At 45.7% G+C, this 547,048-nt stretch overlaps 2 protein-coding genes, 3 long non-coding RNA genes and 1 pseudogene across 20 annotated transcripts; 3 read left to right on the top strand and 3 right to left on the bottom strand.

Annotated features, from left to right (window-relative positions):
- The first annotated feature begins 92,166 nt into the window (after positions 1–92,166).
- FARP1 (FERM, ARH/RhoGEF and pleckstrin domain protein 1) lies at positions 92,167–387,395 on the top strand. Of its 4 annotated transcripts, none has more exons than XM_086709189.1 (27): positions 92,167–92,274; positions 157,769–157,962; positions 286,808–286,912; positions 306,816–306,858; positions 309,347–309,425; positions 317,527–317,624; positions 319,558–319,672; positions 320,567–320,714; positions 323,246–323,341; positions 325,154–325,317; positions 326,028–326,096; positions 328,632–328,707; positions 329,797–330,037; positions 343,154–343,341; positions 344,455–344,544; positions 345,585–345,718; positions 364,050–364,131; positions 369,978–370,215; positions 373,233–373,363; positions 377,709–377,777; positions 377,991–378,080; positions 379,040–379,122; positions 379,198–379,310; positions 379,847–380,013; positions 383,697–383,804; positions 384,328–384,479; positions 385,894–387,395. In XM_086709189.1, exons 2-27 carry the CDS (start codon positions 157,792–157,794, stop codon positions 385,973–385,975), a joined length of 3,132 nt encoding a protein of 1,043 aa, XP_086565315.1. In that variant the 5' UTR covers positions 92,167–92,274; positions 157,769–157,791; the 3' UTR covers positions 385,976–387,395. The 4 variants fall into 4 exon arrangements, with proteins under 4 accessions (XP_086565315.1, XP_086565306.1, XP_086565325.1 ...); XM_086709180.1 differs by lacking the exon at positions 92,167–92,274 and adding an exon at positions 92,364–92,513; XM_086709199.1 differs by lacking the exon at positions 92,167–92,274 and adding an exon at positions 92,798–93,188 and having other exon boundaries at positions 343,184–343,341.
- On the bottom strand, positions 337,120–367,767 carry LOC112861075 (uncharacterized). Of its 9 annotated transcripts, none has more exons than XR_015252165.1 (8): positions 367,703–367,767; positions 366,747–367,232; positions 353,379–353,817; positions 353,055–353,116; positions 352,792–352,949; positions 350,451–351,685; positions 347,572–347,796; positions 346,350–347,486 (listed from the first exon to the last, which is right to left on the bottom strand). It is a non-coding gene; the product is annotated as an uncharacterized LOC112861075 (long non-coding RNA). The 9 variants fall into 9 exon arrangements; XR_015252169.1 differs by having other exon boundaries at positions 346,351–347,486; positions 352,792–352,904; XR_015252176.1 differs by having other exon boundaries at positions 350,451–350,535; positions 351,016–351,685; positions 352,792–353,817.
- On the bottom strand, positions 368,656–369,982 carry LOC147584652 (uncharacterized). The gene is made up of 2 exons (XR_015252179.1): positions 369,758–369,982; positions 368,656–369,477 (listed from the first exon to the last, which is right to left on the bottom strand). It is a non-coding gene; the product is annotated as an uncharacterized LOC147584652 (long non-coding RNA).
- Positions 387,396–391,524: 4,129 nt separating the features above from the next.
- Positions 391,525–513,115, bottom strand: STK24 (serine/threonine kinase 24). Of its 5 annotated transcripts, XM_086709154.1 has the most exons (13): positions 512,713–513,114; positions 502,348–502,481; positions 461,837–462,067; positions 445,845–445,982; positions 425,154–425,210; positions 414,765–414,873; positions 414,311–414,468; positions 404,278–404,463; positions 401,918–402,063; positions 400,264–400,393; positions 398,920–398,988; positions 396,124–396,260; positions 391,525–391,628 (listed from the first exon to the last, which is right to left on the bottom strand). In XM_086709154.1, exons 5-13 carry the CDS (start codon positions 425,187–425,189, stop codon positions 391,592–391,594), a joined length of 1,008 nt encoding a protein of 335 aa, XP_086565280.1. In that variant the 5' UTR covers positions 425,190–425,210; positions 445,845–445,982; positions 461,837–462,067; positions 502,348–502,481; positions 512,713–513,114; the 3' UTR covers positions 391,525–391,591. The 5 variants fall into 5 exon arrangements, with proteins under 5 accessions (XP_086565280.1, XP_086565275.1, XP_086565270.1 ...); XM_086709149.1 differs by lacking the exon at positions 445,845–445,982 and having other exon boundaries at positions 512,713–513,113; XM_086709144.1 differs by lacking the exons at positions 445,845–445,982; positions 502,348–502,481 and having other exon boundaries at positions 512,713–513,115.
- Positions 405,215–409,116, top strand: LOC112861687 (small ribosomal subunit protein eS1 pseudogene; annotated as a pseudogene).
- Positions 513,116–513,245: 130 nt separating the features above from the next.
- Positions 513,246–543,460, top strand: LOC147584651 (uncharacterized). The gene is made up of 4 exons (XR_015252141.1): positions 513,246–514,374; positions 532,525–532,667; positions 540,451–540,726; positions 543,351–543,460. It is a non-coding gene; the product is annotated as an uncharacterized LOC147584651 (long non-coding RNA).
- Positions 543,461–547,048: the final 3,588 nt, after the last annotated feature.

Below are 547,048 nucleotides of genomic sequence, written 5' to 3'. Positions count from 1 at the left end.
ATAAAATTATAGCTCAGTTGTTACTTTCTAAAAACTGAATCCAGAAGCAGTGTGGTATGTATGGATTTTATACAAAACCTCTCCCAAATGCTTTAATTCTAGTTAAGGCAGAAGAGTGATTCTGAAATGTTTCTTGGTGATTCTGATCTTTCATTGTTTCCTCAATCTATAAGTCTCTGTCCTCCTTGACTGTCCTTCAGATAGTGATGGAAATCAAGACTTGCGCCATTTGCTGTGGATAAGGAATTAGTTCCCCTTTGTCTCTGGACACTTTGTGACAGATGGGTAGAAAATGTCCAAGTTTTCCATTGCAGCCTGACCACACCCTGTGTTTTCAGGCACACCTTGAAAGAAAGATCATGGTGTTGAGTGATGAAAACCAGGGGTCAGCAAACTTTCTAAGGGACAAAAAATATTTTAGGCTTTGCAGGCTCAAAGGTCTCTCTTAAAACTACTTAGCTGCCATTCTAGCGCCAGACCGTCCATAGGCGATACCAAACGAGAGGGTGTGGCTGTGTCTCCTTAATCTACAAAAACAGGCTGGCCATGGTTTGCTGACATCTGATGAGAACCATTGCTTGGGTTCAAAAGTCTCACTGTACATGTATTGACACCTTGGACAAATTAACCTATGTCTTAGTTGCCTTCTCAAAAGTGGGAGCAATAGCACACACGCATTTTGGCTGCAACTACTTACTAGTCCAGGCCCTCCTAGAGCCCCCGTATTTCTCTGCCTTAGTATTCGTTTGTAAAACAGTCTGTCGACGGATCTACCACACGGGATGGTTGTGAGGCCTGAGGTAGTACAACACCAGAAGCACCTGAGACTGCCTAGCGGTGCAGGTTTGCTATTGAGTACACGTTTGAAGAGGTAGAATTAAATCTGGACAGTATCTGCTTTTACAACTAGTTACGTCATAGTTACTCCATGGAACGTGGAGTAGTACTTCCCAGCGAGAATGCGGTCACTTATATTAAGCTGTGTAACAAACACTGACCGGCTTCAGTGCAAGTGCTGAGCAAAGCGTCTGCCTTTAGGTAGGGGACACCCAATTACATAACAAGGAAAAGTAGAAGGTAGGATAGGAAGAAAGAGAACTAACATATCAAGTACTGCAAATAGGGGATGTACACAGTGGCCTTAAACTGCCCACTCATGGTCCCTGAAGAAACCCCTGAGCTGAAGCTTTCTGCCTGGCCTTGCTGGCACCGTGGAGCTGGTGCTAGGGTTGTGTCACAGATGGCCCAGAGTACCAGACCAGCACGTGCTCTCTTGGAGGGTGAAGGAGCCGGGCACAGAAAGCCTGTCGGGTCCCCAAACCCTCTCCGCGCAACCGACCACAACTCCTGCCTAGGGGAAGTATTGCCAGTAAATCACAATCTGGTTGACCGTGAAAAATGCCGAAGTATTTGTTGCCCATTTAGAGACCTGGTCCCAATCCCCAACTGCAGCTAACTCTTGTTTCACAATATGTAGAAACCTAGTGGGGCAGGTGAGCTTTTTGTGTCTGTTTCTGTCCCACGTGTACATGACTGCCCCTTACCACTTAATTTCACACTCCCAGACTTTTCCCAAACTCCTTCCGGCTTCAGCTGACACATCTTACGTAGGTCTAAAATTTGGCCTTTATAACAAAGACCCTTTGACTGCAAGTAGTGGGAAAATACAGCATTGTGGCCATATTGCACTTTGTGCTTTAAAAATATTTAAGGTTTATGGGGCATCTAGGTGGCTTAGTTGGTTGCGTCCAATCTCGCAGTTCATGAAGTTGAGCCCCATGTTGGGCTCTGTGCTGCCAGCTCAGAGCCTTGAGCCTGCTTTGGAATCTGTCTCCCCCTCTCCCTGCCCCTCCCCCGCTCACATTGTCTCAAAAATATTTTTGAAAATTTTTAATAAAAATATTTAAAGTTTATTAAAGGGGCACCTGAGTGGCTCAGTCAGTTGAGCTTCCTTCCAACTCTTGGTTTCAGCTCAGGTCATGATTTCATGGTTCGTGAGTCTGAACCCTGCATGGGTCAGTGCAGAGCCTGCGTGGGATTCTCCACCCCCCACCCCGCTCGCACACTATTTTGAGAGAAAAACACAACCTGTCAATTTTTAGTGTTCCTGAATTGTCTCAAGAGAAAAGGTTACCACTACTATATAAAAGATCAGTAAGTCGTAAGACCAAGAACTCACACTGTAGATGGTGTTTAAAGAGACTAAAAATACAAAATAGCCAACACTAGTATGGAGACCTAAAAATGGATTGCAATTATAATTGTCTCTAGAGAGGGATAGCTTTTCTGGATAGCAGTTGGAAAGGACTCCGAGGCACAATGAACTTTGCCTTTGAAGATACTAAGTGAGGGGCCTTTTCTAAAAAAGTTTACTCTGAGAGAAAGCAAGCAGAGGAAGAACACAGAGAGAGAGAGGGAGAGTATCCCAAGCAGGCTCCAAGCTGTCAGCCCCAGAGCCTGACGTGGGGCTCTATCTCATGGCTGTGTGATCATGACCTGAGCGGAAATCAAGAGTTGGACCCTTAACCAGCAGCCACCCAGTACCCCTGTGAAGATACTAAGGGGGGTACTTTCTGATTCACAATGGAGATCGCCCCTTCCCTCCCGAGATGGAAGCTTCCAGATCTCTGCCACCAAAGACCGTGAGTGGGAGGCCCTGCAAAAGCCTTCAGGGATCCCACTCACTCCAAAGCTACTTGCTTCCCTAGATGGCCTGTGTGATCCCAGTGCAGAGGCCAGCTCAGACAAGTCATTCCCAGAGGTGTGCAAGGCTGGGGGCCAGGCAGCAGGGCCTGCTTCCGGCTCTGATCCACGGTCCCCCACAGCCCTGCCTCCCCAAGTACCCAGCAGCCCGAACCCCATTCCCTCCTGGGAAGGGAGCCCTGGACCCACGGACTTCTGCTGTTTTGAAAACTGCTTAGACCTGAAGGTAAGGTGCTGTCTCCCTCATCCCCGCTCTACTTTGTTGTACTAGACCATTTGCTTCTTGCCTGGGCCTGTTTTCATTGCAAACATCTCAACCTGGCCTTTATCTGATCTAACTAGAATAGATGACATGGTTTCTGAATTGTTGCTCTCAGATGCTCCAAAGGCTTCTCATTTTGTGCGGTGGAGAGTGCTGGTGACAGTTCAATGGAATGATGTAATCCAAGTGCTTACGTGGTTCAGGGTAGTGGCTTTACTATGACACCTACACCCAGGTCCCGGAGACCAGCCGCCAATTAAATACTCCAAAACCAACCAAGATTGGAAAACCTGATAATCTGAGCTTTCTGCTTCTGAACTCAGGTGAACATTTTGCTGGAAATATTTTAATTATTTATGAAAAGGTCCTTGACATTTTCTGAAGCAGATAGCAGTGGATAAGTAAGGAATGGGTAGATAATCACTGTTTGCTTATTTAAAAAAAATAAAGGTCTCTTCCTTAGTTGGCATATGGGTATTTCGAGAAGAGGCTCAAATTCTTAAATTTTTTTTTAATTATTTAACTTATTTTTACACAAAGGGCCACCTGTACCTGAAGGTTCAAACTTCAAGATTTATTTAAAAAATGATTCAGGGAAAAGTCTCTTTTCACTCTTGTGCCTCAGCTGGCCCCATTGAGCTTTCCTTGTGAAAGAAAAATTCATAGACTTGGTCCCAACAGGACTTTTTTGCCCTATATTTGATAACCTCCCTCTGGAAGGAAATCAGCATTCCAGATGAAAAGCCTATGCTTTCTGATGGATATGAGTCAGGTTAACAGTTCTGAGATGGGCACCTGGCTGACTCAGGAAGTAGTACACAACTCTCCATCTGGGGGTTGTGAGTTCAAATTACACGTTGGGTGCAGAGATTACTAAAAAAAAAAAAAAAAAAAAAAAAAAAAATAGATTTTTTTTAATGTAGTTCAAAAAAACAAAAAACAAAAAAAAAACAAAACTATTCTGAAAAACTACCCACCTACCTAGTTAACCCAGCCTGAACTCAATCAGACATTTGGTTTATTTTGTTTTATTTTTTGCTAAGCCGACAGTGATTATCTAACCTAATTTTTTCGTGCCTCTAAATGCCTCTGCTATGAAAGAAATCTTTGAAATTGGCCTGCTCAAGATCTGTGTTCCTGCAGTAAATTTATACTAAAGTTCCAACATACTGCATTGTCTGAAAAGGATTTTTTAAGCCATCTTCCATCTTATGTATCCTTCCAAGGTGATGAATATTCAAATGGATCTTTGGAATGAAAGTACATCATTTTCACTAGGAATTATCAATAACCAGCTCTATTAAAGGTGGAGGTTAAAGATCTTTTGCCCTCTAAATTGAAATGCTCAGTACTGGTTATCATCAAATTGGTAAAATGAGGTTATCACATTGATTTAGAACCTCATTTCGTTTTAAACTAAGTGGCATTGGGCCAAAAATCCTTTTATTGCTAAATCAGCATAAAGTCTCGCTCTCATTAGGGAGAATATTTTCAAGTATGCATTTTCATAAAATAATTATCTTTACTAGCATTCCATTTTATTTTTAAAAATTTAGTAACATAGTTCTGTTCTTAATGTGTTTAGTTTTGTGGTTACCTGCTATTTATAGCAAACGATACCAGTTTTTTATTTGGGGTAATGACTTAAAATTTTCTCTTAAAGCACTTTTTAAAAAGCGAGTTGATTTTTTAAATTATAATGCAAATACAGACACCATTGCCGTGAGGGTGCAGCAAAAATCATGCAGATGGTACTCATGATTAAAGTCTTTGAGATACTTCTTGACCAAGGTTTGCAATGAAATCCTGCAGGATCGACAAGTTTTGTCCTTTGTTATGAGAAATGCAATGCATGGTTGTTCTGTCAAGTTAGACAAACAAAATTCAGCAATAGGCTCAACCAACAGGACACTTGGAGGCATGGACCAAAAACTAAAGAACTGTACAGGTTTGGGGATTTTTTTTTAAATTGTGTTGTTTTAAAACAACTTCAAATTCATAGGTAAGTGTACAAAATAGCACACAGAACTCCCATATCTCCCTTCTCCAGATTCACCACCTTGAATGTTTACCTCCCAAATCCCTTGAGGGTGATGGAACCTGCCTCCTTGACCAAGCTCTGAGCAGGTTCCTCTGAGCACTTCTTCACACAGACCTTGACTTTCAGACTTCTTCTCTGCCTTGTCCAATCTAGCCAGAATCGTGCTATCAGTGGGGCCACTGGACATCCAATATCCGGTCAGGTTCAGGGTCCTGCAGGTTGGTTCAGCCAGAACCCCACGTACCGCACTTCACGGTTTTCCATCCACCGAGCCCCACCTTGCCCCTTGCCTGGAAATCCCCACTTGTCCTTGTTGGAGTCAGAGCTGAGCCCGGTCTCTGCCACAGCATGGACCCACTGTCCTGGACCCTACACCTGTCACAATGGCCTCCCTGAATAAAGTCTACCTTGCCTTCTTAGCCAGTGTCATGAAAAATCTTTTCTTTAGCAAAAGTTACAGAATCCTAACCCGTTGTTCCTTCACATTTCAGCACACATCTCCCAAGAATAAGGACATTTCCGTAAACACCACAGTATCATCACCATCAGAAAACTTAACGTCACCACAATAGTGTCCAATGTCACATCCATGTTGAAAATTCACCAGTTGTGCTGGTCATTCATTCACTCATTCGCTCCAAGCTTCCCTTGCTCTGCTCTCTGACACTGGCGTTGGGACTTTGCCAAGTGCATTTGCAGGGCTCCCTTGCCAGCTAGATCCTGTGGGGACCCTACCGACGGGAGGCCCCGCTGGGAGACATGGCAGGGAGAGGAGAAGGAAGGACTAGGAGGAAGCTAGCACGTCAAACTCCAGCTTCCCAAGGGCTTCCCAGCGTCAGGCACACCACCCGCCTCCCACCCCAGCTTTGGGAGTGAGGCTCTGGTTCCAGCCAGCCCAGCCCTTCTTTGCTCCCCTAGCCCTTGGGTAGTAGCTGCTCCCCAGAGTAGGAGAATCTCGCTTACCTCGGCCCCAGGCATCACAACTGCTTTGTGAATTTACCGATGTTTGAGTATCCTGTGTCTTACTCTTTCAGCCTTCCAAAGTCTCTATGTGACCGATATTTTATTCGCTCTGTCTCATTTTTGTAATTGCATTTTTTCAACTGTGGTAAATACACAAAACGTTGAGATTACCATCTTAGCCACTTTTAAGGGAGCAGTTGAGGATTGTGGGGTGCGCTTTCATTGCCATGCAGCATCGGAGTCTGGGGGTTCATGCATTATATCTGCCTTCTAACCTAGAAGGATTTAAACTTCGTTGTGCACAGAGAACAGGTGCACAACGAACGGCTTGGACAGGAGCATGAATGGAAAGCAGAAGCCTAAGGAAAGAATGAGCAAGTGCATGTTTTCTCCTGAGACTAGCGCTGGGTGGGGAAAAGCATGGACTCTGAAGGCATTTGAATTGTCCATGTGCTTTGTTAAGTGGGTGGGTTTGGAAAATGTACTTGGCGTTGACAAGCTTCCTACCTCGGTTTGCTCATTGGGAAATGGGGAAATAAGTGCCTATTCTGCAGAGTTGCAGTGAGGGCTAAGGTCAAGGGCGCAAAGGCCAGGGAATTCCTAGGTGCACAGCAAGGTGGGCCCTGCCCTCCCACAGGCCCTTCCTGCCCAGCACAATGCTGGCAAATCCTTATATCTCAGAACAAAAATGTAGTTGATAGGTTGACGGTAGACACAGTGAAACAATAACCAAGACAGAATCTGTGACTCATTTATTACACGGTGGGTGTCCTAAAAGCCCAAGAATATTAGATATCAAAAAAAGGCTTTGCTCTTTTACCTTAAAATGTATGCAAAATATATTTTTTAATGACTAGATCTTAAATATCCATCATCCCGAATGATGCTAATAGCAAGTAAATAACCCCCCGACGAAATCAGTGTGCGGAAGATAATATTACTGTTCCCTAATCATTGGGACTATCAGTGGTTTGCATTATGAGCAGCTTATGTGAGATTTTTATACTCTGTTTTGGGTGGCATCTTGGGTTACTTAAAAATGTGTCTTCCTGGAGAAAACTCTGAGAACCTTGAGGGGGCAGCAAAGGAGCATCACAACTTGAGGTTGAAGAACAATGAGGAGTTTCGTCATTTTGGGGAAGAGATACACTAACCTATCCTGAAGCAGTTTCTAAAGAATGTACCAGTTCTATTAGAAATACCTCAACGTATTCTGTTGCTGCCCAGGATTCTACTTTCGCCCCTTCCGAGGTCAACGTTCAGAGCATAAACAGGGAAGAAACACAGGTTACTGTGAATAATCAGAGCCGTTGGGGACTGGTCCTCTCCTGGGTTAATTATCAGTGTATTTGCACTGTATTATCTTTTCTGACCCTCCTCCATTGTTGGGACAAATAATCTGATTAACAACACAAACTTGGTAAAGCATGAGGCCTGAGCTGCTATTTATGTAAAATTATTTTGAAATTTTTCCACATTGGAGGAATTTTTAAGAACTCTTTCTGGGGCGCCTGGGTGGCTCATTTAAGTGTCCAACTTCGACTCAGGTCATGATCTCACGGTTTGTGAGCTCAAGCCCCACATCAGGCTCTGCACTGATAACACAGATCCTGCTTGGGATTCTCTCTCTCTGTCCCTCCCCCACTCATGTGCTCTTTCTCTGTCTCTCAAAATAAGTAAATAAACATAAAAAAAAAAACCAAAAACTTTCTATATAGTCAGTGCCTGATAAATGCCAACTAATTATTTGACCTTCGATACATATATGGCAGATAATTAACTGCTACATAGCATTAGTCTTTAAAGCAATGTTTAGATCCCAGGTTCTACACATTCCTATCCGAATGATGGCCTGGTACAATATGGTTAAACAAACAAGGAAAAAGAAACTGGAGAAACCATGAGAGTTTTACGATCAAAATAATAGCATGGTAGGATTAAGGGGGATCATTAAGGATAAATATTAGAAAATATGAAAATTAACATCTGCTACCCTAAGATACAGATTAAGCTGGATCTATGTACTTAACACATTTTTTGAAAAGGAACACATGTACCATACAGTAATACTTTTTACACTGTTATAAATTTGGCATATGCCTCTGGAGAAAACCGTAGCTTTTCTGTGTGATAAACACACACTTTTGACATAACACTGGATTTGTTCAATTATATCCTTTATCATGGATGGCCAATATGAGCACATTTAATTCTCCCACACTAAGAAGTCAACATGGACACTCAATCTCTTGATTTCTGTGCATGATCCAAGCTTGTGTGTACTAAAATATAATGTGGCTACTGATGTTGAACAACTTGTCATGTGCTTGTTCGCCTATTTTATAATTGGATTGTTAGTTTCCTTTACTGTCAAGTTTTGAGAGCTCCTTATATTAAATATTACAAATGTAAGATCTTTGTGGGACATGTGATCTGCAAATACTTTTTCCTGGTCAAGAGCTTATCTTTCACCCTCTGGACAGGGTCTTTTGCAGCACAAAACAAGATAGAATCTGTATGCTGACAAATCACAACATATTGATGAAATAAATAAAAGAAAATCTAAATAAATGGAGAGGTGTCAGGCACTAATGAGTTGGAAAGCTCACTATACTAAAGATATCAGTTTCCCCCAAATTGATCTGTAGATTCAACATAGTTCCTATAAAAATCTCCACAAGATTGTTTTTTGCAGATATAAACAATCCAATTCTAAAATACATATGGAATGGTCAAGGAACTTGAATAGTCAATACAACTTTGAAAAAGAATTAAGTGGGAGGAAATACTCTACCTGTTTTTAAGACTTAGTATATAGTGTTAGTAACCAAGACAGCACAGTACTGGAAGAGGAATAGACACATAGGAAGATAAAAGAGAACCCAAAAATAGATCAATGTAATATGTCCAATTAATGTTTAGGAAAGGCACAATTCCACGGAGGAAGGACAGTGTTTTCAACAAATGATGCTGGAAAAGTAGACATCCAGAGACAAACAAGGAAGTTCAGCCTAAACTTTGCACTGAATGAAAAAACTAATTCAACAATGGATCATTAATTAATTTATTTTTTCATTCTATTTTTTTAATTTATAATAGGCTTCAGGCCCAATGTGGAGCTTGAACTCACAACCCTGAGATCAAGAGTCACATGCTCTACCAACTGAGCCAGCCCAGCACCCCGGATCATGGATTTAAATGCACAATGTAAAGTTCTAACACTTATAGAAGAACACTGAGGAAAAAGTCGTTGGACCCTAGGGCTAGGAAAAGTGTTCTTAGACATGACACCAAAAGCATAAGCCATTAAAAAATTTTTTTAATTAAATTAGATGTCATTAAAATGTTTGTGTCCATCTCCTTTTGAGGAGCCATTCTTTCTCCCTCCCTCCATAGAGATGGGAGCTTCCATTATCTTCAATGATCCCAATCCTGTGGCTACAAGGGATGGCACAGCTGGCCCAAGCTGGGCCAGTTGAAATAGTCTCCTGGTCATGGGAATTGGTGGAAAACTTGAACACATGATGGAAACCAGGCTTATCAGACCATCCCTGGGGTTTTCCACGTGTGGCCCGGGGGGTGGGGGTGGGGGAGGGAGCCTTCTTTCTTCTCCAACCATGTGATGTGAGGATAGAAACCCATAAGGGGCAGTGATCACATGAGACAGCAGGTGTGCAATGAGAAAGCTTGCCAAGGGAAGCAGAGAGACCGGTTCTGCATGTTCTTATGTCAAGACGCCAGCCCTGGTGGACCCCACGGCCTCACCAGGGCTGAGGGGAGGAGGACCACCACTCACCTATAGCCTATGCACAAGACACTGTTTGGGAAGCTCTGCCAGAGCCAGCAAGTCAGTCTCCTTTCTTCGAAGAGCTGTTTGAGTTGGGTTCTTGCCACTTGCAATGGAAGGAATTCTGACTACTTCAAAGCAAAGCTAGTTTGAAGACCCAGGACAGTCTGGTTGCAAAGGCTGTGCTTTTACCACCGTGTGACCTACTGCCCCCACCATGAGTGCCCTCTTCTGGTTGAAATTCTACTTCCTAGAGATACGTTTTCTATGGAAACTCTCCCCTTTTGGGAAATTGTCATGTGTGTATCTATCATGGCTTCCACCAACTTTTCAACTACATTGAAGGTATCTGTTAGTGAAGAACGGTGAGATTCAGCTAATTATTGTCCACACTGTGCCAGTGAGTATGCTTTTTCACGTTTTTTCGTTTAATACTCAAGTATTTGGTGATGTCATGGTTTTGGTATTTCACCAATGAGGAAAGTGAAGCTCCATGAAAGTAAGGAATTGGCCCAAGGCCAAAGGTAATTTTCAACCCACTGATATTGCTGTTCTCCCTGTGATCACTCCCCTTAATGAGCTCTAAGAATTTATGGCCTCTGGTTTGGATTCTGTGACTCCTTCTCTCTCTGTCCCTCCCCTGCTAGCACTCGGTCTTGCTCTGTCTTTTCCATCTCTCAAAAATAAATAAATGTTAAAAAAAATTTAAACAAAAAAGGATTTATGGCCTCTCTAGTGCCTTTCCTTATTTAATTAAAACATTCCACTGAACCCTCCTATATTGCTGGTGGGAATGCAAATTGGTTCAACTCCTGTGGAAAACAGTTTGATAGTTCCTTAAAAATTAAACACAGAATTACTATATGATCCAGCAATTCCACTCCTAGGTATGTACCCAAAAGAATTGAAAGCAGGTGCTCAAATACATGATCAAAGTAGCACTAATCACAGCCAAAAGGCGGAGACATCCCAAATGTCCATCAGTGAACAAATGGACTAATTGTGGTATAGTCATACAATGGAATATTATTTAGCCATGAAAAGGAACAAAGCATTGATACATGCAACATGGATGAATCTCAAAAACATGCTAACTGAAGAAGCCAGACACAAAAGTCCACATACTATATGATTCCATTTATATGAAATGTTTAGAATAGGTAAATCCATAGAGACAAAGTGTAGATTGGTAGTTGTCCAACTGGTGGATGTCTTCTTCAGAGTAGCTAATGTTAACACAGTGTTTCTCTACAAATTATAAGGAATTTTAGGGTGCCCGGCTGGCTCAGTCGGAGCATCAGACTCTTGATCTCAAAGTTGTGAGTTCGAGCCCCACGTTGGGTGTAAAGATTACTTAAAAATAAAATCTTTAAAAACAAACAAAGAAATGAAAAGGCATTTATGCATTTATACATAGCTATAGCCAAGGGTTTTTAGTTATCTTATAAAACAAGATCACACCATATGTTCCTTCTACATCTTGCTTTGTCGTCACCAGAAATTCCTACCGCAATAGATCCAAGTACTGATATAACTCTGACTTTTTATTTTTAATGGATATATATATTGCTTTTCTTTTTTTTTCTTTAAAAAAAATTTTTTTTAACGTTTATTTTACTTTTGAGACAGAGACAGAGCATGAACGGGGGAGGGTCAGAGAGAGGGAGACACAGAATCGGAAGCAGGCTCCAGGCTCTGAGCCATCAGCCCAGAGCCCGACGCGGGGCTCGAGCTCACGGACCATGAGATCGCGACCTGGGCTGAAGTCGGACGCTTAACCGACTGAGCCACCCAGGCGCCCCATATATATCGCTTTTCTAGCAAAAGTGGAAGAAGACCTACATTCAACCTACAATACAGTAAAACCTTGGATTGCAAGTAACTTGTTCTGCAAGTGTTCTGCAAGACGAGCAAACATTTTTAATAAATTTTAACTTGATAAACGAGTGATATCTTGCAATACGACTGGTATGTGATGCTGAGTTGTCACATGATCACAACTGAATCAATGGTTCTCTCTCTCTCTCTCTCTCTCTCTCCGGGATTGTCGGTGATTGTCTCCCATGGTCAAACGCTCAGTCTCAGGCCACGGTGCTTGTCAGAAAGCAGTGAATTTTCAGAACGTTGGGAAGTGCCCACAACTGGCACTAGGGTATTTTTTGTCCCTTCAAAGCACCAATGGACAGTCCTTTGCTTTTCCATGCAAGAGTAAGCTTAGGAATGCTTTGCTTCATTCTAGGTCATTGGATAGGTTCTTTGTTAAAGTCGCATGAAAAGAAGTGTGACGATAGCACTGATTCTGTTAATGATAGTGAAAGTCACTCTATGCAATAACCCTCCTCCCTTGTCCCCTCACACCAGCCACGAAGGTTTTCAAAGGTAAGTGCAGGTTAATTTGTTTATTTTTCTATTTTGTATTATCTTTATTATGTTGTATTACATTACAGTATTGTTATCATTTTTATGTGAATATTTTTGGGTTGTGAAACATATCATCCGAGTTTCCATTATTTCTTACGGGGAAATTCGCTTTGATATACAAGTGCTTTGGATTACAATCATGTTTCCGGAACGAATTATGCTTGCAAACCAAGGTTTTACTGTACTTACTACTATCTGTTCTTACGTTATTCTCCCATCTGTTCCATAAAAGACCTCTAAGTCTGTTCCTCATCTACAAGAAAGCACTGCAACCCCAAGATCAATGAGTCACGTACTTTGGGCGCCTGAGTGGCTCAGTGGGTTAAGTGGCCAACTTCAGCTTGGGTCATGATCTCACAGTTCACAAGTTCCAGCCCTATATTGGGCTCTCTGCTGTCAGCGCAGAGACTACTTTGGATCCTCTGTCTTCTTCTCTCTCTGCCCCTCCCTCACTCACACACATGCACATGCTCCCTCTTTCTCTAAAATAAAAAAACATTTTACAAAAATGAATCATGTATTTGTCCAGTGTTTGTCCAATTGTGTGAGGAGCATACCCGTACCGTCTCGCTCAGGCCCTCTTGGATAAGTGATGCACGTTTTTAAGAGCACCGAAGTCCAGATGCATTTTGTAATCATGTTAGGAGCAAAGTCAGCTTGTCCACAAGGGGCCCGAACCCAAGACCTAGGCCTCATTACTGCCAGTACTGAGCCATGGAGGCAGCCTGTGGCTGAAGATAATTAGCTGTGCAGACAGACTCTCTCCTCTCATGGGTCCTTAGTGACCAAAACAATCTTTTGAAGCCAACAAAACAGGCTCAGATTGTGTTTCTGCACTGAAATGCAATCATTTTCCTCAGCGTCCTCAAAATAAGATTTCATAATAAGAGCTGTTGGTGTCAGAGATCAGTCACACAGGTGGTAAAAAGGCAGAAATAATCCCTTACTTTGTTTATTCAACTTGCTGACAGCTGAGGCTGTTTTCCGTTGTGGTGTAGGGAAGGGAGAAGGCAGGGACCACTTTCTTCTTAAATTCAGGAAGCACACGGCTTAGCAGGCTGCCGAGGCACGTTCTTCGACTCAGGAAGGCACCAGCCATTTTGATCATTCTGAAGAATGAAGGAGCGGGCTTCACTAACAAAGATGGAGCCATGTAATCCTCGAGGGAAAGGTAACATGACATTTGTCGCTGGAGCTGAGCCTTGCCAACTCGTGGTGGTCTCAGTCGCTTCCACAGGCCTTTCCTAGTAGATGGAAAACATGGTTTCGCTGTTCATCAAGGGAAGGAAAGTAACTACAATTGTTTAGCAGGAGACGTTCCAGATTTTGTGGCACTTGAAAAAAAATACAAAAATAGATCACTTTTGCAAATTTCACAAAAATCGATGACCGAAGGAAAAACTGCCAGGGGCCGTGGAAGGAGCTCATGTCACCGTGGTAACCTGAAGCTTAAGCTCCATTGGTTTTACTATAACTACACCCCTGTTTTTGAGGACCTACTATGTGCTAGATATTTTCACATGCGTTCTCTCATTTAACCCTCCCAACAATCTTGTGAGGTGCTTGCTCTTACCTCCAGTTTTCCAGGATGCTAAGAAAAGCAACCACTTTTCCCCCTTCTTTATATTTTTTGTATTATTTGAATTTTCTGTATAATACACATTTTTTTTGTTATCAAAAACAATAGTGATGCCATTTTCATTTTGGAAAACTGCAAGAAAGAAAGAAACATGCCCATAACTTTTGTGCATAGGGTTTAATGCTATTTTGCCAGCATGTGGCTGAAAGCCTGGCACTCAGTAGGTCCTCAGTAATGTTGTCATCTATTCACGTAGCTGCACCCTGCTTGAAAGGCTGCATTTTCCACATATCCAAGTTGTCTCTAAAGGGCTTGATGCCAGGCCAGGGGAACAAGAAGACCACAAGGCACCATGATCCCAGAAAAATTAGGAAGCCTCTTTGCACCCAAATTCTCAATCTCCTCTCCTTCCCCATCATGATCCCTATAAAAACAAGCCATACTCTTATGTCTGTTGAGGCTGGATACTTCTTTCATAAGAGGCAACATTATTTTGTCTCATAATTGAAATTAAGGCTTCATGTTTCCTCTGGGATTTTGACATGAATCCCCCCCCTCCCCACCACCACCCACCCACACCCCTTACTGATTCTTAAAAGCAGTTTTGGGAAAAGGCGGCGTTCTGAGAAGAGTTCTGGGGAAAGGGGAATACCATCCACCAGCATCATAAAATTTGGTTGCACCATGCAGAGGAAAGATGTGGTAAGTTCAAGATCTTGGGAGGGGATCCCTGTTGTCTCCAACAGGGACTGGGCCAGTTCTGCCTGGCTCTCAGTGGCAGCTCTAGACAAGTGGCTGAGAGCTATGAGTCTGGGTGGTGTCTAGAGAAGGAATAAGTTACCAGGAAGGAGAACGGATCCAAGACTTAGGAGTTTTTCATCACTGTTAATGTCCAACCTAAAGCTGACGAAGTGATATTATGGAAAGAATTTCTCAGTCTTTAAGGGGATAGAATTAGGCCACTCACATCTTAAGGCTTTTAGTTCTTAAGAGTACCCTTCTAGGGGCGCCTGGGTGGCTCAGTCGGTTGAGCGTCCGACTTCAGCTTAGGTCACGATCTCGCGGTCCGTGAGTTCCAGCCCCGCGTCGGGCTCTGGGCTGATGGCTCGGAGCCTGGAACCTGCTTCCATTCTGTGTCTCCCCCTCTCTCTGCCCCTCCCCCGTTCATGCTCTGTCTCTCTCTGTCTCAAAAATAAATAAAACGTTAAAAAAAATTAAAAAAAAAAAGAGTACCCTTCTATTGAGCTAAGAATTTTGGGCGGGAGGTTGGGGGGGTGCGGCTAGAGAATATTCCACATGCTACGTTCTTCATCTGCAAAATATTTGCTTAACCTGTCATAATCCATACGTTTTGACGAACCCAAGGGTTGTCATTTTTGTCTTAGAAAACTTTACATCAGTCATGGAAAAGGGTTCCATTTAGTGTAGCCTAATAATAATAGAAAACAATAGACTTTTTAAAAAAATTGTGAATATAGCGGTGGGGAAAAATTGAGAGAAACCTGCTTGAGCGCATTAGGTTCATATAGTCTTACTCCTACGCAGAATAGTTTGGCAGAAAATCAAAGATAAATTGAAAATTCAGGCAAGAAGTCTGTTGATCCAAGTTTTTTTTTTTTTTTTTTTTTAAGTTTATTTATTTATTTATTTTTAGTAATCTCTACACCCATCGTGGAGCTCCAACTCACAATCCTGAGACCAGGAGTCGCTTCCTCTTCTAACTGAGCCAGCCAGGCACCTCAATCCAGGTATTTTTAAAATAATCTTCCATGTGGTTATAACACTTGGAGCTTCTGTAAAGATGGCAGGCAATTTTTTTGATTTTATTATTTAAGTGCACTTCAATGTTTTCATATAGAAAAATTTATTTTTTAATATTTATTTTTGAAAGAGAGAGAGAGAGAGACTGACAGTGTGAGCGGGGGAGCACAGAGAGAGAGAGAGAGAGAGACACAGAATCTGAAGCAGGCTCCAGGCTCCGAGCTATCGGCACAGAGCCCTACTCAGGGCTTGAACTCGTGAACCGTGAGATCGTGACCTGAGCCAAAGTCAGATGTTTAACCGACTGAGCCACCCAGGTGCCCTTCTTATAGAAAATTTTAAAGATTCCCCCAAATAAAGAAAAGATCCTAATGAACCTCCATGTAACTACCACCAGATTCAATAATTAACAGTATTCTGCCATCTTGTTTTACTTCCTCCCAACTTTTTATTCCTTGAGTAATCAAAATCAAGTCCCACCCCCCTGCTCCTTTCGATTTATCTGTTGTGTCTTCTACCATACCTTTCAATTCCAACTTTGCTCTGTACTATAGCTTTATAAAACAGGAGTGTATGGGGTTAAGGCCAGGAGTATAAGTACCTGCCTTGGACACTATTCCTTATTTGCCAGGCATTGTGCCAGGTCTGGAAGATAGAAAGAAGACAGACAAGTGTTCGCCTTTGTAGAGCCAACACTGTCGAGGGTTTGGGTCGCTGGAGACTTCAGCAGGTCCAGTATGGCAAATAAAGATACACACAGTGAACAGGAAAACACTGTAAGGTCACGCAGCTAGCAGTAGACCAGGGGGCAAAGCTGTGAAACACTAAGACCCCACAAGACTGTGCCTCACAATCCGAGACCATGTGGCACTTTGAAGGCAAAGGAAATGTCAGATGTGCGTGATCCAGAATGATGTAATCCAAGAGTGGACCCAAAATCTGAAGGGGAGCTATCACAGTGATGAGGCTTGGGAAGATTGCTAATGCTAATTTTTTTTTTTTTTTATAATACTCAAGTTTATTTTATTTTATTTTATTTTTGTTTAACGTTTATTTATTTTTGAGACAGAGAGAGACAGAGCATGAACGGGGGAGGGTCAGAGAGAGGGAGACACAGAATCCGAAACAGGCTCCAGGCTCTGAGCTGACAGCACAGAGCCCGACGTGGGGCTCGAACTCACTGACCGCGAGATCATGACCTGAGCCGAAGTCGGCTGCCTAACCGACTGAGCCACCCAGGCGCCCCTATAATACTCAAGTTTAAATCACACTATCCACAGGCAAAAATTGCAAAAATACACTGCAACGTCCACTACATAAAATCATTGGTAATACGATGCATTTGAATGGATAATCATACTGAACTTGTATTATTTACTTATATTCACATATAGGAATGGCTTTCTTTTGTGCTGTAACCAATTCTCTCCCACGTTGCATCCTGCCTCCCCCTGCCCGCCCCGATTAAGAGATATGTCCTTTGAATGTGGGCTGTCCTTAGCAGCTTGTGTAACATTTAAGTCTGTGATCCATTCTGAGTTATGTTTTACATAAGGCATGAGGTTTATGTTGAGGTTCATCTTCCACCATTGTCTTTAATAGCAAACTATTGGAAACCCAAATGTCTAGAGGAGATTGAGGAAAATCTTTGTGTTCTGCTCTGGGAAACTATCCCAGATAGATTATTAAGCAAAACTTAAAATCTTTTTAAAAGACCGTGCAAAACCACTGGCTCTAGTATGCTAGAAAATATATACACAGATACTTAGCACAAAATAACTGGAAAGAAACAAAAGAAACTGATTATATTGTTTGCCTCTGGAAAACAGAACAAGGAAACAATGGTGCAAGGGATTGATTGATTCATTGATTTACGTAATTTCTACACCCAACATGGGGCTCCAACTCACAATCAAGGGTCACACGTTCTTCTGACTGAGCCAGCCAGGTGCTCCTTTCCCTTTCAACTCTTTTTTTTAAAAGTTTGTTTGTTTGTTTGTTTGTTTATGAGAGATATAGAGAGCGAGCAGGGGAGGGGCACAGAGAGAGGGAGAGAGAATCCCAAGCAGGCTCTGCCCCATCTTGCAGAGCCCAATATGGGGCTTGAGCTCACAAACTACGAGATCATGACCTGAGCGGAAACCAAGAGCCGGACGCTTGATCAACTGAGCCACCCCATTGCCCCTTTCTTTCAACTTTTAAAGTTGAAGTCACTGCTCACAGAACAATGGGCAGAACATACATAGATAACGCTCCATATGTGCTCCCCAGTGAACACCCATGAAACCACCCTCCCACTCAATGAAGGATCCTTGCCAACACCTGAGAAAGCCCCTCATGGAGCGCCACTGCCCGTTCCCCCTTCTCAAAGGTTATGTCTGTGAACTCCATCCGTGCTGTGCTTGCATAGTAATTCATTCTTTCTTGTCACGGAGTGTTGCATTGAAGAAATGTGCCACGATTCCTCTCTTCAACTATTGAAGAATGGCGTGGCTCTTTCTAGGAGGCAATTAAGCACAACACGGTGTTATTCCCAACAGCCAAAGGGTGGAAACAACCAAAGTGTCTACTGATGGACAAACGGATAAACAAAATGGGGGATATACAGACAATGGAATATTATTCCGCCGTGCACAGGAGGAATATTCTGACACGTGCTACAACGCACATGAACCGTGAAGACTCTGTGTTCAGCGAAATAAGCCAGTCGCAAAAGGACAAATACCATATGATTCTGCTTATATGAGAAACCATATAAGATACTCATAGAGGTAAAAAGTAGAGTGGCGGTTGCCAGCAGGGGAGAGAGGAATAGGGAATTGTTTCATGGGGACAGTTTCAGTTTGGGAAGAAAGAAACAGCTCTGGAGACGGATAATGGTGACGGTTGCACAGCCATGTGAATGTACTACATGCCACTCACCTGTGCACTTCAAGATGGCCAACATGGCAGATTGTATGTTTTGTGTACCTTGCTACAAATTTTAAAAGGGGGAGAAAAGGGGCACCTGGGTAGCTCGGTTGGTTGGGCATCCACCTTCGGCTCAGGTCACGATCTCACGGTTCGTGAGTTCGAGCCCCGCGTCGGGCTCGCTGCCGTCGGCATGGAGCCTGCTTTGGATCCTCTGTCCCCCCTCTCTCTCTGCCCCTCCCCCATGGGCTCTATCTCAAAAAAAAAATCAACATTTAAAAATACAAGGGAGAAAAAGGAATGCTGCTCATTCTTCTTTTAGCTTTCTTTTTCTCTCTCGGTTTTACTGACATATCACTGACACACAATGTGGTTCGAGTTTAACATGCACAACGTGCCTGTCTGATAGACGGATCTATTGCAGATTGATTGCCGCAGTAAGTTTAGTTAACGGCTCCACATCCATCACCTCGTGTCGTTACAATTTTTGTGTACATGTGGTGAGAACATTTAAGATTTACTCTCTTGGCAACTTTCAAGTACACGAGAGAGTATTGTTAACTGCAGTCACCATGCAGTGCAGGAGATCCCTGGAACTTAATCGTCTTGTCACTGGAAGTTTGTACTCTTTGACCAACATCTCTCCAGTTCCCCACCCACCAGGCCCTGGACACCGCCATTCTACTCTCGGTTTCTAGGAGTCAGGAGTTTTTTAGATTCCACATATAAGGAAGATCATACAGCACATGGCCCTCAAGAGCCGTTCATCCGTGTTGCCACAAGTAGCAAAGTTTCCTTCTTTTTTATGGCCAAGTGATGGTCCATCGTGTGTATCTGTGAATACCACATTCGCTTCAGCCATTTATCTACAGACGGCCGGGTCAGGTTGTTTCTGGGTCTTGACGATCGTGAATAAGACCTCAATGAACGTGCGGGGGGAGGGGCAGGGTGCAGCTCTCTCTTCAAGATGGGCATTTCATTTCCTTCAGCCGTGTACCCAGAAATGGCCTTGCTGGCCCACGGGCTAGCTCTATTTCTCATTTTTTGAGGCACTTCCATGACGTTTTACACAGCGGCTGCACCAATTTCCAGTCCCCCCAACAGTGCACGAGGCTCCCTTTCCTCCACGCCCCGCCAACACCGTTGTCTCTAGGATACTAGCCGTTCTGACAGGTGTGATGCATTGCCCACCCTTACGTGGCTTCTAGAGGCCTTACTCATTTGTCCCCGAATTGCTGAGTCATAAGGTAGGGCGAGTTTAATGTTAGTGGCCACTTGGGCCTGGTTTTAAGTTTTGAAGGGCCAGTCACATCCCTGTGGGGTGGTCGTCTTTGTCTCTGCTGCCGTGTAAAAGATGAGCACAAAGTCAGAGGCTGAAAACAGGACCCATCTGTTATCTCTTAGCTTCTTGGAGTCAGGAGTCGGGCACAGCATTGGTAGGTCCTCCGCTCAGGGTCTCCTGAGGCCGCAGTCATGGGGTCTCATGGAATCTCAGGGTCCTCTTCGGAGCTCACGTGGTTGATGGCAGAAAGCCATTCCTTGCCGTGTGGGTCATTCCTGCCTCCCACGGTGACTCTGCAAACTGAGATTTCTATCTCCTTCCAGGGACACCTGGGGAGCTGGCATCACAGCCCTCAACACCTCTCATGTTTTCTGACGTGTCTTGGGATTCTTTCTCCCTGTCTCTCTGCCCCTCCCCATCATGCATGCTTACTCTCTCTCTCTCTCTCAAAATAAATACACATTTTTTAAAAGGTCTTAGCTCCTTAATATGGAATAGACTCAGATTTTCCCCCTTAGTAATCAAAGACCTGATAAAGACAAAACGTAGAATCTTCTTCTAGGTAGATTATGTGAAAGATAAAGAAAAACATGTGTTTACAATTCCTTGCAAATAGCAGACCAATACTCTAAGAAACCATTTTCTTTTGGGTAGGGGGAGGCAGGAAGGGCAGAGGGAGAGAGAGAATCTTAAGCAGGCTCCACACCCAATGCTTAACCCACTGAGCCACTCAGATGCCCCAGAAAACGTTTTCTTTTTAACAGAGAGAAAACCAAATCCTAATTTTGCATCAGTTTACTTCAGATATTAAAACTCATTAAATAGGGGCACCTGGGTGACTCAGTCAGTTAAGCATCTGACTTCGGCTCAGGTCATGATCTCCCAGTTTCAGAGTTCTAGCCCCACATCGGGCTCTGTGCTGACAGCTCAGAGCCTGGAGCCTGCTTTGGATTCTGTGTCTCCCTCTGTCTCTGCCCCTCCCCTGCTCACACTCTGTTTCTCTCTGTCTCTCAAAAAATGAATAAATGTTTAAAAAAACTCATTAAATATATTTATTTTAATCTAAACCAGCTTGACTGCACATTTTAAGACGGTTTTTCCACAAATCTTTTTAACCTTTTCCCCCAGATTTTGTCCTAAGTTTTTCCTCTTTAAATAACCAGCCTCAATTTAAGACAAAATTACTTTTTTTATCCTCAGTGAAAAAGTGCATTTTCATTCCTCATTTTACCCAAAAGCACACATCCTACTTTTCTCTTTTCCCTCCCAAGTTTTTATTAAATTCCAGCTGGTTAACATACCGTGCAATATTAGTTTCACGTGTAGAATTTAAAGATTCATCACTTACACACAGCTTGGTGTTCATCACAAGTGCCCTCCTTAGTACCCATCACCTGTTTAGCTCTTCCCTCCTGAACTATTTAGACTTCTAGGAAAGTTGGAAAAATAGTGTACTGTTCCTGTAAACCTCTCACCCAACTTTCCCCACCAGAAACCCCATGTAATCCTTACAGAGCCATAGTGCAACGATCAAAAGCAGACAATTTACGTTGGAATAATCAGTACCTGGACTGTGGACCTCATTCAAACGTTACCAGTTTTTCCACGAACATTCTTTTTCTGTGCCAGCATCCTATGCAGGCCTCCACATGGCATTTAGGGGTTGTCTCCTCTTAGTCCCCTTTGGACCGTAAGAGTTTTTCAGTTTGCTCCTGCCGTGACCTTGACACGTTTGAAGAGTTCTGACCAATTATTCTATAGAATAACTCTTAATTTGGGCACGTCTAATGTTTTCTCATGACTACAATGATGTTATGGGCTTTTAGCAAGAAACCCACAGAAACGTGCTGTGTCCCCAGCGCGGCAGACACAAAGATACGTGATGTCAAAATGCCTTCTTATTGGTGATGTTAACCTTTGATCATTTGGTTCTGGTGGTGTCCACCAGCTTTCTCTACTGTAAAGTGACTACCTTTTTCCCAGGGAGATTCTTTCAGACTATACCAATATCCTGTTTCCCCTCAAACTTTCACCCACCAATTTTAGCGTTCATTTGTTCAGTGGCTCTTGTCTGTAACGACTATGTGTTAGCCAAGTGGCAATTTTCTATTTCCCTCTGTCTTCTACAGTTGGAATTCTTCTGTAAGGAAGAGCAGTCCCTTCTCTCCATGTGTTTGATTTCTATCAATATGGAAGAGTGGATATTATTTTATTCTATGAGCTAAAATCCAACTTCCTTTTTTCCTTCTGTCCTTCCTTCCATCCTTCCTTGGTTTCTTTCTTTCTTTCTTTCTACCTCTTTCCCTCCCTCCTCTGTTAAATTGTTGCAGCTTTGACTACAAGGATCCCCTTTGGATTGAGTCCTATGATCTTTCCTCAAGGCCCCATTCTTTTGTGAGCACTTCCTTATTTCAGGCACTATAAGATGTTCCAACATCATCTTGTGTTTTCCCTGCTCAGTCCTGGAACTAACCACTTCTCCAAGGATCCTTGGTTGCTTTTATTGGAGAATGGCATTTAGAAACCAAGATTTGGGTGCTAGATGTTCTCATTGTCACAGAAGTGTCATTGCTTTTCAGCCCTCTGAATAGTCAGAGCCAGGAAGTGTAAGTATGTACATTTGTGTGTATACAGCTTCCTCACTGTCAGCGCAGAGCCCAGTGTGGGACTCCATCCCACAAACTGCGAGATCATGACCTGAGCTGAAATCAAGAGCCAGAGGCTTAGCCGACTGAGCCACCTAGGCGCCCTGACATGTGTATTTCTATAGCTATCTTTCTGTGTATATATTTAAAACTATGAATTTATAATATCTCTGATTCAAATCCACTGCTATGGGGTACATTCTAGCCTTTATTTGGAACTTCTTTTTCCTATGGTGAGAAACCTGGCTTTCTTTCTTTTTTATTTTTTTAATTTTTTTTAATGTTTTATTTATTTTTGAGAGAGAGACACACAGTGAGAGTTGGGGAGGGGCAGAGAGAGGGCGACACAGAATCCCAAGCAGGCTCCAGGCTCCGAGCTGTCAGCACAGAGCCCCACGCGGGGCTCAAACTCATGAACCACGAGATCGTGCCCCGAGCAGAAGTCGGATGCTTAACTGGGTGCCACCAGTTAGTCGGAGCCACCCAGGTGCCCCAGAACCTGGCTTTCATTATCTATAGTGCCCTTACTTATTTCTTCCATTCTTATACACCCATAGTGATTTCAGAATTGTTACCTCATACACCTGTAAGTAACACATTTACTAACAATAACATTTATGTACCATTCTGTTGGTATCCAGTAAGGATATGGGTTACCAAAACTACCCAGGTTAGGCGTTTTCTTGCCTATCACCCTTTGTGCTGTTAGTGATTCATTTGTGACACAGTTAAGGTTGATTCGTTGGTGTTTGTGTTTCATTTTAGGTATTTGAAGGGTGTCTAAAACACTGCTGTCGTTCTAAGGGTCACAGCCATACAAAAGGTATACTCAGAGAAATGTCACTCCCTCCTTATCCCTGATACTCCGATTTCACACCCCTTTTTCTCACTTCTCCCCCACTCTCTCCTATAGGTGATTGGTGTCTTTAGCTCCTGATTTACCCCTCCTCTATTTTTTTTGGACAAATGAGCAGATACATGTGTATTTTTTAATAATCCCTTCTTCCTTACATGAAATTTAACATACTGCAGGTAACTTTTACTCTCTGCAGGAAGGGTACTCTTTTCCTGGGAGTCCCTGCCTATCATGTCACAGAGATCTTCCTCATTCTTTCTTATGTCTGTAGAGCACTCCACTATGTGGACGTAGCATGGTTTATTCAGCCAATCTCCTGCATAAAGGCACTTAAGCTGTGTCTGGTGGTTCACAATTAGGAACAATGCTGCAATGAATAATATTGCGCATGTATATTTTCATGTTGTTGGAGGCATATCCATAGCATAGAGTCCTAGAAGTCGAATTGCTGAATTGCCAGCTCCAGAAGTAGAAGTGATGTATAATACTGTTAGACACTGCCCAGTTTTCCTCCTGAAGGGTTATGCCAGGGTGCATGCCTACCACCAGCGTCTGAGAGTTTGTTTCCCCACAACCTCGACAACAGAACATGTTGTCACGTGTAAAAATTTGTGCCATCAGGGGCGCCTGGGTGGCTCAGTTGGCTAAGCGTCCAACTTCGGCTCAGGTCATGATCTCATCATCCATGAGTTTGAGCCACACATCGGGCCCTAGGCTGACAGCTCGGAGCCTGGAGCCTGCTTCCCATTCTACGTCTCCCTCTCTCTCTGCCCCTCGTCTGCTCTGTACTCTACTCTGTCTCTCTGTCTCCTTCAAAAATGGATGGTATTGGTTTTTATTTTTACCTCCAGAGTCCTGATGCGTTTGGGATTTGCTTTGTGTGTGGAGTGGAATATAAATCTAATTTTATCTTTTCCCAAATGGCTGTGCCACGCTCCCAACACCATTTATTAAAGTTCGTTTTGACCCAATGATCTGAGATGCCACATTTGTCATATATTAAATTTCCCTGTATATTTGAGTCTAATCTGGACATCCCATTCTATTTCCATTGTCCATTTTTCCATTCACATGCCGGCACCACACTGCTAATCATAAAGGCTTTATCCTACATTTTAATGTCTGCCAGGGCTAATTTGCCCTCACAGTTTTTATCTTTCACTGTTTTCCTGGCTTATTCTTGCATGTTTTGTTTTTTTCCCATAGGAACTCTAGAGTCACATATCTAACTCTATAAAATAGCTTGTTGGTATTCTTACTGGGTCAGGTTGCATTGAATTCATAAGTTAACATAGGAGAACAGACAGCTTTGAAACGTTGAGTCATCTTGTCCAAGAATAGGGGACATTTTCCTTTTTGCTGAAGCCTATTTTTGTGTCTTTCAGGAGCATTCTAAAACTTTTCTCATGCAATCTTTGCACGTGCCTGCTCTGATCACATCCTATTCACCCCACTGGTGAAGGAAGGATTCTGCGCCCTAGTGTATGATCACCGCTCACGCAACACCAGCACCGGACAGATAAGACGGACAGTGGTTTGTTAGTCACCTGCATTCCTAGTCCGGGGAGGAGGACATCCAGGCCATGCAGGGCCACACAGGGGCCACACTTGGGAGCAGAGTGACCCAGTCCATGTGGTGGGAGGCAGGCTCTGCGGTGACAGGAGGTGATGATGGTTCCCACAAGAGGATATGACTGGCTTGTCTGAACAAACACCCCACTGGGTGGGGCGGGGTGGGGGGTAGGGCATATCCGGCAAGAGCCGAACTTACCACTAAGGCTCCGGGGCCCCATGAGGCTCAAAGACATCAAGGCAGCACATAGAATTTCAGGCTTTACGATGCAATATCTTGTTAAATTTATTCCTGACTGGTTTCTCTTATTTGTTGCTATTGTAAATGGGGTCTTCTCTACCGTTACATTCTATAACGAAACAATATTTTTTAAAAACTGCCGCAAGCAGCAGAGTAAGGCAGCTGCTGTTCAGAGATATGCGGACAGGAAAAGCCTCAATTTTACAAGTGAAAAATCAGGGAAGACATTTACGGAGCAATTTCGGACGAAGCATTATAATCCCAGGTCGGTTACCTCGTCCATTTGTTCTGCTTTGACAGTAGAAGAGCAACATTTGTAAATCCTCAGGAACGGAAAGGGCTACAGTTAAAAATCATTCATTTCGAGGATCATTAAAAATGGACAATTTAATTTGCATTTCAAAGGTAGACTCAGAGAAAAGATTAATTTGTCAGTATGACTAATGGGGAACGTTTGATGGTGTAAATTATTATCTTTTGTCTTAAGGGAAATACAGTATATAATAACAAGGTATTTAAAAAGGAACTAAAAAGGGGGCACCTGGGTGGCTCAGTGGGTTTAGTGTCCGACTCTTTTTTTTTTTTAATTTTATTTTTTATTTTTTTAAATTTACATCCAAGTTAGCATATAGCACAACAATGATTTCAGGAGTAGATTCCTTAATGCCCCTTACTCATTTAGCCCATACCCCCTCCCTCACCCCCTCCAGCAACGTTCTGTTCTCTACATTTAAGAGTCTCTTCTGTTTTGTCCCCCCCCCTTTTTATTTTTGTTTCCTTTCCCTTATGTTCATCTGTTTTGTCTCTTAAAGTCCTCATATGAGTGAAGTCATATGATTTTTGTCTTTCTCTGATTAATTTCACTTAGCATAATACCCTCCAGTTCCATCCACGTAGTTGCAAATGGCAAGATTTCATTCTTTTTGATTGCCAAGTAATACTCCATTGTATAGATATACCACATCTTCTTTCTCTATTCATCCATCAACGGACATTTGGGCTCTTTCCATACTTTGGCTATTGTAGATAGTGCTGCTGTAAACATGGGGGTGCATGTGTGCCTTTGAAACAGCACACCTGTATCCCGTGGGTAAATGCCTAGTAGTGCAATTGCTGGGTTGTAGGGTAGTTCTGTTTTTAGTTTTTTGAGGAGGCTCCAGACTGTTTTCCAGAATGGCTGCACCAGCTTGCATTCCCAGTGTCCGACTCTTGATCTTGGCTCAGGTCATGATCTCACGGTTTGTGAGTTCAAGCCCCACATCGGGCTCCAAGCTGATGGTGCAGGGGCTGCTTGAGATTCTCTCTTTCATTCTCTCTGCCCCTCCCCTGCTTGTGTAGGTGCGTGCTCTCTCTCTCTCTCCCCGAAAAGAAATAAATAAACTTTTCAAAAAAAATAAGGAGGAACTAAAAAGATTTCAAAGCAACAATATTAATGATTTGACATTATTTTATTGTTTTATTTTATTTTATTTTATTTTATTTTATTTTATTTTATTTTAAAGTAATCTCTATGCTCAATGTGGGGCTCGAACTCGTGACCCTGAGATCAAGAGTCACATGCTCTACTGACTGAGCCAGCCAGGAGCCCCCAAACCATTTTAAAATCCATAAATATCAAGATTAATGTCTCATTCATTTATTTATTCAACAACCATTTATTGAGTGCCTACTATGGGCCAGGATCCATTGGCATTCAGAGGTCAAGTTTACCATCCTGGCCCTCAGGTTGCTCATAGGCTTACAGGGAAGATGGACAAACAAGGTTGTATCACATGTCATGAGGCTCTAGTCAAGCAATGTAGGGAGACAAGGAAGGCTCATCTACTCGGGATTAAGAATGACAAGGCTGAGGTGCCTGGACAGCTCTGTCAGTGGAGCGTCCAACTTGGGTTCAGGTCATAACCTCACGGTTCATTTCGTGAGTTCGAGCCCCGCACGCACCGGGCTGGCTGCTATCAGCACAGAGCCCATGCTTCAGAGCCTCTGTGCCCCTCTCCCCCACCTCAATCTCTGCCAACTTCCCTGCTCACACTTTCTCTCTCAAAAATAAATATACATTAAAAAAAGAAAGAAAGAAACCAACCCAAGGATTTGATGGATTTTGGATTATGTCCAAAGATGCATTTAAAGGAAAGAGAAAAGGCAAAACTAAAAATAATGCCTGTGCAAATGTAAGAGAGGCAGGAGTTTTAATCGTGATCTCTGACAAAACAGACTTTAAACAAAAGCCCAGAGGAAACATCCACGCTGGCACATTAGAATGATAAAGGGCACAGTGAGTAATGAAAACACAGCAATATTCATTAGGTGCTACACATTTCGTAACAACAAAATATATAAATGAAAAGGTGACAGTTATCCAAGAAGAAATACATAAAACTTCCTCAGTTTTATTCCTCAGTTTTATTCCTCAGTACCCTGTGTTCAGAATATGGCAGATCAAATAAACAAAAAGACAATTAAAAAAAAAAATCACAGAGCTGAACATCACCACCAGTAAGGTAGAATTAACAAAGTTTCAGAAAACAAGATGCAAAATTGGAGAATCTACCTTTTAAAAATGTATATGAATCTGTCTCACACTCCAAATAATTGTATATTGGGTTAAGAAGTTTGGAGTCCATGGGGTGCCTGAGTGGCTGTCAGTTGAGTGTCCGACTTGGGTTCAGGTCATGATCTCACAGTTCATAGGTTCGAGCCCTGCGTCGGGCTCTGGGCTGACAGCTCAGAGCCCTGAGCCTGCTTCAGATTCTGTGTCTCCCTCTCTCTCTGCCCCTCCCCTGCTTGCACTCTGTCTCTCTCTCTCTCTCTCTCAAAAATAAATAAAACATCAAAACTAATTTTTTTTAATTAAAAAAAAAAAAGAAGTTTGGAATCCATAGAATCGACAGGCCCTATGTTGACCAAATTAGAAATATAATAGCAAGCACGTAAACAGTGTTGGTTCTGTGACAGGCTCTGTTCTGTGTGTGTTTACAAATGCTAATTCGTTTCATTTGCACCATAAACTCTCTGAAGTAGGTAGTATTAGGATCCCCAATCTACAGATGAGAAAACTAAAGCAGAGAGAAGTTATGGGCCAAATTCCTCCCTCGGAAGTGACTGGACAGTACACGGTCCACTGTGTACCGGGAGGGATAGCTGCTCAGGTCATGGTTCTCCATTCTGGGAGCCTGAGGGACCCTCAGATGGTGAGTCCTCAGCGGTGGTGTCTGTGTTGTATCTTCCCCCTGGACCCTGAACTGGACGCCTGGCCCAAGCCAGATCAATAGATTTTCTCTCCCAGGAACTGAAACCTGATGCAGAGAGATCCGGGGGCTTGACGTGATTTCCTAGCTGGGTCCCAGTGGGGCAAGGGAGCCCTGGAGGATACAGCCTGGGCTGGGCTTCCGGTACCTGTATCTCAGGGCCGGCTCTTCTCGTCCTTTGCTGCTAGAGCTGCCCAGGCTCCTTCCAATACTTCACACGTTTGCCTAAATTACTCAGTACCTGGAGGAGCCTTAACTGATATCCCCACAGAATTTAATTTTTTTTAATGTTTATTTATTTTTCAGGGAGGGGGAGGGGCAGAGAGAGGGGGAGACACACAACCCAAAGCAGGCTCCAGGCTCTGAGCTGTCAGCACAGAGCCCAAGGCGGGGCTCGAACCCATAAACTGCCAGATCATGACCTGAGCTGAAGTTGGGTGCTTAACCACTTATCCAGCTGAGCCACCCAGGCGCCCCTCCCCACAGAATTTAAAACACTCCCCATGATAGCAATAGAGTTACAGAGAGAGTCCACAAAAATTACTAACATCCTATTTTAAAAACAAACTCTAGGGCCGCCTGGGTGGCTCAGTTGGTTAAGCGTCCGACTTTGGCTCAGGTTGTGATCTTGCGGTCTGTGAGTTCGAGCCCCGCGTCAGGCTCTGTGCTGACAGCTCAGAGCCTGGAACCTGTTTCCGATTCTGTGTCTCCCTCTCTCTCTGCCCCTCCCCCGTTCATGCTCTGTCTCTCTCTGTCTCAAAAATAAATAAACATTAAAAAAAATAAAAACAAACTCTACCCACCAAAATTCATCAGTGCAAAGTGTTATTTAGAAGAAAATATATTTCTCTAAATAAATATGTTAAGAAGGCAAAAGGAAGTTATACAAAATATAAAGGATTTAGAAAAGGAACAAAACAATTAAGCATTGTTCAATGGAACAACATTTAACAAACCAGACACTTAAACAAGTAGAAAACTTAGGGGGTGTCTGGGTGGCTCAATTAGTTAAGCGTCTGACTCTTGATTTAAGCTCAGGTCATGATCTCCTGGTTTGTTAATTCCAGCCCTCATGGGCTTCTGTGCTGACAGCTCAGAGCCTGCTTGGGATTCTGTCTCTGTTCTTTCTCTCTCTGCCCCTCCCTTGCTTGCTCACACTCTCACTCTCCAGCTCACTTCTCTCTCTCTCTCTCTCTCTCAAAATAAATAAATAAATTTAAAAGAATAAGAAAGTGAGAAAGCTATTAATTCCACAAGCGGAGGGAATTAGCAGTAAAAATAGGACCACACCTGTGTAACATAAATTCATGGATTAGTTGTGCTTATAGGCTTAAATTATACATTTATTAAATCTGTGTATGGTTAAGCCACACTGTATCTTCGCCTCTCACCAGCTAATTCCTCCGCTTTTTTTTTTTTTTTTTTTTTTAAGCGCTTGTTAAAGAAACCTGCCAGGAGTTACAAATCAGAATACTCAAATCTCAGGATGGAAACCGCTCCACAACGGGTCAGATCGGGGTGCCGGAGAATCTGCAGGGTCCTCTGAGGTGAGCCGGCACTTACTTAGTGGCCCCCACGCTGACCCCAGGGCCCCTCACTGCTGCTCCTGGGCGGGGTGGGTTCTGCGCCCATTCTCCATATTCGCACTCCACCTCCACTCGCCCACCCCCACCCCTTGGTGCTGGTGCTACTGGGGTGTCTGCCGAATGCAGAAATCCCCAAACCACCACCCTGGTCAGTTTCAGGAGAAGCTCCAAGCACCCTCTCCTCTCTGCCTCCCCCAAGCCTTTCTCAGTCCAGCACACCACCTCTTAGAGCCTGGGGTGCTCACAACCAACGATGGGGCAGGGACTCTTCCCGGACGCCTGGCATTTCTGCCTTGGACTCAGCATCCCCCAAACCAGTAATGAACCCCTGGAGCAGTGAAAGGCAGACTCTCACCTCCTCGGAACAGAGAGGAGAGAAAGTATTCACAGCAGCACTAGACAGACCCAAATTACGCTCTGTCCTGACATGGTCCCCTGTGGGTTTCAAGCGTTCCTCTTGAGTGAGTGAGAGCCGCCCGTGGCTTGGGTATTGTAAGTCCTGCTGCTTTGGGTCCCCACCAAGAAGGGGTGTGTAGAAAGGAGGGGGAACAGCAGAGCGCAGAAAGAGGTGTTGGAGCCTTCAACACCTTGTAAGTAGGACATTGCAACTTTTTTAAATATTATTTTTTTAAAATTATTTTTAATGTTTATTTATTTTGAGAGAGAGAGAGAAGAACCGTGAGCAGGGCTCGAACTCACTGACCCGGAAGTCATGACCTGAACAGACACTTAACCCACCGAGCCACCCAGGCGCTCCTGCCCAATATTTTAGATATTTGTTATCAAACAACCATGACTGTGAATCATCAGATTGATAATGTAAGACAAATTTCATGTCTTTTCAAACTGGGAAATATAGGATCTAAACCCAAAAATATATCCCAGGGGTGCCCGGGTGGCTCAGTCGGTTTAGCATTCAGTTCTTGATTTCGGCTCAGGTCATGAGCCCCAGGGTTGTGGGATCCAGTCCTGTGTGGGGCTCTGAGCTGACAGCGTGAGTCCTGCTTGGGATTCTCACGCTCCCTCTCTCTCTCTGCCCCGCCTCTGATCTCACTCTTTCTCTTTCTCAAAATAAATAAAGAAACATTTAAAAAATATATCCCAAAATGTGTCATCACAAAACACCATGAGAATCGTGATACTTTAGTTAGATTCAAAAATTATCTGAAAGGAATAACACGCCACGTTGCTAATGCATTAATATTTAGCTATTTATAATAATTATTATAATAATACAATTAGGATAGTAACAGTTAATTATTCTCTAATAGCCAGTAAACTAAGTGCTAACTTGTGGCCTGTCCTTTTCTAAGCACTGTGTGGGTTTTAACAAATTTAACCTTAATGAAAAGGCAGTTCCTTTGGGGGAGCCTGACTGGCTCAGTCAGTAGAGCGTGTGACTCTTGATCTTGGGGTTGTAAGTCCGAGTCCCATGTTGGGTGTAGAGATTACTTAAAAAATCTAGGGGTGCCTGGGTGGCTCAGTCAAGCGTCCGACTTTGGCTCAGGTCCTGATCTCGTGATTTGTGAGTTTGAGCTCCGTGTCAGGCTCTGTGCTGATAGCTCGGAGCCTGGGGCCTGCTTCAGATTCTGTGTCTCCCTCTCTCTCTGCCCCTCCCTCGCTCAGGCTCTGTCTCTCTAAAACAAATAGGTGTTTAAAAAATTTTTTTAATAAAACAAAATAAAACTTAAAAAGAAAAGAATCATAAACAAACATCCAGAAAGTTAGTTGTTGGCAACAAAAATCGATTGGTGGAATTTTGTAGGAATAAAATCTGATTTCTTACAATAGGTTTTACCTCACTGAATTTTCATAGAGGCATAGTGGGTCCTCCAAAATCGTTTTTTTCTTCTGGAGTTCAAGGATTACAACTGGCATTGTAATTATAATTGTGTAAAAATACATCTATATGAGTTTCATTGTATCACGTGGAATTACAATTAGTGAAACTGTGCAATCCCAACCTAACTAAGGGTTAGGTACACATGCAAGAGTTTTCCACGAAGGATGATCATGGCGTTTTTTTCCCCCTTCGTATCATTCCTCTTCGCCATTGATAGACCAAGTTGGAGGAAGGTGTTCCTGGTTTGCTGTGGTTGTAGGACACCCAATGTCGTTCCCCTGAGGGTGCATAGCCAGTGTTTTCCATAATGCAACATCTCCCCAGGGGCAGTTTTCCCTGGCACCCTGATGGGCAGATTTTCATTAAATTCCACCAGTGTGGAACCTTAGTAAACTTCACCACACCCAGCGGCATGGCCACGGCCATACCATCTTCCACAAGGTCCGTATCTCAGCCCTTGCTGGGGAGGGTGGGGGGAGGGTGGGGGGGGGCGGCTGTCAGGTTTCTTCCTTTTTTAGATGCCCCAACTCCCCCCTGGAGGTAGTGGCTGTTCCCTACACCTTCTTTTCCGGTATTCTTTGGAGTTCTCTCTACCCTTTAGTAGGTAATCCCCCATTATGGTTAATAATTCTTTATATTAAACTCGCCCTGTTCAGTGTGGTTTCTTTCTTCTGAACGGACACTGACTGACACAGTGAGCTATTCCCCTAATAACTGATGATAAAGTCTACCATTTGTTGAGTGTCTCTGATGTGGGAGACGCTATACTAAGCGTGTTGGAAACATGACCTGCGTGAATCCTACCAATCATGCCATGATGTCAGGATCATTTTCTCCACTTCCAGATGGGGAAATTAACGTTCAGTATTGCTTAGGTAAGAAATGACAAGCCTGGTCTAGTGGACCCCAAGCCTCTGCTATGAGGAATCAAGAAAACAACACAATCTGATGTAAGTAAGGCATAGATGCCTTCCACATTCAGCCACAGCTGAAATCACAAGGTTTCTTGGAAAACCCATAAATAACTAAAATTGTCTTCCCTCATAAGTATGTCCGTGTGCTCCAGGGCAAACCGCCTTCTTTGATCGTTTTCAGCTAATCAGCGCCTCCAAAGACAATGAAATAAGGGCAAACTCTGGTCCACAGATGGCCTGCAGTTTTTACTTTCATAAACCTTGCCGTGACTTTTCCCAGTGACATTTGATTTACAGATAATTGATCCCCCTCATACACAAGTTAGGTTTCAGCTAGGCTTTTAACTACACTCATTTTTCTGAATTATTGTCGACAGTACTTTCTGGAGATCCCACTGAGATCTGCTCATCAAAATGTACCCACAGGAGCCCGCAGCTGGCGTGAACCTCTCATACGGACCCCTGGAGTCCTGACTTGCCTTCTCACTGTCCCCCTGGTGAGTGTCAGTGTGTGCCAATCAAGTTCTTTGGCTCGCGAGTGTTGGTTATACTTCTGATGTGCCTGTGGCTATTGTGGGGGGCGGCGGGGGGGGAGGTGGCTGCGGACAGAGGAACTGCCAGGCAGATCACACAGTGACAATTCTCTGGGCACGTGGCATTTGGGGGAGCTCCAGGGTCATTCTTCTCCCTCAAGTGGCTGACAGGCTGCTATTCCCACACTGACTGATTCCAAGACTGTTGGGTTCCCAGGCTACCATGGGGTTACAGAAAGGAGATGTGCAATAGGGCAAATTAAAATGCCATTGTTCCTACCAAGATGCAGTCCGTTTTCTTGAATAAATAGGCCCCAGATTGTGGCAAGACTTTGGTTAGTTTCCAGACTGCTGCAAAACTTGAGTTCGACTATTTTTGCTGGTGTTTTGGTGGCTTTAATGGAAGACTGGATTTTCAGAGGTTCCTACTCAATCGTTCTAGAAGTGATTAGATAACAAGGTTTAAATAGATCATAAATGTGAGCCCTTAATGTGACTGACATTCTTTCTGAGCAAGTACAACAGGGAAGAGTACAAAACAAACTAGGAGGAATCAGCTACAGATGCTTCCAGAGTCACCTTATCTTGCCTGAAAAGATTGTTCCATCGTGTGAATGTGGAGCGATTTCCTCTTCTTTTTTTTTAATGTTTATTTTTGAGAGAGACAGACAGACAGAGTGTAAGCAGGGGAGGGGCAGAGAGAGACACACAAAATTCAAAGCAGGCTCCAGGCTGTCAGCACAGAGCCTGACATGGGGCTCGAACCCACAAACTGAGATCATGACCTGAGCCAAAGTCAGACAGGTAACCGACTGAGCCACCTAGGTGCCCCACTGAGGAGAGATTTCTAAACAGACTTTTATATCTGGCTACTTTTGGAGGAAGTTAATAAATTGGACTATAAAATCTCTTCCATTAAAAGATGGCCTATTCTGATTGATTTGTAGAGCTGGATAAACACTTGTAATACAAAAAGTTTTCTGAGTTACAATTCATCAAGTGTTCAAGCTTTTTCAGAGGACCAGCTTTCTTAAATCATGTGGAGTTAAAATTTGTTTATTCCCTGAATATTCTCGAATTATGAGATCTTGATTTATACAAGCATTTATTAATCTCCATAAATTAAATTATTGGCCTTGGTTCTTAAATTATAAGAGAAAAAGCAAGAAACATTTAAGTTGTTACCAGGCAGAAAAAGAGAGAAAATACTATGACTATGTCAGAGATATTCAACAAAATGTAAAGTTTTTTAGAATTTAGGTACATAAATACAGAAAAATTATATAAGGGCAAGTACCTGGAATATTACTAAACATGATTAGTCCTTGGGCAAATTACACTGCTTTGATACATCTCATTTTAAAAAAACTGTGTCTTCGCCCTGATTTTGTAACAGTATATTAAAAAGTTCACCTAGTATTCTAGCTGATGTAAGACCTGTTTATTTTCACACAGAAAGCTTAATTAATCTCAACTTCTTATATTTCCTATTCTGTTTTGAATGGTCAATAATCCTTTCACTAAGTGTTTAACATACAACATCAGAGATGTCTTCCAAACTAATTTACTCTTAAAAATTTCACATAATGCTACAAATTATCACAAATTTTATTTTTCCATTTGTACTGTGAATATAAAATTTCAGATGCCATGCTTCTCTTCTGTACTTTTTCTTTAAAAAAAAAAAAATTGTATTCTCATTGTCTGTACCATACTCCACCACGTGGTTTTATCATACTTAGCCATTACCCAATTAATGGATATCACTGGTCCTATTTTTCCTATTTTCCTATTAAAGAATGCTAAAAACACCCTTATACATATATCTTTTACTACATCTCTGACTACTTACTAAAGGTGGGATTTTAAAATGTTTATTTATTTTTGAGAGAGAGAGAGAGATACCATGAGTGGGGGAGAGACAGAGAAGAGGGAGAGAGAGAATCCCAAGCAGGCTCCACACTGTCAGTGCAGAGCCTGACATGGGGCTTGAACTCACAAACCGCAAGATCATGACCTGAGCCAAAATCAAGAGTCGGAGGTTTAACCGACTGAGGCATCCGGGAACCCCAACTTGGCACATTATTTTCAAGGTTCCTCCATGTGATAGCTTGTGTCCATTCTCTCCTTTCCTCTTTATGGATGAACAATGTTCCATTCTATGGTCAGACCACATTTTCATTCCTTGCTTCATCATCAGGTTGATATTTTCAATTGATTTTTATATAATTTTGAAAGTCCATTTCACCAAGGAATAACTTGCATGTAGTAAATTCACTCTGTTTCGTTCCACGAGTTTTGACAAATATGTATAGTTCTGGAACTACCAATCATCCGCATAAATTCCCCAGTGTTCCTCTATAGTCAATATCCTCCCCATCCCTAGTTCCTAAAAAACTACCGATCTGTTCTCTGTTCCTATAGTTTACTTTTTCTAGAAGGTCACGTTAATGAATTCACACAGTATGTATCCTCTTGAGACGGGCTGTTTTCACTTAGCTTAACGCATTTGAAAAACTTGATCAGCTCTTCTCAATTATACATCTCTTCTGACCCCCCATTAGTGATGTTCTACCAACCCTGATTCCCACCTCCTGTTCCCCCGCTTGACAGTCCCTGGCGGGATACCTTCCAATGTTAGCATGTTCTCCCTTATGACATCATGACTCACAAAGCCCACTGCGGTTTGCACATCGACGGCTGTGCAAATACCAACATGAGAAGTGTTTATAAGCTGAGGTCCAAGCAGCTTGTGGGAAATAAAACCTCAAGTGTGAGAGTGGTATGTCCATTTTGCTGATCTTTCTATTTGTGAGCCCCTCAATTTTCTTCTGTTTTTAATAGTTTTACTTGTACTTACTTTTTATTTTAACTAAAGAGATGCATAAACAGAATTTTCACCATTGAATGGTGTATAAAGCTTGTGATGAAAAACAGTAGCTCCCCAACTGCCCCACCCCCGCTAACTTCTCATTCTCCAGGGACGACTACTTTTATTTCTTTTTTTTTTTTTCAACGTTTTTTTATTTTTGGGACAGAGAGAGACAGAGCATGAACGGGGGAGGGGCAGAGAGAGAGGGAGACACAGAATCGGAAACAGGCTCCAGGCTCTGAGCCATCAGCCCAGAGCCTGACGCGGGGCTCGAACTCGCGGACCGCGAGATCGTGACCTGGCTGAAGTCGGACGCTTAACCGACTGCGCCACCCAGGCGCCCCTACTTTTATTTCTTTTAACTGATTTTTTTCTCCATCTCTTTACATAGCACATTTATATTTGATATTTCTTGATTTTTCCATACCTCTTGACTTCCTCCTATGGAATATGATGATTGAACTCTTTCTTACACCCCTGTGCCCCAACCTGCCTCATAGGGCAATATTATAATTTTGGTTAAAACAGTATTTAGTGTTCCGTTCCTGGGGCCACGCAAATGCCACTGACAGGTGAGCTATGCAGTGTGCTCTGCTTTTTTTTTTGTTTTCCTATACAACTTTTTGTTTTCTTTGAAGATGATAATGGTTGTTTTTCAATAATCTAGGTTTTCTATAGTTTCACCACCGATTTATCCCCAAACCTACCCCAGTTTGTGTAAATCACCTCTCAAAATTTTCTTTTTTTTAATGATTTTTTCATTTTTTTAAGTTTATTTATTTATTTTGAGAGGTGGGGGAAGGGGTAGAGAGAGGGAGGGAGAGAGAATCCCAAGCAGGCTCTGCACAGAGCCCGATGTGGGGCTTGAACTCACAAACTGTGACATCATGACCTGAGCTAAAATCAAGACTTGGACGCTCAACCAACTGAGCCACCCAAGCACCCCATTTTTTTTATTTTTATTAAAATTTATTTTATTTATTTATTTAAGTCAGCTTCATGCCCAGCATGGAACCCAATGTAGGGCTTGAACTCAGGACCTTGAGTTCAAGACCTGAGCCAAGGTCAAGAGTTGGACACTTAATAGACTGAGCCACCCAGGCACCCCATCTCTCAGAATTTGCATACGTATTAGGTTTCTTCTTTCCTTATTAAAAAATATCTCCCCATTGACCTATGTGTCTGTTTTTGTCCCAGTACCATACTTTCTTGATGATTACAGCTTTGTGATATATCTTGAAATCTGGACTTGTGATGCCTCCAGTTTTGGTTTTCTTTTTTAACATTACTTTGGCTATTTGGAGTCTTTTCTCATTCCATAAAAATTTTAGGATTGTTTGTTCTAGCTCTGTGAAGAATGCTGGTATTATTTTAATAGGATTGCATTGAATATGTAGATTGCCTTGGGTAGTATCAACATATGAACAATAGTTGTTCTTCCAGTAAATGAGCATGGAATGTTTTTCCATTTCTTTGTGTCTTCTTCAATTTCTTTCATAAGCTTTGTATAGTTTTCAGCATATAGATCTTTTACCTCTTAGGTTAAGTTTATTCCTAGGCATTTTATGGTTTTCAGTAACCCAGAAATGGACCAAAAAATGTATGGCCAACTAATCTTTGACAAAGCAAAAAAGAATATCCAGTGGAAAAAAGACGGTCTCTTCAGCAAATGGTATTGGGAAAACTGGACGGCGACATGCAGAAGAATGAACCTGAACCGCTTTCTTACACCAGACACAAAAAATAAATTCAAAATGGATGAAAGACCTAAATGTAAGACAGGAATCCATCAAAATCCTAGAGGAGAGAGCAGGCAACAATGTCTTTGACCTTGGCCGTAGCAACTTCTTACTTGACATGTCTCCAGAGGCAAGGGATACAAAAGCAAAAATGAACTATTGGGACCTTATCAAGATAAAAATCTTATGCACAGCGAAGGAAACAATCAGCAAAACTAAAAGGCAACTGATGGAATGAGAGAAGATATTTGCAAATGACATATTGGATAAAGGATCAGTCCAAAATCTACAAAGAACTTACAAACTCGACACCCAAAAAACAATCCAGTGAAGAAATGGGCAGAAGATGTGAACAGACACTTTTCCAAAGAAGACATCCAGATGGCCAACTGACACATGAAAAAATGTTCAACAAACTCATTATCAGGGAGATACAAATAAAATCCACAAAGAGATACACCTCACACCTGTCAGAATGGCTAAAATTAACAACTCAGGAAATGACAGGTGTTGGTGAGGATGCAGAGAGAGGGGAACCCTTTTGCACTGTTGGTGGGAATGCAAACTTGTGCAGCTACTCTGGAAAACAGTATGGAGGTTCCTCAAAAAATTAAAAATAGAACTACCCTACGACCCAGCAATTGCACTACTAGACATTTATCCAAAGTATATAAAAATGCTGATTCAAATGGGTACATGCACCCCAATGTTTATAGATAAGCATCTGACTCTTAATTTCAGCTCAGGTCATGATCTCATGGTTTATGGGATGGAGCCCCGTGTTGGGCTTTGTGCTGACAGCGTGGAGCCTGCATGGGATTCTCTCTCTCTTCTCGTCTCTGCTCCTCCCCTGCTTGTATGCTTTCTCTCTCTTTCTCTCTCTCAAAATAAATGAATAAACTTAAAAAAAACGTGGGCTTGGAAATGTGTTATGAAAGCCCCACCTAATACAGATGAATCAAAAATGGCCGGTGACTAAGTGAAATGATGACCGGTACATAAGTTTATTTGCTCAAGCAAATTTTCTCTACGTAGTCATAAATTTTCTTATAGTCAAATAAAATTTATAGTAAAATTTTATTATTTTATAATAAAAAATTTTTATAGTAACAATTTTTTTAATTTAATTTATTTATTTAAAAAAATTTTTTTCAACGTTTTTTATTTATTTTTGGGACAGAGAGAGAGACAGAGCATGAACGGGGGAGGGGCAGAGAGAGAGGGAGACACAGAATCGGAAACAGGCTCCAGGCTCCGAGCCATCAGCCCAGAGCCTGACGCGGGGCTCGAACTCACGGACCGCAAGATCGTGACCTGGCTAAAGTCGGACGCTTATCCGACTGCGCCACCCAGGCGCCCCTATTATTCACTTTTTTATAACTCCGAAAACTGAACTTGGTCAGTGTTGCACAGTTGGTGGCTGAGCTAGGATTCAAACCCAGGCATCTTAATGCCATAACCCTGCACTTCACCGTAAAGAGGCGCGCGTGCACACACACACACACACACACACACACACATGCACACAGGCACATACAGCACTCATGTATGCATTGAACACTTCTGGAAGGACATTAAGTATGGACAATAAGTTATCAGTGGTTGCCCTTGGGGAGGGAAAGTCATAAGGGGTAGATACATTAGGTGAAAACATAATAATAATAATAATAATAATAATAATAATAATAATAATGTTTATTTATTTATTTATTTATTTTGAGAGAAAGAGAGATCACAAGCAGGGAAGGGGCAGAGAGAGAGAGAGGGAGAGAGAATCCTGAGTAGGTTCCGTGCTGTCAGCTAAAAGCCTGATGCGGGGCTTGAACTCATGAACTGTGAGATCATGACCTGAGCTGAAATCATGAGCTGGACGCTTAACCAACTGAGCCACTCAGGCACCCACAAAATAATTATTATTGAACACCTTTTGTGTTATTAGTGTTTGTCATGGTTTTTTTTCAAAGAACAAAAATGTTAGTACATTTTAAAAAGTCAGGTGGCAGAATAACTAGACTAATTGTGGTGACCATTTCACAGTATATACCCAATATCGAATCATGTTATACACATGAAACTAATATAATGTATGTCAATTTTACTTCAATAAGAATAATAATAAAATAAAAAGTCACATGGTATGAAAGATGACAAACATGACCAGTAGAAATATAACATCCATGACTCTACTGTGTGGAATATTTTTCTTTTCTTTCCCTCACTTTTTATTTATTTATTTTTTAAGTAAGCTCTATGCCCAACTTGGGGCTCAAACTCATGACCCCAAGATAAAGAGTCGTATGCTCCACCAACTGAGCCAGCCAGACGCCCCCTACCCCTCACTTTTTAACTCAAAGTCCGACTCAGCCTGCCATTGACCTTAAATCCCTAGCAAAATCAAGAATTCTTGTGAAAGTGCCTTATTATATTTAGCTATGTGTAATGAGACCTTTTTAAAACTACAGAATTGGCATACTTTTTGTAATTTTAATATGCTAAATAAAATAATTCCCCTCTACTAGCAATTACAACTAGTTCCATAGACCGGTTGCTAACCCTAGTTCAACACTGTAGAGAAAGATTTTTTTAATACTTACTTGTACATGGCGTATCACAAAAGCAGTGTACAAGTTGCTGTTTTGTCTGGGATATGACCCAGTGGAAACCTAAATGTGACCAACAGCCTTCTAATTCACTGGCTGTGATGGATCACAGGTGAGTCGGTCCTGCCTCCAGTGTCTCAAAGGAGAAATGCGTCACGTGGCTTCTATACTCCCTAGAGAGCGTTCAAAGTTATTCATGAATGAGCTGCCTGAATGATGTGACAATCTGGGCAGTTGAAAATTGTTTCAAATTGACCACTAAACCAAAAAGTTTCCTGGGGATTATGGAATCAGATTGTAGTAAGGGATCTGAAGACGTCTGCTGGTGTAGTTGTTCCTGAATATAACTGGTCACCAGAATCATCTGGGGGTCATTTGTTGTTGTTGTTGTTCTTAATACAGATTGCTGGGTCCTCCCTAAAAATTCGGTAGCCTTGGGCTGGGACCCCAAATTTGCAATCTATCACCACTAATTTCTGTGGCTCAGCCAAGTTTGTATACCACTGATTTGATTTATCCTAATCTATTTACCTACATACTTTTGACTCATCTAATTGTGCTTTTGTGAATTAGCCAATAAATGATGAAATTCCCTACAACACATTTGAAGATACATCAGGCTGCATTTATATGGACCATGTGAGTTATAATACATAAAACAATAACTCATATGTGTGTCACTTTTTATAGTTAATAAAAGGCATTTGCAGATATTATAATGGAGGCAATAACGTGTCGTGGTCACGAATAGAGTCCAGAGTCAGACGTTGCTTAGCTTCTGAAGGAGATCAGAATCTTCATCCCAGTATATGCCACTTTGGTATAAGGATTATTTTGAGCCAAAGGCAACTGAGAATCACCAGATGCAGGAAGTGTTTTCTGCCTTCCTTTATCTGCCTAAAAGCAGGGCATAAATTTCCCCTTGTGAACATGTCTTCCCCCACCCCCCCTACCCCGTCCATACTAGACAAAAACCAACTCTTTTATTATTGAGGTATAATTAACAATGTTATATTAGTGTCAATCATACAACATATTGATTGGACAAGTCTATACATTACTCAGTCCTCACCATGATAAGTTTAGTCACCATACAATGTTATTACAATATTGACTACCTTCCTAGGCTGTACTTTTCATCTTGGTGACTTATTACTTTATGGCTGGAGGTTTGTACCTCTTAATCCCTTCATCTATTTTGCCTGTCCTCCCACCCACCTCCCCTCTGGCAACCACCCATTTGTTCTCTGTACTTAAGGTCCATTTTTTGTTTGTCTGTTATTTTTTATTCTCCACATGTAAGTGAAATCATATGGTATTTGTCTTTCTCTGCCTGACTTATTTCACTTAGCATGATACCCTTTAGGTCTCTCTATATTGTTGCAAATGGCAAGATCTCGTTCTTTTTTATGGCTGGGTAATATCTTTACATATCACATCTTTACAGTATATATATATCTCACACATCTTTATCCATTCATCTGACGATGGACACTTGGGCTGCTTGGGCTGACTATTGTAAATAATGCTGCTATAAACATAGGAGTACATATATCTTTATGATTTAGTGTTTTCATTTTCTTTGGGTAAATAGCCAGTAGTGAAATTACTGGATCATATGCTAATTCTATTGTTAAATTCTTAAGAAATCTCCGTACTGTTTTCCCCAGTGGCTGCACCAGTTTGCATTTCCACCAACAGCACACAAGTGTTCCTTTTTCTCCACGTCCTTGCCAACACTTGTTTCTTGTGTTTTTGATTTCAGCCATTCTGAAAGGTGTGAGGTGATATCTCATTGTGGCTTTGATTTGCCTTATCCCCGATGATGAGTGATATTGAGTATCTTTTCACGTGTCTGTTGGCCATCTGTCTGTCTTGTTTAGAGAAATGTCTGTTTGTGTCTTCTGCCCATTTCAATTGGATTATTTGAGAGTTTGTTTGTTTGTTTGTTTTTTGGTGTGTGTTGAGTTGTGTAAGTTCTTTAGATATTTTGGACATTAATACCTTATCAAATATATCATTTGCAAATACCTTTTCCCATTCAGTAGGTTGCCTTTTTGTTTTATCGATCATTTCCATTGCTGTGCAAAAGCTTTTCATTTTGGTGTAGTCCCAATAGTTTAATTTTGCTTTTGTTTGCCTTGCCCAAGGAGACGTATTCATAAATATGCTGCAAAGGGTGATGTTCAAAAGATTATTACCTCTGTTTCCTTTTAGGTGTCTATCGTTTCAGGTCTCACATTTAGGTCTTTAATCCTTAGTGACTTTATTTTTGTGTTTGATGTAAGAAAGTGATCTAGTTTCATTCTTTGCATGCAGTTGTTCAATTTTCCCAGCACCATGTATTGAAAAGCCTGTCTTTTCCCCCTGGAATGTTCAAGAATGGAGAGAGTGAACTGACACCAAGACAAGTTTGCAAAAACGGACCTTACTGAAAATAATACTTCCCCGGGCACCCGGGTGCCTTAGTCAGTTAAGCGTCTGACTTTGGGTCAGGTCATGATCTCATGGTCCATGGGTTTGAGCTCTGCGTTGGGCTCTGTGCTCACAGCTTGGAGCCTGGAGGCTGCTTCCGATTCTGAGATTCTCCCTCAATCTCTCTCTCTCTCTCTCTCTCTCTCTCTCTCTCTCTCCGCCCCTCCCCTGCTCGCACTTTGTCTCTCTTCTCTTTCTCAAATATACATAAACATTAAAAATAATTAAAAATAACAATAAGAAAATAAAAATAATACTTCCCTTCCATCAATTATTTCAAATGTCTCCTACCCACTTCCCCATGATTTATCCTTCCTCAAAGCCCAAATCTTCTTTTTTTTGTTAAGATGGTATATTAGCCCATTAGTCTGCTTTTTTGAGTTTTGATTCTTCATTGTAAACTCTCACGTATATAAATGTTATTAAAAAACTGCATCCCTTTTCTCCTGTTAATCTGTCTGCTGTTAGTTTAGTTTGTAGGCCCCCAGTGTTTAAACATGAGACAGTAAAGGAAAAGTTTTCCTCCCCTACGCTTCAACTCTCAGTTCTCCGACTTCCTGTCTGTGTGACTCTAGACTGGTTTTCTTTTTTTAATCTTCTATATGCCTCATTTTCTTTATCTACAAAATGATGATAATAATAGCCCTCTCATGAGGTTGTGAAATTTGAATGAGTTAATACTTTTAAGCCCTTAGATCAAAGTCTGGTATTTAGTAATTACTTGGCAGATATTAACTGTTATTTTATGTGATCTTCAAAAGGTATAATAACTGCAATTTTATGATTGTGGAAATTGAAGTTTGGAGAGTTTATATTACTTGCCCCAGGCTGGATGAAAAATAGTGGAAACTGAAAACCAGATCTTCTGACTCCAGGTTTTATGCTGTCTGGCTTTTAAGTATTTATCTTTTTTTTTTTTTAATTTTTTTTCAACGTTTTTATTTATTTATGGGACAGACAGAGACAGAGCATGAACGGGGGAGGGGCAGAGAGAGAGGGAGACACAGAATCGGAAACAGGCTCCAGGCTCCGAGCCATCAGCCCAGAGCCCGACGCGGGGCTCGAACTCACGGACCGTGAGATCGTGACCTGGCTGAAGTCGGATGCTTAACCGACTGCGCCACCCAGGCGCCCCTTAAGTATTTATCATTTAACATCATAGAGTTGTTTATAACTTTGATTCTTGCCAAGAGGATTCAGGGTGAAGATGTAATATTGATTGGCCAGAGGACTCTAGAAATATAAGAAAAAATGGAAAGGTACAAAACAGAAGAGAGAACTCATTTCAAAAACAGCTATTAATACTGAGTAGGAGAAACTTTCGATAACCATGAGTAAATGACATATGTAAGGGCAAGTAGGGGTATGAAATTGAATTAGATTAAGTGAAATTATAAGAAAAATAATGGGGCACCTGGGTGGCTCAGTCAGTTACTGTCTGACTTCAGCTCAGGTCATGATCTCAGGGTTTGTGAGTTCCAGCCCCGCTTCGGGCTCTGTGCTGACAGCTCGGAGCCTGGAGCCTGCTTCCGATTCTGTGACTCCCTCTCTCTCTCTGCCCCTCTCCCGCTGACACTCTGTCTCTCTCTCAAAAATAAGTGAGCCTTTAAAAAAATGTTTTTCAAGAAAAACAAAAGATAAGGTTTATTTTTGCCAAATCCACTATAAATGAGGGTAATGGCAAAGAGCAGAAGAGGGGAAATGAATGAATACCTTTTCACAGCGACTGCTTCCCAGATATCATCCACTCGACTCAGAAACTCTGCCTAGACCATTACAGTCTTACTGTCAAGATACAGCTCACTCAACATGCAATGGATTTTAGCTCGACACGGGGATGAAATTGAACAGAGAGCCACCAAATGTTATCTATCGGTCACGTGGAAACAAAATTATAAGCCCCATATTCTTTCATTCACACTTGGCAAGAGATTATAACTGAAGCCAGAAACTACAAGCCCTAGTTGGCAATTTAACTTTAAATTTTTTTTTGATGTTTATTTTATTTTTGGGAGAGAGAGAGAGAGACAGAGAATGAGTGGGGGAGGGGCACACACACACACACACACACACACACACACACACACACACACAACACAAAGCAGGCTCCAGGCTCTGAGCTGTCAGCACAGAGCCCCACGAAGGGCTCGAATTCAGGAACCGCCAGATCATGACCTGAGCTGAAGTCGGACGCTTAGCCAACAGAGAAACCCAGGTGCCCCTGCAATTTAATTTTTTAAAAATTTTAAGAATGGGGCATCTGGGTGGCTCTGTCAGTTAAGCCTCTGACTCTTAATTTTGGCTCAGGTCATGCTTTCACAGGTTGGCGAGTTCAAGCCCCACATCGGGCTCTGTGCTGACAATGTGGAGGCTGCTTGGGATTCTCTCTCTGTCCCTCTCTCTGCTCCTCACTCATGCTCTCTCAACATAAATAAATAAGACTTTTTAAAAACTTATAAAAATAAGGCAGCTGATACAGGTTCTTTGAGATGACAAGCTTTCAGCCAGCCATTCACCTCTTTAAATAGACAAGGAAAAGTTACCAAATATTTACAAGCCTGTTACCATAAAACCTAAGTTAAATCTGTATTTATTATGTATCTTGTTACCTTAACATTGTACTTCTAAATTCTTTGCTAAGAATCACAAAGGTTATTATTAAAAAGTTATACATTAAAAGTTTACTTTTTGTAGATCTAAGGGATAATCACTTGTAATCTAGAATTTAAACATTCATTATATGAAACTTGGTTTGCTAGAATTTTGGGTTGAGAAACCTGTTTCTTCTCTTCAAGTTTATAGTTGATATCAAGTTCGCGATTGGAGCAGGCCCTCATTTTACCTACCACATTTATAATAACGTCCTAAGTCCTCACTAATCTATCTCTATTAGACTAAAGATCTGTGCAAACTCTCTTAAACCGAGGAACAGAAAGCATTTAGTACTTGTAAAATTTTGGGTTTTTTTTTTAATTTTTTTTTTCAACGTTTTTATTTATTTTTGGGACAGAGAGAGACAGAGCATGAACGGGGGAGGGGCAGAGAGAGAGGGAGACACAGAATCGGAAACAGGCTCCAGGCTCTGAGCCATCAGCCCAGAGCCCGACGCGGGGCTCGAACTCACGGACCGCGAGATCGTGACCTGGCTGAAGTCGGACGCTCAACCGACTGCGCCAACCAGTCGCCCCGAAAATTCTGGGTTTTTTTTACAAATACAAATAAAAAGCTAAGTAAAACTCTTGACAGGGGCGCCTGTGTGGCTCAGTTGGTTTAGCGTCCAACTTCGGCTCAGGTCATGATCTCGCAGCGTGAGTTCGAGCCCCGCGTCAGGCTCTGTGCTGACAGCTCGGAACCTGGAGCCTGCTTTGGATTCTGTGTCTCCCTCTCTCTCTGCCCCTCCCCCGCTCATGCTCTGTCTCTCTCTCTGTCAAAAATAAAAATAAACATTAAAAAAAAAATTTAAAAAAAAGTCTTGACATGTGCCTCAGTGGCTCGTTAGACATGACTTGGGAGTCTTGGCTGGAATTTGAAGTGCCTGTATTTGAGTACTGAACTCAGTGCAAGAAAACGACAGAGGGACACTTGGGCAGCAGGGGGTGGGGGGGTGTCCCGGTGATGAGGCTAGAAAACCCAGCGTGGTCTCAGGCCAGATCACCAGATGAGAGCAGAGGAGGTGAAGTAGGTGACAGCTTGCTCCCCTTTTCATCACCCCTGAATCGCATCTTAAGACTCAAGGACCCTAGTTCAGGAGGGACCACAAGAGCACAGACTGTGGCCCCGTGCGGCAGCCGTGGGGCACACAGCTGGCATCTCCCTTCGAGGAAAACTGGCCATCGCCGTCCAACAGCAGGGAGCGTAGGTAATCTTCAGGTTCTACTCTGCTTTCTGACCGAAGCCACTCGGTGCTCAGGCCGCCCCCAGCCCCGGACTGAGCTCAGTGGCGGTCCAGGCACCTGGCCATTTCTGCCCGGTGCAGCACTGGCCTCTTGCACAGGCTCTGAGCTCCTGGTCGGGTGGGTGAGACTCTGAGGCCCCCAGCCTGGTCTGAGCTGCTGCCTGTTTTCCTACTCCTTCCCCAGGGGTCACATTAGCATGGGCGGAGGGGGCCTGAAGGTTTCCCCAGCCTCATGCTTGTTCCTCCCCCTTATCTCTCAGGCATGACTCACCCCACCCCCAATGCCTTGCTGACACTCCTCAACGCCATCTTGGCTTCTGCTTCCTGAGTCCAAATGAAGGACTAAACCAATACTTCCTAATACTTAAAGCCTCCAATCACTCTATCAAAGGACCAGGTTACAGCAAGACAGAAACCAAAATTCTATTTTTTTTTTTAAGAAGGATGGTTAAGTGTTGGCGGCCTCCTTATTATACTTTTTTGGTTGATATAAAAACCATGGGCCTCCTGCCTTTATGTACCAGCAGAAGGATGTGAGCCTCACTACCCCGTCTCTTCAGATACTTTCTAGCTTTCAGGTTCTTTGGTTCTGTGAAAAATGGAGCGTTTTCACATAAAAGTGGAAGCTGATTTCTTCTGAGTTGTTCTAACAAGCAGAAAGAAAAGTAGTTCTAGGAGGAGGATTTTATTCCATAGAGAGAAGAACATTTCAACCACCAGAAGAGTCCAAAAATGGGGTGTCTTACCACTAGAAGGTGGAGACTCCTGTATTGATTTGCTGGGGCCACCATAACCAAGTACCACAGACTGGGTGGCTTGAACAACATATTTATTTTCTCACAGTCCTGGAGGCTGAAGTCCAAGATCAAGGGGTCAGCAGGTTTGGTTTCTTCTGAGGCCTCTCTCCTTGGCTTATAGATGGCCGCGTTCCTGCTGTGTCCTCACATGGTCACTCCTCTGTGCCCGTGCATGTCGAACATGCCTGTGTTCCAAAATTTCCTCTTCCTGAGGCACCTGGGTGGCTGAGTCGGTTGAGCGTCTGACTTTGGCTCAGGTCATGATCTCACAGTTCGTGGGTTTATGTCCCACATTGGGCTCTGTGCTGACAGCTCAGAGCCTGGAGCCTGCTTCGGATTCCGTGTGTCCCTCTCTCTCTCTGCCCCTTCCCTGCTTGTGCTCTCTGTCGGTCTTTCAAAACTAAATGTTAAAAAATTTTTTCTTTACATTTTCTATCAGGACACCAGTCATGCCCTATTGGATTAGAGCCTACCCACTTAATGACCTCATTTGAACTTAATTACCTCTTTAAAGATGCTTTCTCCAAATACAGTTACATTTTGAGGTACTGGGGGTTAGGGATCCATCATATAAATGTTGGGGGTCACAATTAAGCCAATACAGCCTCTCCAAGGACATTTTTTTAAGTTAATTTATATCTTTTTGAGAGAGAGAGAGAGAGAGAGCATACACGTGCAAAAGTGGGGGTGGGGGGCAGGAAGAGAGGGAGACATAGAATCCAAAGCAGGCTCCAGGCTCTGAGCCGTCAGCACAGAGCCCGACGCAGGGCTCGAACCCACGAACCGTGAGATCATGACCTGAGCCGCAGTGGGATGCTCAACTGACTGAGCCACCCAGACGCCCCCAAGGACATTTTCAATTACGGTCCTGGTATGACTGTCAGAAAGGTGTAGACTGACTGTGTCAGCACACTGGCGTGCCACTAGTCTGTGCCAGGTGTGCGTGTCTTACGCAGGGTCCCCCGGAAACAGGCCCCTCCTTAGACAAGGATTCACGTGCAAGTAGTTTGGGAGGGGGTTCTAGGAAATGTTGGGCGGGGGCAAGGAGTGGCAAAATGAAGCAGGAACGAGAAGGAAGCCAATCAGAAGTGATGCTTTAAACCAACTGTCCCGATGGGAATTGCCTGTACCCACGCTTGCTGGGTACCATGCAGAGATGCACCTCGGTTCCCCCTCCCCCGCCCCCCAACAACCCAGAGGCGAGAGAGGGCCGGAGCCTTCGTCCGCTGCTTCCACCGCTGAGGGCCGCTTTCTGGGGACGTTCCCTCACTGGCACGTCCATCCTGCCCTGCGCAGGCACAGCGAGGTGCTGAAGCTAGAGAGCCTCCTGGTAAAGAGTTGTAGGTGCTGACGGTTGAAAGCCGGGCCAGCATTTTTGCAAATGGTTCCCGCCGAGGAGACACGGGCAAGGCACTGAGGCCTCTCCCCCCGGCATAAGCTTTATTTTAGCCATGACTCAGGTGATTCACAGCAAAGAGAATGTGCGGAAAGCCAGTCACCACTTGGTCTAGAACGGTCATTGCCTGCCCTAAGTAGGAGGTAAGAGGCAGAGCACAACAGCGTAAAAACAACATTTATTTCTTGAAACAAGCAGGAGCTTTCCTTCAAGAGTGTGAAGGCGAGTCCTGTCAAGGCTGTCCTACTCACTAACCTATTAAAAAACCATTACCACATGGAAGAGCCATCAACTGAAGAGTAAAATCACCAGCAATGTCATCTAATCTCATGAAGGATGCAGTAAAAAACCCACCAAATCCCATTCTGCCCAAAGGGGCTTTGATGAACCCCCACTCATGTGGCATCGGGACTGGGGGGAAGTGAAATGAGAGGAAGACTTTTGTTTTCACCCCACACTTTTTTTTATTACAATTATTATTACAATTATTGATTCTGGTTTGTTTATTCCACTTAGCATAATGTCTTCAAGGTTCATACTGAAGCATGTATTAGAGCTTTATTCCTCTTTAAGGTTGAATAAACATTCCCTTGTCTGTATCTGCCACTTTCTGTCCAGCCATCCGTTCATCATGGAGCACTTGAGTTGCTTCTACCTTGTTGCTTCTACAGAGGTAGAAGCCGGGTTTGGGACCCAGCTTTCGATTTTTCGGGCATGTCCTCAGAAGTGGAGTTGCTGGATCATATGGTAATTCTATGTTCTACTTTTGAGGAACAACCCTACTATCTTCTCTTACTCCATATCTTTTTAACCCCCCCTTCAAATTCTATGTTTAAAGAGTCTTAAAAACTATTAAGCATGCTTAAACACAAAAGGAAGGAGAATGCACAGAAAAGGAATAAAACAACCTAAGTTTTCTCCTATGACACGTCCTAGAGGTGCCACATGGTTTGGGACTTACAGGGGGCATGGTGTGTCCCTTGTTTCCGGATGTCAAGCCTCTTCTCTTGGTCTCTCCATCGCTACTCTCTCCCTTCTGTGACATATTCTAATGAGCCCTGCTTTGTGTCCATCATTGACACTTCAATTCGGCTATCCAGCTATCCCTGTCTCCCCTTCCAGTCTCTAAGCTTTCCTTTGATCTGATCTTCTCAGAGTTCTGGCTTCTTCCCCTCCCCCCACAATTTCATCTTTTTGCGGAAGGGCTTGCCTTTTGTACATACAGTCTGTCAACCGGAGGATTCCTTTGCTTCCTTGAGATAACGCTGGTCCCTTACAGTCTGTCAACGGAAGTTCTAGGTCTTCAGTATCTAAAAAAAAAAATCTTTCTTAATGTTTTTTTTTTTTTTTTTTTTGAGAGAGAGACAGAGCGCACAAGCAGGGGAAGGACAGAGAGAGAGAGGGAAGAGGCAGAATCTGAAGCAGGCTCCAGGCTCTGAGCTGTCAGCCCAGAGCCTGACGCGGCGGCGCTCGAACTCTCGAGCTGTGAGATCATGACCAGAGCCGAAGTCAGACGCTTAACCGACTGAGCCACCCAGGCACCCCTAGGTGTTCAGTATTTTAGTGCTGCATTCATTTAGTGTCTTGTTGGAGTTGTCTGCTCCATCTGTGGTTACCCAGGATAAATCTGGAAGAGTCAAATCCAACTAACTAACTATACATGGTTTTGCCTTATGCGATTTAGCTCTGAAGCCTTAAGTATGTTCACTTAGATATGCTGAATCTCAAATAAATATGAATCCATTCTGGTCATGATGGCGGGCCATGACAAAACATGAAAAGGACTTTCAAAAGCTATAAAATATTTCTCCTGGAGGACAGTAGCAATCTGATCAGGAGACATCTGCTCCAAGTCTCACCGTAAGGTGAATGGAGTCACCCTCAGAAACGTCCACTGCTCTTGGCTCTAATTCCGCGTTTACTGGGCCACCTTCTGGTTACTCACTTGGGCTTTCCAAGAACCCAGGTGCCTGGAAATGAGTACCCAGGTTGGTAAGACTTCTCAGGGGCATGAGAAAAGGGATGCAAGTAAATCACTCGAATTATCATCAGAAACTGGAGAACTGGCAGTCTGGGCTCTGTATTATTTGTCTCTTCTAAATGTGGTCAGCAGGGCGCCTGGGTGGCGCAGTCGGTTAAGCGTCCGACTTCAGCCAGGTCACGATCTCGCGGTCCGCGAGTTCGAGCCCTGCGTCAGGCTCTGGGCTGATGGCTCGGAGCCTGGAGCCTGTTTCCGATTCTGTGTCTCCCTCTCTCTCTGCCCCTCCCCCGTTCATGCTCTGTCTCTGTCTGTCCCATAAATAAATAAAAAAAAAAAAAAACGTTGAAAAAAAAAATTAAAAAAAAATAAATGTGGTCAGCACCAAGCTGACCAACTGTGGGATGACAGCATTGTGCTTTAATGTATATAAGATGGGGTGTCAGCCTCCAGGTCCCGGGTGCCGACAAATCACTAAGATGATGTGCACTCTACATGCAGATTTCTGGGGACAGTCCCCATCTCTCCCCCAGCTTCTTTCAAACTATGGCAATCATGTCACCTTGTCTCTCCCTTTGTGAGAGGGCCAGGATCCGTGCACTGCACAAGCCAAATTCTAAGTTCATTTAGGTAACGTGCATGTGACTTCTCAGGCTCATTCAGAAAAAGCAATATTCAACAAACATCTGTGACACATTCCGAATTTCTAATGTTATTCCTCAGGGGGATGCTTGTCCTTTCACTATTCTGATTGTCAAAAATCATTAGATTTTATATAACATCTACAGGTATTCATTCAAAGTAGAAGGAAATGCTGGCTTGCTGCTCTGCCTTCTGCTTATTTATATAAATATAGGCTGCATAGAACATGATTCTAATATGAATATTTGTTAAAGTCTTCCCCAAACATCGAATGTCTTAAAAGGCCCCCTAACTACTGACTAGCCTATTCACATTTTAATTTAGATTGGTTAAGTGAGCTACATTATAGAAAATAGGTAATAATAAACATTTGAATTCTATTAAAACTGTTACAAAATAAAAATGTTAAGGAAGAAAGCTAGCTTCAATGTATCATCATAATCTAATTATCTTGAAAGAGGGAATCTGACCTAGAGGAATAATTAAACCATTCTGAAAGGGCCTCACATCCCTTGTTAAATTGAAAACTAGAGATTTTTTGCTGCGTCTTATTTCAGGGAAAATCGCGCCGCGTTTGTTTCTGTGCAGGGAGAGCGGCCACATTTGGTCTCTCTGATTCTCACTGTCGCTTGTTATCCACTGTCATTTGTAGAGTCTCCAGAGAGAAATGAACTCTTAACAAGCTGAGGTATTTCCAGTCAGTTGGTTATTCCTCCAAGCTTCTGGAATATTCGGCAGAGTCCAAGAATGTTTTGTTAGAACCCGGCCTTCAGATTATTATGAAGGAATATTTGTCAAGGTAGCAGGCTAGGACATATTTAACTTGGCACTTTGTTAGCTTGGCTCTAATCTGCGGGGTTTTAGTCCTGTGGATATGGGCTTACGGATATATCACTCCCATCTCTGCCTTCATCTTTAGATGTTTTTTTTTTTTTTTTAAAGTCTGCAAGGGTGGGGGCGCCTGGGTGGCGCAGTCGGTTAAGCGTCCGACTTCAGCCAGGTCACGATCTCGCGGTCCGTGAGTTCGAGCCCCGCGTCGGGCTCTGGGCTGATGGCTCAGAACCTGGAGCCTGTTTCCGATTCTGTGTCTCCCTCTCTCTCTAACCCCTCCCCCGTTCATGCTCTGTCTCTCTCTGTCCCAAAAATAAATAAACGTTGACAAAAAAAAATAAAAAAAAATAAATAAAAAAAATAAAGTCTGCAAGGGTGGACATAACAAAATACCACAGACCGGGTGGCTTAAACAACAGAAGTTTATTTTCTCACAGTTCCAGAGGCAATACGTCTAAGATCAAGGTGTTATCAGCGTTGGTTTCTGGTAAGACCTCTTTTCCGGGTTTGCCGATGGCCACTTTCTTGCTGTGTCCTCGCATGACCTTTTCATCTGCATACACCTAGAGAGAAAAGGAGTTCTCTGGGGCCTCTTCCTCTTCTTTTAAGGACACCAGACTGATTAGATTAGTGCCCCACCCTTCTGACATCATTTAACCTTATTACCTCCTGAAGATCCTATGTCCAAAAGAGTCACACTGGAGGTTAGGACTTAAAACACATGAATTTGCTGGAGATACAATTCAGTCCATAACAATTCTGTGTCTTTCTGCTCTTCTTATAAAGTCACCAGTCATATTGGATTCGGGCCCAGGCTACTCCAGTACACATGACCCCATCTTAACTTAATTACATCTGCAAAGACCCATTTCCATGGAAGGTCACACTCATAGAGCCCCGGGGTTAGGACTGGAGCACAGGTTTTAATCCTATGAATGTCAACAAGTGTTAATGTTATGTTGAATGACTCAGCCATCCTTCCGACCTGCGATGCGTGTGCTAAACTGGGATTCAGGAAGTGGTCTACACTGAGCAGATATACCTGCACAGTGACCTTCAGGGGCTTTAGGGCTTGGTCTGTCTGCTCAGTGAGGACAGAGACCAGGAAAGTGCACACTGTGCAGACTTGTGCTGGATAATTGCTTCTCTAGCTCTGCCTCTTGTCCCGTGATTACATGGTGTAACTGAGAAAGATTGAGCTCGCAGCCTGACTCCAGGGCTTGAGTCCGTTCGGCTAACAACTAAATGTATGGCCTTAGGCACCACGTATATTGGTGGTTTTCAAATTGCAGCAGCCAGAATCCCCTGGAGGACTTGATATAAAAGACTGCTGGGCCCCATCTCTGATCTAGTAGGCCTGAGGCTGGCTCAGACATTTGCATCATTTTTGTTATTATCGTGATTATTATTATTTTAAATGTTTATTTATTTTTGAAGGAGAGAGAGACAGGGTGTGAGCGGGGGAGGGGCAGAGAGAAAGGAAGACACAGAATCCGAAGCAGGCTCCGGGCTCTGAGCTGTCAGCACAGAGCCCGATGTGGGGCTCCAACCCGTGAACGGTGAGATTGTGACCTGAGCCGAAGTCCAGATATCCCAACGGACTGAGCCACCCAGGCACCCCACAGGCATTTGCACCTTAAACAAGTTTGCTGGTGATGCTGATAATGCTGGCCTGGGGATTGCACTTTGAGAACCATCATTATATGCTATTGCCTACAAATGAGAATCTAGTCAACCAACAAACTGTAAAATCATTTTATCATTGAAAAAAATTTAAATATAGCCAAGCAGAGAAAAGAGCAGAATGGATCCCTGCGTATCACTGTGTGGCGGGGCCAGCTTCATGGGCATAGGAACTGTGACAGGGCCCTGTGCTCAGGAGGACCCCAGGCTCTGTTTAATGCTCTGCTGTTGTTGTCTGGGAATTCTTCATAATTTCTCAACAAGGGGCCTTGCATTTTCATTTAGCACTGGGCTGTGTAAATTAAGTAGCTGGCCCGGGGCCCTAGATGCAACTGCCGTGAGATTTTTGCCAAACTTGGCAAAATTTTATTGAAGACCCACACAATGTGCTAACTACTGTTACCAGGTAGTGGGGATCAAAAACAAGGCAGGATCCTGGCTTTTGAGGGTCTGATGATCTAGTAGAGATAAAGCGGCTAGATTTTAGCAAATGGAAACACAGGATACCCAGGCAAACAAGGCCTTAGTTTAAGTACACCCCAGCTATAAATTTTGGTCTCCGTCTTTTTCTGATGTAAAGTTCGGGGACATGTACTCAATAATGTTCATTTATTTATTTATACACTGTCCTTGTGCACTACTCTTATTAGCCAATATCTTAAGGCGAGAGTCATTTTAATCTTGAGAGAGGCAGGACGCATATTGGTTAAGGGCCAGGAGTCTGGAGTCCACTCAGCTGGGTTCAGATCTCTCCTCCCTACACTGCTTATCTGCTTCCTGCCTCTGTAAACTGTTGACAACAGTGATGGCTGTTCCGCGGGGCTGCTGCGGGGTTCCCGCGCCAATGCAGAGCGCCGAACCCGGGGTGTGGCACATGGCGATTACTCGGGAGGTGCCATAGTGTCTCAGGATCTGGTAGGAGAGTTGATAATAAATGATGACAGGTATGATAGATCAGGGTAAATAATCATGACTCCCGCCAACTGTCATCATTCAAGGTGTGATCATTCGGGCATCCCTTTCAGTTGTATGAATTGTGCACATGATTATCTTTTAAGTGTAGTAAAATATACATGACACAAAATGTGCTATTGTACTGTTTTTAAGTGCACAGTTCAGAGTGTTAAGTACAGTCACACTGTTGTGTAACCCATCTCTGAGACATTTTTAGCTTCCCAAACTGAAACTCTGTATCCATTAAACAATAACTCCCCCCTTCTTCCTCTCCTTAGCCTCTGGCAACCACCACCTTACTTTCTGTCTCTATGCGTCCGACTACTTTAAAGATCTTGAGTGAGGAGAATCATACAGAATTGGTCGTTTTGTGGCTGGCTTATGTCCCTGAGCATAACGTCCTCAAGGTTCGTCTATGTTGTAGCAGGTGACCGGATGTCCTTCCTTTTCAAGATTGAATAATACTCCGATGCATGGATGGACCACGTTGGGTGTATCCCACTCATCTGTCAATGGATACTCGGGTTGTTTCCACCTACTGACTACTGTGAGAAACGCTGCTGTGAACATGACTTTGCACACATTATTTTTAATCGGTTTCTTCTACAATTACCAATAGGCTTAGCCACAATCATTCAATTATTTATAATTAAATAGCTCAGGCTTGTACGACTAGAAACTACAAGAGAAACACCTAAACCCTGGGACACAGCCATCTGATATATGGGTCTCCTGAAATCCATCCGGTGCCTGCATACGATAAATATTGTGTTGAACAAATAGATCTGGAAAGAAGACAGATTCATGTCTATTTTAAGGAGATGGAATTCTTTTGTTTGTTTTTGTGGTTTTCTTTTCAAGTTTATTTATTTACTTTGAGAGAGAGGGACAGGATACGGGCAGGGGAAGGGCAGAGAGAGAGGGAGAGAGAGAGAGAGAGAGAAAATCCCAAGCAGGCTCCACATTGTCAGCACTGAGCCCTACCTGGGGCTCGAGCCCATGAACCATGAGATCATGACCTGAGCTGAAATGGAGTCGGCCACCTAACTGAATGAGCCACCCAGATGCCCCAAGGAGATGTTTGTAGGCTCAAATGAGATAATGCACTTTGAAAATGGTAAAGGTCTATATAAAAATATAGATGTTGCTGGGGCACCCGGGTGGCTCAGTCTGTTAAGTGTGGGACTCTTGATTTCAGCACAAGTCATGATCTCATGGTTTGTGGGATCAAGCCGCTAGTGGGCTATATAGATATTGCTATCAGTTGTTAGCGTGGCTTCTTCTGGCCTAGATTTCCTTCAGTTCATCTGCTCTCACCGTCTCTAGCAAATGTAAGGAAGGGGGAAACATTCCTGTAGCCCACAGCTCCCTCTTTCTAGGATGTTCTTCATTTTGGTATTTTGTGCATCTTTAATTTCCGGCCTGCTTTCCTTGTGGGATGAAAGCAGCCAGTCCCAATGGGCCACGCATGATTTCTGTACTTTTCCCACAGCCAGGCTCAAGGCTACTGCCCGGCTTTCCCTAATAACTGCTCAACTGGGGGCTCCCTCAAGAAGTTCTAGATGCAGGAAGCTGCCTCCCAGGAGGTGGCGTGGGGAATCGTGAGTGGCTGCCTATGAATTATTAATGCATCATTAATGCATAATTTGCTACGAGGTTTCAGGACTAATTAATTATCCCCTTAATAAAGGTCTGCTCATCTTTCTGCAGCAGCCTGTGGGATGGCTTCTCAAAGCCTACAGGTGCCCGGGTTTTGCAAGCTGCACGCGTGGTGACCTGCGGGGGTCACGTCCCCTCTGGCCCTGGCTCCCGGAGGTTCTGTGCACCCAGCTGGATATAGAGAATGCTAATGAGTCACTCTAGGTGACTTACAGCATTTGTTGGGTGATAGAAAAATCAGCAAAGAACAGTCACCATTGTCTTACTATCCGTGCTTCTTAGATGTCGTCTGGCTGGATGCCAGTACATCTTTCCTCCGCAGCACCCCCGCCCCCACTTTAACAGAGAGACTCAGGAGCTCTGGGGCTTAGCTCTCTTGTCGCACGTGACCACTTGAATAAAGGGGGGAAAGACTGACTGCTCAAGTGAGAAGACTCAGTCCAGCCCCAAACAGACGGAGCCTGCAGCAGCTGGGGATCAGGGGTCACATTGTCTCGGGCGAGCTGGGCTTCCGGCCACGCCACACGCCATCCTTGGGAAACTGAACTTTGGAGTTTCTCATTCTGAAGTTCCTTGCTTTTCCCTAATGCATTTCCTCATCGTGCCACACTGTAAAACCCTTTCTTCCTGTCCCTTTTCTTGTCACCCTGTTACTTTTCACCGTTGTTTCTTTAATAAGAAAGTTGCTTTTACAGTTGAGCTGCAGTGCCTAAAGCTTTTGGGTGAAAGAGACCATGTCCCATGTCAAATGTGTTAAAATTCATGAGTCCATATTGCAGCTATTTTGTTTAAGTTTATTTATTTATTTTGGGGGGGGGGGAGGGGCAGAGATAGAATCCTCAGCAGGCTCCACCCTGTCAGTGCACAGCCCAACGCGGGGCTCAAACTCATGAACCCTGAGATCACCACCTGGGCCGCTTAACTCACTGAGCCACCCCCATATTGCAGCTTTTAGAAAAACCCAACTCACTAGTCCTAAGAGGCCCTTGAGAACCCACTTACTGTTTCGAAATCTCAGCAGGGGAAAGAATGAATCCTTTGGTCTGCCTTTCCCATATGAACTGCATTCCTCTAGATGTTTCTCGTCCTAGAATATTTCAGTTTCTCTAAATAAAGAAGGAATAATAGAACCAGAATATCTGTAAATATTTCAGTACGTATCTCTAAAAGATAATAGCTCGCTTTCAATGCATAACCATGATTTCATTACTGCATCTAAAAATATCCGGTCAGTGTCCAAGTGTCTGCAAATGAAACGAAGAATTTAAGCGAGAATCATCAATGGGTACAAACCACATAAAAAGAGACAATCAGATATAATCCGCCTCCTGTTGGAAGTTAACAATATCTGCAAATAAAGTATTCCTTTAAAAAAATAAATGTGGGGCGCCTGGGTGGCTCAGTCGGTTACGCGTCCGACATCAGCTTAGGTCATGATCTCGCGGTTGGTGGATTCGAGCCCCGCATCGAGCTCTGTGCTGACAGCTCAGAGCCTGGAGCCTGCTTCGGATTCTGTGTCTCCCTCTCTCTGACCCTCCCCCGTTCATGCTCTGTCTCTTTCTGTCTCAAAAATAAATAAACATTAAAAAAATTTTTTTAAAAAATGGAACTCAACTGGATCAATTCTTTAGACTTTTTTTTTTTTTAACGTTTATTTATTTTTGAGACAGAGAGAGACAGAGCATGAACGGGGGAGGGTCAGAGAGAGAGAGGGAGACACAGAATCCGAAACAGGCTCCGAGCTGTCAGCACAGAGCCTGACGCGGGGCCCGAATCCATTAACTGTGAGATCATGACCTGAGCCGAAGTCGGATGCTTAACTGACTGAGCCACCCAGGCGCCCCTGAATCAAGTCTTTAAGTTTAACTACCAGGTCCAGGATATATCAGGGTCAGGGGAACATATTAATACCACAGGGATGTGGTCAGCAAAATCCAGAATGTGGAAAACTATATAAGGCAAATGACCTGATTCCTTTAACAACAAAAAATTGCAAAGAGAAAACAACAACAACAAACAAACAACAGGAGGGCGAACCTACATTAAAAGAGGTTTAAGAGACACATTGACCAAATGCAATGTACAGGCTTTGTTTGGACCCAGTGTCAGACAGACCAAGGGTACAAGTATTTATGAGACACCTGGGGAAATGTGAAATGTGAATATTTCTGGTGAAAGTAAGGGTATCGTGATCACATCTAAAAAGAGTCACGCACACACCCGCGCATGTACATTATAGGCCGAAACATTTACAGATGAATTTAGATGATACCTAGAATTCGCTTCAAAACAGTACCCGATTGTGTGTGTCGATGGGTGTTGGGGTTCGTGAATTAGGGATGAAACAAGATTGGCCGAGAGTTGGGAAATGTTGAAGTTGGCCAATGAAAGTTCGCTATAATAGCCTCTCTGCTTCTCCGTATGCTGAAATCTTCCATAATGGAGCGTAGAATGAATGATGAATGAGAGAATACATGAGCAAAGTAATAAAACCCCTGCCCCCCCTCCCTCCAGAAGGGACGGCATCTCAGGATGATTCTGCTGCTTCCCTGTTCAGAGTATTCCCAACCCAAGTTTGCCCACGGAAAACTTGGGGCAGCAAAGCCTTGACATTCATTTTCCCATTCTAAGTCACTTAGAACAAACACCTGTATTGATTCAAATCCCATCAACCTTTAAAAGCAATTCATTATATATTTCATGAGGCAGAATCAATCCACACATAAATACCATCTGGTTCTTAAATATTTCATAATTTTTCTCTCTGGGTCTTAAATACATCCACGGTTTTCAGCATGGCTCACTTGACTATAGATATTGTGTGATATCCTGGGCGTTATTCAACATTTGTACCATCAACCTGCCTTGAAATTAGGGCAGCATTTATATTTCAAGGGTGGATTTTTGTTCTTCCTTGTTTTCCTCATGCCCATGCCGTTGGCCTACTTAGTCTTTGACGGTGCTCTCTCCTTCAGCCCAGTTGTGGGGCTCCCGTGAATTATGGGCACTGAAACCCTACCTGTGATTCCTCTGGCTTCCTTCACAGGACCCAGCAGCTACTCCCAGAGTCAGCCGTCCCCTCATTTCACAATAACGAGGAGAAAGCACATGTTTGGGGTCAGGAGAAATGGTTGTTAACTTTTTAAGAGCAACCAGAACTTGAGAATTTTTTTTTAAGGGAAAGAATGCCAAAGTTCTTGCTTTGAGATCCTTTTTGATATTTCTTTGTTGTGCTGAGAAAAAAACACAGCCCCAAATGCAACAAAACCACATAAAAGCATGGAATGGTCAGAGTATAATCATTTCTTTTTTAATCGAAGTAAAGTAGCTAGTTCCTAGACTTTAAATTAAAAAGAAAAATGAACTCCCGGGTCCTTTCAGAGACTAATTTTATTTTAAAAGCAGCATTCATTGCTTTAATAAAAACATGCATTAGTTTAATACTTTCCATATTCTAATTTCAGAAACGTTCATGGGAAATGTTAAAATATTCCACTGTGTTTGAAGTGGGAGTAGAAGCTGAAAAAATTGAGATAACTTTTAAAAAACAGTTTTGTGGGGCACCTGGGTGGCTCAGTCGGTTAAGCGTCCGACTTCGGCCCAGGTCATGATCTCACAGTGTGTGTGTTCAAGCCCCGCATCAGGCTCTGTGCTGACTGCAGAGCCTGCTCGGGATTCTCTCTCTTCCCCTCTCTTTCTGCCCCCCCCCCCTTGTACTTTCTCTCAAAAATAAATAAATAAACTTAAAAAAAAAAAAAAAGATCTAGGTAAAAAAATGTACCTGGGACTTGTTTTAGTTAGGTATGGTAAGACATATAGACACGGAAATGACTGTCATAAAGGCAGAAGTTTTTTTTATTCTCAACCTTTCCTGGAAACAGGAGGCACAGCACACATGCGGGGCCACATGAGGAAGCACCACAGTCGGTCAGAAAGCAGAGGGGACAGGAGAAAACGTGGGCAAGAGCCTGTATTGTGGTGTCCTTAGGAGAGACAAGGCAAGGCAGGACAGGCTGACTTCGCATTCTCCAGTTTAAATATATCCTCCGGGCACTTTATAGTTGAAACTCTCTGAGGCACTTACCTGTCTGCTTGTGTAACATCTGTTCCCCCTGCTAGAAAGTAAGCTGCATTCGCCTCTCTCTACCTGGTTTCTAGAGCAGTCACTGGTACATAGGAGGGGCTCAGTAAATATTCTCTAAGTGAACAAATGCAGAGCTAAAATAAAACCCAGTGGCCTCTTTACTTGAATAGGCATCTAGTAATTGATCTCAGAAAATAATAATTCCCCCGATGTTTTTAGTAAACACTGATACTGGATTTTGGGGTACCACACATTTTAAGAAAAATACTGACAAACTAGAGTGACTAGAGCCAAGATAAGTATACCCAGCATGGTCTAAATATCATCTCATGGAATTATGGAGGAGCGTGGACATTTAATTAGCAGCTACCAGGTGCCAAGAAGTGTGTTAGGTTGTGAAGCAACTAACCTCCAGTTGCCACATGGGGTAACTTGCCCCTGAATTCAGCTGGCTGGGTGGAGAGGTGCATGTACGGATAGGAAACAGGTCCCCTAGACCTTTAAGGGGAAAGCCCTGTTCTTCTATGTTAGTGGCGAGGGCTTAGTTAGCTCCAGCTGAGATCCGGTTCTCTGGGAGGGCCTCGCCTTTAGCAGAAGCCACATGGGGAGGGAAAACCTCAGGTGAAATACAGAGTGCCTAGGACCTTGGCTTTCTTGACTCGAATAATCCAAAGAAGGTGTTGGTCAAAGGACAGGCCTGGACAGCACTCTTGGGCTTAGCCCTTGACCAGCCCAATTTCACCTGGTTGTACCATAATCCACTAGCCTGCTGGGTATACATGGAGATCAGCTCTTCTGACTTGCTTACAATGCTGGTCCCATCTGTAATGGTTACTTATATGTGTCAACTTGACCGTAGTTATCCGACCTAGCCCAATTTATTCAACTAACTACTGATCTAGATGTTACTGTGAAAGCGTTTTGTAGCTGTGGCCAACATCTCTCATCAGCGGATTTAGAGTAGAGATTACCCTTGATAATCTGGGTGAGCCTCATCCAATCAGTTGAAGGTCTTAACAAAAATCAGAGTCTCCCTGAGGAAGAAGTTTTATCTCAGCAGCCTCAGCTCCAGGTAGAAAATTCCCAGCCTGCTCGCCTGCCCTACAATCACATGAGCCAGTTCCTTGAAATAAATTCCTTAACACACATCCATGTTCTGTTTCTTTGATGAACCCTGACTTATACGCTGCCCCTGGCTTTTGAGGGGTGTGTGCTCAGGTTTGCTCTTTTTTCTGGACCCGGGCTTCAGAAGAAACTGTCCTTCCTATTCTTGCCTGATTAAATCCCATGCATTCGTGTAGGGTCTCAGGCGAATGGACACTCACGGGGACTTGTCATCCCTGACCACCTTTGCCACGTTCAGCCCCACTTTGTGGGGCTTCATACCCATGGGAGGAGGGATTGAGTCTGTCTTACCCCCGACAAGAATACCTAGCTCCCTAGCTCCCTGCAGTGCTAGCAAATGGTAGGTACCCATAAGTATCTGTTGAATGCACGCGGGGTTGCAAATTTACGCACACCCTTCAGATGTACAAGGAAATGCAGCGTCTTTAGTTTACTACAACCAATCGGATCTTCCTGTGAGCACTCCACTCTGCTGAGTTGTCAAAGGAAAAACATTAAACTCTACTTCACTGTGTCATTTTCTTCTTGTTTGAATGGTCTCTTTCGGGGGGAAAATTAATACACGAGAAATAACAGCAAATGTTTCTAGGGGCAAGAACGTGATAGATATACTTCCCCTTTTCTTATACCACAGCACGGTAGATTTTTGTCGCTCTGTAATTTCTGGTTCCTTTGTTTGTCTTCACTGGACGTTAGAAATGTTATTTCGGAAGAAATGATCCAAACAAAATGATTTAGAAGCAATCTCTAACCTTGTACCCTGACTTTAAAAGACATCCTTTAGTTGTTTTTTTTTTTTTAATGTTTTTATTTATTTTTGAGACAGAGAGAGACAGAGCATGAGCAGGGGAGGGACAGAGAGAGAGGGAGACACAGAATCCGAAGTAGGCTCCAGGCTCCGAGCTGTCAGCACAGAGCCTGATGCAGGGCTTGAACCCACGAACTGAAAGATCATGACCTGAGCCAAGGTCGGACGCTCAACCGACTGAGCCACCCAGGCACCCCAGACATCCTTTAGTTTATATGGTTTTCAATTCCCATGAAGTTCATACGGTTCTCCATTATGTTTTCCTACCATGTCAACTATCAGAACATGAAAATTCTGCTTATGTTCTTTGTTAAACATTTTCTAAAATTCTGACTAAATTTTAAGGTTTTCTAGGAAAAGTGCTATAAACAACTGTGTTGACACTGAAGAATACAATTTATTTTTTTAAGTTTATTTTCTTTATCTTGAGAAAGAGAGCTCGTGTGTGAGAGTGGGGGAGGGGCAGAGATGGAGAGAGAGAATCCCAAGCAGGCTGCACGCTGTCAGCACAGAGCCTGATGTGGGGCTCGCGCCCACAAACCGTGAGATCATGACCTGAACCGAAGAGTCGGACACTCAACCTACTGAGCCACCCAGGTGCCCTGAAGACTACATTTTAAAAGCACTATAAGTGGGGCACCTGGGCGGCTCAGTTGGTTAAGCATCCAACTGTTGATGTCAGTTTGGGTCTTGATCTCAGGGTCGTGACTTTAAGCCCCGAACTGAGCTCTGTGCTAGGCGTGAAGCCTACTTAAAAAAGAAAAAAAAAGGGTAAAAGCGCTAAAATTGAAGCTTCCATTGGGGATTTTTAAAATAGGCTTTATGGACTTTCAAAGCTTAATAACAAAGGCTATTTTTGTAAAAAGAAAGGTATCTTTTGAAATTACTTGATTTCTTCGGGATAAATGCTCATACTTGCCAGGGTTTTAAACTATGTGAATTCAATGCTGGCCTCCTCCTTTTCTTCCTGCCTTCCTGGCATCTGGTGTAGAAGTGGTGTCTTAGCTTGGGCGCCATAACAGAATAGTAGAGATGGGTGTGGGAGAGTTAACACACATTTATCTTCTCCAGTTCTGGAGGCCCCAAGTCTAAGATCAGGGTTCCCGCATGGTCAGGCTCCAATGAGAGCCCTCTCTCTGGCTTGCAGGCAGCCCTTTTCTTGCTGTGTCCTCACATGGGGGGCAATCGGGGTAGAGAGAGCTCTCTCTCTTCTTATAAGGGCATTCATCCCATCGTGAGGGCCCCACCCTCATGACCTCTTCCAAACTGAATTATCTCCCACAGATCCCGCCTCTAAATGCCATCACATTGTGGGGGGTAGGACTTCAACACATGAATGGGCGGGGGGGGAGTATACTACGGGAATTTGGTCCATAGTAGGGGTTTCACCTGACCCCACGGTGGCAGGATGGGAAGGGACCCGAGAATTATACCCTGTCCTCTAGGTATGTGCTGGTTCCTGCTGTGATTACCTAGTGTTTTCGAGTCCTTATGCTAGTAAACCGTTGAAATGTGACTGGCCCCCTCCGAGCTGACCTTCTGGGATGCTGACACCTGGCACTGAACACTAGAAGGTGGCTACTTCCTTTGGTTCTTCCCTAGGTCTCTATTGGCCAAAAGGTGGTCTCAGAAGCTCCCCAGCCCAGCAGGCCCCGAGCACCTAGGGACCTCCTGCAAGCATGCCTGGGCCACGGGGAGGTGGGAATCCCTCCCTCCCCAGTGCAGTCTACTCACTCACACGCTTTGCTGAAACCGAACCTCATCCAGGAGGGGTGCGGGGTTTCGGGCTCTGCCCAGCAAAGCGTACCACTGGCATTGATGTTCCCAGGGATCTCTGTTCTCTCTCGTTGTCTCCACAAACCCTTGGGGGAAGACATGAGCAGCCTGATGTCCTGCTTACAGCATTTCTGTCCTCCCCTTCCCACATTCCAGAATCCTCACCGCTGCCTACCAGGCTCTTGGGCAGATGACAGTAAGCACAGCAGGTGCAACCAGTGCCCTGAGAGGGGCCTGATTGCAAGGTTAGCCCTTGGCTGGCAACTAGGAACTTAGACTTTCTGGAAGGTTCCCACCACTAACTGGTAAGAGGAGCTCCCTGGGCCTAAACTATTTCTACAGACAGTATGGTTTATGCTGAGCGTCTGCTTTTCTTCTGCAAGGCTGGGATTTAGAGACATGTCAGGTGTCAGGCAGAGGGCACTATGTGGTCAGCCCCCAATAAAAGCCCTGGGCACTGAGTCGGTAATGAGGTTTCCTGGTAGGCAACACCTCACACGTGTCATCACAACAACTTGCTTGGGGAATGGAGCATGTCCTGTGTGACTCCACGGGCAGAGGATTCTGGAAGCATATACCTGGCTTTCCTGACTTTGCCCCATGCACCTTTTTGTCTTTGCTGATTTTGCTTTGGACGTAATAAATTGTAGCCATGAGTACGATTATATGCTGAGTCTGTGGGTCCCCCTGTGAATCGCTTGAACCTGGGGTGGATTTGGGGCTGCCCCAACACACCCCTACCTCATCTCGTCCAGGCATCCTTCTTTTTTATCTAATTTTTTTTTAACGTGTATTTCTTTTTGAGGGGGAGGGTGGAGACAAAGGACCAGAAGCAGGCTCTGTACTGTCAGCGCAGAGCCCAATGCTGGGTTCCGATTCGCAAACCAGGAGATCACGACCTGAGCCAAGTCAGATGCTTAACCAACTGAGCCACCCAGGCGCCCCAGTCCAGGCACCTTTCTGACCTCATCACCTAATGCCCTACCCCACTGCTCTCCCTAGACTCTTGAACACATGCTGTTCCTTCTGTCTGGAGCGTTCTGCCCAGACTGGCTTCCACATAGCCCAGTCCTCTGCTCTGACATCCTTGACCTCCATACTGTAAAACTGCACCCTCCCTATCATTCTCTGTGCCCTCACCCCACTTATTTTTCTCATTAGCATTTATCACCCCTCGATACGCTTATATTTATTAGTTTCTTGACTCACTGGCCGCCCCTCAGCTGCCTGCACCAGAACGAAATCTCGATAAAGCAGTGATTGTTTTTATTTCCTTCCTATTTGGAGCAAACCACCCCAAATGGATGCCTGGGTGAAATAACATGATGTCTAGGATTTGCTTTAAACTTTATTAAATAAAAAAATGTGCTGCCATGGCCAAGAGCACCAGGAACTCACTTAAGAAACTATCTAATGCAAAATGTATGTTTGAGTTTATGCGATTATCACATGATAAAGACAGGTTATCATGTGATAACTCTATAGATATTTTATTTATATGTACTTTCTAAATTTACCATGACAAATTTAAAACAAAAGTATAAAAGATAGAAGAATAAATTTCCATAAAACAAAACACAGAGTAAGTTATCGCCAAGATTTTATCACATAGAGTCTCTTTTTTTCTCCTTTGCTGCAATATTTTAAAGCACATTTCAGGTTTCATGACATTTTACCCCTACATACTTCATAATGTATCTTTAAAAATTATGGACATTTTCTTACATAATCATAGGCCATTTATCACACCTAACAAAATTAACAATAATTCTTGGAATTGTAATACCCAGATCATAATAAAAACTCCCTGGTTGTATTAAAAAGCCTTTCTACATTTGTTTTGCTGGAATCAGAATCCAAACAAATTCCACACATGTTCTTTGGTTCTGTCTCTTGAGTCTTTGTTAATCTAAAACAGTCCCCTTTCATTTTTCGTTCGTGCCATTTTTTGCATAGTGTGTTTTTTCAACTAAAATGTTTATTTCAGAAGCACAGATTAGAACAAATGGGGGACAAGAGTGAAATCTGCATGTACGGTAGAAATATGGGCTTCTTAAAAGCACGTAGAAATGCAGAATTAGGCAGTAATAGTTTCACTGGTTTCTTGCACAGACCTTGCTGGGTGGGACCTTGACTGAATTAGAATCTGCTTTCTACTTTTCTCTCATTCTCTCTCTTTTTTTTTTTAATGTTTATTTATTTATTTTTGAGAGAGAGAGAGGGAACACAAACAGGGGAGAGGAAGCAAGGGAAGGAGACCCAGAATCCGAAGCAGGCTCCAGGCTCTGAGCCGTCAGCACAGAGCTCCACGAGGGGCTCCAACTCACGAACTGTGAGATCATGACCTGAGCCAAAGTCGGACACATTCAATCACAAGGTATGGTGAAGCGAGATGGAGAAGAAGAATTTCCTATCCCTCATTTGCTGCTTTGGCCATGGCTCTTGGGCAAATCAGTAATCTCTTCAGCTCTCAGGGTCCTCCTGTGTAATGCTTTACAAAAATAAAATTTATGGGGGCACCTGGGTGGCTCAGTCAGTTGAGCATCTGACTTCGGCTCAGGTCATGATCTCACAGTTCATGGGTTCGAGCCCCACGTCGGGCTGACAGCTCAGCCTGGAGCCTTTGGATTCTGTGTCTCCCTCTCTCTCTGCCCCTCCCTCACTCGTGTTCTGTCTCTCTCTGTCTCAAAAATAAATAAACATTGGGAAAAAAAAGTTTAATAAATAAAGTTTAAAGTACAACTATCTTTGTTTCTTTGTTGCGAATTTTTTCCCTGAGATATCACTTTGTACTATATGGTTTGGAAAATGCTATCTTTGGACGTCGGTGAGTTCACTCTCAGAAGAGGTGATTGGGTCAGAAACCTGCATACTGTTAGTTACATCGTTTTCCTGTTTGACCCTCCTCTACCCTTTCGGCATTTAGTGAAAAATTTAAAAGCTGTGAAACATCTCAGGTATGAAAAGAGGAAACAATAATGGAGTTGGAACATGCCTAGCACATTAATGAGGACTCTCTGACGGTAAATAGCACAACTCAGCTCCGGCTAGCTCTTGTGACGATGGGCCTTGTTACTCAGGGACTGCAAGGAATGCAAAGGCTAGGATACAGCTAGCTTTAGAAATGGAACCAGGGGTGGTGAGCAGTAGAGAATCCAAGAACTCCTGTTTTGGATTGAATTGTGTCCCCCAAAAGATTCGTTGAACACCTGACTCCTGGGGTCTGTGAACATGGCTTTATATTGGAAATAGGGTCTCTGCAGATGTAATCAAGCTAAGCCGAGGACATACTAGAATGGGGGGAAGGGGAGGGACAACCTAATATGGCTGGTATCATTATAAGAAAAGGAGAAGGAGAGATGAACAGACACAGAGGGAAGAACGCCATGTGAAGATGGGAGGTAGAGAGACTGGAGTGATGTCTTTAGAAACCAAGAATAGCAAGGATTGCCAATAAACACTGGGAGTGAAGAGAAAGGCATAGAACAGATTCTCCCTGGATACGTCAGTGGGAGCATGGCCCTAATGACACTTGCTTTCCAGCTTCTAGCTTCCAGAACTTTGACACATACATTTTTATATTTTAAGCCATCCCAGTCAAAGACGTTCGGTTATGGCCGCTCTGGGAAAAGAATACACGTTTCTGCCTCTTGCCTTTGCCTCCCTGGGAATATCTCTGTCTGTCTTTCATACTGCCAACTAAATGTTTCTGTTTTCTAGTTCAAATGGTAGAAAAGAGTTGTCAACAACAGTTTCCAAGTTTACATGATACAGCAATCGAGATAGACTGCATAGTTTCTCTTCCCTCCTCCTCCAAATTCTCAGGGAAAGGACTTAGGGTACTCTTGGTATTGAGTGCCCATCTCAGGCCCATCAAGTACTTCCTTGGGTGGGTCAGGATTGCATCTGTGGAGGAGGCTGGGTCTATTGGTCAAATAACCCAACAGATGTCCACCAGACACATGAGTTCAATGGAGGAGAGGCGGGAGGCCCCATGCCGCTCGGGTGTCCCTAGGAGACCAGTCCCTGAAGTGTGAAAACCCCAAGGAGGCACATATGACTGACCAGGTCAAGCACCACTCCCCAGCAGAATTTTCTCTTTTGCCCCACCCCACCTCTGCTTTTTTTTTTTCTTTTTTAAAAAATATTTTATTTATTTTCGAGGGAGCACAAGCAAGGGAGGGGCAGAGAGAGGCGGAAAGAGGATCTGAAGTGGGCTCTGTGCTGACAGAAGAGAGCCTGATGTGGGGCTTGAACTCACGAGCCATGAGATCATGACCTGAGCTGAAGTCGGACGCTCAACCGACTGAGCCACCCAGGTGCCTCATCTGCTTTTTTTTTTTCCAAGAGAAGGATGCTTTAGTTGTATGGTTTTATTTGATTCTTCCAAAAAGCCATGTGAGAAAGCAATTTTCATCTCCACAAATGCAGAAACAAAGGCTATGAAAAATGAAGTTAGATGTTCAAGATTACATTGCTAGTATGTAACTGAGCCAAGATAGCACATAAATATACAAGAAATTCTGGCAAATGATGGGAAGTTGGAGAGCATAAATTCTGTGGTCTACTAAAAAACTCTACAAGTTCTAGGAATGTTGATCCATAGCCTAGTCACAATACTTACTTTCATGTAGTATCATTTTTATGAATACCTTAAAATATTTCTCATATATTCCCATTTGAATTTCTATATTATCCTAAGATAATTCAATATGATACAAAAAATATTTTTAAAAAGGCAAAATAATATTCACATTCTGATCTTCCAGAACTACTGGTTTTAATAGACATGGATCTCTTTCAAATATTTCCACTATTCTATCCTTTAAATATCAAAATTTCAAATTGCAGTACGTTAGAGAGTGTCTACTTTAGAGATGCCTGGCATCTTACCACTTCTGTCAAGGCATGGAGCTTTCTGCCTATTTTTTCCAGTAAGGGTTATTAGGTTGAGGGCAGATTTTGGATTCCATTTTTCTTTTTTTTTCAACGTTTATTTATTTTTGGGACAGAGAGAGACAGAGCATGAACGGGGGAGGGGTAGAGAGAGAGGGAGACACAGAATCGGAAGCAGGCTCCAGGCTCTGAGCCATCAGCCCAGAGCCCGACATGGGGCTTGAACTCACGGACGGTGAGATTGTGATCTGAGCTGAAGTCGGACGCCCAACTGACTGAGCCACCCAGGCGCCCCTTGTTTTGTTTTTCTACCATTTATTTTGTGATTCCATTTTGTTCCCATGTCATTCTCTTTGGCTGTTTTCTCAGATTTCTTAAAAACATATAGTTTCGTGTGTGTGTGTGTGTGTGTGTGTGTGTGTGTGTGTGTGTGTGTGTGAGACACAACTGTAGCTTTCAACACAAAGCAGGGTCTCCATTTTATGGACCCTCTTCTAAGTTTTAGTGCCTTGATCCCTCTATGCTGTACACATTGGGCCCTAAATATTCTGCTTTAGCAAAAAAAAAAAAAAAAAAAAAATCAGTTTAGGGACACAAAAGACAGAGGCTAATAGCTTCATTTACGAACAAAGAGGTGATAAGATCAAGGGGCCAAGCAAAATGGCCAGTTAGTCACTAAAACTCACCCACCTGTCTTAAGTGTCCCTGTTGCCTGACTAGTGCTTCTGCGGTGACTTTGTCCATCCACCCAGCAGGGCTCTCCCCTGCAAAGGCAGAGCAAGGGAGTATGATCATGACCACAAAAGTCCCATGGCAGGATTTTGCTGCCGTGGCATTAAGGAAAAGCCAGGAGGTGACATGTGCAGGTCATACCCTCTTCTAGGACTTATCACGTCGTCTCAGCCCACTGGGTGTCTGCCAGCCCTTGAACAATATGCCCAAGGAGCTACAAGCCAAGTCCACGGTCACTCAAGTGGACCCTGCAGTGTCCCTAGAAGACAGGGTCCCTTTACCAGGCAGGACTGGACACTGAGGGGTCTAGGGTGCCTCAGTCTCTGTCACAGATGGGGTGAGAAGTTATATGAACACAAAGACTAAAGGAAAACTCATTTCTTTCTTTCTTCTTCTTCTTCTTCTTTTTACATTTATTTATTTTTGAGTGACAGAGAGACAGAGCACAAGTGGGGGAGGGGCAGAGAGAGAGGGAGACACAGAATCCGAAGTAGGCTCCAGGCTCCGAGCTGTCAGCACAGAGCCCGATGCAGGACTCGAACCCACAAACCGTGAGATCATGACCTGAGCCAAAGTTGGACGCTTAACTAACTGGCTGAGCCACCCAGGCACCTCAAAACTCATCTCTTGAAGCAGTATTATGGGCTGGGTTGTGTGTCCCTGAGATTTATATGTTGAAGTCATAAACCCTGGCACCTCAGAATGCAACTATTTAGAGATGGAATTTTTAAGTTGATATTTTTTAAGTTTGTTTATTTTCTGAGAGAGAGAGCACACACGAGCAGGGGAAGAGCAGAGAGAGGGGAGAGACAGAATCCCAAACAGGCTCTGACACAGGGGTCAATCATGACCTGAGCCAAAACCAAGTCGGACGCCCAACCGACTGAGTGACCCAGGTGCCCCAAGAGATGGAGTTTTTAAAGAGGTATTAAGTTCAAATGAGGTCATTAGGGTGGGGCTTAATCAAATAACACCAGTGTCCTCATAAGAAGAGATTTGGACACAGACACAGGCAAAGATAAGATGATGTGAGGACACAGGAAGAAAATGGCTATCTGTGGGGCACCTGAGTGGCTCGGTCGGTTGGGTGTCTGACTTCAGGTCAGGTCATGATCTTACAGCTTGTGGGTTTGAGCCCAGCATAGGGCTCTGTGCTGACAGCTCAGAGCCTGGAATCTGCTTCCAGTTCTGTGTCTCCCTCTTTCTCTGCTCCTCTGTCTCTTTCTCTCTCAAAAATGAAAATAAATATTAAAAAAAAAAAAAAAAGAAAATAGCCATGTGCAAACAAGGAGAGAAGCCTAAGAGGAAACCAAGTCTGCCAATGTCTTGAGTCTGAGAGCCTCCAGCCTCCAGACTGTAAGAAAATTAATTTCTGTTGTTTGAGCCCCCAGTCTCTGGTACTTTATTATAGCAGCCTGAGCAAACTCACACGGAAAGGTGGCCCTCACATTTGAGGACGTTTAAAGTAGCATCAAATTGGGAATAAACAAACATTGCTGCGCAGGGTTGACAAAAATGGCTGTCACCGTGTCCGTTTTTCCTCCCATATGGCATAGATGCTACTTCCTGTAGATGACTTAGTAGCATGAAAATCAGGGAAACGCGTTCCTCATTTTCCTGTGAGCCAGGGGAGGTCCAAGCCTCAGTCCTTGGATGTCTAGCTTCACTCACTTTCTCAGTGAGCCCATCGGGTCCTTGGCTTTACACGTCATCTAGATGATTTTAACTTCTAAGTCAGCTCAGGCTGCCATAACAAAATACCACAGACTGGATGATGTTCATCAGCAGACATTTGTTTCTCACCATTCTGGAGGCTAGAAGCGCAAGGTCAACGTGCTGACCAATTCATTTCCTGTGGAGAGCTCTCTGCCTCGCTTGTAGATGGCCTCCTTCCTGCTGTGTCCTCACATGGCATATCCTAGGTTCCTGTGTATGGAGAGAGGGAGATCTCTCTTTCTTTCTTTTCTTATGAGGGCATTAATCCTATCATGGCGGCCCATCCTCATGACCTCATCTAACCCTAGTCACCTACCTAATCTGGAGCCCCATCTCCAAATATGGTTATATTGGGGACTGGAGCTTCAAAATGTGACCTTGGAGGCGACAGAAACATTCAGTCCATAACAACTTCTAAGTTTTTAACTCTAGACAGGACCTCTCCCCTGAAACTGTATGCCCAGCTGCTTGTTGGCATCTCTTCTTAGATACTTAACGGACAACCCACACTCAGCATGCTCAGCACAGAACCCATCCGTCCCCCACACCTCCTTCCCTATTGTGGTCTGTCAGTGAGTCCTGTTGGCATTGCCAGACTCTGACCGCTTCCCACCACCTCCATCATTACCCCTTGGTCTATATCACCACTGTCTCCTGCCTATACTACTGTTTCCAGCCCTTAATCAACTCTTGATTCAACAACCAGAGAGATCCTTTATAATGAGTTGGGTGGTGTCCCTCCTCTGCTTAAACTCTCCAACCACTGCCCATCTCACCCTGAGTCAAAGCCAAAGTCCCGTCGTTGCCTCTTGTCCTGCTTCCTTCACCTCTGTGTCCCCAAGCCTGTGAGTCCATGGCTCCTTCTGCCCCAGCCACACTAGCTTCCTTGCTGTTTTTCAGATACACCAGGCACTTTCGGTGGCTCTTCCCTCTGCCTAGACTGCTCCCCCCCCACCCCCGACTCGATATCCATATGGATACTTCTTGTATTACTTATAGATGGATATCTATCATATTTCTCCTTCACTGTCTTCTGGTCTTTTCTGGAACTTCCCCTTGTCATAAGGCCTTCCTGGCCACTCTATCCATATTCTCAAGCCCTGAGTGGACTCACTTCCTGCGTTCCATATTACTGTTTATTCTGCTTAGAACTCTTTATCATCTCAAGTACTACAGATTTTGTATATATACTGTGCATATTCTGTCTTTCCCAGTACCAGAACATAAACTTCTTGAGGTGAAGGATTTTTATGTTTTATTCTCTATTTCCAGTGTTTAAAACAATAGCTAACACATAGTAGGTGCTAAATGTTCAGGGAACGACTAAGTCCTAATTTTCTGTCTCTTGTTCTCTGTGGATGGAAAGTTGAGGAGATGATGGGTGTGGTAGGTACAAAAATGACCCTCCGCCCCCACAAAGATGTCCTTGTCCTGATCTCTAGGACCCGTGATTATGTTGTGTCATGCTTCATGGGTGTGATTAATTTAAGGGTCTTGAGATCAAGAGATTATCCTGGGTTATCCAGGTAGGCCAATGTAATCACAAGAGTCCTTATCAAAGGGAGCAGGAGAGTCATAGTGAGAGAAGGACGTGTGACCAAGGAAGTGTGATGTTGGGGTCATGTGCCGAGGAATGCAGGTATCTCCTTCAGGCTATAAAAGGTAGGAAACAGATTCTCCCCTAGAGCCTTCAGAGAACAGAAGTCTTGCTGACACCTCCCCCTAGCCACCCCTCCAGATTTTCCTGAGATATACATGACGAATAAAAAGTATACGTATTTTGGGGCGCCTGGGTGGCGCAGTCGGTTAAGCGTCTGACTTCAGCCAGGTCACGATCTCGCGGTCTGTGAGTTCGAGCCCCGCATCGGGCTCTGGGCTGATGGCTCAGAGCCTGGAGCCTGTTTCCGATTCTGTGTCTCCCTCTCTCTCTGCCCCTCGCCCGTTCATGCTCTGTCTCTCTCTGTCCCAAAAATAAATAAACGTTGAAAAAAAAAAAAAATTAAAAAAAAAAAAAAAAGTATACGTATTTAGAGTGTACAACGTGATGATCCAGTACATGTATATATTGTGAAACAGTTACCAGAATCAGGTTGACGAACACATCCATCACCTCTTATACTTACTTTCTCCTGCGTGCGGTGAGAATTTGTCTTAGCAAATTTCAAGTTTACAGTCCAGTATTGTTAACTGTAGTCACCATGCTGGACATTAGGTCCTCACATTTATTCATCTTACAAGTGAAGTTTCTATCCGCTACCCAGAAGTGGGGTCGCTGGATCATATGGTAGTTCTATTTTTAATTCCTTGAGGAACAGAACACCGTCTGTTTTTCCTAGTGGCTGTGCTGGTTTACATTTCCACCAACAGTGTAGAAGGGTTCCCTTTTCTCCACATCCCAATGCTTGTTAACTCTTGTTTTTTTGATAATAGCTACTCTAACAGGTAGGAGGTGATATCTCAGTGTGGTTTTGATGTGCATTTCCCTGATTAGTGATGTTGAGCACCTGTTCATATGCCTGTTGGCCATTTGTATGCCTTCTTTGGAAAAATCTCTTCAAGTCCTCTGACGAATTCTTAATCGGGTTATTTGTTTTTTGGTTACCCAGTTGTATGAATTCCTTATATTTTTTGGATATTAACCCTTTCCTGGATATATCAGGGCTCCTGATACATGGTCCCACATGCAAGTCCCCTGATCCCCCTCATGGGCCACTTTTGCTCCCTAAAATCTCTGATTTGACCCCCTCCTCACATACACATGGCCCTCTACCCAGGTCCTGCCAACCCTCTCAATGAAAATGATAACATTCCAGTCCCCTCCAACCTTCCTTGTCTCTTGCACATTTTGAAGTCTCAGACATCAATCCGTGGCTTTTCCATTTGGCCTAATTACAGAGACCCCAAAGTCCAAGTAGTGAGTTTGGGTCTAGGGTATTCTGGCCTTTCCCGTGAAGGACAAGGGTGAGCTTGCTCCTGAGAATGGGGCATTGGGGGAAAGTTTGAAAATGGGGGTGCAACCTTTACTCATCCTCTAGTCAGCTAACTCCGACCTTTCCCCCCCACCCCTGCAGGAATCATTTTCCTTGAAAATTCTCCTCTCCATCCCACCCCCCCCCCGCCCACCGCCACCCCCCCCCCCCAAGCCTGGCTGGTTCACTAGAGAGATTCACGGTCCTTGAATTAACATCATTTTAATGCCAGATCTGCTGAAAATACTCTGGCTTTATTTTGCAAAGAGAGCATCCGTCTCTCCTCCCCCCAACACACTCTTCTGGGTTACATTATAGAACTTTTTGGGTAAACTGACAATAAATTGTGCCATTCCCAAATCAACCCTTTGCAATTCCTGTGATTTAGGGCAATAGAGAAGACTCAGTTTGCCCATCACGAAAACGCTGTAAAATAGAATTCACGTAAAAGGACCGAGCGAAGTCATCTAAGTAATGATACACGAATTCTATCATTCTAATGTTCATCCACCGATGGAGTTTGGATCCAATTTTTTTCAGGGTTTCAGTAATACAAGAGGAAGACAATCAAAGGAGCTTAGTTGTACCTTATACTAACTATACCCCCACAAGACACACAAAAATTCGAGATAGGTTACCTTTTAGTTTTAGGAGAGATGGCGCTCTAAGGACAAAGGAATTGATGTCCCATCAAGTTAGAAGGCACTTGAAAAAATATTAAGTAGGAAACAACATACATTTTTATATTAGAAAACACCAGAAACGTTTCAATGGGACAGCAAGGAGGGGTCTGCTAAACCAGAGACTTTCTTAGAGACACTTGCGAGTAAGAGCTGAGATAACTCAAGTATAATTAATGTCAAAAATATTTGAGCAAAGAGGATTGAAAAGAGCCATTTGTGGCATGAAACCTGCTGGAGCCATCTCTTCCACTGCGGGCCCAGCCACCACCTGTTTGTGACACCTTCCCTTCCCTCCCTCCCAGAAGGCCCCCTTCGCCTTCTCCGTCTGGGTACACTTCCTGCCGCGTCCCCAGGGCCATCCTTGTGGTGCTTAACTCGTAGTAAGTATAGCGCTTGCTGCTAACCACGGGGTCTCCCTGGCTGTGCCAAGGGCTTTTCCTGGGCGGGGTCCTGCTCGCACACATCCTGACACGCATCCGTCACGACTGCGGAATAAATAAATCGATGGCGGCATTTTGTTTGAGATATTCAGATTTTCAAATGGTGAGACCCCAACTGTGGTCAATGTTCTGTGGCAGCAGGAGAGAGGGAGAGAGCTAGTGCCCCCGAAGGAAATGAGAAAAGAGAAGGGATTTCCCCCAAGCTAAAAAGGAAAGAGGAGTCTGTGGTCCCACAGGCAGTGGGAGCCCTGCCTCACCTGTGGCCCCTAGCTTTGCCAACAGCCCCTGTCCCTCAGCAGGACGTGGAAGTAGCAGAACTGTAGCCCGGGACAAGAATGTGGTTTCCAGAGGGTCCCCTCACACCTTGATGTGACCTGAGCTCCTGGAACTCTACTATCCCCTAAGAGGTATGGAGGCAGGAGGGTGTTGAGCACATGCACCCCCGTCACCCCGGCTGGGGTTGAGTTTCTTCCTGCCTGGTGGGGTGCAGTTTGGAATAGAAATTGACTTAGATGAAATTTTTTGCACGCCTGAATTTGGAAGCAAATACAGAGTTGTTTCTACCGTGGAAAAAAATCAAAGTCTGTTCATTCTACCATGGAAGAAATCAAAGTCATAAGTTAATTACAGCGTGGATCTGTCTTGATGACTGATTTGTGAGAACTGGAGAAAAATGTAGGAGTGATCAGCATCAAATTACGTCAGGATAGTCAATGAGATCATTTTGAGGCACTAGCTGGTGGAAAGCTGTTGTGATGACTAGATCACAAACACTGGAATCAGAGAATTTTTGAGAAAATGCAGGATCTTTCCTTGGAAATGCTTTAAAAGAAGAAATTGATATCCTCTGTCCTGCAAGACGCCTGCGGGATTGGCTAGATGCCATTACAAAGTCCTTATTGGGTCTTCTAATTCACACCAAAGGAAACCAAACTAAGTAAGAGGATTGACACACGCAAAGTTCTCCAGTCGGAAAGGGCTTTGGGGGAAACAGTAAAGTGTAAAGCAGAGATTTTGTACTTCTAGGTTTGCAGACAAAATGCTGAGAGCGTAACGGTTGCATATGATAGAAGCATCATTTCAAATTTTGGATAATTAGCTCTGTTTGGAGTAGCTTAAGGCCAAGAAAATGTGGAAAGTACGAAATGGTAGTTTAATTACGGCTACTGATGGTATAATGGCGCCTCAATACTCAGAAAAAGAAATGCAGGAATATTGGTGGAAAGAGGTCTACAGCGATAAGATCATTTTGTTGAGGACAGAGGGCTTTTCCTTCTCTGTTTGTCCATCTGTCCACCCACCTCCCTGTTCCTCCCAGGAGAATCGCTAACTTAACGGGTTGTGTGGACAGTGAGCAAAACCATACGCTCTGCGAGGTTACTTTGCTTCTGTGCTGCTAGTGGGACCACAATGGCTGTGAGTGAACTGTCATAGGGGAGGAGTTACCGAGGATTTTAAACACAGGAAAAGGCTTTCTAGGTCACAAGAAGAAAGACCAGCAAACCAAAATACACTGACATGTCATTTTTCATCCTATCAGGAGGGGAAAATAGTGAAATAGAGGGGGGCACCGCAGTCTGTGGTGAGGCGGTGGGGAAGGAGGGACTCTCACACGTCGCTGGTCCAAGAGTAAATTGCAACAACCTTCTGGAGGGCAATCGCACAATGTCCGTCAAAATTAGAAAGGCACAGCCTTCTGACCTGGCAATCCTGCTCTTAGGAATTTATCCAGTGGTCGTGTCCCTGCCTGTGCAACACGGCACACATGGGGTTATTCGTGGGAGCACTGCCTGTAGTACAAGATAGGAAACTACTTAAATGCCCGTCGATAAATACATTTAAAAATAATTTCTGGGGCGCCTGGGGGACTCAGCCGGTTAAACGTCTGACTTCGGCTCAGGTCACGATCTCGCAGTCCGTGAGTTCGAGCCCCGCTTTGGGCTCTGGGCTGACAGCTCAGAGCCTGGAGCCTGCTTCGGATTCTGTGTCTCCCTCTCTCTCTGACCCTCCCCCGTTCATGCTCTGTCTCTCTCTGTCTCAAAAATAAATAAAACGTTAAAAAAATTTAAAAAAAATAATAATTTCTGGGGCGCCTGGGGGACTCAGCCAGTTAAGCGTCTGACTTCGGCTCAGGTCACGATCTCAGGGTTTGTGAGTTCAAGTCTGCATCCGGCGAGCATGAGCCCTGCTTTGGGCGAAAAAAAAAAACCATGAGCCTCACTTCGGGTGAGCCCCACTTGTCTCTCTCTCTGTCTCTCTCTGTCTCTTGCTTACTTGTGCTCTCTCTCCCTCTTTCTTAAAAAAAAAAATAATTTCCAGTGCATTCACATAATGGAATACCAGATGTAAAAATATGAGGAAGATCTTTAAATATTGAGATAAATTTATTTCCAAGATTTTCCCAGAAAAAAATAGCATAAAGTTTGACATTTTCTTTTTGTTTAACGTTTATTTATTTTATTTATTTATTTAAAAAAATTTTTTTAACATTTAACATTTGAGAGAGAGAGAGAGCATGAGCAGGGGAGGGGGAGAGAGAGAGGGAGACACTGAATCCGAAGCAGGCTCCAGGCTGTGAGCTGTCAGCACAGAGCCTGACGTGGGGCTCGAACTCACGAACTGCGAGATCATGACCTGAGCTGAAGTCGGACACTCAACCAACTGAGCCACCCAGGCACCCCCATGTTTATTTATTTTAGAGAGAGAGAGAGTGAGAGAGTGAGCAGGGGAGGGGCAGAGAGAGAGGGAAACAGAGAATCCCAAGCAGGCTCTGCACTGACAGCAGAGAGCCCAATGAGGGGCTTAAACTCATGAACCCGTAAGATCATGACCTGAGCCGAAGTTGGACGGACACTCAACCAAATGAGCCACCCAGGTGCCCCAAGTTCTATATTTTCTTTCTCTTTTTTTTGAAGGAGGAAAAAAGAACATGTATCTGGATTGGTTTGAATTCCCTAGAAAGATAAAGAAGAAACCATTGGCAGTGGTGCCTCCTTGGGGTTGGGAGATGGGATGAGAATTGAGCCGTGGGGGTCAGGGTAAGAGGAAGCTTGTCATGAAATGCCTTTATTTATTTATTTATTTATTTATTTATTTATTTATTTTTATTTATTTGTTTATTTATTTATGTGTTTTTAGAGAGAGAGTGAGAGAGCACAAGTCGGGTAGAGAAAGGGAGAGAGAGAGAGAAAGAGAGGGAATCTCAAGCAGGCTCCACACTCAGCACAGAACCCATCAAGGGGCTCAATCCCACAACCCTGGGATCATGACCTGAGCTTAAATCAAGAGTCGGCCATTCAACTGGCTGATCCACCCGGGCGCCCCTCGAAATCCCTTTTTTTTTTTTTTTTAATTTTTTTTTCAACGTTTATTTATTTTTGGGACAGAGAGACACAGAGCATGAACGGGGGAGGGGCAGAGAGAGAGGGAGGCACAGAGTCGGAAACAGGCTCCAGGCTCTGAGCCATCAGCCCAGAGCCTGACGCGGGGCTCTAACTCCCGGACCGCGAGATCGTGACCTGGCTGAAGTCGGACGCTTAACCGACTGCGCCACCCAGGCGCCCCCGAAATCCCTTTTTTAAATAGAGTTTGACTTGGAATCATATAATGTGTTCTCTTTTGAAAAATTGAAAGAGGATGATGACATCACACCTGGTCACCCTTGCTGAGGGTTCTTGTATCTTGGGGCCACCTAGGGAGGGGTGAGAGTCCACCATTTGGATCTGGATTCTGAGCCTCTGCTCCAACCTGGCTCTCCCAGAGCTCGCTGTAGGTCCCAGTTTAGTGGATTGCTACCTGAGTACGCATTAGAATCCCCTGGGGAGCTTAAAAAAATTCGGCTCGCATACTGCACCCCAGAGCAATTACATCAGGATCTCTGGGAGGGATAAGAAGTGTCAGTGATTTTTTAAAAAGCCCCCAGGTGATTCCAATACGCACCCAAGTTTGAGAACCGGTGGCCTATATAAACAACAACTTCCTTGTTTCACACATACTCATTCCCTGGGTCACTCTGTCCCTTGAGACTTCACAGGGACCTGGGGTGACCAGCAGGGAGTGTTCAGGCATTTCTAACTCCCTTGCCTGAGACATCTGTCACTAGGAATTGTTGAAAACAAACAAAAAACAGACCCCAAAGCCATCTGCTTTAGAATATCAGAGTCCTCCAGTTGGAATTAGCTTGACAAATCAAAGATGAATACCAAGTTCAAATGTTCCATGAATTTAGAAATTCCTTTCTAAGAAATTTATATTAAAAAAATACATATTAGAGTGGTGCCTGGGTGGCTCAGTTGGTTAAGTGTCCAACTTTTGATTTTGGCTCAAGTCATGATCTCACGGTTTGTGAGATCGAGCCCTGCGTTGGGCTCTGCGCTGACAGCGTGGAGCCTGCTTGGGATTCCCTCTCTCCCTCTCTCCCTGCCCCTCCCCCACTTGCTTGCACACTCTCTCTCAAAAAAAAAAAAAAAAAGAATTAAAACTCATTTAAAAATTTAAAACTACATATTAGAATATATGAACGTTAAAAACTTAAAAATACATATTAGAGCATATGACAAGGATGTTTTCACGCAAAGCGAGAGATCTGTAGTTAATCAGGCAACTAATCGTGTGATAATACGATTGATCCTAATAATTTTTTCCAGTATTTTATTCTTTATCACAGCTTTATTGAGTTATAAATCATATACGGTACATTTTTCCCACTTAAAATGTACAAGGCAATGGCTGTTAATACAGTTACAGAGTTTCATAATTATCTCCCCAATCAACTTGGGAACATTTCATCCCCTCAAAAAGAACCCCCCACCCCTTAACATTCAGTCCCCATTTCCCTCTAATTCCTCCAGCCTGAGGCAACCTCTGATCTTTCTGTCTCCATAGATCCTTGAGCTTTCCCATCAATGCAATCATACGCTATGTGGTCTACTGGCTTCTTTCACTTGGCATCATGTTTTCAAGGTTCACGGATAGGTTTCTTCCTATCACCAACAATATTCCATTTACAGTTAAGTCATGTTTGGTTTACCCTTTCACCACCCGATGGACATTCAGGTTGTTTCCACTTTTTGGCTATTCTTAGTAATGCTCCTACAGACACTTAGGTGTAAGTTGTTAGGTGGAATATGTTTTCATTTCTCTTGGGTATATGCCTAGGAGTGGAATTCATCATTTTATCATATAAATTTCAAGCATACAGGTTGAAAAAATTTTATAGTGAACATGCTTCTAGCCACCACCAAGAGTCTATAATTAACATCTTATTCTCCTTTCTGTATCACCCATCTATCCATCTATCTATCTCTCTAGCCATCCATCAACTGGCCTTTTTAAATCTATTTCAAGGCAGGGGTGCCTGGGTGGCTCAGTTGGTTGGGCGTCCGACTTCGGCTCAGGTCATCATCTTGCGGTTCGTGAGTTCGAGCCCCACGTCGGGCTCTGTGCTGATGGCTGGAGCCTGCTTTGGATTCTTTGTCTCCCCTCTCTCCCTGCTCCTCCCCTGCTCACATGCTGTCTCTCTCTCAAAAATTAAAGATTAAAAAAAAATTTTTTTAATCTTAAATCTATTTCAAGGTAAATGGCATAAGTCCTCTTTCTCCTAAGTACTTCAGCATTAATAGCATTCACTAGAGTTCAATATTTGCTCTGTTTCATTTCCTTTGAGGTACTGTTTACATATGATGAAATGCACAAATCTCAAAGTCTATATTCACTAGATTTTCACAAAGTCCTCCATGTAAACCAAACTTCAGTCAGGACAAGTACATTATAATCACTCCAGGACGTTTTCTCATGTTGGTCTCCCAGCCAATCTCCACCGCAGAGGGAGAGCTTTCACAGACAGCCTCCATTCTGAGTTTTACCTTCATGTATTTGCTTTGCCCACCGTAAAGCATCATGCGAATGGAAAAGTACAGTATGTACTTTTGTGTGTGTGAAGGTCCTTTCTCAGCAAAATGTATTTGAGTTTCACCCACGTTGTCAATAGTTTATTCCTTTTTATTGTTGAATTATATATAAATTCATTGTGTATGAATGCACCGTAACTTACTTCTCCGTTCTCCTGTTGGTGGGCATCTCTTTGCCCCCTCCACCCCCATTTTATTTGACTTTTGTTTAGTTTTATGAATAAAGCTGCTGTGAACATTTTGTACAAGCCTTTCTGTGGACATATGTTCTTGTTTTTCCTGCCTAAATGCATAGCAGTGGAGTTACTTGGTCTCACAGTGAGTGCATGTTTAACTTTATAAGGAACTGCCAGACTTTTTCCCAAAGTGGTTATGCCATTTTACATTTTCATCAGCAATATAGGAGTTTGAGCTGCTGTCTCCTCACCACATTTTGATGTTGGTAGTCTTTTTAATTTTAGCAATCCTAGTGGATGAATAGAGTGTCTCCTATTTGTGGTTTGCAGACTGAGATGAAGCTCTCTCATCACTGGCTTTTCATACACCGCCTTCCGTTAAGTGTTCAAATCTTTTGATCATTTTTAAAAGTTTTACTCTCTTGGGGCTCCTGAGTGGCTCAGTCAGTTAAGTGCCTGACTCCAGCTCAGGTCATCAGGTCATGATTGAGTTCGAGCCCCACGTGGGGCTCTGCACTGACAGTGTGGAACCTGCTGGGGATTCTCTCTCTCTCTCTCTCTCTCTCTCTCTCTCCCTCTCTCTGCCCCTCCTCCACTCACATTCTCTCTATCAAAACTAAATAAATAAATATTTTTAAAAAGTTTTACTCTCTTGAATTATAGAGCAGTCCTGAAGAACCACTGATAATCTACAAACCTGCTCTATTTTTGAAGCATGTGTAGGAAAGGAAAATGTCCTCTCTTTCTCTCCCCAACCCTTCCCCCATCCCCCCCCGTTTTTTGGTATTGCATAAATTCTAACTGCAAGAACTTCATGGGCTTCAGATTACTGTCATTTAAGTCCAGTTCTCTCGGTTTAACTCATTCAGAGTGAAAACAGTGATATTTAGAGATAATTTGTGGTCAGGCATTGCATACTTAGGTAGGCTATGCCTGGATGTGTAACGGGGATTTTAATTTGTTAAAGAATGAAAATTACTTCATGAATAATTCCTCCTTATTGCTCCTTTCCCCCAGTATTCTTAATCTGTATGAAAGCTTAGAGGAATCATTCAGCTAAGTACTTGCTGCTCTGTGTGTCCTCCTTGGACTTCGTTCCTGAGGATCCGAGGAACAGGCTCTTGCTGGGAACAGCCACATGCCACTGCTTAGGACAAAGGTGTGGTTGTATTTAGGATTTGCTTTCTTTTCAAGGATTAAGAACTGTATTTAAGCGGCCTTGATCCAATGCAGGAGGATAAAGAAGCTGCTAAAGCCCAATTTGTGAAAAAACTCCCCCCCCCAGCCCCCCGACAGAGTTGGTGGTAATTTGAGGGTTAAGAGGACCCAATGTTCTCAGCTGTGCTGCAGGGAGGGTACAGCTTGAGGATGCGTCCGTGTGGGCCAACTGTCCCTCATCATATCCAGGTGATTTCTTTTTAATTTTATTTTATATTTAAAGTTTATTTATTTTGAGAGAGAGAGAGAGGCACAGAGAGGGAGAGAGATTCCCAAGCAGGTTTCACACTGTCGGCTCTGAGCCCAACATGGGGCTTGAACTCATGAACCATGAGATCGTGACCTGAGCCAAAATCAAGAGTCGGACGCTTAACCAACTGAGGCACCCAGGTGCCCTATTCTTCTTATGGTCCTTATGGATCTTCAGCAGCAATTGTTGAGGGGGAAATGAACATTTTTCTTTATTTTTGCCTTAAAGTGTGTGAAGATCCAATTTAAATAAGGGGATAATTATGCAATACATATGGATCTCCAAGCACAGGTTACTAAACATCAGAGTTATTTTGCATAGGTCGTCGTACATGAGATCGATGAGAAGAGATTTGCTATCTTGACTGTGGGCATACACATGTGTATGTGCACATAGATACATGAGGACAGAGACATACAGATAGAGATACCCTCCCCAACCCCATTCCTACTTCAATTCTCGGTGCATCTTGAACAGTGAAAATGCTTCAAGTAACCATCAACAGTGATACACTATCCCCTTATACCTCATTTCATTCTCTGAGAATCAAAAGGCAAGATCACAGGCCAGATTCAAAATCATTGCGCTCTGTGACATTCCTCTGGTTTCCTCCTAAACTTCTCCTTTCGAAAGTGAACTGGAAAAAAATATGCCACAAAGGGCACTTACTTTCTATCCTTTTCCATTTTCTATCCTAAAAGAAGTATGTTTTTAATATTTTTCTCCAGCTGTCCCAGACATATGGATATAGAGGCACAAGGCAGCATAATGGGGAAGTACAGCATAGTCTCTGAAGCCTGACTGACTTTGAATTCCCTTCTCTGCCATTTACTCGCTGTGTGAGCTTGAGTAAGTTACTTAGCCACTCTGCGCTTCTGTTTCCTCATTTGTAAAATGGGGATAACACAGCTCCTACTTTCTAAGGTTGATGTGTCAGTTAAATGAGCTAATATTCACTAACAGCCATATGTTTTGGCCATTACTATCTTTATAAATAGAAAAAACCCTGTAGTTAAAGGTAAAACTTCCCCAGTTACTCTTACCAAGGTATAATATGATTATTTTTTAGAACCAGACAAAATTCATCTGGAAAATAATTATGTAAACCTAGCCAGGAAACCTTTGAAATTACGGGGTATAAGTTCTATCACATAGTGAAATATAGTATAAAGCTATGAACACAAACATTTCGTTACTGGGACAGGAATAGGCAGCCAGAATTGGCATTTTGAACAAGTGTAGAGAGATGATTATTATTATCTGGGTTATTACTCTGCATATGATTATTTTTATTATTATTCAAATGGTGTTTATAGTTTAGAAAAAGGCAAAGTTGGTTCTATGTCCTATTTCTTATGCCAAAATAAATACTATATAGATCAATTTTATGAAAATAAACTGTTAAAGTGTGAAAATATAGTGATTTTTTTCTTTAAAGCTGGGAAAAACCTTTTCAAGTATGATGCAAACATGTGAAATCGTAACAGCAAACAATGGTCAGGGCACCTGGCTGGCTCAGTTGGTGGGGCATATGATTTCTTATCTCGGGGTCATGAGCTGGAACCCCACGTTGGGCATGGAGTTTACTTAAAAAAAAAAAGCCAACAGTGATAAATCTGACAATATAAAAATTAAGAATTTCTTGTCGCAAAAACAGGTATCATAAACAAATATAAAAACAGAAAAAAAATACCCACTATATGGGAGCAAAGGACTAATTTCCTTACCTATGAAGATATTATGAATCAACAAGAAAAAGACAGACAACCCAATGGCTAAATGAGCAAAGGATATAAAGTCAATTCATGGACGAAGAAACGTCCAGGGATGATAAAGAATAGGATTCCATTGTACGTACAAGATTGACAAATATTAAAAGTCTGCCAATACCTAGAGTGGGTCAAAGTGTAAGCAGTAAGCATTCTCAAGCACCCTTAGTGGGTGTTCTTGTTATCCACTGTTTCATAGCCAGCCCTGCAAAGTTTCATGGCATAAAATAACCATTTTACCATAGATTTTGTGGATCGGGAATTTGGAAAGGGCACAAGGGGGATGGATCGTCTCTGCTTCACAGCATCCTTAGCTGGTATGACCCAAAGGCTGGGGTGGCCGGAAAGGCTTGAGATAGTTGGGATAGGCACAGTGGGGCTGGAGAACATTTTCTTACTCACTTCCCCGTACCTGGGCTGAGATGGTAAAAGATGGGCTCATCTGGGACTTTCAGTTGGAATACCACTGTGTGGCCTCTTGATTATGTGGTCTTGGGATAGTTGGGACTTCTTCTTTTTTTGTTTAATGCTTTTTTTTTTTTTTTTTTTTTTACCTTTATTCGTTTTTTCAGAGACAGAGAGAGACATGAGCAGGGGAGGGGCAGAAAGAGGGAGACTCAGAATCTGAAGCAGGCTCCAGGCTCTGAGCTGTCAGCACAGAGCCCGACTCGGGGCTCGAACTCATTGAATGGTGAGATCATGACCTGAGCCGAAGTCGGATGCCCAACCGATTGAGCCACCTAGGCAACCTGGTATAGTTGGGACTTCTTGCATGGCAGGCCAGGGCTCCAAGAGCAAGTATATGCAGAGAAGAAGCTAGAAGCTGAATGGCTTTTTATGACCAAGTCACATAGCATCACCTCCACTCTACCGACTGAGTCACAAGCTTGTCCAGACTTAGAGGGAGCAGACATAGATACCACTTCTTCATGAGAGGCGTGTCAAAGAATCTGTGGCCATGTTTTGAAAACACCACAGTGGTTCCATACAAATTTTAGGATTGTTTTTATTGGACCCACAAAAGTATGGCCAACTAATCTTTGACAAAGCAGGAAAGAATATCCAATGGAAAAAAGACAGTCTCTTTAACAAATGGTGCTGGGAGAACTGGACAGCAACATGCAGAAGAATGAAACTAGACCACTTTCTTACACCATTCACAAAAATAAATTCAAAATGGATAAAGGACCTGAATGTGAGACAGGAAACCATCAAAACCCTAGAGGAGAAAGCAGGAAAAAACCTCTCTGACCTCAGCCGTAGCAATTTCTTACTCGACACATCTCCAAAGGCAAGGGAATTAAAAGCAAAAATGAACTATTGGGACCTCATGAAGATAAAAAGCTTCTGCACTGCAAAGGAAACAATCAACAAAACTAAAAGGCAACCAAAGGAATGGGAAAAGATATTTGCAAATGACACATCAGGCAAAGGGCTAGTATCCAAAATCTATAAAGAGCTCACCAAACTCCACACCCGAAAAGCAAATAATCCAGTGAAGAAATGGGCAGAAAACATGAATAGACACTTCTCTAAAGAAGACATACAGATGGCCAACAGGCACATGAAAAGAGGCTAAACGTCACTCCTCATCTGGGAAATACAAATCAAAACCACACTCAGATATCATCTCACGCCAGTCAGAGTGGCCAAAATGAACAAATCGGGACACTATAGATGCTGGAGAGGATGTGGAGAAAGGGGAGCCCTCTTGCACTGTTGGTGGGAATGCAAACTGGTGCAGCTTCTCTGGAAAACAGTGTGGAGGTTCCTCAAAAAATTAAAAATAGATTTACCCTATGACCCAGCAATAGCACTGCTAGGAATTCACCCAAGGGATACAGGAGTGCTGATGCATAGGGGCACTTGTACCCCAATGTTTATAGCAGTACTTTCAACAATAGCCAAATTAGGGAAAGAGCCTAAATGTCCCTCAACTGACAAATGGATAAAGAAATTGTGGTTTATATACACAATGGAATACTACTTGGCAAAGAGAAAGAATGAAATACAGCCTTTTGTAGCAACATGGATGGAACTGGAGAGTGTTATGCTAAGTGATATAAGTCATGCAGAGAAAGACAGATACCATGTTTTCACTCTTATGTGGATCCTGAGAAACTTCACAGAAGGCCATGGGGGAGTGGAAGGGGGAAAAAAGTTAAAGAGGGAGGGAGGCAAACCATAGGAGACTCTTAAAAATTGAGAAGAAACTGAGGGTTGATGGGTGGTGCGAGGGAGGGGAATGTGGGTGATGGGCATTGAGGAGGGCACCTGTTGGGATGAGCACTGGGTGTTGTATGGAAACCAATTTGACAATAAATTTCATATTAAAAAATAATAAAATTAAAAAAAAAAAACAAAAGAAACACCACGGTGGAAGAAGAAATTCTGGCACCATCTTTGGAGGGGAATTTTGCAATCTCTACCAAGATTTAATATGCAACTACCTTTTGAGCCAAAAGTGTCCTATATGGATAGTCGCTGGGTCTATCTTCTCTACCTTTCCTCCACAGTCTCCCCTTAACCTTTTCTCTACCTGGTTTCTGCTGCCACCATTAAGATCCCTTTCCTTCCTAGATCTAGAACCTACTCTGCAACATAATTAAGTCCTCATCTCTAGAACCCTTCTTGGATTCTATAAATTTTACAATCTCCATTCCTTCTCTGCAATTCAGTATCTGCTGGTTCCATGAAAGGGGAGCAGCTCTGAGCATGTGGTAACTCTGCCCCCATGGGTAGTAGGGCTCCAGAAAGAGTAGGGCTCTGTTCTGCTCGAAATCCCAAGATTTTATTTCCTCTCTACTATAAGGGAGATTCATATTCTCCTTACTGACTTACCTTTGGATGTGCTTCTTTTAATTCTACTACTCTTACTATAGGATGCTGTGTGCTTTTAGTTATCCATTGCTGCATAACAAATTACTCCACAACTCCGGGCTTAACACAATTGCATTTATCATCTCATACTTTCTGTGGGCCAAGAAGCTAGGCATGGCTTAGCTGGGTCCTTGGGCTCTGGATTTCTCACAATGCTGCGATCATTTCAAGGCTCGACTGGGAAGGATCCCCTTCCTAGCTCCCTCCTGATATTATCACAGGATTCAGTGCCTCAAGGGCCTAAATAAAGCCTCATTTCTTCACCAGATCCCTTTGTTCCTTGCCATATGGGTCCTTCATAGGACACCTCCCAATATGGCCCTGGCTTCGTCAAAGGTAGGCAAGAGAGAGTGTCTTTTGTAAGCTAATCATGGGAGTGACATCACGTCCCGGTTCCATGTTCTGTACATGAGCAGTGAGGAACTCACCGACCCTTGGTCAGGGTGAGGGGAAGGGGCAGAATGGGAGTGTTAGGAGTCACGGCTGGAGCTGCCCACAAGTGCTATGGGCAAATCCCCTGTTCCCTGACAGGTTTTAATGTGGATTCTCATGTTACTGACAGTGCATATTCTCACATCCAGAGGTTTGCATTGCCCTAAACCCAGAGGCTGCCCTGATCCGGAAAGGTGGGGTCCCCCCATGGTGGTGTGTTTTGTGTCTCTCGGTGATGGTAACTATGGAATAAGAAGTTTCTTTTCACTGTGACACATGATGGCTTTAGCATAAAAGATTTACTCACACTGTTGTCTAAGCTTAGAACATTTCTGAGGACTGTGAACCCTTGGGAAACTGATCTCTTGAGAAGTGGGTCTGGGAATTCAGGGAAGGGTCCCTCATATGTTTTACTTAATACCTTTCTGTCCTGCTTGATTATTTCTTAATTTACCACGTACACACATTTATTGTAATAAAAGCCAGCTAAAATTAACAAAGAGAAAAGTTAAGAACGGGGTAACCACTGAATTCAGAAAGATTTCTTGGGGCGCCTGGGTGGCTCAGTTAAGTGTTGGACTCTTGATTTTGGCTCAGGTCATGACCTCACAGTTTGTGAGTTCGAGCCCCGCATGGGGCTCTGTGCAGAGCCTGCTTGGGATTCCCCCTCTCTCTCTCTCTCTCCCCCTTGCTCTCTGCCCTTCCCCCACTCTTCCTCTCTCAAAATAAATAAAGTTAAAAAAAAAAGAAAGATTTCTCAAAGTTTATTTATTTATTTTGAAAGAGAGAGAGCACGAGAGAGTGTGCGTGCACACACACGTGTGCACCAGCAGGGGAGGGGCAGAGAGAGAATCTCAAGCCGGCTCCTCACTGTCAGTGCTGAGCCCTACGAGGGGCTTGATCTCATGAACCATGAATGAGATCATAGCCTGAGCCGAAATCAAGAGTCAGATGCTTAAGTGAGCCACCCAGGTGCCCCTGGAAAGATTTCTAAATAACCCCATGTCACGAGATAAAAAGGGGATTTAGTTAATTGCAAATTTGTATAGCCTGCAAGGGAAGCACAAATGAAAAAATAAGCGAGGGCGTCAATTTTTTCACAGGTTGACTGTGCAGGTGGCAGATTTTGCAGGACAGATGTCCCTGGCTTTTCAGGTAGAGGAATTTAAAAAGTGCTTTCAATGAGATGAAGTACAAAGCACAGAATGTTCTAAAGAGCTGTTAGGAAGCTAGAGGTGGGGTGGGGTGGGGGGGTGGTTCTCCAGCCTCTCTCAGTTGGAGCCCTCAGCCTGCCCTCCTCTCTCTTCTCCTGTATTAACTCTCTCTGCAGGCCTGCAGACACTCTCAGATTGCCTCTGTGAAAAGTCACCTTGCCTCAAACACGCTGGTAATATTAAGGTAATAAAACAGCATTAGATGTAGGGTGATCGTACATGTGCTAAGAGCAGAACAACACAAACCTTGTTTCAGACCTAGAAAGAAGAAAAAGAGACCTAGGGCAAGGCAGAAATGTGTGTCTTCCAAAGAGAAGGACTGGGAAAATGTCACTTTTCTAATTTTCAGATTTCTATAGGTTTTTGGTTTAGTTGTGAGGTATGGCTTAGCACTTTGCTTGCCACTCACCGCAGTAGCCCCTTGACTAGCAGAAAACACAGAAAGATTGGTAGAAATAGTGCCCCAAACCAGGGGCCGTGGGGGGTGGGGTGGGGCACAGTCAAGCGACGTGTTGACTTAGAGCCACACTTAGAACACAGTTAAGCGACGGACTCTTGATCTTGGCTCAGGTCATGGTCTCGGGGTTCATGAGATCCAGCCCTATGTTGGGCTCTGTGCTGATAATGTGGAGCCTGCTTCACTCTCTCTCTGCCCCTTCCCTGCTTGTGCTCTCTCTCTCAAAATAAATAAATAAACTTAAAAAAAAAAAATCGTGTCTCACCTGAACCCAGAATCTGCATTTTAACAAGATCCTCAGGTGATTCATGTATACTTGAAAACAGTAATTGTTCTCAAACCTGGCTTCACATTGGAATCACCCACAGAACTTTAAAAAGCCTGAGGCCTGGGTCCCAACCCCATAAATCCTGATGTACTTGTCTGAAGTAAAGCCTGGGTGATGTTTTTTTAAAATCTGAGGTGATTCCAGGACTCCAAACCATCATGCTAAGATGGTGGCTGGAGTGTGGGCCCAGCATACCGGTTAAAGGAATGCAAATTCTCAACCCCACCCCAGAGCTACAGACTCAGCCTGAGGATCCAAGTTGAATCAGCCCTCCAGGTGATTGGAGAACCTGATAAGGTAGGTCTAGGGTAGGGGCCCCCCAATTTACCTTTCTGGACGTTTCCAGGTGTTGCCGCTGCAGGTGTGTGAGAGCCACACTTAGAAGCATTGGCCTAAACCCTCTGATCAACGGTTTATCAAAGGCCACACAGCTGGTCAGAACCCCCTATTTCTTTTCAGCCCATCTGCTGTTTCTTCTTTGGTCAGAGGCCTACAATGCACTTTTTTTTTTTTTTTTTTAAGTTTATATATTTATTTTGAGAGAGAGAGAGCCTGAGAGAGAGAGCAGAGAGGAGGGGCAGAAAGAGAATCCCAAGCAGGCTCCTGGATGTGGGCACAAAGCCAGAGGCGGGGCTGGATCTCACCGTGGAAATCAAGAGTCCGACGCTCAGCAGGCTGACCCAACAACACGCCCCTGCTCTTTACTTCCACTGTCACCAAATACACAAGGGTTAAAAAAAGAAAAAATACAGGGGGGCACTTGGGTGGCTCAGGCAGTTGGGCATCGGACTCTTGATTTCAGCTCAGGTCTTGATCCCAGGATCGTGGGATGGAGCTCCGACTCTGGCTTTGCACTGAGTGTGGAGGCTGCTGAAAATTCTTTCTCTCTCTCTCTCTCTCTCTCTCTCTCTCTCTGCCTCTCCCCTGCTCTCGGGCTCTCTCTGGGGAAAAAAAAATAAAGCCTTTGGCTAAAAAAAAAAAAAAAAAAAAACCCAAAAAACAAAAAAACCAAACAGGTCAGCACCTTATACTCAAAATATGTCTCTTTGCTCCTCTCCAGGAATTACTCACACCTGCTGCCACAGGTACCCCCTGTACTTCTAATGCGTCCTGTTCTTGTGCCAACCCCCACTGCGGGCTCCTGCCCGCTCCCTTGTGGCTTCTCCCATGAAACCTGTCCATCTGGTTTGAGGACTGTGAACTCCTCAGAGGCACAAAACCACCGGGGTAGCCTCGGGATCTGGCTGAGAGCTGCTTTGGTCTCTGAGCTGCTGCCGCCCGCCCTTTCTCCTCCACGAGTAGAAAGTCTACAGCGAGATAAAGGCTGCACGAGGGGCTCGGGAAGGGGGAGATGGAGACGGTGAAGCGGGGGCTCCTTGCTGGAGGGTGGGGACAGTAACTGTGTCCCCCGCCCTAGGTCCCTGCCTCCTCAAGCCATCTTACTCCCTCCCCCATTAAATTCCGCAAACCAGCTCCCAACCTATTTCACTCCTCTCCCCCGCTGGGCGTTGCTCCTGTTCCTGGAGGTGGGGCAAGTGGGGGGTGGGGAGGTGGGGACTGTACTGGGAATCGCCTGGGTGGAAAACACTGGGCCGTGGCGGGGGGAGGTGGCAACCGCCCCTTCGGGATTAAGTCGCTCGCAGCCCAGGGTGGTGCCGGAAGCCCGCTCGTGTGGCTTGGGAGGGGAAGGTGCTCGTGGGTCCCTGCAAATCGCCGCTTCCCGCGCGACAACGTAAAGTCCTAGGTGGGCACACAGGCACCCCCTTGCATGACCTCAGCCAGTGAGTTGCAGAGTCCGCGCCGCCGACCGCCCTGCAGCAGCTCCTGGTTAAGCCGGTGCGCTCGTCTCCCGCTCTCCTTAGATCGCTTTCAACCACAGCAGCAGGATTGGCGTGTCCCTGGTGGCGCAGCGCTCTCCTCAGCGCTTCCTGCGCTGGGTTCGGTGGCGCAGCGCACAGACTCGGGTTCTGGCTGTAGGACCAAGTAAGGCACAGATCCGAGGTGGGCTCTCGGGGTCCGGGAGGGCTCTCCGCGCTGGTGCCCCCCCCGCCCCCCGCCGCCCCCTGGCGCACCTGCCCCCCAGGGCGGAGCGGGGCGGGGCACGCTGGCGCGCAGGTCGCCGGCCCGGACGCTGGAGGGGGCTGTGGCTCTCCCGCTGTCCCCGCGGCTCCGGCTGCGCGGCGCCCAAGCTCCCCCCGCCGCCGAGGGGCCGGCCCAGGCCCGGGGAGGGGCGCGATCGCCTTCACTTCCCGCTCGCCGGCCTCGGAGGCGGCGGGTCCCGCGCGGGCGCAGGGCTGCGGGCGCTCGGCTGGAGCGCGGGGCGGAGACGCGGCCGCCGCCCGCTTTGCGCCGCTCCTCCCCGCGCGAGTGGCACTCGGCCGGGCGTCGAGGCGGCCATGGCGACCCTGAGCCCGCTCCCCACCCACCCCGCCTGCTCCGCCCTCCCCTCCGCCCCGCGCCACCTTTGATGGCTCGGACCTCGGCCGGCCACCGCCAGCCCCGCTCGCGCTCCCGCGCAGCCGCCGCCCGCGGGTATTAATAGCCGAGCGCCCCCGCTGCACGCGCAGCCCGGAGCCGCCGCGCCCTCGGCAGCCAGGGGCTCGGAGCTGCTGAGCCCGGAGGCCCGGAGTGGGAGCCGGAGCCGCCGGCGCCGTGGAGGTAGGAGGCGCGGGGCGAACAATGACCGCGGCGGGGCGGGCGGGCGGCAACTTGTGCGAGTCCGGGCTCTCGGGGCCCACCCGCCGGGGGGGCGCGGGTGGAGGCGGGTTGAGTGCCCGCGGGGTCCTGCCCGGAGGAGGCGGGCGGCGGGTGGGATCGGGCCCTCGGCAGCCCCGGCAACAATAGCAGGAGCTCGGGGGCCTCAGGGCTCCGGGCCGCCCTTTGCACCTTTCTCTCACCTCCGCGGACTCGGGCTGCGCGGCTGTGCGCGCGGCTCCCCCTCGCCTCCCCCACCCCGCTGTGCCCTTCCCCCCCCGCTTCCTTCCATCCCACCACCCGGCACAGTGACAGCGCCGGACGCCGCTTCCGGACCTCGGGCCGCAGTCTTGGCCCCAGAGGCGGATCGCGGGCCGGGGAGGTGGCCACTGGCTCGGGTGCCGCGGCGCTGCCGGGTGCCTGCCGCTCGCCCACGCGCGGCGCGAGCACCCGGGTAGGTGACAAAGAGGAACACACCCTCCGCTTAAGTTAGATTTTGTCTCTCTTTACCGCCTTTACGGAGAGCAAAGTTTTTTTTTTTTTTTTTTCTTTCCAGCAAAGGACACAGATTTTTGTGGTGAGCATTTTAAAACAACAACTTCTGATTGTGGTTTTACGATTTAAGTTCCGGAAACTTTAGCTGTGTGATCTGGCCAGACCCTTGAGAGAGAGAGAGAGAGAGAGAGAGAGAGAGAGAGAGAGAGAGAGAGTGTGTGTGTGTGTGTGTGTGTGTGTGTGTGTGTGTGTGTTATTTGAGGAGGGTGGGGGGGGGATGAGTTCCCCGTCACCGTTCTGGATTTCGTTCCTGGCAGTTGGGGCCCCGCTACTGCCGGGATCGGTGCAGGACCCCAGAAAGGAGGGAGGTGAGGCTTACAAAAGAATCGAGGACGCTGCTACCAGGTCAGCTCCCTGAGCTGTGGAGAGATCGCCTCTCATCCGGAGGAGTTTAGCGGTCTCAGCCTGTCTCAGCCTTCTGGAGTACCATGGTGGCCTCTGGCTGTTTCATTTTATTATTGTTGTTAATGCCTTCACTGTTAGCTTCCCAGGTTTGATTTGCTCCGCCGCCGGCCCTGCCCTGTTTCCCGGATTCCCCCTGAGCCATGACTTTTGTGGACCCCCGGCCCCCCTCACCCGGCCGGCGGTCTTGGGAGAGCCAACCCCCCCATGGGTTACTTTAATGTGTTTTGCACGTGGTGACTTTGCCAAACCCATGTCAGAACGTCCTTTAGCATTGTCTCGCTCTTTCATTCAGTCGAAAAAGAAGAGGAGGGGAAAGGCCTTTTTGGTGCTGAGAGCTTTGAGGGAGTTGCCTTAAAAATTGCCCTCGTTGTTCCCATGGGGTGGGCCTTTCTGATATCTCCTAGCTTTGGCTTTCTTCCCTCATTCCACAGCCTTCTGGCTGGGGGCTTACCCCTTGGCCTTTCCAAAGGGTTGGTCTTCTGGTGTGACAGTTTCTGAGGATGGCTTCCTATGTGGGTTCAGCATCCACATGGCTCACTTTATATTCCCGCAGCATCGTTCTGCAGCAAGGCATCAATATTGGAGTTCCTCCAAGCACAACAAAACGTTTGTGTTTTTAGAATGTCTGGCTAATAGATCTGCCTCTGGGTAAAATAAATAGACATTATTGGCCAGTGGCTGGCTCACTGGGCGAAATGTTGGTTGGTAGAGATGCTGAGTTGATGCCTCCCTTACCCCAGGGCTTCCCAGAATCTCTTGTTTCTTTGAGGCGGACAGGAAACTTGAAATAGTTGGGGATGATGTAGTTGTGCCCCATAGGGTCACAGATTCTGTGGCACAACCCTTGTGAGTCGGTGTGTGGTTTTGCGTTAAGGAGTCTGTCCCTAGGGAAATCCTGGAGTTGGGTTTATAATGCCCCTTTTCACATTGATAGTCTCTTCCTGGAATTTGTGTAGGGATTTAATTCCTTGGGTCATAATAGAACAGTAACACTACTCTGTAGCCAAATTTACCAAAAGGAGATTGAAAAATCTATCCTAGACAATTCTCCTCTGGTGGGTTGCATTTAGTTTATAATTATTTTGAGACTAAAAGAAAGCTGGGTGAATGTTTTTGTTTTGTATTTCGTTACAGAAACTGTCTGAAGAAAGTTAAGAATTAATACAGGATCAAAGGGGTTCGTTTCTGGGGCACCTGGGTGGCTCAGTCGGTTGGGCGTCCGACTTCAACTCAGGTCACCATCTCGCAGTCTGTGAGTTCGAGCCCCGCGTCGGGCTCTGGGCTGATGGCTCAGAGCCTGGAGCCTGCTTCCAATTCTGTGTCTCCCTCTCTCTTTGCCCCTCCCCTGTTCATGCTCTGTCTCTGTCTCAAAAATAAATAAACGTTAAAAAAAAAAAAATTAAAAAAAAAAAGGGGTTCGTTTCTTAAAAAGTGGAATTTGTCCTCTAATACTCGATGCACATAGCAGAGCTTAATTCGTTTGGAAAAACGATACAGCTTTTTAAGAAGGGTGCTTGGGATAACGTCCATCGAAAGAGAGAAGCTTTTTCCATCCTGGAAGAGGTTAGAGAACATTGGAGAAAAGGCAAGAGCCCAGTCTTTGTGTGCTGAACACCCTTTAGGAAAGACATTGTGACTTTTCCCGGAGGGTGGGGCAAGTTCTGTGGATTTGTAGGTATTGGGCCAGTGGAACTGGCGTTTGAAACACACCCTTTATGACTGGGCTTGCTTATTGCAGAGAACTGCCTAAGCTTTTTGAGAAATGCCCTGGCCCCCATAAGAGAAAATGCTACAGAAAAGAGAGGTGCTCCTGTGATCCCCCAGATACGGTTGCCGGCTTGAGTCCTTTCCACTTTGGGTGCACAGGCATTCTAGGTGTTGGCTGGGAGGGGAAGGGGCAGGCTTTTAGGTCCCATGGCTGCCCTCTCCTTTTCTTGGGTACCTTCGATGGAAAGGCCAGGCTCTTCAAGCCTGGCTATTGAATGGGAAGCGGGAGGTCAAGTTCTTTTTCTTGCTTTTTAATGGGTAGAGTTTCTGCTACGGCCTCTGTTTTCCTCCAGGTTACCGCGTTAACCATTTCCACATGTCCAGGAAGATCAGAGCCCAAATGTTTCCATTCAAATTACTTGAAATACTGATTTCACCAGTCTTTTTATGCCAAATGCTGCCTTTGTTTTTAATCAAGAAGCCCCCGGAAAATGTTTATTTTAAAGTGGAGAAGCTGGCTTTTTTCGGCTGCCCTAGTCCTGGTTGAAGGCAGTTAAAAAATGTTTTGCCAAGTGGATACTTGAAGCAAAAGTGGGCACTTGATAGATATTAAATATGGTGCTCTAAGCTTTTGATATCTCTGAAATAAGCCAGGGACCATCAAAGACAATGTGACTAAAACTGAGTGCATGCCCAGTGCAGGCTAGGCATTGGCAGTTTTCTTATTTTAACATGGGACGGAAATAATAGACAAACTGTAAGATTGGCAAATAAATGATGTGAGAATTCATCATTTACACTGAATTAATTTCATGTGAAAAATTGTCATATTTGTGCATACATTTTCAAACAAAGGAGCCACCAGCCAAACCAGATTGCTTTTAACTCTATTATGCTAATATTTCTTGCCACAAGAGGAACGCCACTCTACACACAGACTTCGGCTTTCCATAAAAGTATCTCATACAGGAAGACTTACAAATCCAGGAATATGGTGATTTTCATTTTTTGTTCTCATCCTGTTAACTCAGGATCTAGTATATGCCTAGCACATAGCAATCCCTTGGTAGATAACTGGCTGTGAATGAATAAACCTAGATTTTCATGTCCTTTACAGTTAGTCTTTAAAGTTTTTAAGGTTGCTGTTCCGGGAATTTGACGATATGATATTTGATCTTGTTTCCATTTTGTTCGAATTTAACAATTGTGATTAACCTTGAAAGCTGGGTCATATTGTAAAAAGTTACAGTCTCATTAAGAAGAAACTTAGGTCTAAAATCATGAAGAAGAAAGTAAAACTTCTCTGAAAAGCTAGCTTCTCCAAGAATTTTCCTTCTTCCTTGGCATCTATTTTCTAGAGGCTTCATTAGTGAGCATCTGTTTGGTGGTAACCTCCGTTTTTGTGTGCCTTTAAGTATCTTTGTTCTGGAATGATAAACGCCCTGGGTGCGCGATTCCAGATTGACGTTGTATTAATCAGCTCCCTTCTGGTTCCTTTGTGGCAGCTGCAGTATCAGCCTCTGGGCTGGTTGTTGCTTGTGAGTAGTCTGTCTTTTCTGTCCGCTGACTTTTTTTTTTTAAGCTTATTTATTTATTTTGAGACAGAGAGAGAGAGAGAGAGAGCGCGCGTGCACATGAGCTGGGGAGGGGCAGAGAGAGAGAGAGAGAGAGAGAGAGAGGGAGAGAGAATCCCAAGCAGGCTCCGTCCTGCCAGCACAGAGCCCGACGTGAACTCATAAACTGTGAGATCATGACCTCAGCCTAAATCAAGAGTCGACCCACTGAGCGACCCAGGCGCCCCGGCTGCTTTAAGGTTCCTTGGAGTTCTGCACCTTCACTATGTCTGGGTATAATTTCTTTTCTCCTTGACTTTGATTGCCCCTTCCTCTCCTCCTCCTGCTCCTCCCCGCTCTCCCCTTCTTCCCTTTCTCTACTCCTCCCTCCCAGCCTCTCACCAGTATCTTTCTTTCTATCTCCCGGTACCATTTCAAGGTCCGTTCCGCCACCCTTTGTTCCTTCGCCTTTGGCCGCTCTGGCCGTTTGCTTTGGGCTCTGATGCATGAAGCTGCTGTGCACTCTTGCGAACAAGTCTTTGTGTGGAGATCTGTTTTTAATTCTTTTGCTGGGTCTTATAATAAGTATACGCTTCACTTTATCAGAAGCTACCATTTGTTTTCCCAGGTATTTGCACCATTTCACATTCTCACCGATGACATCTGAGCATTCCAGTTACTGTAATCCTCAGTAACACTGGAAATTCATTCTTTTTCATTTTAGCCATTCTGGTGGGTATGTCACAGTGTGTCATAGGGATTTCATTCTAGATTTCCCTGATGGCCAGTGGTTGCTTTCCATGCGCTTATTGGCCGTTTGCATATCTTCCTTTGTGTATTAAATCTTTTGTATTTTTAATTATGTTTTTGTCCGATCATTTTATATAGCTTTGGAGTACGATCAACATACAATAAACTGCACGTACTCAATGTCATCTTGTCTCATTGTGGGGATTCTTTATATATTCTGGATATGAGTTCTCTGTTAGATCTGTGTGTTGTGAATATTTTCACCAGTCTATTTTTTAACCTTTCTATTTTTTTTTAATTTTTTTTTTCCAACGTTTATTTATTTTTGCGACAGAGAGAGACAGAGCATGAACGGGGGAGGGGCAGAGAGAGAGGGAGACACAGAATTGGAAACAGGCTCCAGGCTCTGAGCCATCAGCCCAGAGCCCGACGCGGGGCTTGAACTCACGGACCGCGAGATCGTGACCTGGCTGAAGTCGGACGCTTAACCGACTGCGCCACCCAGGCGCCCCTCTATTTTTTGATGGTATCTCTTGAAAAGCAAAAATTATTGGCAAAGTATTATATACATGGCGTAACTATTGAACTTATCAAAGGCCAGGGAATTTACTCAGTTTTGGAAAAATAACACGTTTTTATTTGTAAGGCTTACTGGTATTGCTCTGTTCAAGTGGTCAGCTTCCATTTTTGAGGGTAAAGGAGCAGTTTTGTTTCTTCCTCCCTAAAACGGAGTTGAAGAGGCTTAAAAATGAGAGAGAAAATACCTGCTTGTTTTGAAAACATGAGGAAATAATTATGTTTGAGATTATGATCAAATAAGTCGATTTTTAAAATTCAAACTGGAGTTGTATTTGTTTTTCGGCACACAGAAAGATGATGGGAATGAAATATTTTTGAAAGCGGTACGAAAAGGAAGCCTTGGGTAATAGCAAGGTGTAACATTTTATTTAATTTTATTATATGTGCTGCTGAAGCGAGCACCATTTTATTTAATTTTAATGTTTTAAGGTTTATTTATTTTGAGAGAGAGAGAGAGCGCGAGCGAGGGAGCATGCATGAGTGGGGCAGAAAGGGAGAACCCCGAGCAGGCATTACACTGTCAGCACAGAGCCCCATGTGGGCCCTGTCCCACGAACCATGAGATCATGACCTGAGCTGAAACCAAGGGTTGGATGCTTAACTGACGGAGCCACCTGGCGCCCCAAGATGTAACACGTTAAAAAGAGGTCAGAGCGGCACATGTGGGTGGTTATGAAATGCCTTTAGTTTCCCTTATCTTGGCAGGAATTGTATCTTGCCGTCTGTGTTTTCTCATTTTCTGACCCAAATAATAAGCGTTATTAGGGTCGGAAAGTATGTGTTGCTAATTTTTGTTTCTCCTGCCCAGAGAACGTAAGTAAATCTTGGTTGATCCGAACTAAAATGCGTGTGGCGAGCACCCTGTGACATTTGACGATACGGGAGGTGTCAGAGGTGGCAGGAGTTGGGAGCGGAGGCCCCGGGACCCGATAGACCTGCCCTTCCACGCTGGCCATGTTTGTGATGTGGGGCAAGTTACTGGTGCTCTTTCCCTCAAACTTCAAGGGCATCTCTAAGAGTATTTTCATCTTAAAATGGTACAATGTCTGGCTAACCAACCATCAAACCTTTTGTTGCCTCAAGTAATAGTAAGGGGTTCCCACTTGGGTGTCTCAGCTCACAGTGTCATCGGGGACCCAGGTTCTTTCTGTCTGTCCACCCCGCCATCCCCAGCATGTTGCTCTTTGTACTTAGGCTTGCTGCCGAGCAGTTAATCAGACTGTTGCCTCCTGATTAGCTGTTATGACTCATGGCTGCCGCAGCTATGTCGTCTCCCACGTTTGTTGGCAGGTCGGTAATGGCACAGGCTTCTTCAGGCTCCTTTCGTCATCAGGCCAGACCCTTCCCAGAAGACCCCAACATCTGGGAGGTCTAGGAAGGGGGTTCTGGGGAACGTTTCTGTGCTCTTAAAAAGAGACCCAAAGACTAGACTGAATGTGATGCCTGGAACCACAGCAGCCATATTGTGGTTCACCTTGGGATGAAGGCAAGAGGGTGATGGAGCTGAAAGATGGAACCAGAGACTTTTTTTTTTTTTTTTTGAGGGAGGGAGGGAGGGAGGGAGAGAAAAGTGTGAGCACACGGCTCAGTGAGGCATAGGGGCAGAGGGAGAGAGAATCTTAAGCAGCCTGCATGCCCTGTATGAGCCTGATGTGGGACTCAGTCTCACGACTGTAAGATCATGACCTGAGCTGAAATCAAGAGTCGGCCACTTAACCCACCGAACCACCCAGATGCCCTGGGACCGGAGTCCTTGTGGGTGTCATTGAGTCATTGATCTTCCTGCCCCTGGAGCTGAGTATACCGAAGAATAGTGAATTTTGTATACTAAATAATACCAACATGGCTTCGTGTCCTAAATGATCATTTTACTTACTTTCTAACTCTGTTACTGCCATCCAAAGCTTCTTGACTGGCACATCAGTTGGAAGACCTTATCTTTCTTTTGCCATGTACCGTTATCTGTGACAAAACATGTTTCTCTCTATTGATTATGTGGAGAGTGACTTCGTGGTCATATCAAATCTCTGTGAGAGATAAACTCTATTTCGGGACTTTAGGTATTTGATATTGTGTGTAAATCTTGCAGCTAAATCAGCATGAATTTTGCCTTTGCTTTTAAGGTGGCCTTGTAGGACACTTGTTTAGAATTGATCATTTGGCAGTTTGGATTACAGGACACGCTTGAGAATAACATTTCTTTAAGAAACAATGATGGCAGCACCGGCCGTTTTTGTCACCCTAGAATGGCATTTCTCTGCACGTACAATACCGCTTAGGAGATTTGTGAGGACATCATTAATCAGAGATTAATATCTTCCTTTATAATCTTACCAGAGCTTTTGGTTCTCTGGTATTGGGTCTTATTGGGGGCCAATGTTATTAGTGGAGCAAGCTAGTTGAAAATGTCAGGATTTGGGTAAACCAGAGGTTTACCAAATGGAAAAGTTAGACACAAATATTTGTAAGGAAAAGTTAAATGATTTCATAATACCCTTCATATTAAACAAATAAATTGAATGTAAACTATCCAGATGAGCAAAATGCAGAACAGGGAGCAATAATATTTCTATTTTCATTTAATTGATTCAACTTTTTTTTTTTTTTAACATTTATTTATTTTTGAGACAGAGAGAGACAGAGCATGAACAGGGGAGGGCCAGAGAAAGAGGGAGACACAGAATCTGAAACAGGCTCCAGGCTCTGAGCTGTCAGCACAGAGCCCGACGTGGGGCTCGAACCCACGGACCACGAGATCATGACCTGAGCCAAAGTTGGACGCTCAACCGACTGAGCCACCCAGGCGCCCCTAATTGATTCAACTTTTAAAAAGAAATCTGATCAGCCCCTCCACCCTCCCCTTACTATGATGGTGGCCAACTGACCAGGGTAATTTCATTATTCACTGGGCCGTTTTATTTTTACTTTAGTTTATGTAAGGGCCTGTCAAGTCAAGGGATATTTATGAGTATCTTTGTTGAATATACTAGTTACCATTGGTGACACAAAAATAGGCCTCAGTCCTTACTCTTGGAGTATGACATCCAGGGGCATGAGGGAAAAGTCTAGGTAATTATAATAAAAGGTGAAATATAAGAACCTTGCACAAGGTATAGTAATGGTGGAAGTGTTCAGGACAGTAAGATAGTGGATTCTGATTGGAAGAGGTGGCATTTGAATGGAGCTTTAATTAATTAATTAATTAATTAATTTATTTATTTTCAACGTTTATTTTTGGGACAGAGACAGAGCATGAACGGGGGAGGGGCAGAGAGAGAGGGAGACACAGAATCGGAAACAGGCTCCAGGCTCTGAGCCATCAGCCCAGAGCCTGACGCGGGGCTCGAACTCACGGACCGCGAGATCGTGACCTGGCTGAAGTCAGACGCTCAACCGACTGCGCCACCCAGGCGCCCCATGAATGGAGCTTTAATTTAAAGAAGCCTGTTTTTGTTGACTTATTTTAGTGGTCACTTTGTAGTGTGTTTATTGTGACGGGAGTAGAAAAGTACTCACATATAAAACAGAAAGTAAAAATTCCTTGGAATCCTGCCATTTAAAGATTATGAAAATCAAAAAATGGTTGATTTCCATTTAACTTTTGGCAATATTTGGTGTATTTCCGGCATTATCACCTATATGTGCAAATGTCCATTTTTATTAAAAAATTGAGAGAATGATGCATGCACATTGAGAAGCCACTTTTTCCCCCTTAAAACTAAGTGTTTTCTACATGGAGCTTTCTTTGAAATGAAAACGATGCCTCTGTGATGTTACTGTTACACGGTTCTACAGAATGTAACTAACATTGCCCTTTAGTGGTCACTTTTTTAAAACTTTATTTTTTGAGACAGTGCACATAGGGGAGGGGTGGGGTGGGGCGGGGGAGAGAGAAAGAATCTTAAGCAGGCCCCATGCTCAGCGCAGAGCCCCTCTTGGGGCTCGCTCCTACCACCCTGGGATCGTGACCTGAGTGGAAATCAAGAGTCGGATTCTGAACTCACTGAGCCACTCAGGTGCCCATATCGGTCATTTTTTGTTTGTTTTGCTTGCAGTGACCATGTGTACATAAATCTATGGTAGGAGGGTCCCTAGGACTCTTTTGTTGCAAGTGACAGATGCCCAGCTTGAGCCTTAGGGTGCAGAATAAAGGGGTATTTCTTAGTTCTCAGCACCAACCTCAGAAAGGGCGGAGGTGCGTCGGTCTCAAGCACAGAGACCCGGGTCCAGAGTCGGCCCCGTGGGCTTTCCCACATAGTGTCCAGACTCTCTGTTTTTTTGGCCGGCATTGCCTTCATGTTTCAGTTACCCTCTCTGCTGGTGTTTTGAGCAGGACAGTTTGGGGATGGGGGCGGGGAAGGGCAGGAAGTCCAGCATCCATGGCTCTTGCCTTAAAATGCAAGCTGTCCTCCAGTCATCCTGACAATTCATCACACCTTAGAGCGTTTTCCGTTCCCGTGGAAGAGGTGCTCAGACTGCTCCCACTATGGTGAAGAATCGCCTAGCGGAGCGTGAACCTCCGACCTCTCCTCCTAGGGAAGGACTCTTGTTTAGGTGACGGGAGGGACCACTCTTGTGGTGGGGGGGTGCGTCTAGGGGCGGGGGCACTGGGTGATGTGAGATTGTGCCCAGACAGCATGAGCCTTTCCAGATGGATGGGATTTATGGCAAGAATAAGAGAGAAGTGAAGAAAAACCTTCCCGGGGTGGGGGTGGAAGGAGACCAGCAGGGACGGGAGCAGCAGAAATGTAAGGGAAGCTTCTGTCCCACCTCCTCCCGGGGCTGTGCGAAGCTCAGAAGTTCACGAGCACATAGATGTTGATGTCTGTGCCCCAGGAGCAGCAGCTCTAACCTAATGATCCCTTGTGAAGAGTGTCATAAGCCGTGTGTCCCTCCTTATATATTATCCCCACGAGGCTCTTGCTTGTATCGGAACGCACCTTCTGGGGCGGGGGAAAAAACGAGGGTAGAGCTTGCTCAGGGCAAGTTTGTAGCGTAACTGGCCTGTATCTGGAGGTTGAGAAAGGCCCAGAGTAGGGGCCAGGCTGAAATGGGAGGGGTGCCTACTGCTTTATTTTCTTCTAACTCGAGGAGCATTTTTATCTGCCTACTTTTCTCTATTGTGGGTCGGAAGCACTTCAGTGAAGGTGCTGATTCTTCACGGCCCTCGTCAGCCCCCAGCAAAACATTTGCGAAACATCCAAGTCTTGCCTATTTTTCAAATGCCCGAGTAGAGCAGTGCCCGATTCTGAATTCCACTGGCACACACCTTTTGGAACGGTGCACACGGAAGCACGTGGAGACCTTCCAGGGCAAGTGGCAGTGGTGCCCGTGGGCATAACGGATCTTACATGGATGCGTAAGGCCTTCTTCCCTGCTGTGTGAACCCCACTCTTCACCAGAGTTAGCTCCTGGGGTCAGGGGCCGTGGATGCGGCTTCCCTTTTATCTTCCAGGTCCTTACAAAAGAGCCTTTCTTTGACGGATTAATGGAAGTCTTATCACAGGATCATAGGCATCTGGAAAATCACAGCTGATTAAATTCCTAATGTCTTCACCACTTAGGAAGAATAAAACTGATCTTACTTTTCACAAAGATCTGTTGAGCACCTTTCATAAGGTAGGGGCTATGCTTGCATTCACATCAGTGCACAAAACAGACAAAAACCCTTGTCTTCAAGGGAAGCACATGTATGTTATTTGTCCAAATGGAGGCGTTTTTGATACTGGAAAGAGGTGTGAACTGCATGGGGCACCGGGACAGGAGGGGGCTACGCGGACAGTCACCCTCATGCTCAGAGTGCAGCTCAGAGTGGGCAGCTCGTTTTTCCCAGAAGCCGTCGGATACCTTTGGGACAGTCTGGAGACAGATCCAGCTAATCTGTGGCTTAAGGGGTGAACCTCACCATATACACGCCAGCAGACATTTATTGAGAACCTGTGTGGTTTTATCTGTGTTTGTCTAAAAGGTCTTTTGCTCCCAGGCAAGAATGTTTATAGGGACATAAGGCAGGGGCCAGGGGACCCTCAGCTATACAGGAAAATAATGAATGATAATTGTTTGAAAGAAGGTAGACTCTTGAGCTACAAATCACGGATTCTAAATAACTTGCTTGTAAAAGTCGTTGTGATCGGCGTTTTTTTGTTTGTTTGTGTGTTTGTTTGTTTTTAAATAAAGATTTGGAAATCAAGACGACCCTAGGCCCTGAAGGTGATTTAAGGAAGGATGTATTTCTTCTTACGTGAAAAAGGAAATGAAATTGCCTCAAAAGAAAAGTATGTGTGCATCTATTTAAAAACATTTTTTTTTTAATATTTATTTTTGAGAGAGAGAGACAAGAGTGCAAGTGGGGAGGGGCAGTGAGAGAGGGGAACACAGAATCTGAAGCAGGTTCCAGGCTCCAAGCCATCAGCACAGACTCCGATGTGGGGTTTGAACTCACCAGCCGTGAGACCATGACCTGAGCGGAAGTCGGCCGCTTAACCGACTGAGCCACCCAGGCGCCCCTATTTTTTTTTTTTTTAAATCAAGTTTGAGTAAAAGCGATTTTTCTTCGGTGTACGGTTCTGTGAGTTTTACCACGTGCACCAGTGTGTGCGGCGACCGTGACCCTCACACTCAGGACAGGGACTGTGTCATTCAGTTCAAAAAATTCCCGAGTGTTGCCTCTTTGGACTCACCTTCCCGCTTCTCCAGCTACCGTTGACACTGATCTTTGCTCTGTCACTGTTGTTTGGTGTCTTCCAGAACATCGTATAAATGGAATCACGGACTGTGTAACCCTTTGAGACTTTTCACTCCGCATGCTATCTTTGAGGTCTCTAAGCTGTTGGGAGCATTCAGGATTCTTTCACTTTTGCTGCCGAACTGTATTCCACTGTGTGGACGTATCCGAGTTTGTGTCGCCATTCGGTAGTCGAAGGACTTTCGGGTTGTTTCCAGTTGGGGGCGGTACTGGCTATAACCATGCAGCTGCTATAAACTTTCACTGTAGGTTTTGACGTGAACACAGTTTTGAATTCCCCTGGGCAAATACCCAGAAGCGGAATCCTCACCAGACCCTGATATTGTCAACACTTTTTATCTTAGCCATTTTTTTTTTCAACGTTTTTTATTTATTTTTGGGACAGAGAGAGACAGAGCATGAACGGGGGAGGGGCAGAGAGAGAGGGAGACACAGAATCGGAAACAGGCTCCAGGCTTCGAGCCATCAGCCCAGAGCCTGACGCGGGGCTCGAACTCACGGACCCCGAGATCGTGACCTGGCTGAAGTCGGACGCTTAACCGACTGCGCCACCCAGGCACCCCTATCTTAGCCATTTTAATAGACATGTAGCAGTATCTCAGCACGGTTATGTTTATTTATTTATTTTTTTAAACAAAATATGCCCCAAACACACCTTTAAAAGACCTGGCTAAATGGTTTCCTAGATTCCCCGGCACAGGTTTAATGAACCCTGTTAGCTGCCTATTGTGTGAAGGGGTAGATCAACAAGAATAATTGTGTATCTAAAATCTTAGTCCCGGGGGGGGCCTGGGTGGCTCGGTAGGTTAAGCATCCGACTCTTGGCTTTCTTTGGCTCAAGTCATGATCTCCCAGTTCGTGAGTTCGAGCTCCATGTAGGGCTCCGCGCTGACAGCTCGGTGCCTGCTTGGGATTCTCTGTCTCTCCCTCCCTCTCTCTCTGCCCCTCCCCCACACTGTCTCTCTAAAAATGAATAAACTTAAAAAAAAAAACAAACAACACCTGAGTCCCAGAATAGAACAATGCCGGCAAGAAATAGATGTAAGATGTCAGTTCTGGTGGTGCTTTTCTCAGAGACCTGATAGGGTATATAGCTTTGATTTCAGTAACTATTTTTGAGTGATACTAATTAAAAGATAAAGTTACAGAAGCTCCTGAATGACAGTGTAGATATGGAGAAAAGAACGCAGGCTTGAGGCATGCATTAATTATCTATTGCTACATGACAAATTCCTTTCAAATTGAATGACTTAGACCAGTAGTAAGTATTTATTGTCTTGCATAGTTTCTGCAGATCAGGACTTTGGGAGTGGTTTAGATGGACAGTTTCTGTCCACTTCTTTGCAGCAAAGATGTCAGCTGGGGCTTTAGGGTCTGCTTCCAAGGACCCCTGTAGGCTCGTTGGGTAGGATGCTTGAGTGACCTCACAATATGGCAGCTAGCTTCTTTCAGAGTGAGTGACTTATGAGGAGGCCAAGGTACATGCTGCCATGACTTTTATGACGTAGGCTTTTGAAGTCATTAATTGTCACTTCCACAGTAGTTTTTGTCACACAGGCCAGCTGTGATTCAGAGGGAGGGGACTACAGAAAGGTTTGGATGCCAGGAGGTAAGGATGATTGGAAGCTGGCTACCATAGCATGTGAAGGACCTGTGTTCAAATCCTAGCTCTGCCATTCAGACATTGTGTGGTCTGGAGCAAGTCTTTTAGTTTCTGACTCTCAGTTCCCTGTCATATTTTAATACCTATTGAGCTATAAATCACAGATTTTAAATAACTTGCTTGTAAAAAGTCTTGGTGATCAGCATTTTTAGAATTTGGCATTTCTTTTGGGATTTGGAGATAATACAGTTGACCCTTTAACAACACGGGTTTGAACTGTGTGGGTCCACTTACACATAGAGTTTTGTCCATAAATACAGTACTTTAAGTATATTTCCTCTTATGATTTTCTCAGTAACATTTTCTTTTCTCTAGCTTGCTTTATTGTAAGAATACAATACATAACATGACTGACAAAATATGTGTTAGTTGGCTGTTTATGTCATTGGTAAGTCTTCCAGTCAACAGTAAGTGATTAGTGGTTAAGTTTTCGGGGAGTCAAAAGTTATACATCGATTTTTGCCTGTGTGGTCGGTACCCCAAGCCCCATGTTGTTCAACAGTCAGCTGTATATAAAAAGGGACTGCCTGGTGATTTATAAAAAGCTCATGACATCATAGGTATTATTTGTATTATTAAACTATGAAGCTTTAAATCTTAACTGTGCAGGAGGCAAAGAGAAGAGACTCTTAAATATGGAGAACAAACTGAGGGTTCCTGGCGGGGAGGTGGGTGGGTGGGGTGCACTATATGGGTGATGGACATTAAGGAGGGCACTTGTTGGGATGAGCACTGAGTATTATATGTAAGTGATGAATTACTAAATTCTACTCCTGAAACCATTGTTACTCTGTATGTTAAGTCGCTTGGAGTTAAACAAACAAACACAAAAATCTTAACCGTGCAGAACATATCAACAAAGACAAACGCATTAGGTAATAAAAACTTTCTTTAAGAAAAGGTATTGGTCACAGCTCCTTTCACATTTATATTCTACGTATGTTGAAAACTTTTTTCCTTTCCTTTTTTTCCCAGTCTTTGTGAAATGGTGAAGACCAAATTCATCATCTAGTCTCGCTCTCTGTTTTGTTTGTAGTGATACCCCCAGTGAGAAATATATTACTAGTGGTCCACCATGTGTGCTGCAAGGACTCGGGGACCTTTGTGATGAGTTTAGGGCTGTCTGGAGAGCAGGTGTGAAGGATCAGCTCGTTACATCTCTGCCTCTTTGTAGAGTTTTTAGAAAATGCTTACTTGTAAAAGTAATTTAAAAATACATAAATCAGCATGCTTTGACTTTATTGGAATAGTCCAGAAAGCTTTCCTGTTCAAAGTGATCATGATGTGGGATAGCCTACCTGTTTCGCTGTCACCGAAAAGAAGGTGACTGAACGAATTCTGGTGTCTAGGCCTCCTTTTCTGTTCCCACCTCCTTTATTTCACCCTCCCCCTGGACTGCCCCTAAATCCAACCACAGGAGCCCTCCTGTCTCGCACCCTCTCACCTCCACACCTGCTGATTCCTCAGCTTGGAAGGCAAGGGCTCTCTACCCAGTTCTCCCATTAGGCGTCCACCCAGTCCCTACCCACTCCTTTTCAGAAGCCTTTCTAAGGCTTAGGTCTCCTCCTAGGGGCTCACCTGGACCCTCTGTCTCTACAGTGTGTTTTTTGTCTTCCCCACTCATTTTATTATTGGAGCACTGATTTTTATTGAGCGCTTCTGAGTCTCAGGCTGAGTCCTAAGTGCTTTAGGTATACAGACTCATTTAATCATCCCAACTGCCCTCATGTTTAATCCCCATTTTATATGAGGAAACTGAAGCACAGAGAGTTAAATGACTTGCTGGAAGGTCATACAGCTTATTGGCAGAGCTGAAGAAGAGGCTCAGGAAGTCTTTCCCCACTTGTGGGAGAGCCCCTTCTACTGAAGTATTTTTTAAAAAAATTTTTTACATGTTTATTTTTGAGAGAGAGAGACAGAGAGTGAGTGGGGGAGTGGCAGGAAGAGAGGGAGACACAGAATCTGAAGCAGGCTCCAGGCTCTGAGCTGTCAGCACACAGCCCGATGCGGGGCTTGAACCCATGAACCATGAGATCATGACGTGAGCTGAAGCTGGACGCTTAACCGACTGAGCCACCCAGGCGCCCCTCTACTGAACTATTTTACACCTCTGCATTCCCAGTGCCTAACAAAGTGCTGGGAACTTGGTAGGCGCTCAATAAATACTTGCTGACGCTTAACTCTTTTAAGAAGCAAATTTTGTGACAGATAATTTCTTATATTTCTTTGTAAAATGTCCCTCTCCTAGCCTTCTGCAGGATGGTGGGGTTCTGAGTTTATATCTTATGCTATTCATCAACATTCTTGTGTCTGGTCACTTACCTCTTTTGTAATTATAAACTTAGTTTGCTACTTAGGGATGAGCACATACATGTAACTACGTAAGATCGATCGAGTATCTATCTATCCGCGTTTATATATACTTATGTGCATTGAGAAAGGGTTTTTTACTCATGATGTTTTTCTTTGGCTAGGACTGACATGAGTGGTTTTTTTTTTTCCTTTGAACTTTCTGTGCTTTGTAAATTTCCCAGTACTACATTCTTACTGCTTTGATAATTATCCAGTCATGCTATTTAAAATGAGAAAAGTAAACTATTTTTCAGAGATGCGAAGAGAGGAAAAGTTTTAAGACTTTTTTTCTGCACCTTAAGCAGAGCCTGCCCACATACGTGAACGTGTGAGGCATGCTTTGGGCATTACACATCTTCCCCTGTTGTATTATTGAAACCATCTCCCTGAATATTGTGTTCTTCCTAGTGCTTCCAAGGCGCATAACAAAGAAATATAGGTGCTCATGACACTTGGGTGAGAGATGGTGATTGACAGGTGTTTCTTTATTTGTGGTGTGGAAGTTCAAGGTTGTCTGAGGTCTGTGGTCCTGGTCGTGGGATGCTTTTATTTTGGAGATAGAATAATTCATAAGGATGAACTCAGACTCTAGACTTTGAGAGTCTGAGAACAGTTATAATAATAATCCCAAGGTCACATACATAAATCTCAGAGTCAGCATTACCAGGTCCAAAGTCGGTGGTAAGGTTCAATGCCTCTGGCAGCACAACAGTGACCGGGAACAAGTTGCTTCTTCCAGGCTCAAAGGTAGATTAGCAAGGAATGAAGGGAATAAGAAATTGTCCTTGGGGGTTGATTTCCTTTTATTTAAAAATGGCCATGCTTTGTTGTAGGAAGAAAAACTCTTGAGAAACACAGAGGTTGTTTTGTTTTCTAGTCATGCCAGGCTGTTGGGGTATCACCTACCTGCCTGTTTATCCTGAGGAGTTGACCCATGGAGGGGGGGGGGTGTGTTTGGGGGTGAGGTGTGGGGTGAGCACTGTTCTAGTTCTCCATCCCCACCCCTCCCCCACTCTCTTCCTTGCCCCCCCCCCCCCCCCCCCCGATTTAGTGCTGGGGTTGGTCTTCCGTTCTGAAGAGGGAAAGGACAAGAAGAAAAGATTGTCTTCAGGACTAGTAGGGAAACCGCAATAACCTGTCAAATCCATTTCCTGAAAGTTGCTTGAAAGTCTACTGTATGAGCTCTTAGCACACAGGAAACACGTTGTGGCTTCTCCTTGGAGTCCAGGTACGTGGTGTGAGGCTGTAGGACTGCCAGCTTCATACTGGGTCCTGTGCTGGACAGTGGGAGTGGCACTGCATTTATTTTTACTTGATCATTTATTCAGTGAGGAAGGTATTATTTCCATTTTACAGAAGAGGAAACTGAGACCTAGATGATTGGGTAACGAGCCCAAGGTCACCCAGCTAGCTAATCGGCCAAATGAGGTTTTCCTAAAGTCCATACTCTTCTAAGTGGCCCAGATTGGGATCTTCCCATAGTACAGCTCTAACTGAGCCCACCAGAACCGGGGTCAGGGCAGATAGATCCTGTGAGTTCAGGGTCAAGTCCTGCCTTTATTTTAAAATTGTGATGTGTTGTTCATTGTAAATTTTTAAAAATTACTTTTGGTTTTTAAAAATAGTCACTGAAGGGATGCCTGGGGACTCAGTCAGTTAAGCATCTTGACTCTTGATTTTTGGCTCAGGTCATGATCTCAAGGTTTGTGAGTTTCAGCTCCATTTCGGGGTCTGTGCTGATAGTGTGGAGCCTGCTTGGGATCCTCTCTCTTCTTCTCTCTCTGTCTCTCCCCTGCCTGCTCTGTCTGTCTGTCTCTCTCTTTCTCTCAAAAGTAAATAAACTTAAAAAAAAATTCGTCACTGGAGCACCTGGGTGGCTCAGTTAGTTAAGTGTCTGGCTTTGGCTCAGGTCATGATCTCATGCTTCGTGGGTTCAAGCCCTGCATCGGGATCTGTGCAGACAGCCTGGAGCCTGCTTGAGATTCTGTGTCTCCCTCTCTCTCTGCCCTCTCCCACTTGCACTCTGTTTCTCTCTTTCTCAAAAATAAACATTAAAAAAATTAAAAAAACAAAAAAACAGTCACTAAAAATGATCATCTTAATTACTGAGTTGTCTTGGTGCCCCCTTAAATTTTGCACCCACGGTGAGAGCCTCCCTTGCCTCTCCCGAGTTTCGTCTGGACTTAGCAGGCACTTCCGGAGACAGAATGATGACAGCAGCCACCAGAGGATTTCATCATTGTTTCAGCATTGTAATAGAAGTTTTTTTTCCTTCAAGGAATTGGGGGGGGATGAGTCACAGTCGTATTGACATATCTCAGCGTCACCTTTGAAGATACTGCTCTGCCTCTGATAGACACAGTCGTTGGTACCAGGGGTTACTTACAGCCGTTCAGCTTTGAGAAATTGAAACTCAGGTCTGATGAAAACCTGTTAGAGTCACCGGTGGCTGGTGTTTTGTAGCTGGGTTCTAATGTTTGGGGGTGGGAAGGAGGAGTTCATTTGTCAAACTGAAGCCACATAATAAAGGAGCCGTGGAAGAAGGCTTTCCCTGAATGCTGATGCCAGCCCTCTGGCAGATGGGTGCTTTTGGCCTCATGTCAGGGTCTGGGGATCACGGGGCTGCACTGTGGGCCAGACTGCTGCATCTCGCCTGCATTGGGTGGCCTGGGTGTCCTGAATAGATCACAAGGCTAGCCTCGTGTATTTCACGTGGGAATTGGCCATGTTTCATGAAGTCTTTTTTTTTTAAATTAAACATTAAAAAATAACCTTGTTTCTTGTGTGTGTGCTTTTTTTTTTAAGAGAGAACTTGAGCAGGGGAGGGGCAGAGAGGGGGGACAGAGGATCCAAAGCGGGCTCTGTGCTGACCTCAGAGAGCCCAATGCAGGGTTTGAACTCACCATGAATCCTGACCTGAGCTGAAGTTGGTAGCTTAACCGGCTGAGCCACCCAGATGCCCCCATGAGCCTTTTTTAAATTGCAAAAATAATAGGGGTCATGGTAGAAACTTTGAAAAGTAGTCTGACTAAAACACACACCCAGATTGCTTTCTTCTTTATTTTTCCTTTAGGGTTTTTTTTTTTTTTTGCTTTAATTAAAAAAAACTTAAAGTTTTTTAAAGTTTATTTTGAGAGAGAGAGAGAGAGAGAGAGCGCGCACGCACAAGCAGAAGGAGGGAGCAGCAGAGAGAAGGAGAGACAATTCCAAGCAGGCTCCACACCATCAATGCAGAGCCCGGTTTGGGACTCGATCTTGCAGACTGAGATCATGACCTCAGCTGAGATCAAGAGTCTGACGCTTAACTGCACTACCCAGGTGCCCCCAAAACTTTGCTTTTTAGAGCGGTCTTAGGTTCACAGCAAAATGGAACAGAAAGTACAGAGGGTTCCTATATATATGCCTTGTCCCCCTGTACCCCTGTTATCAACTTCTAGCATTTTCCTTAATGTTTACTTTTTTTCATATTACATATGTTTTATGAATTTCTCCCCCTCAGTCTTGCTTCAGTAATTGTTAAACTAATATGATTAAGGTAAAAGGTCTTGTGAGGTCATTTCCTGTTGACCTTGCCTCTGAGGAATGTAGCTGAGCTCATAGTGCGGAGGGGGAGGTCCCCAGACCACTTGCTCTTTGAATATTTACATGTGGATATTTCCCAGAATGTGCTTAGAAGGATTTAGGGGCTATGAAGACTGTCCCTCCTGTGTCTTTTATCATTGTTGTTTTTGTTTTGTTTTGTTTTGTTTTTGTTTTTAATGGCATTTGAGGGAGGGGGTCTGGGATCTACTTTCCATTAGAAGCATTTAGCCTTTCTCATGAGGTAGAAAATAGAACTGTGGCAGGAGTGTTTCCAGAACAGTCTTGAGTGTCAAAGGAAACACCTAACTCTGAAGGATGCTTCTGGCAGTTAATACTCCCGTGGGGCAAGCCTGTCTGACAGCTGGGGGTCGCAAAGTGGTGTGGGATTTCCAAGAGGGGGATGTGTGAGGAGTGGGAACACATTTGCCTTCTTGGTGAGGGTGCGCTGGGAAAAAAGCGCCTTTCTGTAGTGAGTAGACACTGGCTTCTTTTGTTCACTTCTGTGTAACTGCTGCCTAGCACTGGCCATGGCCCATTGTCAGTGGTCATTAAGCTGAATGAAGGAACTGAGACCCCCTTTGGGGCTTCTTGGTAAAATTACCTTGGACCTCTCAAACCTGAGCCGACTGACTTCATCCACTGTTTGGCCCACATGGCTGTAAAAGCCTTGGATTTATGGTCCCAAATTGACAGTACATCTAAATTTATTCATCACCCTGGCCCTCAGACACCTGTTTCTCCTGTAGAGTACCCGCCTTTAGCTTCTGGACTTCATTTCAGGTGCCATCACACCCAGGCCCGGCCCAGTTAGCCTCTTGTGAAGTTAGAGAATCCTTAACAATGTTCTAGGAATGGCTGAGGTGTCTTTTAGCTCAGGAGCTGGGGGATCTGAAAAACAAATGCCCACTTAGGGGAAGAAAGAGCTTACTTGGGGACCATGATATCCTACTTTAGTGGCTTATAAATTGAATCCTTCTGATTACCCCTCTTTAGGTGAATCCTGAATAAATTACTGGGTTGCTTGACTCTGAGTAATGCTGTTGCTGACAACTCCAATCGCACTTTGAATGAATGGTGCACCTTCGAGCATTTGAGATTATGGGGGAGAGGAGGGGAAAACAAAAAGAGTCAGGAAATTGGCATATGGGTATTTTACTTCTATTAATATTTGTCTGTTTGCAGGCCACCTTGGCCATTGTGGGGGGAATATCGTTTGTTTGAAACACAGAGACTGGTTGAGCATCTGGACTCTGTTTCCCTGACATCCACTGGGCAGCATTTCAGGGAGTCTTGTTTTGAGAATGAAGAGAAGGGCTTTTTAATTTGAGACTGAAGGAGCCAGGAAGTCTGGGGTGCTCTTGGTGGGTTTACGCTGAAATCTCTCAATTCTTCCTAATTGCACCTCTTAGCTCTTTTCATTTGTGTTTGATTACACAACAGAGCCACACCTCCGTGGCCTTCACTTCACAGGCGGTTTTTTTTGTTTTGTTTTGTTTTTAATTTTTTAACGTTTTATTTATTTTTGAGACAGGGAGAGACAGAGCATGAACAGGGGAGGGTCAGAGAGAGAGAGGGAGACACAGAATCTGAAACAGGCTCCAGGCTCTGAGCTGTCAGCACAGAGCCCGACGTGAGGCTCGAACTCACGGACCGCGAGATCACGACCTGAGCCCAAGTCGGCCGCTTAACCGACTGAGCCACTCAGGCGCCCCCACAGGCGGTTTTACCTGCAACTCTGACTCCGGGGGAGGCAAGATTAATCTTTTAGAGAGCTGAGATTTTTGCTTCATGTGAAACAAGTGTCCTATTCTTAATAGTTTTAAGAGTTCTATAGCGTTCTTCATCGCTGTCACTTTAGCTTCCTCCTCTGTCCTACCTCACGTGTACCTTTTTGTGTGAGGGGAAGCCTCTCGCCGTCTCTCTGATGTAGAGCCTGCCTGGCAGGCCGAGAGGTTCCCCAGACAGGACTGTCCGAAGCGAATGACAGGCGTTTTGCTTAATCCTATCATTTATCTTCAAAATGCTATGAAGTTGAGTTTGATTTAAAAATCTTCTTTTGCTCGAGTTTGTGATATCGCTAACAATTGGTAAAATTGTACTGTGATGTGGCAGCCGTGTGGCTATTAAAGGAAAGGAAAGGCGAACTGTGACTATTTTGAAGTGATACCGTGAACACACTACCTCGCACCTGGCCCGTTGTGCCTTGGTTTAAAAAACTTTTTTTAAATGTTTATTTTTGAGAGAGAGAGAGTGCGCGCACATGCGAGTGAGCAGGGGAGGAGCAGAGAGAGAGAGAAGGTGGAAGAGGATCGGAAACAGGCTCTTCGAGAGAGCCCAATGTGGGGCTCGAACTCAGGAACTGTGAGATCATTGACCTGAGCCGAAGTCCGACGCTGAACCGACCAAGCCGCCCGAGGTGTCCTGTGCCTTGGTTTTCAATCCCAGTAATTCAGAGTTTATGGCAGTTTGAACTCGGTCAGGCCAAAGTTTTGTTTTGTTTTGTTTTGCTTTTGTTTTGCTTTTAAGATTTTACTTTTAAGTAATATCTGCACCCAGTGTGGGGCTCGAACTCCCAACCCCGAGATCAGGAGTTGCAGGCTCTACTGACTAAGCCAGCTAGGCGCCCTGAAGCTGAAGTTTGTTTTAACAGGATGCTATGGGGAAAAGGTTTGTTAATCAAATAGGAAAAATAAAGTTACATAAGGAAAGTTTATTCCCTTTAAGAGAAGAAACTTTTCCGATACTTGGGAAAGAATCATTCATGGTTCTACCCATTAAGACAGGCCCCGTAGGACCTTTTTGTGACAATCCCCCATCATTTAAAAGTAAAACGTTCAGAAATGTTTTATGCATAGACATTTAACACAAATGGTCGCGTATACTATGCTGTGTTGTATCTTGTTCGTTTCACTCTATACACTCTGAAGATGATTCCATATTAATACATACAGATCTGTCTCATTTTTTATTGGCACGTACTAGCCATTTTAGAGGGGTGTCTTCAGTTCCCTGTGAAGTATCCCCGATGATAGACATTTAGGTTGTTGTAGATATTTTGGTCTTATAAACAGTGCTGCAGTGAGGATCGTTGGTGTCTCTGCGAGTATATCTGAAATAGAAATTCCTAGAAGTGGGATGTGTGTCAAAGGTATGTTTGTTTTCAAAATAGATAGATACGGCCATATTGCCCTCCAAGAGTTTATCCCCATTTGTTTGTTTTACTAACTCTTACATAGTGCTTACCATTGCTAGGAACTATTGTTATTGTTAGTAATAGTAACAAATATTAACTTGTTTAATCCTCATAGCAACCCTTAGAGGTAACTCTCATGATCGCGGTTTTATAGATGAGGAAACTGAGGCCACAGAAATGATGTAATCTGCCCTAAGGCCGTGTCCAGTAAGTGGTGAGCCAGGATTTGAACCCAGGCGGTCTGGATCCAGAGTCCCCTCTTAACCATGGTGCTTAACTGCCTGTTAGAGTGGGGAACCACAGTGATGTCAAATGTTTACATTTTTCCTAACCTGACCACTGAGATGTCAGGCTTTCTTAATTGTCATTCTGCATTTTTCTTACTAATAGTTGAGGCTGAACTTATTTTCAAATGTAAACAAGCCGTTTGGATTTTCTTTGCTGTCTATCCACGATCTGTTCCTGCCTTTGCCCATTTTTCTAATAGGTTGCAAGTATTTTTCTTGTTGATTAGCAGGAGGTCTTTTGCATATGGAGAAGTTAGTCCTTAGTCAAATGCTTTGTCCTACTTTGTAGTTTCCTTTTTGGCTCTGTACTTTATCAGTCATTTCCTCCATGGTGTCTGGGATCTAGGTTATGTTTAGAGAGATCTTCCTCAATCTGAGAGCATTTAAAAAAATCTCATATTAGAACTTTATGGTTTTTTCAAAAAATTTATGTTGGTTTAAAGAGTAGCATGGGATCCAACTTTATTTTTTTCTAATAACAGTCAGTGGTAATGACATGCAGGTATCCAAGAATAAAAAACAAACTCCCAGGAGATTAGTATTTGGGGTCATTTTATTGTTATAGTTTCTGCTGTGACTGTTGACAACTGAGCCATGCTGCTAGCCATATGGCTCATGTTTATGCCGTGTTTGTGTGTTTGTTTGTTCCTTTGTGCCCAATTTTGCTTTCCCTGGGGTTAATAATTATCTAGCATTTCCTTTGCCTCATTTTCTGTGTACTTAGCAAATTTATTTAAAAACCCTTACCTCTTACCTAGATCTCTTTAATATGTATACAAATTCATCAGATGCTCAGATAGTCTATGTTTTTTCATCAGTGAGATTTGTCTGGAAGTCTCCTGAGCTGCTCTGGTCTGGGCTATGTTACCCTGGCCCCCGTCTGCCTCTAGCACCTGATACAGGATCTCTGGCCTGGTCAGCATTGGGGATCTCTCCTGGAGTACTCCTGCTTCTCTTCCTGAAATCTGTTTTCTGGAACCTATGTCATTCTGTTTCCACGTTTTCTCTGTCATTCTTGTTGCATGTTTTCTCCGTCATTGTGTTGAAACTCCTCTCTTAGTATCTGAGGAGACCTCATGGGCTCAGAGAAGATCTGAAAACAGGATGATGAGGTGGAAGGTTGTTTAGAAGTAGTTAAAGCCTCCAGTGGCACCTGGGTGGCTCAGTTGGTTGAGCGTCTGACTCTTGATCTTGGCTCTGGTCATGATCTCTCGGTTTCATGAGTTCGAGCCCCAAATCGGGTTATGCACTGTCAGTGTGGAGCTTGCTTCGGATTCTCTTTCTCCCTCTCTCTCTTTACCCTGCTAGAGTGCTCTCTCTCTCTCTCTCAGAATAAATAAATAAACTTAAAAAAAAAAAAGGTAGTCAAGCTTCTGGATCCTCTTCCGTACTTCCTACTGGGACAGAGGCTTAGCTCTCTGAACCCCTACCTCACCTGTGTTTCTCCTTCCCTCCCCCTCCCAATGTGGTTAAGTACATTAATTCTATGTGTGCATTATTTATTATCACTGCAGGGAGTGTTCATGGCTGAGCCAGATTCTTTCATTTGACTGCTTTCTTTTGTTTTTCCTAGAGATAATTTACTTCTTAAAAACTTGCTTGATTTTCGATGTACCTATGGCTAGTTTCTTCCAGATAACTTCAACAGCCCCGTCAATTTTCTTTCAACTAATTTTTACCCAATTCTGCATGCATTGTATAATCGTTCACCTTTCCCATCTTTTTTTCCTCCAATGTGTACCACTGTGTGCAACACCCCTATCCTAGTACATAGCCATCATTCAGAGACTTTCCTTTACTGTTTTCCTATCCTGGACCCACTCTTCTTGATTCTTTATTCTCTACCTTTATAGTTTATACTCCATTGTTGTGATAGAATACATACTACAGTCGCTTTCTCAAAGTTACAAGGAAGCTTTAGAATCTTTCCCTGGAAAAATGCCTTCAATGAATGCTGAGATTTGCTTGATAATTTTACTACATGTGCAATTAAACATTGAAAATATGATCCTTCAAAGTTCGAAGACTTTGGTGCCTTGTCTTCTTGCATCATTTGTGTGTGATTTGTTTTCTTTCTCTTTCTCTCTGAAACATTTTAGAAACTTCACCTAATGTCTCAAATTGTGAAGTTTCACAATATTTGGCATATATCTCAGAGGGCCCTTTTAAAATATTTATTATTTAAAAAATTTTTATTTTAGAGAAAGAGGGAAAGGGAGAGCACAAGCAGGGGAGAGGGTCAGAGGGGGAGAGAGAGAGAGAGAGAGAGAGAGAGAGAGAGAGAGAGAGAGAAAGAATCTCAAGCAGGCTCAGTGTGGAGCCTGACACAGGGCTCGATCCCATGACAGCCCTGAGATCGTGGCCTGAGCCGAAATCAAGATTTGGATGCTCAACCGACTGAGCTACTCAGGTGCCCCTTAAATTATTTTGCTGGACATTTGCTTTTCTTTTTAGTCTGAAACCCTTGTCTATCAGTCTGGAACATTTCTTGGAACAAAAAAAAATAATAATTTCTTTTAATTCTCTCTTTCTGTAACTCCTATTATTTAAGGATTAGACCTTATGGAAGATTGCCTACTTTTTGAATTTCCATCTGCTTATTTTTTTTGCTCTATTTTCTATGGAATTTCTTTAAATTAACCTTTCAGCTAACTATAGAAACAAAAATTTCAGTTATCCATATTATTTAATTTCCAAGAGCTGTGGGCCTGTTTTTATAGCATCTCTTCCTATATTTTGAGACATGATATTCTCTCTGGGGATCTTCATTCTAGATTTAAAAACATTTTCCTCTGCTCCCTGTAAAGTCTGCATGTTTTCAGAAGGCTTTTTTCCTCCTCTGCGTTTTGGTCCAGACTTTCATTTTGTAAGCTTTCCTTAAATGTTTACTGATCCTTGGCTGTTTATTAAGAGCAGATACTAAGAATAAGGTACAAAAAATCAGATCTGAATCTCTGCGTACGTGGATGGGGCTTGTCGATTGTTGATTTTTCTTTAAAGCAATGAAGCAGAAATTGGTCTTTTTTGTTGGATGAAACCCTCAAATGTCAGTATGTGTGTTCCTTCAGATTCTTCGGAGAATAATTCCTCCAGCTTTGCCTGGAATAAGGCTGGGATAGGCTAAGAGTATTCTGGAAGCAGGATGGAGGAAGGGGACTATGTGTCCTATGGGGGTGGTGAGTAGATGTTTCCTCAATGCCCACCAACTCTGGCTGCGTTTTCAGCCCAGAATCACATCTCTCTTTTTCATCGTGCCTGTTACTACTTTGAGTTTCTGATCTCCCCGATTCGATTTCATTGGATCATAAGCCTTTTTTTTTTTTTTTTTTTTTTTTTTAATTTTTTTTCAATGTTTATTTATTTTTGGACAGAGAGAGACAGAGCATGAACGGGGGAGGGGCAGAGAGAGAGGGAGACACAGAATCGGAAACAGGCTCCAGGCTCTGAGCCATCAGCCCAGAGCCCGACGCGGGGCTCGAACTCACGGACCGCGAGATCGTGACCTGGCTGAAGTCGGACGCTTAACCGACTGCGCCACCCAGGCGCCCCGGATCATAAGCCTTTTAATTGGCGGTTGGGGCAGATGGAGGAGGGGACTTAGGGCCCCAAGGTCCACCCTTTTTGCATCTGGCCTGCACCCTCTGTTCCAGCCTGCCCCTCAGCCTCCCTTCCAGAGGGGCCTCCCAGGGGCTTTGGGAGGGAATTGGCCTATTTGTTCGAACCCCTCGTAGCATCACTTAGGGCCATCATCAGTTACTTCTCTGCTTTCCATTGTCCAAGAGTCCGCTGAATGTCTTGTCTGCTCTTGTCTTTGCTGCGTATTGTTTTGTCCTTTTGAACAGATACGTTTGCTGTGATTTTGGTGGATCTTTGATGGCAGAAGTAATACAGGCAAGGCGGTTTATCTGCCATGTTCGACCGAAAGTTTGTTTTGCCAAGGGGCAAAAATTTACTGTAGAAGCACTAAAAATCCCAGCCCTAAATTGTTAAGAAAATTATGTCACATTTTCACTTTCCACGGGTGCAGATTTAGTCCAATGCGTGTGGGTCCGTCTAAGAATTGATATACTTTCTTAGATGATAGGTTTGTCCTGCAAACATGGAAGTGCCCCTGCCCACGTCCACACCCTCACTCGGGTTTTTCTCTCATTTCCTCACCTTCACACAGGAACTCAAGCTCAGTCTGTCTTAGAGGTTTGTTTTTTGTGTTTTGTGTTTTGTTTTGTTTTGTGTTGTTTTAAATCTCTTGACCACAGATGTTGTCACTCACTCCGGGGTTGGGGGGCGGGGGCGGGGTGTGCCAGCCTCAGTGAGTTTAGTAATTCTCTTCTGGATGGAACAAAGAGAAGGTGTCCCTGACGGCTCAGGGCCGTGGCAATCCTGCTGTGCTTTTTCTGGTTTGTGCTGTTCTGTCGGGTGGGGTGGGGAAAAGTAGGAGAATTCTGGTTCTGATGAGCCACGAATGAGACATTTCTGAGCAGGAATACAGCAGATAGATGCCAGGCTATTGATCTGAGTTTGGCTGCTGAAGGAGGTCTTGGTGGCCGTGGGGATGAAGGGATGGGAAGGAGGGAGAAAATGGCAGAATAAGCCAGACTCTGAAAATAGGGTGTCATGGGGGTTGGCACGGTGGGACTCAGCTCAGACAGCTACTTTACCAGTGCCACCAAGCAGTTATGTGACCCCCTTGGAATTTCCCCATGACCTCACCTCCTCAGGGGTTGCAGCCAAAAGAATGAGAATCACAGGCTGCCCCTAGCGGAGTTCCCAAAGGGACCCACAAACCCGACAGCTCCTCCAAGTTCAGCGTAAAGGAGCAAAGAGAAATTACCCGTGAGTCCGTGACCTGCCCATGTTCTGGGTTTGTTTTAGACCTTGGGCAAGTGCGATAATTTCCATGTTTTTTTTTGTGGGTTTTTTTTGTTGTTGTTGTTGTTTTTGGAAATGGAGAAGCTGGAGCTTGAAGGAAGTGAGCTAATAACCAGATTTTCAACACAGTGCTGGCTCTTGCATTTCTTTGTATAGTATTTTGTCAGGCCCTTGACATTCGTTTAAAGAAAAAAATTCTTTCTCCTTGAACATCTGTGCAAAATCAGATAGGGCGGAGGGTTTAGAGCCCAGGGAGAGTATGGGGTAATTTAGCATGTTCCTGAAAGCTGCAGAGATCACAGGTCCACTCTGTTGTAGCACCACGGCACCAACCCAGTAGCCAAGGCAGGCCGGCAAATTGTGCCAAAAAGATGCATTTGTAATCACATTTTGAAAAACGTGCAGTAGATTAGTGGGGAAATAGGCATTCTGGCCGTGGTTAAGGATAGCTGTCACTCAGGTTTCTAGCTCCGGTGTTGGGTGTGCACATCAAAAAAAAGCAAACTCAATTCGCTAAATCAGCTTGGCACACAGCCCCTTCCAAATTCATCATCATTTCTTAGCATTATAGCCTGTGCATCGCTGTGAGCCAGGAAATCTCATGTGTAATTAGGTCATTTGTTCTTGAGAGTTCTGTCCTTGCAAAGAAGGAGAGGAATTTTCATGGGCAGTTGGCATAAGTAAAAAAGTCAGCCGTTCCACAGTTCGCTCAAATTTCAGGTGGTACTTACGAAAATTCCTTCTTAAAGAATTTTGTAGATTTCAGGATATCAATTGACCTAGGTAAAATTTCTTCAGGTTTTGATTTTCATTTACTCTAGGTTTTTGCCTCTCAGCCTGCAGTCTTTGGAATCCTAAGGGGTTTGCATCTGTGGATTGCAGGTTTGTGAGGTATTTTCAGGATTTCAGAACGCCAACCAGCAAAATCGCACAGGGGCCTGGAGTGGGAGTAGGGGTGGGAGGCAGGCCATCTCATTAAGTCCTTGCAAATTAACAAATTAACAGAAGCATCAGGGCTGTTGGGCTTGGCCAGATCTTTCTCATCGGGGTGTGGAAACATGCAGTCTCCTGCTGGTCACAAGGACTTACCATTCGTTCATCACATGTGTCTTTAAGCATGATGAGGAAGTGTTGCAGTCTGACATGTGTTCTCTTGATCAAGGGGTTGGGGTTGGGGAGTGGTGTGGTGGAAAACAAGTGCCAGGGTCCCTGATCCAGAGAGAAGTGACCGCAGTCCTAGCTGAAGGCCACCTGTCCCCGTGCTACTCTGTTCACTCCCCAGGTAAGATGTTTGCCAGTAAGATGGTACTGATGGGGAAGTGTTCTCATCCCTGTTTGCAGTTATTTAAGCAAAACCCAGGCACCCGCCATGGCTGTGGTCTCAAAGAGTGGTGACAGAAAAGGTCTGCACTGCTGGGGGATGGGTGGATTCTACTGGAGTCCTGGCTGCTTCTTTTCTTTCTAACTCCGAAGTGTTTATTAATGAAATATATTTGAGGGGTGCCTGGCTGGCTCAGTCGGTTGAGCGTCCGACTTCGGCTCAGGTCATGATCTCACGGTTCGTGGGTTTGAGCCCGCTTCGGGCTGTCTGCTATCAGCACAAAGCCTGCTTCGGACCCTCTGTCTCCTTTTCTCTCTCTGTCCCTCCCCAACTGGTGCTCTCTCTCTCTCTCTCTCTCCCTCAAAAATAAAAGGAAAACATTAAAAATATATATATTAGGGGCACTTGGGTGGCTCAGTTGAGTGGCAGCCTGTTCTTGATTTCAGCTCAGGTCATGATCTCATGGTTCATGAGTTCAAGCCCCACATCAGGCTCCATGCTGACAGTGTGGAGCCTGCTTGGGATTCTCTCTCCCTCTCTCTCTGTTCCTCCTCTACTGTGCTTGCTGTCTCTCTCTTTCAAAGTACATAAAGAAACTTAAAAAACTTAAAAAATATATATATCTATATTAGAAATACACAGACTAGAAGGAAATTGACCAAAACGTTAACAACTTTTGCTTGCGAGCTGCACGCTGGTTACCAAATTTAGCAACATTTTGCGGTGAGTGCTTTTCTGCTTTAATTTTGAAAAATGGTCAATAGCGAGGTTTGTTGTGTCAGTTTAAAGTGGGATGGAACATACGTATTTTTGGTGTGTGTCGGAATGTTGGCGAGGGTTGATGACTCAGAGCGCTTGATGAAGGTCACGGGGTGTGAGGCTAGCACACCTGAGGAGCCCTCCACACACAGGCGAGGTGCTGTGGCCAAAAGCCCGGTGAGGGCTGCAAGGAAAACCCCCGAGCAGAAGCTTAGGCTTTCTGCTTATCGCTGCCCGAAAGTTTCCTGTTTCTTCTTTTGTGCAGACTCCAAATGTTTCTGGAAAGCTTGAAAGTGAATAAAACAGCCCTTTGACAGAACTGACAGACACTGAGGGGTCTGGGGGGGGGGGAGGGGGGAACCCAGTGAGTCATTGTACAGAAGCACTGTGTTGTTAGCTTTGGCAAAGACAGTTCTTAGAGAAAGCTCTGTGAAGTGACTTGCTTTTATGGGGCACGGGAACCCTCTGCCTTGTCTCCCATCCGATTGCCACTCCCCCCCCCCCCCGAATAATAATAACCAGCACTTCTAGAGAACATACTCTATGTCAGGCACGGTCCTGAGCACTTTACATATATCGCTCTCTCAATATAACACTGAGAGGTGGATGCCATTACACGTGAGGAAACTGAGGCACAGAGAGGTCAAGCAGTATACACAAAGTCACACAGCTGTAATCGGTAGAGGCATGATTTGAACCCAGGCTATGCTCTCTCTCCACCACTCCCTTGCCTTTGACTGGGCACCAGTGGGGATGGGTGCATGGGTTCGTGGTTAAGTTTAGGTAGAAGGCTCTGCTGAAGCTCTCTCTGTAGCAGGTGTTGGACAGCTTGGTTTAATTAAATTTTTGCTAACCAACCAGTCTTTATTGAGGCGCCTGAAGGCCATTCACAAATAGGAAGTGTAACATTGGTTCTGTCTTCAAGGAATTCAAGGCCAAAGTTGAGAAGTGAGATACACGGCTATGAACATCTATATATTATAAGGCATAGTTCTTCATAAGGAACTCTGTGTCGGCACGTCTGTATCTGTCTTCGGAGAAAAATAAGTTGCCATCTTAAGGGAAAGCTGGAAATATACCCAAGTTCCAGTTGCTGGAGCTGTCCTCCCTCTCTAATCTCCTTCAACTGGCTCCTCCTAGCCTGTGAACAAGATTTAAGCCTTGGCGATCTTAAAAAACAAAAGTGAGCTAAAAAATCTGCTTCCCGAACCTTTCCTTCTACTGATGTGTTCGCGCCCTCTTCGATGGATTCTTGGAAGAATCCTTTTCGCTTGTGGCTTAATTTCCTCAGTTCCAACATGTTCTGGCAAGGCTTCCAATGGGATCACTCCCCTGCAGTAGTCCTTATTTTGTTTTAATGTTTTAGTCTCTTTTTTTAAAAGTTTATTGGTTTTGAGAGAGAGGGTGCGTGCACACACACAAGTGGGGGAGGGGCAGAGAAGGAGACACAGAATCCCAAGCAGTCTCTGTGCCTTCAGTGCAGAGCCCCGTGCGGGGCTCGAACTCATGAACCATGAGAACATGACCTGAGCCAAGATGCACAGCTGGACATTTAACTGACTAAACCACCCAGGCGCCCCAGTAATGCTTATTCTACAACGTATACTCTTTAAAGATTTAAAAGTAATACATGCTTACTGCAGAAAACATGTCTGCACAACAAAACCCACCAAAAAAAAAAAAAACCGACTGTAACTTGTAAGAAATTACCATAATTTGTAAGAAATTAGCACTGACCTTATGCCGCCTCTCCTCCCCTTAGCTGCAAATGTTTCTCAATTATGAATTTTAATAATGCAAAGGATTGTAGTATTTATATTCTACCCTACTATCCCAGTTTCTCGTAACTCTTTTATTTAGTGCTTATCACCAGTCTTCTTACTGTGGCTTTGCTGTTCCTGAGGTTTTGTTTTTCGTTTTGATTCATTCTGGGTTGGCAGGACTGCACGGTCGGAGTGTTTTATTTAAAGAAGTCTTCGTGGGGACTGTGTTCCCTGAGTTCTTTGCTGCTTTGAGAGTGGCTGTTTCTTGCCTTTATATTTGAAGGATGATTTGGCTGAGTATCAAGTTCTTGGGTCACATGTTCCTGCCCTCAGAATTTCAGGTGTCGCTCTTCTTTTTTTTTTTTTTTTTTTTTTTCCTGGCATTGGGTATTGCTGGAGGAGGAAGCTAAGGCCAGGGTAATGTTTCTTCTCTCTTACACGGGATTGGTTTTTTTTCCCAACGGGCAGGCCTGTGGGATCTTTCATTCTTTTTAGAGCTTAGAGCTTTATTAGCCTATCTGAGCATTGGTTGTTTTAGGTCACTTTCCTGGGATTTTCTGTACCACAGTATCTGTAGATCCCAGTCTGTTTTTGCATCACAAAATTTTCTTCCATTAGATCTGTTAATATTTCTGCACATATTTTGAACAGTCTTCACTTTTTAAGAACTGTAGTCGCTGTGTTCTCTCTCTTTTGTTTTCCAAATCTAGCGTCTGTTCTTGTCATCATTTATGTATCTTTTTTTTCCATTTAATTTTGAGTAATTTCTTCAAGTTTGCTCCCTGTGTCTCTTTGTGTTTTCTGAAGCTTGCATTGTTTTATTGTTGCAGCTGAGTGGCTCCTTTTCTGTAATTTTTTTTCTAATCTGCTTTTTCTGCTCTATCAGTCTGCCTAAAATCTCTTAGATAAGTGATAGTCATTTTTTGGAAGCTTCCTATCTAGTTTCTGAGACCCTTTTTAAAATGTTTATTATTTATTTTTGAGAGAGAGAGGGAGAGAGAGAGCGGGGGTGAGGGGCAGAGAGAGAGAGAGGGAGACACAGAACCCAAAGCAGGTTCCGGGGTCTGAGCTGTCAGCACAGAGCCTGATGTGGGGCTTGATCCCATGAACCATGCAATCACGACCTGAGCTGAGGTTGGATGCTCAACCGACTGAGCCACCCAGGCGCCTGAACCCCCTTTTAGATTGACCATTTTATTGTTGGTATTTTTCAGATCGTGGATGGATGTTTTTTTCTGAACTCTGTTACCTTTGTTGATTTTCATGGCCACACCATGGGCGTTCAACCTGTGCATTCAGAAAGGGCCCCGCACTTGGGTTAATGCTCTGCTGCTTGTGTCTTGAAATTCTTAATTTTGGAACAAGGGGCCCTGTATTTTCATACTGTAGCCACTCCTGTTGATTATTTGTTTCTAAGTTTTATTTTTATTTATTTTGAGAGAGAGAGAGAGAGAGAACCAGCAGGGGAGGGGCAGGGAGAGGGAGACAGAGCTCTGCTCTGACAGCAGAGAGCCCATTGCAGGACTTGAACTCCCGAACCAACCATGAGATCATGACCTGAGCTGAAGTCAGACGCTCAACCAACTGACCCACCCAGACACCCCTCCTGTTGGTTATTTTTACCTGGGTTTTGCCTGGGTTCCTACTCGACGATTCCTCATTTTTGAATGAGGCTGGGCTGTTTGCAGAAGACACTGATGTGTAAGGTATGTTGAAGGTCAGAAGGTTGGGGTCGGGGATATTGTAAAATATCCACTCCTATTTGTTACATCCACTTTGTTTTTGTTTTGTTTTTATGATTGCTTTTACATCTACCTTGAGAATAATCTTCCTTCAGTTTTAACAAGTATTTTAATGTGTCATTTTAAAGTTATATCCTATATAATAGGGGTGTGGGAGATTATATGATAAGTGGGACCTGCTTCGGAACCTGCTTCGGATTCTGTCTCTCCTCTCTCTCCGCTCCTCCCCCCACTTGCGCTCTGTCTCTCTCTCTCAAAAATAAACAAACGTTCAAAAAAAAAAAATTTAAAAATGGTGCATTAAAATGTTGAATGGGAAAATACCAAAATGTTGTTGTCCAGATTTCTAAAGTCCATTTCTACTCTTGCTGTGGTGATCACGGGGAGTGGTAGCCGGCTCTGTGTCCTTTCGAGTATCTCAGTGATAATCTCAAATAGGAATTTGTGAGAAACAATCTTTTCTGAAGGATTGTTTCAGTTACCCTACTTACTCTGCTTTTGTGGATTTGAATTCATTCTTACGTTTTTGGCTAACACGAACAGTTGGTCGTCTTGAAGCCGATGACTGTTTTTTAAGGTCCCTGATTTTGGCGGTGAGGTACTTTGAATGGGGAAGAACTAGTTTAACAACCACTTCTTTTGAAAAACGAAAACGACACTCTCATTCATAGTGTTCACGGATTCCCGTGGCGCAAATATTCCCACCATGGCTGATTGCAGGCTCCTGACGTGACGTCCTTGAACACAGAATGAGAAGGGGCTTTGCAGTAGCAAGAATATTACTGTCCTATAATATCCTCACTATACGGATACACTAGGCAAAAGTAACCTCGAGTATAGAGAACAGTAAAAATGTAGGAAAATAATTAGGAAGTGATGACCTTTGAGTATTTATTACTTTTGTTTCCAATATACTTTAAGTGTTAAGTGTATATAATTTATTTTTTAATGATGTCTTTTTAACAACTGGCTGGTAGAAATTCCCAGACATTTAACAATGGCTCTCACAAGCCGATACAAACTGGCTCCTGCCTACTACTGGAAAGAACAAGTAAAGAAAGTAAAGGGACACCTCACTGCGACTCTTGATATGGGGGTTGTGAGTTCGAGCCCATGTTGGGTATAGAGATTACTTAAAAATAAAATCTTAAAAAAAAAAAGCATTCAGGCATTGGGGTTAATCTGATTCCTTCAGGTGCTGTTTTTTTTGTTTGTTTGTTTTATTTTTTTAATGTTTATTCATTTTTGAGAGAGAGAGAGAGAGAGACAGAATCTGAAGCAGGCTCCAGACTGAGCTGTCAGCACAGAGCCTGATGCAGGGCTCGAACCCACGAATTGTGAGACCATGACCTGAGCCGAAGTCAGATGCTTAACTGACTGAGCCACCCAGGTGCCCCCAGGTGCTAGATCTGGAATTTTATTCTGATTTTGATCTAGATTTTGATCTAGAATTTTATTCTGGAGTGACTTGCTTTTTCGCTTGAGGTTGCATTTGATCAGGATACCAGTAGAAGATGGGAGGTAAGCTGGTACTGTGCTCCAAGTGTCTAATTTCTTGGCCTTTGGAATAGGATGGTACTTTCTTGGTGGACACCATTCTTGGCATATCATCCTTTAGGAGACTTTTTTTTATTTTTCCTAAATATAACGTATTGTCAAGTTAGCTAACATACAGTCTGTACAGTGTGCTCTAGGTTTTGGGAGTAGCTTCATCCCAGATGACTTTGATTTTCTGAAAGTTATGCATTCATCTTTTACCGTTGTGTCGGTAAAACATACGTAACATAAAATTTACCGTATTAACCATTTTCGAGCGTATGGTTCAGCGGCATTAAATACACTGACATTGTTGTACAGCCATCACTGCCATGCATTTCCAGAACTTTTTCATCTTCTCAACTGACATTCTGCATCCGGAAGCAGTAACTCCCCCCTTATCCCTGCCCCAGCCTCTGGCAACTTCCATTCTGCTTTCTGCCTCTGTGAATTTACCTCTTCTAGATACGTCGTCTAAGAGGAGTCATGCACTATTTGTCCGTTTGCATCTGGCTTATTTCAGCGAGCATAATGTCTTCAAGGTTCATCCAGGCTGTTGCATGTGTCAGAATCTCTCCTTTTTAAGGCTGAGTGACGTGGAGCTGCACGTACATGTCTCGTTTTGTTTGTCCGCTCGTCTGTTGGTGGACACTTGGGTTGCCTCTGCCTTTTGGCGGTCGTGAATAACGCTGCAACGAACCTGGATGTACAACTCTCTGGTCGAAGCCCTGCTTTCGCTTCTTTCGGATATATACCCAAAAGTGGAGTCGCTGGATCGTATGGTAATTCTTTAATTTTTTGAGGTACTGCCATACTCTTTATACTGCTCATTCATTGTTTTTTTTTTTGACCTGAAAATCAGTATGCCTTCCCCAAACGATCACATTCTTGTCGATTGTATCCCTTCCCAAGCAGATAGCGCATCTTTCTATGAGTTTATCTTTTGTGATGGTGTTCTGTTAACACATCATATATTTGAATGTCTCAGTGTGATGTGATAGCCCAATTAAATGTAAAGATAGTATCATAACATAAAGCATAATATGCTGAGTGCCAGAAGAGAAATACAATATGTTCTGAGTGCTCACATGGAGAGGAACAGGAAAAATTTTGTGGAGGATGTGGCATTTTGGATAATCTTTGGTAAAGGAATAAAATCCGGCCGGGTGGAGTTTTGGAAAAGGAGGTAAGGAAAGGGGGCTATGTGTCTTGAGGAGAGAGAGAGGTAAAGTATGGAAAGGTAGGTTTGGGTCACCATAAGGGAACTTCGATGTGATGCTAAATAATTTATTCAGTTTTATAGGTAACGAAGAGCCATGAAAAGCTTTCAGTAGGAATTCCGTAACAGAATTGCAGTTGAGTTGAAAACATTCTAAAATATTTTATTTTATTTTATTTTTTACATTTACTTATTTTTGAGAGACAGAGAGAGAGAGAGTGTGAACAGGGGTGGGGCAGAGAGGGAGGGAGACGCAGAATCCGAAGCAGGCTCCAGGCTCCGAGCTGTCAGCACAGAGCCCGACGCGAAGCTTGAACCCACAAACTGTGAGATCATGACCTAAGCCAAAGTCGGATGCTTAACCGACTGAGCCACCCAGGCGCCCCAGAGTTGAAAACATTCTGATCTGGGCAGTCAGATGGATTACCTCGTGGAGCTGGAGATTGTATTAGCAAAAGCCATTTGGCTGTTGAACTAATCTAGCTGAAAGGTCTAATGGGGAAATGGAAAGTTAGTTCTCTTATTTCCATTTTCCTCTTGCTGAGGTAATGTCCATGACCAGAGTTTTGTTCAGTTTCGTCTGTCGCCTTTTTACTTTTATTTACATTATTCTATTAAATACGACATATTAGTCTATACACTGAACATTCTTTAGGGAGGCCATCAAATCATTGAGATGATTAGTTGTGACTTGAGAAAAGTCAAATAAAAATCCTGAGGGGAAAAGTGTGCAAATGTGGTATTTCAAGCTGTGAGGGCAAATCTTCTCCAGGCTCCAGAGTTCCTCCCAGTGGGTGCAGTGTGTGTTCTACTGAACACGAGTTGGCAGGATTACCAACTTGAACTTGGCCGTTGGTCATCCTTCAGGGTGTGGGCTCTTCTGGCGAGGCTGACCTTTCATGTTTCGGCAGCACCCAGGAGGGGTCTGCAGCAGTTCCTGTAAGAACGAAGCGTCATCAATGTTTGTTGAGTGAATGGAGTTTCAAGAATGAACAGCAAGGACAGTACCTTAAAGGTTTATAGTAATGTCCTGGTGCCTTGAGTACTCCCTAGACTGTCCAAGTTTACCTGGGGGCCCGATGTGGGCCTCCCTGTGGCCATGAGGAAAGAGAGGGCTGAGCTGGCCACAGTTAATGCCCTTTGAAGGTCCTCCTTTCCTAGAGATGAGTTCCCTAGTCTTCTTCCTTCAAAGTGGTGTGCGGTCTTAAACAGGAGGTCTCGTCCTGGATATCCAAAATACACAAGTGGGCCGGGACTATTTCTTTAATTGGCGTTGACTTTACACGTGGTGGGGAAAAGCGTTGGCCTCTCGCACCAGGATGTTTTTGAGGTCGAAACTCCAGGTTGGCTGTAAAATGATACAGCCCATGGACGTTTGCCAGCCTTGTCAGGGTCAGACTACCACCGGCTTCCCAGCATTGTGCAACACCTCCCTCCCCACCCCCCACCTGGGGCGGTAGAGAGCACTTCTACCTGTTGTGTGATGCAGGGCCACTTACCATTGTGTTCCCAGGGAGTGACCATACTTGGTGGTCTGCTGGATGCTGGCTGATGGAGGCGTGCTCATTACCTGGGGGAAGACTTAGGTGATAGGGTGGCCAAGTGCATGAACTCATGCCGTCTGAAGGGTTTGAAGTAGATTGGCAGCCGAGGCAGGCTTCTTAAGGTTATGATTGTCAGGAAAATGAGGTTTTTTTTTTTTTTTTTTTTTTTTAATTACAAAACAGTAGGGGCGCCTGGGTGGCTCAGTCGGTTGAGCGTCTGACTTCGGCTCAGGTCATGATCTCACAGTCTGTGAGTTCGATCCCCGGGTCCGGCTCTGTGCTGACAGCTCAGAGCCTGGAGCCTGCTTGCGATTCTGTGTCTCCCCCTCTCTCTGCCCCTCCCCCGCTCATGCTCTGCCTTTTCTCTGTCAAAAATAAATAAACATTAAAAAAAATAAAAAAAAATAAGTTACAAAATGGTACAAGAAAGTCATTTCAATTCTATTTAAGGCCATTAGTTTTTTGTTTTTTTTTTTAAGATTAAAAAAAATTTTTTTTTAGGTAATCTCTACACCCAGTGTGGGGCTTGAACTCATGACCCAGAGAACAAGAGTTGCATTCTCCCCCCGAGCCAGCCAGGCACCCCTAAGTGTTTTTTTGTTTTTGAAGATTGTGTTTTTAAGTAATCTCTACACCCAACGTGGGACTTGAACTCACAACCCCAAGATCAAGAGTTACATGCACCACTGACTGAGCTGGCCAGGTGCTGCTAAGGCCTTTAGTTTTTAATACATTCTTAAGTAAATGTTCAGTGTCTGCCTAGATTATTACTGGCTGCTTTAGGCCAAGTTCACAGAGGATACCTGTTCATTTTTTTGCCACATTTTGGTCATTGTCACAAGTAGACCGTAACAGCTTTTGATCATGTGAGAATAAAAGATTCCATTAATAAACCTGATATAATCCACAGTACAGAAAAGGATTTGAATAAGTGATGAATCAGTTCACCAGATTATGCAAATTGTAGGGGTAGAAATTCCCTAACCAACCAAATGTAATAGTAAAATAAAATACATATTCAATACAGACAGTATTTACTTATTATTGCCATGTGTATTACAAAGATTTCTCAAGTGAGGCATAGCTGAATTTTTAATTTAAAAACTAGTTTGGGGCCTCATATAATAAATATGCATCAGATTTTTATTTTCAGTTACCCAGAAAAGAGTTCAGATGTAGTATACTATCACAGTTTTTATGAACAACAGCCAAGGTTGGCGATCTCTGTTAACAGAAACCTTTTGGGTGATTCCTGTTTAAAAGCTTATTTTTTGCTTTCTTGTTGAAGTTCTCCGTCTTCATATTACATACGATATTTTCTACACTGGAGTGTCTATATTTTGTGACCGAGATTTGCCCCTGTCTTCTTTTGCCTGTTGGTGCTGTCATTCCTTCTTGTCCACGTCCCTTTGGTTTTCTTGACCCTGTCTGTAATAGCCTTTGTGTTAGCTTTTCTCTTCTTGAGCTGATCTACTAAAGAATTGTTGGTCGGCAATGACCAGGTGTCTGCAGTGGGGCGCCTGAAGCTGTCTCCACTCTTTTGTTATTTTCGTTTAAAAATATTATACAACCGTCTCCTTCCTGCAAGGATATTTTACATCGGTATGTGGGCAGTTTCTCTGCAAAACCTTTAAAACCCACGTGCTTTCTTTGTTGTGTCTCTGCACCGTCATAATGAATGGTGAAAGTCTGAAAAATTTCCCTTCTCTTCGCTGTTCTTTCTGGGAATACTTTCATTATAAATCAGTGTTCGAAGAAGATCCAACCCTGTGGTCTTTAACTCTGTATGTGTTTATTGTGAACCTTTTCCTTCTTCCCAAACTGATTGCAAGCAAAATTAAGACTGACTGATAGAAAGTTTGCAGAGTCCAGTTCCTTCTCAGCCAGGTAATTGATAGGTAACAAATGCAATAGGACATTTCCAGGAACTCTATAAACGACAGTGTCTTAGCTCAAGCTTCCAGAACAACATACCGTAGACCTGAGTGACTTAAACAACACAAATGTATTTTTCACAGTTCTGGAAGCTGGGAAGTCCAGGATCAAGGCACTGACTAATTTGATTCCTGGTGAGAGCGCTCTTCCTGGCTTCCAGATGACCTCCTTCGCACTGTGTCCCCTATGCTCTTTCCTCGGTAGATGCGTGTTTAGAGAGAGGAGATCTTTCTCTCTTCCTGTGTTTATAAAGGCCACCAATCCCATCAGATTAGGGCCCCACCTTTGTGACCTCGTTTAACCAGAATTATTTCCTAGAAGTCTTGTTTCTAAATACAGTCACATTGGGGGGTTAGGGCTTCAACATACGAATTTGGGGGGGTGGGGTGGCATGGGAATGCTCACTTCAGTTCATAGCATATGGTTTCTATTTCTTCCCCATTAAAAACAAACTTTGACATAGGTAGTACTTGACTCTAGAGTATCCGTTCGAATCCTCTAAGTGTACCAACACTGGCCTCCTGCCACCTCACCTAGACCGGCTCCCGATTCTGTTGCTCTCCTGTGCCCCCCACCTCTTCTAAGAGTGGAAACTTGACATACACAGTGTGGCCAGGACCTTATGCTCCCCACGCAGCACTGCTGGAGGCATTATAGGAACTCGCAGTCCTGCCCCAGCTGTCATGGTAACTTCTGATGCTGCCTGGCTGGGTTCCCACTGTGGACCTGGTCTTCCTGCTCCCAAGAGCTTTGACCTGCATCACCTCTGACCCTCCTAACTCCTGAGACTCTGCCAGGATTCTCAACGTAGACACTTACTTGGCTAGTCTTCCCCCACCTCCTCACCCCAGCCCCCCACCCCCCACCATCTATCTCTAGGGGAGTAACCTTAGGAGTCTCTGAAACAGGTGAAGTGAGCGCTGAGGACATTGACTTGGGCTACAGAATGTACTTTCCAAAAAGAAAAAGAACAAAAGAATATACTTTTCAACAGAAATGGAGCTCTAAGTAGTAGTTAGCTCTTGTTAATACTGTTGGTAAGCTTTGGTGTGCTAAAATGGCTTTCCAGGGCTGACTTGAGAATCTTTCCATCCTGTAACAGTGGACAATGCTTTTTGGGTTCCAAATATTCATCAAAATGGGAATAAATATTAGGAATATAACTTGTTCATAATCTGTAGATACCAAGATGAATTTCATCCCGATTACGAAGGCATTGCAGGACGCTGTACTACTTTCTTTTCTTTTAATGTTTCTTTTTTCCCCCTCCTGCAGTGTACCAGTGAAACCAACCTCTGGGTTAAAAGAAGGAGAAAAAGGACATATAGGCCTGAAGTCCCAACAACTCACATTCTTTGCCTGTGACATTGACACTGTCTGTGGCATCCATAATCATTGTGCAAGTGTGATTTTGCATTTATTTACTTATTCATTCATTCATGTGTGCATATGCAGGCAGGCAAGCTCTATGCCCAATGTGGGGCTTGAACTCAAGACCCCAGGATCAAGAGTCACCTGCTCAACCGACTGAGCCAGCCAACCCGCCCCCCCCCCCCACTACTTTTGCATTTTTTAACTTTAACACTGTAACAGGTTACTTTTCCTATGTTGCATAGTCTTCATGTTTATAATTCCGAGCAGCAGATGTTCCATAATTTGGTTAGTTCTTCTTTGGGTATTTTGAGTTGACATTAATGTCAAAGAACACCTTTGTGCTCATGGCCTCTTTATTCCTTGGGATGATTTCTCAAAGATAAATTCTCCAAAATGGCAAATTAGGGGGAGTCTACGGTATTTATGGTATTGATTTCTAGAAGTGTCGTATCACATTTCCCTCAACACCAGGCATATAACATTGAGTTTTACTTCCTAGTCTACTTTCAAAAAAAATCTCCAAAGAAATTTCTTTTGGCATTTTAAGAAAAACCATTGATTACAGGCAGATATTTTAAACGGACAAGAAACGTGAGGAAGCCAGAGAATTTTGCTTATGTTGGTAATAACTCTGTCCCTCTAAGTCTTTAGTGGATATTCTATCAAGCAAAATAGATTTTATGAAACGTCTGTGTTTCTCTAGTTCCTTACCTAAGCAGGAAGTCATGGATGGATGGATGGATGAATGGATGGACCGATTGATAGATCAGGGCTCAGTAGCCTATTATAGTAAGATGCCATTCTATAACTTCTGATAATTATGCTGTGGAGTCACCAGAAAACCAAGCTCTTCTTATATTTGTTTATTTCTCCCCGTGGAAAATGTGTGCTCCAGTGGAAGGAACCAGCTGACTTCTTTATTTAGAGAGACCCATCAGAGCAATTTATGAAGACCTGTAACATTGAAGTATTTGGTGTATTCCTGTTTTGTTTTGTTTTGTTTTTTACTGAAATATCATTAACATACAGTGTTATATTAGCCGGACATTCCTATTAAATATCCTGACATTTCTTTTTGTTAGTGTTTTGTTATCCATAAATATTATTTGCATACCATTAAAACCTTCACTAAAGCAACTAATAAAGGATATCTGATAAGTTGCAAGGATGGAGCCATTTTCTGGGACTCATGGTCTAGGGAGATGTTCTTTAATTTTTCAAAACTTTTTTGGTACCTTGTTCAGTAGCAACCAGCTTTTTTGTCACCCAGCCCTTATTCTCACCTAATATACAGCCATGTCATGAACATTTCTTTGGAATGCCTCATTAGAATCCAGCTATTCTGTGGCTCTAACAATCCCCTGATCTCCCAGAGTAAAACTCTGACAAAAACAGAAAGGAGGTTACTATGGCCTGGTTTGTTCTTTTCTAAAAAAAAATTTTTTTTAACGTTTATTTATTTTTGGGACAGAGAGAGACAGAGCATGAATGGGGGAGGGGCAGAGAGAGAGAAAGACACAGAATCGGAAGCAGGCTCCAGGCTCTGAGCCATCAGCCCAGAGCCTGACGTGGGGCTCAAACTCACGGACCGCGAGATCGTGATCTGAGCCGAAGTCAGACGCTTAACCGACTGAGCCACCCAGGCGCCCCTGGCCTGGTTTGTTCTTAATAAAGCCATTTTAGCTTCTAGCTTCCTTTCTCAAATCCTCTTCTTGATAACAACCCATTTGACAATTATCCCTTAGAGATGCATTTGATTTTGATTTTGATTTTTTAACATGTATTTATTGTTGAGAGATAAAGACAGACAGAGCAGGAGCATGGGAGGAAGACACAGAATCCGAAGCAGGCTCCAGGCTCTGGGCTGTCAGCACAGAGCTTGACGCGGGGCTCAAACCCACAAACTGCGAGATCATGACCTGAGCCGAAGTTGGATGCTCAACCGACTGAGCCACCCAGGCGCCCCAGAGGTGCATTTTTAATTCTGGATCTACATGAAATTAATATATTCTTTTAGTTTCACTGCCTGCTTATTTCCTTGAGTGGATTTTCTATTGCTCTGTCATGCTCCATAAATATTCTCTGTGGGTTTTTGTATTGCAGAAAATTTATATATTCATTTAAAGAAGACTGTCATATGGGGCGCCTGGGTGGCTCAGTTGGTTAAGCATCCAACTCTTGATTTCGGCTCAGGTCCTGATCTCTCCGTGAGATGAGGCCCTGTGTCAGGCTCTGTGCTGACAGCGTGGAGCCTGCTTGGGATTCTTTCCCCACCCCCTCCCCCCCAAATAAATAAATAAACTTAAAAAAAAATAAAGAAGACTGTCACGGCTACCATATTGGTTCCTTCTGAACTCTGGTAGGGTTTTCTTTCCATTTACCTTTGTCTTCTTTAATTGCTAATTAGGCATGATTGCTTATCAGGATTGATTAATATAATTATTAATTGCAGTTTAAAAATTGAATAGAAATAGGGCCACCTGGGTGGCTCAGTTGGTTAAGCGTCTGACTTCAGCTCAGGTCATGATCTCACAGTTCATTGGTTGTAGCCCTGTATCTGCTGACAGTTCAGAGCCTGGAGCCTGCTTCAGATTCGGTGTCTCCCTCTCTCTCTGCCCCTCCCCCGCTCACGCTCTCCTGTGCTCTCTCTCTCTCTCTCTCTCTCTCAAAAAATAAATAAACATTAAAAAAAATTGAATAGAAATAAAATAGTTCATGTCAGAATGGTAATAGTTTTTATAATGGCCGTAATAAATATGGGATTGTAATGATTTTCAGCTTTGAAACTGCTCTTTTTTTGTAAACCACTGTTTCAGTTCTGTCATCTGGAGCACATACAGATTAGTCCCTGCTGATGATCAGGAGGGGAGCTCCCCACAGTTGCCCGTCGGAGGATGGACACTTAGAGGCAACTTAAGATGACACATGAGGTGCGTGATATACAGAATATACGTGGCCTTCCTGAGTAATTTATGTAGCTAAAGCAAAAATGGACATTGGAAGCTGAGAATGCCTGAGAGTCAAAGATTTTATATGTCATTATTTACCTTAAAATCTTGTATCCACTTGGAATTTATTTTGGGGAGAAGTGTAGGTCTGACTTAATTTTTCCCCAAATGGCCACCCATTTGTTGCAACACCTCGTATTGAAGAATTCATCTTTCTCCCACTTGTTTAAATATCCTTTACTATATATGATATATTTGGCCACATTTCATATACTTTTGGGTCTGAGAGTCAAAGGTTTGAGAGGAGGGATCACTGTGCTCTCTGTTCCTTGCTGAAGTCACTGATGCTAAGTTCTGAATGTCTGAACTGCACATATGGGACCACTGAAATGACCTATAAATATATATATATATATGTATATACATATATATATTTATATGTCATAATATATATGTATACACATACATATATATGTATATATATTTAAGCTCACTAGATTTTGGTTTCAAAATAGTGACAACTTTAAGACGTTAAGTTGATGTTAGATTCCTTAGTGCAGTGGGATTGGAGCTCACTTACACTTGTGGTTTCTTTTCCCCAACCAGAGGGTCCTGTGTCCGTGGCAGCCTCTACATGTCCCCTGACTTGACGTAGGTTTTATACCCTGAATGCCCAGCTCTCACGCCTGGCAGTGGCAAGGGCCTTTCCGGGACTCCTTCACCTGCTCTGGAGGATGACTGAGCAAACTCTTCTGGATATTCTCCAGAGGCTCACATGTCTGCCTTTCCCTGTTGGCTACTAACAGTCCCTGCCATTTGTCCCTGACTCTCCGTGCTGACTTTAGATGGGTATCCATTTCATGTTGACCTTTGCACCTTCTTAAAAGAAGAGAAATCAAAAGCATTTATAATCTCACTTCCCAAAGAAGACCTGTTTCGGTGTGCCTGCTACCAGCTGCTGTTCAGTGCTCATATATAGAAAAGTATTAAGAACATGTTCAATTTTTGAGGGTGTTTTTTGAGATCTTATGGGTATTATATGATACTATCGTTTCTGGTTATAATGCACAGTGGATAGGTTCCCCTGGTCTAGTCCATCTCAGAATTGCCAGTTTAAATCTTAACTTACTCATAGTAGATATTCTTCTTGTGTGTTTTTTGCCACCTTGATAAGATTTTTTTAAGGTAGGATTTTTTCTTTCTATCTATCTATCTATCTATCTATCTATCTATCTATTTATTTATTTTTAACATTTATTCATTTTTTGAGAGTGAGAGAGACAGAACATGAGCGGGGGAGGGGCAGAGAGAGAGAGGGAGACACAGAATCTGAAGCAGGTTCCAGGCTCCGAGCTGTCAGCACAAAACCCAACGTGGGGCTCGAGCTCACGAACTTCGAGATCATGACCTGAGCTGAAGTCGGATGCTTAACCCACTGAGCTACCCAGGCGCCCCGGGTTTTTTCCTTTTTTTAATCTTTAAATGCTTATTTATTTATTTTTTTGAGAGTGAGAGAGCTCGAGTGGTGGAGGGGCAGAAAGAGAGGGACACAGAGGATTTGAAGCAGGCTCGATATGGGGCTCAAACGGACACACTGACTGAGCCACCCCAGGCACCCCTCAGTAGGATTTTATTAAGGGTTTTTGAGTTTAATTTTTCTTTTAAAATGTTCTTGTTTTTGCTTGGGCTCAACTAAAATGAGTTTAGAAATATAACTGAAAAAAAAAAAGGATTGTTTATCTGTGAAATGTTGGGAAAATGTCCCAGGCTTTTATAGACTTGGGGGAGATGTAAATTTCAAGACTAATGTTTTAAGTTTCCCTTTTTTTTCCCCTCAAAGTTTTTATTGAAGTAATCTTTATACTCAACGTGGGGCTCAAACTCACAACCCTGAGATCAAAAGTCACATACTCCATACACTCCATTGGCTGAACCAGTCAGGTGCCCCTGAGTTTTCCTTTTCTTTTTCTTTTTCTTTTGTTTTTTTCATGTTTTCTGTAACAGATGATATACTTTTTTTGTTGCTTAAGTTTTACTTACTCTCAGTTTATTTGGTTTTATGTTCTTGTCAGTTTCAGAATTCTTTAGATAAAGACTGTTCATTCTTCCTGCTTATATTGGTGTAGAGAACAATCCATTTTCCTTTTTTTTTGTTGTTTTAAATGTTTATTTATTTATTTTGAGGGGGTGGGCACAGGCAGAGAGAGAGAGGGCAAGAGAGAATCCCAAGCAGGCTGGTCACTCAGGTGCAGAGCCTGATTTAAGTATTGAACCCATGAATTGTGAGATCCTGACCTGAGCCAAAATCAAGAGTTGGATGCTTAACTGATTGAGCCACCCAGGTGGCCCTTGCTTGTTTTCAATGTTGAAACTATTCTTAGTGACTTTAAGAAAAATGCCCTTCTAACTGTTGCCTTGCTGTGACACAGAGTATCCAAGTTTACAGATGCTTGGTGGAGATTCACTCTTTATCGCTAATTTTATGATCTTTACAATCTGAGAATATATAACATGCACATGGAACTTCTGTTATAGGTGAATTTTGCACTTCAGCAAAATCACTGTTAGATGAAAAACTAGAGTATAATAGAGCAGAATGTGTGTTCTTTATTTACCATTTCTTGCTGTCCCGATATTGTTATTTCTGCCTTTATATATTGTCCCAGGCGGGTTTGTGTTTCCTTAATGGCTTGTTCCAGTGGATTATAGACTGTTGGTTGGTACCTCCTGGATTTTGGCTGCTACCTAAGTGAGTCTCAGGTGCCCCATCTGGGAAACAGGGCTAACAGTAACCTCCTTTTAGGCTGCGGGGAGGATCGGGGAGACCCAGCCCATGAAGGGTCACACAGACCAGCCCTGCCATTCAGCCACAAGCTTGCTGGGCTTCGTGTTCCTCTTCAGAGCCCTGGTCTTTCACAGACTCTCCTGCAGGTAGCTGTCCCACATGGTGGTTCCGTAGTGATGAAGAAATAGTGCCAGTAAGTGCTTATTAATAAATGGTACGTGTTATTACGTGAAAGCACTGAGAGACAAGAATGAAAAAATGTGTATTTCTCAACAGAAACAGAACTACTGTGCTCCGCAGGCACAGGGGTGGCTCAGTTGGTTGAGCGTCTGACTCTTGATTTCAGCCCAGATCGTCATCTCAGGGCTCATGAGATCGAGCCCCGCTTTGGGCTCTGCGCTGACAGTGCGGAGCCTGCCTGGGATTTTCTCTCTCTCTCTCTCAAAAATAAATTAAAAAAGGAAAAGGCGAGGCAGTAGGTATCTCCCTTAAGAAAAAAAAAAAAAAGGCAGTACTGTGCTCCGATGTCTCATTTCACACCGTGCCTGGTCCTTTGAGCCCAGAGAGTACCTGGAGCTGATTCCACAGCCCTACTCCACCGTCTGCTTTTTCTCTTTCGCGACAAGTGGCCGCGATAGAGTTCTGTCTGTTTTAACCCAGCAGTGTAATCCGTGGGAACCGAGTGTTCGCCCTGGGAGAGGGAGGGCCGGTTATCTGTCTTTGACTTTGCCTGGAAGTGTCTGCCTCGAGTGTCTCAATGTCCCTTGAAGCTCGGCGGTTTCCCAGCACTTTTCAGGGCAGTATCTTTGCCTGTGCTCCGAGTATCTTCAGTTTTAAGAACTGAGCTAATTCACGGGTGATGTTTATTGCATGTTCTATCTACTGCATGAATACACATTTGTGAAAAATCCTCGCTCAGAGAAGTGAGAAGGGTGTTAAGACATTTAAAAAATTCGTAACATAGAACCATAAAGGCAGTACACCATACTTTTTATACTCTAGTAATAAATAATTCAGTGAGCGTTTTGATTATTTGATGGATTTGTCCCTTTGGGATCCTTACTAGCCCACATAGGTAATTAGCTTGGTATCTTGCTTGGCACCTTTGGGCTAAAAAAGGTGAGGGGTTCAGGGAAAACTGATTCCATCTAAAATACTGAGCCCTCAGGTCATTGAGTATTAGAGAGGGTGACAATTTTAGAGATGATCTTGTCCAGGAGAGCTTGTGATGTGGTGGTGAAGACCAGCCTCTCTGCCATCTGGTCCCATATCTGCCACTTTACTAGCTGGGTGACCGTGGGAAAGTTGACTTAATCTCATTGCCTCAGTTTCCTCATCTGTAAAAGGGGTCAGTAGTAGTGTCCGCCTCATGGTGGGTGAAGCTTCAATAAGTTAGTATTTATAAAACTCTTAGAATAATGCCTGCTCTGTTCTAGAAAGTGCCATATAAGTGTTGGCTAAGTTGAAATAATACCTGTATATTTTTTCCACAATCCGTGAATCAGAAGCCTAAAATCCAGGAAGGATCAAGTTCATTTTACGATGTGCTCAAAAATGTCAAAAATTAGGATTTAGAATCCGGTGAACAATCTGATGGTATCTATATCATTTTTCTTCCCTCTCAGCGATGCAAGGCAAAAACTATTACTCCTAACTATTATTATTATTTATTATTAGTTTTTTTTAATGTTTATTTATTTCTGAGAGAGAGAGAGACAGACTGTGAGCAGGGGAGGGGCAGAAAGAGAGGGAGACAGAATCCGAAGCAGGCTCCAGGCTCTGAGCTGTTACCACAGAGCCTGATGTGGGGCTCGAAGCCACGAACCATGAGATCATGACCTGAGCCGAAGTCGGATGCTCAACTGACTGAGCCACCCAGGCGCTCCAATTATTATTTTTTTTATGGACAGTATTGTATAGTTAAATACCTTATTTATTAACCAGGCTGACATTTAAATTTTTCATTTTTCACAAGGGGTTTCACTTTTTTATTACATACATTTTTTTTTTCCCTTGACATTTTACTATTTTAATTAATGATTAATTCTGGGGGAAGTGTTCCAAGATGTGATATACCCTTTGCAATTCTGTTGAATTTTATTATATCATTTGGTCCGCGATAATAGTGCCTCGTTTATTTCTTGAATAATATTGAACTGTGAGACAATTTAACAGTCTAGTCTTTAATGGCTTTAATAGAAATTGCTTTCCTTTTCCCACCCTGAAGGGAAGCTCTGTCATTTCTGATTCATGGGATTTGGAAGCTTTAGGAAATGGTTTCTTTTTTTTCTTAAAGTTGTATGAAACATGCTGTTACTCACTATAGGATAGATGTCAGTAGAATTTTCCACAAGATGCAGGCTGCATTTAAATTTTGGCATTTTTGTTTTCTTAAGCATTATTTCCAGAGAAACTTCAGGAGAGAACAATAGATTGTGAATTAATTTTTTTACTAAAAATTTCTTTATTTAACAATGAAGCTATCGGGACTATCTTGACCAAATTTGAACACAAACTTAATGCCTTGTAGTCTGTTAAAGAAAATACTTGGTGCTCTTTTCTTTAAAAAAATTTCTTTTCTAATGTTTATTTATTTTTGAAAGAGAGAGAGAGAGAAAGGGAGAGACAGAGTGTGAGTGGGGGAGAGGCAGAGAGAGAGGGAAACACAGAATCTGAAGCAGGCTCCAGGCTCTGGGCTGTCAGCACAGAGCCTGACGCGGGGCTTGAACCCACGAAACCATGAGATCATGTCCTGGGCTTAACTGACTGAGCCACCCAGGTACCCCTCCTTTCTTTTCCTTTTCCTTTTCCCTTTCCCTTTCCCTTTTCTCTCTCTCTTCCTTTGTGTCTTTGTCTCTCTTCCTTTCTTTCTTCCTCCCTCCCTCTTTCCCTTCCTTCCTTCCTTCCTTCCTTCCTTCCTTCCTTCCTCCCTCCCTCCCTCCCTCCCTCCCTCCCTCTCTCTTTCTTTCTTCCTCTTTCCAGAAACACTTTTTCTTCTAATTTATTCAGTCCAGTCATTTTCTCATGAAGTGAAGGAGAGTGATCTCATAGGACCCTCTGCATTACCTGCCAAGGTGTGGGCTTGACTGCGCCAGAAATTGGCAGGCAACGTCTGCTCGCTAAACAGCGGGACTTGCTGTTATTTCTCACCCCAAGCTGAGCCAGCCCCCTTTGGAAGTAACATCTACCCCCTCCCACTTCTGTAACTGAAAAGCATTTCAGAGTAGCCTTAAAACTGGAAGCGACCACGATGTGCTTCACTGAGTGAATGGACAAAGAAGCTGTGGTGCCTTAAGCATCTGACTTCGGCTCAGGTCATGATCTCGCGGTTTGTGGGTTTGAGCCCCGCGTTGGGCTCCGTACTGACGGCTCAGAGCCTGGAGCCTGCTTTGGATTTTGTGTCTCCTTCTCTGTCTGCTCCTTCCCCACTTGTGCTCTGTCTCTCTATCTCTCAAAAATAAACATTAAAACAATTTTTTTTAAAAGAAGCCGTGATGCCTGCAGACAATGTAATATTATTCAGTGGTGAAAAGATACGAGCCGTCAAGCCGTGAAAAAACATGGAGGAACCTCAAACGCGTATTGTTTAGTGAAAGAAGCCAGACAGGAAGGTTACATATTCTATGATTCCAGCCATATGACTTTCTGGAAAAGGCTAAAGGGTGGACAGTAAATAGACCAGTGGTTGTCAGGGAATACAATGGAGAAGGGGAGCAGGGATGAATAGATGGAGAACAGGAGACTTGGGGGCAGAGAAATGATTCTGTGTGATATTATAATCGTGGATGCATGACATTTTGCCCTTGACCCCCATCACGAAAGGTACACTTGAGCTGGACTTGAGTTAATAATAATGTGTCGGTATTGGTCCGTCAGTGGACAGAGAATACAAATACAAATGCAAATATTTTTCACAGTAATGCAGATGTTAATAATCGGAAACTGTGTGAGGAGAGAGGGTATTTACGAGCCCTCTACATTTTCTTGGAAACATAAAGCTCTAAAAAAAGTCTAGTAAAAAAAACGGATTAATACATTTGCTATCTCAATTACTAAGAATCAGTCTGGCTTCTTCCTCCATTTCTCAATTGATATTTTTTCTCTTCATACCAGACTACCTGATCATACCAGATCTAACAAATGAGCTTCTTTAAAATAAATTTTTTAAAAGCGATCTCTGCACCCAAACATGGGGCTCGAATCACCACCCTGAGATCGAAAGTCGCATGCTGTACCGACTCAGCCAGCCAGGCGCCCCTGAATGAACTTCTCTTAATCCTTATTTTCCGTGTTGCCCTGACAACACCCAGCATTGTGGTTTAGCCTCTGGTTCTTGATGCGCTTGCCTCCTTGGCTTTCTGCTGTGATTTTAGAATGGATTTTCAGACTCAGCTCTTTTAAAAATATGGGATTCACCCATCAGGAAGAAGGTTGTCCTGAATGTTCATCAGAAGCCCTTCCAACTCCGAGAACTTGGGATTCCTTCGCCAAGTCCTCTCCTCTTCCCACCCTTGACCGTGGCCTTCACTCCGGGCTACCATTTTGGTTATTTCTTCTTGTGCGTTTCCCATCCTCTCTGATACCTACCACCCACTGTCACGGGGTCACCTCTGACTCGTGTGCAGGTGACTTCTTCCTTTTCCTGAACCTCAGGCCCCTCTACTCAGCTTACCAGAGTGGAACTTTGGAGGAAGCCTTTGAGAGGAGGTAGTGGGAGCTGAGGAATGGTGAGCATTGAGGAAAATGGAAGCAGTCCCCTTCAGAATATTGCTGGCCATGCTAGCTTCGCCATGCTAGCTTCTCCATGCTCGGCAGTCACCCTCAGGCAGCCACAGCTGGGCCTCTTGGCCTTCCCTTGTTCCGTCTCCACTTGCAGCTGAGCTCTCGATTTCCCCTGTTACCATCTTCTTCCCTGCCTCTAATTTGTCATCCATTTGTACAGATTCCTAATGCCAAAGTATTCCTGAAATACGCCTCCTTACCCTCTAGTCTCGCTGTCACGACCTTTCTTGCACAGGGCATTACAGATATTTCCTGACTGGTCTCCTAATCTAGCCCCCATCTCACTGTCGAGTATTTTCTTAAAACTGCCCCGGGTCTCACCCTGTCTTAAAAACCCTAGTCCCTCATTCTGATCCACAGATGAACCTCTTACACCTTGACCTACTTCAGGCCGACTGGGATCTGCCTCACACCTGCTCATCTCCTTTTCTTTTCACTATCATCTTGCCTCTGTTAGTACCCACTTTTGGCAGGGCCCCCGGCACATGGCAAGCACTTTTATTGAATGCCAGAATGAACTCCGCCTAGAATGCATGTCTTATCCACACCTTCCTGTAGCTTTTAAACTTTACATAATACCTATGGTCACACCTGCTCATCTCCTTTTCTTTTCACTATCATCTTGCCTCTGTTAGTACCCACTTTTGGCAGGGCCCCCGGCACATGGCAAGCACTTTTATTGAATGCCAGAATGAACTCCGCCTAGAATGCATGTCTTATCCACACCTTCCTGTAGCTTTTAAAGTTTACATAATACCTATGGTCAGAAGCAAACACGTTGCCTTCAACCCTCACCGCTGAGTACCTGTTTTCTATTGCCTGATGGGTAATACATCCCATGAAGACCAACCGTATGGTGCCGTATCGTGGCTTCGGGTCCCCTGTCGTGCTGAGTGTAGTTGCTGAAACATACTAGATCCTTATAAGTGCCTTCAACGGTGAGGATCCCAATGATCGTGACACGGGAATGATAGTGTGAAGAGTAATGTGATTTTCAGAGACGTTGAGTAAGCAGATCCTGTAATAATACACTGCACCCTCACTCTGGGCTAGGCAAGGGTCAGGTGTTTTCCACAAATATTTGGAGAGGCTGACCAGTGTCAGCTGGAGACAAAGAAAGAGGACCTTCTGTAGTAAGTGGACGAGAATGATGTGTTGTAAGTAGAGCGAGCTTGACGGCAGCCCACAAAGTACAGTCTCTGTTGACATCTGCAGCTGCATCACCTGTGGGGATTGAAAGAGGCTGCAGCCTGTTTTTTTTGTTTGTTTGTTTGTTTTGTTTCTCTTCAAGAAGACCGCCTTTCTCCTGACATTTTATTTACCCTGGCCTTTGCGTTAGAGGTAGCATGGAGGGGAGCTCACGTTTAATTTTGTACCCTCAAAGTCATCAAGAAATTGACGTCATTGACACGGGACTAATTAGAGATCCGCCCCCTTCTTGATTTTCCGCACCCCTCCCCCACCCCAGGGTAAAAAGAGACTTCTGTTCCCAGCACCTTTTACTTCCACTTCCTTTCTACAGGCTTTTGTCTTTGCCTATCTAATTAATGCTGGAAACCTGTGCTACCAAATCAGTGAAAATGCAAACGAAGTATTGCAGTGTCTTAAATACGTGAAAAGTTGATTGGAAAAGAAATGCCAAGTGTCAAGAGCTACTGAAAAAATCAGGCGCTCATTACGGCAGGTGCACCTGTGACACGCGGTCGACAGGTGTTTTCTTGGTGAAGTTACTGCCAGTTTGTTGTTCGGTGAATTTACTTATTTTAGCTGATCCTGATTGGGACCTTGGGAGGTGGAGAGGTGGTTCTCAGGCCAGAGCCCGCATGAGAATCCCCTGGAAGGCACCCAAGCCTTTAGGATTCAGTGGACCAGTGCTGGGATAGATTTGCATTTCTTAAAAAAAAAAAATTAATGTTTATTTTTGAGAGAGTTAGACAGCATGAGCGGAAGAGAGGCAGACACAGAATCTGGCTCTGAGCTGTCAGCACAGAGCCCTCCACGGTGCTTGAACCCACGGACCGTGAAATCATGATCTGAGCGGAAGTGGGACACTTAACCGAATGAGCCACCCACGCGGCCCAGAATTTGCATTTCTTACAAGCTCCCAGGTGATGCTGCTGCTGATTTGCAACCGGGTTTAAAAGCCCCTCTGCAGTAAACGGTAGGCTTTGCGTTTTCCGGGTAGTCATCTAGAAGGGACATGTGCGCATGCGCCGGCTGAAGTTTTCACAGTCCCTGAGGCAGAGAGGTCTCTTGAACTGAGACGGGAGGAGCCTGTCTCGCCTCCAGGTAACGCAGCCCCTCTGTACTTGTAACCTAGTTGGCAACGCAGGCAAAGGGGAGAAAGGCCTGGAAAGCAAGTGAAATACAAGCAAAACCCGGAGAGAAGAAAGTGAGGCTCCTTTTTTCCCCCTGAAAGAGTATATCAGGGAAGGATTTCTGGAGGAGGTGACATTGGAGCCAGGTCAAGAGGGCGATATTTGAGAAGGAAGTAACCAAGCAGCAACAGCTCAGTGTCAGGAGGACGTAGCCGTGCGGACCCGCAGGGGCCAGCTGGATTGGAAATGTTTATTCACACCTAGAGAAATGAGGGAGGATCGTGAAACGCCTGGCTAGGAATGGTCACATTTAACGTGGCATTGATCAGGCTCAGGTTTTGGAGTAAAAAGGGATAGGTTAAAACCAGACTTTTGAAATAACGTCTATGAAATGAGAAAACTGCTCTGCGTTTTCCTTGAAGTACCTTCTGGAGACTTAAAGGTATTTAAGATAGCCTGTTTAATTTATTACTTTTTACTAGGATGGAGAGGAAAGACGGCGAAGAAATCACATTTATGTAGTTGACGTGGCTTTGTTCTGTTTTCCTGACCGCGCTGGTGGATCGGGGTGGGGGGGCCCCCAGCTTGGAGCCGGTTAATGTCCTGCTCTCCTCCCAGATGATCAAACAAGGCCAAGCAGTCTCTCTCCTGTTTGAAGTCTCTGGTTGATGTAAAACAGCTGATCCACAGTTGTTTCTTTTGCTTACACGCTTTTTTTTTTTTTGAAGTGAGCAAATCTATTGGAATAGATAGCTGTTTTTTGAACTTTTCTCAAAAACCCTTATCTAAGCCCCTGTGAAAAGCCAAACTTGGCCGACTGTGTTCCTGAGTTGCTCCTGGCCGCCAGCCTTTCTGGGGTGGCCCCTCCCTCCCTCCTGGCTGGTGGCTTCCCGGGGACTGAGCACAAGGTGGCTTTGTTACCCAGCGGAGCCCGGGTTATGCACCCTGTGCCCTCTGTGCTCCCGAGTGTCTCCAGCTGCTTTTGGTCCCCACACAGTGGCAGGTGTGCAGAAGTACTTTGGGGGCTCTAGGATCCACGTCTTGGGCTCCTCCCTTTCAGTAACAGTTTTCTGTGAGTTTGCCCTAACCCAGCATTTAAAAAAAAATTTTTTTTTATGTTTATTTATTTTTGAGAGCGAGAGACAGAGCATGAGTGGGGGAGGAGTGGAGAGAGAGGGAGACACAGAATCCAAAGCAGGGTCCCAGGCTCTGAGCTGTCAGCACAGAGCCCGACGCGGGGCTCAAACTCATGAGCTGTGAGATCGTGACCCGAGCTGAAGTTGGACGCCTAACTGACTGAGCCACCCAGGCACCCCCTAACCCAGCATTTTTAAGTGGCTTCTATGTAAAACTGGAAGGAGAAACTCTTGAAAAAAATTCCTCTTGGTCATCCTGTTTTGATTTGAGAATTGTGACCCTTCTTGACAGTGATGTCTTCTCGTTGGGTTTCATGCTCTAAATAGGGCCAGGAGAGTGAGGATGATGTCCTCCTAGTAGATGGAATTTTTAAAATTTTCTATTCCTTTTTTTTTTTTTTTTTTTTTTTTTTGAGAGAGGGAGAGAGGGCACGAGTGTGAGTGGGGGGGGGGGGGGGGGGGAGAGAATCCCAAGCAGGCTCCACACCGTCAGTGCAAAGCCCGACGTGGGGCTCAAACCCACGGACCACGACCTGAACTGAAACTGAGAGTTGGACGCTTAACTGACTGAGCCATCCAGGAGCCTCTAAAATTGTGTATTTCTGAATGGGTAATATCCCTTTCAGTCCTGTCCTTAACCAGGAGCCTGCTCTCCTACCAGTCACTACTCTGTCCTTCCAGAGAGGTTCTGTGTGTTCCCAAGGATATTTGTGTGGATGCACACACCTCTTTAAAAAGTTTTAAATTCCAGTTAACATACGGCATTATATTAGTTTCCCGTGCACTATATAGTGATTCAACAATTCCATAAATCAGCCATTGCTCATTACAAGTTGTGCACATTTTTTTATGCTGTTTATTGAGGTATAATTTACACAACATAACTGATGTGTTTTCAGTGTGCAACTCACAGGTTTTTCGTACATTTACAGAGTTGTGTGACTGTCCCCACAATTTAATTTCAGAACATTTCCAGCACCTCCTCCCCCCTCCCCCCCAAAATCTCCATCGCTCAGGTCGTTTGCTGCCAGCCCAGCCCCTCTCCAGAGCTCCAGGAAACCACTCTCTAGATTTGCCTCTTCTGGATGTTTCCTACAAAAAGGGTCATTTGTTATGTAATCTTTTGCATCTGGCTTCTTTCACTTAAAATGTTTTTTGAGGTTCATCCACGTTGTAGCATATGTCTGCATGTCCTGTATTGTTGGTGAATAACAGTCCCCTGTTTGGATACACCACGTTGCTTGTTGCTTATCCATTCACCATCTTGGGAGCACTTGTTTCTTTTCCACCTGCTGGCTCATTCAGCTACGAACATTAGCATATGTACAAGTCTGTATGTGGACTTCCGTTTCCCTGCCCCTTGAGGAGGACGCCTAGGCTTCCCTAGGGGAGCCCAGTTGCTGGCTTGCATGCAGAATTTTTGATTAAATTTTAAAGAAATTACCAAAATATTCTCCAAAGTGTCTGCACCTTTTTATATTCCCACCAGCAATGTAGGAGAATTCCAGCTTATCCACACTCTGTAACATTTGTTACCGTCCGTCACAGTGGATGTGAAATATCCAAATTCACTGTCTCCTAGTCCATGTCCTTTGCATTTCCTAATGACTAACGGTGTTGGACATCCTTCTGTGTGCTTATTAACCATTTGCATACCTTTGGAGATTTAAATTTTCTTTTATCTGTTTTAAAGCCTGTGCTAACAGTTAATTTCCCATGCCTCTCAAACATCGCGGCCCTTCTGCCAGTTTCTTCGTATTCCTGCGTTGTCAGGAGTTAACCATATTCTGCGACTATTGTAGCCTTCCTGTTAAGGGTATACCTGGATTTAAAGTTTACCAGTAATCCTTTCCAGCGTTTCACCACGTTCGCCCCTTGTTTTGCTGATGCCTAGCCTTCCAATAGTTTCTTCTGGAAGGGCTTGGGCAATAATATTTTGAGTTCTTGACTACTTAGAATTTAGTTTGGTTCGGGACGCCTGGGTGCCCAGCTGTTTGGGCGTCCGACTCTTGATTTTCGGCTCAGGTCCTGATCTCACGGTTCATGGAATGTGACTCCGAGTTGGGCTCTGTGCTGTGTGGACCCTGCTTGGGATTCTTTCTTCCTTCTCTCTCTGCCCCTCTCCCACGCTTGCTGTCTCTGTCTCAAAATAAGTAAAATAAGTCTTAAAAAAAAAAATAGTGTTTGGCTCTTCTATTGGATGAAAATTTGGCTTTAAGGTTTTGATTCCTTTTATTTATTTCAGGATCGTTTTGACAATGTAAGCATTAAATGTTGCTGTTTGCAAGCCTGAACTTTGACCCTTTGTGTTTTGTTTGAACTTTGTGCATATGTGCCCAAATGATTCCTTAAAAAAAAATTTTTTTTTGTAAGTTTACTTATTTATTTTGAGAGAGAGAACCCTAGTGAGGGAGGAGGGGAGAGAAGGAGACAGAATCCCAAGCAGGCTCCACACTGTCAGCACAGTGCCTGATGCGGGGCTTTGTCTCATGAAGAGATCAGAACCTGAACCAAAGTCAAGAGTCAGATGCCGAACTGGCTGAGCCACCCAGGTGCCCCCGAGTGATTGCTTCTTAATTTGTGAAGATCAGCGATGATACAGATGTCTTGGTGTTGATCATCCTGTTGTCTCTGGAATAGACGTTCATTTACTATGGAGAGTCCCCTTTTGTTTCTGGAATGTTTTCCTGAATTAGACCTTTCTCTTTTGTTTGTTTTCTTGTTCCATTATTTGATGTTTCTTTTTTTTCTTCAGGGATGTTGATTGTGGATGAGCTGGATGTCCTCTGTCTTCCACAGCTATCACTTTTCACTCCATTTTAAATCTTTTGCTCCCTTTTCTCAAGACCCTCATATTTTCACTTGTGTGTGTTTCCTTTTGGCCACTTCCATTTTGGTGATTCTTTTAGTCTGTTTGTGCTGCTATAACCGTACCGTAGCCTGGGTGGCTTATAAACTGCAGGACTTTATTTCTGACAGTTCTGGAGGCTGGGAAAGCCAACACGAAGACACCTGCTTCAAATTTTTTTCTAAATATTTTAGGAGAGCATGCACGTGCTCTCGTGTGAGTGGGGGAGGGGAGAGAGAGAGGGAGACACCGAATCCAAAGCAGGCTCCAGGCGCTGAGCTGTCAGCACAGAGCCCGACATGGGCTCGAACTCACAAACTGGGATATCATGACCAACTGAGCCACCCAGGTGCCCCAGAAGGCACCTGCTTCATAGACTGCTGACTTCCCACTGGGTCCTTGCATGGCAGAGGGGATGGACTATGGCTCTGAAGCCCGTTTCATAAGGGTATGAATCCACTCACGAGGGCTCCAGCCTCACCATATACTCACCTGCCAACCCCTCCACACACACACACACACCCGGCCCCTATACCGTCACATCAGGGTTTGGTTTCAACATATGAATTTGGGGGCAACCTAGACATCTGTTTTATAGCAGTGATGTTTTTGTTCATCCTGGTATCCCCCTGAGGTCTGCCCTCATGCTATATTTCCTTATTTGTCCCATAGCTCCCCTGAACTCTTATAAATCCTGTTGTGCTTTTGTTTATGGAATCTGTTATTTCATTGTTTTGTTAAGTGAGGACGTGTTTGGGAAACGTTGGAATTCTTTGTCCTTTCATTTTTAAAGTTTATTTATTTTCAGAGAGAGAGAGAGAGAGAGTGTGCATGTGTGAGTTGGGGAGGGGCAGAGAGAGAGGGAGAGAGAATCCCAAGCAGGCTCTGCACCACTAAGGGCAGAACCTGATGTGGGGCTTGAACTCCCGAACCTTGAGATGATGACCTGAACTGAAGTTGGATGTCCAGCCGAGCCACCCGGACGCCCGTCTTTTTCACTTTTTTTCCCCTTTCTTGTAACATCTCAGTAAAGGTCCTTTGTTGTTTGGTGAGTTCTTTACGAACTAGCTATTTGTAGGCGCTTCCTGAGAGCCAGGAGACAGGGCTGTGTCCCATGCTAGTAGGAACTCTTGGGGCCTGAGGGTGTATGTGTATGTATGTATATATAATCTTTTCATCCTCTGTTTTTCTCTGCTTGCTGGGCTGGTCGTGTTCCCAGTGCCCTTGGTGATGTCCTGCTAATGTGCGTTTCCTCTGCTCTTTTCTGTCCACTCCACCTTTAGGAGATCTCCCACCGCGGTGTCCAGGGTGGCTGTCCGTGCTAACCTGCACATCTCTCCCCCTTGTGCCCAGAAAGTTCTCGCTAGCTTTGTCGTTGCTCAGGATGCCATACTTGTCCAGGGTACACAGCTCTGCAGGCGTGGGCAGCCTCTGCAAGCATTTTCCTTCTCCTCTGTCTGACCTTGAGGGCAGTTTGGCAGCTCTTGACCCCCGTTTGTGGTTTGGAGTTGCAAATGTCCTTCAGTCCCTCCGGGATGGAGTTGGCATTTGCATGTGTCCTGCTGCTTGCTTTCGGGTGCATTCCAAGAGGAAGTCTTGAAGCCAGGGCAACTCTAGTTTTTTCATCTTTTCTCTGCCAGTTAACAATTTTACTGCTGTGTTTGTTGTCGTTCTTGTTTCCTTTTAACTAGCTTTTCAAATAGAGCTAATGAATAAAGTCGTTTCTCAAGCAGCTTTTTGCTTGTAGGTCTGGAGCGATCATGCTAAGTTAATCATGTATCACAAGGACAGAGACGTTAATTTCCTTTCCTTTGGCCATTCCTTAAGGAATGCAGAAGCCAGGGGGGTAGTTATGGAGGTAAAGCCCAAATAGAGCGCAGATTGATCTGTATAAACAAAAGGCTTTTACGTTTGCCGGACATGTTCACCTAGAAGGCTGTGTCGTGTTACCGGACTCCCCGATTTTGATAGCTAGCATCAGCGTGCTCACCCATTTATGAGTTGCCAGCGTTCCTCGGATATTCCCGTGACATTCCTCGGATGCTCCATTCAGACCACTTGGCTGGATTTATATTTGAATTCAGCAGGACTTTCCATGTACAGCAATAGTCTTCATGCAGCTAGGAAAACAGAAAGCATGACTACGTTGTTGAAATGTCAATAACCAGAAGTGGAAATAATACAGGCGTGAGGTCATTGTGAAGAGTGAGGAAAAGGGAATTTAAGGTACTAAATATATGTTAATAACTAACTGAATTTAATTTTTTAAATTGACCATACATATTCATCTGGGGATCTTGAGCCCGAGGGGGAGAGAGGATTTAGTTTTAGGGGATGAGGGGCCTTGCCCTTTGCTCAGGCTGGACAGAGAGGAAGTGCTTTTGCAAGGAGGGACCCCAGCACCTTTGAGGTGGGGTGACGTGGGAGAATGGGCCCCTTCCTCCCTGTCCTCACCTCCATGCCTGGGCATCTGAGCCACATCTCCCTGACTCTGCAGTAGGGGGTTAGGGGGCCAGGCCCAGCATGAGTGATTGAGCACAGGGCCTGTCCATCTTGATGGACTGAGTGCAGGGAAGTGAGGCAGGCAGCAGAGGATGCTTCGAGAGGCAAGGAGGGATCAAGACCAGAGTAGGAAAAAGTACAGAGAGGAATCTGGGAATGGGGAAGGCTAATGGGGCTGATGTCACGGTTGTTTCTGGAGGTTGTATTCATTTTTAACCATGAGACCCCAACCAGAAAACATACGAAAATAATTTTGCCTGGTTTGTGAAGATTGTTTTCAACACAACTCATTTCATAACTAATTAGATATATACACCCACATCTGATTCCTTGAACAAGCAGACGACCTGTTTCCATTTGGTATAAGGCCCTGTGCTTAGGCATTATAGATGAACTTGGTCCAGTCAGATGTCTCAAGACTGATAGATGAATTAAGCAAAGCACAGATCACACAACAAACAAATTAGAATTTGGGTCTTAAGGAAAGCTTACTTGGGGCAGAAATTGGAAAGGTACTTCCAGAACAGATCTGTGAAGTCCTACATGGGCATTCAAAAAAGAAAAGTCCGTCCTTAACTGGTATTGCCTTGCCACAGAACCCAACCTTGAAGGACTGTAGAGAAACAAAGAATACTCTTAGACTTTGGTAGAGAGTTTGTAGAAAAATAATTAGTAAGTGGTATTTCGGAGGTGGTCTTCAGACCCTTTCTCTGTCCAAAGGACACATCTCTTGAGGCCAGGGTGGTTTGAGTCAATGACCAGGTTGTTGAGGTGAGTCCATAGTGTCTGATTTGCTGACCTCCAGGACAGCCTTTGGTGTCACAGTGAGAGTGTCACAGGTTTTGCTGTGAGGAAGGGGGGAGGGGCTTCCATATGGAATATTGTTGGAAGCTTCTAGGGGCCCAACCCTTCGAGAGGAGGATGAGCAGGAGTTGGGTGAGAAGAGCCTACCAAATAAGATTTACAAACTGGATGGTTTTTCCTGAACAAAAGAGCTGAAGGGTGACGTGATCTCAAATGGGTAAGACACGGCACTCAGGTCTGTACCTCACACCATAGGTGACCCCCCCTCAGTGCCCTTTCTGCAGCTGTTGCAGTCACTTGGTGCCCCAGGTGGTTCTTTCTGTGCCTCTTTCCGGGTTCTGCATGAACCCTTGTATAGTTTGTTAGGGCGGCTGTAACAAACTACCACAGGTTAGGGGTGGGGGTGAAACAGCAGAAGTGTGTTTCCTCACAGTTCCGGAGGCTGGGAGTCCAGACCGGTGTGTCGGCAGGGTCGGGGTCTCCTGAGGGCTTTCTCCTGGCCTGGCAGATGGCCGCGTTCTCCAAGTGCCCTCACATGGCCTCTCCTCTGTGCTCGAGCATCCCTGGTGTCTGTGTCCAGTTTTCCCCTTTTTATAAGGGTACCAGTCACACTGGATTATGGTTCATCTTAATGGCCTTATTTTAAATTAATCACCTCTCTTAAGACCCTTTCTTCAAATACAGTCACACTCTGAGATACTGGGGGTAAGATTTTTGGAGGAGCAGTATTCAGCCCATGACCACCCTCGTGATGGGGCCATCGGTTGTTTTTACTTTGTTGGTTCCTCCCCTCCACCTTCCGCCATTTGCTTTCATTGTGGCTTTTGCTTACACAGTAAGATGGACTTGAACTCTCAGTCCAAACCCAGCTCCACCTCCCCCTTACGTCCCTGGCTGGCCTTTTGTAACCCTGAACGGTGCCCCCAGTGAAACTCACACCTTCCCTCCCTTCTGCCCTGATAGAACATTTTCTGGTCATTGTTCTACTTTTATATCCTCCTCTGGGCAGCTTACTGTTAACAGCATCGGGGTAATTTTTCCAGAACAGTGGGTTTTATGGCTTCATGTTTTCCCTTCTGTCACCACTGTCTAAGTTATCCCCTTGGGCACAGATTGTTGCTGTAGCTTTGTCACCGAATAAACCCCTGCCCAGCCCCCACCGTCCATCTTTTTCCAGCCTGTAGAACAGATCTTCTTCAGATGCATTTTTCTAAAATACTGCTTTTCTTATGTCCTTCTTCTCCAGTGGCTCCCCGCTGACTGCAGGGAAAGACCGTATTTGTCAGCAAGGTGTCTGAAGTCCTTCTAGTTTGTTCCACCCTGTTTTCCAAGTGCATTTCCAGCATTAATTCCTACTCTTCTTCGTATCTGCCTCCCCGTTTCTGTCCCATAGCTTTGTTGGGGCCGTTCCATTTTCCTGCAGTGTCTTCTTCTGTGTACTTGTCTCCTTCCAAGTATTCCCTGACATTAGAGACCAGATTGAGGACCATTCCTGCCTTCTCCATGATGGAAGCACCCTGTTGTGCTCCATGACCCTTCACGTCCAGACAGGGCCAGTCAACAAGCAGTCATTGTTGAACTTTCTATACCCCGCACTGTGTCTAGGTAGGTGCTGAGATCCAAAGATACCTAAGATTTGATTCCGGCTTTAGGGTGGTCATGAGGTTATGGGGGACGTAATCAGGCAGAGGGACATAAGACTGAACACCATGCTGACGCTTGACAGAGTCGTGGACACCGAGGAGGATACGGTACCTGAGTCCTGCCCAGGTGTCGGGGATGTGATACTGGCACTGAGTTCCAAAAAGCTAGACTAGAAGTTTCCGGATGGAGGAGGAGTGCAAAGCACTCATCCAGAGCGAGCCATGCATGTGAAGACCTGGGGGCAAGACCGAGGCAGTAGGGGGAGGGTGGCGTGGCGTGGCGTGGGGGAGGGTGGCGTGGCGTGGCGTGGGGGAGGGTGGCGTGGCGTGGCGTGGGGGAGGGTGGCGTGGCGTGGCGTGGGGGAGGGTGGCGTGGCGTGGCGTGGGGGAGGGTGGCGTGGCGTGGCGTGGGGGAGGGTGGCGTGGCGTGGCGTGGGGGAGGGTGGCGTGGCGTGGCGTGGGGGAGGGTGGCGTGGCGTGGGGGAGGGTGGCGTGGCGTGGGGGAGGGTGGCGTGGCGTGGGGGAGGGTGGCGTGGCGTGGGGGAGGGTGGCGTGGCGTGGGGGAGGGTGGCGTGGCGTGGGGGAGGGTGGCGTGGCGTGGGGGAGGGTGGCGTGGCGTGGCGTGGGGGAGGGTGGCGTGGCGTGGCGTGGGGGAGGGTGGCGTGGGTATGGCGGGAGAAGAGCCGGCTATTTGTAAAGAGGATTGGGTTTTGTTTTTAGGGAAATAACGTTGTTGTCGTTGATACTACTATATGTAGAATGGTTTTTCTGGAAAAGGGGAACGATGAGGGGGATGGCAGGAAAGAAATGAGTTAGGAGAAATCAGGAGAAAGACCCCTGTGTGAATGCATGTTTAGCTTCGACAGATTATAAACTTGAGAGCCACCATGTGTTTTATCTGTTTATCTTTGTAATACCCACATTACTTAGTATGTTGGTGTGTCCATAAAAGGTAATTAATGGTTGCTAATGGCATGGCTTAGGCACTGTTTATCATCTCCTGTCCAGACTCAAGATGTGTAAAAAGTGGTGCCTTGCTCGCTGCAGACACTGATAATATGTTGAAAACAACTGAATCTATGGTATGAATAAGAGCTGACTGTAAAACTATAAAATATGTTAAAATATGCACAACTATTTGCATGCCTTGGTTGGTTGAAGGTGACCTTATTGTTTGTGAATGCATGAAGCTTCCCCACGTGTGATTGCTGTGCAGGGGACAGAGAGCCCACCGAGCTGTGGTTCCAGGGATCCCAGGAAGGGTCGGAGACCACAGATGTCCCCTTAGGTGCTTGAAATGAGTGTCCTCTTCTGATGTATTTTTCCTTCTCACTGCTTTCTGCAGATATTATATAATCTGCTTTCACCATGGGAGAAATAGAGCAGAGGCCAAGTCCAGGATCGCGACTGGGGGCCCCAGAGAATTCGGGGATCAGTACCTTGGAACATGGACAGAAGCCGCCCCCCACACCTTCAGGAAAACTCATGTCCATTAAAATCCAGATGCTGGACGACACCCAGGAGGCATTTGAAGTTCCAGTAAGTTGGGGTGTCTCCATGAACTCCAGAGTGTGGGCGGGCTTCAGCACTGGGAGGTTCATCTTCTCTCCGTTCTCAGTGATGTGAGGTGGCAGGACAAGGGTCCACACCTCCCTCTCCACCTGCAGCACGTTCCTCTGACCCGTTCTGGTTTTGAGCTGTCCAGCTTTTACATTCACACGTGCTCTGCCTACATAGCGGTCTCAGTGCGCAGTTCACTTAAATCGTACGGTCTTTCCTATACAAATATATATGTATGTAATACACACATGCTCTGTGTATCTGTTTGAACTGGATAGAATTGTAGTCTTGTGGATGCATCTCTACACGTATTCTCTCTCCTTGGTGCGTGCACGTGCGTGTGCCCCTTCTCTAGTGTACGGGCAAGAAAAAGCCTGAGAAAACCATCAGAGCCACACACGTGTTTTCATGTCTGTAGGGAAGTGGATGACTGTGTTCAACAGTGGGAAGTGTAGGGGGTGTAGAAAAACCCTGATCCAGACCCACTAGGCTACAGCTCTGGAATTTCAGAGGCCCACCATCCAGGGGAGAAGAATAGGGGTGTCTGAGGGGTGTCTGGGGGCCGCTCAGAGAAGGAAGAATCCGCAGCCTTTGCCTCTTGCATCAGCGGGAGCCCTGCACCCTGGCTCTCACGCCCTCACCCCCACGATTCTGTGATTATTTTTTTTTTTTCTTCTCCTTGAGCCCCTGCCTTCTCCTCCTCCCCAACCTCCTCCTTAAATACAACTCCTGCTGGAGGTTAAGGAAGTAGCAGCAGTTACGCGCAGGTGGAGGGTTTCGCGTGCGCAAGGCAGGCCGAGTGAGAGGAATATGTCCGGCTCTCCAGAAGTTGGACTGTGCCTCCCTCCATAATCCTTATGCCTTATGTGGGTGGGGGTCCTTAGACCTACCCAGAAGCCCAGTTTGGATTTGGTTTTCTGTGTTCTGTCTTACGTACCGTCCACCGCGTGTAGCATTGTTGGTGGGGAAGAAAACTGCTCTAAACAGCCAACTTAACAACAAAACTTTGGGAATATAACCTGTCTTTAAAGTGGAGACGATCCGTCTGTTGTTCCTGTTGGCTGGAGGGACTGGAACTTCATGACATTAACATCTGTAACCTATCATTTAATCATTTATGTGATATGATTCACTAAATTCTATTCATCTTAATATTGTTCAGAGAATGTGAATTACCATGAAGTGTCTCAGGGAAAGACAAACCTCCTGAATAGCCATGTTTAGAACTGCCAATTCATTGCACAGCTCTTATTTTGTTGTTGGGGAAATTCCTGTCTTTCAAAGTCTTGGGAACGTGTCCGTATTCTGGTGAACAAAGCCATTGCTCGTCTGTTGAAACTGTAAAAATAAATGAGGAGTGCACCTGCCAGCCTGTTAGAATTTGGCCTTCTGGAACATGTACTCCCTCCCCCTTTCCAGCTTTTTTTCTCTTTGTTGCCAGACTGGTTTGGTGAGGTATTTAGTTTCAGGGTTTCCTGTTGGTACTGTGCTAAGGACTTGGGAGCCCAAATCTCTGGCAACACATTCTGTTAAGTCGTGTTCCCGTGTGTGGTTTGGACTGACAAGCTATCAGCTATTGCTATTGTGTGCATGAACTACAGGGAGTACTGTACTGTATTCAACTGCATTTCTTCAGGTGCCCTAAACCAAAACATGTTTTAAGACTGTTGCTAGCTGTTGTTTTTCTAGGAGCTCTATGGGATCTCCCTGCCTAAGAAATAGGAGTGGAGTTTGTTTTCATCTTTAAAGAGTATTTTACTTGATAAGTGCTGATGTCTGTGCTTTGCATTTATAATCCCTCTGTCTGGAAAGAACTTTTCTCCTTTCTTCCCTGATAAACTCCTATGCACCCTTAAAGACCCCATCAGTTTTACCCAGACACTAACTTCTGAGACTGAGACTGTAGCTTTTTCTTCCCTCCCTCTGTCCTCTTTACTTATACACCGTCAGGGTGGAGCTGGGCTTCTTGGGTTCAAATTTCAGCCTTTTTTACTGACATCTTGATCACCTTGGACGAGATAACCTCTCTGTATCTCTGCTTTCTCCTTTGTAAAATGAGGCTAGTGATAAACCCTGTCTCATACTATGATAACAACAGAATTGTTCCAGACGCTATTTGTAACAGCTCGGCACATGCTAAGCACTTAATACAAGTGTTGGGAGTGGTGCCTTTGCCTTTGTGTCCCGTTCCCAGCGCCTGGCATGTTAAAATGTTTGCTGACTGAATGTTAGAGTGAGTTTATTTTACAAGTAGAATTGATGTCATTGTTAGTTTTTTCACATGCCCCATCCATTCATACTTTGATTTTCCTAGTTGGGCCAGAATGTTCCTTCTCAACCAGATGTTTTCTGTAACTGCCCGTAGAAAGGCAGATATCAGCGTTTTTATTGACGGAACTGATTCTAAATTGCTACCTTGTGTTCTTTAAGCACAGAAACGGCCGGGCCTTCACGCAGCTGGAAGGCATCAGGCTGGCGGTGGTGACTTAGTCTTAGTCCTCAGGATGGGATCACAGCCACATGGGATTGCAAAAGATGGCAGCCTTCCATAACTGCTGGAAAACCTGCCTCCACAGCTTCTTGCTGTGAATTCATCAAGGCTGGGTGTCTGGCCCTGGAAAGATCTCCCTCGCCCATGTGTGATCCCTCCTTTGATTGGGCGCCCCGAGAGGAATATATTCTCATTTCTCACTCACATTTGCCACACAGATGAGCAGGGCACGGGGCCAGAGGTCCCTGTGGTTTCCTTTGCTAACGTTCTTGTACGAACCGTGTATTTCCTTGGGGATTGAATTTCCCGGGCCTTTTCTTGTTTTTGTTTTAGAGTAGAATGCAGGCAGAGTCATCATTGTATCTTATGGTTCTGAAGTTTATTTTGAGAGACAGAGGAGGGAGAGAATCCCAAGCAGGCTCCGTGCTGTGAGTGCAGAGCCTGAGGCAGGGCTTAATCCCCTGAACCCTGAGCCAAAATCCAGGGTCGGACACTTTTACTGACTGAGCCACCCAGGTGTCCCCCAAGTCCTCATTTTCAGTAATAAATGCCCTAAGTACTTCTGAGCACAGATAACCAAACCCTCGTCCGCATGGTTGTCTCTATTGTGATATCTAGCCTTTAAAAAAGTCATGTAAGAGCCTTTTGAAAAGCCTCCGTGATGAGCACCAGTTTCTTCCACTTTGCTTGTAGCCCCACCAACCACCTTTGCTCTTGAGCTTGGACGGTCCACTTTGGTATTTCCTCCGCAAAGTAGAAAGTTCAAATGCGGTATTTGTAGTAAATTCTTGTACAGCGTTTTATCACCTTCATGTGGAAAATGCTGTGCCAATGAGCCTCCCCCGTGGTTTATGATATACGCAACTTTCTCTTCCAGCCAGAGGGGACAAAATGAAGTGCCTCACGCAGATCTGAAGGGGTTAACGACCCTTCTCCCTGCGCCCCACCCCAGCCAGGGCCACCCTCCCTCACTTAAGACCTCTGAGGAGGTTTTCTATGTCCTGTCTTCCTGACCCTGCTGGTAAACAAACACTGTTCCTACAGACACTTGGAGGAGAAGCCATCTGCTTCATGCTACAAGTGTTTATTCAGTTTGTTTTCATTAGCAAGGTCACTCTAGGAAGCGTTGAGATCAGGGAATATAAAAGGAAGCCGTTTTTTTTGTTTTTTGTTTTTTTTTTTTATTTTTGCTGTTTTGAGCAGCCCTGGTAAAAACACGTGGGGAAGATGCTCACGAGACCAGAAGCCCCCTGGTCTGGGTTGAGTTGGCAGGAGTGGCCAGGTGCGGGGAGGCGGGCGGTGGTGGGAACCTTCTGGAAGCAGAGCCTGGAGCTGGTTGTGGCAGAAGGAATTCGGTGTCGGCCACAGCTATCGCAGGGTCCCATCATTGGGCCTTCTGTGTGTTTGTGTCTTGTCACCACTTTCCCTCAGAAGCCTGTAGAGCTCCAAAATGCCTGAGGATAAAGTGGCCTCGTGAGTTTGGGGAGGCTGGGCAAGCTGGGGCTACGGCCCCTGGTTCTCCACCGCTGTCCTTGGTGGTTCACCTTCCGTATTAGCATCTCCTGCCACACCTGCTCTTCCTTGTTGACACCAAGGAAGCTTGTTTGGGGCTCCAACATGTAGAAGGGGAGCTCTGTGGGGCAGGGCCTCCTGTGTTCGTGTTTATCACCCGGTCCTACACCTGGAGCTGTGTGGACCCAGCAGATGCCCGATGCGTGTTACCCATTGCCCACACCTACGTTCTGTCCTCTGACTCCCGAATCTGAGGGGTGGTGGGTGGTGGTGGCCTCTTGAAGAGCTTCTGGTCATTTCCCCCATTTTTGTACGCATTATGACGAGACCGGGATTGGAACCCAGCCTTCATGATCCCCAATACTGTCCCCCTTCCCTGCCCTTAGCCTCACCTCTCCCACGGCTCCCAAAGGGAAGGTCTCCACTTTCTCACCTCTGAGCTGCTCTGGTGCTTTCCCCATTCTAAACACCTCCCAGCCTCCCTTCTGATGCCTTCTCTCCATCCCACCAACCATCCCGGGCCCTCGGGGCTCTTGCTGGGGGCCCTCTCTTTCACCACAGCTTGTTATCTGCACCTCTAATTAGACTTGAACCATGGGCTCCAATCTTCCTTTCTCCCTAATGAGCTCCTTTCTGTCCCTGCTGAGACTCAGTTTGCTTATCCGCAAAATGAGGTGTTTGGTCTAGATGATATTAAAGGCTTTTTTCCTCCCGTTTTTGGGAGCTGGGACTCTGCGTTGACATCTTTGCTGATGGATTGTGTAACTTCTCTTGATTAGTGTTTGTTAATTGCCGGGGCAGATGGTAAACTCTTTGAGAAAAGGAACTTGTCACCTTAAATAAAAAAGAACCCCCAAACTGATCAGATGCAGTAGTTTGTTACCTAATAAGTACTTAAAAAAACAAAAACAAAACAAAACACGTGAGGAGCGTGAAGAAGCATGCTGGGGTTTACACATGATATACTATTTATGGAGATCAGGAAATGTCAGTATTGTGTGTGTGTGTGTGGGGGGGTTACTTACATAAATCTCACTGAACGAAACTGGGCCAAACTACATCGAGTTGACAATGGAAGAGAGAAGACTGAAAGAACTCTGTTATTTTCTAGACCACACATTTTTCATTTGTTGAAAACAGAAGACCTAAATTTTTTAAGAACCAGTTGGCACGTCCTAATAGACCAGAGGTTTTTTTACTGGGGGCAATATTGCCTGTGTTAGCTCAGACCGACTTAGGTGTTTCTTACGGTCCATCCTTAAGTGGTTAAACATTTCATTTTCTTACCTTGTGAAATGAAACTCGTTTAAGATCTAATTTCCCCTGAAGCTGGGCTTGACATCAGTTGAGAGCTCGTGTTCTCCAAGTGCTTTGGTTCTTTGAAAGGTCTTAAATGGTCCTAGAATTTTAAAGCTGTCTTCTTCATAAGCCTGAGCTCAGAAAAAGGACAGAGTTTGTCTTTAAGGCTCCATGATAGTGGGGCGCCTGAGTGGCTCAGTTGGTTGAGCGACCGGGTCTTGATCTTAGCTCAGGTCTTGATCTCAGAGTGTGAGTTCAGGCCCTGGGTTGGGCTGGGCTTGGAGCCTACTTTAAAAAAAAAAAAAAAAAAAAAAAAAAAAAAAAAAATCTCCACATTTCCTTTGTAGACTTTTACTTTACGCCTCACTCATAACAACTGTGTCTTTGGAAAACATGCTCCTTTTCTCTTGGTCTTTTTAAGTTTTTAATGAATTTTGTGTGTTTCTCCCCTCCCCACTCCACTTCCCCCCCACTCCACTTCCCCCCCACTCCACTTCCCCCCCACTCCACTTCCCCCCCACTCCACTGCCCCCCCCACTCCACTGCCCCCCCCACTCCACTGCCCCCCCCCACTCCACTTCCCCCCCACTCCACTTCCCCCCCCCCCACTCCACTTCCCCCCCAACTCCAGCCATCATAGAAAGGATAAGCCACTGAAAGTCGCTTTTCTTTTTCTTTTGTCCCCAGAGAGAGGGAATATATTTAACTGAAGGTCTTGAGGAGGGGAAATCTTCTTTTCTTAGAAGTGTTCTGTTTTTCACTCCCCTGCAATTCTGAGTCCCTCGTGGCGGGGTAGATTATTCCCTCTAGGTGATCAGATTCTAGTGGTATTAGAAGGCAGGTGTGGGGTCCCCAGCTACTTTATTTTCTCTTTTTGCATGAAATGCACTTAGAAGGAGATGGGGAGAGGGAGACAGTGGGGGAGGAGTTGGTGGTGGGACCTGAATAAAATTTAATTGGCCATTTAAAACCAAGAAGAGAGCTGCGTATGCCTGGAGCTACATTAACTAGCTCTCAAGCAGCTGCAGTTTGGACCAGAATGAGGGATAGCAATCTCACCAGGTCACTCAGCTTTTGAAAAATAAATCCGTGTTTCTTTCCTTATCTGTGTTGCTTTTGGCTCATTTTATCAGCAAAGTTTCTGAAATAGTATTTATGTCCACTCTGCTTTGCATAGCCCTTTCTGTGTTTTGTTTAACTAGAATGATAAATGGTGCTGTCTGGTTCTGGCCTCATGAGGTTCAATTTAAAAGCTATTTTAATGGATGAAAAAAAAATTTTTCATAAATCATTTCAGCTTAATACTGTTAGCCTTCCTTTTTAGCTCCTTGTAGCCAAGAGTAGATTTCAGATGTTGGCCCAAAACGTTTGTGTGCGCCCCTTTCAACTTTGATTTAGATGCTTGTGATCAAAGTCTGTCCTGTAGCTCTGACATGATTGCACGGATTTTCTAACAGCTGTTGGCTATTTTCTCCCTGAAAAGAGTCTCTCAGAACCTAATAAATTAAAAAAAAAAACCCAAAAAACAAAAACCCCAACAAAACCTGTAATTGAGAATGTCTGTATCTGACGTTAAAATCGGCCAGTATGCTGAGAAAACATAGGGAGTTTGAGAGCTGTTTCCCACCCCCGCCCCTCTTAAATGGGCATAATAAATTTTTTAATTCCCAGAAACAGAGGGGTTAGAGGGCAAAATCCAGGAGTGTGGATCCCGGCATCATGGCTCACTGGCCGTGTGGCCCTGGATGAGCAGATCACCATTCTCCACCTGTCTCCTCTCGAAGTTTGGAAGCAGGATGCCTCCCTCCTGGGGCTGGGCTCTGTTGGAAAAACACCTTGCCGAGCCCTGGACTCCTATGGGCTTCTCAAGAAAGTTGCTCTTTTTTCCTTCCATTCCTGCTAAGCTTTAGTTTCTGGATTGTTCTTTAACAGAATTGAGACTGTGCTTTCATTGTAGAGCTGTCGGCGAGGTGAAATGGGGAAAAAAGTACGAAAGCACTTTAAGATTTAAAAAAAATGAAAATAGCATACTCATGGCAGGAGGAATCATGCCCACCGCCCCCCCCCCCCCAACGGACCCCCATAGTTCTTTCTACAGTCTCACATTCAATTTGAGCTCTCTTTGGAGGGTTTTTCCTAAAATAGAGATGTATCCCAGGTGGCTTCTGAAGGTCTGTAAGAATGAATTGTCACCTGGACAGCTGTGATGAATTCTCAGTTTCTGACAAGCACATTTACTCCCTGCCCCCGCGCGCCCCCCCCCCCGTCTTTTTTCTTCCCCCAACATATCTGCAGCTTCTCTGTGCTTCAGTTTGGTTAGCTCTGAAACAGACAGGGGTGTTCTTTTAGCTTAATTTTTATGTGCATTCTGGCTTTGCTGAATTTCTGCTCTATGCACAGACCAGATGAAGGATTTCAAGGTGGATGAAGGTCGATTAGACTTTCAGGACAGCTCTCCTCGGTGCAGGCTGTGTAGGTCCCTTTGAAGGAAGTGCTTAGATGGTGAGATACTCCGGTGTTTGAATGTGAATATGAAATATTAACATAAATCACACTGGTTTTTAAATTATCTACTTTCTTTAATGATTCACGTATTAGCCATTTCTTTGGACATTTGAGTCGGACGTTAGTTTTAACTCCTAAGAAAGGCGTGGGATGATTTTAATCAGTTGTGGTCTTCTGTAGGTGAGCAGTTCTCAAAGTCTTTAACACTTTGTAACTGTAAGCGAGAGCTGTTTTGGGTTCCTCTTCCCTCATTTGTATAAACAGGAAGCTAGGCTAGATCCCCACAGTGGAACCGTGCGGCTCTGGTGTTTGTGGAATGTGATCTGGAAAACACGATAGGAGTTGCACAAACATTTATGAGCACACAAGGCAAGGTGCTGCTGGGTTAAGTGAACAAAAAAAGACTACCTTTTATTTTTTTATTTTTTTTAAGTTTTATTTATTTTGAGAGAGAGAAGGAGAGAAAGGGAGGGAATGAATGATTATGAGCGGGCGAGGGGCAGAGAGTGAGGAAAAGGGAGAATCCCAAGCAGGCTCTGCATCATCAGCACAGAGCCATACTCCGGGCTCGAACTCCCAAACCATGAGATCTTGACCTTGGCCAAAATCAAAAGTTGGACCCTTAACCGACTGACCCACCTAGGCACCCGCCAAAAAGGACTGTCTTTTAAAAATCCCTTGCCATGTGCCCGACATGGTGCCAATGAGTTTGTCCTTCTGTTATCTCGTTTGCGTTTGAGCAGTGAACCTCTGAAACAGGCATGAAAGAGCCTGGTGAGGCTGGGATGGCATGAGGGACTTGGTCTAGGTCACAAAGCTGGGGGGAGGGAGCTGGGTCCTGGCCCTGCACATTCTCCACGTAAGCCCTGCTCTCCTCACGCCGTGAGCTCGTCCAGGGCCAGAAGTAGCCCTTAGGATAACCTAGCGGGTCAGTCGTGCTGGCCCCCAACACATGCTGGCGATAGGCGCCCCGAATTGGAAAGGATGGATTGAACAGGCTCATCCTGCGGGTGGAACACCCAGTGACCAGAGACCTTGTAGTGTCGTGTGCTCAGGTACCAGCACGGACTCCAGATGGAATGCTCACACAAGAGCCGACCCAGGAGAAATGGAGGAGGTAGAATTGATAAGATTTGGCAGCACAGAGTGGGGGACCGTACAGCCCTCAGGTTTGCACTTGGGAGACGGTACAGCCCTCAGGTTTGCACTTGGGAGACGGTACAGCCCTCAGGTTTGCACTTGGGAGACGGTACAGCCCTCAGGTTTGCACTTGGGAGACGGTACAGCCCTCAGGTTTGCACTTGGGAGACGGTACAGCCCTCAGGTTTGCACTTGGGAGACGGTACAGCCCTCAGGTTTGCACTTGGGAGACGGTACAGCCCTCAGGTTTGCACTTGGGAGACGGTACAGCCCTCAGGTTTGCACTTGGGTGGCTCCGTGCTGTCACAGAGGATTAGGAAATCCACGGGCGCAGGCTTTTCCATGACAACTGTTGTACTAGAAATGGTGTCGTTTTGTAGTTGACGGGAAGGCGTGTTGCTAATAAAAGGCACTGCCTTATTTTTAATCACAAAGAGGAATCCGGGACTCTGTAAATGAACCTCTAAGATTGGTAGTGATTATGTAAATTGTACCAAGTGGAAGTATCAAATGGAGGTTGATTGCTTGGTTTCCCTTTATATTAGGAAAATTATATTTACTCCTTGGATTTCCATTTCCTTGTCATCCAGAAGCTACGGTGTTCTGCTTGCCACACTGAAGTGAAGGCTGGGCTGGGAAAGCATTTAAATCTGGCGTCTTCAAAGGACCCCGCTCAGAATCATTTGAAAGGAAGGGGGTGATAGTGGTCATCAGCTTGTTATTTAATTTTGATGCAGTTTAGTTATGAGGTGTAGCATAAAAGTGCATCTGGCTATTAGGTCATGTTCCAGTGGCCATTTGTCAGAATGTCAAACAGCACACATATGCTCAGTTACCTTTTTTTTTTAAGTTTTATTTATTTATTGAGAGAGACAGTGAGCAGGGGAGGGGCAGGGAGAGAGGGACAGAGAGAATCCCAAGCAGGCTCTGTGCTGACAGGGCTCCATCTAATGAACCAGGAGATCATGATCTGGGCAGATATCTAGAGTCGGATACTCAACCAACTGAGCCACCCAGGTGCCCCCAGGGTCGGTTCCTTCTGAGGGAGAATGCATTCCATGCCTCTCTCTTAGCTTCTGGTGGTTTGCTGGCAGTCTCTCGTGTTCTTTGGCTGGAAGATGGGACGCTCCTGTCTCTGCCTCCATGTTTCCGTGGCTTTCTCCCTGTGTTGGGTGATCATGTCCAAATTTCCTCTTCTGATGAGGGCCCCAGCCCTAATGACCTCATTTGAACTCAATTACCTCTGAAGGCCCTATTTCCAAATGAAGTCACACTCTAAAATAGTGGGGGTGAGAACTTTAACACCTGAATTTTGGGGGACCCAATTCAACCCGTAGCAAAATCATAGCGAACATAGAATGAAGGGAAAAGAGTCTGTTTCACCCTGAGCCTCAAGATGCCCATTTCCTTATTAGCACACCTGTTAAAAATAAAACACTTCTTTGTTTTCACTGAACAGTTAGTAGAAAGATTTCCTTTTTGATATGTTTTTGAAAAGGCAGTTAAAACTCGTTGTGTCGAAGACTCTGACTTATAATGTAAAGCATTCCTCAATTCCTGATTCTGAATATGTGCCCCTTAACTAGGAACAGCAGAAATAAGAAAAGGCGTGTGTGACTGATTTCAGGGTACAGGGGACACTTGAATGGGCTAGATGTCCAGTCGTACATATTTGGTAACACTTCCACGAAAGCTCATGCTTTCAGTATTCTGTGATAATATTTTTTTCCCTCCCAGTAGTGGCACTGAGTCAACTTTGTGACTCCTACCCGGTCTGCCTCTCTCTTGTCCCTCCTGTGACCTCTGCCCTTCACCCTTGGAGTGGCCCCTTCTCCTGCCTTGATGACGTGCTCGTGGTTCAGATCACAGTGACTTGTCATGGAGGGTGCCTGTCTCTTGCCTTTGATTCTAGCAGTGACCACAGCTCCTTTCTTTTCTGCAACACCAGAAAACGGTTGTTGGCAATAATTCTACCGTAGCAGAGGCTGTGGCCACTATAAATCTGCAACCTCCGATCTCACCTGGTCATTGGAGCTTCCTGGCTGCTCTAATGGACAGCCCTTAATCATTGCTTTGCTGTGTCCGAGGTGGCTGTGGCAGGCCATCCTCGTCCCTCCCGGCCAGCTCTCCTGCGGCTCCACAGGAGCTGTCATCCTTAGGCTTGATGGGGCAAGAAGAAGGACTGGGTCCTAGTCCACTCGTGCTGTGGCCATGCAGGAGGGACCAGCCAGCAGGAGAGATGGCTGTTGCCAGGGACCCCAGCAGGGCCAGGAGGGAAGCAGGGGAGGGGTGGGTGATGAAGAGCCTGACCGCAGGCAAGGGAGCCATGGTGAGCGGGCTGTCCGGGTCAGTCAGCAGGAACAGTGGGGGAAGAGCCAGGACACCGTCTCTCTTAGGGGATGACCAAGCCAGCCACCTCCCAGAGAAGGTTAAGGCCACCAGACGTGGCTTCCTCAGGCTCCTACCTCTAAACCTCTGTGGGTCTCTCTTCTGTGCCTTCACTTCCAGCCCTGGGTGAGGGGTTCCTCTTTATACCCTCTGACACCTCCATCGCTAATCCCACCTCCATAGGACATTGCTCTACCTGTCCTACACCAGCACGGATCCCTTCATTCACAAATGAATCCTGCGATCCACGGGCATGCTTCTATTGAATTTGTAGATGATTTTCTCAGTATAATCCAAATAACAAAGATAAAAAAAAAAAAAGCTGGCCAAAGTTGTGTGTGGTTATCGTGCATATTGAATATGTGAGTTGAAACAAAACCTTCTATCTTACTGTTAGCCGTCTGATGATCCCTTAGCCTGATTTAATGATTTCTGTAAGTACCAAGGTTTTATTGGAGCTGTTAAATGGGACGTCTGGTTTTGTAACGCGGTGCTGGGAAGTCCTCTTTTCTTTGTGAGCTGCGTTTCGGCTGCATTTAACAGCTCCTTGCGTCCAGGTGGATCACGCAGGGACGATTAGTGTCCCTATTTGCTGCCCACATGATGAAGCGTCTGGGCTCCCGGCCGCCGCCCTACCCAGAGCTCTCCTGGTTTGTCAGGCTCTTGCCCATTATTCACCTCTAAAGAGGAAACCCTCCCTCCAAGTCTTGGCGTTTGCTAACCGTGAACTTCCTGAACCCCTGATAACAAAGGTGGTCTGTCTCCTTTTTTCCTCCCCCTTCCCTTCCATTCCCAGGGCAGTTTCTCTAAGGTGGGCTTCCCCGTGAGTGCTCACCGCTGCCTTCTTTTCTGAAGCTCCTGAAAGGTACATGTCAGTCTTTGAACATAAAACTCTAATTTTCTGCGGAAAACTGGTTCAACAGAAACCGAGACTCTGCCAACAGCCGTTGGGCGTCCTGCCAACCCAGAGCTGTTTAGAGAGGTTTTATGTGGGTACGAGTCGCATTGCTTAGCTTCCAAACCTATTTTTGCCTTCTGTCTGGCTCCAGAAATGCTTGACAAGGGGCCTGGAGAGCTGGTTTTGTTTTTGGTCATTGTTGAGTGGTACACAAGGTCCTAGGCTAAAGTTCTTTTTCTCTGTGCCCTGTATACCCACGTGAACCCTCCGGGCAGGCGGTGTTTTGTAAGGCCCTACTGGCAGCCCGTTCTGCCGAGGCATCGAGGTGACGCTTTAGATGTGGTCCGTTTCCTGGGCTCCTCCGTTACTTGATGACTCAATTTGCTATTTGCTGAAATAGAACGTGTTAGTTTGCCAGGGTAGCCGTGACCTAGGACCACAGATGGGGCAGCTGCAACAACAGAAACGTGTGTCCTCGCTGTTCTGGAAGCCGGCAGCCAGCGATCAAGATGTCAGCAGGGTTGGTTTCCTTGCGAGGCTGTGAGGGAGAGTCTCTTCCATGCCTCTGGCCCAGCTTCCCGCGGTGTGCAGACAATCTCTGGTGTTCTTTGGCTTGTAGGTGCAGCTCTATCTCCCCCTTCATTTTCACATGGTATTCTCTGCATAGGTCTGTTCTCCCAGTTTCTCATTCTGAGGCCACGATCGTATTGGTTTAGCACCCACCCCATCTTAACCTGAGTGTCCGCAGGCTCGATTTCCAAATAAGGTCATTGGGCACCAGGGGTTAGGGCTTGAACGTGCGAATTTTGTTGAAACCTAATTCAGCCCATAGATACAGCGGCTTTCATTGTTCAGCTTCTTTATGAAACCTCATTTGAGAAATGGTTGGGCCATTTGGTGCTGTCACTTCTAGCTTTGCAACTTCTGTACCCAGTTTTCTGCTCTGGTTCCTTCGGAGCACAACATACAACAGGACATTTTCTCAGTAAGTGGAGGAGACTTTTATCCCCCCCCCCCAACTCTTCTTAAATCACACGTATGCATAATTAAAATGAGGCCTGTAGTATGGGCAGCAATATTAGATGAGAAATCTTGGCTGTTTCGTTCAGGTAAACCACAGGAGTAGGCTGGTTTTGAGTAATTTTCCTTCCTCCCCCGGCATTTTTCAGTGAATCAGTAATGGGAGAGTGCTAGCTTGAGAGTCCCTGCCTAGCACCTTCCCCCATCGTCCTGTTGCACTTTGAACATCACTCACTGGTTTGGGCCAGTATCCCTTCCCTTGATGTCTCGGTCCAGGTTGAAAACCTAAGCCTTGACTGCTCTCCCAGTGTTTGCTCAGTCAGACAGTTAAGCCAAAGAACATCACTAACCATTCAAAGAAATGCAAATCAAGAGAGCGGTGAGATACCTCTCTCTGCTGTCAAGACCCAGAATCTAACAAGTGTTAGGTGAGGATACGGAGAAATTGAACCCCTTGTATGCCGTTGCTGGGAATACAAAATGGCGGCTGCCATGGAAAATAGAGCAGTTCCTCAAAAATACAAACATAGAATTACTGTAGGATCTGGCGATCCTACTTTTGGGTGTATATCCAAAAGAATTGAAAACAGGATCTCAAAGAGATACTGGTATGCTGTGTTCATTACAGCATTATTCACTGTATCCGGGAGGTGGAGAAAACCCAAATGTACGTTGATGGATGAATGGCTGACATGTGGTATATGGTCTTAAAAGGAGGGCCATCCTGTCACCTGCAATGTGGATGAACCTTAAGGATGTTAAGTGAACTAAGTCACAAAAAGATACTGTATGAATCCACTTATATGAGGTCCCAAGAGTAGTCAAATTCATAGAAAATACAACAGTGGTTGCCGGGGACTCTGGGAGGGGAAATGGAAGGCTGTTTAAGGGAAATGTAGCTTTGGTTTTGCAAGATGAAAAAGTTCTGGAGATCTGTGTGAATGTACTGAATACAAGTGAATTATACACTTAAAGAGAATTAAGGTCGGAGTATTGTTATGTGGGTTTTTTAACCACAATTAGAAAAAATTGGAAACTAGTTAAAATAGGCACAGCCAATTTCCACTTTGGGAAAAATAAGCTGGCCCTTCATTTCCACCATGTTTCAGGTGAATCCTTACAGTGTACCAGGTGGGGCTCAGGATATGGAAGTAGGTTCAACCATGGTGAAAAGGTTTGGAGGTGGGAACAGATTTGTTCAAATAAAAATCCTAGCTGCTAAGTATGGGACCTCTGCTCTGTAGATGACTGGTGGAGATCCTCTGAAAACCTCAAGGTGACTCGAAAGTTTCACTAATAACCCTGGAGGCATCGTTTGATGTTGGCGTTTATCACTTGGTTATGTGTCATTAATTACCATTTTATGGCTCGTGCCTCCCACAAAGATGTTTATTTTATTTTATTTTTTTTTTTTTAAGGCTGGGGTCTTGGTGACCTCCACAGCAGTTGTGTGTTTCCTGCACATCCCAGGAGTAAATTAGTTAATGGATCTTTCTTGTCCATTGATCCACTTGGCAGACCTTCAGCAAATCACTTTCTCCTAATTGTCACTTCACCTCTAGGTGCATTGTCTTCTGGGTCTTGGGTTATCTGAGCATTGAGAAACACTTTCAAAGACCCCATTTCAAAAATGATCCTGAAGTTACCAAAGGTGTTAGCGTTCAGCGATGCCAATGCATCTTTATTTTCTAGCAATTTTTATGTGAACTGACCGGTTGAATAAGATTCTCCCATACCAAATCTTTTAATATTGCACAAAACCTCAAGTAAGCAAGCCAAGTGATAGCTCCTTGCCGTACTTGGCGTGCCGATCTGCAGTTAAATATTGTTTTGGAGTAACGTATGACGTTCCCAGTCGAGAGCTGCCAAGACATACCATTTGGACCTTGTTCTAATTAATTCTCTGCAAATGATAAATTTTCTATTCTTTGCCCTTCTGCCCACAGTTTCTCCTCCTTTGCAGAGATTCATCTGATAGTGAACATGAAACAAGTCAAAAAAATATATTTATTCTGCTTCTGTTGTAGCACTTAGAAACCTGTAGGTAAGAATTTTTTTTTTTTTTTATAAGAAATGTTAAATTCGTGTCCCCCGTGTACTGCATTCAGGTAAATTTTCCCGTCATGAAACCCTTTTTCTATTTTATCCACAGCTTGAGGCCTCTGAGTGACAATGTAAACTATTAACTTATGGCAGTGACAGGACATGATAGCATAATCTCAAGTGTTTTTCTTAGAGGATAAGGTCACAGGACAGTAATAAAAACTACAGAAGGGAGATGTCAGCACACTTACCTGAGTTATGAGGCCCCCTTTTCTCTACTGTGTTGCCTGTTACAGGTTAGAGAAATGGAAAAAGTTGATTGAATGTATAATTTTAGTATATGAGTGTTTTAAGAATCAGAAAGCATTCTTTGAAAGGCAAGTTGTGACCATATAATGTTTCCTAGCAGGTTGTGTAATGGTCACAGGGCATGCCTAAGAGCCATGGGGCTGTGGGGCAGGTGAGTCACTGTCTCTTACTTGACTCGGAGAACTGGGTACCATTCCCACCCCCAAGAGATTTGGGCATCATTGAAAAATTGTCATTATCCATGAAACCGTCATAGTAGCTCATTTTAATAATTGCTTGTTAACATGATGTAGAAGGTGCAGATATTCAAGGGCTTCTGTTTGTAGGTTTGCATGTCCTCCTGGGTCTGATGCCTGCAGGTTTTGTGGTTCTAAAATTTTTTTTAACGTTTATTATTGAGAGACAGAGGAGGGGCAGAGAGATGGGGAGACACAGAATCCAAAGCAGGCTCTAGGCTCTGAACTGTCAGCACAGAGTCTGACACGGGGCTTGAACTCACGAACCACGATCTGAGATCATGACCCGAGATCATGACCTGAGCCGATGTTGGATGCTTAACCAACTGAGCCACCCACATGCCCCCTTTAAAAAAAATTTTTTTAACGTTTATTTATTGAGAGACAGACAGAGCACAAGCATGGGAGGGGCAGAGACAGGGGGAGTTTTGTGGTTCTAAATGAGCAGTGCTGCCCTGGGTTTAACTCTCTGGCACAGTGGTTAAGCTTGTCTTAGCAAGGTACAGATAGATGGTTGAGGACATTGGCAAATGTCATTTGGCCCTTTTTATGTTTACATAGAGTTCTTTGTTGAAATAAAGGGATGGTTTAGCTTTACGAGTGAGTGGTATTAGTAGGTAACCTCTTTTTCTCCTGAGTTCAGAATCAACTGAAAAAGAGGCGTGCTATCCATGGGATGGTCACAGTGTTAGCCCTATGACTGATGAACACCAGGCTTCCGTGCTGGCTGGCCATGCTGGTTTCTGTGCCCAGAGCTAGACTCCCCACTCAGTCACTGGCATGCCCAGCACCTTCCCCAAAAGTTACCCATCTGATAGATACAGATGCACCCTAGGGAAGGCGCTAGTGAGGGGTACAGAGAGAGGCCAGCCAGAGCCCCCACATAAGGAACCACTATAAGGTAATGGCATTTAAATGTTATTACAAGTCGTGTAGGAAGGTTCAATAGACATAAAACGGGTGTCCTCTTAGGGGGAAGAAACCGAAAAGCTTTGGGGCTCAACTTACCACTCAATTTAATTGGGAAGTTTTAAATTGCTAAGGGATATTTTTATTTCCGTTACAAACTTCAAGGAATGACATAGGATTTTGAGCTTTTATGGTATTAACTCATTTGCTATATTTTTCCAGTGCTCAAATGTCAGGTGTTTCTTAGATTTTCCTTTCAAGTCGGAAATTGGAAAGTTGAGAAAGTTAACATCCCTTGGGGTGTCTGTGTATCTCTGTGTACAACTCTGAGGATTTCTTCCCTAATCAGAAAAAAACGTTGCCTTTGCAAGCAGGTTGTCAATTTACTAAGCTCATCTGTTAAGAAAAAGGAAAACAAAACAAGACAAAGCCCCATGCCTAGGTAGTTTTACAGCCAGTCTAGAAAGAACAGGTACTTTCTAAAATATAAAAATAAAATATAATACAGACTAATATAGGCTGTGGCCCCCAAATCTAACATAGATTACATGGAAAGGGAACATGTAGGTCAATTTACTGAGGAATACAAGTATAAATACAGCACAATTTAATTAAATTTACAAATTAGCACCAGGTGTGGTATTTTTCAAAGGTCAGCATGACTAAGGTCTATTTCATGAATTCAAAGATGCTTCAACATTATGGAATCTTTCAAAAGCCTGAAAAAAATTTGTTTAATGCCATTAGATGTTAAAAATGCCTAATAGTTGTTTTTAGACGTGGGTTTTAACATGTGAATAAAATAGGAATAAATAGAAAGTACTTAAATATGAAGACTGATTAACAAAACCCAGCAACATTCAATTACAGGGTGAAATACTAAAACTGTTCCCATTAAAATCAAATACTTGATTGCCTTCTCACTACTTAATAGTAGTTTAAAGGTTTAACTCTAAGAATAAGTTATAACTTTCATAACTTATAACTTATATCTAATAAATTATAACAAGAATAATTTTAACTTACAAGAAGAAATTGGGAAGATTGGGAAGGGGAAATTATTTTTTTTCAAAGGTTGTCATGATACACTGCACCCAAGGTAATCTTTTTTTTAAGTTTATTTTTATTTATTTTGAGAGTGATAATAGCAAGTAGGGAAGAGGTGGGGGAGGCGGGGAGACAGAATCCCAAGCAGGCTCCACCGGCTCCTGAGCACAGAACTTGATGCGGGACTCAAACTCACAAACTGTGACATCATGACCTGAGCCAAAAGCAAGAGTCAGATGCTTAACCAACGGAGCCACCCCCAAACCAAGGTAATCTTTTAAGTATGTTTGAATTAGGTAAACTTATGAGTAAATAAATGCATAGAAACGAATGGCTTTTTTTTTCATCCTTGGAATAACCACTTAGAGCTGGGACAAAGTTAAAAATTGTGAGCAAGAGTGAAAAATACTTAGAGATTTTACTAGGAGGAACATAAGAAAAATGTAAAACTTTACAGAAGAGTTTTTAAAAATGAGATCTAAATAGTGGAGGAACGTACTTCTGGATGGAGAGACCATATCCTAAAATACCAGTTCTTTCCACAGGAATTTACAGGTTTTATCTTCTTCCCAGCAGAGCGCTGCTGTTTCTTGGGGGATGGGGAAGCAGACCAAGTGATTTTAAGTTCCTGAGGGAGAATGAATGTGTGAGGATCACCAGGACGTTTTAGAAATATGTAAAATGGGACTTGCTTTTTCAGAGGGTAGAATTTTAGAGCCACTGTAATTAAAATAGCAGGTACTGGCACAGAAATAGAATCAGGAGTCTGAGTACTTACGGGAAACCATATATGGGAAACACACGTTTAAATCCGGTGGGAAAAGAATGGTTTACTTAATAAATGGTGCTGGGCCACACATTGGGAAGAAAAATTTAGATTTTTCATCTTACACCAGTTAAAGGAAAAACTGTGAGGTGGGTTAAAGCCCTAGCTCAAAATGTAAAAATAAAACATTGGGAAGACATTTGGTAAGCTATATAGCCTTTGGGTTAGGTAGGAAACTCTGAGACCATAAGGGAAAAGATGAGTGATACCAACAAGTCCTTCCTCCCTCCCTTCCTCCCTCCCTTCCTCCCTCCCTTCCTCCCTCCCTTCCTCCCTCCCTTCCTCCCTCCCTTCCTCCCTCCCTTCCTCCCTCCCTTCCTCCCTCCCTTCCTCCCTCCCTTCCTCCCTCCCCTCCTCCCTCCCCTCCTCCCTCCCCTCCTCCCTCCCCTCCTCCCTCCCCTCCTCCCTCCCCTCCTCCCTCCCCTCCTCCCTCCCTCCTCCCTCCCTCCTCCCTCCCTCCTCCCTCCCTCCTCCCTCCCTCCTCCCTCCCTCCTCCCTCCCTCCTCCCTCCCTCCTCCCTCCCCTCCTCCCTCCCCTCCTCCCTCCCCTCCTCCCTCCCCTCCTCCCTCCCCTCCTCCCTCCCCTCCTCCCTCCCCTCCTCCCTCCCCTCCTCCCTCCCCTCCTCCCTCCCCTCCTCCCTCCCCTCCTCCCTCCCTCCCTCCCTCCCTTCCTCCCTCCCTCCCTCCCTCTCTTCCTTCCATTAGTTTCCAGAGACACACTTGAACTTCAACCTCATTTGACTGTCTCTACATCCCAGGATGGTTATTAACTAGGACACATATGGCCTAATCCATCTGTATCTATAATAATTCTCCATGTTATAAATTTTTAACACTACTTTTAATGTCAGGAAAACAGTTCCCCAAGGGTGCTGTAGACTCAGAGGGATTGAAGGTGTTCCATGAATCTTATAATTAAATTTCATTTGCAATTGCAAAATTAGGGTGAAACTTGGGAGCAAATCAAGTAGATGATGGATTTGGGAAAGCCCTTCTTGACTTGAGAGCTAATGTTGTCTTGCCACCTCCCCCCAGGTATCCTGGGCACGTGGTCACCTTTTTCCTTTCTTCCTGATCCAGTAGTCAGAGCATTATCCACCTGGCTTGACCTTTATTTACACAATAGACCTTACAGCTCTCTGGGAGGTCTTTGTTCAGCCTTATTTTAAATTCTGTCTGTTCTTGCAACCGGTTTTGCCTGTGTTCTCCATCAATAATCTACTTTTAGACTGGGGTTCTGATTCAAGGAGAGAGGAAGAATTAATAGATGTTCATTTATTTGCACTAAAATGTCTTCTTGGCCACTTAAGATTGTGCAGCTCTATGGAGTACTCATGGAGGTTAGGGAGAAGAATGGTGGGAAGCTAGAATAGGTGGAACAGGAATGCACCTGATATTTTTGATTTACACCTAGTAATCGTCGAAATAATAAACACTTACAAAAGTATGCATGTATGTACACACAGATGGACTCCTCTTGTGCCACATATAAAAACGTAAGCAGTAATTAGTTGGCACTGTTCCTTAAAACTAAGCAGTTCTCTTTGGAGTTCCACATGATTACTGAGACTCAGACTTGATGTAGGCATCCAAAAGAATGCTCCTTGAGGGATGTGGAAGGGACGAGAAGTTAGAACACGTACTCGCTTCTGTGTGAGAGACACGGAAGAAGGTCTCCTCATTCCGGTTTGGTCTCTGGTTTTCTGTGTTCTCAGAAGTCTTCAGCTCATTTCTGCAGAGGCAAAGAATGTGTTCCGCGTTGGTCTCAGCCACAGAGCTACTGGTGCCCCCCTCTCCCCACCTGTCCACTGTCCCCTCCTCCCATGCCTCTTAGGGTAGCCACCACCCCCACCACAGAGGCCAAAGGACCCCAAACAAGTTTCTTCTCTATCTGCTAACTTGGATTCCTGGCGGACGTTGTCTGTACTTAACTGCATAACGCAATCCTCCCTTGTTGCTTTAGGAGCTGATCATATTCTTTGTCAACTGCCTGAGAAGTGTCTTCCACTGCAACTGACTCCAAATTAGTTGCTTTTCTTTAGTCTTTGTTCTTTTTCACTTTTCTGGGATGTGGGCTCCTTTCCCATTTTTGATAACAAAGGAAGTCATTGGAAGGGAAGGCTTTTTTTTTTTTTTAACGTTTATTTATTTTTGAGAGAGAGAGAGAGACTGAGCGTGAGCAGGGGAGGGACAGGGAGAAAGGCAGACAGAATCTGAAGCGGGCTCCAGGCTCCCAGCTGTCAGCACAGAGCCCAGTGCGGGGCTTGAACTCATGAACCATGAGATCATGAGCTGAAGTCTGACGCTCAACCAACTGAGCCACCCAGGTGCCCATCTTTTTTTTTTTTTTTTTTTCCAATTTATTTATTTATTTTGAGAGCGAATGAGCTGGGGAGCGGGAGGGAGAGAGAGAATCCCAAACAGTCTCCACGCTGTCAGCGCAGAGCCCGATGTGGGGCTCCAACCCACAAACGGTGAGCTCATGACCTGAGCCGAAATCAAGAGTCGGATGCTTAACCGACTGAACCACGCAGGCGCCCCTGAGCAGGCTGTCTTGACAAAAGGTGGGGAGACAGCCTCCTCCTTTATTTCCCTTTCCTGCCAGAGCACAGCCCTTGACCGTAAGTACAAGAGTGATCGTGCACCACGTACTCCAGGGCTGAGGTTGGGGACGGTGGGTGTCGGGGTGACAGATCTCAAGTCCTCGTGTCCAGTTTGATGGTCTGCATCTCTAGGTGATGCTGGAGACAGGCCCACTGCTGGGAGAGATGGCCGCATCACCCCTTGGGGAGGAGAGGAGGGGGAGAGGAGCCCTTTAGGGCAGAGTCAGGTGTGGAATTTGGAACCACGTGAGTACAAGTCTTCTGTAGTTACTGCTGGGAAGATACGGAAAATTTCAAGCCTGGGGTCTTCAGTGCCTTAAAGCCATTAATTAATTACGTTCTTGGGCTTCTAAGAACACCCCAGTGTGGGTGCCTGGGTGGCTCAGTCGGTTAAGCATCTGACTTCAGCTCAGGTCATGATCTCAAGGTTCGTGGGTTCGAGCCCCACGTTGGGCTCTGTGCTGACAGCTTGGAGCCTAGACCCTACTTCAGGTGTCTCCCTCTCTCTCTGCTCTTCCCCTGTTCATTCATTCATTCTCTCCCCCTCTCTCTCTGTTTCTCTCACAAATAAATAAACATTAAAAAAATACCCCAGTATGGCAAATAATAAGAATGGAGAGCTCTGGTCTTCAGTGTTGAAATGGGGGTGGGAGAAGACGTGGCAGGTGTCTGGGCACTCAGTATCTGAGCCCAGCTCCCTCACATGCTGGGGGAATGGCTGGGTTGGGACCCTGGTGCCCCCTCGTCCCCACCTCCTCTGACCTCCCTCCATCTGTAGACAAGGGCCGTCCTGCCCCTGACCCAGTTCTGCTGGCTGCTCTCCGCGCTCATTTGCGTCCCCCATTCTTTCTGTTTTGGGTCTCCGCTTTCTTGCCAATTTAGCAGGGCAGCTAAAAAGATCACTTTAAAATTATGTCTAGTATTGTGAGCAGTTTTCCGTGGCAGAGTTTGTCCTGGGAAGCTGGTCCGAAGTATGCTGAAAAGTGAAGTTCATCATTTCTTTGAAGTAGCAGCAACAAGGAAATAATAAAGCGTTTTCTGAAGCGGACTCTGATCCTGTCCACACCTGTTTTATTCTTACAGGTGTGTATAGTAACCTGTATGTTGCCCCCCCCTCCCCCACAGAAGTAAGGTTTCTTTTCACTGGAGGCACCTAAATACCTGTGTCCTAATAATATTAGAATTTGCTTTTTCATACTTTCACATCTGGTTTTTGGATGTGTTTTTTTTTTTTTTAAGTTTCTTATTTTGAGAGCGAGAGAGCACACACAAGTGGGGCAGGGACAGAGAGGGGGAGAGAGAAAGAGAATCCCAAGCGGGCTCCGAGCTGCTAGCTCTGAGCCCAATATGGGGCTTGAACTCTTGAACCGTGAGATTATGACCTGAGTCAAAACCGTGAGTTGGGTATTTAACCGACTGAGCCACCCGGCCACCCCTTGAAACGTCATTTTGACAGAAATTTTAATACATCCAAAAAAAAAAAAACAGGGGCGCCTGGGTGTCTCTGTCAGTTAAGCATCTGACTCTTGGTTTCAGCTCAGGTCACGATCTCACGATGCGTGGGTTCGAGCTGTGCATCGGGCTCTGACGCTGCGGAGCCTGCTTGGGATTCTCTCTCTGCCCCTCCTCCACTTGTGTTCTCTTTCTCTAAAATTAAATAAACTTAAAAGCAACGTTTCAAGTTGTCGCTTGTAGTGTTGCTCAACCCTTTTTAGGGTTGCTGATGTCTGTTAGTGTTTTGAGCTTCTGTACTTCTTTGTCTCTCTTGGGTTCTCTCTGTATTAGCCCAACAAACGTATTTACAACCATTTGGGCTCTTTCCTTTTTTCCATTTGGGCTTTTTTAAAAGATGGCATTTGCTTTCAGGTAAGCAAACCGTGCTTCGTGACCGTGCTTCGTGTAGGGCTGCTTGGGTTTGGTGGCGGTGGCCGCTGCTCCCCAGGTCCCCATTGACTGAGCCTGGAGGTGTTAGCTGACAGTCCACTTTGTCGCTCAGTTTAACAACTCTCAGGATGGGCAGTCCTATCCCCATTTTATGGATCGTGCCTCCCACTAGCTTGCCAGATCGGTCTGTGTTGGTCAGGGTTCTCCGGAGAAACAGAACGGACAGGATGCATATATGTGTGCGTCTAGAAAGGGATTGATTGTAAGGAATTAGTTCACATGATAATGGAGGCTGGCAGGTCCCAAGATCTGCAGGGTGAATCGGCAGGCTGGAGGGCTGGTAGCGAATCTCCAGTCTGAGTCTGGAGGTCTGAGAATCAGAGTTAATTGTGTGAGTTCCAGTCTGAAGGCCAGTAGGCTTGATACCCTGCAAGAGCTAGTGTTTCCATTTGAGTCTGATGGCAGGAAGAAAGCTTGGTGTCCCTGTCTGAAGGCAGTTAGGGCTCAGGGAATTTCCTCTTTCTTGGGGAAGGGTCAACTCCCCCCTCCCCCCCTTTCAAATGATTGGATGAGACCCGCCCACACTGGGAGAGCAATCTGCTTTACTCAGTCCACTTATTTAAATGTTAATCTTCTCCAAAACACCCTCACAAACGCACTGAGAGTGTTTGACCAGATACCCGGGCACCCAAGGGTACCATCAGTTTGATGTATTTTATTCACCATCATACTGTCCAAGTCCCAAAAACAAAAAAAAAAAAAACCCGTTTCCATTATAGAGTGTTAATTTTTTTTCAGTAGAGACTGACATTCGATCTCTTGGGCGGTTCAAACACCTCCAAACCATTCTGGAGGCTTCTGGAGGCTGGAAATCTGAGATCAGGGTGTCATCAGTGCCGTATTCCCCCGAAGGTGCTAGGGAAAATGTATGTTTCTAAGCCAGTCATGGTTCTTGGCTTGTGGCAGCAGAAAGACAGCAGAACCCTGTGTGTGCACATGTGTTCAAATTTCCTATTTTTGTAAGGACCTTGGTCATACTGGATGAGGAGCCCACCTGACCCCAGTAGGACCTCCACCTGTTACATCTGCAATGACCCTGTTTCCAAGTTAAGGCCACATTCTGAGATCTTGGGGGTTAGGGCTTCAACATATGAATATTAGGGGGATGCAGTTCAACCATGACAGGTGCCTAAATTCCTGTTAAACAGGAAATGAATGGAATTGTACTGCTGTTACTTTCAAGTGGATGGGTAGTGTTTGAAAAAATATTTATTTTTTTTAATGTTTGTCTATTTTTGAGAAAGAGCATGAGCAGGGGAGGGGTAGAGAGAGAGAGGGAGACCGAGAATCCAGAACAGGCTCCAGGCTCTGAGCTGTCAGCACAGAGCCTGAGGTAGGGCTTGAACCCACAAACCGTGAGATCATGGCCTGAGCTGAAGTTGGACGTTTAACCGACTGAGCCACCCTGGCACCTCTGAAAAATACTTCTGAGAGATTGCTAGTTACTCCTTCTTGTCACTCTTCTGTGTTCTTGGACTTAGAAGCATTTATTTCTAAGCCTCTGATTTGCTACTTCTAACCCATCCTTTGGGACATAAGATAGCAAATGTTAGAAATCTGTGTAAAGTAAGAATAAATTCTGAACTAGGCCTTCATGAGTAAGGTAGACAGAGCTTAGAGAATCCCTGTACTTACGTCACTGGGTGTGTGTGTGTCTGTGTGTGTGTGTGTACCCACGCGTGTCCTTACCAGGTGGTTGACATTCCCTCCTATGTCTGGCCATAGATGGACTATTTTTGTGACTACTGTGTGGCACAAAACCCATAGTTGTTCTCCCTTCGTGATCTTTTTTTTTTTTTTTAATTTTTTTTTCAACATTTATTTATTTTTGGGACAGAGAGAGACAGAGCATGAATGCGGGAGGGGCAGAGAGAGAGGGAGACACAGAATCGGAAACAGGCTCCAGGCTCCGAGCCATCAGCCCAGAGCCTGATGCGGGGCTCGAACTCACTGACCGCGAGATCGTGACCTGGCTGAAGTCGGACGCTTAACCGACTGCGCCACCCAGGCACCCCGTCTCCCTTCGTGATCTATGTTATGGACCAGTTTGTGTTCCCCGTCCCCCCCCCCCCCCCCAAGACTCCTGCATCAAAGCTCTAACCTCCAGCATGGTTGTATTGCTGTAAGGAAGTAACGAAGGTTTAAATGAGGTCCTGAGGATGGAGCCCTGAGTGATTGGTCTGGGTCAGTGTCCTCCTAAAAGCCCGGAGCACTTGCTCTGTCTCCCTCTGCTATCAGAGGACCCAGCAAGAGGATACCATCCCACACCAGGAAGAGCGTGCTCCCAGGAGCTACATCTCCTTGACCAGACCTGCAAGATCGAGGGTGCTTGGATCTTGACCTTCAGCTTCCAGAACTGGGAGAAATACATTTCCCTTGTTGAAGCCACCCAGTCTGTGACACTTTTGTTATGGCAACCTGAGCAGAGTAATTCTACATATGAATAGAATGACATCTTAAAAAATACCGTAGCGCTGGAATGCCTGGGTGGCTCAGTCAGTTGAGCGTCCGACTTTTGATTTTGGCTCAGGTTGTGATCCCAGGGTCTTGGGATCGAGTCCCATGTTGGGCTCTGTGCTGAGCATGGAGCCTGTTTGGGATTCTCTCTCTCTTTCTCTCTCTGCCCCTCTCCCCCCACTTGTGCTTGCTCTCTCTAAAATTAAAAAAAAAAACATTGATTAATAATGAAAAAATAACAGAACTTGGACATAAAGAGGCAAGTACTAGTCTAAGGTCTCAGAAGTGCTATTACTATGCCCATTCACATGAAAAAACCCAGTGGTGAGAGACTAAGAAACTTGCTCAAGGCCACGCTGAGCCGGCAGGGGTGGAGTCTCGTGGACTCCAGCATTTGGCCCATGGCCTGCGTCCTCTCTGTCTAACTTCAGACTTTCTCAGCGTGTTGTAGCTGCTCAGAATTTCACATGCCCCAATTTCAGCATCAACTGTACGAGAACTTTCTGGGGTCTTCCCCGCGTAGTACCCCCCCCCCCCCCCGCCGACTGCCAGCAGAAAATGTACAGGCGTGGGAACCTCCTTGTACTACCCAGGCTGTCAGCCCCATGGAATCCAGTGTAACATTCTCATGGAAATAAGTCCTCAAAAAGCCACCAGTGACTTGAGAAGGTACTCTCTGAAGAGTGTGCTAAAGTAGTTCGTGTATAACTTTTTGATTATGCCTGCTAATTTCTTTTTTAATGTCTATTTATTTTTGAGAGAGAGCATGGGTAGAGGAGAGGCAGAGAGAGAGAAAGAAACACGGAATCCAAAGCAGGCTCCAGGCTCTAGGCTCTGAGCTGTCAGCACAGAGCCTTACATGGGGCTCGAACCCACGGACTGTGAGATCATGACCTGAGCTGAAGTTGGATGCTTAACCTGCTGAGCCACCCAGGCACCCCTGCCTGATAATGTCTAATGTGAAAGAACTCCTGGGGGGTGTAGTAAAGGGAGCCAAACAGGTGCAATAGGGACGGAAGCTGCCTCTCCCCATGTGGAGGGCAGCTCCTGAATGCTCTGCCCGTTCCCGGGCGGGAGACCGAACCCGTAACAGGAGCTTTGTATCAGGTGTTTTTCCAAGTATCCCCCTCCCCTTTAAAATAATTTCTGAGGAGCGCCTGGGTGGCTCGGTCGGGCGTCCAACTCTTGATTTTTGGCTCAGGTCATGATCTCGCAGTTCGTGACATTGAGCCCCATGTTGGGCTCCATGCTGATAGCGTGGAACCTGCTTGGGATTCTCTCTCTACCTTTCCCCCTCTCATGCATGTGTGCGCGTGCCTGCTCTCTCTCTCTCTCTCTCTCTCTCTCTCTCTCAAAATATTTTTTAAAAATTCTTGAAATTTCCAATTGTAGCAAAAGAAAAACAACCTGCATAACATAAATTTACCATCTTGATCACATTCAAATGCACAGATGAGTGGTGAGTACATTGACATTGTTGTGCAAATGAGCTACCGAGCTGAAGCAGACTACAGCTGGATTCCTGGAACATCTCCCCATGTCCATCTCCCAAGTTCCTGGCAACCCTCCAGGCTCATTTCTAAAACTGCTTTATTTCCTATAACTCACAAACCATACGATTCACTCAAGGTTCATATAATAATTCAATGGGTGTTCGCGTAGTATTGACAGAGCTGTGAGCCATCACCAGTCAATTTCTGAGAATTGTCATCACCCCCAAAATAAATCCCACACCTATTAGCAATCACTCCCTACTGCCTTCTTCCCAGCCTCTGACAACCACTGACCTGCTTTTATGTCTACAGGTTTGCCTGTTCTGGGACGTTACATATAAATGGCATCCTATAATGTGTGGCCTTTTGTAAGTGGCTTCACAAAAGCCTTTTTAAGAAGAATCATTAATACGCTCATTGTAAAACTGAAGAACAAAGCATGGTAAAAGTTTGTTTAACCATAACCGTCAATCCAATGGCTTTTTTTTTTTTTTCTTCAAAAATCTTAATTTGTAGCCAGGAAAAACAGACTTTGCTTGGATATCAGGACTTCCTTCTAGGGCCACTAGAACTTACGGAAAAGACATCTTCCAAACAGAAGATTTAATTAAAACCATATAGGGCCATAAATCTAGTCCTGTTCTACCTGGTCAAAGACAAAGTAAAACTGGAACAGAAAATGAACAAACGTTGCCAACCTCTCGTAGGTGCTTTTCTAAAAATAATACCCAGGAATGCAAAGCAGGTAACAAAGTGTGTGTTGCCTTTGTTATTTTCCAGGAAAAAATCATGCTGTCTGGGAGTGCCGGATTAGTGCTATGGACGAGATTTTACCTTTTTAATCCTCATAGAGAATTGTGCTTCTTGATGGCTTGATGTATCTTCAGACTGTTTGTGGCATATTTTTGAAACCTTTCTGCAGCTCTGGGAAAATAACAAACACCAGAATTCGGTGCATTGGAAAACTTAAAATATCTACCATGTCAAGAAAGGACGCCAAAGGGGTGCGTGTGTCTCCTTTGGCTCCTTCCGGACAGGCCCTGGGTGTGGTGTTCTCCCTTATCTCTGTCATAGAAGCTGGAGGCCCTCATCCCCCAGGCTTAGCAAAGGCCCCCAAGGCAGGAGTTGCATCTGTTAGCCTGTTTATTGCTTGCGATTCAAGCTCTCTGGACCTGAGCATCCTTGCTTTATCGCGGCAGGGCATTGATGAAGATGTTAATGTTCTATCCAGCATTGTTGGTTATTCAAGTGGAGTAACTTCAAATAGTGAGGGAGAAGAGACCTAATCAGCTAAAGGGCTGATCCTCTAGGGTGGAAAGGGTGGAAGTCAGGGCAAGGCACAGATGCTGAGAAGTTCTTGAAGGAGTTGGTCCTGGCGAGGGGAACGGAAGGAGCTGAGCGCTGGGGCCAGGGGAGTGCAGGGAAGAGCAGGACTCTGGCACCCAGGCTGGGCCGCTGGATGGCCGATGGCATTGGCTAGAGAGGGCAGCCCAGGGAGAGGATGCAGGAGGAGAGCGAGGTCCTTTTGGGTTAAGATGAGATGTCAGTGGGGAAGGTGGGCGGCCGATGGCAGGTCCGAGCTGGATGCACATCTGGAGTTCTGGCCACATGGTAGTGCCCGTTTGTGCTGGACTGGAGCTTTTCCAGAAGGGAAGGGAAGACCGGGGTGAGCAAGGGGCTGCTGGCTCCGTTCCAGGAGGTGAGCCCAAAGTCTTCCTGGACAGGACACCTTACCAGGAGGAAGGAGACTCTTCTTCCTCAGAGACGGTAAGGTGGGTGCCGCTGTGGTGGGAGATTGGCCGGGGCAGGGAACCTAGTAGGAGAGGAGGCTTGTCTGCTTCCTTCTGGCACAGCCTTGAGTACAGGAGAGAATCCATCCCGTCGTCACCTCTTCTGTCTCTTCCCCCACCCTGGGCAGGGTTACCATTGGCTGAGGGCAAGAAGGTGCTTTGGCCAGTCTGGTGGTTGAAGCAGGAGTTTAATAATGGGGCAGGTGCACGTTTTGTGGGGCCTTCCTTTTAAAAAACGTGAATATGAAATTATGGATAAGAAATTAGGTCCGAGGCCTTGGAAGGGTCAGCCAGTGACCGGCAAGGCGCCGGCCACCTTCGCTTTTGCGTGACTCTTGTCTCCACGGCGATTACTCAAGTGGTGTTCTGCAGCAAAGCCGGAGAAAGTGGTGGGGGTGTCTCGTGTGTCGGAACATGGATACGTTGCCCTTCTTCCAGCTGTTGGAGAGGAGGGTGAAGGTGTGGGGCTTCTGGGTGGCGAACAAATAAAAAGGGAGCCGCTAACAAGTTGACACAATTTTGACTGATTGTATGAAACAATTTGTTAGTGGATACCCTGCGTCTTTTGGTGGAAAATAAAAACATCATGGGGCACCTGGGTGACTCAGTTGGTTGAGCATCTGACTTCGGCTCTGGTCATGATCTCATGGCTCATGAGTTCAAGCCCCGTGTCGGGTTCTGTGCTAACAGCCTACAGACTGGAACCTGCTTCAGATTCTGTGTCTCCTTCTCTCTCTGCCCCTCCCCCACGTGTGTGCTCGCTCTCTCTCTCAAAAATAAACATTAAAAAATAATTAAAGAAAATAAAAACATCAGAGCTGAGATCTAAAGGAGAGAAGCTATTTAACAAGAAGGAGGAAAATTTGAGCTGTTCAGTGGAGGTGGGCCTGTGGCTTTGAAACTCTCACTGTGTGATGACATTATCTCTTGTTCAATAGAGAATGATGATCTTAATTCATTGAACCACAAAAAATCACCATACTGACGGATATTACCCCAGAGTGTGAACTTTTCCAGTACCCCTTTGTTCATGGTGGAAATTTTAGGATGGGAGGAGGTAGGAAAAGGCCTCGGAGGAAGGGCAGAATGGAAAGAATAAAGTGTATTATCGGGAAACTCCACATTCCTTTAAATCAGGCATCGCCTTTTCTCCTGAGACATTTTGTGAGTTAAGGGAGATGTATCTATGGTCCTAGATACTATGGCAGGAATCTAGAGGATGAACCAGAAGGAAGAAAGCACCAGACAAGAGATCTCCATGGTAGTGAGGATTCTAATCCAGTACAACGGTTGACGAATAGTCCTAGGGTGAGAACGTGGACAATTGTAAATGACTAGAGAAGAAGATAAGCTAAATTCAGGAGCACGGAGGGAATGCAGAATCCGGCAACCTTAAGAACTGGGCAGAGTTGAAGGATTAGGGTGGGTTTCTGGGTTTCTGCCTCAGATAAGCCCAAAGTGAAGTCTTCCAAAAATCTATGGCCAGAGTGGGCAGAGTTCCAGGGGCCCCCGCGTGTGTGCTGGCAGGAAGGAGCCCAGAATGCTTCCAGAGAGAGGCATGCCATGTGCTGGTGTGGGCTGGAAGGGCCCGTGGGAGAAGTACCCAGTGAGGAGGTGTTGAGCAGTTCTGATGGGTGAGGCCCTACTTTACCAGCATGTTCTATTTGATGGCTTTGACTCCACAGAAGCAGGAGGGGAACCTCTTTGGGGAGACATATTCCATGCAGCTGGAGTAAAACACAAGCCTCTGTTTTGTTCTTTGCCATACAGCTCGTTTATTTTTCTATTTGATGGGAGCCATGTAGCCGTGTATCTTGCATTGACAGGCTCTGCTTAACACTCTTTTGTATTAAACGGGACCTGTTTTTGCACGGACCACCCTGAATGTTATGTTCAAGATCTACAAAAGATGCTTATTTTTTTAATATATAAATATTTTGAGTGTTCTCCCCTCCCCTAAGGCAACAGAGAAAATTAGTGTCTACTGTCCACATTGAAACTGTTTTTCTAAATGCTTTTGTCTGGAATAATCATATGCATTCACTAGCTGAACAGAAAACTTATTTCAGGGGGATCACTTTTCATATTAAAGAAGATTCTTAAAAATCTGGACTTTTCTCTGTGAATATAAGTTCAGTGAGTAGATAAGCTCCTGTATATATGTGTGTATACGTAATAGTAGATGTTATTTACTCAAATATAGTGGAAATACCTTGCAAAATATGTGCATATATAGTATCTCCTTTGTTCCAAAGATATAAAAATTGAAGCATAAAAACACTAGGAATATTTTATATAATGCACAAAAGCTTGTGAAAGACTAATGTTATCTTTAATTATATAAATATATTTTAGAGATCCAAATTTTCATATGTGCATCTATGAATTTCATGAAGCCAAAGCTTCTACATCTGTTTTTAATTTTTTAATGTTTATTTTTGAGAGAGAGACAACACAAGTGGGGGAGGGGCAGAGAGAGAGAGGGAGACACAGAATCCGAAGCAGGCTTCAGGCTCTGAGCTGGGGGCTCGAACCCATGAACCATGAGATCATGACATGAGCCAAAGTCGGATGCTTAACTGACTTGAGTCACCCAGGCACCCCTACATCTGTTTTTAAAGTGTATTTTCTGTGGGAAAAACTTCCGAGTTTAGACCTTTGTCCACCTGAGTGTGTTATTGAGTTCTGTAGGATGAAAAAATCAGCCACAAAGAGCTACTTTGTTGCGTTGCCTTTTTAGGTAATTTTTTTTTTCCAGCTTGATAAAATCCCTCAGTGTCGACCATCAGATATCTTTGTAATGAAAACTACCTAAAATTGATTTCACTGTTGGCTTTTGTAGTGGGGTTTCACATTTTTACCCCTGCACACATATGTTGGGTTACAATGTAACTTGAAACAAATTCTTTAAAGTACATGAAACTTACGGTCCCATTACTAAATAATTACAGAAGAAACAAGTCCCCTCTCCACTCCTACAGCACTTTATTTCTAGAATTATTATTTTTTTTAACAAGTTCTTGAATATCAACAATGACGATCCTTTGGGTCAGTCTGAGCTTGATTGAAATTTCAGAGAGACCTTTCATTAATCAAATATATTGACATAAATGCCAGAGAATTTTGCACAGTTGGAAAGCGTACTAGAATTAGGCACAAAATTTGTGACGGAAACACAGTTGAGCCCAACTTTGTGGCTGATGGTTTGCTGGCAGTTTGGCTTTCCCAGCAAATGCCGTTCCAAGAGAAATAACCTTGGCTCTGTTCCCTTCCACGGATGCCGTCCTACGTGTTCCCATCCGCCGAGCACCCCATCCACTCGGTAAGTCTGTGGCCCGAGCACGGAACCACCATTTGCACATAATTGAAGTGCGTGGAGAGGACTGTATTCATCACTCCTGAACGGAAGGCTCTGTTTCTATCGTAAATTGGATTTGAAGTAGGAGCTCAGGAATAGCATGTGCTGAAGAGCTTTTTATGCTCTGCGGAGTTTAGACTCAAAGTACTGTTTCACGATTTCGTTTGAGGCAAATGATTGGAGGTGGCTGGGGCTGCATTAAAATGTGATGTGACCGCATTTCAGTGGCAAGTGAGGCACTTCTCTGCTGGGTGGCTGTAGTAGCGATGCGCTTGCAGGTGGGAGAAGGTGACCCACTTGAGACGACAGCCGCGGGGGCGGGGCTTCCCCGGATTAGGTGCCTCGTAGAGGGAGGGGAAGCAAGATCTTTCTGCTGAGCCGTGTTTGATGCCAGGGGAAGATCCACTTCTGTTCCCGACGTAAATTAGACCAAAGAGAGGAGTTTGGTTTATTGCCTAGTGCTGAAGTTAAAAACCATTTCTTTCCCATGTGGTCTCTTAATTAGATTCATTAGTTTCAAAATGTTAATTGGGATTGCTGCAGTTCAATTCCTGAAAGGTTTTAAATTTAAAAGGAACACCTCATTTACCCTACTACTGTGTTCTGATGACTCCGTGGTCGTTGCTGAATCACGTTTTTTTCATTCAAATAATGGATTATTGGTTGTGAAGCTTCTCAGGAAGAGTAGTAAAACCAAGTATCTACTTAAATCACCGTTGGTTTCCCCAGTTTCCTGATAAGCATGTTGCGAGCCGTTTCTGTCCCTGTGAATTTTGATGCGGAAACAAAGTTTCAGCTTTGGTATTTTGTTCAGTATTTGGTATATGACAGAACACCTAGTACCTCAATAATAGGAAGAGAGCACTTTAACCGACACCTGATTAGTCGCATGTGGGACATTTTCTACTTGCGTAAACTCAGCACTTTATCTTAAAAAGTCTCCATCTTTCCTTCCCAGAATTAGGTGGACGGTTAGGCCTGGATTAGAACAGATGGTTATGCCGTTATTAATTCTTGAGGAATCTTTCGGGGTTAACAGTTCTGTAAAAGAACAACCTGTTTTGTAATTACAAAGGTGTGACATCACCTGGAAGTAGCATTTTCCAATAACACAGAAGATCGAGATGCGTCCTGGTCTTACAACTTCTGAAACAAATTCTTAATTATCTTGGACAGATGGGGAGAATAAACTTAGCCTTCTTATTCTTGTAACTTAAAAAAAAAAGCTTTTGTCTAGGAAAAGTGACTGTAATTTTGTTAGCGAATTCTTAAAAGTCAGACGGGGTGTGTGTGTGTGTGTGTGTGTGTGTGTGTGTGTTTACATACTCTCTCCCCCTTCCTTTTCTTCTCTGGGGATAATTTTGAAAGTTCAAAGTCCTTAGCCACACATACGGAAACAATGCTATAAGGGGGTATTTAGAAAAGTTTAATTTTAACCAGGTACTTTAGCTGTACACAAACAGAATGACATCATTTAAGACACCACAGCACTTTAGTGAATAGAGGCTTTGTCATTGTTTTCCTAGACCAGAGCACTGAAATGGAACATTAATTGTTAATTAGGTTAAGGAATCCAGCTGTTGCCTTAACCCGTGCCTGGCTGTGTACTCTCCGTATAGAACTGAGAAGCGGGGCTCCCTGGGTCCTGGGCACCTGCCTTAAAGGAGACAGCCTTTCCTTTGCACACCTCAGCGAGTGTGCCTGCCATCTGCTAATGGTGTCACACCCAAGGTGTGTGGCTTATTGCTGATGTGCAGCCTTCCACACACCCGGCCGACAAGGTTCGGCCCACTTCGGTTCTCACACAGGATTCTTTAACTGTTCTCTCAGAGAGTCACACGGGGCTCTACATGACCAGGCCAGGTCACTTCCATGGACAGGCCACTTCTCGGTGTGACTGGCGTGGGCTGTCACTACCCACAGCCCTGCAGTTTAGAGCATACTGGGCGGGTGGATGGCCAAGAGCAGTTTGAACTAATGAGGGATGACAGCAGGCCAGAAACATCCAACAGGAGATAAGTGTGGGGTTCTGGTGGAATGAAAAGCAGCAGAGAAACCTTTCCTGGGGGAAGTTAGGAGGGCAGAGCAAAGAGCAGATTATTCTACCCACTCCCCCAACTTTACAAAGGATTGAAGGTAGTTACAGAGTATAGATAATGTGAAATGGAAGTGGGTTAAAAACCAAAACGTCACAACAAAGGGAGAGCAAGGGCAAGATAATAAACCAGATCCAGAAATGAGGCCAGTTCCTAAAATGAATACTGTTTAGTCCTAAAGGTGAGCCACTAACGTGGCCCTGAGCTTTCCAGCAGTCATTATGAAGAGCGATATACATTGGGTACTTGACCCACAATGTGTGTGATAAGAACAAACCAATTCTTGGGGCCCCTGGGTGGCTCAGTTGGTTAAGTGCCCGACTGTTGGTTTCTGCTCAGGTCATGATCTTGTGGTTTGTGAGCTTGAGCCCCACATCAGGCTCTACACTGACGGTGTGGAGCTTGCTTGGGATTCTCTCTCTGCCCCTCCCCTGCTGGTGCGTGCGTGCTCTCTCTCTCTCTCTCTCTCTCTCTCTCTCTCTCTCTTTCTACATAAGTAAATAAAACTTAAAAAAAAAATAAAACAAGCTAATTCTCAGAAGACTCACCGATTTCTCACCCTCAGACCAGAAATGAACCTAAGAATCCTTATGAAGGAACATCACATAATGAAACGGTCAACACCTTCAGTGTCACAGAGACGGTTTCTCTGGACTATTTTCTCCCAATAGGTGGATGGGCACACCCTACCCCTACCCAGTAATAACCATTTTAATGGGGGAAATGTGTCAGCTACACATCTATTTCTAGCTTGGGCTAAGTGTAGATTATATACACTAGAAGAATAACAAACTGGTTCTGGGTGTTTGAAACATCCTATGAGTTTTGAGCTCTTTAGACTGTATTTGGGTGGAAGGAGATTCTGGAATAGACTTGAAGAGAAAAGATGGAGGAATGAGAAAACGCCCGCACAGTAGATGGGGTGGGGGTTTCTCAGGACCGATGGCTCACACAAGATAATATTTTGTTACGGCCGAAGAAGTATTAGGCTGTTCCATTATAGGATGCAATAATGTCAGGAAAAGAAATACCTGGTATAGTTTAAACATGATAAAAGCTTCAGAAAACATATTTAGATTTTAATTTGTCAAGGTTGTGATGTCAAGTTATGACTTGAACTACAGGCTGATCTTCATTACTTGTGGGTTCCAGTATTTGTGAATTCACTTCCCGAAATTCATCTGTAACCAACCCCAAATCACTACTTGCATTGCTTTTGAGATCCTTCATGAACACACACATGGTGGTGGGAACTTTGAGCCACCCACTCCCAGTGGAGGCTGAACGAGGCGGCACTTGCCTTCTTGTTTCAGCTGTCACTCTAAACCGCTGTCCTTCTCACAGTCTGTTTAGTATCCCCTTTTCCACATTTCTGTGCTTTTCATTGGTGATTTTGCAGTTTCCGATGGCCCCTAGGTGTAGAGCTGAAGTGCTGTCTGGTGTTCCCAAGCACAAGAAAGCCGGGAGGTACCTTACATGAGCTTTGTGCGGGCATGAGATAGTGCTGTTGGCCAGGAGATCAGCGTTAAGGAATCAATGATAGATGTGAAATAAGGTGTCTTTAAACAGAAACACATTAAACAAGGTTCTGCAGCGATAGGTTGGTAGGTTGATGAAAATGCTAAGACCAGAGGCTTAGGATTAGGTTCCTATCTAACCCTGTATTTCTCCTAGGAGCAGGGGCTAAGTTGCTAATTAAACAGCAACTTTATAGAACAGACTATAGCAAAGAATGGGAATCACCTGTAATTCAATTAAGGAACACCCAAGTTAAGCTATAATTGGTGTGTGTGTGTGTGTGTGTGTGTTCGTTCGTTCAAGCTATAATTGGTGTGTGTGTGTGTGTGTGTTCGTTCCAGGTTTCATATGACCTCTAATAATCAGAGAAATAGGGATTTCCAGGGAACTTTCACACAAATGGCGCCGATCAGGTGATGCTTGCATTGATTTTACTGTTACAACTTTGCCTTTGGAACTAGGCAAGCATAGAGCTCCTTGTTAACGTTTCAGGGAATTTTGGGGAAGATGGTATTTTTGATGGTGTGGTACATCTTTTACTTGACATGGTAAGAACGTAAACATTTGTAATACAAAGTCCTTCTTACAAGGGTCCGCGTCTGACACCTTTATTTAAGGAAGAGTTCTTCATTTTTGCTCAGGGAGCATAGCATTAAAAATAGCTTTCAGTTGAATTATTTTTCCTTATGGTGATAGTGATATTTTAGTAGGAGAATCTTATTGTCCACCTCCCCAGCACACATTCTCCATCCAAGTTATGTTCCTTTGACAACACATAAATTGTTTGGCTATTGAAATGATTAATGCCACATAAGGCTACATCTTGGGAAGGTAGAACAGGAACCAGAAGAATGTCTACGAAAGAAAGATCACAGGGGCCTTGTGTTTATACCTGCCTTTGAATGTCATAGAAAAGACCAAAGGAAATCTGAAGCAATACTGTTTCTTAGTGACAGTTTCCAGTGGTGGTTTTTAAAAAAGGAAATTCCAGTGGGAAATGAACACTCCGGTTACCCACCTCCATTCTTTCAATTTACGTATGTGATGTTGGATGGCACCTTCCCCACCTGTCTTTTGGAAGTCTTCAAAATTACGCAGGGTTTAGGCTGTTGACCTTTTTGAAAACCTAATTTTTGTTTGTAAGTTTTCAAGCTCTTGAGCCTCAGATATGGAGATGCATTTGAGAAAAGAGTATGTGACTTGTATGTATTAGGTAATACATTAGTGTAAATTAATTTACGAGATTTACCAACGATTCCCAAACACCCAACATTGGGGCTGTCCATTGGCTTAATTGGAAAACCTTTGGTGCTTGGAAAAGGAGGCTTAAAACAAAACCAGACTGAAATATTGTTCTTTAAAATGTTGCCTCCAATCACATCAAAGCTGTTAGGCTAAAATCTGAAACCATGTAGGTTTTGAATGCTTTGGATTCTAAAGAAATGTTTTATAATGCCAGTCTATTGAGGTTGTCTATTAAGGTTGTACATGATTTGTTTCTTCCATAATCTGTTAAAGCTTTAGATCGCAAAATAGGGCATATTTGCACAAGAGGCTGTAAAACGTAAGTATAGATTAACGACAAAGAAAACGAACATCCAAGTTACAAAAACGTTAACATTCCCAGTATGGGCCCCTTCCCCTTTGCTCAACCTTCTTCACCACAGAAGTAATCACAGACTGATTTTTGTGTTAATTACTCCCTTGGCACACACGTGTGCAACTCTAAACAGTAGTGCATTTGATCTCTAACTTGTTCAGTGCCTGTCTTTCCACTTAACTGGGAGGAGAGAAATTGTATGGATTCTGTCTTTGGTCTATGCCTAGCCTCAAACCCAGTGCTTGGCATATAATTGGGATTTAAATCAAGTTTATGGATTGAATGAATAAATATAAGAATGTTTCTTATAAAACGAGGTTTCTAATTTATAACTAAGGCACGTAATTGTGTATTTGAATAATGAAAGAAAGGTAGGTGATATCAAAATTTATTCTTGGAAAGTAAACTTGGATGACGGTTAGAACCATCCCATATCCCATATCCACATTTCAAAATGAGAAAAGTGATAAACATTTTGCCCAAGGTCCTTTAGCTGATGTTGGCCACAGAGGGGCCAGGGTAATACCTGTCTCTCCTCCTTGTCTAGGATTCTGTCAGGCCACAGGGCACTCTCAAGTTTGTTTTCTTTTTTTCCTGCACGTGTGTGCACATGCACGTGCACACACACAGACAAGTTGGGGAAGGGTGCAGAGAGAGAGAATCCCAAGCAGACTCTGCACTGTCAACATGGAGCCCGATTTGGGTCTGGAATTCATGAACCATGAGGTCCTGACCTGAGCTGCAATTAAGAGTGGGATGCTTAACCAACTGAGCCACCCAGGCGCCCCCAAGGTGATTTTAATCAAGAGCCAGACGTGGGGCTCGAACCCGCAGACCGTGAGATCATGATCTGAGCTGAAGTTGAACGCTTAACCAACTGAGCCACCCCGGCGCCCCCTGAATTTTTATTCATTTATCCAAAGATGGCATTTTTTAAAGAGTAGGGACTGAGTTTTGGTATTTGAAGATTTCCCTCCTCCTGCTGCCCTAACATGCCCGCCCCCCCCCCCCAGAGTGATTTTGTCCCATTGCTTTGGGGTTTTTTTGTTGTTGTTGTTTTTGTTTTTTTTTTTTTTGTCCCATTACTTTGACATGAACCCAAAGACAAGCCAATGGTGCCATGCAGAGTGGGGGGGGGGGGCAAGAGAGCAGTCATGGCAGGCCTTACCCCTTGGGTCTGACAGAAATGCTCCAAACTTGTGTGTTCACAGGCTGCCTTGTGAAAATCTAAGCTATCTCTGTACTTCATACTTTGCAACACATTTGAAGACTTTTATCTTTCGTACCAAGCCACTTAGTCGCCTGTGCCTCCCAAGGGCCTGAAATTGTGTGTGTGAGTTGGCGTTAAAGGCAGCATTTGGTGTTGGTCTTGAAAGAAAGTTCTCTTTTAGCCTGCCCAGATAGGCAAGTCCAATGACTCAGGGAGCCGTGGTGATAATTTATACTTCAGGGGAAAAATCTAACTGCCCCCGATTCTCAGAGTATTAGTTTTAGAACGCTTCCAAATCGTTTGACACCAACATTTTTTCAACTTGATTTTGGCAGGCACAGACCTGAGATTTTAAAGTAGCTTTTATCAAAATAAAACCAGCTCCTGGGTTCTGAGTAGGTAGAATTCCAGAGGTTGGCATGGACACTGTCCTTGCGGAGTGTGATGAATTAATAGCTGTGTGTGGATTTGGGCTGCAACAAAAGTGATTTTCAAGCCAACTTCAGCAAGGAAAAATGTGAAGTTTCTGATCTTTGATCGGGTGCTTAGGGAGATGAAAATGATCTGAAGCATTAAAGAATGTTGTTAAATGTTTATTGGCAGTAGCCCTGGGTTTGAGGCTGTTAGCCCCACTAACCTGGCTGTTGCTGCTGCTGCTGAAGATGATGATGATGATGATGAAGGGTGATGAAAACATCAGTAGCTGCTGCAGAGTGCTTTTTGGCTCTGTCTCAGGAAATGACCACAGCAACCCTCTGCGTCCAATATTTCTGTCTGGCTTAGCAATGATACGCCTTATCGGTGACATCAAGATTTTGATGCTTGGCAAAACTGGATTCAAATCCTGCTTCTGCCACTTTTTAATTGTGACCTGAGTTTTGCTGTTGGTAAGTTGAGGGTAATAGCATCCCGCTCAGACGTGGCTGTGGGGATTAAATGAGCTAACGTAGGTGATACTGACGCGTAGCTTTCAAAGCGCTCGGTCAGTGTAGGCTGCTGCTGGCACCCAAGGTCACAGCACAAGGGCACGTTGAGCTCGCTGCCAAGCCCCCCGTGTGCGTCGCTCTTCCCATTTTCCACGTGACCATCCTGGTCCATTCACAGCAAATTTTTGTGCAAACTGGGCCACATGGTAGGTTTTTTGGTTTGCTGTAACAGATACAGTACTGGGTGGAGGCAGAATTTCTGGGTTTGAGCTCTGAATTCCTTGTTGTATGTGGGTGAGCGTATGGGTGTGCCCTTTGGAAGTGAGATTTGGAACACATTGATCATCGGTTTTGTCTTGTTCTTCATAATCCCATTTTGGATTTGGTTGTGAACATCTTGGAAAATTACTTCCTGTTTCATCCACGTGATCGTCCCGTTATTTGTGTCCTGAGACCACCTCAGCGTACTCACCTCTTGTTACAGGAAACTTCGAGACTCTGGGCAGAGCGTTGATTGGAGGGGCCATCCCTGAAAAGCACTAGGCACTCCTCTGTGTCCCCCAACAGCTGTCTTGCAATGAAACACTAATGTGACCATCACTGGCATTAGCATTCTGGGTTTGGAGTGAGAGATGAACATTCAGGCCTTAGTTCCACTCTTACAACTGTGATTCTGAACAAGCTACTTACCTATGATGAGTCTCGGTTCATGACAGTAGGTCTTTTGAGTTGGCAAAACACCTAGATGGCACACGGGAAGGGCTAGGCAATTCCTGGCACCCAGTAGGTGCTCGGTAAATAGGAGATATTTGGTCTCAGTGATCTGGACACGAAGCTTTTATAGGAATTTTGTCTGTTTCATTTGTATCGAAGCCATTACTGAGAAAGGTATCCTTCTGCCTGTGTTGCTCTAAATGCGGAGTGAGATTTAAGCCAGAGAAGCCTAATGCATAATAGTTTAGCCCCGGTCAGCTGTTTACACATTCAGATTCAGTCTCAGCATAAATAGCCTTACCATGAATTCACAAGAAATTGCTGAGAATTCAGGATCTTAGCTCACTGCTGGGATTAATTTCTTTTCACCAGACCGACTGTCTAGAGAATATCCATAATGCTATAAATGAAAACATATGTTCCCGTAACCAATGGCAGTGGGGAGATGGGAAAAGTAACCACGCGATTTTCAGGAACCACTTCATGGACAAGAGTTGCGGGCTTGCCTGCAGCTGGGGCAAAGAAAAAAGCTGTATTGAGTACAAAGTTGCTTTTATAGCATTCCCCTCCCCCCCTTTTTAAAATTAAAAGGTGGCTTTGCATTGAAAAGCAAAGGAAGACATTTTTATTTCTAGAGGAAATTTTTGAAACAATGGATTTCTAAAACCAGAGATTATCTGCTTGATTTGAGAAATGAGCTTTTGGGTGTATGGGGGGGGGGGGGAACCAGAGTGATCAGGGGTCTTTTTAGGCTTTTTTCAGCTTCCCTGAATAAGCTCAATTAACGGGCAAGACCTAAAATGTAAGAAGATGTGGTTGGTTTTCTAGTTTTTCTTGTAGATGCAAAATGGTTGCCTGTGTAATCCTAAAATACACACATTTGCTGATAACGTAAAATATTACGAAACTGTGCTATTCTCAAGAATAAAAGAAATTCTTCTGAATTTGCTTTCAGACGTTGGTTTTGAAAAATATTAGTAAAAGAGAAATCAGTATTTGGTTTGTTGTCTGTTTTACAGTCCTAAGTAGCAGATTTCTTTCAGAGTTAGATCTTCAACTTTTTTAATGAAAAAAAAAAAGAAAAGAAACTTCTTTCATGAAATCTGATTCCCAGCTCATGACCATTCGTGACCTTTGTAGATTTCTTCCCCCATGTCAGGCAGAGATCACATGTTAAAGGTCTCTTATAACTCCAAGAAAAGGATGGGTGGTACAGGCATTTAGCAGGAACTATAAGTCATTGTTTGAGTATCATCTAGCCTCCCCTCCCCACCCCTCCAAATCCAGAACATTCTACCTGAATATCAGAAGCATCATTAAAAGTTAAACCAACAACCCTTCTGGTGGGCAATTTGGCAACTGTTCAAAAATCTTAAAAATGTGCGTAAGCTCTACCCCAACACTTTCATTTCTAGGAAGTACTCTTGCAGAGGAAGAGAAATACAAGCCCATCGAACGATTTCTTGAAAGCGATCATAATAAAACAAGACCATAAATTCACTTAAATGATCATTTATTGGTACACAGAGTTCTCTGTAACTGTTAAAATGTTGGTGATAATTTTTATTGCAAGTTAAATACATATTGTATAAAATACATACTGTATTTTAAGTAAAGAATCAGTATTTGAAATCTGAGGGAGGTTTTTTGGTATTGTGTTATTCTGAGTTTGAAATCAAGGGAGCTTTGCAAACTGCATGGCGAAGACAGAAGAGTGGTGGTTGCCAGGGACTGGGTGGGGGAGGGGTCAGGGAGTTGGTGCACAGGTGCTGTTTTGCAAGATGAAAAAATTTCTGGAGACGGATGGTGTTGGTTGCATAACAGTAAGAATGGGCTTAATCCCCCTGAACTGTACACTTAAAAATGGTAAAGTTTATGTAATTTTACCACAAATTTTTCCAAAAAGGAAATGTGATAACAAAAGGGATGATGAAAAATAATGATTTAAAAAATGTATGGGTGGGCATCACTCACCAAGTTTTGGAAAGTTTTGCTTTTTGAAGGAGCCTTTTGTTTTTAGTTGTAAACATTTTTTAAAAAGTTTTTTTAATGTTTATTTTTGAGACAGAGACAGTATGAGCGATGGTGGGGGGGTGGGGAGAGAGAGAGGAATGAATGAATGAATGAATGAAAGAATCCAAAGCAGGCTCCAGGCTCTGAGCTGTCAGCACAGAGCCTGACACGGGGCTTGAACTCACAAGCAGTGAGATCATGACCTGAGCTGAAGTTGGATGCTTAACTGACGGAGCCACCCAGGTGTCCCAGTTGTAAACATTTTTAGTGTGAATCACTTCAAAGATCGGTTTTTTCCCCCAACATACCATCATCAACTGAAAATACTTATCAAAAGTTCCCTAACATCATTGACTACAAGGGAAAACCTTTTGAGTAAAAAAGACAATATTTGTTCTTCCTCAAGCTTTTTTGGAGATGGAATCATCTGAGTATTTAGAACACTCCCCCAGCCTTGACCATGTCAGTAATCTGATATGATAGAAATGTGTTCTGGAAGCTTTTGAATATGGTAGGATTTTCTGAAGGGGGAGGAAGAATGTGATAGGGTTTGCTAATCTTTCTTCTTGACACAGTCTGATCAGTGTCAGATTAAAAATATGTATTTTCCTTTTCATTTTGGGTTTTCATTACCTTCTCTTCCTCTCCTGCCTTCTTTTTGTTCTTTATGTACCTATTTGAATCTTTCTTTAAGAAGAACTCCAGGTGATATGTGGCTCAGAAGATATCCAAGCTAAAATATTCACTCTATCAGGTATTGATGTTTTATTCAGTATTTACCTAATGAGTAAGACTTGATAAGGGCAGACTATGAAACCTTCTGGTCTTGATCTGCTTTTTCCTCTAAAAACTCTAGAACATCAGCAACCAGTATGCTTTTGTGTTGAAATGTGTCCATTCATCTTGGTAATGAATGCATCAGACCACGGAGCATCATGCTTCCTAATTTGTGGCCTTAAACAGGTATCATTTAGTGTGAGAAGGTAAAAGCTTCCCAGAGTACAGGTTGAAGTGAAAAACCCGAATGTTTGCAACGATGGTAGGCCAAGAGGAAAGCCGAAGTCAATCACCAAAGCAGGCTGCTAGGCCGCTCATTCTGTCGGCCTCTCATTTCTCAGCCTCACAGTGAAGGGGCAGATTCTAGATAAGCAGCCCAGGAGTATTGCTACCTGGCGGGATTCTTCATGTGTATTTATGTGATTTCAGTTGGTAATTAAGAATTTAAAAATTTCATTTCCGGTTTCCTTTAAAAAAAAAAAAAAGCCGTACACATCTGCTCGTCCATAATTAGTCTTAGCCTTTGTTTGGTGAGAGGCTACCATGCAGCCTGTCTTGGTGTCCACTTGCCCCCCTAGAGGCAGTGGAGGGCATGAAGGACTGGAGGTTTGTGTCCCCAAGGTTTGCTGCCTGTTGGCAGCTCAGACAAACCTCTCGACCAAGTTTCATAGCGTTCGATTATAAAAATGGCAGCATTTAAAATTTATATCCGGAAGAGCCTAAATATCCATTGGCTGATCAACGGACAAAGAAGAAGATGTAGCATAGATGTATAATGGAATGGCACTCAGCCATCACAAAGAATGAAATCTTGTCATTTGCAACAACGTGGATGGTGCTAGAGTGTATTATGCTAAGCGGAATAAGTCAGAGAAAGACAAATACCATATGATTTCACTCATGTGGAGTTTAAGAAACAAAACAGATGAACGTAGGGGAAGGGCAGGGGGAAGAGAAGCAAGCAAGAGACCCTTAAGGAGAGAGAACAAACTGAGGGTTGATGGAAGGAGGTGGGTGGGGGATGGGCTAGATGGGTGACCGGCCTTAAGGAGGGTGCCTGTTGGGATGAGCACTGGGTGTTCTATGTAAGTGATGAATCAATGAATCCTACTTCCGAAACTGATGTTACCATATGTGTTCACTAACTAGAATTTAAAGAAAAACTTGAAATAAAGAAAAAATGAAATTCATATTCCAAGATGGTTTCTTGAAATCTTGATCTCTTACATGCTTTAAAGAAAAGAGGAAGGTGGGGTACGCTTGGGTGGCTCAGTCAGCTGAGTGTCTGATTCTTGATTTCGGCTCAGGCCATGATCCCAGGGTCGTGGGATCGAGCCCTGTGTCAGGCTCCACACTCAGTCTGCTTGGAATTCTCTCTCTCCTCCCCACCCCTGCCCCTCCCCCCCAGCCTCTGTCCCTCCCCTACTTACTTACATGCAGGTGAGTGTGCTTTCTCTCAAACAAAAACCAAACAAAAAAGAATAACCAGCCTTTACATTGGGTAAATACAATTAAACACTCAGCAAACTTCATAACACATTTTTTTTCTTCACGATCCTCTCACATTGAGTGCCTTACTGCCTGCTGCAGGGAGGGAACACTTTACTTTTAATAAAATTATTGGTCTCTTCTACCCCTGAGAATTTTTGCTTCTTTCTTAAATTCTTAAAAAAAATTTTAAGTTTATTTATTTTTGACAGAGAGATTTATTTTTGAGAGCGGGTAGGGGAGGGGCAGAGACAGGGGAGAGAGAGAATCTCAAGCAGGCTCTGCACTGTTAGCGTGGAGCCCGGTGCAGGCTCGTACTCACAAACTGTGAGATCATGAGCTGAGCAGAAACTAAGAGTTGGATGTTTAATGGACTGAGCCACCTAGGCGGCTCGAGAATTTTTGCTTCTAATGTTAGCTGACGGAATTAACTATTTGTGACTTTGAACACTGGCTGCCCCCAGTGGTTCTGGACACCATGGAAAAGGCATAATGTAGTCTTGCTCTGTGTGTGTGTGTGTGTGTGTGTGTGTGTGTGTGTGTGTGTGTGTTTTAATTATTTTGAGAAAGAGAGAAAGAGGGAACCCCAAACAGAATCCGTACTGCCAGTGCAGAGCCCGATGTGGGGCTCGATCTCATGAATTGCGAGATCATGAGCTGAGATCAAGAGTCAGACGCTTAACCACTGAGCCACCCAGGCGCCCCACTTTGTGTGTTTTTAGTCCCTCATTGTTCATGTGCTGTCTAAAATGTATAAAGCTCATCTTTTCAAGATGCTCTTAATCATGTTGGAACCTATTGCTGGTGGATTGGTGAAACACTGCTTCACTGAAAATGTTTGTTTCCTTTAGCTTTTTCTGTTAAAATACAAGGCTCAACCCATGTAGCCACCTTCAACCTTGTTGGGTTCAGCCATTACAAATATTCACTACCTGCCGGATAAACCAAGCATCTGAAAGGTCAAGGTTGCGGTACCCAAAGGTGTGGGGCTCAGCTCAGCTCAGTCCTGGGCCTGCGAAAGCAAAACGATGCTGGTAAACATCAAACTGCCCTGCGAGTGCGTGTTCAGTTACAACTGCCCGGACTCCTTCCTTCTGCACCTGCCTTTTGAAGCCCTTGTTCTCTGGATCCCCGATGCTTTGCTAGAATTGGTTTTTCATGGTTCTCCCAAGGCAGTGAGTTCTGACACGTAAACTATGGTCTGGTTTTAATCCCCCTGTTCTGCCAAGAAGCTGACCAGTGTTTGAAATTGACTTCTCTGCTACTTGCCAGGTTTACCAGGCCAAGAGTGGTGTTAAATGAGGCCACAGACAGGATACAAAAGGGCCAGGCACAATCCCAGAGCCCCGCTGGCCAGAGAGAGTCCAGGCTCTCAATATTAATCAGTTCAACACAGGCGGCACGGGAAGGCTCTGGAGGGACCCGCACGATCGATGCGAGGCTTATGTTCACATTTAAGTCGTGCTCTGTTGTGGGGGCATTTCAGGAGGCCATCTCGGACTCCAGGCAGGACTGGTGTGCAGTTTTCCGGGAGATGGGGTTCGGAGACCCGTACCTTAAGGGACTGTGTTGCTAATGGAACTTGTGTGGTCTCCTATCTTTGTTTTTATAAGTGAGACCCCAGGGGGAGAGAGGGTCTCGCCCGGGGTCCCCTGGGGAGGTGCCAGCCCTCACCTGGGGTGGCTGCAGTGGTGGGGAGTTACTGTGAACTGGCCCATCCTGGAGAGAAGCGGGCTGGATTTCCTGCCTTCCAGAAGGAGTCTGTCTGCCTTCGCCTCCCATGGATGCAACCTGCTGTTCCACACCCTCCTATTCACTGCCTCCCTTCTTCACCAGGCAAAGTTCCTCCCTCACGGAGTTAAAACCCTCTTCCATCAGTCCGCATGTCTGTGTGCTTCTGTGCTGGGGAACTTTGCTTTCTGTTGTGAATGGCACGAGGCTGGTAGAAAATCGTGTGTGGGTAGTTTATGGTGTCACAGGAAGAGCATTTATTGATGTTTGTTATAAGAAATGTATATATATAGTCTGTAATATAGATGCTGTCTTTTTGATACATAGCATGCTTGGGTGGGAGTGGGCGGAAAGAAGGAAAAAGAAGCAACACATGGTTTGGATTTGTCTGGGTGGATGATTCCTTCAGCAGCCCTCCTTTGTGCTGATTTTGCTTCCTACAGGTTGATACCACGTTATTCTTGCCAACTTGCCGATTCCTCTTCCCCCAGGCTCCAAACGCATAACGCGTGACATGCTTGGCTTATTTTAGGGACGCTTAGGCAGCCGGAGGGCAGTTTAGGATTGTGATTTCCCTCTGTGTTGCATTAGGTGATCAAGTGTTTTTCCACTTAAGATCATGGAAAACTGAGCTCACGTGAGGGGACTAGAGAAGATCTCCAGTTAAAATGAAACGAAAAGATTGGACTTCATGGAAGTTGTGCACTTTGTATTCACCAGGAGCAACCTGGTGGCGTTGAGCAGCGTTGAATTCATGTGTTACAGTGGCATTGTGATAGCCATTCATGTTAGTTGCACACGCATGTTGGTTGGAATCTTTTTCAAGTAAAACCGGGACAGTGAGAATACAGTCAATAACCTGACAGACCCAAGTTAATTTACCAGATCATACAATTACTGTTCATTAGGCTGAGGAAGTGGTTGTGGGTAATTTTTTTTTTTGAGAAGCCAGGTGTTACCATGGCGTAGTACGGATTTTAACATTCAGGAGGAGAGGCGTTAACCAAGTGTTCTTACTAAACATTCTGTGTGCTGTAACCGTGTTACTTTCCTGATACAGTTTCACCTTAAGCATTATTTTTGTTTTCCCTGTGGTATCTAGAGAGAATCTCTTGGCCATCTCTCAGGAAGATAAATACAGGGGTAGTTATTACTGAATTGATCTTCTAGAGTAGAATTGGAAACAACTTAAATATCCATAAAGAGGCTGGATAAATAGAAGGTGGTGTATTTAAACCAGTACTATTGCCAGAGTTAAAGGAAGAAACTGTGGTTCTGGAAGTCCACACAGATTGATCTCGAGAATGTGATTTTGAAAGTTATAATAGTATGGTTTACTTTATATTTAAAAATCATACCTTCAAAGAGCTCTCTATTTCTGTAGGGATGTACGCATGCGTGTATGCAAAATATACTGGAAAGATAGATAGGAAGATAGAGTGGGAATAATTTTATTATGTTTTATTGCTACTTAAAAAACCCTGAACCAAATGTGACAAAACGTTGTCATTTCTGGGTGGTGGCTATATGGTTACTCTTTTACCTTTCTCTGTGCTTACTCTGTTTTAAAAGCTGTTCTCAAAAGGTGTTCAAAAAATCTGTGCCCATTATTCAAAAGTCATAAAATAATATAAAGAGAAAATCTTGTGATCTCATTTAAAAGTACATAACCTTACACGTTTTTGGCTAGTCATTGCTCTTTGAAGCAATTTCTTCTAAGGAATGGTTCAGTCTGTGTGCAAAAATCTAGCCTCATAGATGTCCAGCAGTATGGGATTGAGAAAATCACGGCACATCCGTAAATCAAAATATCCTTCGAGCATTCTGTGATATTTATCTTGGAGTTGATCTCATGTTTGATGATGAATCTGAACCTTTTCCACTGTGACATTCTGCTGTTGGTTGCCATTTTCCCATTTCTTTTTAGGGCTTTTCCCTAATTTTTTTTTATTGTCTCTATTTGGTTTGGAAATTGACTTTTGTTGTAAGTGTTGGTGCATCCTTGATTGTAACTTTGACTTAGTCACTGATTCCCTGGTGACCTTGGGGAAATCACTTCCCTTCCCTTCATCCTTCAATAAGTCACCATTCATGGAGCCCCAAGCAAGCCCTGGATGGGGAGGGTCAGTGGAGTGTGGGGCAGGCCATAAGCCCAACTCTCACTGAGCCCTTGGTCTACCTGCCTTTGTCCTGGTTTCCTGATCTATGAAATGGACCTAAGAATACCTGCCTCATTTCCCACATGTGATTTAGGGAGCATCTGAGGAAATGCCCTTGGCATTTATACGTCTTGTCAAAACACATTTTATAAAAATTTTTATCTTTTTAATTTTTTATTTAAAAAACATTTTTTTAATGTTTATTTTTTGAGAGAGAGAGCGAACAAGCATGAGCAGGGAAGGGGCAGAGGGAGAGGGAGTCACAGATTGCAAAGCAGGCTCCAGGCTCTGAGCTTTCAGCACGGAGCCTGACGTGGGGCTCGAACTCACCGCGAGATCGTGACCTGAGCCGAAGTTGGACGCTTAACTGACTGAGCCACCCAGGCGCCCCTCAGAACACAGTTTTTGTCTTTCCCTCAAGTGTTCCCTCTAGTGAAAATTGTTCATCTCTGGTTCTCAGAATACCTTACCCAGTGCGCTAGGGCAGGACCTTTGTATATGCTGTTTTCTTCTTCTGGAATCCCTTTTTCATGCTCCCCCTCTTCCCTGCCCCCATTTTGAAAACTAGTCCCCTGTAAACCTTGCTCAGACATCATCTCATTTGGGAAGTCGGTGCTGTCTCTACATCTAAGACGTGATTTGTTCTTGAACCTTACAAAGAATATTGAGAGTACAGTTAACCCTTGAACAATGTGGATAGAAACTGGGGGTTAACTTATAGGTGGAGTTGGGTTTTTTAAGATAAACAGCACATACTGTAAATGTATTTTTCTTATGTTTCTCTTCACAATTTCTTTCCTCTAGCTTACTTTATTGTAAGAATACAGTATATATAATACGTATAGCATGAGAAATGTGTTGGTGTATTATCGGTAAGGCTTCCAGTCAACAACGGGGCTATTAGTAGTTAAGCTTTGGGGGAGTCAGAAGTCATGTACAGATTTCTCAACTGTATGGGGGTTGGTGCCCCTAATTCCTGGGTTCACAACTCAACCGTACTTGGCTCACTCAGTACCATACCTGCCAGATACGGCTCATTAGAGGCAAGATGCTGGTCTGTGTTAATGTCCTAGCTCTTCAAGGTGCCAAACATGGGCCCTGGCACTTACTTGGTGCTCAGAAAGGGATTGTGGAAATGCACTGAATTCAAGGCCCTTTGAAAAGTGTACAGGGCTAAGCCTATGAAAAGTATCACTGAATGTATCTGAATGTGGTGTTTTGAATCCCTGGGTGTGTCCAGGTATTGTGTTGGACAATAGAATGTGAGCTTTGCGCATTAGTGCTGGATACAACGTGGCACACACATTCTTCCTGGTGAGCACATGTTCATACTTCGCTGTTTCGGCACATAAAGTTTTTGGGGGTTTTAATCCCGCTTCTCTGGGCTGCACCCAGCTCTTAAGCTGCATTCTAAAGGTGATTGTTTCCACCATATTTTCGACAGCACATGTATACTGGGCTCCTGCTCTGCTTGAGGTTCTGGATCCTGTGGGGGTGGGGATGCCATCTCAGAACTCAGTCTGATGGCAGAGGTAGGTGATGTAATAACTCCGCGTGTGAAGGTACTCTGGCACTGGCTGATTTTCTCTGTGATGTGTTATAAGGTTCTCCGCCCTGCCAGGATAATCCCTTGATTCCCAAGAGTGATGGTGATCATTCTCTGTGATCGGAAAAATAAGCTGAAAACAGCCAAATGACTTAAGTGCTTTTTTCCATTTTTTCCTAGCATGACTGGCTAATGAGGGGAACATTGGGGTCAGGGGGCATGAAATTAATAGATGCCATTTGCACCAACTCATTCCTTGATAGATAAGCAGAGGGACCTAGTGAGAATTAACCAAGAGGTTACTACTTGAAAGGGTTTTCCAGCTTACTTGGGTGATTTTCACATGACTTCATTTCCTGTTTAATCTATCCGGAAGGCAGGGAAACTAATTTTGGTGTCAAAGATCTGGGCTCAAATCCCAGTCCAACCACTTACCGGCTGGGTGGTTGTGGGCAGGCTCGCCGTCTGGACCTCGTTGCCCTTCTCTGTAAAATGGGAATAACAATACCAGCTCTGTCCTGTGAAGGAAACCTAGATAAGGTGGAGGGCCCAGCACACAGTCTACACCAAGTTAATCGCAGCTCCTGTTAATGAAACCGGTCGTTAACACAGAGCTTACTCATCTGGCTGGTTAGCAAGGGAGGATTTTAGGTTAGTCGTGACTCACTCCTTGGAACAGCCATCTTTGGAAAGTTTGCTGAAGTCCCAGATTTCAAAACTGGTTTCCACAATTTCCAGATATTACACATAGATTAATGAATAAAAGCAGCTTCAAGTTGCTCTTTAATTATTAATAAAACCCACCATTGAAAACTATAAAAGGACGGGGTAGAGGCACAGAGAAGAGGGTTATTGTTTTATGGAGGCATCCAACAAATTCATATCCTAGTAAGAAAAAGCGTGTTTGTGTCATCTGAATTTTCGCCACAGGCTGATCCCGAAGCAAGGGCCACTAGGTTTCCTTACAGAATCTCTCGCACTCTGACCTGACCCTTTGGTTTTGTGGCATCATAGGCCAGACCGGCCGCAGTTGTCCTTGGGACGTGTCTTCCTGTATCACAGTCACTGCTTTAAAACTTGGCCTCTCACCTCCATCTGGGTACTGGCGTGGACAAGGAAAGTGTGGGATTTGTAAGTGCAGCCCACGTTTCCTTTAATGGTGATGTAAATGCTTTCAGAGACCAGCCTCACGGCCCCCAGACTTTTTGGGTCAGCTCTGTTCTTGGCTTTTCTGCCCCCTTCCCATGCCACGACATTCGATGTGCATCATCATGGGCCTAGCATATGGCTGCTGAGGGCACCTGTGGGTCCCTTCATCAAATCCAGTTTTGCTCTGCAGGGGAGGAGTCCAGTTTGGCTAACTCACAGCCCAAAGGGACATGCCTCTCTGTTCACAAGCCCTCAGACAAGGTCCACAGAAATATGACAGGAATCCAAGCAATGTGTGTGCCCTTGCATGAAGGACTCCGGGGCTCTCTGGTTAACTGTGGCCTGGGATGGAAACTGCCATCCAGCGATTGGTGATTGCAGGTTTCTGGTCGCTTTTGGTTAACCAGCAGTACATTTCACACCTTATTTCCGAATGAAACTGAGAAATGATATTGGGAGCTCCAAATGATAGCTCGTAGGCCAGATTCAGCCCACCAGGCAGTACAGGAGTACTTGTACTTTTTTATTTTTGTAACTGAAAACAATTTTTAATTATGGCACAATACACACACCATAAAATGTCCCGTGTAAACCATTTTTCAGTGTATAACTCAGCAGTGTTCATTCTATTCACATTGGGGGCAACCAGTCACCAGGACTTTTTCATCTTGTAAAACTGAAACTCGTTATTCATTTGCGTTTTGAAATGGTTGGAAAAGTAAAAGGGAGTACTTCGTGACACGTGAACATGACAGGAAATTCGCGTTTCAGTGTCCATCAATAAGCTTTTATTGGAGCGCACCCCGGCCCGTTCATTACACGTTGTCTATGGCAGCTTTCCTGTTGCAGCAGCAGAACTGAGGGGTTACAATGAGACCGTGTGGACTGTGGACCATAAACTGTGCACTATCTGGCTCTTTACAGGAAATGGCTGCAAGCCTAGTTGACTACAGGTTCTGTTTATCCTTTCTTAGAATTGATGTAAGGGGCCCTGTGTCTGGCATTATTGTGGGGATATAGTATCTAATCCATGTTGCTGACTTCTTGGCTTTGCTTTAATATTAAAATTATAGTAACCTAGGCTGCCCTTACTTTGTCTGAATCAACCCCATAGAAGGGAATCTTCTTCACTTGCAGTTCTAACGATGATCATTGCAGGCAGATGTCACGAGCTACTTTTTTACTCTTTAATTACCCGTGAAAAGGGATGTACATAGTTATGTGGGTCACCCAAATGTAAACAGTAAAATCCCATTAGGTTCCTTCAACACAAGAGGAAAATGAGCTTGAATTTAAAAGCCCCCGGCACTCATTAGGTTCAGATGTTACGCTAGGCACCCCCCTCGAGATGATTCTAGTCATTCCTGTTGGGTCAAGCCAAGTGCTGCCTGGTTGACCGTCACAGCTCTTTCCAGCGTGCGTGGAGCAGAGGCTGTTGTCTGCTGTTTGAGTTCCACAGGGATTTGACTCGGAAATCTAGGCGAGTCAGGACTCGGATTCCAATCAAGATCCCAAAGGCTCAGATAGAGGTATTACCCACCCACCCCCCCACCCCTCCTCGCCCCAAGAATTCTATTTTGTAAAACTAAGATGAATGGAGACATGAGTGTTTGGCTCACAAGTCCTCAAGGATCATTCTTTTTCCTTCCCTGGAGACTCTGTTACTATTGTCTTGACTTGGACAATGCACATCTCTGCCTCTTGATTGTCACGGCTGCTTGAGTTACTCTTTTTCTCTTGCCCATTTTTCTCCTGTTTGTCTCCAACTTTGGTGTAATTCAAATTCCAGTTCTGTCCTTGGGCTTGGAGAGGTGGAAGTTGTTTTAAGCCCTTTCTGAGCTTAGAAAATTCATGGTCATTTAGGGGCATTTGTGTCTCCTTACGTCACATCAGACTTACCTTTCCTCTTAGTAGAGCCCCTGCTGTCTGCACATGAGCGTTCTTCCTGTAATTTGCTAAAACCATTTGTGTGGATATATAGGAAATCCAATTAGGTTTCCTTCTTTCTCTCTTTCTCTCTTTCTCTCTTTCTCTCTCTCTCTCTCTCTCTCTCTCTCTCTCTCTCTCTCTCTTTCTCTCTTTCTCTCTTTCTCTCTTTCTCTCTCTCTCTTTCTCTCTCTCTCTCTCTCTCTCTCTCTCTCTTTCTCTCTTTCTCTTTCTCTCTCTCTCTCTCTCTCTCTCTCTCTTTCTCTCTTTCTCTCTTTCTCTCTTTCCTTCTTTCTTTTTCTTTCTTTGTCTTTCTTTCCTCTTTCTTTCTCTCTTTAAGTTTGTTTATTTATTTTGAGAGAGGGGGAGAGAGAGCCAGTGGCAGAGAGAGAATCCCAAGCAGGCTGCGTACTGTCCATGCAGAGCCCAATGCGGGGCTCAAACCCACAAACTGTGAGATCATGACCTGAGCCCAAGTCAGATGCTTAATCTACTGAGCCACCCAGGTGCCCCTAGATTTTCTTATTATAAGAATTTAAAACCTACAGGAAGCTAGACCCCTCCCTATATACCCATTCCTTGTAGTCAGCAATTAACATTTGCCACATTTGCTTCATCTACCACCCCCTTATCCATCCTACCTGTTTATTTGCTGAACCTTTTAAAAACAAATGACATCAGGATCGGTCACTCTGCTTTTTAAAAAATAAATTTTAATTGAGGTATATAACACACATGCAGAAAACTATACAAATGACAAGCGTTCAGCCTGATAAGTCTTCAGAAAGCTTTTAAATACTGTGGAGTGCATCTCCAAAAGATAAGGATATTCTTGTAGCCACCTTACCGTGACATCCTATTTTAGTGTTGAATTCTTGAGACAGTGGGGTGATCAGGGGCAGGAGTCTCGTCCTTCTCACGAGCCGACGTAGTGTTTCCAGCGACTACTTGATTCCTTGCCTTGTTGCTATTTGTTAAGGGAGGGGTCAGGGAGGGGAAAATTTAGTTAAAAAAATTTTTAACTTGATTGCTCGGCACATATTGACCAAGTGGAGGGTTTATTAAGAACCTGGTTTTAGGCAGGAATCAAAGTCCGTGGTCGTTTATTGAAGACTTCCACCAAGCCAGCCATACTGGATCTAATCGAAAAGCTTCGAGAACAGGTGATTTCATAGGAGAGCAAATACATAATCTTGATTCATGGATAAACTTTCTATGGCAGCCTTCTCATTTGACCGCCAGGAAGACATGTAATAAGCCGTCATAACCCTTTCCCATTTGGTCAGGATCCCTCACAGTTCTCTCTGGAGACCGAGCGGTTCACGTATCTTCAGTAACACATGACTAGTAAATCTGGCAAGATGTGTTTTGTGGCTTATTTTCCAAGAGCTCTTGTGGGCTGTCCTAAATTCTTTATGTGGGCAATGCTGGGTTTCCCATCTGGTTTCAGATGTGTGTACAGGGGCTTTGTTGCATCTTGGTTTTTAAACTGTTAGTGATTTATAAAGCCTCCGTGTATTTTTCTTGGAAAAATCCTTTTTGCTCAATGTTTGCCCCTCTCTTAGATGTGGGCCGGTACATGGGGTCTTGAGAGTTGCTTTGGGATTAACAGCTGTGTAGATGTGAAACTGATGAGTTCACAGATACCAGCGTCACGATGGCCTAACCAAGCCTGCTGGGGAATCTTAAAATTCAACTGACTAAGTTTGAAGATGTAATTGGCTTTATTTAATCGATTCATGAATCAGGCAGCATCCCACCTGGCACGTACAGGGGAGCTCTGAGGAGTTGTACAAAATAGAAGGTTTTTGTAGGAAGGAGGGCAGGTCAATGAAGTTATTAGCAAAAGGAAAGGATTGTTCCAGGCAAGGTGACCTTCCCTTAGGAGGAAGGGCAGGGGGGTCTAATTAGGTAGATTCTCATCGTCCTTTGAGGGACGGAGAGGGCCCGCATGACAGATTACCTCATTGGTGTTGCCCAGAAAATTCCAAATTGACTGGCTTAAAATTCTACTTCTGGAGAGGTTGAAACTGCTCTAAGTCTGGGTCTGAAGTCCTGGGGGCAGGTGACTCCATCCTGGGCCTCAGAAAAGATGAGGGATTGTGAATATTGTCATGGCCTGTATCCATTATATAGCCAACTTTCCTATTTGATGAGAACACTATTTTTTTTTAATGTTTATTTACTTATTTTGGGAAAGAGACAGAATGAGCAGCAGAGAGGCAGAGAGAGAGAATCCCAAGCAGGCTCCACACCATCTGCACAGAGCCCAGCATGGGGCTCGATCCCACGAACTGTGAGATCATGACCTGAGCCAAGATCAAGAGTCTTACGCTTCACCAACTGAGCCACCCAGGTGCCCTGTGAGAGCAGTTTTCTTAGTCTGAGAGTTGAGGTGGCTCAGAAGTGAGTCTGTGTGTTGTTTCATTAGTGAATCACTCCTTTGAGGCAGCGTGTGGAGATTGTATGGTGACCTGCCAAGACGGAGGCCTGAGATCAGAAGGCCATTGTCTGCATCCAGAAAGCTACTCTCTTCATGTAATTATTGGCACAGAATTTCCTTATCACTTCACACTCTTGTCCTCTGAATCGGAGATCACGATGTAAGAAAAGACCGATCGCAGCTATTCGAGCGCCGTTTCTGCGAACATGAGTATACGCTTGTGCTGGTGTCACAATTTCACAAGCGAGGGTGGCAGAAAAGTTATAAACCGCCTTCTTACAGTTACTCAAGGAAGTGGAGAAACTACTTTCATTCATATATATTGCAGCGTCTGCTGTGGTTTAGACCCTGTACTGGCTGTTGGGGAAACACGTTACAAACAGACCCAGGATCTGCCCTCAGGGGGCCTGGAGTGTAGAAGAATTAAGGCATTCTACAAACAGTTACGCAGGTGTCTACGTTTTGCAAATACAGACGCGAGCGGTGAAGGCATCATTTGGTGCCATCTGCTGAATGCTCCCCTTACTGGTTTGCCGAGTCGGCGTGTCTTCACGGTGGCGAGGCGATCACTTGGGCTCTTATGCTCATGAGTCTAGTTCGTCTTACACCCACGAATGTATGTTATTTTTAAAGTACCACAAAATAGCTCTCTGCACACTAGTGAAAAGCCCAACGGTGAGAATGATTAAGCTAGAAGATAAGAGAGAGGAAATTTTCACTTGGGGACCAAGTCATGAAATGTATTCTGTTCGTTTTTTCCTCTCGTTTCCCATTCTTGACCTTCCTTTTGTGTTTGAGAACCCACGGGATCTTTATGTTGAAGTCTTCAGGGGCCCCGGATGAAAGTGCACATACGTGGGAGGAAATCACTAAATCACTGAATAGGTTGCTGTTTTGCCAGCTGTGAAACTGGCAGTGGCTGCTTGGAGTGTCTTGTCCGAGAGTTGGCATTGGAGTTCAGGGGCGCAGGCGCTGTGCTGGATTGGTGATGTCTGTCTGTAGGGTGGTGAGAAGCCGCAATTGCTACTCTTACACTTGAGCTCTTATCAGCTCACATTTCAGACATAATTAGTGATAATTACTGGGCACAGACTGGAGCCATGGGAGCAGAAAGGAGCCGCTGGCTGAGTTGTGAGAGTGCACCAGAAACAAATATTTTCAGTTTTAGGTAGAACCAGAAGAGCCCCAGCCGTGCTCAGGTGTAAGCTATGCGAGGTCCAGGACTCAGCCCAGTATTTTGCCCACAGTAGTATCTGATCCAGTAGGCATTCAATAAATATCTGTTACTGTTGAATAAAATCATAAAGCTTGTTGCTTACACAGCTCCTGGGGGGCACTATTTTATGTGTAGGGAATTAGAAATTCAGAGACCCCCCCCCCCACACACACACAAAGCTTTGTGAAGATGCATTCTGACTTCTAGGGGAGGAGTTCAAGGTTAAACCATCCAGGGACCAGTAGAGCAGGGAATTGAACCTAGCTTTGTCTCCTGGCAAAACCGTCTTCTTTCTTTTACAAAAGGAAATGCAGGAATGCTGTAGCTAGTGAAAGATTTGAGCCACTTATAATCAGCCTTTGTTTAAAAAGTGGCAAAACCTATGGTTTTGCATGGCCAAGGATTTGAAAAAAAAAAAAAATGGTGTGCTAGGTGTGGCTGTTAACCTTGGCCTCATCCAAGGAGGCATACCCTCAGTGTGAACACCATCCAGTAATACACAGATGGATTTGCTTCTTTTTCGGGATTTTTTTTTTTTCCCTCCTCATACTTTATTCAGGTGGCATCCTGTATTAGGCTTGGTCATTTTGTCGGTTTGATCTCTGTAGGGAAAGATTTAAAAGACTTGAAAAATGATAAATGAGGATACAAGATATCCCCAAGATATTCAGACAAATCCCCTGGAGTTTTGGTGTGCACACAGACATGCTTGGTTTAGAAAATGCAGTGCTGGCGGTCAAGTTCTCTTTGTCTGAAATGGGGAGTTTCATGGGCTCCTAACTGACCTTGGGTTTCCCTTTCCTGATCCAGAGAGACTGGTGGGGGTGGTGGCGGGTGGGGGGGAGGGGCGGAAAGGGGCTGTTACTTATTCATTCACTACTTGTAGGGGAGGAGCTTACCAGAAAATTTTTGCTTTGTTTTACACTGTATTAGCACAGAAGCAAATCTTTTAAAAATCCATTCCTTCTCTCTCCCACCCTCCCCTTTGCCATTTCTCACTTCATAAAATCCGAAGGGCCTGGAAGATCCCATTGAGAGGATTTTGGTTCAAACATTAAATACTAGCAAAATTATTACTAATCCGCTCCCATGTTTGTCTTGACCATCCAGAATCTTACATGTCAGAAGAAAGGTACCAATACCGTTCACATAAATAAAAGCCTCCTTAAAAATGTCGGGATTTGGGGGTGCTTGGCTGGCTCAGTTGGTAGAAGTAATTCCTGAAATGAGGCCCATGAGTTCAAGCCCCACACTGGGCACAGAGCTGACTTTAAAAAAAAAAAAAAAAAAAAAAGGCTTTTATCTGCACATCAAGTAAATTTGAGAAATCCTTTCTCTTTTGAAGTTTAAACTCAAGTCAGATAATAGATAACTTGGCTGATTTGTTCCCAAATAATATGATCTCATTAAAAAGTGAACCTTAGCCGCATGAAACTGTTTTTCTCTTGCTGTCGTGGGTGGGTCGGTGAATTTGCTGGTGACCCGCGACTGCATTCATCTAGCAAACATCTTTCCAAATGAACTCTGGCTAGGAGTGGTCAGAGGCGGCGGTTTACCTTAATTTCCTACATGTGATTGTGTAGTACGTTAATGCTTTCACTTTGTCTCTAATGCCCCAGAATTTTATAAACACTAACACGTGAATTCAGGTTCTTGTCACTAAAGTACATGTAACACCCCAAGTATTGATGCATGAAATAAATGACGTCTGCGATATGCATCCACGTAAAACGAGTGTGTATGAGCATCGTTAGGAATATAAATGAAATAACAACTGGCGACGAGTTGATTACGGTTGAGGTTGGTGATAATTTGGTAGGTCCTAAAAATCATCTATAATCAATGACCACAAAAATAATGGATTTCATTATTTCCCTAAATGCAAAATCTGACAAGCTTCTAGGAAGGAAAATGCTTGGCCAAGTAGAGTCGTAACATTTTTAGATTTTAAAAGGAAATTCCCTCTGACTTTTTCTTTTTTTTTTAATGTCTGTGAAAAGACTGAGCTACACTATTGTGACAATTAGTTCATATAAAATGTCCCACTTTCCCAGTGAGTGGTTGGCACCAATGGCTGATCATTTTGGCCTGAGAAGAGAATAAAGCTTTAGACTGATGAATGGCTGACATTTAACCCGCCTGGGCACTTTCTGGGTTGGAGGCAGTGTAATTTGCGTAATGTTTGAACCTAGTGGAGAAACATAAAACACTCTTTCACACGTGGGTTGATTAATGCATTTTTACAAGCGTTTTCACTGAGGAGCTGCAGAAGTTAACCACCTGCATGTGAAGCTAACAGAGGCAGGGAGACAGGATGAGATCTAATCCTCAGAAGTCTTCCTCCTTCTAAGGCCTGAAGGCAGATGGAGTTGCACTTTGATGCTAACAGCTCCGTGGAACATTCTGAGCGGGGCTGGCAGGATGGCGGGTCTGGCCAGCACTGATGGCTCCATGCCTGTCATTGCTGTCGTTAAGCATAATTGGAGGCTAGACCTCTGTGTTCAGCCTTCCTTTCATTAATGCAGTTGATGGAATGAAGACCCAAAATGCCAAGGACAAGATCAGTTTCTAGATTATCGAGTGGTTCAGAGTTTCTGAAAAAGACATTTTAAAGCATCAGAGCCTGCAGATTTTGCCTCGGGTGTCTAGGATTTATAACCAGTGTTGTAGAACAAGAATTCCTCCTTGGACACTGTGTTCTACTCTGCCTATTTTATAGAGCTGTTGATTCTTCTATTATAACATGATAGTAACCGAGGGAAAGCAGAATATGAGATTGTATGTAAGCCTTGAGGACAAAAGCTAGATGAAGAGACTGGGCCAGTGAAGTAGAATACTAAACACGTTTGTAAATAATTGTGTTAGGGTCTAGGGAACATGGGTAATACTTTTCCTTGTTTAAAATTGCCTTTGGGGCACCTGGGTGGCTCAGTTGGTTAAGCGTCCGACTCTTGATTTCAGCTCAGATCATGGTCACAGTTTGGGGGTCAAGCCCAATGTTGGGCTCTGTGCTATGACAGCGTGGATCCTGCTCGGGATTCACTTTCTCTCTCTCCCTCTCTCTGCTCCTCCCCCTTTGGCACTTGTGCTCCCTCTCTCAAAATAAATACATACACTTTAACAACATTGCCTTTAATGTTGTTTTTACAGTTGGATTTGGGTTTACAGAAGAACTAAAATAAATCAGTTCCAGTACTCAAAATCCCAAAGATGGAATTTTCCTATCAGAGTGCAATGGTTTAAGGAGTGATTAGGCTCCATAATGTAATTGGATAGGATTTAACAAATCCTTATGCCTTTCCTGGGACCCGAGCGACACTCCTCAAGCACTGTGTGTGTGTGTGTGTGGGGGGGGGTTCCTGCTACTGCCCCCACTGCAGGCGCAGGGCATGTGTCCAGCCTAGTGGGCGTGGCTGGGAGGAGAGATGAGAAGAAGGGTAGGATTTTTGGCTGTTTACATGCAGGCTTATGTGCTCCTCTGGTCTTAATTTTAAGATTTTCTGATAATTTGTTTCGATGGCAAAAGCTCCTTGATATAAAAGCCTCAACATTATAAATACAAGTGTTTCTTTTGTTCAGTCTGATTTGTCAAATCAAATCAGGATACGGTCCCAGACCGTATCTGAGCTCTTGGATTTCCTGTAGAAAGAAACATTTAAGTTCACTCATCATTCATAAAAAGATTATCCATAACTACATAAATTGGTCCCATTTGTTCAACAAGCAGTTTTTGAGTGCTGATTCCACTGGGCCTCTACTAGGGGCTGGGGGGGGGAGGGAGGGTGGGCGGTGTGGTACTGAGAATTGAGCAAAGGCCTATTGTGAGCACCTCCTGTGTGTAGCCTTGGGGATAAAACTTGAGACAGATACAGTGGAGAGAGTCTGATTCCCTAGGGCTTATATTTTGGGCACATGGCTGCAATTTCAATTTCCCAGGGAACAAGGCATTTGTTCCATCCAGCACAAAGATTCTCATGGCCGCTTTCTAGAATCACCCAGGAATCTCGTAAAACACACACATGCCCAAATTCTGCCGGCGGAAATTCTGGTTCAGTTGGTTGAAGGGGGCCTGGGCATTAGTGGGTTTTGTTTTTTTAAGAGCCTTCCAGGTGATGGCAGCATACAGGCGGGTTTAAACCCAGTGACCTGGTGGATAATAGGATGTTTTAAATTGAGCTTACGGAAAATATTGTGAATATTTAAAAGGACTGTGTTTTCTCCCATGGGTCCCTTATGACATCTTCCTTGTGAGCACAGAGACTATGAGAAAGTTTGGTTTAATCCATAGTAGTTGTTTCCAACTCTGCATGTTAGCGTCTCCATAGTGGCCCTTAAAAAATAGAAGCGCTTGGGGCGCCTGGGTGGCTCAGTCGGTTGAGCGTCCGACTTCAGCTCAGGTCACGATCTCGCGGTCTGTGAGTTCAAGCCCCGCGTTGGGCTCTGTGCTGATGGCTCAGAGCCTGGGGCCTGCTTCCGATTCTGTGTCTCCCTCTCTCTCTGCCCCTCCCCTGTTCATGATCTGTCTCTCTCTGTCTCAAAAATAAATAAACGTTAAAAAAAAAAAAAATTAAAAAAAAATAGAAGCGCTTGCCCCCACCACCCCTCCCCTGCACTGCGTTCTGATGGGTGTGGCCTGGAGCTGGGTAGTTGTGTGAGTGCGTGTGCGAGGGTGTGAGCGCCTCGCCAACGACCCAGTGCTGTGTTCCCGCAGTGCCCCTACCCTCCCTGGGGTGGTATTTGAATATTGAACATTGATTTGTTGGCATAACTACCAGTATTCATCAATAAACCTGTGTAGAAGGCCCCACAGGACTTGCCAGATTGAACAGTTCCTAACTGCTGCTTTCAATCCTGTTTTTCTACCTCCTGGTTTCATGGACTATGTCATGAATATAAAAACGTGAATTTTGAACATTTTTGAAGGCTTTTTGACGCCTACTCTGACGAGGCTGCAATGTTTTTCTTACTATTTTCATATTATTTATCCACACTGACGGCATAATAAATAAATATTAAGTTTATAAACGTACAGTAGAAAAAATCCTAGTGAACTGTGCCAACATTTGAAATTGCTTCAATTATAGTTCTTTGAATAGTTTATGTATTCAAGAGAATGTCACAGTATTTTTGTTTTCCGCATTGATCCTCTCCACTAAGAATTTTATTTTATTTTTTTGTTATTTTATTTTTTTAAATATTTATTTATCTTTGAAAGAGACAGAACACGATCAGGGGAGGGACAGAGAGGAGGAGACTCAGAATCCGAAGCAGGCTCCAGGCTCTGAGCTGTCAGCACAGAGCCCGATGCAGGGCTCGAACTCACGAACTGCGAGATCATGAGCTGAGCTGAGGTCAGACGCTTTACCGACTGAACCACCCAGGTGCCCCTGTTTTCTGTTTTAAAGTAAGCTCTAGGCCCACTGTGGGGCTCGAACTCAAGACCCTGAGATCAACAGTTGCATGCTCTACTAACTGAGCCAGCCAGGGGCCCCTTTTTTACTGAGAATTTTAAAGGAATCTGTGATGAAGTGAAATTTCTGCGTTCTTACTAATAAAACTTCTTTACCTCTTGCATATGTTGTATGAGGCAAATTCCACAGGGTTCTGACAGAACTTCTGTGATGAAGGTGACCGTCTGTCTGACACTTTTGGTAGCCACTTAAGATGTGGTTGGTTTTTAGGTCTGAGGAACTGAATTTCTGATTTAACTTTTTTTTATTAAAAAAATGTTTTTTGGTCTATTTATTAGAGAGAGAGAGAGAGAGAACACGTAGGAGGGGCAGAGAGACAGGGGGAGAGGGAGAATCCCAAGCAGGCTCTGCATTGTCAGCATAGAGCCGGACGTGGGGCTCAAAGTCAGGAACCACGCAATCATGACCTGAGCCAAAATCAAGAATCGGGCGTTCAACGGATGGAGCCACCCAGCCGCCCTGCTAATTTTATTTAATTTTGATTAAATCGTAAATGGCAAACGTGGCCGGGCGCTACCGAGTGGACAGAGCAGGTCTTGAGGCTTGTTTGCAGCTTGAGAAGAGATTGGGCTGAGCTGAGAAGCAGGTGACGGCTGTTCTGTGTTAGGGGCCTCTCTTCCGTGGGGGCATGACTCCGACCATCCCCTGCGTTGCTAGTAGCACCCACAGAGGCCTGGGATGAGTGATTTTGAGAAAGGACACAGTGCGGAGGCTGCGACTCTGGGGTTAGAGCTGGGGTGCTCCTAGAAAACTCTCCATCTTGCCCCGGCCGCTGGGCCTTCCCCGACCCACATCCTCCGTCACTTGCTCTAACGCCTGGGGTGCCCTCTCAGGTATTCTGGGCCTCTCCCTTTGCGCTGCCTCCTTTCCTACAGGATATAACCACTGTGATATCAGTGTCCTGGTCCCCAGACTTTCTGCCCCTTTGCCTGCCCACGCCCTTCTTTTCCTCAGACCTGTTGCCTGAAACATCCTCTTCTCTCTCCTGCCCTATCCCCCTCGGACCACTGTCCATGGCTTTCCCGAGAAAACAGGCTCCTCACTACGCCTCAGGGGCTCTCAGGACAGTCTCTCTCCAGCGTCCCCTCCGCTCCCCTACCCGAGCCCCCAGATCCGCCACGGTGGTGCCCTAAACTGCTGGACCTGGGCTCTGGCATACATGTGGCATCACCCCTTCCTGGATGCACCTGCCAAGGTTCATCCAAGGCTCACGCCTTGTGTTGGCCAGCATGTCTCTTACTGCGGGAAACCCTGTGACCCTTCCAGGGTGGGCTCGAGTCCTTCCCTCATGCCTCTAGCTCCTGCTGTACCTTGTTTCCATGTTACGTCTGCAAAGCTGAGCAGTGCCCGGCAGGACACGGAGCCCACAGCCCACACTCGGTGGCTGTTTGGTGAATGAGCAACCTGAAAAGTTAATCGTTAAACCCAGATCTTGGGTCGTTTCTGTTTGTGTGTGCTTCCTTAAACCCCAGGTTTGATAAGTGAAGGAATTTTTACAGAAAATCAACTGTTTGGATTTTATTCCTCAAACTTGTTCATGGATGGCTCAATTTCATTGACTCCTTTCATGTTTTTCTTTTTACGAGAATACAGTATTCTTGCTCAGGGTGCTGTTGACCTGCTCATTTAGGCCCATTGTATTTTATTCATGGACCGTAGATGGCTGGGTTCCCATGAGGAAAAGTGAAAGTAAAGATATGAGTGAATTTTTAAAGGACTTCATGTAATACTGTCTTAATTTTTTATTTTAATTAATTAATTTTGAGAGGGAGAGCAAGCAGGCAGAGGGGCAGAGGGAGGGAGAGAGAGAATCTTAAACAGGCTCCGTGCTCAGCTGGGAGTCTATGTGGGGCTTGATCCCAGGACCCTGGGATCATGACCTGAGCCCAAATCAAAAGTCGGACGCTCAACCGGCTGAGCCACCCAGGTACACCTTAAAAAACTTTGATAATTGTAAATAATAACAGAAGGAAGAGAACATTTACATGTATTGGTAATAGCTGATAAAAAAAATCTTTGGTTTACAAAGATTTCAGAGGAGTCGCTGTCTAGTGGCATTCATGGTCTAGTCATTGCCATTTCTCTTCAGTATTCTGCACCAGTCTCCCCTCTGGCTTGCATTTCCTTGTTGCCCCATGTACAGCCCACATTCACTTCTTGCCCCCACCCTCCTATAAATAAGCACAAGAAAGTCACTAAAAGCCGTCCCCTAAATGCATTAAGCACTAGCCCATCCCAGCAGGAAAGATTAAAGGTGCTATCTGCAAACAGAAAATTTGCTGTGCGGTCATCATTAAAGATGGCAAGCCTTTAGGATTTGAAAATTTATGGCCGAGGCATCCTTAAGTTGTTGGTGAGCGACGCATCTCTGTTTATTGCAAGAATTACCTATTAATTCTGGCACAAGGCAGATGAACTGGTTGATTTGATAATAATTGAAATTTGGACGTTAGATATTATTTGGAGGCTATGCTTCTGGGCTCTTCAGCTTCTCCTGCACATGTAAGATTTTTAACGTGGATGGGGATGCTGGGGTAAACCTCTGAATGCTTTACTTGGCAGAAATCCTTCACCCGAGAACCGTGTACTTTGCTCTTTGGTTCCTCATTCAAAGCATGATTAACTCAGTTAACCTACACAGGCTTAATTATTGCTTCTAGTACATAGGAAATTGGAAGCTATAAACCAGGAGATTGGGCAAAGCAAGCTGTGAGAATTGATAGTTGATGTTCTGGCTTTGAAGGATGTTCAGTAAAAAATTTTAAATTCAGTCCTGTCTGTTTAAGAACCCAAAGAATTATAAATATACTGAGAAATGATTTCTATCAAAGAGGATTAAGGGATTTGATCTTAAAAGGGAAGTTCTAGAAAATTGTGTCGAATGCTTTATTTTTTGGCATTGCTGTAACTAAAAGATGTCATTTTGTACCTACTTAGGAAATGCATTTTACTAAAATAATTATGGTGATAAGTACACACAAAGTTATTATGCATATTTCTCTGTAATGAAGGACTTTATGTGTACTTGAGAGCATTTGTCTTTCTGTACTTTAAAAAGGATCATTTTGGCTTGATTAAACAGGATAATTCTACATAAATGCTGTAATCTGTGTATGTGCTTTGGTGGGGAAAAAAATTGGCTTTCCTGTAATTTGACTTAGCTTGAAATTTTCATAAGGAAAGTGAGGACATCTTTATCCATCCTGAGGAGAAAACCAGAGGAGAGTTTGAGAGGAACCCATCTATGCAAAATGGGTGTCAAGAAAGTCTAAAATTAGGTGGGGTTTTTGACCTATCCTTAAGTTCTTCAGAACGGTAGAATGCAGTAAGCGTTTGTTCTGGAAAATGGCACACCCAGTGGTGCCTAAGGAACTGTGGTGTCTGTGTAATCACCCAGAAGTCTGTGTAGAGAGGCAGGATGATGGGGAGCTAGGCCACCAAACTAGACAGAATCCAAGTCACTTGGCATGATGGTAGCCAAGTCTGAGATTCATTACAGGACTCTAAAGTTTTTTGTTTTTATCTTAAAATCGTTTTTTTTTTAAAGCTTATTTAAAGAGAGAGGTGGGGAGGGAGGGAGAGCGTGCATGCACATGTACACATGCAGGACAGGGAGGGGCAGAGGGAGAGAGAAAAAAAAAAAATCCCAAACAGGCTTCTTGAGGTCAGCACAGAGCCGAATGTGGGGCTCGATCCCAGGAACCATGAGATCAGGACCTGAGCTAAAATCAAGACTTGGGCACTCGTCCAACTGAGCCATCCAGGTGCCCCGCCCCCCCCAATTTTTTTTTGATAAAACACATTCTGGTTTTATCAGCCGGTTCTCTATTTTTCTAGGTATTTACTCTTTGGAAAAATAAAAACTAAGGATTTGTGTTTTTATATCGTTGATACACCCTTAACTGAAAAGTTGCTCAGTGTGGCTGGTCTGTAGGTCTCTGAAGATGAAGCTTGATTAGTGACAAACTACATCAAATATGCATTTTTGCTGACTTACACTTAGGGATGTATGCTTTCTTTAATCCTAAAAATAAATCCTAAAATTTCCAAGGTTAGCATTTTGTATTTGGATGGACAACTGGCAGTGAAGTTAGGTTGTGTCTTCTAAGTATACATTGTGCAGTATGGTAGCCCCCAGCCCCAAGTGGCTCTTTAAATTTAAATAATTAAAATGTTACTCAGTTGGGGGACGCCGGGGTAGCTCAGTTGGTTAAGTGTCTGGCTCTGGACTTTGGCTCAGGTCATGACCTCACGGTTCGTGGATTCAAGCCCCACCTGGGGCTCTGTGTTGAAGGTATGGAGCCTGCTTGGGATTCTCTCTCCCTCTCTCTCTCTGCTCCTCCCCTGCTCGTGTGCTCCGTCTCTCTCGCAAAACAAACTTAAAAAAAGTTACTCGGTTGCCACATATGGCTAGTAGCTGCCATATTGGACATCTAGAACATTCCCGACTAAGAAAACTGTTAGCAACCACTTGGATAACCATTGCCACCACCTCCCCTCTATGTACAAATGTCTTAAAAAGTCAGAGATGACACATGCGTGATGATCTTTCCTACCTATGTCCTGCTCCAGCCCTGCTATCCCCTCCCAGCACCCAGGCTGTGAAACTAATGCTATGAGAAATGTTCACACCAACCTCAGAGCTAGAAATTGAGCCCCCAAAACTTGGTGGGGACTGAGCTGGCTTCAGCAGACACAAGGATACTTGGAAAAAATAGTCCTAAGTCTTTACAACTTCAATAATTGGTTGACTGAACAGATTGCCCTTATTATTCTAATTATGTGAGAGATTCCTGGACTTTTCAGAATTATGAATTCCAGTTATTTGACTGGATTGCTGATTCTCTCCCTCTCTCAGTGTCTTTTCCTGGCTGTATTTGCAAGTGAAGTTTGGGCTCATAATGAGTTGAGAAGGTTAATTTTTAATATTCAGAGGCTCTCCGTGTGCCTCAGGGTAATTTGAGTAAGCATGAGATTAAAACCAGGCCCAGGAATCCATTGTTCATTGCCAGCTGCTGGCAACGGACTCCGCTTGAGCTAAGGCCCCGCATATTGCTAATGCTTAGAAGTACTCATTCCCTGTTGGATAGATGGGAACATTTCATTCCTAGAGCAGAGACGAGCTCCTGGGACCTGAAAGCCACATGGGGGTCTGTCTGATATTGTGGTCTGTGTTGTGATCAGATTTCAGAACGAAAGATTTTGAAAGCCGCTTCCATGTCGCTACTTTCCAAAAATATTCCTGCATTATTTTAGCATCTGAAAAGTTAGTGCTAATGTTCTCATTGACGTTATTCGATAAAGAAGGTAATCCAGATTGTAACCATGTATATTTCCCCTTGTCAGACGTAGCAAAGCCGTTACAATTTTGAAGGGAAAAAAATGCAACATGTACACATTTTAAAAATTTTTCCTGAAGTTCTAATGTGGAAGAGAAGTCTCCTCTCTCCCCCCAAATCTGAATACTCTTTTACTTGTAGGGAGTTAACAAAATTGGAATAAAGCAGATTGATTTAGACTTTCTGGTCATGAATCCCAGCCTCTTTATATAGCTACGTTTCTCTTTCCACTGGATGGATCGGCTATTCATTTGATTTCATTGAGAATTTCCTGAGTGCTTTTTCTTCATCTCAAAGAGGCTCTGGGAAGATGCAAGGCTGCTCAGTGATGTCACCGTCAGTCTGAGCAAGCCAGGTGCGTGCCAGACATTAAGACACGCTCATTATCTTTCCTATAATCTGCTCCCTTGTTCTCGCAGGAACTCAAGACCTAAGTGGATCCTGGCTGTAATGAAAAGAATGATCATCAGTCCTTTTCACATCTGACGTTGGGATAATTTTGTTATGCATGTTTGTTCTCAACTGCTTTTTAACCCAAGAGCCAGCATTCAAACTGCGATCTTCCCTTATGGAGATAGTCTAGTTCATGCTTCAGCTATTAGCCATCTTTCTTTTTTTCTTTAATTTTTTGAAATGTTATTTGAGAGAGCACGAGCAGAGGAGGTGGGGCTGGGGGCGGGGGAGATGGGGGATGGGGGGAGAGAGAGAGAGAATCTTCAGCCGACTCCATGCTGAGTATGAGCCCATCCCATGACCATGGAATCATGATCTAAGCTGAAATCAAGAGTCGGACGCTCAATCGACTGAGCTAGCCAGGTGCCCCAGCATTCTTACAGGTTGAAAATGAAATGCATAGAGCAAATAGCTTGGTCAGATCAGTTGTTGCTTTATGACCATTGTTTGTGGTATTAACGGTCAACTTGAAGGGAGTCATTATGTGGCAAAAAAACAGTTCAGTTTTCATAATATCTGGATTAAGGCCCCTCACCCATGGCCTCGTGGCCCTGTCAGTGGCCTTCCCGTGGCTGCCTGTATTTGTTTCCAGCCACATCTCCCTCTGTATGTAAGACGGATGTATGCTTGGACAGCTCCACTTTGTGTCCTCAGGTGCCAGATACCGCAAGCTCGGAATGTCTGAAACTGAATTTCCTCCCCCTCGCTTGTCCCTATTACCTTGTTCTTCGATTTCTTAAATCCCTGTCCTCACTGTCCCTTCTTCCTAGCCTCTCAGACCATCCTCAGAGGCAACTTTGGTTTCTCCAGAAATCAGGCTCAGAGGGATCCTGCGACTGGCTGATCTTCCTGCCTCCCTGCGTATCCCCTTTCAGTCCACCCACCGGAGTCCGCCCATTGATTGATGGGGTTCGTTCGTTTGTTCGTTCCTTCATTGTTCACTCGATACCTGCTCTGTCCCAGATGCTTTACTGGATCATGGGAACATGGTGAACCAAACAGAGTCGATCCCTGCCCTCCTGGAGCTTAAAGGGTGCAGGGGAGGACTGATATGTAGCTGGTGAAGAGCACAGTCAAGAATGGTGAGCAGTATTACAGCCACATTTATGTGTATCCAAGCATGTCATTCTTCAGTGGTTTCCCTTCATTTTGGGGACAAAATCCAAACTCCTTAGCCTGATCTCCAGACTCTGCATGAACTGACTGGGACCTGTCAATATGCTTACAGATCCCTGGTGTTGACTGCCCTTCCTGGTCTTTATGTCTGTGCTTCTTTGGAGTGTCTTGGTCCCTTTTTTCTTGGGCGGACTTCAACGTGGAGCTCAGGCACTGCCACTTTTTTTTTTCTTTTTTGAGAGAGAGCATGTGCGAGCAGGAGAGAGGGCCAGAGGAGGGAGAGATCATCTTTAAAAAAAATTCTTTAGGGGCGCCTGGGTGGCGCAGTCGGTTAAGCGTCTGACTTCAGCCAGGTCACTATCTCGCGGTCCGTGAGTTCGAGCCCCGCGTCGGGCTCTGGGCTGGTGGCTCGGAGCCTGGAGCCTGTTTCCGATTCTGTGTCTCCCTCTCTCTCTGCCCCTCCCCCGTTCATGCTCTGTCTCTCTCTGTCCCAAAAATAAATAAAAACGTTGGAAAAAAAAAATTAAAAAAATTCTTTAATGTTCATTTATTTTTGAGAGAGAGAGAGAGAGAGAGAGAGAGAGCAGGGGAGGGGCAGAGTGAGAGGGAGACAGAGGATCCATAGTGGAAGCAGACTCCCAGCTGTCAGCACAGAGCGTGACGTGGGGCTTGAACTCACGAACAGTGAGATCATGACCTGAGCCGAAGTGGGCTCTTAACCAACTGAGCCACCCAGGTGCCCAGGGGGAGAGAGAGAATCTTAAGCAGGCTCTACGCCCAGCACAGAGCCCAACGCGGGGCTTGATCGCATGACCCTAGGATCGTGACCTGAGCCAAAATCAATAGTCAGATGCTCGACTGACTGAGCCATCCAGGCACCCCAAGCACTGTTACTTCTTGTGAGCCTTTCCTGATTTCTGACATGTGATGTTTCTCTTTTGTATTCCCGTAGCCTGTCTGTGGCCCATCACTGACCACTTCACCTGCATAATTCATTTTCCCTCCAGTAGGTTCTGAGACTCTTGGGGACAGAAATGATATCTCCTACCATTTAATCCTTGCATGTCATGTGCATTGCTAGATTTTATGTCACAGATGCTCGGCAGATCTAAGAGTGAGATATGTCTACAGATGGAAATGTCGTTTTGGTGGAGGTAGGAACACCTGTTTTCCACAAGTGTGTCTGAGAGGTTTTTGTGTTCGGTGGGATATTGGCCTATGTGACGTTTACTTTTTCTGACTCTAAATTGTCACTGCTGCTTTTCCATTACATAATTATTTATTTTTATCGAGCTTCCAAATGTCTTCATTGGGCCTGTCATGTGTTACAAATTCTATTTCTGGGTGTTCTGGAAGCTACCGTCCCCATGCTTTTTTTCTGCATATGAGCAGTTTGACTCAGTGGGGTATTTTATTTTATAACTCATTAATGTTTGTCCTCCTGTGTATTCAAATATTCAGTATCAGCTGTCAGCTACCACTGGAATTGATCCCACAGACCATTAGAATGCACTTTCCTGCTGTGTTAGGCCCATGCCAAGAAATGAGGGCGCATGATGAATCCAGTGGCAGACGGGAACCACGTGCTTGGCCTGGTAAATATACACGTGGGCAAGTAAATCCAGTCCTGTATTTCTCCAAAGGAGAAAAAAAAATGACTTTAATGTTACTTTGGCCCATGCAGCATGTTGAAATAAAGCACAACGTAGGAAATTCTAAGAGGTTAGTTACCCATAAAATGGGAAACAATCTCCTTCCTACTGAGTGCAAATCTGGCTGCATCGTATGGTGTCTAAGGTCATGTACTTACCATCCGGTGACTTTCTCCAAGCCTTTTTTTTTTTTTTTTTTTAATTTAATGTTTATTTATTTTGGAGAGAGAGAGAACACAAGTAGGGGAGGGGCAGAGAGAGAGGGAGACAGAATCCGAAGCAGGCTCCAAGCTGTCAGCACAGAGCCCGACGCGGGGCTTGAACTCATGAACCGTGAGATCATGACCTGAGCTGAAGTCGGACGCTTAACCGATTGAGCCACCCAGGTGCCGCTTTCTCCAAGCTCTTATTGAACTTTCACTGTGCTTGGGTCGTAGGTGAGGCACCCGGGCCAACAAAGAATCAGGTAAGGTCTGGCTCTCAAGGAGGCAACTGTCCAGATAAATAGATGCTGTCAGCATTGGGATTTTCATGAGGCTGTTGGCCTGGACTGTGCTGTATGCTTTTTCTTCCGCAAAACTCGAGAGGAAGAGACCTGCTGTCCTGGAGGTTAAGTCGTTGAGGTTAATCCCGAGGGCCTGGCATCTGGGACTGTCAACATCTATTACCGAAGGGACCTGGTGAGATGGAATTAAAATTAGCCTGTGCAGAAAGAGCATGGGCACCATCAGTGAGATGCATACTTCTGTTCTTGAAGTAAATGGGAACACTTTGCTATGTGGTCAACTTCCTACAAAAAGTAAAAGCAACCATGTCCTGCATGATATCCAATGTGCCGTGGAGCCCACTCAGCCCGAGGGTTACTGGGGACAGGTCCCCAGGCGTTGGGAGCTCTGTGGCTGGTCTGGAATCTTTATTGCTCAGCAGACTTTGATTTGAGCCTCTGCAATGTTTCAGGCCCTGAACAGGGCCCTGGGTGTGTGATGGGTGAACCAAGAGACGGGTGTCTATGTGGAACATACAGCCCCCCCAGGGGTGACTAAGTTTGGGAGGTGGCCTGGCAGAGAGGGGAATTCAGTGTCTGTTGAATAAACTATTTTTTTTTTAAGTAATCTCTGCACCCAACATGGGGCTTGAACTCATGACCCTGAGATCAAGAGTTGCATGCTCTACTGACTAAGCCAGCCAGTGCCCCTTGTTGAATAAATTCCTTGACACAGAAGTGAAGTTTGTCTCTCTCTCTCTCTCTCTCTCTCTCTCTCTCTCTCTCTCTCACACACACACACACACACACGCACGCACGCTCGCTCATTTTCACACCTTACTATAAAGCCCTCTGATGTAGACACGTGTGGTGGGCATTTCTGTGTTTTAAGGGGGAGAGGACGATCAAGGACCCAAACCATTTGGGGATCCCCTCACCGTATATCACTAATGGGGAGCCAGAGTCCCACCTCTGATGAGAGCAGCCCAGTGGGGAAGATGTACCCTCACGTTAGGCAACACGAGGGAGTGCCTCGGAGAACAGAGTGGTTGAGAAAATAGTGACCCTGATCTGTAGTCCAGAGCTGAACACACAGAACTATAGGAAATCCATTTGCTTTGTATGAATTAAGTTGTGATTTTATGGCCCATAACTTAATTGAGTCTTCCTCATGATGTTTACATAATCACATGAATTTCATTTTGAGAACAGTTTGCTTTGTAAAAGACCAACCCAAATATTCAGAGACAACCCACAGACAAATTTATTGAACACCTACTATGTGCTAGGCGGGGCCCTGGGGATAGAGCAGTGAACCAGACACACTACTTCTGCCCCCATGGATCTTCTGTTCAAGTAGAACAAAACATAGAAACAGCTAAATATATGTCAAGTGGTATTAAATGCAAAGAAGAAAAGCAAAGCAAGGGAGACAAGAGCGAATATGTAGTGTGAGCGGTATATGCTTTTGGGTCCATTTTTTATATAAACTTGTAAAGGAAGCCTCTGAGTATGTGATGTTTAGAAGCCTCTGGGAAGTGAGGGAACAAGTCCTACACTCGGGGGTGAAAGTCGTTTCAGAGAGAGGGAGGAGGGTGTGCAAAGGCCCTGAAGTAGAAGAGTGTTGCATGTATTTGAGGAACACCAAGGCGGTCACAGTCGCTGGAATAGAATGAGTGAGTGGTGAAACAGGTGAGGTGCCTGGAGAAACAATCAGGGGTCTGCTAGGCCAGGAGAAGGGGTTTAGATTTTGTTCTGAGTGATACAGTTGGCCTCGGCCTGTGCTTGCACCGTGCCGGCTGCTGAGTGAGCAGACTACAGTGGCTGGGTGAGGAGGCCAATTAGAAAGGGGCTGTGGTCACCCAGGAGACCGTGGTGGCACTTAGTGGTTGGGTCCCAGATATGTTTTGAAGGTAGAGCTGATTGGATTTGCTAAGGAATTGGATTTCGGGTGCGAGCGGGGAAAAGACGTCAAGGGCGACTTGAAAGGGGTCACCTGAGCGGCTGCCAAAACGGAATTGCCGGTTTGGGGAAGGGGGAAGACCAGGCAGTGAGTGGGAGAAGAATGTTGGCCCCTGATTCTCCTCTGCTTTTTCTTTGCTTTATGCTTTGCATCTGTGAAGGTAGAAGTAAAAACATTACCGTTGCCTGATTTTCAAGATCATCTGGGTCTGTGAAGTTGGCCTTAGCAGCTTTTTCCATCCTCGGCAGGGTTCTCCGGTCCCGCAGTGCGGTGTGTTCAGTGTGGCTCGTGGGGGTGGAGTTCCAGGCTCACAGGGTAGCTCTCACGACGGTCCGGTTTCTACCAGTGACACTTTCCACACCAGCCGGAGCGCTCCTCCTGCTCAGCGAGGTCCCGTGTCCCCATACTGAGCCTCGCTCTTGGACCATCCCAGTGAGCTAGTGACCCACACCCCCGCTCTCCAGGTGAGTCCCCTTCACCCCCATCTGCTTCCTCCCTCCGCTTGGGACAACTGACCCTGCCTCCACGTCCCAACTCTTGGAGAGGTGACCCTGCCACCTCCCTCTTGATCTGTGTAAATACCACCAAGTTGACACAGTTTGGCCCAGTTTTTCGGCAGCATTTCCTCGGAGAGTGATCGTCTCTGAAGGCCTGGAGACAAAGCCTTGTTTGAGAAGAGCTGTTGTGGGGTGAACAATAGCTTCTGTGTTCTTGACAAGAACCTCTGGAGAAGGGAGCAAACAAACTTGGGTGGGTGGACATTGAAAAGGCTTTTCCGAGAGTGGGACGCAAAATATAATTCTCCTCCCTTGTCACGCCTTCTCTGTTGACATTTCCTGCTCCTTCACAAAGTACAGTGTGTGCCCCGAAGTGTGTGGTTGTTGAAGAACCCACAGCCGTGTTTCAGTGTACTTTACACGCTGTGGATAATTCAAGAATTGCTCGTTTGTCGTGCAGGTGGGGGAAAGAAGGCTCACTCCAAATAGAGCATCAATACTTTTAGCTTGACATCTGACATTTTAATCTGCTTCCCATTTTTCCATTGAATGGACTCAACATTTTCTTCAGTTAGCGGGGTGGGGACTATAAGTGACAGGAGTTGCTAGTAAGTCCTCGGTGTGAATGAAATGGGGTGGGGGGAAAGGTATTTGCTGAAACTTGTTTGCGGAAATAAAGTAATCCTTTGTGTGTGTGCTATGGCCTATAAGTGTGCCATCCAGTATTGTAGTCATTAGCCACCTGTGGCTGCTTAAATCGAAATTAAATCTAATTAAAAATAGTTGCCCTCACCACATTCAAGGGCTCAGTAGCCATGTGTGGCTCATGGCTACTGTATTAGCTCAGATCTGGAACATTCCCTTCATTGTAGAACTTTGCATTAGATAGTACCGGTCTAGACTATAAAAAACCGTCTCTGATAAATTACCATGCATTTCACTCGTTGCCATCCGCCCAAGACCTGAGGGAGGAAAAGTGCCAAGAGGCTCAAAGAAAATCTGTTTTTCTAACATGGTGTGGTCTTGGTTGGTGTTGTGTGTGGGACTCCTTCCTTCGTCCTTTGGTTTGGACCTTTGTCCTGCTTGGAGCTCTGGTTGAGGACAGTGGTGAGTTGCTCATGTAGGTAAATGCTCCCTTCTTTCCAAGACACTTAAATAGAAAGGTAACGTGTTCTGGTAAGAAAGTCATGGAGTAGTTGACATCCCTGAGGTCATAAGATGCAGGAGCAAGAGTGGAAGCAGAGGTGGGAGACCTTTGGAAAGTCCCACTTGCATTGTGTGAATCCAACTCGCGAAAAAGCTAACCAGATGGAAGGATCTTTCCTTAACTCGCTCGGCTTACTGACATGTTATTGTCTTACTTACCAGTTATGTTTAAATAGAGTCGATTGTTTTCTTTTCTAGTGTGAAGAGCAGGCCAAGGGTGGTTATCATGCTTTTGCTTAGGTCAGGCATGCTGGATAAATATTTACTAAGCTGAGTAGGCCTGTGAGAGCAGGTCTGGGTTGGGGGTGCTCGGGAGTGGGCAACATTCCCCTCATAACAGAGCTGCCTCACCTCACTGCTGGCAGATACCCTGGGACGCCTGAGGTTATACCTCAGAGGAGGTGACCGCAGGCTGCCTGGTGAGAGGTATGGTGGCTTCCAAGTCGAATCCACTAAGGAAACGTGACCCTTCTCTGAGGTACCAAGCTACGTGCCTCAGGTGGCCCCAGAGCCCAAGGGAAATGTTCCAGGTATAATGCAGTTCACCCACAGGGAGGTTTGGAAGTAGGCTCCAAATGGCACAGTCCCCACACTGTGAAATGTAGTCAGTAGAAGTAATTGAAATTTCTGAGCTCACAGCTTATCAAGAGTGTGGGTTGAAATGAAGCCTGGGGGGTGTTGTAATGACAAACAGTAATAGGAAGGCCAGGCGAGGAGTCATGAAGTCAGCCTGGGCCAGCGGAGACGTTTCTCTGGCCAGACGCAGCCTGTGCAGCCTTCAGTCCACGCGGCAGAAGGGCCATAACGTGGCGTTTCACTAAGACGGCCATTTTGTTCACCCAGGTTGTTTTCACTGGGGAGTCAGCAAATCCTTTTTTTTTTTTTAATGTTTATTTATTTATTTTGAGAGAGAGCATGCACGAGTGGGAGAGGGGCAGAGAGAGGGAGAAGAGAGAGAGGGACAGCCAGAGAGAGAGAGAGAGAGAGAGAGAGAGAGAGAGAGAGAGGGAGGGAGAAGAGAGAGAGGGACAGCCAGAGAATCCCAAGCAGGCACTGTCAGCACAGAGCCTGTGGGTGGTTTGATCTCACAAACCTTGAAATCGTGACCTGAGCTGAAATCAAGAGTCGGACACTCAACTGACTGAGCCACCCAGGAACCCCAAGCAAATCTTTTGACCATGGCCGGGTTTCCAGATGTTTTTTTTTTTTTTTACTGTGAGGTGAATGTGATGATCCCTCAAGATATGTTGGCCTTTTAAAATATATTTACTTGGTAAAGAATAGTAGAAATCCATCTTAGGAAATTTCTGTGGCCTTGAGCTGTTTCCCCCAGATTTGAACATTCTCAGCAAGCTGATCTTCTCTCCTGTCCTGAAAAGACAGAATAAATGTGTATGTTTGATGGCATCATTTGGCCACAGGGTTGCTTCTCAACTCTCCTCCGACCCTTGTTCCCCTCCTCCGTTGAGGGCTGTGGGAAGCACAGGACACTTATGTGATACTGGTCGTGAGCACCAGTAAAGCAACAAACTTTCATAGCAACTGACTGAAAGAGGGCAGATGATTGGATAACCTCAGAGTCAACAGTCATCTCGTTCACCCAATGTTGGTAATTGTGATCAAATACTGGCAAATATAGATACAATGTTTTTTTAATAAATTTTATTTGTAAGATGCCATGCAGTTGAGTTTTCTTAGATGTCCTATTGCTTAATTAAAAAGCAGAAACAAAAACAACCCACGGGATCGAAGGCAGCCCCCTCAGACTCTTACATGTGAGTCGTACAGGAAGTCATGAAACAGACAGAAACCCAGCCCTTGGCGTGAAGGTGAATTTGTGCTGTGATGTTCAAAGTTGAGTACCAAAGGCTGTTGTAAGATGAAGGGTTCCCCCCCCCCCTTATTTTTTCTTTCTCTTCTGGCAAAGGTAAAAAGCATTTCATTCTTCCCCCAAAATTTATGTCCCCAGACATTTTTTTATAAATCAACTTCTACTTACCTAAAAGGCTATATTGTTGGTTTAAATGAATGGAATCAGTGTTTGGGGCTTCTTGCTTGGTATAAATTGGTACTCTTTCAAAGTAGTCCTAGTGAGTGGTTCTTTTTAACGTGGTGGTAAATTATGGGGCAGGAATCATAAATTGATTTTCATTCTGCTGCCTAGTCTGATTCATGGTGGCTGACAGAGCCCCGTGTTGAAAGAGAAAAGGCAGTTTCCATCAGTGGTGTCCTTGTGGGACATGGGAAGGATGAAGGGGCAGTGGATGTGACCAAGCTTTGCTGACCTTGTGACCCTGGGGAGTGCCAGCCATTTAGATTTATGAAGTTTTGCTGGGTCACTACATCTCATTCACCTGTTCTGCTTACAAACTCCAGATTTGTCAATAAGATGACCTTTGAAAGCATCAAGCTCTTCAGATAAACTTAATAATCCAGGACTTCCTCCCTCCTCCCCATAGTGTGCTGGCTGGGTGAATCAGTTTATGAAGTTTATTTGACTTGTTGATCTTGTCCAGCAAAGAATCATGGTCTTAAAGAATAATTTAAGGGGCACCTGGGTGGCTCAGTCGGTTAAGTGTCCAGCTTTGGCCCAGGTCATGATCTCGCGGTTTGTGAGTTCGAGCCTTACATTGGGCTGTCTGCTGTCATCGTGGAGCCTGCTTCAGATCCTCTGTCCCCCTCTTTCTCTGCCCTACCCCCACTGGCACACGCACTGTCTCTCAAAAATAAATAAACTTTAAAAAAAAAAAAAAGAATAACTTAATAAAGAGACTTTCAGAATTGTTTTCCTACCCAGTCCAAACAGGTAATCCAGAAATAAATGTCACTTTGGATTTGTTAGCATCAGCATTAATTAGGACACTTTGCATATCGATTTGCATATCATAGCAAGTAACAATTGCTAGAATCCTTTGTGTTCTTCCCTGGAATCCTAGTGAAGAGCTGTATCTGGAAGATAGGGGTATGTGGGTATGTGTTGTTCTGAGAGCCTTTATCCCCATCCTTTTTTTTTGCATTCTTAAAATTGATCTACAAAATTAAGTGGAAATAATTGCTACAGTTCAAAGCCCAAGAAAGAGCCCTGAAGGCTGCTTGACCTCTAGCCCAGTGCTTGTCCACACCAGCTGCATGATAATCTTACCTGGGGAGCTCTTTAAAAAGAGTACTAATTAAAAAAAAAAAAAAAAAAAAGAATACTGATGTCTAGGTCCCACACCAGGCTAGTTGAATCAGGATCTTTTGGGGGTGGGAACCAAACATGGATACATTAATTAATTGCTTATTTTGAGAGAGAGAGAGAGAGAGAGAGAGCGAGCACGTGTGTGCGCGAGTGGGGGAGGGATGGAGAGGAAGAGAGAGAGAGAATCCCAAGCAGGCTCTGCATGTTCAGAGCAGAGCCCAACACAGGGCTTGATCTCACAAACCCGCGAGATCGTGACCTGAGCCGAGATCAAGAGTTGGATGCTTGACCGACTGAGCCACCCAGGTGCCCAGATACATTTTTTTTTTTTTAAGCTGCATCGTAGTTTAAGAACACTGCTCTAAGAGACAGGTGTGATCTTCAGGTCCTTCCCTATAAAACCCCGTTATCCACTGCAGGTAAGATCTCCCTCGATCTGGCCCATCCCCCTCCATCATCAGCCCCCATCACCCCGCAGACTCCAGGCACCCCAGCCATGAGAACATGCCTGTTCTCTCCTCTCCTCCTTTGTATTTGCACAGGCTCTTCTTTCTGCCCTGACTGCTACTTCCCCAGCCTCTTCCATCCCAGTTCTCTGCGCAAAATTACCTGATCCCTAAGAGTCTAGTTCTGTGCTCCTTTCCTTAGGGAAACCCCTTCCTCCCTAGGCCAACTTGGCATTCTAGGTTTTAATGGCCCCCGGAAGACCGGGACCACCCCTCTTCACTCCTCCACACCCAGTGCAATCTATGGTCAAAAAGCATTTGCTGATCAGTGAGTGCACTGGCAATAGTTCCTGCCTTCCTAGGTTCTGAGCCGTGTGAAAGTGCTTAGAAATTGTAAAGCATTGCACATAAAGAAAGTGGTTTATCATTAGTGTTGGTTTGGATCTTTAAATGAGAGCAAATGAATATTTGCCATTTTCCTGTAGACTCTACTCTCGTTCAAGTCCAAAGGTGGGGCGCTGTGCTTTATTTATTGTGTAGCATACAGTCTGGTGGCCCTCCAGGCACACAGCATAGTCCCCCTCCAGAAGGATTGGGTGTGGGGCTTTCCTACACACAGCGCAGAGCAAAGTGCAGCTCAGCTAATGAGATGTTGTGTTTGCTATGGGCAGCTTTTCCATGATTCCAAAATCTTGTCCAAATAAGCAAGCTGCCTGCGGACTTTTATTATGTGGACTCACCTCTCTCAGAGCCATCTGTGAGCGTGGTTTTGTGAAGCAATTATATTGCAGGTGTGCAATAGAGATGAAGTAATGGCTTAATTATTCGGTGAAGCAGCAGGCATTTTGGAACGGAGACTGGCTTCACAAACGTCCCAGGCTTGCTTCATGCTATTTAGTTCTTTGGAATTTTAACACAACCTAGAGCAAGAGAATTATTGGGACCGCAGCCAGCTGTGTGCACGATAATTTTAAAAAGTCAGCTTCTTCCATATTTTAATCATAAGGAAGGTCTGCCTGATTCTCTTTTCTTACTGCTGTAGGGGAGGGGCTTTGGGTGGGGTTGTGTGTTTCTGAATTGTCTGGAACGTAAGCAGAATTTCAGTGTATGTGTATATTTGGGAGAAGAAAGCCTCTTTCATCAAATTCTCAAAAGGGTCTGTGGATCCCTCCCCCACCAACTGAAGAACGAGAGTATCAAATGTTGTTTTCTGTTTCTTTGAAGTTGTCAGTTGTATCTAGGAGTTAAAGACAGATCTTGAATGAATTCCTTGTCTTCTTCTATGGTTTAGAAGTAGATCAGAAGCCAGTGCATTTCTCAGTTATCCATTCTCCTGTATCTTGTTTGCCATTGTCCCGTGTGTTTGCTTTTTGACCTTGACATTTCTGATGAGAAGAGGCAGAGAGGTGGAAAATGAAATGAACTACAAAACAGGATGCCAAGGAAAAAGGTGATTAGGATTTCTGTGTAAGGCCATTCAACCCCCAGCTGCATTGCAGAGTGGTCTTGGGTCTACCCTACGTTTTTGAGCACCTGTCATATACACTTGCTATAGACTCTGATTTTTAGCCATCATCTTGGCATTTTGAAGGAGGCCATGTTTTGCCCATCTTACCAAGAAAAGTTAAACTGGCTCATGTTCAGACATCTTCCAACATGGGGACTGCGCTGGAGTGGCCCATACCTGCACAGAGGAGATGTTTTTCAAATTTAACTGACTAGCATAGAAAACACAATTCCTAGAGCAGCTAATAGAGCCTCTTGTGGAACTGCACTTCGTGTTTCTTTTTGCATCGGCTTGTAGGAAAGATCTTGTTTGGACACAGCAATCAGTTTAATTCCTTCTGGCTTGCCCGTGGTTTTCAATTATTGGTGTGAGTTCTACCAGCTGTTCCCAGGAAGAAGGTAAATGGCTTGCTTTTATCTGTGTTGATGCTGTTGACCTTTGACATGGAGTCTTTTCTTTGTCAGACATTTAATTAATCCTCTGTGGGTAGGAACTAAGCACTGTACAGAGGAGTTAAACACAGCCCTGTCTTCTAGGAGCGTGGAGCATAATGAAGCTTTCTGTCCTTCTAGCACCTGGGACTGTGTAGTGTTGTGGGGCTACAGAGGGAGGGGTGTTCTGCCTGCTGGTGAATGCCTGTGCTGTTTCTCGCCGTGGTGTGGGAATATAAAGGAACTACGTAGTGAGCGGGCTTTAAATTGATTGGGTCATGCACTGAGCTGTGTGCTCAGAGCAGAGTTTGCAGACTTGGTGGTCAGGTAGCTAGCACGTTGTAGTAGAGTGGGTCGCCAAATGCAGAAGCATCCTGCGTGGATGTCATCTGGCTAAAGGGATAGAATGGGAAAGCGTGGGTTTGGTTGGGGCTCCAGTAACAGACCTAGGTGTTACAGCCACTGCAGTTCCCAGCTTCAGAAAATACTGGTTATGTGTTATTTTAAAAATATATTATTTGATTTTCCTCTTTCTTTCTTTCTTTTTTTGAGAGCTAGCAGGTGAGGGACAGAGAGAGAGAGACTCTTTTCTTTAATCCTTTATACTTTTTTTAAAATTTATTTTGAGAGAGAGCGTGAGTGAGAGAGAGGTAGAGAGAGGAGAGGGAGAGAGAGAGAATCCCAAGCAGGCTCTGTGCTGTCCACACAGAGCCTGACTCAGGGCTCAAACTCATGAACCATGAGATCATGACCTGAGCTGAAATCCAGAGTCAGACTGAGCTGCCCAAGCGTGATAAAGAGAAAGAATCTTAAGCAGGCTCCATGCCCAGTATGAGCCCAATGAGGGGCTCTCTCCCACCACCCTGGGATCATGACCTGAACCGAAATCAGAAGTCTAATGCTCAACCGGCTGTGTCACCCAGGTGCCCCAAAACATTAATTGATTTTAATTCTGAGTGAGAAAGTAATACATATTCTGCCTTGAAAAAAAAAAATCGAACACAAGAAAAGAAATTCTACCATGCATAGTTGACCGTTGTTTTAAAATTTTGGAGTCTATTTTTCTCTGCTTGCAGTACCCTATTAATATGGACCTTGGCTTAAAGCAGCCTTTTCTCTTCACACCAGCCCTGCCACGCACAGAGAATTAAACAGTTACCAGTCATGAGACATAAAAGCAGGCTCTGGCCAGCTCTGTTTGAAAGGTGGACCCTAGCAGGTGGAAGTGCACGAAAATAAGGGCTGTCATTTGCAGTGAGGATTTTGACATCATGCGTTCAAGTTGTTTCTTTCTTTGCCTCTTCGACAAGAGACTCCCAAGCTTTGAGCTTTCTGGTTATTCTCCTGGAAGATCGCATAATTGCTAAAGAAAGAAAAATATTAATAAAGATAAGATTTGCCCCCCCCCCCAAACACAACATTAAGATTTTAACTCCAGGGGTGCATGGGTGGCTCAGTCAGTTGAGCGTCCGACTTCAGCTCAGGTCATCATCTCACGGTTCAGCAGTTCGAGCCCTGCATCAGGCCCTGTGCTGACAGCTCAGTGCCTGGAGCCTGCTTTGGATTCTGTGTCTCCCTCTCTTTCTCTCTCTGCCCCTTCCCTGCTCTTCCTCTCTCTCTGTCTCTCACAAATAAATGTTTAAAAAAAAATTTTTTTTAAGATTTTAACTCCAATAATCAAAGTGGAAACCTGAATTCACAAATTATAGGAAGTCTATGAAGATCTTTCTTTCCTTTTCTTTTTTTTTTTCTTTCTGTGAATAATAGTCTTAGCGAGACATGTCATTCTTTGATTCTGTTTGAGTGTTTAAGAAAATGAACAGTAACAAAAAGCTGTTTGGAGTGGTATGGCTGTAAATCAAGGAGTGCATGTAAAATTGTTGCTAATAATGAGTGCATTTGATTTTAGTTCTTTATTATTTAAAAAAAAAATTTTAATGTGTATTTGTTTTTGAGAGAGAGTGAGAGAGACAGGGTACAAGCAGGGGAGGGGCAAAGAGAGAGGGTAAGAGAGAATCCCAAACAGGCTCTGTGCTGACAGCATGGAGCCATCCTCTGGGGCTCGATCCCACAAACCATGAGACCATGACCTGAGCCGAAATCAGGAGTCAGGTGCTCAACCCGCTGAGCCGCCCAGGTGCCCCTCTTGTTCTTTATTGTTCTTTGAAGACTTCTTTGTTTATATGTTTTTGCCTATTTCCTGTTCCCCAGATTATCTGCTGCTTTGTCTATAGTCCTAATCAGTTGGGACTAAAATGCTCCAGGAACACTGAAAATGGCTCTTTTGTTCTGATGGCACCTTTGAATAGCGTCTAATGTTAAGTCTAAATAATCTTTTAGGAATCTGTTGTTTCAACTCCTTCTAGGTCCCCATAGTTTACCATAAACCCTACCAAACTCAGATTTTGACCACACTCTTGCCCTGAGAGCACTGTATCTGCATTAAGATATTTATTAAGACAAGAGGGGAGCCTGGTTGGCTCAGTCAGTAGACAATGTGACTCTTGATCTCAGGGTTGTAAGTTTGAGCCCCACACTGGGTGTAGAGATTACTCAAGAATAAAATCTTAAAAACAAAACAGAAAACCCAAGAGGAAACAAGTCTTCAGGTAGCAAGTGCCTGAGTAAGGACAGAACGCTCCGTGCTACCTTTCTGTTTAGGCTTTCCCCTAAGTCATGTGGCAAACACGGGGAACACTTCCTTCGGGTCCTGGACCACTGTCAGATGTGTAGACCCTGTATGTCTCCAGATTTGGTAGTAACCCTCCAAAGTACGTCATTATTTTATTTTTACAGGCTCTTCTATGAATGGCTGTTCTTTGAAGGGAGATGGGCAGATGAGTGGGATCCTTCCTGGGATCCTTCCCAGAATCTGTGTGTGTTAAATTCTCTATTAAATGGGTTGGTTTCCAGAGGACATTTTATATTCTATAAAACAGTAATTTTATAAACCCATATAAAATGTGTCCTATAAATGTAAACTGTTCTTGCTTTTCTGCCTGTTGGCCTTCTCAGATCTGCTGTCTCAGCCGCTGGGGTCCCACTTGTCCAAGGGGTCACTCTCCCCTATTCTCTCTGCCCTTACAAAAGTGGGACAGAACAGCATTACTAATACTATTTTATTTACCAAGTAATGGTTTTGAAATATGTATGATGCTCTTAGTATTCAGTCATTTCTTTGAAAAAAGGCTTCTCCGAAAGTGTTGGCCTGCTCAGGTGCCATGGCTTCTGGCCTGTGTGCTGCCACTAAGTAGTGGGGGGTAGTAACCTTGGAGAGTCACTCTTTATTGTTGTTATTTTTTTTTTAATGTTTTTTAGAGACCACGTGCGCGTGCGAGCTAGGGGAGGGGCAGAGAGAGGAGACAGAGAATCCCAAGCGGGCTCCGTGCTGTCAGCGCAGAGCCCGATGCGGGGCTCGAACTCAAGAACCATGAGATCGTGACCTGAGCCACCCAGATGCCCTGAGAGTCACTCTTTTTTTTTGTTTTTAATTTAAAAAAAAAATTTTTTTTTTAATTTTTTTTTCAACGTTTATTTATTTTTGGGACAGAGAGAGACAGAGCATGAACGGGGGAGGGGCAGAGAGAGAGGGAGACACAGAATCGGAAACAGGCTCCAGGCTCTGAGCCATCAGCCCAGAGCCTGATGCGGGGCTCGAACTCACGGACCGCGAGATCATGACCTGGCTGAAGTCGGACGCTTAACCGACTGCGCCACCCAGGCGCCCCCAAAAATTTTTTTTTTAACGTTTTTATTTTTGAGACACAGACAGAGCATGAACGGGGGGAGGGGCAGAGAGCGAGGGAGACACAGAATCAGAAGCAGGCTCCAGGCTCCGAGCCATCAGCCCAGAGCCCGACGTGGGGCTCGAACTCACGGACCGTGAGATCGTGACCTGAGCTGAAGTCGGACGCCCAACCGACTGAGCCACCCACGCGCCCCTGAGAGTCACTCTTTAAAGGACTCGGTGTAACTCCTCCTAAATGATGACTTCTTGGCCTAGATGATCTCCTGGGTCTTTCCAACCCTGCAATTGATGATTATGTAGTTCGTCTAGATGAGGGGTCCACTCCTGGGGACCGCCTGGCAATGTGCGCAGACTGTGTTGGTTGTCTTCTGATGACACCCAGTGATGCCACCGACTGACCGACCACACACAGGACAGCTCCCACAACAAAGAATTATCCCCCCAAAATATCAGAAGCGCCACAGCGGGGAAGCTCCCATGTGGAGGGAGCCGTAGGAGGTGTGGGGACCTGGCCCCTGGCCTTCTCGATGCACTTTCTGTCTCTCCGCTGGGCTTGCAGGGTTTCTTCTCTGGTCTGTGTGTCCCCTTCAGCATTCCCTTCCCACCTGAAAGCCCTCCAGGCCGGGAGAGGCAGGAACTTGTTTCTGGGGTAAGCGCGATGGGCCTGGTGAAACAGTGCTTCTATTGTGCGGGGCTGCGACCAGCATGAGGAGCCTGGAGTCCCCTTGTATGCAGGGGTGGGGCGGGGAGGGCGTCAGTTTTCTGAGCCGCAGTGAAGATGTGAGGCTTATTTCATTCTCTTAGAATTTTCCTGGCAGTGACTTAGAAGCTTGGCATTTTTGTTTACTTTTCCGTATTTCCAGTACATTCCTGGGACTCGGATTCTTATTGCAAGGTTAGAGTTTCCTAGGGGCTAATGCCTGAAGAGGAGGCAGTACAATGAAATAAAGTAACATGACTGTATAAACTTTTTGGTAGGCTGTTATGGGGTGGGTGGTGACAGACCAGCTATAAAATGACGGTACATTGAAAACACTCAGAAGAATACTTAACCTGCCTTAAGGAGCGAATGTTTTCATTGTTTATTTTTTTTAAGAGTGCATGTACCCAGTGGCATACGGCTTGGACCTCGGAAAAGCAGAAACTGAAGACTGTCCTCTGAGCAAAAGCCGGGGCTGGGGCGGGAAGGTCGCCCAGAGCAACCTCGTCAATTAGGCTGACCAGATTTCACAAATAACATACATCAGCCTGGTGGTAGCCATTGACTCACAGACATTCTTTTCCTTAAGGAGGCCGGATTCCTTGTAAGGAGTACTTATCATAGACACACCTCACTCTTGACCCCATAGGCAGACCCTCTCTGTACCCACCCTAAAGTCCCCTGCTGAAGAGGAGGGCCAGAAGGAACTCTCCACACTCTGGGTTCAGCTGCCACATTCTGGCACAAAGCAGGGGCTGGCCAGTCAGCAAGCAATTGGCCTAGTGTTGGATGGGGAGCTGTGATCACACCTCCGGAATAACAAGGCGAGTGCGCTTAGGGAAGTGTGACTCTCCCGCCTCTGTATGGCCGCCTGTGAGGGCTGAGGCCAGTGTCTGCTCGCCTCTGTTAGGGAACTAATTTGTATCTCACGAGCGTTCCTTCACTCTCAAGAATGCTCTTGTTGCGTTCCCTCCCTGCCCCCACAGCACACACTTTTTTTTAAACCACTGGAATTATGAAATGGCCGAAGGTGGTCATTTTTCCTTCCATGAGGTACTTCTTCCCAACACAGGCAGGTGTAGTGTGCCAGACCTCGTCCTTGAGGGACATGCTTGGGCAAACACCATCTTTTTCTCCTGTAATAGGGCCCTCTAGACAGGGAGAAGGTAAGGCGAAGGGTAAGGAGGAGGAATTCAGGATCCCACGAGGGTAGAAATCTAACCGGTCTCAGTTACAGGGCACATTCCTCCTTGCTGAGGGGGCAAGAGAGCTGGGTAACTGGTTCTTACTGACCCCTCAGGATGGGGTGGAAGCAGGAGCAGTTTCACCTGCAGCCCAGCGTGCCTTGGGATCAAGGTGAGTGAAATAGCTCTCTTTGGTAAACGAGGGGAGAGGTGTCGGCCCCGGCGTGGCTGGGGAGTCATCTGTTCCACAGCTGGAGGTGACCAGTTGGCCCCGGTGGGGGTTTTGATTTCCCTTGGATGTGTTCTCTGGGTAGCCGACTCTTGATTGGAAAGGCTAGGTCTTCATTGAAAAATCAATGAAATTTACCTTGACGGGACATGTTCAACGTGTACAAACCCCAGAAACTGTTATGCTAAGTAAAGGAAGGCAGATACAGACGACTGGGTGGTGTTTCTGTTTACATAAAGTGGGCTTACAGGGGTGGAAAGCAGAAGACTTTCTGGAGCTGTGAGGGGGGAGCAGGAACCAACTGCAGGCTGGCCTGAGGGGATGTTTAGAAGAGGTGGAAATGTCTTACAAATGGATTGTGGTGGTGTTGGCACAGTCCTATATAGTTACGAAGGTCATCGAACTGGGTGCTTACAGTGATTGAATTTTATAGAATGTAAATTACACTTCCGTGAAACTGTTAAATTTTTTTACCTTGGATTTTGTTTGGGTCTTGTTGAGAGGGTTGAGTACCTACAAAAAGATGTGCACGGTATGGACTTGGTCCCCCAGTATGTTAACCACACTTTGGGGAAATGTGTCTGTGAATGATGCTGTTAACAGTGGCAACTTCTTAAGCAAAGTCCTTCTCTGAACTTCCTCCCACGGCTTCATAAGGAGACGCTGCCTAATACTCATTGCATCTTCCAAAATGCTGAATTTGAAAGAACTCACAGTTGAATATACAGGACATACGTTTCTATGCACAAGAAAATCTTCAGGCCAAGTTACTAACGTCTAGATGTGTGAAAGGAGTGGAATCCTACGGACTCTCAGGATTGGAAAGGACTTTAAAGGTTAAGAGCTGAGGACACATGCGTGAAGGCTAGCCGACGATTAGGAAATTCAGAGACTCTGGACTGTGTTTGACTAGCAGATTGAAAGACCTCACAGTTCACGTATGCCCCTTTAATTAGAAAGTTCCGTTCATCAGAGTGCACTCATTATCTGACCATAGTGTAATGGCGGTCTGAATTTAATTGTGAGTCTCCTTCTCCCCTGGTGTTTAAAAAACTCCATACCTAAAAGTCCTGTGTTTATTTTGGGAAAGGCTGTGGTTATTAGCAAGGCTGCTGAGAGTTGATTTAAGTCTGGTGAAAACAGACTATGCTCCCCTACCCCCACCAGTAGCTTCATCTTGGTGTGCAACTAGTGGGGACCCAACCCCACTTCCAGAAGTTTCTCTTACTCTGCTGGGCTTGATTATGGAAGTCAGCGACATTATGGGTCATGGGATAGGACTTTCTAGCTGCCAGACTGAAGCCTCTTGTTTTGTTGTTGTTGTTGTTAAAGTTTATTTATTTATTTATTTATTTATTTATTTATTTTTTTTTTTTTTCAACGTTTATTTATTTTTGGGACAGAGAGAGACAGAGCATGAACGGGGGAGGGGCAGAGAGAGAGGGAGACACAGAATCGGAAACAGGCTCCAGGCTCTGAGCCATCAGCCCAGAGCCCGACGCGGGGCTCGAACTCACGGACCGCGAGATCGTGACCTGGCTGAAGTCGGACGCTTAACCGACTGCGCCACCCAGGCGCCCCCAGAAGGTTTTCTTTTAACTGTAATTTTTATCTAAGGGCCGTGTGGGCAGAATAATTATTTTTAAAAAGGTCATAGGTTATAAAAAGCTTTTGAAGCGATTTACATGGCTTGGTTTCATTCATTAATTGGGGTCACAACCATGTGCTTTGCTGGCGATAGGTCCAGAAGGGTAACACGCTTCTTGCCTTGAGTAGCTGCAGGCTGGTGGTGATGGGCCTACGGCAGGCAGAGGGCCAGAGCCCAGAGACAAACCGAGAAGGCAGCCCTGTGTGGGGGCTTGGAATACTCAGTACTGTCCGCTGCTTTCAGGCCCGTGGGCGTCATGATTTTAAATGGTGTCACTTTCACAGACTGACGTGATGACCTGAGAAGTGCTTTGTGATGCTGACATTCATCTTGCAAGTCGAAGGCCTACATTTGTTTACTTTTCAGTGTTCACCCCTTCCAGCCTGCCGTCTAGTACTAAAAAGTCATGACCTCTCACTAGCCTGGCCATAAATTCATGGATAAGAGGTCAACAGGTTTGTGTCTCAGTCAGCCAGTTGGAACATAGTATTTGTATGTTTGTTTCTTTCTCCCTCCCTCCCTCCCTCCCTCCCTTCCTTCCTTCCTTCCTTCCTTCCTTCCTTCCTTCCTTCCTTCCTTCCTTCCTTCCTTCCTTTCTTTCTTTCTTATTTATTTATTTTGAGAGAGAGAGAACACAAGAGGGAGAGAGAGAATCCCAAGCAGGCTCCTTGCTGTCCACGCCTGACGTGGGCCTCGAACTCACAAACCGTCAGATCATGACCTGAGCAGAAATCGAGAGTCGGACCCTTAACCGACTGAGCCCCCAGGAGCCCCATATTTCAATTTAACCTTCAGAAATAAAACCTGTGCCACAAAGAAACGCTCTCTAATTTTGTTGCTGTTTTTTTAAACCTTGCCTCTCTGTGGCCAGTATATTCTTCATGTTGGGCAGTGAACTCTTAGGCATGACCATAATTTATCAAGAGAAAGAAGTAAAAGTTCACTGTGCTTTGCAATTAAAAGAAAGCAGTTGCTAAGTAACAACTTTTAAATGTTCACCCCCCCCCCCCCAGGAAAAAACCTTTCTTCATCCACAAATATCGTTGGATTCTTTGTATTGCTAGAGCAAAGTGTAATCCCGGTGTTGACCACCATTTGGGGACTGACCACGTGCCAGGCAGAGTGCTGGTCGCTTTAAACACGTAAACATGTCATGTCCAACCTTCTCCATGGCCTGGATGGAGGTTGGTTCTGTCCTCGTTTCAGAGAAGAGTTGACTTGGGCTGTCATAGGTAGAGTAACTTGACCAAAGTCCTACCACTAGGCAGAGTCAGAATTTAAAATTGTGATCGTTCCCTGACCTTTAAATCTTTTTTGCCAAAGTATTAAAAGCTCTGTCAGTTATAGGGGCACCTGGGTGGCTCAGTCGGTTAAGCACCCAACTCTTGGTTTTGGGTCATGATCTTGAAGTTTGTGAGTTCAAGCCCTGCCTTGGGCCCCGTGCTGACAGTGCAGAGTCTGCTTGGGATTCTCTCTCTCTCCCTCTCTCTCTGCCCCTTTTCTGCTCCCTGCCTCAAAATAAATAAATAAACTTAAAACAACAACAACAACTCAGGTACCTGGGTGGCTCAGCCGGTTAAGTGTCCGACTTTAGCTCAAGTCGTGATCTCATGGTTAGTGAGTTCGAGCCCCGCATTGGGCTCTGTGCTGACAGCTCAGAGCCTGGGGCTTACTTCTGACTCTGTGTCTCCTCTTTCTGCCCCTCCTCTGCTCACGCTCTGTCTCTCAAAATTGAATAAACATTAAAAAACATTAAAAAAATTTTAAAAACCTGTCAGTTACAAATGCATAGGGAAATGGAGAAAATAGTGAAACTGTTATTTAAGTAGTACCCCATAATTTAAAACATCAGGAACATGGGGCACCTGGGTGGCTCAGTCGGTTGAGTGTCTGACTTCGGCTCAGGTCATGATCTCACGGTTCATGGGTCCGAGCCCCACGTCGGGCTGTGTGCTGACCGCTTGCTCAGAGCCTGGAGTCTGCTTCAGATTCTGTGTCTCCGTCTCTCTCTGCCCCTCCCCCGCTCATGCTTTGTCTCACTCTGTTTCTCAAAAATAAATAAATGTAAAAAAATTTAAAGAAACATCAGGAACATCTGTGAATGTTAAAACTTATCAAGAGCTGTTTGTACAATAATTGTCACGGAATTAATGACACGGGGTGTGAGCGTCTTTTCTCTGCTTGGTCACTTGTCTACTCCTTAAGCTTCAGTCAGCTTCCAGCATTTTCTCCTTTGCGTTTGCAATGTCATGAGATACCTCCCCGAATTCCATTGGTGGGAAGTCCTTTGCCAGCCTCCCTTCCTCGAGGACGTCTTCACCCTTTCTTCACATTCACTCTCCTCGTTTATGCCGAGACATTCGCCTCTGAATCTTCGCTGGGTTTCTCCGGCTGCGCACCCGGAGTGTCTGGAGGGGTGGCAATGCTGACATTCTGTGGTTCGCTGCTCTTTGTCCTGTGACTCCAATTACCTTCAATTTGCATTTTCTCCTCTCTGCTGCACCTTCATCTGTGTTGGCCCATTCCCTCTTCCAGTCCGCGTTTGTGAAAAGTTCTGTGGGTTTCTCGCCGGGAGTCAGGGAGGCTGCAGGCTGTGCTGTCTGTGGGAACGGAGTCGTGGATGTGCGGTGGCCTGTCGCCCCGAGACTGGGGAAGCCGCGGTGATCACCACGCACTTTTTTTAAACCTGTTCTTTCCGGAGAGCTTTGTGGCCTGAAGACCTAGCGTCTAGTTACTCGCCGTGAAACATACCAAGATAACTGTAAGGCGGATCATGTTGTCAGGACAAGGGTGTTATTTAACCAAACTGTGCAAAGCCGGTAGTCTCAGAAATGTGGGAAAGGAGAAGATGGCCTGACCCACTGGAGTTCTCTAACTTAGGAAGAAGAGGGAAGGGGAGGAACAGTTCGTCCACTTCTCTCTTATCTCCAGTGCTAGATGCTTTATGTTGCTAGATGTTCCATTTTATGGGGAAGAAAATGGAGGCCAGGAGTTTTAGTCACTTGCTTGAAGGTAGTTAGAAGGGGGAGCTTGGGTGGTTCGGTCGGTTAAGCATCCGACTTCGGCTCAGGTCATGATCTCACAGCTTGTGAGTTCGAGCCTCACATCGGGCTCTCTGCTGTCAGGGTAGAGCCCGCTTCAGATCCTCTGTCCCCTTCCTCTCTCTGCCCCTTCCCTGTTTGCGCCGCCCCCTCCCCCATATAAATAAACATTTAAAAGAGAAGTGGAAGGCTTTTGAACTTTTACAGTTCAAACTCAGATCTTTCTTGCTTCAAAATCCCTGCTTTTTATACTATACCACTCTTTGGGGAAGGAACCAAATGTTGTGGTAGGAAAAGAGAAGGAAGCCAACATTCACTAACAAATGGGCTTGGACCATGTACTTAGGTCATTCCTGTTCCTCACAGCCCTTCTGTCGTCCCCATGGTACAGAGGAAGGAACAGTACAAACCTCAGAGAATCGATGAGACTAACCTGGAAACACGGCTGTTTAATGTAGCGAGTTAGGCTTTACAAAGGACAGACTAGCCATTCCTCAGACGACTGATGTGTGGTTCCCTGGTTTTATTTTACAGCTAATTCTTCATTTATAAAATGTGGTTCAGATCAGAAAGGTGGAAGAGTCAACGGTTGGGGGTTTTTACTTACAACCATCGATCTTTTTTCCTCAGTAGGTAGTTTTGGCTAATAAACTGTTGATTTCTCAATTAGCTTGGGAATTTTGCGAAACCTGTCAGAGATTGACTTTGAATACCTCACATGGATCATGTTATGGTTGGAAGGAATCTATAGAACAAATTCCTGATGAAAAGTGCCCTTTCCCCCTGGAACGTGTCCCTTGCCCTGGGTCTGTCAGTGTCTCCCTGCCTTCCCTCCACCTCTGCCTCCTTGACCGACTCTTCTGACCATAGATGCCCAAAAGTGTGCATCTCCCTGAGGTTTTATCCTGACTCTGGTTCTAGCACCAAAGACCTCTCCTCTGAGAGATTTCCACCACATACACATCAAAGAATTTAACACCAATGTTCATTCATACACACCTGCTTTTCTTCAAGGCCTGGTGCTCACATGTTTCCTCTCCTGTATCTCTGTTGCTGGCACTCTGTTCTTTAGAGCAGCTAACCGGAAATGATGAGGACTGTTTCCCTTAGGTTTTTGTCACCCCCCCCCCCTTCTGCCAGAGCTAATGGATCCCAAATTTGATAATGTTGGGCTCTTGCAAAAACACTTCTCAGTGATTTTTTTCAGTGCTCACAGGACAAGGCTCAAATTACTTACAGGATCATGTTCTCTAGTCTGACCTGATATCCCCCCTTTATTGTATGCTGTGTGTCATTTGGCAGGAAGACTGCAAATTCATGTTTCTCAGCCTCTGTGCGGTCTACCCCTTGCCTTGGACCGCCCTCTTTCTCTTTTTGTGGATGGACTCATCTCTGAAGGTTTCTTAGACTCCGAAACCCACAGAATTCAACAGAACTTTCCCTCCCCCTGTGGTTCCATAACACATGCATTTCTTGACTGTAGTATGTATCCTAGTGGCTTTAAGTACCTTTTCCCAAAGGACTGTGTAAGGACCTTGAGGACAATCATGGTCATATCTGCATTCATCAGAGGGTGGGTATTTGGTAAATAGTCATCAAATAGATTTCAAGATCATGGCTCACCTGGAGCTCATTCAGGGCCACGTTATGCCTACGGACCAAGTTATGAGGACATGCTTCATTGATCTGGTGGTTCAGGACTGGGGCTTGGAAGGACTGACAAATCTGGTCCCTGCTCAGATGGTGTATTGAATGAACCACGAAGCAAGTATGGAAGATAAAGAGAAAACGGACTTAAAGGTGAGAACCCCACTGTCCAGCTCCATCCCAACCAGCCACGTGTGGCTACAGAGCACGGGCACCGCGGCCAGTTCAAGCTGAGATGTGCTGTTAGTAGAACATACACGCTCGATTTCAAAGACATAGTACCAAACCACCTCCCCCCAAAGTAAGAGAACTCAATTTAAAAATATTGATTATATATGAAAATAATATTTGGAGGTATATTGGACTGAAAAATGTTAAGATTAATGTCAACAGGTTTTTTGGGTTTTTGTTTTTTTTTTTTTCTTCCTAAAGTGTTGCTTTTAGGAAGATTTAAATTTCATTGTGGCTCACACGGTTTCCCTTGGGCTGCTGGGCTAGAGAGAAGCTGTAGGAAGCCAAGGGGTCAGGGACGACAGGATGGAAGCAAAGGGCAAATGCTTAAAGAAGCAGATGTGGAAAGAAAGGAAGGGGAGCTGCCTTCTTTGGAAGAGCAAGGAGAGGCAGGGACTGCAGAAAGTTAAAAGGAAGACTGAAGACACAGTGTAGGTACCATCGAGAGGAATAGGAATGAGGAGTGTAGCCTGTGTGGGCAGCTCTTAATTTAGAATAGGCGAACTTGAATCCAAACAGTGGATGAAAATTTGTATTGTTTTTCTCTTCTTTGGAAGTCATTCCTGTTTACTGCACCATAATTAGAGAATAAAGTCAGCAAACAAGGGGAAAACCTGTTCATCACCCATTGTTCTAGTGTTGAGAACAGTCCCCCATAAACCTTGGTGTATTACCATCTTTCAGATCTCTTTCTGGACTCACATGCATTTATGTATGGTTTTTATGCAAATGGCACCATTCTTTTTTTTTTTTTCCAATTTTTTTTAATGTTTATTTTTGAGAGAGAGTGTGAGCAAGGGAGGGGCAGGCACACACACACACACACACACACACACACACACACACACACAGAATCTGAAGCAGGGTCTAGGCTCTGAGCTGTCAGCACGGACCCCAACACGGGGCTCGAACTCACAGGACTGCAAGATCATGACCTGAGCCGAAGTCTGACGCTTAACTGACTGAGCCCCCCAGGTGCCTCACACCATTCTTTATATATTCTCTTTATATAATCTGCTTTTTTGTTTTACTTAATAGATTGTTTTTCCATAGTAACCTTAAATTTAAGATAATTAATGTGGAGGATGGAAATAGAGAATGAATGTTATCTCCAGAATGCAGAGTGCTAGCCCGACCCCCACCCTACCCCAAATCCCAGGGTTTCCTCTGTTGGGGTGACAGCAGCCCTGATTTCTACATCATTAAGATTGGTGGCCTAGATCTGGGATACTGGCTTGACTCCAAAGAGGCAGGTCGCCTCTGTGCTCCCCCAGGGATTGCCCAGTTGTGATTTCCTCAATGCCACAGCTTCTAAGGATTCTAGCTATAGGCTAGAATAAGTCTGAATATCAGTAATTTGGCCTTCAAGCTGAAGCAGACACGGTCATCGTTACATACAGCCGTGTGGATGTCAGGTGCCGCTCGCTGCCTTACAGTCACTCAGCACGTTGAGGAATTTGAAGCTATTCTTGAGGAGGTTTAAAAAACTTATTTTACTAATGCATAGGTTCTGTATCACAGAGGTTCTAATCTGCCATTCGAAGGTGGGATGGATATCTGTGCAAGTAGGAAAATTTTGTAGATTTTAGGTGCTGGGAAGAAACCTTACCCCCGGGAGATGTGTGATTAGGCTACCGGCTTAACTGGTAACAGTGAGCTGGGTCCTAATGATTTGTTTCCAACAGAAACATTAACTGCCGAGAAATGCATTATTTTTTGAGAACACCGGAACTGTCTATGGAGATTTTGTTTCAGATTTCCCATTTGAGAAGGATCTCCATTTATTCTGCTTCCTGTTCCACCCCCTTGGCAGAGGGAGTCAAAGTCATCCTGGGGGACACAGGTCCGCTCATCCCTCTCCCTGACTACCCGCGAGGGAGAAGTGAAAGGCAGGAGATGGCAGGCCCAGACGTTGTCAGGGTTCTTGGAGTGAGAAGCAGGTTCCATTTGCGAGGGGGGAGGTAGTCTGGAAGCTCAGCAACAGACTGATCCTAGGATCTGGCGCTTGTGGACATCAGTGACCGTTTCAGTACCAGAGGCAGAGAACACCGTGCCACGTTGCACTTCTACTGTGGGCCTGGTGCCCCACAGTGTACTTTTACATGTGGCAGTTGGGTTTTTTTTAAGTTTATTTATTTATTTTGAGAGAAGGAGCACCAGCATGGGAGAGGGCAGAGAGAGAAGGAGAGAGAGACAATCCCAAGCAGCCTCCGCCCTGTGTGTGCAGAGCCCGACGTAGGGCTTGAACTCACGGACCGGGAGATCATGACCTGAGCTGAAACCAAGGGTCAGATGTTTAACCAACTGAGCCACCAGGCGCCCCACTAGTTTTTCACCTTAAAACCTGCCAGGGATGTCATGTCATCATCACTTTATGGACCCCGACATGGAAGCCCCAAAAGGTCAATGCCTAAGCAAGGTCACAGCATGGGAATGGCGGGTGGGGTTTTATCCCAGGTGTTCATTGAAAGGCCTGGTGATTGCCGAAGTACCAGCAGATTCGAAAGCCGCACTCCCACCCGTTTGCTTCCTGGTCGGGTGGTGAATTTCAGCCTTTGAAATGTTTAGCATCTTTTAGTGACTGACAGTTGAGAGCAAGGGAAATGGACAGCAAATCGCGTGTGTGTTAGGAAAGTGACTTTTAAAATGCATTCTCAGTGTTTTGGTGGGTGATCCTTTTTCTACTTTAAAAATCCTCTCGGGGGGTGGCTCAGTCGGTTAAGTGTCCGACTCTGGATTTTGGCTCAGGTCATGATCTTGCGGTTCATGGGACAGAGCCCCGTGTCGGGCTCTGGGCTGGCAATATGGAGCCTGCTTGGGATTCTCTCTCTCCTTTTCTGCTCCTCCCCTGTTCTCTCTCTGTCTCTCAAAATAAGTAAACATTAAAAAAAAAATTTCTAGAAAAAATTTTAAAAGTCTTTGAATGTACCTCTCAACCAGAGAAAACTTCTTTATTATTTTTTAAACAATTTTATTGGCAACTCCTCTTTGGTTTTGGGGGGGGTGTTTTTTCAGAAAGAGCATAAACAAGTGGGGGAGAAGGGGAGAAGGAGAGAGAGAATCTCTCAGTGTGGAGCCCAATGCGGGGCTTAATCCCACGGCCCTGGGATCATGACCCGAGCTGTAATCAGGAGTCAGACACTCAGCTGACTGAGCCACCCAGGCACCCCCAAAACTTATACTTTAAAAATTACACTGTGATGAACAGGACTGGCCTTCCATAATTATGGCTTTGCCTTGCCTGCAAAAGAAGCACCATTTTTAAGATGGTCTTTGCTCTACTGGCAAGGTTTGCATTTGCTCTCCACATTATAAACATCGGAGATAGAGAAAAGGTAGATTTCTTCTATCGTTTTAGTTCTAATTTTGATGATGCCTGAAGAAATCTTGGAATGCTGCTCTCCGTTTGAAAAGAGGCCAGCCTAACGCTGGAATAATTAGTACAGCCAGCTGTGGCAGGGTGGTTTTTTCAAGTAGGGATGTTATTTATAAGAAGCAAACTGAAAAGGGGCAAGCATCTCTTGCATGACAGCAGGAGTAGATTTTGACACAGATCAGAGCTGAGTGCTGTTGACCTGATTCATTTCTTGTGTGAACTCTGGTCTGACCCGCACAGGGCTCTTGGCCTTCTCTCTCAGCCAGTGTCACCAGCTTACTTGACATATTTACCCTGTTGTCACTGACTTCATCGTGAACGTAAGTTGGATAAAGGGGCGGGAGGAGGAATGGACAGGACTTTCCATGGCCGCTCAGGAGGACAGGGTGATAGGGGCTGAATTGTGCTCCCCACCGGAAGGCGTGTTGGGATGCTTGCCCCTGCTTCCTGTGAATGTGACTGTATTTGGAAGAGGGGTCTTTGAGATGTAATTAAGAAGTAGGTTCAGATGAGGTCGCACAGGAGGAGGGTGGGTCCTTGATCCAGTATTGACCAGGGTCATACTCCCTCAGAGTCTTCCCAGAGGAATCAAGCCACCAGCACTTTGATTTCAGACTTCTGGTCTCCTAAGCCGTGTGAGAGCACGCTTCGTTTCTGTTGCTTTACGCCTCCCAGTTTCTGTTACTTTGCCACCACCACCCCAAGAAACCAGTACACCTGCCTCTTCTCTCTGCTTATACTCTGCCCACGTCCTCCCCTACCAAAGATCCCGTAATATTTCACTTTTAGAAAGGGTGTACACGAGAAAAAACTACCCTGAAAAAATCCTCATAGTCTAAACGAAGACTGATTTAAGATTGAGGGGGCGGTGTGGAGGCGGGTCACATCCTGGCTACACCTTCACTTATTTGCCCTGAGACCTCGGGCAAGTTATCAAGCCTCCCCAAGCCACCACGTCCTTATGTGTACGATGGACTAACCTGGGTATAAAGTCCCGTGTGGTGAGAAGGACGTGTGTGGGTGGAGCCAGGTCGGGCCAGGTAGAGGCAGGTCGACATGAGCTGAGCCCCAGCGTTTGCCTACCGTGTGTTATTTGGAAGCACTTGAATAACTCAGGTTACTTTTGCCATGAGACTAGAAGGACGAACATGTTTCCAATAGCCTACTATATACCTGGTACTCTGCTGGGCACCAAAATGTATTGCTTTATTTCATGCTTAAATACATTTCCAGGTAAGTGATTTATCCTAATGCTTCTGACATGCCTTCATAATAATAAAAATTTCACCCAGTGATTCTCACCTCTCAGGGTACTAGGAGGATTAAACAAGGGAATATATATTATGTACCTAGTGCAATTTGCAGCATTCAGTAGGTGCTCAATAAATGCCAGGTTTTTTGTTTGTTTGTTTATTTTCCTTTTCACAGTAACAAACTTACGAATCAAATAATGTAAGGGGCAGCACTGCATGAATGGTATGATGCTTTCCAAGGTATTGTTTTATAATTTCAAGACAGCTCAAACAAACGGGAAAAAAGAGCCTATGCTGGAATCCTACGTAGTTTGATGTGACATCAGGGTTTACGCTAACGAAATCTCCAATAGAGGGTGATGCTTCCTGTTCCTGGGGCTGCCAGGCCACCTCTGGAAGGAATGTGACCAGATTAGGAAACAGGCGGCAAGAGACCATCATTTGCCTGTTGTGTTCGTGTGTTGTGGCAAGAAATGTTGTTTTCCTGGGGACTCTGGAGGCAGCAGACGGTTTCCCCAAGTTGGAGCAGGGAGTCTGGAAAAGGACCAGGGTGAGGGGAAGGGACGCAGAGAGCCGGCGCCGAGGGCAGGGCAGCAGATGGGGCTCGTCCACGGGCCTCCACGGGCCTCTTCAGATGGTTGCACAACAACAATTGATTGCAAATTAACGATGAAATGTTTGCAGCAAGGATGTTCTATTAGTACGATTGATGTCGGGTCAAGTGCTTGTGCCATTGAAGTCTGTGAACTTCACAGCTCAATATCCTCACTTACCCCCATCCTTCTCCACTCCAGAAGTGGGAGATAAATGTGAGAACGTGAGATATGTGAGATAAAAGGACTGCATGTTCTAGAAGAATCCGTGTGTGTCGGGGAGATGAAGATATGGAACATAGGCACGGGTTCAGGTACCTAGTAATACCGGCCCCCTCTCTATTCCTTCCTTCCTTTATCTCATGCGGCGGTGAATTGAGGGTGGGAACGTTATTCTTAATGTCTGCTTCACTACAATTAGAATTAATTCACCGATGGTTTTCTGAGTTCCGATCCAGCAGATGAGCAGTCAGGGAGTAAGAAATGTCAAACTGATTCCAGTTTCAAGTCTGAGTCATAATTATCCTCAGATATAATTGCTCTTAGTACTTTATGGTTTTCAGCCTCTCATTGTCATGAATAACCTTAAAGAGTTTCAGATATTGAGCAAATTCAGGCCTCTCCCTCCTACAACTAGCACGCACGGCCAACCCTTTCCAACTGCAAAAGTAAACGCTGTCTCATGCAAGGGCCTGGGGCACGTGAGGGCGGCCGTGGAAGACCATTTCAGTGGGATTACACGGACTCTCCGGGCTGTGATTGAGATCCTGTTGGTTGCCAGTGACCGAGTGGAGTCTGTTCTTGAGTTCAGTATTTGTGCCGTCCCTGAGTCAGGAAGGCGAGGCTGTGTGGTGCACTCGTGTGAGTTAGATGAGGTTCCCGGCTAGGTAGATGATTTGTGGAAAGGTGAACTCTCGGGCAGAGGCAGTGGCCCCACATTTCCTACTTGGAACCGAGAGCCTGGCCAAGGGTTTGTGGGCCACGTGCAGCCTCCAGCCACTGACTCGACTGCTCCTGGAGCAAAGCAAGAGAGTCAGAATCTTACCTGCTCCATCTGGAGGGTCTCACTTGTGGGATCGTCCAGAGCCCTGGGGTCAGCTTGGTAATTCTGTGTCCAGGAGCCTAAAAGCCTCCCCTGGATCTTTTTTGTTTTGTTCTGTTTTTGTTTTTTGTTCTTTTTGTTTTGTTTTGGTCCTGTTTGTAGGACGAGGCTTTGCCGTGGTTTTGTTCTGGCACTTGGGATTCCTGCCTAGGAGAAAGACCTTCCCCTTTGGCTGGACCAGCTATCCCACACCCTCACACTCTCTTCTACCTGGGCTCTGACAACCATTCTGCTCCCGACACAGACTTTGTAAAAGGACAGCCCTGACACCATTGATGAGCGATTATTTATTTGCTGTGAGCCCCAATTTATTTATTTACTTATTTTTAAGAGAGAACAAGTGAGGGAGGGGCACAGAGAGATGGGGGTCCGGGGAGCTAGAGGGTCCAAAGCAGGCTCTGCACTGACAGCAGAGAGCCTGATGCGGGGCTTGAACTCACAAACTGCAAGGTCCTGACCTGAGCCGAAGTTGGGCGCTCAACCGACTGAGCCACCCAGGCGTCCCGAGTCCCTATTTAAACTGCACAAGAACCCTGCTACGTCAGTGCTCTGTCATTCCCAATTTTACCATGGGAAATGAAGGCACAGAGGGGTTGAGGAACTTGCCCAAGGGCACACAGCTCATGTGTGGCAGGCCCTGTCCTCCAACAGCTGTAACCAGCCCCCCGAAGTTCCTGGCACTGTGCCTTCTCTGACACAGGGCTGGAGTCCCCTCTCCCAACAGGCAAGGTCATCACCTCTGAGGGCGCAGCCAGCCGGAGCAGCCCCACGTGGGTACACTCATGCTCTCTTGCTTTTTGGGGCCTCCCAAGCCAGATTTGCCTCATCCTTCTTTTCCCACACAGGCCCCTTCTAATGACTGTTTCAGTGCCCAAGTTGACCGTTCACACAGCTAAAATTTCAATAATAACACGCCGATTCCAAAAGCCCGCACTGCAAGCATTTTGTCATTTCACCCGATGATTACATTATTGGGAAATTGAGGTGGAAGGGGTCTGGTCCCCTCAAGTGGCATTTGGGTGGCCACAGATGTGAGGTAGGCAGAGATAAAATTAGGCCTGACATTTGAGCATGTGCGCTCAGGAGGTTCATTGTCGAGAATCAACTCCAGCGCGGAAGCAGCCAGATGGAAAGCAAATAGAAGTGTTCTTTCTATCCTATTTAGGTTACATGTTCTTGCTAGATTGGTAAAGCTGGGAAGGAAGACCTGTAAGACTGATGCTAAAAATACCCCCAGGATTACAGCCTTTGCAGCAGGCGCTCCGTGGGTCTGTGTGGAAAGCAAGCAGCTCGTTTCTCAGCAGGTCGAGGCCTCACGGCTACATCGAGCTCAGGAAAGCTTCTGTCTGCTTCTGGTTCCCCCTCCCGGATCTCACCATCACCTCTGGAAAGGTGGGCTCTTCTTTTGGCCAAGGGCAAGCATAAAAGAAATCTACCGGACAGAGGGCAGGAGAGATTTCAAAATGAGGCCTCGTTTTGAATGGTCTGCATCATTGCCTAGACCTGATGCATCCACTCCATATGCATATTTGGAAATGGAAATTTGTTCTTGAGACAAAATTCCCCTTCCTTGTATTCTGAGGCCCCTTTCAGCGATCAAGGTGATTGTCCAGTTTCTCTCCGCTTGTTTTCCAAAGACAGTGAAGATTTCACTGGATTCCCTCTTATGTTTGGGGGCGGGTGGCGGTGTTGGTCGGCTCAGACCGCCCTAACAAAATACCACTAACTGAATGGCTAAAAAATGCAGCATGTTTGGGGGCACCTGGGTGGCTCAATCAGTTCAGCATCATGATCTCCCGGTTCTCAAGTTCGAGCCCTGCATCGGGCTCTATGCTGACAGCTCAGAACTTGGAGCCTGCTTCACAATCTGTGTCACCCTTTCTGTCTGCCCCTCCCCTACTCACTCACTCTCTCTTTCTCTCTCTTTCAAAAATAAATAAATATTTTAAAAAATGCAATGTGTTTTCTCATGGTTCCGGAGGCTAGAATTCTGCCCTGCTCATTGAGCACCCCCTGTCCCCTCCACTTCAGCAGTTGAGTTTAGCTTTTAAACGATTAGTAAAGGGGCACCTGGGTGGCCCAGTCAGTTGAGCATCCGACTTCGGCTCAGGTCATGATCTCACGATCTGTGAGTTCGGGCTGCACGTTGGGCTCTGTGCTGATGGCTCAGACTCTGCAGCCTGCTTCGGGTTCTGTGTCTCCCTCTCTCTGCCCCTCCCTGACCCATGCTCTGTGTGTGTGTGTCTCTGTCTCTGTCTCTGTCTCTGTCTCTCTCTCTCTCTCTCTCTCTCTCTCTCTCTCTCTGTCTCTGTGAAAAAACACCTGGAAGAGAAAAAACATAATCCATTCTTGAAAATGAAGTCTCATTTCTCTACGTTCCCCAGCCCACAGGAGAGCAATTAAAAAAAAACTTCTCAAGTACAATTTGGCAGGATCAAATCATTCTTCGTCTCAAATAACCTGTTATAATCCACTGTTGTAGAATATTTTTAAAACCTCAGCTTTATTGAGGTATAATTGACGTAGAAGTTGCAGGATTTTCAAAGTGCCTGTGGTGGTGGTGGTTTGCTAGATGTATACGTTATGAAAGAATCCCCCCTAGATAGTTAATTAATACATTCATTGCCTCACATGTGTATCTCTGTATGAGGATATTTAAGTTCTACTCCCTTAGCAAATTTCAGTGTTAACAATGCAGTGTTAAGTGTAGTCACCATGCTATACATCTATCACATCGATCCTTGGGCCTTATTCATCTTCTAACTGAAGGTTTATGTTCTTTTACCAGCCTCTCCCTATCCACCCCTCCCTCCCTGCCCCAGCCTCTGATAAGCACTTTCCTGCTCTCTAAGACTTTGCCTTTTAAAAAGATTCCATGTATAAGCGATACCACGCAGTATTTGTCTTTCTCTGCCTGGCTTATTTTACTTAGCACGAAGCGCTAATCCAGGCCCAGTCTTTATTTTTGACATCTGGATACCTATATTCACTGGCAAATAAAAAGACCTTCCTTTCTTGAGATATGTTGGAAAGAAGCATTTACGTTTATCTCTGAGTTACTCTGGATGTCTTAGGTTATAAACGACAGAGCCTATTTTTTAAAAATTTTTAAAAAATGTTTATTTTTTGACAGAGAGACAGAGCATGAGTGGGGGAGGGGCAGAGAGAGAGGGAGACAGACTCCAAAGCAGTTTCCAGGCTCTGAGCTGTCAGCACAGAGCCCGACGCGGGGCTCAAACTCACAGACTGTGAGATCGTGACCTGAGCCAAAGTCGGACGCTCAACCGACTGAGCCACCCAGGCAGCGCCCCAACGACAGACCCTATTAAGATGACGTAAGCAGAAAATAGAATTAGATCCTTGGGCTACAGAGGCAGCTCAGACCCCAGGGCGGGAGTGCATCCGAGGCCCAGGATGTTTTCCAAACCCACCCCCCGGGATCAGACACACTTTTTCCCTCCTGGGCCCGCCTTCTTCCCTGTATTAGCAGACTGCATTCCTGCTTCTCCAGGCCTCGCAGAAGGTGGAAGATGCCCGTTCTCAGACGTGAGCCCAGAGTCACCAGCCCTGCCCCAGAGAGAGATGCCAGGAAGGCTGTCTGATTGGCACAGGTTTGCCCAGCTCCCTCCAGAGCCCCTCACCCAACCTGCCGGTACACCTCCTGCCAGATGTTTGGCTGATGATGGTTGCTCGGCTTGCCAGCCGCTGCTGGGCAAGGACCCCTGTGCTGTCCTAAGCCTTAGGAGCCTGAAGTTTTAGAATCCACTTCAGAAGATTAAAAGGAAATGAAAAGGAGAACAGGGATTCTCCCCTCTTTTCACTGGTTTCTCCCACAGCCGAGGGCACTTTCTCGAGTCAGATAAGAATGAATAGATTCAACTTGCTTTCCTGTGGTCCACGTGACACCTTAGCCAGTTAGATAAACCTCAGAAGCTGTTGCAATTTGAATTGTAAATGCACCTGTCTTAAAGCAGCCTTGTCTTCAGGACTTCTCCAGCAGTGACGAAGAAATGTGGGCACCTCGCTTCTTGCCCCCTTTTCTAAATTTTTTTTAACGTTTTTTTTAATTTATTTTTGAGACAGAGAGAGAGCATGAACGGGGGAGGGGCAGAGAGAGAGGGAGACACAGAGTCGGAAGCAGGCTCCAGGCTCTGAGCCATCAGCCCAGAGCCCGACACGGGGCTCGAACTCACGGACCTCGAGATCGTGACCTGAGCTGAAGTCGGCCGCTTAACCGACTGAGCCACCCAGGCACCCCAGCCCCCTTTTCTAAAGAGCCACCAACTCTGCGGGTTAATAGGAGCTGCCAGAACCAAGCCCATTTTCAAAAGCGCTGATGCTCTTTGGAGCATTCAGGGTCCGCTCTCTGTCTCCTCTACGTCCTCTGTACAAGGCCTGGGAATCTAAATGCAGAACTGGAGCCATCATTCACTCCCTGAGAGGCACCTCCAATTTGGGAAAGTGCAGGGACCCCCCGCAGGTGCCTTTCAATGTCTGTCACCTGAGACTTGGAGCCCTTTGAATTATGTAAGAAGAAAGTGACCACAGCCTCTCACTGGCTCCTTTCACACTGTTTAATGCTAAAATGTGTGAATGCTTCAGACAAACCTTCCAGTACCGCCGCTGGTCTGCAAAGCTGAACCGTCACCACTGCCCTCATGGAATAGAAGATCCTCGTCTCTGTTTTGGTCATTTCGCACCTGTTGGCTTACTTCCCCTGTGTCTTGAAGCTGAAGATTCTTGCTACCGAGTCATCAAGAAACACACTCCTCTCGGCCCTTGGCCCGCGAGTTAACTTCCTAAAACTCATGAGTGTAGACCATGAAAGCAAACTCAAGTGCATTAACCTAAGCGTGTGTTAAAATCACACTTAGACATTCTTGGGTCTGAAAAAAGGTTCTAAGAATGGAAAGCAGCTGTAGGGCAAGGACAAGAGTCACCCCCTGATTCATCCAAGGTTTTTGTGGTCATGTTCTTCAGGTGACAGATGGGCTCTTAGAGGTACGGCTGAAGCAGCAATACTCAGGAAATTCCAGGGGGTAAATGACATGCCACTTTTGCAGGAAAGAGGTATGTTAATGTGGAGTGCAGATAGAAGACCATGAAAATGAACCATGGGTAATAGCTGACCCTTCTAAGAAACCAGTTATATTTCTTTGCCTCAATTAACCTTCATGTTTTAACCTCTCAGTTATTAGAAGAAAACCATAGCTTGTTTAAGCATTACTGTTTGGAAGTCTTAAGGCAAAGAGGAATGCTTGATGTCATTATTCCCCGGAGGGAATGAGATTTCTCCAGCTACCCAGCCAAGGCTTTGGAGTTGGGCAAACCTGAACTCCAGTCGTAGACCTGCCCTCAATAGCTGTGCTACCCGGGGGGCAGACTGCCTTCCCTGCCATCAGTTTCTTCTGCAGTCTGACCTAGCGGGGGCCTTCGCAAGGGTGACATTAGATAATGTTTGGAAAGTGCCCAGGATAGGGTTTAGCTGATGGTCAACAACACCTGAAAGGCACTTCATGAAAAATACTGCCAACGTGCAGAATTTTCGGTGACACAGAGTGACTCCCAGAATGAATGCCAGCCTGCCTCTGACCCAGCCTGCACACCCCTTGCTTGGTTTGGAATTTGGACTGCTCCCCACCCTGCTTGGCAGTAGCCACGGGACTGACTGCACTACCTTCCTCCTCGTTGTGTGTGCTCCTTGGCCAAATGTGGTCCTCTCTGAGGCCGAGTGACCAAGAGCAGGATGTTGCATGGTTGCCCCTTACCGAGAACAGGAGGCAGACTCTTGAACGGTGGAAGAAGGCACTGACTTGAGTAGAGGCTGTTGCCTGGGAATCATCCAAGTATCCTAGCTCAACGGAGGAATTTCTATGTACTATGGAATTTACAATCTTAAAATTTAATTTATTGGGGTGGCCATCTTGCACACGAGGTGGCCACACTCAACCGACTGAGAACACATGCATACGCACCACACAGAATGGTGAGCAATACACAGAATTGTGTGGCCAGAAATGGGTATATTTATTGCCTCTGCGATAATCTGTGGTAAAAGAAAGCATTTGTTGCATATAATCAACAAGATCAGTATATTAGCACCTTGGGAGGGGGTTGATTTTTGGTTGGTGGTTGGGAGCAGTTGCCACATAGATCACAAAAGGTTTTAAACTTGTTGTAATTCTCATTAGTATGTTTAAGCATGTATTCCCAGGTAGCAAATAAGAAAGCCTACTAGATTTTATTTAAAATGGGGTCCAGATAGTCTCCACAATGAACAATTTATTGGTTCATCATGAGTTTTTCTTTATCTTGTCATGTCTGTTGCTGGCTTTGAAGGTGTGGTTAAGATAGGCTCCCTCCACGCCCCCCCCCCCCCCCCACTTAAGACTTCCATTATTTATTTTTAAGTTTATTTATTTATTTTGAGAGAGAGCAAGCATGAACAGGGGAAAGGCAGAGAGCTGGAGAGAGAGAATCTCATGCAGGCTCTGCACCATCAGCACAGAGCCAGACATGGGGCTTGAACTCTCGACTGTGAGATCATGACCTGAGCCAAAACCAAGAGCCAGATAGATGCTTAACCGACTGATCCAGACACCCCAAGACTTCCATTATTATTATACCAACGATAAATATATTGAATTTGTGCCTATGAAATATTTCCTAGCCTCTTCCTAACACATGAAAATGTTACATACTTGTTTTGATTTACATGTTTATCTCTTCTTTCTGGATCTTTCCATGTTAAAGGAAAATTCTTGAAGGCCATCTTTGGTTATTTTTTGCTTTTCAAGGAAACTAGAAAACCAGGCCTTCAAAAAAAAAAAAATTAAGACTAGCTTATTTGACTAGTAGATATAGAACAAAAAAAAAAACTTAAGTTTTTACTATTTGCAATAAATTTATTCAGCCTTTAGAGGGGAATAAAGGTCTCTCCTTTTCTAGAATGTTTTAGACAATATTTGCACAGCTCTATAATTTTGTCTTCTGATTGACTGTCAACAGTTTTTTTTTTTTTTTTTCAGCCTTTAAGGAAGGAAGTTAACTTCAGAGCAATTAAATACTCAAGGACTAAAATAGAAAATTTAGTCACTTTTGTATTTATAACTAATGTACATTCTGAGCTATGTCACAACTGAACTATGTCCAAAGAAAGAGTTGTGTTACTTGGTTGATACAGTCAATGTCGTGGGAAAATTGGCCCTTAAGGTCAGTGATTTCAGGGCTAAAACAATCCTTCATTTTATTTAATTGGTAAATTTGAATTTTTGTGTAATGCTGGTTTTGAAGATGTTTTCTCAGTTCCAGGTGGCTCTTAGTTTCCATTGTGTTTTACTTTGTGGTTTGGAAAGAAAAACAAAAAGCCAAGTTCCCCCCATACTTTATCACCCAGTCTTTCATGAAGGAAATCCCATTTTCATGAGGGAATCTTGCCACATCTAATCCAGCTTGTGTGTTTTGGCAATAGGGACAAGGAGAGTACAGTTCTTGCTGCTCCTTATATAAGATTTATTTTGTAGTGGGTAACCTTGGTATTCAGAGTTTTCACATTTATTTATAACTGTCTGCAAATTATTACCAAGCCAAAATTCATGATTTGTTCATTGAGTCTAAATAGCTTGATGGAATGACTTGACATTTTCTGGAGAGAATCTATTTCCTGATGCCTTTACAGCACTCTTTTATTAATGCCTTCAAAGGAAAAAAAATTTTACCATCATCAGAAAAAATAACGAAGCCCTCCCTGGTCTATTCTCTGTGGTCAAAATTTGTTGCCCAAACCTGCTGTGTTCCTGAGCTTGTAGCACAGCTTGTACCTTCATAATCAGCCCTTCCCAAACTCTCTTCCTTTATCTCTTTGGACCAGTAAAGACCCCTGGAAGTGCTGGGTCCTGATGAGCTTGTGTCTCATCCCAAGGGTCCTTGAGGCGCCATGTTTCCACCTTTCGCCATCCAGCAAAGTCTTGCTGTGTCCTGGCCCCCGTGACTCTTGGCTGCCTTCCTTACTCTTGGGGAGGGCATTGCCTGGTTCTGTTTATTGTCCATGCCCGCCACTCTTTTTTGGGACATTGAAATTTCTTAGCCAAATTGGATAGAGAATATGAAATGGATGCTAGTTAAAGCAAGTCAGGACACTTTGTGGTGAACCATTGAGAAATAACGAAGATTTCCCAGCCCAATGGGAAGACAACTTGTAGGGAAGTCATGTGAAGGCAAGAAATGAATAATTGCTCGCTACACAGGGGAAATTATTATGGAATAATGAACTACTACCTGGAAACCTCATCATGTTATGGGGTTTCTTTTCATACTAGAAATCCTTGAAGTGCATGATTGCTATTATTTTTGCTTGCCATGAAACTTACACTTAAGGAGGTCAGTACTGGGGGGTGGCTCTTTTCAGAGCACCTCTTACCGGGAAATAGACTTTCCACAACGTGGCACAGGCTGAGCAGTTCCCTCCCTGCCCATTTCTTGCTCTTTAGCTGGCCTAGGAGTGATCCTGGCAGAAGTCCACAGAGATAGGTTTTCTTCGTCTCCTCCTCCGGACCCAACACTGGAGGGAAGGAAGGGGAGGCAGCAAGGCAAAGCTGTCTACTTTAGGGGAACATGCAGGCAGAATCAACAGGCCTGTGGATACCCAGAATATGTGCCTCAGGCAGGCAGTTTGTAGGGGCAGAGTGGCAGACCGCTGTCAGAACTGTTCCGTGTTAACATCGAAACCTGGCTAGATGAGCAGTAAACCAGGACCCGGATGGTTTCAGATCTCGGGAGTGTGGAGTTCGGTCAATCATGAAAGTGAATGGGTTCTATTGAGTTATAATAATAACTTCTAAAGAACATTATTATAGTATAATTTTCATACAGAAACATGCCCAGATCACACAATAAATACACTGTGGTGTCCACCACCCAGTCAAGTAATAGAAGATTCTCAGCACCCCCCGAAGTGATGACCCCTCTCCCCACCCCTATTATGACTTCTCGCCAAGGATAGCTACTATCCTGATTTTTCGTACCCTAGGTGAGTATAATAAATGAATTCATGGTCAGTGGAATCAAATACGTGTTCTTCTGCATGGGTTCTTTGGCTCGGCATTCTTATGTCGGAGAGATTCATCTGTGGTGTGACAATAGTATATGCATATGCATCCTTGTTGCTGGAACGCCACAGTTTATTCTACTGACAATGGGCATTCAGATCGTTCCTAACTTGGGGTTGTCCCATGTCTCGGAGTGGATTTCTGTCGCATGTTTATGGAACGGCTGAGTCTATACCTGTGTTTAGCTTAGAAATTGCTCGCGGTTTTCCAAAGTAGTGGTGTTAGCATACCTCCTAGCGGTGCTAGTTGGGTCATATCCTCTCTGATGGTTGGTATTGTCTTTCTCATAATATACGCTACAATTTTTTAAAGTGTAATATAATACCTGTAGCATAAAACTTACCATCCTAACCATTTCTGAAGGTCAGTAGTATTAAGTGCATTCACACTGACGTGCAGCCTGTCTCCAGAACTTTTTCATCTGGCAAAACAGACTGGACCCACTTAGCAACAACTCCCCATTTCCCCTCCCCGAGCCCCTGGCAAAGACCATCATTCTACTTTCTGTTTCTCTGAGCTTGACTATACTTGATACTGCAGAAGTGTAATCAGACAGTATATATACAGTATTTGTCTCTGTGACAGTAAAATACTTCTACAGAATAACATCTACCTGCTCATTATGAAGCTGGTAACATTATGTTGGATGCAGGGCACGTAACTTGGGTTCAGCCTAACATGCAATATAGAATTGAAGGATATCTCGTTAGACTCAGGTTATTTGTGAGCACCCAAACCACTTGACGTAGCGTGTGATGCCTTGAGGAGTCCCATCAGAGTGGAAACTTAGAGCGACTATTCGGTGTTGGTGAGAATGACTGTAATTAATTGCAGTGCCTTATTCTTCATTTGGAAAAGAGAGAAGACATTTATTCTTTTTATAAAAACAATGCACTTGATAGTTTCCTTTCCTTTCCCTCTGGGCCAAAATTGGATCCAGTTTATGACAAATGCCAAACCATAGACCCCTGTCCTTCACTTCCCTTGTAACTAATCCCGCCGATCTTCAGAGTTTTTGTTCAGATGTCTCTTTAATATCACCTTTTCAATTCTTTCACCTCTTGTAGAATTTAAATGGACCTAACCTGTTGTAGAATTTTCTTCTTTTTTAATTAAAAATTTTTTTTTAACGTTTGTTTATTTTTGAGAGAGAGAGTCAGAGCATGAGTGGGGAAGGGGCAGAGAGAGGGGGAGATACAGAATTCGAAGCAGGCTCCAGGCTCCGAGCTGTCAGCACAAAGCCTGACGCGGGGCTGGAACCATGAACCGTGAGATCATGACCTGAGCCGAAGTCGGACACTTAACTGACTGAACTACCAGGCACCCCACTTCTTCTTTTTTTATATAAAGTGGCCAGCTTCTCCAGGTATCCTTTAAATAGTTCTGTAAAATTGTTTTATTTGTGGGGAGGGGGGATTGTGAGTGGAAGGAGGTGTGGAAAGACCTGGGTCCTGGAATCAGCACATGTTCTCCCCAGACAGGCAGCCTGTAGCGACCATAGTAGGCCACCAGCTGTCTCCCACAAGACAAATCTTTTATGCAAGATACAGATCGCTAGGCCACCTATAAGTTGTGTCGTGCAAATAATTTGTGGGTGTGTTACATAGAAACCCACACATGCATATAGATCACCATTAATTTATAGATTTGTTTTATTCCTTCTAAGCTACTGTGCCGTGTTGTGTCAAGTGATTTTCCATTTTCCCAGCAGATTGCCACATCTCAGTGTTTGATGGTACCCGAGAGCTTCTCTAGGTACAGAATATCCTTCCTCACGTTTCGGATCTGTTAATTTTCCTTTAAAAAAGATCTAACTGTGGGCCTCCCCAGGAAGTAAGAAAAGAGCCAGAAGGTAAAGCAGGACAAGAACTGACGTCCGGGATGTGGGGAGAAGGAAGCACCATGACGTAGGAAGAGAAACCTTCTCCCCAGAGCCAGCATCTTCTCAGTTTATATTTAAACCCTGTTGGAGGGGACCGCCCATCTCTTTCCAAGACAAACAGCTATGCTATTGACTGTTTTTTATTGTAGAATATTCCGTCTCTAAGCTAAAAGCCTCCTTTCTTGTGATTTTCTACTTTTCCTTAGTCTTTCGGGCCCCAGCCCGGTCCTGCGTCCACTCATTGAACCAAGAGAACGACTCTCCATTATCAGCCCCAGTCGTCATCATTTGAATGATCTTCGGTCGAACTAAATCTAGGCATCCCTTACCTCTCTTCCCGAATCCCTCCCTACGGCAGCTGTTACCTGTCTGCGGAAGGACAATGGCATAGGTGCTCCCTCTGAATGGTGGGGTTCCAGATAACGTGGGTGAAGTTCCCCTCCCGTTTTTCTTCTAATGTAGCATTTGCTTAGGTGTAGTCACCAGAAGTGTTAGTTTGAGCCATAATAAGAGCATGCCATAAACGGGGCGGCTTATAAACGCCAGAAATTAGTCCTCACAGTTCTGGAGGCCAGGAAGTCTAAGATCGAGGTGCCAGTGTATACGCGGTCTGGTGAGAGCCCAGTGCTGATTGAGAGATGGCTGTGTGCTTGTTGTGTCCCCACATAGTGGGAGGGACAAGACAGCTCTTGGGAATCTCTTGTATAAGGGCACTAATCCCATTCCTGAGGGCTCCACCCTCCTGACCCGCCCACCTCCCAGAGGCCCTGCCTCCTAACACCATCACACTGGGGATTAGATTCCAGCACGAGGATTCGGGGAGGACACAAACATTTAGTCTAGGGCGCAGTGATGCTGAGTTGATACATTTGATGCCAAAATGGGAGAAATTCTTTCCTCTGTTTCAACAACTGCCTTCCCGGGAGTACTGAAAACAGTACTCCTAGGAATACATATTTAATTTGTTTACAACATCACTGGATCCATGTTTACACTCAGGTTTCCACCAGTTTGATTAATAAAACCGTTGACCTTTGGTACTAGCTGTCTCTTGGGGTGCTGTTCCCGTGCTTAATATCTGTGCCTTGTTCCTAAAAACAGAGGCTCTTGCCTGCCTTCTCGACTTGTTGGTTAGAGTTAGGGCCGGCTGGTCGTTGTGGGAGTGGGCGGTCTTATCAACACACTTCTAGCTTTTTCACTGTGGCCTGCTGCTGACTTCCGGGTGGAGGGTCTCACACCAAAGTCCGGGGGAAAAGACCAGGCCTTCCCCGTCTTGCTAACCCATCTTGTACCTGGGACCTCAAAATCAGCTTCTTGGGGCGCCTGGGTGGCGCAGTCGGTTAAGCGTCCGACTTCAGCCAGGTCACGATCTCGCGGTCCGTGAGTTCGAGCCCCGCGTCGGGCTCTGGGCTGATGGCTCAGAGCCTGGAGCCTGTTTCCGATTCTGTGTCTCCCTCTCTCTCTGTCCTTCCCCCGTTCATGCTCTGTCTCTCTCTGTCCCAAAAATAAATAAACGTTGAAAAAAAAAAAAAATTAAAAAAAAAAAAAATCAGCTTCTTAGTTCAGAATTACACGTGTGCGTCAAAGAGACGTTGATAAACTGGAGAAGCACCTTCTGCGACACATCCTGGGAAGATTTCTCAAGAATGTTTATCTTCATATTTGTAGCTTTTCCAGTGTGGTCTTGATAGAACGGCCCTACAAGAAAGAATTTGGGGCAGGGGATGGCATTGGTAGATGCAGCTGTTGGTTACAGTTATGGCTCCTGTTTAAAAAAGAAAGAAAAGAAAAGAAAAAGCTGAAACCACCAGACTCTCAAAGCTGGACTGTGTTCCAGAAACAGCCACAGGGCATTTCGGCAGAGAAGTGCTTTTCATGGGTTCTTGCCTGACTGGCTTCCGGGCACATGGAGTTAACAAGTTAAAAAGGAGCTGCTAATGATACAATAAATGCTTTTGAAAGTTTTCCATTGGGCAATCCAGCAGTAGGTGACTGCTTTGAAAAATGAATGAAAATCAGACATAAAGTCACAAACGGCTCCGTCAGTAATGAGTAAGCACATGCTGAAGGACATTGATGTGCACGTGCGTGCGTTGCCTGTCGTGATGTTTTTAATGTTTATTTATTTACTTGGAAGGTAGAGAGTGGGACTAGGGGAGGGGGCAGAGCAAGGGAAAAAGAATCTCCAGCAGGCCCCGTGCCATCAGCGCGGAACCCAATGCAGGGCTAGAACCCACGAACCGTGAGATCAGGACCTGAACCAAAATCAAGAGTTGGATGCTTAACCGACTGAGCCAGCCAGGTGCCCCTGTCATGTTCTGTTTCTGGCTTATATTTCTGTTCCATGAAATTAATAAACCAGCTTGTCCTGTAGTATCATTAGGGAAAGATTGTTTTGCACAGGCTCAGACCTAGAGATTTAGTCCTCCATGCTTTTCCTTTTTTTTTTTTTTTTTTTTTTTTTTTTTTTGTTAAATTGTGATTAGAAACTCATAAAACTTATCATCTCGCCCATTTTTAAGTCTACAGTTTGGTAGCGTTAAGCATAGTCACGTTGTTGTAAAACAGACCTCCCGAACTTTTTCATCCTGCAGATCAGAAACTCTGCCCATTAAATAATCCTGCCAACCCCCCCATCCCCCAGGCCCTGATAACCACCAATCTACTTCCTGTTGCTCTGTATTTGTTCCCCCCTTTATTTTACAAGCAGATCCACGCCCCCCCCCCCCCCCCCCCCCCGGTCTTCTGTCCTGCTTCAGTGCAGTTTGGGCTCATCCTGTCGTTAAGGGGGTAAGAACAACACATAATTGTCACAGTGGTTGTGTGAAATAGAGTGCAGGCCTGTACCCACACGTGTGGGGGGCTGTGATGAGCATTTCTTTTGGCCTGGTGGCATCACTGTTGAAAACATGTTAAAGTCATCTTGCGTGATTAAGAAATTAGACCATGAAAGGCCACTATACATTTTCAAATTGTTTTCCTGCCTCTGTGCTCCAGCATGGAGTCTAACTATCCACTTTCTAGGCAAGCCTGTAAACTCACTTCCTCCTATCATGGTATATTTAATTTTCAACAGGTGACAGAATCTGTTTCAAAAAGATTCTTAGTGGGGTGCTTGGGTGGCTCCGTTGGTTAAGCGTCTCTCAGGTTTTAATCTCAGTGTCATGAGTTCAAGCCCCACGCTGGGTATGGAGCCTACTTTTAAAAAATGTGCTTGGGGCACCTGGGTGGCTTGGTCGGTTAAGTGTCCGACTTCAGCTCAGGTCCTGATCTCACAGTTGGTGAGTTCAAGCCTCACATCAGGCTCTGCTGACGGCTTGGAGCTTGCTTCGGATTCTGTGTCTCCCTCTCTCTCTGCCCGCCCCCCCCAATGCATGCACACTCTTTCTCTCTCTCTCAAAAATGAATAAACACTGGGGCGCCTGGGTGGCGCAGTCGGTTAGGCGTCCGACTTCAGCCAGGTCACGATCTCGCGGTCCGTGAGTTCGAGCCCCGCGTCGGGCTCTGGGCTGATGGCTCAGAGCCTGGAGCCTGTTTCCGATTCTGTGTCTCCCTCTCTCTCTGCCCCTTCCCCGTTCATGCTCTGTCTCTCTCTGTCCCAAAAATAAATAAAAAAAGTTGAAAAAAAAATTAAAAAAAAAAAATGAATAAACACTAAAAAAATTAAAATAAAAAACTAAATTTAAAAAATGTTCTTATTGCCTTCCAGTATTTTGTTTTTAGCATCAGTGTAATTGTGTATAAGTTGGGACAAAGTGCATTTAACTGAGTGCACAGTACTGACAATGTGGTCATTGTGAATAACCCAGACTCTGGAGCAAGGGGAACACGATCTGGTTTCAGCCGCATCCGTTGCCTAGGTCGCTGCTGCAGACGAACATTTCGAGTGCTATTAAATCATAGAGGATTGTTTTTAAAGATCATTCTTATTACTTGCTTTTGCTTTTCTCCCAATGCTGATATTAGGACACCATAGGCTGCCCATGTTACTGGGCAGGATTTTATTTCAGAGATGTAATCGATACTCATGCTTTTTATTATATATCTTACATCTGTCTTCATTTTCCCACCACTCACTCTGAGCACTGGTAACACTACATAAAAATGAAGCTAATCGCTGGGATGTTCTAACTTTGAGGTTTTGGAATGAGGGGCTTGGAGCGAGCCAAAAGTTGGCGACCAGTATGAATTATCAATAGAACATGCTAACTCCAGGGTATTTTTACCAGATTTTGAAATTATCGCGTAAGAGTAAACTAGTGAACCAGCTCAAAAGGGAACGGACATACCAGACAGTTCCACAGCACTGCTTCAGGAGCAGCAGCCCACACAACGGTGTGTATTCTCTGAGCAACATTTGAAAAAACACAGACCCTCCTTTTATTTCTCATATTTAGTTTACTCATCAAAGCTGTCTGAGGGATAAGGCAGAGAAGCCACATGGCCACTTAGTATTGGCAGTGGGACAGTTTCACGACGTCCGTGCATCTCCCTGTAGGCGTTTCTGTGTGTAACGGTCACATGACTAGCCTTGTGCCCTGAGGTGCAGTCTGACGTGTTTCCTCATCAACGGAATGTCTTCCTTTATTATTTCCCTTTTAATGTTTTCACCGCAGTTGGCCTTTCCAGAGTGGTTTCCCCATTATGGCTTTTGGAAAATGTCCATTCTTTGAGCAACAGTTTCTTGAAAGAAAAACATATTCTCAAATTGGCCTTAGAATCTAGACCCCAGCATACAGTTGTTTTTGTTAAAGATCATGTTATTATCGTCTCTCCATGAGAATTATGAGCTATGCCCAGGGCAGAGCCAGACGTGGGGCTCCATCTCATGACCTGAGCCAAAATCAAGAGTCGGATGCTTAACTGGCTGAGCCACTCAGGCACCCCGAGAATTATAAGTTTGAAGTGATTCATTCACTCATCCATTCAGCAGATCTTTACAGGCACCTACTGTGTATCATGCTGATAGTGGGAAAGTGGGGGAAAGAGTGGGGGGGAAAAGGGAGGTGTGGGGGCAAATTACATTTAAGTAGAGGGGTTCGGGTCAGTCCTGTTGAGAAGGTGACATTTGTGTAAAGATTGGAAAGAGGTGAGGGAATTATCTTTGAAGATTTCCGAGGAGAGGGTATTCCAGGTAGAGGGAGCAACCAGTGCAAAGGCCCTGAGGTGGGCTTGTCCCTGATATGCTGAGAACTGCAAGCAGGCCCATGTTGCTAGAGTGGAACAAGCAAGAGGGAGAACACTTGGTTGTGGCCTCAGACAGACCACAGGGGAGGATCAGATCCTGTGGGGCCTTGTTTTCCATTGTAAGGACTTTGGCTCTTACTCTGAGTTTTGAAGAAGAATCTGATTTAGTAGAAGATGACTCTTGCTGATAGAACTGACCTGAGAAACGATGTGAGAACTGTTTATGTAGTAAGTCAAATGGTAATCATAAGTACAGAGGTCAAATGCAGCAGAGAAATAACCAGAAGTTGTTATGGAAAGAAATTTCCTCAGGGCACCTAGGTGGCTCAGTCAGTTAAGCATCTGAATCTTGATTCCGGCTCAGGTCATGATCTCACGGTTCATGGGTTCAAGCCCCACAACAGGCTCTGCACTGACAGCGTGAATCCTGCTTGGGATTCTTCCTCTCTCTCTCTCTCTCTGCCCTTCCCCTGCTTGTGCTCTGTCTCCCAAGGTAAATAAATACTTTAAAAATAAATAAATAAATAACCAACCAAACTTTTAAAAAAAAGAAAAAAATTTCCTCAACATACTCGAACAGGTGAATTTGAAAAGAATATCATGAAAGGTAAAGCTGTGTGGTTTCCAAGTTCTTGAGTGTCATGAAGGACTGTGAGTGTGTGCATGAATCAGACTTGAGGGCTATTTTCCAAACTCTTCATGCATGTGAGACTACAGGTATGTATGGGGTTAGAGGGTGTGGATGATTTCAAGTTTCTAGGTGAGCCTCAAAATCATTGTGATACTGGAATTCACTTCTGGAAACCGCTCCTGACTGGATCATCCTCTCTTTCCACTAGGTTTGTAGTAACTTAAAGAATCTGACATAAACCACACAGAACGATCTTGTTTGTCAGCACTGTGGCTTATTAATACCCAAGGAGCTTGTTGTCTGATAACTTAAAGGAGAAATATGTTTAATTCACATTCTTCCAGTCTTTCTAGTCAACTGTCCGTCTAGTAGAACAGGATATGCTCTCTATGCTTTTGCTGGATATTAGGAGCTTCTTTTTCCTAGGTCTAGGGTCTGTGTGCTTGTATTTTGTCTTATTGTAGCAAGTTGCTGACTGAAAGGACCTGTCATCAACAGCAGACACACAGAACTGTTGTGCTTTTTAGGGCTTTCTAGTTTGTCCATCATACAGAATTCCCCACCCCCTTCCCCTTATTTCCATGATCTCATTCCTCATCCCCTCCTCAGAAGATTTGGAATATAACAGAAAGTATATGTTTTATCTTACAGTGGTTAATTTGTAGTAAGGCTTAAAACTACTTAAGGGAGTTTTCATAACTACCAAAAGTTGGAAGTAACTTGGCAAAGCCTTCAACTACAAATGAAGCCTCATGTTATGGGCTGGATTGGTGCCTGGCATTATATGTGTCAACCTGATTAAATTCTCAGAACCACATCATTAAGGGGTATCATTATTCCATTACCCAGATGGGACAGTCAGTGCCCAGGCCATGTAACTTGCTTGGGCCACATAACTGGTAAATGACAAGTCAAGCATTAAAGTTCTGTCTTGATGACTCTGGATCCCTCCCCCATTCTGTGCTGCTCTCAAATATAATCTCACACATTTTTTAAAAAATGTTTTTATTTTATTTTTGAGAGAGAGCATGAGCAGGGGAGGGGCAGAGAGAGAGAAACAAAACATCTCAAGTGGGCTCTGCACTGACAGCGCAGATTGAGGGCTCAAACTCACAAACCCATGAGATCATGACCTGAGCTGAAGCCAAGCACTTAACCAACTGAGCCACCCAAGCACCCCTCACACATTTTTATACCTAGTAGTAATAGCTTCATCAGCTGTAAATGAGGCAAAAGTTAGGTTTCTTTCTTTATAATCATAATGTATACTTTGTTTATAATGAAAATGCTCTCTATAGGGCCTTTTTCTCCCCCCATTTTGCCCCTCCCTGTAGTGGATTGTTCATACTTTTGGATATTTTCCCATATTTTTCTACTGTTTGAAAATACACGACTTAAAATTCACCATCTAAAGCATTTTTAAGTGTATAGTTCAGTGGCATTAAGTGCATTCACATTGCTGTGCAACTATCACCACCGGCCATCTCCAGAACTCTCTTCATCTTCCCAAACTGAACTCTGTACCCCCGAAACAATAGCTCTCCATCCCTACTTCACCTCCAACCCCTGGGAGCCACCATTCTACTCTCAGTCTACTTTCTGTCTCTGTTGGATGCCTTTTGTTACCTTTGTTATATACTTGTAAGTTTCTTTTCCCTAAGTCTGGAGTCTCTGTGCTTACTTTAATCGGAGCTTTGCAGTTTTTCAGAAAAGAAGTACGGTTGACCCTTGAACAATGCAGGGGTTAGGGGTGCCAGCCCCCTCTATAATTGAAAATCTGCCTATGACTTTTGACTTCCCCAAAACTTAACTACCAGCCTACTGTTGACTAGAAGCCTTACAGATAACAAACAATTGGGTGTTATGTATTTTGTATATTCTATGTATTATATACTGTATTATTATAATAAAGTAAGCTAGAGGAAAAAAAGTAAGAAAATCGTAAAAACATATAGTACTGCACTATATTCATTGAGGAAGTCTACATATAAGTGTACTCACAAAATTCAAACCCAAGTTGTTCAAAGCTCAGCTGTACTGATTGTGACCTCTTCTGCAGATAGGCAAACCTGGAGCCAGAGCTCACTCATACCCCCAATCTCTTAGGTGCTTAATAGGATATTAAACCTGAAAAGTACTTGAAAAAGAATGGAAAGTAGATAGTACTATTTGGGAGGTTTTCTGGGGACTCCAGAGCTGAGAATTCTTCAAGTGTCCTGAAAGCTGAATTTTCACATCACACTTCGGCTTACATATTTTTAATTTAAAAGCTTTACGCATAGGGGCGCCTGGGTGGCACAGTCGGTTAAGCGTCCGACTTCAGCCAGGTCACGATCTCGCGGTCCGTGAGTTCGAGCCCCGCGTCAGGCTCTGGGCTGATGGCTCAGAGCCTGGAGCCTGTTTCTGACTGTGTCTCCCTCTCTCTCTCTGGCCCTCCCCCGTTCATGCTCTGTCTCTCTCCCAAAAATAAACAAACGTTGGAGAAAAAAAATTAAAAAAAAAAACTTTACGCATAAAAAATAATTTAAAAACCCTTTTTCAGGGGCTCTTGGGTGGCTCAGTCTGTTTACTGTCCAACTCTTGATTTCAGCTCAGGTTGTGATCCCAGGGTGGTGGGACTGAGCCTGGCATCAGGCTCTGGCTGAGCATGGAGCCTGCTTGCTATCCTCTCACTCTCTCTATGCCTCTCCCCTGCACACCTCCCCCCTTAAAAAAAAAAAAATCTAACAAAAAAATAAAACCCTTTTTCAGGATGAGAAAATGTTCCCATTCTCCCCTAACTGAAAAACATTAAAAATATTTTCTGTTGAAAGTATCTGCAAAGATTTAAAATAATTTTTCCTTCATTTCATGTTCCTGGAGGTTGTCCAAGAACCTTGGACATTGGCTCTTGAGGGGAAGGCTGTGTTTAAAAAACATGGTAGAAGAAATCTGCCTGCACGTGAAGAGAATTGAGAACCCGGAATCACATATGTTATTCGGTGGCTTTGTTTTACAAAGTCTTCACCCTTCTGTTCAAATGTGAAGCTAAATTCAATAAAATATTTACTTTCCATCTTACTTCGGAATAATAATTTCAGAGGCTAAGTGCATGGTATCAGGTGTATTTTGAGAAAGTTCAGGCTCCGTGCACTGAATGTACTTTTGAGGCTTAATTAGACCACTGAGCCCAAGGAGAAAGATGCCAAACTAAATAGACATAAGGAAAATGCAAGCATTTTTCTTTTTGCTGGGAAAGGTCTAATGCTTTCCTCCAGCAGTCCTGATCTGGTTTGTACTTCCCTTATTCATTATTTGTGTGATATTTTATTCCCTGGCTAATGGTTTTTTTTTTTTTTTTTTAAGTCAAGATTATTTTATTTCAATAAATTTTGGAATTTTTTTATTCGTCTACTTTTTTTTAACGTTTATTTATACTTGAGAGACAGAGCACTAGCAGGGGAGGGGCAGAGAGAGATAGGGAGGCACAGAATGTGAAGCAGGCGCCAGGCTCTAAGCTGTCAGCACAGAGCTGGATGCAGGGCTTGAACCCACAATCGGGAGATCATGACCTGCGCCCAAGTCCAGTAATTCACTGACTGAGCCACCCAGGCGCCCCCATTCATCTACTTCTGAAAGTGATCAAAAAACAACGAATCGCCCAGGGTCAAAAGCAGAGAAACCTGGCACTAGGAGGAGCCCAGTTCTCCGCACACATTTTTCATATCTTGCTCACTGCATTGTGGGATTGCAAGAAAGCACTAGAAAGCCTCCGCCGTGCATGCGCACATCAAGTCTCGGTGCCAAGGGAGAAGGGGAGTGACTTCTGTACTAACGACGCCGCGGTTGCAACGTAGCTAAATTACAGCCAGGGAGCTGAAATCACCCGTTCTCTTCCAGCCTGGCGTCGGGACTCTGAAATCCAATCTGAAGTGTGTTTAATGAGCGTTCTGATCACTGAGGCTCAGTGCGGAGGGGAACAACGAGTGCAGTGTGCCCGCGCAGACAGTTGCGGCCACCCTTGGAGCCACCGAGGGAGGAAGAATCGCCGCGTTTGTGGACAAGGAGATGGGCAGGCCTAAACATTTAGCTCCTTTCTCCCAGAATGAAAGCTTTGTCCCAGCGCCCGGACTTTGCTTTTAAAGTTGTTGTTCCCGTTCTTGATCTGGCCGGTGTTTCACAGCAATGGTGATCACGCTGTCTGCTGATGAGGCTGCCGCCATGTTTCCTGTTGGGCTTTTGAGTCCTTTGCTTCCTTCCCCTCCCCATCGTCATAGTTCTTACCCGGTAGAGTTTAGTGAGTACTGGATCCCGTCCTAAGCGTTTGGGGTGTAGTGAGTCACGTGAGCCTCACCACAGCCCTGTACAGTGGTTTGGTCATCAGGCCCATTCTGCAGAAGAGCTAACCAAGGCCCAGAGAGTCACTTGCCCCGGGTCACACCGCCATGGAGTGGAGATCCAGGATTTGCAAGAAGGCAGATGTTTGCATTCTTAACGAGAACATTATGCTGCCTCTCTGCGTCATCCAAGGGCTGGAGAAACAGCATGAGAAGCCTCTCCCACACTTCAGTTGTCTGATTTCTGTGTTAGTCCTGCCTTTGCAGTGGGAGATCATGGTTGGCTTATGTGACACTCACACCAGCTTGCAGGGGCTCTGTCGTACCACGGTCCTGTTAACTATCACGTGGGCTCCCAACCCTCTTTGGTGCCACCAGCTATGGCCCGTGTAAAGTGTGGGCCTCTTTCCTTGGTTTTATCAGCCAGTTTTCTCTAGGACAATTTGAGTCCTCAAAATTACAAGTCTAGGTCTTGAAAGGGGTGAGAGGGAAATGGAGAGCCTGGGAGACTCCATGGTTAGGAGCAGATTCTCAGGACTGGGTTTGAATCCCAGCTCCACAGTGAGAGAGCCTGACCTTGGCAAGCCTGTGTCCTTCTGCCTGGAATGCCTCAGGGCCTGCAGCTTAGGGAGTTACAGGTGTGCAAATAATGTGTTCCCTCCGTCCCCGGGGTGAGTCCCCAGGGAGCTGCATCTGGCCGCCAGTGTCTTTGTTTACTCCAGCTGTTCATCCAGCCGTTATTATTGGTGTCCGTCCCGTAAGGGGAAATGGTAGGGACTCTGTTCTGGCTTCTCGTGTGCCATCAAGAAGTTCTGTGCCCTGCTTGTGATATACCATACTTTGCTTCTCTCTCATGACATTTGGAATCTTCTTTTCACTCTTTGGGTTCCATAATTTTCCAGATAGTTGCCTTGAAATGGATAGTGCTCATTCATTCTGGGACATGCTCTCTGGCCCTTTGCAATCTAGAAAGTTCTCCCCTTCCATTCTGGAGAATTTCCCTACATTTGTGCTTGTATAATTTTGCTTTGCTCTTGGATCTGTCTAGATGGCCCATCGCCCAGAGGTTGGAACTCTTGGACTGAGCCCGCAAATGCCCCGTGCCCGTGTCTCGTTGCCATCTCTTGGCCATGAGGTCTCGTTTTGGGGGGTTTTCAACTATATCTTTAAACTCTCCCAGTGAAATTTTTATTTCTGCGCTGTGTTTTTTTTTTTTTTTTTTTTTTTTTTTTTTTTTATTGCTAAGAGCTCTTGTTATCCAAATATTCCTTATGATAACCTTCTGGGTTGTTGTTGTTGTTGTTGTTTTAGTTATAAACTCTTAGCTATATGGGGTTCCAAATTACAGTGTTTTAACAAGTGTTTTCCTCTAGCCTGCATTATCAGAAGTACCTGGCCTCTCCCATTTCAGACCCTTTGCGGGGCTCTGTGTAATGTAGCCGTTTCCCTATTGCAGAGTCTCCCTCTGCTCTGTAATTAGATTTTAGCATTCTTGTCTGTCATCTTCTAGAATTTGGGGGGAATCTCTCACTTGCTGTCTCTTGTCTCACTTTCTCTGTTTTCTGTGAATTTATTCCTCTTTTTCCTTTTTTTCCCCCTCTCACTGTTCTTTTTTAAGCGGGGTTTCTGGGTGTAGTGGAGACACATGTGTTCAGTCGGCCATTTTTAGCCACAGACTGACATTCTTTCCATCGTTTATATTAAGCTGTGTCTGGCAGCGGCCTTGTGCTAAATTTTCTAAGAAAAACATGCATTTATGGACAGTGAGGTGGGTTCCTGTGGAATTTCTCAAATTGTACTGTCCTTGAACTTCTGCCTCATTGGCAGCTCCTGAGTGTGTGTGCAGAGGGGCTAGGACGGGGTGGTACCCCGGGGCGGGCTGCTGGGGTGTTGGGAACGCGTGTGAGCTCTGTGCCCTTCGGACCTGGCTCCGCCCCTCTGACTTCACGGGTGGAAGGGTCTCAGAAGAGAGTATTTCTTAAAAAGGATTTCAGTTCTAGAACAACACTCACATCTAGAGCAACCACGGTAAAAAGAGGAGCCTCTTTTAACATCAAGAAAGATTAATTACCTTCCATAATTGGTCTAGCACTTGCTGAATATATTTGATTATCAAGTTAGAGAAATTTTGAAGGCCAGGGGTTTTGTTATTCCAAACCCACTTATTGGGTGGTGGTTTCCTTGTAGTCTCTTCCAAAGGGACCAGGCTGGATGTGACTGCATTGTCCCCGCCCCCTTGTGGCTAAGAGGGGAGTAACAGCCCTACAGAAGGTGGTTGTATAAGTTTGCTAGGGCTGCGGTAACAAAGTCCCACAAACTGGGTGGCTGAAAACAACTAATTGATTCTCCCACAGTTCTGGAGGCTACAAGTCCAAACTCAAGGTGTCATCAGAGCCATGGTCCCTCCAAGACTCTGAGCAGAACCGTTTTTTGCCTCTTTTCAGCTTTGACGGGGGTGGGGGGGGGGGATGTTAATCCTTGATGCTCCCTGCTCATAACCACATCATTCAGTCTCTGCCTCTGTTATCACATGGCATTCTCCCAGTGTCTGTCTTCACACCATTTTCTTTCAAGGAGCCAGTCATATTGGGTTAAAACCCATGCTAATGGCCTCATCTTAACTTGATTTTATCTCAAGGACCCTGTTTCCAAATAAGGTCATGGTCACAGATGCTGGGAGATAGGACTTCAGCATATCGTTTTGAGGGACACAATTCAACCCATACCTGTAGGTTTGGCTTTTTTTTTTTTTCTTTTTGGCTATGGTTGACTCTCAAGTTTAGCCTTGATGTTAGCCTCGAGCAGAAGTCAGAGAGACCACGGAGCCAGCCTGCCTGCCCCATGTGTGGAGGATCCACAGGTCACTCAGTAGCAACTCATCGACTGGCAGGTGACTGGCACCTTGCTACTCAAAGCATAGTCTTTGTAGCAGCAGCAGCCCTGGGGGCTTGTTAGAAATGCAGATTTTCGTGCCTCACCTGGTGCCTCCAGAATCAGCACCTGCAGCTTGTTACGGTCTGCAGGTGATTGACAGGCATGTAAGTCAGAAGTGCTCTTCTGAATCACGTCCAGCAGGGATCCTTGGCATGGCCTCTGCCCTTGGGGACATTGGCACGCAGCCCGCTGACGTGGTAGCCAGGTTTTGTATCACATGACATTGCAGAGGCATGCCTTGGGGGCTGGAAAATGGCTCCTCCTTCTCAATGTCAACTCCCTCCCCTGCCGTTAATTCTATAAATTAACATTTTCCCTACACAGCAGAAGCAGCATTACTTGAGAACTTGTTCTTATGTGCCAGGGCCTTTGCTAATAACCACTTTGCAATCACAGTTTTGAGTCTTACATTGATCCTGGGAGACGGATGATAATGTCTCCAGTCCTATCGTGACTCGTGTCCTGTGGACTGAATTCTGCTCCCCTGCCCTCAGTTCATAAATTGAAGCCCTAACTTTTATTGTGGCCATATTTGGAGTAAGGTAGTAATTAAGGTCAAATGAAGTCATAGAGGTGAAACCCTGATCGAAAAGGATTAGTATTTTTCTAGGAAGAGACACCTGAGAGGTCTCCCTCTCCCCTCTCCCCTCCCCCTCCCCACATAGCACTTACCATATATTTAGCTGGTTGTTTGTCTGTAGCCCCAACTCAGGGATACTTGTATTGATTTCTGTTCCTTCGGCACTTAGCCCAGCGCGTGTGTGTGTCTCTCAAGCCCCGTGTACTTAGTACATCCCCCCACCTGGCCAAAAACTAGCAACGGGCCATGAGGGAATCTGCAGTGTTCTGATGTCCTAAGATTAGACTTGTTGAGGGTTGGTGGGTTATAGGACTTTGGATAATATTCTAATAGGTATTCATGGTAAGAAAAAGGGGGCCAAAGGCCTTTGAGAGAAGCCATTCTTTGCTGGATCAGAGCGTGCCCTGGTTGTCATGGTTACGTTAATCCTAAACCAGGAAGGGGGGGGGGGGGAACCACTTCCAGAAACAGCTTTCTGAAACCTCAGCAGATGCAGAATTTTTAAAACGTAGTCAAACATTATCTTTATAGATTTGTATCTATGAGATTGTTTCTGAGAGGTTAGAACCTTAGCTTGTCTCAAGTATAGGGGAAATCGTTTGTTCAGATGCTTTGAGGAATTAGGGAGAGAGAGGAAAATACCACCCCCACCCCCCACCCCAGAAAGAATTGTCTTTATTCTTTTGGAGGAGAAGAAAAATACTCCCACATAAAACTTTATGTAATAGAAATAGCCTGAGGGCATAGATATATTTTAAAGGTACAATAAACTAGAGCAGCTTTGATTCACAGTTTTTAGTACCTTAAAACCAAATGCGAATGTTCATACTATTTGTTATTCAATATTTAGTGGCCAGACATTCTCCAAGAATGCGAACCTCTTCCGAAAATGTACTGTTATAGATTCTATGAAAAGCCCATTCAAAATGGAGAAAATGAACATGGACGCCGAGTTTGAAATCAGCCACATTGTTTGTGCGCTGGGCTAAAATTCAAATGCCTTTTGCAGCATCATTAAAAGTAGCCAATAAGAAAAATGTGATTATGTAGTTTCGCTAATTGCTGATTTGTTCTCCAGGATGAAACATATAATTACTATTTGGTGTCTTTTCTGTAAGGCTCACATGTCTAGAATACTTGAATCAAGACTGGCTAAGTATGGGGCTGGCAGATTGACAGTTTCTTAGAGGCTGTGGGAGTCTTAGAGATCTGTTTCCTCCCCTCCAATACTAACACTTGGTGATCATTAACACAACTCATTTGTCATAAGATCCTTTCCATGTTAAACTTCCTAACATATGTAAGTTTTCAAACGATGTGTAAATTACTTGGTTTCCCTTCCTTGTGTAATGTAGCTTGTACAGCATTGAATAGGATTGTGTGTGTATGTTTTTTGTATTCTTTTAATGTTTATTTTTGAGAGAGACCGAGCATGAGAGGGGGAGGGGGAAAGAGAGAGGGAGACACAGAGTCCAAAGCAGGCTCCAGGTTCTGAGCCATCAGCACAGACCCCGATGCGGGGCTCAAACCCACCAACTGCGAGATCATGACCCGAGCCAAAGTTGGACGCTTAACCAACTGAGCCACCCAGGCACCCCGAATTGTGTGTGTGTGTCTTAAAGTAAGTCCCCCTTTGAGAAAATATCTTTATGGTTCAGTCTTTCTCAAGGTCTCTGCTTCATGCTTTGCTAGCTTTATCCATGCTGTTGCCTCCTCCTCCTCTTCACACTTCATCAGCTTATTTCTAGATTTGTGTTAGCAAAAGGGCTTGTGCTTTTATAGCTCTTTGAACCCCATCACTGGCTTCCAGCGCAAAGCCTAACCCAAATGCAAAATTTGTGGTACTCCAGCAACGTTCATTTCATGCCAAACACATAAAAGGTCTCTTTGCACTGAGAAATTGTAACAAACGTTGGGTGCACACACATAGGTGTTCACTCTCTCTCCCCGTGTGATCAGGCCTTCGCCGCCACTCTTCCAAGAGCTAGTCCTGCCCCTCAATATAACGTTCTAAGAAGAACTCGTTTTCTTATTCTTAAAAAAGTTGAAACTGATTCTACAGTGCATCACAGCTATTTAAGGATGTGAACCCCATCCTCAGTTACTTTTTCTGTTTTTTCTCTTCTGCATTTTTAAAAAACATTTTTGTTTTGTTTTGTTTTAGAGAGAGCATGCGTGAGCAGGGAAGGGGGGGAGGGACAGAGAGAATCTTAAGCGGGCTTCATGCTCAGTGAGGAGCCCAGTGTGGGTTCCATCCCATGACCCCGGGATCATGAACTGAGCCAAAATCAAGAGTCAGATCCCCAACTGACTGAGCCACCGAGGCATCCCTGCATTTTTTTATTGTGATAAAACATATATAACGTAACATTTACCATTTTAGCCATTAAGTATACAAATTCAGCGGCATTAAGTATATTCACAGTGCGATGCAACCAACACGACCGTCCATTTTACATACTGTGATGTTATTCTGAACACAATTACTCTTCGAGTGAAGTTCAAAAACGTGCATTGGAGACAAGCATTGGGGAACAATGGGGCAGACTGTAGGAGTAAATTCACCGCAGGAAGTAAAGGAGGGATGATCTTTCTTAGAGAATGAAAGTGAAATCTTTTCCTCCTTTTATTTGCTTTTTTATTTTAGAGAGTGTGTGAGCAGAGAGGAGGGCCAGAGGGAAAGAGAGAGAGAATGTTAAGCAGGCTCCATGCTCAGTGCAGAGGCGGATTTGGGCTCGATGCCACAACCCTGGGACTATGACCTCAGCCAAAATCAAGAGTCGGATGCTCAACCAACCGACTGAGCCACCCAGGCACCCCTCTTTTCCTTCTTTATTAGACGTTACTGTTTTTCACATTTCCTGCCATCAGTTCACGTGAAACGATTCTGCCAGAGACCCTTAAACCAGGCACTCAAAGAGCCTAGTGAGTTTGGGATCATCCATGGAGAATATTGTATACCTTCAGATAGCTCTGGCTATCTTCTGGATTTCCGTGATGAGGAATATGGGAATATATAAAGTGGCATCTGTTTAAAAAAATGCTAAACCTCTGGACACTGAAGCATCTTTGACGCCTCCTCGGGTCATGCCTGGCCAGGCTAATGGACATTCCCATCACTGTATTAGTCAGGCTCTCTTATTGACCATTGGTCTCCTGAGTTGCTAATTGGTTCCTAACATGTTCTGCTCTTCTCAGAGGGAAGGTGGAAGTATAAAAGCAGTAACTGTAGAGGACTGTGTTTTTGAAACATTTTTCTTCCAGCGTTTGATCCGTGTGATGGAATTGGATCCATTTTACTAGCGGGTCATTAGGAATCCACCAGGCAGTGAAGAGAAGCCAAGGCATTTAGGGTAGAAATTGGGGTCTTATATATCATATTCCCTTTTCCTGTAGGTTCAGTATATAGAAAATGATTTCAGCTGGCATTTGAGTGAGTGCCAGGTGCTTTGCTGGCCAATAAGAATATAAAGGTGAACTATAAAGTAGCCCAGAATTGAACTGGAGAGACAGGCTTGTATATACATAACCATATATAATACTGTGGAATGAGTAAGTTTTATTCATCTGTTCATCCACTTCAAAATTGGTCAGTCTTTAGGCTCTGCGGATACAGAGATTAATAAAATGCGCTCTTACCTTCAGTGTGGGTGTCGTATGGATGAGAATTTGCGCAAAGTGCTAGGGGAACCTAAGAAAGCCATAATTTCTGCCTTATTTGTGGAGGAAGGGAAAAGGAACAGGGACTGGGGTTCCACTTCCACAAAAAGAACACAGAATCATGAGCTGAAAACTTCTGTCCATACAAAACCCACACATAAATATTTATGGCAGCTTTCTCCTCCTCCTCCTCCTCCTCCTAAATATAATTTATTGTCAAGTTAGCTACCATACAGTGTGTATAGTGTGCTCGTGGTTTTGGGGGTAGATTCCCGAGATTCACCGCTTACATACAACACCTAACGCTCATCCCAACAAGTGCCCTCCTCAATGCCTATTTTAGCAGCTTTCTTCTTAATTGCCTAAACTGGGGTGGTAACCAAGATGTCGTTCAGTGGGTGAATGGATAAATAACCTGTGGTACATTCACACAAGGGAATATCATTCAGCAATAAAAGAAATGAACTAGGAAGCCACGAAAAGACATCTAGGGACCTACGTGCGTGCTGCTGAGCAACAGAAGCCAATAGGAGAAGGTTACGTACCGTACGATTCCAAACATATGACATTCTGGAAAAAGTGAGACTGGAGACAGTAGAAAGACCAGTGGTAGCCAGGAGTTCGGAGAAGCGGGGGAGGGTTGACTAGATGGCACATGGTGGATTCTTAGGATGGTGAAACTATCCTCCTTGATCCTGTAATGGTGTCTCCATGATATTAAATGTTAGGATACACAATATTACATGTTTGTCAGGAAGTATAGAACTGTACAATGCAGAGTGAACCCTAATGTCAACTGTGGACTCTGGGTGATGATAATGTATCAGTGTTGGCTCAATATTTGTAATCACTGTACCACATGGATGCAAGATTAAGAATAAGGGATTCTATGTGTGTGGTGAGAAGAGCTATGTTGGAATTCTCTGTACTTTGTCTTCAGTTTTCTGTAAATCTAAAACTTCCCTAAAAAATAAAGTCTATTTCTAAAAAGGGGGTGGTGCCTGGGACCGTGCTGGGGAGAAAATGGCAGAGAATTATCATCTAAGTGTGAAAACAGCCTGGAAAAGGCTCAGAGGTATGCGGCTGGGGGTCTGGTGATCAGGCGGTCAGGGTTCTGGAAGGTGGATGGCGGCAAGCTGAGAAGGGCTGAAGATTCAGGAATGAAGAGGCTTCTCTGGTGGTGGGAGCCGTGGTTTGTTTTCATATCTGCCTGTCTCAGAGGGGGTGACTCCTGTTGTTTCTGTTTCCAGCAAAGAGCCCCTGGGAAAGTGTTGCTGGATGCAGTTTGCAACCACCTCAACCTCGTGGAAGGGGACTATTTTGGCCTCGAGTTTCCCGACCACAAAAAGATCACGGTAAGTGATGGGAAATTAATGTTGATATTTTACCATCTGCTCAGCTTGGGAAAGGAGAGGAATCAGTCTGGTTCTTTGGCCATGCATACATGTCCTAGAAGAAAAACAGCCAGAAAGCCCTTGTTAAACTGTTTTGAAAGTACTATGTGCATAGGATTAGCAAGTTCAAAGAGCTTGATGAACACCAGCTCCCTCTGACCCTTTTCCCTTGTCTGTCCCTCCAGAAACCACCATTACCAGTTGCTTCTGTACCTTTCTAATAAAAGTCTGCGTTATGTGTCTGTACACACACATTTTTTTTAAGTTTATTATTATTATTATTATTTTGAGAGAGAGAGAGAGAAAGAGTGAGAGAGAGCAGAGAAGGTGCAGAGGGAGAATTCCAAGCTCTGAACTCTCAGTGCAGAGCCCAGTACTGGGCTGGATCCCATGAACCTCAAGATCATGACCTGAGCTAAAATCAAGAGTCTGATGCTTAACTGACTGAGCCACCCAGGCACCCCACACGCATACTTTTGAAACACACTAATGTGTGGAAACAACATATAATGTCATGTACCTTACACTCTACTTCAGTTAATGTATCATGAAGATCTCTTCTTTTTTTTTTTTTTTTTTTTTAATTTTTTTTTTCAACGTTTATTTATTTTTGGGACAGAGAGAGACAGAGCATGAACGGGGGAGGGGCAGAGAGAGAGGGAGACACAGAATCGGAAACAGGCTCCAGGCTCTGAGCCATCAGCCCAGAGCCCAACGCGGGGCTCGAATTCACGGACCGCGAGATCGTGACCTGGCTGAAGTCGGATGCTTAACCGACTGCGCCACCCAGGCGCCCCTCATGAAGATCTCTTCTTTCCCATGCATAGAATCCCCTGCCTTCTTCTCCATTGCATGCTATTCCGCTGAATAGACATGACCGTGATTGACATCTGTTGTAGATGATGGGGTACTTAGTCTGTTTCTAGTCTCTTGCTTTTACAACAAAGGAAGCTACCGCAAGTACACTGAAGCTTACGTTCAAGTTTCAGTACATGAGATCCAAGGGCATTGGGTTGCCCGATCCATAGGTTTGATCATTGTAAAATTTGAAAAATACGTCATGCTCTTTACAAAGGTTTCGCCCATTTGAACCCAAAAGTTAGAACATAGCTTATTGTTCCTTTTGTGTTTTGGCTAATGGCACTTTCTTAAGGCTGTATCTGACTCTTGTATTAGGCACCCTATGCAACTATAAGTTCATTGACTGTATTTCTATTTATTCTTCCATTCTGTATACAGAGTAGCTAGGACTTGCTAGCCACTGCTCCAGGGATCTGGTAACTAAGGTGCAGGGAATGTATGATCTGGGCGGGGTGTCAAGCTTAGTCAGTGACCAGCACAGGGCATGTGACAGGTGTTTTCCATTGGAGCCAGGGAGCATTGGGCAGTGGGGGTAACAAATAACATTGGTGTTCAGGAAATCCTTCCCAGATGCTACAAAGCTGAGTCCCATGAGGCCAGTAGGAGTTGACCTAATAGAAAGAATGTTCCATGGAAGCCTAGGTGTCTCAGTTGGTTAAGCATCCAACTTTGGCTCAGGTCATGATCTCACGGTTTGTGGGTTCGAGCCCCGTGTCGGGCTCTGTGTTGACAGCTCAGAGCCCAGAGCTTGCTTCGGATTCTGTGTCTCCCCCTCTCTCTCTGCCCCTTCCCCACTCGTGCTCTCTGTCTCTCTCTCAAGAATAAATAAACATTAAAAATAATAGAATGTTCCAGTGAGAGGGGGGACCCATGTATAAAGAGCAGAAAACAGCCTGCAGGAACGTGCAAGGAAGGCTGGGGGGTGACAGGTAAGGAGGAGAGAGGCTTAGGTGAAGGAGGTGAGAAAGAGGAAACTGAAAAGTAGGCAGGGAGCCACATCTCGAAGGACTTTTATACCATTGCCGTCCAGTAAAAATAAAATATGAGCCACGTATGTAATTCCACATTTTCTAACAGTTTTGTTTAAAAAAAAAGTGAAATTAAAAGTATTTGTAACTTAATGTAATACGTCCAAAACCATTACCATTTCAACATGTGATCAGGAGCAAAAACTATGAATAAACTATTTCACATTTTTTCATGCGGAGCCTTTGAGTCTGGTGTGCATCCAACACAGACCCTCTTGATTCATGCCATCCGCATTGCAGGTGCTCAGGAGACACGTGTAGCTAGCGGCTATTGTGTGGGACAGCACAGTTCTGTACCAAGCTCGTGTGTTCGGGAAGCTGTCAGTGTGTTTTAAAGGGAACATGGTATGATCTGATTTATGGTTTAGAAAGACGACTGGGCTGGACTGCAATAGGAAAAGACTAGAATCAGGAAGGCCGTTAGGGGTTTGCTGTGTTTCTGGCTGGAGGCGTAGTGACAAGGGATTATGGGAGAACCGAGGTGGTGGGCTGGAGCAAGATGGGTGGATTCAAGAGGTTTTGGAGGAGGAGGTAGTTGGGGATGTGACTGAATGGATGGGCTTGTGAGACAAAGCAGGCTCAGAGCAGCTGGGTTTTCCAGCTTTGCCATCTGGGGGACAGTGGTACCAATCACTGGGGATGAAAGCCTCACCATGTCTGCGAAGAGATAAAGACAATGAGTTCCATCCCAGACATGAGGACTTGGGGGTGTCAGTGGACATCCCAGTGGAAACGTCCAGTGGGCAGGGCCTGTGGGTGTATTTTCCAGAGCACAGGAAACAGATGTGAGCTGAAATGGAGATTTAAGACTCATAGGACTATTTTTTGTAATTAAATGTTTGTTTATTTTGAGAGAGAGTGTGTGTGTGTGTGTGCACACAAGCAGGGGAGAGGCAGAGAGAGAGGGAGAGAGAGAATCCCAACCATGCTCCTCAGTGTCAGCACAGAGCCCGACGCAGGGCTCAATCTCATAAACTGTGAGATCATGACCTGAGCCGAAATAAAGAGTTGGACGCTTAACTGACTGAGCCACTCAGGCTCCCCCGCAAGATTATTTTAAATATTAATTGAAGTTCTGAAACTGGATGAGAGCGTAGAGAGTAGAAAGGAAGCCAGCGTGGAACACCAGCATTTAAGGGATGGACAGAGAGGGAAGAACTGTCAGAGGAGGTGCAGATGGGGAGGAGGAAAACCAGGAGAGGGACTCGTCACAGCAAAGGAAGAGAGTGTTGCAAGGAAGACATACACAGGAGGCGAGTGGGTAGGTGGTGAATGAACCAATCTGTCGCATACCTAAAAGTGGGTGTGAATAGTGTTTTCTCAGCTTATTCCTGTCTCCAAATACCCTTCGCCATTTCCTCGTACTTAAATTAAACTTTAAGCCTCCCTGACTCCCAGTCCTTTTTCATGTGGCGCATGACCACAGATGGGCCAAATCTAATTCTGCATTCTATTTATCCAACAAATTTCTTGTGCCTACACTGCCTCAGTCCTCATACTTTATATCATGGGAGACACGTGATACAAAGTGACAGCAAGAGGTGGTTATGGTTTCCATTCATTAGAAGTGCACAGCTTGAAAGAGAAAAAAAAAGTGCACAGCTTGGTAAGAGAGACAAGGAAACAAATAATTACAATACCGTGCTGTAAGTTCTACGGAACATTGTTTCATAAAGTGTTTTTGTGTTAAAATAATGATTCTCAGAACACTGGAGGATATGCTATCTCATTATTTCTAACACCTTTGCCTGAATTACTACAAGGTCCTAATGGCTTCCCTGACTCCGTTCTTGCCCTGTTTGAGCCAGCTGGAGATGCCTTTCTAAACGATAAATAGTAGCGGTGAGGGCACGAAGATTCTCATAACTGTTCCGTATCTGGGTCAGCCAACTAGCTAACGGTGGAGCTGAGATTCTAACTATGTTCTTCTGACCCCAAGTTCAGTGCCTTTCTAGAATTTACAAACCTGTTCATCTTCCTGTGCACCAGCACCTGTGCTGGTGACTTTTAAGTTTTATCGTGCTTGATTTTTATGATCTCACTGCTTTCTTGTAATATGTTCAGCTGCAAAATACAGAAAACCTAGTAACGATGACCAAAAAAACAGGTGTTTATTTGTCACATGTAACACACAAAAAAAGCCACCACGTGAGTGCTTACCATGTGCCAGACTGTTCTGGTCCCTGTGGACACAACAGCTAACATGGCCCATATTCTAAAGCAAGGATCAGTACACTTTACAAAGGGCCAGATAATAAATACTATATTAAGGCTTTGCAGGCTGTAGGGTCTCTGTTGCAGCTACTCAAGTCTGCCCTTATAGTGCGGAAGCAGCCGTGGGCGATATGTAAATGAATAGATGGGCTTTGTTCCAATAAAACTTTATTTAGGATACAGGAAGCCACAGTTTGCTAACACGTGCCCTGGAGAGTAATACCTCGTTGCAAGGCATCATATTAGTTTTACCTACAGTATTTCATTCATTCCAGGAAGAGCCCATCATATACCCTTTTTCTGATGAGGAAGCTAAAGCTTAAAGGGGTTAAGTCCTCGTCCAGAGGTTCACAGCTAGGAAATGCCATAGCTTTGATTCAGGTTCAGTTCTGTCTAAACACAAGCCCATGCTGTCCATCATCCTTCCATTCTGACAATATTTCCATATTTTATTCTCTGTCAATTACAAAATCCCAACCTGACAGTTAATTTTATAAAATTTAAGAAAGAAGTTGTTGCGACAATTAATCTGTTATTCTCACGGTTTGTGAGTCTGAGCCTCATATCGGGCTCTGTGCTGATGTCAGCGTGCAGCGCGCTTCAGATCTTCTGTCCTCGTCACTCTGCCCCTCCCTCCCCCAAAATAAATGAACATTAAAAAAATAAAAATAGAACATCAGTTAAACTTTATCCCCAAAACGCAATGAAATAAAAGCACAGAGGAGCAGAAATAATGACCAAAAAGTGTCCAGAGGCTGACTGACCATCTATTTTGGAAGAGCCAAGGACAGGTCTTGACTTTGTTGAACTGAGGGGTCTGGCTGGGTTTTTTCATCTCTGCTCTTAGTAAAGGTGCTTGGGAATTTAAGATAGGTATCCGGTAGTTTCTGTTGCCTTCTGAGATTCTGTCGATTGCTAGTGGGGTGGTGTTTTGTAGCAGCCTGGGAAAGGAGCTCTGCAGGTCCAACTGTCAGCCCTCAAGTCCCTGGAGCAGGGTGACAGGAGCAGGGGGCTGGCCTCGCTGACCCTCCCTCTGCTCGTGGGTAGAAATGAGGGAAGAGTGCCCAACCTGTGGAGTTTTTGAGAGGCTCATATGCGATAATGTCAATCAGCACATGTAATCCCTGTGTCTGGGACCTACTCGAGTGTTCAGAAAGTGTTAGTTACGGAAACTCTGATCATTCCCATTTTTTAAATTGCCAAGAGCAGCTAACGTAAGTGTTAGCGTGTTAACCACCTTTGAGTGGACAGTACGATACTGTTAACTGTATCCACATTGTGCCACATCTTAAAAACCTGAAATTCCGTGCCCGTGATACAGCTCTCTTGTCCTCCCCCCATCCCCTGGCAGTCACCAACCTACTTTCCGTCTCTGTGAGTTTGACTACCCTAGATCCCTCTAAGTGGACTCCCACAGTGTTTGTCTTTTTGCGACTGGCTTGTTTCACGGAGCATGATGTGTGAGGTTCCCCCACGGTGTAGCATACGACAGGGTATCCGTGCTTTTTGAGGCTCGGTGATATTCTGTTGTATGGCTGTCCCACGTTGTGTGTGCCCATTCATCTGTTGGTGGACGTTGAGGTTGCTTCCACCCCTCGGTGGCTGTGAAAAACGCTGCGGTGCACACAGACATATTATCGTTTTTTAAATGCTACTGTTGTGATTATTACCTTTACCGGGCTTCCTCTGGGAGGCCGTTTACTTGTCTGCCAAACCAAGGGGAAGCCTGGTGGGTCTCAAAATGTCTGAACGTGGGCCATCACAGCTGGCTTTGCCCGTGGGCCTGTGCCTGTTACGTGGGAAACTAGGATCCCCAGAGTCCCTGGCACACGGAATTGTGGACCTTTGTGCCTAGACGGTAGGCTCACGTCTGAGCCCAGCCTTCCGCCCCTTGTCTCGTTTCCAACACATGAAACACCCACGTCAGGGCAGGCCGTTCTGTAAGGGTTTGAAAAAAGCCTCGGGGAGAAGGAGTACTTTCCGTGGTCTAAGATGTGTTTCTCAGGATGGGAAATAAACTAGTGATAATTAGTAATCAATTGCGCTCTACCCTTAATTAGACTTGTCCCGTGGCTTGCCAGTTAATAGAGTTGGTTGCTGTGTTTACATGCAAGTTTGGCCTGCCCTTGGCTTTGAGTCCAGGAAGCCGTGCCCGGGAGATTGCCCCACAGGAGCAGAGAAATCTTTTCATCAGCTTTTTTTATGGATTGGTCTTTTCCGTGGCAGAAATGCTATTGATCCTAGGAGTCAAGACTCTGTCCTTAATATGCCAGCTAATTGGTAGCTAGACTGTAAGGGCTGTTAAAAGGCCAGAAAAACAGTAGCTTGCCATTGGCGTGAACTCAGAGACCTTGGCCTGGCTGCCCTTGGACTCTGCTGCACACCTGAATGCATCTCATTTGTTCTTATGAGAGGTTGGCAAAAAGCCAGACAGTAAACGGATTAGGTTTTGCGGGCCATACCATCTCCATGGCAACCACCCAACCCTGCCATCGCAGCACAAAAACGGCCATGGACAATATCTAAATAGATGTGCATGGTTGTGTCCCAATAAAACTTTATTTAGGGGCATGGATATTTGAATTTCAGAGTCTTCACATCATGAAATACACTCCTTTGTTTTTTGGTTTTTGTTTTTTTTTTCTTTCCAATCACGAGAAGTGTAACGGCTGGTCTTGGCTGTACCAAAACACATGATAATCAGGATTTGGCCCATGAGCCGTAGTTGGCCAATCTCTGCTTTAAAATATTTCTCTGAGGTGGTGTTTTATCATCTCCATGTTACAGTGAGAAGATTCAGAGAGGTAACTTGCCCGATACTTGACAGTGATCTTTATAACCAGGATTTTCACACAAGCCTGTCTCAGCAAGCTGCTCTCTGCTACACTTGGCTGCCTTTCCTCACACTGGTCCCTCCCAGAGAACTGTGTGAGCTTCAGTAGTAGAGATAGGTGTATAATAAGATTTATCTCGTCAGCCTGTTGAGGATCCCGGGAAGGGCGTGCATCGTGGCTTGTAAATCTCTGTTTGAACATTTGTTTTGTCATATAGCAGCTGGGCAGATACTGAACCTCTTTGATTTTGTACTTTATCTGGAAAATGGGATTAATAAGTGATGATTTTACAAGATTGTCATGAGGATTAATTCTGATACTTTACAGTCACAAACCCAGCAGGATTCCTGAGCATGGGAGGTACTCAGCTATCTGTTGTGTCTTGTGCTTGCCTTCTAGCTCAGAAACCAGAGAAGTTGGCCCACCAGTGTTTTGTTAAAGCCACAGTGCTTACTGATCTGATAAAATGGTTCCAGTGTCTAATACGTGCTGGTAAAGCTCAGGAAGAAGATGGGCATCTTATTGTTTAGTTTATATTTTATATTTATATTTTATATGGTCACTTTCGGTGAGGACACTCTTTCTGGCTTGTAGACGTTTACCTTCTCATGGTGTCCTCACATGACAGAGACCGAGATCTTCCTCCTCTTATAAGGCCACAGTTCTATCCTTTTATGACTTTATTCAACTTTAATTAACTTCTGAACACCTTTTCTCCAGAGACAGTCACATTGCAAGGTTAGGGCTTCAACATAGGAATTTTGGAGGGACGCATTTCACTCTATAGTTGCAGACTTGCTTTCTAGGGGCTTGAAGCCACAGAAACCATGGCTACATCCCTTGTTGGTGGTTTCCCAGCCCCACTGGTGTTGGCCAGATTTCCTTCCCGTATGCTTAGTAGCAGCCTCCTGTCCTGACCTTGCTTCTTCCCCTGGGGGTCTGAGGGCATCTACATCCCAGAGGGGGTCTTTGTGGACACATGCCAGGTGTAAAGGATGAAGACTTGCTGAGCCACAGACAGATGGAAGTTTGGGAACCCAGCAGAAATGAGGCCGTGGGGTGCTTCTGTTGTCACACATCACCAGCAGCACCGTGGTGTGAGGCCACGATGGCTGGGTCGATGGGGCAGTTCTCAGGGGAGGCAAAGCTTTCCTGGAGCAGAGAGTCTGGGAGAAGGATGGATCACGGGAAAAATAGAGCAATGGGTAACCTTCCATTTCTTAAGCTGGAGAGATACGTGGGGTTTTTTGTTCTCATTTGTTTTTTAATTAATTGACTTTAAAAAAATGTTAACTTTACAGAAAAACTGGACAGAAAGTAAAGAGAGGTACCGTATACTGACCCCCCCCTCCAATGCACAGTGTCCCTTATTTTTAACATCTTGCAGTCGTGTGATATGTATATTATAATTGTTGAGCAAGTATTAACATATTACAGTCCAAAGTTTACGTTAGTGTCCGTTCTTTGTGTTGCATATGTTATCGGTTTTGACAAATGTCTTTGACATGTGTCCACCATCAAAGTATCATAAAGAATAGTTTCTCTTCCCTAAAAATGTCCTCTGCTCTACCTACCGATCCCTCCCTCCTCTCTGAGGCCCTCACAACCACTGATCTTATCCTTCAGTATTTTTTTATTTTCTGTATTCTTGATGCTTTGGCATCTGGGCCTTGCTGACTGGGAAGAGAGTGCCCTTCCCAGGACTAGTGAGAAGTATTAAAATCTCAGACTCTGTGGATTTTTCTATTTCTCTTTGCTATTACATCACTTTTTGCTTCATGTATTTTGAAGTTCTGTTTTTAAGCGTATAAATACTTAAGATTTTCCTACCCTCTAAATTAATCGACACCTTTGTTATGAAAAAAATTCCTTCTTTATCCCTGGTGATATTCTTTGTTCTGATATTTACCTTGATACTAATATAGCTGCTGTAATTTTTTAAAATTACTGGGTGCATAATATACAACCAGTTTTTCATTCTTTTCTTTTAATTTTTTGCATCTTTATATTGCAGTGTGTTTCTTAAAGGTAGCATACATTTGGGTCTTGCCTTTTTGTCCAGTCTAACAATCCTGCTTTTTAATTGGGGGTGTTTAGAACATTTACATTTAATGTGATTGCTGATATGATTTAAATGGGGCATCTTGCTATTTTTGTCTTACCCATTCTTTGTTCCTTTTTTCGGCCTGTCTTTTGATTAATTAAATATTTCAGTGATTCCATTTTACCTTCTTTGTTGGCTTATAATCTATAACTCTTTCATTTGTAACTTTCATAGTTGCTTTTGGGTTCATAATACACACTTTTAACTGATCAGGGCCTGCCTTTAAGAGAGATTATGCCACTTCACCTACAGTATAAGAACATACAGTAGTATACTTCCATTTTCCCTTTTCTGATGTTTTTGCTATTTTTGTCATATTATTTTCTTTTACAAAAGTTATGAATCCCACACTACGTTGTTATTTTTACCAGTCAGTTGTCTATAAATAATATTAAAAATGTCTCAAATATTGTATATATTAACCACACAATTGACATTTTGGTGTCCCTCGTTCCTTTGTGTAGACACAGATTTCCATCTGATATTATTTTCTTTCTGCCTGAAGGACTTCCTTTAACATTTCTTCTTGTACAGCCCTGCTGGCAATGACTTCTCTCAGCTTTCATATGTTTGAGTCCTTATTTTGCCTTCCGTTTTGAAAGACATTTTTGCTGGGTATAAAATTCTAATAATTTTGTTCTTCAAGGGCATTAAAATCTTGCCCCATTGCATTCCCACTTGCATTGCTTCTGACAAGAAGTCTGCTGTCATTTTTACCTTTGTTCCTTTGTGCATAATCTTCTTTGGCTGTTTATTTATATTATTTATTTAGAGAGAGAGATTGCAAGCAGAGAAGAGAGGCAGAAGGAAAGAGAGAGAGAATCCTAAGCTTGGGGCTTGATCCCATGACCTTGGGATCATGACCTGAACTGAAATCAATCGCTTGAGCCACCCAGGTGCCCCATATCTGGCTGATTTTAAGATTGCCTCTTTATTGCTGTTTTTGGGCAGTTTGGTGATGATGTGCTTCCATGCACTTTTCTTCACATTTCTTAGGCTGGAGATTTCTGAACTTTTTGAATCTGTTGGGTTTATAGTTTTCACCAAATTTGGAAAATTTTCAGCTGTTCTTTCTTTTCATTTTTTGTCCTGTTTTTTGCCCCCTCCACTGCTACCTCCTGTCCTTTGTGACTCCAATGCCATGCATGTTAGGATGCCTAAAGTTGTTCTACAGTTCTGTATTAATGTCTTGGTTATCTTTCTGTTTCATTTAGAATTGTTTCTATTGCTGCATCCTCAAGTCCATTAGTATTTTTTCTGCAAGGTCTAATCTGATTTTCATCTTGTCGTTTGTGTTAATCTCCCAATGTGGTTTTTATCTCTAGAGGTTTCATCTGGGTCTTTTTATGTTTTCTATATCTCAACTTTGAACATAAGGAATACAGTTATAATAACTGTCTTTATGTCCTCCTTCTGCTAATTATAATGCCTGCATTCCAGGTCAGAGTGTTTTGTCTGATTATGGGCCTGTTTTCCTGCTTCCTTGTGTGTCTGGTGATTTTTCTTTATTGGATGTCAGATACTGTAAATTTTACCTTGTTGAGTACTGGATAGTTTTATATTCCTATAAATTTTTATTGAGTGTTCTGGGATGCAATTAACTTATTTGGAAACCATTTAATCCTCTCATATCTGGCTTTTAAGCACATTAAATGGGTCTCATGTAGTGTATAGTCCGGGGTTAATTATTCCTCAGTGCTAAGGGATGACTCTTCAGTACTCTGCCCAGTGCCCAGAATCCTCGGGTTGTCTGATCTTGCTGGTGACAATTGGTAGTGTTCCTGACTCTGTGAACACCAGGCACTGATACCTTGAATCTTTTCATTGGTTCTTTCTCCCAAATCTTGGGTACTTTCTTCACAAGTTGACATTGATCAGTATTCAGCTGATTACTCAATGGGAACCTTCTATACTCTTCTAAATGATCTTTCTGGAGGGAGCTTCCTACTCGTTATTACTCGCCTCCCCTTATTCCCTCCACCCCACCCCCCACCCCCCCCCCCCCCACCCCCCGTGATCTGTCAGCCCCACCTTTTCAACTCATGGATTTTGCCCGGGTTTTTCTTCTCTGTACCACAGCCTGGAAACCTACTGTAGACAGAAGTCTAGGGCAAGTGTAGGGATTGTGATTTTATTTTCTTGTCTCTGAGGGATCACAGTTTCTCATTGTCTGGTGTCCTCAGCCTTCAGATCTGTTGTGCTAAGTATGTTTTTCCCTTTTTTTTTTTTTTTAATTTTTGTTTATTTGTTTTTCCTGTAGGAAGATAAATCCAGTCTCTGTAAATCTATGACAGAATCAAAAATCTCTAATTGGTTTAAAAAGAAAGCCACACCTAACATTAATATGAAAAGTTACATTTAAACAAATTATTACAAACAAATTCAAAGTAAAGTTATTTCTTGTTGGAATCAGCTTGTGGAAAGACTACTTTGTTGCAATGAATTCTACACACTAGATAATTTTCTATAACATTTTATCTGGCTCCTATATATGTTGTAGGTGATGAAATATTTTTTTTTTTTTTAATTTTTTTTCAACGTATTTATTTATTTTGGGGGCAGAGAGAGACAGAGCATGAGTGGGGGAGGGGCAGAGAGAGAGGGAGACACAGAATCGGAAACAGGCTCCAGGCTCCGAGCCATCAGCCCAGAGCCTGACGCGGGGCTCGAACTCACGGACCGCGAGATCGTGACCTGGCTGAAGTCGGACGCTTAACCGACTGCGCCACCCAGGCGCCCCAGGTGATGAAATATTTTTGTATGCAGTTTTTAAAAATTTTTTTAATGTTTGTTTATTTTTGAGAGAAAGAGAGATCATGAGTAAGGGAGGGGCAGAGAGAGAGGAAGACACAGAATCGGAAGCAGGCTCTAGGCCCTGAGCTGTCAGCACAGAACCCGATGTGTGGCTTGAACTCACGAGCCACGAGATCATGACCTGAGCTGAAGTCGGACGCTTAGCTGACTGAGCCACCCAGGCGCCCCTGTTGTATGCAGTTTTGATTTTTATTTAAAAAAATATTCTTTTTGCATTTATTTATTTTTGAGAAACAGAGTGAGACAAAGCATGAGCGGGGGAGGGGCAGAGAGAGAAGGAGACACAGAATCTGAAGCAGGCTCCAGGCTCTGAGCAAGCCGTCAGTACAGAGCCTAATGCGGGGCTCGAACCCACAAACTGTGAATCATGACCTGAGCCGAAGTCGGATGCTCAACCGACTGAGCCGCCCAGGCACCCCGCAGTTTTGATTTTTAAACCTGAAGAGGAGAGCTGAGTTTTTGTTGAGTCTGTTAGCTTTTAGAGGGGCAGCATATGATGTTACAGAAAAAGCACAGGTTTGGGGTCAAATGGACTTGATGTGGAATCTCCGCTATGTGTGACCTTGGGCAGCTTAAATAAGCTTTCTGAGCTTGGCTTCCTGCCTGTGTAAAATGACCATATTGTTAGGAGCATTAAATGAGAATTTATAAAGCGCCTGTTTAGTGCCTGGCACGCAGGAGGTGCCCAAGAAACAGTCTCTACCCAGTGCCCTTTCTGAAAGATATCTAGTAACGGAGTCTCTTTTAATAAGAACCTTTCCAAAATACCTCCAATATTTTAGTTGCCTGCAAAATCTACCTAAAATGTCACTCACCAACATGATAGGGGCTAAAAAGGTTTAGGGAAAGAACAGAAACCACTTTGGGAGCAGTGGTTCATCTTGCCCTGCCTTTCATAACTAGGCAGTAAAGTGTTGTTCTCACTTAACACTAACATTAACAGAAGGTCAGAGGAAAAAAGGGAACCTGACTGAAATGTAGGCAAATGGGAGAACACTGGGCTGGAAAGCTGTGTTGATGCCAAATTGTGGAAGATAGATGTTATAGGCTGAGTTGTGTCCTCCTAAAATTTCTGTGTTGAAGCTCTAACACGCAGTACCTCAGAATGAAACTGTACTTGAAGATAGGACCTTTAAAGAGGTGGTTAATGGGTGCCTAGGTGGCTCAGTCGGTTAAGCATCTGACTTCGGCTGAGGTCGTGATCTCGTGGTTCACAGAGCCCCCGTCAGGCTCTGTGCTAACAGAGCAGCTGGAACCTGCTTCGGATTCTATATCTCCCTATGTCTATTTGTCTGTCTGTCTCTGTCTCTCTGTCTCTCTCTCTCAAAAGTAAATAAAGATTTTTTTAAAAAAAGAGGGATGGGGCGCCTGGGTGGCGCAGTCGGTTAAGTGTCCGACTTCAGCCAGGTCATGATCTCGCGGTCCATGAGTTCGAGCCCCGCGTCAGGCTCTGGGCTGATGGCTCAGAGCCTGGAGCCTGTTTCCGATTCTGTGTCTCCCTCTCTCTCTGCCCCTCCCCCGTTCATGCTCTGTCTCTCTCTGTCCCAAAAATAAAATAAAAAAACGTTGAAAAAAAAAAACTTAAAAAAAAAAAGAGAGATGGTTAAGTTAAAATGAGGCCATTAGAGTGGGCCCTAATCCACTGACACTTGTCACTTTACAAAGAGGAAATTTGGACATACCAGAGAGACACCAGGAGTATGTGTGCACAGAAGGATGGTCATGGGTGTGCACATCCGGAAGGCAGACATTTATTTACAAGTCGAGGGAGGTCTCGGGAGAAACCCAACCCATGACACCACGAGCCTCCAGATCTGTTGTCCAAGCCACCGAGTCCGTGGTTGTCGGGCCCCAGCAAGCCTCTTCTGTAGGCCTTCAAACCCCAGCAAGGGAAGTTCCCTGATTCAGTGGGTTGTACTGATTGGAATGACGTTTCTAGAAATCCATTCATTTAAACCAAATCCCTGTATAGTCAGGTAGCATGGATGTGCTCTGGAGCCTAGCTGCATGGTGTTAGGGAAGACAGGGAAGTGTGGCCTGGTGGAAGGGGTGGGCGGGGTGATTAGACATGGAGATCATTACAGTTGTGACCGTCTGGAGATCCATCGGTGGGGAAGGATAGGTGATGGTGCCTTTGTTGCCTTTTTAACTTGTCTGGAACTTGTTTCTGTCCTGCTTAGGTTCAGTGAACAAGTGATTGGTCTAAGATGACTTAGTCTAGTCTAGATGCTTCCCAGCCGCCTTCCCCATATAGTAAACTTCAACGCTTTAACTCTGGTCAGGCGGCAGCCTTATTTTTCTTGTTCCCTGTAGCTCATCCATTTATAGTAGTTTAAATTTTTTTTTTTTAACGTTTATTTATTTTTGAGACAGAGAGAGACAGAGCATGAACGGGGGAGGGTCAGAGAGAGGGAGACACAGAATCTGAAACAGGCTCCAGGCTCCGAGCTGTCAGCACAGAGCCCGACGCGGGGCTTGAACTCATGGACCGTGAGATCATGACCTGAGCCGAAGTCGGCCGCTTAACCGACTGAGCCACCCAGGCGCCCCCCATTTATAGTAGTTTAAGTCCTGCGTGTGCAAGACCTTTTCTCTGAGCCCCGCAAACATCAATGTAACTGGTAAACGGTGAGGTTCCCCGAGGCCCTGAGCTCTCACCCAGCGGGTCAGCTGTGACGTGATCGATGGCTCGTAGCCTTCTTGCTGCAGAGCTCGACCAAACAGGCTAATTCAGGCCGGTCTGATGTTCCCAGACCTGCGTGTTGTAAAACCACATGCTCAGTTGGCTCCAGTTGGTGATTGTATTCGATGCTTTCCACAGAAATGCCAAAAACAGACGAGAGATGTTTTAAAACAATTCATAAAATTGGCGGCTATGTTGCCAGAGCATAGTTGTTTTGTCCTGAGTGGCTTGTGGAAGTTGAGGAAGAGTTGGCAGTGGGGAAGTTTTGCGGAGATGGTTCCCCGAGGTGGCCGGGAGAGCGCCGGCCTACAGGCTCGTGAGTGGCCGCTCGGCAGCCCTGGGAAATCCCACCGGGGTTCTCCAGTTAACGCGCTGTCCCGTGCAACTATTTCCAGTATTCCCTGCTTGCCTCAGTCCTCCAGCCTCCCACTTGACTGGGGAAGCAGAAAGCCTCCACGAGGAACTTGCCTGCTCCCGGCACAGAAATGTAAACTCCCATCTGCCACTGGCCTTTCTGTCTCCCTCAGTGGAATAGCTCTTCCTTCTACCTCAAACCGTTGCCCTGGGTTTTAGGGCCGTCTTCTCACATCCCTTAGGACATTGGTGACTAACCCTTCTTGCTCATATTCTCAATGCCTTCACTTTAAAAAAAATTTTTTTTAATGTTTATTATTTTTTCATAGAGAGCATGAGAAGGGCAGAGAGAGAGGGAGTCAGAGGATCCCAAGCAAGCTCTACACAGTCAGCACAGAGCCCGACGAGGGGCTCGAACTCACAAACCTGAGCCGAAGCTGGACGCTCAACCGCCTGAGCCACCCAGGTGCCCCTGAATCCCTCCACTTTTTTAGATGCACCCAGTTTTCTGTGACTCACAAGCAAACAGAGGCATCTGGCTGGCTCAGTCAGTAGAGCATGTGACTCTTGATCTTGGAATTGTGAGTTCCAGCCCCGTATTAGGCATAGAGATTACTTAAAAACGTTTGAAAAACAGAATAATAAAAACAAGTAATTCAACAATACCCTTATCTGATCCCTCACCCCCTGTGGCCCTAGTCTCTTGCTGCCTGCCTCTCAGCCAAGCTTCTTGGAAAAGTCTGTGTCCTTCCTGCCTCTTCACCACCTGCCAGACTTTCAGCCCCACTTCCGAGTCAACTCACCAGCAGAACTTTTAGTTCTCGTCTTATTTGAACAGTTCTTGGTATATTTCCTTCTGGAAACTGCCTTCCCATGACTTCTGTGACACCACTCTCCTTTTTTCCTTCTGTTCTCATCTGCTTCCACCTGGCTGGTCCGTGGTGGACGTGCCATCGGTGCTCATAGGTTTCATCCTCTGGACTCGGTGAGCCTTATCCTCCATGAGTCTCCGTGACGCTTATCCTCTATGGAGTCAGGATGGTGGTGCTGCTTCTGCTTCCCTTCCTCTTCCCCCTCCTCCCCCTCCTCCTTTTTTTCTTAGTAGGTTTTTGTTGTTGTTTAGTTTTTTAAAATGTTTTATTTATTTTGAGAGAAAGAGATAGGGCATGAGCAGCGGAGGAGCAGAGATAGAGGGAGGGAGAGAGAATCCCAAGCAGGCTACGCACTGTCCTTGCAGAGGTTGACGTGGGGCTCGAACCCTTGAACCATGAGATCATGACCTGAGCTGAAACCAAGAGTTGGATGCTTAAATGACTGAGTCACCTGGGTGCCTTGTAGTGACTTCTAGTGTGAGATCTCCTGTCCAGGCTTCACCTCAGAGCTCCAGACGAGTGCATCCCGCCCTTTCCATACTGTCTCTTGCTCATGAAATCCAAGGGCACCTCAACAGGATCAAAGTGTCTAGAACCTCCATCCTGGCCCTCTTCCAGCACTCCCATCTTTGTGACTTGTACCAGCATCAGTCCAGATGCCCTCAGCAGAAACTCTCGTGTCATTTTGGTCATCGTCTTCTGCCTCAGCCACCATATCCAGTCCATCAGTAAATCCCTGGGGATTTTACCTCTTAAATTTTTCTCAGATCCGCCCACTTCCCCCGACTCTACTTCTGCATTCCTGCTCCAGAATACCATCCTCTCTTGCCTGCACGATTTGTGTGGTCAGCCTGCCTCTGCTCCGGCCCCTCTGTCTGTTCCCACACTGCCAGATCAGTCTTTTTACAGTGAACATCTGACTGTATCAGCCCCGTGCTTAAATCCTTTGCATTGCTCTTAGGATAAGGATGAAGAATCTCAACGTGGCTTCCGGCAGGGCTGACCCCTTCCTGACCCACCAGCCCTGCTCTGCAGCTGTCCCCTTGCACCTCTGGCACCTGGACAAAGGTTTTACCTGTGTGTCTTCTGTTCCCTTCAGACCTCCACATGACAGCATCTTCAGGGATGTGTTCCCTTCACAATGTCCTGTTTGTATCGGGTCTCTGGTCCCCCTGCCCCCATGCCTGGGTCAGACTGCTCTGCCCCAGACCCTGGGAGTCCTCTGCTCCTCCCTTCGTTCCCTTTGGGTCAGGCACGTCTTCACTTTTGTCAGTGTGGGGGGGTTGGTTCCTGTCGCTTCCTCACTAGACCATAAGCCCCGTGAAGCAGGAGAGCAGCAGAGGATAGGAAATACAGAAATGAGAATTTCATGATAAAATATTACTGATCGGGGGCGCCTGGGTGGCTCAGTCAGTTAAGCATCCCGCCTCTCAGTTTCTGCTCAGGTCATGATCCCGTGGTTTGTGAGTTCGAGGCCCGTGTAGGGCTCTGCACTGACAGTGTGGGGCCTGCTTGGGATTTTCTCTTTATCCCCCTCTCTCTGCCCCTTCCTTGCTTATGTGTGCACATGCGTTCTCTGCCCCCGCCCCAATCTCTCAAAAATAAATAAACATTTTTTAAAAATTAAAAAAACATTGGGATGCCTGGGTGGCTCAGTCAGTTGAGCGACCAACTTCGGCTCAGGTCATGATCTCACAGTTTATGGGTTCAAGCCCCGCATCGGGCTCTGTGCTGACAGCTCGGAGCCTGGAGCCTGCTTCAGATTCTGTGTCTCCTTCTATCTCTGGCACCCCCCCCCCCCCCAACTCATGCTCTGCCTCTCTCTGTCTCAGAAATAAATAAACATTACTTTTTTTTTTAATTAAAAAAATTCGGGGCGCCTAGGTGGCTTAGTTGGTTAAGTGTCCAATTTCAGCTCTGGTCACAATCTTACAGTTGGTGGGTTCGAGCCCCATGTTGGACTCTGTGCTGACAGCTCACAGCCTGGAGCCTGCTTCAGATTCTGTGTCTCCCTCTCTCTCTGCCCCTCCCTCTCTCTCTCTCTCCCTCTCAAAAGTAAATAAACCTTAAAAAAATTTTTTTAATTAAACAAAATCTTACTTATTTGAAAAGGTGATGGGGGAAGAGTAACCTAAATAAGCAGAGACTTAAAATTTTTAGTTTTTGCATTATAAGAATTCTTAGTGCTCAATTTAAGGCTAATTTGAATAATGGAGAAAGGCAGAAGACAGGAAGTCGCTCATCTTCCAACCTCCCAAACACATTTTCCCACGTACTTAAATATTCACCAAGAATATAATTTTTAATGCCTGCATGATAATGTGTCATATAAATGTAGACTTATTTTATTTCATTTCATTTATTACTGTAAAAATTTTTTTACTATCAGCAATGCTAATCACAACATTTTTATTTTACATAAATCTTTGTGCATAAATGTATGATTTACCAAAGTTGCATCACTGGATGAAAGAATATGTGTGGGAGCCTTTTTTTAGGCTTTAGATAATTATTCGTAATTATTCCTTAATTAGTCTCCAGAAACATACCAATTCATTTATTCGCCAATAGAGGTAAGACAGTGTACATTTTCTGCTACCTTTGCTAAATCTGAGAATTATAAAATGCAAATGTGTGCATACATAGAGGCATATCTGCAAATGTAATGGGCAGAAGGGGTATTTGATGATTCAGACTTGTTTGTAGGGTGAATCACTCCTGAATTTGAACATTTTCCCATTAGCCATTGTTTGTCATTTAGCTGTTATTCTTTGCATAGTTTGGGAGTATTTGGTTTTTCTTATTATAAATCCTCTTTATATTAGGCACATTAACCTTGCTTTTGTCATACATGCAAATATGAGCTTCAGTAGAACCCTTTTCAAATGACCAGGAATTGAGAGAAAAGCATGTGTGAAATGGGATAATACGGTTAAATTATGTTTTATCAAGAAGGGCAGCTGGTTTCTCTCTCTCTCTCTCTCTCTTTTAATCTTGCCCCCTAAACTGCACGTGTGTGAAGAGTCTGGCCCTTGAAGCTGGATATACCTGGCTTCAGGCCTGGCTCTGCCAGCCCGGGACAAATTACTGGTCCCTACAAGTCTCAGGTTACTCTCCTGGGCAGCAGAAATCCTTCTGACCTTGTCAGAAGGTGAAGAGTGGGGTGCCTGGGTGGCTCAGTCGGTTGCTTGGCTGACTTTGGTTCATGTCATGATCTCGTGGTCTGTGAGTTCAAACCACAGGTCAGGCTCTGTGCTGACAGCTCAGAGCCTGCAACCTGCTTCGGATTCTGTGTCTCCCTCTCTCTGCACCTCCCCTGCTCATACTCTATCTCTGTCTCTCAAAAATACGCATTAAAAAAATTTTTTTTTAAAGAGGTAAAAGCTTATGGAGAGTACCCAGTGCAGAGGTAATATTCTAAACATCCCTTCCCATATCCCTCAAAGACATGCTGTTCTGTAACTGTTCTGTAAATGCGTGTATGTACACGTATTTTGTTTCATTAAGGAGCTTGCATATTTCACTCAGCTTGTAGCCACACATGCAATCGTGCATCCGTGTTTGCTGAGTGGCTAGCTTTGGTGGAACACTGCGGATGACAGGAGACACATTCATAGTTAACCATTTGAGTCTGGGAGAGATTGTAGCTTTGAAGCTCAGGGATAATGCCAGCAAATTTGGATCTGTACTATAAAAGCGGTCAGTGATGGAAGATACGCCGTCCTGCAGAGAATAGGAACAGACGGTCTCGAATACTCAAAAAGTATTTTAATTTTATTTATTTATTTATTTATTTTTTCAACGTTTATTTATTTTTGGGACAGAGAGAGACAGAGCATGAATGGGGAAGGGGCAGAGAGAGAGGGAGACACAGAATCAGAAACAGGCTCCAGGCTCTGAGCCATCAGCCCAGAGCCCGACGCGGGGCTCGAACTCCCGGACTGCGAGATCGTGACCTGGCTGAAGTCGGACGCTTAACCGACTGCGCCACCCAGGCGCCCCCCAAAAAGTATTTTGATTTTAAACAGCTCCAAGTCAAGCCTCCAAATACTTGCATCCTTTCGTTGAGAATTTGTCTCAATCTGTTTTTTCCTTTGTAGGTGTGGCTGGATCTCTTAAAACCTATTGTCAAGCAGATTAGAAGTAAGTATACACCATGTGTTTAACAGTGATGTTAAATATAAAGCCAGACATTTTCCTCCTAGACGTTGTTTGCCCTGTGGCATCCAGCACACTGGTGACACAGATTCTTTTTTTTTTTTTTTTTTTGGCCCCATGATTTCTTTTCATCCACTAATCCATGTGCCATTAAAATGTCTCTTCTGCAGTATTAATATTTAACAATTTGGTAATCAAAACCTTGCTTGGAAAATCAAACCTCATTTTGATTAACGACTAGAGCATGCTGTTAATCTCCAGACTAATTGAGCTTGCCTGGTCTCTGTCCGAGGTTGTTACTGTCACTTTTGAAGGGGAAGGTGCAACCATGTATTCATAAAATTGATGTTAGGTTTTCTGTCCTGCCTCTTCAATGCCTGTGAAATCAGAGTGCAAGTATTGGTTGCTTGGAAAAATAAAGTGCCTGAAAGCGTGTGTGTGTGTGTGTGTGTGTGTGTGTGTGTGTGTGTGTGTGTCTGAATGGCAGGCAGAACTGAAGGGAATCTGGCTTGCATTTACACTGTGTGTTGGGGAAGATTAAGGAGGATTTAGGAGAGGAGTGAGGGAAGAAGGCTCGCTTTCTCTGTCCCTTCTCATTGTGCCCCAGGACCAGGACCGTTTCCCTCCTCTCCACTTTGAGGTCAGGCGCAGAGTCAGACAACTCATCCCAAATGCCTCCTCACTGCAGCCACAGCCCGGGCAAAAGTCTGAGGGTAGTAACAGAGGTGCATTCCATTAGTTGAGCTTGGAGCTCCGCACTACCTTGCTGGGATCGTTTTAATGTCTGATTAAGAAGCCCCACTGGGCCACTTCTAGCAATTTTTGTGGCTGTACTGAACAGGCACACGGTGTCTGGATGGCCCCCGTGCACTTGAAATGGATGTTGAGCTTCTGTCATTTAAATTAAGCAATTATTGATGCCGAAAATGAAACCGGCATTGTTTGTTTAACATTTACGAGGGTGGCTGGCCAGTGACCTGAGCATGCGGGGGCCGGAGGGTAGGGGCACAATGCTGGGAGAAGCCCCTAGGCCTGACGGGGGAGGTAGCGAAGCATCCAGAATGATGACGTGTATCCCTGCAATACCTCCTGGGAAGTGCTCACTGTGGCAAGGTGTCTTTTAGCCCGTTGCCAAATACAGACGGAAGACCGTGTCTGTCACTGCTGGGTCCACCCTGGAGTGAGGATTCTCCTTCCGTCTCCGCGTGCTATGGCTAGCTGTGTGAAGCTGTCATTGTGCATTGGGGGATAGCACCTTCCTACTTTAGGGTTTTCTAAGGATCTGCGTGGCCTCAGGGGATCCCCGTGGAGAGGAGATAGCATGGTTTTTCCTGTTCTTCCCCATTTTGCTATTGTTACTTTATGATCCAGAGTTGACAGGCGAGGGTTTCTATTAATTGTTAGAGTGAGTGGTCAGGGAAAGGGGGCCCAGTGTCTCCGGGCTTCATTATTTCTGTGCCTTGTTTTTCTCCTCATTTTGTATATATGGCCTACATCTTCACCTTCTGTTGCTTTTGCGTTTTTTTCGTAAACTTAAATATGTTATCATAGAAATGATAATACAACATCTGTTTTTTGTGACAGCGAAGGCAGAGCAAAAAAAATTTTTGTCTGCTTTTAGACAACTGCTGTTAAAATTTGATTTCGTTATCATACCTTATATTTCATAGAACATAACCTCATTGCTGTCATTCCAAATGGTAGAACCTACAAGACTGCTCTTCCATTGAGCATAAATATATATGTGTGTAGATATATGTATAAAATTTGATCTGTACCTCAAAACAAGCTCTGATTCGGGTTACAAATTATTATGATCTGTTTGACATTTTAATTCTGACAAGTGACCCATCCCATTGATCTTCTCCCTGTCCACCCACCCCACATCTGCTTCCTGATTTTGCCTGAACTCGTCCGTAAGATGGCTTATAAGACACCTATAAGGGCTTCGGCTGACTGGACGAGGGCAGGGTCACGTCGTGTTGATGTTTTTTTCTCCAGCGCTCGGGGAGCACCTGACACATAGATGCTCATACATATTTGATGAACACAGTGGAAGCTGTACCTTGTAGATCATTTAAAGTACTAAATTGTATAACCGATTTACGTTTTCATTATTTCCTCGTTGTCGAAAGCCCATATTTTGACTGAAAGGGCCAATTTGATAAATTTTTGAAGACGAATGCCTGTTTTTAAAATCCGGGCACAGTTTAAGTCCTCAGAGAAAAAATGTAATACCTGAATGAAATACTTTTGTCAAAACGTTATTTTATAAGGGCTCTCTGTCTCCCTGCAATATGGAAGTATGAATTAGGAACTGAACTACCTGTTCAGCGACCTGGGCGTCAACAGATGGACTCTTGGTGGCTTGGAATGAGATCCATTATTTGCTGTATAATATACCTTCCGAAGTCTTTTTCTTTAATTGCATTTGGAACAAATCAAAAATGCTCTGTTTTTTGCCCCCTTTTAGGGCCAAAGCATGTTGTTGTGAAGTTTGTGGTGAAATTCTTTCCACCTGACCACACACAACTCCAGGAAGAACTCACAAGGTTAGTGGCTTAGAAACTTGCTCTTTATTGCCACGGGGTGCCAAGGAGAAGGGAAAGTTAATGTTCTCCGTCCACTGATTCAGCATTTTCACAGCGTTTACCTGACCCGCATCTGCTCCGTGCTCCCGATGGTGCTGACCAACATGGGGAGAAAGAATGTACCACATTTTCCTTGAATCCTGGGTTTCTGCAAAGCTGTGCTGTGAACTGGTCTTATAACCTATTGCTGTCATATTTCCCTTCTTCTGTCTGTCACATCACGAGACAGTTTGGGGAAGTCAGACCCTGTGAGACCAAGATGTTAACTCCGTTTCTCTCTGTCGCTGCCATGGGTGACTGGACGTGAGCTGAAGATCGATTTCTTTGAAAGTTGGCCTAAGTGGGAGAAGCGTGAGCATGGAGTCAGGCCTGCCCTTGTCCCTGTGTGACTGGCCAATTTACTTGTTCCCTCTGCGCTTCTGCTAATTCCCCTGTGTCCGTGCGACCACGCTGGTTGCTTGGCCACGGTTGTTTTGAGGATAAGCAGTCGTATACATAAAGTGGCCAGAACCAGTAGGGATGCTCTGAATGATAACCATCATCACCCTTATTATTACCAATTTTATAATTTGCACAAGACGCACATATGCTAAAGGAGAACAGAGTCTGGTGGGAATGTGTGAACACGCAATGCCTCCCTTTCAAGAGTGCTCTTACAAGTGGTACATTAGTCTGACCAGCCACAGCCCTGCCACCTGTGGCTTTTTTTTTTTTTAATGTTTGTTTATTATTTTTGAGAGAGAGAGAGAGCACAAGCAGGGGAGAGGCAGAGAGAGAGGAAGGCACAGAATCTGAAGCAGGCTCCAGGCTCTGAGCTGTCAGCACAGAGCCCGACGTGGGGCTCGAACTCAAAGACTATGAGCTCATGACCCGAGCCTAAGTCGGACACTCAACCGACTGAGCCACACAGGCGCCCCGTGGCTTTCAGTCTCGTAGCTGATTAGACCAAGCCTGTCACATCCTTCTCCGCACTCTTGGTACAGAGCACAGGATCTTGGATACTGTGGGTGGTTGACCATCATTTAGCAAAGGGGTGAAGCCATTCAGTCAGCAGTACTTACAAAGTGGACACTGTGTGCAAAGCACGGTTCCAGGCACCGGGAACGTAGTGGTGAAAAGACAAGCCTGACCCTCAGGGGAGCAGACAAGATGACAGATGAAGCAAAAACTATCAGATAACAGTAAGGGCTCTATGGGTAACTGAAGGAGAAGGATGTGATAGAAGGTGACCAGGGCACCGCTTGTGATGGCTCAGTCTGCGGTGCCTCTCTGAGGAAGGGACGAGAATCTGTCCCTCCTTTTTGGAGGAAGAGCTTTCCAGGTAGAAGGAACAGCTGGGCAGTGACTGAGGCAGGAACAAGTTCCAGATGTTCAATACAGTTGACCCTTGAACGACATAGCTTTGAACTGCACACATCCACTTACATGCAGATTTTTTTATGTAGATACAACACAAGGACTGTGAATGTATTTTGTCTTCCTTAGGGTTTTCTTCATCATGTTTCTTTAGCCCACTTTATCATAAGAATACAGTGTACAGTACATAGAACTTACAAAATACGTGTTAATCGTGTTTGTTATTGGCAAGCCTTCTAGTCAACAGTAGTTACGTTTTGGGGAAGTCAACAGTTATATGCCGATTTCTGACTGTGCAGGGGGCTGGAGCCCTAATCTCTGTGTTGTTCAAGGCTCAAACTGTACCTAAGAGAAGGCTGGCATGGCAGGAATGGAGAGGGTGAAGTGCAGTGAGGTGGGACAGAGGCCAAATGTTTCATGGGGTTGAAAGTCTAGCTGCCATGTGGGTGCTGGGGGACAGTGACAGCTGGGAATCCAGTGAGGTAGCCATTGCTGTTGTCCACGCCACAGTGGTGGCAGCAAAGGAGGTGGCAAGTGTGGAAGCAGAGAAGGGTGGCTGCAAATGCTGGACTACGTGCTGGGGACGGGGTCCATCTGTCGTGGTGACGGGCTGGCGGTGGAGGCCGAGGAGACAGAGGGATGCTTAGATGTTGATTTAAGCAGCTGGCTGGCCATTTTGGTGGCAACTAAAATGGGAAAGGGTGGAGGGAAGTAGGTGATGACTGAGGGGTGGAGAGTCGGGAGGTTGGTTCTGCCGGCTTATGTCTGAGATGCCAACCAGACATCGCGTGGCGGTGTCCGGAAGGGCACTGGGGACACGAATGTGGAGTTCCAGGAAGAAGTGAAGGCCACGTCTTCCCGTGGCTTTCAGTTTCTGAATGATTTGCTGCTAATTGTTTCCCTCTACTTATAATCCTCAAATCGATGAAGCTGTTATGTAGCCCGGGATTGCAGGAGCCAGCAGCCTTTTGGGAAGCATGCACGGTTGACTAGAACGGTTCACGTAGAGGAGACACAGCTGGGCTGCTACACCAGGATGCATAAGACAGGCCAGTGACAACAGAGTCTTCTGTGGTGTCACTGCTGGGGCTACCGTGTCTCTGTTTCTGGGCTGGGTTTCTTCTCATTGTAACGTGTATTGCTTGAAGCTCAGACTATTGACATAAATCTAAAGGCAAGTCCAGCTGTTGGTCAACAGCCTGCCTTTGCATCCTGCATGTCACTGGGCCTCTGTCCTGCTTATGAAGTTGGCATAAATCCTTTTTTCCCCGTCTCCATTCCACTTTGCTTTGAGTTTTGCACCTTTTCAATTCTTGTGAATCATTGTCTGCAGAGGCTTGTAGTTTTCTTTTTTATGTGTGTATGTGTTCGTTTATTTTTGAGAGAGAGACAGCACGAGCAGGGGAGGGGCGGAGAGAGAGGGAGACAGACACAGAATGTGAAGCACACTCCAGGCTCTGAGCTGTCAGCACACAGCCTGACACAGGGCTGGAACTCACGAACCGCGAGATCGTGACCTGAGCCAAAGTCAGACGCTTAACGGACTGAGCCACCCAGGCGCCCCGTGGTTTTCTACTATTCGGGTTTTTCTTCTAAAATTCCATACTGCTTGTGGCCATTGAGCCAAGTGTGCCCGGGATATTGCCGGCTGCTCGGTGGAATCTGTCAATTCCTCAGGGAACCCGGGCTCAACGGATGGATTGTTTAGGGTTGTGTTGTTGTCTTTATTTTCTGGCTCCCGGTGTTAACTGACATTTTAAAAATCTTTTCCAAGGAGAGAATCCTTTTGGTACAAGGGCGAATGAAATTGATATGAAACTTAGAAGCTCCCCATCGCTTTTGACTTTGTCACGAGGTGTGGTGGGATTGGGGACCTTCCAGATCCGATGTGTTGCCTCCCTCATTCTCAAATTCCCGTGTAAGCAGAAATTGAATGATGTGACCTTTGAGGTCCAGGCACTTTCCTGTAGCAGATGGGGAGCGCAGGAGGGCTTGGGAGAAGCTCTGTGTGGACAGCAGTTCAGGCGAGGGATGTGGGGACAGAGGCAGGCCTACAGTTCAGCCTACTAAAAGGGACTCTAGCTCTCTGGTTAATTCTTGGGGCCTCAGGAATAGCTTTCAGCTTCCCGCTTGTACAAAAAGCAGATTGAATTGCACTTTGCTGTTAACCAAGAAGCTGAATTCCTTTCTATTTATTGAACTGCACTTTCAGCGGCTGTTGTGTCCTATTGCTGCTAGGGCCTGGGCCTCTAGAGGGAGAGAAAAGTAGTGAGTGGTGGGTGCGGGTTTTAAACAGCTAGGGAGGGGTCTTCGGAAAAGAACTCGCCACATTTTCTCATCGCAGAGTTCCGAGTCACTCTTGTTGGGCTATAGGGCTTTGGTACACTTTGCTCTGGGCATGTGATCTTCAGTAGGATCCCATTTCTCCTTGGCTCTGCCCTTTCTAAGGGTGGAGAGAGACCTCTGAGAACTTGCAGTGTTTGCAAGGCCCGAGGTGGTTCCTCAGGCTGGCAGAGAAATTGTAAGTTACTTTCCATTGAATACGAAAAGAAAGGCTAAGACCTCCCAGGCTAAGACAAAACAAATTAAAATAGACCCATTTAAAGCAAGGCATCAGATTGGTGTGATTTGTAACTCTGATGATCCCTGGAAACCAAAAGCCAAAAGCCCTCTTCGTTAGCCCTGGCACCATCATCCCTGTCTCCTGACACCCACCCTTGTGCCGGGGACTGACTCTGCTTTGAGCGCTTTGCATTTTCAGCATTCACTCAGTTAATTGTATTTAGTGCCTGCTGAGTTCAACCTAGCCTTTAGCTCCTGTGTGTTTGATGGGGATTGTTTCCGTTTATAATACGAAAGGTGTTGCTGAATCTCTGAAGTTAGCATCGAAGCCAGCTTGCTCAAGATTTATAGCTGTCATTAGGAAGTGAACAGTCAGTACCCAGGAAGGTCTCCCTTGTATTACAGGGGCCTCTGAACAGGGACACTCCGCGTGATTCGGGACTGCAGGCTCACTGCGGTCTTCAAAATGCCACTTCCCCTGTGCCTAAATGTGTGGGCTTTCAGAACCGCTGCTGACTGAGAGTCTACATGAGCCCATCAGCCAAAGTCCCCAGAGCCTGTCAGACTCTGACCATTGATCCGTCCCTGAACGCTTCTCCGCAAACACAAGACCCTGTGTTTGAACTGGTGGATGGTAAAATATTCACAGTGTGATGCTTTTATGCCGCCTACTTAAAAATTAACCAGATAGAAGATTAAAGCCTGTAGCTGTAAGAAGTGTTCAGCTCAAAAAATAGTACTCCTTGCCTAATCCAGAAAGATGGCTTATACTGCCTCTTGCCTTGTAAACCAATATGTTGATGTTTTGGTTCTTTTATATTCTCTGCCTTTCTTCCCTTTGACTTTCCAGAGACAGAGAACGTGAGAGCAAGAATAAATATAAGGGGCTGGGTAAAGGCCAACGGTTATCGACGAGTGGATCTGTGGGGTTTTTTTGTTTGGGGTTTTTTTTGTGGGTCTGGCTACAGAATTGCCTTTGTAGCTTTCGTAGGTTTTTTTGTTTGTTTGTTCTTGAGGTTGTTTTGTTTTGTTTTGTTTTAGTTTTTTAGTTAACAATGGAATTTCTTAAATAACTTAAAGAGAATTCATTTTTCTTTTTCTTCTTTCTTTTTTTTTAAATGTTTATTTTTGAGAGAGAGACCGAGACAGAGCACAAGTGGGGGAGGTGCAGAGAGAGGAGACACAGAATCCGAAGCAGGCTCCAGGCTCTGAGCTGTCAGCACAGAGCCTGATGAGGAGCTCAAACTCACGGACCGCCAGATCATGACCTAAGCCGAAGTCAGATGCTTTACGGACTGAGCCACCCAGGGACCCCTTTTTCTTTTTATTTTATTTATTTATGTTTTTAATTAAGTAAGCTCTATACCCAACGTGGGGCTTGAACTCACAACCCTAAGATCAAAAGTCCCATGCTCTACCAGCTGATCCAGCCAGGTGCCCCTAGTTTTTCTTTTATAAGAGAAAATTTGCTAACATTATTGAATGTTTTTTTTTAGTCACTGTGCTTTCCATGTGTTACTTTATTTAATTTTTATAGAACCCTCTGTGGTTGGTCTAATTAAAAAAGCGCCCCCCCTTTTTAAAATTACAAATAACCTTTCATTATTACAAAAATAGCAAATGTACAGTATAGAAAGTTAGAACATACAGATAAACAAGTATAAGAAGATAAAATACTGTATTCCTGTTCCCCAGAGGTGATCATTGTTAATACATTAGTGTGATATCCTTTCTGATTTTTTCTACACATATATATGTACTTTTCATTTCATCTAATATCTTGGCCATACTCAAATTTGTCCCATAAATGTCATTTGTATGTACTCATCTAAAATGACATTCATGAGGCACCTGGGTGGCTCAGTCGGTTAAGCGTCTAAGGCTCAGGTCATGATCTCACTGTTTATGGGTTCAAGTCCTGCATCAGGCTCCATTCTGACAGCTTGGAGCCTGGAGCCTGCTTCAGATTCTGTGTCTCTTTCTCTCTCTTCCCCTCCCCTGCTCGTGCTCAATCTCTCTCTCTCTCTCCCCCTCCCTCCCTCCCTCTCCCCAAAATAAAAATAAACATTAAAAAATAAAATGAGATTCACTGTAGGCCATAGTCACACTTGGTTATGTCCTTTGGACCTCATTTAATCTAGCAGAGTCCCTCCCTATTTTTTCTTCATGATACCCTCTTGTTGAAGAAACAGGACCAGTTATACTCTAAAATATCCTACCTTCCAAATTTGTCAGACTTCTTCCTTGTGGTGCCACTTAGTTTCTTCCTCTATCCTCTGCATTTCCAGAAAACTGGAAGTTAGTTCTATAGGCCTGATGGATCAAGTTGAATATTTTTGGCCAGAATTACCAGAAGTGATGTGAACTTCCTATTTCATGAATGGTGCTAAGATTCATCATTGATTTAGGGTGGTGATGTTCTGATCTTGCCATTGTGAGGCGAAGTCATGTTACTTTGTCTTTATGCAAATGTCCGATCTCCTGAATGTTTTTTATAGCGATTCACAGTGCTTGCCAGAGTCCATAATTTCTTTAGATGTTGTGGAATGAGAATTCTTGCTGTTATTATGAGTTGGCATACTTCTGTAAAGAACTTTGCCTCATTTTCCTGTATATCCTGAAATAGCCCTTCTGTTGAGAGAGGCAGATTCCAGACTCAAGTTTTTGGTTAGGTTACCAAGTTTTGAATAAAGAATTGCTTCAGTAGTCTCCAATGGTGATACATTTTCTGGCTTTCTCATTGAATACTGAAATGAACTCAACAATTTTCATCAATTCCATGTGTTTTGAGTCACTTTAATTATTCTTGTTGCTACTCACGTTGCCACAGCATTGGCGAGTGGACATCCCTTCAAGATGTTTCTTTTGCTTTTTTAATACAGCCCATGTATATTTCAAAGCTGCCTTGCTTTCTGCCATCACTCGATATTTCAGGCCCACTTTGTACCTCTCCTTACCAGATACCTGAAATCCACCATTTCTCTATGGAGAAAATTTAGGAGTTCATATTGATTTTTTTCAAATCAGTTTTTACATTGCACTATTTTTTATTTAATTTCTTTTATTTATAAATATCTTATCTCTTGCCACACCTGGGCTCAGTTGGTTGTGTGTCTGACTCTTAATTTCGGCTCAGGTCATGATCCCAGGGTTGTGGGAATGAGCCTTGCACAAGGTTCTGTGCTGAGCCGGGAGCCTACTTGGGACTCTCTCACTCTCTCTCCTCTCTCTCTCTCTCTACTCCTCCTCCCCTGCTTGTGCATGCTCTCTCTCTCTCTCTCTCTCTCTCTCTCTCTTTTTCTCTCTCTCAAAACAAGTAAGTACCTCTTCTCTTCCACCGAAAAATGTTTACTTGCTTTATTCTGCAATATAAAGAAAATATAACTTTAAACTAAATTCAGTTTTACAGATCTGGTAACTGAGGCTTTTGGAAGAACCTAACTGAATATTACACCACACAAAAGAACACACTCTTGTCTTTCCAATTCCATTGGCAAAAAAAGCTGTTCCTAACCTTAATAAGCTATTGTTATTATCTGAGCCTTATGTTTTAGTATATTTGATCTGTGGAAAAAAATTATACCCTGAAAAAATTATAGAGTGGTAAGATACAGCCTTGGGTTTTTGTTTTTGTTTTGTTTTTTTAAGTTTATTTGGAGAGAGAAAAAGAGTGAGTGGGGGAGGGGCAGTGAGCGAGGGAGAGAGAGAATCCCAAGCAGGCTCCACGCTATCAGTGCAGAGCCGGACTCAAGGCTCAAACTTGCAAACTATGAGATCATGACCTGAGCCAAAACTAAGAAATGGAAGCTTAACTGACTGAGCCATTCAGGTGCTCCGTCTTAGGTCTTTGTATGGAGAGGTATAGCCACAGAACAAAATGTGTTACTCATCATGCGAAAAGATTACCGCGTGTTTCCTGGTCCTTTGAATGAGGTAGGACTATTTACACCGCAGTCAGTGGTACTGGGAACTCATTCCAGCCGGCACAGACTTTCTTTTCCTTGGTTTGTATACCTTTCTCTAGTCCCTCACAGTGTGGACGAGCTGTCAGAAGTGAGCCTGACTTTGACACCAAACCTCCCACCCTCTTTGCATGGCGCCAGCCTCTAGGTGTGTGACGAATCATTTTTATTTGCGTCCGCAGGTACCTGTTTGCTCTGCAGGTGAAGCAGGATCTGGCTCAAGGCAGGCTGACGTGCAATGATACCAGCGCGGCTCTCTTGATCTCACACATTGTACAATGTAAGTCCTGTTGGTTTCTCGATGAAGTCACGTTGGCAGTAACGGTGATCTGGTCAATGGGGGAAAATAATCACATCCACGAAAAACAATAATTCTGTCTTTTTGTTATTATGTTATATGAGTACCCATGGATTGAAAACAATAGCCCTAAAGCGTCATTTAACAGGTGTAGCCCCCCAAACACTGGCCTGTGAATTCTGTGTCCTTTTCAAGGACTAGTGTGCTCTTGTTGATATCTCCGTTGATGCAGAGAAGAAGCTTGGACAGATGGTGGTCAAGTAAACTAAACTTGTTCGGTCCTGTTCTTGGATTTAATATTCATTATTGAATATGGTACATTAGCCTTAAGACATAAACCTGTCAAAGATGACACTTCTTGTATTCTGCTGTCTCAAGTTTAGTAAACCCCAAGACACAGGAAGCTGGAATCCTAGTGATGCTTGAAACTAGATATTTTGCTTCCTTAATCTAGGCAAAGGATAAGTTAGATTGTACTCATTCTAAGGCATATTGACAACCCAGCTGGGCATTTTTTTTTTCTTCTTGGCCAAGGCAGAAGTAACTTGTTGAAGTTACTTGAAATCGAATATGCACATTATGTTTCAAGAAGATGATTATGTCACACGTATTAGCGCTAGTATAAAAAAATTGTGCTGTCGTATCATTTTACAATTTCCGTTGTATCCAAAGCAGTCCCATATGATCAGCCCATTTGGATAACCGTCCAGTTAACATGATTTCCAAAGGTTCGTAGGAAGTGTCACTCCTAGTGGTCAATAAATTACTTAGCCTAATAGGATTAGGTGTTTCTAGAGACCATGCTTATCTTCTTATTTTTTGTGTATGAGTCTTACTGAAGATCTACCGGACTTAGGAAGTAATGTTATTGATTCGCCACGGCAGCAAGAAGCTAGAGCCATCGATTCTTCCACTGGCCCAGCTGGAACCAGATGAGTTGGCGCTCTTCAGTGCAGAGCAAATATTCTTGGTGCTTGCGATTTATAGCAACATGTAGGCCATATCCTGCATGATGAGTGGAGGTGTATTGCCCAAAGTGTGACAGGCTGCTTCACATGACAAAACGAAGGGGAGATGTCATAACAACCATTCACTCACTTTTACTCAAAACAGCTGGGCTCTCTGGTTGTTACACAGACCATAGGATTCAAAGAAAATGACATGCTGTCCCAGAGGTATTAAATTGATATAAACGGAGCTGGAGCTAGTGTTGTTAAGGTATAATTATTACTTTAAAGGTCTTTTCTTTAGATTTCCAGATCATAGCAATTTAGGGACTATGCAGAGGTTACATGAGAAAAATGGGCCTCCTGTTCCTTGTAGGTGAGAAATTTGTAAGAGGCTGCCATCTGACCAGCCATTTCTGGCACTAGGACTGCAAGATACTTCATAAACTTTAATTATTTTATTTTACCAAATTATATTATGTATGTTTATACCTATCTACCATTGGCTTTTCTCTACATGGTAAAGCATTTGGGGTTTGCAGTAATAATTATTATCTACAAGAGTTTCGAAGTTGATTTTTTAAAGTCCAAAAATGCTGTGCTTATTTAGAAGTCGTAAGGTCATGGTCCACATGTCTAGAATTGACTGCCTAGAACAGAAGTGGTCCCAGTGGGGTGGGGAGGAAGAAACAAATCAGGAACATGGATGGATGAAATTGGTTGATGCCAAAGTTTTCTTTCCAACTGGTAGAGACGAGAGTGGAGACCATCCTGTTACGTTGGCACGATTGTTAAATCCATATTCACAGGGTACTTTCTGACATCCAGCCCTTGTGATACCCACAGGCTGGGATCGCCTTGTCCTCTGCCTTCTGGTTTGCTGGCCAGAGAATGTTGCCCGAGGAACGTAACAGACTGTGAAGTATTAATTGTATGTGGCTGGGTTTTCTTTCTCTGTTTCCTGGTAGCCGAGATTGGGGATTTCGATGAAGCATCAGACAGAGAGCATTTAGCAAAAAACAAGTACATACCTCAGCAAGATGCGCTAGAAGACAAAATCGTGGAGTATCACCATAACCACATGTAAGTCCCACTGGTCACTTCATGTTTCCCTTGAGCTTCTCTCTGTCCTTCCAGCATAGGTGGGTGTAGACACACACACACACACACACACACACACACACACACACACACACACACACACGGTAACTGTTGGGAAGAAAGACGGAAGGTGTGAGGGAGAAGAGCACAAAGGTTCATGGGGGCCATTGTTCCTCACCTAGGACTCTCAATGCAGGTTCCCTGCTCAAGACCAAAGTTCTAGGATCCTTGCTTGATTTCCTGTGATACTGGGGTATGTCTGGAATTGAGGATACCCATGCTTTGGAATTAAAGGGAGAGTGTAAGACCAGTTAATAGGAAATCAGAAAAGGGACATGGTAAACTAGGGGCAAAGTAGGAATGTCATGAAAATCTAGCACCTTTGTATCCTCTCCATTTTTTTGTTTTGATCAGTAAAATATTTTCAAAAGATGCCCCGTGCCTATTGATTTTGTTGCTGTTTTCAAGGAGGGCACTTGAGCCCTGGTGATAGTATGCCAGAGTGTTGCCTTGAACTTCCCTTACAAGTTTAGGCCCATTGTCAGCGACTAAAAACGTGTTTGAACACAATGGCGTTTTGCTTTTATATGACCTTAAAGGAAACTCTTTGAGATTCCAAAAAAAAAAAAAAAAAAAAACTGGGCAAATGTGAGACAGACTTTTGGGGTGTTGTGTTACACAGGCAATAGGGCTTTTGTCCTAGCTGCTCGACTTTGGGTTGCAATGAATGGGAGGCTGGGTGTCATCTGATCAGGTAGCTCCATTGTTTGTGATGAAATGCCTTTTTATTTCCCAAGAGGAGTTGCCTAATCTCAAATTAATAGACACAGGCAATTCAAATCACCTGGACTTTCTCTTTGATTTTTGTTTTGTCAGCGGACAAACACCAGCAGAATCAGATTTCCAACTTCTGGAGATTGCCCGTAGGCTGGAGATGTATGGGGTCCGGTTGCACCCGGCTAAGGACAGGGAAGGTACGAAGATCAACCTGGCTGTTGCCAACACGGGAATTCTAGTGTTTCAGGTAAGAGCACTTAGAACACAGCTCAGTTCCCCTGGTGATGGAAAGATAAGAGTTGGCCCTTCAACTCTGATTGCGCGTTGGGTGGGCCAAGTTAAGACCTCTGATGGTTAATTTTAGGTGAACAGGGAGAAACTAACCTCACCTTAGGGTTTCTATTTCTTTCTAGGCCCTCCACTTCCAGATTCTACTTCATTTGCCCTTGCTCTGGTTGGGAAATGCACAAAGATTTGCTTGTGTTTATTGACTTGGTAATCCCTGTCAGTGGACCTGTGCTCAAAACACAGTATAATAGAATCAGGATTTCAGACCCCCCAAAATAAACACTTTCTTCACACTGGCACATGATAGGCATGTGGTTCCCCCCTCTCTTTTTTAACCTGTTGAGTTTTTTTTTTAACCAAATTTAGGGATTCTTAAACCTAATTTAGGTTTTACCTACGTCAGCTTATTTGTGACTTCAGATATACATGCTTGAAAAGGGTAATGTGTACTTTTAAAGATACAGCAGTTTTATAAATTTCTACAAAGCCACGTAGTATAGTAACTTTGTAGTAAAACGAATTCGTACCTGTGTTTTACTTAAGGACATAATTTTCTGTACTCTGAAATGTGTACTGTCTTTTTTTAAAGTTTTAAAATATTTTTTTAATGTTTATGAGAGAGGGAGTGAGAGAGCGCACGCTCACATGCATGAGTCGAGGAGGGGCAGAGGGGCTGGGGACACAAAATCCGAAGCAGGCTCCAGGCTGTCATCACAGAGCCTGACGCGGGGCTCAAACTCATGAACCATGAGATCGTGACCTAAGCCAGAGTCCAACGCTTAACCGACTGAGACACCCAGGCTCCCCATGAAATGTATGCTCTCTTGGTTGCACTGTTAGATTCTTCTACTGACAGTGCTTCTTTTTGTTTCTTAACAGCTTCTTTGAGGTGTTATTGACATAGAGTAAAATGCACATATTTAAAGTGTGCAGTTTCATAAGTTCTTGTATATGTATATCCTGAAGCAATCAATGAAATCAAGACAATGAACATATTCATCACCCCCAAAAGTGTCCTCAATGCTTTTCTTTTAAACAAAGTCGAGAGTAATCCATGCTTTGGTTTCATAGGGGTATGGAGAAAGTGTCTGCCTTTAAGTAGGGTAATCTTCACCAGTTTGGAAGGCATAGATATGCACACAATCTAAAACATTTTGGCTTATATTTGGTTTTGGTTATATTGTCCCTTCGTGTTTTACCAAATTGGTCTCAGTGCTTCTCTGCTCCTGTATCAGATGTTTATGGTGGACACTGATTATCATAGGATCCTGTCCCAGGAGGAGTCGAGGTTGGGTTTCATATGGGAGAGTAAGAAGGGAATGTTTGAAAGCAGTGTACGATACTTGAGGTAGCTTAACAATTGCTCTTAACAATTTCTGAACTGCCAAAATAACATAGGAGTACTTGATGAGCAAAATGACAATAAGCCAAATGTAAAGCTTTCAGTCCTACCGTTAAATTTTGAAATCAGAACCCTTAAGCATTTTTAAAAATCATAGAGGGGGGGGGAAAAGAAGTGCCTCACAATTGAATTAACGTGCTTTGATTATATTTGATACAATCTAAATATTGAGAATTACGCAGTAATTTAATCGTGTACCAAGGCCGTATCTTGGAATTAATCTTGCCAGTGCCTAATTGCTTCATTCTTACCAATTTCAATACATGGTCCTGGTGTTTCAGCAGCTCTGGAGGAATTCTAATTTAGGCGGAGATGACAGGACAGATGGGAGCTGGTGTCTGGTCGCTTCCCCTTACTTCTCCATCACCCTGTTCCTCACAGGAACAGGGACACAGGAACACCCTGTTCCATCACACCTGACTTTCAGAACGAGGATGTGTGAGTCCTTCCCAGAGACTGTTCTCTGGTCTAGAAGACAAACCACAGGCCGGGACTCCCTTCCCCATCCTGCTTGTGCTGCTGGGAGCCAGACCAGTGTGCACCTTGGGGGTTGACCACCAGCCTGGTGTGTTGCTTTTATGGAAATTAACAGTCACTGCTGGTGAAGGCACATGGTGGGGCACCTCATTCTGCCACGTGAGCTGTGTGATTTTGGACAAATTAAAATAAATTCATGCAGCAGTTTCCACATCTGTGAAAGAGAGATAACAAACCCATCTCACTGGGTTTTGTATAAGGTTTGGTAAGATAAGGTCTGTAAAGTCCTTCCCCTGGCACTGGAAAGTGATGGTCACTAATTGTTGTGGTTGCCATGGTTTTTATTGTTATTTATCTTTCTTAGCATCCTGCCTTTGGCCAGCCGCTTCCCTCCCTGGAGGCAACCTTAGTTTGAATACCAAAGCATATAATTAGTGAAAGATAATGTTCCTGGAGCAGGCATCATCCACAGCTGCAAATCCTAGCAAATTCTCTAGCAAAAGGCATTCTTCCCAAGCAGTCAAAAGCAGGTCCCTATATGCAAGGCAAACCACCTCCCATGTTGCTTCTTCTGCGTTTCCTGGCTCACTGGCTGATCCCTTCCTTTGCAGGGTTTCACCAAGATCAACGCCTTCAACTGGGCGAAAGTGCGCAAGCTGAGCTTCAAGAGGAAGCGCTTTCTCATCAAGCTCCGCCCAGACGCAAACGTAAGTGGGCGGGGCGGAATGACGCCTGGCAGGTGTCTGAGGGTCTGTACCGAGTGTCCTGCCCAGACGCTCAATCACCGTGCTGTCACCTGGGTAGACACAGCGAGGGTAGAGAATGTTCAGCCCTTCCCGACAAACCCATGCCTTTGCTGGGCTCCAGCCTCCAGGCCATCCCCTAGAGACCCCGTTCAGCATCCGCAGTATTCGGGGCGCACCCCTGGCCGCACAAGCCTCCAGCTCTCCCCAGCCCTCGCGTCCCTACTCTTGTCCCCTGACCTCTGACAGCACATTCTCGCAAGCTAAGCAGGTCCACCCCATTTTCTGGAGAACCCCTGAGGATGTCGCTCACCCCAGGACCGGATCAGAGAAGGAGCGTCTCCTTCCCCCCGCGGGAAATGGCAATGGCGGAGATGGCTGATTCATCCTGGTGTCCCCAACCAGAACTTGGCAGAGTTTAGTTCCCGTGGGAAAAAAAGATGATAAATGGCAGTCTAACCTTACCGTTCAGCTACCGAATGGATTAAATGAGCTTTTATGGCCTGACCTAGGAAGCAACCACCCATTATAAGTTGTTTTCTATGGGAAAATGCTTTTGGAGTTCTAAAAGGCCACTTGCAAATGCAGAATTGCCTCAGCTTGTTTGTAAGTTGGGTCTGCCCAGAACTGTGAGATTACCCCCAAAAGAGTTGGAAGTTCTGGGAACCGTTAAGGCTGTAGTAATTCCTGTTTATATAATAGGGCCACTTATATTGAGAGCATTCAGCCTGGGAATACAAAATTACACTCTCCCCTTTCCAGAATCAAAGGACATGACTTTTTCAGCCTTGAGTGATACTTTTGTGTTCCAGAAAAAAAAATGTTCATTTCCTGTGGGGTTCCCTGGAGGTTTGAGCCATATGCTACTTGACAGAGAAGAGACTTAAGACCAGTTGTAAAGTCGGCATGAGCCATGAGGGAGAAAACAGAAGAGTGTGTTTCAGTTATTTTAAGGAGGCAAAACAGGAATTTCAGTAGTTGGATTTTTTTTAAGAAGGAAATATGGGGGTGCGTGGGTGGCTCAGTCAGTTGAACATCCAACTCTTGGTTTCAGCTCAGGTCATGATCTCATGGTTCATGGGATGAAGCCCCACATTGGGCTCTGCACTGACAGTGTGGAGTGTGCTTTGGGTTCTCTCTCTCTCTCTCTCTCTCTCTCTCTCTGTCCCTTCCCAGCTTGTGGTCACTATCCATCTCTCTCAAAGTAAATAAACTAAAAAAAGAAGGAGGAGGAGGAGGAAATATAAGCCACGTAAACAAAATTTGTTCGTGAATTCTGTCACAAGAAATGTTAGGAGGGGCCCCTGGGTGGCTCAGTCGGTTGAGCGACCGACTTCAGCTCAGGTCATGATCTCACAGTTCATGAGTTGAGCCCCGCATCGGGCTCTGTGCTGACAGCTCAGAGCCTGGAGCCCGCTTCGGATTCTGTGTCCCCCTCTCTCTCTCTGCCCCATCCCCACTCATGCTCTGTCTTTCTCTGTCTTAAAAATAAATAAAACATTAAAAAATAAAAAAAAAATGTTAGGAGTTCTGTGAATTACCCCTGTTTTCTGTTAGCTCCTCTAAGGAATTTTGTGAGGGGAAAATGGTTGAATGATGACTAGATTTTGTCATTAGGAACAACTCTATTTTACTAACTATGTGAATTTGTGATCGTGCTATAATAAAATGCACCAGTGAAATTTTATTGGACATACTTCTTTTCTGGCCCTTTTCTCATGTTTCAACCTGATGTCTGTGGGTCAAGGGGGAAAAAATGGTATTTTCTCTTTTTAGAGCTCGTACCAGGATACCTTGGAATTTCTGATGGCCAGTCGGGATTTTTGCAAGTCGTTCTGGAAAATCTGTGTTGAACATCATGCCTTTTTTAGACTTTTTGAAGAGCCCAAACCAAAGCCAAAGCCTGTTCTCTTTAGTCGAGGCTCATCATTCCGGTTCAGGTAAGGATTCCATAGCATACCTCTCGTGTCCGCCACGGGAGCATTTGTCCCGAGACGTCCTTCTCCTACCCTCTGGTGCTGCTGCTACACAGTACAGTGGGGAGCTAAGTGGAAAGTTGGCCTCCGGGAACTATGGCTGGTGGGGTGATTGCTCGGTCATTCCAGCAGCCTCCTGGCATGACCAGGAGGTCATGTTCTGCTCGAACATTGGCCAAGAGGCCCTTCACCCCGCCACAGTAAACTCCAAACAGGACCCTTTAATTCAGGAGGATTCCCTTTCTCTGGAGAAGCAAGTGTCTTGTTAACATTTCGTGTAGCCTTCGGGAATGTTGTGTGCACTTGCCCAGCACTGCTTCACTTTCTCCCTCTTTCAACAAACATTTGAGTGTTTCCTGCGTATCAAATCCTGTTCTAAGCACTGGGGATATACAGTGAACAAAATTAGCCCTGTGTCCTCGAAGCATGTAGACTCTTGCTCAGGATGGTGGCTTCGTAATCAAACAGAATTATTTATAAGGAAAATGCCAAGAAATGCAATGGACACACATTTTTCTCAGAGAAACACAAGTTCCTCCCAGAACTGCAGCTGAGAAAGCCCACCTATCTCCCAGTTGTGGAAGGAGGGGAGGTAGAGATGGGGTGTTGTGTGTTTCAATGAGAATCCCTTGCCGTCTCCTTTCCTTCCCTCCCTCTCGTTGTCTTCCCCTTAGCGGTCGGACTCAGAAGCAGGTTCTCGACTTTGTTAAAGAAGGAGGACATAAGAAAGTGCAGTTTGAAAGGTAAGAGAAACTTCGATGCTACTTCGACTTGACAAGAGTCATCGTCTGCAGGTGACAGTGCTTTGCTCCTGACTGTCTCTTCACCCAGGCCTGGTGAATTACCATATCAGGGCCTCACAGTCAACCTGGGCCAGTTTAGTGTTAGGAACATTCGAGGGCTGGGGCACACCTCAAGGATAAGATGAGATGTAAACAGACCAGGAGGGCCAAGTGAGGAAGAGGAGGAAACCAGCAGGGGATGGGATGGAAGAGAAACAGGAAGGAGATTGCAGTGGGGCTAAAGCACAGTAAAAACTTCCTCCTCTCTTTGTCCTTGAGTGTCTTGGGATTTGAATCAAAAGTATTTCTATAAACTTTTAAATTAAATACAGCTTGGATGAGAAGCAGGATTTATTGCTGTTGTTAGCAAATGCTTACAGCTCTTGCTGAGTTCCACGCACTTTGCATACATTAACTCAGTCTTCATACCAGCTCTGTGAGGTCAGTGCTCTCCTAGTCCCTTTTTTTAAATGTTTATTTATTTTTGAGAGAAAGAGGTTGTGGGCAGGGGAGGAACAGAGAGAGGGGGAGACTGAGAATCCAAAGCAGGCTCCGTATTGTCAGTGCACAGCCCGACGCGCGTCCCGAACTCCTGAACCGTGAGATCATGACCTGAGCAGAAACTGAGACTCAGATGTTTAACTGACTGAGCCACCCAGGTGCCCCTCTCCTGGTCCCTTTATAAAGATGGAGACACTGAAGCTCAAAGAACTCAGGTCTCAGAACTGACAAGTGGCCCCTGGTCAACCAGCATCAAAGCCCCATGCCCTGAGCAAGGCTCTGTCGCCAGAGAGGGGAGAAGGTGAGAATCCAGAGATTAAAATAAAAGGGTAATTGGGACACCTGGGTGGCTTAATCGGTTAAGCCTCTGACTTCAGCTCAGGTCATGATCTGATGGTTTGTGAGTTCGAGCCCCGTGTCGGGTTCTGTGCTGACAGCTCAGCGCCTGGAACCTGCTTTGGATTCTGTTTGTCCCTCTCTGTGCCTCCCCTGCTCACACACTGTCTCTTAGTGTCTCTCAAAAATAAATAAACATCAAAACAATTTGTTTTTAATAGAAGGGTAAAAGGGTGGAGCTGTGGTGCACTGAGGGCTGTTTGGTGCATGTGCATTTTTTAAAAACATTTTTGTATTTTAACATATCTTAAAATAACTGTGAAGTACAGAGATCACAGCAAACGTCCATATTTCTTTCTGTTTCTGGTTTTTTGTTTTGTTTTGTTTTTGTCTTTGTTTTTACCTTTTTGTGTGAAATTACTGTTATGACAGATATGGCTAAAACCGCCTTAACGAACAGCCACCTTTGTTACTTCCCTTCTCTCCTTCCCAGAGGCAACAACTGCCAACTTCACATTGTTTCTTTTACACATATTTATGCATTTAAAAAAAAATATGCAGCATTTCTCTTGGGTGTACTTTTTCATTGATTTAACTAGTATCGCACTGTACATAATTCTGCATCTTGCTTTTTTTTTTAATGTTTATTTATTTTTGAAGAGAGACAGAGCATGAGTGGGAGAGGGGCAGATCGAGAGGGAGACATAGAATTCGAAGCAGGCTCCAGGCTCTGAGCTGTCAGCACAGAGTCCAACGTTGGACTCAAACTCATGAACCGTGAGGTTATGACCTGAGCCAAAGTCAGACGCTTAACTGACTGAGACACCCAGCATCCTGCTTTTTAAACCCTGACCTGATTTGGAGATCTGTGTTGATGTTCTTCGGTATTGTGAAAGTATTTCATTTTATTTATCTGATTTTCTGTTGATAAACAAACCTGAATGTTGGTATTTTGTTTCACTCTGGCTGAAACAAACCTGCTGCTGTGACCATCCTTGTGTTTTTGGAGTCTTTTGAAGAAAAGCTGAATGTACATTAGCATTTAATCCCTCTGTGTTTATAGTTTCATCATTTGAGTACCTGAAAATTTCTAAGGCCTGTTCACGGAGGAAAAGGAGGGCACTCAGAGACTAAGGGAGGGAACAGATAAAGGAGAGTGTTAGTGGCATGAAAGCCAGTTCCTGGTCCTGTTGAATCTGTAAATTCATTCATGGGGCAGGCCTTCTGTGAACTCAACACTGGGAAAAAGTTAGCTGATGAGTAGTAGTCACCTCTGTTATAGAACTAATCTAGAAAATCATTGCCCAGAATACATGAATTGCTTTCATATTGTCAGGCCAGAATTTGCAATTCAGAGCATACTCAGCCCAGCCAACTCTCCCTCCCAGTGACTCTCCTACAACTAGAAAGGTAATGCTCAATGGCTAGTGTTCCTGACCAGCTGTACCACTTGAACAGGAGCAGGGGATTGCTGAGAGTGTTTTCAGGGTTTAAGTATACCCTGAACCCTGTAAGTGCTATGAAAAGGATGACTGTTTCCAGGGAGCATCCATATACACTACTTCACTCGTCTTCATATTGAGGAAGGCATAAGACTGTTATTTTTCATTTAAGAAAACAGCTTTTCTCACTATGGCTATCTTACGTGATTTCTCCCAGGAAACATAGCAAGATCCAGTCCATCAGAAGCCTTGCTACACAGCCCATGGAGCCGAATTCAGAAGTGCCAAAACAAGTCAGTAATGCTGATCAACTATTATAACTGTGTTTTTGTTTTGTTTTGTTTTGTTTTACCAAACTTTCTCTGCTAAGTCCTAAGTCCTGTGTTTCATAGTATGCTTCTGAGTTATTTGCCCCTCACCTTTGGGGTTTCTTTTAGTAGAGGAGAGTATAGTTGTGTGCCCTGGCTTTGAGCAAACACAGGCTGTGCTCTGTGCACCCCAGGCTGGGCTCCGCAGGCCCTAGACTGGGTCCTTTTTCAGCTGAGTTCCTGTCCTCCATCCCATGCCTTTGCCCAGAGAAGTTTGCTCTGTTGGCCCTATCTCAGCTTAGGAGTGGAACCATCCATGGGAGTCTACAGAGAGGAGCTCACCTGCCAGCAAAATGTGTGTGGAGAGATTGGGACCTCCCTAGCACCTGATGGGTGTCGCTCCCATCTTCAGGGCCAACCTCAGATCTCTTTATTGGCACAAGACTGGGTGGTGAGTTCCCAGGGCTCCTGTTACGGGGCAGTGACCACAGTTGGCAACAAGAGACATTATCACTCTTGCCCTGAGGGTGGTGAGAGCTCGTTTTCTCTCGAATTGGCCTGTGCTTGTGCTTTCAGGGTTTTCTCTACAAGAGAATAAGAACTTTGTTGGGGAAGAACATGAAGATTTCCTTTGTGCACCTAAAAATAGAGTGCTTAACCTGCCTGTTCCTCCCTTGGAAGTATAAACAAAGACTTTTTTGTCATTTGTCTGAAATCCATGTCAACTTGCCTTTCGGGGATCTGCGATGTGTTTTCTTCCTCACCCCGCCCAACCCTCCCTGTGGGTTGCAAGGAGACTCTGTTGCTCCACGGAAACTTTGGAAAGCCAGTATGAGCCCGTGGGTCCTAGAGAGCAGAGGCTGTGGCCCACTTGGCCTGCTCGGGACCGTGCATGGTCAGAGAACGGTCTGGATGCTGACCAAACACACTGGGGAGCGCCGGCTCATTGGCGGTGTTCTGTTCGAGCCCTGTGGAGGGCAGCCTCTCGGCCCGCTTGTTGCTAAATTGGGCTCTGGCAGCCCCGCCCCTCCACCACCGTGTAACCTTCCCCCTTTCTCGCCCCGCCCCGCGCAGGCGCAGCAGAGTGCCAGCCTTCCGCCCGGAGAAGGTGCGGAGCCCGCAGGTGGCGCGGGCGGTCAGCAGGGAGCGGAGCCGAGCGCTGCTGCCGAAGAGCGCCAGAGCCCCGCGCCGCCCAGGAGCCCCGCGGGCGGCGGGAAGGCGGACGGAGCCCCGCGGGCGCCGGCCGACGAAGAGGAGGAGGTCGTTAAGGATAGGACCCAGCAGAGTAAAGCTCAGCCCCCGCAGCCGAGCACAGGTCCAGCATCCAGGGCTGCCAGAGGCAGCAGCTCTTCCATTCCTTTCATTGACTGCAGTGACGTAGATAGTGAATCCGACCTGCTCAGGGAGCAAGCGTCCCAGTCCCAGTCCCAAACAAATGACAATTATGAGGGTGATTTGACCAGTGGGGTGTATCTGCTCTCCGGGGATGAGAGGCGGACAGAGGCTAGGCGCAGGGCTTCCCCTCCCTCCGTGAAGTCCTCCCGGCCTCCTTCCAGAGAGTTCGTCGATGATGATTCAGCAGACCTAACCTTTGATATGAGTGGGAGCCCCAGACTCCCAAGACATAGCTCCCTGATAGATGAGCTGTTCAGGGGCTCCGGCGGTCGCAGTCCCCCCACCACCCCATTGTCTCCCAGTAGCAGACGGTCGAGTCCAAGTAGGAGTTGGGACAGGACTGGGTCTCAAGGCTATGTTTCTGAAAACGGGCATGACCCAAGAGAGGAGAGTACAGGAGAAGGTCCTCTCCCAAGCCAGGGTCCTCCTTATGAAAACTCTTCCCCCGTCCTGCAAAGGCCATACTTGCGGAATTTTCCCAGTCGCTACAATAAGTCAGAGACAGATCCCCTCATCCTTAGCCAGGTAGCATCAACCCCAGAAGCAATGGGTGGGCTTGATGGCCGTGAAAAGGGAGGACTGGCCAGCCTGGCTGCTTCAGAAGGTAGAATGCTGGCTAATGGTGCACCTCAGGTGGGCCCCACCTCAAAGATCCCTGTTGTGCGGTCAGTGTGTGCCAGAGGCATGGCAGACCAGCGGGCGCCCCTGCAGGTGACTGAGGGCTCCACCAGCAGCGGGACTGAATCCAGCGATTCAGACTCTGAAATGGTGGCCCATTTGAGCCAGCCACTCACATTTGGCAACCCAGCAGCAGTGCTGAGCTCCCCTTCCATGCTTAGTAGTAAGAAGCCCCTGGGTGGCCTACATGTGAGTGAGGAGGAAGAAGAGGGGAATGAGTAGAGGGCCAGACTTCCAAGTGTTGGGAACGTGGAATCTTGAGTCCAGGTTTCCAGTGGAGATTATTTGTTCTAGTGGCTCATTAATCTTTAATCAACATTTGTTAGAGGAAGTTTTGGACAGAAACCTTTGGATAGGGTATGCCCGACTCTCAAATCTTGAAGAAAAATGAAACTTCACACAGTGGCTTGCTCTCCAAAAAAGGTGGACAAGAGAAATAGTTAAGAAGGACAGGTTACCAGGACCTTGTTTATCTTTCTGATTGAAGGCTAGGAAGAGATACTTGATTATGGATCTGATCATGTGTATAGTGTGTCGTTATTTATGTGGAAATTTTCTGTGTATGTTGAGTTTGTATGCAGATCACGCTGCTGTTGATTGAATGTTTGGACTGAGGTATTGAGATCCCAGGAAAGGTGTTGGTTTTACTTTGTTCCCCTTCTTTAAAAGGAGGTGCTGCTTTTCTGAGCCTTAGAAAATGAGGGATTGACAAAATTCAAGACCAAATGTAAGTTGATTGCTGGTTGAGATTAAGTGTTGGTGAAATCTTAGTCAAGAATAATGGATATTTTAATAGGAAGAATTTGGAGTTATTTCTTCTTTCCAGATTTCATGTGAAACAATGTAAAAGATGTCAATTATAGTGGAACTGTAATTTACAAGGGATTGCTGGTCTGGTTTGGGTTTGCATCCTGGGTCAAATCGTTAGCTGTGCTTTAAGAAGCTATAACTCTGGCTGTCAGAACTTCTAATTGAAACACAGAAATGCTATTGAGTGGGGATTCGGGGCAAAGTAAGACCTCACAAAAGGCACTGTTGTCACCAGGCTGGCAAACTAAAGGCCCTCTTTTGAATCATGAGCAGCATAGAGAAGAACCATTTTCCACAATTGCTGCCCCTTGGTTATTGTGTACATTCTTAACGTTCACACTTGTGTGAACAGGGTCTTCTCTTGGAAGCAGTGACTTCTAGATGTTTCTGTGTGCAGGAAAAAAGTGTAAGGAGTGAGAGGTTTGATTTCTTTTTAAATCTTGCCCACCTCTGCCCGTGCCTTTCACTCAGCACTCCTGCATTGTAGATCAAAGGGTCTCAGCTGCACATGGGAATCACCTGCGACATTTTAAAAATCAGTGATGCCTGGGCCCTGACCTTAGAAATTTTTTATCTCATTGGTCTGGGGTGCCACCTGGGGTCCCCAGATGGTTCTGCTGGACAGTCAGGGTCACCCCTCAGCCTGACACAGTTGCCTTCTAGAATCTAGTGGAATAAATTTCTGGCTGGCTTGCAGAGTAAGGAAAGCATCACACATGAAATACTTTAATTAGTGCCTGTTGTTTGGTACTTTTCAGTCTTTGGTACTTTTTTTAAGAAGATGACTTGTAGAATCAAATTTTTAGATCCTAAGCAACTACCAAATTATTGGAAAGAGTTCTAACAATGACACATCCCTGGCGTGCCACCATGCCTATGGCCTTACTAAACTCATCGTGTGATGTTATCACAAGGGAAGAGCTACTACGCATGCTTAGGAAGTGGGGTAGAATTTGGCAGCCATATGCAACAAATACAAGTATTGACTGACCTTGTGGCTCACAAATGATTATTGGTCCACAGGAATGTCGACAAGTTGAATTTTAAAGACTGAAAACTTAATCCTTTCTACACAAACTTTTTTTTTTTTTTTTGGTGTTCTTTTCCTGATCGTTTGATTCAGTGCATGATTGATGAATCAAACTGAGTACTGGATAGTTTGAAAGATGTTCATTGAAGTAGTCTGTTGATGTCTTACCTTAGATATATATTTAACAGAGTCACAGAATTTTAAAACTAGAAGGGACCTTTGAGATCATTTAGGGTAAACCTTCATTTTTATGGATGACAAACCTTGTTCTGTTGAAATCAAGAGACTTCACTTACTCCTACAGCTGCTGCCTGACAAAGCTAAAACTAGAACTTTGACCTCTAGTCTTCAGCTTTAGTCTGTGTGACATCTTGGTGCAGTAGGACCCTTTTGATTCAGTACTTTAATTTTGGAGAATCTTGTACATATTAATAATTAAAATCGGATGTGGAGACCAGGGATCATGTAGACTTAGACACTTACAGTCCATACATAAAACGTAGGAAGAACCGCTTTTTCTATTGTGGGGTTTTTGCACTTAGGACATGTTTTTGCGTATTCTGTTTTGGACTTAGGAAAAGATGTTGATTTGGTATATAAATATTTAGTCAAATGTGAGTTCAGCAGAGTCACATTTGGAATCCTGTGGTTTATTTGTGAAGGTGATTTGTTCAAATGAGTTTTCTTTTTACCTCTAATTGCACAGCAGTCTGATGATGAAGTATGAATGAGCAATGGGGTGTTAACTTACCCAGCATATAATGTGAATCATCAAAACGTAAACCTCTAGAGCAAAACATGCTTCAGGAACTACTTTGTTTTGCTTTTTGCTAAACACTTTTATTTGAAGTGTTTTAAAAACAGCTGATCAATGATAGTGTACTCAGTTCCGTATTGATAAACTTTCCCCTTTTAGGGTTGCTCATAAAGTTTTTCTCTGGTTGATTTTGTACCAGCCAAGCAACTCCATTTCTGCTGGTTGGCCACTATTTATGAAAGCAGCAATCCCGATGTGATTAATGGTGCTTAAAAGGGAAGGGGTGTGATTTGTTCAAAGGCCACGGTAGCCTAAAGTGCTGAGAATATTCACCAGTTGCCTCTGGGGGAGTTTGCCCCGCCCTACTAAAGATTCTAAGTATCGGTGAGGGAGTAAATATTTAAGCATTCTTTGAGCCTGGTGGAGTCAGTTCCGCAGAGGTGATGTGGTCTCTCACTGCGCAGAGGTCAGGGAAAGCCCGCAGCCTCCCACCTTCCATGCCCTCTGCCTGTTGTCAGACTCTAGTTCCCTGTGTCTTTACCTGGCGTCCGGAGTCTCCCTCTGTGGCAGAGAAGGACGCACACGTGCACAAAGTTGAACTGAGAGTGGAGCAAGACCAGCAGTGGAGTTGGGTGTAAAGAACAGGTGACCTGTGAATTCATTGCAGGTTCCAAAGGGTTTCCCAAGACCTGTCCGTCTGTTTCTCTAAGGTGGTGTAGAGGTCTCCTGAATCACTAAGGAGGGCCAGGTCTTTAGGCAGGCGATAGCTGCTCCATGAAATGATACCGGAAGGCCCGGGAGAGAAGACCAACCATCTATTGAAACAAATCTCCAAGTCACCAGGCCTGCCCAGGGCCTCCGCGGATTAATATCTTTCCTTAGATGGTATTTCAAAGTATGTAAAGTGTAGCCCCTTTTGTGGTCGATTTTTGTTGCTGCTGGTTCAGGGCAAAATAAAATGCAAGAAATTCTTTTAGCATGAAGAAATACATTTAATGAGTTCCGGAACTTAAAGTGAACTGCGCCAGCTCCTTTGACAGGCATCTGTATGCTATTGACGATATTTTATTAGGCATTTAATTAAAGGAAGTCTGTGGGCCAGATTCTTCCCCACATATGTGACTCATATTTGGGAATTTCTCACAGATTTATCTCCAGTGTGCCACGTGGCCTGCACTTACAATGTGAATAATTCTGATTTTAATCTCAAGAGCTTCTTTGAAGATTCAAACCAAGCAATGCTAAAAAAGCCAGGCCACAAAACTAAAATACAGCTTGAGTCTCTTGAAATTTGCACTAAGTGTACAAAATCTGTTCTGTCCTCAGTTGAATCAGAAACTCAACTTGCACACTAACCTTGGAATCTTTTTGATTGTACTGTGAGGCAGTATCCAAAAGAAGGAAAAATTAGTAAGATTAAATTCCTTTCAAATTTTGTTAAAACTTGTGGATGTGCATACAGCTTCCTTTTTGTGTCTATAATCAGTGTTCACATGCTTTCAGTCCACTTTCTCTGCTTAAAATGTTATCCCATATTCAGCACAGAATGGGTTTGGTACAGCTGTCATTAGTCAATAATTGACCCAGCCTTAAACTAAGAAATTTGGGGGCTCCCTACATCATTGGGTTTATTTTGAGTTTATTCTATTTTAATTACTCTTTTCTTGGGCCCTTATTCTTATTAGCAAGAATTTAGAGATCTCAGAGCATTCCCAAGAAAGACTCTCTTTTCTGGATCTTCCCTCTTGTAGCCTGGAAACCTTCCTTCTCTGATAGTTAGGAGCTTAATTACCCCAAGATTGGCTGGCCTTCCTCTGGTTTCATGGGATGAGTCCACTTCATTGCTGCAAATTTTACAAATCAAACTGCAAACGAATCTTTCTCTGCAATCCCTGGAATGTAGAGTAAGTTTCTTTTGAACCTGAAAGATGTGATCGTTTCAAAATAATCCACTGCCGGTAGCCCTCTGATGAGTTTTACGTTCAGCCACGTTAGCCAAAACCATAAGCGCATATGGAAGTTCTGGTCATAAACCTCTGGAGCAGAAAGTGATTAACAAACTTGACTGTGGCGACATTAGGGAATTTACTGGGGCTCCTTTTTCCTTGTTAGTTTAATTCTGTTTCTGTTGAGCTAAGCGAAATTCAATACAGGGAAACGGGGTCTGTCGTGCAGACTTGTGCCTACCTTGAAAGACACCAGTTGCTGGTTTTTAAAATGAAGCCAAGACTTTTAGATCGAAACAAGCATTCCACTTAATGTTGCAGTTCTGTTTTTATTAATAATAATAATGAAAAGCAAAAAAGAAGAAATGGCACTTTGATTTGGCCTTGTGTTGTAGGTATCCAAGATTAAAAGTGGTCTGTTTGCCATTTGTTTAGAGCCATCCTTGAAGAGGGCTACTTGTTGATTCCCTTGAATCACCTAGAGATTTCCAAGTAATTCCCTTTTGAACAAAAGTCACAAATGCTGATTTGTATGCCATGCATATGTTTGGGAGCTGGTGGGTGGAGTCTTGTTTTCACCAAAAAAAAAAAAAAAAAAAAAAAAAAAAAAATACACCATCCCAAAAAACGTAATTGACACTTCTAGCACAAGGAATTTTTTCTTCTTTTCCAGTGAAAGCAATTAAATATACCCCAGTGGAAGCTGGGAAAGAAGTAGGAAATCATTTCCTGAAAGCTTTCAAAATGGAATAGACTGATTTGTTCAGGGTCATTTTCAGTGTGGATTACAGACACCACAGCTGAGCCTGGAAACAGCCTTGGGCATCTCATTGGCCTCTGGTGTCTGATTGTAGCTTCCCGGGGAAGGCAGCTCGTTTGTGTCTTTACACAGGCTCTAGATCAGGTTACTCTGGAATGTCTTGGGTGGCTTTATCTTTGCAAGTAGGGAAGGATTAAAAATCCGCTGTTGACATGAGACATCGGGTCTATACGTGGAGCGGAGAGCCGGTGGGAAGGTTAACTGCAAGGCTGGTGCCGTTAATGCCATTGTGGAAATGGCGCTGAAAGATCCTTGCGCTTGCTGCTGCTGGGCCAGGCACGACGGTCTCAGAATATTGAAGAGTAATTACAAATCGCTGCAACGTGCAACACAAACCAGGGGCACTGAGGACGGAGTGAGGACTGTGTGTGTGTTCGTGCACATGTGTACATGTTTAGTAAAAAGCATCAAAGAGGGATTCGTTCTACTTTTGAGTGAGAGTTGGAGGTAGCAAGTGGTATGCGGAGTCTGCAGGCAGAGTTCCGCTTTATTATGAATTTGGGTTGTTAACTGGCTCTCAAATAGGAAACAGGAGGAGGTCCGTTTTGGAACCTGCAGTGGTGTGCCTCGTGTGTCATTAACCACACGGACAAGCTTTTTGGCTCACGAAACTAGGCTAACAACTCCTTTTTCCTGGGCCTCAGATTCCCTTTGTAAAGAAAGCAAGCATTTGCCACTCAGCCTGCACTGATGTGTAGACAGCCCGAAGACAGGCCTTCCTCTGTGGAGACCACACACCTGCTGCTCTTCCCACGTCCGCACCCAGACCCAGTCCCTCACGCTTACCCCCTTTCTGCCTGGAAAGTTGCCATGAAAACCTAACTAACCAGATTTCACAAGCTTGGCCTATATTATTAATCCAGTTCCCTTCTGTTCTTTCTGTGTGTATATTTAATCCTATAGACAAAATACTTCATTAAAAATTTCTAATACACCAAATTTTAAAACAGAAAAGGCTGGGGATTTCATTCTCATTTTTGTCATTTGTTTAATAAATCTGAGAAAACATTTTTCTGTTGTTCCATTGTATGCACTGTTTTGTCAGCATGTACCTATCTAGGAGAGAGCTTCCCCCCCCACCCCCCAATGTTCTGTCTTTATCCTCAGAGCATGGTGCATTCTGTTCCCTGCATTGTTGGAGCGCTGTCTGATGTCTTTTTTTTTTTTCTTTTTTTTTTTTTTTTTTTTACACTGCTGAATACCAGTTTGTACCTGAAATCCTGGTCTCCTCTAGAACACAGTGATCCTGTTCACTCAACAGCAGGCTTTAACACGGAGGCATGTGGGGTGCTACCCTAGTTCACTGAGGGTGGGGAATAGAAGGTGAAGGGAAGACTTGACCTCTCTCATTTCACCTGCTAACCAGCCTGTACTTTGCACCGTGGGTGCCTGGGGGTAGGGAGGTTTTTGGAAGCCAGCAGGATCACTGTCGTTGGGGGAGAGGTCTCATGGAAACAGAGAGCATCTGTGGTGGAGCTTACATAGGGGAGCTCAGACACCTAACCACGGGATTGGCTTCATGTTTTGATTGGGCACATCAACTGACACGGGAATAGAACGCCTTCCATAGTTGGCATCTGTAAGAGAATTTAGATGTGCACTTGTTTTGGCGGGTGTGGGGGTCAGTGGGCATGTGGAGAAAACCCCATCCCGCTCAGCCCTAGTTGGCTGGTCGTTGCCAGGAAGCTGTTTTTAGTTTTGACGTGTCCCCAAAACGTAAGCTCTCACAGATACTGTCTGGTTTCATCTTCTCTCCACGGCCTAAGAGCACAGCATCTCAATAAAGCATGGATGTATACCCCGGGAAGGGTGCTGGCTTCTCCAATAACCATGAGCTTGGTGGGTCTTTCAGCACGGAAGGCCAGACTCCTGTAACGATGTATGCACAATATTAATATCTCTTGTTAATCTAAACTGAAGAGGCTTTTACTTGTCCTAACAGGTATCTTGCTGTAAAAACTGTCAATTGTAACTGTTCTTTCCCACTGATGGCTGAAGCTTTGTCCTGAGTACAAGATGGTATTTTTCATTGGTATGAAGCACCATGTTCCCCAACCCAAACCCTGCCACCGCCACCATGTTCGAACAAAGGGAAATTCTCCTTTTTCTTTTCCCCATAAGGAAGAGCACGCTAGAACATTCTCTGTCATTCCTCCATTGGTAGCATTTCCATCTCTATTTGCACGTTGCATTTCTGTTGCTTTTCTGAGTTGCTGGATGATGAACGTTGAGGTTGGTGCTTAGCTGCTTGCAAAACTTTGTTTAAAGGACCTTGGTCTAAGAATAAGAAGCACATATACACATTGCCCTCAACACCCTCCGTGGTCAAGAAAAGGACAGCACCGCTGTGGTTGGTAATCCTATAAACTAGCTTTTCCTGTGGAACCTTGTCATTTTAATAAAGCATCGTCAGCTGCTTTCACCTACTCCACTGGGGTGGGACCCAGCTCAATTATCATAGAGTGAATCCTGTCCACGCAGGAGACGATCCATTTTCCAACTGAGTACTGACCTTTTTTGATAACTGGCTTTTACATGCAGACAACCTCAAGAGAGAGTTCATTGTATTCTTTTTTAGAGGGAGATGATGGATTTAAAAAAAGCCTTTTTAAAGATCCATGAAAACCTACATCTATAATGTATTTTCTACGTGTGCCTTTGGAACATATTCTGGGTATGCAGAGATAAAATCTATATTTTAGAACCAAATACCAGCAGACAAATCATGATAGGTGAGTGGCATATAGAAGCTCGCCAGGTAACTTTCTTTGGGGGTAATGTGGAAGAATCAGCATAGATACTTTCAAAGTTGTACTTCTTAAGATTTTGAAAAGAGGAACTGAGAAAGCAATCAGTATTCTCAAATATTTGACAATCCTGCCATGGATTACTATTTTTAAAATGATTATCAGGTTTTCTAAACACCGTATAGGACAAATAACTTCTTTAAAAGAGGAAATTGACCAGCTTAAAAAACAGGACAGGTACAGCCACGTGTTTGAAATGCCATTGTATATTACTTGAAAGATAGACTAGAAAATTCTGTTTTCCCAGACTTTTGTGAGTTTGTCCTTAAACCTTGAATACGATCAGAGGAGGTGTGGCTATGCCCAATCCCAAAAAGGGGGGGGTCAGGCGTCGAGTTTGCCTGGTTGATCATAGACCACGTTCCTGCAGGTTATGTACCTGTGACAAGGGGCTGGTCAGGAGACGCCGCAGTCTGGGCGATGCTGCAGAGGAGGGAAGAATTAATATATTTTACATTAAAAAGAGAAGGTAAGCAAATTTCTCAGCGGGGTGATAAATTGAATCCACAAATACAGCTATGCTGATTTGAAGTTCCATAATTGTTTGTGCCATGAGAATGTGTATACGTAAAAAGATTTTTAAAAGCAATTACCAGAAATGCCTCCCTTGAGAGCAGTATTCATGATGGCATCTCCAATCCACGGGGGTGACATAAACTCAGCCCTCCTGATACAGATTAATGGTGGCGGGTGGGGGGTGGGACACAGCAGGGGCAGGAAATCCTTTGGAAGAGGTGAAGGATTTGAGAGTTATTAAATGGAAATATAACTGCATACCTTTAAAAATGCGGGGCAATTTCTAGAAATAGACAAAATAATTTTTTAAAAAATCCAAAGCTTCCAGACTTTTGGAGTGTAACTGATCTTTTTCTAATCTCTTTAACCTTCTTTCCACGTTATTGCCTTAATATCCAGGTGCTTTCTCAAAAGATCCCCCCAAATTATTTACCTAGAGCCTGTCGCTGAAAGAAATTACTTCTTGTCAATTTGTCACAGATTAAAAAAAAAAACATGATAAAACTACCTAGGCATTAATGAGTTCACTGAGTAGCAGTGTAGGTGGGTCACAATTTCCTCTCCATGTCTCCTGGGGCTGTGCCTTCAAAGCCAGTAACCAGCTGCATGATTTGGACAGGCTTGCTAAGGCTAGAGTGATGAGCGGGCTCGTTTTATCTTACATAGGAAACACGTTTGTTTTTGTAAAATGGACTACTTCGCTGAAAATTGGTTACATGTAGTTCTAATAACTGTAACCTTAAACACTGACTTAAAGGCCCAGCTCTTCACGCTTGCCAGAGGGTGGACTTACAGGGACACCACTTTGTACAGATAGTTGTCACAGCACTCTGGCTCAGAGTCAAAAGAGAATTTTAATTCCTCATCAAGCTGCCAAATTCTACTGATTACCCTTATCAGCATATTTCATCGATTGCCGAATGGTAAATGAGCTACGTACTTTTGTTTGGACCATGTCTCCTATAAATTTTCAAGAGTTGTTTCTCTTGCAAGGGGAGAAAGGGGCACAACTCAAATGAGCAAACTTGAACTTCAGAGTTTGGACCTTTCCCTTCCAGAGAATTGCTGACAGATTTCTAGACCAGGCTGCTTGGTATTTATTGATTTATTGGTCCTACTGTTAAATACACCCATCAGCCTTCCTCTCTTAGGTCCTAAGAGTAGACACAAAGCCTGCTGAAGTAGCCTCTCTGGAAACAGAAATCGGCGACCCTAACCTTGATCATTCCCTGAGTCTGTGTGTTGCACATGTAATGTTGCTGGTCACCACATCTTTGGGCTACATGAGTGAAACCAGCAGGTCGTCACCCAGCAACCTGTAGCCGACCCAGGGCTGTCCCTTCCTCTACCTGCAAAGAACATGGGTTGTCCTGAAGTTCGCTCCCAGTGCCCCACTTTCTCAATCCCGTCTGTGATGTGGTTCAGTGTGGATTCTTCTAGATGGCTGTATTCTTTGAAACGTGCCCTGCGTTCGTGGCAGGATGGACCTCTTCTGGAGCCCTGGTCTGTGTTCTCCTATAGAAATGTCCCCAGGAGGAATTCACCAGGGCAATAGCTTTTGACTTTCGGAGGGTGGAAATGGTTGTACCTGAGGGTGTACACGCACGTTTTCTCCCCCACAGTGGGGTGGTTGGTGTTTCATCTGCTCCTGGATGCTGTCCAGGGCCTAACTGGTACTGTTCCCCCACTCCCCACACCTCCTGCAAGCCAGCCTTCTAACTGCTTTTTTATTCTTGACTCCAACTCTCACTGATGAAGTGAGTGCTTTTTCTGTTCCACGTCACTGCAAAATCGAGGCCCCGCATGTGCTCACTTAATAACCACCTCACCTGACCTCATGCACAGCGTGAGAGCTGAAGGTAAGCCCCAAATTTTGCCAGATTACGGTGGACAAATAAAAAGTGATTCTGATACAGTGACTCACAATGCATGAAATGTTTTGATCTCTAGACAGACTGCCAGAATTTCTCTTTTCTAATTTCCTATTTGTAGTGATGACATTTGCCTTTTTGTGATTTCTTTTTTAAAGAAGAGAATAGTGTAGTACCTTGAAACATTTGCAGTTCTAATTGTTGTCACTATTTCTATTTGACAAGTTCCGATTCTTTCCAAGTTATTGTATTCGGTTGTGCACTAGTGTCAATAAAATTGACATTTGTGAAGCAATTTCTGGCCTTTTTCTCCGGGTTTCGCTGGGTCTGGTGGTGTGTGGGGTGAATGGGTCTTTGTCGAACACCAGGACTTCGTTTCAATGATGTGTGTTTAAAATGCAAGGATTTCAATGGAGGGATTTTTAAAACACAAACTTCTTGAATCTGTCTCTTCCTCATGTTTTCTAATCTCATTCTTCAAGGACCATTGTCCTGACCCATAATCAGTAGCAGGATGTCTGCTTTTTGCTGTTATTTCCGGGTGTGGTGGCTTTTCACGCACGTGTTAGTGACTCAGCTAGCTGGTCCAGCAGGGCCGGGGTGGGGGCTGGTGGTGTTTCATGGCTGGTTCATTCATACTGTGATCAAGTTCACGACCCTCCATTCAAGGCCATCCCATCTTGTAATTTCAAAGTGGATATGAACGAATTCAGAGGGAGAGGATAGATGTCAAGAAAACGGGGTGTGGCCCCAGAAAATCGCACTTCACCTTCCTCTCCAAGATGCTTGTCGAATTTGCAGAATAGCCATGAGCTGAAACCGCCTATCGGAAAATGAGAAAGCATTTCCATCGTCTTTCCTTCCTCATGCTGGTAACAGACGAGCCTGCAGGCTACTTTAAGTTTGTTTACCGCAGTGCGGTCCTAGCAAACCTGCATTCGAATTACAAATGTGTTAGGTGCAAACGCTTAAGTAGAAGTATATTTTGAAACATCCCACTTAGTTCCACGGGTTGAGGCTTGGATATTTGCAAAATTCTCTTGGCAAAGAGTTTCATGCACACATCATGTCCTTTGGCTGACTCATAATGGGTAATTCTACATTTTTGTATGATTTAATATCTCCTTTTCAGAGGAGTCATTAATTTCCTGTCACTTTTTGACTCTTAAAGGGGAACTGTGATAATGTAATGACCTCCAGCTTTGCATTTGTAAATGATCACCTTTGCATGTAAATGTGATGCTAGTGTTTCTGTCCCAAACAGTGAGAGAGACATGGAAGGCCCGCCACCAGGTATAATAAGCTTGCTTCTGTTCTTTGTAGAATGGGGAGTTAGCTGCTTGTGTCCTTTACTTAGCCGTGGTTGTTATAAGGTGTAGTCTGTCCTGGGTGCATCAGCCATTTAGTTTCCTTTTAGTATAGCTCTGTTTTCTAGTCCTTTCTCACGTCTCCTGGTGGTATAGACACTGTCTTTCTCGAGCAATTCTTAGAAGCTAAGGCAGAAGTTAGGAGATGAAGATCGTATTTGGGGGGATACACTGTGCTCCTCAACTACTATTACTACCCCCTAAACGGAGTTCTCTGTCTTACCACTAATTGTGTGACTCTGGCTCCATTGAATCATTCATACTATGGTATCTTTAGTATTAAGGCAGCTGCAACTCACAGGAAATCTAGAAAATAGTCGAGCACGTTAGGTTCTAAAGATTTGATACGGGGGGGAGGGGAATTGTAAGTAGAAATCCGGTCCCAGAAGGAATTACTTTTCTTTTTTTCTTTAATACTTCTCATCCCCAAATAGGCTCCCTGACTGGTAGCCCTCACCTTTCAGAGCTGTCCATCAACTCGCAGGGAGGAGCCGCGCCCACCAACGTGATCCTGTCTCCCAACCTGAGCCCTGACACCAAGCAGGCCTCTCCCTTGGTCAGCCCGCTGCTGAACGACCAGGTGTGCCCACGCACCGACGACGAGGAGGAAGGCCGGAGAAAGGTGTGGGGACCTGCATGCATGCGCGCGTTACTTTTTTCTTTTTTAACTGCAGTAGTAAACATAACATTTGCCATTTTAACCATTTTTAAGCATGCTGCTCAGTGATGCTAAGTACATTCACAGTGTTGTCTAACCGTCATCATCGTCCATTTCCAGAACTTTTTCGTTGTTCCAGACTGAAACTGCCCCCATTAAACACTAAATCTCCCTCCCCCTTCCCCAGCCCCTGGCAACCTCCTTTCTACTTTCTGCATCTATGGATTTGACCGCTTAGGTACCTCATACGGGAGGAATCATACAATATTTGTCCTTTTGTGTCCGGCTTCTTTCACTTGGCGAAATGTCGTCAGGATTCATCCATGTTGTAGCGCGTGTCCGTTTCCTTTTTAAGGTAGAACGAAACCCCACCGTATGGGTCGAGGACATTGTGTTCACGTACCTCTGGTGATGGATGGTTGGGTTGTTTACCCAAATCCCATTGCTGGAAACATGGGCGCACAAGGGTCCGTTCGAGTCTCCACGTTCAATGTTGTCATGTGTGTCCCCAAAGGTGGCGTCAGGTGGACTCTTGTGGAAGCAAGCGAGATCGCTAGCGACAAGGGATTGCCTCTCACTTACTGTTGAAAGAGAAAGCAAAACCCCTAACTGGCCCACTGTCGAGAGGTGCCTGCTCACCTAAGTGACAGACTCCGGAGAATCGAGTCCCAATGGTGTCTGTCACCAGCTGCTTTCACTTTGTCCCCTCAGATTGGCCACCCTACATATTCCCACAAACACTGTAGCTTCTGTTTCCTGAACACCCAACACCACCAGCTCCCAGCACCCAGGGCAAAGGCCGCTGTGGTTTCTGTTGCTTTTAGTTCCTGGAAGACTGCATTGCTCTGATATTTTACTAGTTGATTAGATTTTCCGATGCCCAATTTTGAATGAATTGTTCTCCGTGGTGGCTACATGCTCACTGGAGGCCTTCTACTGAGGGTAATGTTTATGTGGAAGGAAACCTCCATTTTCTTCTGCTAGTTCCTCGCACAAAAAGGGGGACAAATAAGAGTTGATTTAGTCTGTAGCCCAGTTAATAAAACATCATGAATTAGTAATGTATCGCTTTTGCAGAGATTCCCGACTGACAAGGCATACTTCATCGCTAAGGAAGTCTCCACCACCGAGAGAACTTATCTGAAGGATCTTGAGGTCATCACTTCGGTATGTGTAGCGTTTCCCCTAAAGCATCCAATTACACAATTTACCTCCACTCATATGCAGCTTTCAGAGAGAAGCTGGATCTAATTAAAATGTTGGGTTCTCTGACTCCAATTAAAAGGATTTGGTTTTCTGGGTGATAGAAATTAGACGGCAAGAGAATATTTAATTTGGAACATGCTCTATAAAAATTTGTATAATTGTGATTTTTAAGTGCAAAAGAAGGAAGTTTCTGAAGTGGAGAAAATGAAAGTTGAGCATTTTGCTGTGTGCGTGCACCAGGGCAGAGCAGTTTGTGTTTGGCCCGTCATCCAAGGTAGCTGCTTTTGCTTGAGGAAGACCCCAGAGGTGAATGGAAGCCTCGTTTCATCCTTGATAATAAATCGAGCCCTGTCAGCAAACCTGACAGGAGACCACCTTTAATTATTTTAATCAGTCCTGTTCAGTCTGAGAAACAAATTCAAAGCATTGTAGATGTCTTTAAGGCACCTGGATTCTGGGAAAGAACTAGACATTGGAGGTCAGTAGGAATCACTGGGCTTCTGCACCTCCGGGGCATGAATGGTGCCTGCCCGCCCCCCCAGCAGGTGCTCAGTAAACATGGTGGGATAGCCCTGCCTCGCGAGTGACTGCATGTACAGGCCGGGGCTCTCCCTCTCTCTGGTGCAGCCTCGTGGGTGCTCAGCGTTTTCACAAGGGAACAGAGATAGATGTTCCAGAAGGACTGAACCAGAGCGGGTGCAGTGGTCTAAATCCTTGGTTACCAGGGAGTTGGCCAAAGTGGAAGTTTTGATTCGAAGTAGCTGCCCACTTCGGAGATTCCTCCTGGCCTCCACGGCCGATTGGTAACAGACGGGTGCCTCTCACCCCGTGTAATTGAAGACTGGAAAAGCAGTAAGGCCCAGAAGCCCCTGCTGGTGCTGAGCACTGCCTACCGAGCAGTAAGGCCCTGGGGGCGCCAGGCACACTGGGCCGCAGCATCACCTCTGAAGGATCACCTCATTCAACTTTACACCTCTAAGTGTGTCTTCTTTTTATTCCAGTGGTTTCAGAGCACAGTCAGCAAAGAGGATGTCATGCCCGAAGCCTTGAAAAGTCTCATATTCCCGAATTTTGAACCTTTGCACAAATTTCATACAGGTTTTCTCAAGGAGACTGAACAACGACTAGCCCTGTGGTGAGTACAGCAGTAACGTTTAGCAGTTATATTTGGTGGGGGGGGGGGGGGGGGGGAACACCTGGGTGGCTCAGTCAGTTACGTGTCCGACTCTTGGTTTTGGCTCAGGTCATGATCTCACAGTTCGTGGGATCAAGCCCCGTGTCGGGCTCTGGGCGGAGAGCTCAGAGCCTGGAGCCTGTTCCAGATTCTGCGTCTCTATCTCTCTCTGCCCCTCCTTGGCTCATGCTCTGTCTCTCTCGTTCTGTCTCCAAAATAAATAAGGATTAAAGCAATTTTTTTCAAATAAATAGAAAATACTACATTTTGTCCCCACACCCTCCTCTTTCTCTGACTCCCTAATGTTATTTTTGTGTCATGCCTTCTAAACAGCTGTCACAGCCAAAGATAAAGGCAAGAAACTGGCCTGAGATAAGCCAACCTTAAGATGATTTCCCGGTTAGGAGCACCTGGGTGGCTAAGCATCTGACTTCAGCTCAGGTCATGATCTCCCCGTTTGTGAGTTCAAGCCCCTGTATCGGGCTCTGCACTGACAGCTCAGAGCCTGGAGCCTGCTTCAGATTCTGTGTCTCTCTCTGCCCCTCCCCTGCTTGTGTGCGTGCTCGCTCTCTCTCTCTCTCTCTCTCTCTCTCTCTCTCAAATAAATAAACTAAAAAGAAAAAAATTTCCCAGTTAAATTCTGTGTATATTTAGATCTCATCCTGGATTTCCCCCCCTTTGGTTTATAATTCTTCAAAATGAATGTTTTCTTATAATTCAGTGAATATCACAAAATAAAGATAGTAGGTACTTCTGGAAAGCCGACGAGGGTTCTAAAGAACAGGCGTACTGAGGGATTCCCAGGGGGAGTTGACGATAGGCAACTGGATATTCTTTAAAGCTCTTGCTTTATAGTCGTCTGTGAAGTATCTGTACCTCTCATGCAGTTTTCAGTATTCTGTTGCACTATGTTGAGGAAGTGCTTGGAAAAATGTAGAACCCTACGTACCACGCACACACTTGTCCTTGAATCCCGCATCTAGGCATGTACCTTAAGGATACATTTATAATGTGAAATGATGTACAACAGAGATAGCCATGTTAGAATTGAAAGATTGTAAATGATCTAAACGTCCGTGAACAGATTGGTTCAAAATAATATTAAGTCCGTTTAATACTGAATAAAACATTAACCTGGTGCAAGAAATCAGGAAACACCTCATGTGCCATAGGATGCAAAATCCAGTGTACCCTTCTGTAAAATTAGAACCTTTCCAGAAAATTATTAGGGTTGTTGTTGTTGTTTTAAGACCATTCTATGCAGACTCTTAGGGAGTTGACCTTCTACTAAACATACATTTGAAAAACTCCAGGAGAAAATAGCAAAAACTTTCTGTGTTTTAGGCAGAGGCGGGAGGCATTGTATACTGTATCCTCACGGGAGGTGAGAATTTAAAGCGGTCTCGGGGCATTTAACGGCTCAGGGGCCTAAAGGAGCTGCCGATGAGCTGGTCTTGCCCCAGGTGATCCAGACAGTGGGTTGCAAGTGTCCGTTGAACAGGTTCATGGGGCTGCTCTCCTGCGTAGTGACATGAACGTGCTCTGGTGTCCGACTTCATGTGTGTGCTTTAGGATGATTCACATGCCGTTCTCGCCGTGCATTAGAAGGAGGTGGGAGGCATTGCCAAGATGCCCCAGGGAGGAGAGCAGAGCCAGGGTTGAGAAACCGCCTCATTGAAAATGGAGAAAGGTTGGAAACCCCACTTTAGGGCCACACTGTAGGTTGGGGCTGTGAATGTAAGAGAAATGCCACTTTTCAAAATTAAAAAAGATTCCACAGGATCTAACTTCTTATTTTACCTCCCAAAGTCTACCTGGAAACATTCGGTTGCATTCTGCCATGTTCTGTTGCTTCATCATTCCTACAAAGTGAGACGATGCTTTCGTAATGGAGTCAGAGAACTTACAACTCTGGAGAAATCCACTCACAGTTTGTTTGGCCAGTGAGATGTGTGCGAATGCAGTCTTAAATCTTCCCGTAGGCTGGGGCGTCTTGAGCAGGTGTCACTGTGGCAGCTCTGGTCCATGTGGCAGGTGACCTAAATAATGTTGGGGAGGCCACACACAGGAAATGTCATCAGCTGTACCCTGGCAGCTCAGCATGGTGGCTTCAGCTGGCCCCTGCCACCAGAGAGAGCTTCAGGGAGCTGTAGAGAACATTTCATACTAGGAATAAATGCCACACTCTTTATTATCTGTGACCATAAATCTTTTGCATCTGGTCCTTCACTGTGAAAGAATATCCAGTTGCCTAAAAAGCAGCTGCTGTCATTTATTTCCCAGAGGATTTTCAGTAGATCTTTCAAAGATCTATAATTTTATCCATGTTTTACATGACGATACCAGAAGCATGTAAAAGACTCAAAGCTAGAAAGAGAGCAGTCAGTATGAAGCTCAAGGACGTGACTTGACCTTGCAACAATGGACCCAAACCAAATTGATGACATTTATCAGGAATAAATGTAAAAGTCTGCTGCTAAGTTCAACTAGTCACTTCCTCAAGTGCATGATGAGGAATTGGCAGGGATTCAAGGCAAAAAGGCTGAGTGAATGAGTGTGTGAGTCAACAGAATAACACAGAGAGGACCCCGCGTCTGTATCTGTAGCTCTCAACATCAGCTGCTCAGCAGAATCACCTGGAACCTTTACAAAATCTTGATAGCCAGGCAGAACCCCAGACCAGTCATATTAGAATTTCTGAGAGGTTGGACCTAAAGCTTCCCCGATGATTCCCGTGTGTAGCCAGGGTCGAGAATGCTTGTCCTAGACTGCCTCACGAAAGCGGCCAGAGCACAAAAAATGCTCAGGGCTCCTTCAGAACACTAGGCGCAATTCTGAGTTTCACTTTTGAAATGGAATAGAGAATGCATTCCATTAAAAAAAAAAAAAAAGTTGTTGAAACTATGGGCATTTGTCCTAGAAGAGAGAAGATTCTAGAAAATCTGATGGCGGGGCGCCTGGGTGGCGCAGTCGGTTAAGCGTCCGACTTCAGCCAGGTCACGATCTTGCGGTCCGTGAGTTCGAGCCCCGCGTCAGGCTCTGGGCTGATGGCTCGGAGCCTGGAGCCTGTTTCCAACTCTGTGTCTCCCTCTCTCTCTGCCCCTCCCCCGTTCATGCTCTGTCTCTCTCTGTCCCAAAAATAAATAAATAAACGTTGAAAAAAAATTAAAAAAAAAAAAAGAAAATCTGATGGCTCTGTTTAGTCTGGTCATGTGAAAAGGGAGTGTCTTCTTAGTTGTATCAGAGAACAGAATCTAAACAGTGAATTTCCAAAGAGGCACATCGTGTCTAAATATAGAGAAGGATTCCCCAGCACTAACACTTGGCGATGAGAGGCTGCCTTAGGAGGTAATGAGTTCCTCCACCTTGGGGTTTCTTGAGCAGAGGTGGACTATTTCTAGAAGGCATTTATCTGTTGGAAACCCCAAACCTGGCACTGCAACACGGTCACCTGGGATTGGGGATGGGGGAGTTTTGAAAAAATAGAGATTGCTAGGCCCCATCCAGCCCTCCTGAATCAGAACACTGGGAGGAGTCCCAGACGTGTGTATTTCTAAAGTGCTTCTTGAGATGACTGTGATGAATACCTTTTCCAGAACAACTGATACGGAGCTCCTGTGACAAACCTAAGATTCTATGATTCTCTGAGTTGCATTTTGGTTATAACTCTTGTTTCTTCTACAAGCAGTGAATGCATGCACAGGTGGGTGGGGGAGCGAGCGAGGTAGCTCAAGTATAAGGCTTTGCCCGCTGGGGGCTTGTGGTCTCCGGAGCAGAAAGGCATGGAAAAGAAGGAGGGCTGGGCCCTGTCATGGATGAGTGAGCCATGTCCAGTGTGGGCATGGGGCATCACTGGCCAGTTCTGCCTTGACGTCTGGGCCATTGATGCCTGCACGGCATAGGCAGCCTGTGTGAGTGAATATATTTAAGGAAAAGAATGGAACGCAGGGAGGTTCGTTAAGAAAGGAGTTCACACCGAGTTCTGGACCGCCAGGCCAGATGGAAGTAGATGTGTATGCATGTATGTGTCTATTCAGTCTGGGGTATGGGAAACCCGGCTGGCCCGTGCCGAGGGGGATGGCTGTGTTCTGTGTCCACGCTCCCGGCCACACCACCACCGGACATCTCTGGCTGCCTCTGGCCCTTGTGGAGCTACACTGTGTCATCTGTAGTATGTGCACCTCATAGGCCTGTTACATGGACAAAATGAGACAGTATTTGTGAAGGGCTTAGCCTTCTGTCCCATTCGCAGAAGGTGGGAGAGGAGCTGATCTTTCTTTCTATTGTTTATTTTGAAATAACTTTAGATTTAGAAAAAAGTTGCCACGACAGTAGGGTTTCTGCCCTCATGTCAGCTTCTTCCATCACTGGGCACGTCTGTCAGCTAGGAAACTAACGTGGCTAAGTTACCATCAACTAAACTCCAGGCTTTATTCGGTGATACTCTTTAAATTACTACTGTTAATGGAAAGAAATCTAAAGTTTACTATGCACCTAAAATTCCCTCAAATTTGGTACTTAAATGACACGGCCACCATGGTTTTACATGAGGCAGTGCTATGCTTCCATCAGCAGTGGGAAGTCTTAAGGCAGAAAAGTTACCAGGAATTTCCCTGAATGAGGAGGCTTGAACCCCTGCTCAGTAAACACACCTGCCCGCATCCAAATGTTGCGTCCTCCTGAGTAAACCCACCTGATGAGGGGATGGGCTGTTTCAGCCTGGCCAAAGCCCAGGTGACCCTGTTTCTTCAAAAACCAGAAAACAGGTTTGGTGACTTCTGAAAACAAGAAGAAAGCCTTTCTTTTTGAAAGCCAGGATATTTTGCCCAGCTGTTCAAATGCACTCAGAGAAAGCCTCTTACAACCTTTGGCTTTCGGAGCTGTGTCCCAAATTCCAGCCCCGAAAGGCCTGGCAGGCAGAGTGAACACCAGCCGACTCGTTCCCCAGACCTGGATTCTCTAGCACGATGCACCTCGGTAGACTGTGCCCCGTGCAACATCAGCCTGCAGGGAGCTGGGGTCTGGGCAAGAGGCCTGCAGAGAGGCATGTGGGATCGGCTGTGGGCACACACAGTTCTCAAGAAGGGTCTGCTGCATTTATTAGAAGCTTGGCAGCAGATTCACTTGGAAGGGGTGCAGAAGTCTAGCCGGGAGGGGTGGGGAGACCGGAGGTTGAGATGTCGCCGAGCAGACAAGTCGGGCCCACAGGACCAAGGAAAAGGCCAGGGGGAAGCCCCGAGAACTTTGATCCTGGTTACCTGGGAGGATGCTCACAAAATTAGGAAGCCGTAAGAAGAAAGGAAGAAGCAAATATAATGGAGGGAAGCTGAGTTTGCTCTGGGTCACATCAGCTTTGAGGGGTCAGTAATGAAGTCCTTCCGGCAGTTGGAAACGCAGGTCTCAGGCTTGGGAAAGAAATCCGGTGCAGTGATGTAGATATGGGAGTTACCCACAAGAATCCTGTCCTGTAAGAAACAACAGTGAGGCAGAGGAGAGCCAGGGACAGAATCGTGCCAAATACACCTTATTGTCAACTTTCCATAAACGTGTAGCTCATGGCAGAGCAAGAGCCAGCAGAGGAAATGGAAGAAGCCACGAGGGGTGAGCAGGGGTGGAGCGTCCCCGAGGAGAGCATGTCTGAAGAGTGGCAGGACGACATGCAGAGAAGATTGAGGCAGGGTCCCTGGGGTGTGGGGGCAGGAGCAGGCTCGGACCCTAGGGGGTTGAGAGACAGGAGGGTGTCCGTCTGGAGCAGAAAGGAAGCTCCTCTCTCAGGAGGACTGTGATCAGGGATTTCACCCGTGGAGCGGTGTTGTCCTGCCAGGATGCTCCAGGGGCTGAAGAGGAGTGGGGGGTGACCGTGTGGGTGAGACCGTGATTTGCAGCCCTCCCCCGGAGTACACCGGAGTAGCTTCACGGTGAGCAATCCTAAAACAAAAAAATGAGTAATAAATCTTTTCATCCTACCCACTCTTTGAAGCTGGTCATCCTTAAAATCATAGGAATTCCTCAAAAAATTAAATCTAGATTTCCCATGGCACCCAACAGTGTCCAATCCTAGCTGTATGCTCAGAAGAATTGAGAGAAACGGACCCAGACAGATACTTCTACACCCACGCTCATAGCATCGTTATTCACGGGAGCCAAAAGGTTTGGTTTGGAAGGAACCCCGTGCCCTCTGATGCGTGAATCATTAATGGATAAACAAAATGTGGTACATCGTACAATGGAATAATATCCTTAAAAAGGAAGGGGATGCTAGGGGTGCCTGAGTGGTTTAGTCAGGTAAGCATCTGACTCTTTGTTTCGGCTCAGGTCATGATCTTGAGGTTTGTGAGTTCAAGCCCCGTGCCGGGCTCCAAACTGACAGCACGGAGCCTGCTTGGGATCTTCTCACTCCCCCGCACTTTCTCTCTCTCTCTCTCTCTCTCTCCCTCACACTAAATAAACTTTAAAAAGGAAGGATATTCTGATACATGCTACAACACAGATGCACCTTAAAGACATGCTAAATGAAATAAAAACCCAAACAGTGTACAATTCCACTCATGAGCTACTTAGGGCAATCAGATTCAGAGAGAGAGAAAATAAAACGGAGGTTGCCAACGCCTGGGGTTGAGGAAACAGCTAGTGTTCGGCTGTCCAGAGTTGAGCAAGATGAAATGTGGGGATGGGGGTGCCTGGGTGGCTCAAGTCGGTTGAGCAGCCGACTTCAGCCCGTCTTGATCTCACGGTTTGTGAGTTCGAGCCCCACATCAGGCTCTGTGCTGACAGCTCAGAGCCTGGAGCTGCTTCGGATTCTGTGTCTCCCTCTCTCTCTGCTCCTCCCCCACTCATGCTCGAGCGGTGCCTTTTCGAGGTGCCTTTTCCTGGGAATGCAGACCGCACGGTGCACACATTCCGCTTTCTACCATGTTCCTCATTCTTGGAGCCTCTTTCATTTCCCATTATTGTTTCCCCATATCGCCCAGCTGCTCCGTGAGGTCGACGGGGCTCCCGATTAAAGCCATGGGAGGTGAAAACAGACTCATTACCTTTTTAAGTGACCCAGAAGGGGATGCGGTTGGCGATCATGCCAATCAGCCGGATGCCGTGGTTTTCCCCTGACGTGGAGGCCTGCGGTGGTTAAGCTCCTTGCTTCTCTGGCCTGGTTTGAATTTGGGACCGTGTTGGGAAATGCTAGAAAGGAGCCCTGAGGTTGGACAGCCTGTGTCCTGAGCTCATCACACACCTGAGTGCGTCCTGTACGCAGGGCGGGCGGGGACACTGCACCTCCCTCCACTCCCCAGAAACGTACCTCAACGACAGGCAATTTTTCCCAGCGTCCTCTCCCCTTGTGGTGGATGCAGGCCTTCGAACCTGGCATGAGCACACGTTCCATGTGGGTGTGCACACACACATCCACGTCTGCCCTCCTGTCCTCTGTGCGCGTCAGCCCCTCCACACCTCCCCCCAACCCGAAGTAGACATCTGTAGGCTGTTTCCCACGTGTACATAAGGAAGGGATCTGATTTCTATGTCATTTCCCAAGATAAGGCTGACTGCAGACCACGCCTGCAGTTATCTTATGGGGTAATAATGACTGTCCCCCAAGCGTTGTTCACAATTGCCTAATCCTTACCAGACCAGTCCCGTGGGGAGGTCTCCTGTCTTCACCGTAGGACATTTACTAGAGTCCGTGAAAACTGTTTTCCTTCTTCTAGAGCAAAATCAGCTGCCGTGCCTTTTCTTGTGGAACATTCTTGTGTGATGTATCCCACTGCCTCCCAGGGTCCCTGCAGCGACGAGTTTGGTTGTGAGCAGGAAGTCTGGGTTACAACCGTGTGTCAGGAATCCTGAGAGGCTTTACTCCAGCACAGTCCACCTGGCATCTCAGTTCCTCATGCACCTGCCTTAGCGCTTGGTCAGTCGTTTCTGTGCCACTTAGTCTAGACTGGAGCTCGGGAATGGTGTTGGCTTGGTTGAATGCCTCATTGTTTGCTTGTCAACTGCTTCATAACTGGTTAAGGCTCATTTTTATTGTGGTTTCAAATCCTTTTGTGCCTCATCTTCCGCAATGACTTTGAGATGGTTTACAGATGGAAAACAATGTAAGAAAAGGATAAAGACCTATAAAGCCGCACTGTCCAATATGGCAGCTACTAGCCACTTAAAGTAATCTCAATTTAAAATAATCAAGGGGTTCCTGGGTGGGTCAGTTGGTTAAGGGTCCCTCCGACTCTTGATTTTGGCTCAGGTTGTGGTCTCACAGTGAGTTTGAGCCCCACATTGGGCTCTGTGCTGACAGCATGGAGCCTGCTTGGGAGTCTCTCCCTCTCTCACTGCCCCCTGCCCTACTCGCACACACACACTCTCTCTCTCTCTCTCTCAAAATAAATAAACAGATTTGAATAATCTAATAAATTAAAGATTCATTTTCTCAATAACACTGGCCACATTTCAAGGCTCATTAGCCACAAGTGGCTAGTGGCTATCATATTGGATGGCAGATATAAAACACGTCTTCGTCATCACAGGAAAAGATCTTTTGGACGATATTGGTCTAAAAATGAAGAAGAAATAGTACACATTACTATAAGAAACACAGGCCCTTGGACACAAGTTGCTGAAAATATCTATAAAACAAATGCATGAAAATGCCTTGGTTTGGTTCACGGTAAATCTCGAGTAATAAGTTCATTTAGGTCATGTCTCCAAGGGTCAAGGATTGATCTTTTGTAAAGCAGAAGGGTGTCTGGCAAATGTGGATGGACAGTGCTTTTACAAAGTCTGATTCACATGCAGAGTCGTGGCATTAATATTAATAATCAAGTACCATTAATGCGCATTTACTGTGCGTAGACTCTTGAGACACCTGGTACTGTTGTAAAGTTGGTGTTATTGATAAAAATTAAAATGACCACCAGGATTTTCCCATTCGATCTTCAAAACCAGGTTGACCAACCCTTGGCCAGATCTGGCCTGCTACCTGTTCCTGCTAATAAAGTTTTTTTTGGAACATAGCCACACGCGTTTTTGTTTTTTTTGTTTTTTTTACCCATTGTCTATGGCTGCCTTTCACAGGTGAATACTCATGACACAGACTGTGTGGCCTGAAAAGCCTATGGTATTTACTATTTGGCCCTTTATTAAAACTTGTTGATCCTTGTTGAAAAACACTTCCCTAGGTGTAGGTGTTATTCCCATTGTATGATTGGGAACATAAGGCCCAGAGAGGTGAGACCCCCAACATACAACCCATAAGTGACAGAGGTACAGCTTGAACTCGGGTCTGAGCTGATCCTCAGCTTGTGGCTTTGCAGCTGTGTTGTTGAGGCACAAGGCTTTACACCTGGAAAGTGGCTGAGAGTGCATCTGCCGTGGATTCCTCATTCTCTCTCTCTTTCTTTAATGTTTATTTATTTATTTAGAGAGTGCCTGAGCAGGGGGGCAGGGCAGAGAGAGAGAGAGGGAGGGAGAATCCTAAGCAGGCTCTGCACTGTCTGCACAGAGCCTGACGTGGGACTTGATCTCACAAACTATGAGATTACCACCTGAGCTGAAATTGAGAGTCAGTCACTTACCCAGCTGAGCCACCCAGGCGCCCCAGATTCCTCATTCGTCACAGGAGAAAAGGAGAGTGTGGCTTGCCCTGGGCCACACAGCAGGAACCCGGCAGAGCCCCAGCCAGCACCTGTGCCCCCAACCCTTGCACCCTTTCTTTCTGCTCCTGGCTTTGGGATGTCAGCTGTGCTCACCGAGAGGTCCTTCTGCTCCGGACACCCTCCTGTGCTGTTCTCTCAAAAGGGGCAGGAAGTACATGGCATCTGGCCAACACTGGCCCTGTGATGGCTTTGTCTACAGGAATATCACTTGTAGGGCTCAAATCTGAGAAAATGGATTCAGATTTTTTTCTAATCCACCAAGAGACTATTTAATGGTGAAGTGGCCACCACTGAGATGGTAATATCCGAGGTGACTCCTGTGGAATTTAGCTGTGTCGCAGCATATCCTCGGAGCCTCTCTGTCCGCTCCCAAGGGATTGCAACAGAAACAACAGCAAGGCTCCTTCCAAGCCCTTATACACTTTGTTCCGTCCGCACGGCGCAAAGAGGCAGGTTCGGATGAGGGGACTCAGCCTCGGTCAATAGGGTGGATGGACAGCCTGCCCAGGTGGGAGAGTTAATGCTGGACTTGAACCCGGGCAGCATGACCTCCAGGTCCTGTCCTCCATATCTTACTCAACCGCCTCTTAACCTTGTCCTTGGATTTGCTGACAGGGCCTTCTGCCCCCTCCCTGTGGAATTTCTCAGGGGCCTTAGTTTCACACCAAATGTGCTGACTATTTACCAGGGAACAAGAGGAGGAAGGAGAGTAGACCTTCCTCCACAGGCTACCTTTTCTCAAACCACATGGGCTGTCGGGCTTTGTTTTCTTCAACAAGCGTAAACTGCTAACTGCCTCCTTTCCTGTTTGGGTCTTAGGGAAGCTTTTCTATTTGCTTGCTCATTAACACATATATGTGACTGCTAGGAACTTTTGAGGACCCGTAGTATTTCACTACTCCCCATGGTGTCTGGGAAATCTTGAGCGGTGGTGTTTTTGGCTCTGGCTGAATCGGACACAAGGTGGGTACACGGCTATGGGACCCTAGAGCAGAGAGCATCATCCGTGGTATCTCCTTCGCTCTGGTTTAGGCCAACAGAGATGCTAAGACCATTACTATCTGAGACGAGGCTCCTTCTGTATGTTACCGTCAGGAGGACTTTATTTTATCTCTTTGATTGAAAAAAAAAGAATAGAGGTCGCTTGCCGGTTTTGTTGGTGTGAGTTTTGGCTAACGTGAACTGAACATTCCCTGTGTTCCAGACACTGTTAAATGCTGCTCGTGTATCATGTCTTTTAATATTTACAAGCACATCATTAGGTAGATACTGTTGTTATCGCCTTACCTCACAGGTGAGGAAATGAGGCACAGAGAGGGTGAGTTGCTTGGCAGATGTCACACAGCTGGTTAAGGGCACGACTGGATTTTGAAACCAGCTGGTCTGCTGTCACTATGCCTTTAGCACCAGAGGCTTGAGGCGTAACGTTTAGAGGGGAAGAACTCCAAAGAAACTGGTTCGTTGCTGTTCACTTGTAACTAATCTGAGAACAACTTCTGGCCCCCCGGGAAACCCCAGCCCCAGGCATGATCTGAAATAGCCCCTGCCTGCCCCCCTGTGCTGCTCATGCTGTTCAGGCTGTTCCTGGCCACACACATGCACACACACACACACACACACACACACACACACACGTGCACACGTGATGGGGTAAAGATGTGACACACTCTTTTCCTTCCCAGTCACACATTTGGGGCTCTGGTGGGAGGGCCATCTCTCCACTTCAGAACCTTGAGCTCTGTGTGTGTGAATCCCCATGTCCACAGACTTGGACAAATATTTATTGCGTCCCTATTATAAATCAGTCATTCTCCTCAATGTTCAGTGAACAAAACACGACACAGTTATCACTCTCCTAGAGCTTGTATTCTGGTTTCATCCTTCACTCTGTTCTGTGTCAAGGAGGCAGCCAGACCAGCCAGATAAGATTTGAAAGGGGTATCCTCGTGGGGGGGGAGGGTACTTATGAGCTCCTGCTCTCTTTCCTACTTAGGCCAAGCCAAGAGATCAGGGGGCCTCTGACCCTTTTCTCAGAACGGAAATCCCTGTCCGTATTCTAGAGGTGTTAAAAATGATAGCTTTAAGACTGGCCACACTGCTATGAGAAAGCACCTTGTGGAGCACCTGGATGGCTCAGTTGGTTGAGCGACCGACTTTGGCTCAGGTCATGATCTCATGGTTTGTGAGTTCAAGCCCTGCGTCGGGCTCTCTGCTGACAGCTCATGGCCTGGAGCCCTGCTTCGGGTTCTGTGTCTCCCTCTCTCTCTGCCCCTCCCCCTCTCATGCTCGGTGTCTCTCTGTCTCAGAAATAAATAAACATTAAAAAATTTTTTTTTAATTAAATAATAAAAAAAAAGCACCTTGCATTTCTACAACATCTTACAAAACACTGTCTGTTAAGTTGTCTCATTTGACAAAACAACTTTGTTGCCTTATGCCCATCTTCCACCCCACCTCCCACGGAAAATGAGCTCTGAAAGTTGGTTGGTATAAAACCAGGTAGGACTACACCCCATTTCTTGCTTTCCCTGGAGCCCATGAACCTGGGGGCAGGGAGGTAGCTGTAAACGTGTTCTCTTTCTATCTAGAACGATGCTGTCAAGTAGCACTTTCGGCAGTGATAGAAATACTCTGTGTCTGCGTTGTTCAGTAATAGCCACTGGCCGCATGTGGCTGGTGAGCACTTCACATAGGGCTCGGATGGGTGAGGAATTGAATTTTATAAGTTCATTTTAAGCGGAGTTAAGATGTAAGCAGCCATATGTGGATACTATACTGGGTGGCACAGTTTTAGAGGCTCTAAAGGGGAAAGGACTCTGGAGTGGAAGATAGGAGAATGCAGCCTTCCTTTCCAGTCATGCGTGAGTGTCACAGCACCTGGACATTCCTCTCCATCCACTTCCCTGGAATTCAGAATCTTCGAGATCGTTGTCAAAAGGCAAGACTTGGGGTGGTTCTCTGAGCACCGCCCCCCGACCCTTCAGCAAAATCAGGCTACTTCTTGTGTGTCACAGCTTTAGTTTGACGATTTTCATTGGCTTAAAAAAATAAGACCATGCAAAAAGTGTTTAAAACCATTGCTGTCAAGGTAAACAGCAGTGAAACTCATTGGAGACAAGGCAGTGTGGTCTACCTAGAAAACAGCCTGGAAGCATAGGCAATGGAGGAAAGTTTTGAAAAATTAGCATAAACAATGGAACAGAATTTATGGGATATACCTGTATACCATGGGGGGGGGTCACTTACACACTTATTTATATAAATTTAAGTTTAAAATTTTATGTTTGATTCAAAGCCAAGAAAGACACTACAAGGACACTGAATTCATTATATTCTGCCCCAGCTGGCTTTCCACTGTCCACCCAGGGTTCCAGGGACAATGATGTTGGTGACTGTTTCCTGTTAACCCATGAGTAGCATGACATGTTCTCAGTCACATGTGGGAGCTAGTTTTCCCTGAATTATCTGCCTTGTTCCTGACTGGACAGCCCCCTGTGCTTTGAGACCAAGCTGCTTTCCTAGAAAAAGGAAAACAGGTTTTCCAATCACCTGAACCGCAGGCGGGTTTCTGCTGGAAAGCACTTGAGAGCGAACATTCTCCAGGCCGCTGATGAGTTTTAAATGGCTTTTCTGTTCCCCTGCATTTTCATGTGTGGCTCATGAACAGGACTGAACCCAGGTGACCACTCCAGGTCTCATCTGGGTGCTATCAAGCCTGCCCGTGAGTGGGGCTGTGACTTGTGCTCCTCTTATTAAACGGGACCTGGCCTTAAACCCAGAAGAAAAGCTGATGTAAGCATCCTAGCATTGTAACTGACGGGCATGATGTCACCAAGAACGGGAGGCATCTGCCAGCTGCAGGTACCGCTCAGAGAGTGAATCCCTTATCTGTAGCTACCAAAGGGAAACACTCAAGCGCCACGTGCCTAGTGAGGATGCCTCCGGCCCGAACGTCTTTCTGGGGATGTGAATTAAAATTCAAATGAATTGGATTTTCTTCTCCAGGGATCTCAAAGGATATTGGAATCCATCAAAGAATATTGAAATCAACATAGATTACCTGTGGCTAATATATATGTTAGATGTGTGTAGTATATATAATATATAAACATAATGAATAGATAAAAAGATAAATATCTAAATATTAGTAAAAAAAATTTACTCTGGCTAAATTGTTTGCGTTGAACCCAGCCACCCTCCCTCACCCACACGTTCATGGAAGACGTGTCTTTATTCATTTACTTATTTATACATTATCTTTCTACTTACACATATACACAAATACATGTGATCACAGACCGTTTTCATTTAAGATCCTAAAAACCACAGGGACTAGTAAGAGCAAAGATGTGATGTCTGATTTGCAAATGAGGCCTGAGAATGAGGCTCACAAAAGTTCAGTCCATCTTGCGGGGTCAGGGAGCGCCCAGACACAGAGTGAGGTGGGAGACCCGCACCCCCCCCCCCCCCCAGCTCCAATCGGCAGTTGGCTTTATGTTTCAGTCTAATGAGATGATGCTTCATTTGTCGGGAGGAGAAGGGAAGGGCTGAGTGTTTGGTGAACATGCTTGCGTTTATACTAGGCTACTCGAAATGCCCAGTGGGTCAGTCACTACCTGCTTTCCATGGTAAAGAATCTCAGACACTCGACTGAAGCCAGGCCTGATGTCCCGCTCCCCAGAAAACACTCACGGTTAGGAGATGGCATCCTGGGGTGCATAGTACCATGTGGGATAGCTGGGGGTTGTATCACCAATGCATGAGACCGTGGACACGCTGTAGACTGTCCTAGGGTTCCATGAAGATTTCATGTTGACCCGGGATTGGGGGTGGGAAGGAGGGGAGCAGGGTGGTGATCTCTCCCATTGGCCTTGCCCACCTGCACCTACTGCCAGTGTTGTATTTCCTGACAGAGTCAAGCCCTCAGGTGCAAGGGCTCCTTGTACCCCTTGGAGACAGCCTCGTTATTGGTCTCTCCCACAGAGAACTGGCCCTTCTAGCCTTTTCCTCCTCTTCATGGTCTGTCTGCTGCGGAGTTAGTGACCAGCTCACATAGTCGTGAGTGAAGTGTCTACCGAGGGGCAGGAAGACTTGGGAGATTCATGGTGGGGGGGTGTGGGGGGGTGTTGGGCCCAGCGCTGAGCTAACGTGTCATTGCTCCGGGGAGTGTATTAATCATGGTGCACGGGGCAGAATTTAGCTTCTGGGAAGCTTCTGAGTACATGGGTTTCCAAAGTGAAATTGTCAAAAGAATTTTCAGCTTTGTTGCCGCGCAGTAATTACACGGACAACAACTATGTGGCCCTGTCTTCTAAACAAGGACCCTTTTCTTGTGAGGTTAACATCCAGAGGATGTTCTGGAAGAATTATAATTATTTTTTTCATGTTCTTAATAATAAAATGACCTTTTAGTTCTGAATAACAAAGCAAATGCTTTGAACTTGTGGATTTGGTGGCATTAACATGCAAAGGAAGTAAAAACATGACAGTATTCTATAGGAAGCAGCAGTTTTGGTTTGCCCTATTCCCATGGACTGGCGCCATGTTCTGGAACCACACAGGGGTTGGGACTGGCCATGTGTGCTACTGGGGGGGGGGAGGTCTCGGGAGGCGGGCAGCGCTGCCTGGACCAGATGCATTGACTTCTGGGGCCCCAGCCTGCTGTCCCCACACCACCTAGAGCTGGCCCTGTTTGAATTTATCCACATCACTGTCTTCCCCAGGGCACAGGGCACTGATAATGGGAACCCAGGGCTATTTCTAAAATGAAAGTAAAGATGCCAAAGACAGAGAAACAGGACTCTGCTAGCCAGCTGATGCGGGAAAATGTCCCCTTGAGTTTGGGGCTTTAACATCAGTACATTTTCTTTTAACAGTGGGCAGAAGAAGGACGTGCAGTCAATAAAATCTGACTTACACTACATGCTCCACCCCACCCCCCATGTCGCTTCCCAGCACTTCATTTTCCCTTGGGCATTATCTGCGAGAAGGAGGAAATTGCTTGTTATTAATAAAGCCCCCCCAATTCTCCCCTTGCCCATCCAATCCGGAGGACTCTGGCTAAAATATCTAAATTATGTCCTTTGAACTAACTAAAGACCTTCCTTAGCTGCATTTGTCAAATGGTATGCCCATTTGAAAGTTTTGGGGTCACTTACATAAGTTTCAGGTCATATCTACATACCCACAAATCGAGTTTCAATTGTGCCTTGCCTTCTCTTAGTAATGTGTGGCATTTAGTCAAAATCAGGACATTCTGGCTCAGTAGCTTTTTTTGTTCAGGTGTTGGAGCCGGGCGGGGGCGGGGGTGGTGAGCAGCGGGGAAAGGGAAGGGGAGCTTTCCAGCTCCTTCCAGGGCATCACGTGATGGTGAAGGTGCAGGCTTGAAGGAGGGGTTCTATAAAGCAGAAAGCTTCCGTTTGAGGCCAGAGCTCCCTTCTCCAAGTGTATAAGGAAGAGAGCAACCAGTAAACTCTCAACTAAAAGTAGGCACACATCAGGATCAACAGAATGGCCAAACAATAAACTTCTCAATAGAGATTGGATTAATAACCATTTGCTAAAATTCCGGAGATGCCTCCACCCTGCGGTTGACAGGGCAGAATAATATGCGGTGATTAGCAATAGACTGAGCACCGTCTCTAAAGCAGAGCCTGGGTTTAAGTCTGTCACTTAAACATTCTCCGGTGACCCCATTTTGGGAGGAATTTGATCCACTGGGTGGGGGATAGGAGAGACAGACAAGGGAGGATACCTGAGGTTCCCGGCTTGAGCGGGGTGCAGAACAGTTCCATGATCAAGGGGGTTAACATAGGAAGGGGATTGAGTTTGGGCAGTAAGATAATTAACTCTGGAACCTCTTGAGTTTGAGATACTTGCAGGGTCATTCATGTAGAACCCTCTGGTGGGTGTAAGAAATACAGTCCCTGGGTCATTTGGACAAGGGGCATTTGGGTACAGATCTGGCATCATGCATAGAACCCGTGGGGAATCCAGGGATTATACAGGAAGAAGTAGGAAGTGAAGAGAGCACATAAGCACAGATGCGTTCCCAAAGAACACAGACCTCTCAGGAGTAGCCTGAAGAGGGGGAGGTGGCCACAAGGACTGAGAACTGACCTCCAGAGGCCTCCCAAAGCTGGAGAGCCAAGTGCCTGGAGTTTGGGGCCCCCAGGCCCAGAGAAGCTGCCTAGGGGCAGGGTTTAGGCAATTAGGAGGTGGGTGGTATTCCTTCACAGAAGCACTTCAGGGGGTGGAGGACAGAATCCAGACTCAATTGGAAGAGGAGCAGTGATTAAGGCAATCTGCCAACACCCTTTGTTTGGGCAGCTGGGAGGAAGCAGAAGGATTGGGGAATTCTGTGCGGGGGGAGGGGAAAGGAATACAATAAAGAAAGCGCCCAGAAGCCGACGCCGACCCAGGCTGGGAGCATAAGTATGTTGTCTGTCCCTTTATTCCGGAGCAGCTTTAACTACCCCGTGGGTCTGGGTGCTCTGTCTCCCTGGTGATGTAATCTACGTGTCTGCTGAGTTAGAACCCGGGGAATGTATCATTTCACTGCCTCCTGCGGGAAGCCCCGAGCTGGGGCTCTCTCTTCTGACTGGAAGCCCGATGCCCGGATTTTTACTTTTTTTCTTTTTCATGCATCCCTCTCATTTAAGTTAGCTTCGAGCTCTCCTGAACAGTTCGTTTGAAGATATTAGCCATCAGTGGGTAAATTCACAGATACACACCGGTGCCATGGTTGGAGGGGTGTGGGCTGGACCCCCTGGACTCAAGTTCAGGCCCACGGTCTCACGATAGCTGACATTAGGCAAGCTGCGTGGTTTCTTTGTGCCTCGGTTTCTTCAGCTGTTTAATGGTGCTGATGATGGTACCTGCCTCATAAGGCCGTCATGAGGGGTAAATGAACTAGTGTTTATAATGTGCTCAGCACAGTGGACCATGCTTAATAACCACCTACCGTTATTGATATTCCTTTCCTCTCTGCTGCTTAAGCTCTTAGCTTATCAACATTGGCTGCAGCCCAGAGCCATAAGAAATAAGAATACAGTATACCCAAAACTCTGCTGAAAGGGCCCACATCTTTGTCATCTTTCACCCAGCATCTCTGGCTGGGGGGAGTCTGGAACCTCCCTTCCCAGCCCCTCTCTGTACCTGGGACACCCATCCTGCCCACTTCTGCCCCTGTTCCCACCTCCACACGTGGGGCTCCTGTACCTCCTCAGTTATGTTTTTCTTTTCCCCAGGGCTGTACACGCAGCTCTTTGTCTGCTTTAAGCTAAGGGCTCTTGGGACCAGAAACCTTGTCTGTTAGTGATTTCCAAGCTCTTGTAATGACGCCCAAATCACCCAAGCGTGAATGGGGAAAAAATTTGAAATGAGACCAAATTAAAATGATAGCACAATGGTTCTTCCCTGTCTCTTTCGAAGTACAAGGGGAATTCTTTGCAGAAGAATGGGGTGATTTCATAGTCTCCTTCCGGCGCTAACATTGTGTGACGCCCGGAGAAGGGAGAGGTACAAATAATAGGGGATTGGAAAGGAAGGCATAAAGCTTGCTGTTTTGTGATCTGAGGCCAGATATTTTCCGGTTATGTTTCCACTGTTCATGCTTTTGTTTCCAACCTCTTTGCCTTTGCTTTCAGGGAAGGCCGCTCAAATGCCCACATCAGAGGGGATTACCAAAGAATCGGAGATGTCCTACTGAAGAACATTCAGGGTATGAAGGTGAGCTGCTTTGGGATTCCGGTGGAACGAGTTCCCTAGGGAGAACCAGGCTGGGCCTCCCAGAGGCCTGGGCTTCAATCCCAGTGCATAACCACACATGACCTGATTTGACTAAATACAGGTAAACGCAGGGTGAATTCCGCTGTCCTTGCAGACAATCGCGTTTGGAAGGAAAATGCAGCCCCTTTGGGAGAAGTACTTGTAGTACTTTTCCTCCTTAAAAGCTCTGTGCTGTAATCAAAACAATAGGTCTTATCTGAATAAATCATTCAGCACTCATTTTAAAAAACGACGTAGACAAAACGTGGTTTGGTCGACTGAACATTGCACTTTTCATCAGTCGTTTTGGCTTCTTGTAAGTGTGACGAAAACATTGGGTTTAGAGCCAGGTAGGAATTCTAATCAATCCTATGACTTGAAGTCACTGTACCAGGCAAAGACATTTCTAACCAGCCAGCAATATCTGCAATGAGACAAGAGTATACCACCAGACATATTGAACCAATATTCTACCTCATTTTTGAAATCTGCCCCATCTCTTAGCAGTGAAATTTTCATTTTTACGTTTTCATCTTAATTAATGCCTTTAATATACAATATTTTAATTCACGGTTTACCTTTTGAAGACAAATACCTCTCTATTTACATTTTAAAGTGATCTTCCTACATTTCAACTGGCCCAACAAAGCCTAATACCTTTACTAATAACTCAGAGCAACCTCTAAAGAAGGGAGGTTGCTCCTGCCACCATTTCCCCCCATCCAACCAACCATCCATCCACCCCCCCCATCCCTCCCTCCAGGATTAGCTGAGCACCCACAATGTATAAGACGCTTGTACAGTAAAAGTTACTGTTGGAGTTTGAATTAATTCCCAAGAATCTTACGAAGTTGTTTAAGGCTTTATTTTCCCCCTTAGAATGATCTATCTCATGAGGCAGGACAAGGGGATGGTGGGGCGGGGGGTGGTACACAGAAAAGACAAGATCTAAAGCCACTCCAGAGCTTTCCTGTTTCTCTTAACAAAGATCAAGATACTATTTAACAGGCCTTGAGCACACTTTTTTACAGTCTTCAAAAAGCAACACTGCCCTCTGGGCAAGACAAGAGAGAGGCCATGAAAGCTATCCGGATTGCAGAATCCCATGCAATAAATGCAAAGAATTATCTAAGATGTTCTACAGCCACGGTGTTTTCAATGCTTTAAGTCAGGCTGATCCACAAAACTCAGATGTAACAGTAACAGACCTCCTTGTGCTTTCCATAGTATTTTTTATTAGTGTATTTTCTTTTCTAAAGCAGTTTTAGGTTTACAGAAAAACTGAGCAGAAAGCCCACAGAGACGTCCTATGTGCATACTTGTGTGTACACACACACACACACACACACACACACAAAGTGCCCTGGCACTAACATCTTGCATGGGTGTGGGATCTTTGCTACAACTGATGAGCATTACTATTATCTAAATCCATAGTTCCCGTTAGGGGTCACTCTTGGAGTGGTACATTCTGTGGGGTTCTGCCAAATGCAGAATGTCATGTACCTGCCATGACAGGATGACACAGGACAGGGTCACTGGCCTAAAATTCCTCCAGGCTCTGCCTGTTCATCCCTCCCCGCCCCCACCCCCTGGCAACCCCCGACCCTTTCCTGTCTGCATAGTTTTGTCTTTTCCAGAATGTCCTATAGTTGGAATCACACAGCGGGCAGCCTTATCAGACTCTTTAACGCTTGTTAAAGATACTCTTTTTTTTCTCTCTTTTGTAACATGTTTTTGTTACTGTTGGACTTTCCAGTTATTTTCCTATGTCCGCCTGTTTTTTTGGCCCAGTTGGGTTTTCCCTCTTTGCTCTCAGTATTCCCTTCACCTAGATGGCAGCTGACTCTGGAATGACATGGGTTTGAACTGCGTGGGTCCACTTACATGTAGAACGTTTCCCATAAATACAGGATACCATGAATGTATTTTGTCTTCCCTGTGATATTACGTATACCACTATATGTTAATCAATGTTAACCATAAGGTTTCTAGTCAACATTAGGCTATTATTAATAGTTCAGCTTTGGGAGAGTTAAAAGTTACATGCCGATTTTTTAAAAAAATATATTTTTTTCACATTTATATTTATTTTTGAGACAGAGCACGAGTGGGGGAAGGGCAGAGAGAGACATACACAGAATCCAAAGCAGGCTCCGGGCTCTGAGCCGTCAGCATAGAGCCCGACGTGGGGCTCGAACCCACAAACCGTGAGACCATGACCTGAGCCAAAGTTAGACGTTCAACCGACTGAGCCACCTAGGCGCCCCTAAATGCTGATTTTTAATTGCATGGGGGAGTCAGTGCCCCTCACCCCAGGGGTTGTTCAAGGGACAGCTGTATAATCCTGCCCAGGGAGGGCTTCTGCCTTCACAGACTCCCTTCAAGGAGGCTTGGACTCCACCATGGGCCTCCGGAGACGGCAGTTGGAGACCTGCCAGCCCATTCCTTGCCCCCTTGGGGACGGTCCCCAGCATCACCAGCTGTCCTTTGTGCCTCGTCCACGGAGAGCTGACAGGCAGTGGTACCCACCCTCCTCTCTGTTCACCTAGCGCCTGAGACCTCCTAGAACATACCTGATTTTCGCTCAGAGCAGCTCTTTCTCCTCAGTCTGGTGAGTTGGCATTTTTGTGGTTAGTCAGCTTCATCGGCTGTGCTGGCATTTGAGTTCCTGTGCGGATGCCATGAGCATATTTATAGCATGGAGCTCCGTGCAAGCAAAATAAAAATAGGTGGAGAGGCTCAGAGAGCCACTGGCTGCCGTTTTTAGCATTTGTTTGGGTTGCTTTTTCTTGTGGTGGTTATAGCTGGCTTTAAAGAATTTTTATGAAGTATGAAGGAGAGCGAGCAGAAGGTTCGAGAGATGCAGAAGCCCAGGATAGCACTCTTGTCCAAAAGGCTTAAAGTGATCTACAGCTTGCAGTGTCCTTCCTGTCCCCCACCCCCACAGACCCCTGTGTTTTTACCTGCATTGGCAGGGGCTCAGCCAGACTGGGGCGGTTCCCAGACCCTCCACTCATGACCATGACCGAGGGAGCTGGGCCAGGGGCTCCAATCCCTGCCTGAAAGTCAGATACCCAAATTAGGATCTCTTGCTTATGCCGCAAACTTCCAACTGGAGACATCTGCTCAGATGCACAAAGGCACTTCAAAACCCTCCCAAAGATCCATCTTTCACCCAGGCTGGGACCTTCACTCGACCCGTCTGTCTCCTCAGGTGCCCACCTCCTGCCCCCTCTCCTCCTTCAACTTCTCCCACCTTACTCCTTCTGGCTCTCAGCTGGCTGTCTGCTGGAGGACCCGACCAGCTTCCTGGTGTTGCCCTGCCTCCCGGCGAGCCGTCCTCCCAGTCAGCACGGATGGTACCGCCAGACTGCCGAGGCTCACGACCCTCCTGTGTCTCTCTGGCTGGGAGAATACAGTCCAAACCCAAACCTGACAAAGGCCTCGTGTTCTAGCCCTGGATGATCTTTCCAGGCCTTTCCCCGTGTCCTTCGCATGCTTCTCTGTGCTCCAGTGACCATGAACTCACCTCTCCAGGCACTCAAGGTTCTTGCAAGACTCCTGCCTTGTCTGGGTGCATGCATGGTTGTTTTTTCTTGTTTTGTTTTGTTTTGTTTTGAAGTGACCTCTACTCCCAACGCGGGGCTCCAGCTCACAACCCCAAGATCAAGGGTCACATGCTACCAACTGAGCCAACCAGGCACCCTTCATTTGCTCATTAAGGCATGCAGGCAGCAGGCATTTACTGAGTGCCTATGTGTGTATCAGGCCCCGAGGATGCAGGAGCATGACCGATGTGCACTCTTAAGGTCAACTCGGGAACAACGCATGTGGTAACACGGCCTGGAGCTGCACGTGTACACACACGCACGGGGGCACATTTAACTGGTAGAGTCTGAGTAAACTCCGGATCATACCAGTGTCAATTTCCTGGTGTTGATGTTGTGCTATAGTTACACGAGATGTTAGCCCTGGGGGAGACTGGGTGCAGGACCTCCCTGTACATTCCTGTGTAAGCTCCTATGAATCTGTATTTCAAAATAAAAGTAGTCACTAAACCCAGCAGGGGACACCACGTGACAAGGGCTGAGATGGACACATACGGCAGAAGTATAGAAGATAGAGGAGTCCCTAACTGGTGGAGGCGGGTGGGTGTTGAGGGGGTTGCTGAGGCCGGGCAGGGCTCCTCAGGGGCGTGTCACGTGCAGAGGCTCTGGGCATGAGCCGGGCAGTCAAGTGTAGGTTGTTCAGGTTGCTCACCTGGGGTGAGGTGGCAAGAAGCACAGTGGAGGGGGGGAGGCGTGGAGGCAGAGGTCCTGATGGAGACACCACCACAGTGGGTTGGGGGGGGGGGGGCGGGACACAAAGCCAGAACCAGGGCAGTGACTGTGCAGAGAAAGATGGTAACAGCCTTGACGTTTTTAGGAGGTAGAATCAGAAGGACTTGGTGAAGGATTCAAAAAAAAAAAATGGAATCCGGAGTGTTTTCCTGGTTTTTCCATCCTGGATAACCGGCTGGTGGCGGCATCCATCCTGAGGTTACAGAATCATGGGGCGGCCCCACTTGAGGCAGGCAGTGTTGGGTTTCCACTTGGACTCACAACGTTTCAGGCTCTTTGTGGAGCCTTTGGGGAGCGTGGAAATGTAGATGTGGGGTGGGCAGCACATGGACGGCAAGCCCACTCCCGGGAAGGAAGTCTTGAGGACAACTGCTGTTCTCTTGTCCTGGATGTTCTTGTGCCATCTTGTTACCCTTACCTGTAAGGTAAGGGAATCTACCCTTACCTTGCGATTCCCCACCTCCTGTAAGGACTTAATTCCTCCTTTAATGCTCTATTCTCAAACCCTCTATCCTCTTACCCTCGTCAGTCTCCACCACCAGCTATTACAGGAAGGGAATATTCAACAGCATGTGTTAAATATAGTAAAGCAGACTTTATTCAGGACCATTGGGACTGGGTAGGGTCCACTGCTGTGGGGGAGAGAGACTGGGCTCAACTCTGAATACAGCGTGGGCAAGCGGGGACTTCTAGCCAAGGGGCAGGGTGAGGGTCAGAGGATGGGAAGGTACAAAGAGGAAACATCGGGGATAAATCGGGTTCTGGCTGAACCAACCAGACAGGATTCTTTGCTGAAGACAAGGTGATCGCACGTCACCTGGGGATGGTAAGAGATGAGGAATCCAATGTCAAGGGTGGCCAGACGTCAAGGGCCGGGGGTTCCAGTTAGGCTTAGTAGGATTTTTGCTAAAACTGGCTTTTCATAAGGAAGCTCCCAGACCAGTCAAGGAGAAGCCTCAGGAGCCTGCAGAAAAGATGGTCAAGTAAAGTATCTTTGTCAGACCCCCACAGAGTAGGCTCTGTCTCTAATTCTCACCCAGCGCTCTGGAATGGAGCAGGGCAGGTGGCTCATGGCAGACGCTTCCTTACCGAGAAGCAGAAGGGAGGAGTTTAACAGAAATGCGTAGCTGTAACTATATGACACCTATTGAATTGGCCCTGGGCTCTTCTGACATTTAGAAGGAAAGCACAGCCCCCTGAAGGAGCTCCTGTCTATTAATTCCCCGCAGTTTTGCCAGCCTCACCTCTAATATGGCATATACGTCTCCTATGCCAATTCAAACGCATAATGCTTCCCTAGAGGTTTTTTCTTCATCCCGAGAGCCTAACGGAAATAATGAAATCAATAGCGAATGGGAAAGCTCGAAGTAGAATGAAAGGAAGCCACGAAAGGCCAGGGTGATGTTCACTTCTGAGAGTCGGGCCCGGTGGAACGCGTGTGCACTCGTGTCTCGCCCCCACCAGCAACTGGCGGCTCACCTGTGGAAGCACAGTGAAGCTTTGGAGGCGCTGGAGACGGGCATCAGGAGCTCGCGGCGGCTGGAGAGCCTGTGCAGAGACTTCGAGCTGCAGAAGGTGTGCTACCTGCCGCTCAACACCTTCCTCCTGCGCCCGCTGCACCGGCTCATGCACTACAAGCAGGTCCTGGAGCGGCTGTGCAAGCACCACCCGCCCAGCCACGCAGACTTCAGGGACTGCCGAGGTGAGTGAGGGGCGGGGCCTTGCGATCACGTGCCGGGGGGGGGGCGGGGCGCGTGCTGCTTTTTAGCACAGGGCCCAGCGCTTTCTGTTACCTCTTGGTCTTTCCATAACGGAAGTGATAACGGTCATTAGGACCTCTCTCCTCCTTTGGTCCTGGGTAGTTTAGCGCAAAGAACCCTGGGGAAGGCCCATTTAGAGTCGGCTCCCCCACCCCCACTAGAAAGCATCCCTCTCCCTAGGTGGTTGAAACCTTTGACCCTCCTGGGATCAGCTAAGGAAAACAGCCTGTAATAAGTGCTTCAGCTAATTGCCCCTGGGCGTCTGTCGTGTGCCAGTCACCTTAAGAAGCACCTCACCTGATTCATTCTGTCTCTGTCTCCCCTTGCTCACTTGCTCTCAAAAACAAAAAGCGCCTCACCTGTATTGACTCATAATTTTCATGACCAGCCTACAAAAGGCAGGGGTGAGCTCATTTTACATATTGAGGCTACTGAGACCAGAGAGGTTAAGGAACATGCCCAGAGTCACACAGCTAGAAAGCAAATGACTTGGAACCTAAACCCAGAGCCCACATGCTTGACCATCCTATCCTTCTGTCATGATGATATTACCCACTGTCGCTCGCTCAGCCCTGGGCCAGGTATCTTACCAATATTAACACCTTGACTCCTTTAATAACCAACAACTCCAGCCACGATAAATAGTGTTTCCCCACTTTACAGATAAGATACCTGGGCCACTGCTATCTCTCTCTTATTATAAATGCCTCCCATCTGCGTTCTCTTTTTCTAAATGCACCTCTTACTGTTTTGTTTAAAACCTGGGTAACACCAGATTCCCTCGGGCTACCGTCAAAACTTCCTGACCTGACCCCCGAACAACATCGAGCACCTGCTGTGTATTGGGCATGTGAAAGTGAATGACGCAGCTGTGGCCCCCATGCATGGGACCCGCTGGTGGGCACAGAGGGGAAGACACCTGGACAGTGACTGCCCTGTGATCTGACCTGGCCTTCAGGGCTTAGGGGGAGCTCTCTGAGGGAAAGGATATCTTATCTTTACAGCTAAGGTATAAATAGGAGTTTTCCCAGTTGGGGGGAGGGTGTGCAGTATGAAGCTGGGAACGGCACGTACAGAGGTCCAAGGGGAACAGAGACTGTGGGAACACCCCAGAAAGTAGAAGTTCTATATGGAACTCAGAGGGATCGCAGCAGAACTGAGACTGCCAAAGTAAGCAGACTCCAATCCCGTGGGGTCTCATAAACCCCAGAAGACCACAGTCACGAGCAAAGGGAAGATAGGAAGGGCTGTAAGGAAGGAAATGGAGACGTGGGCTTGTTGCAGAAAGTCAATCCTTTGGTATGTAGGATATGTAGAGGAATCGTACAGGTTCATTTCTTAAAAGATAACCCCAGAGAAGTTTTGGTGAAATGACGAAGACATTGGCAGTTCACGGAAGGGGACAGAAATGGCTGGTGACGTGGTTTTGGTTTGTCACACATAGGTCGTTAGTCTTTAAGACCATGGTGCTTCGTGCCTCTGCACCTCGGTATAGTCTGTTCCTTCTGCTTGGAGTCGTTACTGCCACTACTCACCCTCTCCTGGCACAGGGTTCCTCCTCCTAGGAGCCTGGAGGTTGCGCCTGACCCTCGAGGTCGGGTGACCCTCTCCACCCGCCTACCTTGTCTTATATAGCAGTTGCCAGTTGGCCACACCTGGGTGGGAGGACTTAGAATTGTATGGCTAGATCAGCCAGAAAGGTGAAGGACATCTTTCATTCCACATGTACTGTCCTTGGCTGGCTTGCCCAGCTGGCATTTTATGGAACAATCCCCAGTAAAAAAAAAAAAAAAAAAAAAAAAAGGTCTGTGGTTGACAACTAAATGGAAAAAGCATCGGTTACCTAGCTTAAGACCTAAGATAGCATGGTTGTGAAAAGGCTATATGTTTACTACTCGTGAGTAGTTGTGAAAAGGTGTATGTTTACTACTCGTGAGGGATGTAGTGTGCCAAGAGCCATTCTCGAGATGCCTCCCCATGAGCGCTCAGGGACCAGGGTGACATCTTTTTCCTCTTAATGCCTCCTCAGTCCCCCCACCCCACCCCCACTAAGCATTCAGTGCCCCGTGACTGTTTATTGGACTAAGCCGGCCAGTAAATGTCTGAAGATTGAGCAAGTCCTGGGTTTTGTCACTAAGGCTGGGACAAGGCATTCTGTGATAAGCCGGGAAGAATTTAATTTGCATCCCCAGGGAGAAAGCAAGGATCACTTCCCTTCCAATGTTGAAGTGCTGGGGGCGAGGAGGTGTTTAGTGTTCTGAAGACTGGCGTTCAGTTGACAAGTACTGCTTGACAAAAATACCTAAATAGCTACTGTGGGTTTACATGTCACCCAAATGTGTCCTAAGGGGACAGGAGCTCCTTTTCCAGATCAGATGCTTCCCAGTGTAGGGAAGACCCTCTCATGAGTGCAAACACCAGCTTCCTTCTGCCGTCATTCTTTGCAACCATCTTGGCAAAATGTGATTTCTGCAGAAGGAAGGACTGGGGTGTGCTGGAATGTTAGTTGCCCAGAAGCGTCACACTATCAAGGAGACTCTCTCACAGAAAGATCCCCTGTCTGCCCCAGATTTTTCTGTGGCCTCTCTATCCTCTCTGTCCTTCCCAGGGAACAGGAGGTGGACAGAAACTTGTGCCCTGGAGACAAAATTCTAGTTCGTATTCCATTGCGATCCCCTCTGTGCCAAGTGATTCCAGTGGAAAGACAGCTATCCACCACATAGCCACAAAGGGGCCATTTTCATTTCCAAGATGCTTTGGGGAAACTCAAGCAAATAAATTCATATTGCAAATTTTTATTTGTTAGAGATTTTTATTAGAAATAGCAGTGTTTTCCCCTAGAAGGACAGCCTCTATCTTCGGGCGGCTACTGGAGGATATTCCCCCCGGAAGTCTGATGGGAAAACAGACCCCCGTCCGCCATTAATGCTGCCATTTCCGGTTCTGTTCCCTTGGTCAGCTGCTCTGGCAGAGGTTACTGAAATGGTGGCACAGCTTCACGGTACGATGATCAAGATGGAGAATTTCCAGAAGCTGCATGAACTCAAGAAAGACTTGATTGGCATCGACAATCTTGTGATTCCGGGAAGGGTAAGTAAGCAAGCTGTTAGAGGTGAAGCCAGAAAGGCAATGTTTAAGTGACTTAAATTTGAACCTTTTGAATACGGGCTCTCCAGTTTAAGATCTCCCCCTTCTGAGTGAAATGGCTTCCTTCCAGCTGTGAGACAGTTGGGACAATGCCTTGAACATGACAGCGTTACTATCACTGCCCAATTTTGGGTCAGAAGGAGATAAAGCAAGGCTATGACCTCCTTTTTCTCCTTCCTGGTTGATTTGCTAATTTACTTTTTTCCTACCGTATTCTGACAGGATTGGAGACATCTTATTTTACTTTTTTAAAGTTAGGTAAATGAAAACGGAAGCCAAGGAGCAATACTTGTTTAATTTTTTTTTTTACATTTATTTATTTTTGAGAGACAGAGCACGAGTGGGGGAGGGGCAGAGAGAAAGGGAGACACAGAACCCAAAGCAGGCTCCAGGCTCTGAGCAAGCGTTCAACACAGAGCTCAACGTGGGGCTCAAACCCACAAACCATGCGATCGTGACCTCAGCCGAAGTCAGACACTTAACCGACTGAGGCACCCAGGCACCCCGAAAAATACTTTTTTAAAACAATCGGGTAGAATGGGGATACAAAGGCAGAGGAAAATTCGTGCACAAAAGCACATAAGTTCCATACGTATGAAAAGAATTTTTAAAAGATGGAATTTTCTGTGCATAATGATTTTAATTCAGAATTAAAATAACATTTTAGCCAAAACGTGACCCTAGGAGAGATGCACATTCATTTAGGCCATTAACGTTCACCTACCCAGCACCCTTCATGAATCGTAGGCCACCCCCAGTGAAGTGGGGCCTCGTGGGGCACACACGCTCTTCCAGGCCGAGGGGAATGTGAAAACACATAGCAGCCTGCTTTCAGTTCTTTTCCCAGGAAACAATCATTGCCCAGGGATCAAAGATATTAGGGGGTACAACTCATCGACTCTCTTCATGGGATCTTTATCTCTAGGGCTCCCCCATTTCAAAGTTCACATCACCCAGGTTCCAGAGAAAATTTTCGTGTCTTTGATCTGCCGCGTATCTGCCTTAGTCTTCAGACAGGTGCCGTGTCCGGTTTGCCGGGGGCTTTCAGTCTTGTCCGACAGACAGCTGCCCCGGAGACTTGAAGTCTGTAAGGCAGGGAAGATGAGGGAACCCCGTGTGTGTCTGGGTGTTTCTGCCAGGGAGCCTAATGACAAGACTGACCGGAAAACTGTTTGTGAAAGATTGTCAGAACAGGTGTATGTGGTAAATGCTGGGGGAGGAGGGGGCGGTGAAAGTGGGGATTTACTTCGGCTCTGCTGGTGAGAACATTCAGACCTCAGCACACAATGACCACGTTTACCCATCCACGCAGAAGCCTTAGTAAAGGCCACTGGACTCGGTATGATTTTTTTCTTAACTTTGGATGTTCTAAAATAGATAGCTGGGGCACCTGGGTGGCTCAGTCGGTTGAGCGTCCGACTTCGGCTCAGGTCATGATCTCACGGTTCGTGGGTTCGAGCCCCATGTCAGGCTCTGAGCTGTCAGTACAGAGCTTGCTTTGGATTCCCTGTCTCCCTCTCTCTCTGCCCTCCCCTGCTCTCTCTCTTTCAAAAGTAAACAATTATTTTAAAAAGTTTTTTTTAATAAATAGAGGTCATTATTGCTTATAAAGGTAACCACCTTATTTCCATATTCTTGTGTTCATCAACCAGCCTCAAGTCAACTCTGAATGAAATGGGAAGGAGGGAGTCACAGGCCTTCAGGGGAACAAGTTCTAAAATGGGGTATCATTCCATGTACCAAAGCTAATTGATTATCATTAATTTAAATTACCAAAGAACCTAAGGGGTGGGGGGGAAGGCTCTGGTTTGTCTATGGTAGAATTTTAAAAATTGAGATTTGAACGTGAGCACATAATTTTGGAGACGCCCACTGGGCTACACGCAGTGGCAGTGTGATTCCTAGCTTGGCGTTTGACGTAATCCTGCTCACCCTCCTACAGGGGTCAGCCTGAGATTGCACCACGTCCAGGAGGGCAGGCATTTTCCCTGAGACAGACATGCCACAGCACTTTGGGCCTGAATCAGCCGCCCCCCCCCCCCCCCGCCCCCATAGAACAATGTGCTGTGGGCTGCCTTCCCGGTAGAGCAGCAGGGACTGGAGGGGTGGGGGGTGGGGGGGGCTTGTTTGGTTAAAACTCACAGATGTGGACTGGATTTCCCTCCAGAAAGAAGCAGCTCGCTCTTAAGACATTAGGGGCCTTTTCCCCCACCCTCTTCTGTGGTTTAAAAAAAATTCTAGGCGCGAGACCTTTTCTGTCTCCAGCCCCAGACACTGACGTCTGAGTCCACAGCCCTTCTGCTCCGTGCCGCTGAGGCCTGCCAGACATGCAGACGTGCTCCCTTGTCTTTTTTGCAGTGACTGTCCCAGGCCACCCTGTGTCCCACACAAGCAACAGCTGAGCTCCCTCAAGATTTGTGGGGAGACACATGTGTTCCAAATGTGCGGCAGGAGAACAGGTTAGGGCCCCCATCCCGCTCTCACCGCCTTTCAGTGACGAAAGCGGCCCCCCAGACATCATCTCCTCGTATCGCCTTGTTGATGTCCGACAGCATCCATCCCGGGGTCCTGAAGGGATTTATTATGTGTTCCTTTGTTGGTCTCCAAAACATATCCGTTAAATTGTGGGCAGACACGGTCTTTGATCCACATTTCATAAAAAACAGCATTGAATCAGGCTGTGCAAAAGTCTATAGGATCAAAATGAGTTGGCCGAGTCCTTGGCTCAGTAGCTGCCGTGAGCACAGAGAAAGCTGCTGGCAGGTGCTCTAGAAATCTGTTGCTAAGTAACAAACTACTCCAGTACTTGGTGGCTGGAAACAACTTTTCAGTGTATGTCATGGTTTTGTGAGTCAGCAGTTTAGGAGAGGGTTCAGCCAGGTGATTCTTCTGCTCCCTGTGACATTGACGGGCGTCCCAGATGGGTTAGTCTGGAGGGTTCAAGGCGGATACCTGGCAGGGACCTCTGGAGGCTCAGCTGGGACCGCGCACCACAGAGCCCATCCATGAGAGGCCTTGCTGGCTGACCCTGCGTTCAGCGTGCTCCTTCTTATATGTGCAGCTCAGGGCTCCATGAGCAAGTGTTCCCAGGGACAAAGCGTAGGCCACATGTGGTTTTATGACCTAGTCTTGGAAGTCACATAGTGTCTGTTCCATACTCTGTTGGTCAGATCAGTCCCCAGCCCACCCATATCCAAGGGAAGGGGACAGAGACCCCGCCGGAAAAATGTTAACGGACCTGCAGCCACATTTTAGAAGCAACACTATGGAGAAGTTAGGCGGTTCCTTAATAAGTTAGCCATAGAATTTCCCCATGACCCAGCCATTCCGGTCCTCCATGTAGACCCAGAACTGACACGGGTGTTTAAACAAACACTTGAACGTGAACGTCCATCATCCCTCTGGTGAGCATATAAACACAATGTGATATGTCCATATGACAAAACAGCCCCAGGAAGGAGGGAAGTTCTGGTACATACTACAGTGTGGATGGAACTTGAAGACAGAAGTGAATGAAGCCAGACACACAAAAGGTCACATATGACAAGATTCAGTTTACATGAAATATCCAAATAGGCAAATCCATAAAGAAAGAAGACAGATTGGTGGGAGCCAGGCGCTGGGGAAAGGGGAGAGGGAGAGTGACCACTGATCGGGCGCGGGGTTTCCTCTTGGGTGATGAAAATTTCCCCACCTAGAGGAGTAGTGGGTATGCTGAGTGCATAAAGGTCACAAATGGTACATTTTATGTGTATTTTATCACAATTTAAAAAATAGTTTTGTGGGGTTTTAAGTGCCCCAAATGACGCATGGCCTCCGGGGCTTATTAGTCTTGGGGGGAGGAGTTCCTGACACCCATTTGCCACTTCTTGTTTGATCCCAGAACACAGTTCACTTGTTTCTAAGAACCAGAGCTGAGTCATGGAGCAGGTTCTCTGTCCCTTACTCTCCTGTGGCTCATCTATCTCCCCAGCCCCCTGCTGCCACTCTGTGGCCCCTGTCCCCTCCCCTCGCAGCTGGAAACCCAGGGCCTGGGGATTAAGGGCAGAGTCCCAGGCTCGCAAGGGGGCCTCTGAGCACTGCTTTCTCTGCGAGTGGAACTGACCGTCGTCCCTGCCTCGTGGGCTCCTGGGAAGGACAGGAGCTCAGCATGGCATTCAGTGAACTGTAACCACGACCGCTATCGTTTGCGCCGGGACGGGGACCCTGGCACAAGGCAGCCACAGTCTCCGTGTGGACGCAGGTGTGCGTGCTCCCAGCCGAGCCTCGGGGTCTGTTTCGTCCGCAGGAATTCATCCGCCTGGGCAGCCTCAGCAAGCTCTCCGGCAAGGGGCTCCAGCAACGCATGTTTTTCCTGGTGAGTGCTGATGGCCGTTGGTCGGGTCCTGGGCTGGCCCTGAGCCACCTGGGAGGAGGGAGGAGCAGCCTGTGCTGCTCAGACTGGAGCTGCCAGCGAGCAGCTGGACTGGAGACCAGCGAGTTGCCAGGGAGGTTCCGAAAACCTGCTCTGGGCACCCGCTGTTTCAGTGCGGCCCGCCCGTCTCATCCGCACTTGTCCTTGCTCCTCCAGTTCAACGACGTCTTGCTGTACACGAGCAGGGGGCTGACGGCCTCGAATCAGTTTAAAGTGCATGGGCAGCTCCCGCTGTACGGCATGACTGTGAGTATGCGCCGTGGGCATGAGATCGGGGGCCCCGCCCTGCGGGCTGCAGGCAGTTCTCAGGCCTGATAACGGGAGCAGGAGCCCATAACGTGAGGAAGGCACCTTGTTTAATTTTTTTTTTTTTTACATTTATTTATTTTTGAGAGACAGAGCACGAGTGGGGGAGGGGCAGAGAGAAAGGGAGACACAGAATCCAAAGCAGGCTCCAGGCTCTGAGCAAGCGTTCAACACAGAGCTCAACGTGGGGCTCAAACCCACAAACCATGCGATCGTGACCTCAGCCGAAGTCAGACACTTAACCGACTGAGGCACCCAGGCACCCCGAAAAATACTTTTTTAAAACAATCGGGTAGAATGGGGATACAAAGGCAGAGGAAAATTCGTGCACAAAAGCACATAAGTTCCATACGTATGAAAAGAATTTTTAAAAGTTCGGGTTCCCCAAGAGGGGCTCAGGACATGGCTCGTCCCGCATACAGGATGCCTGCGTACATTTCTTCTAGAATCAAGTGAGGAAGCGAGCTGACGTGGCCATGAGGTCTGAATCTGCCGTTTACTTCTTCTTGCCTGGTGCTGGGGGCCCTGAAAGACCATCCTCTCCATCCACATGGAAAGGCGGAGCCCCCGCCCAATCGAGCAGCCACCTGTCTTTCCCCATACATGTGCCGGTGGACAGGTCTCCATGATCTGTGACCCTTGTTTGGCAGATGCAGACAGAATGCCAGTCTGCCCAGGATTATTTCCCTGGCTTAAACTCTCACTCCCCTCAGTGGTTGGATGAAAGGAAGTTTATGGGCTCAACCAAAAAAACAAAAAAAACAAAAACACTTTTGGTGTTCCGAATGTGATTTTCCTGACATGGTTCCTCTGAGCTGTAGCCAGTTTAGCGAACGTTTGGAAATGCACCGCGTGTCCCCCTGCCTCTGGCAGTAACATTCTGCACACTCATCCCACAGATAGAGGAAAGCGAAGACGAGTGGGGTGTCCCCCACTGCCTGACCCTGCGGGGCCAGAGACAGTCCCTCGTCGTGGCGGCCAGGTAACTCCTGACCTCTCACCTGCTTCTCCTTCCACCTGCTGTGGTCTGAAGACCTGACGTCTGCCTCTTCTTCAGCTCTAGATCCGAGATGGAAAAGTGGGTCGAGGATATACAAATGGCCATCGACTTGGCAGAGAAAAGCAGTGGCCCCACTCCCGAGTTCCTGGCCAGCAGCCCCCCCGACCACAGTGAGTGTGGAGGGAGAGGCTTCCCTGGTGCCCCCCCCGGGCGCGTCACCTCCAGGCACTAGCCTCGGGGGAGTGCGGGGGACAGCTCTGGCTGATGGAGGGAGGGTATCCCGCTGCACTTAAAAATCACCCGACCAGGTGCGCTCCTATCTGTGGTTGACATTTGTGTTTAAAGCTAATAATCAAGGAACTTCCAGTTCCTAAGAGTAAAAAAGCCCCTCAGAACAGTGCGAGGGAGCAGGGAAGTCCTCTCTTCTGGGCCGGCATGGTGGCTCGTGGTCCAGAAGGTCCGCGTGCAGGGAGAGAACCCCAACCTCAGCGCTCAAGTGTGTTAGGGGCTCCGCGGCACGCACACCTGGGGTGGGACCCCGACAAGAGATGGCTGCTAACGTGGCTTCCTTCTCTGGGGGCGCATGGGGCTCCCCAGGGGAGTGCCCCTGGCCGTCCAGTCCCACTCAGCACCAGGGAGCGTCCCCAAGGGGTCCCTTTCCTGGCCAGCAGACGTCTGAAGCGCTGCCTTTTGCCGCCTCCCACAGAGTCCCCCGATGAGGCCGCGGTGGCCGACCAGGAGTCGGAGGACGACCTGAGCGCGTCGCGCACATCGCTGGAGCGCCAGGCCCCGCACCGCGGCAACACCATGGTGCACGTGTGCTGGCACCGCAACACCAGCGTGTCCATGGTGGACTTCAGCGTCGCCGTGGAGGTACGGGCCGCCCGCGCGGTGCTCTCTCGTTCTCGTTCTCCAGGCCGTCCCTCCTCTCGCGGAGCTGGCTGTGGGGTGGCCGCTATCCATGCGCACTGGCGCGTGGACAGAGGCCCCGGCGCGGGCGGGGTGCAGGTGCCGGGAACCCCCCGTCCCCCCAGGCAGGTGTCCAGGGAGGCAGTGGGGTCAGAAAGCTGGTGCCAGCCAGGGCCATGCGGGCCACGGTTCACGGATGAAACCCTGGGACACGGCACACGGTCCCCTTCGATGCCGGGCTGCTGCCCCCAAACCTGCTTCCGGGGGTGCCATCTAACAGAGGCGCCGGAGTATCTTGTTAAACCCGAAAACTGAATTCCCAAACGGGCCTGGCCCGAGAAAATGTCCTGGGAGGCTGTGGGCCGAGAACGGCAGTTTGTTTTGCTTTTTGAAGCAACAGTGTTGGGAACGTGCCAAACCCTTCTTGATGGCTAGTCTGTGGGGACTGTCTGGGATTGTTCTCCAGAAGTGACCTTCACGGCTCCACAGAGCTGCTTTTGTGGAGTTCCCTGCCACAGAGAGTGTCCTGAAACCCGCGCCTGTCTGAACACATCCTCAAGAGGACACGTCCGAGGCCCAGGCCCTCCTGTTGGCTGGCAGCGGACGTCCCCTCTCCTTCGACCCCACAGGGCCGGACTTGGTCCTCCTGCCCGGCCCCCTTCCCACTGTGGGGCTGGAGAATTCTCCCCGGAGCGGGAAGGAAATCAAGTCTGTCCAGCGGGTCCAGGGAAGCAGGCGGAGGTGCATCACTGAGGGGTGGACTTTGCGCCACTTTAGACGGACCTCTTCGGGGTGTGGGCAGGACGAAGCGTGGGAGGTTGGTAGGATTGGAGCCCCCTTTTTAAGCCCTGAAGGCACTTAGGCCGCTCAGGCACAGCAGACACTGGAGTCAGGTGGGTCCCGGACACGTCCTCAAGGCCAGCTCTTCGGGGTGACAGGCCTGTGCAGCCGCAGTCCCGTGTGCGTCGTCAGGTGAACGTACAGAACCCGGTCAGCAAAGTGGCCCTCAGGCCGGCCCTGCCCCCCTTTGGCTGTTCGCAGTGCAGGAACTGAGAACGGGCTTGGACGTTTTTAAATGGCTACTACACGTATCTGATTTTGCCTGACGAGCCTCACTATACACCATCTGGCCCTTTGAGGAAGTCTGGCAGCCGCCACAGCCCCTGGGCGTGTGGGTTTAAGGAGCGGTAATGTGGGCTGAATACTCATGGAATTGGCTGGTCTGTTCCTCTGCAGGTGCCCCCGGCCTCGCCACGGGCACATGGCATCAGTTTAGTGTCTGTGTTGGGCCCCTTTGGTGCCAGGCATGCGCCCCCGCCTTCTCCCAGGTCCTCTGATCCCACTGGGTGATGGGGGCGGGGAGCAGGCAGTTCGTTCCCCTCCTGATGGTTGCTGAGCCCCATGCCCGGAACCTCTTCCCGTCCCATCTCCTGCAGAACCCGTGCAGGTGGAGATGTGTCCTGGGGACAGCTGGGTGGGGAAGGCAAGGTGTGCCGGGCGTACCCGCAGGGTTATGGGCAAGCCGGGAGCATGCGGGATGGGGGTGGTCCACGTAGGAAGGCCAGTGGAGCATTCTCATGTCCTAGACTGGAGTTGGCAGGTGCCGGAGGCCTGGGGAGGGGTGGGCAGTCTGGATGCAGGGGAGGACCAGGATGGAAGGGACAGCACTGACGGGGGATCCGGGGGGGGGGGGTCTCTGTGGGCTTGCCGGGCTGCCAGAACACGTTGCCACGGACTGGTTAATGGGAAGTTCGTCCCTCGTGGTGCTGGAAGCCGAGGGAGGCTCCAGCCCCAGGAACGGCCAGAACTCCTTGGGTGTTTCTTGGCTGGTAGATGCGTCACCCCTGTCTCCATCCCGCCTGGAGGTCTCCCCGGTGTGTGTTATAAAAAAGACGCCGGTTACCACATCAGGGCCCACCCTACCCCAGTACGACCTCATCTTCACCTTGACATCCACACACACCCTATTTCCAAATCAGGTCACGTCCACAGGTACCAGGGCTTTGGATTTGAACCTATCTTTGCAGGAGACACAATCCAGTCCAGAATAAAGACTGAGCAGTGATGTGAGCCAGGAAGAGGGCAGAGCAGAGGCCTTCCCTCCACTGGGGATTGGGGGAGTCCAGGAGAGGGGGCCACTGTGAAAGTGAGGAAACGGGGCGTCTGGGTCACAGATGTTGTCCTGCCCGGTAAAGGCAGCAGAAGGGGACTGGCCCACGTTGGAGGCAGACCTGAGTCATCTGCCCCAGTGGGTTCAGCCTCTAGAGAGCAGTGTCAGAGAAAAGGTGGCAGAGTTTCGGGGCCATGTGACCTGAGGAGACAGACATGTACCCAAGTGAAGCCACGGGGAGAGGAGTTTGAGTCCAGTTCGTGACCACAGGGGCCACTAGGACAGCAGGGAGCTTTCAGAGAGTCTGAACGTGGCATGTTCCAGAAAGGTGGCCATGGGAAGTTAGCACCTCCCCGTGGACCTGCCTAGAATTGGGGCAAGGCGTGTACACGCTGCAGGACCGGCGTTAGGAGATCTTCTGGACGCCAACAGCTGGAAGAACTGGGCTCAGTAGAAGGCAGGTGCGCTCCCTCCTTGCCTCTGGGTGACACGTAATCATGTGTGATGCTCCCCAGTTCTGCCTGTAACTCCGAATACCCTGTGTTCTTGTCACTTTCTGCCCATGGCTGGATGGCAGCCGAATAGAGTGATGGGGGGGGATGGGGAGCTCTATCGGGCACCCCTGCTGTTTGCAGTGTCCCCCTCGGATCAGCTAAGTCCCGGGTGGGCTCTTTCCACCTCCTTTCACCCTGAGTCAGTCTCCCCATCAGACTGTGAGCCACTCGAGGGCAGAGACGTTTACACTTCTCTCTCCTGCTGCCCCGGGGACCTTGCTTATATAGGTCATTTAATAATGCTTTATAGGAAGAGTACCGGAGGAATAGAATAACGCAGACTAAGATATATTTATAAATTTTTCTTAAATGTAGGAATTTGCCCATTTGACACACAACTGTGGAACTGTGCCCAGCGTCCTTTCCTGCTTTAGTCTTCCCAGTAACGAGCAGCAGGCCTTCTCAGTGTCCTGGCACAGCCCGTGGGGCTGCGCAGCCTGTGTCCTGCTGCAGCGGCGTGGGGGCTCCTCCACCCGGGCCTCAGAGCTAGAAAGTTCGGGCAGGACGACCGCGCAACGCCCCTCCGTACCCATGGTTACTCTTCCTTCAGCTCCGGGGAGTCACAGGCGGCCCCCTGCCAGGACACATTCCACTGCAGGCCAGCGTTCCCGCCAAGGCCACTAGATGGCGCACAGGGCCCGCCAGCCCGTCACCCAGGGTGACGGATCCTTCCCCGTCTCTCCGAGGGACAGCAGGGCCAGTGGACGGAGCCTGATGTGCTCCTGCCATATACCTGTGATGACAACCCCCATGAACACCTGAGGTCACAGCTGGACGTGGGGAACAGCACAAATCAACCCGTAACGGGGGGCAAGAATTAAATAAGGCTCGGAGAATCCACCCGCAGGGAGAACAGCTCTCCCTCAGTCACATGCGGGAAGCCCCGCCCAGGAGTCCCGCGGGACCGCGAAGACCAGGCCGCACGCTGCCGGCGGCGAGGGCGCCCCCCACTCGTGCTCCTTACGTGCATGCTTGTCTTTCAGAATCAGTTGTCCGGGAACCTGCTGAGGAAATTCAAAAACAGCAATGGGTGGCAGAAGCTGTGGGTGGTGTTCACGAACTTCTGCCTGTTCTTCTACAAGTCCCACCAGGTAAGTGCCACATGGGACAGTGGGGACAGTACACCTGCCGGGGGCCGTCCTTCCTCTGGAAGGGCGAACAACGGGGCCCTTGAGCCACCCGCCCGGGCATGGAGGGAGGGACGCGGTGTGTGAGAAGGGGTCCTGCCCTGCACAGTGGCCCGGAGAGCCTCGATTCTAACTGGTCTGACGTCCGTCTGCAGCAATCCGGCCGAAGCCTGGTTGGTTGAGCGGGGGAGGGCTTCACTGAAGGTTCCTGCATGGCTTGGTCGGTTGGAGGCCCAACCGTGAACTGGGAGATCCTGACCGGAGCCAAAATCACGAGTTCGAGCCCTGCATTGGGCTCTGCCCTGACAGTACAGAGCCTGCTGGGGATTCTCTATCTGCCTCTCTCAAAATTAGTAAATTCTGGAGTAAATGGGGGGGAAAAAAAAAAAGCTTATGAAGGCGTGGGGTCCCACTAGCTGGCCTGCAAGGAAGGCAGCCACTGCTCAGGCCCAAGCACCTGCAGCCCCCTTCTGTTGCCTCTGTCCAGGACCATCACCCCCTGGCAAGCCTGCCTCTGCTCGGCTACTCACTCACCATTCCCTCCGAGTCCGAGGACATCCACAAAGACTACGTGTTCAAGCTGCATTTCAAGTCTCACGTGTACTACTTCAGGGCCGAAAGCGAGTACACGTTTGAAAGGTAATGACGCTTCCTTCCACACAGGCGGCCGCAGGAAAAGGCCACCCTCTCGTGAGCCAGGTGGACGAGGTTTATAGCAGCAGCCACTCCCTGCCTGCCGCAGGCCTGGGCATTTACTCACTTCCAAAATGTCCCTGACCTTTGGGGGGGGCGGGGCGGGCCGTCCCCTTTGCCTAACATCATATCCACTTCTGTTTTCATAGAAGCAAGTAAAACTGAGACTTCCCTGGGTAGTGACATCAGTCCTTAGCCTGTACCGTGTCGGGGCCACACACGGTACACTTTTAAATCTCTAGCGAGTGTGTTGTTTTAGTCTCTGGAGTATTGAGTCGGAATATGCCGGACTGTGCTAGGGCCAGAAGACCACTCGAAGAAAGAAGAAATCCTAATGTTTCTCAGGGTTACCTTCTTAATAAGACTAACACGTGGTGTAAGGAGGCCCAGGAGCCACAATCCTCAGACTTTTCCCAAAATTTCAGGTAGGAATTCTGGGCCCCCAGGAATGGCATCCTGCCACTTGGGCAGGCGGTGGGGTCCTCGGGCCATAGTCCAGGCGGAGTTAACAGTCACCTGCCCGCTTAGGGAGGACGGTCTCTCCTGGCCATGCTGATAGCACACGGCGTGTTCCTTCGTCCCCATGGGTTCCATGAGCCCACAGGTTACGACGTTAGTTCAGCGGCAGCCACACGGTGGTTGAAAACTCAAGTCAAAGCCTCCCCGTAAGGTATGCTGCTCGAAAAGTGAGCCCAGCGGAGAACTCTTCTCAAATCTGAGCCTGGCCCAGAGAACCTAGACTAGGGGGCTGATCCTAAAAAGACCAGTGATTAGAGACTTTTGAAAGCCCTGCTACCAGTTCCACGGAGGCAGGGCCTCCTCCCCTCAACACTGCCGACCCTGGAGTCCATTCGGCTGTCCGGAGGGGTGGGGGGGGGGGGTCCTGTCCTGTGCCTTAGAGGATGCCCAGCAGCATCCTGGCCCCTCCTACTAGAGGCCACTTGCACCCCCTCCTCCGTGACAACCCAAAACACCTCCAGACGCTTCCACCCGGGTGGTTGAGAGCCGCCAATACACCGCAACTACCCAAACGCATATAACGGGCTGCTCGTCACCGTCCAGGAGGGAGAACAGGAAGCCACCTCACCTCCAACCGCTTCACGTGGAGCGTGCTGCCGCGTCACCTGGGCGCTTCCTGTGGTCTACAAAATGAGCGCCCAGGCCGGTGGTCCTCAAACCGTTCCTCAGGAGCACCTAGAGGAACCCTTAGCCTTGCTTCCGTTCACTTGGGTAGCAGGAGTTCATTCAGGAACTCTTCTGCTGGAGTTGCACGTCACGTAAGTCACGACGCACGCTGAGTATCGGGACGCTCTTATGAGACCAAGTGACCCTTGACCGTCATTTCGCTTTCTGGTCTTAGGTGGATGGAGGTGATCCGCAGCGCGACCAGCTCGGCTTCCCGCGCCCACATCCTGAGTCACAAAGAATCCCACGTGTACTGATGGCAGGACCCGTTTGCTGGTGTGAGCGGTGGCTGCTTTCCCGGGAGACACTTACTTTCCCTCTGTATTAATGAAGCCTAGTAAAATTAACACCTGTCTGGAAAAGCGAAACATGGTTTCACAGCACCTCTCCTCTATCTCCGCAAAACCATTTTTAACCTTGTCTTTTCGAGCTGTTCGTGTCGTCTGAACGGAACCGTGCTCCCACCTCGGACGCTGGTGGCTCGTCCGTCCTTGTCCTGGTGGGCTCTTTCTAGCTTGTGCCAGTATTAAAACGTTGTCATTGATGTCGTGCCAAATGACGGTTTTTCTTCCACAAACTGCACCTTAAAAGCGGGATAACCACATCCGTTCAACCAAAAAAGACAGGGCAAGTGCTCTCCTTTTTCTTAAAAAAGAAAATTCTTTTGACTTACAGGCTGGTGCATTTTAAAAACAAATGGATTTTCCAATGTTTGTGATACATATGGCACAGTCTTAAGCAAAATGAGATCATTTTCCGATTTCGTTTTTTCAATCTTTCTACTTTTATAATAGTAGCAAGTTAGTAGGATTTACTTCGATTAATAAGCAATTTGCAGCACACGAAGTACGTTCCCCTTTGGGGTCTTACGCTCCAAGGAAACGCTGTTCTTGGCACAAGTTGACCAAATTGTTGAAGCGGTTCCTCTTTACAGACCGTAGCGGGTTGTGCTCTGTTCAGAGAAGCAGAAACCGAGCACGACGTCCGCGGTCTCGCTGTGGTGTGTCCGACCGAAGATGCTAAGCCGTGGTGTTTGCTGTTTCACAAGCATGAGAACCCGTATGTCCGTAATCAGGGCCATTTGTGAGATGTGACGTCCGGAGGGTGGGTGCGGCCCCCATCATACCTGTATCCTGCAACTGTGGTTTGGAATTGCACATTCAATAGTAGTATATATTGTGCCTGTCTTCAGAAAACATTCTTTCCTCCTTTTTATACTCACTGCCCCCTCTCCCCCCCCCCCCCCGCCCGCATGGGGTATCACCAGTAGGACACTGCGCATCCTCGACAGACCGCACAGGGGACACGGCTGGCGCCCACGAGGCAGAGTCCATGTGCCTGGTCTCCATGGAGGGCGGGGGGCTGCTATCCCCTAGTTAAACCCTTTCTGACACAGTCCAGAGGGGGTGACCGATCCAACCAGTATCTCCCAGTGCCCACACCACAGCTGGGAAAGCCCCTTACCTAAGAAACACAGGACGACCCGACGCGGGGGAGCCGTGACTGGTGTGCGTGGCAACGGCGATGTGCAAATCAACGTGCAAATGGACCAGTAGCCCGAGACGTGTTAATCATTTGCCTTACGACATGTACCAGATGGTTTTAAGTACTAACAAAAGGGAATAAAAATACCTCACGCCACAATCCAGCATATTGAAGTTTTAAGGCAAAACATAACCAACCTCGTCCGGTCTTTCTTTTCGCCTAAGGTGGGTGGGTTGCGGGGAGGGAGCCGTCGAGGCGCGGACGTGGCCAGTCCCGCAGGGGTGGGTGCGAAACAGACACACAGAGCGTGTGGGAATCTTGGTCTGTGACCGTCTATCTGCGGCCGCCGAACTGGGGGGACAGAACCTCACGAGGAGCCGGTCCGTGGTTATAAAAGGACTAGAACCCGAGGGATGGAAGCGAAGGGGACAGAGGGGTGGCTTCCACTTCCTTTGTGACAAGCGGCCCCTGGAGACCAGCTGTTTCTCCCACACCCCAGGGGTAGGACCAACTCCCTGGGAAGGTGAACCCATCACCAGGCGGCCGACAGGGCACAGGCAAGATCAGGAAAATGCTCTCTGTAGCAATCACCTGTCACTAAACCCTACGGGGCGTGAGGATGAGGTGGTCTAGTTCAGGGTCTCCAAGCGAAGAGCCCAAACCGTGTCCATGATACAACTGGTTCCGTTCTGTCAGCACCTCTGTGTCCCCGTGACATCAAAGCAAACGTTAGGTACAAGTCACGTGGGCAAGTGAGACCGCTCCCAAGCTGCCGGGAACATATGGGGAGTTCAGAGACAACCTGTACCTGAGTCCAGCCTGTAACAAAAACTGGCCTACAAACGGAACGTAGGGGCACCTGGGTGGCTCAGTCAGCTGAGTATCTGACATCAGCTCAGGTCACGATCTGGCGGTTCACGAGGTTGAGCCCCACGGGGCTTGCTGCCGTCAGCTTCAGAGCCTCTGTCTGCCCCCGCTTGTGTTTTCTCTCAAAAGTAAAAAAAAAAAAAAAAAAAAAAAAAAAAAACATTAAAAAACAAATGTATCTCACGGTTCTGGGGGTGGGAAAGCGCAAGATCAGGGCGCTGGCAGATCCGGTGTCTGGCAAGAGCCTGCGTGGTTCACGGCCAGCTGTCTTCTCGCTGTGTCCTCGCAGGGCGGGGGGGGGGGGGGGGGGGGGTGGTCAGATCTCTCTTGGAAAGTCCCTAATCCCGTCATGGGGGTTCCACCCTCGTGACCTAACTCCCTCCCAAAGGCCCCACCTCCAAATGCCATCGGTGGGGGCAGGGACGGGACTAGGGCTTTAACAAATTCTGGGGGAGCCATTCAGCCTGTCCCCTCTACACACACGAGACTGAGTTACACAATTTTCTGTGAACTTTATTGACCCTTGCAGGATACAGTACCTGTGCTTAACACACCCTGCAGTACTCTCCCCATTTATTGCCATGTTTTATAGCAGAAATATAGAAGCCATATTTTTTTAAGGAAATATAAAAATGTTTATAAACGGACCACGTTTTGCCAAAAGCAAGGTACAAATGCCACATGAAGAACGAACTAGACACTTCACAAGACTAACTGGACAACAAAACTGTTGGATTCAGGTGTGTGGCATGTGGTTACATCGAGATAGTCGCAGCTACCTTGCTTATTAGCGCGGCCAGCAGGGACGCAGAAAAGACGATTTCGAGAAGGCGTAAAAACCCAGCCGGACACAGCCCACTGCCTGTTTCCAAAAGGCAGCCGCTGGGTTCCACGAAGGCCTCTCCCACGCTAGGCGCGCCGCAGCCGTCTACAGTCTGTAAGTGGACAAGCTGTGGCCACAGGGCCTTGGCATCAACAGGCCTCCAAAAGCTAGCAAATCCATCCTGGACGCTGGGCTCGAGGGTCTAATGGGCAGCAGAGGTGATGTTGTCTGAGCCGGGTTCCACTGTAGCTCCGGTCCCTGGTCCTACAAAGACTGAAGTGGCTCCGCCAGCGCCGGCCTCCCCCGCTCACGAGGCCCTTGAGGGGGCACAGGTCCCACATGCCCTCAGAGGCACAGACCTCAGCTTGTGTGTGCACAGAAAGCAGCCAGCCAGAACGTGGGGAAGAGAGCCACTTTTCACACCCTCCCAAACCCCATCTCCCCCCAGAAGCTCAATCAACAGAAGACACTCACTTAAGGTCTACAAGACTAATCTGCTTTGCCTGGGAGACGGCTCGGTGTGTTACGGTCTAGCGACTGGAACACGTGCTGACCCTTCACACCGATTCGCTTCACCGGAATAATCCAGTCTCCCAGTCAGCAGGACCACCGCTTCCATCTGAGACTGGCTTTGCGTGTGATCCTGAGGTCACCGTCCACCTGCAAAGTGAACTCTAAATCAGAAAGCTGCTGTCTGCACCGGCTGGCTGACAATCAGACAAGCCGCCCACTCCGGGGGAACAGCGCTTCGCTTCTTTGAGCGATTCTCCCGCGGTGGACAAAACGGATCTTTGGCTTATGCCTCACATAGGGAAACAAACTGTTTGCTCGTACAAAACATTCTGTTGAAACACGGAATGAAACATTCTCAAGTCCTGTCACCCAAGTTAATATTCCTGATGCAGAAACCCACACAGAGAGTCAGCAATTCATTCAGTTCTATTTCCCCCCACCAAAATGCATCCCTCGTAGAAATCAATCATTCCATTTCTAATTAAGAAATCATGATTTAATTTTAGACTCTGAAATCTACACTCCATCAGCACCTCTAGACAAGCAGCACACGCCCAAACGTTTCCGGCCCAGGGCCTCTGCTCTCCCCTGGAACTTCCAGGCCGCTGTGTTGGCACCTACCAGACCTTCCATCCCAAAGTTTACCCGGTACCTTCCTTGCTCCCAAAATCCTGTGTCTTCCCCTTGGAGAACTGCTACGCCAGCAAGAGAGGACAACGATTTGTATCAACAAACGCAGAACAGTGCCACGTGCACCTGGTCAAGTATTACTGCAGAAACTCGATGTCCCATCCCAGAGACCCAGAAATTTTTCCTCCTGCCTCCCACCTTGGCAAAGCCAGGTCCTGCCACAAGCCCAGAAAAATACGGACCCCTCCGGCTGACAAAGAGCAGACCCGGGCTCCTTGAAGAGAACAAAACAACCCTTAAGGTCCCTGGGGAAGAGAGAGCGATTTGACAATGAGCAATATTTAGCTCTACCTTCTCAATGACCAATCTTGTCTGAACGGTGCAGAGGGAGCAGACCTGGACATGCGGCAGGTTCACGGTGGGCTCTTCTTTCTGGAAGCGCTGAAATGTCTTACCCTCTTCACACACACTCACACACACACACTCACACACCTCCACGACAGGTGCACTGCCCTCTGAAGAGTCACGTTTCAAGAGTCACACTGCAGAACAAGTGCGTTATAAAATTTATTCATGTAAGCATTCAGACACTTGTAGGTGGGCAGGATGATACGCGGGTTTCACAAGGAGCGACAGGAGATCCTACCAGAAAGGACGGTGCAGCGGGCGCGGGGCTGGCAGTGGCACAATTTCAAACAAATGTTAAGACGAGAGCACTTCATCGGGGAGCAACTTAAAATAATTAAAGCTTCATGAGGCCAGATATGTTCCGATTTAAAACACTAAGAAATAGTACCATCAAATGAAAGGAAATCAACCTCTACGGGGACCAAGAGGGCTGTCGGGCAGACGAGAGGGCGGTGTGCATGTGTGGAGGTGCAAAGAGTGTTCGCAGGAGGGGTGCTTATTATCATTAATGGCAAACCCTGCAGATACAAAAGAAAACCCAAATCACTGATCACAGAATTCAAAATTTACATGTAATAAAGGCAAGGCAAGAGACTCGAGTTACGGCCTGTCAAATATTTACTCCACTGACATTATCTACAGAAGCACTCGGCCAATTTGTACACGGGGACTCCTGACACACGCCAGAAGGGTTTCCGTAAAAACGACACTATATACAATCTGTACACTGACCCACCAGAGCGATTCCCCATCTCCCGGGGAGGGGAGTGATCAACTTAAAGCAGGATACCTGAGGTTTCATTTCGGATGTGGCCTTATCGTGATCCCACATATACATTTCAGGGCCTGTTTTTGTTTTTAAAGACACTTTCCTTGATATGTGCACACTGGCTAAAATTAAAAACAAGAACCATAAAATAAAATGATCGCTTGAAGGAGCCGACCTGACCCACCCCCCCGGAGACTTCACGCAGTGCAGGCCGGGAGAAAGGGCGGCGCGGGGCCCCGGAACGGGTGGCACGGGGTGGGGGGACGGCCCCCGGATGGCGCACCACTGCAGCCGAGTCAGCAAAGGCTCTCGTTGACTTTGTACGAGGAGGATGAAGAGGAAAAAAAGAAAAACAAAACCCCAAATGCCAAAGGAATTTCAGTGGGATGAAGTTCCTCCACCACTTAGAGAATATCTAGAGGGGGAGAAAAAAAAAAGAGAAAGAGAAGTGAATGTCATTTCTGTAACCTCCGTGCAAAAATCCAAACCACCACCCAAATCCTACTTTTGCTGGGCAAGCCCAAGTCATAAAAAAAATTAGGCAAATGTCAGCGGGTTAATCACTAAACAATGCATAAAAACTAAGAAAACTGATTTCGACACAACTTTTCACAGGTTAAATTCAGTCCATCGAAGAACTGAAAGTCTATAACGGAAAGTGAGAACACGTTCGGTCTCCCAGGGGGGAAGGAATTGAAGAACAGAACAATAAATGGCGTGGCTTCGCTTACAGTCCGTTTTTTAAAATTAAGGAATCAGTAAAACCCAAACACATACACATGGCTGGATTACAGATGGGCACAAGAAAACCCATTTTGGCCACAAAAATATCGATGCTTGTTCAAGTAATCCACTTCCTAGAACTGTTTCAGAAATGGGGTCCAAAGAAGGAGCCGTGTATTTTGCACAAAGATGCCTCTTAGATTTTTTGTACTTGTAAAACAGGGAACAACTTTGATGTCCAACTGTAGAGAAACGGTTAGACAGACTAACCAAATTTTTAAACAGATTAAAAATTGTAATTATAGGGGTGCCTGGGTGGCTCAGTTGGTTAAGCATGCAACTTTGGCTCAAGTCATGATCTCGTAGTTCATGGGTTCGGGCCCCGCGTTGGGCTCTGACAGCTCAGAGCCTGGAACCTGCTTCGGATTCTGTGTCTCCCTCTCTCTCTGCCCCTCCCCTGCTCTCTAAAATAAACATTAAAAACACTTTTTTAAATTAAAAAAATTGTACTTATATTTAGCAACATGAGAAATACACACAAATGTGTACATAAAATTATACAGGCAGTACACATGTATAGTTTCACATGCACAATTCATTCTAAATACTATAGAATATCAAAAACTTATATGTGCACTAATTTGGAGACGTAAAAAGTTGGGCAAATTTATGATCTGTATAGAACAATGGAAGCCAATGAACAAAACTGATATTCCTAACTGGGCTGCACTGGTGGGGTCACGGCACTTTCTTCTGGTTTCTGTTAGTTCTGCAGTACTATCTTGCTCTGGAATAAAAACAAAAAAGGAGCGGGGTCCTCTTATGGCCAAGATCCCCTCGGCTACCTCAAAACAGAGCCCAAGTCATAGGAGAGGGCTGAGGACCTGTTCAATGGAGAGAATGTCAAACATTCCAACCTCTGGCTCCTCTTTTAAGGCATTAAAATACTTGGCACCCTCCCAGAGAAAGGATCACGGAAGATCTTCTTGAAAAGCAGGCTCCGACCACAGATCCTAAAACTCATTTTCCAAGAAATATAAACGCCTAAGCCATGGGAGGAGTTGATGCCATGCAAAAAGAGCCACGCGTTAATTCAAATTAAGACACAGAAGTCTCTGAAATGCTTTAGACAAAAATCGTTTATTTTTTCTGAGGTGATCCACTGAGGGACCGCCTTTATGGAGCTAAACGGGAACGAGGCAGCAACAGTGGTCACTGTGGCATGGTGGCATGTGGGTGGGGAATACACAGGAAGAGCTCGGGGGGCCTCCAAGGAGTGAACGGACAGCACCTGCTAATAAGCCTGTGGGGACCCAGCTAAGAGCCCCCCAGGAGCAGGGTCCTCTGCTGGTTGCAGAGGAGAGCGTGTCTGCACATGACAAAGGAAAGGAAAACAAGACAGAATGGTCTGAAGGCCAGAAGAAAGAACGTGGACTAGTGTTTGGCGAGTACAAATTTATTTATTTCTTTTTTATTTTTATTTTTTTAACATTTATTTATTTTTGAGACAGAGAGAGACAGAGCATGAACAGGGGAGGGTCAGAGAGAGAGGGAGACACAGAATCCGAAACAGGCTCCAGGCTCTGAGCTGACAGCACAGAGCCCGACGCGGGGCTCGAACTCACAGACCACGAGATCATGACCTGAGCCGAAGTCGGACGCTCAACCGACTGAGCCACCCAGGCGCCCCGCGAGTACAAATTTAAACATGATGTGGACAGCGGCAATCACATCTGACTTACAGATGCTCAACGCTCACACCAGCGGCGGCCGAGACCCCAAAATGTGGCCAGTTCACACTGAGACGTGCTGTGAAGCGTAAAACGCACCGGACTGCAAAGACCTGGTAAAAAGCAGGTGCGAAACGCCTCCCCGGTAACAGTGTGCACCGACCACGTGTCGAGAAAGATGTGGCAAGCAGTGGGTTAAAAAAATCTATTACAACTAACTTTACCTGTTCCGCTCTTCCGGTTTTCTCACGAGGTAACTAGAAAACCTGAAGCTCTGTGCGTGGCTCACACTGTCTACTGGAGAGCACGGGTGGAGATCCCCTGGGTCCACAGTGCCAAGGAGGGAGCAGAGAGATCAACAAAAATGCACAGGCCACACCCCCGTGCCCCGGAGCCTCGGGGAAATCGGGTCACGTGCGGGCATCCCTGCCAAGCATCTCAGGCAGTTTGAGACAACGTGGAAAAGAGTCCTAAAAGGGACGCTAGGAAAGCAGCAAACCAAACCAAGACCAAACACAGAACCACCAGAACCAGCCACGTGATCTTACGGTTCCTTTTAACAGGAATTTTCGAAACACAGCTAGAATGGGGAGCGAAGGGAGTCCAAACTGCTCCGAGAAATGAGAAAAGTGGCCATTAAGTTATGATGAAGGAACAGGGGGCAGCCGAGGAGCTGAGAAGCATCGTCTCACGACCAACAGCCAGTGAGCCCTCTAACAATGCCACACGACCGTCCCTGCACGTGCACGCGGGACGGTACACGCAGACCTGTCAGCCCCTGTGCGGGTGAGCGGACGGGTGACTGCAGCTCTCTCTTCCTTTATGCCTCAGATTTGTTCCTGTCAACAGCGGGGAGGGGGGTAAACCCGAAAGTGTAACGGGGTCCTTCCAGCCTCAGAATAGGCGGCGGCCACATAAACGGGCCTCATTCTCCAGCAGCCCTCGAGCACCGGCTGGGAAGGCCAGACACCTTCTACAAAGGAGCCTGTGGCCGCGGGGACAAACCTGCAGGGAGGAGTGAGGCCGGGCCCCTACATCCCCCTTCACCAGGGCTCGGCCCCTGCCAGAGGGCAGCCCCTTCGGCCATCACTTCCAAGTGGCAAAAGGAACCCAACGTGCCCCCAACTTCCTTATGTGTTGTCAAGGCAGCCTCTCTGGGAAGAGCTGAAATGTTCCTCACTGTCACTGAGGCTCGGCCTTGCTCTGGAAGGGGCTCGGGAGCCTGGACAATTCACAATTCACCTGGAAGGTATTGTTTTCTTTTTTAAATTTTTTAAATGTTTGTTTACTTTTGAGAGCGAGCGACCGATTGCAAGTGGGGGAGGGGCGGGGGGGGGGGGCAGAGGATCCGAAGTAGGCTGTGCACTGACAGCAGAGAGCCCGATGTGGGGGCTTGAACCCACGAGCCATGAGATCATGACCTGAGCCAAAGTCAGACGCTTAAGCAACTGAGCCACCCAGGTGCCACAAAGGAGGTGATTTTCAAAGCCATGACGTGGCTGGCTTTTGGGAGAGTTGCAAAGGTTTGGGGGTGCAGAGCAGAGCCTGGGTCACAGCACACCTCTCCACTCTCTCCAACCCCCCCAAATGACTGCCCTTCCGCGGGAGTGACATCGAAGCGACCTTCACAAGGAGGCTATCGCAAGTCTGAGAGTGGGTGGGGAAGCCCAGGCCGTCCCCCACCCCCACCCCCACCCCAGGGCCACAGGCAGGGCAGAGCACACCTGCCGACACAGCAGGGCTCCCGGGCACCGGGGGTGGGGGGGGAAGAAGTGGCCTAGGCACCCGAGGAAGCGAACACGCCCATGTCCTAACTCACCGAGCCCCAACTTCTGGCACCGTGGGCCTGACTTTGAAAGCAGAAAACCAAGCGCATTACAAACACATGGGTAAGGAGCACACCTCTCCAGCTGAGGGTCAGGCTGCCTCACTAGGAGCAGACAGGCCTTTTAAAGGCACTGGGCGGGGCGCCTGGGTGGCGCAGTCGGTTAGGCGTCCGACTTCAGCCAGGTCACGATCTCACGGTCCGTGAGTTCGAGCCCCGCGTCAGGCTCTGGGCTGATGGCTCGGAGCCTGGAGCCTGTTTCCGATTCTGTGTCTCCCTCTCTCTCTGCCCCTCCCCCGTTCATGCTCTGTCTCTGTCTGTCCCATAAATAAATAAAAAACGTTGAAAAAAAAAAAAAATTTAAAGGCACTGGGCATTTACGTGGTAAGAGCTACAGTCTCACAAAGTCTGTGGTCCTTCCATATTCCTATCATTCTTTTACAGTGATTGAGATCTATAACTCAGAACTTTCTGAAACTTGATTCTGTTTCAACCATGTGGTGGGAAGCTAACAGCACCCGACCGGGAACGAAGCGCCCCAGGGACAGAGAGGGTTGACCAGCAGTCCCTTGGAAGGGCAGAGAGAGCCACGGGGCAGACACGGCAGAGCCCTCCTCCCTGGACACAGTTACCTCTGCAGCCGCTGGACGAGCTGGGCCACCATGGTGTCCGAGATCCCAGGGCAGGCCTCTTCCGCCAGGTAGATGGCCCCGCGCAGTTCCTCTATGGGCCCCGTGTTCCCACCACACGACTGGCTCTTCTCCTTCAACTGGAAACACACAAACACAAAGAGCAGCATGACCCACGTGGGCACGGGGATCGCCGAGCGCCTCCTATACAGGGTTACATGACGTGCCAGCCCAGACCGCTGCCCCCTTCCGTTCCTTTCCAGGAACAACTCCGTGACAGCACTCTGTACAGGAAGGGCAGGAGTCAGACCTACGTCACCACCTCTGCTAGCGAGAAACAGAGACAGCTGGCCTTCTGTGCATCTTTTCAAGATCTGATCGAGGCATCCGTCCCTCTGCTCATTCCACTTCGACCTGAACCTCTACCAGAAAAGCAATCCCAAAGTCGCTCAGCTCTGGCTTCCACAGCAAAGCTGCAACGTGCACTGTGGCTTAGATCCTGGTGGTAAGGGGCTGGCTCTGAAGGCTTCAGCAAATGGCCTTTCTGGACCCGGGGGCTGTCAAAACATTCTCCTTCGTGCAACCAACTGGCACCCCTAAATTCTGGGAAGCTGGCATCCCTATCGGCCCCTCTGCCCCCATAAGAAATCACGACGGTGTCCTCAGCACCGCCTCACGTGAGGCTGATGACTCGTAAGCCCTCTCTGGGATAGATGTGACCAAGACGTGCCCCATGACAAGGAAAGCTGTTCCAGCACCAGGCAGCAGGTGCACAGCTGAGCCTCTCCAAACAAGAGCCCCCTCCTCGATTTCACCTTTAGGAAATCATTCACCTTTAGTTTCGGCTTTCAAGCTGCTGGGAACACATCACTCCCGGCACCAACCCCATCCTGACCACACTTCCCCCTTCCGCCGGCTGAAGGGGCACACGAGGGAACCGAAAGCCATGGCGTTGGAGGGGCCGCGGGAGGGGGTTCACTCGCTGGGCTCCTGCTGGTCACAGACTGTGGTGCGGCAGACCCGGAGGTGGCCACCTGTGTCTGTCTAGGATTCCCCATCACTTAACAACCACAGAGAACAGCATTTACAAGTCCTTAGTGTGTAACCTCTGCCTTCCCCTGTTTCCCACTCGGTTTTCCTCCCTTGCTTGATCAGCCCCCGACTGGAGTGAGCCACCTGCACCCACTGATGTCAGGAACATGCACATCCGCAGACACGGGGTTGAGGAGTTTTGGAGTATGATGTAAAATGACACACACTGAACACTTCAAACACGTGGTTACCGAGTACTACTAATAAAAACAAAGAAAAGACACCTGTGACTTTACCTTCAGGCTAGCAGGGAAAAAAAATCAAAATCAAAGCAGTATTCCATTTAGGATTAATTCATTAATTCAAAATAATGATTCCAGAACAGTTTCTTCACATGCGCCACGAAAAATACATGGCTTCAGACAAACAGGAAATACCTATGCCATTTTCCCAAACTGCCTGACGCTGGTGGAGCGCCAATGGCAAGATCACAGGGGAGCAAGGGAACATCCAGAAAGCCTGAAGGACCACTCTCCCAAACTACACAATAATGAGCAAGATGGTGTCTTATGGACAGAAGAGGAAGAATGCAGGTACCCAGAAAAATCAGCCAGGACGAGAGCCAAAGAGGGACACAGAGAGGCCTCCACCTGCCCTGTGGGAAACCCGTGCGTTCAGTGGTTTCAACTCCACACTCCAGGCCCCTCAGGCATGTTCGAGCCTGGCCCCTCAGCAAGCATGGCCCCTCAGGCAAGTTCGAGAGGGCAGACCCTGGGCAGGGGACGGACTAGGAGCTGGACGAAGCCAACCCGGACACCGGGCGGGGGGGGGGGGGGGGGGGGGGGGGGGGGGGGGGGGGCGGGGGGAGGGACCTTGCCAAGGGGGAGTCACTGTGTGAACTGAGGTTCAGGCCAAGTGGAGTGAGCAGGGCGGGGAGCCTGTGTGTATGGAGGCTCCCCTGCGGAGCTCTGAATCACCAAACAGAAGGTACTAGAGTGCGACTCATTCTGAATTATCTTACAGGCAGCCTGAGTGTGTGTGTGTGGGGGGGGGGGGGGCCTCAAAAAAAAAAGGACAGGGAGATCTCCAACTTTACTTTCAAATCACCTACTAACTGGATGAAGAATAATCTTCAGTTTCAAAATCTATTGTTGAGAACATCTCAAAATGCCATATACATATAGGTACCTACATGAGTCGGGTGGGGATGTGGGGGGCTCCCCAGGGAAGGAACAGGGAACCAGCACATGGGTGTAGTCCCAGAACGAAGGAGGGACAGGGGCTGCTCACTGGGGACACTGGTGGCCTGCTGGGTTAAGTGACTACAGGAGGATCCCAGTGAAATATGGGGGCACTCTGGGACAACTCAGGTCTCCAGGAATCCGATTTCTCCTTTCAAGTAAAATCCTACTTTTTACATCACCATACACTTGTCTGCGGCAAAGCAACCACGCTACAGCCAAACAGATTTTGTAGAAGGTAGTATAACTGAGGCTGAAAATCGCCCTGGTCTCACAGAGACTTGGGCTGGGCCAGAACACTTGAGGTGACATCACAGGGACATTTCCCAGGAGGGGCGCCGGGAAGGTCGTGCCCAATCCCGCCCAGCCTCAGGGGACCACGGTGCGGACTCTCCTCCTGCTTATGCCAACTTCTTCTAACCTCCCAAATGCTACGGGCAACATGTCACAGAAAGAGGACCCTGCTCCCCACTACTTCCCCCGCCACATTCCCCCCCCCCCCCCCCATGTCAACTGGGGATCTTACCTCTGCAAACAGAGGAGAAATAATTGTAGATAAACACTGAGAGAAAGGCCTCTTTGGGATGTCTTTCATCTTAGGGAAGAAAGAAAAGGTAATCAGAGGGAAGTATTTTAACATTCATACTGCAACAATTCAAACTGTAGACTTCAGATATGCATCACATCAAATCTGAAATGCTGTCTGTTTGCGGGGATACCCAATGGGTCTGTCTTGCTGTCTTTCACCAGACTACAATGTTTCATTTGCAGCAATGCGCAACAAGCATGCAGCTGGGGAAACCAGGGTCCGGGTTCCAAATGGAAAGACCCACGAGGTCCCAAAAGTGGCATCTGTATTCCAACACTGTGCTACCTATGTAGTGGGACTTGACTACAGAAACCAGAACCGAAGCTGACTGTTGCCAAGCGACTGTCGTAGGACAGCGGCCTATTTTCTACTTTTGCAACCTCTATAATAACTCCTATCTGCTTATCAAAGCCAGACTTATAGGATCACCAGGGGGCAGCCACTGGTCTACTCTGCCGGAGAGGGACTACGCCACCGTGCTGTAAAAAGATTTTAAAAATACAGTTTTTCATAAACTTAAAAAGGCATAAAACCAATTAATCAAAATAAGGTTTTATATATGTACCAAAAGCACTACATTTGTTTTTAAGATCTGAAACAAAAACTTCATCCCAAAATTCTGGTACCTTTTATGAGTAACCCCAATACACAAAGCAATACCCTGACCCCTGCTAATGTGCAAGTGTCAGGAAACGGATTCCACGGTGGTGGTGCAGGGCTGGGGGTGGGGTGGGGAGACAGCAACAGCCTCTGCAGAGCAGACCTGAGGCCAGATTCTCAGGTCTGACTCTCTGGGTCATGAGACAGAATCTTTTTCTTTTTTTTCTTTTGTTTTTTAATTTAAATTCAAGTTAGTTAACATACAGTGCAATCCTGGCTTCAGGAGTAGAACCCAGTGATTTGTCACTTCCATATAATACCCAGCGCTCATTCCAACAAGTGCCCTCCTTAATGCCCATCACCCATTTAGCCCACCCCCCGACCCACGTCCCCTCCAGCAATCCTCAGTTTGTTCTCTATATTTAAGAGTCTCTTGCTGCTTGCCACCCCCTCAGTTTTTATCTTTTCCTTCCCTTCCCCTATGTTCACCTGTTGTGTTTCTCAAATTCCACATAGGAGTGAAATCGTAGGATACCATACAACATAACCTCTTATCTGTCAATTCAGGGACAGCGAAATTCCAAAAAAGCCTGCCCAGTAAAGGAGCAGGCTCCACACAAAAGGGACTCAGGACCACCACTGGCTGATGATGACAGGTGTTAGTCGCTGAGCCAACGTTACCTTATTCCTTTCTAAGTCTGAAGGCTGAAGGGCTCCATTCTCAAGATTCTTTGGATCTTTCTCCCGGATAGTGAAGATCCAGTCCCCAGAGTCGCTGCCTCCAGACGCCTGGCTGTCGGTATCTGTTTCCCTTTGTAGAGAAATGCAGGCCAACTCCGTGAGCCAGCGCACGGCTCCGTCCCAAGGAGACCCACGCTCTCCTGCCCCAACCGAGCACTGGGCACTGCCCAGCCACCCCCCAGACTCCACCCCTACCTCCCATCTCCACTCTCCACCACCACACCCCCCTGACCCTCCTTTCAGAAGAGGACCTTGCCTCCTGCCTCAGAGAAAAGGAGAGACCATCAGACTGAGGCTCCCATAACTTCCCACAGTGCCGGCCGCCCCCACACTTTCCATCCCGCCTCCCGAAAGGGAGAGAGGCATCTCTTCTGCAATACAATCCCCCGCTGCGCGACAACCCCTCTCCCGGAGGGCACTTTTCTCCTCTTGGTCTCCCTTCCCATGAACAACAAGTAGCCAGGCCTGTGGCTCCCTCAACACACCCGCCCCTCGAGCTACGGCCATGTCTCAGTCTGAATTCTTGGATGTGTTACCTACACTCACTGCCTCCATTCCTTACATTCTACTCACGCCAGAACCAACCTCGCCCCTGCACTGATGCCCAAGGCCACCGATGCCCAGCACACCACTGGACAAGGGGGTTACTGCTCAGTCCTTCACCTACTTGAGCCCTGAGCCTCAATGTTCCTGCTCATCACCCTTCCCTCCCCTCCAGGCTCTCTGCACCCAGATCGCCCCTGACCCGGGTCATCCACAGGGTCGTCCTCTACACTAGGCGCTTCCCAGCACTCGGCCCTAGGCCTCCGGTCCTTCGCACTCTGCAGATGGAATCTGGGCAGCACCATTCACTCTCGTGGCTCCAATGACCATTTAGAGCGTGATGACTTAAAATCCATGACCCTCGCCTACACGCCTCCTGAGCCTGGATGCCATTCTACACTGGACACATCCTCTTGGATGTCTCATCAGTGACTCACAGCCTGTATTCAGGACACTGTCCCAACGGCCCCCACGTTCACGTCAGAGCAGGTGGTCTAGCTTCCCCCGACACCTCGTTCGTGTCTTCAGCTAACGGAATTCCAACAGGCTTAACTTGATGCCAGTTTTTAGTAAGCAGCTTCCCACAGAGCTGGTACAACCCAAGTGTCTACCACAACACAACACGAGATCGTAAAAAACATACGTTTCTATCTTTAAAAAAAATACTTTTAAGGCAGTTTGATCAATATTTTTAACAGCAGGAAGAAGAAAAGAAGGAGGCCAGTTCTAGTCCTTTAAGAGCAATTCCGCCATACAGATTTTTCCTGGACAGACTCCACTGGCAACAAAAAGAGGCTAATAGGCTCCCAAACTGTCCCGTGCAAACACAAGAATCCCCATCAAGCCGGATTATCTAAAGACATATCGAATTCACAAGCAAGGCAGTAACAACCACTCCCCACCCCCCACAACACCCAAACAAGAGACAAGAACACACACGAACGTGACGCATGCCCAGGGCTCACAGGCACCCCCCCACGCCCACCCCCACCCCCACAGCCCACAGGAGCCCGGCTCATGTGCACCCTACAATCCGGGGGAGCCGACTCACGTGTCTGAGTCTTCAGAACCGGAGTCTTCGTGGCTCTGCTCGGCCCTCCATCTCTTGTACCTGTCGATGAGCTCGGTCAGGTAGGAGGTCTTCTTTGAGTTGCGTATTATAAACTTGTGCTTCAGTAACTCCTTAGCAGTGGGTCTCTGGGAAACAAACCACCAAACGAGAGAAAGCATAAGATGAAGTTCCCTGCATTCTGATTCTGCCCTGAAGGACAGACTTCAGCCTCAAAATGTCAAACAAGCATGCTAAAACTAAACTGAAGATCAAGTTCTGCTTCAGAGTTCGTTTCCGTAACAAAAGCCATTATTCAAACAACAGTCGTTGGGCACCCGTGGGTGGGAGTCCACGTTCAGTGTGGACACACAGCACTTAGTATCTAATGCGGTCCTGAACATTCTATAGGTAACCATCCGATGAAAGCAAACAACCTTCCTCTAGAAAAACACATTTACACAGGAAACGTGTCAGAGAATTTCAGAGATCATTCAAGACACCTAGAACACATACCTTCTGGTGTTCACACGACATGTTATTACAAATGCGGGCAGGAGAGAAAATATATATTCTGTATTACCTTGGTGATCTTCTGTGTTAACGTTTGGCTCCTTCTCCCCAACACAGTAAGATAAATGTTCATTTGGCTACATCTAGAGGAAACTAGAGAGGAGCCAAGAGATTCCCTTTTCTTTGATACCGAAACAGAACCCAAGTTCCCTGGCTCATCAGCTTCCCCAATTCAGAAATACTGGTTTCCTTAGTCTGACTCTTCCCCTGGGATTGGGGCGAGGCCCTCACTCAGGGCCTCGGTTCAGCCTGGCCACAGCCACACAGCATACTTGGAACTTGGCAACCGCTTTTGAGGATGGCAAACCCAATCATTACGGGGAGCATGGCTTCCCAGGGAGAAATGAATGTAGCCCAAACCGGGGCAAACAGCAAGAACACACAAACAACACCAGTTAGACTAAGGTCCCACTTAGTCCGAGTTACTAAAGCTTTATTCACAAGAGCCGGGCAGGTGTCTCAAATTCAAGCTTACAGAAAACCTGGGTCACCTCAGGTTACGTCTCCCTCCCTGTCAGTTTCCCTGATTGTGAAGCTCCACATGTGTCAGAAGTGCTCAAACCCTCAGCTTCTCATCCTTTCCCTCCATGCACATGGGGACCAGGCAGGGATGGGGATGTGTGCACTGGGCAAGTAGGCGGATACTAGAAGTCGACTTGGCATGGGATACACATCGCGGGTGTATCTTCTTAAGTGCTGCTGCACCGTGGCAGGGGGCTCACATCAAGACAGCACGTCCAGAGCGGTGTCGACAGAGAGAGGAACAGTCCACGCCCCTGACGCCTGATGCTTTCCTGAGATGCTTTCCTGAGATGCATATTAGAGAACCATGGTGCTCTTGTAAACTTAGTCACCCCTTTTCAGATAGGAGCTCATTAAAAAAGGGCTTCGGCTTGGCCTTCAGCCAATGCTGCTGCAAAACTCAGAAACAAATCAAGGGCATAAGGTGCTATACACAACACCGAAATACAAAGGTAACTTTCAAAGATATATCCTAATTGAGAGACAATTCGGCTAACGCTGTATAGGGTTATTGCCATATGACTCTGCCAGGGTCAACTGTACCCAAGAAAAGAGTAAAAAGGAAAGGATAGGAGGGCAAGGTGGGTGATTCACTTCTGTTTTTTTATTTGCCTTTTCTTTCCTAACACACACCAAGAAGAAACTGAAAACATCTACTTTAAAGACACATTTAGCCATTATTTTTTTGGCCAGACTTCACGATTACTAAAAACGGCTTAAAATAGCCTGACCTTTCACTATAAATATTAAAAATTTATGATTCCACATATAATATTAAGGAGAACAGTCTTCGGGCTCAATGAGGTTATGAAAAGGTAGACAATCTGAAAGGAAATAAGTAGATTTTCGTTTCTTGCAAGATAAACAATAAATAAAAACATTTGCAACTCAAATCAATCATAGCCATGTAGAAAAAAACTTAATGTGGGGCGCCTGGGTGGCTCGGTCGGTTAAGCTTCCGACTTTGGCTCAGGTCACAATCTCACGTTTCGTGAGTTCGGGCCCTGCATTGGGCTCTGTGCTGACAACTCGGGAGCCTGAAGCCTGCTTCAAATTCTGCGTCTCCCTCTCTCTCTCCCCGTCCCCTGCTTGTGCTCTCTCAAAAATAAATAAATGTTAAAAAAAAAAAAATTATAAAAAAAAATCAACGAGATCGTGAAGACAATGGTGACTAGGACAAGAGCGATTACAGAAATTCCAAGAAAATGTATCTAGACCAAGTGTGGCTGCACAGGAAGAGACGCCCGCCCCGAGCTTGCAAGACTCACAAAGCTTGGCTCCTTGTTCAAACAGGCTTCAACGAACTCCTTGAGCGCTTTGCTGTAGTTGCCTTCCAGCGTCGGGGGATTGTTCTTTGGAATGAGGAATAAAACCTTCATGGGATGCAGCTCGGAGTGAGGGGGCTCCCCTTTTGCGAGCTCGATGGCTGTTATGCCCAGGGACCAGATGTCTGCCTGCAACAACAGAGCATCTTTAGAGACACCGGGAAGTGAATAAATTCAAATAAATAGATTTCTTAAGGAAGGAAAAAAAAATTCACACACATCTCAGTGTACTTCTGAGGTTTTAAAGATCATTATTTTTAAGTGAACAGAAAAAAGGCTTTGGAATAATTTCAAAATAGGCGACACATAGGAGAAAATTTAATACATAAAACATCCTCTGGCCCTGCACCTAGGCAGCTTTTACAATTATTCATCCTCCATTTACTGCTGGAAGTACAAGGCACTCCGTGTTAACTGAAGTCCCCGGAGTTGTAGGATGGGTAAGGAGAGGTGAGCAGAGAGGGCACACTGGGGGCGTGGAGGGGTTCCGCGACTCATCCCGTCAAGCCAGCTTACGACTAAGCACAGCTGTGAGGTCGAGAGCAGGCACACTGGTCCCAGAGACTTGGGTTTAAACGCCAGTTCTACAACCAAAGCCTTATGACATTACACAAAATATCTAGCCTGTGAGCCCAGTTCTCTCATCTGTAAGATGGGAATAATACCAGGGTGGTTGAGCAAGGTGCCTCACATAGTGCCTAGAACTTAAAGGAAATGGGATTCTTATGAAAATGTTCAAGCGCACATAGAAATGGAGAATATTAACTGAATGTACCCCACCCCCAGACTCATCACATGAAGTTACTAATTATTAACAATTTGCCACATGGGCTTTGTCTATTTTTTGCCACAGTGCCTTGTAAAGGAAATCACACACACCATGACGTGCACCCTTTGCTTCAGCTTTGTAAGGGTTTTTTACTACCTATCAACACCTAAAATTAACAGTAATTTTAAAACTGACAATAATATGGGGCACCTGGGTGGCTCAGTCGGTTAAGAATCCGACTCTTGGTTTCAGCTCAGGTCATGATCTCACAGTTAGTGAGTTCGAGCCCCACGTCGGTCTCTGCACTGACAGCATGGAGTCCTCTTGGGATCCTCTCTCTCCTTCTTTCTACTGCTCCCCTGCTCGTGCTCTCTCTCAAAATAAATAAGTAAACTTAAAAATTAACAATAATTTAATATGCTGTAACAATAGTTAAATTTTCTCAATTCTTAAAGTATTTTCACGGTCAGCTTGCTGGAATCAGGATCCAAAGGAAGCCCATACCTTGCGATCGGCCGGCAGGTCACCTAAGGCTCTTTTAATGTACAACAGCCTGCACCCTGCCCCATCTCCCCAGTGCCACTGTCTTGAGGAAGAAACAGGCCCCCAAATTATGGATTTGTCTGGTTTCTTCTGGAGTCAATTACTGCTGTTTTTCAAGCTCCTGTATTTCCTGTCAAATGACAGGTTAATTGGCTCTCGGGGCTTGGTTAGATCCACCGCTGGCAGGAAGCAGGAGGCATCACACAGGGTCCAGCTGCCCAGTCCCACTCCTGCTGTGGCCACAGGGGGTCAGCTGGGGGGAACCGAACCCCATGGCCATGGGAGGCAAGTAAAAAAAAAAAAAAAGCAGGTAGTCTTGAAGAAAGCAGTTAAGGAGGCTCCCTCGGCAGTTGCTAGCAGCCCCCGGCAAAGGGGACAGCCACTGTTAAGGACACAGCAGGACCGAGGGGCCAGTAAAGCAGGGGAGGAGGTAGGGTGGCCTCTGCCCCACGGCAACTACCACACCTTTGGTGCTCTGCTCACCGGGCACTGGAAACCCATGGCAGATCAGAACCTAACCGATCCCTCCACTCACTCTACGGCAAGGAAACGGAAAGGCTGAGACACCGTTCGGGTCACGGCAGGACACAGACATTTCTGACCTTCAAGACCCACCGTGTCCTCACAACCCTAGTGAGTGCCAGAGACCCTCACGGCTATCTCCCCACCCAGCAGCCCGTGCGGTCGGGGCCAACCACACGCTCCATTTCTTCTGTTCTCAGTGAAGATGGCTGCAACAGGCGGCAAGCCCCATTCTAAATTCCTCGTCCTACAGGGATCGGACTGGAAGAGTCGCACGGGGAGCCATATTCCCACTTGCCTTCCCTTGGCAGCCCGGACTCTGCTTCGGTTCACGTGTGTAGTTGCTTTTAAAATCAGCAAGGGGGCGCCTGGGTGGCTCAGTCAGTTAAGCGTCCGACTTCGGCTCAGGTCATGATCTCACGGGTTCGTGAGTTCGAGCCCCGCATCGGGCTTTGTGCTGACAGCTCAGAGCCTGGAGCCTGTTTCAGATTCTGTGTCTCCCTCTCTCTGACCCTCCCCTGTTCATGCTCTGTCTCTCTGTGTCTCAAAAATAAATAAACGTTAAAAAAAAATTTTTTTTTAATAAAAAAAAAAATAAAATCAGCAAGAAGGTGACTGACCGCAGAGTGCCTGCCCCTAGGAGGGGGAAGCTGGGTCACGGGGGCGTGCGGCAGGACGAGAGCAGGCGTGCAGGGAGGGAGGGATGCGAGCGCGGGGGAGCACTCAGCCCTCACATGGCGGCAGCTCTTTCCCCTCAACGTCCAGCTGCCACTCCCGCCTTCCTGGACTTGGCGAGAACTGCTGCTCTTTGCAAAGCCTGCTGCTTGGCATCCATCTGCCTCCCGGCCGTACAGACACAGGGCCTTAGTCCCACTGACCCCTGGGACCACCTCCAGGCCCCCAAGCATCCCACAACCACTTAAAAACTCAGTAATTGGAAGGCCAGACTGACAATGGTCTTTGCTGGTGGCCTCTCGTGGCATGCCCGTGCACTTACTTCCCTCAGGCTCCAGGCCGGACAATAAGCAGACAGCCACAACATTTCAAGGACCCGGCCCCTGCTTCCACACGCCAGTACAGGCCAAAGGTCGGCCAAGGAAGCCGCCTTCTCAGCCCCACCCATAAGACATCGCCAAGGTCTTCAGAGAGGCACAGGCATCGCCCTCCTGCGTCCTCCGGCGAGGGGGGGTGGGGGGGGGGCGCCGGCCAGTACAGCTTCGTCATAGCAAAACATGTGCCATCCAGCCAGGCAGCCGAGCCAGGAGCCCGTGTGTCACGCCAGCTCTTGGATTCCTCTTTGGATCCTCCTAGATCAGCCAGGTGCCAGGTGTGTGGCTCCTGGTCTCTGGGCACCTGGGCACCTGGTCCCCCTCTATCCCCCTCTATCCTTTGTTCCCTGGGCTTCTCTGGGGGGCTCCCGAGCGTCTTCCTCCCTGGGGACTCCCTCTCTAAACATCTCACACCCTGCTGACTAATGTGGAAAACTTGATGGACACTTGAACACATGGCAAGGAAGCTGGCATTATGTGTCAAAAGCCATAAAAATATCCACACTTGCTAAAACCAATTAATTCCACTTCTAGGAATCTGTCCTAAATAAGTAATTTTAGATTTAGAAAATGGTGTATGCTGCCCAAAACATTCAACAGCAGCATTTCTCACACTAAACCTGGGAGGAATGATTAAGTTGCTCTAACATATTTACGGAAATACTGCCCATGTGACGACGTTGTTGACAGAGAATCAGAAATAACACCAGAGTCTATCTATTACTGTATTTAGGAAATGTGGCATCACATGGGAACACGTGTCTGGGTTTTAAAATGAAAGTTATGTGGGGGAAGGGCGGTCATTTTCCAAAGCAATTAAAATCGAGGCATCAGAAGAGACCTGTTTTACTGCCATCTGGGAAAAACACGAAACTAGATATTAAAAAGAAAACAAACGGGTTTTCAATATAAACCCAAGTCAACAGTTGTAAGGGCAGGCACTTTGAAATGCAGATACGTGTCTGTGAACAGACTTTTTTTCCTACATGCACAGTTCTAGAGGCATGCTCCTAAGTGACCACAGAGTTACCTGGTATTGATGATCAGAGACTCTTGCCAGTGAGGCTGGGGTTGCTACTAAAATACAACATTCTAAACCCTTGTAATACCATGTTAATTAAGTAAAAGTAAGCTGACTACAAATCTGCAGATACAACACACTGTAAGTGGTATGAAAAATTTACGAACAGAAAATATTCTAGTAGGAACCACAGTCAACTGTCTATAATCACGAGGAAGAGGAGCGGGGAGAAAAACAAAACAAAACAAGAATCCTGCCTTTTGGCTCCCTGAGTAGCACGATGGTGGTGGTCAGAACAAGTGCCTTATGAAAGGTGACAAAAAGGGAGCCAGGAAGAAAGCGGTTGGTCCATTTTCTAAGTACGATGCATACGATGTGAAAGCACCAGCTACTGTCAATATAAGAAATACTGGAAAAACACTCGTCAGGAGAAATCAAGGAAACAAAGTCACATCTGATGGCCTCAAGGGTTGTATTTCTGAAGTGAGCCTTGTTGATTTGCAGGAACGATAAAGCTGCATTTAGAAAGTCAAGCTGATTAGTGAGGATGTTCAGGGCAAAAACTGCCTAATTTCCATGACATGGATCTTAGCTGTAAGAAAATGTGCTCCATGGTCAAAACACAGCAGACCAGGACTGAAGCTCATGGTGATGTCATGATTACTGATGGTTATTTACTTCGTCTATTTTGTGTTGGTTTTACTAAAAAACGCAACAACCAGATGCAGAAGACTACTTATGGTCGACACCAACAGGTCTGACAAAATTGGAAAAAGGTGATAGAAATCACGACCCAAGAGGTACAGATAAATGACTTGAAAGCAGTGGTCAATAAACTGATTCTAAACAAGGGTGCCTGGGGGGGCTCAGTCAGTTAAGCGTCTGACCTTGGCTCAGGTTATGATCTCACAGTTCATGAGTTCAAGCCCTGCGCTGTTGGGCTTTGTGCTGACAGCTGGGAGCCTGGAGTCTACTTCCGATTGTGTGTGTGTCTGTGTGTCCGTGTGTCTGAGTGTGTGTGTGTGTGTGTGTGTGTGTGTGTCTGCCCCTCCCCTGACTGTGCTCTCTCTCTCTCTCTCTCAAAAATAAACATTAAAAAAATTTTTTTTCAATTTATAAACTCATTCTAGACTGCATCAGAAAAGATACAGAGAAGGCTTATCAGTCTATTTATCCACTCCGTGAGGTCTTTGTTAGAAAAGTAAAAATGCTGAGGAAGCCCACATCTGAGTTAGGAAAACTCCTGCAGATTCATGGTGAAGGCAGTAGTTCTGGAAAAACTACTGGGGATGAAACCAGTGCTAAACTTGAACGAGCTGATGGATAGGAGCCACCAGTCTGAGAATCTGTTTAAAATTCAGACATTTAATGCTGACAAATAAAAAATCTTATTTGTGATGTTTAATTTCTTTTTTAATGTTTATTTATTTTTGAGACAGAGAGAGACAGATCATGAACGGGGAAGGGTCAGAGAGAGAGGGAGATACAGAATCTGAAACAGGCTTCAGGCTCTGAGCTGTCAGCACAGAGCCTGACGCGGGGCTCGAACTCACAGACCATGAGATCATGACCTGAGCCAGCGTCAGAAGCTCAACCAACTGAGCCACCCAGCCACCCCAAAGATGTTTAATTTCTGATTGTCCTTTTTAAATCATCTAAACTTGGTGAATTAGATGTTCTAAACTGGTGGTGATGTGAAGTTTTCTGAATTGGCGTATGGATTTTACCCATTGCTCTTAGTTAATAAATAGCTGTGAATTGGAAGTGATTTGTTAAGCTGCAGTGATCTGGACTAGAAGTGTTATATAGGTGGTTAATAAAAGGAAATCTTTTCTGGGGCACCTGGGTGGCTTAGTCGGTTCAGCGGCCAGCTTCCGCTTAGATCATGATCTCACAGTTCATGGGTTCAAGCCCCAAGTCGGGCTCCGTGTTGACAGTTCAGAGCCTGGAACCTGCTTCAGGTTCTGTGTCTCCTTCTCTCTCTGCCCCTTCCCTGCTCACACTCTGTCTCTTTCTCTCTCTCAAAAATAAACAAACGTTTAAAAAAAAATTTTTTTAAGGAAATCTTTAAAAAAAAGAAAAAAGGAAGAAAGAAAAGAAAAAAATATGAATCCCAAGTCAGTTATAACTAGTCAAAACATAGGTCAAAAAAGGATTTGACAGAAACTATTTACTTAGATGCAGTACTGAGGAACACATTTATAAGCAGCATATAAAAGTATAAAAATCCTTTCAGCACCAAACATCAACACACGGCTGATTAGAAAAGCCCCAATCACTACTTTGTGCTGAGAGCCTACTGTTTACTCTCCTAGCTGCATGTTTTCCCTTCTGGCTCACATCCTATCCTGCCCCCACCTCCAGGACTCATCACTCGCAGCGGGGTCTGTGGTAATTCCTGATCCTGTGCTGGAACCAGAGGAAGCGAGCGGATCAGCACCAGACAGGGAGGGCCAATCACACGCTGCAGTGAACAGGCCAACCACGCAGATTCCAAAAACTGATGGGCTAATAGTGCTGCTTTTCACTCATCTTTAACAATTTTTTTTTTCCACCAACGCATCTATCACCTATTGCCATTTTTCACCATGGTTAGACAATATATGGTTATTTTGGAGACTGGACATCAAAATAACTTAAGCCTGTGCTGGGGTGATAGGTCTATAGATGTTTTTCTTTTTCCATCACTTCCCTGCACCCCCCCCCCCAAGTATTTTCCAGTATGTACTGCTTTTGAGGCCATAAAAAGGGAAAAGTCATTTACAAGAGAATACAGACACCGGCCTCTCAGGGTCTACAGGATATTTCAGTTAACAGGCAAGTCAATTTCTCCAGCCTCATTTACATTCTTCACCACAATCTACAATCCAGATACATAGGTCTCTCCGTTCCCACACTGGACTTGGGTCGAACATCCCTCCCTCATCTCTAAGGGGTCTGTGAAGCCTTCCCCAGCTCGCTCTGACATTCCTCACTCAGCTCCCTGCGCCCCTGCTCCCTGTTAGAGCTACCTGCCCAGTACTGCAATTACTCATGGGAGATACCAATTATTTAGCACTGGGCACAACTATAGCAATAACCAAATGAATGAATACACACAAGGGACATGGAACACGGACTATGTCTTTACACAAGTCCAATCCATTTGCTAACATGCCATCACCATAACCTTATACACAAAGGGCGGGGGGGGGGGGGGGCCGAGGGAGAAAGATTAATGTTCTCCAGCCCAAGCCCCTGCTCAGTGTTGAAAGCAAAGGCTTCCTTATGGGAGAGCAGAGTTATCTCCCTTGGCACATCTTCTAGGTCTCAAGGCTTCTTAAATAAACCAAGCTACCCTACTTCACCTTAAAAATAACAGTAATAAGGCTCTTAAGACACATGGGTAATCATGACCTAATAATGTCGTACTTAGATTATGAACTAAGATCAACATAAGACGTCCTATATGTACGTCCTCTGTGTACAAACACATTCAGGACACCTAAGGAGTCTGGACAAATGACAAGCAGTCAAAGATACGGGTTCAAGAGGTCATTACGTTAAACAAGGTTCTAGACATATACATAAAACGAATAAAAATTTTAATTCATTAACTAATAAAACTTTGGTCCAGTAAGATGAAGATCCCAGGAAGGTAGGTGCATGCTATCCTTGGCCCAACCAGACCTTCCTTTGAACAACAGGGAGTGTACCAAAAATGAAAGTGATGGGAACAGAACCACCCACCGGGGCTGTGCGCTCCTTTCTGGAATGCAAAGGCTGATGGAGAAAATGCCTGGATGGACACCTGAGGAAGACTGGAAGGGGCCCATGGAAAAAAAACCAAGTAAGTTTGTGTATCAGGAGAGCAGAGTAACCACAAAGCCCCTCCAAGAGCACAGAGCACCCGGCCAGGGGGCCAGGCCAGCCTCTGAGAAGGGAGGCAGTCACTGGAAGAGGATCTGTAAATCAGGCATTGTTCCAGACAAAAGCTGCTAGCCCAGAGCCACAACTACTGGGAGGGAACTAATGTCATGTTATCCCCCGAGGCCCCAGACTCAGACATAGAGATTAGCCTTATCTGCACTTTCCACACCTCCTGGGTCAACAAATCTGGGAAGCCAAGTTCACATAAATGTAATTTTCGCACATGATTTCCAGTTGAGAGGTGTTGGCTATGACCCAGGCAAATGAAAGAATTCACTTCTGACAAGCCAGAGTAAGAGGTATAGTGAAAGGTTAGGGAGAAGAGTGGCATCTACGTTCTCAAGCTCCCCAGCCAAGCGGGCGTCCCCAGAGCTGGAGACCAGTATCTTTAAATCTACCTAAGAACACCGGGACACCTACTGATCAGATAAGGGCATCTGAAGATCACGACAAGAACTCCAGGGGAAAAAAGGTGGCAAAGCTTTATGATGCAGTAAAACCTCTGCTGCCAGAGGCCACATCTTGGGCAAAAGTCCAGAGTGGCCCTGCAAGAGGAAGAAAGAGAGGAAGGGGAAGGTCCTGGATAACCAGGCCACTCCCTGAGGAAAAAATGTGAAGTGACCAGTGATGGGTGTCTTAATACTGAAAATACAAGAACTGAATCCAGAGTCATAAGTGCCGTGATTGATCAGCTCATTTACTAGAAAGGAAGAGAAGAAAGCCATCAGTGTGGTGTAATCAGATGAGTTCAGAAACTTGGGTTCTGGTCCCTACCAAAATCTAGACTTACGAACTCTGATAAAAGGGCCTCAGCCTAAAATAGAGAGAGAGGACTGGTCAAGCCCTAAAATGCTATGACGCCATCAGCAAAGGTGGCTGCAGAGAGGACTCTGGATGGAGGGAATCCATCCACAGGGCAAAAAGCACAATGAAGCCCACAGAGCTCTGTTACGCTAGGGGTTGAAAACCCACCAGTCACCTTCCGGCCAGTGGCTACCAAAGCCATCGGCATGACCATGGCAGTCACAGCCACCACCACAACTTACAAGTGAGAAAGCCAGGTGGGTCCCTGCCATGCTAGAAGCAGGTACACCTGCCACTCTGATACAACATCTGCTCTTTAAACAGCTGACGGCTCCCACCGATGCCCAAAGGGCCGGAAGGAAGGTTCTGTGCCTAGGAAAAGTCTACTGTCTGCTGACAAGACTCCCATTTTAAAAAGACAAAAACAATGCCTGGCATGTAAATGTATGTGAGTTAAATATTTGTTTTCCTAGAAACTGTTAAGAAGAACCAATTAATTCTCTGTGGACTGTGTGACGATTATTCTGTGTACAACCTGAGAATGAGCAACCTGGGGGAGAGAGGAGTTAAATCAAAGATTCCCGAGGCAAGGTGCCTAGGATTTATAGTCTAAACTAGGAAGTTTAAGAAAGTTGAAGGTACCAGGGAAAACAGAACCCAGGAAAAACTGGGAGAGGATGTTTGACAAGTAAAAAAGGTGGAAAAGAAGAATTATGGTTTGCCTCCTGTTGGGAAGGAGCCTCTGAGAATAAATGATCCTAACTAAGAATTAAAAATAATGAGAGGAAGAATCTGTAGCACTAACTAAAAGCATATTCTTTCCAGACTCTGGTCATAAAAATGTTAAGAACTCTCCATTTCTTTCGTGGGAGCCTCCTTCTATGCTTGTCCCTTAACTATACTTAGGGCTCTGTCCAGGGCCCCCTTCCCTTATCCACTCCCGCTCAGGCTTCGAGCACCACCTATAGACAGACAATCCCCACCCCTCTCTGTGGACCCATATGCCTCCACCTGGCCGTCTCAGGAGGCCTGAACCCATTCTGGCCACCTTGGTCCTCTGTTCTGCCATACCTACCTTCCAATGGGCTCCTTCTCTGGTCCCCACCACCATCGAGCACACATTGTTTAAGCCAAAAAATAAAAAAAATAAAAAAAAACTCAGGAACTGTGGGCTGGATAAATAAAGGATATTAAACGATGTAGGAGACAGAGATGAAATCTGTTTCTAACCAAGGTCGGAGAGAACTACCTTCACGTCCTGCTTCAAGGAACCTGCTTTGGTCCACCTGGAAGAGCTGTGAGATTGGGTCACAAAAGACAACTCTCTGGACCCAGAAAACAGGAAGAGTCGGCCCTTACCTTGGAGTCATAGGCTGACTGCTTAATGACTTCAGGAGCCATCCAGAAGGGGGTGCCCACGAAGGTGTTTCTTTTGATCTGGGTATCTGTCAGCTGCCCCGCCACCCCGAAATCGGCCAGCTTCACCTCTCCGTGTTCAGAGAGCAGAACGTTGGCAGCTGCAAAAACAGACCCCAAGACACCTCCTGACGCCCTGTGCTGCTTGGCTTCACCCGTTAGTGCTTCCGGAACACGTACAGTCTCTTGTCTTCGAGATCTCGTGCTCAACGCGGGCAGGATCGGTGGGATCCCCCTCAAAGCCGCCCCACCCCACCCCACCCCAGGCAGGTTGAAGGCACTCCTTGAACACGTGCAGGACAACCTCCCTTTGAGAAGAAGTACAAGCTTCCCCTGTACTGGGCCTTTCCACCCGCCTTAGGATTTCAGAGGCATGGAAAGCAACATGTTTTCTTACCTTTAATATCTCTATGAATTTTCTTCTCCGAATGCAAATAATCAAGTCCTTTCAGTATTTCTCTTAATATAGTAGCAATCTGAGTTTCATCTAAAGGGCCAGGTTCTAACTAGTAAAAAAAGAGTTATTAAGGTTACTCAAATGATCATTTTAGGAGAAGTTTGAGATGATCAAACACAGTCAATACCCATGTTAAATGAACAATATTCAAATCTAAAAACATCTTCACTCCAGGGGTGCCTAGGTGGCTCAGCCGGTTAAGTGTCCGACTCTTGGTTTTGACTCAGGTCATGACCTCATGGTTTGTGGGTTCGAGTCCCGCATCGGGCTCTGTGCAGGCAACTGGGAACCTACTTGGGATTCTCTGTCTCCCTCTCTCTCTGCCCCTCCCCTGCTCTCTCAAAATAAGTAAATAAACATTTTTTAAAAAATCAAATAAAAATTTCTTCACTCCAAATAGCCATTTTGCCTGAACAATTAAAACCTATTTAAAAGACCCCTCCCCCAAAAAGTAAAGAAAGCAGCAAAGAAAAAAAGAGTTTGCCAATTAAAGCAAATCTGGCTAAGAATCGAAGCAGGGCCAGTGAGAAAGCCTGTGGTCAGCCCAGTCGTGCCAACAAGCTAAGCTTGGGAGGGACTTCAGTCCAGAGACCAAAGCCTGGGAGCTCACAGTTAGGGTACCCCATCCTAACACATACCATGGTCATCACCACGCCCGTGGTTGTGGCCTGGGGGCCGACTGCCGTCTGAGGCTACACATGCACCAGAACTTTCCAAATCTGAAGTTTTAAATTTTAAATGTGTATTTATTTTTGAGAGAGAGAGATCAAGCATGAGCGGGGAAGAGGCAGAGAAAGGGAGACACACAGAACCTGAATCAGGCTTCAGGCTCTGGGCTGTCAGCACAGAGGCCAGCGTGGGGCTTGAACTCACACACCTTGAGATCATGACCTGAGCCGAAGTCAGACACTTAACCAACTGAGCCACAGAGGCGAGGCGCCCCTCCAATCTGAATTTTAAGACCTGGGGGAAGAGAGCTGAAAAGGGCTCAATTCCAGTGATGCGGGATATTTTTTTTTTGGGGGGTCACATAATAAATATATTAGTCTATTATCCCAAATAAGATATAATCGCCTCTGAAAACCTTTACTGTGAGAAACTCAAAAGAATACTGACGCCTTAAAATTATAATTGTATGAAGATGTAAGGAAGAAATGCCAAATTCATATATCCTCTGTTAAAAGGGAAAATTAGGTTCTAGAGTGCAGCTCAGACAAGGTAGATAGTCCACCATTACTTCAGAGCAGGGAATTCAACCACACCTAATAGTTCCACAAATCAGCACAACAATCTAACACTCCCTACAGGACCAATAATGGTGCCATCAGAGAGAGGGACAGAATTCTCCTGATTTATGTTAATTTTTTATCCATATGATAATCCTCAGAATCACATTTTAGATCTGACAGGGATGCTATCATCACCCAAATCCTCACACTTCGTGGAAGGAAGCCACCACCCCGTGACCTTCCCTGCGTAAATTTTAAAAAGACAGATGAGCTATACAGGATCAGACCTGTAAATACAAAGAACAAAGTAGTGACTGCCGGAGGAGGGAAGTGCTGGGCAAGACGGTGAAGGGGCAAGGGAGGGACAGGATTCCAGGTGTGGAATGAATGTATGCCACAAGGATAAAAGCCACGGCGCAGGGAACGCACTCAGAGGTGTTGCAACAGTGATGTACTTTGCCAGATGATGGCCACACGTGCGGGGAGTACAGCATATGGAACACGCTGGTCAAATCGCTATGATGTACGCCTGAAACTAACGTAACATCGTGTGTCAACTACACTCAAAAAAACAAAACCAAAAACAAAAACAGTGGGGCGCCTGGGTGGTTCAGTCAGTTGAGGGTCTGATTCTTGATTTCGGCTCAGGTCGTGAGCTCAGGGTTGGTGGGATCAAGCCCTGTGTTGGGGTCTGTGCTGACAGCATGGAGCCTGCTTGGAACGGACTCTCTCTCTCTCTCTCTCTCTCTCCCTCCCTCCCTCTCTCTCCCTCCCTCAAAATAAATAACCTTAAAAATAACAAAAAACTAAAAAAACTAAAAAAAGGTGAAGGAATTCTAAAGCTGACAGATTCACTCAAAAAAAAAAAAAAAAAAAAAGGCACAGAGAGGAAGAGATGTGCTTTAATCCAAAGGGAAGGGCAGCTAAGACCCTCTCTAGAGCAGCATTCCAACAGACACATGTACCCTTTCTCAGACAGGCCTACTTGTGTGTCTCAGGGCCTTTGCCAGATGATGGTGACCGAACAGCTGTTAGATGGCACCCAAGATGAGGGCAAGCGAGGCTCCCCATTTCCCTTCATGACGGCTGGACTCCCACTGGCGCTGCTTTCCAGCCATTGGGCGAGCTGGGCCGCCCCTGCTGCAGGCCCCGCTGGGGGCTCCGGGAACCCCCCTTGTGTGCATGAAAGAGGGAAGGTGGGGGGCGGCCGGGCTGCCTCTCCTAACCCGCGGGCCTCAGGGGACTCTGGCAGTGGCAGCCGAGTGCCGGGACCGAGCCGTCCCCCTCGGCAGTCCCCCGTGCACAATGCACGAGCAGGACGATGCACCGGTCGCTCTGGTCCTACCACGTGTCACACGCTCGGAGGTCACACTCGTGGGTCAACTAACCTGCCAAGGAGGATCCCAATCTCCTTTTTTTATTTTATTTTCCTTTATTTTGAGAGAGTGAGTGAGAGTGAGGGAGGGGCAGAGAGAGACAATCCCAAGCCGGCTCTGCACTGTTAAGCACAGAGCCTGATGTGGGGCTCAATCTCAGGACCATGAGAACATGACCTGAGCCTAAATCAAGAGTCGGTGGCTTAAGAGACCGAGCCACCGAGGTGCCCCCAATTTCTAATTACGATTGCCAAAGATTACCTCAGACGAAGGTAGCATGCTGCATACTTTGTTCCATGGAACCTAATTTCCCCCCACAATTATCTGGCCAAGAGTCTTATTTTCAAGAAATACACATCAGAACTACTGTTCCAAAGAACACAATCTGAAAACCCTGCCTGGTCTATCTTCTCCACATATATTTGAGTCTTCACGGGTCAGAGACATTTTTAAGACTCAAAAAGAGGAAAAGGCACTTTTCTGGTAACCCGGGAGAACAGGGCAGGGAAGGCAGGGCTGCTGGCCCGGAATGCACCGGAATGCACAAGGGTAACCCAGTCCTGCAAAACCCCACCTCAGAGCATGGGTTCCATTCCCTCCTCCCGCAGGTATCTACCCAAGCAGGTAATCAGTAACATTTGGTGCCACTTGGAGGTAACCACCACCTCCCTTCTGTTATCAAGTCTCAGGAAAGAAACAGCAAAGCCGCCTGGTGTCACCACCAAGGGGAGATAAGAAGAACAGAGATTTCTTATTTAATTTCTAATTTAAAAATCTTCCCCTGAATCATTAGGAGCTGGCTCTCTGATTAATGTGTGTCTGGCCATGCCCTTTTAAATCTGACCTAAACACTACCCACCAATGATTTATATGCCATGGGCGGGGTCTATTTACAGGGAGAGGATCGATGGATGGTGTCAAAGTTCGCTGTAAAAGGTATTCGGCTGTTCTCTGCACCAGAGTTCTTCACTGGTGGGGAAGACCCGGCTAAGTTCTCAGAGTCCTAGATTAGCATCCTCCACCATTAACGTGTCCAAGTAATATAAACAAGGTGCTCTCTCTCATTAGAAGGACTGCGCACTCTTCACATAATCTTTATAAAAGAAAGACTCCCAGGAAAAAACTCTGGGAGTCTCATCTCTGGGTGACTTTGAACTCCCTCTCCCCCAGGTCTGTTCTCCCCTCTCCACTCTAACAGAGACGATTTGCCAGGTACACGGCCACCCAACAAGGCCACACGTGCCAGCTCCTGCAGCAGCTCAGCAGGCTTGGCCGGGTGACTAAGTTCTCACCCGTGGAATATGCACAGAAGCGACTGCCCCTTCCTGGTCTTGGCCCTGAAAACACTGGCAGCCAGAGAAGACAGTGACCGAAGACACAGGAAGCCATGGGTAACAGATGGCAGAGCTACCCTCCAGGGCAGGGCCCCGATGACCATGTGGACTGGAGCCCAGTGACCCCACATGTGGGACGGAAAGAGAGTTGACCCTTGAACAAAGTAGGGGTTTAGGGGCACCGGCCCCGGCATAGTTGAAAATCGGCATACAGCTTTGGTCTCTCCAAAATCTTAACTACTGTTGCCTGGAAGCCTTAATAATAACATACAGTCTCTTAACACACATTTTGTATGTTCTGTGTATCATGTACTGTATTCTTACAATAAAATAAGCCAGAGAAAATGGTAGTAAAAAAATCGTAAGGAAGAGGAAACACATTTACAGTACTGTCCTGTCTAGGAAGAAAAATCGGCATGTAAGTGGACATGTGCAGTTAAAACCCATGTTGTTAAAAGGTCAACTGTACTTTTCTCTCTGGTGTGAGATGCTGTTTGGGGACCACTACAACAGCAGCTCGGCCTAACACTAATGAATACACCATCTGATCGTTTAAAACCATGTTGCATGGGGTGCCTGGGTGGCTCAATCAGTCGAGGGTCCGACTTCAGCTCAGGACAGGATCTCATGGTTCATGGGTTCGAGCCCCGCATCAGGCTCTCTGCTGTCTGCACAGAGTCTGCTTAGGATCCTCTGTCCCCACCTCTCCCTGCCCCACCCCCGTTCGCGCTCACTCACAAATAAATACTTAAAAATTAAAGTAAAATAAAATCATGTTGCATATTCATTTTTAAGTTTGTCAAACATCTCTGCCTGATTGAGTGACTACTTTGTGGAGCACAGTTCCTTCTTCATTAGACTCCAAGCGCATCCCTGATGCTCTCCTGTAGCACAGACTGACCTAACCACCTACAGATCTTCTGGGCTCTGGCCATCCGGACCTAATCCTCACACCAATCCTCCCAATCCACCCCAGCTGGCTTTCTTCCCCTGATGGCACTTTCCCACGTACAATATAACAAGCCATCTTCTCCCATTAGAACACGGCTCGTGCCAGTGGGACTGCCTTCTGCCTCGTCCACTGCACTAACTCCCAGGGGCTAGCACAACGCCTGACATGTGGCAGGCACACAACAAATATTATCTGAACGAAAAATGAATTCCCTCGAAACCTATCCCGTTTTAAGTTACAAAGTCTTTAACTGCATGATACCCATTACATTCACAAGTCACGGCACCCCAGAAGAAGATGGAGCTTGAGAAATTATCTACATTTACTGGTTTTCAAACTAGAACCCAGCGTTTTCTCACAGTGGCTTCTAGGGCTTCCATCAGGACATGATCTATCAGGACATGATCTCACGGTTCATGGGTTTGAGCCCCACATCAGACTCACTGCTGTCTGCGCAGAGTCTGCTTAGGATCCTACAAACATTTAATTTCAATTTATTATTTAATTATCTTTCAAATTAAAAAAATTCAACAGGTTGAACACTTTCACACATACGCATTCAAAATAAAACCTATGCCTATTTTACTCTAACATTCATGACTCTTAAAAACTAAGCTAGGGGCGCCTGGGTGGCGCAGTCGGTTAAGCGTCCGACTTCAGCCGGGTCACGATCTCGCGGTCCGTGAGTTCGAGCCCCGTGTCAGGCTCTGGGCTGATGGCTCAGAGCCTGGAGCCTGTTTCCGATTCTGTGTCTCCCTCTCTCTCTCTGCCCCTCCCCCATTCATGCTCTGTCTCTCTCTGTCCCAAAAATAAATAAACGTTGAAAAAAAAAAATTAAAAAAAAAAAAACAAAAAAAAAAAACTAAGCTACATTGGGGACACCTGGCTGGCTCAGTGGGAAGAGCATGCGACTCGATCTCAGAGTCGTGAGTTCGAGCCCTACACTGGGTGTAGAGGTTACTAAAAATAATAATAACAACAATAAACTTAAAAAAAACTAACCCATATTGTGTCTAATACTATTCTTCATGCCAGATACCATATTTTACTGCTCTAACAGGTTAAAATCAATTGCATTTTTTTTCAAAAGTCAAAAAGGATGCATCCCCAGGAAAGAGGAAGAGAAGTCTCCAAGGGACACACATGCTCCAACAGCATCAGTTTATTTTCCACCAGATACAGAGATGCCCAGGCAAAGACAACAGGACCGGGAGTTCATGCATGGCCAGCCTCTCAGTAATTCACAAAGAGCAGATATGTTAACAAAAGCTGAAGTAATGAAGCCTTTCGGTTGTGTCCTTTAATTTGTCTCATCCGCAAAGCCCAAGATTTACTAATAGGCCGTGCTGCAGACTAGAAATCTCAGCCTGGTCTTGAAGCCACCATCTTTAGCCTGGGGCAAAGTCACTTTCCTCTCTTGGGCCCCCTCTGAATGTACAGAACAGCAAGAGAGGATCAGGTCTGCAGTTCTCTTGGGCTCCGACAGCTGACGCTGCTGGTATGTCAGGGCTCAGTGGCCTGGACCTGAGGAAGCCCTCTCAGCACCCAGACAGCTCCCTACCTACATCCAAAACACCCCACTTCCCGCCAGGGAACATCCAGGCAATTCTTTGTCCCGCATCCTGACCTGGAGCCGGCCTCTACCTGGAACCTCAATTCCAGAATTAAAAGCCAGCCCCCCAAAATTAACTATCAGACATGCTAAAAGGCAATCTTAAAGGCAGGTGGCCACCTTCCTGCCCCGGGCTAAAGTGTCATTAAGAGTCAACGCGAGGTGGGGTGCCTGGTGGCTCAGCTGGCTGGGCGTCCAGCTCTTGACTTCGATTAAGGCTCAGGTCATGATCTCGCAGTTTGTGGGTCTGAGCCCCTGAGTCAGGCGTGGAGCCTGCTTGGGATTCTCTCTCTCCGTCCCCCTCTGTCCGCCACCCCCCTCCCAACCCTCCTAACCCTGCTCACCCACACACTCTCTAAATAAATAAACTTAAAAAAAAAAAATACAATGAGAGAAATTTAATATCTCAGAGCCTAAGTAAAAAGACCTGTTAACCACAATGCAGAGTAAAACAGCAAAAAACAAAATCTGCATACACACCAACATGCTCGTGGCCAAGAACAGGGAGGGGTTAACAGAGAGACAGCTGTATACCTGTGACCACACTGAAACCTTAGTTTTCATTAGTGTTAGGGACTGAACTGCGTGTCCACCCCTCTACCCAAAATTCAAATGCTGAAATCTGTCTCATATCATAAGACACCAGATCTGCCTGTGCCTTGACCTTGAACTTCCTAGCCTCCATAACTATGAGAAATCGATGTTTGCTGTTGAAGCCCCCCACCTGTGTAATTTGTTATGGCAGCCCAAGCGGACTCAGTTACTAAGCGCATGAAGAGACAAGAGGCATCTGGAGGGCAAAAGGTAAAGAAAGAGCCAGTAAGATCTTCATGCTCTGGGGGTGGCACAGCCCTGTCCTTGCCTGGTCTCCTTTCCCTCCACACACCCCACCTGTGGGGCTCCTCCGAAGTCACACATACATATATTAGCACTATGCCTCTTAACAGAAGAGAGACACTTAATAAAAGCTTAATTTTTCAGAGAAATGCCCCAAATCCATACATTCAGCTATACGGTATCAAACTGTATATGCTACAATATTCTCATTCTTAAAATCTTTTATAAACAAATAATAGACCCTCTCAAAATAATCCTAATGGTTTTCAACATTCAAAAAAATAGTTCTTGTATCCTATTATTAAAGTATCCTCATCTTTGTAGGTTGGGGACATGCCAACAGCAAGGGGATACGAGAAAGGTACAATAAAGTAAGAGGGACAGGAAGGACATGTGGGGTCAGGGAAGGCCACAAGCTTTGCCACTGGACACAACAAGGCCCAAAGTCCAGCTGTATTTGCTAGGTGGGACACCAAAGTTCTGAGTGTTTCCATTTGCCCATCAATTAAAATGAGATGATTAGGGATGTCCAACAAAGGGTGCCTGGTTCTTGTCACCAGGACCATTAATGTGGAAGGTGGATGACAGTTTGCTGGGACTGATACTACAGGAGATTTTTAAAATTTTTTTTTTTTTTTTTTTTTTTTTAAGAGAGAGAGCACACAAGAGAATCTTAAGCAGGCTGCTCGCTGAGCATGACTCAACTCCATGACCCATGAGATCATGACCTGAGCCAAAATCAAGAGACAGACCCTCAACCAATTGGGCCACCCAGGAGCCCTAATATAGGAGATATTTTTTAAATGGAGAACTCTATACCTCCTTCCAATTGTAATGTCTAAAATTTCACAGACTTCAAATTTCCAAAGACAGTTACCACTAAATAAAGTCAATTACCATGGCCTTAAAAATGAATAAACCAGGGGCGCCTGGGTGGCGCAGTCGGTTAGGCGTCCGACTTCAGCCAGGTCACGATCTCGCGGTCCGTGAGTTCGAGCCCCGCGTCAGGCTCTGGGCTGATGGCTCAGAGCCTGGAGCCTGTTTCCGATTCTGAGTCTCCCTCTCTCTCTGACCCTCTCCCGTTCATGCTCTGTCTCTCTCTGTCCCAAAGATGAATAAACGTTGGAAAAAAAAAAACTTTAAAAAGAAAAAAAAAAAATGAATAAACCAGAGCATGGAGAGACCAGAACTGCCATCCTGAAGGTCTCCACATTGGAGGGAAGAGTCCTTGCAAACAATTTCATGTATGTCACAAACGAGATGCACTCAAGGTAACAGTAAATCTAATTACACAAAATGAGAAAATTTTCTACATTCCTGTAGTATTTCCCAAAAGAGTCAAAAATGAAAAGCTCTTTGTGTCATGTGTGAATTTATGGAAAAGATGCAAAGCAAGTAAAAACAGTTTATCTGGCTCTTCTATTGCTTTTCTCATTTTAACAGAATTGTTGATATCACATTAAATTTTCTTCTTGCGGGGCACCTGGGTGGCTCAGGCAGTTAAACATCTGACTCTTGATTTCAGGTCAGGTCACGATCTTGTGGTTTGTGGGTTCGAGCCCCAAGTCAGACTCTGCACCAACAGTGCGAAACCTGCTTGGGATTTTCTCTCTCCCTCCTCTCTGCCCCTCCCCTGCTCTCTCCCTTCAAAATAAATAAACATTAAAAAAAAAATCTTCTGGAAACTTCCTTTTGAACACTACTCTGACCAATTGCTTTTATGGTTTATAACATTATGTGATATTATAAAATTGGGTACATAATACCTTTGGAGATACATCAAGTTTTAGAGGCTTACCTTCCCCCAAAACTACTAACTCCTACTCCCACTGTAAAAAAGAAATCTTTTAACCACAGGACATCTCTTTCCTTAGTGGATAAAACCTATGTAAGACTGTAACCCCTGACACACAGCTTCTTCCGGCAATCCCTCTGAGGGCAGTGAGAACGGCAGACCCATCATCCCCCAAGCGTCCACCAGACAGGACCCACCTACTAACACTAAAATGGTAAATGAGGCCTGTCCCAGAAACTACCACTCACCCAAAAATCAGCCCTTCCAGGACAGGTAAGAAAAGAGTGCCACGGACACAGGTGTCACTGTGCGACCACAGTGGGGACGAGATGTCAAGTGCTAAAACCACTGTGTCCATTTTTTAAAGACTTGTATTGCATACACTGTGTTTCAAGGACAACCTACGCAATACTTATGATTCACTAGTTATTTGTAAGCACCTTGTCAGAGGCCAACATGTGACCATGTTCTACCAAGAGAAGCAAGCTGCAGACCACGGCTGGGAAGTCAACCCATCGCTAGATTCCACTATCTTGCACATGGGCTGGCACCCACTACTGGCACGGGAGGTCCAGGCCAGGCAGGGGACAAGACCAAGGGTGCAGGGCCGGCTCCGCCATCCACGCGCAGTGAGCGATAGCAAGGGCTCTGAGTGTGCACCCGAGAACACAAGTGTGCACTCCTGCCTGGTCTGGCCACGGCTCCGACACGTGACACTGTTCTGTGATCATCCTCCTCTGCCTGCCTGTCTTACTCCTGAAATCAATTTTTTTAAGTTTTCAAATTCCTGATTCTAATTAGTTATAAATGAAAATGTAACACACATATTTTGGAAGCTAAACTACCATCTGAAATAAGGAAGAGCAATGGGGTATCAGCTCCACGGAAGTTAAAACCAGTTCTGGAAGACAAGCTAACAAACTTCTTATGTAAGATAATGACAAGCAAAATCCTTCACGACTTCCATGGATGAATGCACTGGCTTCCCAGGAAACAACACAACTGGCTTCAAAAGCAGACCTTAAATCTTCAGTAATGTTATTAGAAGCAGAAATATATGTTATAAGGATATATATTGGTCCCTTTTTCATGCAACTGAAGGGGGAAACTGAAACGGATAAAAACAATCATCTCTACAGCCCAGATTTAGTGAGAAGAACTCATGCGTGTTTAGGCGTCAGGTGTGATACTTACTAGATCTAGTGCAGAGCCTCCACCAAGGTATTCCATTATTATCCACAATTTAGTGTCCTACAGAAAAAAAGAAAACAAAAAAAGGAAATGATTTTTCAAAAGCAAAACTAGAAAAGATTTTAAATAACCTCAGGGTATTTTTCACTGTTATCTTAGAACTGGAAAATTTCATAAATGCGGAACAGCAAGAAAGCGCGTGCACGTGAGTCCCGTGCAGGGAAAAAGCCCTCCCAGTGCAGACGGGGGCGGGGCTGGCCCAGTTCATCCCGGCCTGCGGCAGCCACACAGAAGCAGCAGGTTCAGGGCCTACTGAACCAGAATCTCTCAAGGAGCGGATGGAAGGCACGGCGGTCAGAGTAGGGGGCTCCCCTTCTAAAGAACCTCAGGTGGTGATCCTCAAGAACAGCTGGATGTGGGGATCAGGGACCGCAGCGTCACACGTGGCACACCCCAGTGTCAGCTAGGAGGCACCCGGAGCATGCAGCCGCGGGAACAGGTCCCTGCCCTCTCTCTGCCTGAAGCTCTGGGATGTGCAGGGCCCAGGTTCCCTGGGAGCTGAGCAAAGGTGAGGACTCCTGGGGGGAAGGGGAGGACGGACAGCAGTGCAGCCTTTCATCCACCCCCTTGAAAGGCAGCCAATTTCCGACAGCCCAAAGGCTACCGTAATCTTCAGGGAGCTTTCCAGGAAAGCAGGCCCCAGCCTAATGCTTGTGTCTGTGTCCTCACCACTGTCCATTCCGTGACTTTTCCCTTTGTCTCTCCTGAAGCCACTAGGCCCCCATGACTTCTAGAGTTTGTTTGTTGGTTTTTAAGTAGGCTTCACACCCAGCGCGAATCCCAACACAGGACTTGAACTCACAATCCTGAGATCAAGGCCTGGGCTGAGATCAAGAGGCAGACACTTAACCTACTGAGCCACCCAGGTGCCCCCAGAGTTCTTTTTTTAAACACAAATCCTAAAGCGATACTCACTTGAAAACCAACAAGTAAGCCAATTTCCACACTGCACTTGGGATAGGGAGCATCCGTGAGGTGGTGAGGAGCCCCCCGGGCTCGGGGACAATCCAGACCAGGGTGTGGGTCCTGAGCCCTCCTACAACTGGAGGGACCCAGGCAGATACTTCCTCTCCAAGCCTCTGCTGTCAACAGTGGCTGACCCACAGCCAGCAGGCAGGCAAGAAGGCCCCCTAGTGATGTGGATACTGGTCACGGCTCTGGTGGCGAGGAACCCGTGAGTGATTCTACGGATGCGTGACCCAGCACAGCCCTTTCCCACCAGCGACCCCCAGTCCCACCGACGCCATCATTCAGTGGCCACCTTCCCTTGGATGCTCGTTCTCCACAGCTCCCATCCTGTGTTCAATCACTGTCCCTTTCTGTAGGCTGACTCCTCCCCCATGGTCCTGATGAGCCCTAACAGCTGTGGGTTCTGCCTCGCTCCTCCCCTCCTGGCTAGAATTCCCAAACCAGAACCCCCAGCTGCTGGTTTCTCTTTCCCAGCAGAAGAGAAGGGTGCTAAGAAAAACTGTGCTACCTCCCCACCTGGATCAGGACAGAGATGCTGTGCATAGTATGAAAACCAGGGACGGAGTGAAGGACAGATCTCCGGATACAGAGAAGCCCCTGGTGCAGGTGTAACTTGGCCGCCTCGGGCAGCACACCCCGCAGGCAGCATCATGCCTCCAATGCACGACGCTTACGCAACCCAAGACAGAAAAGGTCTCTTAACCTGGCCCATCAGTCAGGATTCCCAATAATTTCTACCTCCACCAACCCTAAAAGAAACATTCAAAAGGGAGCAGTAAATGGATGAGCTGGGGGAAGGGTAAGACGGGCTTTGAGGGGTGCCTGGGTGGCTCGGTCAGTTTAGCGCCTGACTTCAGCTCAGGTCATGATCTCACAGCTGGTGAGTTCGAGCCCCGCATCAGGCTCTGTGCTGACAGCTCAGAGCCTGGAGCCCGCTTCGGATTCTGTGTCCCCCTCCCTCTCTGCCTCACCCTGCTCACACTCTGTCTCTCTCTCCTTCAAAAATAAACAAACATAAAAAAAAAGACGGGCTTTGAGAGTGGCGGGCAGGGCATACTCACTGCCTCTGGACTACAGCAGGGCTCTCTCATCCTCAGCATTCGAGGCTGGGTGAGCCGGTGGGGGCACGGTCCTGAGCCCTGGGGGTTGGTCAGAAGGATCCTTGCCCCTCTACCCACTAGAGGCCAACAGCACATCCCCAGTCCTGACAACCTAAAATGTCTCCAGACATCACCAATGTCTTCTGGGGGCCAAAACCACCCCCACTGAAAACCCCTGAACTACACGATCAATGTCAATAAGCCTGAAGTATGACTGGACCACCAACTCAATTAATTCTCTCCTTATTCTTAGCACAGCCAGTTTATAACCCTGAAACCTCCAGCTCGAAGGTTATCACTTACTCACTGCGAGGCATCGAAGCTTTCGAATTCTTCATCCAGAAAAAGATGGTAATAATCTGTTTCGAAACCTCACAATTCAACTGACAATATAATGAGATAATGAATGTGAAAGCACTTTGCAAAGTTCAAGGTACTAAACACATACAAAGTGCTATTAGCTTTATCAACACCATCGCCCATAAATGCCTTAAAATAACCTGGTAAAACCGAAAGAGCCCAATTAACAAGACTAAATAGTAGTTCTCTGCATGGGAGGATCTGAGCAAAATAAAATCTGCAACAATGATTCATACACATTCTACACCACAATGAAAAAAAAAATAATTATTGCCCTACAAGCTCTGAGGCAAGGATGTCTAGGAAGGATGGTCGGCTCAAGGGACACACCTGACCCATTCTCTGTGATCAAGTGATCAAGCACTGTCACTGCCCAGATGTGGAATCACAGCCCTTCCAAACCATGACTTATGGGGGAAAAAAATAAATCAGCTTCTTAAGACAAGAATGATTTTAATCAGAATAATTTCATTTTTTAAAACTCACCTCAAGGGGTACACGGGTGGCTCAATTCACTAAGCGTCTGACTCTTAGTTTCGGCTCAGGTCACGACCACACAGTTCATGAGTTCAAGCCCCATGTGGGGCTCTGTGCTGACAGTGCAGACCCTGCCTGGGATTGTCTCTCCCTCTCTCCGCCCCTCCCCTGCTCATGTGCCCTTCCTTGCTCTCTCTCAAAATAAATAAATAAACTTTTAAAAACCACCTCAAAAAATGTAAATTATAAACGACCTTGTGATACAATTTTCTCCTAAACAAAAGAAAATGGTTCCTCTAATAAATTCAAGATTCAAAATTTAAAAGGTACCAGAACGTATACATTGAGAACTTTCCCTCTCACCCCTGGCCCCCAGCTGTCCAGCCTGTAACCTCAGAGAAATATTTTACCCAAATACCCATGAATTCTTTCTCCCCTTCTACGCAGATGGCAACATTCTATACACCGCTCTCTACCTAGCTTCTTCTTAGAGCATTCGCTATCTGTCCATCAAGAAATCCCCCTTGGGGCGCCTGGGTAGCTCAGTCGGTTAAGCATCTGACTCTTGGTTTCAACTCAGGACGTGATCTCACAGTGCATGGGTTCAAGCCCCGCATCGGGCTATGCACTGACAGCACAGAGCCTGACTGAGATTCCCTCTCTCCCTCTCTCTCCTCTGTCCCTCTTCTGCTCTCTCTGCCTCTCAAAATAAATCAACTTAAAAAAAAAAAAAGAAATTCCTCTTTTCTTAAACCATAACTAACGCATGCCATAGTGACAACATTGAGTTGTTTCCAGTCTTTTGCTGTCATGAGCCAAGCGTTAAGAAGAACCCTAACATGCTGTCATTTTGAGAAGTTCCTGGAAGGCAAATTTTGAGATCAAAGGAATCCCCTAGAATTTCACCAAATAATGACAAATTACAATTCAAAGAACCTGTCTCAGTTTATAATGCCTCCAAAAACAAAGGAGTACTAATTTCTTCCTTCCTTTGCCAATTAGGTGTAATGTTTTTCTGTCATTGTTATAAACTGAATTTTGCTCTCCTCCCCAAATTCATATGCTGAAGCCCTAAGCCCCAGGACCTCAGATCTGTAATGCTGAGCCCTGAACAACACAGGGACTGGGGACACTGCCACCCTCCCACACACCCTCCTGAAGTCATGAATCCACCTCAAAAACCTCACTCCTAACAGCCTGCTGCTAACTAGAAGCCTTACCAGGAACATGAACAGTCAACTAACTGTTGACTATTAATAACAGTCATAACATAACATGTATGTTACATGTAGTACACACTGCAGTCTTACAATAAAGCTAGAGAAAAGGTTATTTGGGCAATAAATTTACAGAACTGTAAAAACTCTGCCTGTAAGCAGACCTCAGCAGTTCAAAGGGTCAACTCTATTTGGAGACTGGGTATTTAGACAGGTAATGAAGTTAAAAATCAAGTCATTAGGGTGGGCCCTAATCCAATGTGACTGGCGCCCTTCTAAGACAGGACACAGGTGCACACGGTGTGAAGAAGGGAGAAGTCAGGTGTCTACAAGGCAGGAGAGAGGCCTCAGAGGGGACCAATCCTGCCAACTGATGCCCTGAATTCAGACTTGCAGCCTCCAGAACTGCAAGGAAATACATTTTTCTGCTGAAGGCACCGGGGCTGTGCTACTTTGTTAGGGCAGCCCTAGAAAATGAAGACAGAATCCGTAAGTAGGAAAAATAAAAAAGGAGAGTTTCTTTTACTGTGGCTTGAACACATTCATATACTGAAGAGCCACGTATTATTTTCTTTTCTGTGAACCATCTATTCATATCCTTTGTCCATTTTTCTACTGGGTTTCCGACTTTTTTTCAGATGTAGTAACTTTTAACATATTAGGGAAATTAGCCTCTCATAATGAGCCGCAAACACAGCACTTTCCTCATTTGGCTTTGAGTCTGCTTTAGGCAGTTTCTGCTTGCAGAAAGTAATTTGGTGTCAACACAACATCAAGCTTGCTCGGAACTGTTTGTAACCACTTCCTAAGCATCTGATCAGTGACCTAGCTGGTCCCCACACTGAGGGCTCCCCATGTTAACAACCCTCAGATACCCAGAAAAAAGGTTAAAACAAGGCAGTGAAGGGGTGGACCCCGCTCAGCTAACAGGATTTTTACAGCAGGAATTCTAAAACGAACTTCTGCTCTGCACCTGCACTGCATTCAGAGGCCTCCAGATCCATGAGCCATAATAAAGGCTGAGCCCAAAGACATCAACAACACAGCAGGTTTTATTAAAACAACCTGGGGTCAGGGCGCCTGGGTGGCTCAGTCGGTTAAGCATCCAGCTCTCGGTGTCCGCTCAGGTCATGATCTCACGCTTCATGAGTTTGAGCCCTGAGTCCCACTCTGGGCTGGCAGCTGGGAGCCTGCTTGAGATTCTCTCTCTCTCTCCTGCTCTCTCTGCCCCTCCCTGGCTCACATGCATGTGTTTTCTTTCTCTGGCATCTAATAAATAAACTTTAAAAAAGTGGGAGTCACAGAACACACGGGATTGAGAATATGGTTTTTAAAGCAAAGGCACCCTCCTTGCTAAGATGGTGTGCATGAACACAGAATGGTGAGAGAGGATCTGAATCCTGCCTCTGACCCTTACCAGCACTATGACCCTGAGTCCAGTCCCCCGGCTGCTGTGAGACTCTATTTCCCCATCTGCACATCCGTCTTGGAGGGGTGTGCCTGGTACATAATCTGTGCCCCCACATTTTAGCTATTGTTACCACAGTAACTTCAGAGTGCCCCCACTTCAACCACACCCACTGGGAGGCTGTGAAACTGGCGTCTAAGTCCAAGCCCTACCTTGCTTTAGACATTCACACCACCTTCCAGTGGTACTCAAGGTTCAGAGCACGGCACCTGACCTCAAAGCTCATGTAATTCTGCCTCTGCCTCATAGATGCGAGTATTTCTTAAGTGATGCAGACACCTACTGTGCGCACGGTGTCACTGAGGAGGCACAAACGAGTTAGACCTGAGTTGTGACTTCAAGGAACTTTACATAACAGACAAGTGGGCAAATAACCATGATCAGACAGCCCGTGGTGTCTACCACAATAGAGACACGAGATGTGTTGGGATTTCGGGAGATGCCGCCTGCTTGGAATGAAAAGAAGGTTCTGATGGGATCCAGAAGAGAAGAGGTGCCTGCACTGCTCTGAAGGACTGTGACAGGTGACCCGGGGCAGGGGTGGCAGGGCGTGTGTTTCCAGCAGGCACGGATGGGGAGGAGAAGTAGATGGTCAGGAACCAACAAGCGATCCTGTACCACTAAAGCCGCCCAGAATGAGGCCAACGTCCTTGAATGCCAGTTGACGGGAGTTTCGACTCATTTTAATCAATAATGGGAAATCACCAAAACTTCTGGACAGCAGAAAATAACCAGCAACTACCTACACGACAATAAATGGAGAGAGAAGAAAAGAAAGATCAATCAGAGTGGAAGGTCAGGGCCAGACTTAATAGGCATTCTAGAAGTGTCACTGATGACCGTTCACCAAGAGCAAATCAAAGATGCTCCACTATTCTGAGCCCCGGTGAATGAGGGCTCCAGGAAGACACATGTCGGCAAGAGGACAACTAGGTGAACGGGAGAGGGAAGCAGAGACGGCCCTTCGCACTCCTGCGACGCTGGCGGGAAACTCTGGGAGACACGGCTGATCAGCAGCTGGCAATGCGGTTTTGAAGTTCAAGATGGAGACTGAGACCAGCAAAGAGGCGAGCATCGGCACAGAGCAAAGCAGTGCGTGGGGACCCACCCGGGCCCTGGAGCTGGTGTCAAGATTATTTGAAGCTGAAGAAGATTGCAGATTCAACACGTACAGAATGAAGGCTTCCCAGCTTTCCCTTACCTGACTGAGGCAACAACTTCAGAGAAATGAGGCTGCCCTCAGAGTCCCTCTTTGGGGTGGGTCCACTCTCAGGAGGGAGGAAGGGCATAAACCTACCACAAATCCCATAAAACCCAACTCTGGTCCTGACAGAGGAGGAAAGACTATTCATGTCTATAGAGAAACCTTATCGCAAACTTTCTTATCTCCTGTTTGCTCTTCTGAACACCCATAGTCCTTCCTAAATAAACCCACTGTCCTCCCCACCCCCACTTTTCCTACAGTCAGCTCTATGAGCCGCCACCTCCAATCACTTAATGTGCACGCACTTATAAACCTCCTTCTCCTGTGAATCTGTCCTTTACCACTTTGATTTGCGGTCTCCCTAGTCAAGAAGGGAGCAGCGGAAAGGGGTTTCTTCCCCACAAGTGAGACACTGCCAAATTTTTACCTGAAGGGCACTCAGAACACGGGCAAGCTACCCCAGTTCATGAAGTTCAGCCCCTACCCCCCTATTGCACTTTAGATAGTAAACTGACCCTACCGTCATAGGAGAGTCCCTTGGGTCACTCAGGCCTTCAGTTCTCCCAGATGATCATTATGAAAGCCAGCCCAACTCGGTATAGGGCAGTACACTGGGAAGCATGCGGACTCTCCCATGACGTCCCCTTCATCCTCTGTGTGTACTCGAACACATCCAACTCAAGTGCAGCATCTCAAATTTGCTTCAAGAGGGAAGAAGGTCTTGCATTTCCAAAACAGAAGTTCTGTAGCAAATTGCTTCTGTCAATACTGTCTAGAGGCTGGCCGGATTAAAGGGGAGAACAGGGACCAGCAGGAGGAAGTTTTCTTGGAGGGAACAAGAAACACCTGTGAGGCGACACAGGACAGTTGCACAGGAAGTATACTGTAGGACAGAAAGCCTGTGATTTGCCTGGCTAGAGCAGGACTGGAACAGCACCACCTGCTATGTATCTTAGGTGCATCAGGCACTGTACTAGATGCGTTACATCATTTCCACCAGTTATCACCACCTTCCTACAAGGCACTTGTAGCTGGCTCCTGTTCTAGGAAAGGCGCAGGAGAACTTGCTGGATCCTAGCATGCAGCAGGCCCCGGGGCCCTCGCTCAGCCTCTCCACCTCGTGCTCCCTTCGTGAGCAGGACTCCCTTCCCTGCTCACCCGACATGATCACTGGCCATCACAGTGCAGTGGGAATCATTCACCACATCCATGGGGAGCACGAAGGGGTCATCTTGACGAGGACAGGGGAAGAGGAAAGAGAATCCAGGCTTCTCTCCTCCAGGCCCTAAAAGGAGGACAAAAGCAAGGAGGGTCCTCTAGTGTTGGAAACAAGAATGAACTGGGAGAAAGGCCCCTACACATAAATATTAACTAAAAATAAGGTTGCGCAATAAAACCCAGAAACGGCACAAACAGAAAAAGAAAAAAACAACAAATCAACTAAAAATTATTGGATCAAATCCTCAGATCAAAGGAAAAAAAAAAAAAAACAAACAAAACCACCACCACCACCACAAATATGCCAAAAATGATGTTGGAAACTACATACAGGCATCCCTCGTTTTACGGCACTTCGCAGATACAGCAATCTCACAAACAGAAGGCCCGTGGGACCCTGCGTCCAGCAGGTCCATTGGCGCCATTTCTCCAACAGCATCTGCTCCCTCCATGTCTCTGTGTCACATTTTGGTAATGCTTGCAATCTTTCAAACTTTCTCATTATTACCGTTATTTCTTATGGGGGTCTGTGATCTGTGATGTTACCACTGTCATTGTTTTGGAGCATCAAACATTCCAACATAGGACAAGGAGCTCAGCAAGTGCATGTGGTGCGTTCTGACTGCTCCACCGACCTGCCATTTCCCAGTCTCCTCTGGCCTCCCCATTCCTTGAGACACGACAATATTGACATTAGGGCAATCCATAACCCTGCAACGGCCTCTAAGTGTTCAAATGAATTAAAGAGCCATGCATCTCTCACTTTTAATCAAAAGCTAGAAATGATTAAGCTTAGTGAAGAAGGCATGTGAAAAGCCAAGACAGGCTTAAAGTTAGGTCTCTTGTCCCAGTGAGCCAACTCGTGAATGCAACAGAACGCTCTCGAAGGAAATTCAATGTGTTGCTCCAGTGAATACACAAATGATAAGAGGGCAAAACAGCCTTACTGCTGATCAGCAGTCTGGAGAAGGTTTGAGTGGTCCGGATAGAAGATCCAACCACAAACAACATTCCCATATTAAGCCAAAACCTCATCCGGAGCAAGGCCCTAACTCTCTTCAATTCGACAAGAACTGAAGAGGTAAGGCGGCTGCAGAAGCAAAGTCCGAAGCTAGCAGGGGGAAGTTCATGGGGTTTAAGGAAAGAGGCCGTCTCCATAAATGAAAGTACCGGGTGAAGCAGCAAGTGCGGACGTTGAAGCTGCACGTTATCCCGAACCCAGGCTAAGATCTCTACAGAAGGTGCTGCACCGAACAACAGATTTTCCATGTGGATGAAACAGCCTTCTATTGGAAGAAGATGCCACAATGGACCTTCATAGCTAGAGAGGAGAAGTCACTGCTGGCTTCAAAGGACAAGGTGACTCTCGTGTTAGGGGCTAATGTAGCTGATGACTTTAGAGTGAAGCCAGTGCTCACTGACTATTCCAAAAACAGGATTCTGAAAATTCTAGTGCCCTTAAGAAATTTGCTATCTACTCTGGCTGTCCTCTGTACATGGATCAACCAGGCCTGAGTGATAACACATCTGTTTAGAACGTGGTTCACTTTTGCCCACTGTTGAGACCTACCTACCTACCTACACACACACACACACACACACACACAATTCCTTTTAAAATATTACTGCTCACTGATGATGCACCTGGTCACCCAAGAGCTCGGATAGAGACGGACAGTGAGATTCATAGTGTTTTCATGTTATGTTAACAACATTCATTCTGGAAGCCATGGAATGGATCAAAGAGTCATTCTGATTTTCAACTCTTAATAATCAAATACAGTTTGTAAGGTTGTAGATACCAGAGGTAGCAACTCCTCTCATGGATCTAGGCAAAGTAAACTGAAAACCTGGAAAGGATTCACCATTCTAGATGCCACTAAGAACATTCATGATTCATGGGAAGAAGTCAAAATTACCAACACAAACTGGAGTTTGGAAGAAGTGGATTCCAACCCTCATGGATGACACTGTGGGTTCAAGACTTGAGGGGAGGGAGTCACTGCAGATGTGGTGGAAACAGCAAGAGAACCAGAACTGAAAGAGGAGCCCGAAGAAGGAAAGGAATTGCTGCCATCTCATTTAACGGATGAGGGGTTGGTTTTCATGGAGGAGCAAAGAACGTGATTTCTTGAATCTATTCCTGATGAAAATGCTGTGAGGACTGCTGAAATGACAACAGAGGATTTAGGATAGTATGTGGTTAACAAAGCAGCATGATTTGAGAGGCAAATTTCCAAATTTCAGATTAGGTAAAATACTATTAAACAGCATGGCGTGCTACAAACAAATCGTTCGTAAAAGGAAGAGTCAATCAATGCAACAAACTCCAATGTTGTTTTAAAAAACTGCGACAGCCACCCCAACCTGCAGCAACCACCACCCTTATCAGTGAGCAGTCATCAACACCATCAAATTCGAGGTAAGACCATCCACGAACAAAAACATTACAGCTTGCTGAAAACCCAGAAGATGGTTAGTGTTTATTAGCAATAAAGTATTTTTCTAATTTTTTTAATGTTAATTTTTGAGAGAGAGAGACAGAGAGAGAGACAGAGAGAGAGAGAGCGCGCAAGCAGGGGAGGGGTAGAGAGAAAGGACACAGAAACTGAAAAAGGCCCCAGGCTCTGAGCTGTCAGCACAGAGCCCGACACAGGGCTTGCACCCACAAACCGTGAGATCATGACCTGAGCTGAAGTCAGACACCCAACCGACTTAGCCACCCAGATGTCCACAAAGTCTTTTTTAATTAAAGTGTAGTATGTTGCTTTTTTAGACATGATGCTATTATGGCACACTTAGTAGACTACGGTATAAACATAACATTTTTTGAAGCCTAACTTTTACATGCACTTGCAAACCAAAAAAATGCATTCAACTACCTTTACTGCGGTATTTGCTTTATTGCAGTGGTCTGGAACCAAACCCGCAGCATCTCTGAGGTATGCCTGGACACCGAAAGCTATACAATACAGCCAAAAATTTACTCAGAGGAAAACTCAACAGCACAATATATTTTCATTACCAAGCAAAAAAATTAAAAAAAAAAAAAAGAAAGAATATTGAAAGTGTTCAACCCACAAACCAGAAAGGAAAAACATTAATCTAAGAAAGGCAAAGAATAAAGCTAAAGATACATGTATAATCAATGGAAAATAGTAGAATGAGAAATTATTTTTTAAATGACAGTTAACTTCCAATTACTGTAATCAAGAAAAAAGTTCACACTAATTTGCAAATATAACAATAAAGAAAGAAAATTATAGACAAAAAAATATTTTGAGAGAGAGCACAAGCAGGGCAGGAGCAGAGAGAGAGAAAAAGAGAGAGAGAGCAAATCCCAAGCAGGCTCCACACCATTAGCGCAGAACCCGACGTGGGGCACCATCTCACAAACCATGAAATTTATGACCTGAGCCGAAATCAAGTTGGACACTCGACTGACTGAGCCATCCAGGCACCCCAGACAAAATGTTTTAAATGCAAATAAAACACATCAAAATATTTCATGATAGCAAATTTGAAAATCTGCAATGAAAAAGATCATTTCTTTGTATGAATTAAAATTTACTCAAGAAAGAACAAGAACAGGGCATCTGGGTGGTTCAGTCAATTAAAGTCCAACTTCAGCTCAGATCATTATCTCACAGTTTTTGGGTTCAAGCCCCGCATCGGGCTCTGTGCTGACAGCTCAGAGCCTGGAGCCTGCTTCAGATTCTCTGCCTGCCTGCCTGCCTGCCGCGCGTGCTCGCTCTCGCTCTCTCTCTCTCAAAAACAAATAAATGTTAAAAAATAATTAAAAAAAAAAAAAAGAACAAGAACTACAGGCAGAAAGTTGGGGGGGGGTGGGGAGGGTGAAGAAATAGATCAATTAACTTCCTCTAAAAATATCTACATAAAGGGGCGCCTGGGTGGGTCAGTCGGTTAAGCGTCCGACTTTGGCTCAGGTCATGATTTAGCAGTTCATGGGTTCAAGCCCTGCATCGGGCTCTGTGCTGACAGCTCAGAGCCCAGAGCCTGCTTCAGATTCTGTCTTCCTCTCTCTCTCTCTGCCCCTCTCCCTCAAAATTAAATAAACATTAAAAAAAAATTTTTTTAATACCTACATAAGGATAGCAAGCAAGGAGGTCAAATGGTTTTGCCTTTGAATAATTTCAAACCTTGGAAGAACAGTGTAGGTTCTAGCACCATCCTGAGGCACGGGACTTTTCATGACCTCACCACACAATCCCAGCACCTGCAAGAGGTCAGGGTCAGGGTCAGGAAAGCAGCGGTGGTCCCTACCGAGGAATAGAGGGCAGCAGGAAGGGGACAGCGCTGGGGCAATCCATCCACCTCTCAGTGCCCGCGATGCCTGGGAGAGGAGCTGTCATCTAACGAAAGGCACTGGCCCCAAAAGTCATTTCTAAAGAATAAAAGGTGCACTTGGAAATAGATGAACATGAAGTATGAGTCTCCACATATGTAACACTTTCATCTTGCACACTAATACCACCTGCCCCCCCACCAACTCTCAGGATTCGCTCACCTGCCTGCCGCGTCTACAGTGCTCTCCGGGACAGTGAGCTCTCCTCCATCCCTGCAGTGACTCCCTTGGGCGAAGGAGGGGAGAGCGGGGTCAGCCACATTCTCTTTCAGTGGGGGCAGCCACAGGCTCCCTTAGGAAGGAACAGCCCCGAGAACTTCTAGTGTCTTCCTCCTGGTCAAGGAGGCAGGGTCCCCACCATCATTTCACATTAGTGCAAAGCCAGGTACTTCATATGGAGTTTTTCACTTAATTCAATAATTAATTCAATCTGCTCAGGTAATCCGTCTTCTGTGCTTGTAGAAGTTGAGATGCCGGGCCAATGACAAGAACAGTGAGGAGCTGGGGCCACTATCTAGATATTCTGGCTGAGGCAGGACCCAAACAAAAAGCACTGTAGTGAATGCACAGACTTCGGCAATTTCTAAAGGAGTCCAGTGAGGAAAATATCTAATGTAACTATCCTTAATATTTAACTGGTTAACTGGTTTCCTTTTATAAACCAGTGAATTCTAAACTAATTGCTGGGAAAATACACTGATTTACAAAACATTTGCCTATAATTTGAGGATTCACATGCCCCACTCCATCATGCCCAGTTTAAGAATTCTTGTCCTAATACCCTTTAGTAAATTGGAAAGAACACTGGGCAGTCCTGAAAATGGTCGTCTTAGGGCTTATGTCACAGGGTTGTCTCTTTCCAAAAGGGCTGCCTTGTAACTGTGTGTGTGTGTGCGTGTGTGTGTGTTTTAGTAATTAAGTCTCCCCAGATAGGTACTGAGATATTCCTCTCTTTACCATCAACACAAAGTTGACACGACTTGATCCAAACAGGAAGTTCCTGTGCTGAATGCTCGTGGGTAATGAGATGAATAAAACCATTCTGCTTACATTTAAAGACACTTACAAGGTAATCAGGGATATACATTCACAAATATTCTACATCAGAGAAAAGAAGCACGAAAAAAGTTCCCTGGAAGGTAAAAGGCTCTTTCCTCCCTTGCATCTATCCTAATAAGACAGCAAACACCACAGTCGAGACTCATCAACTGCCAGGTTGAACAAGTTCTATGCCATAACCATGCCATGAATGTGTTCCTTCTGCAAAGGAAACATTTCTAGTAATCACAAGATAAGATAGTGAAAATCTTAGCAGCCATTATGTGACATATGTCAGAAATACCGACCACAAAAACCATAAAATCAGAAGCAATAATTATTTAAGTTTACTGAGAGAGAGAGAGAGAGAGAGAGAGCATGCTAGCACTTAAGTGGGAGAGGGGCAGAGAAAGAGGGAGAGAGAAAGAGAGCGAACGAGAGAGAGAAAATCCCAAGCAGGCTCCGACACGTCCATGCGGAGCCCCATTCAGGGCTTGAACCCACAGACCGTGAGATTATGGCCTGAGCTGAAACCACGAGTCAGTCAGGCACTTAACTAAGCCATTCAGGCACCCCAAATGCAGTGATTACTATTACTGAAGACTTAGTGTATTGAGTATTTGAGAAAGACTCAGCCCAAAGAGACAAGACCGAGTCAGGTGAGTATGGCTGAGAAAGAATAAAAACTTTACTGTGTACTGCAAATTTTTAAGGAAGTGCCTTCAGTGTTACAAGATAATTTATGGATTTGGTAGATTCACAAAAAACAAATGCTGTATTTTAAAATGCGGGAGTGCAAGTTCATATTTAGACTCTTATTGCCATGCGTGGAGTTTAACCTCAAGGCAAGTGGCTTCTGACGCAAAGGACTCTGCACTGCGCTGGTCTGTTCAGTGCCTGATTGTACAGCCTCTGCTTCTTCCTTCCAACCTGCGGGCTGCTTCAAGCCGTCGCTATTTTCTGCACAGTCCTGTTCTGAGTGAACAGTTAGACGCACGCATGCGTTCTCAAGCTATAGCAAGTTTGTTAATGATGAGCTCCTGAAAACACTCAAGCTGTGCTTGGATCAGGTGTGCAAATCCCAGGTGCCCTCACCGAGCAGCCCTGCGGCTCAGAGGTCAGGTGATCCATGGCTGAGGGCACAGACTAGTGCTTTCTGCCCCCACGTCCCACCATGGCACGAAACGGCACCAGCACCAGCCCCAGCCCTGTGTCCGCCCCCACGAGGAAGACCCTGTTGCCGCATGTGAAAATACACACAGCGCGATCACAGACTCGTACAAAAGAGCCCGCCTCGTTGCTCTGGCTGGCACCTGGCAAAATATGTTCCTCCTGGGCGGGATTCAATAAAAGGATGGGTTCTGACAGTCCATTTTCCTTATTTTGAAGCAGATGTCTTTATTTACTCAAATGCCTAAAAGTCCTGCTGGGCTGCATGAACTACTGAACGAGGAAAGAGTATACTTAGCTCCCTGGGAATGAGTCTTCCCTTTAATTACATACCAAACAGCCTTGCTTTACATAATCTAAGATCCGTGATATCGTATATCATACCATTTTTTAGAAGTTTACTCAGAAATATATAAGTTTTAGAAAAGAAAGCATATGGCATAATTATTTTATCTAAATGCCTCAGCTGCATTTTCATCCTCCAGATGGAAGTTTAAATATGCAGAACATGGATGTTGAGACAGAACGAGAAATACAATTAATATTTACTTTAATTTATAGGTAGCATTAGCCAAAAAAACAGAGTTGAGTTTTCTTTTTTGGTGAAGCAAAATATTTAGCCTAATTGGAATTTTAATTCATTCAACTTTCTAGATAGAAAAACAGAAAAAGGAGCTGCCAAATGTCTTCGGGGACTTTCTTCAATTACACTAGGACAGTGTGTTCAGGAGAGAGAAAGGGATCCAGTCCCCATCCTCAGAAACATTTCAAAGCACATCTTTTATATTATCTTTGGCACTGAGCCTATGACTTTCCCCCGTGACTGATTGCAAAATGAAATGTATTCCCTTGTGATTTGAAAGCAAGATTTACTTTCAGATCTGTTCAATCCGCCCGAAAGAAAAGTTTTGTTTTTGCCCATGGTCAGCCTGGAGTCTGATAACTGGGGACTCAACGTACCATGTCTGTTTTCCCCAGAAACGCAAGGACGAACACTTGCAAAGTGAGAATCACTCTCAGAGAAAACACATGTGCTGCTCCCTCTCCCAGAAGCTGCAGATGTTCTGGGCTGTTCTGGGGGATGCAGCTGATGCCTTCCAAATGGCAGTGGAGGGAAGGAGGCCTCCACCACGTGCTGCCTGTGGGGGTGGAGGTGGGCGTGGGCATGGAGCCTGCTGTCCCACTGAGGGCCCCTTCCCCTTCGGCTGAACCACAGTGCAGATGGGTACCCATTAAAGCAGGGGAAGGACCCCTCTGCAGGGAGCGGGGGAGGGGCAGCAGAGCCTCGGGCTCATGGTAGAGGGGGAGAGGAGGAGACATCCGAGCTCGCTCACAAGGAGAGGACTTCCGGAATCAACACGGATGATCTCCCAACCTCGACAAGGCAGCAAAAGTGGAAAAGAGAACTGTTAAAATTCTATTTGAGTCACGAAGAAAGAGCTTTTGTTTATTGCTCAGAGAAAGGGAATTCTCATGGAAAAAAGGCAGTGTGACAGCGTATCAAAGAGGACAGGAGGCCACTGCCCAAGGAAAAAGCTGCCCCCAGTGTTGGGAGGACCCAACAGGTTACTGAGCCAGTTCTCTGTGCAACCAGAAACCCAGAAACAACGGGTGAAACCACTCAGCCCCCAGCAAACTCAAACCCTCGGTGTCCCCAGGACAGGCTCTGCCTAGGCCAGTATCAGTGTCTCCTCTGGGTGCTCTATCAACAATCTGGCCGTTCTTAAAGAACATTGTACCTCCTCCTCCACAACATAAAAAATCCAATTTACCAACATCTGGGAAATTACCGCTCAGATAAGTCTTTTAAAGAGCTGTGCATCTGACCATGTATATAAACTGCACATGAATTTTCTTTTTTTTTGGAGATTCAACTTATTATATTTGTGTACTTAAATGGAATATTTCCAAAACCAATTCTCCATAAAGTAGATTAACTGAATCCAACAAAGAGCAAAAAGAGAAAGCAGCAGCACAGATATTTGGAAGTGACTCCAAAATCAGTTTTGTTTAAAGTAACGAGCCAAAAATCTAAGAAAACAACACAGAGGAATCACAAAACGATAAAATGGACAAGTCATATCATTTCCTGGCACACATTCTACTCTCCCTTCCGAGTTTTAATTTACTTAGAGTGAGTGTAACAATGTTAGGTCAGGCATTTCTAGAAGCAACCAGCATATTCCAGATTCTTCTACCAGGTTCTGGCACAGGCCAGGGAAGCAAGCAAGTCTCGCACAGAAGCATTCCTTAGCCGCCAGGCAGGCTGCTCCTGGCTCCCCTGCCCACAGCACTCTTCCTCCAAATAGCCACCTGCTCAGCAACCCCCTGTGTGCTCCCACCACAGGAGCAATGAGACAGCCACTGGTGAGAAATGTTCTGGTAACTGCGTGTCCTAGAGACCACTGGTGATTTCATGAGGGCCTTCAACACGATGCCCTTAAAAACACAGCTTCATATAAGGGCCTAATATTCTTGACATGTTCACCCTTATAAAAGCACTGGCCACATTTCTAAGGTATCTTCCAATGCATGGCCTAAGGGGGATCCTGCACTTCAGAAATTTAAATTGAGCTGTTCATCAACGCAGCCAGGTCACCGTCTCCAGACCCCAGGTGAGGGATGGGGTGGGGCATCTGCAGTTTTCCAAGCCCTTTCAAATGTTCCTGCTTTAAGTTACTATCTCTGCCTTAAATAAGTTCCTTCTAATCAATCCCTTCCTACCTAATGGGAACTTCTTTTCTAATTTTTGTTTGTTTTTTTTTTTGGGGGGGGGGAGTGCACACGCAAGAGGGGCAGAGAAGACAGAGAATCTTAAGCAGGCTCCAGGCTCAGGTGCAGAATCGGACATGGGGCTCGATCGCACAACCTTGGGATTGTGACCTGAGCCAAAATCAGGAGTTGGACTCTCAGCCAACTGAGCCACCCAGATGCCTCCCTAATGGTAACTTCTGATTTCACACAAACCTAGCCCGCCCATCAGAGAGAAAAATCCACTGCTTTGGGCATGTCAACTGCAAAGTTCCCATGGGACGTTCTAGAGGACTATCTGGCAGATGCTCCCATTAAATGGATCTGAGGCCTGAGGAGGGTTCAGGCCAGACACTGAAGCTTGGGCAGGACTCAAGAGCCTGGACTAAAGGAGTATGCAAAGAACAAGCAGGAAAAGCAAGCCAATCACTGATGGTCGCCAAGGTAAAGAATGGCCAACAGATGGTAGAAATTCCGATCAAAGATCAGGAACTGTCACATTCCCCAAGCCAGTCACCTCTGCCATGCCCTTAGCTGCACTCCACACCCCAATATAGGGACCCACCCTGGCAGCTTATTAAGATTCAAGCATAAGGCAACACCTCTTTCCTCTCACACCTCACTAGACTCCCTTCTCTCCACCCATGGAGCCCAGTTACAGTGATGATAATAGGTTCAGCATAAAGACAAAGGCTGCATGGGCCCAACCCAATGAAATATAGTGTAAGTGCTATTTGGTGGCAAATTTTCATTATTCAAGAGACTGTGAGAACAATAGGCTGCTTGCATTTTTAATTACACATCTAGACTTTGAAAGTCTCACACCTCCATGTCCTCAAGCGCCCACACCTTCTCCTGTAATATACAATAAGTAAAACATGCATATCCACAGCAGGCCAGCAAACACTGTCGTTCCAGAACCAATCTGGCCATTCCAGTTACTGCTTAAACTCTGAAATCAGGAGACAAGAAAAAAAGAAAGGGAAAGCACAACAGAGGTTTCCAACAATATTTATATACCATCATTCACACCTCGCATGTGTGCTCTGAAACTCGTGAGTCTCTAATTAATTACCCAAATGAGTGAAAACAGTTCAGACTTCAGGAACTGAAGAGGCGGTGGCCTGCACAGTCTCCCAGGAGCAGAACAACCCCAGGCAAGGGCCATGCTGGGTCTGCATAGCCCTCCTCGCAGGCCCTGATGACCCCTCCTTTTCCTCAGGCAGCCAGGGGTGGGCAGAGCACTGGCAACAGCCAAGAGAGACAAGAAGAGACTCAGGACAACTGTCAAACTTTCACCTGTCGGGGGCCCCTGGGTGGCTCAGTCGGTTCAGCATCTGTCTTCAGCTCAGGTCATGATGTCACGGTTGGTGGGTTTGAGCCCCGCATCAGGCTCTGTGCTGACAGCTCGGAGCCTGGAGCCTGCTTCGGATTCTGTGTCTCCCTCCCTCTGCCTCTCCCGTTTGCAATCTCGCTCTCAAAAATAAACAAACATTAAAAAAATTTTTTTAAAGTATTTCACTTGTCAAGTGAATATTTTATTTGAATTTAGGAACAGAAAACCATGCTATCTGGATAATAAACTACAAAAACTGGGCGCATGTATAGAAGTGACTGGTGTGATCAAATCCAGTTCAAACTCAAGTTGCCTGTCACTGAACAACACACTTACCTACGGCCCCCACAGTATGACAGGCACAACACAGCAGTCACAGAATGACTCCTTTCTACGGCCCAAAGCTCCAGGATGTTTTCCCTTCTCCCTCCTTCAGTTGGGTGTCTTTTTTTTTTTTTTTTTTTAATGTTTATTCATTTTTGAGACAGCACGAGCAGGGGCGGGGCGGGGGGAGGACGGAAGATGTGAAGCAGGCTTTGAGCTGTCAGCACCGTGAGATCACGACCTGAGCCGATGTCAGGCGCTCAACCGACTGAGCCACCCAGGCGCCCGTTTTTTTCCTTTTGTCAAAATGCATCCACGTTGTCATAAAGGAAATGGTTCACCAAGGTCACTAGAACTGCACGGGCTCCCACTGACCACAGTCGTCAGGCAGCCAACACACAGCCACTCTGCACAGCACCTGGTGTGCTCCCCGGGGCACAGCCACACAAGAGCCGGTGTCCCTTCTCACACCTGCAAGGGCCAGCAAGTCCCGAAACACCCAAACACACTCCTCTCCCAGTCACTGTCAACAAGGGGAACGGGAGGTCTATTAAGAAAGTCAGATTGGGGCGCCTGGGTGGCGCAGTCGGTTAAGCGTCCGACTTCAGCCAGGTCACGATCTCGCGGTCCGTGAGTTTGAGCCCCGCGTCGGGCTCTGGGCTGATGGCTCAGAGCCTGGAGCCTGTTTCCGATTCTGTGTCTCCCTCTCTCTCTGCCCCTCCCCCGTTCATGCTCTGTCTCTCTCTGTCCCAAATAAATAAATAAACGTTGGAAAAAAAAAAAAAAAAGAAAGTCAGATCACACTTGGGTCAAAATCAATTTCAACAGCCACACTGAAGCTTTTCAAGCTTCACACTGGAACGGTCAGAATGAGACTTTGCTCCCAGCAGCTTTTCTCAAGGAGATGAAATTAAAATCTGTCCTCATTTCAACCCTGTAACTGAAGGCTTTAATTGAAGGCAGAAAATAATTAAAACAACATAAATATGCTAAGAAACACACTAATTCATTCTGATATAGCTAGTCCTTTAAGAAAAAAAACAGTACAGCAAGAGGAAGCAGAATCCCTACCAACGACAATCACGCCTGTGTAGGGTTGCAATCCACTTTCTAAGGAAACGTGAACGTCTGGTGCACCATGCCCTCCCTGGGTCAAGACTTGGAGCATCATCTTCTAGAAAGTTCCAAGCTTGGTCTCTGAAATTGCACACGCCTACACCAGAGGCCAGGGTACTCACCACAGTGGTTACCAGCAACTCCATCAACAGTATCTCCCCTAACGGAAACAGGAAGAGACATACTCTGTGCAACCTGTCCCCAAATAGCAACAGCTGCTCACAGTGACCAGAATTACGCCCAAAGCACGGTGAGAGACAGACACGAAGCCATCAAGGACTGACCATGAGTTCAAGGCCACCAACTTGCAAGTTCTTTGTCCTCAACCAAGAGAAAACTGCCACAGCTGTCTCTCACTCCATTCATTTCTAACCTCTGTGGAAGGGCTACCTGTCACCTGAGGAAGAAAAAAAAGCCTCCAGTCCTCGACCACAAGTGTACAAGGTGTGGACGGAGGCTGGGCTCAGGGCCGCCAAGGAAGGCACCTGCCTGTCTGGGCAGCATTGGCAGAGCAGCTTACCTCGGAGGAAGGCTGTCGATGCCAGGGTCATGTGCCCACTGTCCATCGGGCTGCCATCCCTTTGAGGAGAGGGAGACATTGATGGGAACCAAAGGTCTTCTAAAGGCAAGTTCTTACTGCAAGCTGGCCCAAAGGTCCCTGCAATCAAAGAAATCATTGTGGTTTTGCACTTGGCATATTTATGCCCCCTTTCTTCTAGGCAGCCTCTGAATGGACCTCAACTTTCAGAAAAGAAAAGAATCCAGGAATACAGATCCACCAAAGGCACGAGAGAAAGGCAAGAAGTCTTCGTGCTACCAACCACAAGCCAACTGTACCTCATTAGGTCTGTTCAAAATATGTGAGCAGTAATGACTGCAAAATCCGTGTGTTACCCTATACCGGCCTTTGCTAGAGGCAAGAGGAAAGACTTGTACATAAACAAGAAACATAGGTGTTTAGCTTCCGTAAGCACTGGTCTATCATCAACCTTGCCATTGTCCCGTCTCTACTGATTTTCACTTATAATGACAGGGAAAAGTCATTAGATCCAATCAAACCATATAACCAGAAAGCCTATCTCATTCCAAGTCAACCAAAAATCATGAGAATTCAGTGAACTAAGTAATCCGGTGTAACAATTCTTGGTCTACTTAAAAGGTTAAATTGTTTTTAGCAATTCCATCTGCACTAAGCCAACAGCACCCCAAAGCCAAAACAGCAACACTTCTCAACTAACTGCATAACCAGCAAAGCCATTTGTGTATGTTCTATTATGTATCATCTCACAATTTCCTTTCTTAAAAAATCCTTTCCCTCAGGCAAAGAAATGCCTCAAGATAGGTGATCCCTGCCACTGCAATAATGCAAATAAACAGAAATCAGAATATTCTGTTTACAGTTATCTGTGCATCAAGCACACCAAGAAAAGAAGGAAAAAACAACCTACTCATAGTTTTATGAGAGAGAATGTTTCTGTGTTTTAAAAATTTGACTCAAATGTTTTTTGGTTTTTTTCAAATGCATGTTGTAGACATCTATTTAAAGGGCAGGGAGAAAAGTCACCTTTAAATTAATTTGCTTCTCTAAAGATGAAGCATCACAAAAGATCTCTTAAACATACCAATAAAACCGTTAGGTCCGGTGGGTTCTCAAAAGGCAAGCATCTAAACCACTTCTCTCCTGCCCCAAAGAACTAGAAACCAGCTCCACATCAGTCAATCCTCCAGAGCCCAAAGGATCTCAGATGTCAGGCCAAAAAAAGGACCTGACCTGGGACGTACAGGTGAAGAAGGAAAAAGGCAAGTTATTTGGATGAACTCGACCCTGCAGAAAGCAAGTTGGCTAATACAATAATTCCCCCTCATCCGTGGTTTTGTTCTTGGCAGTTTTAGTTATTTACCGGCACTAAACCACAGTCCGGGAGCAAATGATCTTCCTCCTGATGAACAGTCCCAAAAGGTCAATGCCTACGTCACTCACGTCACTTCATCTCAGCATGTAGGCATTTTATTCTCTCACATCATCACAAGGGGGGGATGAACACAGTACAGTAAAATATTTTGAGGGAGAGAGCGAGCCCACATTTACATAACTACTATTTCTATATTACTACGGTTGTTCTATTTTTAGCTATTGTTGGTAATCTCTTACTGTGCTTAATGTATAAATCATGTATGTACATTTAAGAAAAAACATAGTATATACAAGGCTTGGTACTATCGTAGTTCCAGGCATCCACTGGGGGTCTGGAACTTACCCCCATGGATAAGGACAGGCTACCTGAAGTAACTGGTACCAACCACTGTAAGAAGGAAGTAAACTCTGCCGGATCATTTTATGGGCGACCACAGAATCAACCACAGGTGAGGAACAAGGAAGGTGGTGCTAAGAAAGAAAGCTACAGGACCATAAAACCAAAATGGGATTCCTGGCAGAGACTGGGTGTAAGCAAAGGAGGGACAGGGCTGCCCTGCATGGCTCATGTGACAGCCAGTTCTAGCAGCCAGGCAGCTCCTCATTATCGCAAGGGAGTCCAGTTACCAGCCACGGAAGACTTTCTAGGTGTTGGCTAGGCCTCTGGATCTACTTCAAAGTGGGCCACAGCTACTGAAACAAATTCAAATTCACCCATTCAACACACAGGAGCTACAGAGGTGTCCATCATCTAGGCACCGAAGAGTGAAGAAACCATTTAAACGTGTGAAAGGGAGTAAAGGAAATCCCGTTTAAAATGGGAGTTCGGAGGCCAGGAGACCACTCTTTGCGGCCTTTTACAGACCCAACAGAAAGCAGCCTATACCACTCCCGCAAGGGGAAGGCTTTCCCCTCCCCCCTGCAACACCCCAGCCAATGAGAGACAGTCACAGCTCAGCCAATGAGAAGCGACTACACTTCCAATTCCCAGTTCACGCCAGTGGCCTTTCTGTTTATAGCAGTCCCGCCCAGCTTCCCTTTTCTCTATAAAAGAGTGGGTCATTGGGCACCTGGATGGCTCTGTCGGTTAAGCTTTGGCTCAGGTCATGATCCCTATAGTTAGGGAGTTCAAGCCCACCCCCCTACCCCCCTAGCTCTGTGCTAACCAGCTCCAAGTCTGGAGCTTCAGATTCTGTGTTTCCCTCTCTCCCTCTGCCCTTCCCCCACTCCTGCTCTATCGCCCGCTCTCTCTCAAAAATAAATACTAAAAAATTAAAAAAAAAAAAAAAAAAAGCGGGTCACTCTTCTCCTTTGTTCTCTGGACTTGACTTTGGCTTTTGCTACAGCTTGGTTGTGCCGAGTTGCAATTCCTCTTCTATTCCCAAATAGACTTTACTGGTAAAATAACAGGCTGTTTTACTTTTAAAGGTCAACACGTTGGGCAAGAATTTCCCTTGCTGAACTACCCAAGAAATAAGGTGGTGTTAAGTAAAAACTCAGCACTAGGACATCTTTTAAAGATGATATCTCAGTCTCAGATTCAAGGCAGGCGTGAAAAGATGACCTAGGGCCAGGTGCCAGCAAGTCCAGTGTCTGGCTCATTTGATCAAGCTTCCAATTGGATCTCAACAGCCACAAGCAAAGGAAGTGCTCACAGGTAAGCAAATACCAGATTCCACAAGATGGTGGTAGCAGAGCTCCACAAATGAGCGCATCCAGGGCAGGAACTAACAGAATCCCTTTTCAGAGGCTCTGATGGTTGATCTACTCAACCAACACCTCCCCATTCTCCCTCCCTTGATTTTGTGCCTCTGGCTATGCCCACTCTTCTCCAGCGAAAGAAGTAAATCCTAGGGGCGCCTGGCTGGCTCAGTGGGAGGAGCATGCCACTCCTGATCCAAGGATTGTGAGTTCGAGCCCCATGTTGGCTGTACAGATTACCAAAAATAAAAATAATAGTAAGTAAACTTCAAAAACAAAACAGTAAGTCCTATTTGGTGGGAGCCAACAAGGTGGCCCCATCCCTCCAACCAGGAGGTGACTGAAGCATCAGCCTATGAACCAGTTCTGAGGAGTCAAAATATGTAAGGAGGTGGCCTGGGGAGGCTGTCTGAGAAAGGTTTCCTGTACCTGAAGAAAACTCTAACAGAGTGGGGAAAAATGCCCCTTCATCTGCCCACAGGCAAAGCCAAGACCCTAAGGACTACAGTATGAAAAGGAACCTGGATCCTCGATGACACCAGTTACCACCAGCTGCACTACACCTGGCGCTGCCCTTCTGGAATTTGTGTGGTGTAAAGGAAACGCACACCCTTCTTGTATAAACCTTCTGAGTCAGTTTTTTCTCTAACATTGAAAGCATCCTTAGTGGTTGTTTACCTTCTGTATGCTGCTCTCTGCTGATGCTGATGCTTTTCACCCCTGGTGAAATCACCCGGGGAGCTCTTAAAATTCCTTCTGTCTAGACCACAGTTGAGAACAAAGAAATCAGAATCTCCAGGTGCAGCCAGGCCTCAGGGGTTTGTAAGCGCAACCCCCCCCCCCCCCCCCCCCCCCCGCCACACACACACACACACACACACACACACACACACAGGTGATGCTCCCGCCCATCACACCTCTGCAGGTGACTGATCACCCACCCCAGGGGGAGAACAGGGTGGTGCCTAATTAACCAACAGTAAGGCGCCCCTTCCTTGGGGCTGAATGGCTCAGCCCCTGCAAAAATGGTTAAACTACTGGCTAGATATCTGAAATCTCCCTGGTAGAAGGGGGAACAAGCCACCAGGGAGAGGAAGCCCAACAAGGAGAATGGGAAAGAAGGATGTGACAGGACAACAGTCAGGTGCAGGGAGGCCACCGGGGGACAAGGAATGAGGAACCCGCAGGAGTGAGTCCTGAACCCAGCTTAACTGTGATACCGGGAGAAAATGAAACCAATCAGCTTGTCTGTGCCTTGGTTTTCTAATCCAGACAATATAGAGAGTGTGTCAGGAGCCCCCAAAGTCCTTTCCTGCTCTGATAATCTATGGTTCTAATTTCCCTGCCTATATGTAAGGAATACTTATTAAATGGCAAGTGAAGCTGAATTAGAGACAGGAAGGAACTTCATTTTGCAGATGAGGACACAGGTCCAAGATGAGGTGACCACACCACTGGTTTACCTCAGGGCCAGGGCTACATCTTCAGAGGTAAGACTCTAGCTCCCTAGGGATGGGGTCAGAGGGGCTAGAAAACAGAAAGGTGATAGGTAAAGGCGACCTCTCCCTTTCTAACTAGGTCTCTTCTCTAGCTCCTGTAGAATACTGCCCAAAAGCAAATTTGCAGACCTTTTCCCCAATCCCCAAGCCTCTATCCCACGTCAAGTTGGAGCTGTTATTAGCTTACAAACCTACCTACCTCAAAATGCAGAAAGAAATGACCAAAGTGGAATCTAAAACCAACGGATGAAGAATATTTAGTATTACAGTAAATTAAAAAATGTAAAGACATGTGGCTCCCCAGGGCAGATCAAACCACCCAGGATGCATCCTTCCTCTCCACAGCTGCCCACCACCTAAAATACGCCTGTTTTGTCTTGGATGGTCCCCAGCAAAGGGAGAAAACAATTCCAAGTTGAAATGATGACCACCCAGACCTTCCAGACACCATCTGAAGGATTCTGAAAGAGACAAATCTGCCAAGGTGTCCCCAAAGACAAATATTTTCTGCAACCTGGAAACATCTCCTCAATTCAACACTGCAAGCCAGAACGAAGTGTTTTCAGTTCAGGTGCTTTGAGCCAGGTTACCCACCACACCAGGAACCCACAGAAGACTCAGGAGCCAAGATGCACAATAACTGCCAGCACAGATGTGAGTACATCACTCAGTCATCAATTGAACAGTCAGCTAAAATTCTCTGCCTGAGCATCATTCCTAACCCATGACCAGGAAGGAAACACTGGGGAGGGGATCAGTAATGGGGTCTCTGCCACAGCCCATCATCCAAGGCAAGGTCAGGTTCTACTTCTCTGCAAAACTGCAGACCAAATGTAACAAACTGCCTCAGAAGCAGATCCTACCAGTCTCCACTAATAAAGCCAACTCTGGTCTTCTGGAAGCATCAGCTAGATAGAGACCTTCTTCCTGTGTGAAGCCAAATCTCTCTCTGAGAAGTCAGGGCACCCCTTAGATCTAGCCAACTGCTATCTGTTTACACCAAACTGAAGACAGAAAAATCACTAACTATCTTAAAAAACTACAGGGAAAAAAAAAAAAAAAGGTGGTATTGTTTGTTACTTTGTTTTTAAAAAGCCCTCTAACTAGGAAAAGAGGCTGACTTTAAAAAGACAAAAACAAAAGTCTATACACCAAAATTCTATACGAAACACCAAACCTGTTAAAGAAAACTTTAAGATGCATTCTCTTTAAGATCAAGACCAAGACAGGTATATCCTTCCTATCCCTACATAGTCAACACAGTACTAGAGGCCACGGCCAAAACCTAAGACGTAAGACGCTGATGAGGCGGTGTAAGGGAAGACAGAAAACTCATTATTTATAGATGCAAGCATATGCATAGAAAACAGGAATTCAGCAAGATTACCGAAAACAATGTGGGAAAAAAAATCTTCACAGTGCCCTAAACTAGGCAATCCAAAAATATATCATGCCAAATAGCCATAAAAAGTTTATGTCCAGGAACTGACCTACAAATCCACAAGATCTTTATGGCAGAAAATTTAACTTTATTAAAGTTCACAGAAGACAACCCCCAAAAAAAGGCAGGTGTTTGTATTCAAGGATAGAATGGCTTAAGACATCAATTCTCAAAAATAAATTTTTAAATTCCAGTAGGATCTTAAACAGAAAATGTACAAATTCATTCTAAACACTGTATGGAAAAATAAAGACCTTCAAACAACTCATGCAAATGCTTTTGTTGCATGTGGGAAAGGTGAAGTGGGTTATCCCTTCCGGATATTAAGACTTAAAGCCAAGCCAATAATCACACACTCAAACACACACAAACCATGAATGATACCAGTCTTGCAAGAGAATAAAAAATCCATAAACAGGTCTAGAAATACAGAAGACTCATACCTGTATAGGGGAAGGACAGATCGTTTATAGAATAGTAATGGACAGCCTGTACCACTACATGGGGAAAAATAAAACCCCTCCTTCCTACTATATACCGACAGATTAAAAATCTAATAGAAGTTAGGCTAAAAGAAGAAAAAAAAAATTAAACACTTTATCACCTTAGTGAATTCGCAGATTCTTTAAAAAGGATCCCAAAAGCAGAAACCAGAACGTGAAAAATTGATGGATTGAACCATATCAGAATTAAGGATTTCTTTCAACAAAGGATACTCTCAGTTAAAAGTACAACAGAGTCCAAGAAGATACTTCATGATATCTAAAATGGATTTTAAAAAAATCAGTAACCAAAATATACATAGCAAACCCTAAAAAACAGGAATGTGTATGTGATATATACGTGCAATGCACTACTATTCAGCAATAAAAAGGAATGAATTATCAACACATCCTATAATAAGGATGAACTTTGAAAACAGTATGCTATGGGCACCTGGGTGGCTCAGTTGGTTGAATGTCTGACTGGTGGCTTCGGCTCGGGCCATGATCACGGTTCATGAGTTCAAGCCCAGGCTCCACGCTGCTTGTAAAAGGAGTGAAAGAAGCCAGTTACAAAAAGCACAGACCATAGGATCCCATTTATATGAAGCTTTCAGAATAGGCAAATCGATACAGACAGGAAGTACATCAGTGGTGCCTAGGGCTGGGGAAGTTGGGAGGAAACGCAGGGTGACCAGTAATGGGAAACGCTTCTTTCTGGGGTGATGACAACATTCTAAAGTTCACTATGGTGATGGCTGCACAACTCTGTGAATACACCAGAAACCACTGCATGGTGCATTTTTTACATGGATGAACTACGTGGCATGTGCAGTCTATCTCCTTAAAGCTGTTTTTAAAAAGGAAAAAAAAAATAGAGAAACCAGAAAAACACAGAGTATAAGGTAGTAAAGCTATTCAGAACATGCTGGTATTAACTAAATAAGTATCCCACTCCAGAATATACAGTCCAGAGGGCTGACGGGAATAAGAGCCACATGAAAAGATACTCAAAATCCTAAGTCATTGGAGAAATGCAAATTAAAACCACAATGAGGGACACCTGGCTGGTTCGGTCGGAAGAGCATGCAACTCATGATCTTGGGGTTGAGTTCAAGCGTCATGCTGGGTTTAGATATTCTTAAAAAAAAAAAAAAAAAAAAAAACCCACAAGGAGATACCATTACACACTTACAAAAATGGCTAACATAAAAAATGCTGATAATGCCAACGCAAAAAGGTACAGTCACTGTAGAAAATCAAACATACACTTACCGTATGACCCAGCAATCCTACTTCTAGTATTTATCCTTGAGAAAGGAAAACTTATGTTCATATAAAAACTGTATGTGAGTGTTTACAGCAACGTTATTCACAACCGCCAAAATCTGGAAACCACCCAACTGCCCTTCGACAGGCCAATATGGCACATCATTACAAAAGTATACCACTCGACAATACAGAAGCACAAACAACTGATAACATGCACAAACACGGATTAATCCCAAACGCATTATGCTAACTGCAAGAAGCCAGTAACAAAGGTGTGTGATTCCATTTATATGATGCTCTGGAAAATGCAAATCACAGGGGCAACAAACAGATCAATGGATGCCAGGGGTTGAGGTGAGGGATGGGTCGGGAATTCTTTGGGATACTGGGATTGTTCTGTGTCCCATGCGTGGTGGTTGTAAGAAGCCATATGCCTGTAAAGATGCACAGAACTGTAAGAATTATACATCCAAAAAAGTTTTCACTGTGCAAATTTTGAAAAATAACTGTGATTGGGAAAAATAAACTCATACACAGTACACAAAATGTTTATCTATTGAACACACACATATCCTAAGACATATCAAAACCTATGCTACAAAAGAAAAAGGCAATGGGGATGAAGGAGGAAACGTAGCAAATCGGAACAGACCAGGGTCTTACACAGATCAATGATGATGGTGCCACAAACTGAAAAATAGGGGGGGGAAAAAAAGCTCCAAATGGAAAAGGTGGAAAGAAATCCAGTAAGAAAATGACCAAAGCTTGGGGCGCCTGGGTGGCTTGGTCGGTTAAGCGTCCGACTTCGGCTCAGGTCATGATCTCACGGTCCGTGAGTTCGAGCCCTGCGTCGGGCTCTGTGCTGACAGCTCAGAGCCTGGAGCCTGTTTCAGATTCTGTGTCTCCCTCTCTCTCTGACCCTCCCCCGTTCATGCTCTGTCTCTCTCTGTCTCAAAAATAAATAAACGTTAAAAAAAAATTTTTTTTTTTAAAGAAAATGACCAAAGCTTGATTTAACAGAATAAAACAGGCCACTTGATTGGTTAGGCAGTTAGCCTAAAGCTCGGAGAGGCTATAGTAAGATCTCTGCCTTAGCACCAAGAATGATGCTCCTGGTTTAAAAACAACAGAGGCCAAAGGGCACCTGGGTGACTCATTCGGTTAGACATCCGACTTCAGCTCAGGTCATGGTCTCGCAGTTCCTGGGTTCGAGCCCCATATTGGGTTCTGCAGTGACAGATCAGAGCCTGGAGCCTGCTTTGGATTGTGTGTGTGTGTGTGTGTGTGTGTGTGTGTGTTCTTCCCTCGCTTATGTGATCTCTCTCTCTCTCTCAAAAATAAATAAACTTTAAAGAAGTGACCAAAAAGGGTTAAAAAATTAAAAACATCTTACGATACACCAATAAAAAAGGAAAGAAAGCAACCAAGATAACAGCATCTCACTTGCTTTTTCATGCATTAACTTCTGACAGTGGTTGTCATCAATCTGCCAGAAAACATGGAAAATGTTAAAAAGATGAGGGCCTCCTATTATCCAGCACTAGTCCAGATATTAATTAATGTCCCAGGGATATGAATTTTGCAGTAAGCCCACAAGTGCTCAAGGAAGACTCACACTTCCCATGAAGACACCACACCTGTCAGTGAGGGGAAGGACTTCTCCCTCTCACTCTGGTGAACTGCATCCCTGGGAAACCAGACCAGCACCGCTCTCCACTGCTTTGTTTAAAAACAGCAGAGTTTATATAATGGACACTGCACTAGAAAGGCTCAGAGACAGTATTTAGGTAAATGATACCTGCTGTGAACAAGCTTCTTTGGCCCATAATGTCCTGAGGAATCCTACAGCCTTTGTCCTGTCTTCTATCAGAACAAAAGTCACCCAGAAAAGCATCTTTCGGATACCACTGTCCCCAAAACACTGACACTGCACAGTTTAGCCTAGCATACAAAGCCGTATAAAATCACTGTCCCGAATTTGGACACCTCCTGCTGGTGATGCTCACAAAACCCAAAAATCTGGTCTGGCCCTAAAAATCACACAGGCATAATCATGGTCTCTGAGACTCTCTGTCCAAGATGCCCCTTGGGATATTTCCAAGAATCTCAATGCCAGCCCTAGAAATACCATCCCTTCTACCTATACATCCGGAGACAAAAGATCGCTGTTCATTCCACAGGGCAGCATTTTCTCACCACTGGCACTATGGGCGCATGGGCCATGTGATTCTTTGTTGTGGGGGCTGTCCCCGTGCAGTGCAGGGAATGTGGTAGCATCCCTGGTGCACACCCCCTGCCAGATGCCAGCAGCAGCATCCCCCAGTAACAACAACTAAAACATCTCCAGACATGGCCACAGGTACCGTGAAGTGTGGGCGGGTACATGATGGGGCAGCTGGCGAGAGATACAGCAAGAACTGTATTTAGGTGGCTGGGCCCCAATGTCACATGCTCTTTGTCACAACCACAGAAAGTCCCACGCTCCGTAGGGACTTCTCCAAACAGGAGTCCTGACTCTCTTCTCTGGCCCTTTAAATCTGCCTTTTTGACTCAAGTTCAGTTAAGCTGCAAATCACGTCTCACATACTGTACCAATAGTATCTTATTTTGTGTACCTCCAGGAGAATGTGCCAGGACCGTCTGCCTTCAGGGGTGGGGAAGACATGAGCAAGAAGGAATCCATGCACTTGAATGAGAATTCCTGCAGCGCAAGAGAGTTTGTACCCGTACCAGGCATATATGTTGAACGCAAATGCTTCCCAAAACTGAATAACCCATCTGTGTTCCTAACTATGTCAGAAACCAGGTCAAAACAAAAGCAGGATCTACCATGGGGCAGTTTGGGAAAAAGTGTGAGTAAAGATAAATTCGGACGTGTCCCAACAGGTATGTTTATTATCATGTAGCAACATTAATATTTCTTCTCTGAGATAAAAAGATCATGAAATTATAATACAATACAGGGAAGCAAGAGACTGTAGTTTTGTTTTCTTTCTGGAGATAAAGCGTAATGGGCTGATTATGTTATCTAAACTTGGATGTGTCTGAAAGTCAAGGGAGAAGCGATTAGCAGTCACACTGGGACAAGGAGTCCTAAGAAGTGGGTGGATGGTAGCCTACCCAGCAGCCTCATTCACAAACACGCCGCCATTAATATATGTTTTTCTTTTACTTCTTTTCCTAAAGGCAAAATGATTGGTTTTTCTATTTCATCAGGAGATACTATTCGCCCCTTGGAAAAGAAAGAAGAAAAAAAGAGACGTGAGAAATCAAAATGGGGTGCCCGGGTGGCTCAGTCAGTCGAGCATCCGACGACGTTGGCTCAGGTCATGATCTCAGTTTGTGGGTTTGAACCCCGAGTCAGGCTGCGCTGACAGCTCAGAGCCTGGAGCCTGCTTCGGATTCCGTGTCTCCCTCTCTCTCGCTCTCTGTCCCTCCCCCCCCTTTTCAAAAATAAATAAATATTTTTAAAAATTTTAATAAAAAAATTTTAAGTCAAAATAATTTAACCCTTAAAAAATCACTGCAAAGTGTACTTGTAAGGTACATGACACAGCCAATCCTTTTACCAGCAGAATTTGTATTTACACAGAGTAGTCAATTTTCTAAAACTCATCAGGGGACTTTTCCATATTAGTTTTCTAGTGAATCTGATGAGTAAAACTACCCAAAAAATTTTTAGGAACTGAAGAAAAACCTAACTCTTCCGTTGGGGATCTGAATCCACTTTAGACGACTACTCCATGGACACGTTTCCTTAGCATCAATACTACAACAAAAACAACTAAGATAAACAGCTTTTCTGTTTTCTAGATTTTTTTGCCTTGCACTTGATTTGCTCTGGTTACGCTGGCTTGATGTTTGAGAGTACTAAGTAATTTATTATTAAAAAAAAAAATGACAAACCTGATTTTTAGAATTTTGAAGCATCTGGCACAGATATCTTATTTCTTACTAAAAAAATAATTAAGGGTCGCCTGGGTGGCTCAGTCGGTTAAGCGTCTGACTTCAGCTCAGGTCATGATCTCGTAGTTTGGGAGTTCGAGCCCCACATTGGGCTCTGTGCTGACACCTCAGAGCCTGGAGCCTGCTTCAGGTTCTATGTCTCCCTGTCTCAGCACCTGCCTCCTTCCCTCCCTCCCTCAAAAATGAATACACATTAAAAAAATTTTAAATAATAAAAAATAATTAAGTCATCACTTGCTAAAAGTCTCCTATATGCCAGGCACTTTATCTATATGTTTTCAATCTTGATCAGTAATCCTGCAAGATAACTGTTATGTTTCTGTCTTTCATCCTCAGGAAGTCAGCAGCCTGGAGAAAAAAAACCCTGACAGTTGAGCACCTATGCTAGGATCCAAGACTAAAGTCCTGGCTTTGATTCCAAGTGAATCTCAAAGTGGAGATTCTAATAATCTGCCTATCTCTGCAAAACAAAACAAAACACCTGAGAGATCTGTACAGCTAAACAGAATAAGTAGAATTTGTAACCACTGCAAAAGAAGAAAAGAGGCTTAGAATCCTATGTGACATCATCATGCCCTGTTAAGATCTTACTATGCCCTTGCGGCCTAACTAAAAAACCAAACAATTCTCTCTCTCTGCCCACCAACCAGATCACCCCCTGCACGCACACATATGCATGCACACACACACAGTTTTATTATGACCTTGTGGATAGTATTTTTGTGACATAAGATTCCAGTGGTTTATGGCTGGGACACAGAAGCTTCTGGTTAATTAAATATCCTCACTGGTTTAATCTCCCTAACATTAAACCCCTAAACTACAACAAAGGAAGATCTTCTTTGGTGTGTAGCAATACCCTTTAAGGACCCATCCAGGCGTCAGATTCATCAAAAGAAACTCAAGTTCTCACTGCTGAAATTAATTCCCTCTGCTCCTTCATCTGACCTTGTTTTTGTTTTTAATCTTTGGGGGGGAAACTTGCCACACCACACTGAAGCTCTGTGATTTGATCCCAGCCACCAAGTGGAAATCAACTCCACTCACCTCATCTTCGGTAACATTCAGTTTATTCAGACCACTACTTACCTATTGTTCTTAATCTCTTTTTCTGGACCGGATGATTGAAACTGACACAGTTAGAGACCTCTGAATGCTAACCCAGTAGGAAGAAACTAGTTTCTGCTCATTTCTTCTTTGCCCCATCTTGGTATGTGAAAGTCCTTCACACCAGGTGAAGTCGAAGGCCCTCTCTCCCATCACCACTTAAGGAACTAATAAGAATATTACCTCTGAATGCCATGAGGAGCTTTTAAAAGGGCAACAAAAACCAGAGAGCACAGGAATTTTCAACTTAGTGTCAAAGACCCATTGACCCATTCGTCTTTTGTGTCGATTTATTTTGTATCTGACTGGACAGTTAGGACTATACAAACTTAAACTTCATGAGCCTACCGAGATGATAGAAGAGCCTCTGGCTTGTCACTGAGCGTCTTCCCTGGGCCAAAGAACTTCATGAACTCTGTTATACGAGAACCAGCGGACAGAGTCACAGGTCTGGACTCGTGTTCTGCCCAACTTACAACAGCCAATATTGTTTAACTAGAGAAGTCCCTTATGTTTTTAATTAGAACCATCCATCTTTTATACGGTTTAAGAAATCAAGGTTTCACGGTGGTGATTATTTTTGGCATTCTTGAGGCAGTTATAGTCTCTAAAAGACAATCTGCCTAGTAAACTATAAGACACTCTAGACAAAGTTATCCAAATTTCTCATCCTGTCTGAAGACAGTCAGTGGAAAAAATCACTCCATGAGTTACTCCACTTCCTTTACAGAGTAAGTGACTTTGAGCACCAAGCCCATTGCCTGTTCGATGACGCACATGATGAGACGCCATTTGCCAGCCTCTCCAGAGTCAGGTGTGGCAGCGTGGTGGCGCTCTGGCCAGGGGAATGTGGGCAGGAAGAATGTGCTCTTTATCTAGGCCTGTGCACATGAACGCTTCTCACGGGAGCCTCCATTTTGGCCCTCATGAGGACTTAAGGCAGACGAGCACAGCCATGTATGGAAGACAGAAGGAAGAACAAGACAGAAGAAACTAGGATTCCTACAAAACTGGAGGAAAACCACTCATCAATCAGGACTACCAGGGAACAAGAAATAAACTGTCAGATGTGCGCTATTAGAAATGTGAGAGGTTATTCTAGCAGCTGGCATTATGCTAACCAAACAAATTTACTGGGCAACTCTAGATCAAGGTTAGGCTGACTTGGAATGGATGCTCTAGAATTAGTGACTCAGGCAAGAACAGGACATACCAGATGGAATCTCTAAATATGTACAGTGAACACCATGTTTGGCCATAATAAAGCAATCTATTCCAGTAAAAATTTTGCTGGAGAACTGAGGTTGAAAAGATACTTTTGAACCACTGATCCTTTATTTCCATAGCTGGCATAAATCACCAAAAATCTGTGAGAATCTTCAACCCTGCCTTTGCCGAAGGTACCATAATTCATATTAAAATACAACACCAGCATACCACAGGAAACCCAACTCTGAATTTACTATAAAACTACTGTTGAAGTCATTTCACAAAGGATATTATGTGATACAGCAGAGTTCAAGTTGAGTTTCTTTATTTGTTTTTCGAAGTAGAAATTTAAGATCAAGAAGACCTTTGCTTTCTCGTATGCAAGTCACATGTGTTCTCTTGGAAGAGAATCAAAACATATAGTGCTTCCCTTCCTGCCCTCTCGAAACCGAAAATGGATGTGCACCCCCCCACACACACACATACAACATTCACTGTCATCACTGGGGTCCTTCCTCCTCCTTGCTTTGACCTCAGTGAGCATGTCCTTCACTGCTAGATTACTTCAAAGATGAGGTATGAATAAATTCATCAATTAAGGAAGGAAACGAACACTCATTAAGTACCTACCACATGGTAGGTTATTTTTACACGGTCTTCATACCATTTAATCTTTGCAACCGTGAAATGTATATACCATAATTTTCCATTTTACAAAGGAGGAAGCAGGGAATTTTTTTAAAAAACAAACTTGCTCAAGGCCATACACGAAGACAAGATACAAGTCCAAGACATAGGACTCCAAAACTTAAATCTTTCCATTTCAAAATGCTGCATTTGACCTACGACCATCCTCCGGGCCATCCTTTGCCATTGGACCTACGCCATATTGCCAAAATAAGAAAACTGGATTACTGCTCAATTTTTATTTCATTAAATATTCATTTTTAGTGAATCGATGGTTCTCAAGTTGGCCATCCTTCCGCTTATACCTTATTATCACATTTCTGCAAAATCAAAGCGTGTACTGTGCACGCTACCCCGTGAAGATTTTAGAGGATAAACCCAGGGCAGGAGGAAGCACAGCCGTGCATTATCTGGGCTCACCGCTGCCTCTCTCAGGAAGTAGTTCTTTCTACCTAGGAAGTGTTGGTTTCCCCAAGGGTTATTTTAGAATTTTTGTTCACCAATTCTTAAACATTTCCAAAACTCCGTCTGGGAAGATACTACATTGCTAAGGTCGGTAAACAGGCACAGGCCAAGGAAGCTGAAACACAAGCGACAGTCTTCTACTTTCTCAGCGGGGCGGCAGGAGTGCCCTACAACATCTAAAATGGTTCCATGCCGGACTAGAAAACGATTTTTAATGCTCTTCTTTTTCCTACTTACAGGACAAGGTGAAATCAAGGACAATTTGTAGTGCTGTATCACAACTCTTTTAAGTAATTATTTACTTCCCTAGAATTCTTCAAAGTCAAATATAGATAAAGTAGTTCACAAAATATTATCAGTTCCAGCAGTTATTTAAAACAGCATTAAACTACAGTTGATCAGTGAGACTGTCAAAAGGCTAATATTCTTAGGTTAGCACAAGTTTTCACCATGCTAAAATTAGGTAAATTCATGGTTGTCAGTTACAATACCTTCATAATCAATGTGTCTCTGGTGACCAAGTCCTGCTCAAAAATACACTTTCCTGTTTGAAAGGGAATTTCAACACACGCTTTAACCAGAATATATTTCTATAGGTGACATTTAAGATGATAAAACTATCGACGCCAGGTTCTTTTGACTGGTAAGGTCAGAACATTTCTCTTTCCTCTGAAAGCCTGCTGTGCTACCGACGACCTTTATGTACGCCACTCCAGCTCGGTCAAGCGCTGCGTCACGGAAAATCACGCTCTTATTTTCAGGCCTTACCTTCAGGTAGGATCCATAATATTTCGTTACGTATGGACTGTCACACTGACTCAGCACTGTGATTTCTTGTTGAATGTCCTCTATCTCATCTTCAGCTTCTTCCAGATCAATGATTTTTATGGCAACCACTTTCTGAGTCCGAAGGTCAATGCCTTTGAACACCTCACCAAAAGAGCCCTTTCCAATTTTCTCCAGTTTTGTAAAAAGCTCTTCTGGATCTGCTTTCAGGTTCTGTAGAAGAGAAGGAAAAGAAGGGAGACTTCAATAACTCACAGTATGGGGACTGATTTTTCCTTTTACTCATAACATACACAACACGGTCTTCCAAGGACTGATCCATTTTCTTAAGGGTCACGCTGGTTGTGACCACAGTTCCTCACATTCAGGACACAGAGACTTCTAAGCCTCACCTCTACGAAACACAGCAAGTGTGCAAATAAGAATAACCCACATTATAACAACTGGGAAAGGCTCCAGCATTTGCATAATTAAATAAAAACCCAAACACTTATTTGAACGTATTATGATATATGGATTTATTGAAAAACACTCGTTTAAGCAAATATTCCACTTTTCTCCCTTCCTCACCCCCCCCCCCCGCTCAAAATTTCTAAGTGCAGGTTGGTATATACTAAATTTAGGTTAAGTAGTACTTAATCGTTTCCTAAGAGGCCATGTTTTAAAGTCCAACTTAATCGTTTCCTAAGAGGCCATGTTTTAAAGTCCAAAAAATACAGTCCTACGCATCTTCACTTACAGCCTAAATATTTTAACCAGATCCCAGAAAACAAGAAGAACCTGATTTCTTTTGTCTTGTTAACATTACCTCCTTGAAATCGCTGCGACAGCTCTTAACCACCAACAGGATTGCACGAACACACACAGCGTACGTTTCCAAGGGGCCCAGATGTAGGGACTCTGGCACCCATCCTAACGGCTTCCTGACCACAGAGGTATGAGCAGCTGAATTCTCAATGGGCAACACCCTGTCATCCCCAGGGGATGTCTGGAAATGGTATGAGGCGGTGTTTGTCACAAACCGAGGGGCGAGACTGACATTCAGCAAGGAGACCTGAGGATGCTGCATATCTCGGCACAAGGAAGTGCCCAGCCCAAAACGCTGCTGCCATCACCTGAAACCCCACAGAGCAGGAAAGGACCGGGCGAGCCGCCACCTTACACACCTTCCCTCGGTGTACGTGAGCAAGAGGACACCGGGCCCCCCCTCAAGGTCTCCCAGTCCTAGTAAGGAACTGAAATATGGAAAAGGGAGTAAGATGGGGAAGGAGGGGGGCTAAAGAGGTGGGAGAGTAACAGGCACAAGGAGAGGACGTACGGGTGGGGGGCAGCGAGTAAAGAGGGGAGAGACAGAATCACAGCATTTCAGTGGCACTGTCGGACGAGCTCTGCGGGCTAACCAGGCGCTAACTGGTAACTTGTTCCCACGGGGAAACACAAAGAGTTCCAAGCACGAGCTGGAGCCCAGCCAGCCGGGCCCCGATGTGGAGGTGCTGCTGTGCCAGCGTGAGCCCTGTGGAAATCACATACCCCAGTAACACCTGGGCAAACTGACAGTCGTGGGTGGTCTCAGGGACCCCAGAGAGGTCCCGTTTCTGAGAATGCACACCAAACTGTAAAAGCTCACAAAACCCACCAACCCTCTCAGTAAAAATGAGCAAAGGACGCAAGAAACGCATCCTGTGGTCGCCAGGAAAAAGGAACAGAAGACAGACCACGTCCATTTTACAGCAGCTAGAAACCCCTGTTTGCAAACCCCTTCCCTTACCTCCTTCCCTCCACGATGAGGGGGGGTGGCCCTCCTTTTCCTCAAGGCCAATCCTAAACGCTGAGCTTTTGAGTCCATCCTTCTGTCCCCCAGGATGTGGCTTCATCAGTAGCCCCCTTCGTCGCTCCCTCTTCCGTTCAGCCCTCTCTACAGACCCTTCGCCCTTGGCGGACGGATCCAGTTTCTCCCATTAAAAGAAAACAAAAACAAAAACAAAACCACCTGGCTTCTCCGGTCACCCTCCTCCTCCACTCTCTCCTTCCTTGAGAGTTCCCTGCAAGTCCCCGGGACCAGCCAGGCGCCCCGCCCCTCACGGGTCACCGCTGCAGTCTGGCTCTGGCTTCGGGTGGCGCAGTGCCAGATCTGAACCTCCTCCATGAAGCCCTCCCTCTGGGAACTTTCCAGTCCCTTGGCATCTAAACCCTGCCCTCCACTCGTCTCCTCCCCAGGCCCTAGTTCCAGAGGAGTCTTCCCACAGACTCTACCCACGCGGCCGAATCACAGGTATTCTCCCCGTGGCTCCATGCTGGCCTCCCAGCCCTTCTCTACTCGTTCTCCCAGTATAGTTTCAAGGTTTGATACCAGGTTCCCCAAACCCGGCTGGTCAGAATTACCTAGGATGCTTGGGAGATCCCCAAAACATCCTCAGTCATACATGGGGGGGGGCAAGAGTACACAATCCATGTTTTTAAAAAACCCCAACACCTTTGAGGAAGAACTGTTTTTAAACTATCGTGTATACAGTAACTTTCAAATTGCTAGCGCCAGCCTTGCCTTTTGAATTTTAATTCCTCGGATCAGTTACTAGATACATATTTCTACCTGGACATCTCAAGCACAACATACGTGAACTGAATTTGTCATCACCCTACTGAACTGGCCGTCCTCCCAGAGCACACTAGCTCTTTCACCAGACCATAAGCTGAAGGAACTGAGGGACCATGTTTTTCACTGCTGTGCCCACGTGCCCAGGCACAATGACTGCTAGCCAGTAAAGGTCCCCTGAGTAATAAGAAAGCCCCAGCCTTACACTGACACAAACACAATCTAGGGGGAGTAGATACTACGAAGAATACCCTAATTGGGACAGGGACAGAGAGTCCAAGAAAGTAGGGGAGGGGGGCCATATCTCTGGCTTACAAGGGTAAGGAAGTGGCAGTAAGAATTTGCAGGAATGGGGGCACCTGGGTGCCTCAGTTAAGTGGCCAACTTCAGCTCAGGTCATGATCTCACGGTTGGTGAGTTCGAGCCCCGCATCCCCGCATCAGGCTCTGTGCTGACACCTCAGAGTCTGGAGCCTGCTTCAGACTCTGTGTCTCCCTCTCTCTCTGCCCCACCCCTGCTCTCTCTCACACACACACACACTCTCTCTCTCTCTCAAAAATAAATAAACATTTTTTAAAAATTAAAAAACAAAAACGAATCTGCAGGAACAGTGATTCTCAAGTCTCAGGGGCATCGGAATCACCTGGCAGGCGTGTTAGAGCACAGACTGCCTGGCCCACCCCTGGAATTTCTGGTTCAGCAAATCTGGTGTGGGGCCCAAGAATCAGTGTGTGCCCAGGTGATACAGAACCACAACGGTCAGGAAATCTGGGGAAAGAAGGAGAGCAGCCTTGACAAGGTGATGTGCCACGAAGATGTGACTTGTTTTAGGTTAGCTAACCTGACAACCCTCTGCTAAGTCTCCCACCCCCAGACTAAGAAAAAACAGTGACATTTCCTTTTCAAGAATTAATAGAAAACGAAGCCAACAAAAACGTATCCAAACTCCTACAATGGAGGGGAGGACAGCGTGGGAGCCTACTACCAAAATAATCAAACAATTCATCACGTCTATGTTCACGCCCCTCTACGATGTGACTGGCACTCCTCCCAGCAAGAGAGAGCCCACATCCCCATCCCGGAATCTGGGCGGATCCAGACCCGTGTTCTGGCAACAGAATGTGATTTCTAAACCTAGGCCCCAAAAGGGCCAGCGAGGCTGGGAATGGAAGCATGTGGAAGGGACCCGCTTCAGCCTCTGCACGCAGACCAGGTCAGATCACCCTCCGCCATCCAGCCTCAGCCCCGGCCACCTGCTCCCTGCAACCACCTGACAGCACCCAGTAGAGGCCAGTCCACTGCCCAGTCAATCCACAGAATCATGAGATGTAATAAATCTGCTGTTTTGAACCACCCAGCTTTGGTGGGCTGGTTACTCACCACCAATGACTGACACCACAACTGATGCCCAGACGGCATGTGCTGGGCTAGACCCCAGAGCTGCTGGGGACAGTTTACTGCTGTATGCTGCTCACTACCCACCCCCCTCTTTGAACAGTTACCTTGTTCCCACCTTGCCATGTTTGTGTGTTTGTTTTTGGGGGGTGTCTTTTCAATTCACAGCTCTCTGAATCAAGAGGAGCCAGACCTAGGGGCACCTGGGGGGCTCAGTCGGTTGAGCATCTGACTTCGGCTCAAGTCATGACCTCGCGGTTCGTGAGTTCGAGCCCCGTGTCAGGCTCTGTGCTGACCGCTCAGAGCCTGGAGCCTGCTTCAGATTCTGTGTCTCCCCCTCTCTCCGCCCCTCCCCTGCTTGTGCTCTGTCTGTCTCTCTCTCAAAAAGAAACTTAAAAAAAAAAAAAAAAAAAGAGGAACCATACCTAAGGAACTATAACCTAGTGGCCCTGCTGCAGCCATCCTTAGCTGAGGCAGGCAGGGCACAGATTTTCAGGCCGATGCTGTGCCACAAAGGACGGGCAAAAAATGGGAGAGGAATACGTCCTACAGGTGTGAGGGACACAAATCCTTGGGGACAGAGGCAAGCTGGTAATTCCAGTAACAACTCCATCCTCCTGTGTCCACACCCCAAAGCCATTATACCGCTCACTCCCACCAAGAGGTGGCTTGAACCGGGACTGGCCTTGAGGATTTCCTGTGATGCTGTGCTATTTCCAAGGTCAAACCTTAAGAGGCCCTGCAGTGTTTGCCTTGCCCTCTTGCAATGCCTCTGTCAGCACAAAAACGGGCCTGGGCTAGCCTGCGGAAGAGGTCACATGGAGAAGTCACTAGCCTCACACCCAGGCCAAACGCAGCCAGCCAGTTCTCCAGCTGACCACAGACACGTGAATGAGCCCAGACGAGGCCTGCAGGAACCCCCACCCCCACCCCCTGGCCCACCGCCACCCCTAGTCAATGCCAGGAATCATGAGAAACACTAAATCATCGCTGTTTTAGGACCAAAGCTCTAGGGTGATGTCACACAATGATAGGTGACAAAGTCAACAGAGGTCACAGATCACTGCAGGAGAAAAGTGTCCATCCTGGGAGAGGGAAGCAGGTACAGATGGATGTTCTATACTCTGGAGGATGTTTCATTGTAATACACCGCCTGAATTCCCTTTGGCCTCGTTTAAGACGGCTGTTCACCCCGCACTTCGACCACCTTCCCCAAAGCCCTTTTCCCCGAAGCCCGTACTGTCCGAGGCAGCTGCTTTGTCTCACATCTGCTTGAGGGTGGGGTGTCATTCCCCACTCTCTGCCACGGTGTCGGCAGCTGTAAACCAGGCTACAAACCGTCCCTGGTACAAACGAAGACATCTGCTAATTCGGTGACAGCAGGGGACTACACAAGCAGGGTCCCTTGCCCTTTGGCAATTCATTATCACGCAGTCAGAAGAAAACCAGTGGCAACGATGGCCTAGTTCAAAGAGGAACGTCAAGATTCTGTTGCCGGCATCTGTTCTATGAGCAAAGTGGATTTCTCTGGTAGAAGAGGTGCCCACTCTGCCAGCCGCCTTGAGGACTTTCTGTTCAGAAAGGTTTATGATGAACGAAGCACTGGCCTTCATCCCAGACGAGAAAGGCCTGCCAGAGCCTCAACCCACCTATGCCACCTGCCTGACGGGCAGCAGAGCCCCCGCTGCTGGAGTCCCAGCCAGGTCGCAGGCAGAAGCCAGGACACGCAGTGGCACAGCCTTCTCTGAAGCAGGGGCAGGTCGGGACCCTCCTGCCAGCACTCGCCTCTCCTGGATCAACATGGCTTGATGGGGGGGGGGGGGGGGGGGGGCCCGGGAGCCCCAGGTGGGGTCCTGCCGGCACAGAAACATCCCACCCCTCAGCTCCCGGACTCGTCACTCAGAAAGACCAATTAGGTGCGTCCGGGAAAATTCCCACCCACGCTGCTGACCTAGAGACCCTCATTCCGAGGCAATGAAGGAAGGCGAGGCTTCTCCTGATGGAAGAGCAAGAATCTCATTTACATCTCATTTACATGTTTGCTAAACCCTATGACCCCATTAGCAGCATCTAAAAGTCTGTTTCCTCCTGAGGGAGGGGTCAAGGGGATAGAAAAGTAACAGCAGAAATGACAGCATCTCCAGATACAAGCACTACTGTGACTCACGGAGAGCACGAGGCCCACACTTAGATTCTCCAGCAGAGAGGGCTCTTCTCCGGGCCCAGCTCTCCAGCCCCCTCGAAACCTCCACCGCTGCGTCCAGAAACGTCCGGGAAACCACACTTGGATTCCACTTCTGGCCGCTTTATTCTCTTTCCCATCACCCTTTCTTCCTAACGACACCAGGCTGCCTGCCCCATTAAACCTTAGCTAAATCCTGGACCTTCCTGGGCACTCACGCCTTGGCTTGCCTGTTTTTAATTACAAGATCTAGGGAAACCGGAGCCTGTGTTGTACTTCCTCATATTAGGTCAGGATCCCTGAGAACGGACCGAAATAACTGGAAGACGCATTCCCTCAGATGCAAGGATCGGACACAAGTCTGGACTCCAAAAATGCTCCAAAGCCCTACCCCCACAAGCCCAGAAAACCTTCAGGCTCAAGGATTGTGGGAAGAGCCAAAAAGCCACCAGGGAAAGTGCCCCAGGTGAATCCAGAGTCAATGGTTTCACCGAAGTTTCTCACTGATCAAGACCTGGAAGTTTCAGGGTGACCAGCTACCCCAAAAGCCAGGATCTCCTACCAGCCCCGGTTTGTAATGAACAAACACATCCACAGCAGTAGTGTTGCACAGGCCACCTGCACCTTCAAGATTCCTCTGGAAAGAAATGCCACATGGGCAATGTCCTCCCCGCTCCAAGACTCTGAGACGCTGCAGGGCTGTGTCCTTCTGAAGTTCAGGCTTCTGCAACAATTCACTGTATTTCATAATCCCTCGAGAGAATTCATTAAAATAGTTCTACGATGACAAGTATTCTGTATTTTTAAACCTGAATAGCTCTTGCTGTTTTATTTGGATCGTTTCTGGCAACAAAACACGCATCTGGCATTACTAATCAACTTTCAAAGCTCCTTGGCTTTAGACGGACCGCTCACACAGCCGTGCCGTACTACACCGCTCTGGGTTAAAGCCAAGCTTTTCTCTTTGTTTCTCCAGAAAGAGAAAAAGGAGCCAAGTTTGATATGTTCGAACGCTTGCTACCTGTTACATTACTACCCCTGCAGCGTCAGAGGGAACACTGGATGGGGAGGAGGAGTCCGTGGCAGGCGTGCCCCATCCCCACCTCTGGACCGGGGAAGCATCCGTCTGGCAGCTGAGCTCGGCCTCGAGTCCTGCTCCCCACCCCCACCCTGCCACCACCCCAGGCGGCCACCACCAAGGCAGCCGACAGGCACACAGCTGCACCTACGTGCCAGCCAGATGCACCCCACCCCCAACCCGCCTCCGCCCTGGCTGCTGTCACTTCCCTTCCCTATCTGCCCCGCTCTGCCACCCCGTGCTCCAGCGCCACTAGTGTTACCGCCTACCATTGCCAAAGCTGCAAATTCCGGCACCCCAACTCCTCTCCCATCCCTCCCTCCAAACCGTACACATCACCCTTCTGAGACGTCTCTCCGCGCGGAGCCCCCTGCCTGACTCGACAGGGGGTGTGCCTCCCACTGACCCACTACGCGACCTTCCAAAACCTGTTGGCAGATTTCAGCTTCCAGAGAGCCCACGGTTTTCCTCTGCTGCTTAGAACAGCTGAGGACAACGCGTCATCTGGAGACCGAAGTCACACTCAACTGTGAAATCTGAACCTCACGGCTCCTTCCTTACCCCACTTTTCTGCCCCCACCCCCACCGATCCTCCCATCGCCCACCTTCTCAACACGGTCTACAAACACCAAGGGCTGCATAGTGTATGATTCCACTTACAGAGCATTCCTGGAAGCGACAGAATTAAGAGTGACGCAGAATAGCTGCGGGGTTGCTGGGAAAGAAGGGACAGGCAGATTCTCTGCGGCAATGGAACAGTCCTGCATCGCGACTGTGGTGATGAAATTTCACAGAACTATACACCCCAAAAGAAAATAGTCCAAGCAAAAACCAGTGAATTAGGCCTACACCTGAGTGAACAGCTGTGCCAACAACTAACTGGTTTGACGCTGGAAGATTCAGTCACCTTGGGAAGGCGAGGTGAAGGGCACACTGGGACTACACAGCGTTTTTTGCAACTTCTTGTAAGTCTTAAGCCATTTAAAAATCAAGTTATTAAAAATTCTTAAAATATTTAAGAAAAAAAAAAAAAAGCCCAATCTCAAATCTGTGTCTTTCTACACCTTCTTCCTTGTGCCCCAGAGAGGCCACCCCTATTTCCAGGCTCTGGGCAGGAAATTCCCATTTACTGCTTCGTGCCCCTCAAACCCCACCGCTCCCTGAGCAAAAGCAGCGGTCTCCTTGTCCAGGGAGCACATTTTTTTTTTTTTTTAGGCTGTGGGTTGAAAACTGTATTAATGACATTTTACAGGTTGTTTTCCTGCTCGAGATTGTGATCAACCGCTGAAGAATGTGTCTTATAATCTTGCCAACTAACCGGGCCAAGAGGTGAGCAGCAAGACAGCATCCACACTTCCTTAGAAAGCAGCCTCGGCCACCCTCAAACACTCAAAAAGCCCAGCCCAGATCCAGAGCATTACAGGGAGGAGACAAGGGAAGTGTAGGCACAGCCTCAGAACGCACCCAGTATGAGCCGAACGGCTGCTTTGCGCCTGTTTCGCAAAACCTCTCATTTGGGGCGGCAGCTATCGGAGATCTGGAGAGAGGAGACCCAAAATAAACTACCGGACAGGTACTCGATACTGACCTTCTCAATACATAAATCGTCTGCCAAAACCTATGGTTCCTAGGGGGCCATAAGCACTTGGGAGGCCAAACACAGGAGTTCAGACCTCTGCTCTGCCAAATTACTAACTAGCAAGTTACTGAACCACCCAAGACTGTTTCCACATCTGTAAAATGAGGCAATACTACACCTTTTAAGGTGCTGAGAAAAGAACCTAAGAAAAACTTCTTGTATATGTGAATAGTAAATACTTCATAGAAACCACTTTTGTTGTAGTTTATCCTGAGCTACTCTTTCTGACAATACTTGGTCACGATTCAGCAGGATCTTAGAGGCCTTTCACTTGAGCTAGAGACAGAAGTAAAGCCCAGATCACCTACCTCACAGACCAGGGCACATTCCACTGCACTACCCTAAAATCAACTAAAGCAATTAATCAGTCCTCTCCTCCTTCAGGAAAGGGACCAGGGGAATCCTAGGAGGCCTGAGGGCTCATCGTCAGAAAGGGAGAAGGCAGCATCTGCAAAAATCCTAAGGCGTGGAGACCAGCCCCCTGGAAGTCGATGAACCACTGACCAAGGAGGCCAGAGGGTCCAACCGCCTGAGGGGCTCAGTTAGTTAAGTGTTGTCAGACTCTTGATTTCAGTTCAGGTCATGATTTCACAGATGAGTTCGAGCCCCCACCTCAGGCTCTGCACTGATGGTGCAGCACCTACTTGCGATTCTCTGTCTCCCTCTCTTCTCTGCCCTTTGCCCACTCACAATCTCTCTCTCTCTCTCTCTCTCTCTCAATCTTTCCCTCTCACTCCCTCCCTCCCTCCCTCGCTCTCTCAAAAAATAAAAAACATTAAAAGGGTAGCTGGGTGGCTCAGTCGGTTAAGAGTCTGACTTTGGCTCAGGTCATGATCACACAGTTCATGGGTCCAAGCTCCACATAGGTCTCTGTGCTGACAGCTCAGAGCCTGGAGCCTGCTTTGGATTTTGCGCCTCCCTCACTCTCTGCCCCTCCCCGCTTGTGTTCTGTCTGTCTCCCCCAAAAATGAATAAACATTAAAAAAAAATTAACAAAATAAGCATTAAAAGGCTCGGAGGTCTAAGGAATGTGCTAGGAACTATCAACAATGAGAACCTTCTGAAGACCTTAAGTTCCCTACAATGGTGGCTACTAAATCCCGTAAAATGGGACACCCTAGAAGACTGGCTCTGCTCCACAGGCAGTCTCAGGAGAAGGGACTCGAAGTTAGATGAGCATAAGCAACTTTAAATGGAAAAGAAGAAATACTGCAATGTAGGAAAGACGCAAAAGGCACTGCCCCGGGGGACACAGCACGCCCAGGAAGCTTATCAACAGGTTCATGTGGTTCCCAGACAGAAACCTACTTTTAGACAATTTATGAGACATTCTACTAATAATTCCTGAGCAGAACCTTGAACCTAAGAGACTGTCTTGCAAAATAATCTGCAGAAGATTTGAACACATAAGGCAGCTGTATTCTGACACCCAAAGAGGAACCAGAATCCCAGAGTTCCTGGCCTCCCCTCATTTCACAGATCAGATGAAAGCTGCAGACGCAGGCTGTGAAACTCTTTGGTCTTGGATGTGCCCTGGGCAGAATGAAGCCCTAAGAAAAATTAAGCACCCACTCTGGGGCGCCTGGGTGACTCAGCTGCTTGAGCGTCCAACTTCGGCTCAGGTCACGATCTCACGGTTCTGTGAGTTCGAGCCCCGCATCAGGCTCGCAGCTGTCAGCTCCTCTGCACCCGTTCTAATAAATTTAAAAAATTTTTTAAATAAAACTTAAGCACCCAAAGAGGTATCCCCACCCGTGTGCAGCAGTCATGTTATTAGTCCAAGGACACAGGGTATGTGACAAACCCTGAACTGGAACTCAAGGCCACCTGATTCCGAAGTTTGAGCACTTCCAGCCCTGCCTCCCAAGCTCTGGTGGCAAAATACCTAGAGCATAAAAAGACCCTACTGTCCCCCTGCAGCAACGTGACTCCATGACCTTGAGCAAGTTCTTCACTTCTCAGTAAAACAGAACAGCGGTGCCTTGAGCATTTATTTACCTCCCCACCGTGTCAGAGGATCAAATTAGCCTAAGTAACAGGGAGAGGGTGGCACACGGGTGGCTGACTAGTGCTCCCTCTGCTGGAGCTGGCGTGGGCTGCGCGCGAGCACTTCGAAGAACGAGCGAGGTCATCCTGACAACACTCGATTTTGGAGACCTTTTTAGAAATCACTGAAAACACGGGCCAAAACACTTACTGAAAACATACCATTTATAACGTGTCGCAACACGGTCCCAAAGAGAGATGGAAAACCTGTCGTGTTTAAGCATGGCTTACCTGCACAAGCCTATTTTTAGTACAAGTCATTCTTCTCACAAATAAGACCTCTGAAAGCTGATTACCAGCAAATAAAATGCCCCAAATGCCCATCTCCTCAGATTAATCTAGCCGTTATATTTCAAGAGGCCTTCTGCATGGAGAGTAAGATGTGCGAATTTGTCTACTCACGCCCATTAACCTGTAAAGGCTTTCCCCCTTGTATCAAGTTTAAAGCTCGTTCTTTATCGGGGTCTTTCCTATGCCTCCCCATCTGAAAAAAGCTGCCCTTTTTATGGAATGCATACAGGAATATATACGTACGAAGCCACTATAGTATCTATAACCTCCCAAACGCCCCCCCCCCAAAAAGACCCCAAAAAAGCCAATGCCTTTTCATGAGTATTTTCCCAGAAATCCTGTCACCACAAGTCTCTGAGATGTCTGAATCCCCTTCAATTCTGGGAGTGGAAGCAGCAAAGAAACTTGGTGGTACACGCCTGGCCTGCTCCCTTGCCCGGGAAGCCCCCTGCACACTGCTGGGAAGGGTATCCTGGTTCAAGGAACTGAATCGTCACACATTAGTAGATCCCCCCACAATCAGATCACTGGGGATCCCCCTGCAGCCAACCCTGGATGCGTTCTGACACAAACAGAACTAGGGAAATTTTGAGCTCCCCTCTCTGACTCGATAAGGGAACTGTCTGGTTAGGACTCTGGTTTTCACACCCAATGCTGATTCAGGACACCAGGCTCCTCTGCAGGGGGAAGGACAAATTTGCACAACGGTGTCCCACTTAAGTAACAGGTTGTGGCCGGAAGGAACGACTCACCACCCAATGGGGCCAAGATGGCCTGAGCCTCCTTCAGAAGGGAGCAAAAGCCACACCAACCAGGACATAGGACCAAGAGAGCGGGTGGGGAAGGGCGTGAAGATGACCAGCCACCCCCCTTGCCCTGCAAGCCCACAGTGAGTTCCAGGCAGTGGCCCTCCCCGCTGCGTGTGGGTGACGATCCCAGCAGGGGCTGCACGCCAGCCCAGCCCCAGACCATGAAATCCAAATCTCCGGGGATGGGGCCCCAGCCTCAGTACATTTTAAGCTCCTTAGAAGGTTCCACCGCGCCCCCAAGGCTGAGAACCAGTGGTCTGGGGCAGGGACAGCACAAACTTGACCTGGAGAACTTTCACCTCACCCATCTGCTTTTCCCCACCCGGGAAGCAATCACATCAGGGTGACTAGGGACACGATCAGGGCTGGGCTATCTCGCCGAGGCTCAGCTTTTCAATCTTCCCCACCCCTGACACCCCAGCCTCCATGGACTTCAGCCTCCTGGTAACTAGCCAACCCTGCAAACCCCTTCTCCACCTGTAGCCCCCAAGGGTGTTCTGTGTATTAACTAGCTGGTTAATTCAAGGTCTCCAAAATAAAAACCTTTATTTACCACACAAAGACCTTTGGACAGCAAATGGCTTCAATCAGCTCAAAGAACGGACAGAGTTTTCCAATCCTCTTAAGAAGTCTCATTCCTGGCCAACTGATGAAAGACCATTTTGTCATTGGAGGCCTGAGTCCCAGGTTTATGCAGAAATGACGATGAATCCACGAACACGCACAGGAGGAGCCGCTCAGGGGCCTGGCTCCAGGAACAGAACAGAGAACCTCCTTCTCTCGGCGGGAGCCCTGGCCTTCTCCACCTGAGCTCTCTGAAGCCATCACAAAAGCCACTAACTACCCCACAACCTGACTTGGGAAACACTACTCGCCATTCTGTACACTTCATTTCAACCCTGCAAAAACCACATATTCTAGAAGAAACTGAGTAAATATTCTACAGCATTTGGCAAAAAAAAAGAAAACTGAGAAAAAGATGTTAAATCCTATGAATTTTCACGTCTAGGCCTACATGTCCATACCACCAGGAGTTTTAGGGATTCCTAGTTCCAAGTATCTACTCTTCTTTAAATGGATGTTTGCTTAAGGTAGAAACTACGTAAGTTTTAAAAACACAAATACCAGTTTGGGGTTTTTTTTTAACATTATAAATGAGGGGGGGAAATGTACCACCTAGTTGAATCTACTGTTTTGGCCTCAGTACCTAATAATCCCCCCCTCACACACACACACACTTGTCCCTTAGGAAAACACTGTCTGAAACTCTGAGCTCAGAGCTCAGGGAGATGCCACTTTTAGGAAAGGGAGGGCAAGCTGAGACCCATGTGCCAGGGAGGGGAAGGGTCCAGGCCGAAAAGACCACTTGGGCTCACGCTGTTTCTCAGTGCAGACTGAGCAAAAGGGTCTGAGGCTCTTACCACCTGCCCAGGGCCAAATGCTCATCCACAACCCCATGGACCACAAGGGGACTGATCGCAGAGGGAGCTGAGGTCACAAGGGCCCAGGTCACAGATCTTTGTGCCAGCCCCGGCCTGGCTGAGCTTCTCTACGCCCCAGAGTCCCCACAAAACAAACCTCTGACCCCTTCCAGGGGTTACTGGGTATACTTCCCTCCCATCAAAGGCTCCCTGCTGACCAATGGTGGCCTAGGGTTTCTCTAGGACGGTGAGCAGGCCCAGACACCCAGGCAAAGACTGAAATCAGGACGGCTTTGTAGGGCAAGCACTTGATGAGAAACACACAATGCATTCCAAATAAATGATCTAGAGCTCACTGAGGAATGGGTGATGGAACCTCCTTTACTGAAACCGACCCATGCAAACAGGCTTGCGCCCTACTGGAAGCCATGACAAACAGCAGCCCCTCCAGTTTCCAAAGCTCCCCCACTCCCCAGGCTCTGTGCTAAGTGGTCCGCCTAACTATGCCTTTCCAGACCTCACCACCACCCCAGGGAAAAAGAGAACATGATCCTCGTGACGCAGCTGAGCGCAGTCGGGTGCTGAAGCGAAGTCACTTGTGCGCAGAACCCCGCAGCTAATAAGGGGCTTAAGCCCTGCTACCTACGCATCAAGGGTCATCCTCCGTGTGGGAAAGTGCACGCTGGCAGCATGCCTGGCTGAGCAGAACCCAGCCGGCAAGGTGTACCCTCGGGTTGTCACCACGGAATACTACAATGAGCAGGAGGAGTGCAATCCGATGTCACCTCCAATTCTCTGCAGGTGAACCCCCCCCCCCCGGCCTGTATTTTACAGAAGATTTGCAGTAACTAGCATCGGGGACTGGTCTAAAAACCATATCAAATAGTTGTCGGTGTATTTATATTTCAATCAATAATCACATTTCCTCTTACTTGAAAATCCTCAGCTTTTAGAGTGAGGCATGAAGGGGAAAATGGATGAAATAAAAACGCTAACGCAAAGAGCAAGGTTGATCTGTCACGAGTAGGAATACAGGCACCCCGCCACCAGGGACACAGAAGGCATCCCCGAGCGTTCTTCTAGCCCTACGAGGGGTGGCAAGGGTGACAGAGGGTGCATTCAGTGTTGGCCAATCTCCCGTTTCTCAGAAGCCCTGCTGCTCCCACTCAACCAGTAAGACAACTGTCAGGTCAGCTGTCCTGTGTGATCCTGAGGAGGGTTCAGGCCCTGATGGCAGGGACAGCAAAACCGCTTCCAGGAGGAGACAGTAAACACCTGAGCTTTGGAGGCCAAACAGTCTCTGTTGCATATTCTTCGTTTCCCTTTTTCTTTAAACAACTCTTTAAAAATGTAAAAACCATCTTGGCTCAGGAGCTGACAAAAATGGGCCAAGAGGAGTGGCGGGCACTTGGGTGGCTCAGTCAGTTGAGCCTCTGGCTCAAGACTCTGGCTCAGGTCATGATCTCACGGTTCATAGGTTAGAGCCTCACACCTGGATCTGTGCCAGCAGCTCAGACCCTGGAGCATGCTTCCGATTCTGTGTCTCCCTCTCTCTCTGCCCCTGCCCCACTCTCATTCGGTCTCTCTCTCTCTCTCTCTTTCAAAAATAAACAAACATTTAAAAAAAAAATTTTTAGGGGCGCCTGGGTGGCTCAGTCGTTTGGGCATCCGACTTCAGCTCAGGTCATGATCTCATGGCTAGTGAATTCGAGCCCCACGTCGGGCTCTGTGTTGACAGCTTGGAGCCCAGAGCTTGCTTCAGATTCTGTGTCTCCCTCTCTCTCTGCCCCTCCCCTGTGTTCTCATTTCCTCTCTCTCTCTCTCTCTCTCTCTCTCTCTCTAAAACAAACATTTAAAAAAAATTTTTTAATGGGCCAAGGGCAGCTGTAGTCTGCCCATCCCCACGTCAGACCTCCAAGACGGTTAATACATAAGACTTTGTCTACTGCCTACTGTGTGCTCCCAGTGCAGGACAGAAGCTGTGGCCTCAGAGATAACTTCCATGCCTCCCTCAGCAGAACCAAGAAACACCCACCCTCCCATCTCCTCACTGCCATGCCCCTTCGCTGGTCCTCTAGCTTCCCAAAGGCAAAGAAAGGGAGACATATGACCTGTGAGCACCTGTAGAGTTGTACCCAGAGCTCTGTTCTCTTGGGCTAGTCTCATCTCCTCACCACACCCTCTGAAGAAAATACTTCTACAGGTGAGACAATGGAGGCTCAAAGAGTTTGTGCTCCTCAGAGCCAGAGGGGTGGTGTTTAGCTCTAAAGCCCAAGTTCTATTGCCCTACACCATGACCCCTAAAGATGCATCTCAGACGGACAGACTACCCGGTAAGGACATTTATTTCTCCAGTTAGTGCCAGTGATGGCATCTCTTTGGGTCGTGGTCCCCAGGGAGACAGGCCCGTTGGGGACAACTGCTGAGAAGGGGAAAGAACTACCCATCTTCAAACCACCCTCTAATAACAAACACAAACACCTTCAACCTAGCATGCAATTTCTCCACCGTAGGCCAGCTCTCAGCTCCGCTCGGCTGCACGGCCCGCCCTGAACAGCGCGCAAGGCCGTGAGTCTGTATCGTCCTCCCCTGATGTACAGAAGGAGACAGTCACAGCAGCCCACTGCCTGGCATGGAGCGGACCCTCATACGTGTCCACTGCATGAATTAACGGGGAAAGTGACGCACAACCTGGAGGTCTTGAGGCCGCAGCTGCTGTGCCAGCAGAGGGGCAGCAGACAGGCCCTCCTAAGTTAAAGCAGCAGCTGACGCACGCCCGAGGGCCTGGCGTCACCGGCCACAAGGCAACGGCTCCCATCCGGCTTGCATGCTAAAGGTGGAGACCGTCGGTGGCTTTCAGGCAGTCACCTCTGTTCTCTGCACTCCCTGCTGGGGAATGTTCAACAGGGAGTGAGAAGGAGCAAAACTATTTCTAGTCCTCGTCTGGGTCCATTTCCACTGCCTTGCATCCCGACAGCGGTTAACAGACCGTGGAGCCCGACCGCCTGGATCTGACCCCCCGCTCTGAGGAGGGACCCTGGACAAGCTGCTGAGTTGCTGTGGACCTCTGTTTCCTCTTCTGTAAATGGGGACAATAAAAGTACTTGCACTGGGGGCGGTGGGAGGTTAAGTGGGTTCACCGGCGCGAAGGGACTTGGTACCCAGCTGCGTGAGATAGCCAGCAGCATCATACCTCGCTACTTGGTTGCAGGTTCAGTTCAAGTTCACAAACGGCAGACCCTACCATGCAGATTTTACTGGCAGCCTGCATCCTGGTTTTCCAGCGTCACATCAGATACGTGCTTTCCATCGCCCCTCATCAATGTCACAAATCCACAGGGATGCAGCAAATCCTCATCACTTCCAGAGTCTCCTTCCGGAGGACCACACCAGACTTCAGGTTTTAGTAAAGAAAGAAGTGTTAGACCCTAAAGCACAGTGTCTGGCCCAGGCAAAATTTCTCATCCTTTAGCCAGTTACCTGCACCTTAAGTTGGCCTTGGGCTCCAGAGCAGAGACGCTATCCTATTCACTTTCTGCGCTGTGTCATCCTCTGTCCCCTCCGTGGACCTTTCTTCCCTCCCACACAGCCCCTGCCCTCCCTCCCTTCTTGCTCCTTCACCAGACCCGAGGTGAGGTTAAAAAAAAAAACAAAAAAACAAAAAAACTCATGAGCACTGAGGAAACCACAGTAAAGGTATTACTTTGTTCTGTCCTACCAACGGCTGTCACGACTCCTGGACGATATCAGAAGAAACATTAAATGAGGAGACGCAGGAGTCCAGGGCTGGGCGGTGACTGAAAGGAAAGCTGTAATAACTAAAACTTACAGAAAGAGTTACACCACAGATCCTCATGCCCACCAAACAAAATAAAAAGGACAAGATGTTTATATTAACTCAGCCTGCAGTCCACCTGGCACACTGGTCTCAATTTCTATTCTTTTTTTTGTTGTTGTTTATTTATTTTGAGAGCGAGCACGAGTGGGGGAGGGGCAGGGAGAGAGGAAGAGAGAGAGAGTGGGAGGGAGAGACAGAGAGAGAGAGAGGGAATATCTCAAGCTGGCTCAGCGTTGTCAGCGTGGAGCACGACGCGGGGCTCAAACCCACGAACCATGAGATCATGACCTGAGATGAAATCAAGAGTCAGATGCTTAACTGACTGAGCCACCCAGATGCCCCTCAATTTCCATTCTGTTCACTCCAATCACACTGCCCTGAAGCACACACCTCTTCAACCAGTGGGTACAGAGGGCTACAACCATAAAATGCCTCCAAAAGGGTAAATAATGTAACAATTTTTTTGTTGCTTTTCTCCATTTTGCCATGTTAATGGAACAATATCAATATTATTATACTGGATGTACTGGTAAGTCTATTAAATCTATTGGAAATAGGTCGCCCCTCCCTAAATTGCCAGTTGGATATAAAATGGTATGGCCACTTCAGAAAGCAGTTTGGCAGGTTCTCAATAAATTAAACACAAGACCACCATACGACCCAGCAATTCCACTCCCAAGAGAAGTGGAAATCCTAAGGGTCCACACAAAGACATACACGTGAATGTTCACTGGAACACTGGAAACAGCTTAGATGTTCCTCAGCTGGTGAAGGGACAGACACAATGAGGCACATCCATACAATGGGACACTACGCGGCAATAAAAGGGACCAAGCTACTGACAACACATGCCACATCACAAACCTCAAAAACATGCTAAGTGAAAGGAGACAGTCACAAGAAACCACAGACTGTACGAATTCCCTTCTATGACGTGTCCGGAAAAGTCAAAGCGATGGAGACGAAGGAGAGTAGGGGCTGCTGGGAACAGAGGTCGACTGTAAATCAAGCACAAGGGGTCATATTGGGGAGACGGCAATGTTCTCTACGGACTTACCGGGAGGGCTGCACCGCTCGGGAAAGTTCCTAAAAATCACTGAACTGTACACCCGAGGGACTGCATTTTGTGGTCAAATACAACACACCACCATCCCGCAGGCACATCGCACACCGCGTGCCCGTATTCACGTGTGTCCCCCAAAGGACCGTGAGGCCTACGAGGGCAAGGACTTCCCACGGTTCGTCTTCTCTCATCAGCTAGCGCAATACCTGGCATGCGGGGAGCGCGGCGATGTCCACAAATGAACGGTTTTTTGGAAAACAAAACAAACAAGCTTTGGGGTTTTCCATAGCTTCCACAGATCCCCCAAAACTTCTCACTGCTGTCTACTCTTCCACCCAACCTGCCCCCAAACACAAGGGCCACGGCAGGCCACAAAGCAAGGGTATCCATGAAACTTCAAGCTGCTCAACAGCAAGATGTATCCTGATCAACTCTATGAAGAGCAGTGTCGGTCTCTGTTCCAAGCTTAAAAAGAAGAAGAGGTTTTGGCGCCTGGGTGGCTCAGGCGGTTAAGTGTCTGACTTCGGTCGTGATCTCACGGGTTCGTGAGTTCGAGCCCCACACTGGGCTCTCTGCTGTCGGCGCACAGCCCACTTCAGATCCTCTAACCCCGTCTCTGTCCCTTCCCTGCTCGCACATGTGCGCACTCTAAACATTAAAAAAATAAAAAAGAAGTTAAAAAAAAAAAAAGAAAAAGAGGCTGTCTTATGTCTTCATTATGGCATTATCACGAAAACTTCGGGACTGTTAAGAGGAGAAGAGGGGCGCCTGGGTGGCGCAGTCAGTTAAGCGGCCGACTTCAGCCAGGTCACGATCTCGCGGTCCGTGAGTTCGAGCCCCGCGTCGGGCTCTGGGCTGGTGGCTCGGAGCCTGGAGCCTGTTTCCGATTCTGTGTCTCCCTCTCTCTCTGCCCCTCCCCCGTTCATGCTCTCTCTCTCTCTCTGTCCCAAAAAAATAAATAAACGTTAAAAAAAAAAAAATTTAAAAAAAAAAAAAAAAAAAAGAGGAGAAGAGCATGATCTTTAGAATCAGATTCCAAAAAGATGGCGGCTTAGGGAACTTACAATCGAATCTAAAATAAAATCTTAACGTCTTTCAGGAAAGATTTATTTTTGACTCAGAAGCAGCCAATTTAATAAACACACCAGATACTGTCCCAAGAGGATTAAACACAGCAAGCAAAGCGATAAAATAAGTCGCGGGCTCACTTGCGCTCTGCGCCATTTTATCTGCCTAGTGAACAGTCCCCAAGAAGGGGATGCTTCAAAAGACCGTAATTATTAAGGAAGAACTACATTAACCTTGCCTTGGAAATGCAAGAGTTTATTTTCTCAACCAGTACAGTAGCAAAAATAGTGCAGCAGTGAGGAAAAATGTTTTTGCTCACTGTATCCCACACGGCCTAGAACTCATGTACTTCCTACCATCTCATACCACGACCTGTTGTTGAACAGAGAAATACCACATACTTCCTCGTGGTAGAAACGTGAAGTGAGTGGTTAAGGGTGTAGGCTTTTGAGACAAACTCGTTCAAAGTCTGCCTGCCTCTACCACACATTTGCCTAATGATCTTGGGCGACTCACCTAAGCTTTGTGTTGTGGTTTCCGAATCTTTTGAGGGGATAAAGATTCAACGAGTTCATTTCCCCTAATCATAGGCCACTTATCCCACCTGGAAGACTCAGGTGGTTCACAAAACTGCCTTATTTTCTGGACAAGGTGATCAACTCTCATGATTTAATATTTTCCGGCACCACGTTCCGCCAACCCCAGCGGAGGCAGGTATGTCAGCCATTCTCAAATAGTATAAACAGGGACTGCAACAGGCAGCCCTCTGGAAGGTACGCAAACCTACATCGATGCTGCTGAATAAGGACCGCTCCCAGCCAACCCTCGGGGTCGAGGAGGTAAGGGCAGCAAGTCTGACAAAAAACAACACACTTACCCTTTGCATAGTCTCAGAAACGATCTCTACCAAATAAGGAGGCTGGTTCCAACTTCCTCCAACCTCCACCCTGCATTTTATTGACCGTGACTAAAATCGAGCCCACCTCATAGACTCTGGGCTCAATTCAACTATAACACAGTAATCCCACACACCCCTCAGACATACGACATCTTAGACTCCAGACAAGAGTACAAAAAATAGTTCACTTCAGATTAAGAAACGGACACATTGGGGCGCCTGGGTGGCGCAGTCGGTTAAGCGTCCGACTTCAGCCAGGTCACGATCTCGCGGTCCGGGAGTTCAAGCCCCGCGTCAGGCTCTGGGCTGATGGCTCAGAGCCTGGAGCCTGTTTCCGATTCTGTGTCTCCCTCTCTCTCTGCCCCTCCCCCGTTCATGCTCTGTCTCTCTCTGTCCCAAAAATAAATAAACGTTGAAAAAAAAAATTAAAAAAAAAAAAAAGAAACGGACACATTAAATCTCACATAGCTGAGGGGCACCTGGGTGGCTCAGTCGGTTAAGCGTCCGACTCTTGGCTTTGGTTCAGGTCATGATCTCACGGTTTGGGAGTTCAAACCCAGCATCAGGCTCTGCGTTGACAGTGCAGAGCCTGCTTGGGACTCTCTCTCTCTCTCCCTCTCTCTGCCCCTCCCCCACTCGTGCTCACTCGCTTCACTCTCTCTCAAAAATAAACATTAAAAAACAAATTTTAGGGGCGCCTGGGTGGCGCAGTCGGTTAAGCGTCCGACTTCAGCCAGGTCACGATCTCACGGTCCGTGAGTTCGAGCCCCGCGTCAGGCTCTGGGCTGATGGCTCAGAGCATGGAGCCTGTTTCTGATTCTGTGTCTCCCTCTCTCTCTGCCCCTCCCCCATTCATGCTCTGTCTCTCTCTGTCCCAAAAAAATAAATAAACGTTGAAAAAAAAATAAATAAATAAAAAAAATAAAAAACAAATTTTAACAATAAGTAAATACTCAGGTTTCCTGGCTCCTAATTCACCCAGCACCTTTGTGTATCAAATCCCCTTTTCAAGGAGGGGAAATACTCGGGGCGTGAGGGAAAAGTCGCCTCACCAGAAGGCCACCAGGGTAAGAGGAGAGAAAAGATGGGCCCGGGCTCTGCTCCCTGGCTGAGTGAGAAGAATGGCCAGTCACACCACCCTCCACAAGTTCACCACTTCAGTGAAATCCGTCCCTACCCAAGGATAGTACAGAGCTGCTGCATTCCCAAAAAAAGAGAACTAAACACTTGAAAAGCAAATCAAATGAATAATGCAACAAAGTCCCCCACCCCCACCCTGGGCTGGACTGCAGCATGAAGGGGGCATAGATTTAAGGGACGCTCGCACGATGCTTGTTCCCAATTGTTCCCATAGAGCAACTCCACTTTGATTCAGAGGTCAGGTTTTAGAAACCTCAACCCTGAGGAAGCATGATGCCTTCCACTTCCAAGCGCAAAAAGGCCTCCGAGCACAGAAATAGTGGTCACGAATGCTAAGCCCTGAATTCACCTGTACCGCTCTGCCCAGGAGGGGACCTCAGTCCCTCTCTCAGAACGTTCTGGTCCACAACACACACTCTGAGAAAGGTCCCTAACCCACAGCAGATTAGACGCAGCAGCCCGGGAGAAGGGGGGCCAAAGAAGTGGCTTTGCTCGCAGTGGAAAGAGGGAAAAGGCAGAGAGGAGCCACCCCTCCATTCCCAAGGTCGCGTCCAAGGACACCCCTGACTTACAGACCTCCCAACTGACAGAAAATGCCAGCCGTCCCCCACCTCCAAGGGTGAAGTCTGAAAATACTATGCTGAAATAATGAAGAGGATGCCCTGAGACGCCTGGGTGGCTCAGCAGTTTAAGCATCTGACTTCAGCTCAGGTCATGATTTCGGGGTTCGTGGGTTCGAGCTCTGCGTCGGGCTCTGTGCTGACAGCTCGCAGCCTGGAGTCTGCTTCAGATTCTGTGTGTCTCCCTCTCTCTCTGCCCCTCCCCCACTCATGCTCTGTCTCTCTCAAAAAACAAATAAACTTAAAAAAATGAAATACAAAAGTGCTTCTGCGCTTCTGACACAGAAAGATTCCAGACTTGCACCAATGGTAAGTTTCTCCTTAAAATTACCTTCTTTTCAGGATTTCTTCAATTCTCTGACTGCAGTCAGGGAGGTAACCTCTGCGAGGTCCCTTCCATAAGGAAGCTGTTGTGCTCCCATTGCAGGGACGGAGCTGGGTGGGGCGGGCTCCTGCCATCCCTACCGACCACAGTGACATACTGTCGTCTCCCGCCAGCGGAAAAGAGTAAGTCATCAATAAACACTATGGAAGGAAGCTTTAAACCAATAGGCACATCTTTAAAGGACATCACCAGAGCACTGAGCCGTCTCCTGCTGGATAGCTGGGAGACCCAGTCACCTGCGCACCTGTCTAGGCCACACAAACCACGTGCCACACAAAAGCTTCATTTTCCTCCGGGGTCCTCCTTGGCCCTACGCCCAAGGAGAACAGCTCAGCAGGCAGACTGGCCAAGTGTGAGTATGTGGGCGTCAATGCACGGTCGATTACGCTGACGGAACCCAAGCTTCACAGCCTCACTGCAACGAGACTCCCAGAGAAACAAAGCCTACGAGAGGCCCATCTATGCCGCTCTCCTCCGATCCACACTGAAGGTAATGAAGGATGCCACGAGAAGTCCGCCTCCAACAGAAGGAGGAAAGAGCCATCACGCTGAGGACTGCCTGCCAAGTAGAGGGACACCTGAGCCAAGCCGCGGGAAGAGGAGGGACCCAATCCACAACTTGCGGAGCCCCAGGCAAGCAGCGGCTTCTCTGAACAGGAGATTCTTTTCTAGGAATGGCAGGGGCCAAGGCTGCGGGCAGGGGAATTGTTTCAAAGACTTCTCTTGACTCAAAGAAACTAAACGGGGCTGATGTATGGAAATGCTGAATTACTATACTGTACACCTGAAACTAATACCATGTTAACTAACTGGAATTGCAAATTAAGTAAAATTAAATTAAAAAAAAAAGGGGGGGGCGCCTGGGTGGCTCAGTCAGTGAAGTGTCCGGCTTCAGCTCAGGTCCGTGGGTTCGAGCCCCATGTCGGGTCTGTGCTGACAGCTCACAGCCTGGAGCCTGTTTCCGATTCTGTGTCTCCCTCTCTCTCTGCCCCTCCCCCACTCGTGCTCTCTGTCTCTCTCAACAATAAATAAACATTAAAAATTAAAAAAAAAACTAAAGAAAATCAGAACACTCCTTTAAAGATTTTTTAGTCCCCCCCCAAAAAAATCTAGTCACCACAGTTGAAGGTAATAAAAGCCATTATCCTAATAAGCATCCATGTTAAAAGCAGAAAAAGTAAAATACTGCTGGCAAACAATGAAAAAGAGAACAAAAATCACCTAAAAAGGAAGAACTAAAAAGATACACGTGATCAGAGAAGGTGCCAGCTAGGGAAGCAACAACATACATGAACCATACCTAAAAACAGAAGTAAATACAGAGCGCCTGTTAAGCATCTGACCTCGGCTCAGTCATGATCTCACGGTTTGTGGGTTCGAGCCCCACGTCAGGCTCTGTGCTAACAGCTCAGAGCCTGGAACCTGCTTTGGATTCTGTCTGTCTCCCTCTCTCTCTCTCTCTCTCTCTCTCTCTCTGCCCCTCCCCTACTCACATGGTGTCTGTCTCTCTCTCTCAAAACTAAATAAAAACATTTAAAAATACTAAAAAAAAAAAAGAAAGAAATGAAAGTCCTTCTACCAATAAATCCTAAGGAAATAACTAGGTAAGTGGAAAGATTCATATAATCATTGGCATTTCCCTTTTTTTTTTTAAGTTGCAAACTACCTGAGCAGTTATCAACGTAGGATTAATTTCAGGAATTATTCTGCAGCCTTACAATGAAATACCGAGCAGCCACTCGAAATAATGGTTTGCTGACCTGCAGAAACATTCCACGGTTTAATATGAAAAAAAGAACATTACAGAACAGTACATACAGAATGGTTCTGGTTTTGTTGTATGTGGCAGGACGGGTGGGTGATTCACAGAAAGGACTTCAGAAGAACATACGTTAAAATGTTAACAATGGATGTTTATGGGCTTTTTTTATTGATGTTTTTCTGCATTGTCCCAAGTCTTAAAACAAGTAAGCTTATTTTACAAATTTATACTAAGAAAAAAGCAGAGCTGTAACATTTCCATTTCTAAGGAATACAGACAAACACATACATAACCTAAAAGATTTTTTTTTTTTTTTTGGAAGTCCAGACTTGACTTTAGGGTGATTTTAAGTTTATGGTCCAGAATGCTTGGCTCAAACCATTCTGGTTGGGAGAGGCCAGTTTTTGGGCATCTCTAATCCATTACCCTCAATCAATGTGGACAATAATCAAGAAGCTAAAAGCAGCAAATGGGCTCCTATAATACATTAAACATCCTGAACTGTATTACACCAAACACTGTAATTACTCCATTCCTCTTAAACAATTCTCTCCAAAAGAACCAATAAACAAAAGCAAAAGGCTAAAAAAGATAAATCACCTGAAAGAAGAAAACTTAATTTCTGCTATATTTGCATTTACTTTAAGCCCATTACAATGTTTCTTCTGAAGCTAAAAAAGGAAACATGAAAGTTGAAAGAAACTGGGAAAAATCACAGGAATTGCTTAAGAAATGGGTGTGATTCAATACCCCCCTCAAAATCTTTGTCCTTCTAGGTTCCACTGAAGAATGAGAGAAATAGTTTCAATATACGAAATCGATCAGTTAAAAGGACAGTGGCTCCTCACTTGCAGGCAGAGAGCAAGGTAACAGTGGCAGCAAAGGCTGCAGAGGCTGCAGGGCCCAGGTGGAGTATGACGCCCCTTTCCCAATGAACCCCTGATAAAGGGCAGGCCTGCACAGGGCACGGATCACCTTGCCCAGTGACGCTGGGTTCTCCCACCAGAGATGTCCCAGATCTCAGATGGCTCATCTGAGACCCTTCGCTATCAAAGGCCGACTTCTCTTCTTTCCACTAAATGTTACAAAAACAAAACGGTGGAGTAATTCATTTTTTAACTTTGTTTTTATTATTTTGAAAGAGAGCGCGCACACGAGAGAGAGAACAAGCACAGGGAAGGGGCAAAGAGAGAGAGGGGGAGAGAGAATCCCAAGTAGGCTCCGCATTGTCAGCGCGAAGCCCGATGTGGGACTCTAACTCACGAAACCGGAGATCATGACCTGAGCCGAAACCGAGAGTCAGACGCCTAACCGACTGAGCCACCTAGGCGCCCCTGGAGTAATTCATTTTATAAAAGACTTTCTTAATATTTTTGGTTTTGCTTTCCTTTTTTGAATGATGAAAATTATCAGACCTGTCAAAAAGCTTAAACTATGGGTGATATTGCTATAAAGTGACTAAGTTTGCCAAGAATATGGTGAACAGAGGCTTTCTTCCATCCACTGGCCAACGCCACTGCTCATGGGCAGCGAAGGCCTCACCCACCACCCCACTGCCTGCCGTCCTCCTCCTCCTTGGCCTCCTTTCAACCAACCCAAAGGTGAGCGGACTGCTTGTTCACCTTCCTCATGAGCACCCACAACAGGGCTTCCCATCTCTGATCCCACAAATGCAGGCAGCACACACGCCATCATGGAAAGTCAAATTCCCATTTCTCACTTTCTACAATGTGTCCAGAACCAAGCAGCAGGCTCAAATAAGCAACAAGATGGATTTTCTCAACTCAAAACTGACATAACACATGAATAACTCTTCACGTGTCTCAGCTCCCCTTTCTAATGCACTTTTTAACTGAAAAAATTTAAAAGATACAGATTTTTTTTTTTTTTTTTTTTTTACATCAATAGAGCGCTGGCTGTGTGCTGTTTTCCCAGTATTGGTACTGAGACCCCTCTTCACTGATTCCTGCATAGGTCTCCCACAGGGGTGGGGAGGTAAGAGGAGGAGATGAAATCGTAATTGTGAATCACCGTTTTCTCTGCAAGGGTCCCAGATACACTCAGCAATCAACCCAGAAACCTTGGCCTTATTACCAACTCTTTCTGACCAATTGAACAAACTGAAAAAATGCATAACACGTACAAGTAACCTTTTCTAAATCTCAATATCACAACCTCCATCACCTACCCAAATATTCCAATAAACCCATCCCAAACTGTAATTATTCGTCATACAGAACAACGGTCTGCTGCTAAGCCCTCAGAGTAGGTGATGCCATTAATGGAGCCTGGTCACCAATTCCTCCCTTCTCCCTTGAGAACTCAACTGAAAACCCTAACTCTCCAGATCAGTAGGCCAATCCACTAGAGAACCTGGCATAGTGGAAAGAAAAGAATATGGCGCCCATGGCCAGATGCACATGGGTTCAAAGCCATCTCCGCTTCTTGCTAGCTACTCATTTCTGCAGGCCTAAGTTCACTCATCGGTAAAAGGACAGACAAATGCATAAATATAGTCTTCCTGAGAATAACAGATGAAAAAAAAATTTTTTAAACCAGTATATAACAAATGCTCCTATGTTCCCATTATAGTCTGACCTGAAGCCCTACTCGAGTTTTTCTTCTGAGTCACAACTGCTAAAATTACATGCAGTAGTTGAAACGCAGATGATGGGCACTCAGTGAACTTCACTGATGGCTGGAGATGGGAAGATAAATCATGCAGGTGTCAAGGAGCTGACCTGTCCCAAGGGTTTATCCTCAAATCACACACAGTAGCCACATACACATGCCACCACGCCCCCTCATGCCACATCTTTCTCTAAGAAAAATGAATAAACTGCTTAACCTCCTTAATAAAACTATTCAATCCACTGTATGGCTTTCAATCCGAATCTGGATCTTTCGGGTAAGCCCTAAGTAACGATAAATAGAGAAGCCCCCATTGTTAGCCAGGGCTAGGACCACAAGACCACAATGGTCACGATTCAGAGGCCTCTGCAACTGGACTGTTGCTAACACAACTCCACTGGCAACCCCGCCTTGACACCGTGTAGATGACCACAATGTGGCACACAAAGGTTTCGGGTAAAGGGAGTTTTTCACCCCAACCATGTGAAATATCTTCAGCTAATCACAAACTAAGATGATCAACTTCCTGTATCAGCCTGAGGCCACCCACTGTTCCCCGCTAAGCCTGGTGTAACCTCACAGAGCAGGCAGTCACATCTTACAACTCTTCAACTTAATGATCTGGACTTTTCTACAGGAATCTCACAGCAGCAGGTTCCCCCCCTCAGCAGCTAACCTCAAAGCGGTGCTCATCCCAAGTCATGACACATCGCTAACGCTGACGGTCGTTGCCAACTGGAGACTCTTCAGAGAAGGCGAAAGTTTCCTTGTTTCTTTTTTTTTTTTTTAATAGGAGCTGCCTCCGTCCCGTAGTTGTGTCTCCTCAAAAGACAAGCCACCCGTAACTGCTGCTGAAATCCACCTGAGCGTCCTCACACGCCAGCATCCTGAGAAAGCTCAGGGACACAGCCAGCCTTCTTCCAGGTGAACGCAACCCAAAGGTCTGGGCTCAGAAGTAAAAACACTGGGGGCGCCTGGGTGGCTCAGGTGGCCAAGTGCCCAACTCTTGGTTCCAGCTTAGGTCATCATCTCACGGTTCGTGGGATCAGACCCCACGTCAGGCTTTGCGATGACAGTGCGGAGCCCGCTTGGGATCCTGCGTCTCCTCTCTCTCCAAATAAATAAATAAACATTTTTTTTAAAAGGTAAAAATGCTCATTTGCATGGTATTTTTGCTTAGTTCCAGAGGCCCAACTGTAAGCATGCAAAATATACAGCCCTCTGTCCTCAATGTGTTTTTAGCCCAATTTAAAACAAAACAAAACACTTCCGAATCAGGAAAAAAGACTAAGTTCAACTTCCAAAAACGTGTATGTATGTAATATACTGGGACCAGCCTGTAGAAATCAAGACCTACCTAGGTTTTCCAATCTCGACTTGTTACCTGTCCTCCAAGCAAATCAGAAATAAACTAGGAAGCCACCTAAGCCACTTTAGGCCAGTTTTGGATAATCTGGATTATCCAATCCATTAAGGAGACACCACCTGACTCGAAACCCCCAGATGTCACCTTTTTTAGCACTCTTACCCTACTCCAAACTGAAATCTTTCCAATGCCTTTTGCTTCCCATTTTCTTAGGTAGGAAGAAGAAAAAAACATTAATCTAACTCATCTACACCAGTTACCCCAGACTACAGCCAATTCTATGAAAAGACCCCATCTGCTTGGAATGCCCTTCACCCACTAGCACTTTAAAAAACTACTCAGATACACGCTCAAATGTCACCTCCTCCAGGAAGGCTTCCTTCCTTTCACCCACTTTGACTAGTATCACCTCGCACTCCCAGCGCTTGCCGGGCATGTCAGAATGTCTGCAGGACAATGGGCCGCGAGCGCATTAAGAGCAGGCATAGTTCATCCACTTCCCCAGCCTCCAGCATGGGGCTTCAACATCGCAGACATCCAATAAATCTGTTGAGGAAGGAGTTTCCCATCTCATCAAGACTATGAAAAGCACTTAAGTGCTGGCAGAAACTGGATTGCTTAAGAGGTCTTAGAGGTTGGTGACATTTCTGATGGAGCTGCTGAGATTGGGAAGAAAAAACATCAAAAGGCACTCCCAGCCTTCCCCTTCAGTTCTGAATGGAGAAGAGTGAACGCCCCGCTGAACGCCCCGCCCCGCCTTTGTAATTAACGCAACCACAGAATCCTAACCCTCAACATTAGCTACCCCTGGGGAATAAAAACCATACAATTCTGCATTGTTTGATTTTTTTTTTACAGTTAATTATGTATTCCTTCTGTAATATTTTAAATAAATTAAAATTTGTAGTAGCTCAATTTTTTTAAAAGGAATCTACATTAGTTTGGGGGGGGGAGAAGGGGGGTACCACGTGGATTTTTTCCCTCCGTACCATCCCCAACAGCCTTCCACAGAAACTGAGTTATAGGAAGGGGTTTAAACCCTAACTACCAAACCGAGGTCAGAAGCATGAGAGACGCTGAGGACAGGTCAGCGTGAGGGCAGCTTCTCGGAGCCTCAGGACATGAAGGCGTGAGGCCACAGGTGGAGGCAGAACAGGCTCAGAAGCAAATCACCTGCAAAGCACCTAATTCCACCTAATTCGCACCTAATTCGAGATGTCCTTCCACCCCACCCTGCTGGGAAAGGAGGGGATGAGGGAAATTTCAGGGAGTCAAAACAAAAAGGGAGATCTACTTAGAGAAGAAGGTACGACATACGTACCTCCATGTTCAGTGTCCTTTAACTTAACATGTCTGTTAACAGTCACAAGATAATTGAAGGAGCAGAGAACCAAAAAGGAAGTGTGCAGAACCCCCCCCCCCCCTTAGAATCTCCCCGGGGTCGGGTTCCTGGATGGCTGCCAAGAGCCACTAACTTCTCAAGACATAATTTTGGATGCATGCATCTTGACAACTCCAAATGCATGCAGCTTTCACGATAACAGAGACCAAGGAACCCAGGCTCCCCCACACTGAGAGAAACTACTTGGTCAAGTCAGAAACTAAAAAAGCCAATGAGGAGAAAATGGGGTACAGATAAAAAAATATTCCAGTGAACCAAAAAGACATGTTTTTAAAATACAGAGGCTTTCAGGGCAGTGAAACTATTCTTTCTACTATAAGGGCGGATGCATGTCATTACATTTTGTTAAAACCTATATAGGATGTTAAAACGGTTATTCGAGCCCTAACATCAACTAAGGACTTTGGATGATAATGATGTCCCAATGTAGGCTTATCAATCACAACCAATATAATCTGGTGCAGGATACTGACAGCGGTGGGGAGGGGATCGGACAGAAGGGAAAATCTCTGTATCCTCTGCTCAATTTTGTTGTGAACATGAGTCTCTTTGTTGTTCCAGTCACTCCCCCCAGAGTCCGCACTTCCCCAAAACACGTATTGCCCACCGCTCTTTACAGAACAGAACTGCAAAATGAGCCATTTCACTTTACCTATTAAAATTAGTTCTGGCTAAAAGAGTACAAAAAAACTGAGCAGTTCTGATTTAACCCAGCAACTTTCATAAATTGTCATCTCCAGACCCCCAAGTTACCTAAACCATCAAGCCTTAGAGATTAACTAAAAGTAAACCAACTAGATAAAACTCCAAAATCCTTTCCTCATGGGAAGTGGCATCTTATCATGCTTAAGTTTTACACTTAGTAAAGAAAAGGATTTTAACAATACAATCACCGCAAACAACCCACCCCAACACTGCTTTCATTCTTCCCAATTCCCTCTCAGGTTGAACCAGGTGCAGTAAGGAGCCCCGCAGGAAAATCAGCATCATCGATGGGGATTAAAACGAAAGTTCTTTGTTTAGTTGATCTAGAGGCTTCTACGCCGATTTTTCCAGGTGTAACCAAAGACTAAAATGTGTGAACATGCTTTTTGAATTCTGCTCTCCAGCTCATTGGAAAGCTGCTTTCTGATCCACCCCAGGAGCCACATCCATTAAACCACCCATGAAAGAGATTCAGAGTCAAAATTAAACAAATGCTAGGTACTTGGAGCTCTGGCATAGGATTTAATCTGTTACAACTTTTTCAAAAGAAACTCCTGCCACCTCAGAAAACCGCAAACTGCTCCTGACTTCAGGGCAGTCAGCTCGTGAACTCTGCCCACTGACAGCAGATTAACACCCATTCCTTAACCCTGGGGCCTCGGGTGGCAATGCTCTGATGCCGGGACAGCAGAGCTCAGAGCACGACGACTCACAGGTCTCAAACAGAGCTCGGGCACCATTTCCTTTATCGATTTTCAAGCTGCCACCTTCTGGTTTTTCATTACTCCCTCCTCTGTGCTGCTTCTGTGCCTGACACTTCTACAGCTGCCTTGAGCCCACTGACAAGCATGTGTACATACATGTCCCCTGTTATTAGAATGTAAGCTCCCTGAAGACAGGGCTTATCATTTACCTTCCCAATTCCAGTGCCAGCACGGCGTATGACATGGCAGACCCATCTTCCTCAAGCATATACGTCTTCGCCTACAGATGCCATCGACCTTTCACTGCCTGACACTCTGCATTTTAGGTACCTACTTAGAGTAACACACTTTCTCCCTACAATCAAGGACTACTGCTTGTAGCAACTAGTATAGATGCTTTCCCAACAGCCAGCTAAAATCAGTTTTAAAACAAGGAATCGGATCTTTAATTGGAAACTACTGAAACCTATTGCAGGGGGTGCAGTAAAGAGGTCCCGTACCAGAGCCATCGTACCAAGGAGGCGTTAACAGATGGAGGACAAAGGGCCTGGGAGTAACAGAGCCAGCACCCTGCAAGAGGCCACCCTGGCCTGCACAGGGCCAGTCCTACGCCAAGAAACGAAAGGAAAAGGCTTCCCTCTCCTCCAGCTGTCTTCTACCAACTGGCTTCCTGCCTTCAGAACCAGGACTTTGACCCTTAAATTATAGCTCAGTTAGGCTTATCTAGCCTAGCCTCACAACTTACCCACCATTTATAAACTCATTTCTATAAGAAAACACGTAGGTGTTCTAACCAGCAAACTTACAAATGAAATCAGAAATGCATCTGGTGAAGATCTGTATTTTAAACTTTATTTCTGACACATGAAAAATTTTGCTTCTGTTTGCATCAAACTGTAACCGTGGTGATTATGGCAATAAATTACAATCAAAATATTAATATATCCCTTACCAAATTTTTCTGTTTTATAAAATACTACAACGCATGGGGCGCCTGGGTGGCTCAGTCAGTTAAGCATCCAACTCTTGATCTCAGCTCAGGTCGTGATCTCGTGGTTCATGGGTTCGAGCCCTGCATCGGGCTCTGTGCTGACAAAGTGGGGCCTGCTTGGGATTCTCTCCCCCTCTCTCTCTCTGTCTCTCAAAATAAATAAACTTGGAGTGGGGCGCCTGGGTGGCGCAGTCAGTTAAGCGTCCGACTTCAGCCAGGTCACGATCTCGCGGTCCGGGAGTTCGAGCCCCGCGTCAGGCTCTGGGCTGATGGCTCAGAGCCTGGAGCCTGTTTCCGATTCTGTGTCTCCCTCTCTCTCTGCCCCTCCCCCGTTCATGCTCTGTCTCTCTCTGTCCCAAAAATAAATAAACGTTGAAAAAAAAAAAATTAAAAAAAAAAAAAATAAACTTGGAGCATCTGGGTGGCTCAATCGGTTAAACATCTGACTTTGGTTCAGGTCATGATATCACGGTTCCTTGGCTCAAGCCCCACATTGGGCTCTATGCTATCAGTGCAGAGCCCACTTTAGATCCTCTGACTTCCTGTCTCTCTGCCCCTCTCTCACTCACGTTCTCCCTCTCTCTCTGAAAAATAAACATTAAAAAAAAATTTTTAAGAAACTTTAAAAAAGTTTTAAATGCTACAAGGCAAATGGCCAGCCAGTCTACACTTCCAATGTTTCATCTTAAAATAGCAAAAACTTTTACCACACAGTATCTGACAGCACTTCCTCTTCTTTTTAAATGTTTTTATTTTTATTTTTGATAGAGAGAGGAAGAGCACAAGTGGGGTAGGGTCAGAGGGAGACACAGAATCTGAAACAGGCTCCTGGCTCCGAGCTGTGAGCACAGAACCTGCCACGGGGCTCGAACTCACAAACTGTGAAGATTACGACCTGAGCCGAAGTCAGACGCTCAACCGACATAGCCACCCAGGGGTCCCTACTTCCTCCTCTTCTTTAATTGCATGTCTATCCACCAACACCCATTTTCGTGTCCACGCTCATAAGAGCTAAACAAATAAAGACAATCAATCATACGATAAAGAAAAATTTCTAAATTTGAATAAAGAGAAAAGGCACACGGATTCCGGCAGAATTCGGTAATGCTAAACTCTCTTATCGTTTGCCTTGTATTTCTCAAATGTTTCTATTCGTTAAAAACATACATATCATAGAAGGGTACTAGTACAGGTTCATGTCCCTTATTCCAAGTTCCAAAACCCCCAAGTCTCTGAAACGCAACTGTTTTTCCTAACTCCTTTAGAGGGAAGATCTAAACTGATCTGAAACCAGCTGGCAGGACAGGGGCAAGTGACATGGCACGACCCCCTCTTTGCACTAACAGACTGTGGTGGCCCCCGCCCCGTGGCCACTCCATGCGGCCAGGCATCCAGACTTCAACACTGGGACCACTGCTGCCAGCAGCCCCTCGCTCATGTGTGCACCATGTACAGGAAGGAAACACGAATACCCAGCATGAATCATATGCTATGAAACTGCTAAAAAGTAGACTGGTCCTATTCGGGGTGAATGTTTGTTCAGAGCAGTGATCTTAAGTCACCATGTTTGTACCTCCCGTGGTCCTGCCAGTTTCCACATCATCTATTACCTCTCGTTAAAGCAAAAGACCGGAAAGAAACATACATGATATTAAAGCTACCTTAAAACTAGAAAAGCTTATCACATATATAAAGTCTTCATCTGAAGAACAATTAAGAAGAATACAATTCAGCCAGGCAGAATTCCTGCCGTTCACCTCCCTCAGGTCCCTACAATTTGCCTGACCCGCTGACTAGAGGACGCCCAGAAAGGAGAGTGGTTTTGTGGTCGAGTTACTGTGCACACCAGTGTAGGCATGCACACACACGCACAGTCTTTGCGGGGGGGGGGGGGGGGGGGGGGGGTCCAGTCCATATGCACTGTCCTACTCCTCCTCCAGCAGGGGATAAGGAGCCCAGCAGGAATTTGCAATACCACCTCATCAGTGGTCCAGCTTATCAACGTAAGCAAAGCAATTAACCGCAAAAACATTAAATAACAATAACAGTGCTCTTCAATAATCCAGTTAAAGGAGAAGGAATGATGAATAAGCTTTTCTTTCTCCAAAGGTAAAACAAAGTGGCAAGATTACTCCAACCAGCAGAGCCAAACAGGACTGTGCTTTCTGGCTGGAGCTCTGTGTCCCACAGAAGAGGCATGCCTTACACGGAGGAGGCAAGGGTAAGTCTGTTAAGGTGATAAAACAAATCACGTGGAAATGGGGGACGATATCTATGATCCATTTCTGAATGGAAAATATAAAACGTGCACCTGTGTATGTGTAACTGCAATGTCTTAAATATATGTATGCACAGAGACAACCAGAAAATAAGCAAAAAAAAAAAAAAAAAAAGGCCAAAAAAAACCCCAGCTATTTTCAAGTAGTGGAACCAAATATGCTTTCGCTTTAACAATAATTTAATGGGGGACCAGGGCTCCTGGGTGGCTCAGTCGGTTGGGCATCTGACTCCTGATTTCGACTCAGGTCATGATCTCGCGGTTTGTGGGTTTGCGCCCCTGCACTGGGCTCTGAACTGACAGTGTGGAGCCTGCTTGGGATTCTCTCTCTCCCTCCCTCTCTGCCCTTCCCCTGCCTGCTCTCTATATCCCTCAAAATAAATAAAACTAAGGGTGCCTGAGCAGCTCAGTCGGTTAAGAGTTCGACTTCGGCTCAGGTCATGATCTCGCGGTTTATAGGTTTGAGCCCTGCGTTAGGCTCTGTGTGGACAGCTCAGAGCCTTGAGCCTGCTTTGGATTCTGTGTCTCCCTCTCTCTCAAAAATAAACATTAAAAAAAATTTAATAGATAAATAAAAATAAAAGCCTTTAAAACATTTTTAATAATAATAATAATTCAACAGGGGAGAGAGTGAGAGTATTTTCCCAGAGGCGGGGGGGGGGGGGGTCCTATTTCTGGACCCATCTTCAACCCCACGTTTCACATTACTTTTTAATAGACTACACACAGGAAACGTGGCCAGAGTTAGCGGTGGGGCTCTCACACTACGGTGGATCACCACGTGAAGGCCTTCCACTGGTTTTCAAAGAGCTTTACGATCACAGACTCCTCAGCAGAAACAAACTCAATTATCGCTACTCTGACACAAGAGGACAAAGGGAAGAATCATTTCCATGGAATTTCAAGACCAACCTTGACTTCTATGGCTAAAACATGAAGAAATAATATGTGCAACAAACCCTGTAGAAAAAGTACTGAGAACTTCACCATCTTATTTTTTTATGTTATCTTTTAATTTAAATCCAAGTTAGTTAACATGCAGTGTAATAATGGTTTCAAGAGTAGTATTTAGTGATTCATCACTTACATATAACACCCAGTGTTCATCACAAGTGCCCTCCTGAGTACCCATCATCCATTTAGCCAACCCCCCCACCTCACCCCTCCAGCAACCCTCCGGTTGGTTTCTGTATTTGAGTCTCTTACAGTTTGCCTCCCTCTCTTCCCTTCCCCTATGCCACTTAAAAGGGCTTTACATATTTTATCATTTAAAGTAACTTTCACTCTTATTTTTCAGGAGTCAAAGAGTTTGTTCCTTTTGAAAATAAAATCTAAATTGTGTTTTTTTTTTTTTTTTTTGCAACTACAAAGAGGAAAAACAACTTCTGACCAGGAGTGCTACAGCACAAGCTTTTTAAAGGCTACTGATAGATTACAACAAAGAAAAAAGAAATTAACACACGTTATCGGCCCACACATTCATTAACATAAACATACACACACATTTATGTTGGTGGTGGGCTGAAGGGAGGGATCAGGTGGATCCTTGGCAAAACTGCTTTTCAACTCAAAACTGTTTTAAACTATGTAATCACTTAAAAACATGGTCTGGGGCTCCTGGGTGGCTCAGTCACTTGAGCGTCTGACTTCAGCTCAAGTCATGATGTCACAGTTCATGAGTTCAAGCCCCACATCTGGGCTCTGTGCTGACAGCATAGATGCTACTTGGGATCCTCTCTCCCCCTCTCTCTGCCCCTTCCCTGCTTGCATGCTCTCTCTCGAAAATAAATAAGGGTTAAAAAAAAAAAAAAAATGACCCTGCTTCATGCCTAAGCAGAAATTAAATTTCAGCCCCCAATATCTACAGTCACACCCTGGGCTGCTGGTGCTAATGACCCCAGGCCCCTTTGGAAGTGTGAGCTGAGACCACCACCACCGTCAGGTGTGTCCCCCTCCAGCCACATTCCACCTCCCCCCCACACTTGGGAGACAAATACAGGCAGCCTAGGTAACTACAATGAAGCCAGGCCACGTAAGCACCTCGCTGTTTCCTAAAGGAGGCAAAATGGAGAAAAGCCCTCAGAATGACACAAAGTCTATTTTTAGAAAGACTTCAGATTCTTCACTGACAAATGAGAGAGAGGAACCCAAACATCACAACTACCCTTCCTGACACAGTCCATCTCCTAAGTCTGCGTAATATCCCGTTTACCCTTATACTGGACAAAGCCCTCTAACCAACCTCAGAAAAATTACAATGCACTTTCAAAAAACATCAAGACCTCTCCCTTCCCCCAAAAAGCCATCCTCAAATAAGCAAGTGTGGTAAAACTAGAGTCTAGCTAATCACAGAACACTCCAATAAAAGACTGCTAATACAGAAATACAAATCATTTTTTGAGTTAAAAACCAAATCAACTGGGGCGCCTGGGTGGCGCAGTCGGTTAAGCGTCCGACTTCAGCCAGGTCACGATCTCGCAGTCCGTGAGTTCGAGCCCCGCGTCAGGCTCTGGGCTGATGGCTCAGAGCCTGGAGCCTGTTTCCGATTCTGTGTCTCCCTCTCTCTCTGCCCCTCCCCCGTTCATGCTCTGTCTCTCTCTGTCCCAAAAATAAATAAACGTTGAAAAAAAAAAATTAAAAAAAAAAAAAAAAAAAAAAACAAACCAAATCAACTATTTATACATAAAAGCACAAAACCTGTCACATCCCAAACATTAAAGAGTCTACTGCCCCAGAATGTACTTTTCCCAGTTTAAACATATATGTGTATGTTAAGTGTTAAACAGAACACCCACAAGAAAGAAAAGCAAATTTGCCAGGAGACAGCCCATTCATTTCCTGACTGCCCTTCCCCTACCAGGTGCTCCTCTTGGGGACCTGTGCTCTAGCACGGTCAGGGAGCTAGCTGGACGGTACACACCTTCCCTGAAGGTCTGCCCTTCAAATCCAATTAAGAAAAAAGAAGGCAGGGGCGCCTGGGTGACTCAGTTGGTTGACCGCCCGACTCCAGCTCAGGTCATGATCTCACAGTCCGGGAGTTCAAGCCCCGTGTTGGACTCTGTGCTGACAGCTCAGAGCCTGGAGCCTGCTTTGGATTCTGTGTCTCCCTCTCTCTGCCCGTCCCCCGCTCTTGCTCGGTCTCTCTCTGTCAAAAATATATAAACATTAAAAAAAAAATTAAAAAAAAAAAAAGGAAAAAGAAGGCAACATGATATAAATACTAACAGCTCACCAGAGGTTAGTTACTGGGCAAAGGAACCAGGGGATACCCTGCTAGGTGAGCAGATGAGCAGAGGCAGAGGGGAGCGGTGAGCTGACCAGGGAGGACTGAAAAGCAGGACAACAGGAAGCCCTCTATTAACAAGAGGCCCTGAGTTTTAAGCTGGAATTTGTATTTGATCAGGAAACAACCAGAGATTCTTAAGCAGGGAATGTCATGATAAAAACAACAGTTATGAGAGGTTATCCTCATTGGGGTACCTGGGTGGCTCAGTCAGTTAAGCATCTGACTCTTGATTTCGGCTCAGGTCATAACCTCACTGTTCTTGAGTTCAAGCCCCGCATCAAGCTCTGTACTCCCAAGCACAGAGAGAGAGCTTGGGATTCTCCCTTTCCCTCTCTGTCCCTCCTCCACTCACCCTCTCTCAAAGTAAATAAATAAACTTCAAAAAAAAGAGAGAGAGGTTATACTGTGGAAGACTATCAGGTTCAGGACTTATGCTCTGGTTCGGGGTTTTCCAAAAGAATCATGGAATGCCAGCTCTCAGAGATGCAGTCCTTACAAAGTAAGGTTCTGACATCAAAAAAATGCAGAACACACATCTTCCTCTATTCCCCCAAAGTTTTATAATACATGCTAAAATGGTAAAGGCCCTAAGAAGTCTCACAAAAGTCTATTCAATTCCCAAAGTCAGTCTTCTACAATCCGTAAGTTCCAAGCATTGGTTTTCTTTCTTTTTTTTTTTTTTTTAAGATTTTATTTTTGAGCAATCTCTACGCCCAATGTGGGGCTTGAACTCATGGAGATCAAGAGTCACATGCTCCACCGAGACTGAGCCAGCCAGGCGCCCCTAGCACTCACTTTCAATTGAGCTTTCAAATGGGCATCACTATAGAGTGTCCCACAGCGGGGAGCAGTAGGCATTTAAAGATTTTGAATTCTCCAGTTTAATGGTTCTCAAAATTGTGGTCCCTGAGGCAGCCACGCACCTGGAAAACTTTTTAGTTTCTATCCCAGACCAACAGCCTAGCAGTGTGCAGTTCATCAAGCTCTCCAGGTGACGACGACAGATGCTAAACCTTGAAAACCACTGGTTTAATTATGGGTACTTTTCTCAGCGAATCCGGGCAATAACTGAAAGGCACTAAACCGAGGCCAAAGGCCCCCATCCCACCCTGGGGTATGGGGTGGGGGGGCCCTAGGGGCTCAGGAGAGGGACTGGGGATCAGGAATAGGGAAAACATCTTACCATCCAAGTCACCACCCCCCACAGCCACAATCCAGAAAGCTAGGAAGCCACTTAAAAATAATACTGGGGGGCGCCTGGGTGGCTCAGTCGGTTGGGCGGCCGACTTCGGCTCAGGTCATGATCTCACGGTCCGTGAGTTCAGGCCCCGCGTCAGGCTCTGTGCTGACAGCTCAGAGCCTGGAGCCTGTTTCAGATTCTGTGTCTCCCTCTCTCTGACCCTCCCCCGTTCATGCTCTGTCTCTCTCTGTCTCAAAAATAAATAAATGTTAAAAAAAAATTTAAAAAAAAATAATACTGGAGCATGGACAAAATCTTTAAAAGTCCAAAAGAAAAAAAAAGTGGGAATAAAAGTGCCCAAGGTACCATCTCTTATCAGGCCTGGACTGGTTTCATAGAAGCCATAAACACAATTTGACCCTTAGGGAAACAGGGGCCTCCAGGGCAGGACCTGAGAGGCTCGGTGGCAGGACTTCTGGTGTAAGGAAGACCACTACCACCACCAATGCTGGCATCAAAAGTTAGGACTCTACCCCCAACAGGGCTGTTTTCGAGCTGAGGGGCCTTGGTTAAGCCTCCTGAACCTCAGTTTTCCCATCTGTAAAACCGGTGTCCGAGCCCTTCCATGCCGGGCAAGGGCCTTGAGGGTTGCCCGAGGGCCTAAGCTGCCCACCAGAGCCCTACCCTTGAGGAAGGCCAGATAGATTCATCCCACTCCTTCAAGGCTTCCTTCCACGAAGAGTAACAAATATTTACTTTCTCAACTGATCAATACAGCAAAGCCAAAGGCACCTTTACTATTCAGGGACAGGAGCAAGAGGAGAAAGAAAAGCCGCCTACCAGTAGGAGCCACTGAGGAAGTGAGTAACTCTTTGTACGTGACGGCTTTTCTTCTTTTTCTTTTCGAATTACCTCTCAAGTAATGTTTGCTATGATGAGAGTGCATCAAACACAAGGAAACTCAAACAATACCTTTCTTCGGCTGGCTCTCAGTTCGTCAGGAGTTCGGGAGGCAATTTAACAACTGTAACCACACTACACATAACTTCAAAAATTATCCTACGAGAAACTGCTCAAGATAACTGCTAACCAACGTCCAGCCCCCAAGTTCCGGGTTACTTTTCATTTTTCCTCAGTGATTTATCACTGTAAATTCCTACCCGAAAAAAGTACTTGGTTCTTAAGTAGGAAATCATTCTAGGGGAACGTCCCAAAGAGCTGCCTTCCCTGTTCGTAACGCGGGGTATTTAAGGAGCAGCGTCGGGCCAGGCATCAAGGCTGCAAGGGGCAGGGAGCGAGCGGGGACCCCCCATGGCCCTCAGTCCCCAGCACACGATTCTCTAATGTGGGGCTCTGCCATGTGTCGCCACAACACCCCGGCAGCCTTTCAACACCTGCCCCGTCTCCCCCCACGACCTGGCTGACCACCACAGAACCCATGGCCTTAACAGACACCGCCCCCACCTGCCCCCTCCCCCGGGTGGCACGCATTCAATTCCAGGCCGCGGGCTGGGCCCCCCAAACCTACAGCCACCAAATAAAACGCTTCTCCCAAGAGTTACACGGAGGCTCCCAGCAATGGTCCTATGCCCACACGATCCTAAGACTAGAAAATGGGGCACAAAGTGGAGACAAGCAGGATGGCAGCCCGAGTTAGGGAAGTGGAGGTCACTGTTGGGGATATGGAAAAACAGGCATGTATTTACATCATCACTGACTTACAGAGAGAGAACAGAAGGCACACTCTCCTGAAGGGAACAGGGCCTCGGGAGTCCTTCCCGGCGCCAGGGTGCTGCGAAGTCCTGACCGTGGAACTCACATTGTACTCTTCCTGTTCATTCATTCATCTGTAACAACTGGAGAGAGGGACGTCCAGGTAGAGAGCGTCTACTCTGGTCAATCCTGAAATCCCACTAAAACCATAATGAAAGGAGTTTTCTTAAAAGGCTAAGACTCTTGCCTACGAGGAGGGGAAAGAAGACCAAAAGCAATGAAATTCCAGAAGTGGGAAGAAAGCTAGAAGGAGGGAGAGATGCTAAACTTGAGGTGGAGAGAGCAGAGAACCAAGCCCATTCACAGCGCTGAATCCCCACAACTCAGGAACCGGCAGCATCTAAAACAAGGAATCAAAGTCAATTAACGAAGTGGTTAGACACCCAGAAGGCCTTCCTCGCTCGGAGCTAGGCAGCTGCCCGCCGCCTTCCCAATCAAGGAACTAGGGAAAGCACAGTCCCCAGAAAGGAAGCTGAGGGGGTCTGGAGCCAGCAGCAGCAGACACGGCTGAGGACAGAGGCGGTGTGCTAAAAAACGGGGGATCCAAGCTACCTGCACCCACACACAGTCCTTCCCCTCCGCCCAGTGCTCCGTGGGCATCAGGCCTCGGGAGGGAGAAGGGGTCGGCCCAGGGGAGCATCAGGTGTGGGCAATAAACAGTGCAGACAGGAGCAGGTCAGAGGCTTCTCCCGGAAGGTGAACTGCATAAAAAGCTGAAAGAAACTGACATCAGCCATTCCTTACCTCTCGCATCAATAGAACCACCTGGTATCACTGAGGTTGGAAAAGTTCCATTCAAGGGCTCGGATTTCCAACCAGCTCAATTGTTCCCCCACTCGTAAATACATTGGAGGGTGACCTCTACCATTAGAAATAAAGACCACAAGAGGCACCTGGGTGGCTCAGGTGGTTAAGTGTCTGACTTCAGCTCAGGTCGTGATCTTGCGGTTCATGAGTTCGAGCTCCGCGTCAGGTTCTGTGCTGACACCTCAGAGCCTGGAGCTTTGGCTTCTGTGTCTGCCCCTTCACTGCTTGTGTGTTCTCTCTCTCTCTCTCTCTCTCAAAAATAAACACTAAAAAAGGAAAGAAAGACCACAAAAGGGGCACCTGCGTCGCTCAGTCGGTTAAGCATCTGACTCTTGATTTCAGCTCAGGTCACAATCTCAGGGCTCATAACTCTGAGCTCTGTATGAGGCTCCATGCCGACAGTGTAGAGTCTGCTTGGGATTCTCTCTCCATACCACCCCTCATAAAAAATAAATTAATTTAAAAAAAAAGGTAAAAAAAAAAAAAAAAAAACCACAAAAACTAAAGACCACAACCAACAAGAGGGGAGAAAGGGCTGTGGAAGAAGATCTATTCTGAGCAGAGGCAACGTAACTGCAATTAACATACCCAAGGAGGTAAGAGCAAATATTTCAACTGAAACAATAAAAGAACATTCAGAGAACCAAAAAGAGCTCTTAGAATTTAAAAAACAAGAGCAGAAATACTCATTTAAAAGAGCTAGAAGAAAAAGCTGAAACAATCTCCCAGAAAGCCAAGTAAAAAAGACAAAGAAATAGAAAATAGGTTTAAAAGCATAAAACTACCAGTCCAGGAGGTCCAACATCCAGGTAAGAATTTAAGGACAAGAGAACACAGAAAGATGTGAGCTGCCTGATTTAAAGGGCTTCCTGCACGAAGGCATGTTATTTGTGAAAACTGAGATCACCAAGAAAAAATCCAGATCCTATTAGGCTCAGGAAGAACCGAAGAGCTCACCTACACAGAATCCAGTACTGGTGTGGCACTGAGTTCTTCAACAGCAACAATGAAAGCTAAAACACAGTGGAGAAATGCTTTCAAGATCCTGGAGGAAAATAATTTCCACCCTATGACCATGCCAAAATACAAATGGAGAGGAAAAGAAAAAGAAACTTTCAGATACCCAGGACCTCAAAAAACCCATCTCCCTTGTACCATAGTCACAGAAAGGCTCCTCAAGATATGTTCCACCCACAGCGTGAACCAGGACAGACAATGACGGGAGACACAGAAAACAGGCCGCCAGGAGCAGCGTGGGGAATCCCACGTATGAAGGGAGAGAAGACCCGCGATACCAGAAGAGGACCAAGTGTGGAAGACCACCAGTCTACAGGGAGGTCAGAAGGCTCTCAGGAAGAGTTCTCCAGGAAGGTGACATGGATAGCCTGTCCATCTGGCTCTACTTGAACTTCCGCAGGGAAGATTTCAACAACTGTGCGAGTGCTGGTTGAATAAGCTATAAATACTGGTACAGACTCAATGTCTGTGTCCTCCCAAAATGCGTATGTTGAGCCCCAGTGCCCTATGGGATGGTACTAGGAGGTGGGGGGTCTTTGGGGTGATCAGATCATGAAGGTAGAGCCCCCAGAATTGGGACAAGTGCCCTTAGAGAAGAGCCCAGACAGCTAGCTCCCTCACCCCCTCTGCCACGTGAGGACACAGCCAGACACAGACCGTCCATGACCCAGGAAGGGGCCCTCACCAGACACAGAATCTTCCAGAGCCTTGACCTGGGACTTCCAAGGCTCCAGAACTGTGAGAAATAAATGTTTGTTGTTTAAGCCACCCAGTCTATGTACAGTACGGTGTTACAGCAGCCCAAACTAAAGCGATTATTAAAAAAAAAAAAAAAAAAAAACTTTCAGAAAAGATTTGAAAAGGAATCCTGGTTTCCTAATGGCTGGGCTGGGAATAGGGTTCCAGTCACACTAATCTAAGCAAAGTTACAATGTAACTACACTGGGGAAGGGGGAAAGAGGTGCACAGGTGCCTGAAGGAGGCAAAAACTAAAGCCTCACTTCAAGTCCAAAGTCCACAGATAATGCCCAAAACTGGAAGAAAAAAAAAAAGTAACAGCAATTTTTAAATGTTCTTTATAAACAAAGTGGAAACAACAATCAGCTAAGAGAGATCAAAGGGGCTTGGGGGGGGGGGAGGCCAGGGGCAGGGAAGTGCTGTCTTCCCAAATAAACCTTATAAAGCCATTTGACTCGAAATCATGTGCACAACCTTTTAAATAAAAACTAAACAAAAACCCTAAATAACTAAAAATGAAAGAAAGAATCTGGACCTATACGGTCCTTTCGAATCTCAGGGCCTAAAAATCTTTTTAAAAATAGTAAGAGGCTTAAAATAATAGGAACACAAACACCAGCTACATATTTCGTAAGCATTAATACAAAACTCAAAATGTTCCCACAGTTTATTCAGATACCAATGGGCACTTGCACAGATAAGGTTCCTTGTACTGACCATGAACCCTCAAGAAAACATAACAACCCTCAAGAAAACATAATGGAAGGTCTCTAAAGTCAACAATGCTGTTCCCAGGGGTAGGGCAAACCAGTGCCTTTGTAATCCACAATCTGGGATGTTTTTATACTTTGTAGCAAGCAAAGGTACATCTTGTTTTATTTTTCTTCATCTGAACCTTGGAAACCAGGGAGCCATTTATGACTAGGAAACTCCATACTCACTCCAGGAACCAGGTATTATAGTAGCCATGTTCTTTTTCCCAAAAGCATTTGGCACTAAGAGTTTTAAACATATTGCACTGCAAAAACATGAATGATGGGAAATGACTGGCCCAAGGACAGCAGTTGACCCTAAACAGCAATAGAGGAATAAGAGAGTGCAACCTGTTTCCGGCACTCAGTCCTGCTACAAGGTTCCATTAATGGTAACAATGCGGAGCTAAAGCATTTAAAAAAAAAAAAAAAAAAAAAACCCACAAGGGTTGGGTGGGTGTGGTCCATTTCCTGCAGGTACCGAATTCCCAAGCAGGCAACTCTGAATCCCTGGGAGACTGCACACGGAGCGCCAAGGGGCATGTTTCTCAAGAGACCCTCAGGATCCTGGACCCTGGCTTCAGGATGTCTGTAAAAATACACTAGAAAAAAGCAGCAACTGCCAATGGGCTCATTTCTTCAGTCACTCCTTACACTACATCTTGCACCAAGGTCCTGGAAATACCATTCAACTGGAAAGCAATGTCAACCCGTATCAAATACACGCGCTCGGCTGTGCACATGAGAACAGGGGCTCCAAGAAGAGCAGAAGAGTTCTATTACATAAAGGAGCAAGAAAGCAAGGATGGAGGCCGCCTGCCCGTGCAACAGAGGGGACGCTGTGCGTGTTAGCAGCCTAGAAAAACCCAACCTGACCAATTTCTACTGGCAGGTCATTTCGTTCTATGTGGAATACTATCAGGAACATTCCCCTACCTGTAATTACAACCAAGATGTCCTGGACTTCTCCCAGCTATATATTTAATTTTAATTTTTAAAAATCTTCTTACGACACTGCCCACCCAAAATACATTTTTAAACAAAACAAATCCTTAACGTTGTTCAATCCTGGTGATAGAGGAAAAGAGGGAATATAAAATATTCAAATGGGTATTTAAAAAAAAACATATTTAGGCAACTAACAGTAACAGAAAACTGGCTTTATTTTCATTATTACCCTTAGCATAGAACAGAAAAAAGGATCAAAAGCAGGAGAGATGAGAGACAATAAAAAACTATTAAATGTTCACTGAGAGTTCAAATTACCAAGATTTGAGATCAATCTTGCTAAAAAAAAAAAAAAAAGAAAGAAGTACACCTTGATGGGCACCTGGCGGGTGCAGTCAGTGGAGTGTACAACTCTTGATCTTGGGGTTGTGAGTTCAAGCCCCATGGTGGGAGTAGAGATTACTTTAAAAAAATATATTTTTTAAAAAAAATGTTTGCTGGTTTATTTTGAGAGAGAAACACCCACAAGGTGGGGAGAAGGACAGAGAATCTTAAGCAGGCTCCACACTCAGCGAGGAAGAGACCGATTGAGGTCGGCTCAATCGCACGACCCTGGGATCATGACCCGAGCGGAAATCAAGAGCCAGCAAGAGTCAGACGCTCAACCGACTGAGTCACCCAGGCACTCCCAAAATAAAAAATGCTAAAAAAAAAAAAAAAAAAAAAAAAAGTCCACCATGGCTATCCTGTTGCCACCTGGACCTCCCATCGCTCAGTCCTATCCACCCCGCCTCTGGCCAGCCTTCCAAGTGGCAACCAGCATGCTGCAGAACCCAAACCCTCCCACCTGCAGGAGAGAAGGATTCCTCAAGCTTGGGACAGCACTTTCCCTACTACAGCCAGAACGCAGGCCCCCTACCCCAGGGCCCGCTGCCTCCCCAGCTCTGGAGTCCAGGCTAGCCCACAGGAGCCCGCTTTCCATCCCCACACCTGTCTGTGCCCTTTGTGTGTGAACAAAGGAGTGTGAACCTTTGCAGGCAGACCACCCAGATCAGCTCCCCCTAGGCTGCTGACTTTCCAAGGACATGGCCAAAGGAGGTTCTCACCTCCCCCTCCCACAACTCCTGGCACCACTCCAGAGAAACGTGTTGCATGAATCTGGGCTCCCTATCTAGTCCAGCGTTCCAAGGCCCTAGACCACATTGCACACTTCAGCATCTTGCTCAAGGTGCTTTCAGAAGCTCAATCTCATAAATACCCTGAATGTCCGCACACTGTAACAAGCCAACCTTTCCCCACGGTACAGATGGCAACAGGCTGAACGTGGAGAGGCCTCTTCCATGGAAACAGGAAAAAAAATAAAAAATAAAAAATAACTATGGAAATGTGACACTAACAAGAAAAAAAAATGCAAGAGCACTTAAGCCACAATTAAATGCAGCTGTCCTTCTGTTTTCCTTCATTTCCCAGATTTCCAGGGCACACAGGTTTCCCCAGGGGTAAGCAAGAGCACTGCAGAAAAGCTCCCAACTCATCCAAACTGACAAGTAGGGTTCTGCTCACTATCCCAACATAAAGGAGCATTCTCAGCAAAGGAGAGGGAGAGAGGGAAGCAGGATGACATTGACGAGTAGAAACTAAGTTTTTGGGCTACTCCTGTAAACCGTCTATACTTTCAAATATGGAAATACCTTAAATTAACAACATCCTCAAAACGTGCATAAGTTAACTCAGCTCTCCTACACGTGACCCTACCTAATTCAGTATTTTTCAAACCTGGGTCAAACCAATCAGCTGTGAAATCAACTTAGTGTTGCAACCAGGTTTTGTTTTCTTTCTTTTTTTTTTTTTTTTTTAACAAAATACATCACAGAACAGTGTATCACAAGTAGTAAGGATCAGGACACTGTCTCCTGAAACTTTTGTTTCAGATCTTGACATAAAATATACTTCTGGGGTGCGTGGGTGGCTCATTTGGTTAAGCATCCAACTTCAGCTCAGGTCAAGATCTCACAGTTCGTGGGCTGGAGCCCCGAGTCAGGCTCTGTGCTGACAGCTCAGAGCCTGGAGCCTGTTTCCGATTCTGCATCTCCCTCTCTCTCTGCCCCTCCCCCGTTCATGCTCTGTCTCTCTCTGTCCCAAAAATAAAAAAAATTTAAAAAAAAACGTTCAAAAATTAAACAAAAACAAACATTAAAAAAAAAATCAGATTCTGTGTGTGTCTCTCTCTGCCCCTCCCCAACTTGTGCTCTCTCAAAAAATAAACATTAAAAAAGATTTTTTAAATAAAAAATATAGGGGTGCCTGGGTGGCGCAGTCGGTTAAGCGTCCGACTTCAGCCAGGTCACGATCTCGCGGTCCGTGAGTTCGAGCCCCGCGTCAGGCTCTGGGCTGATGGCTCAGAGCCTGGAGCCTGGAGCCTGTTTCCGATTCTGTGTCTCCCTGTCTCTCTGCACCTCCCCCGTTCATGCTCTGTCTCTCTCTGTCCCCAAAAAAATAAATAAACGTTGAAAAAAATATATATACTTCTTATGTGCGTCACAAAACAGAAAAGCTTAGAATACAGATATAAATCTGTAATTCAAAATCTAATTCTTTTTTATCCACTTAGGCTAACTAAAGCTTGCTTTTCTTCAAATCTGAATTACACTGATTGAAACAACAAATGTTCAAGGACACGGAGTACGTTCATCCACAAATCAACCTAATTTCTTTAGGTCTATTTGTAGTTACTACATCCAGTTCATGACTTTTTATTTTCTCCCCTATGCTAATAGGAAACTGGGGTGTGGGAGGTAAAAAAGGAAACCCTAGCAACCTTCATGAAACACATTGAAAATATTAACTCATTCAGATGTCCAGTCCTCAACTCCTCACCTGGGAACTGGCACATGCGTGTTCAATAACGGTTCCCAATGGAATAAAATATCAACCTCGTATTTCTAATTTCTCGTATTTCTTCAGCAAACCCAAATCGAAATGAAAAGAACCTTTAATGCTTGCAAAGTTAATAATAAAGCAACAATACAGGGGCAGCCGGGTGGCTCAGTCGGTTAAGCATCCGACTTCAGCTCAGGTCATGATCTCACGGTCCAAGAGTTCGAGCTCCACATCAGGCTCTGTGCTGACAGCTCAGAGGCTGGAGGCGGCTTCACATTCTGTGTCTCCCTCTCTCTCTGCCCCTCCCCCACTCGCGCGTATGCGTGTGTGTGTGTGTGTGTGTGTGTGTGTGTGTGTGTGTCTCTCTCTCAAACATTTAAAAAAAATATTTTTAATAAAAAAATAATAAAGCAACAATACAGCATGATGAGTAGAAGTATGGTCTTGGAGACAGGAAAGATCTCTTCAAATCACACATTTGCCAAATATACTACCTCACCTTGGTCAGTTCAATTAGTCTCTGTTGGCCTCCACCTCTAGAAAAATGGCATAAATAATACCTATGCCTCAAGAGGTTCCAATAAAAATCTAGAAGGCACAAAAACGATTTGCAAGACAAGATGATGTTTACACTAAAACGTCCTTTCATCCAGGTTTACTTTTTAAGTATCTTTATGATACTTAAATTCAGGCTGCCTGAATTCACTCTGCAGTCTGAATTTTTTTTTCAGTAGGTTCCACGCTCAGTGTGGGGTCCAAATTGGGGGTTGAACTCACCACCGTGAGATCAACACCTGAGCTGAGAACAAGAGTTGGACACTTAAACCAACTGACCCCTCTCTGAAATGTTTAACCCAACTCCTTATAAGCCCTGTTCACAAGATGAGAGAGAAGAAAAGGGAGGGATGGAATGTATCAGGACCGGGCACAGAGGGGTTAGTACTTCTCTCTTGTTTTATCCCAGAGAACAGTCAAAGGAGGGTGTGCCTTTCCCTTAATCCTCAACAATTTAAGGAAAGCCTCCCTGGGCAGCAGCAACGGCTAATTCAAAGTAGAAACCAAATGTGTTTGTTGTTTTTCTTTTTGGGAGAAGGGAGAGGAAAGGAATGTTCTTCCCCAAAAGGCACACTAAAAACAATTACACAGTTTGCAAATGTACTTAAGTACCGAAATGTCACAGGCCACCTCTGCACACCCCCCAAAACTGTGACAGCTGAAAATTCGGTGGTCTCCACCAAACAAAAACAGTTTCCTTGTAACAGAAATTTACCTTCTCTTTCCAAGATGTTGGCCCACACTCTCCAAGACAAAAAAAGGAAAAACTGACAAAAAGAAGTGTTGAGAACAGACAGCCTTGGGGGACCATCCGATACTGACTTCACACCACCAGCCAGCAGGGCTTTTAAGTACCTCTTTAAACTGATTCGCTTTCCACAAAGGCCCCATGCCTCCACTGTAAACTCTAAGTGAGGCATCTCTACCAGATTACAACCTGATTAACACTGTCAGTCTAAAGGAAATACTGATGAAAAAAAAAAAACGTTTTTAACTCAAGAGGTCCTTCTTGCTCTACTGGTCAGGAATAATTTTTCACCCAGTTCACCCTGCCTTCCTGCCTCTCAATTCCAACCAAACTAAAGCAGGAACTTTAGGAAATACCAAAAAAAACCACATCTGATTTTTACCTAGCAGTCAGCAGAAGACTAGATTTGAAATGCCTGCTGAGTTTAAAAGATCTTTAAATGAGATTCAAGGACAGTTTTCTTCCAGTACACTCTTAAAATATTAACTTTGTTACTCCTTTAAAGAAAAAAAAAAACAAACACACACATACCTCACGCTAAAATTCTGGTAGCTTTGTGTTCCTAGTTTTCTAGATTTCAAACCTGAACAATGAAATCCAGCTTTCTTTTTATGGTTACAGAAAGGGGGTGGGGATGATAGGTCTCATAAGATGGGGCAGATTCAATTCTCAGCCCCTAACATGCCAGGTCCAAACACCGCACTTCTCAGCCCTAACATGCAAGGGAAGAAGAAAAAATGAGCCCGCGGATGTCTGTAAAATAACAAATAATCCACTTGGATACCGTGGTTGTTTTTTTAAAGCTCTTTATGCTCACTCGCTAAACTAAAACTGGGGCAGCAATAAAGACCTACTCTTACTGTTATCATGAGATTTTAATCCTAATTATTTTGCCACCATTTATGTGCCTACAAATAAGATAAATTAACGAGAGCCAAGTGGTTCTGTTTTTCAAAAGGCTAAAAACAGTCCCCAAAGGCGAAAAAAACTTTACTGTGTTCGCGTACTTTTGAAATTCAACTTCTCCCCCGTCCAAAAAAAGTCACTGGTAAGCCAAGATACCACAGAGTAGCAACGGAGAGATTTACTGGGAAGGAGCTCGTCTGGATCCAATCAAGTCCCCAAGTGAAAGCCCAGTGTCCAGAGATCGGGCGGGTCAGCCTCGGCTCGGGACAACCGGAGTACACGCTGTCCGACTGATTCCTCCTTCCAGAAGGTTTGCAGGCTCGCACTTTCCCCTCAATTGGCCCCAGAAGGAAAGGCGCGGAGCAAAGGCGCTGGGAAGCGGGGCTGGCGGTCACACCTTCCCGCACCCCGCCCTGCCTCCTCCGCCCGGCCCGGACGAGTCGGGGCGCGCCCGGGGCTCCCCTCCGGTCTCTCAACTTTATCGCCTGCTCGCGGGGGAACGGGGCCTCCACCGCCCCCCGCCCGCGCGCAGGGCCCACAGACCCGGCCGGGGCCTCCAAGGGCATTTCCCCCCCATCACTTCTCCCAGGGACCGGGCCGGCGCCAGGCCTGCGGCTCGGGAGGCGGCGTGCGGAGAGGCCGGCGGGGACGGCGAGGCGGCCGGCTCCCCAACATGCCTGCCCGACTGCCCCGGCTCCCGGCCAGCGAGGGCGCCTCCAGGCTGCGGCCCCTATGTCCCTGCACCCCCCCCCCCACCCTCCCCAGTCCCCGAGCCCCTGAGCCTCCGAGCTCTCGGGCCGCGGCGCCGGGCAGGGGCGTCCTGAGGGCTGGAGCGCGGCGCGGGAGGCCGGCGCGACCCCGGAAGGGGCAGCGTGGGGGGGGCCGTGTTTACACCGCCAAGTTCCCCGCTTCCGCCCCGGCCCGCGCATCCCTCTCTCCCCTCGCGGCCCGGCTCCTGCCTACCTGCATGCCGGGCAGGCCCGACTGCACCGGGGAATGAGCCATGGCGGTCAAGACGGCCACTTCCTGGGACGGGACGGCCGGGCCGCGGCGATCCACGCGGGCGACGAGGCCCGCGGGCCGCGCGCAGCCCTCGGGCGGCGGGGGAGGCCGGCCGAGCTCGAGTCCGGCTTCGGCGCGGGGACCGGCCTGAGTCCGAGGCCACCCCAGCCCCGGCGGGTCCCGGGCCGGGCGGCGGGCTCAGCGGCGAGCGGCGGGCCGCGTCTCCATGCACCGCGCCGGGGAGGGGCTGCGAGGGGCGCGGGGACTCGCCGCCGAGCTGCCGCTGTCGCCGCCGCCGCAGCTGCTCGGCTGGAGCCCGGCGGCCTGGGCCCGCGCGCGCTGGCCGCCTGGAGCCGGAGTGGGCGCGCACAGCCCGCCGAGCCCGCGAGCGCCGAGCCCAGCGCGCCCCGCCCCGGCCCGGCCCCCGCGCCCGCCCCCGCGGCCCGGCCGGGGACCCCGCCCCGCGCTTCCGGGAGGGGGAGGAGGCTCGCGGCCGCCCGGCGCCCTAGGCCGCAGCCGCCTGCGCCGCCGCCTGCCGGGCGGGCGGGGGTCCTGGCGGGGGTCCGAGCGCCTCCCGCGGGCCGTGCCTGGCGCCCAGCCGGCCGAGCGGAGCGGGGAGGAGGCCGGCAGACGGGTGCGGGGAAGGGGCCTCGGCCCCGGCGCCCGGCGTGGGGAGGAGGGGACCGAGTCGGAGCTGGGGTTTGGCCGCGTACCCAACCCTCCTGCCCCCCCCCCCCCCGATCTCGCCCCCACCCCGGCCCGGTCCGGCCCAGCGGGCAGGGGGCCCGGGCGGCGAGGGAGCGGTGAGTGCCAGCTCTGAACTCTGCCATCTTCTTCCTGCTGCAAACGAGCCCACCCCGCTCCATCTACCCCCAGGGAAATGGGCTCCAGGCGACCTCCCCGAGGACAGAGTCTGGGGCAAGGAGACCTCGGGAGAAGAGTGCCCCGCGGGGTCAGTTCAAAACTACCAGGGCGGAGCTGCTTCGGTGTCTGGGTGAAGTTTTCGACCAACCCCAGGAGGAAAGCGAGAGGGAAGAGGTCGAGAGCTGTTAATTCCCAGTGCTTTTGCTGCTTGAAAACAGCCCCACTTGGAATGCTAGGCGCTGAAAATCACTGGGGGGCTGAACCCCACCATCTCCGGGCTCCAGTCCCAGGCGGGAGCGTCGACCCAGGAGAAAGGGGAAAATGGGGGCCGGAGGGGCAAGGAGGAAGGGAAGACAATCGAAGGAAACCCGTGTCTAGACTTATCCCGAGCCCTCTCGCCCTCTCTTTCTTTCTCTCTCTCTCTCTCTCTCTCTCTCTCTCTCTCTCTCTCTCTCTCTCTCTCTCCCTCCCCCTCTCCCCCTCTCTCGGCTGCCCGCAAAAGCCCCAGGTCCCCTCTGGGGACCAGTACTGCCTTCACTTTTTAGTGACTGCAGAGAAAAGAAGCTCCAGAAAGTATTTCACTTACAGTGACAAACAGTGGCAGCCACTGACGTGATCGGCTGCACCTCAGGTTGTTGGGACCAGGCATTCATTCATGCGCGTGAACGCCCATATTGCTGTACAGAGGTTGGACGTATAAAAAGCGAGTCCCCCGGAGATCACGAATAATTGGAGGAAACTCTAAAGTCCTCCACCGAGGTAAGGGGTGTTTATCCTCTGATGTGTCCCGGTATCCTGAGAATTTCTGTTCCCTCTGGTGCTCTGGATCAAGCAGAGTGGGGTGCTAGAGCTTAATCCCCACATTCCCTTTGGAAATGTGCATGTATTTCCTCAGGGTCCTCCGGGATACCTCCAGATACCTTCATGGTTGTCACTGGTACATCATCTTCACTGAGTTATGAAGCCCTGCCTTCCCCAAGCACTGCTAGGAGAATGTAGCAAATACAAAGTTTAGAAAAGCATGAGCCCTGATAACCTAAGAGCTTACCATCTTGTGTAAATTTTGTGTACCTAGTAAATGGTACTGTCAGCTGCACTGACAGCTCGGAGCCGGCTTCAGATTCTGTGTCTCCCTCTGTCTCTCGGCCCCTTCCCTGCTCGTGCTGTCTCTCTCTCTCAAAAATAAATAAATCTTTAAAAAAATTTTTTTAAATGTTCATACTCCTGGGGCACCTGGGTGGCGCAGTCAGTTGATCGACTAACTTCAGCTCGGGTCATGATCTCACGGTTCATGAGTTCAAGCCCCACATCGGGCTTCCTGCCGCCCGCCTGTCAGTGCAGAGCCTGCTTTGGATCTTCTGTCCCCCTCTCTCTGCCCCTCCCCTGTGTGCGCTCTGCCAAAAATAAATAAGTATTAAAATGTTCATATTCCTCAACCCAGAAAGGCTACTTGAAGTCACGTATCCTAAGGTTACAACCAAAAAGTACATAAGAATGGATACGAAAAGATGCATGTCGGGATAGCTATAATTGTGGGAAAACTAGGAACAGATTAAAATTTTAACAGATTTTTAAGTAAATGACAGTATTTTTATGCAGCAAGTACTACATAGTCATTAAAAATGATGTATTACAATATTTAGTAGCATGCAAAAGTATTTTCATTATCCATTGTTAAGAAAGAAAAACACAGGGTACAAAACAAATGTATACCCTGACCTCAAGCTACTTCATATATATGAAGTTATATTTAAGTATATAATTTACATATTTATATAATGTTATGTGTATATGCATAACCAGAGAAAAACCTGGAAATATATACACCAAGATTTAACAGTGGCTATCCTTGGAATTAAAGATGATTTGTTTTCAGTTTGTAATCAAGCAATAAAGACCATCATGCTAAAGCTCTTTTGGGTTAGCGGTCAGGGCAATAAGATGACAGCAAGACAAGGAGGAAGAAACAGGGCAGTGGACAGAAATGTTTGGGCACTGAACTGAGGCATTACCATTGGAAAACTCTCAAACATTGGAGCCCAAATTGCACAACAAATAATCTTTTCCAACAAATAAGCCATGGTGGGGGAGCGGAACATTGGACCATAATAACCTTGTATAAAAAGTAATCAGAATCCCATTTCATATCCAGAGGCTAGAGAGGCCAAGGGCATGTAGGTTATAATGGGATACGACTTATCTGGAAACAGTGGCTTGCATTCATTAGCTGGTCTATTTCCCTATTTATTTTTCCCTGTTATTTTCCCTGTTTATCTCCTCACCATGACTGAACTTCATTTCCTCCTTGGACCATGTTTATACCACTGAGCACGATTCTCCTTGAAAGAAAGGAAAGAAGCAAACCAAAAGTTCCTGGTCGTACTCAGTCATATACAGACATTACCCAGGATCCCCGGGGCAGTGGTCCTGTCCCTCTGTTTTAACAGAGCAGATGACTGACATCCCCCAGGATGAGATCCTGCCCAATTGCTTATTGCATCCATTCATCCATTAACACATTTTTTGAATGCCAAGTACAAGTCAGACATCTGGTTCGGCGTTGGGTCCAGGAACACTGGCTCCTCAGGTACCTCTTATCCCATTCTAGGGAAATAATCTCCCAGAATCCAAACTTCAGAATTTTACTACAGTAACACAATTGATTAAATTTAGAGTCGAAATAGCTCTAATTTCCACCAAGGAAAGAGGAGCATTATCCTGTCGTCCTCTGCGTCTTGTCACTTTGTCTCTCCACTCTCAACATATAATTACAACAGATCATCTACTACTGTAATTTCCGAAGGAAAGATTTTGAGGGTCTCCATAGAGATTATGCATTTTCTGGTCTCCATGGAGATACTTACTAACCGATGGAATTATTTTCATCCCCCGGCCCTCTTTGTCTTTTGTGTTGACTTAAGGATAAGAATAGGGCAATGAATTGTGATCTGACACATATTCAGGACCACAAAGGACATTTCCATACCCCTAGATAGAACCCCTCTGAATACAGAACCCTTGGTTATTGATTCCCCCTAAGCCAGTGAGTAGTCTTAGCCAAGCTCAAAGAGTGCAGCCGAAAACAAGAATTCAACAATCAGTCCCTTCAATTCTCCTTCTGAGTTGAAAAGATAAACACCCCCAAATGCCACTTTATAAAGAGCAGCTAGGCAAGTAGCACATTAGCAATTTAAATGCACAGATTAAAGAAAGGGACTTACATGGTGAACTTTAAAGAGAGAAATATGAGTAACTTGGATAAGTAACTAACAGAAGGCTTGACAAATTTCTACACATGTTCAGCAGGTGAAGACACAAAAGAGGAAGACAGATTATTAAGACTGGTATAAAGAAGCATGGTTAGCCATAGTTGATGACACGACAGCAAGAAAATATACGCTAGAGCCCCAGGGAAAGATCCAGCCACATTGGCGCAAAGGAAGTGTCATTCTCTGGGTGTGGAGATAGGACCGTGAGCTCTCACAGCAACCTATGACTGGAAGTCAGTTTGAGGCCCTGCATTTGTCTGCCAGGGCCGCCATGAAAAAGCACCCTGGGCCGAGTGGCTTGACAGAAATGTATCTCCTCACAATTATGAAGGCTGGAGGTCGGGGGTGTCACTGGAGGTTGATTCTTCTGAGGCCTCTCTCCTTGGCTTGGAGGCGCCCATCGTCTCCCTCTGTCTGCACATCGTCTTCCCTGTGCATCCTGATTTATTTTTAGAAGGACGCCTGCCATATTTGATTAGGGCTCACCCTAATGACTTCATTTTAACTTCATTCCCTCTTTTTTCTGTTTTTAAGATTTTATTTATTTTTTTAAAAGTTCATTTATTTATTTTTGAGAGAGAGAGAGAGTGCATGCGCATGTGGGGAAGGAGCAGAGAGAGAAGAGAGAGAGAGAATCCCACCAGTGCAGAGCCCGATGCTGGGCTGAAACTCAGGAACCGTGAGGTCATGACCTGAGCGGAAGTCAGATGCTTCACCGACTGAGCCACCCAGGTGCCCCTAAAATTTTATTTTTTGAGTCATCTCTGCACCCAAGGCGGCACTCAAACTCACAAGCCTGGCATCAAGAGTCACATGCTCTTCCAACTGAGCCAGCCGGGTGCCCCAAACTTAATTACATCTCTAAAGACTTCATCTGCTGGGGTGTCTGGGTGGCTCAGTCGGTTAAGGGTCCAACTTTGGCTCAGGTCATGATCTCCCGGTTCGTTTCGAGCCCCCGGTCAGGCTCTGTGCCGACAGCTCAGAGCCTGGAGCCTGCTTCCAATTCTGTGTCTCCCTCTCTCTCTGCCCCTCCCCCGCTCTCACTTTGTCTCTCAAAAATGAACATATGTTAAAAAAAATTTTAATAAATAAAGACTCCATCTGCAACTACAGTCACATGCTGAGACACTGAGGGTTAAGACCCCAACATAGGAAGGGGGTGGGGCACCACTCAGCGACAACACCGCCCTTTCACTGCTGTTCTGGCCACTCACTTTATCTGGTTCCTTCAGGCTCAGCTCCATGAGTGAGGGCTTCCTTTCTCCTCTCCCAAGGCCTGGGGACCATTCTACACAGTTCACATTTCACATTTATGCTAATAGAAATTGCTTCATATTTCCGTGGGCGTAGTCCCTAAAGTTTTTCTCATGCAGAAACTAGGGCATTAATCCCCAACCACTGAACAACCGAGGGCAGACGCAGGGAACAGAAGCACGTATTTACTTGGTAAAACATTTCTAGTTAGAAGAAATTATCTGGAATGCATGGCAGAATCTGCCAGAAGAGAGTTCAAAAGTAATAAATACTCATTTCAGCTCAAAGGTTATACTCTACTAAAGTCTCTTTTTCTCTCTAGTGCCTCCTCGGCCCCTGAGGATCGCTGCACTTGAAGGTACAGGATGTTTGGGGACTAAGCCCACCCCAGGCAGGGACTTTTTGTTCTACATTGCTGGGGTGGCAATTCTGGGGGCTCACACCGGGGAAGTTTAAGCTGTTTAGAAGGGAGCATTAGCACAGGCTCACTAGGAAAATTCTCATGTGCAATTTTGCCTGGCAAAAAGCCAATTAACAGAGCTTGTCACCCTCTGAGCAGTGGCCACTTGACCCTGCCAATCAGCTCATAAAGGCTTCAGTACACAAAGCCTCATCAAGCGCTGTGTGTGTGTGGATTTCTCTCCCTCCTGAGGCTGGGTTTGCGTGCAAATGTATCCAGAAAGGGCATAAATGAAATCATCCCCAGAAGGGTGATGTCATCTATCCCCCAGTCTCGGAACTACAGTGCCAGTTCTTAAAAGCCCTTGGCCCTGTTTTCTGACAAGGAAGACAAATGGTAGAAAGTGATTTTAATTTTCACTTCAAGGAGATCTAGGGAATTATGTGCTTAAGGAACGTTGTATAACCACACAAAGGTAAAATGTGCCTCTGAGTGGTAGGCATCGGTTCCAGAATGCACACAAACAACTATGGGTGGAATCCTCATGAAAATACTGACCTAACACAACCCTGTCATCAAGGATCCACCAGAAAAAAAAAGATTTAAGCAAGCATGTAGCTTCATACCTTGATTTTCCAGCCCGGTTTTATTTGGTTTCCTAAGAAGCTATGTTAGCGAGACTATTAGAGCTCTTTGAACAAGTGACAGAAACCTAGCTCAGACCTTCGTAACCACGAAAGGGAAATTTTAGCTCAGTGATGGAAATCCATCACTGGCTTGGATAAATCCAGGAGGGCGTGTTCAATGATGAGATCAGAACTCTGTCTTGCCCTGACTCTCTTCTTTGCTAGCCTCTGCTTCATCCTCATGTGGGTTTTCTAGACCAGGTGTCAAGAATCTCTCTATATGGTCTTTGTAATCCCAGAGAGAAAAGAGTAATTTTCTCTCATCCAATGTCATATACCAAAGCTAGTGGAGGGACTCAAATTTATGTACGTTCTTGTGACCAGAAGGCAAGAGAAGACGCAGGGATGGTCCTTTCTAGTCCAGATAGTATGGAATGGACATACAGGACATGTCCCTATTCCTGTATAGAAGATATGTCCCATCCCTGTATAGAAGACACAGGGATGGAACAGTCTAGTCCAGGTAGTGTGCCATGTGCAAGAGGCAGTTCCTGGATAGAAAGATGTCTAGGGCACCTGGATGGCACAGTCAGGTAAGCAACCTATCGGTTTCAACTCAGGTCATGATCTCACCGTTCGTGAGTTCAAGCCCCACATCGGGCATCACGGCTGGCAGCACGGAGCCTACTTGGGATTCTTTCTCTCTCCCTCTCCTCTGCCCATCCCACCTCCCTCCCTGCCCCTCCCCCACTTGCACTGTCTCTGTCTCTCTCAAAATAAATAAGTAAACTTAAAAACAGAAAGAAGAAAGAAAGAAAGAAAGAAAGAAAGAAAGAAAGAAAGAAAGAAAGAAAGAAAGAAAGACTCCTGGCCTGAGACATTCCACCTTTGGCTGCCCAGCACATGTACACGCACGCACACGCGCGCACAAACACACACACACACACACACACACACACACACACTTATATACACTTATATGCACCCAGATGTTCTCTTTTCCCATTTATGATTTCTTTTATGCACGCCTCTCCCCAACATAATACAGCTAACCCATGCATAACTATTCATGTGCTTTTCTCTTCTCCGAAGCAAGCCAAGTGCCTTCTAATTAGGTCAACCATTCCTACTCTGGGGGCTCTGGATAATATGTATTCTTCTCTGTCAAGTCTGGATGTAGCTTTTCACAGGTCAGCAATCTACTGTATATCTACATCGTAAATGTTAGCACGCTTAATGTGTTTAACGTGAGAAAAAAAATTGATAACCACCTTAAAAACTCTTCTCTGAAAAGAAGGGGAAAAAATAAGCAGGTGTCATCATGAGTCCGTAAAATACATGATATTTTCTTGGTAAATGAGGTGGTCAGGAGAGGGCCGGGTCAGCCACTGGCACTGAACTTGTCTCTGTTCTTTGAAAGGTTCTCCATATTCTGTGGCCTTCCATGGCCACCCTGGAGAGGAGCATATATATAGGCTGGCCTTCTGGAGTGTGCACGGCTTCAGCAGCCCACCTCTTATTGCTGAGGATTTGGGGTCCCGGGGATGGTCTTAAGTGTAGACTTTCTCCTTCCCAACTTTCTCCTTCCCAACACCCTTAGTATCTCAGTAATTTTTCATAGGAACCCTGAGCCAAAGGAAACACTCAACAGTCCATCCAATTAACTAAGAAGCTATGTACAAGCAATTTAATAAATATTTCTGTCTTAGTAACTTAGTAGCCCTTTGAAAAAAGAACACAGTAAATTAGAAAATAATCTGTTAATTTCAGTCTTAAATTACCACCATTACTTGCTAAGGGGACATATGTTCCTTTTGGACACTGTACAGCTTCTCAGACCTTAGAATGAGATTGGACATATTTCTTCAGTTCTTCAATTCTTGTTACACACTGATTTTTTATCATAGCAGCTGTCAAAATATAAGCAGTTGCTTGGATGATATACGACATCATTGAAAAGAATGTAGCATGATCTCATGTTGAAACTGTGGACCACCTGCCAATGTGATGTCCAACAGATGCTTAATCTGCTGTATTTCTTGAAAATTTTAAATACCCTGTGGTGCCTCTGTGAATTCTTTGCAGTACTCAGGACACCTGGGGGCAGAGTTTGGGAACCATGGTTTTAACAATTTACCAATAACAGGTTTATGTTTGCCCTTGTGATAGAAGTCCCTTGAAAACTGAGTAGGAGACCAAAGCCACAAACCTGTTGAGTCAGGGTCTTGGAATCTGAACCTTTTCATTGCATTTTCTGGCCTTTTTATACCAAGAGCCTCCTGAGTGTTGGGCTGTGGCACACCAGTATGGTGAAAGTGCATGCCCATGGTCCCTGGCAAATGGGCAGTCCCAAGGCATCCAGAGCCCCCGGCCGGTGGCCTCTGGACGGAGGAGCACCGTCTTCTGTTCAGACCAGTTCACCTTACAAATACTATCTTTACGTAGATACGGATGTTACAAATATTCATTCTCAGTACCTGTTGCGTCCAAATTCTACAAATGATCCGGGTCCTGAAGTACAAAGAAGAACAATTCAGCCAGCTCCAAATCAAGCATCCAACAGGTCAGGGGGCACCAGCTTCTCTAGTACAGGAACTCCTACAGCCTCCCATTCTGTCTCACCCATGCCAATTTTTCTCTCACATCTTCCATTCCTGGTTCCAGTTTTTTACTTGTCTGGACTCTGTTGGTTTCACGCAACAGAAACCCAGTTAAAAGTAGCTTAAACACGAAGTAAGTTATCTCATTTAGTGGGGAAATCTAGTCTTTATAAGCCAGTCACAGTCAAGTTGAGAGAGTAAAATTGTAAAAGGTCAAGGTAGCTGCTGACAACTCAGTTTGGGGATTCAAAGAAGGTGATCAGGACTCCATGTGCCTTTTTTAAAAAAATATTTATTTATTTTGAGAGAGAGAGAGAGAGCACGAGCTGGGAATGGGCAGAGAGAGAGGGAGACAGAGAATCCCAAGCAGGCTCTGCGCTGACAGCAAGGAGCCCAACACAGGGCTCGAACTCACGAACCATGAGATCATGACCTGAGCAGAAGCCGAGAGTCTGACGCTTAACTGACTGAGCACCCCAGGCACCCCAGGACTCTGTGTGTCTTGGTATTTTGGCTCATTGGTTCCTGCTTGTGTTACTTATCAGACAGGCTCTTTCCATAGGATAGCAGGATGATTATGTCAGCCTTAGACCTTTATCATCCTAAGGGTTTAAGAGCCCAGATTAAAGGGAGCATCCTTCATGAGAGCTCTGCCCAGAATTCATAGGGAAGATTCTGATTGGCTGGAGCAGTGGGAGGGACAGAATTATCCCATCAGAATCCAGGGACAGAGGACAGGTTTTTTTTGTGGGTGGCAGTACTCTAAATAAAGTGACACTGAACAGACAGCCCTATACCCCTTAGAGGGGGGGAACTGGAGGTTTGCTCTGAGTAGCTGCTTAATCTGACTGTGGGGAAATCTTTCTTATTAAGTTCAGGATCTTCTTAGAGAGTTGTAAGCATCAGGGACTGGCAAACTTTTCCTGTAAAGGGTGGGACAGTCAATATTTTAGGTTCATGGAACATGTGATCTCTGTCACAGTTACTCAACTCCACTGTTGTATCAACAAAGTAACCACACACAATATGAATTCAAGTGAGCATAGCGGAAACTCTGTTTACAAACACAGCTGGTAAGTTAGATTTGCTCCCTGGGCAGTAGTTTGTTGACCCCTGCTCTGGATAAGTGACCTTGGAAAGTTGGGTGTATGGTCAGACCATTGCAGAGAGTTCAAACAGGACAAGTTTAGGGGAGTACACAAAGGAGGAAAAAGAAAGTACAGTGACACTACATGGATATGTAGAGTTCACAGAAAGAGACCAAGGAGCTATCCTGGACCATATATTGTAAGTAAGTCCTTAATACATAATTGTAATTAAAGATAAAGGCAGGGTCCAAAATACATGTGTAACTAGAAAGAACACAAGGAAGCAAGTTTTTGTAGGCAGGATTCAGGCCCTCTGGGAATATTACCAGTGGACCTTCACAATGAAAATTGAGTCATACCAAGAGTAACTATCCGGGTGCTTGCGTGGCTCTGTCTGGTAAGCGTCCGATTCTTGATCTCAGCTTAGGTCTTGATGTCAGAGTTGTAGCTTGAAGCCCCATGTTGGGCTCTGTGCTGAGCATGAAGCCTACTTAAAAAAAAAAAAAAAAAAAAAGAATATGCTGAACTTGGGTGGCTCAGTCGGTTAAGCGTCCGACTCTTGGTTTCAGCTCAAGTGATGATCTCATGGCTTTTTGGGTTCGAGATCCACATTGGGCTCTGTGCTGGCAGCGTGGAGCCTGCTTGGGATTTCTCTCTCTCTCTCTCTCTCTCTCTCTCTCTCTCTGTCCCTCCCCCACTCTCTCAGTCTCTATCTCTCTCAAAATAAATAAATAAAATATTTAAAAAAGAATACCTATGAAGAGTCGTGAACTCCTTAAGGTGAGGATCCAAGTGTAATTTTTTACCTTGTGACCCCAAGAGTGTTTCTGGTGTGGGGATACAGAAGAATATAATAAATATTTGTTTATGCATGTCAGAAACAGGTAAGTTTAAAAATAAAAATTCTATTATTTAGAAAGTGCTTAAAAATATGAGAAAACTGGGGCTTACACACTGCTGATGGAAATGTAAGTTGGTGTGCATTTCTTAGAGGGACTTTTAGTCATGTAACAAAAGCCTTAAAGTACTCATACTTTTTTCCTATTATATTTTTATGTCAAGATATTATGTTTAAGAAATGAGTACAACTTTTTAGAGATGTAATATGAAGATGAACATCACATTGCTATTTATAACAAAGAAAAAATAAAAACAGTTGAAATGTCCTATTTTGGCTAAAAGATTATGGTTCACTCATAGAATGGTATAAATTCTATGTAGCAACTTAAAATTATTGTGTAAATTAATACTGAGACACTTACTGAAGATATTCATGGCTCAAACAAGGATAAGTGGGAAAAACAAGTTACAGGAATGTATGCTACGTATAGACATACATATATGTAAAATGTATGTAAAATTCATATGTACTACCTTCTGCTGCTGGCAATGGCTGAATTCTGGCCTAGGGTATTTCAGAACAATGCCACCAAGTATAACTAGAAAAACTAGATAAATTAATTAATAGACAAATCAATAAAATTTTTAAAAACCCACGTGTTTGACGTTATCAGAGAGTTAGCCCGGCAATTTGTCAAGCTAAGATCTAGAAGAGAGGGAAGAGGTGGGCCTGGTATGTGGGGCTGCTTTCCTCCATGAGGCAACTGCTAATTTGAAAGAGACAACTGAGGGGCGCCTGGGTGGCGCAGTCGGTTAACCGTCCGACTTCAGCCAGGTCACGATCTCACGGTCCGTGAGTTCGAGCCCCGCGTCAGGCTCTGGGCTGATGGCTCAGAGCCTGGAGCCTGTTTCTGATTCTGTGTCTCCCTCTCTCTCTGCCCCTCCCCCATTCATGCTCTGTCTCTCTCTGTCCCAAAAAATAAATAAACGTTGAAAAAAAATTTTTTAAAAAAAGAAAGAGACAACTGAGTGGCAAAAGAGTAAAAAGAGAGGTTTTGCACTTTCACAGAGCTAAGCAGGCAAAGTTGTGATTTCAGGGCTCTCTAAGGAAGAGAAGTTTTGGCAAACAACCCAGACTTTTGGTTGGGACCACAAAGCACTAGATCCTAAAAATGAAGGTGAATCTCACAAGAAATAAATCTACCTTCAAATCAGCCCAATAAGTTAGACTAAGATGATCTGTCTGTCCTAGCCTTGTGCTATACCAGAAATAAACCTTAATCCTTTCTGGAAGAAGATACCATCATCTCGAGTCTCAATCCATCTCTACATTTTTTCATAAACAATGTATGACACGCTATAAAAAATAACCAGGCATACAAGAAGGCAAGATAGGACAGAAGACCAAGAGAAAAAATATATAATAGAAACATATTCATAGGAGGTATCTAGGTGATCAGAAGAAACAGTAAAATAAATATGACGAATATATTTAAGAAATTAAATGATGAGATGGAGACTTTTCTAGAAAAAATGGAAACCATAAAAAATAATCAAGTGAAAATCCTAGAAATAAAAAATATAATTGAAATTCTTAAAAATTTGATGAGTTTATGGGGCACCTGGGTGGCTCAGTCAGTTGAGCGTCGGACTTCGGCTCAGGTCATGATCTCACAGTTTGTGGGTTCGAGCCCCACATCGGGCTCTGGGCTGACAGCTCGGAGCCTGGAGCCTGCTTTGGATTCTGTGTCTCCGTCTGTCTCTGCCCCTTCCCTACTCATGCTCTGTCTCTCTGTCTCTCAAAAATAAATAAACATTAAAATTTTTTTTTTAAATTTTTGATGAGTTTAAGAGCTGATCAAATACAACTGAAGATTTATTTATTTTTAAATGTTGATTTATTTTTGAGAGAGAGAGAGAGCCCAAGTGGGGGGAGGGACAGAAAGAGAGAGGGAGACACAGAATCCAAAGCAGGCTCCAGGTCCTGAGCTGTCAGCACAGAGCCCGAAGTGGGGCTCAAACCCATGAACTGTAAGATCATGACCTGAACTGAAGTCAGACACTTAACTGACCAAGCCACCTAGGTCCCCTGAAGATAGATTTAATAAAGGGAAGTAATGTGTGTGTACATGTGTGTGTACACACTGAAGCTCAAAACATAAAGTTGAATAAAAGAAGGCAAATAGAGTACTGCACATATGGAGTACTATATGGTTCCACTTACATGAAGTTTAAAAACAGATGAAACTAATCTACAGTGTTAGACATCCAGAGTAGTTAAATCTGAGAAGATAAAAGGAATAATGATTAGTTGTGGGAATGAGGGGGCTATTTCTTGACCTGAGTTGCTATCCTGGTCGTTACACTTTGAATTATTCATCAAGCTATTTTTGATTTGTGTACTTCTTTCTGTGTATGTTATATGTCAATAAAATATTAACATATGTGTATACACACATGTAAATATAAAAGGCTATTTATATAGGTTATCTTTGAGCATTATGGATAATTTTTTTCTTTGTGTTTTCTGCCACGATTATGGATTCCTTATGAAAAAGGAAATAAGGGGCGCCTGGGTGGCTTAAGTCGGTTAAGCATCTGACTTCAGCTCATGGTCACGGTCACAGTTCCTGGGTTTGAGCCCCGTGTGGGGCTCTGTACTGACAGCTGAGTCTGGAGCCTGCTTCAGATTTTGTGTCTCCCTCTCTCTCTCTGTCCCTCCCCTGCTCTAACTCTGTCTCTGTCTCTCTCGAAAATAAACATAAAAAAATTTTTTTTAAGGAAATAAAAAAGAGAAAAAAATATACTGACCTATTGTTTTTGTTTATTTAATTATTATTTTTTTAGAGAAAGAGAGAGCACACACAAGCAGGGGAGAGGGGCAGAGGGAGAGAGAGAGAATTTCAAGCAGAGCTAGAGAGAGAGAGAGAAAGAGAGAGAGAGAATTTCAGGCACCCCCAGTTGTTTTTGTTTAAAAACTGAGGTATAATTAAGATATAACTGACAAGTTTTATTTATTAAAATTCTTCTAATCCCAGAATAAAAGTGAATGAGATTTAGATTTGGCTTAAGAAAGAATCTCCTGGAACTAAAAGTTGTTAAACAGAGAAAACGATGGATTCTTCTTCCCTGGTAGCCTTTCAAAACAGTGTAACTGTTAAGTGAGGTCTTCCCTGAAGGCATGGCTATAGGTTAGAATACTGTTTAAGATTCATTTTGGGGGCATCTGGGTGGCTCAGTCGATTAAGTGTCCGATTCTTGATTTTGTCTCAGGTCATGATCTCACGTTTTGTTAGATCGAGCCCGTGTCAGGCTCTGTGCTATCACACAGAGGGATTCTCTCTCTCCCTCTCTCTGCCCCTCCCCCTCTCACTTGTGCGGGTTTGTGCTCTCTCCCTCTTTCTCAAAATAAATAAACACTTTTTAAAAAAAGCTTCATTTTGGGCCTATGATCCTATAGTTTTCAATATGAGGGAGGTATATTTAAGGAACTTCATTTATAGTGAGTTTACCTTCCAGGTGATGAGCCGGTGGCAGGAAATAACATACAATCATGTCGTTAGGAACTCGCAGTCCACGGAGCTCATATAATTATAGATGAAATGTGAATTCCATTCACTCATTCATTAACAGTTACAAACTGCGTATGTCTGAGTCAGATTCAAGGGACTGAGATATTGCAGTAAACATGACAAAATCTATGCTCTTGTGGAGTTTATATTCTAGTAAACAAGCAAATATATAACATATCAAGTAGTAATAAGAGCACTGAAGAAAAAGCAGAATAAGAATGATCGTGGATGGGTGCCTGGGTGGCTCAGTCGGTTAAGCGTCCAACTTCAGCTCAGGCCAATGATCTCTCGGTTTGTGAGTTCGAGCCCGTGTCAGGCTCTGGGCTGACAGCTCAGAGCCTGGAGCCTGCTTCGGATTGTGTGTCTCCCCCTCTCTTTGCCCCTCCCCCACTCATGCTCTGTCTCTCTCTGTCTCTTGATAATAAACGTTAAAAAAAAAAAAAGAAAGAAAAGAATGATCGTGGAGATGGTTGTACAGAGTGAGCAATTTTAAAGATTTTTTTAAGTAGGAGCGCCTGGGTGGCTCAGTCGGTTGAGTGTCCAACTTCAGTTCAGGTCATGATCTTATGACTCGTCTCATGGGTTCGAGCCCCATGTTGGGCTCTGTGCTGACAGCTCAGAACCTGAAGGCTGCTTTGGATTCTGTGTCTCAGTCTCTCTCTGCCCTTACCCTGCTCATACTCTCTCTCTCTCTGTCTCTCTCTTTCACTCTCTCTCTCAAAAATAAATAAACATTAAAAAAATTTTTAAAGATTTTTTTAAAGTAGTCTCCACACCCAACGTGGGGCTCCAACTTACAACCCCGAGATCAAGAGTCACACATTCTACTGACTGAGCCCGCCAGGTGCCCATGGGGCTAGCACAGTCTGAGTAGGCAGGAGAGAATTGTGAGGGATGAAGTAGCTTGAACAGATCATGTAGGGACTTATGGTCTATGATGAGGACTTTTGACTTTATCTTTCTGAAATGGGAAGCTTTGAAGAATTTCAACAGAGGCATGGTGTGATCTGACAAATTTGAAATGTGTTACTCTGGCTGCCGAGAAAAGAATTGAGAGTGAAAAGGCAGCAGTAGAAAGAGACCACGAGAAGTCCCTTGTTCTTCTCCAGGCAAGACGTGAGGGTGGTTTGGACCACAAAGGTATTACAGGACCTAGGGAAAGGGGAGGTGATTCTGAATGTATTTTGAAGGCAAAGACTATAGGATCTGTTGAAGGAATAGATGTAGAATGTAAGAAAAATAGAGAAATCAAGAATAACTCCAACTGGCGCTCCTGGGTGGCTCAGTCGGCGAAGCGTCTGACTCTTGATTTCGGCTCAGGTCATGATCTCACAGTTGTGGGTTCGAGCCCCGTGTCTGACAGCACCGAGTCTGCTTGGGGTTCTCTCTCTCCCTCTCGTGACCCCTCCCCCACTTGTATGCACGTGCATGCGTGTGCTCTCTCTCAAAAGAAATAAACTTGAGGAAAAAAAAAAAAGAATAACTCCAAAGATTTTAGTCTGAGAAACTAAGAGATATAAGAGGCAACATTTATTGAAATGGTAAAAGTCTTGAGAAATACAGTTGGGGAGGGGAATAGGACCATATTAGCTGAATCAACTCACCGTTTGTTTCTTACACAGGAGGAAGCAGCTAAAAAGACTGTGTTAGGCAGGTACTCCTTCAGAATGGATGAAAAGAACCATTCTCACATTTTGATAGTGATTTTGCAAATTATACATACCACAGAGTTCATAATGCTAATACTTTCACAAACTATTTGTTATTCATTTTGCTCAAATTGCTTTCTTTCAGATGCTGCATTTTAACAGGGTCATAATTAATGGCAAACCATAATATCCACACCTGGGAACCATTTTAACTCATATACATCTCTTTTTTTTATTTTATTAATTTTATTTTTTTTAATTTACAACCAAATTAGTTAGCATATAACTAATATACATCTTTTACCACGAACCTTAAGTATCACCCTTTCTGAAAAGCTTTCCCTTGACTCATTAGTTAGGGTTAGATACTCTTCCCATAGAGTTCTAAAGAACCCCAAAGATAATTTTATCATATTTCTTACCAAATACCTTGTATTGTCATCATCTATTTCTCTCCCTGATCAAGTGGACAGATTGAATTATTTTTGAATACTCAATAGCTGACTCACGTCTCGGCACTTAATAAAAAATGCAGCAAAGGAAGGAAGAAGGGCAGGGAGGGAAGGAAAGCAAGAGGGGTTTAGAATGTATTTTCTCTCCATTATGTAGAGATTATTTCATTGCACTAGGTTCACTTTACCTTAGTTTCCCGCCAATCCACTGGGCCATGTGAGATGTAGGTGTAGTCTAGCAATGTAGTGTCGTATGGTTAAGTGGAAAATTACAACACGATGACTTATGGAAGCATCTTAACATCTTCCCTCTGTTGCAATTGTACGAACACTGAAATTATAGACCAGAACTGTCCAATAGAGCTTTCTGCAGTGATGGAAATGTTCTATATCCATGCTGTCCAGTAGAGTACTTAGATGCATATGGCCTTTGAACACTTGAAATGTGGCAGGTGTGACTGAGGAGCTGAATTTTTTATTTAATTTAATGAATTTAACTTAAAGTTTATTTTTATTTTTATTTTGAGAACAAGCAGAAGAGGAGCAGAGAGAGAGGGAGACAGAATCCTAAGCAGGCTCTGTGCTATCAGCACAGAACCCCATGTGGGGCTCGAGCTCATGAACTGCGAGATCGTGACCTGAGCCAAAGTCAAGAGTTAGATACTTCACCAACTGAGCCACCCAGGAGCCCCTAAACTTAAATTTAAGTAACCACACGTGGGGAGTGGCTACTATTTGGATCGTACAGTCATAGAGTCTACTGGGAGTCATATTTTCTCATTTCCTTACTTCACAGATGAAGAAACTCAGACTTAAAAGAAGCAACATTGTTTGCCCAACTTCCTAATTCCTTGTACTGAAACATGTTTCTGATTTTGTCACTACTCATTCCTAATGTGACCTTTATGTTGAAATCTATTTCTTCCGTAGAAACTTTTAATTTCCAGATCACAGACCAAATGCAATCCTTATAGACTAGTAAGAGTAATAAACCACTTTCGGGGGGGGGGGGGGGGAACTTATGTGCCACTATATTTAGAAAAATGTGATTTTCTCAATAAAAAATGATGATGATGATGATAAATTACATACTGTGGCTCATCCGATGATTACTTTCCTTAAGTACTATCATTTGTTGAAACTCAGAACTAGCTACACAGAACATTATTCCAGCGGTAAACTGAACAACTGAACAAAGAACCTGATTTCTGAGACTGCATTCTCATTTAGATAATGATGAAGTGGGGACACATAAAATGACTGAAAAATAAATGATTATATAAAATAAGTATCACAGCTACTTCCAAAAGTACCTTCATATTCAGTACAGATATCATGGGGGTGGGGAATGTAGGTGAGGGTGGTCTTGGAGGAGGGGTGGAGGGCTGGGGGGAGGCTGAGGAGAGGCTGGGAATTGTCTCTCTTCTCCTGTGATAATGAGTACAATTCTTGTAAACCTACCGGGTGCCAGGCCCTATAGCCTATAGAACATTCTTTTCGCTAGCTTAAACCAAACTCTGTTTCCCTTTGGACTTTCCTTACACATTCACTCAGCAAATGACCGACCCCAGATGGACCAAAGGTTCACCTTCACTCTCCTGTACCTTGGAGGCTGAGCACCTGCAGCAAATCGCAGACTGGGTGTGAAATTGCCCGCTGCATACAGACCCCCAGCCCTCCCTGGGAACCACCTGTTCTACTCTGGATGGTCATCCTTCCTGGTCTCCTCACAGCCCAGCACACTACTTCTGCCTTATTGCTCTTAGTAGACAACATTCCCTCCTGCATCACCAAGAACAGAAGCCATCAGATGACAGATGTCTCATCTCTCACCTCCATGTCTACAAACCTACTGACATTGGTCTTGACCCTCTCTTCTTGCCACAATATGGCACAAGCCCTTTCCTTTCATCTAAGTCCATTCCTTGCAACCCTCTTCTGTTTTCAGGGACCTCATGATACCTCTCAGTTTCTGTCACTTCTGGATCTCTGGTCTCTTTTTCACCCAGTCTTTCCTGTCAGCATTTAAACACACTGATGTCTTTTCTATTTTGAAAGATAAAAGACAACCTTCCCCCTATACCACATGCTCTCCAGCTACCATCCCAACCATCTCCTTACCTCCACCCCCTTCTTCAAAGTGTGTTCTAGTTCCTTGTCTCAGTCTTCCCTCTCAGATCCCTCCATCGAGGGTACCACCACCACTCTGCCGGAACCGTGCTAAATTCACCAGTGACTTAGGTGGGCACTTGTGTCTCATGGGCCATTTGCGGTCTTTTGTTTTTTCATCTGAGCATCTGACATGGTTGCCTATGGTGCCTTCTTGCAGCATTTTTTTTGTGTTGGCATCTGCATCACACATTCCTGGGCCCCTCTTTTAGGTTTCTCCTTCTCCTGATTAATCAGCTAGTCTTAGAAACCTATTGTCTAAATTCCTTGGGTATCCACCCATTTCCTCCATCACTACTGTTACTGCCTACTCTGAACCTCACTACTTAAAGTGCGGCCCATGACCAGGAGTATCACATGCATCTAGAAGTTTGCTAAGACACACCCCCCTCACCCCGTGATTTGCATGTACATGGAAGCTCAAGAAGCGTCTCTCCAACCAAAGTAATTTTTCCACCTGGGCTCCCTGCTTCTACTCTGGCTCCTTCCAATGGATTCTCCACGCAGCAAATCAAATCACGTCACTCACGTACTAAAAGCCTTTCAATAGCCTCCGATTTTCCTTAGAATAAAGTGTATTCTGTACAGTGTTCCTTTTGTTTGCTGTGACTCAAGATACTGTGGTCCTTTGTCTGCTTTACATCTTTATTGCACCTCTTTTAACATAAGAAGTATTTGACAGCTTTGTTTTTTTAAGTACCTTAAATCAAGAAATGTTTTATTTAATTTTGTGCTTTTGCGGGGGGATTTCAAATGTTATATTTGCATTGTAAATGGGACTATTTCTCAGTTCTCGTAGTTAGCTAATTCACATAATAAATGCATAGAAAAAGCCCGCAAGGATTGAAGAAGTGTTTTTCTTTGCAAAATGCTATAAATTATGCTCTGAAAGCTTGAGAGAAACCCCTTTGGATGAACAGGATTAAAATCTGAATGTAGTAAGCATGGAAAACAAAACTCTTTCTAATTTTTTTTTTTTTTATGAGGAAGACAGTATTCTGGACATGATGGCCACTTCTTGAACCAATCCAGAGAACATCCTCTGATATACCTACATGTGTTGAAAACAGGTTCAGCACTCCGCTTCAATTCCCCAGCAAATGCCAGTGTGGAAAAAGATTTTGTTGTCACAGGTAACCCATGGAGCTTTAAAAGCAAAAGCGCTATTGTTGAGTCTGTAAAACTCAATGTAAAAAATACCCCTTTCCCTTGTTTAAGTATAAAAGAAGAATGTGGGATAGAAATGTTTCACAAGGCTGTGGAATCCAATCCAAAATATAAACTGCAATGTAGTTTCCCCTCAAAAACTTTCTATGCCTTATAATTTGCAGTAGGGTAAACGGTGCTGCTGATAAACTCTGATTAGGCTGCCTAGAATGTTGCCTGAAATCATCAGGCAGCCCTGCTCTCAGGCAACACAGTCCAAGATACTCTGGAATGTTTCTGATTCATTCACAGCACTGAATGACAGTCATTGGTAGGGCTGTAGGGAGGTATGCATGTTCTTGTCATGGAGGGCCATGGCAAAGGCAGGATTTTCTAAGAACAGCTGAATTCAGGAGTGATGACAGGGGCTTCTGCAAAGTAGGGAACAAAGAACCCAAAGCTTGGCTGTGGGGGTGCAGGCGGTTTGAAAAGACAGAACTTAGGAGAGAGGAAGAGGAGAATCGAAAAACCCAAACCAGCAAAGTGAACCACATATCATGTGATTCCGTTTATATGAAACATGGAGAATAGGCCAGTCCATAGAGACATAAAGTAGAATATTGGTTGCCTAGGCTGGGGGAGAGGGGTAGGGGATTGAGGGTTGATGGCTAAGGGGCACAGGGTTTCTTTTTGGCATAATAAAAAAATTCTAAAATTAATTGTAGCGATGGTTGCACAATTCTATGAATATACTAAAACATACCACGCTGTACATTTTAAATGGATGAATTGTATAGTTTGTGACTCGTGTCTTGATAAAGCTGTTAAAAAGGAGATTAAAAAAAAGGGTGCCTGGCTAGCTCAGTCAGATGAGTATCTGACTGATCTCGGGGTCGTGAACTGGAGCCCCGCTTTGGGTGTGGAGATTACTTAAAAAAATCACATGGCTGTTGAATGCCTCCATGTGGTAGACAACAAATAATTAAAAAAAGAAAGAAAGAAAGAAAAATAAACTCTTAAAAACACCCATCCTAAAAAAGATGAGGAAGGAAATTTTAAGGATATGGAGCAGACGTGATACGGATAATAGCTTCTCGTGATGCTTATACAGCTATTTCTTGATTTCCCCCCCATTAGCTACTTACCACTGAGTTCCTTCTGTGCAAGATGAAGACTTACCTTCTGATATAGCCCTCCCCCATGCACGCATAAACTTTTTCCTCCCACCTTCCTCCCAGTACAGCTGTATTGTAATTTTTGGTAAGATCAATATTCAGCATTGATGACTCTCAAATTTATTATCTCCAACAGAGTTCTTTCTGGAGTCTGGACCACATCCAAATGCTTACTAAACATCTATAATATCTAATAGGCCTCTCGAACTTCATTTGTCTAAAACAGCTCTTACTTCCCCCCTCCAAAACCTGCTTCTCTCTGCCTTTCCCATCTCAGTAAATGGCAGTGCCATTCGCCGAGGTCCAGCGTGCTGGTCAACCCCCGAACAAAAAACCCCAGGGCCATCTTTGACTTCACTTTTACTCTCCCATCCCGTATCTGATTATCAACAAATCCATCTGGCTCTCCTGTCAAAATAGATCCAGGATCTGACACCTCCTCACCATCTCCATGATACCCACCCTGGTCTAAGACACCATCACTTCTCTCTTGAATGACTGCAATGGCCTCTCTGTTGGTTTTCTCACTTCTACCCTTAGTCCCTTGATCGATTTTCAACAGAAGGGTCCAGTTAAAATAAAGGTTGGATCACATCACTCTTCTGCTTCAAAGCCTCCAGTGGCTCCCCATTGCACTGCAGAGACATCTGTCATGGTGAGATTCCTGAACCAGTAAATCCAGTTTGTCCCCAACTAGTCTGTGACCTAAGCACACAAGCCTAATGCCTATTATCTGTAGTTTTCTGGAAGGGCTAGGAAGATTAAACCTACACTTAAAACAGCAATCATGGAAACAACTCAGCGTTTACCTGCTAAATGTGTAACACTCTCCAATGCAGATTTCTTTCACCCTGATAAACAGAAGTCCCCACCATTGCCTTGTGCATGGGATGAGGACTCTAGAATATTTTTCTACCCATTCTAAAGTCCCCTAGAACAAATCCAGCTCTGCTTTCCTTAATGAGGAGAGGAGGGAAACACCTGCTCTTTTTCCTAAAGTAGTCCCTACAGCTATAACCCTTCTCTGGTTTCTTACCCAAGCATTTGCAGCCTTCTTGGGGGCCTAACTTGGGGAACAAACAACTCTCCAAAGAGACACTGAGGCACACGTGTTGGGGCCACCCTTTGGATGTCTTAATATCTGTTTCTTTAGGTTTGCAAATGGCTCTGCTCCTAATTAGCATGACATTCTTGATCTGGCCATTATTCTCTTAATCCACAGTAATCGTCTTAATCTATAAATCCAAGTATGTTCTCTAGGAAGTAGTGTCACCAGGAATTGAGATACAGAATTTGTTTCATGGATTACAGAAGCAGCACTGGAAGGAATTCTAGGAAAGTTGCTATAAGCTAATTTAGGAAGCATGCTTATTCAAATAATCTTTTGAGCCTATTTTCCTCTGAAATTCTAAGAAGGAGATAGTGGCAACAGCATTTGTTTCTGCTGAGGCTATGAGACTCTTGACCATCACCTTCCAATGAAGGAGCAAGTTCAGGAGAAGCCCTCTGCCTTAGGTCTCTCACTGGTGAGGCTACTTCTTGGTACTGGCCTTGCTCCTTACATGTCTTCTCCCTTTATTCATGCAGGCCCCTGGGGTTCAAGCTGATTGCCTTTCCTCTTCCAGTCTTTTACTAAGTATCTGCTTCCCAGAGTTCTACTTCCAAAACTGACTTCAATTTCCTCTGTTTCCCTTTTCCTTGCTGTCCACCATTCTCTGATTCATAAATGTTTGCAGAACACCTGCTATGTTTTTATGTGTTTACATAAGACTCCGTCTCTGCCCCGGAGAGTCACAAGTGTGAGTGAGGCAGATAGTAAATGACCTGACAACCGTATATCTTTGTGCAAAAGATGCATATCTCTTACCTCTCGGCTCCTATAGGTAAGAAGAAATCCCTCCAGCTGCCTTCGTTTGTCTCCACGGTGCTCCTCTCCCCATTGGTGTCCTCAAAGAATGAGAACATTGGTTCTCCAATGAACTCTGGTTTTAGGAAAATAAAGCCAGGAAGAAACACATCTTTTGTGTAGTTTCATTTTTGGTGCAGAGTCCTGTGAGCACAACTTCCCCTGAGCACAAGGTTAGTGGGAAAGGTGGGGGAAGCACAAAGAGCCGGTTCACTTTGGTGCAATGGTGGGTGGGGGGGAGACTGTCAGAAGAAACACCCCAATAAATTACCCTGACACATAGATTATGTGTAAGTGACCCTGGGTTGTTTGTAAAATGAGAACCTGTGACCTTTGCGACAATTACTCATAAGAGCCAAGAGAGGACTTGCCTTTTTAGATCAGCTTTAGTTATTGGGGGCGGGGGGTTACTTTGTAGTCCACTGAGGGGCCACCCAGCTTTCCTCAGGAACTGTGACCTGGCCCAGCCTTCCGTCCGTGGAGGACACAGTGATACCATCATCATGGGGCATCACCCAACAGCTGCCCAAAGATGGTGGGCACAGGAAACAGCTGTGCCCCAAGGTCAAACGATGCCTTCCCGGAACAACTCTCATCTAAGGCAACTCTGCTTCTTCACCTTTTCGGTGATGCTGCTTTCACATTTTGTAGCTGCCTTGAATTTGTCTGGTTTGCTAGCAGTGGTTCCAGGCACATCATTGTAACGTTTCTGCAAGGCTCTGGGGAATAATCTGCCTGGACCTGGGCTCTTAAACTCATTTAAAGCATCTAGATTGTCCCTTAACTCCCCTTCCATCCAGACCTTGGTACCCTCTTCAGGATGTGTGCTTTCCCTGTTCCATTAGAAAATTTTCTTGTTAGAAAAAAAAGGAAAAGAAACTAAATTGAAATAGTTCTACTCTTTCCTCTCATTGACTTAATTTTATTCTCATGATATAAACAATGGCAGTGGCAGTTCATAGTCTACAAAACAGGGGGGAAAAAGAAGAAAAATTTACCCATAAACTCAACATTCAGCTTGCTCTTGTTTTCTTCCAATGCATGAAGATAAACATAATTCTATATTTACCACTTATCTCGCTGGCTCTGCTGTTTTAAACTTGCTTTCTCCACTTAAAGGTCTTGAAAAGGCCTGTGTTCTCACGCTAGTCATTTATCATTACACCCCGGTCTCAAGCAGTGAGTTACCTCTTTGTTATTATTTCAATTATATCTATTTTTAAAGGCTCCTGAATATTTTGTTCTCTGAATTCCTTCTACTGGTTATTTTCGTTCTATAACTGTCATTGACATGACTCTGTAAACACCCTGCCGTGTTGTGCACAATCGTTTATAGTCTGTGTGTGTTGATGTCTCCACCCAGGCACCACCTGACTTTCTTAAGATCTTCCCATTTCTTCCTCAAAAAATGAGAATCCTTTGTAATTGTCCAGAACTTTGCTCTTGTTAAGCCCCCCATCCCTCTTGAACCAACTAAGCTTTTAGAGCCTCTGGCCTTGAAGTCAGACATATTTTTTTCTCTCTGGACATTTGTGACATCTGTTTTCCTAAAATCCAAGGTATGTAGTTGAATGAGCCCAGACCAGGAGATCCAAGGTGAAGTTGGCCAGGTCCATCCTGAGCTTTTCTGAGAACCTGTTGGTCTGTCCACCCCAATATTTCTCTCTGTCTCTCTCTCTCTGTCTCTCTCTCTCTGTCTCTGTCTCTCTCTCTCTGTCACACAGACACACACACACATACACACACACGTTAAGATCCTGCACTCCTAGGCTCCATGACCACAGTCAGTTGGACTGAGGTGGAGACACCTGGTTCAAATTAAGTCAAGAGATTCTCTCTCCTGGGAGGATGGAACAGGGATGCAGACTATCAGTCTCTTCCAGGCACTCTCATGGGAAGTGATAGGACACAGAGCCTGGAGCAGCCGTACCTGACCCAAACGCAAGAGATAGCAGAGAAGGTTGGGCAGTGAGTGAGTAAGAGAGAGAGAGAGAGAGGGTGGGGGTGGGGGGGGGGAGGAAGCAGGCAAAGGGAAGGAAGCAGAAAGACTACAGCAGACACAGCTGTGGCCCTGCCCAGACCCCCGTGGGTTCCTTTCACCGGTTCTGAGCATGCCCATTGCCAGCCTCTGTGAGTGACTCTCTGAGGAGTGCCCTTGGGCGCTGGGGCCACCCATCCATTTAGAGAGCCTGAAGCCCCTGGGAGTTTCTATTCTTCCCCCATGCTCATGCCCAGCCCCACAGACTATAATCATCAACTGAGTGGCGCAAGCACAAAAGTCCAGTGCCTTTGCTTGAGGCAGAACAAGGTCTGAGGTCTAATTTGCACTCTTGACCTCACCATTCCCCTCGGAGCACCTCACTTACACCCTAATCCTTGGTGTTTGGAAGAACCTGACAGAATAGATGGGAAGCCATGCAGCCCAGGGAAACAGAAACCAAAAAAGCCTTGAGCCTGAGAGGTTAGGTCCTGGTCTGGGTCCCTCGGGACGCCCAGGCTTTCTCCTCTGTGGGTGCTTTGGCCTACTCCTGAACTTCACCCACTTCTCCCTTGGGGTTAAGCCTGAACCAGCCAGTGTCTCTGATGTATTACCCAAAACACCTTACTTGGGCATCTAGCGTTTCTTGGCTACTGACAGAGTCACTGTCCTCCAAATCTCTCAGACTTCCACTGGGATCGATGTTTTTTTCCAGTTGGTCAGCATCTGGGAGAGGAATTTATCAGCAAGACAAGTTTGTAATTTATCAGAGGCTCCGCTTTTACTGGAAAGGGGCTTCTGGCAGAATTTCTAGACCTTTAAGTCTAGAAAATCACTGCCGTGTTTGGCCGTGCTGATGCTTTTATATTTATTTCTAGACCTTTAAACACTAAATAAAAACATATTTATTTATTACAAAATACATATTTAATATACGTAAATATGATGTATATACATATACATACACACATATGTGTATATTTGTGTCACTCTGATCTGAGAACACATTTTTTACTGTAATTAACAGCCTTAAAAGTATTATTTTAGTGGAAAATTCATGTCTTTGCCCTTTTATCCAAAGTCTATTTATAGGAAAAAAAAAAACACAAGCTCAGGTCCCTTATTTGGTGTTTTTGTCTTCCTTTTACTATAGCCTGACCAACAAAGACATTTTTGTTGTTGCTACGGAATTTCTTAATTTTTTTCTTTACGTTTCTTTCCTAAAGGCCAGGCACTTCTTTGTATATTAGTTATCAAGTTCCTCCCCGGCCGTGATGGGAGGAGTGCTGTTTAACAGACGTCTCTGTCAATGAATTAGGTATTTCCACCAATCTGAGAATACATTTTACGACAATTGGTAAGTGTAGGAAACGAATAAAGGAGGAGGGGAGGGCAGTCTCCACGGACCTACCAGAACCCAAGTCCCTCAGGTCACCTCCCCTCCCAGGCTTCCATTTGCTCCTTGATGAAATTGTGAAGTGGATGTGAAGGACCTTGGTTCTCATAGTGCTTAAAAGGGAAACATAGAAAGGAAATGTCAGCCCAATAGACTCGGAGAAGCAAGGATCAGAAATTAGTTCTCATTCCTCATTCACCAATTTTCTTTTTAAAGGTTTTTGAAAACTATTTATTTATTTTGAGAGAGAGAGAACATACAAGAGTTGGGGAGGGGCAGCGAGAGAGGGAGAGAGAGAGAATCCCAAGCAGGCTCCACACTGACACCGATGCTGGGCTCGAACTCACAAACAATGAGATCACGACCTGAGCCGAAATCAAGAGTCAGACGTTTAACAGACTGAGACACCCAGGTACCCCTTTTTTTAAAAAAAATGATTTTATTTATTTTATTTTATTTAAAAAAAAATTTTTTTTTTCAACGTTTATTTTTATTTTCGGGACAGAGAGAGACATAGCATGAACGGGGGAGGGGCAGAGAGAGAGGGAGACACAGAATCGGAAACAGGCTCCAGGCTCTGAGTCATCAGCCCAGAGCCCGACGCGGGGCTCGAACTCCCGGACCGCGAGATCGTGACCTGGCTGAAGTCGGCCGCTTAACCGATTGCGCCACCCAGGCGCCCCAAAAAATGATTTTATTTTTAAGTGATCTCTGCAGCCAACGTGGGGCTTGAACCCACAACCCTGAGGTCAAGAGCGGCGTGCTCACTGACCGAGCCAGCCTGGTGCCCCCGATTTTCGTTTTTCCATCTTTAAGGCCTTGTGCTTTTCCGCTTTCTCCCCAGACTGCTTTGTTTTCAGCTGCTCTTTCGACGCCCTGATCACTGTCCACCTTTAAACACATGAGCAATGCTTAGGAGCTCCAAATATTTTCATCCCACGGGTCACTGGACTTGCTTTTGTTGAATGCCGACCGCGAATCTGGAGAGCCCTTTACATAGCACCGATTGTACAATGTCGGTCCATGCTTGCTAAGTGGCTGGATCCAAGAAGCAGAGAGAGGATATAGAAATCCCCTGGGAAAGAAAGCGAGGGCCCCAGGGTTCTACTTACTTAACGATCACAGAGCATTCGTTCTTTTGGAGCCCAGTTTAGATCTAAACCTCAGGACCTACACCCTTCAGGATAGCTGGGATTGTGTTATAACCACATAAGCAACCATCACAAAACTCCAAGAGGGAAGTATCGGTATCGCTGATTTAAGTAATTCTAATATATATTTAAAAGAATTTTTTTTTCTTTCACTAACATCTCAGCATCCTGATGCACCGTACAATTGATGGCCTTCTGCAATCAGTATGGGCCAGAAGCAGCCCACACATAGTTGTCTTTGCCTCCGCATACCCAGCCTTGGTCGTTGCTGGTGAAGTTTGCATTTCGCCTAAGCTATGTGCATTGTTGGGACTATGTGTGAGCCCAGAAAATCACGAAAATAGAGCTGGAAATTTGCTCTTAGAGAAATGATCACACTGCTTCTTGCAAAGCAACCCCCAAGGGCTTCATGGACCTAAGGAAAGAAAACTCCCCTCCAGGTAGGTGAAGCTGTGTTATCTTCAGTTACTGAGATGTGCACAAAGGGACTGCCCGTTGCCTGCCAAACAATGCAATAGGAGGCGGGAGAAATTGCCAGATTTCTGGCCTAGATGAAAGAAATTTCAGCGCCACGAGAGGCCGGTGTAACCAGTCCATGCGCTGTACAGGGATATTGTTCAAAGCAACATGTCAAAGTTTAATGGGTAATATTTGTCTTTCTTAGAAGTAAATAATGTCTGCTTCTAATCAAAAGCACCTTAGGTTTGATTAAGTATATTATCTCCATTTTGCAGATTGAAGAAGAAATTAAATAATTTGCCCATTTCACTGTGTGAGGAAATTAGAGAGCCAGGATTCAAATTCCAGCCAGTTGGATTCTAGATCTCATGATTCTGATCACAAAACTACACCGCCCGCCCCCCCCAACTCTCCACAACATTTAACATGGTGCCTGGTAAAATAAATATTTGTCAATATAAACTAAACTGTTTAAATAATGAGACTGTTATTCTCAGCAAGAAAAATAATCAAATATGTAGAGAATGTCTCTAAACATGGAAACATCATCATTCTTGTGGGAGAATAATTCAGTTGCTTCCAAAGCTCTGAGCCCAGGGGTCACTGGGAAACCTCAAAGGACTGCATTCTCCACGTAACCTCAGATCTCCACGTAACTCAGATGACTGAGGGGGGAACACCAGGGGTGTGAACCAGATGTCAAGGGCTTGGGTCCATGGACAGTAGCATGCTCTTGGACCCCTGGCTCAGAGTTTGTAAGAGCTACCCCCAACCCCCCAGCCAAAGGCTAACTTCAACCCATCAACTCAACTATTTGACATTGACTTGTTATTTTGTAATAACATTAATTTCTTTTTCTGATTACTAAAGTAACTCATTCAAAAACATTTTGAAAAATTCCTGAGGAAACAGTATCCACTGTTAACTCCCTGGCATACATACATCTTCACGTTTTGAATCAAGTTGCTTTTGTAACCTTTTCTTTGGCTTAGTATATTTTGTAAATACCTTTCCGTATATTAAACATCTAAAACATAGTATTCCATCAAGCAAATATTGTCATTTTTAACTCTTAAACATCTACAAAGTAGAAATATCATTTAGATAAGGTTTACCGTGTGTGTAGTAAGCCGTAAATAGACAATGGGATTTCATCCGGCAAGAGTTAAATGTAGCTGGTTTTTGAAAAGGAATGGATGGAAAACTGTCTCTCTTGTTTTTTTAATGTTTATTTATTTATTTTGAGAGAGAGAAAGAGAGCACCCACATCTGTGAGCAGGTGAGGGGCAGAGAGAAGAAGAGAGTGAATCCCAAGGAGGCTCCTCACTGTCTGCGCAGAGCCCAACAAGGGACTCCATCTCACAAACTGAGCTCATGACCTGTGCCGAGATCAACAGTCAGCCACTTAACCGACTGAGCCACCCAGGTGCCCCAGGAAACGGTGTTCTGCGTGTCCCCTTGAGATCCTCCCTTCCTGCCCCTTCCCCAACCTCCCAAAGCAAAGGCTTCTTTTTTATGTTTATGTGAAATAGGACACATCAGTTCCCCAGGGGTGAGGTAACAAAGCACCACAAACTGGGTGGCCTACAACAACAAAAATTGATTCTCTCACAGTTGGAGCTACAAGTCCAAATTCAAGGTGTCGACAGGGCCGTGTCCACCCTGAAGACTCTGGGGTAGGATCCTTCCTCACTTCTGGCCGCCATTAATCCTTGGCTTCCTTTGGCTTCTAGAAACGTCACGGCAATGCCTGCCTCCACCTTCGTGAGGTCTTCCCAGTATATCTCATCTCGTCACATGGCCTCCTCCCCTGTAGTCTCTTCTCTTCTTTAGGACCCCAGTCACCCTGGATTAAGGGCCTCCTCTCCATCTTTTTTTCTCTTATTATCATTATTTTCGTATTGTGCTTAAGATACACATAACATAAAACTTACCATTTTAACGAGCTTCTAGTATACAATTCTGTAGCAGTAAGTACATTCCCATTGTCATTCGATCATCTCCACTATCCATTTCCAGAACGTTTTTAATGTCCCAAACTGAATCTGTGTACTCCCATTAAAGAATAGCTCCCATGTGCCCTCCTTTCATCTCCTGGTGGCCTCTGTTCTACTTTGTGTCTCTATCCATTTGTCTGTTCCTAGGAACGTCTTATAAGTGGAGTCTTACAAATATTTAACCTTTTGTGTCTGGCTTATTTCATCACAGTATGTTTTTAAGGTTCCCCCATGTGGTAGCATGGGACACACTTTCAATCTTTTTCAAGGCTGAATAATATCTCATTGGATGTATATTGTGCAATTGTCAATTCATTCATCTGACGATGGGCATTTGGGCTGTTTCCATCCTTTGGCGATTGTGAGTGATGCTGCTGTGCGTACCATTGCATAAGAATCTGTCTGAGTGCCCGCTTTCAAGTCTTCTGAATATGTGGCTAGAATCAGAATTGCCGAATCACGCGGTAATTCTATGTTTGATTTTTGAGGAACCGCCAACCTGTTTGCCACAGTGGTTGCGCCATTTTATGTTCCCATCAGCAATGCACAAGGGTTCCAGTTTTTCCACATCCTCACCAACTTGCTGTTTTCTCTTTTCTCCATAATAGCCATCCTAACAGGTACGAGCATGACCTCATCCTAACTAATTGCATTTGCGAAGATCCTATTTGCAAGCAAGGTCACGTTCTGAGGTTCCAGGAAGGACAAGAATTTGAAGGTAGGAAGGACCCTATGAAACCCTGTCCTGTGGTAAAGAGGCTTTCCCTTAGGCAGAGTGCGATTAAAGAGCACAGTTCCCAGAAACAACATTTACCAAAGATAGACTCTTATGTATAACTTTGAATCTGAGTAATGATGGAGGTTAAAGGACAGAAATCAATAATGTTTTCCTCATGTTCATGGCTGAATTGTTGTCTGTTATGGAAGAAAACAGTGTTGAACTAACCAACCTGACTGAAAAATGGATATCTATTTATCATGGGTTTAAAATAGTACCTGGGTGGCTCAGTCAGTTAAGCACTGGACTTTGGCTCAGGTCACGATCTCATGGTTCGTGAGTTCGAGACCCACATCAGGTTCACTGCTGTCAGCTCTGAACCTGCTTAGGATCCTATGTCCCTCTCTCACTCTGCTCCTCCCCTGCTCACATGCTCTCTCTTCTCAAAATTAAATAAGCATTTTTAAAAAATAAAAAAACAAGGGAAGCCTGTGTGGCTCAGTCGGTTAAGTGTCCTGATCTCATGGTCCGTGAGTTTGAGCCCCACATCAGGCTCTCTGCTTTCAGTGCAGGGCCCGCTTTGGATCCTCTGTCTCCCTCTCCCTCTGCCCCTCCCCAACTCACGCTCTCTCTCCCTCTCTCTCAAGAACAAACATTTAATAAAACAACAAAAATAAAGTAAAAAATAATAAATTGCAGGGTGCCTGGGTAGCTCAGTCAGTTAGGCGTGTGAATATTGATTTCTGCTCCGGTCATGATCTGATGGTTCATGAGACTGAGCCCCAAGCTGGGCTCTGTGCTGACAGCATGCGGCTGGCTTGGGATTATTCTCTCTCTCTCTCTCTCTCCCTTGTTCTCTGCTCCTCCCCCGCTCACGCTCATGCATGCCTGTGCTCTCTCTCTCTCAAAATAAATAAACATGAAAAATAAATAAATAAAACAGTAAATGGCAAAACCATTCTGAAAAAGGAACTTAGCAAGTGACAGCCAAGAGAAAGGCAACAGCGGGCTAATTATCTCTCTTGATATACAGTGTGTTTGAGGGTTGTATGGAGCTTGGGTGCTGACTTCAGTGGCCGTTGAGAAGTTTCAGATCTTTCCTCCCTTGGGTGTGTGCTCTGAGAGCTTGCCCTGCAGAGATTACGGATGGCCTTGGTTGGGTCAATGTCTCTGAAAGAGAGAGAGCATGTGTGTTTGAGGTGTGGCACATGACAAGGGGATGTACTTATTAGTTCTGGGTGAACACATGAATATGTGGCTAGAATCAGCCACATGTAGGAGCACATGACTGCTCCTACATCATTTCCTATTCCTTGCTCCTTGCGGGTAAATTTGTAAAAAAAGAATTTTTTTTAATGTTTATTTATTTATTTATTTTTGAGAGAGAGAGAGAGAGAGACAGACAGAGCATGAGCAGGGGAGGGGCAGAGAGAGAGGGAGACACAGAATCCAAAGCAGGCTCCAGGCTCTGAGCTGTCAGCACAGAGCCCGACGTGGGGCTCGAACCCATGAACTGTGAGATCATGACCTGAACCCAAGTCGGACACTTGACTGACTGAGACACCCAGGCACCCCGGCAATTTTTTTTTTTAAATAAGCTTTATGCCCAGCGTGGGCCTCGAACCCATGACCCTGAGATCAAGAGTCACATGCTCTACTGACTGAGCCAGCCAGGCACCCCTCCTAGTCAGTAAATTTTTTTTAATATTAAAATAATCAAAATCCATAAAAAGAAAATACACAATTGTCTGGTCATTTTATTTATTTATTTGAGAGGAGAAATGTATTCTGATGGGATTAATTATTAATTAATTATTGGATCAATAATTAATTAAGAGCTGTGATTCTAGAGTGCCTGGATGACTTTTGTCACAACCTCAGTCTCCAATCCAGTGTTGTTCTTTGACAAATGGGGATATCGTGCCTACTTTCCTAACCCCACTGGCATTTGGGGGATTAGTGATATATTTTTTTAATGTTTATTTACTTATTTTGAGGGGGTGGGGAGAGAGTGGGGAGAGGGACAGAGGGAGAGGGAAAGAGAATCCCAAGCAGGATCCACGCTGTCAGCGCAGAGGCTGACTTGGGGCTCAGTCTCACGAACCGCGAGATCATGACCTGAGCGGAAATCAAGAGTCGGACTGAGCCAACCAGGCGCCCCAAGGGGATTAAGTAATATTCTTGAGGGTTGTGTCTCAGGGCCTTCTCTTTCCTTCTGCATTCATTGTCCAGCCCCAGCTCACATACCCTCGGTTGGTACTTGGAGATAGAGGTCTCCAGCCCGGGCACCTTTGCTGAGACCGGACCCTAACACCCAGCTGCCCACTAATCACCTTCACTGGGCGCCCAAACATAGGCGTTCAGACTCACCACGGTCAGGATTGACGACCATCTTTCCTTATGAATCTTTTCTCCTTTCCGGTTTCTCTGTCTCTGAACACCAACAACATCCTACCCTGCGGGCTCCACAGGCAAAGCGGGGGGTCACCCTTGCTGCTTCTCCCTCCCTTGCCCACAGTATACAACCAGACACTCACCAAAGCCTTGGTAAAGATTCTCTCCTTGACCAAACCACAGCCAGGCTCCTTTGAGCCCTTCCTTGACTAGGCCTCAACCTCGGCCTATGCAGACTTGAACAGATGCTAACACAGTTGTTAACAGTTTGCAGCCGCATCCTCTAGATGACCCTAGGGCCCCCCACCTCCCACTGGAAGTGCCTCTCTGAGAAAACTCAAGGCTGCCCGGATAACTGATGGTCCCGGCCAAACCTGCCGGCAGGGCCCCTGACTCCCGGCCTCTGGGGGAGTGTGGGAGCCTAACTTCCACAAAGGTCAGTTAGCAAACCCAGGCGGTTTCACGGGGACCAGCACTGCCTTCCTGCTCTTCCTGCTTTTTGTAACTTTTCACTTCCCTGACCCTTCTCAACCCCCTGTGCCCCTACCCCCTCCTCCTTCTCCCTTTTAAACGCCCAGTCACCTCTGCTCAGATGGGAAAGAAACTCAGAAGCTCAGTGGTGGCCTCTGTTGTCAGCAGTTACTGAGTGAGGTCTGTTCTCACTGCTTTAATGTCCAGCCATGTGTATCTTTGACACCCTCTCGGTTCCATCCACGTCTCTCCGCTCCTTCAGTCCTGGCCACCATCATCTCTCCCCTGGACTGCTGCCTTCCAAAGAGGTCCCGGCCCCCAGACTTGCCTTCCCGCAACCCACCTTCCCACTCTCTGCACGGAACAAATTTGGCCGGTGCGCCCTCCACACCCTACGCAAAGCCCTCAGAAATGGCTTGCCCTTGCTCTCAGGACGCCAGAAGTTCTCCAGAATGGTCTGCAGTAGGCAGCCTGTTGACCAAATTAGCAAACTCAGGAGGAGTTGGTTGGGAAGCAGAATCCTTTGGGGCCGGCTGACCTCTCCTCTTCCTCCCTGCCTCCAGGGGGATTGTGACTCTGCCCCTGCACCCCTGCCGTCTCCCGGTCCTCCCAGGCCCGCTCCTCCCCGGCTTCCTTGGTGCAAGACTCCAGGTCTCTAGAGGAAAGGGGCATCAGGAAGGTGTAGGGCCGCTTTTCTGTTTTCCTTTTATTTCTTAACGCAAC

Source organism: Puma concolor, chromosome A1 (assembly GCF_028749965.1).
Source record: "Puma concolor isolate L17-30 chromosome A1, mPumCon1.1.hap2, whole genome shotgun sequence".
NCBI classification, from domain to species: Eukaryota; Metazoa; Chordata; class Mammalia; order Carnivora; family Felidae; genus Puma; species Puma concolor.
This window is presented reverse-complemented; position numbering and strand designations above follow the sequence as displayed.

Coding starts and splice junctions, on each gene's coding strand:
- FARP1 (XM_086709189.1), top strand. CDS start 157,792: ATGGGAGAAATAGAGCAGAGGCCAAGTCCAGGATCGCGACTGGGGGCC. Junction 309,426..317,526: donor CTCCAGGAAGAACTCACAAG/GTTAGTGGCTTA, acceptor TTGCGTCCGCAG/GTACCTGTTTGCTCTGCAGG. Junction 323,342..325,153: donor AGCTCCGCCCAGACGCAAAC/GTAAGTGGGCGG, acceptor TTCTCTTTTTAG/AGCTCGTACCAGGATACCTT.
- STK24 (XM_086709136.1), bottom strand. CDS start 463,700: ATGGACTCAAAAGCTCAGCGTTTAGGATTGGCCTTGAGGAAAAGGAGG. Junction 404,464..414,310: donor AGTCAGCCTATGACTCCAAG/GTAAGGGCCGAC, acceptor CTGTTGTTGCAG/GCAGACATCTGGTCCCTGGG. Junction 400,394..401,917: donor GGTTCTGAAGACTCAGACAC/GTGAGTCGGCTC, acceptor TTCTCTACAAAG/GGAAACAGATACCGACAGCC.